The 576,716-nt window shown below is 43.6% G+C and overlaps 10 protein-coding genes and 1 long non-coding RNA gene across 20 annotated transcripts; 5 read left to right on the top strand and 6 right to left on the bottom strand.

Annotated features, from left to right (window-relative positions):
• Nucleotides 1-101,574: 101,574 nt before the first annotated feature.
• LOC136047589 (core histone macro-H2A.1) lies at nt 101,575-144,908 on the bottom strand. 4 transcript variants are annotated; one of them, XM_065734833.1, is made up of 9 exons: nt 144,898-144,908; nt 137,010-137,210; nt 123,635-123,741; nt 121,965-122,162; nt 119,488-119,598; nt 114,833-114,932; nt 109,397-109,486; nt 106,343-106,517; nt 101,575-102,295 (listed from the first exon to the last, which is right to left on the bottom strand). In XM_065734833.1, the coding sequence occupies exons 2-9, from the start codon at nt 137,179-137,181 to the stop codon at nt 102,130-102,132; spliced, it is 1,119 nt and encodes a 372-aa protein (XP_065590905.1). In that variant the 5' UTR covers nt 137,182-137,210; nt 144,898-144,908; the 3' UTR covers nt 101,575-102,129. The 4 variants fall into 4 exon arrangements, with proteins under 4 accessions (XP_065590905.1, XP_065590907.1, XP_065590906.1 ...); XM_065734835.1 differs by lacking the exon at nt 114,833-114,932 and adding an exon at nt 113,271-113,361; XM_065734834.1 differs by having other exon boundaries at nt 119,488-119,595.
• A 59,984-nt stretch (nt 144,909-204,892) lies between these two features.
• Nucleotides 204,893-205,429, bottom strand: NEUROG1 (neurogenin 1). The gene has a single exon (XM_065735010.1). It carries the CDS (start codon nt 205,427-205,429, stop codon nt 204,893-204,895), a length of 537 nt encoding a protein of 178 aa, XP_065591082.1.
• A 14,088-nt stretch (nt 205,430-219,517) lies between these two features.
• CXCL14 (C-X-C motif chemokine ligand 14) lies at nt 219,518-225,835 on the bottom strand. The gene is made up of 4 exons (XM_065735007.1): nt 225,637-225,835; nt 224,707-224,812; nt 220,933-221,043; nt 219,518-219,773 (listed from the first exon to the last, which is right to left on the bottom strand). Exons 1-4 carry the CDS (start codon nt 225,698-225,700, stop codon nt 219,758-219,760), a joined length of 297 nt encoding a protein of 98 aa, XP_065591079.1. The 5' UTR covers nt 225,701-225,835; the 3' UTR covers nt 219,518-219,757.
• Nucleotides 225,836-289,492: 63,657 nt separating this feature from the next.
• On the top strand, nt 289,493-299,420 carry SLC25A48 (solute carrier family 25 member 48). The gene is made up of 8 exons (XM_065735006.1): nt 289,493-289,541; nt 290,887-290,930; nt 292,991-293,062; nt 293,431-293,683; nt 294,595-294,843; nt 295,930-296,063; nt 298,047-298,176; nt 298,758-299,420. Exons 1-7 carry the CDS (start codon nt 289,496-289,498, stop codon nt 298,167-298,169), a joined length of 921 nt encoding a protein of 306 aa, XP_065591078.1. The 5' UTR covers nt 289,493-289,495; the 3' UTR covers nt 298,170-298,176; nt 298,758-299,420.
• Nucleotides 299,421-319,340: 19,920 nt separating this feature from the next.
• On the top strand, nt 319,341-334,908 carry LOC136047588 (F-box/LRR-repeat protein 21-like). 2 transcript variants are annotated; one of them, XM_065734832.1, is made up of 8 exons: nt 319,341-319,426; nt 320,122-320,224; nt 321,852-321,947; nt 328,728-328,868; nt 330,955-331,407; nt 332,629-332,751; nt 332,956-333,127; nt 334,076-334,908. In XM_065734832.1, exons 5-8 carry the CDS (start codon nt 331,036-331,038, stop codon nt 334,717-334,719), a joined length of 1,311 nt encoding a protein of 436 aa, XP_065590904.1. In that variant the 5' UTR covers nt 319,341-319,426; nt 320,122-320,224; nt 321,852-321,947; nt 328,728-328,868; nt 330,955-331,035; the 3' UTR covers nt 334,720-334,908. The 2 variants fall into 2 exon arrangements, with proteins under 2 accessions (XP_065590904.1, XP_065590902.1); XM_065734830.1 differs by lacking the exon at nt 320,122-320,224 and having other exon boundaries at nt 319,342-319,426.
• A 2,687-nt stretch (nt 334,909-337,595) lies between these two features.
• LECT2 (leukocyte cell derived chemotaxin 2) lies at nt 337,596-342,191 on the bottom strand. Its single transcript, XM_065735005.1, has 7 exons — nt 342,138-342,191; nt 341,454-341,586; nt 340,375-340,526; nt 339,728-339,898; nt 338,839-338,956; nt 338,192-338,346; nt 337,596-337,929 (listed from the first exon to the last, which is right to left on the bottom strand). The coding sequence occupies exons 1-7, from the start codon at nt 342,181-342,183 to the stop codon at nt 337,739-337,741; spliced, it is 966 nt and encodes a 321-aa protein (XP_065591077.1). The 5' UTR covers nt 342,184-342,191; the 3' UTR covers nt 337,596-337,738.
• A 1,353-nt stretch (nt 342,192-343,544) lies between these two features.
• On the top strand, nt 343,545-344,572 carry LOC136047709 (uncharacterized). The gene is made up of 3 exons (XR_010622125.1): nt 343,545-343,608; nt 344,113-344,335; nt 344,545-344,572. It is a non-coding gene; the product is annotated as an uncharacterized LOC136047709 (long non-coding RNA).
• Nucleotides 344,573-361,692: 17,120 nt separating this feature from the next.
• TGFBI (transforming growth factor beta induced) lies at nt 361,693-532,362 on the top strand. Of its 2 annotated transcripts, XR_010622105.1 has the most exons (18): nt 361,693-361,840; nt 364,654-364,752; nt 371,042-371,106; nt 371,568-371,725; nt 372,390-372,554; nt 373,035-373,181; nt 373,860-374,001; nt 374,418-374,630; nt 374,779-374,916; nt 375,150-375,295; nt 375,434-375,570; nt 376,068-376,198; nt 378,194-378,318; nt 379,062-379,164; nt 379,564-379,643; nt 380,127-380,151; nt 380,309-380,612; nt 532,353-532,362. XR_010622105.1 is itself a non-coding variant. In XM_065734866.1 (17 exons), the coding sequence occupies exons 1-17, from the start codon at nt 361,710-361,712 to the stop codon at nt 380,362-380,364; spliced, it is 2,061 nt and encodes a 686-aa protein (XP_065590938.1). In that variant the 5' UTR covers nt 361,693-361,709; the 3' UTR covers nt 380,365-381,389. The 2 variants fall into 2 exon arrangements, 1 of the variants encoding a protein (XP_065590938.1); XM_065734866.1 differs by lacking the exon at nt 532,353-532,362 and having other exon boundaries at nt 380,309-381,389.
• SMAD5 (SMAD family member 5) lies at nt 420,097-448,774 on the top strand. Of its 4 annotated transcripts, none has more exons than XM_065734826.1 (7): nt 420,097-420,186; nt 437,658-438,266; nt 438,883-439,134; nt 440,208-440,327; nt 440,941-441,162; nt 443,678-443,934; nt 445,015-448,774. In XM_065734826.1, the coding sequence occupies exons 2-7, from the start codon at nt 437,864-437,866 to the stop codon at nt 445,156-445,158; spliced, it is 1,398 nt and encodes a 465-aa protein (XP_065590898.1). In that variant the 5' UTR covers nt 420,097-420,186; nt 437,658-437,863; the 3' UTR covers nt 445,159-448,774. The 4 variants fall into 4 exon arrangements, with proteins under 4 accessions (XP_065590898.1, XP_065590899.1, XP_065590901.1 ...); XM_065734827.1 differs by lacking the exon at nt 420,097-420,186 and adding an exon at nt 428,756-428,885; XM_065734829.1 differs by lacking the exon at nt 420,097-420,186 and adding an exon at nt 428,932-428,949.
• SMIM32 (small integral membrane protein 32) lies at nt 455,645-458,034 on the bottom strand. 2 transcript variants are annotated; one of them, XM_065735004.1, is made up of 2 exons: nt 458,022-458,034; nt 455,645-456,548 (listed from the first exon to the last, which is right to left on the bottom strand). In XM_065735004.1, the coding sequence occupies exon 2, from the start codon at nt 455,989-455,991 to the stop codon at nt 455,671-455,673; it is 321 nt and encodes a 106-aa protein (XP_065591076.1). In that variant the 5' UTR covers nt 455,992-456,548; nt 458,022-458,034; the 3' UTR covers nt 455,645-455,670. The 2 variants fall into 2 exon arrangements, with proteins under 2 accessions (XP_065591076.1, XP_065591075.1); XM_065735003.1 differs by lacking the exon at nt 458,022-458,034 and adding an exon at nt 456,708-456,811.
• On the bottom strand, nt 494,916-553,430 carry TRPC7 (transient receptor potential cation channel subfamily C member 7). The gene is made up of 13 exons (XM_065735075.1): nt 553,414-553,430; nt 551,616-552,393; nt 534,564-534,746; nt 523,640-523,804; nt 518,734-518,950; nt 513,421-513,654; nt 511,307-511,571; nt 504,847-505,042; nt 501,363-501,584; nt 499,870-499,950; nt 497,426-497,479; nt 495,815-495,890; nt 494,916-495,098 (listed from the first exon to the last, which is right to left on the bottom strand). Exons 1-13 carry the CDS (start codon nt 553,428-553,430, stop codon nt 494,956-494,958), a joined length of 2,631 nt encoding a protein of 876 aa, XP_065591147.1. The 3' UTR covers nt 494,916-494,955.
• Between the last annotated feature and the right edge of the window lie 23,286 nt (nt 553,431-576,716).

The raw sequence follows: 576,716 nt of genomic DNA, 5'->3' as shown, positions 1-576,716 counted from the left end.
CCTGATAGCACATTCAAATCCAGCCCCCTGCAGCGGGCTGGGTGCCCTCACCAAATCAGACTGCCCATCCATCCTGGCCTTGAACACCTCCAAGGATGGGACATCCACATGGAGATACCTTCCAAGAAGTCATCTAGAGACCCTGCTGCATAGTGAGTTGTAGCTTCCAGGCTCCAAATGCAAAGTCTTCTTGGAGAGCACAATGCACCCTTGTGTGGCCACCATTTATTTGAGCTGTGCTTAAAACATAGCAAAATGTAATGCAGTTATTGGCAAAAACATGCTCAAGGTTGCTTCCTCACTGCTTAATTGCCACCGTCACTCTGTTGGATCTGCACCAGCTCTCCAGGAGCCCAGGCTGCAATGAAAGCAAAGGCAAGATGTGACCATCCCTGCCACGGCCTTTCATCCCAGACTGACCTCTGTGGCTGGCATAGTCAACAGCTCCCTGTTTGCTGCCCTTGTGTATGGCTTAATATGGAAAACCCAACATGGTCTGCCAAGCTCTGTGTGCTACCATGTATGGTGAAAAGGAGTGACTTCTCCAGAACAGGGGCATAAATTCTGCTTCCTATGTATATAAAGAACAAAAAGTCATATGAAACTCCAGCCCTCTCCTTGTTTGGGTCAGCAGTGTAGGAATGCCTGCTTACAAATAGGAGAAAATGTGCTCTCCAGCAGATAAGGAAAGCAGCAGCGTATGCTGGTGTTGGGGAAGAACAGCTTTTTCCATGCAGAAAGGTCAGCAGCTGGAAAATTGCTTTGAACATAGCTAAAAGGCAGGAATAAAATAACAACACAGAAGATGATGTTCTTCAAGTTCCTAAATATATATTTGTATAATCCCAGAAATTCTAATTGTGTCTATAATAATGCAATCAAACGTGGACGCTGCTGTTGTTCTCCAGTTTGCCTTCAAATGGAGAGGGCGGGTTGTGTCCTGTGTGCTGAAGGCTGTGGCTGCTGGAAAAAGGAGAAGGAAAGAAATCTCTTCCCCAGTGCTGCTGCGATGTGTACAGCAAGATGCCCTCCTGCCCTGGCAGTGCTGAGCACAGAGAGCAGCTCTGGTTCCAGGAGAGCTGCTCAAGGAATGTCATGTTTCAGAAAGTCGTGGTGATTTTCTTAGGTGTGAGCAAATCAGGAAGCTCCACAGAGAGGATCTTCTCTGTTTTCTTTCACCATTTTAAATAGCTTGATCTGAATTTTTATCTGAATTTCTGTAAAGGGAACTGATTATACACTGAGTTGTAACGCTGGAAACTTTGCTCCTCAGGGTAAAGAAGAAGACCTTAAAAAATCTCCATTCCCATGTGTTTACACAACAGAGCCTAACAGCTCCAAAGGGGCTTTTAGAATTAATTGCGAGAGAGCTCTCTGCTGTAAAAGGTCCCTAAATACTTATTTCCCTAATCCACACCATGAGCACCGCTCAGATGTCCTCCTGTGTCCGTCTGTAACAGCCCTGAGACCACTGTCACCATGCAGGACCCCACGGCAGCCTTCCTACACCCAAACCTGCCCTGCCGTGAAGCACAGACTTCACGAGCCCAGCAAAGCATCCTTTCTGCCCATTCCCACGCATAAGTTCGTTAGCAATGGGTTTCAGTTGCCACTTGCTGCTGCTGCTTGCCTCGGGAAACATTCAGCCCAACCTTCACGAGATGCTTGCTGAGTTACATCCCAGCATCTTTAAGCAGAACAGGAGTATTTCCCTGTGCCGGGGCCATTTCACTCAGCAGCATCCCCAGGAACTCCTGCTGCTTGGATTTGGACAGCAGCTGCCACATCAGCAGGTCAAGGATTCGCAGCCTGGTTTGAGGGTATGCAAAGGGCACAGAGTGGGGGGAGAGCAGTGAGTTCAGCCCTGTGTCTGCAGCAGGACAGGCAGGTTTGTTGGCTACCCTCATGCTGCCTTTGTGCAAAAGGGGACAGGCAGCACTGTGCTGACACTGCAGGGAGGACAATTCCGAGATGACAAACTTTGCAGAAGTGGCAGTGTGAATGTCCACCTGCATGACATGTTCGTACCACACACGTCCACATGATACAGGAATTAATTTGTGACTTTGGTCCAGGCTGGTTTTGCACAGCCCAAACTGAGCTCATGCAGTGTTGCAGAGTTTATAAAGAAATCTTTGCTATGACCTTAACTGGGGACTCTGCTCTAAGAGGAAAAGCACTGTTCAGTAACGAAATGGTTAAATCAAAATAACAAGGGTGATTTATCTAGTAGCTTTCCCTGGCTATACTCAAGGGGGGCATATCTACCTATTTGTCAAGTCATTGACAATAGCCTATTTCTTTCTTCCTACCCATATGCTTTATTAAAGAAACACTTGACCTACCTGTCATATCAAACTGCTTCCTTTATCCAAAACAGAATAATATAGACATTTCCCTTAAGGGAATCCTGATGCAAATATATAAGGACAGGTTGCCAATTTGTTGAGCGTATTAGGGTACAGAAAACTGTCAAGGGAAACAGCTGTAATACAGACTGTTCTAACAAGCTCATTTTTCTTTTTTTTTTCAGTGGTACTTTTGGTCTCTCTTTAGTTTATATTATACGATTTGTACGTTCCCAGTTTTATGGACAGCTGTCAGCTGCAGCCCATCTTTTCACTCTGAAAAAAAGGAAACCTTCAGATTCCTGTCTGTATCTCTGATCTATTGTTTAGTCTTTGACAGCAACTTCACAAACCCTTCAGCTGCACATAGCCAGAACAGAGTTATGGGAAAGGAGAAGGAAAAAGGAGCAAAGCTTGTGATACAGAAGAGAAGGCTCTGTCTGCGATGTAAAATTAGTGTATTTTCAAATGAAGCCACTTAAACACATGGTGACATGTCCCATTTTCACCTGTCTATTCTCTGCCACAAGAAACACTCACTGTCTTGCACCAGGGGAGTGGTTTGGGCAATAAGTCTACTCTGATTTGATGCAGAAAGGTCCAAATCTGGCATGCTGCAAAGCACAGCTTTGCTGGCTTTTCTGTGGCTAAGGGCTGGAAATGGGAGCCAGGCAGTGGGAATCTGGGTTTCCTGGTGGTGGGGTGGTTAATCCAAGCGCTGGGCTTGGTGCTCAGGTCCAAAATGTCACTGGCCCTTCAGTGAGGCATTTTGGTGATATAGTGCAGACCCTCCCCAGTTTCAAAGTGAAATCCATATTTTTCAGCAACTGAAATCTCCCGAGACCGCAGAAGATTAAGAGTAAAATCCACATAATTAGAGGTCTACTCTGACTCGTGGACAAGGCAAAGGCTGTGCTCCGGGAACAAAGGGCAGATTAAAGATGTTAGTCCTGTTTCACTTGGGCTGCTGCTCCACCAAAATCAGCGGGGTTACCCTGGGAATTAATTAGTCAATTTACGCTTGTTTGCATACAGAATGACATAGATTGTCAGCTGAATAAAAGTGACTCAGCAGGACAGAGCAAAAGTTCAGGCAGTGCAAGTCAGAGCAAGAAGGGAAAGAATGAACTGCATCCAGACCAAGGTCATGGTGTGGGCAAGTGTGGTTGCTGGGGAACGTCACCCCAGCAGTGTGACTCCAGTGGTGATGTGAGAGAGGGGACTGTGGGCTCCTGTGCTTGATAAAAATCTGTCTGCCCTACGAAAATCACTTTAAAGGAGTTTTCACATATTTGGGAAGAGAATATATGGAGCATTGGGGTCCCTTCTTGAAAGGAAGGATCATTGAATCACTGAATCATAGAGTTGGAAGGGACCCTTAAAAGTCACCTGGTCCAACTCCCCCGCAGTGAGCAGGGGAAACCACAGCTCTGTCGGGTGCTCAGAGCCCTCCAGCCTGACCTTGGGTGTCTCCAAGGACACCCAGCAATAGGCAGAGAGCAGGATAAACCTGGTCCTTGGTGTGAATTTCTGCCCTGATTCGCTGGGCTCCTCTTCTTCAATGTGCGAAGAAGGGGTTTCTGAATGTTGGCTTTGAGTGTGGAAGCACTCCAGTGAAGAGGAGCAGCAGTAGGTGGCACTGGAGATGGCACTTTGTAACGGCAGGGCACAGCCAGAGGGAAGGAGAAGATCCTAAAAGCACATCTGCAACGCTGAGCCTGGTGTTAGAAAAGTTCTGTCTGGTCTGAAGCCATCAACAGTGCTTCTGTGGCAGATCCAAGCCAGGAATGTAAAGTTACCACCAAATCTCAACAAAAGTGGTGCTGGCAGCAAATAGCTGTGTGCTCCCTCGGGATCATGCAGAGAATAGGGGCGAGGGGCTGTCAGACACTGCTGTTCCATTCTGGCTGAGTAAATACACACAGCCTGTGCATACTTACCAGCTGATGAGCATTTTCTGACAGAAGTGAAAACATTGCCTCCTTTTTGTACACATTTTGAATCTGCAACGCATTTTCTGGGGCCAAACTGTAGTTCAGACATAGTGAGAAATGCAGACATCGCTGGGACTGGAGCGGGGCCAGAAGCTTCTCCTCTCTTACTCCGCCACCGACACACATGATGACACTTAATGAGCTCTCATCTAAATAGCGATGTGCTGGAAGAAAACCAGACTCCTCTCCCTGAGGGGGGGGAATGCACTTATGGCCATGGGGTGCTTGGTGTGCCCCAGCCCCACGGTGTGGGGCGATGGCGTGCAGCACATCCTAAAAGCAGGGGGAGCAGAGGGCTGCAGCCCAACCCCTGTGAACCCACCCACACTGGCAGTGAAATCCCAATCAGATGTCAGCCTGGGAGATGCTTGTTGAAGTCATGTGAGATCTGCAATGGACCAGGTCCCCTGGAAGAAGCTCAGAGTGCTCCGCTGAGGATCTGAGTCACGGGTCCGGGAGCTGCTGTTAATTAGCATGAGACAGCTGTTTCCTGGGGGAAGCTTGACAAACAAGTATGTCTCAATTTTGCTTTTGAAAAGCCAAATCTTGCCAACAGTAGGGATTTTTAATGCTCTATCTCAAAGGGCTTCCAGGTAGAACTCCTGAAATGTTCAACGCTGGTGTGAGCACATCGACTGGGGAGTTTTGTTTTATGGAGAGGAATAACTCAAATGCTGCAGCATCCTCAGCAAAATCACTTCATAAGCTGCTTATGTTGAAATGAGGCTCATTTGGTTTTAATTCATCCTGTACCACAAGGTTACAGCTTGTTTTAGTTCCTGCTTGCTTTTTAGCTGCTTTCTGTTACTTTTTTTTTTTTTTTTTTGCTGAAGTTTGTGAATTGCAAGGTCAAGCTAAAGTCAAACCCTACCATTTCAGTGATGAAATGCAAGCAGATGTGGCTGCTCTGTGTGACACCGCACTGGGGTCTGTGGGTGGTGCCTGACACTCGGGGCCTTGTCCCCTCCCTCACAGCTCAGCGCTCCCAGTCCCTTGATTCAGATGTCCCAGTGGGTGCCACCCTGCCTGCTGCCATTGGCGACCAAAGCCAAGCAGGGAGGGTGCTCTAAGCATCAGGCTTGGCATGAGGAAGAGAGGAGCAGGTGACTGACTGCTTGCCGTGGTGTTTTCCTTAATGATGTTTCATCACATCAGAGCTTGACTTTTCCAGGGACATCAGCACTGCCTGATGACAGGGAGCTACGTGGCACCAAGCTGCCAGATGAGTCTCCCTCGGCTCTATCCCTTCCTGCAGATCTGTGTGTTTGCTCTCTGTGTCTTCCTTATCATTTACGGCCAGCAAATTGTAAGTCCTTGGCTCTGGGTAGGATGGACTCTCCTACCTGAAATAAAACCGAATTAACTCCTGCTGAACCTAATGGCATTTTTTTGGCAGAGGCAATTGTACTGCTTCTTGCTGTCATTGCTCATGGCCATTGATGTTTCCTCACCCATGCAGTAACATAGTGGTTCCCCTGGGATGAGGCAAAACACCTGGGAATGCTGGCAGGATGGTATCCTCAATTCCTCCCACCCTCCCCTCCAACCGTCTCTTGCTCCAGCCATTGAATTCACCAATCCTTGATAGGCTTTGCCACCACAGTGCAAAACACCCAGAAAATTCTCTTGTGCCTGTCTTGGTATGGAAGTAAAAGCACAACCCACTTACAGAGGGTAGGAAGCATTTGGTGGCGAGGACTTGTCATTCTCATCATGTCCTGCACTACAGGTTGGGGTCACTCCACGGATTTCACTCTTAGGCTTGAAAAATTCATGAAGCTTTCTGCATGAGACTTGTAATGGGTTGAATCTTGCTGCTTCAATGTCATAGCCTCATTGTGTCCAGTGAAGTCGCAGTGATTTGAAATATTTCTTAGCTGTCTTACTGAGGGTACTTGTTATCCAGGCAGAAAACACACGTGAGGCTCTTCTCCTTTGTGGTGATGCTGTGCAACACAAGGTTAGCAGGATTGGTGAGAATTAAGGGTTTTCCAAGGAAGTTTGAGAGCTTATCCAGGAAAATTTCCATCTCCCGATCTGTGTATCCATGGTTTCGTTGACCATTTGTAGTATGGGACGTAAAGCTCCCTGCTAAAGAAGACTCTTCAAGGATCGCATCACACCATATACCTCCCCCAGAATGACTGCAGCCAGAAGATATTTTCTACCTACTTTCACTCTTACGTGTTAGTGGGTCTGGGTCTAATTGTTATTGGACTGTCTTATTTCAATCCAAAGACACACTACCAGAAGAACTCCAAAACCCAACATCCTTCTCAAAATTGGCAGTAGTTTCTAACCGGGCTCTGGCTGGAGCCCACTGTGTTGGTCACCACTCGAGCTGCAATGCGGGGCTGCTCTCCCCACTCTCCCAGCTCCTCGTTGTTCCCCCCCCCCCCAAGGTTTTTTGTGTTATGTTGTTTTGTTTCTATTAGGATTAGCGTGACCCACTTAGAGGTCTCAGAGGAAACGCTGTTTAAGTCAGAGGGAGCGGCTGTGTATACAGGGCAGGAAAGATGGTGTCCCACGTCTCAGGGACGTCCCGGATTTATCACCGAGATGCATGGAGCTGGAGCCGTTTCCAGACATGTGTTTGTAATTTCTTGTTTGGTCTGCCTCGGTTCTGAGAAACGCTGCATTTTTTGATTTGCCTGCTGAAAGGGTTTCACACTTTCGGATCCCGGCGTTTGATTAGTTTTGATGATAACCACAGTAGTACAATTCTGACTTCCAGATTGCTTTCCAGCATGACACTAAGCAGCCACCCATCCCCTAGGCTGCAGAAATTCACACGTGCATTTGATCTTTTTGTATTAAGATGCACAAAAGTGTAAAATGCTTGTCACTAGAAGAGAAAAAAGAAATCACATTTCTCATCCCTTCATTTAGGGCAAAATCTGCTTAAGTGTATCCTGACAAATGGGATGAGATCGATCAGAACCAAGCAGCTCCAGTTCCTTCATTTATTATCTATAGACATCAGTTATCTGCCTGAGCAATTTTTACAAACTTTGTTCAATGAAGGGCTCTATGTGTCAAACGTGTATGATTTAAAAGAGAGTTATTGGACTTCAGAAGGAAAATTACTGGGAATTCTCGCCAGAGATAACATAATATGAAGATGACAGGAAAGCACAGCCCAGCATTTCTATCACCTTTTTTTTCTGTCTACTAATGGTTTTGATTCTCATTATTTCTCAAATGCCATGAGAAAAAATCCTCCAGGGTACCAATTAGCTGTGCCCAGTCTGGATACAACTGCTCTCATCCAGGACATATTTTGAGATGCTGAAACTCTCTTTGGGAAAAGGCAATTTGTGTGCAGCTATGCTTGGTATTTTTTAAGGATTCCATCTTGTAGGGTAATAGAGAGATGGGCTCATAATTTAATTAAAAACACAGCTTTTTATTAACTGACTTTAAGTATAACCAATTACTATAAATGGGAACCTGGGATCTGTGTTTGTAGATCATTTTTATCTGCCTTACTTGTATTTTATTAAGGGTTATTTTTTCTTCAAAACAGAATAAGAACATGGCACTTTGAATTTACTTCTGAATGAGCTTCTTGCCTTCTCCACAACCTTTCCCATCTGCTTTTGCACTCTCTGAAATTTAGCCAGTTGTAACAATGACAGTGATGAAATTTATGGGAGTCCAACTATGTTTTCCACTTTTGTTGCTTAAGCGTGCTGTATAATTATGGCATATTTTCTTGTTCTAAACAGCAAACATACATAATAAAACAGTGGAAGCAATGACATTTTGGGTTCCACATCACCACTGCTTCTGGCCAAGGGATTGACCTGGTTTTGGGTGCACAGTGCTTGGTTAATGGGCTCCGATAGGGGCCCATCAGCAATTCCAGGGCTCAGCCCTTCCCCTGCATTAATCAACCTTACCAGCCCACTCCTGAGGTGGTGCTCTCCATGTCTGCAGATTAGAAAGCACATCTGCTAAGACCGACACCTTATTCACATGGATAGCTTCATGGAGTCCAGCATGGCTATTAAGTGAGTTAGGTCCAGTAACACGCTAAATCTTTGCAGGGCCTAAGGCAACTTCGAGAAGAGTGTTTGTGAAGTCTGCCCTAACCTTCTCCTCATTCACATGACTGTCCTTGTCAGAGCCCCCTCCCAGTGCCTTGGGTTGGATTTCCCCCATTCCTCTCACTGACGTCATAACTCCTGGAGCATCAGAGCCCTAACGCAGCCCTTCAGAGCCCTTGGCACCTCTCCAACCCATCTGCATTGCCTTTGATTTCGTTTTTCAGTGCCTTGATGTCAGCAAACAACAGAAAAACAAACCCAGCCCTAGAGGAGCAGTCCCTTCCACCGCAGTTGAGGCTGCACCGGCTCTGGTCAAATTGCAGTACTGGCAGAAGCAATAGAGGGAGCTGCTGTCGATGGCAGAGCTCCAGCAAAGCACTATGAGGCTGTACTCGTCTAATCCCTGGCAGCGATCTCCTCCACAACTCCATCACTTAGGATTCCTTGAAATGGATTAAAAAAAAAAAAACAAAAAAAAAGTGGGGGGGAAGGAGAGGGGGATGGGGAGAGAGAAAGGAAAAAAAAAAAGCAACAGCCTCAATGAGGTTTCTTTGGACCAATATTTAAAGTGGAAAAATTAAGAGAGTCAGATATTTGTAAAATTCCAAAATATTTTCTTATCCTCAATGTAAATATTTGCAGAGAAAGCAATTATTGTGCATAAGAATTTTCTGTTGTGCCTGTCTGCATTCTTTTAGCGAAATGATTGCTTTTTTGGCCTATCCCTGAATAACTAAGTAGAGGTGATTAAAACCCCTCAAGTCTTTCAAATTTATTGTAGTGTAACTATTTTTGAAAGCAGATTTAATATCAGCATGCTATTTATACTGCCCAAGAGCTAACATTTCAGAAAGCATACCGATATATCAATGTTTGATGCAAAGCAGATTGCACTGAAGATGTACAAATGTATACAAGAAGAAATCTGCTTATATTTAATAAAGAACTGGGATATAAACATATTTTAATACAAGGACAGAAATGGCTTTGAAATCACTGGGTTCCTACTGGTTTGCTCCATGCACCTCCCTGATGCTTCTCTTCCTCCTCCAGAAAGGAGATGCATTGACCCAAAGCTCGGCTGCACCTCAGGGTGGATGAAGGCCAACAGAGCACTGGTGCTTTCCCAAACGACGCACCAGGCCAGCTTCTTCTGTGCACATCACTGTTTTGATTCCAAAACGCACTTGCTGGAGCATCAGGTGTGGATGATGACTCGCAGCCCTGAGCTCTGGCAGGGGTGGGAAGGGGTGGCTGTGGAAGTACTGCTTGTTCCCATAATCTGCTCTGAGGCTGAAGAAAAGAGCAGGGAGGATGCAAACCCACGCTGAGGAGGACAGCAGCCATCCACTGTGAGCTGCCAGCAGTGTGGCCAGGCTGGGGGCTTTCACACTGCCACTCCTGCCCTATGACCCCAGGAAGATGCCACAATCCCCTCCTTTTGGATACGAATGCCCTGTTCATAACAGCTCTCTCCCATTTTTCGTATCACTCCACTTCCACATTACCCACCATCACCCTCCTCCGCGGACACTCTGCTGTGCAGCTCTGAGCCTTTCTGCACCCAAAGGCACCTCCAGTGCTGTGTCTACCAAGCCAAGCCTTCTGTGAGCCCATGGGCATGCACAGCCCCCAGCACACAGCTGGATGGCTCAGGCCCCTATCACCCAGGCCCCCTGGCCCGTCCCTCCCCACGACAGGCAGTTCTGCCCTAAGGAGTGGTGTGGGCACCGTTGGGACCCTCAGACCTCTCTGTCTCCTACAGCCACAGCGTTATTGGATACAGTCGTTTTTCAGCCGCTTTTCAGCAGCGATTCCCTTCGTGCCACCTGGTGGACAAAGGGGACATTTTCCCTTCCCTTAATTTCACAGCGGATGGAGGAGCTCCTGGGAAAACTCGCTTTCAGCGGGGAATTTGGTTGAGCATCGCCTGATCCGAATTTCTTGCCCCAGGTGCAATGAGAAACGCGGCAGCACATGCCCAAGGGCAAACCCAAACCACCCACTTCCACTCCAACACTCACCAGCAGCTCATGCTTGTGTATCACCCCGCTTAATTTTAAGCAAAAACTCATCTGTAAAACTCAATTCAAACCCCCGCCTTAACAAGCAAGGAAAGTTTTTCCTCCTCGAGTTGGGGATGAATCGATATCCTAATTTTTATTTATTCTCAAGCAATTCTCTTTGATTTTTGTAAGACATTTGTCTCCGTGCAGTTTGAATCCCTCCTGTGGCCAGATGCAGGCAGGCTGCAAGGGAAGGAAACGCTGGGAAAAGGTCCGTGGAAATAGAAAAATGTAAGCAAATAGTTGGGGATGCTCCTGGCAAGTGATGTTTTTTTCTTTTTCTTTTTCTTTTTTTTTTTCAATTGGAGAACACAAACACCGCCAGAGAAACTCGGTTCAGGGAGATGTTTTCGTTCCAGGATTAGAAACAAATCCCTGAGTTGAGGTGCTTAATGAAACGAACCCAAATGGCATTTACTCCCAAATCCCTGCGAGAAGCGCCCGAACGGAGCTGAGGAATTGCTTCAAATCACACGTAAGCAGAGAGGAAATGGCAGTGTGCTCACAGCACGCTCCGGAGCAGCGACAGACACCAATATCTGGTGAGAAAATTTGGTCTTTGGAGTTCTCTCCTGCTTTGAGCAGCTCTGGTCCCCCGGGACAAACCCTGCCTTCGCTGAAGCCTGTGAACACTGGAGCAGCGAGGTGACCCACGCGGGATTTCGCCCGTGGAGTGACACTGCTCAACTGCCCAATGCGTACAGAGCTCCCAAGCAGCGGCTGTCAGCTCGTCATGGGGCAGCTGGAAACAGAGCCGTAGCAAATGAAGGAATGCCACAGAGCAGGAAGAAACCCTACAGAAAATGAATTTCTGTGCATACACAGCGTGGCATGGCAGAGGGAAGAATTAAGGTGAAGTTTGGCTACAACGCCCTGACCTACGCCCTGGTGACTGAAGAAGGACGGCCGTGAGATCCTTCTGCAGGCGTTTGTTTTGTGCTGTGATTTTGCATCTTGCCTGAGAGCTGACATCTCTGAGCACTCCACACCGACGCTGCTTCCTGGGCATGCACGATGCAAACACCCAGAGCCCCTTCTTGCACCCACAGTGTTATTTTTCTAAAAAGAAGGGGCAGAGCTCCAATTAAAAATATTTTGTCCACAGAATAAGAAAAATCATATGCTTTGCTTGTAGAGTAAATTGTTTTTGTTTTCTTCAGTGGTGGAATACATAGCTCGGAGTGCTCGGAAATGGAGAGCGTTTCATTTTCTGGTGAAATTATCTCCTTCCCTCCAGAGATTCCTTTATTATTTTTATTTTTTGGAATAGGTTTCCTTGTCTGAGATTTAACAAAAGATTTTAGTTTGCCACGGGCTGCAATAATTTCCAGGTATAAAAAACTGCCTAAAATACAATAATTAAAAAATTAAAAGACACATGACCGTGTTTCATCTACAAAATGCAGACACAAAGACTTCGGGTTTTTCTCATTCATCTGCTCCTTTTTGTCCCGTTCCCCTAAAAACAGGAGAGGAGCCACCACCATCGTCACCCTTTGCCACTGTGGCCTGGGATGGAGGCGATGGGAATGACAGGGACATTTTTGGACTGGGGGAACACATGCAGCTTCAGGAGGCTTTATCAGTACTTTATGCTACAAAGGCAATTAGCAGGGCTGGGATTTGGCAACCGGCTCAGCAACAAGCTGGGGAAATGCACCCGGGACCCACTTAAGGTGACCTTTGGAAGGAAGAAAAACAAGTTTAAAGGGAAACTAATGTTCCTCAGTGGTGCTTCACGTAGATTGCTGCACCTGAGAGTGTGTGAGAACGTCCTCCTTTATGCATGGGAGGTCTGTGGGTGCCTGGAGAGCGGCAGTGGCATGGCACAGAGGGACTGCCTGTGTATGGAGGGAACTGGGAGACTGTCACAGCTGGGAGGAGGCAGCCCTGGGTTTCTGTCATCTGTTCTCTTCTCAAGTGCAAGCAGCAGGCAGGTCAGAACTCAGCCAGCATGGACGCTGCAATCCTAAGCTCAGCCCAGGATCTCAATTCCAGTTTGGATAACTGCACAATGAGAAAGACCCCACAAACACCTCCAGAGCCCATTTTCAATGCCACGATGCAACCATTCTGCTGCCGTGGGATGAGTTCTTCCATCCCTGCTTCCCCAGCTCTCAGCCAGAGGTGCCTCCCGTTCCCCCCCAAGCCGTCCTGCTGGAAGCACTCAGGTCCAACACTTTGCAATCAAGTGCCCTTTAAACGCCGGATATGAAGCCCCGCTTCTGCCCCAAATCTCCCTACAAACCTAGTGAGGGATATGTGAAATATTTAAAAGGGCTGCAACGACCCAGCAACGGATGGCGTGTAGCAGGCGTGCCGAAATGTCTGGTTTCTGTTACATGTTTCTTTTCCTTGCATTATCAGTATTAGAACTTATAAAATGGGTGATTTGTATCAGCTGTCCCGCTTTGTTGTTATTGCCATGTTCTGCTCAAATGATAACAAACCTCTCGTCCCAAATCTCCCCCTCCCACAAAATATCCCAGCTATGCGAAATAAAAGATGCCATCTTATTAAGGGCTGAGCAGAACAGCACGGGAGAGAAAACAAAGGGCCTGGGAGCGGCACGGCTGCAGGCAGCGGAGGGAAGGTTGGAGATGGCGGTCGCAGGGCGTGAAAGCAGCAAAAGCATTTGTCTTCTTGGAAATCATTTGTCATTTTGCAACCACCGTCAGAAAAGTTCTATGTATCGGAAAGTTCGACGTGTCATAGCTTGGAATACTTGGATTGGAGAGGGCAGTCCATAATATTCCTGCGGAGCTGCAGGCAAAAATATCTTGGGGAGAATTCATGATTTGCTCCGCGGGTCTGGAAATGTCTGATTTGTGTGAATTTCCAGCTATTGAGTACGAATAATTCTCAAATGCATCTAATTTCATGAGGTCATGGAGAGTGGGATATTTGGAATTTGATCACCCAGATGGGTGTGCCTGGTCCTACCTTGGTGAGAGCCTCGGCCAAGCGACAGTAATCGTGCATTTCTCTCTAGTAATCCACAGCCCTGTGCCCCGGGAGTTTTCTCCTGCAGCACATGGCGATGAGGTTTTTTTAGAAGAAAAGCAGCAGAAACTGAGTTATGTTTCTGTGAGCTCAGAACACTCCCTGTGGGTGATTCATTAGGTCAACAACTGCTTTTCCCAGGTTGCTGGAGCCCCTGTACAAATACGCAGTCTTCTGGAGCACATCCTGCTTTCAGTGGAAGTTTCACCCCCAGTTACAAGGCCCTGCATGGCTCCTATCTGCTCATCCTCCTCCAATTTCGGGAGTCCCTGTCTTCAGTGACCACACTTCCCCTTTATTCTTTCCATCACTTGCTTTGTGCAAGGTCAGTGCAAGCAAATGTAACCTGGGTTTTATTGCCTTCAAAAAGAAGGCAGAGGGTTGGGGTGATTTAGCACCAGACAGCATCATCTGATTGGAACTGGGTGATTGCTGAAGTCCCTTCCAACCCAAGACATTCTCTGATTCTATACTAGGAGGTCAGATCCAAACCTAGAGCTTGGAAAATGTTGTGACTACTGCTCCTGTGCCCAAACCATTGAGCTGGGTCCTTCTTAGCTTTGGGAGTCACGCCATAGGACTGTTTTTGGAAAGTACTTATCTTACAGTTTGCAAATACCGTGACATTTCAGATGAAATCTCATCGAGCAAGTCTACTTTCCAGAGGAAATATTAAGAAACTTAACAACTTAACACTTCAACTGTGATAAAAACCGTATTTGTCTTTTATACAGAAGAAGGCTGACAGCCAACTTCTGTAATTGAAAATGCTTCCTTGAATATCTAACACTGAATAAGCAGCAAAAAGGTCAATTCATATTTTCGTGAAAAGAAGCAAATGTGACAGTTCTGTTTATGTAATGTGTGCCTGGAGCACGGGCATCTCCGACACTGCCATCTTTAGAGGCCACGTGAGCTGTAACAGAACTTCAGGAAAGGAGTCGGGGTGAGATACAGATCCTAAAATTGATTGCAAGACAATAAAAGTAATAGTTTATAATCAGAAAAAGCTCCTGGGCCAGAGCACTTATTAGCACTTCAGTGAGGTTACACCAAATTGCATCAGTGGGAAAGGGGGTTTTAGGGAGTATTATTTTAAGTGGTCTGGGTAAGGAATATCTCCTTGCATGGCTTTGCAGGGGATTACTAATTATTACTTAAAAAGTCAGTAAAGCTTTCATTTCTCATCTCTCTGTTCTCCACAAAAAACGCCCCTCATTATAGACCTGTAATAGCCCTTCTACAAACAGAAGGCAATGCATTTTCCACTGCAGTTTTTTTTGTTTGTCTCCAACTCCCTCTTGAACTTTACTGTCTACCAATGATTACATATCTTAATTTTGGTGTGACAGCAAAATTGCCTTTTTTTTTTTTTCTCCTGATGATTACAGTGAGAATAAAGGCTTTCTCTCTGCCCTCATTCTGCATGTGTTAGAGAGATCTTGCTTGGTAGATAATTTGGAAACACTTGTCACAGAGTTAAGTGCTACCCCAATCTTGTTCCTTCTCTTTCCCCCAGCACTCCTGAGCAACTACAGTTATAACACTTTCTGCCTCATTTCAGGAAGATTTAGGTCCAGTCTTCTTGCAATGAAACCTGTCTATGTTCCTGTGCAGCTCCAGGGCCCTGCTGCTGCCTACCTCCAGAATGCTGGTTCATGAAGTCCTGCAAGGAGGTAACATAGCTTGAAATGAAATCTATGTGAGTATGGCACTATAAACTCACCTTCAGTTGTTGCTAGAATCCCTGGGTTACAAAGACAGAAGCACGGAGGCAAAACTCTAATCCTGAATGCAGAACACATGCGGAAACTATCCACTAAAATTTGGTGAGGGCTGGAGCTGGAGGGTGGGGGATGATTGAAGAGTTCTGCTTCATCAAATTGCAATTGTTTTTGCATGACCATGTTTACTTTAAACTAAAAAAAACCCAGCAGCTCCAGGTCACATTGCTAGGAAGATTTTTCAGATCTAGAATGAGGTTTAGAAGAAGCAATGGTTGTTGTTCCTCCTGCAAAACTGCGCATCCAAACCACCACACAATGCTGTTTCCCAAAGATAAGGAGGCCTAGGTTTCGGATTTTTCTTCTGCCTCTACTTTTTCCTTGATAAGTGCCAACCAGACTTGGTGTCCCTCTGGGCTGGATCCAAAGATTAAGCCCAGATTTCCATCTAGAAACACAATAGTTTTGCAGCCAACATAGTTTGGAGATGTGCATTGAAAAAGAGAGCTTTCACTTTCATGCCAAATCAAAAATAAAATAACAAAGGTTATTTTCCAGCAAGAATGCCTCCAGCAAAGTACCCAGTACTTGAATTTTAGATCAAAACAGTTGCTGAGCATCCAAAGCTTGTCTGCAGTCCAAAGGAGAAAACCCTTTCAGACACAACTTGGAGCAGGGATGGAGTGGAATTTGCTTCAATTCAAGCTACTGCTTGAAAATCCAACCCAGAGCCCAGCATCTGATGTCCTGTGCTGCCAGGCAGACTGTGTGTGGGGCATGGGGCAGGAGGAGATGTGGCCCCTGAGGTGAGCTAAGGTGGGAAGAGCTCTGTAGGGATGCTCTGCATTGATTTGCTGCTGGTGTGGCCCTGGTAGAAAGAAAGGCATTCAGGAAGGATTTTTTCCCTTTGGTGCTCAAAGGGAGCCAAGGTATCACATAGCATTGTAATGCTGTTGGTGAACACTGAATTCAGAGCCACTGCTGAACACTGTCTCTCTCCAGATGTGTGAGGGGATTTTCTAGAGCTGCTGTGGGCAATGGCAAGCTTGCTGCTGAAACAAGAAGTCCTGCCATGGAGTATCTGGCCTCTAGCAATTTGTTCAGGAGGAGATGGAAAATTTATGATGCCCTGAACCTTGTTTTAGATGGCAAGCTACAAATTTTTATGTGAAGTTTTATTAATTTTCAATCTATTGGATGCATAGCAGCTGTCATATTAGGAAAATGCAAAATAGAAATAATGGATTAGGAAGCTGCAGGTACTGCACAGAGACATCTGACCAATGCTTGTCCCAAACTCCTCACCAAGGAGATCACACCCAGTTGCCAGCTCCCCATCACTCATTTGTTCTCTGCAATCCTCTCTGATCCTCTTTTTATTCACTCTTTTTCATGGAGAAGAGTATTTTCTTCAGCAGCGTTGCATTTATGTTGTTTTTCCTTGGTTATTTTTATTGTGGCCACCAAGTGCATTAGAAGGTTTGTCCTTGTATAGAAGCAACAGCAGATGCAGCTCTTTGTCCTCAAAATGCCATCGTGGCTTCCAGGATAGCACATACACCTCACTCTCAGTACGTATGTCCCTCTCTCTATATATTTAAAATAAGTGCTCTTCGTGATCCTACCTCAGGAAAGGGCAAGCAACAATATAAACAGAATCACAGAATCACTATGGTTGGAAAAGACTATTAAGATCCCCAAGCCCAACTTCAACCCATCCCACCATGCCCATTGACCACAACCACAAGTGCCACATCTCCACGCTGGAACATCTCCAGGACAATGATTTCCCCAATCCCTGAACAGCCTTTGGAGAAGAAATTGTCCCTGATATCCAATCCAAAATGTTCAGAGCTGTGTTGGGAGGAGCACTACCCGCAACCATTTAACTTTCTGTGGTAAGCTGAAACACTGCAGCCCACTCCATGGCTTCACCTTGATTTGGCTGCAGAATTACAGCCATATCCAGTTTTCCGGCACTATTTCTATTTCCTATCACCATCCTGAGCACATTTTTAACCCTCCCTCCCAGCACTTTCCACAGCAAAGCTGTGTAATAAAAGTTTGGGGTCCCAGGAGGGGGGACCGCCCGGCACAGGCATGCCCCAGCCCAACCTATGGCTCCAGGAATGCAGCTTTGCTGCAGAGCTGCCCTCCTCGCCCCGGGGCACCCCACACCTCTCCTCCCTTGTGCTCCCTGTGTCTGTGCAAGTGGTGTCGAGCCGTGTGCTGTGCTGTTATTGCTGGATAAAGCTAATAAAACATCTGAGTCACTGCGAGGAAGCTTTCCCATCCCAACGCACGCTTGATCTTCGGGGTTACCCACATTTACCTCCTCACCTTTGTGTTGTATGGTGTTATTCTAACCTCTTTCATCTTTGGCTTTTGGCAGTCTTTTCTGCTTTAGGAATATGGTTATCTTAAGTTGAGCAAGATGTTTCAGGCTACAATAACTGGCTAATGTTTTACATTGAAATCTCCTAATATGCATTCAATTTATACACACTGAGGCTCCCATTCAATCTGAAATACCAACCGAGTATAAAATAATAGTGACACTTGACATTTGCACGGAGATTTATAACTTCAAAGGGCTCTACAAACACAAACAAACTCCCTCTGTTCTTATGAGATGGGTGAATAAATACTATTACGATAGAAAACGGACAAGAAGGGATTGCAGACTTCGCCCAGGGCCAGGGAAGGAGTCAGTGTCAGGGCTGGGGGTCTCGGCTGCCTCTCATGCCCCCAGACCCATGGACAGATGTTAGCATTAAAAGTGGGACAACCGACCCCAATCATCTTGAGCAGATGTAGGCAAAACACGGACACTGGAGTCAAACACTGCCATCCAGTAAAACATACCCAGTTTTCATTATTATTATTATTATTATTATTATTATTATTATTATTATTATTATTATTATTACTGATTTTTTCATTTGCAAACATGGGCCAGGCCCCTTCCTCGTGGCACTCCTTCGTTGCAGGGAGCATTCACAAAACCAGCCCCAGTAGCCTGAACTGGGGACCTGTGCGATGGGTGACGGCTGCTGCTATTGTGAATGCAAAGAGGCGGGTGGATGTTTCATTAATCACAGCCCATAAAACATTTTGACTAACTGAAAAAATATTTCCTCTTTCTTATTCGTGCAATGGTTTCTCTGAGCCTTTTAGCCCATTTGTATGGGCTAAAGAATGAGTTGCTACCCGTTATACAGCATGTCCTGCCCTTCCCTTTCTTTGTAAACACGAGCAGCTCGATTCCATGATGTGTTTTGATGAACTGCCAAGAACCAGCTAATGTACTGTTTGCTGACAAGTATTTGTTATTAATCCAAAAGCACTGAGCTTGTGGGTTGGGATTTTATTTTTTTTTAAGAAATATAAAATCTAAATTAAACAAGGGTGTGGAGATTCCTCAAATGTAGCTACTGTTCCTTCTGCAGTGCAGTTGCAAACATGCAGCCCCTCTGACTCCAGGGAACTATTTAAGTCATTTTGCTCCTCGATAGCGTTTATCTCATTGCAGAAATCAGCACGGATAAATGGCTGACTTCTCCTGATGCCTGTTGATGAGAAACCTAGAGTTTTAGGGCAGATGAATCAGAGAATCAGAGAATTATTAAGGTTGGAAAAGATCCCTCAGATCATCTAGTCCAACCATGCACCTACCACCAATACTGACGGCTACACCATGTCCCTAAGTACCACAACTAAACGTTTCTTGAACACCTCCAGGGACAGTGACTCCAGCATCTCCCTGGGCAGCCCATTCCAGTGCTTGACCACTCCTTCAGAGAAGTTTTTCCTACTATCCAACATGAAAACTTTGAAGTGGGTTAAGCCAGTAGCAGCACTTCCTTGTACACCTCTTCCTGCTTCACACGGCTCCTCAGGACCAGGAGGTGATGCCAGCCATCCCCTAATGGGTTCCTGTGGCTGTATTTCCAACAGGACCCTCTCTTACCACCTCCATGACTATTTGGGATGTGTTCAGAACTTTGGGTTGCTTTGCTGGTTCGATGAATCATTCTGCACTTCCTTATTGTGAAGGGTTCCTACATCACTGTCTGCATCTGGGACTATCCTGATCCCCTCCACAAAGCAGCCCAAGGATGAGAGGCATCCAGAGGAGGCAACTGGAGCTGAAAGCCTTCCCAGGCATGGTGGAGGCGAGTGGCACTGACAGGTTTGTGCAGGGACCCCCCAGCACGCGGGCTGAGTGTGCCCCGGGGCAGATCAATTTTAAGCTTGATGGAAAAAGATGACAACTCCCTATGAGCCAAGCAAGCAGAGAACACAGGGGCTTTCATTTTCATGTTCATGGCACCATTTGCCTTCCAGATTCGACTGACAGCTTTTGAGGCAGTGCTTTCAGGTGACAAATGATAATAAAGCTCCTATTTACACTGGCTGTTGACTCATCTTAGGTGGAATTATGTACCGAAATAAGTAAATAGCTTCCTATTCAGGGTGATCCATATACAGCTACAGGCCATGATACAATACAAAGCTCCTGTATAGACAAGACTCTTGTTTATTGTGTGCTTTTCTAGGTCACTTAGCACTTTGCTTCATAAACGTGCTTTTAGGAGTGAAACTCCTGGTGTGAATGGTCTCTCCGCTGTACAGAGCAACTCACCCTTAAAAGCTAGCAAAGCTATGATTGCTTTTTGATTTGCATTGTAAACACATTAAAGATAGGTAGAACAAACCCGGACAACTCAGGATGCCTTTTTACATACCTGAATATTAGGGCTTGTGGGGTTTATTTTGCTAGCATCTCCATTTATCTCGTGAGTTTGGGGATAGCTTGAAAAACCATCTTGAAAAAGGCTCTTGAGAGAATTGCGTTTCAGATGGTGCAATTGCTGGACATGTGTGTCACTGGTGTTTTTGGAGTTGCACTTAACGTCAGCCAAAGGGGGGTGGAGCCTATTTTTGGGTTAGGTATTTCACCAGGGGCTTGAAAATCATCTTGGCAATGTTTAACTCAGGTGTGTGATTTAAAAACCCCCTAAAAACCAAACCAAACAAACTCAAACAGCAACAGTTAGCAATATGAAAAAACAAACAAACAAACAAACAAACAAAAAACGCATAAAGTTTTCTCTCCTGAAAACAAAATGTGAAATGCAAAACGTAAAATGTAAGAGGTAGCCAAAGCATTTCTGAACTGAATTTCCTTTCATGACGCTGCCTGAATTGCAAGGTAGAAATGAAGAAAAGTAAAGAAATAAGATGAGACAACTGGACAGCTGTTGTGGATGCCTGAAATAACCCAATGTGTTGGTGAGCGTCTTTGTTTCACAGATTTTACAACTCTGAGGGACATTTTAGTCTGATTCCTGCTGATTATGTGAATTTGTCTTTTTCTTTTGACTCTTAAAAGAACTGTGGAAAAGCAGTGTCCTATGTGTCCATGGCAAAGTGGGGTATTTTGGGTATCTATCCTCTAAGATTTGCAGTACGAAATCCATTCGCTTATCTGATGTCCTCCAAGTTTAGAGAGCTCTTTTGCCTCACAGCCTTTATTCAGTGCAGTCCCAAAACCATGGGACTTCTGTATTTTCAATTACATTTGATTTTATCTGTTAGTCCCACGAGGACGGTGAAAATTCTGCTTCATCATTACCTCTAGAAATTGTGAGAGATTACATCTTTTTTTCAATATGCAAAGCTAAGCTTAAGTCAGAATAATTTACTTTCCAGCATTGATATATATCTACAAATGCAAAAAAAGATTATGATTCCCCATGAGTTTGGTCCTGACTCATCAAGACAATGATTCCATGAATGAAACGTTTCGTGGACGATGTTTCTGTTCCCAGAATTTTCTAGGCCGATCAGTCTTCAACTTATTTTGCTTTCATCAGTGTTCGAAGCGTTGCAATGATTAGTGAAGCTGGATGATTTGTGGCGAAGAAAACTCACGCTGGAGATGGTTGAAAAATGCAGCTCCTTACTTCTTGGCCCTGGAAAGTGAAATAGTGCAGGGAACTGCATTTGTTTTGAAGGATTTGAAAATGTAACACAATGATTTTTCATTGGATTCTTCCAAGAGTGACTGCACTAACTCAGCCAACGTGTTCAGAGCGAGACATCCTTGGGTCAGCATCCAGCCAAGGGTATGCAACAGTGAGATCTTACCTCTGCTACTCCCTGTGTCTCTGGGATTGGCCTGGAAGTTTCCAACACCGCCAGTCTGCATGGAGACTTCAGAGTCTAAAGAATCATAGAATGGCTTGGGTTGGAAAGGATCTTGAAGATCATCTAGTTTTAAATCCCTGCCATGAGCAGGAATGCCACACACTTGAATCATTAGCCAAACTGAGTCTTCAATTGAATTCTTCTGTTTCTCCTTTTTAGCAATCCCAGTGGAACAGCATACTATAATGAAGGTAACTTCCAATTCTGTTGGCTATTTTCCTCCAAATCATTGATTTCCCAAAAAATCAGTGTCAAATGAACAAGACAGTTATTAGCATCAATTTGGAGTCCCCCCAGGAGACCTGTGGTGCACTGCCAACACAGTTGATTTGTGTCTGAGGGATCCAGCTCTCCCAGAGCTGTTGTAGAATCACCTCCCTCCATCTCATGATTGTCAGCGCTATGAGGAATCTTCAAATCTCAGAGATGAGCATGGTGCATATTATTCCTTTGCAAAGAAGGTCATACCTACATGTTTGATGAAAGTATTCATGTATATGAAGGAACATACGCTCCTGCTGGAAGACAATAAGCATTGTCTCCTCTTGCTGGATAGGAAAAGAGAAGCAGGGAAAGGTGTTGCAGCTCTCCAGAGTGCAAAGTGACCTACAGCCCCGCAGTGGGAGGCATGAAGTTATGTAGCTCATTAAATCTTAAAAAAGCAAGGAGAGAAGCTGCTTCCAATTATCAGGATGAAAATTAATGAAATAAAAACTACAGACAGGCTGCAGAATTATGCAATAAAAAGGGCTTTGCTGGCATTAACAAGGCGGTGTGTAATATTTGTGTGGTTCTAGCTCTGTCTTGGCTTGAACACATGGTGATTCTGCACATAAAATGTATCCAAATTAATGAATTAAAAATCCTTGATAATCCCACACAATTCTCTGTTCACAGTGAAGTATTATTAGCTGGGAAATCTCTCAAAAAGGGAAAATGAGGTTGTGATCTGTTGTCTGAGAAAATAGCCTCTTTGTTAGTACCCAAGCAGTTGAGTGCTGCAAGGACAAGGTAGGCTCAGGGGAAAGCCCAGCTGCTGCTGGAGGGAATGATGATCTGATGCAGCAGTAGCTGCCACTAATGGAGGACATGGGACTGAAACAAGGGTGAGGAGTGAACGTGACACTGAGCACGCATGAGAAACGTGACATGAACAGTCTTACCAAGAGGTTTCACATCATACAACATGGATATCTTCCACAGTGTTAGTTCTGCTTTGGGATCCAAGCAGTGCGGCCATAATACTGCCTATCTACGTAGGTCATTCCAAAAGTAATGCCTCCTATTTATTTCCATGGAGACTATGACAGACAAAAATAGCACAGTAACTCAGTCTGATAGAGTAAATTCTCAGCTGCAAAACGCTATTTTTCAGTGTAGTCACCACCCTTAGCTGATTTGGAAAGATTAACTTTGCTAACATCTACTGTTGATCTCCACAGGTGTTCAGCTAGTGTCAATGGATGCCAATGGATACCACTGCTTCCACATGGTGGAATTCAGTCCCACTTTGCCTCATGCACACTTCCAGATCGAAGCCATTGTGTCAGGCTGCCCCTCTGCTGTTATCTGTCACACGGTAACAAAATATAATGGAATATTTGTGGAAAATTCAGCTTCTGCTGTCATCCCAACATCTACCTCTGATGTTGTGGACCAACGTAATAAAATAAGAAGCATTACTTTTGCCCTTGTACAAGCAGCCATTGTAAAATCATTCTCATGCACTCTGCTATAACCAGAGGTTGTAGTCTATAGTAAGACTACATGCAAAATTCAATAGACTGAATGAGCTTGATACAGAAACTGTTGCTTTGCCTTCTCAGAGCCTAGACCATTCCTTCCTTTCCACTCCCCTTCTCCCATTGCTATGAAAGGGCACAACTGCCTTTCCAAACTGCTCAGCAGAAAGTGGTCCTTCTCTCGGCACACTCCCTAAATGTAACCTTTGTTGTAGTGATGTCTGCCTGGCATAGGCTATATGCATGATCTGGAAAGTGTTCACCGAGGACCGAAGAGCCCGCTGGTGTGGTGAGCGGGATACAGTGAGAGCAGTATACATGGAAATGTGTTAGTGAGATTGCTGTTCCTGCAAGTGTACATACAGCATCTCCTGAGAGGGGAGAGCGCTGCAATCTAAACATTTATATTATGAAAAAATGGGAAATCATTTGCTCAGACATAAATTAGCCCCTTCCAGACAGATTTATTGCAGCATGGAAAGTTTTAATGAGAAGAGGAGGTTCCATAACCATAAGATACACTTTGCATCTAAATGTTTGACGTATAAATAACATTTGGGTGATTTTTTTCAACCCCGTGATATTTAGCACTTAACTGAGGATTTGGAAGGAATTTAAGGAAGAGAGATGTGTAAATTGGTTCCTCAGTTGCATTCGGAGTGCTCCGAGGGCTGACGTCAGGCTTACGCACGGCAGCCGTGCAGCAATGCTCTCTGTGGGGAGCGGGAGAGGTGAGAGCTGAGGGCTGAAAGGCTCACGGAGGTGGGGGCAGCTCGTCCTCCCTGCTCCTGCAAAGCCCTTTCCATGCCTGCTTCTGGAGATAAGAGAGATGAGGGGAGAACATCTTCAGAAGTCATTCTCTGCTGTCCCAGAGTTCTGTATTTCACAGTTTCAAAGGGGCTGTTTGATTTAACAGTGATTATTGTTGGGGTAGGAATCAACACCAAGCTCCTTGCTTGAATCTAAAATAGGAGGGTGTAGTTGAAAGCTGATAGACCGCTGGCAGCAAGTGATCCCCAGAGGGCAAAAAGTAGGAATCTCTGTGACCATAAGCAATGGGCTTCTCTGCTTGGAGACACAGCTGAGTGGGCATGGTGGCGATGGGGTGACAGCTGGGCTAGATGATATTAGTGCTCTTTTTCAATCTTCATAATAATTCTCTGTAAGGAAACACCAACATGTTCAAAGGATGCTCAGCTGAGAACACCGTTCCAGCCTCTGCTTCTGCCAGGAACTTCTTGCTAAAGGTATTTGAAAGATGACAACAACAACACCCTAGAATTCTGTTCTTGAGTTGATCTGAGGTGAAATGGACCTGGATAGAAAACTGTGGGAAAAAAACGAACAGTTAAGATATTGTGATGTCTCTAAGATTGGCCACTCTCCAAGAAATCATGCATATAAAAGGATATCAAGAACCAAAATTCAGATTTTAACTCCTCAGATTTTAACAGTGGAGGCAGTGAGAGCTGATGTTTTTCTACAGTTCTACTGGCTTGCCCAGGGACATGTCAGTCCTCCAGCATGAAGGAAAGCACAGATGTGGGCAGAGAAAGAGCTGCAAATGGTAGGTGTATAGCAGCCAGAGCTGAGGGGAGATGGAAAAACTGGGACATTTCTAGGACAAGTACTAAAACCACACACCTGCCACACTGCCCCCTGCGGTAGAATGTGAGCTCATACCATTTTGTGTGTGTAACTTAAGCAGCCTCCCTAGGATCCTCAATAAGATTTTAATGACCATTTTGTGATGCCAAAGCCATGCTGATGAGGAAAGCATGAACATAGTGCTCATTTTGTGAATGATGTTTATTAAGAAACTAGTTTAGTGCTATGTTAGTTCGGGTTAGGGGTAGAGGTAAAGCATGCAGCGCCCCCCAAAAGGTATTTGAAGCTCAATCACAGCAGTCCTTTGAGTTATCATACATATATATGCATGATGCTAAGATCAAAACAATGCATTTCAACCAATAATAAATATTAACAAAAGACAAAGAAAGGAGAACATATTTCATACATCTATAAGGCATGGGTGTGTGCTGCTGCAAGCGTTTTGAAGACGTATATAGAAGACACAAAGGTGTTTTTATTTTTTTAAGAGCAATATATTCAGTAACACAGTGTCTGGATTAAAACTGCAGTGTTCAATGCTGGGGTTACATAAATTAGGGGAGAGGGAGCAAAGGATCCTCTTTCCTGTGGTGCTGGAGTAATTTTTAGCAGTTCGGGGCCGAAGAAGGAATCCTGAAGTTTGACCTTGGATTTGTTGTGGCTTTCCACAAGGAAAGGTCATGTTTGAACAGTGTAAATGCACCGCCTTTCTAGGGAAAGCTGTTTTCACCTAATTCATAACATGTTTGTAATTTTTATGTCGGTAATGAACTGCACCGATTCTGCTGTGTAAGTAATAAATTCTCCGACTAAATTTTGCAAGAATGGCAACCCTGGCTAAATTTGCTAGATCTTGGGAAAGTCATGAAAACCATCAATCTTGGCTTTCGAAAGTTTACAAAGCAAAACTTTGTTTTACACAAGCGCTGTTATAATAATTTATACATTTCATTTAACATTTCTTTTACTTAATAAGTATATAATTCATACAGAACAGAAATTAAATCCTACAACACTTGGTTTCAATTTTCCAGTTCCTATTAGGGGATTTAAATGCTCTCCTATTATTGCAGCAGTGTTTTTTGCTACTATTGGTCCGTATCATACGAACGTTGGTCAACTTTGATGAAAAGCCGCATTGCGTGTGCTAAACCTTAATACTAATGCCACCAAATGAATCAATTCCTATTTTCTGACTTCTGAACCTACCCGAGGGTGATGGAAACACAATCCAACCAGGATCATCTTGCAATTAAAACAGTTCTCTATGAATCAGCATGACAATACAGGTGCTAAGCAAGCATCTGTTCAATTAAGTCGGTTTAGCAGTTTTGGGGCAAATCTATTTTGCTTTTTTTTTTTTTTTTTTCCACATCATTAAGCTTACACTTAATGCTGGAAGCAAACAATAGCTCATTAGTGGATTAGAGGTAATTACCAACAGCAGTCATTATTCCTAAGGATTAATGGGCCAATTTGCTGCTGTAATAGTACCCCAGTATTGTGGTGCTGGATCAGAAGGGCTGGGGGTGCTGGAATGAGCATTCCCTTGAAGGCCATGGAAGTGGCAGAGCCCACCGTGGGGCAGCTGGGTGCTGCCTGCTGTGGGGTCCCAGCAGCACACAGCTCATGGCTTGGGAGCAAGGATCAAGCTGACTGCAACCACCATGGCACAGGTGCCTGCTCCCAAAACTGCCTGGAGTAGTATACATAAGAGAGCCTGGGTGAGATGGGGACAGGTCCAACAGCGTTGTCTCCACCCGCCCTGTGTTTGAGTGCAGATGGGAAATGCAAACATTTCCCTGTTCTCTTTTAGACTAGAAAATGAGAGCTGCTATCTGGACACTGCCAAGGTATGAAGTCTTTTATGAAGCTCTGAACAGCTGTTGGGCTGGAGGAAATTTTTAGGAATATTTCTATAAAACGTTAAGGGATATTTAAGGAGCAATGGCTGAGCTGGCCACAATGGCACTTGCCTGCAGCAGTTATGGTGAGGAATTAAATTCACATGCTGCTGCACTGCCTTCCAGTTGCATTCAACGGCCATAATGAAGAACAAGTGGCAAAAAAAAATTGTTCCTGAGCTGGAAACCTGGTACTGCAGGAACAGAAATGGGCACGTTAGCTTCATTTTCAAATTCCCCAAGTAGCTTGGGCTAGGCATCACCATCCTCTGCATGCCACACACACATGAGGGACAAGCACGGATGCTGGGAGCAGACTGCAGCTGTCTGAAGGGACCATCCGAAAATTCAAAGTATGTATAATCGTAGTGCTGTTTGCAAGCAGAGAAAAAATGATACAGATGGCCCTACTTTTATTTTTAGCCTTTTATTTTCTGTCACTCATTTTGACCTAGAGTGCTATATAATTTCTCTGCATTTAGGAAGGGGATTAAGAAAGAAAAAAGACATAATGCTATAGTGGAGTTAAGTGGCACTTCTTCAGGCTCCTGTCAAATCTTGTAATTTGGAATAATTGCCAGTGTCAGGTTTGGGGAAGGAGTTTGATGTAAATTGCCTTGATCTGTACTCATCCTGTGAGAAAAGAAAAACAGCATGTTGGAAGGTAGAGCACTGAATGGCATCACCAAGCAAATCACTGCTTGAGAAGCTGTGCTTTAATATACACATATTTGATCGCTGTTTTTCTTCACATTGTTCAGATCTGGGTTGAGAGCAATGGTGACTTCTCATTTATTTTAGTAGCATAATCTATAGACTTCTGCTTAGCAGGAAGCCATGTGGCTTGCTAAGCATTGCATCACTACCATATGGGATCCTTTAAAAAGCAGATAAAAGCTAGCCAGGCTTCTTTGTAGATCGTAATATGGACAGGATATCTTCCATAAGCTTCCTCACAAGAGATTTTGGGAAACCTGTCTGGGTTAGGTCCAGCCCTGCAGCCCTTTGCTCCAGCCTTGGCGTGCCCACAAGCTTTAACAGACACTTCTGTGTTTGTTGGGTAGTACAAGCAGAAATGATGGCAGGTTTTTGAGGTGAATTCCTTCAACTCAGGATGAGACCTCAAGTTGATGAGCGGCAGGAGAAGATGGAGCCATCCTGACTTTGACCTGTTGACTTACTCTTCATCTACGCCTTCCAAACTGTGAGTAGACAGCTCTGATTTTCAGCCAAGGAGTATGAAGGAAGTGAAAGTTCTCAACTACTACATCATTTTCTAAAGATGGAATGTGGATGTAGGAAATCCGTTTGCCCATGTTGTCTGGAAAATATTGACTAGCGATATTTGATCTGCTAAATGTTCATAGCCAGCAGGCTACATTAAGGAAGACAAAGTGCAGAAAAGGAAAAGATAGTATTGAGTTTGTTTTATGAGATCTGCACTGAAGTGACTCACATCAAGACCCAAGGCCCAGCTGATGATGCTGAATTTGTTTATCCTGTGCTAACTCTTCGTTCCATGTGTGCTCTACAGTTTACCAAACCATACAGCACTCTCACTGCTGTTATGTGTGTTGCTCATCCAAGTATTCCCTTGTTACAACTCGTCTAAGGCAGCAGATACATAACCTGATATTATCATAATATACGAGTAAAGCATAAAGGTAATCAAAAGAGCATTCATCTGTATCAAATGTGAGTGGTGAGAGCAGGAGCCCTGCCAAGCAGCAGCCCAGCACTGCCCATTGCCATGCTGTGAGCGGACGGTTAAGGAGCTCAGCAGTGGTTAATCCTGTTGTCATCTGAATTAACTTTCAAATAGCGGGGGGATAAAGCCCAGCAGTCACATAATAGGAGTCTTAAGATCTTGAGCTGGGGAGTAATATGTGTATTTTGTGCATGCCTGCTGAGCAGCAGCACCGCAAATGTCATTTTTGCTGCAAGATTTGGTTTCCTGGATAAGATGGTGACAATCCAACTTGCTTCAGCCACAAGCTGAGTGTGTGTGTTCTGAGGGCCTGAGATGTAAACCAAGGCTCCCACAAACACTGGCTGCTGCTGGAAAGCTCAGGAGGGATTTTGGCCAGGCAGAAATTGGTGTTGCTCCTTCTGGGGCAGGTCTTGATGGGGACAAGAGGCAGCCTTGGCAGAGGGCTCATCTTGCACGCTGGGGCTGCCCGATAACATCTGGCACAGTTGGCAGTATATTCTAGGCGAGTTTTCAAACAAAATAAACATTTGACACATTGCACAATTATTCACCTGGCTCTTTTAAAGCTCCCATGGTCCTCATCTGTAGAAGAAAGGTACCCAGGAGCAGCCAGGCACTAAGTCGCTCAAGGGTATGTGCAAGCAGCAGTTGCATCTTTTGGGGGTTATCTTTCCATCAACATTTCATTTTCTCTGGAATAAATCATTACTAATATATGCAAAAGAATCAGACAGAAGAGCCCCAGGGCTCATGGAGATAAAGGAAGCTCCCAGTGTTAGACACAGTTTTTGATATAGTGCTTTAAGAAGAGCGAAGGAAACTGCAGCTGGGAGCAGTGTTCCTGTAGCTAGATTTTTGCTGCTCAGACCGAACCCTTTTATAGATAAAACACAGAAAAGAAATGGGATTCAGCACTAGAGAAGACCATGTATTGAGTCAAGATGTTCCTGAATGTGCTTCTGCACTGGGACTCATTTGTTGCCAGCAATACTCCCCAGCTGCCACGAGCATTGTGCTCAGCCACGTGTGTGCAGAGCTTCGATTCACAGGCTTGGTGATCTTAGAGATGCTTTCCAACCTAAATGATTATATATTATTCTTTTTGGAGGAAGGAGCTTTACCCAACAGTAGGGTTTCAGGTGAGGTGACAGAGCTGAGTCCCAGTGAGGATGACTGCGGCTCAGTGGACAAACACAGCCGGGAGCTGCAGCTGCTGCTCATCCCACAGCTTGCCAGCCATTGCCATGTTCACCAGCACTGCATGGTTGTGGTTTAACCTGGGGGAAGGATTTTAGGAGACCAGCAGGGGATAAATGCCATAATGCCTGCCTACATCTGGCCGTGCACTCAGACGTGCGGGACGTGGACGGGAGGCAGAGCAGTTCCGAGGGTGTTTCTCCTTTCTCAGCTCTGCAGGGAGATGTCTGTGCCGCTGTGGTTAGTTTAGAAGGCAGAAATTGAGAGATGAGGCGGATAACGGGCTCGGCCCGGCTCGTCCGCCCCCTCTGCTGGCTGTCGGGCGTGAGAACGGGGAGCCGGTGGGGGGAGAGCTCGGTCCTGCGGGCGTCCGCAGCCCCGCACCGCAGGGACCGAGTCCTGGGGTCGGGACAACGCGGTGGAACCCGTCCCCAATGCGCTGCTTATCTCCCTTGGGTCTCCCACCCAATACACACACCAGTATCGAGGTGTCTTGTGGCACGACTAAACTCACACCTCCACGTTTTCCTTGCAGTGTTATAATTCCTATGCTTGCTTTTGCAGAATTGGTGGGAACTCAACCTCTTGGATGCCTCTACAGCTCTGTCAGGTTTGGCTGATTGGGATCACGGGGCTGACAGCAGCAAAATGAGTGAGAGATGGCTTGGGCCAGGGGCAGGGCTGGTGGCTCCCATGTGGGATGCCAACTCTCAGCACTCGGGGAAAGTAGGGCAAAAAGAAAACAGCAAAAAAGCAAGACTTCTCCCCCAGCAAAACAAATGAAAAAGAGCCATCTTCTCAGCTTATTGGGGAGTCTCACAATTCCCAGGGATTCACTTTAAGCTCGCTGCAGCTTTTTCCAGACGTCTGGTTATTTGGTTCCCAGCTCTGTTCTCTCGCAGCCGTGAGCAAGATACTTAATATTCTTTAATCTAATATCTGTTAAACAGGGAGGGTGAGAGCCTACTGTGTAAAGGAGCTGAGATTTAGATTACAGATTCACAGAGTTGCAAGGGTTGGAAAGAAACTCTAGAGATCCTCAAGTCCAACCCCCTGCCAAAGCAGCTCCCCCAGCCCAAGTTGCACAGGTAGGTGTCCAGGTGGGTCTTGAACATCTCCAGAGAAGGAGACTCCACCACCTCTGTGTGCAGCTCCAGTGCTCTGTTGCCCTTCCTGTGAAGATATCTCACCTTTCCTTCCTTGATGGTTGGACTGGATGAACTTTCCGACCTTAATGATTCTGCAATTCTTTCTTCTGTGCAAAGAGCTCAGGACCAATAGTGTCCTTGACCAGTGACACCATTTGAAATTCCTGATCTACTCCCATGGATGCCACAGATTCTGGGCACTTCACTTTGCTTTCTGTCAACCTTTCTGGCTTAAAATAGGAACAAGTCCCAACCCCTCTGAGGGCTCCTCTCCTGGCACTGCTGGCTGCCAAGAATGGCTTTGCTGCCGTTTTAGCAAGGCAGTGAGGTTTGGGAAGGGAAGGTGGAGCTATTCCTCCCAGAGCTGATGGTCATTTCGTGATAAAGTGATAATGCTAATAATCCCCAGGTCCTCTTTTTTCTTTTTTTTTTTTTTGCCTTTGAACTGAACACTTTGCCTGTCTCAACTGTGGTTGCCTTTTTGAACTGTCAGTTTCGGGGGATTAGATGCATGTTTAGGCTGGGTGAACTCATGAATGAAAATATTTTCCTTGGCAGTTTTTAAAATGCTTCCCCCCTTTAAGAGCTGAACCCTTTGGCAGCAATCTTCTTCTTGCCCAGATTACCACTGTCATTTTGGGAGGTCTTTTCCCGCAGAACAAACAATGGAATTTTAATAACAGTGAAATAGATTCAGGCCCGCTTTATTTATATTTTCTTTATTTATGCTTGAGTACTTAGTATGCAGCTCCAGCGAAGACGAATTTAAGCTTTGTATTACTTCAAAATGATGAATTAAGCTCTGGGAGATTTACTTCCCCAGAAAAGCATAGTTTGATTTGCTGCTTTGAACATGTCTCACAAGAACAACAAATTTTGGAGAAATTAGAAATAATAATAATAATAAAAAAAATAACAACAACAAAACAAAAAGAAACCTGTTAAAAACTGCAGATGTGGAGTGGAGCAAACATGGTGCTTCTCTGCATCTGCCAGTGTTTGCACTGCTTTAGTGACACTCAACAGGTCAGGGATCAAATACAATGATCACTGTAACAGTGGGGCTGCCTTCGTTCTGACCAATTATTTTATGTCAGCCCTACTTGGATCTGTGTATGGAAGGGCTCAAGGCAACTCCTTCCACTGCCACCTAAGCAGTGGGTGCTGGGTGAGCTCCAAGGGCTGTTGCCTCCAGAAGGCTGCTTGCAGAGCATCCTTCAAACAGATCTGACTTCAGGTAGGGGCCAAGAAGTCACATAACCATGCAAAGTGAATCAGGAATCAGCTGACGTGGAGCATAAAATAGCAGCAATTAAAGCTTTTAGTTGGGTGTAACTAACACCGAGCAGGAAAGCAAAGTGGTTTGGGTGTTGCACAAGCTGTTCTCAGAAATCCCAATAGCTCTAAATGTTGGCTTTTACTATGACTGGCTTTGCGTTGTTTGTAGCAGTGTTTATTATTGCACTTGATGATTAATCCCTTACGGTTATGAACACAGCTCTTTTCCTCCGAGATGATTCTGATCCGTACACACCTCCTTCATTCCTGACACAGCACCCTCCCCTCTTCCACAGCCCAAGCACGGAGCCCGGGGATGGAGGTAGTCACAGATGACATTTAACAAATCTGTTCCAGTGCTGGAAGCATTAAATCGCTTTCTGTCCGATAAGCCATTGATACGCTGCTGTGTTCAATTAAGATAGATGGCATATGGGATTGATGGAATGCAGCCAAAGGTATCAGCACTTTGGATCTGGAGATGGACTGCACCAAGAGAGCCAGAAGTGTGCTGAAGGAAGGGCTGAACTGTGGGATGCGTGGGGAAAGGGACTGGGGAATGGCACCGGTTACCACTTGTGCCTTATTGCTTTGTTTTTAGCACTGCCGATTGCATCACATTTCGTTGAAGTCACTTTAAGGGATGTTAGCAGATGCAGCTCGTTGCTGCACCCCAGCAGGAATTAAAGATGTCGGCATGCAGAGCTGGAGCAGAGCAGGTTGCTTTGCTGCCCTGCAGCACAGAGGGAAGCACAGTGCCCTGTCAGCAGCTCAGATCTTTGCTGAAGCTTTTGTTGCATTTTCTTCAAAACCTGTGGGAAGCAAGCACGCTTATCTGCCAGCTCCAAAACCAGACTTCTCTTTTCTTCTCAGTGCTACCCGTGATTTTTAAACCCAGATGTAGTCAGCACTTGGTGGCATTAGAAACACAGAGGAGTGATGCAGGCATTGTTCCCTGTGTGCACCGTTTGCTCCCATGCAGTGGTGCAGGACCTGCACTGACCCCAGAGAGCACTCTGGGTGTCCTGGAGGAGGGAGCAGTGGCCAAACCCCACAGAGAATTCCCTTGACTGCCGCCAAAGCAGAATGAAGGGGTTCAGCCATCTCGGTGCTGAGGCACTGTAATTACTGAGCTACTGTAAGACAGCATTTGCCAAGGATATTACAGTTGCTTTTCCATTTCCCTCCCCCCTATAAAACTAAGGGCGAAGAAGCTGCTTGTGTCCAGGAATGTAATAAAGATGCAATGAAAAGTGCTGATTCCTGGCAGGATTAACCCTCTGGGCCAACTTCTGAGGCTCTGCTTGCCTGGATCAAAGATGCTGCACAGCTGCAGCAGATGCAGTAATGCACATGGAGGATGCACAGGGACCCTGGCTGCAGGGTGGCACTTGGTTGGCCCTGGCCATCTGCTTCTCTGTGTCCTGCAACCGCTGCTCTCCGGCAGCACTGGGTTTCTGCTTAATGCAAAGAGAACAGGCACTGAGCTGTGATATAAAATATTTACTTACTGTAATTTATTAAGAACCTATGGTGAGTCTCTAAGTGGATGCAAAAGTATCCTGTGTCTTATATGCTGCCAGAAACTTTCTTACCGTGCCCGTGATCCACTTGTATTTAGATAGATCTTTCAGTATGCATTAATGTTCATTTAAAATAAGAATTTTTTTTTTACAAGGCTTCTAACTGCTGAACACAAGCTGAACACAAGTCAGAGCTTGTACGCACTAGAAGCAAATAGAGAGTATAGGGAATCGTGCCATACCTGCACACATCCCTTTCCCACATTGTCACAAGAGCCTCAGATGCTTTTAGTAAAAGATCAAAGGAAAAGTGCACAAGGCATCAAACAAGGGCTGCGTTAGGGACTGTGAGGCCAACAGCACCTGAGCTGGAGAGACAGCACCACTTCACCACAAGGTGGTCAACCACTGTTAGATGAACAATTATGGTAAAAAACTGTTCAGCAAAATCAACGTGCCTCCACATTAACAGGAAGAGAAGGCATTGATACCACTGTTAAACCCTGCATGCCCCTGCATGGATGAAGTGCTGCAGGAGATGGTCAGGATTGGAAAGCAGAGAAGGTTCTCCTGCCAACAGTGTGGCAGCTGTACCTATGGCAATCCCCACACCAAGGACACCCAAATAAAGCAAAGAGCAGTTTTTAGTTTAATTAACTACCCATTATTTGATTCTTTTGGGCAGTCCAGTGGTTTTATTCAGTCGAGCCAATAGCTTTAGTTTGTATGACAGTTTGATTTCTTTATTTCTGGTCAGTGAGACCAATGAAAATAATTCATTTTTTGGCTAATGCAAGATGTGAAGTCAGCTCTTTGTTTTGCTGTACTTGCTTTCCATGGAATTTCAGATAGCAGAAATCAATCAGGATTAAATCATCCACATAGTCTGAGTATTTGCTTATGTGCTTTGAATAGTTGCTCACGGCAAGAAGAGCAGTGGTGCCCCAATCTGCTTTCACTGAGCTCCCCAATACCCTCATGACATCATGTAGAGAAGGACATTTCCTGGCAGTCGTTCCTCAATTCACTGCGACAGCCGCTTTTGGAACACGGACAAAACAAGGCTGTAATAGCTAGCACATGTGCACCACGGCTAGAAGGACAATCAACTTTCATCTAAGACTGAGCACAAGTTGTTTAGTATTTCTGAATGATGGTACCTCACTATGAGCAGATCTAATGTGCATGCCAAGCCCTGCGCTCACCTGCCTGGCTTTGTATCAGACACATCACTACTTTGTACCACAAACAATGGCAGGCTTTAGTAAAGAGCATGAATGATCCGTAGCTCTCCAGAAATACAGTCAGGATCTGAAGGGTGCGTGCACTGTACACCATGAAGAGCTTCCCTGCAGCTCGCATGGGTCGATATTTAGGTGGTGCTGCTCCTTGTTGGTGTTTACTGAATAAATAACCTTATTAGTAAGGATGCAACATCACAACAGGGTCTTTCTAATTAGCAAAACATCTGCCCTTAAGATTTATATTAACTATAACAGAGACAGCGAGGAATAGAGCTGATAGAGCACTGATAAAAATCCCTCATCTGTTTTACATTCACATGTGGTATGTATTCCTGAGGGAGAGGGAGCGACATATTTCTGTGACACTATTTCATCTTAGCAAATCAATGTACAGGCTATTAAAACTCCATTTTTCCACGAATGATAAGTGTAATTACATCTCTCTCGCAATAAAAACGAGTGCTTATTAAATGTAAATATTTAACAATGATTAAAATACATTTGAAGGAAACTTTATAGCTTTATTTTATACGTTCCCATCTGGGTTGCCTTTCCCAAACCGCTACACATTTTGGAGAGTTATTAAATTATTATTTTGAGAAGGACTAACACTCTATGTGTCCCTTGCTTCGACTTTAATTTCGTACACTTTCAGAATTTATTGAAGTCTGGTGAGTTTAAGAGTCAATCAATGCTCTATTGTATTTGTAGAACATGCACGGAGGGGAAAGTGGCTTCACGGGGTAGGAAATGCCATGCTGCCACGTCTTCTGTGCGCCCGATGTTGATAGCCAGACACAGTTCCCTGACTCCACATGCTCTCATTTGCTTCCAGAGGAAAAAAAGTTGGTGCCTTAAGTGGGTTTCTTCGGTTTTATGTGCCAATCCTTCTGCGGCCGCTTTAGAAGTAAGCTCTGGTGAAGGGTACGATCTTATAGACTGCATATATGCAGGGGCATTACCTGTGCAAGTTGCTGACCTGCGGTTGAGCCACGTGCAATTGAAGCGGCGCTCACGGGGGCGGCCCTTCGCAGTGCGACTTAACGGGATCACCCCAGAGAGAATTCACCGTCAACCAAGGGTTTGTCGGATCCAGAACTAAACCCTGTCTCCCGTGATAATCTTCAATATGGACGCTCCTCTCAACTGCTCAGTGAAGCATCCCTATAGATTTTAAGGGAGTTGAAGTCAGATTTGTATAAAATTCTGCTGTCTATTAAAAAAAAAAAAGCTGCATTGCAGGGATAGAAATCATTGCACTGCTGTAGCACAGCTTAAATACTTCCAGAAAAGACACCACTCCTGGTTAAATTTTATAAGTTCTTGCTATAATTTGTGCTCGGATGTGTCGCTTCACCCCCATTCACTTTTACAAGATATTCACTCTCCAGCAATTCCTGGCTCTTTCTGTGGGTTTTTAAGGAAACTTCTGCAAAGTTCAGCTACAAACTCAAGATCATTCCAAAGGGCTGGAGTTAATCTTCAGTTTGACCAGTAATTTTCGTCGTGTAGCAATATCACCAGTTATTTACTTGAGCAAGTGCTAACGGGATCAGGCTGCTGAGAGCTCATTAAACACCCGATCCTGCAAGGAAGCAGGAGCTCAGAGCACCGCAGAGTTTCTCGGAGTCACCAGGTGCAAAGGTCTTGCAAAAACCATGCTGCAAAATGTCACTGCTTTCAGAATAATGATAAAAATAAATAAATAAATAGAAAAAGAGAAGAAGTTCTGTGTTCACCGTGAGCTGAAACTGTCCTTAGTTCTCACGCCCTGCTCCTCTCAGGTCGCTGCAGTCCTTCAAGTCCAGGATGCTGCCATAGACAAAGACACAATTTGTTTCCTCCCGAAGGAGAAATTTCTCTTGAAATCAATTCCTCCCTCCCTCTTGAGATTTAAAAAAAACCCCAAACCAAACCACCACCAAGGAAGAGGTTATTTATTTCAGAAACAACAAACAAAACATCACGACAATATGATCTGTGAGTTAAGTTATATCTGATGAAAAGAAAATTAGTTGAATGCAGTGATTTTCCACATGATAAACCCTTGGAAAAGAAAGGTTTTTCTGAGAAGAGAATAAATACTACTAGCACAAAAAGACTTTGCAGCATGAGCATCTTTAATTGCTTGCTTAATTAAACCTCTCGACTGAATGTTCATTGATTTGTTTTCAACACATTTTTGGCCATGGGAAATTGTGGGTTAAATTCATCTGTTGGGTTTGTTGGGTGACACAGCAGAAAATAGAGACAGGATAATGCCAGCACAAAGTCATGATGGAACAACGCTGCTGGCCTCTCCTGGTGGTTGCTGTGGTCAGCAACACTAGACACACATTTGTGCATCTTTGGCTGTTCCTGCCATCATTGAAGTCGAGGGGGCATGAACCCAATGGGAGGGAAATGCTTTCTGATACAGATGTGACAAAACAATGGAAAGCAGTCTGTTCTCTTGTGTTTCTGAGCACTGCTCACACCAGGAGGAAGTGTAACCTGGAATAAGAGGTGCACTGGTGTGTGCACACGAGCTTTAAGTTAAAATCCACTATATATGCCACGTTTCCTCAAATGATATTGAACACTTCTGGGCAATTGGGTGTGCTTTAACATTCCTCGTCTGTGTATTTTCCTTGTGTAAGTAATGGCACTGAAATCTCCGTGTCTACCGATCAGGGTGAGTAAAGAAAACTGGCTCAGAAGATGCAGCACTGTTTCAATCTTGGTTTTATTACATCCATCACTTCTAACTTCTGAAAACATATGTTTAAAAAGCAAGAAAAATCCACGAGCAGCTCTTGTTTGCCTTCAGATAAATCATCATTTGTCTTCATTATATAGTAAAGTTTTGCTTTCTATTTTTTGCACTCATTATTCCTCCCTCCCTTCCCACAAGCCTGCCTCCCTGAGGTGCTTTCAATTTTAAGTACAAACTAAAATATGTCTAAATTGTGCACTGAACTATCAGGAATAAGAGAGCATGAGGATGTTTTCACTGAAAAGGAGAAAACATTGCCTTCACTGTTGTGCTTTGTTCCTATGACAGTTTCTTAAATTTAAAATTACAATCCAGTGGCATTAACCTATATGTCCTGGTATGAGTGAAGCTGCTTTCTTGTTCCCTGACAAAAACTGAAACAACAGCCTGCAGATGTTACAAAATATGTTCATCGTGAATGGTAACTGCCCTTTTGATAACTCTATAATGAAAGACAGCACTGAATAATTACACATCGCATAGGATAAAACAGTAAAAAAAAAAAAAAGAGCTGATCCAAGCCTCCAAAGCCATGGTGATGTTACTGCGAATGCTGAGTGTCTGAGTGCCAAATCCCCGCGGAGTGGACCCAAAGCCCATCAGCCACACCGTGCTGCGCTGCTGTTCATCCCAATGGGAACAACGGGAGACAGAGATCGGGCTTCAGGCTGCGAGGGCTAAAAGCCCCCTCCCTATTTTCTTATTTAATATTGAGCAGGGAAGAGTAAATGCCTCTGATGTAGGTGGAAAATGTACTGAGGAAAACAGTTAATCTCTATGTGCTGTGCTGCTTGTCACGCGTGGGTTGACTTCACCACTGTGAGTGCAGGCTGCAATACAGAATTTGCATCTTTGTTGAATAAATCATTTGCAACTGAAACCTTCCCCGTCCAAGTGGGTGACAGTGAAGCCGAGGCCATTCAAACGGGTTTACCAACAAACTAGGAATTTCCACAGGGCTAATAAATACCTCTCTTTCTAACGAGTTACTTCATCATTTCGCTGTCTACCGGTTTCGCTTTTCACTTCGCTTTCCTCCATCAGAGACCTCACCTGTTTGTGCTTTTCGGTAGCGCCTCAGTATCATTCAGTTCACGGTGCAGCGGTCCTGGTGAGCCGTATCTGCAGCACGAACCCAGCTCGGCTCTGGGCTGTCCTACCGGCCACGGGTGACTGTTTGCTGGGGATCTGTAGCTCTGGCTCGCAGCTGCCGCACTGCTTTTGGGAGTGTGCTCATCGCCAACATCAAATCAACCTCTCGACTTTTGAAAATGGGGAGTGCATTTGAATGCGTTGAGATTCCTCACTTCTTGACGGAAAAACATTGAAAGGTGGAGGTATTAATCTTGCTGTATAGCCCCGAGTTTGGAGCTTAGGGCTGAAAGCTCGCAGTTCCAGTTCCTGCTCTTTTTGCAAAGATTTTTGACAGGACATAATGCAGCCCACAGCAGTATTAATCCCTCTATAGCCTCTCTAATAGTGACACCTCCCCATACCACCCAAGCTTGACAGCCCCAAAGCTTGTGGCAGGAAGAGATAAGGCAGTCCTTGCTCCTCAGAGCAAGTGGAGCCCCTAATTGCCCACATTTATTGCCATTAGGAAATTTGGGAGAGGGCCTTGCCTGGGTGTTTCTTATGTTCTGCTGAGACAAGGCCCACTGGTTTTAGTGGCTGTGGGATCAGCCCAAAATTCACCATCTCTTACATTGACAAATCCAAAGGATCTCCTTGACTTGGGAGGGAGATTTAGGAATCCAGATTTATACGGCAGCAATTAACTGCAAAATTTGGCCCTAAAATCCCACTGATGTAAACAGCAGGGCTGCAGGTCAGCACCAAGCACACAGCCCGGGATTAGCGGCAGCTCACTACTGGAGCAATTATCTCCTGGCAAACCCAAAAACCGCTCTTGTTAAGCGACCACGGGGCTTTTGCTGTTCTCCTTTCCACCTGTGAAATGCAGGATAATGCCACCAAACTGGGGGACATTTTCCTAGGGTTTCACCGGGAGCATGTTAGTGAGCAGAGTGTCCTTAGGAATATTTGGAAAATAAATCTTATAGCCTCTGAAGGAGAGTGGAGGCTGAGCAGAGCGGCTGGAGCTGGTGTTTACCAGGAGAGTTAACAAGCCTGGCAATAAAACCCTGGGTAACGATGCCTCCGAAGGGTTACATTAGCTTTGGAATTTACTTTTATAAAAGCATGAAATTTTATGTAGAAACAAGATCTCTAACCACCTATGTAAAAGCGTTTTTAGTACCTCTCAGAAGGATGGACTGTGTTCTGAGCTGCTACTGCAGGATGGATCTTGGATGAGGTCTGTAGGATTGGAGCTCAGTGAGTGATCCTATATCGGTTATTTCATAAGCTTTGTCTTTGATGAACATAAAATATTATTTTCTTGAATTCATTTATTATGGTTATATATATATTTTTTTCTGCGAATCTCCCCCCTCCAGTCATTCTTAGTAATTAATTTTGGAAATTCCATCTGTTTTCCTTTCTTGGTTAAAATATGATTTCAGAAATAATATTAATTATATATATAATTAATGTTATGTATAAATAATATATAATATAATAACAAACAACAATAAAAACAATAATAATTTTCTATTTCTTCTGTGTACAGCTCCTTGTTTCCATGACTGTCAGTCAGTAAGAGGATTAAGGCACGGGGGAGGTGTGCACTCTCAATTTGGCTTGTTACAAAGCTGAAACAGAGATGAAGGAAGAATGTTATTGTGGAGTTTGCTCAACTTTATGGTAAATCGTCAGTTTAATCTCAGGATGCTTCACAGAAAAAAAAAAAACCAAAACCATTTTCTTCTAATAACCCTCCCCACTTCTTAGCCGTTTTGTACCAAAAGCCCTGATTTTACCACAGTGGATATCTAGGCATCCATGCAATATATACAGGCAAAAAAAAAAAAAAAAATCCCCTTAGCAGAGCTCAAAGATTTAAATGAGTAAACCTGAAAATATTGAAGGCAATATTTCCCTTTTTCAATCCCCAAACCACGAGGGCAATTAACAACGCCAGGTAGAACTGAAATAACTTAAATCACGGCAACACTGGGAGGTACGGAGCACGGAGGGTAGCGGCTCCGCAAGCGAAAGCGCGGCTCTCCTGCGAGGCTCAGTCGGGAGAGGCGCGGCCGCTGCTCCCAGCATCCACGGCCGTGGGACGCCGCGCCTCGGAGCTGGCGAACGCCTCGTGACGGCGGCCCCCGGCCGGCGGCGGGCGCAGGAACGCGGGGCGCTGCGGGGCCACGGGGCGCTGCGGGGCTGCGGGTGCTTTTCTGCGCCCCCACGGCTCAGACCTGGGGCCGCGGGTTGGCTGTACAGAGGCTGCAGCTTTGCAGTCGCCACCGTTTCTCCCTGTTCTCTGTGATTTTTTTTTTCTCGTGTCAGATGCGTGTCTGATGTTTCATAGAATCCCACAAGCTGCCTGCGCTTGCTTGTGAACAAGGAACTGCATGTGTGTGTAGGCGTGCGGTTTAAATCAGCGGCGTAATGCTAGAATGTATCAGCACATTTATGTGAGACGTACTGTGGTTATATTCTTGTTACTATAGGAGCAAAATACATGTAAATATTTAGGTGGATTCCTTTAAAGTGCAAGTGGCAGCTCTGCAAACATGCAGTGCCCTGAGCCAGGACACTCTTTCATGCACGGGGAAGGCCCAGGCAGGTGAGCAGCACCACACATTTCATGCATGCCATGCAAATGCCAAGATGCACATGCTAAGCGTGTACTGAAGTATTGGTGGGACTGGTGTCTCACTGCTCAGGGGGATAATCCCACACAAGCCCCGTAATAAATGTTTGCAGAATCAGGCCTGGAATGATTTGGGAGAAAGTTTCCCTTTTGTTTCTTTTCTGTCTCCAAGTGACAGATGGATTGTTAGAGTAAGTCCCTAAAGATCACGTGCATTACAGGCAGACAAGAGCCATAAAATTGTCCCTTACCTATGGGTCTCTGAGCTCAGCATTTCTGCGGGGCCTGATTTCATGTTTATGACAGTTGGAGAGCTGTAGCCCTTCCTTCAGCTTTATTGCAGAAAGAAATAAGATGTTGGAACAACTGCTTAACTTTTAAACTGCTATTATTAGACAGAAGAGGACTTTTTAGGTCAGGAAAAAATAAAACAAAGGAAAAGTCCTAAAGCAGCCTCAGTTATAAAGAAACCTACAAAACATGTGAAAGAAGTTGGATTTAACTCCCTGTTCCAGTGGATGTCAGTACTAAAACATCTTTTGAGTGGTTTTAACTGTATTTTAGATGGTTCTCTCCAACCTGCCTGTATTTTTTTTAACAGGAGACATGTTGGCTTGAGTCATTTAGGCAGTGCACAGGGTTTCTTCTCTGACATGAGCTTACAGAGTGGCCAGTTCTCTTTGTGCTGTTGTTTCACTGCTCTGAAGAGGAAAAAACAAATATTGGCTACCCACCAATAATTGTTTGAGAAAACCAGATATATGCTGCAGATTTTGTCTATGTTGCTAGTCCTTATATAAGCAAAATGGGTTGTTTCTTAAACACTGGTGTTTGTACTAATCTCAAAAATTCTGCCCTCCATGCCATCCAAAAAAAAAAAAAAGGCCATTTTGCCAAGTCAGACAGTGCAGATTTACCCTGCTGGGGAAGTGTGTGCATGAAGAAGGGGAGATGATCCATATGGATAGGGATCCCTATTTACCCCCAAGGTTTTCCAGTAGGGAGCAGATTGGAGACCCTATAAATCTTCCAATGGCACATAGCATTGCTGAGCCCTCCGCTTGTAAATCCTTTATAAATCCTCCCAGCCCTCCCAACTGAGCCATGGCATGCACTCTCCTACTTATAGTCCTCCTTCTACACGGAAAGAGGAATCTCACATGGGATAGGACCTCACAAGGTCTCCCACGGGCTAAGACCTGTATGATATCCTGTCCTTGCTGTGATCACTGCAGCCGGGGCTGGTGCACCATCGTGGCTCTCAATTCCCCACACTGGCTTCAGAGAGAAACCCAACAATGGTGCACTGTATTTAATACCGTGCGCTGTGGGAAATGGAGAGGAGACAAATGGACTTTATGTTACAACATAAAGAATGTTACACCCTTTGGTAATACGTAACTAATAACTTAAATCCATTAAAAAACTCTGTTCTCGACTGTACCACTCACAAACAGAGCCAAAGCTGTAAAAATTCATGAAGGAGTCAGTAGCAGGCTGGCTGGGGTTACAAAATCTACAAAAACTGCTAGAAGTCACAGTTTTCTCCATGAAAGTCGTGGCCATAACAAATATACCACACAGTTTGCTGTCTAATCCATTCCCAGGAAGCTGCATTGTGTGCTGCCAGGCGAATCTTAACATTGGTTGAGGTCAGGAGGCAACACAGGTGCACGAGGTACTGCTGGGTGCACACTACCAGGCAGAAGGAACCCAAAAATGTTCCTGGTGCCCTGGACCTGGGTTTGCCCCGCAGCAGGTGACACACAGCTGGCAGTTGACTGATGACGCTGGAAAACAAAAGCAATGCCTGGAAGAAAAGGTCTCCTTTTCATTTCTGTTTCCTGTGTCAGGCAAAAATTAATGACTAAATGCACCTTTCTCTGATGTTGTCCATCATGTAAATACTGGTGGGCAGGAGTCAATATGAACTTTAAGCATACCTGACACAGGTGGCTCTTGCCTTTCAATGCTGAATGGCCACTGGCCAACAATTCACGGCGCAGCATAAAGGAATCCTTGTGGCAAGCAGCCTTCCCTCTGTTTATATTTGTTATGTCAGAATGAAGCTATTCATGGGGGCTGAGATGAAACTGCCCAGGTGAATAACTTCCTGAAACCCAGCGCTCCTGCAGGAGAGCGACCAAAATCAACTGCGAAATGAATGCGCTGTATGAGTGTGAAAGCTGGGGAGAAAGCACAGGAACTGGAGAGCTGATGGAGGGCAGATGCAGCCCGCAGGGGGTGCCCTGCTGCCCAGCATCCCGAGGCTCTGGCATCCTCATTGCCATGCCCTTCCCAGGCTCTACTCGAGCTGAGCCACTGCCATGAGGATTTCTATCTGGTCCTCTGGGCCGTGTCCTTCTGCCAATGGACCAACACCAAGATGGACATGAATGTAAAAAAAGAATTACATTGATGAGTGGTATTATGTTTCCTGATTTTATCAGTCAGTCTGTGGTGTTTTTTTTTTTTTTTTTTTTCCAAAACCAGTGATCTAAAATAAAACGTGGGCCGTTCTCAGAAGAGGTTTGACAGTGCTGCTTTTTTCCTATGAAGCCATAGCAGCTTATCTCCAGGAAAAAGGGCATAAACCCCATTGGTTGTACTTCATACGTCTGCAATGTAAATGCAAGTCTGCGAGTCAGTTTTTCCTTTGGATGAAGCTTAACTTGTTCCAATATATTTAATCAAAATAAAAAATAGGTTGCGCTCTGTCCAAAAAAGATATGCAGCCTAAATATTTTGGTGTGTAGTCACCAAAATAACTGTAAGGGGAAATTTGCAAACAGTTTGGGAAGTTTCCTTTCAGCTTATGCATGGAGAAATCTTTACATACTATCAGAGCTGGGATTAATTTATCACCAAGCTCAGGAACTGTTCCCAATTGGAATTAGCCACACTAATGTCTGGAGCTGACAGGCACAGCTGCAGCAAGCTCGCTCATGTTTATTATTGCAGTTTTCCTCATCTTTTAACAGTTTGCACACTAATGGAAGAGCAGAAGCTAAAACTGCTCATCCTTGCTCCACTATGGCAGCAAGTTTATTAAGACAATGAAACACCTCCAGGGCTAACTTTTAAGCTCCTTCTGGCATCAGGAGCGGGAGAAGAAAATATCTGCACCTTCCTAAGTCTTTTTTTGAGTGTTCATTTGGAAAATCTCTGAAAGATTGCATTCAGCGTCACATTTCTGTGCTGCTCAATTCCTGTTTTGAAGCCTGCTTTGGAAAATAGTGGTCTTTAGCAAAGGGCTGGAGATACAAGCCTTTGCTGGAGGGGGAACACGAGAAGAATTTACTTTTTTTAAATAAGGAAACCTGAATTTGGCTGATATGTATTTCAAGTATTGTGAGTCTTAGAAAGAGGGTATTGCCTGAGGCAGCTGGCAGCTATGGGATATTCTGCCACTAAACAGTGTTTTATTTTCCTTGATGTTCGTGTAGGATGCAAATCACTCTGCCTCTGAAAAGGAGACGATCCGATGGCGTGAAAATGTCTTTTATTCAATGAGAAATTGTCATAGATCAAACTGACAGGTTATCACCAGGTGTGTATTAAGCATTCTATGCAACGAAATGGTCAAATCCGGACCTTGGGGCTTGTACAGGGGCTGCTTGTACAGGGCTCTGCATCGTGGCTGCAGGCAAATCTGTGCAGAGGCAGCATGGGCACGGGGCTTGTCTGAGCTGGAGGCTTTGCTGTGGCTTTGGGACTTTTTTTTTTTTCCCATTGAAAGATGGGAGCAGGACAAGCAAGAGGCTCTGACATCTGTCTCACCTGCCACGGAGTTGGGAGGCAGCCAGGACGTGCATCTGGACGGAGAACTTGGAAGCGGTTTCAGGTCCTGTGTTTTAGGCAGCATAATAGGTCGGTAATGTGTTTCTATCCCCAAGTTCATTCTGAGCAGAGCATGCATGCTCCTTCGGCTGGAGCACGGCCAGGTTACCTATCCATTTATAGGAGAACATGGCCAGAGGCAGAGCAGCCGAGGAGCAGGTGGTGCTGGCAGATGCCAGATGTCACAGCCCCAGTGGGCTGGCAGCCCCCACCCACTCACCAGCCCCCATGCTGTGCACTGCCCCACGCGTGGCAGCGCTCCCAGCCCCGTCCTGGGGGTCTGCAGGATTGCTGGGGAAGGACGGGGAAGAAGAAGGGAAAACATCGCAGAAGGGTAAGAAGGGGAATGGGGACCTCTCCCTGTGTCTCCACGCTCTGCGTGCTCCTCGCAGCCTCTCTCCCAGAGCTGTTTGCCATGTTTCATGTGTCCGGGCTTCACAAGGAAGATGTGCAGTCAATCTGACTTCGAATCTCTGCTGCTCCCCCAGGTGGGAAAAACCAGAACTAACCCGGAAAAGCAGCCCACGGAGGCGATGCTCTCCCCTAGCACACCCAGAGCTGACAAAACACTTCCCCACCTGTTTCTGCTGCCGAACGTATCTCGTAGGGCTGCCTGGGCATCCGCCTGAGCTGCTGACTCAGACTGATGCTAGATTTGCTCACCATTTTCTATTGTGTATCACTACATCACCACCTCAGAAAATAACTAAATAAGACTGCTTGTTTGAGAGTTAGGGTGGGATATGAGTTATCTCCTTTGCTTCACTATTTTGATTCATTTCAGACAGGCCATTGCAAATTTGTCAGTAGGGTCAGATGGGGACAAATACGTGCAGGGTTTGACTGCAGCTCTGTACTCTGACAGACAGACCTGCTGTGCCTGCTGCAGCCCTAGGCTTTCACTGACTTGGCTTTTCTTGCTTGTCAGAGCCAGAAGCAAGGTACAAGCAGATGAGCAAATGAGCAGGAGTCCTTGGTTCCTACATTCCTACCCACCAGCATCACCAAGTTCAGAGTGAACTTGCACTGCATCCCCCTGAGCTTTATCAGTAACGAATGAACACCTTGGCATGCCATTCCCACAGTGTCTGTTGGAGGGCAAACCACGAGGATGGCTGCAGAGGTGGGACAGGAGCTGAGATGCCTGGGGAAGGTGTGACCCTCGGTGTCCCTGGCAGGACAGCACTGTGCCAATTAGAGCAAAGTCCTGCTGGTGCTGCTCTGCGCAGAGGGTAGAGGAAGGCTCTGGCTCTTCCCTTTCCCTTTCCCTCCACCTCTCTGCTGTTTTCCTGTAGCTGTTTTCATTTCAGCTGTTTGCCAAGTTTGATTCTTCTAGGATTTTTCTTCAGTGACCTCTAAATCCCTTCACTGGACAATATGATGCATCACTGTTCGGTACAATATCCTCCTGTCTTGTTTGTTGGCCCCAGACTTATTATTTTATGTTTCTGTACATTAAACTGCATTTTCCATTCACTGGCCAGGCAAGCAGTGGATTCAAATCCCTCGGTCCTCGTTATTTGTTCCCTCTTCAGTTTTGTGCCCTCCACAAGTTTGTGGAAGTATTTTCATTCAAGTCATTTGCAGTTATTATAAATGAGGGAAATCCCTTGGTGTTCTCATTTGTTGAACCTTTACAATACAGGATTACCTTTTCAAAGGAGGATGTAGGGGTTTAGCAGCATGACTAGTGGGTATTAATAGATACCTCCTGGCACAGATCCTCTGAAAGACACAGTTTCTGTCATGGTGAGTCTCACCTTTGCACAGATGAAAGCAGTAAATCTGTATGAGGGCTCACGTCCTTAGCTAAAATTGCTCTGGAGCATAAGATCAGTGAAAAATGGAGGAAGGAAAAGAGAGTCCATGGGCTGTACAAGGCACTGTGGGAATCAGAGACCTTCCAAGTGTTTATATGACCTGGCTGTGTGCATCGCTATCAGCTTTTAGCCCCGCCTGTGGTCCCCTGGCAGTTATTTCCTTGTCTTGCAGCTGAAAAAACTGAATAGCAGAGCCAAAGGCTGCAAAGATGACTAGAACCGTGAGTGTAACCTCCTGACCAGCAGCCCAGTGTTCTCCTGCACCATACTATGGAGAAGCATGGATCAAGCTCAGGCTGATGCCTTACGGATATTTACAGCCACTTCAGCACCATAAGAGGAAACAACAATGCCTCCCCATGAACTTTGCAGATTTTATTAAATGTGTGTTTTGGTTCCAAGCCAAACCATGCTCAGTTGTTTTATCACTGTTTATTCCTGTCTTTCACAGTCTTTATCAGTTACCCAAATCAGAGCTGCGAGCAGTGCGAGGGCTGAGTCACACAAATAGTACTTTTATCTTCAGTCCAATCTATAATCAGGCAACAAACCCCCTGTCTCGCTCCTATTCAGAGCCCCGACTCAGGCTCTTAAAGAAAAAGGGACTTCACAAAGGAATTTTGGTAATTATCCTCTCCTCTCCATCCCACAGATGTTGTTTTGGATGATGGATACCTGTGAATACTTGAAAAGAGCGCTCAGAGCTGCCATCTCCCTAGTGGAGGACTTCTAGGAAAGTGAACTTTAACTTTTAAACTTCCCTATGAAAAACAGATCCATGTTCAGTTTGATACCATTTGCCTCAGGATGATCTCAGCTCTTAAAATATGATGGTTTTAGTCGGATTAAGAGCCTATATTGTTGCTGAAGAGAAAGGAGGGTGCCTCTTTAATTGCAGCTCAAATCTACCTAACAATTGCCACATGTTGAACAAGACTTAAGAGTTATTAAATATGAAAGCCACTATTGCTCCTCCACCATGAGCAGCCTTTGTTTTTTAAACCTGGAATGCACGGAGAAAATAGGGGGAAAACATAAAAACCAAAACAACAAATAAAACTAAAAAATTGAAGTCTGAAGAGGTACATTTGTTTTCTGTAAAGGCAGGAGTTCCTGCAATCCATTTTTCTCTGCAGCAGCATCTGTTGCTTTTACTGAAACTGACTTCGGGAAGGTCTGGTAATCTTACAGCTATGAAAATTTTGTACCACTTCAGAACAGTTGTAAGTTCATTTCCATCTGTTATCTGAGGTAACTTACAAGCAGAGGGCTGATAGCTCGACCAGAGCCATGGTAAGCAAAGCTCCTCTGATTGGTGCTGAGTGTGGGAGCTGGGGCTGCTGCTCCACTGCACGGGGCTGCTGCTCCACTGCATGTGCCCTGCAATGAATATTGGCAGCTATGTCCATATTACGGATTTTCACTGTCCCCTTGGCTCCTTGCAGCAATGTTGCTGACTCAAGAGGCTGGCTCAGTGTCAATGCCATTGGTTTGAGTCACTTAGCTCTGCAAACCTGAGGCCAGATCTAAGCCCAGGTACCAACCCATAAGCCAGCAGGAAAGGCAGACTCTGCCCTCTTTCTGATGTTGGGAGGTTATGTAGTGGGATGCTCAGGTTCCTCAGTGTGCCTAAGAGCTTCTGCAGGAGAGTGGTTGCTCTGGGGAACTTTCTACTAATTTTGCATCCTCCCATGCTGTAAGCCACTGTTTGCTGATTAGGATGCTGATCCCTGTGGTGGCTCAGCTGGCTGCACACCAGAGCCCTGGTGCTGGTCTGGAAAGACCTTCCAAGTGGAGCCACTTCTCCTTTTCCAGCTGTGCTCAAGCAGGCTGGGTAGTTCAAAGGACTTCTTGTACCCTTGCTCATTACTGACACTTTCACATTCTTCTCTCCTTTCAACTTAGGGATAAAATTCCTATGGAGAGAAATACTGTTGGGCTGTGGTGCCTTCCTGGGATCAGCCAGCATGGTAGAGAAGTCAGCTTCAGTAGCGAGAAACAAGCCAGCATGTCTGCTCAACCAGCCAAGACCTCCAGACACAACTTGTAGGAGGTGAGAGCAGACATAACATGGGTCAAGGGAATAAAAGTGTTTTTATAAACCATCTGTGATAATTTGTAGAAAGCTGATGCTTGGTCAGATGGAGAGTTGGAGAGTTATAGCTACTGTATGCACAGGGAAAAAAAAAAGGAAAACCAATGAAAAATATCAGCTGATTCTCAGAGGTCGATGATTAAATGTGTTTTAAGATGTCAGCCTCCTATTCTCTTTCCATTGTACATGATAGCATTTCAGAGATATCCTCAACTTCTACAGTGGGATTTAGAGTCATGATACTACAGTTTTCATACAATACATTATTATTACTGTTATTATTATAATTATAATAATCATTTAGGGCTCCATTGGGCAATCTTGGCATCTAAATAGAACAGTATAGGTTAGGGTAGAGGTTACTGCAGATCTTTGTCACCTGGCAGAAGAACTAAGCTAAACCTCTCAGGTTACAAAGGAAGAACAATTTTCATTTTCCTTCCTGCTCAGCAATGTAAAATTCAGCTCCTTATTTTCAGCAAAGAAATCACAATGGTTGGATTTTTAGCATCTGATTGCAGACCCACCCCTGTAAATCTGGAGATGCTTACAGAGCTGGGAACCCAGTTCCCTCTTCAGCGAGGTGAGGAAAAAGGAATAGCAATCAGCTTTCAACCATATTTGTAAAACTTCCCTTTCTTTAGGGATATCAGAAGCCATTTGTTTCTCCCAAGGAATGTGTGCTGTCTCAACATTGCCCCAAGTTATCATTTTGAGAGCACTACTGGAGATGTTCTCCCGTCTCCAACCGGTTCTTGCCTCCTCATTGGTGCGAAACATCAGGTCACCTCCTCATGAAGCTGAGTCCTTGTTGACAGGATGGGAATTTCTAGAGGGACACAAATCTTTATTTTTGCTGCCTACAATCTCCCCAGTAAATTATAATTTATGCTTGCAAGCCAAAAGCAAACCCCTACGTTCTTACAGCAGGTGGAAGTGTTGTTGAGTATGGAATTGTAGTTGGGATTCTCAAGTTCTGTCGTTGTGTTTCCTGGTAGAATAGACTAAGATTATCATGATATTTTAAAAAATTTCTTTGACTAATAGGACCAACTTTCAGAACAAAATCAAAGTTTTCTTCTCTTATCCATCCCTATGTCAAATCTAGAAATCTGGAAGAAAGATTTCTTGACCAGTCCCCACTGGAGAAGGAACAATTGGGGCATTCAGGGAATAAATCAGTTTTCTTGAACTTTTACTTTTTAGCTCCTTTTATATTAAAATAGATGTTCAATTCTTTTTCAACTAACAGTTGTGTGAACAGAGAATTGGCTTTGCTGCATCTTTTTCTTCTTCTTCCTTTTCCTTGTTAACTTTTAAACTTTTCTTTATTATTAAATTCCAACTTCCAGCTGACCCTTGAATAATTGGTTTTGTTGCAAGGGTTATTTGAGGTCTAAATGAGCCCAATGACATCTGTTTAATTTTAGATGCCTGGAAAATGTTCTAAAATTAACGAAATCCAAATGTATGATAAACTTATAGAACAATTTCATTTATTAAAAAGGCAGTTAGAAATAATTCTAAAACATTTCAAGAAAACAAAAGAGGTGAATGGGATTTGTCATTGTTTAAGTTGTACTTATTATATTACATTTCAGTGAAATGCCCTCTTGACCTTCCACAGTTTGGTCGATTTCCTCGTCAGGCTCCTTCCAGCTAATTTGCTTTGACATAAACAGAAAGAAAAGAACTTAAGAATCAAATGCAGTCGTCCAATATTTGGGGTCTCTATGCTGATTATAGCCACATACTCATAAGAATGATTGGAACTTGCTAAAGACAGGACCATGTTATTAATTCTTCATGAATATTTGGATGGTCATGGGAAATGTATGAAGCCACACACAAATCTCAAACGTGTCACAGAATGTAGTTTGAGTGTTCATTACTTTATAAAAATGTGTGGTTGAAAGGCACGATTTGTTGTTTTCCTCTTTAGCACGTTTCAGTTCACCTTCTGGGCTGCAGAATTTTTACGTGGTTCAACTGAATAATCACAAGCCATGAATGAGGAAAGATGATTTATCCATTTTATGCATTCAATTTGCTACATGTATTATTTTGAAAGGAATGCTTATCCAGAGGAATTACACATATATCACGGATCAGCCAGGAGACAATTTCCACTGACATTTGTAAATTTCTCAGTGCAACTGGTGCTGGAATTCTCTTGGACTAGTGTCTCTTGAGTGGCTTAAAACACTCCAAAACAAATACAATTTACAGTTTGTGAGAATATATATGCACACATGTAACCTGTGAGGAAATAAACCAGATCAGTACGGGGTTTTTTTTTGCAATACTTTGCATAGAGTCATAGAATCATCTAGGCTGGAAAAGACCTTCAAGATTATCCAGTCCAACCACAATTTGAAGACATTATGGAGATATTTGAAGACAGTACTCCACTTGAATAGAAGCTGCAGGCAATACTTTCATGAACCTCTAATATTTTCTGTAGAGGTGGCCAGGATAATCCTCTCTGGTGTCTGTGAAATCTCTCAGGTTCTTGAGAATTGGTCATCGACCGTCAGCAGTAAATTAGGATAAAGCTGACAAATGCATAAAAGATTGTTGGAATGATGGTGATCAACATCATTCTGGAAGCTGATTGTATTTGCTATACTTATATCTGATAACAAAGTAAAACTATTTAACCATAGTTTATTGGACATTTCTCTGTAGTACAGGTGCTGAGCTCCAGATAACTGTGTTACGTGGCTCAGTGCTTAACCTTATCATGGAGTCATTTTTAGCTCAGTTGACAGAAGGATCACTGGTGTAGCTGTAATTGGAGTTTACAATGTTTGCAAGTATTAGGTGACTTGTAGCTTAATGCCATAACTATAGGGACAATAAATTACACGGTCATTAGAGGGCTTTAGCTATTCATATAGTATTAAGCATAAGGAGGACAGTAACATTGCTCTAATAACACATAAAACATATATTCCAATTAAAACCATAATAGGATAGACTTGGCATTATATTACAGCCTCTCATGAATTTCACTGCTGAGAAATTATTACCGTTAAAATCCTGGTTTCAAAGACTCACACGCAGGGATAATAAATTCTCACAAGCAGGTTTAGATGGAAGCATTGCGCCCCATGGAGGAAGACTGTGTTTTAAAGCTGTGAAAATTCAGCTAGAGAGCCACAATTTGGTGGGCTGAGTTTCTTGCTTCCCTTCCTTGTTCTCCACATTTGCCTGAATCTCCAAACTAATTGAGGCTTACTTAAAAGTAATTGAGTAAACAGAAAGCAGTCAAAAATGATATTTAGAAGCTTTTATCTTCTCAAAGCAGTTCTGCCACTGTGTGTTTTACTATGTTCTTGAAAGACTTCTTTGAAAGGTTGTTGAAACCATTTTATTTCTAAATCCACATCTGTATTCTATCCCTGATTCATGCAGTGTTTCTCTTCCCAAAAGGCAGATCCAAAGAGAAGAGTTAGAGGTGGACTTGGACTGAGGAAAAATTTCATGGAATATATTCCTTGGTGTTAAAATACCAAGTTTTTACCTCTTTTTTTCACTCTCCATTGATGTCCCCAAGGACAGCACACAGCTGCTATGTGTGTGCATACAGACCTCACAGCTTGTTAAATTCATTATCCCAAGGGTATGTTTCACTTCTGTTTGAAGGTTCCGAGTCCTACGAAACTCAATCATTTGCTTCACTGCGAAGAAACAACCATGTGCTTATATGACCTTCCAGAAGAAGGCTGCTGGTCAGAATGCACCCACCCCACCCCCCTTCTTTACTTGAGATTAGGTCTTCTTGTTTGTTCATCAGTCACTTCATCCTTGTAAATCTGCAAGAGATATGGAGCTGTTTGGAAGACAAACTGAACTGTGCTTCCTTGGTCAGTTCTTCATCCCTCTCTCCCTGCCCATCCTGCAATAACCTCCTTAAGTCTCGGTTGTTAAAATGGTTATAAACTTGCTTTGGGAGATTATGGCTTTGCGTCAATCATACAAAGATTATTTGAAGTGTGGTTAACATGGACTAGGATCTATCTCCCCAAGCTGTTTCACAACAAGCAAAACAACTAAAGACCTCATTCCAGATCATTAGGAGATTAGAAAGGAAAGTTAAATGAGTCTCTAGGGGAAAAAATGAACACCTTTTAGAAAACAAGAATGTTTCTTGAAACACAGTTCAAGGAATGATTGACTGAGAGTTGGGTTGATCATTTTTCTTCAGGCATATTGAACACCAAAAAGAAACTTTGCAATGCTGAAGCCACTACCAAACGGAAGAGAGAATCACATTCCTGTAAGGGTTTGGAAACTGCTCCTTTGCCTCACAGTGGACCACAAAATTAGATGCTGAGGAGGACAAACTGTGTCAACAATGGGAGAGTTTCTCTCCTCTTCCCTCAGTGCCATCTGGGTTCCCAGTCTTCTTCTCCAGAGTGAGTTCTGTTTCTCAGTGTAAACCATTCGGAGGGATTTGTTGTACCCTTTTCTCCACTCACAGCCTCCTATGGAGCCTCCAACGAGAAACCCACCCACTGTAAGCTCCCAAGCTCAGAGAAAGAAGAAGCCTCTGCTCTTACTTCAGGGTTTTTGTATCCCAGCAGCTCTGGATGAAGCCCAGTGTGCTGACACTGAGGACATATCTCCTCCATTTGGGAATTAAAACATGGGGCAGCTGTTCTTCATGCCTCTGCAAGCACCAGCCTGGGCAGTAAGAAATATTTTTCTTGCCTTGTTGAGGACTTGGATGAGCAATGTGACCAGGTGACACCAATTTATTGTGAGTTATATCCCTCTGCCACATAACACCATTGTGGAACTTTCTCCTCCCCCAAATTTAGGAGTTGAAGTGCAATCTGCTCTGCTCTTCTGTAAAAGAGGTTCTGGTATATAATGAAAATAAACACAGAATAGTCTACAGTGCATAGGCCAAAGATCTTATAGTTGCTGTAGGAAACATGCATAACTATCTTCCAATGGAAACAGTGTGATGTCTTCTTGCATGTCCAGAAACTTTTCATTCTGTCATAACATTATAGTCTCTCCACTCCTCTTCATAAGCCCTTCATCCTTCTTTGCTAATGGTTTACAATATAGAACAATTTAACTGTATATATTGATGTAAATCATGTCACCTTCTCTGTGAATTATATAAAATAATTCATACTGAAGAACTCATGGAAGGGTTTTTAAAGCTGCAATTAATCTGCTCTTTTCCATTACCCAGGGCAAGAATAAAAGCCAGATACAAATTTTGCTCTTTCCCTCAGAAAGGAAAAAATGTAGTTATTTAATAACTGAAACTAGTAGTTCCCCTTATTCTTAAGTTGGACTATTCAAACTCTGAGGAAGGTTTGTTAGTCAAGACACTCTGCACTGAAATCAGTGGAACTGCAGACAACAGAATGCATAGTTTATGTTCATTTATAGAGTGCAATCTAGTCAGTAATACCAAAATAATTACAGATAAAACCAGCTTCTTTTCAATATTTTGACTTACTACATGGTCAGAAAATCATTTCATGTCATATAAAGTGTAATCTATTTGTGCCTGTACACTTGGAAATTGCTGTAGTCTACACCATGCTGCATTTCATTCCTTGCCCCAGGCTAACTAAGCTGTACAAAAACATAAAATACTTTGGGTGTCTAAGAATCCAGCTTGTTGTCACTACGTACAGCCCTACCACCCTGGGGTGGCCATACTGACTGGTACTAGTACAGCTTTGCCAAGTTCTTTAATAAAAACCCATGGGTTCAGCCAGCAAAATAAAGGAGAATGCATGGGTTGTAGAAGCTGCATTACTTGGGAGTGGGGAGTCCTTGTCCTGTGCTCAGCCCTCCACTCATCTGGATGCACAGGATTTGGTTTGGCAATGTGGGCTGGCCAAGATCATCTGCTTCCTTCAACCCACCACTATGGCTACAAGCAGGAATGGCCCTGCAGATTTCCCAGGCTGAGAAGAAATAATTTTGTAATTTTTACATCCTTGCAGTTATTTGGAAAGTTTCCAGTCTTCTTTTGAAAGAGTCATATTTTATTCAATTCGTATTTTCCCAACATCTGGTTGCCAACACTAGCCCACAGGGTTGGGTGATTTGCACTTAAGACATGATATTGAAATGCAGGCACTTTAGAAAATATTGGTCATTTAAATGGTCCAATTTAAGTATATGAAATAAGACTTTCATACGTTTTTTTCTCAACCTCACCACCCAAAAGTGAGATTTTAGATACCCATTTAGGTGGCCACATCTGAGAAACTGGCACTCAAAACATGTACAAGCTCATTAGGTATGCAATTATGGTCACCTAATTGTGGTATTCCACACAGGGGCAATTGCTTGGATTTCCTGTGGGGGAAAATGAGCATATGTCTGCTATGGAACAGGAGAACATTCAAACTGTGCAGCTGTACTTGTGCATACAAAATGCATGGAAAATCCTTGATGTGGGGCATCTCTGTTAAAACCAGAAAAGAACAGCCCCAGAAACTCAGGTATTAGGAGTTAATATTAAAATAGCACAACTTTTGAAATCCCTCCTTGTACTGTCACTTTAAATGTTTTATTGATTAAGGCCTAGATTACTTAACCTAAAGCCCTATATTTATATTTAGCCAAGGTAAGTTATGAGTCACGAGTAATCCTTTTGATCCAGAGGTTGCCATGGGTCACCAGAGAAATGAGTTGAGTTATAATATCCTAGCAAACTAGCTGTGTGTACAGAAGAATAAATTAAATAAACTCTCCTTTAGAAAGTCTCAGTGATACCATACTCTGTTTCTGTTTAACCAGAAAATGTTGTGTTTGTTTTCTTTTCTCCCCCATCTAAAACCAAAATATATTTGTTATGACAGATGCAAATATAGTCACTATGTTTGTGGCCAGCTGAATTGTCTTTCTAGTAAGAGTGTCAGCACTTTGCTCTTGAGCAGAGAACTGGAGCCTTTAAAAACACATGTGAATAAATTTGACTCTGGTGACTTATTCATGTTAAACTCCAAGCTGAAGCTGTGTTGCTCAGGTGTGTTTGCATCCGTCTGGTCAGGTCTGTTGTGTACTGCAACAGCAATTCAAAGTTGATCTTCATACTATTCAGAACCTGTGAAGTATGTGAAATACAAGCATGGGTTTAAATATTCCCCTATGTTTGCAATCCAAGTCTAGCTGCAATGCAGTAAGTTATTTCAGTTTTGAGGCTAGCCAAGCCTGCAGACCCTAATGAGAGTAAGATTTCTTTTTTTTTTTTTTTAATATAGTCTTTGACCCTGTTAAACAAGATGGTGAGTACACACAACACCCCTTCAAATCCACAGGACTGTTTCTGCATTAGCATCCTTGCATCACGGGGATGGCTTGTGCCAGTTTGGGATGCAGAGAGCATCCTCAAGGACTGTCAGTGTGCTGTGTGTTTGCATTCCCACTTTGTGTCCGTATAGCTGGACCATGCACATGCAAGAGTATGAGAGGACTGAGGTCGTTGCATATTCAGGGTAAGGATGCAGAGTTACTTCAGTGCCCTGCATGAAGTTGCACTTGCAGGCTCTCCCCAGACACACAGGAAATTTTGTCTAACGCTGGCTTGCTGGCAGATATCAAGTTCCAGAGCAGATGTAACCGGTCATAGGTCTGAATTCACTTTGAAATGAAATTGGTCTCATAAAATAGCAGAGGCTTTTGCTTTGTTTACTTTCTTTGGTGTGGTTTATTTTTAAAATGTATGCATATTTCTAAGAAGTATCTCGAACATTTATTTTTATCATTGAAATGGAATGCTTCCTGGCTTTTCTGGGTGTCTTAGCATAAGCTGACCAAATTCATGTTGGCAGTTACATGCAAAAACCATGTAGGAGAGCTTGAAACTGATGTGACTTCCCATCCAAATCAGGTAAGACAGTTGGATGTCCAGAGACCTGGGAGAACATCCGCTTGGTTCTTTTGACAGAGTTTAGTAACCTGCTGAGCAGGATACTGAGCTTTGCAGAGCTTACTCAAAGTATGAAACTCTTCATAGTTGTCAGAAAACAGAAGATGATTCCCAGATGTTCAACACTCATGGATTACTAAGGAAAGCAAATAGAGGGAACAACTTTTAAGGACTAAACAAAAAAAATCTGGTCTGGCTTAGGTTCCTGACTTGTGAAGTGAGTGTGTGTTCAAATACAAGTAAGTGTGGGAGCCTCAGAGGTGCAAAATCATTAAATTAAAAACTCTGTGTGAGCTGTGACTACAGATCACATGTAAGCATGGCAGCTGGCTGTGTATTACTTGTCTTCTCTGAATATGCACTCAAAGTTTTTAGCAGAAAATAACAGAGTCATTAAAGAATCTGCTTCCCAAGTTCTGTAGGAGACTGGGATCTCTCATGGACCATAGAAACGGTGATGGTCTCAGGGTTTTTTAAGCACATGATCATCAAAACTTCCGTTTTTCATTTATTTGCTGTTGCGTCCGTACAAAAATCTGGTTGTGCAATTTACTGGGTTTAGTTGCACTTGATCTTTAAGCATAACTCAGTGAAAGATTTGACCTTAAGACATTTCCTGTTTCATAAGTGGTCTAAAATAAGAGGATAATAAACAAAGGAGTAATTTATTATCCCAGTTCAACAAATGGTTCCATATTGATGGAACCATATTGGTTCCCCAGTATCCAGTGATGGAGTGACCGTTTGCTCCTCCTTCTTTTCATATGCCAGCAATGTTTTTTTGTTATTTCCACAGGAAACTGGGTGTTAGCTTCAGCCAAAGGTAAAGCTAGTCTGGCAAAAGTATCCTGTACTTTTCACCTTTGTGTGCAGCTAAGGAGCCCCTCTATTTCTCTCAACAACTTCTATTTTCTTTTGTATGATTTTGTTTCTCTGTCATTTGGTGCCCAAGTGAAGAGCCTAAGATGAAAATATAAAGAAAGGAATCATTTGAGCTCACAAACTCAGAAAAACTACTGCTTAGATACCTTGGTGAAAACTACCCCAAAACTGAATTCCTGTATTGCAGTGTTCACTTTTACAGGTTAATCGTTTGTCACTTGCTTGAACACACAGGAACTCATTGGCAATTCATCATTCTGCCTTAGTTCCTTTCATTGAAGAGGGAGGTCCCGGCTGACCTTTGCACAGGTTTAATGTTTTGCCTTCACACCTTCAAGGCTGAGGAGTTTGACTGACATCAATAATTAATTTTTGAACAAATACAGCACACCTTTTCCTATAGTTCCTCTCAAAGATACGAGTCTTTATGTATCGCAACAACAAGCATGTTACAAAGGGGAGAGTCCAAAGGACACTGGTGAGTATTGAAGTGTAAGACTCAGCCTGTCTTGGTGCAATTGTTAATGCTATGTCTCTGCTATTCTGTCATGTCCTTCTGGATGCTACGGTCAAGGCAGAAAAGAATTTGTGTGCACTGACTGCAAAGGACAGGTTGCACCAGCTGTGCCAAAGAAATCTAACTGGCAGCTTTGGCCACATGCAGTAACCATGGGCAGTTCTGGAAGCAGAGTCACTTCAGGTGATTTGGTATCCAGGAAAGCTTTCCAGATGGTGTAGGTAAGATGTAGGACAGTGAAATGAAAGAAAATCCCTGTCTGCATGGACAGCCTGATGGAACTAGGCTCTAACATAAAGAGATGGAGAAAAGCAAAGATGACAAGCCATTAAAACGGAATGTTTTGTTCTCTTGCATGGCTGACGATTGCTCATCTCAAGTTTATTGATTTGAACTTGTCTCAAATAGGGCTTTTAAATATTAGAGCCTGAAACATTTATCAAGTATGAAGGTGAATGACACTAACTTTGAGAGGATCTTTGTTAAACCTGCCTTTTCTGTGGTGTATCAGCATGTGCTAACATATAAGAAAAAGAACAGTTAAAACAAGAAATGTCATATATGTCACATTTTTTGGTATTAGATTGGTATTTTTTATTACTAACCCTGTTCTCAGCAAGGACAATCAAACTAGATAGCCTGGCTAGCTATAACCATTATTACTTTCTTTGATTCTACAAGTTTCAACTTAAGAGTCTTCAATTTCTGAGCACTAAGAATAAATACATTACCCCCCAAAAATTTGTGTAAGCAACTGCCCCCAGTTGTTTCAGCTTGTGGGTCCTGTGACCTGAGCTCTAAACCATGCTGGCCATGTCTTGCCATTAAAGGAGACTGATTTTGGGAAAAGGGAGGAATCTGGGCAACAGGTGCTCTTGTCAGTATCCCTTGCCTTTGAGGGCAGCATAACTTACAATGCGATTTGTATTGCAACATAAATCATGGCTGCCTCAAGCTCAGTGTAATTCCTCTGGTGCAGAGTCTGCAGTTCATGCGATACGTGGAGCTGAGGGTCAGTGGTGCAGCAGATGTCGGAGAAGAAACTAGGGGACAAATGGCCTTCAGCCTTCCAAAAGAAGTACCAGGCAAGTACAGTTTTCTGACAGTAGCAAATCTCCAACAGAAGGGCAAAATTTTGAAAAGATTTTAGGGTATTTCAGTTACAGAAGGAGTCATACAGATGCTTGGGAACAGCCCATTCAGATTTTTACCTGAATATTGAGAAATTGGTTTAAAACAAATAAACAAACAAAACGAGAAGAAAAGGAGACCTGAGATGAATGAGGTCAGCCTTTTTTATTTTATTTTTGCAAGATGTCCAGAGTTTGGGCATATAGCAATGTGACCTGTCTTTCACATACAGAAAGGGAACACTACTGTGCTTAGATTTGTAAGAGAGTTTCTGAGCATGTAGCATGGGTTCTTTAGGGAGATGTTCAGTGAATTATGTTGCAGGTGGCTATTTCAGACTCTGTGCAGGAAATTAGAGGCTTTCTAGTTAGACAGAGCCTGGATGGAAGTCTCTGGGAAGAACTGTATAGTCAAGTCTGGTGAGGAGATCTGGGCTATTACTGGTATTATGTTGTTAGGGGAAGCTTTATGTGCATGGAATCTCCTAATGTCATGGCCTTTGAAGGACAAACTCAAACACAAGGGCTATGGCTAGTTAACAATGACTGGTGTTATTTTGTTTCTTAAGAATATAATTCCAGAAGTTTGTGGAGGAAACTGAGAAGTAGTCACTACTTCTCTGGATAAGAGTGGATATTTGATCTGAAACAGCTGATAAAATAATTGAATGTTCTTATAAAATAAATCCTTGCTTCTGAAGAAGCTGTAGAAAATGGATTTTTCGCAGCTTCAACAGTCTTAGAGCAAGAATCCAGCGGATGGAAGTGGGACATGTTTCTCATCTAGTCATGCTCTTATGTAATGTTCTTGCCACAATACCCTCAAAAAATGGCAGTCACCTGACACTGGAACAGATGTCATTGTTCTTCAGCCAAACTCAACTTCTAATACCACTTCTATTGTGCATTTGAGACAGACCGTAAACAGAAAAGAAAGGCTGGGAGGAGCTTAGACCTTTACTGCACATACCACAGAGAGGCACCACAATGGAAAGCTCTGCTGAACTTTGAGGAGTCAGAAGGCCTGGAAGTTTGTAGGCAGAGATATAGGCAGCTTCCCCTTTCTACTGGGATTTGGAAAATTCATTAGGCCTGAAAATTGCCAGATTTACTGTGGAAGAAAGGGAGAAGGGTCATATAGAGTCTGGAGAAAATTCAAACCACTTTTTTTTTTTTCTTTTTAATTTGCAGATAGTGAAAAGTTGACCTGAGCTTCCAATTGTAGAATTTTGTCTAATAATAAAGCTAGGTGGGGCTGACCCAGGCAGGGAGATACAGTGATGAAGTGTCGCGCCTGGGCAGTTTCCACTGGCAGAGATCTTCTGGAAGCCAGACTGGATTTTAAAGCTCCCCGCAGGAAGAAAGCTGGCCACCAGCACTCATTCTGTTCTGCTTCTTCATCGGCACTAATTCATACATGCAGCAGCACCCCTGTTATTTTTAGTTGACCTATATTTGAAAGCTCATTATGATTGTGCACCAGAAAGGCACAGAAGGCAAACTGTAGGACACCTAAGCCTAAGGGATGTGCTGTGTGTGTACCTAAAGGGAGAGTATGGAGCAGGTTGATAATGAGCTTTGAAAGCCAGGATTTGCTGGACACTGATTAACAAAATGAGAAAACGAGGTAGTGTGCAATTAGGAGGATTACTGTAAGCTCACAACTTCCCCAGCTCCTGAGAGAGTGGTTTGTTCAACTGACCTTTTGCGGGGCTGGGCTGGAAAGATATAAATTAGCTCATAATGCAAGAATATTTTTGTTTAATAAAACCACCCCCAAATTTGTTTGGAGTTCCCAGGCTTCTCAGGAAAAAAAGTAAGAGAGCTATTATGTTCTACAAAAACAGTGACATTTTAGCCTCTGTATTTACTCTTCCCTATAGAAAATCTGCAGTAGGCCAAGGTATGTATGACAGCAATGCTTGGCACTTCTACAGTGCATTTCACACACCCTTCCAAACAACCAAATGCCTGGAGAAGCTCTTCATCCATCAGTTACTGCTCCAAGCTCCCCTTCAGTAAAACAGGTTACCTAAAAACCTTGCTGATAAATAATCCCTGTTACCCTAAAGAAGGATGGAAACATAGATGGACAGGAACAGAAGCCCATTCAAAGGCCTGGATATAAAAACCTTAAGGGAGAGCTGTGGGATGTTTGAAACCACCCCTCCTTGCTGCTCACCCCAGCTCCTCCAAGCCAAAGCTCATGCAGGTTTTGGGGCAGAACACTGTCCACAGGGCAGTAGGCAGAAATCAGCTCATGTCTTCCTCATCACCCTTAGTTTAGACCCTACGTGGTGTTTCAGAGTTCCTGCTTCTGGTCCCAAGTTATTTCGCAGTTACTGAGAAGCAGACAGCTACTATCTGGCTGGAATGGATAAAAAGAAAGGGCCGTTTTATACCCAGGTGGGTACAAACCAGATGGTCCTCAACCAAATCATGGACTCCCCCATTTCAGCTGGCTTGAATGAGCAGGGATGGCAAGGAGAAGACAGACTGATGGGGTGTTGTGTCAGTAGCTGTGTCGTGGGAACAGCCACGTTGTGTTTTGAGCATTGAAACTGCACCACACACACAGATAGGCTTCAGGTGGGCTCTGGGCCCTGGTGCAGCCTGGGCCCTGGCATCGCCATAGCAACCTGTGGGCCTGCTCCCTCCCTCCCGGCTCTGCCTCATCCTGCAAAGATTCTTTTATCCCCTTTGTCTGAGTTTTTGGGTTGTTTCTGCATTTCAGCAGTTGGCCCTCACCCTGTGGAGGAGACGTTGCCACTGCTTTCATTTTCCATGCTGTCCTCTTTCCTGGTGTGCAAACCTTGGGCTGCTAACAGGGAATGGCTACTTCAGGAAACATGGGAAAGCTGAGGAGAAACAGCCATTGATAGGTCACTAAAATATGTCTTTTCCTTTGAAAACCTCCCAGTGTGGTTTGCTTCAGTACCAAGCAATTTAATTGTTGGATGTATTTAAGAAATACTAAACTCTGCCTTTTTTTTTTTTTTTTTTTTTGGTGTGTGTGTGTTCAAAGGGAAAGAGGCTGTATCAGTACAATACATTTTTAAAAGCCTTTTAAAAGTTCTCTTTGGCAACACCTCTTTGAAGTCTAATCCAATTTGCAATATACATCTTCCAAGTTAATCCCAATTTTTTCAAGACAACCAGTAATGTTACACAAAGGCTTTCCAAAGAATAACACGAGTGCGAGGCACAATGTAGTTAAATCTCCTGATAAAGGAACAATTCTGCTGTTATTTACAACAGCATACATCCACAGTTGCTCCACCAGTGAGTTGACCGTGTAGGATCTGCCCCATGGAAACTGATTTACTTCTTACTTTTGCTGGGCTTATTCTGTATTTACAACTCAAACTAAGATTTAGATTTGAAAAGTTAATTTTTAATAAGGCAGAAGTTTTCTTTAAGAAGGCTCCAGAAAAAGGTTCTGGTTTGTGTTCATTGCAGAGCTTAATAGCTTTCCTCAGGATCTCTCTAGACCTTCCACATGCCTTTTCTAAATACCTTTCTACACAGTCTCAGCAGTACTAAGGTTGACCTCCAAAAGGCTTATTTTTTGATACAAAGGAGGACCCCATTTAAAAAATGGTGGAAAGATCTCTAAGTGGAAGGAAAAATACATCATAGGAGGTGAACTCCTGGGTTGTACTACACATGCTCAAACATCATAAGCAGAAAGCTGTCTAAGACTGGCAGGCAGAATCCCATGGCTCAGAACCAAAGCTGGAAAAAGCAGAACAGGACTGAAGAGGTAAGATTTTAAATGTTGTAAAAGTTATTATTGGAACAGTTTCCTAAGAGACATGGTCGAGTCTCCATCACTTGACTCTGGTTTTAGTGCACAGGACAATTTTTCTCACACGACCCCTTTCTCCAAATAATCTTCCAGAACTCCAGATCTCTGTCCCACAGAGGTAGCATCTAATCATCTGCCTCAGCTCCTCAGGTACCAATTCCGTTTTTGTTCAGGACAACTAAATGACTACCATAGTTACACCACACAAGCATTGTTTCTCAACCTGCATTGGGCTTAATGTTGGCTGTTTCTACAAGGGCTTTTGTACCCCCAAACTTCTCTGTTGTTCTGCAAGAATATTTGGACTAATGAAAAAACATTTCCTCTCCTCACAGATAGCATCTCTTGAAAGAATATCTTTTGAGAAATACATGCAATGGTTAAATAATGTGTTGTTGAGTTTGGCGCAGAAATAATTACCTTGAGTGAATAGACCTGTTTTTGCTCTGTTATTGCTGTGTTCCTTGGGGCCTTCAAAGCAGGCAGCTCTTCACTCTGTGTTGGTACTTGTCTGCCAGACTGAAGGTCATTCTAGTAAAGTTTCTCCCAAAGCATCTTAAACACTGATCAACATTACTTCTCTGTCATCAGAAAAACATCTAGACAAGAAGAGTGTCTGGCCCAAGGTGTTTCGCATTTGGTTGTTGCTCTTTACATTCCTGGATGGTGGATGCAGTAGTAATACTTGTGAGCCAGTTATTCTGAGCCATAATGGCTTTCCAGGACTTTCATTATGTGACCCAGGTGTTCTACATTACAACTCATTTTTCATTCACACTGCAGTAAGAAGACAGGGCAGTCCTGCTTATTACTATCTTTTTTTTTTTTTTTTTTAACAAATCATCTCTATTTGCTGTACACTGATGGCTCATTTGCACCACAAATGGTATGATATGTCAGGTAATATGACCCGGCAGATTTACTGCTCAATTGGCAACATTAGATCACTCTGAGACATCAGCCAAGATCCTATGACATCCAGAATAGATTAGGGAGATTGCTATTGCAGATACAATATACTTCTACAATGTTTTTCTCTGGTTTCATTTGGATATGGTTAAGTGTGTCTGGCTGTGTATCATAAATCCATTTCCAGCTGCATTTATTTAGCTTGAAACATGTATGTGCTGACTGTGTGTGCATGATTATACCTGTGTACACACAAGTGTCTGTCATCATATATACACATCTATGTAAACGTATATATATCTTTATCACTAAAAATATTTTTCTTCTCAACAGTCTCTCACATGCCATAGCATCTATTCTATTTTACTGATTTAAAAGATGCATCTACTGAAAATGGCTGTTTTGCTCACCCTCTTCCCCAGAAGATTTGCTATTGGTCTACAGTGGAAAGAAAAAGTTAAATGTGACTATTTATGTGATTGAGACGTGAATGATAAAATGTAGCATAGCCTTTACAAATTGAAATTAGTGATGTATGAAGCAGGCAAAATACTAGTCAATATTTTCCTTTAGAAAATGCAACGAAAACAAAATTTCCATTAATACCAACTTGCTGGCAGGAACTAACACGTAAAATCTGCATTTTTCAGTGCTCGGTTTCAGTGTCCAAGTTTTCCTTTGTCCAATCAAAAGACAAAATATTTAGCAGATGGAAAACACTGTCCACGAATTTCCTGTTATCAAAACAAAAATTTTCTTCAGCAAAACAGACTTGATTTCATTTATTTATTTTTTTAAATACGGCCTAGCTGTGTGGTTTTCTGGCTTCAGACAGTAATTCCAGAGCTGGCTTATGCTAATATCTGGCTAGATGAACAAAACTCGGTTAGATTTAGGTCATATGTTGAATGCTTGTATCCCAAATTATTGCCTTGTGGCTTACGAGGCTTAATAATGGTTCACTAGCAGAATCTGATCCCTTTGTCAGACTGTTAAACAGCTCATTAGGTCACGCTGTGATCTACATAGTGGGCTGACCCCCTTTTCTGTCAAAAAATCCATCACCCGTGTGATGAGCACTTCTTGTATTAGTTATGGACACAGTGACTTCGTGTAGCCATAGCAGGCTGAACATAACGCTCACTCCAATGACTGCACAGTGATGTGGCAGAGTTACTATGCAATTATAAATGTAGAGATCCTATATTTCTGTCTTGGGCACAATTTTACCATACGTGCAGTAAAAATACATACTGCAAGGTGACCTGTGCAGACCCAGCAGCTGCTAGTACAGGTTTGGGCAGCCAGTGGCTGTTACTGCTCTAAAGACACTGTGTAAATGCCCTTAAATGAAACATGTTGAAGTCAAGAAAATGATTAAAATACCCACTTTCTCTGTAGCTTATATCTGTGTCATTGTCACTCTCTGTTCTAGACTTTAACACGTGTGGAGGCTTTTCCAAAATTGAAATACCTAAGGTTATTTAGTTTTTCTTTTTTTTTTCTGGCTGCAAAATAACAGGTCTTGTGCAAAAGCAGTTGCTTTTCCTTTGCCAGAGTTATATTTCTAAGAACAGAGTCCCCAAAGAAAAGGGAAAGCAACGTATCCTTTTAATTTTAAACTGAAAACTGAGATTCTACTTCATATTCCTAGGTCTCCCTTGCCAAGAAAAAATGTTAGAAAGGCCAGTGGCTTTGCAGACCTATGAAATCCACCCGGGGCTGATCTGAAAATAAACAGCATCAAAACTGTATGGTTTTGCTGAAATAGAACCTTGAAGCAATAAAACAAATGACTAACACTTTCTATTGGTCTATGTAGTTTAGTACATGAAACATACATGTAAGCAACTCAGGATGAATGAGTCATCTTGACTTAATAAAGCTTACAAATACTTGCTAAATATTTGAAAAGTCACGTGCCAGGACCCTTCATCGCTTGTTTTGTTAGACTCCTGCTTTGCCAAATCAAAACAGTCAGAAATCATAAAAATAATCCACACAGTCTGTCTGAAAATGCAGTTTTCTAGCATTATTTTCCTTAGTTTACAGCAGCAAGTCCTTCTTTCTGACATCAAAATTTTGCAACAGAGAGAGCATGACTTCCTCTTCTCATAAGGTAGGCAAATGTTTTGCATTTATCAAGTTCCCAGAGTCTAAACGGAGATAGAGAGTCAGCAGACCTCGCATGTTTATGTTTCTGTACTGGAAATGAGCCACGGGAAGTTGCAGTTAAAAGGCTGCTATGTCTCAGGGTTCAAGGGACACAATAGATATCAATGGCTTTAACATAACTGAACATCTCAAGCTCTCTTTGCCTTAGTATGAATCGTAAGTGCTCAGAACATCCGTAAACAAGGCCAGAAGCCAGAAGCCTACACTTATTCATGAAGGCCATTGCTAGTTGAGGCTGTTTACAACCTTGCTTTCCTATAAAAATAAAGCTAATTACCCATACCTGCCACCTCACCAACCCAAAGCCCATCCTGTCAAGTGCTGCTCCTACATCTGGCTTTTCTTAGACACATTTTCCCTATTTTTTATGGAAATTTTATCAAAGTGTAACTTGGTGTTACATCTTTTTGTTTGTTTTTAATTTCCAGCCGAATATCCAGATGTCTGGCAGTCCATCTGGGTTATTGTGCCAGTTAAGCTGCTGGCCACCCTGGAATATCAGCTTGGTCCATTGCCTATGAATAGTTTAAAGCAGTCACCAATATGCAGTCAGATAAGTGCTTTGGGAGTAGTCAGACCTACTGCTCAGGAGGTGTAGTTGCTAGTGATAAAGGCTTTACACTGAGTAGCTGAGGGATTTAATTGGCTTAATTGATCATGCATGGATAAAATTTCTTATGTGACCTGACAGCTGTGTTATATTTGCCATCTAAGGGCTTAATGCAGGTACAGCTCTCTGCTGTAGATGTGCTCGGTGCCTGCAGGAGTCACTACAGTGCTGGAGGGGCTCACCAGTGTTCTGCGGTTATACATAAACAGGAAGAATTATTATTTGGCTTTTACTGTTAAGTCTGTGCTCGTCCCATCAGAATGCCTCATGTGTCTGGCACAAAGGAAGAGATGCAATATTACTGGAAAAAGGAAAGGAGATACTCCTTTTTGTAGATGGCTTCTCTCCAGTTTGCTCCAGTTCAGCCTCTGTTCCTTGTAACAGCTGTACGCAGAACTCTGAGCCAACTGGAAATATGAAAGCCACATTTCTCACTGATTGATCAGCTTTATCATTAATTTTCTCTTTTGGGAATGAAACTAATAATAATCCTCATCATTACCTTTAATCACCTTTACTCGTGTAGACTGTGACTTGCTCCACAAGGTGCACATTGCTTAGCTACCCTCTGCAAATGAAGGTGCCATATAAGCCACAGACAACCTTGTGAAAATAAAAATCAAGGATACAGATTTAGTGTTTGGAAGGGATTTGCCTGAGGAGTATTCAGGGAAGCAATGGAGCCCTGGTGGGAAATAACACCACACAAGCCCTTATATTTAGAGGTTAAAATAAGTTTTCCACTACATCTATTTACTACTGGGGTGCTGAAATGTGCATCAGTTTGGTTTGGGTCCTAAAGGAAGCCACAAGTTGCAAGTTACAAATAACTTCCTATTCTTTGTGTGGTGCACAAAGAGAAGATGCACAGTTAATCAACCTGTAATTACAAGAAAATGTATTGATAACTGAAATTTCTTTCCAAGGCTAAGTAACTTGGACATCTCAGCTACATTTTCCTGTGAGGTTGTAGGGTCACTTTCACTGCTGCCCATGACTATTTTGCTCTGCTCCTCTTCTTTCAAACACATTTATTTTAAACAGACAGTGACACACAGAGAAACTTCGTGATTTTCATTTAGGCATTAAAGGAAGAAGTACACATTTCTGTGTGTTTTGTGCAGGTCAAAAACTGAAAAGGATGAACACAGGACAGCCCTTTCCAAATAGTCTTTGTCCGTGGTGTAACCCAGTGCCTAGGACTTTTCAGTTCACATAGGATACTTTGTGCACAGATCAGATTTTTATTGAGGCATTCCCAACAGTGTTCTTTGAGAGAGATGGCTCTGAGCAGAGAGGTCTCCGTTAGTCACACAATTACAAAATAAACTGTACTGGAGACAATTGCATCTGATGCATCTGTGGACAATGAACAGTTTTTAAATGTAAGTTTTGGTGAAGAAATGCAAATTAGAAGTACATATTAGAAATCACCTTTGTCTTAATTGGTGGTTGGCTCTCAAGTGAACTTTCTTTTTTCCTGAACCCACTGCTTGTAGTATTGCTCACTTCCCAAATCCTTGCCTCAGGCTCTTTAAGAATTCATGTTCCTGTATGTGTGTCTCAATGTTGCATCCTCTTCTTTTAGTTTTAAAATGTCACAGGTGGGAAGGCAAAGGAAATGGAAACCTGGCAGTTAAGCACTTTTACCTCCCCCAAGAAGGAGCTGTGTTAAACAATCGTGAATATAAAAAGAAAACAGTGCAAAACTCTTTTAAAACTGAAGAAAATTACTGAATATTTGTTTCAATTAAAGCAGGTCTTGGGGAGTAATGAGCATCACTCAAACATGACTGTGGTGACATCACTAGTTAATTTTTACATGAATTACTACTGTGCAAAGTTGTGCTTGTGTATTTGTGCGTGTTCACAAAATGTCTACAAAAGGAAGAGAGCTTTCCTAAGCTGTGCAAAAAGTTCATACAGGCATGAATTGCCATTTTGTCAACAAGGGCAGAAAAAGACAACAGATTTTGTAGATATATTGGCTCACTGGGATCAGCTGGAGTACACATAGAGCACTTTTGGACCAGAAAAACCTGCCTCAGCAGTATTATTTTTATTTTATTTTTTTTGTCTTCACTGCAGTTTATATCTCCCAAGGAAATGGTACTGCCTCTGTGAGGAAAGGGAAAAACAAATCAATGTTTTGTTCGCTTGGAGAGAAAAGAAAATGTATTCTTTCTTACTTCAGACTCTGTTTTTCAACATTTAGAGATATCAATTCTACTAACGTTGGCAGTTATTTTTAAAAAGCTTTATGTGGAGAATATGCAGGCAGTTATTAAGTCATTTGTCTATCGAGGCAGAAGATTAGTAAGGGTTTGATGTTCACTCATGCAAGGGCATTGTCTTTACTCATAAAAGCTTTGCTTTGAACACACAGGGGTTCCTAACCTGGGGCTGGATCACACCCCTAGCCTTTCCTATTAAACTCTGGGAGAGGTTTTCCTTGTGGACTTTCCCATACCTCATTCAGTCAAGAGGGCAGTAGTTGTTGCTATCCTTTCCCCCCCCCCCCCCCCAGCATCATCATTTCCTCCCTCATGGACTGAGCTGGAGGGCTAACTCACAAGTTCCAGGGATCCCTTGAGATCCAAAGAAAGTCTTGGTGCCCCCACAGAAGGCCCTATTTTCCAGATCCCCTCTAGATCCTTGCTGCTGCTGCTGCTGCTGCTCAGTATCTCCTGGCTTTGGAGCTGACTGCCAGACCCCATTCCCTGGTTCATTTGGGTCTTTCCACCCTTGAGCTGGCTAGGTAATATAGATCCATGCAGTAAAGCAGAAAAGCAAAGCTCCTCTTGGGAATTGCCTCTGGGAATTTTTCAGCAACACTAAAAATTGATCTGAACAGTTATGAAAAAACAGTACAACCCCATGGTGAAACGAAATACAGGGATTTATAAACACAGATTTGGAAATTCTTTTCTATTTTGTATCTGCTGGCAAGGAAGTCACTCAGTAATACATATCACTGACAATATGTTGTTTCAGCTACTGAAATTCAGAGGCCAAAGCATGAAGAGTAAGATTAACACAATTAGTTATTTATGGGTGTTGGAATTTTAGTGAATAAGAATCTCTTTCCTTCACTGGAGTGCTTAATTGGAAAGATGATTTCCTTTCTGATAGTATCTGCCCCAGTGTCTCCTTCACTTCATAAACAGGGACACATCAAAGATTTTATACTACTGTAAAACAGCCTGAATTACATTAATGCACAGTGCTCCTATATGTCTGGTTTCCTACCATTTCCAGAATATGGAACTTATTTTCATTTCAGAGTATCTTAGAATATTTAGCACCCCTTCCTTTTTAGTAATCTCCTTTGTGTTTGCTGTGCACTGTGTCCCTCCTAGTAAAAGAAAATATTCAGACACCCATTTTACAAGCTTTTAAAAGAACACCAGACTCCAGTGCCTTGGTAAAATCTTTTTTCTACCAAAGCTTTAAAAAAAAAAAGTGTAGATAACTTGGGAATGTGTGGCATTCTTGTTTGCCTTGAAAGCCTTTGAGTTGACAGTATTTGTAACCACGTTTTGTAGGCAGTTCTTCAAGACAAGCAGTAACTGAGTTTGCTTATCTTGGGCTATGCAATTCCTTGCTGGGAACAGCTCTCTTTAAATACAATCCAAACTATTTCTTTAGTAAAATGTGCCTTTGCTCCTATTATTTAACTGAACTCAGTGCAGTCAAGTGATTGCCAATTTTTCCATAGCAATGGAGGCAATGGTATATTTTAAATTCCATTTTAATGTTTGCATTATTTTTGTGAGAAAGATCTTTAATTTATTGCCTGGAAGGAGGATAGTTTGTCACTAGAGTATGGTATTACCTGTAGTATCATAATTTCCATTTTTTAATTTCAAATTAATTTAAATCTAATCTCATTATACCTTCCTTCCGCCCCTCCCTCCTTCCCTCCCTCCCTCCCTCCCTGTCTTTGAACAGTTGTGGTTGAAGGTAAGCCTCATTAAAGTCCTGTTATGTCTTTGTAAGTCTCTAAATGAACTCAGAGGATTCTGAATCAGGCCCTTAAATGATTGACATTAATAGAAATACTGTATTAAAGAGAGGCACAGCAGAAAGTTAGCTGTAAGATTCTACAAAATTGAATGACCAAATGGCACAAAATTTCCCATTTTTAAAAATCAGTTTAAGCATTTCCAAAATCTTTGTTCTGTTTTGCTCTGTGAGTGTTTGGATCCCACCAACTGAAACAAATAGTTTCAAAAGTTGAGCGTTACAAGTTGGTTTCAAAAGACTTCCTCCTACATTTCTCAACTCAGTGAAAGTACAATATTAGCTGGTGATATTTATCTTATTTATTTTGCACAAGTAAATAGGCCTTTTCTTTTTCTTATAACAAAAAATAAAAGGAGGTTTGTAATTAACAAAATGTTTTTTCTTTGCGTCAGCAAAAAATAACAGATAGATGGAGAAACAGCTTAAGTATCAGTTGGGGATCATAAGACCCTTCTCATGTTAGACTGTGCAGCTGAAGTGTGTGATAGCAGCTTGTTAGTCTATAGGTTTTTATTGAAATGCCTATTGAGTAAAACATAATTCATGCTGCTGTTCACCCTTAAAACAGGAAATAATATACCCATTTAACTTAATCACGATTTATATTACATGTGCATATTTCTAAACAAATGCTGTAGATGGAGAGTTTGGTAGCAATAATATTTATGAATTACACTTTTAGTTAGCAAAGGAAAATGTGTGACCTCTTACATTTTGTTTGACATTTGAATTTGGTATCCCGTATATGTGACATGGGTGATGGATGCTTATTAACACAGTGTATAAACAGGAAATGCTTCTAAGCTGACCATTTATTAGCGCAGTATGTGCTACAATTTGAATTTCAGTTGCAATATCCTTCTCTGATGACTGCAGAGCAGAAATACAGGGCAGATTTCTTTATTCCTTGCTTGATTCCCCATGCAGAATGAACAGATTTAATAGAGTATAATTTTTTATATGTAAAACAGTCTTCCATATGAAGCCTGAGAGGTATATGAACACACAGGCTTTCCTACCAATTGTGTAAGAATACAGTCATAAGAGGTACAAGGAGTGGAAGAATTTGTACAATTTGTGTTGAATTTTCCAGTGCTAAATAAATAGATAAATGCTCCCATGTTCCCCTTGGCATTCTGACGTATGCAATGAGCTGTCCTCCCACTGCTTCATTATGGCAGAAGTGCAGGGAAGAAGTCCTGGTGACTTCACTGGAGCTCTGCCCATCAATACACTTATGATATTCTGTTTTGCAGGACTGGAGATATGGTGCTTTTCTACTTTAACAAACAAGAAAAGAAGCTTTTTGACCAATATTTGTAAAAAGATTTTTTCGGTGAATGTTTCAACGTGATAAAATTCATGTATTTAGAATGATTCTTCCTGCAGGGAACAAGAATTCAGTTAGAATTTAGCCCTTTCTCTCCAGTTTCCCTAATGGATTACTGGGGAAGATGTAGAGTGATACAGGGAATTTGTTACCCATTCTGTATCACATTTAAAGTCAACCCTCAAGAGAGAAAGGACAAAGTGAACATAAAGCTTTTATTTTATTTTATTTTTTGCTAAGCAAAGGCTTAGTGGTCCAGAGTGTTTAAATAAACAATAATTTGTTTAACAAAGGCACTGCTATGATCTGGTAAAGTACCTCGAAGGAAAGATTTTATTTTGAGTCTCTCAGTTTAGAGAGACCCACTGTATTGTGCATCATTGGTCAAGGCAATTCTCCCTTTAAAAAGTTTGTAAAGAACCTCCATCCAGCTATTCTAAGTAGCAGGTATAAAACCATCTTGACTGTTACAATTAATATTAAATAGATTTATTAAATACACGTCTTTCCACATTTCAGGACTCAATCACAGGAAGGTTAGCAACCTGGAAATTGAAACTGCCAGATCTTTAATCTAACATTCTGCTTTTCAGTGGAAAAAACTAACGTCTCTATAGATGAGAGTCAAAGGTTAAATTTAGTTTGTATCAAATTACAAAAATATGCTTTTGGTGAGGTTAGATTCTCATGCTCAGAGCAATTCGAACTGTAATGAAAGCAAACATTGAAAGAGATAATCCCATTAAAGATGAACTATTCACTTTAACCTCAAATATTTGGTAACTAAAATAAAACCATCCATGGAGGAGGAGGATGAAGTTCAGCTCTTAAGGGAAACTGGAACTCGGTGTTATACCTCAGACTGCACAAGAAACAAAATAGCTCTCTTGTTTCTAAAAGAAACCTTATTTTGGGGGAACAAATTAGTCCATGTTCTCCTTCTGAGGTCTACACAAAACAGCGGTGACCCTTTTGATAGTACGTCTTTGGACACTGAGGAGTAAATCATACTTTTCTCCAAACAGCAGCTCTCCCAGTAACAGTGAAATCCACACGGTGCTGTATGTTAGGGGTGGGGGGAGGAGTGCAGCTCGAGCTGGCTCCAGCTCATGCATGACATCCCATAGCAGAGGTCTGTGCCTGCTCTTTCTCCATGCCTTCCAACACCAGCAACATTAGGATGTCTTTCTTTCACATGGATCCCCTCAGTCATGCATCTGATTTCTGGAGGAGAACTAATCTTGCAAAAATAAGTGAATCTAAGCACAGAATAAAATCTCAGACCAAGCTGATTTCTGTTCCCTGCCTATCCCCTCTGCCACCACAAAGAGAGAATGCAGTGGGACTATTTCTGTGCGTCTTGCTCAAGATACAGAGTGTGGTTTGGAGGTCCTAGTAGTTTAAAACTATCTTTTTTTTTTATTTTTATACAAGAAGCAGAGCAAGAAATATTTTTAAAGCCCCACTGCTAAAGAATGGAGCTCTTTGATATAATATGACAAAGCTTTTGGCTTTCAAGAAGTACTAAAATGCATCTTAATCCCTGAACTTCTGAAACCCCAATGAAAACTCACCCCTATATGCAGTCACAGTCAGAGTCTTTCTTCATCCCCAGAGGCCCAGATGCCGGTTTCAAGAATTTAGGAAGAGTCTCATATTCTTTCCTTTTACAACTTAAAATAGACTGAAGAGATCTTTTTTTTCCTAAGGTTAAAAAGAAAAAAAGAAAGAAAAAAAAAAAAAAAGAAAAAACACAATCATAGACTGACATTTCTTTTTTGTGCCAAGTTTCAGCCTGGAGAAAATTTTATGGCTGAATTCTAATCCCCCCCAAACCCTGGTTTATAACAGAAATGCTGACACAATGATAACTATAGCGTTACAAATGCTGGTGCTATGATATTTATTGCTCCCCAGTGCCAGCACGGGTTAATCCTCATTAAACGCATTCATTTTCTGGCCTTGTGGAGAGCAGATCTGCTAGTGATCCAGCAGGGTATGGGTCCTTGGTAGCGTTAATGGAAGATATCACACAAGACATAGTAAGTGAGGAGTCTTTAAGGGGGCTACTGTAGGTGTTTTTTAGGATTAAGTTGCTTCTCTGGGGGCTTGAGTTCAAATCCAGAGTGTCTATTTCCATGAAGTGTCTTTGGTGTAACAAAATAGCACACATACACAGAATAACTTCATTCTTTTCAGCTAGAGGAAAAAAAATATGAAAGGAAATGTGGAATTATCATGTATTTCCACAGCCAGCAGTGGAACAGATTCCAGAGATTAGAAATGACCAATCTCTTCCCCACCTGGACATCCTAAATCCTCTTCTACATTAAACTGTCCTATTTGATAGTGTTGGAAAAGTGGAGCAATAACAAGATCCCTGTTAAATATCTGCCAGCTGATCTTTCCATTTACTGGAAAGAAGTGAAACTTGCAGTTCAGTTACAATAAAAACGTTTCATGTCCCATCCTCTTACACATTAATTTTAGCAACAACAGTAATTGAAAATCTCAAAACATTTTCTCTGTAAGTTACATGGGAGAATTTGTAAACTTTCCAGAGACTTACTGACATTATGCTTGCTATATCCATAATATAAACTGTAAAAAAAAAAAAAAGGAAACTTTTAGATTTAGTTTAGAACTGAGGAGGTTACAGTGAGCGTTTTAGACCTCTATTTTTGCTCTAGATTCTCCAGCACAAGCCTGAAATCACTTGCCAACATCTTGCTCTTAGAACTCGGTCTGCAGACTTCAAGTGAGAGGTTTTCTTCCTACGAGTAGTATCTCTGGGCAAAAGAAGTAAGCATGTGTGCAAAGTTCACAACGAGTTCAGTGATCGTATTTTCCCCACAATAATAAATACTTCTATAATTTATAAATGCCTCAAAAGGCTGAGATATGTGGGGGGATGCAGAATCAAAGTGTCATGACAGGCGAGAGACAAGGGAATGGGCGAGAGAGTGGACTGACTACTAAAATTCCTCATCTTTGATTTGTTTCTTTCAGAGCTTGTCCCCAGAGAAGAAGCTGTGCTTTCTAGAGAGGCTTAAAATATAAAATGAAATCTTCTGGGTCTGTGAACAGTCAAGGAGAACTTAAAAAACCTTTTTCAATTCGAGTGCAGATCCAAAGAGAAATATTCAAGATTTGAATAAAATCTTTAATAAAATGATTGCTTTTTTGAAATACAAGCAATGAAAAAACAAAACAAAAACAAGAACAAAAACCGAGTAAAAGTTTATGTAAAAGGATTAAAACTGGAGATTTGTTTTCTTCATTTCGAGCAATGCTTTGCCTTGTTACGTGGATGATCAGAGCAGCTTTCATCAGAACCACTTAAAACAAAAACAAGAGTGTTCAGGAGAAAACAAAACGATGTTTTCAGCATGGGCAAAAACATGTTTTCATTAAAAAGCCATTTTGAAAGGGGCTAATGTACATTCCCTTGATATTAGAAGGAACTGGAAATACAAATGAAAACAAAAATAGTTTTATTAATGCTTCAATTTTCCACAGGGTAAAATGCAATGTCATGACCTTCTTGAACAGAAATAAAATAGATAAATGTTCATGTGAAGAAAATGGCCTCTGGAAAATGCAGTAAGTTGTCTTTACAACAGATGCAGAAAATACTTTATTCCATTTGTCCTTCTCAAAAGTAGGAGTTTGTTTTATGCTGAATCACTCCAGGGAAGCAGGATAAATTGAACTCAGGACTATGATGTCTTGGGCATCCCCAAGGCCTGCTGACTTTCAGTGAGAGTTGGAGTGCTGAGGGCAGTGCAGAGTTACTTGGAATCAACAGGATGTAGAGGGGGAAGATAGGAAGGGTCAGACAGTGTCTACCCACATGTGGTGCGTCCGCAGCACCATCCCAAGGAAAAGATAGTTTAGGTAAAGATGGGCACTATGCAGTTGACTTGAGTTTGGTAGTTTGCCAGCAGGGATTTACGAAACTTCTGGCAGAAAGAAAGTATTAAAATGAGGAAAGAATGGTATTAAATCCCATTGAAATTTTTGCAGGGCTGCCAAGAGATTTTGTGGCCTTCTCTGCAGAATGGTGGGGGGAATTTCTGAGGTTCATTCCTTTCTTCTAGTGTTTCTTAGCCTCACTTGGCTGCTAGTTTTTCCCTGCCCTCATTTTGAAGAAAGATTGAGCTCTAGCACGGCAAGAAATGTTTTCTCACCCATTAGCCATTTGACACAGAGATAGATTCTCACAGAAATCAAACACAGCCTCTTACTAGCTGCCCCACCAGCATAGACTGGTCCGGCACATCTTTGAAGTCGGCAGCATAAGTGAGCCAGGTCTTTTTATAAGGTTGCATGTGAAATTGTCAGAAGAATGAAACCATTTGCAGATGGTGGAGTGATAAAGATGGTACGGTGTCTCACTTGTATTTGCCCCTCGTTTCCTTGGGAGGAGAAGAAAAGGAAAAGGGGAGGAGGGGAATAAAAAGCAATGGAAGGAAATAGAAACTCCAAAAAATGAAATTCTTTTGACAACATAGTGTTGAAGGAGTAAGTGAGATTTCTGGCAAAACCACCAGGACTCTGAAGACAAGCTGACTGCTGCAGTATTTATTACTTTGCTTTGACGAAACCTCTGACATCAAGGACTTTCTTGGTGACTGATTTTTGTCAGAATAATGCTGCAGGAACTGAATGTGACAGATGATTTTTTTGGACATGAAGCCTGTGCATAATGGCATGAGAAAGAGAACATAAAAAAGTCTGCCCTGAAGCTGCTTAATGTGGCCCTGGAGAAAAGAGCTGTTATCACTGCTTACTGATGCAGTCAGCAAGAGAAAAAAATGGATCCTGAAGTCAGACTGTTTGGCATGGGGCAGATTTTCTAAGAGTTGTTCTCCATTATCAAGGCCTGGCCGAGGCTGGGATGGCAAGAGGAAATCAGACTGAGGAATGCACCTCTAGAAATTGAGTAAAATTTGGCTTTATTGTGTCAGGTCTATCCTCTGTATTGCAGTACTGCAACAGCATATGCAGCAGCAATAAATGTGTTGAGCTTGATGTATATTACTGAGGCTCATGACAGCTGCTGATGCAGAATGTCATTTCCCTCTATGTGCTCTTCTATGTATTTGACTGCAGTGCATGGAGGGTAACATGACCCTTTGATGTGCTGGCAGCACAAGGACTGTGGCTCTCCTCAGAAGCACAGAACTATACAAGAAGTAATTCCAGACTAGCTGCTGAGCCATATATGCATGTTTGCAGCCAAATTTTCAAACAGTACTCATACCGAATTAATACAGAGCATCCTGAATTATCTCAAGGTAGAAAAATCAGTGAACAATTTAAGACACAGTCAGAGTAGCAGAGGATAGTAAGTAATAGATAGTCAGTAATTGATTAAAATATTAACCACCCTTTTCTCAAAAAGGATCACAGGATCTTGAGATGGCAGTTTTGGATAAATTCGTAGGGAATCTTCAGCTTAAGGCACAGTCCTGTTCTGCTTTTCTTCCTATCAAAAGCTTTCAACTGAAAACCTGAGACAGAGTTAAAGTGCTCTGCAGCAGAAGTGTTTTTTTAAGCCCAGAGGGCAGTGTAGCAGTGAGATACCTTAATCTCCCTTGGATAGCTCAGCACATTTCTATTGTCTGTATAAATATACGTTTCTGATTTAATAAAACCTCCTGCAGTGTAATTGTGCTTGTTTCCTGTGGCATTGTTGTGAAGTGGACGGTTGGTGTGAGCATGCTTTGGTGGAAAGAAACAAAATCTTCTGGGATGCCAGCCTATGAATTTATTAACATCATGTTTTGTTTAGAATTGATTAATATTGCCTGCATTCTGAGATATGAGCTTTATTCAACAGATTAATCTGCTCAAATGCTAGTGGGGAGAAAATCAGAATTCCTTATGTTTCGTTATATTTAAGTATAGGAGAATACCTTCCTGCATGGTAAGTAGAACACTTAGCAGCAGTACTGCCATGACTGGGCAATGGGTTAATTGGGCTGTGCTGTAACTCCTTTTCTCTTTTTGGTTATATATAAGAAGAGAAATAAGTAGGCTACTAACTTTGGGAACAGCTGTATGTGTGAGGCATTTAGTGAGAATCTATAATCCACACTTTCTTAAAGAATGTGACAGGATTTCCAAGTCCTGAAATGGCAAATGCTTAGAGATGTTGTAAATTAATCCACATGTGAAGCCCCCAACTATGTTCTCATTGTTCTCTCTCTTCTCTCATGAACATAACTCATTTCTGTTCATTTACTTTCAGTTCAGCTGACAAGACAGGATTTCTCCCTGGATCTTGGTGCGTTACATACACCTGTCAAGCAGAAGCTTCAAGGCAGCCTCAGGGGAGCATCTCTGAAAGACACTCCTGCAATAACAATGAACTCACCATTCATTTGCTGCCTGTTTCTTTGAAATGATGGGCAAGTTAAGAACACACTGACCAAACCACTGCAGTTTGCACAGAGCATTCTCAGGGGAAACGTATGATAATGCCTGGGTTTGGACCTGAACCTCTTCCTGCGTGCCCACAAGTGAGGGTAGGTTCCAGTAGAAGTCAGAGGGCTTCTGCTCTGAGTAAATTTCTTCCTGATGATGTAGTATACAGGATACAAGGGTGCAGGGAGCTCATACAAGAGGTTTCTGTATTCACCTGTGTCCAAGGGAGAACATCTCCCCTCCTCCAGCAGTGTGGAGTCACTGGGTCTGCAGTTGTACACCTCTAAACCTTATCTGCCTTGGCAAGAACATGGATACCAGTTCAGGCATGGGCTAATAAAACAGATGAAGCGTTGCCCTGTGCTTCCTAACCCTAGCAGGACTTTATTGACTGCCTTTATGTGAAGTGCCTTGTGTGAGATGGGAGGATTCAGCTGATAGATAAACTGCTAGAACGTGTCACTGAGTTTTTTTCTTTTTTATTGTATTTTTGCAGCATATGCTGGCTCATGAATTTATGAACTGTTTTAAAGAAATCCTTACCCAAAAAAAAGAAAAAGTATATTTTGTGGTTTATATTTGTTCTTAATAAGTGAAAAGATTTACTAAAACAGGCCTGATGTGACTTTGGAGGGTTTATTCCGTATTGATGCCAGTGTATTCCAGACAGCCTGAAGAATTAAACACTTCGGATGCTGAAAGCAGTTTGAACATTGCCTAAACCAAGAGCTGAGTTTTGCTGTTTTCTGCAAGGAATGAGGGAGTCTGAAATCCAGAGCAAGTTGAGGGAAGGTATGCATAGTGGGCAAACAGGTAAGGCTGAACTTCGCCTTTTTATATGAGCCTTCCAGAGGATGATGTTGTCAAGCTCTGCAAAGAAATCTGGCTGATAAAGCTGTGAGGCAAAGCATAGCTTTGATAAACAGTGTGCTTCACAATTGCACTCCTTCCAAGTGCTGCTGTCACTCACTAAGCAAATTCATCGTATTTTATTCTAATGTTTGTTAGACTCCAGGTGCTAGGAGTTTTCCTCCTGACTCTCTTATCCTGCTCATGGCTTCACTTTTCTGTAAGGGAGCAGGTTTATCCACTTGCAAATGGAGTTTGCCAACAGTTTTTCATCACGGTCTCTCATATGGGAAGGGAATCCTGAGCAATTGCAGATCCTCCCAGTAATTAGTTCGTGCAGGTAGCACTGGCAGAAGCCGTATTATGGAGGGAAAGCACATCCTGTGAGAAGAGCTTTCCAGTGAAGCACCGATGTACTGAGAAATAGTCAAAAGGAGTGCCAGGAATTATGAAGAATAATGGCCAAAGCCACTATGAATGTAGGATACTTCTTGTAAAGCAGGCAGGCTCAGTTCTACCACTTGATGCACGCTGTGTAAGTTTGAGTACTCTGCAGAAAGCAGAGATGTCATTATATCATTTCCATGTACTCTTCTGAGTGATTTTCTTGAGTGAAAGTTTTCTGAGATGACAGTCTGTGGGAGGCTGGCAGCACTAGGAAGCTTATCATCCAGCAGAGCTGTCTTTCCTCTTCGTGTCCACCTGTTATAATGCAATACACACAGATAATTGACTATTTAAGGGTAATCTTGATATATTACTTCTGCTGTGATAATTACAAGGATGTTTAGTGTGAATGGGAAGAAAAAAGGCTCATTTAATTGCAGGTGTATAGAATCATGTAGTGGCTGAGCCTTGAAAATTCTTTTTTGACTCAGTATGATTGCTAATTTATTTTATTTACGTTGGAAATAGTTCTGTATGCACTCAGTTGTCTGCCTGTGCAGGACCTTGTGCAGGTTTCCTGTTACGCTCTTTGACTGATGAAGTGATGTTGCTCCTCAACATCATGCATGACTGCTGCCCTCTGAACAAATGGCACAAAGAGCACTGACACTTCTGTTAATCCATCTTGTACTGAAGTCATTATCAAAAATTGACGTTCCCTTGCAACACAAAGATGCCCAGATTCACTTCGTTTTTTACTGTAGCCATTTGCATGTTTTACTAGTAAGCAGGTGAATGTGGACACTTCTGGAAGATATTGCTGCTGCAAAACCGAGGCTTGGATGATGACTAAAATCTTCGTACCTCTTTAAAGAAGTGATGAGTAAGTATGCAGAAATGTGAGCTGGATCATTACTTGGAGTCATGAATGAGTCCACTCCGGTTCACTGCACCATGAACAAGCTATGCAGACTGATGTATCAGACATTTCCAAAAGTGCTGGTAGTGGCATCTCTCATTTTTGTTTTATTGACTACAGAAATCAGCAAGTCAGAAGTGTGCCAGACAGAGGCAATCCAGACCTTCATGTTATCTGTAGAATGGCGTTTGCTATTAGACTGTAGGAAGTTCCACTTGTGGTGTCCTCTTGTACTACATAGCTAGTGATCAAAGCACGATTTCAAAACCTATTTTAACATCTTTCCTTCCATAGTTACACGAAGTATGAACTGCATGAGGTGCTAGAGGAAAGCCCCAGGAAAGAATTCCTTATGCCAGAAACATGGACCTATTTATCTATTTTGGTTAATGTGTTTGTGAGTGGCTCAAAAATAGCTTGGCTGCCAAGACTGAGAGCTAACTGCGAGACAGAAAGCACTTTGAGATATTTTGCTTTATTTCTATTTTTCTCACTCAGGTAGTCAGTCACCCTTGAGACTAAGGCCTGGAAAATTTCTGCTAGGGAAATGGTGCCAATTCTAGGTCTGGAATCTCATTTCTGTTGCACACACTGTTCTGCCTGTTCAGTTAGGTGCTTGCTTGGGCTGCCCTACGGCTGAATGCTAGCCAGGAAAGTTGAGATCCAAATGCCTGTTTGGATTACACACACTTATTGCCATTACTGTGCAGCACACAAGGATGCTGAGATTCCCCACTTGCAGTCCAGGCGGGCAGGTATAGCTAATGTAATTTTAAGCTCCCATGCCCAAGGTTCCCAAGGGGTGATGCAGCCACACAGGGCGTGGTAGAAGTCATGCTGCCATCATTAGGACCTTTGTGTTCAGGTGAGTAAGGACTCCTTTTGGGCACTAAGCATCCTGTTGGGAGCTGAGTGTACTTGTTATCCTTGAATTTTCCCCTCTCCATCTTTAGTTAAGATTTAACATTTTAATTAGTTTTGCTCACCTACCAAGTTACTTAATTCTATATAATTCCTTTAGAATGAAGATCTGATTCATACTTGTCCACTAGATTAAACATCTCAAAAGAGAAGTAAATGATCCAACATTTTAAAGTCAATCAGCCTCTTCCCTCTGTGCAGCTTTCAGCTATTCCTGCAATCAGTTTATTGCATTAGAATCAATTAGTTAGATCCAGATGAAGCAATTCTGAAACCACACTCAGCTGAAAGATCCACTCTAGCCTTTTGGAGATATTTTCAGCTTTCAAGATAACTATTCCTTCCAGGGGCTGTAACTATAAATCCCCAAGAGCTCGCAGGCAGTTGGGCAGCAGCCAAAAATGCCAAGTCAGAGGAAAATAATTGTTTTCAAATGGTGACAAACCTGCAAGGTCGGCGGGGAACAGAAGAACTGTGTTGCTAAATGCAGATAGCCATGTCACTCAGGACAGTGAGTTCTGTACACTAAACAGAGCCTAACATCTCCACGGGGTGTTCAGAGGCCATAGAGGCAGAAAGGAGCTCACAGGCACTGGTTTAACTCACAGGGCAGAAATGATACTGAAAGAGAATCTGAAGACATTGGGTTTAGACAGAGTGTACCCAGCCCGTGCTCTGGGCTGTTCTACGCTTGTTTCCCAGAGTTGAAGAAACGACAAGCTCTATAATTGTAAAGTTTTTGCAATGAAAATAATCTGGCAGCTTGGTCTGGAGATTTCGGTACCGTTAGGAATCGTCGTTTGAAACTGTCCAGGGTGACAGAATGATTATAAGTTAACCACGTCTAGGGATGAATGATACTTGAAGTGGAGGCTGGGAGCTTGCCACCGGTGTTGGTCTGGACCCCATTGTACTCTGGACAGATGCCTGCACAAATTGGGAACATGCTGCAAAGAGTGCCGATGCTTCGGGATCAGCATTGCTCCCAAAACTGCAGTTGCAAGTCATGTGGAATCGGCTTGAGGGAGCCTGTTGATTACTTTCTAAGGATATCTACATACAAAAAACATGCCTGGTGTTATAAATCAGCATAGTTCTGCTGACTGCAGCATAGCTGCATCCATCCACTCCAGCTGAGGATCTGGACTAAAGTATTTAGGCAGCACGGAGGACTGAAAACGACCAGAACACCTTTAAAGCTAGCGTGCCAGCAAGCAGGAGAGGCATTCAGTTTTGTGGAGTAAACTTCTTACGTCTGGGGTAGTTAAAGCAGAAAAGTGAACTTTAGATTCTCACAGTTTTATTGCATCTGTTAAAGCAGTATTGGCTTTCAACAATGAAATGAGCATTCAGGCCAAGTGTCTCTGCAGAATTTCGGGCACTCCATGAACGGATAAAATTTCAATTGCAGAAACAAGAGAAAGTACCAGACACAAATGCACCACGTATTACATTTAAGGAAAGACAGTGAAGCGGGCAGGTTATACCGTGGGAATAGGCAGCAGCTGGCGGCTGACCCCGGTGTTGTGACAAAGTCACTGACAAGGCTACAAAAAATTAAGGTTATTACTAAGTAAAGTCAGCCTGCCTTCAAGAGATCCAGCATGGCTGGTCTGTGGGCTAGCAGCAGGGAAGCACTAAGACCTGGGCTCCAAGCCGGGTCCCTTGTTCCCAGGCAGACGGAGTTGGCAGCAGCCTGTATCGCTCTCTGGTGGCCCCTTGGGCCAGAAAGAGAAGGTATATTGGCAGCAATGCAAGGGAATGGCAGCCAGCTCTGCTAGCCAGAAATGGAGTTGCGGGGAGAAAAAGGCTAAAGCAGGCCCCTTCGATGTAGCACAGGCATCAGGCTTGCACGGAAAAGACTTGCAGAGGAGAAGCCCAGGCCAGGTGGGACTCACCGGTCAGAGACCTGCCCATCCCTCAGCGAGCTGTCCCAGGGGCCAGCACTGCTGGCTGGCGTGTAGCAGAGCTCCGGGGCCCACACTGCCTTGCCCACAGCCACATGTGGCTGTGACTCACTCTCACCTGGCCAGAGCTCTGGGGTGAAGCGTGGAGATTTCCAGAAGACATCTGTGCTTCAGAGGCTCCGGGGTCTGGAACAAGCTGCTGCTCTGGTTTCCCCATGCACAGGGCTCTCAGCATGTGTCTTTGCTTTTTCTACTGCTGCTCTGGACAGGCCTCCCACTCATCCTTTCACTTCATTAAAAGGCCCTCAGCCCCTCCTCCAGCATCTTAGGAGATGGTGCTGGGAGAGGCAGCGGTGCGGGAGTGAGAGGCAGAACTGCGGGAACTACTGCACCCTTTTTCTTAAAGCCCCTGCAATTGCCTTCTTTCTAGGTGGGAATCCCTCTCAGTGATTATCTGGCTCTTCTGATTTTCATCAGCTGGAGAGCTGCATCTCTGGGATTATCCTCTCAGCATCCTTGCCTACTCCTTAATGTCACAGGCTTTGGCCACTTAGTCCAGTTATAGCGTCTCCACTCCAGTCTCATCCTCCTGCAAGAGTAACTCTCAAATAAAGTGGAGTGGGAGTTTCCATGTTCAAGTGCTTTCCTCAGGCCCTCAGGGAAAGGTCCTGAACACAATTTCTTCCGCTTGGATGGAAAGAGAAATTCCTGTTAGAGCCTCCATGAAATTACAGTCTTCTTCTTCTTCTTCTTTTTTTTTTTTTTTATGAAATGTAAAACAAAGTAAATATTACCTTAGAGTCTCTTTTTCGTGTTGCAATAAAATGAGACACTTCCTTGGAAATAAGTTTTAAGACACAGGTCTTGTAATGTTCACGTTTATTGGAGGGGAGCTCACAGCTGACCTGAGGTCTGGAGGGCTTGGAAGCAATAGTCGATGTGAACTTCCAATTCTTTCCTTCCTCGGCACAAGGTGCAAAACTAGTCTGTTTCTCAGAGAGAATTCCCCACCCTTCGCAAGCTTGTGTGCTCATATATCTCTCATGGTACATAAAGTATGACATATTGCAGCGAATCTGCTGAGAATAGCTTGTAAAATACATCATGATATGAATCAGCCTCATTAGAAGTCTCTCTCATGATTTAGTACAGACACGGTGCTTACAGGAGTAGAAACCAGTGTGTTGGGGTTGGTTTTTTTTTCCCTCTTGCTGGTGTGCTGTGCTCAGCCAAATGTTGAAACAGAAAAAAAGAATTCTCTGAACTCAGGGCCAGAAGTAGAAAGCAAATGCTGCATTACCAGTATGCCTCTCTGGCATAATTAAGGCCTTGGGTGTTTCCCTGGACATATGACTTTCCAGTTTTGTTCATAAAATATTATTTTGTTCTTCTAAGCAGCACAAAGCCACATTCTTTGCATACTCCAAATCCCCCTGACTCGGGACCCTCTCACACCTCACATTCAGCATCCTGAGCCATTCCAGGCTTTTCTCCCACAGCTGCTGCTGTGTTTATGAAGGGGATTATACGACACGGTGCCTGCGATAGCAGGAGACAAGGCGCACTGACCCAAGAGGCCTCTCTCAGTCCTATTTTATGTAAGGACTGGTGTACCAGGTGCCACAACTGCATGACTCAGACCTTGCTCAAACTGCCTGTGTGCTGGTGCAAGCACTTGGAAATGAAGTCACTGATGTTAGCGTTTACTTTAGACAAGACTACAGCAGATGCAATCCAAACAACACACCACAAATAGCAACAGCTCTGGGTTAGTGGCCACGTCGTGCGTGATTCGTGGTAGGAAAGGGATATCTGTACTCCAAGGCAATGAAATAACTTCTTCCCTCTCCACTTTTGACTGTTTCTCTTGTCACTTCAATAACAGAGTATGTAATGATTCTTGCTGTTATTTCTCGGAAACCACAGCACGTTTTGGCTTATAAACCTCTGGCTTAATTCTTCTCAATCACGTGGATCTTTAATCAAATGTGCTAAATGCAATTACTCAGCTGTCCTCCATTGTTTTGGTCTCCTATGCTCCCAGCCATGTTACCCACGATTGCTCTCTGGTTTGCCACCAACGAGCCTCGTTGGCTGAGCACAGTGGCGTATTTCCATCTCTCACCCAAGATGTTGGGCCATGGACATTATCACAATCGAGGCTAGAGCATCACAACTTTGCAGGCAAATGATATTCAGCTTGTGCTTTCTTCTGTGTACGTTGAAGCATGTGCAAAACCCCACGTACTCCTGTTCTACTGCAGCTCAGTCAGGTGATAGCGCTTCAGGGCAGAGAACAAACAAAATTCCACCCTATTTCTAGCCTTCATCATTTGTTCCCAAATATTTTCCTTATTTACCATGACTCAGGGGAATTTGTTTCAACAGCAATTCTCATAACCTTTGTATTGCTGCTAGCTCTGCCACTGACAGAAGTGGGTTTACTTTTATCATTTACTGTCCATCAAATGCTATTTTACAAGACCTGTTGTGTTTTTGTTGTGGTTTGTGCTCGGGACTGGGCACCCCTTGCCATGCCAGACTTGGCTGCTGCTCCTTGAATTTGTTGGGAAGGATCTGGTTCCCAAAGCTGGGATTTCACAGCTGTGGTCTGACTGACTTCCTATCAGCGCATACAGAAGAAGTGAGCACACAGCAACAGCCAAACACCCATTTCAAACCTCAGACTTCTCAACCGGAACAACTGTTGCAGTTTGAATTTGTTTTGCTGACTTCTTTGGCTAATTGATAACATCTGCATCTCGCCACCAGGTCTCAAGCTACCTCCAAATAGATCAGATAGATAACACCGCAGCAGATCTTAGTATCAGTATTACTGATATATACTGTTACACTTTCAAATAGTGTCAAAACCTGGGGGGAGGTGTCCTCTAATAATACTTCCTTTATAAAGGTTTCTTTCACACAGTCACAGAAACAAGTCCAGAGACACTAATAAAACCTCATGATATCCATTTGGTGTTTCCCTCGTGGTCATGGTCAGATCAAAGAACTTTTGTAGTATTTCACATTATTTTTCTCTGCTTTCTCCCTACCACGCCATCTAAGTTTGAAAGTTACTTTTGGGCTTTGAAATATTGGAATTTGCTTTTATTTTCCATTATTTTTCATTATCCTTGTATTACAATAGATGAATGAGGAACTGATGTATGTGATATTTTAGTAAATAAAATCCTCATCCTCAAGATCAATCTTGAAGTCTGGTAATGCACAGTGACACCATATAGGTCCCAAGGAGACATTATGGTTGTAATGGAAATATCATATATCTCATATCCCAGGTCTGATATATCAGCTCAGCCATAAAAAGAAACAGGATATTTGCAACTATATTTTAACAGGGATTTTGCTGTTACCATGAGAACATGGATTACTTAGAAACTTCGGTGAGAAAACTCTTTAATGGTTTCATCAGTGTCTAACCCAAGGAGATGGCAGTTCTTTCACTGCTATTGAACAGTCAGTAATGCAGTGAAAATCTGAAACGTGTGAGTGTTTCTTGCTGAAAGAAGAGAGTCTCAGTGCAGGTCAGACAGTCCCTTCTATCATGTTTCAAAATTCCCAAGATGAAATCTGGGCTGTGCCTAGAGACACGTGTCCACTGAGAGTTCTCTATTGCTTGACATCTTTCCAGGTTGCAGTTGGGGAGGGGTTCCCTCTTTCACCTCCCTGTTGCTGTTGGGGTGGTTAGAGCTGTTACTAAGCAGGGTCCAGAGATGTCTTCAGGCCCTGGGATGTGCAGAGAATGGATGTAAGCCAAGACTTTAGACTTGAGGTTGCTCAGCCAGCCAGGAGAACCTCATGAATTTTCTTGTAAAAGGAATTTCTCCGGATTCAGGGAGACTAGTTACATAATCCTTTGAAAACAACATTTGAAACAGGATAGGGCTATCCCCTTTATAAAGCCCCCAGAAGAACCCGCAAGATGCCACGTGAACGATTATCAAGCAATTCTTTTCTTTTGTGCCCTTTGAAATCACTAACATCTACAAAAGAAGTAGAGATAAAATCCTAAGTACAAATTTCTCATGACTTCACCTAATGAGAGCTCGCCACATTTGGTCTTAATCTGAATATCTGGGCTAGGATGAGTTCTGCAGGGCTATAATCAAATAAATATTTTCCTTCAGTGAGAATGGCTCAGCAAAAGGTTCAGTGTCAGGTCAGTGCAGGGAGCTCTCTAACCAGGCTTTGTCAGACGTGGAACATATCCTCACCTAAGCTGTCAAAGCTCCGCAGAGGCTGATGGAGTGGATGGAATTTAAGTCAAACATCTCTTGCTCATTTTAGACTCTGGATTCTATCAGCATTTGAGGAAGGCTAGGCAGTGGTTACAGCCTTACATTCTGGAAATGAAAACACTTTCACCAGAAAAAATTAGACCTAGATAAACTAGGGACTTGCTGTGGGAACTCCCTTCCTTCTCTGCTCTACTCAAATTGGATTACTTACAGAAACAGAGGGAACAAGGAACCTTGTTACAGGACACTCAACCCAGGTGAACAAGTGTGAGCTACTTAGCAATTAGCAGTGTAGTGCGAGTTCTTTACTTTGTTTTTTCAAACAAATGAGAATCACTTGTTCTGCCATTTTAATGTAGGAACGGAAGGAAACAAGATTCATAGGGTGTTATAAAAAGAAAGGCAGAGATTGCACACTCTTTGATAAAGTATGTGGTGGGGGGCAAAAAATGTAGTGATCAAATGTGTTTTCACGTGACTGGGATAATTAATGTGATCACCCAAAGAATTCACTAAGGTTAGTAATTTTCCATTCTTAAGCAATTGTGTTCCCTGTGTGCGTGTTATGGATAAGAGGAAAAGCATATTTCACTTTCAAAAACCCTTACTAAAGGGGACATTACTGTACCAGGAGGTCATCATCCATATGTTTAACTATAGATGCTTTTCTTGCAGCAAGGTGCTGTTGCAGATTTATCAACATAGTTCCCCTTTTTGCTAGTGGGAATTGATTTTTGAACTCAAGATACAGAACTGTTTTTAAACGGTCGTTCCTTGGATGAACGTGATGTAACATACAGCTTTTCTAAATCTCGATGCTTTCCTGGTGTGAGAACTAATCCACCCTTCACTCTGCTTTGCCAGATATAGTTTTTCTCATTTCTAAGTTCTTAGAGGCTCATCAAAAGATCTTAAAGATTTGACCAATTTCATTAAGAGGATTGTGGACTGAGCTAGAAATGAATGCAGAAGTTCTGGTTCCAGGTCTTGTATCTCTGACTAATTAATTATTTGCGGATGGGAATCACTCTTTGGAAAGGTCAGGCTTAAGCACCCCAGATTATCTCGGCTCAAAGCAAAGGTATCAGGTGCACCCTTGCAGGTCTAGGTTAGTAAGAAAACCACTTCATAGTGGAAGCAGATGACACTTTACACTGGGCCCAGAAGTTTTACCACCCATTGAAGTTCATCAGGTGCACTGCGAGTAATTTTATACCTCTGGGTAGAATCTGGCTCTCCTTGTCCAATGAAATACCAGTTCACTGAGTCACTGTAGAGGCTGCTCTAGGTAGAGATGTCACTCTTGGTTGAACTTATTACAGACATCTTTGTCTGTGATGCATCTTCAAGAGTGGACTTTTAAGGAAAGGCTGAGCCAATGTCTTACTGTTTGCAGGGCAGTTGATGTGTCCTGTCCTTGCAGAAGCAGTGGCTGCTCAGTGAAAGTATTCCTTTATGGCCACTGCCATTTATCCTTTCATTTTGGGGCAGCACTAATCTTTCTCCTTTTAGGGTGTGTCGGTACATTTACAGACTATGATAAGTTGCCTTGCATTCGAAGGGTTTACAACTGTATGTATATTTTTTGATTTTGGGACATATATAGATCATGTTAAAAACCAGAAGTTCATTGTTCAATCAATCAAGTTAATCCTGGTGCTCCTTGATAACTATAGCTATCACATTTCAGAGTGATTTTACTGGATATTACTGGGATTACTTGTAGTAGCCACTCAGTCTAGACAGGGGTTTCTATTACAGTGAACACAGACAAAAGGGTAAGAAATATTAATGCCCAACATCCATTACCACGCACAAACTGCATATCAGAGAGTGGATCCTGTTTGCCTGGCTGTGGTTCTCCCTCCCTTCTGTTTATCTCTCAGGAGGGTACTGCCTTTTCTTAATTAAAAAGAAGCAGGTTGTCTGAACAAAGAGGGGAAAAAAAAAAAGAAGGGAAATAACTGCTTGAAAGTGATGTCATTTAGAGTTAAGGGGAGATAGAGATTGTTTTTTTTTGATAAACTGTACCATTATGGAAAGATCTACGCATTTTGGCCTAAGAGTTGAGTTCAGGATGGCCTCTTGTGGCCTTCCTGCAGGGTCCTGATCATCCTTCTGAAATGAGCAGCTTAGAAGGCTGGAGGATCGCTGAGACACCAATCATTGTGAGAAACGTGGTGATGTTGATCCCAGGGCTGTCAGCAGGGCCAGGTAAAATTATTCTACCTGTTGTTTCTTAAACAAAGTCACTTAGAATGTGAAGTACTACAGGAATGCTGCTCCCTGGATAAAAGTAACGTGGCGTTGCCATGTAGGTCCCACCACTCCATGGAAGATAACTCTGCACTGGTTAGTACATATCTGCCCTAAGTAAATTAGGATACTTGGTAGATTAAGGTTTGATTGGTGATTGAGGTTATAAAATTAAGCTTCGGAGCATCTCAAATTCTCATTTTATGCTACTCCACGCATTCAAACTCGTAGTATATGGACAAACACTGTCTTTGCTGCTTGTATCAGAGTTTATTTTGGATATGGCATATTTCAGATTGTTGTCAACTTGCCTATCAAAACTGAAGCTCCAGCAGTTAGGCTCTTAATACAGTTATAAGAAGTGACTTTAGCAGTCTGTGTTGGAGCAGGGCAATGCAGCTGGATTCTTGCAAATTTTAGGCTTAATGACAAACATTTTCCTCTTGATGTGTACATGTTTATTTCATGGTATTTAATTAACCATCTGGATGGGAGATCCTGATTAGCTTCAGACAGTTTGTGAACGACTGCCTAAGAAATAGATGTTTAAATGAAAATTCATGGTGGCATTCATCTCAGCTATTCTCTTGGCAAATCTCTTGCTTTAACATCAACTTTCAATAAAGATCTGCCATCTTAAACTTCTGTTTTATATGGAAAAAATGCTTTTAAAGTTCTAGATTTGGAAGTTTTTACAGAGCTTAATAAAAATTCAAGTTTGGGGCAAAGAGCAGTTGACAGCTGTACTGGTGCTGATGGTTTCTATTTAAAAGCACGTTCCTTTCATTTGCTACATCTTGCAGCTGCTGAGAGTCTTCTGTCTTGCTTCCCCTATGTTTTTTTGCCATCTCCCAGGCATCAGAGAGAGGAGTCGAGTGCCTTCAACAGCGCCAATGGAGAGAAGCTGCTTTTATTTTCTCTCTTCCTTGACTCAGCTCTTTGTAGCAATGTGGGAATGATATAGACAAGCACCAGAGATGCGGTGGGGGGGAAAGATGCTCTGTAATGCTCAAAGTAGATATGTGTGCTCTGCTGTGCTTGAAAATCTATCAATGCATGCAAAGCAGCAGTGTCACTGGAGTACCAGGACTTCACATTGGAGAAATGCCCTCTTAATCCTTACCTCTGCTCTGTTATCAACCTACCAGGCAGCTGGGCAGAGTGTTCCCTTCCTCCTGGAGATGTTTACACTGTAAATTTATTGGGGCAGAGGCTACTTGCTATTCTGAAGCTGCATATTTTCTTGAGCAGTAAGGTCCAATAGAAACAGTGACTACGGTACTGAGGGACTCCTGCTAAAGGGGTATGTTCACATGTGTCCAAATGGAGATTATTTCTAACACCTACCACAAGGCCTTCATGATCCATTGGCTTTGGGATGACACAGAAAGGACAGGTAGGCAACAGCAAACCAATAACCAGAGTCAGATGTACTATTCTGGGAGAACAGTTGCAGGGGGAAAGTACACATAGGAATTTTATGGGTAGAACCTCTGCCTGGGGAGTTTGGGATCTGGCTCACACTGCTACTGGGTGTCTAGATGCCCCTTGCTTCCAGGAAGTGGTTAGCAACTGGAAGAAAAGGCAATCAAATGCTAATCTCTTGCCTAACTGGTAGCTGTATCTCTCTACCAGCTTAGCACTTTTGGGCCATATATCCATGTAGGAACCCCAGTTGTACTTCTTTTTATGTGTATTGACTTAGTGGAGTGCAAACATGTTAAAAAGTTCACTTTCTCCTTTATACGAGTCTATAAAAAAGCTCTTAAAATGGAGTCATAGGGTTTCAATGAGACAAATGAATGATCAGCCGAGACCCAACAGTTCTTTCTGATGGATTAGGTGCTTTACTGTGAGAAATGTGAAGATGCTGATCAGCCTGGAGAGTTTTCATGCCTCCAGCACTACGTAATGACACCAAACAGTGTGATGCCTCCAAGCTCTAATGGAAGGGGCGGGTAGGATGCAGTAATAGGCATCACTCATGATACCTGAATCCAGTTAAAACTATGTTTTCAAGAAGTCTCTAGGCAGCAGAGATTTCATGTGCATTTATGGGAATTTGAGTAAAACTGAACATATATGGTCCAGCTTGGAAATCTTTCTAACAGCTATTTAGGCACTGTCATGGGCAGAAATAACAGTAAACACGTGCACAAGTAGATCAGCGTGTGTTTTCAGTGCCTGCTTGTAGGAGAAATAACACATTAACATATTTTCTGAGTTTTGCAAATGCACTGCAATTCTGCAACTCAATAAACTTGACTTTATATGTTCTTACAGTGTGATGACACAGTATAATATCAAGATGGTTTCCAGTTGGGGTTTAGGAAGCTGTGAGACATGACAAAAGTGTTGGTAATGGAGGCATTTCAGCTCTCCAGCAAGGGATGTATCTGTTTACAAGACTTACCATGGAAGGGATCAGTCCTACTGCCAGAGCAATAAAACACACTCGTTGCAGTAGAACAGAAGCAGGTCGCAGCTAACCAGAAGGAATCATTTACTGTATGTAACCATTACATTTCACTTCTTCGCGTTGGAAATTTTGAGTTACATCCTGTCCCTTACACTTGCAGGTGTGTCAGCTCTGTGTTCGTATTGCAAACGTGAGCAGTCACAGAGAAAACAAAACGGAGTATTTCATCTGCTTCCTCCCCTCTCGAGTATTTTGGGGAGAGATAGACTGGCAGTGCAGTGTTTGGATAGCTCTCTTTTGAGAGGCTTTCTGCAAACAAACATGGTGAAAACAGGGAAATTTAGCTCAAAAACACCACTGTGTCTGCTAGGAGCTCCTGGAGGTTTTTACTCTGTGTAGTGCCTGCTGAGCACTGGATGCACCTGAGCTCTTGCTGAACTGTGGGCTGGAAATGGTTAACGAATGGCACAGGGCAAGGAAACCAGCATCCATTCCTGGCACAACTCCTGGGGGGACAAGAGCCAGGAACCAGGAGCTGAACCTCACTAAAAACAAAGGGCAATGCTGCTGAATGCCCGAGGACTGAAGTGCTTAGCAGTATGTCAAGGTGCTTGTGGTCCTTACTCAAGTGCAAGCTGGGAGACGTCTCTGTTTTCCAGAGAAATGTGTAACCAATGCAGTTGGTGAGCATTTATGTTGTCACTACAGTAGACAAATGTTATCTGCATAATTACAAAGTTGTGTTCTGATAGGGATCCTTATTTAAGCCTGTTACATGCTCCAGCAAAGCAGAAAATCCCTTACTGAGTACCGTTAATAATGGAGCATTAAGAATACACTGTTTTCTTTTCTGGTTTTATATACATCTATTTATTTTTCAAACAACTGTGTTTTGGTACTTTCTAGGGTTTCACTCCTGGGTGCTGGAAGGATCTTTCCCTTGGAGCTGACTATGAGAGGGAATGTCACTATGATCGTTTTGGTAATGTTCCCTCTGCCTTTCTGAGCCCGTCCCTCCTGCTGCAGTCTGTAATGGTCAGGGAGGAATGAGGTGGGAGACTGAGAGATTGGTGTTAGCTCTAGAAAGTGCACGTGGCCCAGGAGAGGCTGGTAACGTTCAGAGAGAGATTTCTTTCTGGAACAGTTTCCTTGTGGAGAAATTCGTGATACTGTGACAGAGGACTATGATATTCCCCAGCTTTCCTAAAGTTTTAATTTTTAGGTAGTCCTCTGTGGAGCCAGGAGTCGGACTTGATGATCATTATGGGTTCCTTCCAATCTGATATGCTATGGTTCTAATCTGTGATCCTCCTCGAGATCTTCTGAGTCAGTGAGATCAGCAGATCATGGATGCCCCAGGCATGGACCTTCCACCTACGTGGTATTCTGGTGATGCTGAGGCTCCCCTAGGAATCCCTCTGGGGATGTGCAGGTGAGTGAGGTCCTTGCAGCTCCTGGTGAGGCTCCCTCGGTGATATATATGGGCCTGAAGCCCCAGCTCTGCTCTTTCCAAGTGGGGAGAGTAAAGGTGCAGCACCCAGCACGGGCATGCCAACCTGCGATGACATTGGGAAATATGAAATATGACTCTCACATGTGAAAAGGGACGAGAAGGAGTGTGAACCCTTCCAAAAGCAGTGGGTGAGAAGGAAGGCAGATGGGAAGGGCAGGCAGGGTAAGCCTGGGTAAGCCCACCTAGAGGCAGCCCTGCTCCCAGGGCAAAACCTGCCTGGAGCCTTCTGGTACTGTTGCTTAGGTCCAGCACAGGCAATGGTGGAACATCAGCAACTAATAATAATAATAAGTCCACTATCAGTCAAGCTTTGTGTGCTCAGCCAGTGGGATTTGTACCCAGAAAGGCTGTGGAAGCTGTTCTTCGTGTGGAGCTGTACGTAACTGAGGTACTATGGTGATGCACGTTGGAAGAAGGGGCCCAGTTTCTTCCTGGGATTCCCACATGGCAGAGCACAGTTTCCAGTTTAAATCACAGCAGTCAGTAAGCAGTGGAAAAAGGAGCCTGAATCAAACCCTTTCCTGGGCTGGGTGCTTGCAGTGCTGCTGGTGTAACATTAATGTTACATGGCTTTATTGTGAACACGTGCACACTTGGATTTAAAGGCCAGTGGCAGGAGGGAAAACCTCTATCTTTAGCCAATACAAAGGATGTCTAATTACATCAGGAACAGCTGCAGTGCCCCTGAAAGGACAGAAGACCAGCTGATTTCTGCCATGCTTCCTCAGCCAATTGGCAACACCTGAACTGCCAGGTAAAAATCAGGCTGTGTGCTTTGTCCGAGTCATTAGAGCTCCACTTGGAGAGAAGCAAGCAGGGAACAGGCTTTGCTTCACTGCTTAAAGAGCTACTCAAAAAGGGGCGGGGGGGAAGGAAATAGATGGGAGAAATATTTCAGCCCAAAGTAATATTTACTTGGGTGCTTAAAACTTTGTAAAATGCCCCGGAGGTCACAAGCCATTCATCCTGCTGCGTATTTCTCTTTAAGAAGGTGCTTGTAAGCAGTGCTGGAACACATGTGTGATGAGGGGTTGCCATGGCAAACAGGTTTTGGCAGTATTTAAGACAGAGTTTTATAGCAGAGCAGAATAAATAAGCATTTTAAAGCCACATACAGTAACTTGTTGGCACATACATTAATGCTCCCAAGGGCTGCAATAACTTAAGCACCCTCCCTTTAAATATTTTTCAGAGTTTTTTCTTTTTTATTGACTACATGCATTTAGTATTAGGGCTAGGAATGTCCCATTTCCACCCCCTTTTGAAGTGAGTAATTGAAGCAAAAAAAAAAATAAAAAAGGAGGACTGTCTAATAAATCATAAAGGGCCATTGTATGGAGACAAGGGGGGCAGTTTTTCCCTTCCTGACATGCACTGGGATAAGCCAGCACGAGAAGACAGTGTGCTAAATCCCACCTTGCTCCCTCTAGACGTGGGGTAGATTGGTGCAGTTACATTTCTGATAGGGCTTGGATCATCAGAAATAGTTTCACAGTGTTTGCTGTCGTTTCTGTCTTGCTGTTTTACGTCACAGCAGCGAGATAGTGGCTTGAGTGTTAGTATTTTATGAGCCACCTGTTCTGTTCCCAGCTTGGCTCCCAGTTCCCACCAGTGAGTCCCCTCCAGATCTGGAAAGCCTCCCTGCAGCACTTCCTCGGAGCTGGGAGCAAAGAGGCAAATCTCTGCTTGTAAGAGGGCTCAGGTTTGTGGTGCTCTTAAAGGTGAACATAAATTACTCTTTATAATGAAAGCTCTGGTTTAAGAGTTATTAGTGTATTAGACCAGGCTTTATTAGCTCAGAGGTTTCGGAGCCACGTGGGAGGTGTGACACTGGCTCCCTCTTCTGTGGGAAGCAGTAACCTTTCTGTTTGGAGAACTCAGAAGCAGGCAAAGCCCACAACGTCTCCCCCATCCCCTCCCACCTCGGCTGTGCTGGCATGAAAGCGCAGACATGATGAGATAACGCCCAGCTGGAAGGCAGGTGGCACAGCCCTGCCTCTCCCCCTGGGGAGCAAAGGAGGGCTGAAGCCTTCAGCCAGAGCCTGGTGGTAATTGTTTCCTGTCCAAAAGTGGAATATTGGCAAGCGTGATGGTCCTAATTCTCCTTGTGTTGTGGGTGAGCTAGGAAGTTACCGGGGAAGGGTGACAGAAAGTACACACGCTCACCCTAAAAGAAGCTCTGCCCCCAGAAATACTCAGCTGCAGAAGGCTTTGTGTGCTCCTTGTGGTTTTAGGAGGACCAAGAGGAGCCCTGTGCTCACCAGAGCTGCTCGTCTCTCCTGATGTTTCCTGTACGCTCAGCAATTGCCAAACTGAGCTTAAATAAACTCAAGAAACTGGGGGAGGGGGAAAGTTGGTTATTTTTATGTGAAATTTATGTTTATAATGGCGCATGCTGATAGGTTCATTATGAGTTACAATTCGCTGAATAAAAGAATCCACCAGGGAGGGATGTTACGTGGAGAGAAGAGAAAGAAGGCAGGAAGGTGATTTCTATGCCTATAAAGGCATCTCCTGGGCATCAGCAGCGTTGAAGATGTACCACATCCTTCTGGTGCTTTGGATCTGTGTGCAATTAAAGCCTAGTGGAGCTGTCAGGGGCTGTTGACAAATATATTACGAGCAACTCAGGTTAAGCAAAAATTACTTACAATTAATCCATCCCTGCCCAATATTCCTGCTTCACTTCAGAAGAATGTGCCAGGAGGACTGAGTACAAACCTGACAATGTTAGGGGAACCTCCTCAAGGTGGAAATTTGCAAATAGGGCTACTGTAGTATGTAATGAGAAGCTGCAGGGCTTTCAATTATCCCACATAGTCTGTCTCCTTGCAAGTTGACTGACAGCTAATTATGCTGGTGCCATTTTTTTTTTTTTTTTGGCAGTGGAATTTAATCTCCCAGATGGAAAGCAAATCAATCTGCCCATCGCTGCAGCTGAGGTATACTTTGGCTCAACTTTAATTTATTCTCTGAAGCTGAAGGAGGCTGGTCATTTCAAGGTACAGAAATATCAGATTTCTCCTGGTAACCAGGATGGTAAAAGAAATAAAATAAAATAGAATAAAGAAGGGAGAGTTGGGATTTTGTGGGTTACACTGTGAAATGCTGTCCTTTTTTTTTTTTTTGTATTAGGAAACGGCAGCATCATCTCCCCTTGATTCCTGTTCGTGGAGTCTGACAGGGAAGAGGCATTTAGGAAAGAGGTGCTAGTGATAATGGTTAAACATGAGTTGTGGAGGCATTAAGTGGGATTCTATGGAGGAATGAACTAAATCTCTGAAGAACTCTACACAAAAAGGAATTGGTGGCAATTTTCAAGCACTTTAGCCAGTGTGCAATAGTCTGGTTCCCATTGGGTTTCACGCCAGGGATATAAATACAATCTTTCTACTTACCTGAACTCTTCAGGCCTATCAATTATGCTGCTCCCTCTGAGTTGCTGTTACAGCTGTAGGTATTACTGTCCTCTGCAAAACCATTGCAGAGCAGAGTATGTGACTATAGTTACCACGGGCTGCAGACCTGATCTTTGAGTGGCCAGGCACCTGCAGCTCCTGCCACCGACGTTTTTCAGGCTAGAAACCCAATGTTAGCCCGGATCAAGGGGAAACGAGCTCACAAAAACTTGAGGTTAACAAACATAGGGAAATTGGAGCCTGATTTTTTCTGCAGACTTCTGCTTGTTTGGCTAACGAGGAAGGCTCTCCCCTTGTCAGGCTGTATGTGGTACCCACATTATCTGTTCTGTCTTCCTTTCTGGTGCACTGAATTCTTAATGTCTCCGATTCATTGGGTGTATATACTTTGGCTTTGGGGAGTTTACAGACCAAAGAGTTCCCGATTCCTTTTCACTGGAAAAAAAAAGAAGCATTTCTAAGAGTGCTTTGCTCATGCCTGGTGAGTCAGACTGCAGCCTCCTTGCACTTGTACAAACACTTGGCTGTTTCAGTGCCTTCACTGCGCTGGGTCTGCAGGTGGGAAGATGAGAAGCTCTCACGTCCAGCTGTTGATGTCCATCTCTTTATATTTTCACACAGGAATTATAACCATTGACGCTGCTGCTCCCAGTGAATCACAAAATGATCTTTTACAGTTATGAAACCTTGTGGAAGCATTTGTTCATGACAAACCTCTTCAGAACAGATGTTCTGATGCTGTCCCCTCGGGTGCATTTATTACCTCGCTGTATGTTGTCCTCCTACCGTGTGATGGTTGAAGATGGAGTGGGTGCAGTGCTCATGCAGTTTGTAGCACAGAAGAGAGATCATTTAATAGATGATCAGAATGCCAATGGATCTACACTGTGAAAAGAGTGATTGGTTCCCGGGGAAAAGCACTGCAGGAGAACCAGAATGAGGGACAGAAAAGTATCATCGTGTGTTTTGTAGTAGAGATTTGTGGCTGTAATGCCACTTAGATATTTGTATCTTCAGACTGAAAATGGGGATCAGAGTGGGGACAGCTCCCACTGTATTTCTGTAACTCCTGGCACCCACATTCATCGAGATTAGTCCTTACTTGGCCACTTGTACCAATGCCCCAATCTCTGTGTAGTGCTGGCTGCCCAAGGAAGCAGCAGAACAGGAAGAGCTGAAGCAGACAGGTTTGTTCCCAGGCTTTGCCCAGGGCACGTCTAAGAACAGGGGGAGATCTCGGTTAAGGTTGCAGGGCAGTGTGGATGTTGGAGCCTGCTTGTACCTCCGGATCTGCCAGAATGCTAAATCCAAACTTCTGAAAAGTTGAGATCTAGGAAAGAGCTGAAGGAAATGCAGCAAGATTTGTTACCGAATCTTAAATGAATCAGGAAGGATGGAGGGCTGATTCTGGTGGAAGGTAACATGAGACTGAATGTCTAACCTGTCCATCACGGCACTAATCATCCAGAAGACACATCTGCACTGCTGTTACCAAATACTCTGCCCTCCTCCAACTGTTTGAGGAAAGTAAAGGTTACACAAATGTTGTTATTCATTGCTTCCATTTCTCAGGAGGGGGGAAAGGACTTCAGGAAGGAAGGATTCAAAGAGGCAGATGAGCTACAGTGTGATTATGAATTCTTCCCCTCCAGTGGGGAAAAAGGAGAGACCCTGCATTTGCATTCTTGCTTACTTTCTCTCAGGGGCAAAGTAACACTTCTGTCAGCAGCTAATTGCATCTGAAACCCAGGCTGGCAACCTGACCACGACTGTGGTAGGGTAATTATACCTGCTCAACTAATCATACCACCTGACAACTTAGGATGAAGAAAGCTTTGGGAGGATGATAGTCTACAAAATTAGGGGGAACTGCTAAAGTAACACAGCTTCTGATTCACCCAGAGGACAGTATTACAATGCATTGCCTACAGGAGGAAATGTCAGTGGACTAAAAGCAGAATAGTAGTGGAGAGCAAGACTTGAGGCAGTGGATGGAAAATGCTGCTGGCCACAATGCTTTCAACGTTTTAAAGTATTTAGAGAACATCCATTTTAACTGCTGTTTTCAGATGAGTTCCCTAATGGACCACAGCAGTGAGAGAACAAGCAGTGAGGACAAGTTCACTGAGACTTTCTGTATGTGGCCTTCCTTAAATGAGGAATTGATTTTTGCAATTGGAGCTCACGCGTTTAGCTGTTAAAAATGCTGGGAAGACAACTCCCAAAACGGTGTTGTTTTGGTCCCAGTACACATTAGTGGCAATTTCTTCTGTTTTTCTCATTATGCATGTAACCAGATATGTTTCCTTTCAGTTTTTTTGAATACATGCCACCGTCTATGGCTGCACCACGTGGCTGAGTTCAGGCTTGTTCTGGCATCTTTAGCTTCTCCCGCTGGGTTGCAGGACTTCAGAGCAGTGCTCTCCAGGCTGCAGGAAAGGTGAGTGATTCAGTGCAAACACTGAGGGCTCAGGAGCTTTTGCATGAGCGCCAGGAAGGAGAAGGATGCTCTGGGATCTGTAGGATCCAGTGATGCTCACTGTAAGCGATGTTCCACAGCTGGGTTATAGAGATTGGGGATCTTGAAGCTCTCAGGTTGGGGCTCTGATTGCTGTGAGAAACGGCAGCATGTGAGAAGCATTGGTAACTGTTTGTTTCCTGTGGAACGTGATGCTGAGAGCTCAGATCCTCATCAGGTGGGAGCTCTTTGTGGAGATGTTCTTAGTTCAAAGTTGGCACCTCCACATCTTGTGTAACGGTGTAGAAGATCCGTAATCTGTTGGGTGCACACGTGTTGGGATGTGCACTCTCCTTCTGTAGTGAAAAAGGAAGGGTCCTTCTCACACCAAGTCTTTCCTCGGGACCCTCATTCCTGCTTTGCTCTGCTTTTCAATCCTTTCAGTGACACCTAGTGACATTTGTGGGAAGTGCAGCTTCGCGTTTTGTCGGGAACCAAAACAACGGTGGGAGTGCACAGTGCACAGTTCAGCGCTGCGGTACTGTACCTTACTCTGCTGAAGCCTCTGTCGTTAAATACTGACACTGGATGCTTTCCGGCCATGTAAAAAAAGTCAGTTTGCTTTCACAGTATGGTCAGACACTTCACGTGTTTGACACGCAGCGTTCATTTGCCCTCTGCTGCTGACTCTGTGTACTCGCGCAGAACAATGCTGTTCTTCAAATTTTGCCTTCCAGTGTTGTCACGGTTGTTCCTCGAGAGCACTTCACTCAAACGCTGAAAGTGTTCACAATCCTATGCAAAAAAATTCCCCTCCAAGCTCTCGCTGCAGCTTAAGCTTTACCTGTGCTGAATATTTGGTACTCAGGATATACAGTGAGCCCTGAGTTCACTGAAAGCAGTCGGATATGTTCCACTCATCTCTCTGGATCAGCTCACCCTGGATGCGAAGCACTCTTTCATCAGCAAATGAAGATTTTAATAGAAATGGAAAACGTCTGCCTACTATCTAGAAAGCAGTCTAAAGACTTCAAAGGAAGAGCTTCCTCTTCAGAGAGAGCATTCATATGCTTTTGAACGTGTAACCTTTCCTTTCTCAAAGTACAAAAACAAGTGGCTTCCGTAAGGTTTATGTTGGTATGGATTTCAGCTGTGCAGGCGATATGGCAGCAAACCGGGCTCATAAAGATTTGGAAATAATACAGAATGCCTTCAAACAACCCACTGTTCAATGACTGGAACGAGTTCAAAACAAACCCGAGGCCTTACTTGATTTAAAAGGCTGGGACCTCTCAAACTAAGCAGCCAATTAAGTCAGCTTCTTCCACGGGAGATCTGAAGCGTCAACTGGAAAGTCTGAATGCTCACAGAAGAAAGGGTCAATTGTGAGAGTCACTGAGCGCACAGACATCCACGCGGTGCACGTAAGGATCCCGTCATCTCCAGACCAGCTTCCAGGCCACTGACTGACATCTGGGCTAATTCTCACAGCTAACTTCTCACCATTTAAAAAATAAAGAGAAAAATTCCAGTACGCCAACAGCAACAGTTCCAACATTTTACTAAATCAATTCACACGGTTTCAAAATTGTAAATAGAATTAAGGACAAGAGGGTCTCTGTATCTTTTCTTCCAGGTTCATCATTAAGACAATAAACGAACACAAATCAGGTTTATAGCATCTGTTCTTTTAAAAAATGAGAGGAACGCCACTCGATGTATTGATAAAGCACCACAACACAGTTACAAAATAGGGTCGGCCTGTTTCTTTCACGAGTAAAAGACTACATTTTCCTAACAGCTTTCTGCTTTCAATCCATACTTCATTAAAATAAAACTATAAAATCTCCTAGATTACACTAAGTTCAGACGATGCCTGGTATACAGTGCATTAACAGCAGTAATGCCAACTATCAGTGCCAACATAAAACAGTTTAGAAAGTAAAAAAAAAAAAAAAAGTAAAATAAATCCAAAAAAAACCCACCTTTATTTCCCTAGATGAGCAAAGTTTAAAATAAGGGACGTTCTGCTTCACAATGAGTTAAGGTTTTGGAGAAGAGGAAGGGGAGGAGGGGGTTGGTACTGCAGCTTCCTATGCTTAGTTGGCATCTAGTTTGGCCATTTCCTGCACGTAGATCCCTATACTCTCACTGTCAAACAGCACAAAGTACACCGTCTTGATTGAAGAGGACATCGTTGACACAAAATAGCTGGAGATGGCTTTCAGGATCAGCTGCGCGGCCGTTTGCTTTGGAAAACCGTTTCTAGGAGGAGAGAGAAACAAAAGAAAATCGAGTCGTGCCGAACAAGCTTTGGGTAGCGTAAACTTGCACGGAATGCTCGGGCTTTTCCCTAATGCAGCACAGTAAATAAAGCTACGAAGCTCGTGTTTACCATCTGAATTAGAAGCTACAAAGTTGTTTGTTTAGGCAAGACGTTCAAACAGAAGAAAGCATTCCCAAAATACAAAGGCAGAGCCCACATGTGTTAATGGGCTGAAACTTTCAATAGCTGCTGGCTCCATTATTGCCGCTTAGCAGACAGGTCACCCAGCGGCCAGTCAGCTCAGTGCTCGGAGCTGCACGGCCAAAGCCAGCCTGAAAGCAAACCAACCACAGAAGGTAAAATGAAAGGGACAGAGAACTTCGTCAGTGATGGAGCACCTGGTGGGAGGGCAAGGCCAACCCAGGGGAGCTCATGGGTTCATTAGGTTGAAAAGGACCTACAAGATCATCTAGTCCAACCATCCTCCTATCAGCATCCCTACCCACTGAACTACTAAATCAAATCCCTTAGCACCTCATCGAAACTCAGCTCAGGTGCGTGCAATGCAGCTGAGCGCATGGAAGGGCTGGAGCCAGGATCCACCCCTTCCCAGACCTCACTTAAGGGTTGGCAGTGGGGGTAAAGGGATCTCACTGGAGATTCCTGTGTACCTGGGGCCTTCTGGAGGTAAGCAGCTTCTTTCCCTGATTTCTGTGCCTTCTGCTGTTCTGTCTGAATGAACCCTTACTAGCAGCTGGAGCTCTCCATCACATTCTATGTATTACAGCCATTAGCAGCTTTCAGAGACGTGTCTTTGTTTCAGCACTTGTCATGCTATTGGAACGTGGTAGTGATGGGAATGGTAGAGCTTCAGAATGTTCCAGAATTGAAGCTTTTCTGTGAACAGCTCTGCTGCTGAATTCCAGCACTGCGAGTCATCTCCAAGGGAGAGCAGCAAAAAAATTACGTTTCTCTACTGAAGAAAGCTTTACCAAGTTAAGTAAAATAGAGTACTGATGACCTTCAATACAATCTTTCATTTAAGCCAAGTGAAGCGTGTTCCCCTGACATATAACATAGGCGAGCTGTAATAATTCACAGATCATGCAGGTGGATCAGTTTCCTCAAATATTTAAAGGAACGTAGAATAGCAGCTGGGCTAAATTCACCTCTGCCATTAACAGGTGCATCATGGCTCAGTATTTGCTCACTGAAGCACCAAACTCATAATAAAACGTTACTGTATTCTCGCTCTCATTACATGCTACAAGGCACAAAATGAGAAAGGCAATTCCCTGTGTCATGGGCTGCTTACTGCACATTACCTTACCACAAAATCCACTTCAAGAGTGATCCTGCACTACTGCTGCCTGTAATGTGATGTTATACATGCTGCCCGTGGACAGTGCCTGTGATATTTCAAAAATGATGACATGAAATAATAGCGTGTGTGTTTCTTTCTTGTCTGAAAAAGACTACTTTTCTTCTTTAATAAGGGAAAAAAAAAAGAGATTTAAAAAGAAGTGTTGTGAAAACACTTATGTGCTTCCGAAGCTCATTGAGCTGGCTGGTGAGAACAAGCTGTGTCATCTGACAGTGTAGTTCTACTTCCTACTGGTGGCCTACCCAGAGGAAAGGCCATGGAGTTGGTGTGCCTCCACAACTGATTGTTTGCTAATTAATTACTTATGAATGCTGCATCCTGGCATATGCAGCAGACATCTGAGGGATTTTCTTCCTGAGAAGGAACAGTCATGAAGGAGAGTGTAGAAATCAAAGTGTGGACTGTTTCTGAGTTGTTCAAATTGGACTCTGAAATCAAATGACATCTACTTCCTCGATGTTCCAGCATGGTGGTCACAATAAGATGAAAAAGAGCAGACTGGTCGAAGGGAGGCATGCACACAGGTAAGCAGAATAAAATGAGTCGTTCAGCATCACTGCAGGGGGAAAAGAAGCAGATGGAGAGGGGGAAAATCTGAAGTAGGATGCTGAGCAGTGTCCACACATGGGCTGCAAGGTGAAACAGGACATCTTCCAAGGATCTGCTGGTCTGAGTTACAGCCTTGTGAGAAGGTCATTTGAGACTTCAGCCAAGTTGGTGTCAATTCTGTACGAAGTCAGAGCCTCAGAATGAAATCCCTGCTTTGAGGATTACTTTATTTTCAGTCTTAAACTCTTTCTCTGTTCTATTGCTGGTCCTACTAGACTGAACTCCAGGCTACCTCTGTATGGCACTCAATTTGTGCTTGCCACAAGTTGGCTGTAGCCATGCATCTGGCCCACTGAAGTGTGCTATTTTATTTTCCCCCATGATTTATTTGAACTGCCCTCATGTAATCCCATTCCTCAACTATAAAAGAGAATGAAACTGTTTATGTGGATTTATTGGGTGATGTCTGCTTGACAGATGTCTGTACTAGAACAGCTGCATACATGTGGTGTCTTTGGTATTTGCTGTCTTTAAAAGCTTTACTTTTTTTTAACACTTTGGACTTCATAAAACAAGTAAAGAGTACTGTCAGACTATATTCTATTTTCTTGGAAACCAACTTTTGCTTGAATATTTCTAATTAAAGAAAAAAGGGAAAATAAACAATATGTTTCTCCATTCCAGATGATATTTCTCCATGTTTTAAAAGCACCAGCTCGACTGGCTTGAGTAAGAGCAACGTGCGTGTGCTGAGTTGAGAACACAGCTGCAGACCTTGCCTGTCAGTAACTAGATTTCAGAACAGAATGTGGATCTCATGATTATTCAGGGTTTCAACATCTCCCAGTATCAATCAATTGCTTCGCAACAACAGCATGAAACAGCTCTCCAGAAAAGAAAGGGACCTGTGGAAGAAAGGAAGACCTGTGTGTAGGCACCTACCTAGTGGTAGGTAGTAGGCACCTACCTACCAAATTCCTTAGCTGCTCTACAGTCCATGGAACAGCACAGCTTCTCAGAAGAACAGACAACTTTGGTATTTTGGATTATTCTGCAGAAAAGCTTCTCATTCAGTCGAGCAGTCTTTGGACCAACAGGTCAGTGTGGATCCTCCACTTTATCACAGTTTCAAGGAGGTAAGGTAGGCAAACTTTGTAAAATGAAACCCACACAAAACAGTCTTATTCTGAGCTATCCTAGTGAAGCTTCTGTTTCTTTGTAGTTATTCACCCTAAAGCTCAGTGCTTTCTGCCCTACGAAGAATGTGCACAGAGGAATCTGGTGTTACAAGATGGCACAATGGGAAGAACATTCTTGTAGGGGATCAGCCAACTTCTCTCATGGCAACTTCAAAAGTGGCAGTTGTTCAGGGTTAAATATACCACTGTGTAATTCAGCATAGATTTGGTCTCCATAGTGTGCCACCAAAGGCCATGTGCTCCCAGCCTCCCTTCTCTTCCCAAATTGAAGTCCTTCAGAGTTCTAGCCTATATTTAGATTCTTAAGAACATTAGCCAACTTTCCAATGGCACTGAGCATCCTGTACAAAGCTAGAGAACCTTCACTTTAGACTCAAACTTTAAAAATCTTGGCAAAGATTTTTAAGATAACTTTTTTTGTTTTTCTGAAAATGCCCTATGGTGTAAACTTTAGAGTTTATTTATGGAGTATCGGGTGAAAGTCTGAAGTGGTTTTTCAGGTCTGCTGCTTAAATAAATGTTAAGATGTCTTCTTAGCCATCCCAAAACTTTAGTAGGTTTAGTTATGCACTAAAATCAGGAAAAATAGACTCTCTTTCTTCATGTGTTCCTCTGTATCTCAAATTGATATACTTAAAAAGTGCTTTTTATGCTCTTCAATGTGTTTGTATGCATGAAGACTGCAGAGATTACTGCTAGACATACCACAGTTTAACTGTTATTTGGGAAGATACTACAGGCTCCATGTGCAGCTTGAAGGAACCTAAGAGAAACACTGAATTCAGGGAACTGAAATGAATGAACAAGAATGAAGTTAGCATGGTAGGAATGGTTTTGTGCATGAGAAGGGATGGGAACGTGTAAGATGGCACTTAGAAAACGTGGCCAGTATCAGGTATGTGTAACAGCCTTACCTGCCACTTCCAATTGAGGGAAATGCAATTGATTTCAGCTTCTTTTCATCAGCCAGAGCCAAGCAGTTCTTCACTGTCTTTTCCAGCAGCTCCTCACATTTGTCTGAGCCCCAGCCTGGGCTATTACAGTGGATCACAAATTTTGCAGGCAACCCATGTCCAGCACTGACAACGGCTAGTAAGAAACGAAAGTGAAACGTAATTCTTTCCTCTCATTAGGATTAAAAGAATGCATCTGTGATTAAAATAGCAAACAAGCAACAGACATTCCTTTATCCCCTATGAATGTTTTAGATTAGAAATCACACAGCTTTAAAATATAACAACATGATTACAGAGACTTTCCCGTTTCCAGCTGTACTCTGCGATGGTAATTTATAAATCATAACTATAATAGAGCTCATTTTAGAGAGCAAGGATTCATGACTGACATCAAAGGAAATACATTTATACTGGGGATTGTGGAAACTTGTGTAATGTCTGAGGAAAAGGCAGTAATCTATTAGAATGTAAATCCATTCTAGGGATGACTGTGCTCTGGTTCAGAGTTTATTACAGAGTAAGGACAAGGATACTTCCCCTGCTGTTCCTCTGTTGGAGTTACAACTTGTGTGACCTTCAGCTACTTTTGCTGTATGCTTTTTTTTTCCCCCAGTTATCCTCTGATCACAATGAAACCCAAAGTGGATCAGTTCAGAGCTATCGATGTTCCACAAACCGGTAAGAGAAGCTGGAAAAGAGGGGAAATTAAAGCTTTTGCTGTACGTCCAGCTTTGTTTCTGAGTAACAGTGAAGAAGATACTCTGTCATTTCAAAACTTTGGGCCCAGTTTTATTCAAGGTTTTTTTTTTTTTTGAGGATGGGACATCTGAAACTGCTTACACAATACCACTTTTAAATCACTCTTTTGTCATGTCTCTGACAGACAGTCGGACGCCGTTATAGCTTTCCAAAGGTTGATGCGTGCTTTTTACACACCAACAGATGAGGCCTTGTACGCCCAGGGAACTTTTACCACACCAATTACATACTCTCACCAGGATGCAATCAGGGACAGGTAAGGATTACTGAGGCACAGGAGTGCCTGCTTACTGCCCTCTGACCGAGTGGGGCTCTGAAAAGCAGGATAAGAGCATCACCACCATTTCTGAGCTCACAGGTCTGTGGCTGCAATTAGGAACTTGTCACTGTCTTACCGAACCACCAGAGTCATCCCTCTAACAGATTATGGGATATAATAATGCAAGACTGCAAAAGCACAGGTTAAAAATGGAAGCTTGTATCTTCAAAAATAGTAAGAAAAATACCAGTGATGTTCATAAAAATCAGTTTTGTGAAGGTGCTTAGAGGCCAGGCATCCTCTACTCCATTCTGAGATCGTTATGAAGCATTTTTTAATTTAAATACAGTAGAGAGCTTTGGGTGCTATCATCACATATGGAGAGATTAGGCTTTGTTGTGTGGTATTCTGACAGGTTAATCAGAAGAGTATGTTTTAAAGGATGATGGAAGCTCAAGGGTGTATGTTCTTCTGTATTCATAGATTCTCAACATGTTGAATAACCTCAACTCTAGGCAACTTTAATTTGTCCTTATATGCAAGTAAAATGTTGCCAGATCCAGACTGCATCATAAATCCAAGGAAAATCTCATAAAAGCAGCTGACATATCTCTAGTCAGATGTGAAATGGTGATAATGCCTTCACACTGAAGGAATAAAACACCACATTGATACACATCACCAACTTCAGCATCTCTCAGACAGGGAGCGTGTTCTAGAGTAGTCATTAATTAACTCATTAGGATTCCGTTGAAGACAGCTGTTAATTACCCAGAGCAGCTGTCCCTTACTTCAAATGTAAATGTTCTGAAGGGGGAAGTAAGTTTTAAAATAGAAAAAAAACCAAAACAAACTCCAGCTGCATTCTGTGCTACTTATGGTCATGGTTGAGGTAAGGATCCTGGTTAATGGATTAGAAGGGGTACATGTATTACTGAGAAATCTGAAAACTGGTTATCTGTTAATGGGTATATTGATTTGTGTTCATTCTTTTCTAGCAGCTGGGTTCTCTGAGGTAGCAGCATGGGTGAGAGTGGAATGCAGGACTCAGATCTGAGGGATGTGTTGATATCTCAGAGAAACATTTTTTTCCCTCTGAATTAAAATCTATTAGTAAGCACAGTTTATCTAGCTCACTGATAAGTTGATAAGGAATGGTGTAGATAAAGGGGGAGAGAAAAATAAAGATTGTAAGCATTTCTGCAAAACAAAGATTTCAAGAAAAACTTAGTAATGTTTTTATAAAGGAAGGAAGAAATCTGTATGGGGCATCAGAAGTATACGGTCAGAATTTCTTCTGTCATATTTGAGGTCTTTCATCTCTCCCTCAGCTTTAGTCAAAACTCACTGACAAAACTGCATGTACTGTATTTATTTTTATAGCATAAACACAGATGGCAGAACCACCGTTCTATATGAACCAGTGTGTATCAGCAATACCACAGATGGTGTCAAACTGCTGTTACCAAATGTTAGTACTCTTATAGTAGATTTTTCTCAAATATTACATTAAATTTGATAATAAAAAAAAAAATCATAAGCTCCTATAATGATGATTGTTAGCAATGATGAAATGAAGCACCTGAGCAGGTGCTTGACTTTTAGCATGTGCTTAAGTTCAGTGGAAGTCCGTGGCATCACAGTGAAGCACATGTTTAATAATGTTGAATTCAACCACTATGAGTAATAAATATCCAGTTAATTGCTTTTATGAACTTAATGACTGACATTCTTTGGGTATGTGTGTACCTATGAGCATCCTGCCCTTACTTGTAACGTTGACCAGGAAATGGTGCAGGGACGTACTCTGGTAATAGCTACTTGAGATGCAATGTGTGTATTTTCTCTGGAGAGCGCAGACAACACATAACCAGCAGTGTTGCCTGGGGACAGCAGGAACCCAGCTGGTGTGCTGGGATGCACTGAGAGCAGGGCAGGCCGTGCAGATCACACTCGTGGTGCTTGGTGTGGTTTCCCAAAGTGCAGAGCCTCACCTCCAGCTATGTCCAAGGGTCCGTTCTTTTTCCGAAGCTCAATGACAGCTTCCACAAACTCCTTGCCACCTTTCTTTTCCAAAGTGCTCCCTGAACAGAGAATTGTTATTTTACTCCTCTGATGTCAGGTTCCCACAGCAGACAAGACTTAACATTACTTGCAATAACATTATTCTAGGTATTTCTGCCCAAACGTTTTCAATTGTTTTTGGGGACTGCAAAGTAAGATCTAAACCTTTTGGGACTTCAGTATTAGCTATTTGTTAAAAACAACAATAACAAAAAGAGGAGGAAAAAAAACAACAACAAGACAACCCTAAGAACCCAAAAACCTTACGTCTGTATCCCTTGCTAACATCCTCAGACTGATTTTAATGTCAAAACATCTGACATGGCATCCCTATCTCCTTCCTTATCATGAGCATCCGTCAATGTGAAATGCTGCAGAAGAATGTGCTAGCTCAGGAGTGACTGAAGTTTCATAATTCCTTCCCCTAAGATTCATTTCCCCTCTCTCTTATAAATGTTTTTAAAGAGCCATTTGCCACAATAAGAATTTGAAACTCACCTGATCTTGGTCCCTGACCCCAACAGGTGGCACCAGGAATGAAACAGTCTCGTGAGTGCAGCGGGCTGCTTTACTTGGTAACTGCCCAGCTTGTTGAGCCACCTTTAACCAAGAGGAAGAGCCTCAGAAATAAGGAGAATCTCTAAGGAACATATTCCTCCAATGAACTTCTCTGACTACAGCTATGGAGCTGGACAAAGTCATTTTGGGAGGAGAAGAGCTGTGCAGTGCTTCAAGGCAACCAAAAGGTATGCTTTTACCAAAGGCAGTCCATCACTAAATGGTTTAGATCTTATTTTGCAGCTCTAGGTTTAGGTATTTATATATATACTAAAAAAAACGAACAAACAAAAAAACCAAACAGCCCAATAAAGCATTTTCCTAACTACATAAGCATCCCCAACAATTTTGCACTGTGCATATTAATTATTAAGGTAGAGAAGTAAAAAGCAGTGGTATTATAAAGGCTCTGATTTCACATATTACTTCAGAAACTGATTTCCAAAAACGCAGAACAAGGATCTCTAAAGATCGAGGTATTTATTTAGTGAAGCCCCTTACTTTCACTGACGAAGAAAGAAAAAACTCATTTTCTGATGGAAGTGCACATACTGTATGCTCAGGGAAGCAGAGCCCCTCCTCCAAGGGTCAGTTTAATAGATGAGAATCACAGCTCCGAGAGCTGAGAGGACTGACAGATGTTTTTGCTTTGATGCCATTGCTAAATTTCTTCCAAAATGAATATTGAAAACAACAATGCATGTTTGTTCATTTAAAAGCTGACCGTGTAACCCTGCCTCTATCTTGCCATTGGGGTACAAAAGCTGAGGAAGTTTTAAAATGTAGGTCTCATCTTTTGCTTTCTTAATAATTCAGAATTGCATGATCCGAGTGTGTAAGTCAGAATGTAATTTGCTCCCTGTATTCAATTAAGCTTTTTTTATGCAAATAATTTGGACTAAATTTATATGGATAATCTCCACACTAAGATTTTTATGAAACTCAGTTATCTGTGCAAGTGAGTACAAAGCACCATCCAGCAAATCTCTTAGATAAGGCAGCGATGTCTTCTCTACAGCAGCAAGGTGTCCTAGGAGAGCTGGCTGTGAAGAGAGATGTGCCCAGGACTGAGGGCTCAGAGGAGCACTGCCTTTACAGCAGCCCCAGCTGAACCTATTTACCTGATGTGGCTGACACGAGGGATCTGTAAAATCACTCTGGTAAGGAAGGGATAGGGAGGGCAAGAAACAGTTTTCCATTCTACTTATATTCTTGTTGTATGTATCTCCGTATCCCTCCTGCTCAGATTTGTGTATATATTCTAGTTGTGTTCCCCTTGAGTCTGTGAACTCAGATCAGTGTTCAAACTCATGACACTGATAATCCTCAGGTTTTCCTGTTTCAAGGGGAAACATAATTAAGGCCTTGAACAGAACCCAAGAACAGAGAAGATCTATTAACTAGGTCATCTCTTTGCCATTGCAAAGCTGTTGTACATTCAATGGAATTTAGCCTAGTTTTGTCTAATTCAATCTAAAAGGATCAGCTTTTTCCCTTCTACAGGGAATTAATTTATAATTAAAAGCAATGAACGACCATCAGTTTATTTCACTGAGCTCTCACAGATATGGTTGAAGGAAGAACGTATGCAGTATCAGTGATGCTTTCTGCATTTACTTCTCAGTTACATTCTTCTTCCCATTAATAGTGAGGATTTACATTGAAATTATCTTTCATTTATACTGAAATTCTATTTCAGAACTAAGTCATCAATTGGAAAGGACACACTGCATTTAATCATTTTCCACTACATTAGCAAGTTTCCTGATGGAAGCATTGCTTCACAGCTCCAAGGTTAGTGGCTTATTTGCTCGCAGGCATAAATATGTGTCACTCCCATGAGAATAAGGTCATTATCTCATGCTTTTGAAGCAGGCATTGGTATCAGTGTTGAAAACAGCGTTAGCAGAAATTTAGGCTCGAAAATTCTCAGGGTAAGGCCCCAGTACGCTTACATTGTTAGGGAAAAAAATAATAAAAAATAATAAAAAAAATAAATTTAGATGGGTAAAAGTTAATCACTGGAAGCTAGGCATTTGTGCACTTCTATTCTTTCTTACAGCAGTCAGAGGCAACAGGAACCTACGCTAAGGTACGAGCAGTGCAGCTCTGAGAGAGAATTTTCTTTGTAGAGTAGCTTCTTTAGCATTTCTCTGCCCAAGGGCAGGAGACAAGCACCTCGTCTAAATGAGCCTGACAGACTTTAGAAGCGTGTTCTTCAGACAGAGGGAATTATGACACTTTTCATGTCTCTGCATAATGTTTAGCCAGCCAAGTCACAGCTGTTCCCGCTCTAACAGGCCATCCAGGGCTGCGTTCGTCTGTGCCTTACTCAGAACGAAGCTCCTTGGGAGACAATGGGTGTTGCAAGGCTTGCCCTTCTGCAGGGAGACAAGTGCCCTCCGTGAGGGGAGACGATGAGGCCAAGAGATGTAAGAGGCTGGGATCATGCAGTTGAGTTATATATTTAAGTACGGTGTCATCACCCCAATCAGCAACTTCCATATTCAGCCCAATTCTGAGTTTTGCCTTCTCAAATCACTAAGTCAGATCAGCTAAATCGTGGCCACCTGTTTGTAACGTCCTTCAGAACATTAAATAAAGGCATAACCAAGATAGGAGTTACTCGGGGCAAACCAGAGAGAACAATTTAAGACGTCTATAATGTTGTATATAGTCATCTAAGCTACACTGATGAGCTAAGGTATTAACTGTAAGAAAAATGTGTCTTGTGTCTCTATCCACGTGCCAGTGCAACAACCAAGCACTGAGCTGGACTACAAGGTAATTGGTCCACGAGTTAAAGCACGAAAGAACAGAACAATCTTAAGAGTGCTCAGAAAATAAGGTGGGCTAGATCCAGCGTGTCAGATGTGAACATCTGAAACTTGGCATGGAGAGAGTGTACTGGAACCGGCCAGAAATCTAAAGATCAAGGCACAAACTGTATTCCATGTCATACAGTGTTGTAGTTCATTGTCCTTGGTCACATGCCTGTATTGCACGTTTGCTGTTCTTGCACTTCAAATTTTGGCAGTGCGTTCTATCGTTACTTTTGGAAGTCTGATTTGGTGATTAAAAATCAGAAGTGCCTACTGAGTTTGCAACAACTCATTTCTTTTTATTATCAGTCAGGACTGCTGGAAGTGAGAAATAAATGCAAATCTGCATAGCTACAACAAGCTTGTGGCTGCTGATTGACCATGCACACACATACAAACTCCGCAGCACTGAACTTTCCATTACCTACTTCACCACCGGTGTAGAAGTCAGAGTTTGTCGGGTGAACGACAGCATCACTGTCGATCGAGGCAATGTCAGCCTGTACAACTTGCAACTACAACAGGTAAACAGATGTATATCAACCACGTTGGACAGAGACCCAGCACAGGCTCTACATTTACACATGTACCAACGTCCATTGTTTTCCTACCTTCACATCTCCAAACCTTGCGCCAAAGGAGTATGCTGAGTTGTGTGTGCAGGTGTGTGTAGAGAAAGGGGTGTAGGGAACAGGAGGAGGAATATTGAGTATGACATGATCAAATAAATGTTAAAATGACAAGTCAGAGCAATCACACGAGATCATTTCCAACGTTTTAAGATCAGCTAACACCCCATTTCACTTTGCAGAATCCTAGAACAACTAGATCCCCACAGAGCATGACACTAAAATATGGAATCTGTTTAAAAAAAGAAATTCATGATCGTCAAGCCAAACAAAATAACTAGTTTCTCCATTTTGTCAGCATCAGTAAGCTGACAGGAACTTCTCTTTACGTGCATAGCAAGTCATTACTTGGTTTCTAAAAATGACAGTTTCCTTCATATGGAGGAAACAATGAGTTGCAGGATTTTACTGAAACTGATTTAAAATGTGTGAATGATTGAGTGTGTATTTTAAAGGTAAGGCGTATTTTCTAATCACGTGTTGTAAAGGATGAGGCAGGTGTAAAAATACACACGCATCTGAGGAAGATTGATTTTTAAAATTACCCTTCTTAATTCTTTTCCTTGTTAAATTACACACGCACGTTCCCACAGGAAACGCAGTAGCAGAATTATGGGTTGCATTCCATTAAGGAAGTTTGAAAACAGCAACAGCAGTGGAAGTAACCAAACAGCAGTGGAAGGCAGTACGTAATGTGTGACAGTTAATTTTTCTTTTATGCTTGCTGAAGAACAGACAGTTGATGAATCTGGAACAGGAAGAGGTTTAAATTGTGATACAACATCAGTGATAGTATCTGCAAGTTCAGCACTGGTATACTATCAGTTTTTGTTTTCAGCTGAACGTGATAGTGACAGGGGATAATTTAAATTTAATTGAAGCAAATTATTTGTCCGAATCGCACAGGAAATCAAGATACAGAAAAAATTGGGTATAGTTGATTACTTAATAGTTCCTCTTTAAAAAATGTTATGCCTACTCCGAGCATGAGAAACAAATAACATTAGAGATTGCAGTCAGAATGGAGAAACTGCTTATTTTGAAAGCAACCTGACAAAAAAAAGTATTTTAGTCCTCAAAGAAGCCACATAAAAACCCCCCAGAGTAGCTAACAGTCACATATGATCATTATGGAAAAGAATTTAAATAATTGTTTTTAACTGAGTTCAACTTGAAGACTAGCAATAGCTGCAAGCTTTCGAATTTGGTGAGAATGTCTTTTGAATACAGTTCTTCAACAAAAGAGAACGTGGAAGATTTGAATTTTGGCTCTTATTTAAATGAAGCCCTAGAGAGTAATTCTGGGTTCCATAATTTCCATGTGACCATTAGTTGTGTCAACCCATGCCCCATTTACCTAGGTCATCTTTAAGGTCAATGTCAGCATTGGTAGGATTGATAATGGCCTCCACCTCGAAGCCGGCTAAATTACTGATTTCACTGTGAATAAGGTTCAGCTGAAAAGAAAAGCATGAGGTGGGAAATAACAGGACAGCTGGGAAATCACAGAGAAGCTGCAGAAAAGTGAGCTTTGCAACACAGATGGAGACAGCATCACTGCAAACAAATATGCAAAATAAAAGGCAAGTCATAAAGGAGGGCTGTTATCCAATTAAAAAAAAAATCAAACCCAAGACTCAAACATTCTTAACCATGGGAGGAAATGAATGTACCTTCTAGCAAGGCCCTGTCTTGGCTGTATGCTGACTTCTATTTGAGATGCTTATTTCAGCACTGTAAAAAAAGGTACTTGTCTCTTCTTGGAGGGCAGTTGAAGGACATCCCAATCACTTCTTACGCTCCCATTGCAGGGATGTGTCAGGGTTGTTCAGCACTGAACCTGGATAAAAGACACAGCTTCTCCCTACTGAAGCCAGTGAACTGGAGCATGTCTTTAGCACAGCAGGTACTTGTCTTCATAGAGAGCTGCACTCTAAAAAAAAGCTACAATTCTTTTTCCTTTCCATGCTACTGTCACCATCTTCTGTACTGCAGTCACTTTGCTTTTTGCACACACAGTTCTGCTAGCGTCACAAATGAGTGGTCAAGGACTGTAAGTAGGCACCATTATGGGCTTATCACTTCTAGGGAGATGTGAAAAAGGATAACTACATCATAAATTATGCTTCTATCTTCAGCTTTTAAAATGATTGTTTCACCAGCTAATTGGGGAGCATGGAGAGAGAAAGTTCTCATTCATTTATGCAAGTCTCAAAGCCAACTGAAATTAAGTGAGGCTTTCCTTCAACTTAAGCCCACATATTCAACAGATGAACTGTAACGTATACATTCAAACGTGGCACTTAATCTCATCAAAAACTGAATTTCATCTCTTGGTTTGTAACACGTATTCTGTAAACTTAACACTTCATGTCTTCTCTATGTGTATGTGATTTTTTAATAGGGAACATGAATCAGTTCATGAAACCAATACAAATGAATGGGTCATTTAAGGAGGCCAACTCTCATCCGTTTAAGTTTTATGGAAAAAAATATTTCCATTTCATTCATGTGATTACATGAATTGACCTTCTTTCTCTTTGTAAGAATCTGCAATTTCGTAACATTTGCATAAATGAGTAACTTATGTTCCCTCAAAATAGGGTGATTCTGGCTGAAAATGAGTGTAATTCAGCCCTGTTTTAAGTATGGGTCTGTCTGGGAGTTTGTAATAAAAATCTAAGCAAGCTTGCTTTCCAAATAGCTCAGAGTCCTTTAATACTTCACACCTGGTGTGTTATTCATACCGGAGTTTGAGTCTTGAGTTTGACTACAAGCAACTGCTGTTTAAAAAAAAAAAAAAAAAAAAAGTCAAATAAAACCAAACCAAAATATTAAATAAAGTATGAATTCTGAAATAATAATAATAATAAAATATCCCAAACCAAAATACATGCACACACCAAAAGACTGTTTCGTGGAGACTTCAGTATGTTCCTAAGCACATTCATTCATTTTATAGGTGACTCTTTTTGATCCCTAATCGAGTTCTAGGTTTATCAGCTGCATAGCATGTTGGTTTCAGACCTTAAACTCTCTCTGCACCTACTTACAGAAGGGGTTTACATAGCAACCAGCTACTAATTAAAGTTTCTAGTTAACAGGAACAACAAAATACTTAAAAAGCTGCCCATTACTGATGACTTGTGTTGGTAGCTAAGTAGTATTTGTTAAACTCTGCACGTAGTGCTCTGTTAGCTGATTGTCAAGCATTACAGCAGAAATGAGTCTTCCCATAGAGCTCAATAGAGCAATTGCTCAACCTTACTAAGCAGTATGAAGCATTTATTTTGGACAGAAGAAATGAACTCCTATAGGGCTGCTCTTAAACATATAGAACAACATGCACGTCCATGTGCAGCCTTTAAATTATTGGAAGTTTTCCTAGGATGAGTTCCATACTACAAAGTGAAAGTGTATTTTCCTGAGAGCCCCAACTCTAAAGCTCAGGCCTGATAGTTTGCACTGTAGCTCACTTTTCCAGTAAGAAAACGCAGAACAGAAATACAAGAGTAATTAAACAGCTATGATCAATTAGGAATTTTTTTACTTTCAAACTGAACAGCTCCACGCGTTTTAACGCATGAAGCTTTTCTGCTATCCTGTAAGGAGTGTAGTTATATCTCCAGTCCAGAAATGAGGACAGCAACACAGAGTTACGGGGTGATTTCACCATATCTCTTAATCAGCCAAATCCAGAAGCTGGGAGTTGTATGTCCCAGGCCTTGACCTGAACCACCTAAATGCACTGTGCTCCCGACCCCACAGAGGCCAGAAGCTTTTCCCTTCCTCAAAATGCAGGTTGGAAGTGAGGCTATGCTGAATGGAAGAAAGGTCATCCTGCATCCAGGCAGTCATCTTTTGTCCTCACACAATCCTAAAATAAGTAAGATGCGTGAACCTAAGGAATGGAAGCACAGCACTGTTATCTAGAACTAAAGAAAATCCTGTCGTCATTATGTTTATGAATATCACGTGGCACTAATTTATCTTTTTAAACAGCAATTGCATGGAAGTGGCTATGTAGAAGCATTTAATTGTTTTGAAGTTGCTCCAGTTTTTAAAGATAGTTGTTATATTTCATTTTTAAGTTTCCAAAACAAACAAACAATTATCTGAGATATCCATGTCATAAATAACTGTAAACCCTCACTACCATTGATGAGACCTGGCTCAGCCCAAAGCCACCTGGCCCAGCCCAAGTTTAGGGGACAGGGAGCACTGAAGTCCCTCTGATTCCATGGTGGAATATTTTATCTTTGACTTTTTTTTTTTTTTTTAATAACAGGAAAATAAAAAATATTTTGATTATATGGAAAATGCATCTTTGGAACATAAATTCTAGAGAATACTTAAAAAATGTTTCTAGGAATAAGTCAGCATAACAGGGATGTCTTAACACCTCTGATCACCACAAGGCAAACTTTTTTGTTTTCTAGGCTCTTTCTTTTTCATTCTTATCATGAATGCTTGAACAAGCTCAGGTTGGTCTACAATGTGCTACTTTGGGGATACATCGGAGCACATGAGGATCTCATTTTTAACTGACACATAACAGGATACTGAACTTGTATTTCTTGTATTTGTTAGACGTGTCCATGGTAAAAAACGCAGTGCTAGCAGATGAAGATCTGGTGTGAGGATGGATACAAAGCACCAGGAACCTCTCCAGGGGGCTGCACTCACAGGAGAGAATGAGAAAGCCATAAAGTCAATTTCCCATACAAGGCACTAGCTGGAAAGCTCCACAATGGACACAGGCTTTGCACCTCACTGCTTTAAGCAGTTCTGGAGTTCACAACTCTCTTCCTCCAAGCTCAGTCACAAAGCCCCATTGGTTTGCAGGGCCAGTCTTGTTAGAACATGACATTACTTCTTATTACAGATTTCTTAAGGTAATTAGAAGGAGCTCAGAGTCAGATCTAAAAGTCTCATGTACTCAGCTTTCTTCTAACAGTGATTTAGTTTGTAAGTTTTGGGTTCGACTTTATCACCTGCATGTCTTTAGAAGAACTTTCTAAACCAACCCCTACAGGTAGTCAAAGAACAAAAAACCTAACAACCCCCCCCCCCTACCAGACTAATAATCTGGCTCTATCTGAAAATTAACAGTGGAAAACAACAAGTCTTGCAAGGAATAATGTTACTTTCATGCACGTTAAAATTAGCAAACAAATTGTGGAAGGATAAATGGAGAACAACCTCGATATGAAATAAAAATGGGTCAGAGCATACATCCCACAATGGACAATAATGGTTCATCTTTTATGACTTACAATACAATGATCTGATTACTGAATGATAGAAGAAAGATGCACTTTTACTTAATAAAATTTTGTATTGCAGACTAAAGGCAGGTTTCAAGATAAAAGACCAAATTAACTTATTTGATTGTCTCTTCAAATGAATTGTCTTTTTAAACAGATGTGTTTGTATCAAACCACCCCATGCCCCAAAGCATATTCACAGGGAAAAAAAAAAGATCATTGACTTAGAGCTTTTCATAAAAGCATCATTCGTTATGACACAGCGTTAACTTTTGTAAAAATAATAGTAATAATAAAAAAGTAGAACAAACCACGAGACAGCTGCTATAAATAAAAGTCTGAAATAGGTTCTGATAAAAAGCTGTCAGTCCTTCACATCAGCAATGAGGTGGGATGTCCTTCTGAAAAGCCATTTTATTAGGATAATTTTGTCTTTGGCAAAAGCTTAGCTGTACCAATGATGCCGCCTGTGAGTAAAGCATGACAGGTCACAAGCACACAGGCTTTCTTTCTATTTGAATATTTAATTCTGTAGGCTCATTAAGACTCATTTACATGTTTTAAAATGTTCTAGAAGTTGTTTCAGAGAATTGTGTTCAGAAGACAATATCGCACACCCCCACAAACGCAGTGGGGAAATGCCAATTGTACCCACATGTTCTGGGGGAGGGGGGGTGGTGGGAGGGGCTAATCTCTAAACAGCACTGAAAAACAGGAATTTGTTTATAAAAATGCATGAGCATACCTTCTGGCCAAGAAACAGACTTTTTGTGGACAGGACTGTGAAACCATCTGCAGGAGTTCCCTCTGTTGTGCTGTCAGCACTGGCTGATTTGCTCACTTCTCCCTGCTTCTTCTTCCAAAAATAGAGTTCATTAGTTAACTCAAGAGTAAGGGAAAAGCAGTGTTTAATAACAACAAAGATATACGACATACATAAATGCTTACCAGGCCATACAATGCTAGTACCAACACTGGCATTTGGATTTTATCCTTACCTCTATGGTGGCTGATAAAAGCTGAATCAATCACAGCAAAAAAGACCCCAATGTCTGCATATCTATATATTCTTTTCTTGCCTATGATTGTACACAATTTAGGGGACAAACGCATTCAATGCTGAAGGAAAAGAATAAACTTCTAACTGCTTTCTAATGGTTTGTATGCAAAACTTCTGTAGCTATTGATGCGTAGGCAGACATTCACTTGAAGGCAAAATCTGCCTTGTGACAGTGTATTTGTCTCGCTGTGAAGGAATGCCATCACGGGTTTCAACTGAACTTTCAGAATGCTGTTTTGAAATGCGTCTCTCCTTAGAGACGGCGCAGAGAAATACATTTTCTGCCTGCCTATCAGTAAGAAACAGGCTGAACAATCCTCTTTGTCTTGGTTAACCTGGTCACTTTCCTTTAGCTCCAGTGAAACCGTGGAGGGGCGGTTTCCTCAATCGCCGTTCCCTTCTTTCAGTTATATTACTGAAGCAAAGTGATAAGTTCCAGGAGATAACTGAATTACTGAATAAAAAAAGAGAATGAAGAACACTTTGAAAAGGATGCTTCATGAAAACAGTGAACTGACCACTGCAGCCATCGGCTCAGCTGGTCCCAAAAATCATTTCATATTGCAATGGAATTACTACTTCAGATTTCCCTTACATCTTTGTTGCCTCAGCACTACATATGCTGAAGCTGAAGGCATACACGGAACACCAAGCAAGCCACCTTTTTCCTATTGCTCCTTTCCAAAGCATACAAACTAAACCTGCAGCTGAGCAGCTCAGATGACTGACACAAGGGTATGTTTGTGCTTCTAGAAGCTGCTGCCATGCTTTCCTTTACACAAATGTTTTGAAAATTACATTTTCATGGGTCCCATTTCAATTCCCCTCGAGTTTATTGTTAACTGAATACCAATATAGAAAGGAGACAATACAGTTTATTGTGTGGAAGAAAAGCAGAAACCCTCAGCAGACTTCCTGCTTTTGTAATCAAGCAGGAAAAAAAAAAACAACTATCCAGATTTAGGAAAACTATGAGTGCACGGTTAATAGAAGCACTGCACTTGGAATTTCAGCTAGTAGGTGTTCTGAGAGGGAAAATCAACCTCAGCAGTTCAAAAAACAGTGAAACGATCAGAACAGTGACCAATAAGCAACAGGAGAGACATACAGGAGGAATACAGAAGCTCTGTTCGACTCCAAAGGGAACATTTTCAAATGCACTGTCAATTTCAGGTAAAAGGTGTGCACTTTTCTTCCTACTTCCATTACCTTTTGATTTACAATGGTTATTTTGCAGAAAAAATTGTCCTTGGTTACACAGGCACACATTAGAAAGACTCCCTACTCCTGCAAACTAAAACTAGAAACAGAAAAAGGCAGGTATGTGTTTTTCTTATCACATTTTGGACCTCAATCGTTCTTCCCCTCAACTCCACCTTCCTTTTGTGTAAGTTTCATTGATCACTCAGAGTTAAAACACTAAGTCTAAACATGGAAGAATCTCATTTCTGATATACTAATAGGTGGATGTTTGTGGGTCCTTAGCTCAGCCAAAGAAATCACGTGTAGCCACAGCTAATACAATTTCTCTGATGCTGCCAGAGCCTGAGCTACCTGCTCCAGGAGAACTGCACCCTACTCCAGGACTATTTCACCCTGTCTGGATTTCAGCAGAGCAACTAGAGTAAAAGGAGCCTTATATTGACCTGGAACAAAGAGATGAATCCAGAAACCACAGAAAAACTCAACATCTGAGAACAGGACTGCCACGTTAATGGCTGCTGCCATTATTACAAGGCAGGTGACCTACAGCACTGTTTTTCTTCAACATTTACAACTTTAGAATACACTTGAACAAAGTCCAACCCAGTTTACTCTGTCTAACGCAATGCAGACACTTGTGCTATCTCAGCAAAGTGATCCCTACAGTTGCTATGTGGGATCCCATTTTCTCACCAGTACCCTGTACACCCACTTCTGCCTCCTGGTGCCTCCAGCAGTGCTCACCCAACAACCTGACTAAGAGTAAAGTACTCATGACTTGCCTGCCTCTCCTGCAGGCCTGTGCCACTTCTTCCACCTACCCCAGCAACTGGGCAGTGCTCTTCCCACAGCATTTGCTTGTGCTTCTCCTGAAATCACTATTCTTAACCACACACTAAACTTCTCTAGGTGGTGCTCCCTACAGTTTGTTTGGCTTTAAAGTAAATGGATTACTCTACCTTGGATTTCCTTGCCCCTTTCTTGCCGCCCGTTTTCTTTGTTACAGTTTTTTTCTGTGATGGAGACTTTGCCTTCTTTGCTGGAGGTGGAGTGATGATGGCTTCCAGTTTTCCTTTTGAGCCCCGCTTCTTGGCCAACAGCTCTGGGTGAATATTGGGCAACACTCCACCACTGGCTATGGTGACCCCTTTCAATAGCTAATAAGAAAAACAGAAGTTCCAGGTGAGAAATGCCAGCATTTACACACCAATCAATAGAAAATGGCATTTTCAGCAAACTTCACACATTGCCTTGAGTTTTAACAGATTCTTGTATGTTTCTCAATGTCTATCTTGAAGATGACATGAAGCATATGAAACATCTGAAATAAAGTTAATCATATGCTGAGGTGTAACTGTAAAGGGAATTTGTATTCTTCTTGCACATATGCTGTTACTGTGAATGTCACTTGAGCTCACACAAGGGCTGTTTCTTCATTAAGCTGTGAAGCCATGCAATGAAGACTACCAGAAAACAGGCTGCCCTGCACAGCCCTCATGTCTGTGGCTGGAAATGCTCTGTTTTTGGAGGAATGGGACCACAAAGTCCACGGTGCAGGACTGCAATGCGTACCACACAGTGTGTGACACAACACACGTCTCCATTGCTGAATTTCCTTCAGCAGGCATTTTTTAAACAGAAATTATTTCTTAGAAAAAGAAACTTCAAACGGAGGGTAACATTCATACAGATCTCTATACCTGGAAGTCTTTCTTCAAAAAAATCTTTATGTAGTTGAAGAAAAGCAGATCAATACTCAAAAGTGTGCAGTTCATTCAAGCCTTTAAAAGCAGAGGTGACATAAATCACGGTCTGTACTTAAAACCACTTCAAACCATTTATTTTTTTTCTAACATCTTACTGGGAGTAATTCATTATTAGGAAAGATAGAAACAGTGATATCAAAGTAGGTATTCCCACCTTTAGATCCATGTTTACTGCTTCCCAACCACAACCCAGTGAGGCTCTGGGCTTACAAAAGGAGGATGAATGGAAAGTATTATCTACTTCCACACAAAAATAGAAGGAGAATGATTTGTTTTTCCTGTTCTGTCACGATATATGGGGTTGGAACAGTATCTTATCAGACACCGTTTTACAGCACCTCAGAAAAAAGGGACAGGAATTCTCCAGCTGACACCACTACACTGTCATAAGAATGCCCAATTTTTATTGTTTGGCTAAATTAGACATGTTGAAATCTGTAAAGGACACAGACTTGCAGGACTTCCAGAGCTCTTAATTCTGTGGTTGCCAACACAGACTTCAATGGGAACAGAATAGATCTTATGGAGTCCTAATCTGGTTAAGGGGCAAAGAAACAAACAGAAAAGCCCTCTGAGAGTTTATGATAATATTCTAGTCTTCAATAGAAGTGGCTGTAGCGGTGCAAGCAAATGTCACACTGCATCTCCCTGGTATTTTCATGCATTATAAGTACCCTGAAATACATAATTAAGCTGAGTGCTCTTGTTAGGTACACAGCCTGTGCGCTAGCAGGGGAATGGGCTGTTTCCTGGTGGGCTGTTCAATAAGCAGAGGTCTTGAATTACAGTTCAGCTATATGGAGAGACAATTTTAAAAGCCCTGAAGGAAATCCTTGCCCTCACACGGTGAGTTTTTTTCTTACCTGATTTAATTCCTCATCATTTGCTACAGCCAACAGGATGTGTCTAGGAGTGACTCGACCCTTCTTGTTGTCCCTTGCTGCATTTCCAGCCAGTTCCAGAATTTCCGCTGGGGAAAAAAAAAAGTAAACCCCTTTTAATTGCACTGTGATTTTTCTTAATGACCACAATGTGTTATTTAGCATCCATGAAGTATATATATGATAGAATGTTATTCCTGACTGCTCTGAAATGCCCTCGATGAAATAGCTAAGCCTAAATTTATTGTTTGCCTTCCTAGGTGCAGTCACAGGAGGCAGAATGCACCCTTGAAGACCTGTGGTCTAAGCTGTCTTTACTTTGTTGTCCTTCTTGAGTTCTTGACTTTTCTGTGTTCTTCTCAAGTTCACTGTGTTTACTTCCCCCGATTCCCTCTTCTATAAAGTGGCAGAGGACTAGACATACAAAAGCTAGGTATTTCTAAAACCTGTCACAAATATGAACTCCAGTTTGCATCACTTCCACATATTTTAATTATTAGAGAAGATTACTAGAGAAGCTGCTATTCTCAACTCCTTATTTGTAACATTATGGAAGCATGTGAACACACATCCAAGTTAGGATACTGAGAATACAAACTACCCAGATGCTACACTTAATGACTTTTTTTGTCTCTTTAACTAGTTGGTCAGAAAAGGTAACTGATAAATCATGTTTGCTTGCTCCTATTAGATCATCCTCTTAAAAGAAATTTCCAGTCCTGACCAATTACACTTAACAGCTGTGCATACGATGACTTTTATTGGAATTAGGAAAGATTAACTTGCTCTCCTGTAAGGATCTACGAAGTGCAGGGCTGAAGCCTTTCCTGCTGACCTATCTGTCTTCAACTCAACAAGCCTTAGGCAAAGAACATCATTAATTAAAACAAAGTCTAGGGAACCATAAAAAAAAAAGACAGCATCCGTTTATTTGACTTTGCAGTTATAAGCTATGGCTCTCTTCATTATCCATAAACTTTCATCTCCCTCTGCACAGACTGTGTTTCACCACTGCTTTTGGTATATACTACCTTCTCTGGAACCCGGAAGTGTTTGGAGGCAAAAGTAAAGAAAACAGAAAATGAAAATGCCTTTTATACGCCTAGGACATGGCGATACGTTAAATTTTAACATCAGAACTTCTGTATGAGAGCACCTTCGTGTTTAATAAGCAAACCTCACCATGAAAGCCCTGCCATAAGCTTGCTTTAGAGGCAAACAGAAGTGAATTAAGATTGTAATCTTAAAACAAAAAAAGACCAAAACCAAAGGTCACGTGACCACGTGCCTTTACTGTAGCACACAGCAGATCTTGAGCAATACTATGTAGCACAGACTACGGCCTTTCATTAGACAGAACTTAACACGACACTCCAGTTATTTTTCATCAGAAGTCCCATAATAAGCTAACTATGACATCTACTGGAAAACTCACAGCTGCTTCTGGATGCTCTACAATGAATTCTCATTGAGGATTTTGGTGGGCTGTTTTTGTGTTCCTCAAAGCTGGCAATTTACTTTATTATAGGGCAAGACAGAATACAACGTCTATGGCCCTGAAAGTAACACTTATAACACCTCACGCTGACAACAATTAATTTATTTTTAAAGCAGGATTAGCAGGGTAAGGTCAACCTGACTATGCTTTCCACACCTCCAAAGAAGAGAATTAAGCCAGCATAATCCTTTCCACATACTCCTCATAAGCCACAGCTCAGACATTTGAGGTTTAGCCCTCATCCTGTGCAGCACACAGCTGCCCGTTGTGACAGAGGACCTGTATCACATTCCAAAGGGCAAGCTGTGCTCTCACACCCCACGCACTCCCACTGACCTCAGTGAGATTCTGTGTCACTGCAACGCCACCATCTCTACCTCTCCAGAGCAGGAATCGTTTTGTCTGTCTCTTCGAGTTTACTACTGGCTGAAAAGCACGGGAAGGAGCAGCTACAAACAGCAGACTGCTTTTTGGTATGCTTCTGCTTCCCCCACCTCCACTTCTTTACTGTGTCAGGCACTGCTGAACAGTTGGGCGGTGTTATTCTCTGCATTTTGTAACTAAAGAGTCTAAGAAAGTGTTATGCCTGTAAAGCACAGAGGAATGTTTTATTTGTTCCTCGTAAAACTAAAATGTCTGCCTTGTACAGTGGAGAACTGTTCTTGCAAGTGCTAAGCCCTCTTCCTTGGACAGGAAACTCATTTTGAAATTACAGTTTTCTAATGGTCCTTTAGGGAAGTTGAGGTACCCCACTTCCTTTTTGGGAACAGAACGCTTTGCACTGCTGCTGAGGACCACAAAAGAGGAGCTCAGGGAGAGGCACAGGAGGAGGAGAGCATGGAGGATGGCATTTTTTCTTTTGACCTTCTCTCAGCTCCAGCCATAAGTGGGCATTGCTCTTACATGCAGAGAGCTTATGGCACAGGGAGCTGCACAACTCTGCTGCGCATACACGGCCGGACACAGGGGGACCCTCAAAGGGCTTGGGACCAATACAGGCAACAATTTGTTTTTATTTACCACTGATAGAGAAACCAGCCCAAACCTGGCCAATCGGAGCCTTATATATGCTGGAAATGGAGACTTCTTGGATCTGGATGGGATTTGAACTACACGGTTGTTTTCTGCTTGCAGCCAACTTTCCTTTCATACTTGTTTTATCCTACTTTGACTCTACAGATTTAAATGGTGTTTCATCCATGTTTTAATCTAGTCTTAAATGAGATAAAAATCCAGCTTTGTCAGTAAGGAACCTGATTCACATCTCCAGAACAACCTCTCTGAATTTAGGCACGTGGCTAAAAGAGCAGTAGGTGGGAAAAGGTATTTAAAACTATGGTTCAATTTGAATTCTGCAGTCAGAATGCTGGAAGCACCCATCTAAGAGCTTCATGGTGAGTCAATGAAGGGTTCTGCTTCATTAAAGGTAATATTCTAAGGGTGTGCAGCATCCCTGGGCAGAGAGCACCATTAAGCTGGAACACAGGCAACCAAATGGAGGGACTGATACACAGATACATACATTTCTTTTTAAAATGCTGTAGCAGGTTGAATGATTTAGTTATACCTAAACTTGGCATTTATGAACACAAAGCAATCTAAGCCTGCCTGAATATATGAACAAGTAAATAAATATCGATCATCTACAAGAACTCTCATCAAATGGATGTTCAAGAACATCCATGCAATGCAAACAGAATCAAGATGTATAGTTTTGCTTTGGCTGAGGCAAAATGAATGAAGTCCTACGAGCTTCCATATCAGGACTCGCTAGGTACATATACAGGCAGAAAAACAAAGCAAGATCACCTCACAGAACTGAGGTTCATAGGTTCATAGAAACAATGCAGGTAGGTTGCATAATGTCTGCTCCACTCCTGTCATATATTTACTCAAGGTATTTCCACCCTAGAGAATAATTATACCACCACCACTCAGGCAAAAGGCAACTATGAGACATACTTCATAGAAGGGGGCTTTCTAAACGTGTTTTTTTGAACACGAGGAAAATACACAAGTTGTTCATCATGACTAGCTTTCAAAGATATAATTCTTTGATTTTCATAAATTGAAATCTAGGTTACTATGTAGAGATGCTATTCATCGTTGGCTTATGAATGACTTTTCCTGTGGTTTTAAATGCATTTCAAACAACAATAATTAAAAAAAAAAAAAGCAGAACAACACACATTACTGCAAATGTATAGAAAAAAATCCAGTAAAAACTGGCAGAAAGCAAATAATTAGGAAAGAAAAAACTCAATAGGAAAGCCATGCCTGCATGTGATATACTGACATATGAACTACTTCCCTGTAGCAATGGATGTGATAGGATTCAGACTACAGCACAAACACATTTGTTTGATTCAAAATATACAGATTAAAGTGAATGCTTGAAGTGGGAAAAAAGTTTTAAGTTGGGAAATTCTTTCTTAACTTCAGTTTGATTCTTATTTATACCAAGTGAAAAAAATCCTTTGCAATGTTTGGAACTCAGCAAATGGATATTGGTAATGAAAACAGGTCTGAGCCTGTTCTCAGCATTCAAACAAAAGCACCAGGATTTTTTATTCTTTTAATTTTACCCCCTCCTGAGGTTTCTAAAGTTCAGTTAAACATTTTAAAAGGAGAAAAGAAAACAGGCTGTATATCTCTGCACTTAAGCCTGAGATAAGACCACAGGAAAAGCTGTTCTCAAGGCACTTCCTACTCAAACACTATCAAAAACTGTTAGAAGTCTCTATCGAAAGCTCATCCTGGAGCAACTTTCCAGAGCAAGTTCCTCATCCTTCACTTGTGGAAACCTCTCTGCTCTGATCATCTCTCGGACATCGTACAAAGTTCCCACTTTCATTATTTGCATTTGTTTCACAGTGATACTGCTGCTCATTGAGTACTGTGGCTTTGATATTTCGTAACGCTTGCAAATTTTGAAACAAGAACTCAACAGTGAGGGTAGAATAAAACAAATCGCTACTGGACCTAATCAAATCAGGCACAGTAGTAACTATAGACCTGGACAGAAACAAAATTAAATGCATGTTTCTCCCACTCCTATACAATGCACCAGTTCATTTACCCTAACAAAGTATTACCGGTCATTATTGACTAAAACTCCTTTAAAGCTTAAATGACAAAGCCTTTAGCTTAACATGCATTCAGGCTGTCATGCTTTCTAAATGTAAATACTCAATTTAATCTGGTCTGAGTTCATCCCAAAAATGTTTTTTTGGGTTGTTTTATTTTTTGTTGTTTATGTCTCGAGCTTAAAATCTGCCGTTGCATTGAACCCCTTTGTCCGCCTTCTCTTCAGGGAGATGAAATCATCGCTTTGAAAATTAAACTCTTAACAACTAACAGGTGATGTGTTGACATAAAGCCAACTTCCGAACGCTGGAGCTCCAACAGGGAACTTTTTCCAAAAAAAAAAAAGTTTTGAAGCCTCTCCTCGCAAAAAATAAAGAGAGAAAGAAATTTGAGAACAATATCCAGAAATGAAAGAAAAATGAATGCTGACAATTCCATTGGGAAAAAGTGTATTTGCTACAGAGCCAGCTATGTGACAAGGAGTCTGTTCATTGTACATTAAATTAATCAACCTTCCATCAGCGTTTTATTGACTTCAGAATCATTTTGCATGATTCCGGAAGGTTTTAACCCAATCAACCCCAATCAACAAAGATTGTTAAGAGCTTCCTGCATTCTTCTCTCTGTGTATTCCACCCAATCCCCCCGGAATCCGCAGTCCCAACAGTGGAGGCAGAATCATTTAACAACACTTTCCCTCTTATGCGTTCCAGTAAAACAGTTCTCAGCCCTGGTTCAAAGTCATGGAAATTTGATGCAGTGAAAATCAATTCAAGATATTTTATTGCTATGAACAAGCTTTGGTGAAACCTCAACTCTCAGCAGGGCAATCATTCTCTTAGGATGCGATATAAAACCTTCAGGCTTCAGTCTCTGAGCTGTATCAAAACTAGGCCCCTTAAAGGAGAAACTGTGAACTCTGCCAACTTACTGCAAGTTTTGTGTTTCCGAGGCAGATGACAGACTGCTGTTTACATAAAATTCAAGTTCAGGCCACAAAAGCCACTTCCACTTAGAGCCTTCTGATCTGACTCACGCTGCTCTTCAGCTCTTTTTTCATTTCCACACTTTCTAAGAAGCTTTTTGCCTTTTTTTTTTTTCCTTGCAGGAGATGCAATGCTATTTAACACACTTTTTTTAATTTTTTTGGTCAAAATTTCCCAGATAATGTTGATCAATAAAATGTATATGAATTCACTTCATGGTGACACTCGAAAGGAAACCTAAATCTGAAATGTTATTAATTACAGCAGTCACGCTGTGAGTACTAATCTCAGAAGTGATAACCTATTTCTCCACCACTAACTTAAAGCATCCTACCTAACCCGGCCTTTTTTTCTTTCCTTCCTGTGGAGCTTCCCCTACCCAGCAGTTTACACTCTGCTCTTACTCCTAACAGTTTACATATGCTTTAGAAGTACACTTTGACATGATTAATTTAACTGCTGCCAGACGTTACTTGATCAAGTGCAGCATGTGTGCTTTGGTCTGGCTGCTACAGAATGCAGAAGACTGCTGATGTCCTCAGTCATGGTCCTAGCTTAGTCTTTGACCTTCGTAGGCACGTTAGGAACTCGCATTTCCAAACATTAAAGAAGTCAAGTGGCAAATGCCAATCATCTACTGAAACTCAGTAAATATTAATAACCTTATTAACCAAAGAAAATGGGATGACTTTGTATTGAAATGTTGGAGCTTACTGAAACAACTCCAAACCCTGGGCAAAAAGAGGAAGTAGCAATGTATCTCAAGGGGGTGTGCAGCCATGCCCATGTAGAGGGAAGCATAGCACACAAGTTACAGTCAAAGACTTCACAAAACAACGACCTGATGCAATCCATCCATGTAGCACTCTCATTTTTGGAGCATACTCATTCCTACAAGACCTGGCAGATGGCGATAGAGGTTTTATTAGCTACCATTTCTGACAGCAAAGCAAGCAGGATTCCAAGTTTATTACTGAAAATATTATGACTCATTAAATCACCATTGTCTCTAAGTCTTTCCACAACTCCAAGTCTTTTCTAACACTGAGATGGCAAGGAAAGCCATAATAAACACAGGTGTCTGTAGACAAGCACAATTGTTATTGTTCAGAAGAAAAATATTTACAAAGATAGTTACAAAATTATCTGTAAAAATATTTTCGTTTCCCCTTCTACTTTACAGAAGCAGTTACCGAGAGACTAACAGCACATTCAACACGGCTTGTTTGTTTGAAATCTATGCCTGGAGAACACATCATGCAAAAAGGTCTATTATTTTGAGTATTCAGCAGTGGTCTAATTTAAAGAATAGCTACAATTTCATCAAAGCAAAAACCACATCTTATCCTGTCCCCAAGCAGTGCCTGACAACAGATGCTCCAGAGGACTGCTGCTTGAAATACTCCTACACCTACTTAAAATGCTCTTTGTCCAGAATGCTTCCACTAACTCCAGCCACTAGCAACTTAGGGGCTTCTGAAGCTAGAAATGCCACCTTTACATTTAAGCCCCCAGTGGGTTTTACTTCTATGGATGCATAAAGTTACTCAAATTGTTGGAATCCATAACATCTTGCAACAAGTGTCACTACGACACAGACATTTCTGTAATGGAGGAAAAGCATTGCCTATTTATTTTAAAAATACTGCCTTTCACTGCATGCCCCCTAAATTTATCTCCTCCCCAATGAAGTTTACACTGAGGACAAAGCACTTCATCCCGCTGCAAATAACAATCCATATGACATTTCACCCTTGAAAGAAAATGAGGGATAAATGTAGAGTGGAAAAAAAGACCCAGTGCAAACACATGGTACAACCAGAATTCAAGCATTATTAAGTGATCCTTATGGAATAAAAGAAAGTACTGTTTGAATGATTTTTTTCCCTTGATGTGAGACAAAATCTGAGGAAACAAACTGGCTTTTATCTACGATGTCCTAAAAAAAAAAAAAACACTGAAAACAAAACTCTGACATATTAAAGTGGGAATTAATATTACTCTTTTAAACTCTACATCAAAATTCATTAAAGTCTGTTGCTTGACATCATGGAAAACTTGTTTTGGCAGCACTGAGCCAGGATTTCTTCAAATTGCTGGGAAACCCCCATACAAATTCCAGCCCTGCAGACCAGGCCTGCTTGCAATTGAAACATTATTATCAGCCATGGACATTTAAGAACACAATATAAATGCAGCACTCAGTCTGAGGACAGAATGAAATATTTGGTCATTTGAAGTAATGAAAGCATTTACATGCATGGGCTGCAACGTTTAAAGTGTTACAAATACCATGTTTGATATTTCCAGAGCACGTCATTGCTGCTAACTTACCCCAGTGATAGCCTGTATTCTTTCACATGTTCTACAGGGCAGTGATAATGGGGATATTATGTGAGAGCAGTAAGGCCTGAAGGAATGACCAATTGTGCTAGCAGCTCTCTCATCTAATAGGACTGTGGGGTTTAATCCAAGTTATTTTCACCAAAACAACAATACATATTTCTTAGGCGAAAAAAAAAAAAGTCCAACAAATACTTAAATTGCCTAAGATAGTCAGTGAGGAAGCACAACCTTAAAACTACATATTTTATGAACCTAATACTAGCTGAGAAATAACAGCATTCACACAGAACTTCTGTTCCTGAGTCCTTCGGTCTAGCACTGAAATACTGCTCCTCTTTACACATATTGACTTTTAATTCATACTTTCAACACTATTAAGCTGAACAGCAACCTATAATAGAAATTGCTGCTTACTTCTAAATTAGGCAGTGGAATGCTACTATATTAAGAGTATTAAAATATAACTTGAATTCTGCAGTCATCAGTGAGAGAAAATAATTTGGTCGTGAAGATGGAAAAACAAAAACCAAATGAGCACCAACAACCCTGACCTGTACCAACCATTTTGTACATTATCTCAGGATGACAAAAATGCAAATTCTGATACAAACGTACCCCTCTGTACTGACTAATCCGTACGTACTGTGAGCAATTTTATTATATAAAAATGCTTTCCCTTTTATTGTTTTTTCATCAAACCTGATCTGTGTGGCTTGCAGAACCCTGAGCTGGCAAGTTGCTTTGTGTAAGCTTAGCTTTTGTAACTGGGAGAGCTACTGAAGTTCATGGGACTACAAGTTAAGGCAGGCACACACTTAAGGGCTTACAGGGTAGGAGCCAAGGAAGGACTTATCGATGAAAGAAAGCTCTTCATTTACATACACTTGAAGCAGACCGATTCATGCATGTATTAATTCAGAAAGAATGTTAGCCAGACAATTCGTAACAACGTGAAGTTTTAAATCTGAATTGTCACTTCTTAAAGTATAGTGATTTTAAGCTGTGACAATCTCACTTCTGTTACAGAAAAGACTGAAGCCTTATGTAAAAGAACAACATTACAAAAGAGCTTTGCTATGACGATATCTTTTAAAGGCCTCTGCCTGCAAGGCTACTGCATAAACAACTCTGATGTGTTTTAGGCCCAGTATTAATCCATTTTAAAAGCACACCAGAGCTGAAGAGGTAGTTTCATGCTTGCTTAACTAAGCCATGGGTCCTACAAGCCCCTTAATTTACTTTAAACCTCTTCTGGGACACAGTTTGTGGCACAACACTGTAATAGGGATTAGTGTTTCTGAAGCTGTCTGTTGAAATATTAGGAACGCATCTTGGTAGTGAATACGTCTCAACTGTATCAAAAAGACACTGTCAATTAATTCTCTTCTTAAGTTTCATTACTCCCTAAGGATCCTTATTTATGGCTGGAACTTCAATCTGCTTTTAACTCAACGCTTTTTTACTGTGGACCTCTGAGCCACCCCCCTCTGCCTCAAAGCAGAAGTTCAGCAGTACTTCTGCTTCGACAAACAGGGCAAATCATTGTTTTCCTCCGTGACCCTGTAAAATTTTTCAGCAGCAAGCAGAACATGAGAGGTGAACAGCAGTTCAAGTTGATCAGCTTGCACTTTGGAAAGTGAGCATCTGAAGCAAGCAGTTAAATGCAGTGCCTTCAGGAAGGACTTCTCTTCTGCAGCCAATCAGCAGCTGGCTTTAGAAAGTTTTCCACATCGAAAATTAATCAAGATGAAAATGTAATGAACTGAACTCCAGCGCATGAACCTTCATTAAGGGATTCTGGTGACATCAGAAAGCCTGAAAACAAAAACTAAGGTGAGCACCAGAATGCCTCAGATGCACTTTCTAACCCTGGGACTGAAAAAGTGCTTATTTTTTATTTTCACAAAATATATGATCAACAGTGCTCAGTGGGCAATAAAATCTCACTGGCATTAAAAAAAAAAAAACAACAAAGCCCTAATGGAGAAAACAGACATTTTTTCCCTACCTTACTACAGCAAGTACAGAACAAATATAAATCAAAGTCTTATTACTTCCCTATTCCTGCTCTCCTGCTGTTCTATAAACCTCCCATTTTCCTCATTTGCTATGACATTTTAGCAATTGAAAATTGTTTACAGCAAAGAGGAGATGATGGGGGCAGGGGGAGCAGGAATTGCTTGCAGGCCTGGTCCTTGCTGCCTCTAAATATGCTCAGGAGATTTATATATATAGAGATATACAGATATAGCTATATATAATTTTTTTCATGGGCAAACACTGTAACCTGTGCAAGCTGTGGATCAGAAGAGACAATAACTATTTATAAACACAGGTGGATGGGTTTGGCCAAATACAAACCATACAACGCCATCTGAACGGCTGCAATGTCTCAGCCAAAGGCAGCACATACCTTCCTGCCTGACTCTGTATTTTATTTGATACGAACTGATACTGATGCACCATGCTGCAGGCAAGACAAGGAGTGTAGTTTTCCCTGAATACAAACGTGGAGATAAATAAGTGATAACTGTTGTACCAAAAGAGCCACAATAAGCAAAGATGACAGAAGGAATTAGTAACATCGAACTTCTTGACAGCTTGAACTAGTTAATGATGCTTAAAATTAGTCCTGCAGCATAAGCAGAAATTAATCAAAAGAAATAAGAACCATAACTTATAGTTCATCATCCACACTATTCCTCCAGAGTGAAGGAAGTATACCCACTTGCTTTATGATTGGTAAAACAAGGTGATATCTACTGCATATAAACCCCCAAACACACACCTGAATCCTATTTACAGTGGATGATGCATATTATTTCCTTAGATAAAAAACAGGAAAGAATAAGCTGGTGACATGCTTACAGAAAGCAAATTACAAGCACTTGGTGTGCTGTTGGGAGAATTATTTTATAATATTCATTATAGGTAATGAAAGAAATTTTAGTAAGGAAGAGAAGAACACTCTCTGTGCAACTTGTTAAATATGTCGAAATGTGAGATATGGAAAACCACTTTATTAGCTGCTAATATTATATAGGGTTTTTTTATTATTAATTTTAGAGTCACTGTAACAAAGAGCACTGGGAAGATGTACTCTAGCCAGCCCATGCATAGGAAGCCATCAAAAGCTGAGAGAATGAAAAGGAGCACAGAAAATATACACAGCTTTTAGCTCACAGTCACTGAAGCAGCTGGACTAATCTGTGTGCTAGAGCTGCTTATGTTCCTGCTCTTGGAGCTATAGAGCAAATACACAAGCTAATGCAAAAGCATGGAAGAACACAAACGTAGTTTGAAAAGCACTTTGTTGAGCGCAGTAATGGAGTTACCTTCAAAGTAAAAAGCAGATAAAGCCATAACTACAGACGGATCCAAAACAGAACTGCAAGTCCAAACAGATGGAAGCATTACGGAAGTTCAAATCCAAGCTAAATCAAAAACCCCAGATCTGATCACGTTATGGCCTAATTTCAGATTTACATCCAGAGTTAAACTTTCACAAAGGCCAGCAAAATTTAGCACCTCATCTTCTAAAGAACTAAAGGAAGATTCTGCGGACACACGAACTAGTTTTCAAACCTCAGTAGGTTCCTTCCTATTAGGTCACATTTCTGCCATTTCACTTCTCAGTTTTTTTCTGAAGATTTTCTCTCCTGTAACTGTGTTTCATATTTCACATTTCTGTTCTCCTTCCTGGATATTTTCTGACTTAGCCAGTTGACTATCATGGCCTTATTTCTATTATGTCATGTTTCTTCTTCTATTTTTACATGGCTCAGATTCCATTTAGTGATCAGGTGCTGATGTGGGCATCTTTAAAAAGGAAATCCCTCAAAAGGAAATCAAGATTTCTGTTCTTGTAAAGTAATAACTACCAACAGGTTAAAAAATAACAATAATAAAACCACACAGAACAAATCTCTCTAGGCTTCCCATTTCAGAGGAGTGCTTCTGAATCACACTGAAAATGATGCATTACTTGAAAAAAAAAAAAAAAAACCACAAAGCCATGCAGAATGCAAAGGATGTACAGAAAAGTGGGAAAAAAGTCAGACTGAAATAGACATAAAACTAAGTAAGGGAAGAAAAAGAGTATCTGTATTTGAGATGCATCTATTTTCATAAGAATGGAAGATAATCTTGAATTACACATCATGAGGACTAACTAATCTTCAGAAGGGAAAGACAACCCATAACCTTACAAATATTCCAAGGGAGAAGTAAAGAAGATACTTTTCCTCCTAAGCTCTCCTTTACCCTTCTCCCCTTGCCACCTCTTTCACTATTTCTTAAAGTAGCAATGCGTGCAATTACTTATTAAAAAGAAATAATAATAATCTCCTGAACCAGTATCTTTGGATCCATGAGAGTTATTTCCCAAGCCTATACACTGCTACTTAAACTGTCACTACCTCAGAAAACCTTTAAGTCAAGGAGCCAACAACATGTGCTGCTCATTAGCAGTGTCTTGAGCTCACCTGCACTGTTCTGTTTCTTGAAAAGGGCAGCATTCAAAGCCCCTTTCACTCTAAGAGAGATTTTATTTGAGCTGTTATTGCTCTGAGCAGGAACCTAGCTGAAGGAAATGTTAATTTTCAAGGCCATCTATGAAGTTTAAAAGCATTCTTTTAAAGAAAAGGCTCAAATAAGGAAAACTGTGAATATGAACAAATGAAAAAAGGAAAAAAAAGCTTAATGGCTCAGAAAACACAGTTGTGTAATAGGAATACCTCACAGAAGTTAAGCACTAAATTCTTCTCTGTAACCAATCTTCATTTTTAGGGGTTGGAAGAAGGTTTATAGGAAACAAAAAAAAACCAACCAACCAACCAAACAAAAAATCAGCCTATTCCTGTCCTTCCTTGTCAATATCTATTACGAGTTGTATCTAAAATAGCCTTCAGTGCATATAACCATAGTTGTCCACCAGGGCACTTGTTAATCCACGTGCTTTGCTACTTTGTCCTCACATTAAACAAAAAAATGAATTTTATTTCTTCCTCAGAGAATCAGCTCAGGATTACAGCTCAAAGCTCACTGTTCCCTGAAACGCTTGCATCTGCTGCAACCAGAACATTGAAATAAACAAATGCACTGTAAAAAGAGCTACTGTTCTGTCACACAAGATCCAGTTCACCCTCATTGATGTTAGTAAGAATCTCTCTGACTGCATATATGGAAAGAGTCAAAGCAAATCAAACTCTGGAGCACACAACAACTACAAGCTGTGAGGCAGGAGCAGGGCTGACTGTATCCTACTTTTGGCTCAGATGCATCAACACCAGCAGTTACTTAAGCCACAAGTTATTTATTTATCTAAAAGTCATCTATAAATCAAAGGATCTTTTTATGCTTTTCCATTAGCACACTGTGCAAACTGAGCTTGTATTATTTCTTTTGCTGTTGCTGATTCATGTTGTTTTGCAAAACCTACCAGTCAGATATTCCAGTACAGCAGCCATGTACACAGGGGCACCAACACCAATTCTGTACTTCGGATGGCCTTTCTTAATATAACGTAGCATTCTTCCAACAGGGAATATGACTCCAGCTTTTGCAGAGCGTGAAGTCTTGGTTGACTTCTTCTTCCCTCCCCTGCTGGACATTTTGTCTGTGTTGGGTCTGGAACAGCACTCTGTATGTTATAGGGAAAAAAAAATATATCAATAAGGAGTACAACATTTAAATAACCTCAAGTGGTAATCGGGGAAGTAATTTCACATAGATCTGCTTTGGAATTACGTATCTGGAATTCCTAACATGTTAAAACTGGCACCATTAATGGAGTCAAGTGTGCTAACCACCCAACATGTAAAGCAAGAGTTTCAGTGTAAAAGCAGAAGCTGCTTCCTGCTCTTCTGAAGTTACACTCACAAGCAACTATGTTCCCCAACCAGGGAAATGCAGTCACTAAAGCTTCTGTACATTTTATTCACCTTCCTTAAGAAACTGGATTTTTGAGTGTGAATGAATTTACAGAACACAGACCTACACACAGTAAACTACATCTGCTGTACACTAAATGTGTCTTTCAAAAGGACATGAAATGAAGCCCCTGCAGTCTGAACCTGCCAGCAGCCAGCTCTCCTCACAACGAAGCCCATCAGGTTCCTGGATGGAGCACTGTAGTGGTACAGTCCTCAGCCTTTCCATAACAGTGGTCTGAACACCCAGCAGCCATCTGATAACCATCTCTCTGTTTATCTGCTGCTGATTCAACTGTCAAATATATATATATTTTTCTCTCTGATTTCTGCTTAGGCTGTAAATGTATGCTGGCAATTTCAAAGAGGTGGAGAGTCTGCAGACTTTACGTACCATGAACTGGGTTTTAAAATTAATTCAGGGCAAAGGAGACTGATCAAATGTTCCTCTCCTTCCCACATGTAAGAAGTCCCAGGAAACCAGAGGTATGCATCAGTGGTACATCCTAGCTCTTTTTTACATGTCTAAATCCTACCTGAGGAGAATGCAAAGTCATAAGTGCGACTATATGCTCCTCAACAGAAGCTCTTTAAGCCTCCTTTCCCATCCTACCAGTTCTGTTTCATTTTTCTCTCATGTTTATACTGAATTCTCTCTCTCTCCTTATCGACTTAACTGTATTTGTTAACATCTGATTCCACAACTGAACAAGCTCAGAATTAGGCCAAACAGGTTCACCAACTCTACTTTTGCAACTCCTGCTCTAACTTCTGATCTGCACCAACGTGTCCTGAAGTCTTTTAAACCTCAGTGAGTCACTGAGATACCGACTATGTGACTATCAAACAAAGACCACTCAGGATAAGTAAAGAAACTCAAAAATCAACCATTTCTTTTCTTTTCCACTTCCATAGTCAACTCGGTAAAGATTTTGTAAGTGCATAACTCGTTAAGTGAGAGAACATCAGTTGGCTTATTGATGGCTACAGGTAAACTAAACAATCCCATTACTTTAGCTAGACAAAAGTCAGAGCACATCTATGAAAGCGATATCAGCAGACAGGAAATGGGAAGGGGGAGCCACTGAAAGCACTGCTTCCCCAATCCACTGCTCAGCTCCGTGGCCACTCTGTGAAGAAGATAAATGCCCACTTTCTTACTCTGAGAAAAAGAAAGTTACAACTGATTTTAAAACCCTCCAATGTAGCTGCAATTTTCCATCTGAGCTCTGTCACTGTTGGGAGGATGGCTGGGTGTGGCTTCGTGTTGGCTGTGGGCTTTCTGCCTGCAAATGTTCTTACAGTCTGCACTCCTTTGTCATCATTGCTACAGATGTTTCATCTTGCAGATAGTAAGAAGTTCACTGAATTTAAGCACTAGGAAAAGCGAGCATGAGAAATATCCGTGCTTCTAGCTTCCCCCTTCATTCCTTTGTTGTGCAACTGATCAGTGAATGACAAAAACCAGATTTTTTTCCCCACTGAAAACCTGCAATACTTAAATGATATAAAACCTCATTAACCATTGGCCTAAACATTCAAGGTTCTCCTTTCAGATGCCATGCAAGCCAAAATACAAGTCACACTCAGATATACTTTAATTGCTCTATGCTAGCATATATTAATAGAAACCTGTGAGAATCTCAAGTAGCTTGGAAACTTCATTAATGGAAAAAAATCAGGTTCTTTATTGATACAGGGAAATCTTAGTAATCTGCACATCAAGCACGTTACACTGAACACTAAATTAAGCATTTAATAATGAAGTGCCTCTATAAGACAAAAATTGGATTCTTACTGTCACAATAAGGTGTATTTTGTAATATGCAACACTTCTAAAAACAGGTAATTAATTCCCTGTGAAAATCAATTTACTTCCAACAGCTGTAGCAAGGATACTGATGCAGAACACGATGGTTTGGGGAACCAAAAGCTGAAACTGAATACCCTGTGTTAATTACAGATCTTCTAAATGGTTTGAGTCTAATAATTGGGATGGGAGCAATTAAACAGTCCACCTGCACATCCACCAGAAAGGGATAAACAACAAGGAAAGAAACAGGAGAGCTGTGCAAAAGGGACCGCGTTCATTCTGGACTGCATTTTTCCACAAAATCCGAATACAAAGCTGCACATTCCATGTAAAAGGAAGATAAGAGTAGAGTGGGAAAGGGAAGGAAATAACCTTGAAATTCCCTGGAAAAGTTCTAAGCCCATCCTCCCTTCTCCATGCGGGGCAATGCAGTCAAAGGGAAGGGGGAAGAGAGAACAGAACCTCATTGGGTCAAGCCTTCCTTGGGAGCAATACAGATCTGAGCTCTCACAAAGCCCCTCTGCAGATAGCTGTGGTCATGATCTTTGAAATCCAGTTCACTGGATTTATTTGATGGTCAGAATAGCTGGGAGAGAATATGGAAATTCTCGTTTCCTGTTCTTTATTTGCCTTCGGGAAAGCCATGATCTGCTACAACATTTGGATCAAAGCACAAGTAAAATACGTGGCAACAATACAGAATTATTACCAAAGAAGCTTTCAAGAATCTGGAGTAAATACAGCTCACCAATCTAAAGACCCAAATGGAAGACACACATGGATGGTGATGCTGTAGCTGGCAACAGAAAGAGATGAAAGAGCTCTGCCCTTTCAGTTTCAGATGCAAGAAAGTGACTAATCATAGCAAGGTAAAGGAAACAAGTACTGTATATCGCTGTCTCTGGCCATATATCACATCTCCAGAGTGATGCTAACTCTGTTGTTGACATTTTGCCTATTGCTGTGGCCATGCCCAACCATTCTCCCTTATCAGGCCTGAGCAGTACACACTTTGCTGTCACTCTGCAGCATCTCTGATTTGGCACTCAGGATGTTCTTCCCTTTAATGTACTGTTTTCTACTTAGTAACTTCAAACCTGTCATCTGGAATTACCTCATACCACTGCATATAAAAGGATACATTCTTACATAAGCTTATTTTACCACTTCTGCAAACCCTACAGGTTCATTTCCCCTTTTATTTAGTACTGCTTGTCACATTTCTCTTATTTATGAGGGAAAACTTGCCTAAACCAGAAACACAGGGTCCTGAATGTTGAACAAAGCAAGCACTTCTGCAACTTTTAATATTACAAGCAAAATGTGATAGAGTTTCAGAGCTTCCTCAAGGAAGAATGGGTCTCAAGGATCCCATTCTTACAACATGCAGCAAATTGCTGTGGATGTTGGGAGTGGAGGGAGGGAAGTTGTAGTTAGGTTTTAAGTACCACTTCTCATTTTGCCTATCAATTCAGAAGGGGCAAACAAAGCCTGAAATGGGAGCTCTTGGGGTTTAATTCAGGATCATTACTTTACAGAACCTGCTTGTCCTGCCTTTGGGAAAGGGATGGATGGCCCAAGGAGCTCTCAGTGTCTTCTCTAGTTCCCTATATGGCAAAAAGTATGGAAAGAGATTCCATTTGCAGCAGACACAAAGAAATTTATTGAAGTTTAAATTTAAAGAGCGTGGCAACAGATCAAAATCCAAAGAAAACCGTGTGCCTTACATGTTCTCGAATGGTTTATCTTTGTAGCACCAGAAACTCTGGATCACTGCCAACGTTAATGAACCAGAGCTGTCTGCTGAGTCACTGCGAGCCCGCAGATAGGGAGGCAGGGCTCACCAAAGCACAACTTTATCACAGCTACCATAGTTCAGACTAGATCTGGAGAGGAGGAAAAATAAATCACAATCCATCACCTTCTTTTCTTATTCCTCTTCTGCCTTTGCAAGAAAATTACTGAGAATTACTTCAAATGTATTTCAAAGTATATATAGGTATATAAAAATACAATTACTGGGAAGCTTTATCAAATGCAGAGTCTTCAAAGATTGGGCAACAAACTGATACAGTTTAAAAGGGACTGTTCACAAAAATATCACTGTGATAATCAAATCGAGGGATATTAGGAAGGAGTCAACCTTTGAAGTCTACCTTTAACTCTGAATAAAATTTACTGCTCTATTTTCCAGTGGCTCTGCTGGGCCGGGCCAGAGATGAACCTATAGCTGCAGCACACAGCAGCTGATTCATGGCCTTTTGCAAAGCTCTTAAGGAATGCAGCAAGATCCACACTACTTTCTGAGAGCCCAAAATTCACAGAAATGAGATCTGGTGGTATATTCACCCACAGCGAAGAATCAACCTACAAGACCTGCTGTCAGGTCTTTGCAAGCCAGAAATACATATTCCAAGAAACAAAATAATCATCAGCTATAGCAATGAAATCAATGGAATTGGTATTTTTCTGGTTGAAGTTGGCTGTTGGCCATAGTTTTCCATATAAAGATAGAAACTCCACTGTAACGGACTTTTAAGTACCGTTTTCCAAAAGTGACCATAGGTATCTGCTCTTCTGAGAGGTTTAACATCGTGTAGTTCTGCAGTACTTGACCACACATGCTGGTAAAATGATATCTGATTTCCAATAGCTCAAATTCCAGTACTTTGTAAGCACAGTCAATGTGACTCTTTCACCAACCAGCAGTAATAATAATAATAAAATCCAACAATACCAACAGTTCTCAGGTACTGGTTCTTAATGACTTAACAAATTACTGCGAGTTCTCCTGCTGTCAGACAGGGGCTGTTCTCACCACGGGTTTACTTCGGTGTGTTAACTGCACTCCGCAATTATATACACTTAGATCTACAGGATCACATCCCTAAGTACAGTGGAATGCAGGAGACTGTTACTACAACAGGAAAATTACTAAGATTGAGTAATTCCTTTTTTTCCCTCTTTTCAGGACAAAGACTAAGCCGAAAAGTTCACTTTGGTATCACAAGAGCTTAACAGCAATGCTATTTTCTTTTCATTGTTTCAAAAGATTAACAAGTAAGAGCTGCCACTCCATCTTAAATCTATTTATGTACCATAATAATAGCTGCTCACTGAACTCATTTTGAAAAGGTGCACTTGAATTTGCTTTGACAACTAATTTGCTCTGCTCTTGGCTAATCAGAAGCTAGTTTGACATATTTATAAAATGCACTGCTTATAGAGGCAGTGTAAAACGGTCTTTAATAATGCTTGCCTAACACAACAGTGTCTCAGTCTGTGACCATGGTTTCTAGGTGCTACAGTAATACAAGAAGAGCAACTCAGCAATCATTTGGTCTAGTGTGATTTCAAGTTTAAGCTTAAGTGCTTTATCAAAGCAGTAATTGTGGTCTCAGAGAGAGGAGTGACACTGGTTGTGAATCAGCTGCTCCTGGTTTTCTTATCCAGAAAGGCAGCAGTATACATTTATTTTCACTCAAAACCCAAAGAATATTCCTCACCTATGAGTGCCTTTTTTGCCAAAGGTTGGGGAGACTAAAACTTCCATCATGGAAACGTGAAGAGAGAAATATTTTCACCAAATCTGTGTGCAGAAGAGGATACTATTGCACAAGTTTATTCAACTGGCAGAATTCCTTTCCTCCCACAATGGGACCGAAACCCTGAAACAAATATCCCCTTAATGTGCAAGCCTCCACTGTGAACAGTAATGGGAGTGTGACAAAAGTTTCAGCTGGGCATCCTGCCACCAATAGTCAGGAAAACGTAAATACAATTGTCTTTGCTGAGCACTGTTGGGAGCACTAGCATGAAAACAAGACTGTGTGTTGCAGCTTTCTGTGCATTAGGTAGGGAGCACAGGATTCGACACATGTCACGAGACTGCTCTGAGCATCCAGAAAAAAACAACAACAAAAAGAACATTTTGAAAACTTGTTTGCTGCTTGACATTTTGGACAACAGCAAAAAACACGAACGATTCAGGTGGATGCTTCCAAGGGAAATTCCAGAAATGTAAGATAGATGATACGGATGTTGTACTGGTGATGGAAGGGAGTGCAAGGACTCAGCCCACTGCTGATGCCATGAATGATACGCTTCGAGCATCATGCTTTTAGGAGCAAGTACTGAATCCTGTACATCCCTTCTTTTAGCTAAGGCACCTGAGTCCTTCTGCGTGCATCCCCTCAGCACACTTTCCTACAGATACTGCATCTAGAATGGCTTTTCCCCAAAGCCACCTCAAGGAAGCAAGGAGCTGACAAAACCTGATGCTCACCAAACTGGTTGCTGGGTCAATATCCTTTTTCCCAAGAAAGACTCTCTCTAGAGGCTTCTTTTTCTCCTGTGGCACCAATTACACCTTCCTGTTCCTTTATCCCTACTTTATGAGTTTGCAGTTGTGGGTTTTCCTTTCTGTTAATGCTGATCTATGAAATAAGCAATGCTTAAGCACTCCTCCCATCTTACTGTCATTAAGCTAAATTCTAGTCAGCTAGGAACTGCTAAATCAGTTATGGCTATCAACAGTTACGCACTATCAACATCTGGTTTTATGGGTGATCAGAGGTGTATGCCTCAGCTCTGTAACTAACACCCAGTAACAAAACAAAGTTACTCATTAGGACCAAAGTGAGTCAAGAAAATCTTGGTGTGAAAGGTTATGATATGTAATACAGCAAAACAATCTGCAACTGCTGCCTGGAAAAACAAACAGGGCTGCATCAGAACCACCTGAAGCCACGACCTGGGAGAAACACGGTGCAACTCCTTTCTTTCAGACAACTTTTAAAGACGCAATAGGAGCTTGAGACAAAATATATCCATCAATGGCATTCACGTTTGTCAAAGCAATTGCAATGGTCTTGTTTACGCCTAATTCTCCCCGCTCCCCGTTGTGCTTAGAAGCCCAGGTTCTGCTCTCAGTAATTGCCTCCTTGCTCCTCAGTTCATTTATTTCTGCCAACTCTCAGGATTGGGGGAGGCAGCAAATCCGCAAAGTTCCCCTCGGACCTGTTGCTAAGTCACAGCTTCTGCGGGAAAAAGGGTCGTTTGCTTCTCTGGACAAGAAATAACCAACAAACGTCCTCCAAAGACTTCTCGGCAGCGTCTCCTTCCACCACCACCACCGAAGCGACGTGCCTTACACCACTACCGAGCGGCTCCCAGCCCCGCATCAGATGCAAACCCACAGCTCCCTGCAGCTCGCTTCTGAAGACGCTCAGGACCTCAACGATTACGGAAGGTACGACTTACAGGAGCAGAGCGGCCTCTCGACAAACCTACGGGCCTTCCCACACCCGGGCTCTGCTGGACGACACCGCACCCCTCGCTACGCCCGTCCCCTGCGGACGGACACACCACCGCAGGCTGCCCTCGAGCTGTCAGCTCTCCCTCAACCAACACCCCGCTTCCCAGCTGAACCACCGCTCCCGGATGCTTCGGACGGCTCCGCCGACGGTTCCCAACGCGCCATCGGGCTTTGTTTTGCGGAGCCGTTCCCGTCCGGCGCTCCCCGCCCCGCACAGCCCTCAGCGCGGGGAACGGCCGCCGGGACGGGGCGGGAGAAGCCCACTTACAGCGCGGCTCCCGGAGGCGGCGGTAAGATGTCTCCCGGCGGCGGCGGCCCCGCTCCCGCTGCCTGCGCTCCGCCCGCGGGGCCAACGGGAACGGCTGCACGGGGCTGGCGGTGCGCTCCCACAATGCCGCGCGCTGCCTGGCGTCACATCCCCCCTCGCTCGTACTCCTCCTCCTCCTCATTCACGCACACCGCTCCTCGTGCCGGCGGTGTAACGCTCGGCCCCGACGCGGCCCCGCCTCTGTCTTGGGAGCTCCGGCCGCGATGGCCCCGAGCGGCATCCCGGTGGCCCCGGGGATGCGTCCCGCTGCTCCGCGGAGCGCTGCCTGACGCCCGCCCCTGCGCGGGAACGCGCTCCGCTCTTAAACCTTCAGAGGGTGGGGAAGGACAAAGCGGACGGTTAAAGCTGCGTGCCTTCCCTGAATGGCGCTTCTTGTTCGAGGGGTTGGGGACGAGCGATGGGATTGTTGTTGCTGCTGCTGCTGCTGCGCCGCTTGCTCTGCTCCTCGCTGTACAAAAATGGCTCTCTGCCATTGTGCGAAGGCCCCCAGATGGAGCCCGGGGAAGCGCAGATGTCCTTGAGCACACCTTGCTGTGCTGCTGGGAGCCCGTGGGCACGGAGGGCAGGGCCCGGGGTCCCCTCGGTGCACTCCTGTCCTCAGCCAGCTGCTCCCAGGCCCTTCTGCTGCTCCTCTGCAGCACAGCCCGTGGCCATCCCCAGCGCTCCTTTCTGTTGTTTGGAGGCTGGAGCTGCGGCAGGTGACAGCGGCACTGTGGCATTGCTAGTAATCCTTCGGGGCAAGCAGTGAGAAGGGCTGAGGAGCAGCTGGCAGAGAGAAGGAGTTTCATCTACCCACATTCCGCTTCTTATTTCCACGGAGCCTTTGTCACATGGAAAAGAAAGCAGGAAGAAAGAGGGTGGTATTAGGAAGGAAGGAAATTCAAGACGATCTGCCTTTCGTCCCTAAAGAGGCAAAGGTTAACGTTGCACCTGATCTGAGAAACATCACTCTGAAAAAGTTCCTGAAACAAAGGGAGTGAAGGCGTAGCACAGGCTGAGCTGTGCACCTGGCCTACAAAAGCAATGTGCAGCACTGTGAGCTCAGTTCTTGTAATTTCACTGTCCTCGTTCGTACAAAGGGACAGGATTGGTCTGCTTTTTAGTGCAGCTAAACTCCTGGGCTCCCACAACGTCCCCCTTGACGTTTCAGTGCAGCATGCAGCCAAATGCAGCCGCACTATGACTGCACCCTGAGCACTCACTGCAGGCTGAACGCTGTTTATACACACAGCTTTGCCAAACAAAGGCTCTCTGCTGAGTAAAGCACTGCGTAGTCCCTGACTGCCCTTAAGGATGTAGATACAGTCCTTATTAGGCCATCTACCATGGGATCATCTCACACAGCTGAGGACACATTCTGCTTTCCCAGTGTTTCCATCTGCACACTCCATCTCCCACCTCCTCCTCTGCATTCACACCACAGCCGAGCTCCACTCCCTTCCCTTGCCCACACAGAAACCATCCCACACGCTGCGGGAGCACAGAGCAGAACTGCTCCTGCAGTGCTTGCCTCACCCCACCCCATTTTGCTGTCACCCACACAAACGTTACTAAATAATAAACCAACCAAAGACACTCAAATAGCTTTGTTGTCATAAAAAGCAGCAAAGATGTGTGGAATTTGAAGGATATACAACTTTGCTTGTCTAATAGAGCTGATACAAGGTAGTTAAATCAAAAGGCAGCATAGCTTGCTTTCTGTGCCCTTCTACTGTTTTTGTTCATATCGTCTCTTTTTAAAAGGAATCTTTGGATCTTGAGCCTTTGAAGAAAGCTTTCCAAACACAACTGGGGGCAGGTTCTGGAGCTGCCTGAGTTTACAGAGAGTCCAAATAGTTTGTGCCTGGAATAGGATGCTAGTGCAGAAGCTGTGGCTGATTCTCTTAATGTTAACTTCTACTGCCTCACCTCCCACCGAAGGACAGATTTATCATACTGAATGTCTGCTGGGTCTTAATTCTGTCTGACTTTGAAAGCACACAACGTGGCACAAATAATCATCTACAAGGAGGACTCGCTTACAAAAGTCTGTAAAACAACACTACACAAACTACCTCACTAAAACAAACTTTGGCTTATGTTTTATCCCCTGTGCCAAATTCGTGATGCATTTATTTAGATAAAGAATGATAAAAAACACCTTTCTAAGAGCTCTGCTGCCCTTATGGTTTATATAAACATTCCAATACTCGTACTCATGTTGACACTCTGACTCTATGATCAATATGGATGACACCAAGGGACTATTTGTAGAAGGCAGTTTTGAGTGGTTGAGAATCTAAACACCTAACTTGTTTACACAGTGTAGGTAGCAGGGAAGGAAATATTGCTTGAGAAGGGACAGGGTGATGCAGGGAGGGATGCAGCTGATGTAATCTTCTTAAATGTAGATAAACATTTTTTTTTTTGATTTTGGAATAGCTACCTTAATACTGACTGCATCACCTCATTTGTAACTGGTGTTTTTCTGTTCATTATACTGGATATTTCAAATGCGTGGCCTAGGTTACTCCAGTTTGCTGTAATATTTTCTCAGGATTTAGCGTGCAAAGCCAGCAGACCCCTGCTGGTTTCCTTCCACCTTCACTTGGTCAAGAGAAAGTTCAGATTCCTCAGGCATGACCTGCCTCTCGGGAGGGGCTTTGGGAACTCCTTCAGTTGCTTAGCCTGCTCTCCTTCTGCAGACTATACCACTAATCCCTGCTTCACTTAACCCCTTCAAGTCAGGCAGCAATCACATCTATGTACCCATAGCATGCGTGACACTGCTGACGTCCTTGCATTCTGCATCAGACGGGCACAGTGACCTCCTACCAAATCCAGTCAATGCTCATCATGCTGCTAATGCAATGTGCAGACCTAGAATCCATCCCTACTGACAGCAGAGGGTATTAACTGTGATTTCCAGCAGGCTGACACTGGCCTCTGTACAGATTGCAGTAATCCAACATGATTATTACTGTCGTGAGAAATTCTGCACTACTGAAGTTGAATGCATGTGGAACAAGTCTTTCACTTAGCTCTGCTTTCCTGCCACCATAAAGATATGCAGGTTCCCCATTAGTCAAAATTAACCCATCAGATTCAGGAGCTTTTGCAAGTGAGACTGATCACAAGTGCCTGACACTGGTGCTGGAACATATGCTGGCACAAACCTTGGTCCATATTTTGTGCAGGATCAGAGCCATTGATCGTAATGATCCATTTTTAACTTCATTATGCAGACAGAAAAGTGCAGTTTGGTTTCCACTGCACCTCAAAAACCAGCTGACTTTGTGAGCTGCTGATTTATATCCAGCTGTCCTCTACTACAGAGAAACGGAATTAATTCTGTTCTCAGATAGTCACTCTTTGACATTCACATTCCAACAACTCTGAGCATTTAGTCTCCTCTTCTGAACATAGCAAATGATTTTTTCTTCCCTTAGTATTCTCAAAGCACTGTTGGCTCTAATGTTGTTACCAGACTTGTTATCCTGTAGCAGAAGCATCAACTGGTGCTAATATGTTACGGTTACATCCATACTTTCAGGCACAGCCAGGTGTCTGGGACTCCTGGAGCAGCCTGCAAGTTACAACACCTAATTGACCTACGTTGTTCAACCCCTTTTTTTCAGGCAGGTCGCCTTTTGTGCACTTCCAAAAACAGAAAATTGGGGCAAACCAAGTTTTTGAATATCTATGCCAGTTTTGTAGTATTTTTCTAGGGAAAAAAAACAAACTATTATCTGTGCACATTTTTATCACTGCTTATCCTCCCCCTTAAAACAAAGACTGCTTTTATTATTTTTAATGACATTTTTTTAAAAGGTGTTTATTTATTCAGTTATTTATTTCCATTTTAAGTCTGGATCATTAACATCTGCTCTTTTTAACCTGGATTGTGAAGTCACTCATGCAGCTAATGGATGCTGTGACTAAAAACATAACCAATTTGGTAAAATCATAATTAACCTTCAGAGCAGAGAAAATATTAACCTCCAATGTAACACATTTCAAAAGCTCCTTCAAAATTCGAGCCACCTAATTCATTTCAAAACATACTTAGCCTAAATGAAAGATAAACACTGTTTTGAGTTATAAAATCAGTAGCAAAACCACTGCAGTGTGACACAGTGACATCAGGAAACATCAGTGCTCCTCTCCCAACAGTACAGAAGAAGCATGCTCTAAAATGAGATTGAAGCACACAGAACAGGAATGCTTCTCTGCCTCTGATGTCAACCCTGCGCTCTGAGCATCACCTGATCCAGGCTGTGTGTTAACCATCACAGCTCAATTTCTTCCAGCCTCACGCATGACAGCTTTTTTTTAATGTCAAGTGGATGGGGGAAAGTTCTGTGTTACTGTGCAAATGAAGTATTAAATCTAAGAGTTATGATTTACATCATGAAGCCAGAGGATTCAAAATTAGGTCCCATGATGATCCACTCAGAGATTCCTCATAGCTGGTGGAAAGCTTGGTGGATAGTCATGCAACAATAACTCATTTCTTATTTTTAGTTATTAAATCCCTCAGCTTCCACAATATTAATTTTCCATGTAAGCGATAGCTCCGGTTGCCAGAGGGATTTTATATAATTGCAGATGGTAGGAGACAGAGTTGGTAATTGCAAAAATGCAAAGGGAGATGTCCAGGAGATGATCTTCTATTAAGATGTGGCTGTTGCTATGGAATACTTTACTAACTGCTCCTCTGTGTGAGAGCTCTGTGATGCATCACTTCACGTAACAGGTTATTTTTAAAATGAACCTATTCTCATTGCTTTGCCTCCAAGAGCAAAATCAGATCACATCTCTGAGGAGCATTAATTGAAAAAGCTCCTGTGCTGGACAAGAGACATTATTTAGAATATGGTTTGTGGAGGAGTCAAGAGATTTGGAGTCTGCTATATCACCATGCAGACAGCACTGCAGTCAGGAGCTTGCACACTTGTCTCATGAGACAAACCCTAGTCTTTAAATTTAAAAATGCAGTTTTGAAGACCATAGTCACAGCAAGCAAATTATTACTAGAGGCTGACCCCCTTCATTTAAATTGAACTGCACATATATGCTTACATCAGAGTGACCATTGAAGTAAGTTCTCATAGAGTGATGGAAAATGCAACAGTGACAGCAGAGCAGCAAGGCCCCAGGCTGCAGCAGGCAAGGATTTGCTCAAACACAACAGCTGTGGGCACGGGAGAGGCTGCTTACCTTTGGAAAGCCTCAGGTAGGCAGGGATCTCTAGCAAGATCCCCTTATCTCCATTGCCAAGCCTTAAATGAGGTCTGGGAAGGGGCCTCTACTTTGTCCTGCTTTTGATGCAACTGACTGTGCATCCCTAAGACCATCTTTCTGCGTGACTTGTGGAAGAAGAAACACATTATTCTGCTCTTTACAGAGGCAGGAAAACGTCACCTGAGCTGAAGCACAGGCCTAGAAATGTGAGAACTTCTCTGTCATTTTCGTATTACATCACAGGCCAAAAGAAGAATAAGCATATATCTCTAGTGCACAAATAAAAAAGATTTCTTTTCCTTCCTCCCTCCCTCTCTCCCTTTAAAATATCCTTTGTCTCTGCCTTCACATAAAACCTTACAATTGTTTTTGGCTTATGCTATTCTCTTCTACTTGTTCCTTGCTAGCTGATCTGATAACATTTTTGTTAATAAAAAGTGGCTTATGGAAAGCACTGGGCTGAATACAAGTGAAAAATACACCAGGATATTTCTTTGAAGGTGCCTTGAGGGTCACTGAGAGGCTCCTGGATGAACCAGGCAAGCAGAGTCAGTCTCATGTGTGAGTTAACCTGTCCCTCAGCTCGAACCCTGGAAATCCAAGCATTCTCCAGGTGACAGTTGTGGTGAACACTTTCCAAACATACCATGCAATAGAAATACAGTCACATAAATGGTTCATTGGAAAACAAATTAATGTGAAATACAAATATGAGAGAAAATGAAAATCTAAATCTTTCTATGCATGTTTTGAAAAGGAAATAATATTTGGTGATTTGCTGAGCACTGGTTGCTGTGGACGAGCCCCATGTCTTGGGAATATGCCTCCCAAATTAGTTTTTAATTTCTCTATATGTTATGCACTGAATTCTGGGAGGTTTCCATCTCATTAATATGATAACATTTTTCTAAGGTCTGGCTAGTTTTTAGAAAGGAAGAGATGTGCATCTTTATGCTAAATTGCCTTTATCACAGATGGAAGCATTCAGTAGTGCACAACATCCTCTTGAACACATCTCATATTCTTATGCTTCTTATGCACCTCACATTCATCCGCTTTACTGAAGTTGCTTTTTAGGTGCTAAAATGAAGAAGAAAAAACAAAATCTGAATTTTCTTTCAGAGCATGGTTCAGTAAAAACATAGGCATGCAGGAACTCTCAGTACTACACTGTCTGCCCCGATCTCATTGCCTGCATTGTCATGCATATGCATCACGCTCTGCATGCGTATCTACAGTTAAGTCCACTGTTATATAATTATTTGACAATTGGAAGCTGGCTTTGGCAAACGAAACACCATCTGGTTACTCAAGCACTGTCTCAAGCCTGCTTCATAAAAGGTAATCTCTTTTTTTTTTTTTTTTTGGAATGGTGAGGACACATTTTACTTCCCTGTAGATCGATTTGCTTTCCAATATTTCTACGCTGTTCCAGCCAACATTTTCAAAAGTGATTAGCGATTTTGCGAACCAGATCTTTTAGAGGTATGTCTATTAAGTAGAGGTTTCAAAATCACTAATCCCTTTCGAAAGTCCTGCCTAGTGTTTTCTTAGTTGGAGTATCACGAGAGTTTTCCTTAAGCCTGTAACCACTGAAAAGGGATGAAGCTTAAGCACCCTGGGTGTGAAGATATGATGCCATTAAGGAGCTCAGCCAGCAGGTGGAGTTTAAATTGCATTTAAGCAGCGGACTTCGGTCTCCAGTTTAGGCTTAGCTGGAGATGTGCTCCTGGAAGTGTGTCTTACTGCCAGTTCTGGGAGAGCTCCGGGTCGTTAGAGCTTCCATCAGCTGGAATCATCAGGACATTGAGTTGTGTGCCACATCACATGTGCAGTGTTGGCGCATTCACTCACACTGACTTTGAAGTAAGCGTGGAAGAGTACTGAATAATTGTTACTATAATTAAATTAATTTAAAGTCATTTGTCAATTTTATACATACCTGAATCAATAAGAAGGGAAATGAGACACACAGATGACCTAAATTTCCAATTTTATCTTATTATTTTTTGCTTTGGTTCCTATGAGGAAAGAGATCGGATAAGACTTGATGACAACATTTCATTGCAAGCTGCATTAAGCACTGAAAGAGATGGGAGGGTCAAAAAGTAGCTTACAAAAATCATAATGTTCCTTTGGTAGCAATGGGAGGCAGATGAGAGCGGGGTTTATTACATCTGTCACTAAGCTGTATTATGAATCCAGAGTTGAACAGCAGCCAAAACTAGAGAAGCCAGAGCTGGCCAGCCCTCAGAGCAGCATGTCTGGGGCTGGCATCTGCCTGGGAATGGAGCCAGGCTCCAGGGCTTATACCTCCAGCCCCGAGATGAACTGTGTGGTCTGGCACCGCTTTATCTTACACTGTGAGCTCTGGCTTAAGGTTAAAGGCAGGACCTGATTTATGAGCACTGCTGTGATAAGCTGGCCCGTTCTGGGGGCAGCCTATGTTCTTTCACCAAAGTCAGCGCAGGAAGCGTGCAAGGCTGGAAAGAAAAGCAGTCATGGGCTGTGCTTTGGCTAATGGAGATACAAGCACTGCTGGTACCCAGAGAGATCCTTATCCCACACTTTACAGTCAGAAAGAAAAATATAATAAATAGAAAAATAAAATATAATAAAAAATTGCACTCTGCCATAAGACTTTGAAAGGTGAAATTTTGCACCTTTCTGGCATGAATGGCTCACAGAAACTCACAGAGATGAAGACTATAAAATCCAGGCTAATACTGGATACAAAACCATGCAGGAGTATGCAAAAAGGAAAGGGAAAGCCAACAAGCCAGGCAGCTCAGGGCCTGCCAGGTTACCCTGACTTTCTCCAAGCTATGTGGGAGAAGGAAGGAAATTGGCAGCCATTAAAAGCAGATGATGACACAACCCTGTTGCTGCTGAAACAATGCAAATTACAGTCAGAGCACTGACTAAAAATGTGCAGGCTGAAATCTCGGTCTGTAGAAAAGCTACTGCTTTAATCTAAACCAGATCCATTCCTGAGCTGGCAACACTGAACCTGTGACAAAGGCCTCAGAGAAGAAATACAAAGCAAAACCCAGAGCATGTTCAACAGCATTGTCACAGGCTGCTGAAAAACTACTGAAAAATGCCCAGGGTTTGGAGGAATTGAAATGTTTTCCAGGTCCTGGCATCTGCACCTGAGCTCATATGCTGAAATCCACAAGGCACCTGCTCAGCAGAGTGCCTGGGAGGACAGAAGGAAATAGTGGAAGCCGTAAAACTGAAGAGTGAATTGCTGTTAATGGCTCAGCACCCATCAGGGACACAGCAGCCAATGAGCAGATGGACAAACGGTCTGGGATCCAAGTAACATTAAACAGAGCTCCAGAAAGAATTTACTACCAAGTACCCTCAGTTCAGTGGATATAATCTACCTGACAAGGAGGAAGAACTTCTCCATACTGAGTACTAAAATTGAAAGTTGGCAAATGCTGCTTGGGAAGGCAAGCAAAAGCTAGGCAGCACCTCAGGAGCAGCCCACCCAGGGTCCCAGCCAGCCAGCACATCCCATTTTCTCCTGCATCAACGTTTTGATTATCACCTTAGAACTCAGCTATGTGATCACCATCTACCCCAGAGGCTGACTCTGCTGATGGGAGGACCTGCTCTGTGCCCAGAGCTCCAGCTTCACACCATCTTGCACCTTGCTTTCAGGCAGAGCTGAGTCAGCAGCTCGTACCATGGTGACTTCTTAAAGACAGCTCCAAAAAGCAAAGAAAACATTTGGCGTTTCACACTTGAAAAGCTTCGCTGTAAAACGCCTTCCCAGTTTCCCTGTGCAATGCTGTAAACCTCCCTAAACTAGACTCAGGATACTCAGCCAAGATCAGGGTGTTTCTTTAATTTAGCCTTTTCTCGTGTTGTTTTCTTCAGACTCCAAGCAAAATCTAGCAGGCAATCAGCGGAGGATGAAACCCATGCACCTGAAATCGGATGGGATCCCAACAGTAAAGTGATGGTTGTGTTCCCACACATCAACTGCAATATTTCCAGCACACTTATTTTTATTTCAGACATCAAAAGAAGTGAACAGGCATTAAAAAAAGGGAAGAGGGGAAGAATTCCAAATTGCTATATAAGATAAAAGGAGGGAGGATGAGGAAGCATATAATTTTACCTTTTGAGCTGTGTTTGAATCTTAGTCCATGAGTCCCCCAGTGAACTCCAGTTTCACTTGGGTTTACTGCACATTCAGTGTGACTTTGTCCTTCCCAGATGCTGGGGAGATGGAAACAAGTTCCTATGAGAGCATTGCAAAACTGACTCTGCTGTAATATCTCTGTGCAGGGGCTGAACTAACTGAGCATTTCACATTTTCCATGGCTGAGCAGTGCTTGGGAAGTCACCATTAGGGCTGAAGCACCATAATCCCTCTGTGTGCCTTGGCACCCAGAGACACCAAGAAGAGGCCAGTGGCATCGTAGGGATGTGCCAGAACAATGGCAAATGGCATGCAGGCTGGGGAGAGCCAGGCTTCACTTCATTATTCGGTAAATTACAACAGATGGTTTTAAAATTACATCATCTGCTGTAACTTTTTGTTTTCAGCAGAGATTCATGCCATCACCTCAGCCTGAAGACAAAGCAGACAGTGGATGTTTTATTACTACCACATCTCTGTCCATTCCTACCAGTCTGAGGGTGCAAGGAGGCAGAAATATAAGATGAAAAAGTGCCATGGGAGAGCATTACAGAAAATTGTCCTCTTAGGTTTCTAGGAAACTGGTGTTTCTTTCATTAACTACCTTGCTCCAGTGCTTCATCCTGTAGCACGTAGCTTTATGAGTGCAGAAGACCTATGACAGGTTGTCACCAAGGGCTATTGCTTTATTTAGGCCGCTCCCCACAATGTATGTTCATGAAATTGTCACCTCCTGCTGCAGTGAGAGCTGTCTGTAGCTGTGGCCTCTGCGTGCATGCGTGCTGCTCCTCTGCAGATGGCTGCTCTGGAGTTGCTGTGATACAAATGCAGTGCTGATTTGCAGTGCTCCTTTCCTTAAATTCAGGAAATAGCTCAACAGGACACAAAAAGCAGTTTTTCAGTGGGCAAGTGGAACCCCTGATTTTTGCCATCTGACTGGATTAGCTACTGAAATTATAATAAGGAGGTTGTGATCAGTTGGCAGTGTACAAGAATGGCTACTGACTGTTTATAAGGAGGGACTACAGAGCGAGAAGCAAACAGATTTAACATTGCAGCTGGAACGAACAGATATGAGCTATTGAAGCTGCAGGAGGATCCATCAGAAGAAAATTTGCTGATTTGATTTAATAAAGACCTCTGTCAGGCATACATCGTGAAGATGGGTGTTTTCTCATTAGGCAGCCCTGGCAGTGTACTTCATAAGGTAGTTTTGCTTTCCTTTATGGTGTTATTCATCAGTGCTCTGGACTGTGTAAAACACGAGCACAGCATTCTCCCATTATCCAGGCAGCATTAACTGCATTGCATCTGTTCTTCTGGAAGATACACAGGAGACCTGTTTCTATATTAAAGCACTGAAAAGTACAACCCCAGTGGCTACATTTTGGTTATCAGAAGTACAAACACTTACAGAACCAGATTTAATCTAATTACATAAAAAAAATAACATAGGAATGCACAGAGAGTATAGCACAATGTGGTGAAGACAGCTTCTGCACAGGGAGGTGATGGAGTGTAATCGAATCCAGGACTTAGTCTGTACTTTCAAGAAGGAATAAATCCTGAGTGTCGCTGCAGGTCAGCCAGGGAAAAGAGAAAGGGAGGATGCTGGTATATTTCCTCCAGGTTTGGCAATAAATAGTCAGAGGGTTAGAGAAATTGGGTAGAAGTCCAACATTTCAGTGGCATTGTAAGGGTACAGGAGGGGGACAGTGGCACAACATGGGGTTGTGTCCTTTGCACAGCCAGATTGTCAGGAGGTCCATGGTTTGCACAAGAACGCAAAAGGGTTCTGTTCTGCTCAGTGCTCTTTTCTTCTTCATGAGCACCAAATCCAGAGAGACTTCACTGCAGGAGATATTGCTTTTCATCTATTTCATAGCCTGTCTGATACCCACACATGAAAATGGTCAGGAATATGAGCTGGTGCTGTCCACATGCAGCTGGTGAGTACCAGAGGTGGGATTTTCATTCCTGGAAGTACCAACCTTTCCTCACGAGTCAACTCAATTCCGTGCCTCTCATGTTGTCATCAGAGAGGTTTAGGTATGAGATGGAGACAGAGTGCCTTTGGTGTTCCAGACATGCTCTCTATGGCTTTAAGCAGCTCATGTCAGGATAAAGCATACGCAGCAAAGATTTCACACAAGCATCAGGCAAACACAGGGACAACCTGATTTCTTAAAGAAGATTCAATCTAAGTCTTCATTTTGTGAGCTTCCCAGCAGCTCTGTCATTCTGAATGAACATTTAAAACAACTATTTTTCTGATGCCATGAGAGAAACCAACCCGCATTTTCCTAAGGAGAGAGTCATCTCTTTTGTAAATGTGTGAGAAAATGTTGCAGCTTCACCCTTCAGGAAGCAATGCTTTTAAATACACAGCTTTTTTTCACTGTGGTTTGGTGGAGTTGCCACTGATTATTGTATCGGAAATTTGCATTTGTGAAGACAAAAGCAATCCAAAATAAACCTGGAGAACGTGGATATCATTTATCCTTTTTTTTTTTTTTTTTGGTCTCATTCCTTCCTAGAGACGTTTATCATATTCAGTAGAGGAATCAAGACATAGCTCATGTTGCTTCAACTTCAAACGACTAAGGGCCTTTCTATGCAAGCCTGTATTGCTGTGCTGAGAGCTCAGACCCAGCAGGTGTCAGACCCTGCCAGAGCTCAGATCCTGCCTGTGATGACATCGCGGCGTTAACAGAAGAGTTATTCATCATATATTTCTTCAGATCAAATTTGACCCCCCAAAAGAGACTACTAAAAAGCTTAACCCTAAAACATGCTGTGGATTAAGAGAAAGAATGGAAACAACTGAAGAACAAAGTGAACAAGGGCAGGATTCCCTGTACTTATAAATGAATGCTCCAGGATCCAGACAACTGACCAAGTGTGCTTTCCAAGAGATGGATTTCTGCAGTTTGACTCTGCACTTAGAGCCCATCAGAAAATAAAGCTGTTGTGCAAATGGTGATGAAGGCAGCTCACTTTGTTTAGTGTAGTCTTGCTTTCAGGCCAACAGCAAATACAATTAACAGTGAGAAATAAAGAGCAACTTCAGAACTGCCTTTGGTTAATCTAAACTGGCTTCAAAAATACAAGCAAGCTAATAGGAAATATACAGCACCAAACTGTTCATTGGGTGAACTGGTACAGCTGCACTTTCATTGCACACTGCAACGAAAAAGTGATGTGCTTGTGGCATTTTACCCCAGTGACACCTTGAAGATTTCCAGCCAGCCACATTACAGAGATGCTCATGGCTTAACGTGGAGCAGATGGCATCTCTGCTCACCTTCACTGTGACCTACAAGTGCCGCAGGTTTGGTCCCAGGTTGATTGGGTTTATGATTGCATTGCTGTGGTGTGGGGGCACCAGCAGTGCTGTACATCAGCTAGTAGGCATCGGTTCTGTGAGAAGAAAATTACAGCTGTGATTTTTTATTATCGCTTTTCCACAACCTCTTTTCCTATGATTCATATTGCCTTAAGAGATTAGTTTTCTTTACCATTTAACCTCTCTCAATATTGCTGCCTGAACCAAATTTATGTCTAGGATAAAGCTATGTCCTCCTTTTATTGAATCCAGGTACTTTTCATAATGAAACTAAGGTCATGTGATCTTTGATTGTGGTACTTTGAATTCTTTATTGAAAATGTATATTATATATTTTTATGACATTAATTTAAATGTCTCAAAATAAATGACAACATAAAAAATAATTAATGTCCCCGTTCGGCTCATTATCTCTTTGGATTTGATTTGTGTTCAAAGAGCTGGAAACTCATCTGACCCATATAGGCTTGGGTGTTGAGGAGCGCTGCCTCATGGCAAAGTTTGGGACTGAACAGCAAGGGCTCGTTTCATTAGTATGATGCTGTATTTTTTTTATTTGCTTGCAAGTTCCTTTGGTAAATTGCATTCTCATCTATACAGGATGTTATTCCACCTTCATCACCACAGAGTGCCTTCCAGCTAAGCATTCTGTGATCCAGCTAACATCTGCCACATTCATTCTCTCTTTCATCCTTACCCAAGCGTGTGCATGTTTTGCTGTTGGTTTTAGATCTACATGCTGCCATGTGCCAGTGTTACAGAAAGTCATATGTGCATCAAACACTCTTCTAAATAACCTGCATTATTGATCCTGCAGTACCCCTCTGCTTTATGGCCCGAGATTCGGAAAACTGAAATAGGGGGCTGAAGTTATTGTAATCTCACATGACAGAAATAATTATAAAAACCATCAGGATTTCATTATCTTTATGTATATTTTTATATTATTCCAAAACCTTGAAGATCTTTAACCATGAGTTAGACCATTTGTACTAGAAGCTGTACAGTCTGTTCCTTCAGATCATTTACAATGTAATTGTAAGACAAAGGTTCTTGTCTTTTGACGCATCAAACCATCTTATCGTAGAAAAAAAAGGACACAATTTCCTATTAAATGTCACAGAGAAGTTCAGAATGCCTGAAGAACTACCTTTCTCTTTAGTTTTAGAAAGAATTTCGAAATAGGTATTACTAGCATTGTTTTAATTATTAATCATAATAATATTGTGGTGCACAAATGCAGTGAGCTGTGCCCAAAAGGTGTTTTAAAACTCTGTCTGGTGAGCAGCAGGCAGGTCAGGCACTGCTCAGATTCCAGCTTGAGCTCTGCTTAGGGCTTCCTGAGAGGAACCATCTGACGAGGCATAGCAGAGGAATATGGAAATGCTTGAAAGTCAAGACCAGTGTTAGAAGACGATTGACATTTATTGACTTCCTGCACCATCTAGTGGGGATTAAAATTAATTGCTCTTATTTTATGAGGATTCTAGGCTGTTCAGTATGCCCATGTTTTCCTCCTTTGGGTGCTGGGCAAGGCCCTGGAAGACCAAGTACTTGTCATTTGCTCAACAGGGCCAGGCTTCCTTAGAACCATCAGTGCCACCTGAGACAGCTATGACTATAACCAGAGCACATAGCAAAAAGCAACTCTTAGGAGTCAGCACAACTGATCTAAGGCCAGGTGAGCCCATGTGAGGGGCAGGCTTTGTGGAGCACTGTGGGTGCACCACAGTGCGGGCCTTGAAGGGCCATGACTGGTGGGCCATTGAGAAGACATCAAGGAACATTACTGGTGGACCACTGAAAAGGCCTTAGGGAACACTATTGGAGGGCAATTGAGCTGTGGACATTCACAAGACTTTGGAGCCAGCTGTATTTCCGTGCTGCAGGAGAACATTCTTCATGAAACAATATTTTTCAGTCTGCCCAGAGGAGGAGCCAAGATTTGAGCCTGCAGGTGGAAGCAAAAACCACTGATGGAACCTTAATATAAGGCATTTCCTTGAACATAATTTGCTTAATTATCAGTGAATGGGATGCCATTAGGTGATTACACTCCTTATTTTCTACTCAGGAAACAGCACCCAGCTTTTTTTTTCTGTTGCTGAGCAACAGCTATGCTTTGAAATTCGGTTAAGTGGTAAATGAAAAACATTTTAAAACAGACATGAAATCACTACAGAGGCAACCCTAATTGCTGTAAACAACCAGAAGGTTGAAAAATCCCACATACAGAATACAATTTATGAATTAAAAAATTGTCCAGACTAACTGAAAGGGAAGAACGTACAGAAAAGTTTGAAGAAGGAGAAGGAGCTTTCCTCCCCCAAGAGAAAGCTCTAATTGTTTTCAAATGACTGTGTTTGTTTCTCCTGCTGTAGCCCTTGTTTAGTTAACACATTAACCTTCCCTTCTTAGAGCTGTGTGGTGAACATAGTCAACCAGATATTCATACACCTGACAAGCAGTAACAAAAAGCACACTCTGTCTTGGAAATCTGCATGTCATAGGCTGGAAAATGTTCTTCACTGCCAATTTTATCCTATTCAAGACCAGTGCTTATCTTGACCTGCCATTTTGGCAGATATATTTTCAAGTAACAGGAACCAAGTGGATTTTAAATACTTCCCTTGAGCTTTGGTAGCACTGCTTTGGTTTCTCTTGAAAGTAAGTAGACCACGATGAAGCTGGACCATACAGAGGGATCAGACTGAGGCCTTCCTTCAGACTATCCCAGCAATACATGTTAGATGTATTGTGATATTATTAATTTTGGGTTGAGGCTACTGGTCACTGCAGGCAGATACCTACTTCACTGCTTTGTCTTAATGTTTGGAAAGATCTCCATTGCATTGCACTGATTTTCATGTGAGAGGCAACCACCTTGCAAAGATTGTTACTATACCTCTCCTCACCCACAGGGCGAAAGTCCTTCCACCACAGGACTGTGTAGTTGTGTTTCTCAGTATCTGGAGTGCTGAGACTGCAGTGCACACTGTTGAGATGTCTGTCTCACTGGACCTACCAATGATACCCAGCGTAGGGGTCTTGCACACTTGGCAGTGACAGCTAACACACTTCTTAATGTTGTTCCATGTTGCAGTGAGGACAGCACGCTTCCTGGTTTTAAGTCTTCAAGTGCACGAGGAAGCTGCCTAGCAAAACTTCTTAACATAGAGAAATTTATTTTCACTGGCATTTCTGAACATCCATATTTATATTCACTCACTCAGAAGAAAAAAGGAATGTCAGCAAGTTTTCAGAGAATATTCTACTGCATTCACTCTTTTTTCCTCTGCAGCTTTTTCTTTTTTTCTTTTCAGTATTCTTTTTGCCAAACACCCTTTAATTGTGTCTATTGCTTTGATGGGCCCTGCAGAACTGCAAACAGAAATGACTGCAGGTTCTACGTAAAAATAGAAACTCCTTGAATATCCCTCTTAAAAACATGGCTATAAGGATGTGCTTCAGATTTGGGGTGTTTCTTGGCATTGCTGTTGCCACTGATTTCCCAAGTAATGGTTAGCCTTAATCTATCTGTCCCACTAACACCCACAGACATTGTCTTCTTTGGTTTTTGTTTTCGTTCTGATCACAAACACAGCAAAATCCTATCTGAAACTTGGATGGGTGTTAATAACTAATGGACCCCAACAAATCGTCTGAAATGCAAAGGTGGGTCAGATGAATGGTTCGTATAAAAGTAACTCCCGGTGAACCATCAGGTGGGAATTAAAATTTAATTTAGAATGTACTATCACTGCTGCGGTGGTGGTGGTGGTGATTTACTTGATTGACTGCTGGTTTCTTTCACCTTTGCGAGCCTTAGGTTTTTACTATCTGAGGAAATTAAGGCTGAATTGCAGCAGGAAATTCCTTGTACCCAGGTGTTTCTGGTTATCCGATTAATAACTTGGCTAGTGGGGAGGCAAGGATTAGGATGGGATGGTTTGGAATCTAAATGATTCTCATTGCTCAGTACCACACATTGACATTCTGGCAGCTGCTTTGTTTGTTCTCAGTGAAAGATGGGAAAATCCTACTGAGCTAAGTAACAGGTCCAGCAAGCAGTGGTAATTCCATTGTTCTTTTTTCCATAGGTGGGGTGAAAATCTAGTTTTATAGAGTTGTTCTGATTTAATGGACTGAAATAAGAAAAAAAGGAATACACTGTTGAGTTCTGTTGGGTTGTGATTTGAGTTGTGTTAATAATCCAGCTGCATCTCCTACTGCTGCCACTCTCCAGCCTGCCTCGTGCTAACTTTTCCTCCTGGATGCACGCACTGAATGGCTGGGAGATGGGTCAGGCCCTGGTCAGCTGGACGGCCCTCAAGAGGCCGAGCTGCTCTTTTGTCAGTGTACACAGCCAAAATCAGTGCTAATTCAGTGAGCAAGGACACTGTGCTGGAGCTAGGTGGTGATGATACCTGCGATGCTAAGAGAAGTCATTTCAGGTTAGGAACACCGGGGTAAACTCTCTTCATTAGGGTCATGTTCAGCAGCTGGTTTGAGAGTGACCGAGACAAAAACTAACGCTATGGTGATGGCAGACAAGGGCCCCAGGGCCAGGGAAAAAGTTTAGGGCCAAAGCACAGGGCTCTGCCTCCCCTTGTGTATGGCCCATGAGAGTTGACCGTGAGGTGAGGTTTGCCCCTGAGCGAGGTTTGCCTGTGCTCTGTACGACCCATTCCTGGGTGCACTACTGTCACCCAGACACAGGCTTTTCCTTCTGCCCAAGGCTCCATTGCCCTCAGCAGTGAGACCACAGTCCAGAAATCACTCCACAGCAGGGAAAGTCAGGAAAATACCTCTCAGATGCTCCATGCACTTAACAAAACATGAATTAAGCTCTTTTCTCACTTCAACTTCACATGAAGAATAAAGAGATTAAAAGAAATAGAAAAGTCATTTTCTTTGCCCAAAGCTATATTTCATTTACTACAAGTAAATCTTAGCAGCTGGACCTACAAGAGTGCTGTGGATGTGCAGGCTGGCAGACTGGCTTGTAAAAGAAACAGAGAGCAAGCAAGCTAGAGAATTATTTCCCCAAGCCTTCAAAGCTTTAATTCCTACAGACCTCTGGGCTTGGTTGCATTGTCAGAGCTAAGTGGATGGAAACAGGATCATTTCCCTCAAGCAGTCATTAAGGAAAATGACCAGATTATTATGGGTTTCAGGTACTGTTGCAGCAGCCTGATGGAGTGATAACCAGTCACATCTTCCTGCACTGTGCGAGCAGACACAGCCCGAGGTTTGTAAAACACCAGCAGCCCTACAGCTCCCCAAAGGTATCAGCTCTCCTCCCTTGTGCTGCAAACTGCAGATGAAATAGACCCAGAATGGAGTAGAATAATGTTATGTAAACCGCCCTGGGTGCCAAATGGAAATGTAATTTGCAGGCATGTGTCAGCAGAGAAAGTCCTTTCCTACAGGAGAAGAAATCCAAGCAGCCACATGGAAATACTTTAATTCAGCATTAGCCATCAGAGGAGATGACTGTTGCAGAGCATGGGAGCCAGGCAATTTGGTCCTGAACTTTAAATACATGCAGTGCCAAGAAATTTTAGGGGATATAGGATTTGTAATGCAGCATTGCAGAGTCAAGAAGGGAACTGGGGCAAAGCTTTTGCTGCACTGATCAATCCATTCATCGGAGCTACAGCAGACATTCAAACCAGGAGGTGGTTCAGGAAACCTGCTCACCCTGCTCTTTATCTCTTGGCCATGAGACATACACTGAGCCTGGGGGCTGTCACCCTCTCTGCCTGTTTCTGAGCTGCAGGATGCAGCTGATGCCCTTACCCATCCCAATGCCATGCTTCAGTGCTTCCTCCCTCCCTCCCATGTCTCTCTGCGGATCCAAATAGCTCCAGGGTAGGTGAATTTTTCCACTCTGTTCCAGGTCTAATTTCTCTTTCAAACTAGTACCGTATATCTTTCCCCACCTCCCACTTGTCACTTTATGGCTTGCTGGATCTGTTTCCTTTAATGCTTGAAAATATACAGTTAAAATCACCTTAAAATTACTAATATGCCTTTTTATTTGAAAGGCTTATTTCCCTGAAAGGCTTTCCCAGTCTTATATGAGGGCATGCTCTCTAATATTAAATATTTTTTTTTAAAAATGGGTGCACATCTGTTTGATATTTAACTCAAAACAAATGGTGAGAGTGGAGAACATGAGCAAAATTACGCTTCAGATAGCTATAAAAGGTCATTTTTGCTTTAAACTACAAAGGATGAATAGGGGCATATGACACACATAATAAAGGCAGAGATAGGTTTAAAATGCCCTCCGGCTGTGCTGAGGTCAGCTGCTAGCTTACAAGAAAGGACACACTTTGCCCTTCTTGTTTTCTGCCACCCAAAAGTCTGGAGGAGCAAGCTGGGTGCTGTGTGCGAGGAAGGTCACCCAATCTCTGCTTTAAAACATATTTTCCTCCATCTTTTTCTAAACTGAATACTGAACTGATAAGTGAACACCTGGCCCGGTTTCTTTCCAGATGATAATTGGAGGGTTTCACTTGTCTTGCTGAAGAAGCCATTGCCTGTGCCATGCCATACACTGAGAAATTCCTCACTCTCAGATATTCCTTTGATTTGCCACAGATATGTGTGTTGCCTTCTGGCCAAGACAGAAGGGACTGATGGAGACTGAAAGCAAGCACAGTGCTTTGGGGTGCTTCTCCAGCCCCTGTGCGGTGCCATCAAACTGGGAGGTTTGCCTCTGGCTGCGGGTTGTGCCTGTGCTGGGCTTTTAGGGCAGGGTTTGGCTGGGAGCCGTCAAGCTTCCCTGAGCACTCCCCATGAAGTTTCTGGGGGGAAATGAAGCGGGAAATGGGCCATTTCTCATTGAGGACTGGCGCAGTCCCAAACCAATGGGAGCAGAAGAGATTTCCAATAAAACCCTCTTGAAAGGTGAAGGAGAGGGGAGACAAGATGCTGGCTGCAAATTGCCTCCAACCATCTGCTCCAGAAGCACCGTGAGCCGGGGCAGGGCATGGCTAGTGCCTTGTTGGTACACGAGGGGGGGGAAATGCCGGCTAGAATTTGGCCATCAGGTGGCTGTTGTATCTGCCAGAACATCTTTTCTGCTGTTAGAGAACAAGATTAGGGAAGAAACGTGGAACAAGAAGGTCAAAACCTTACACGGAGCTCCATGCTTCTAAATCTGCTGCCAGGGGTATTTGGAGCCTTGCACACATTTCTGTGCTGAAGGGGCAAATTTGGAGTCTTTCTTTGTAAAATAATGCTGCTTTTGAGCTGGGTCCCTCGAACACACACATGGGTCATTTATCCTGGTGGGAGCTGCTCAGGTCCTGTCAGGGGACCAATCTGCAAATAATGAGGTATTCCTACCTTTTAGACATGAGATACGTGTGCACATTTAAAACATTTGGAGCAGAAACTCAATGTATTTTCAGAGCATTATTGAGCTTTGTACTTCAATCTGCAATCGCTAGAAAGCAAATTGTCCGTAGCTATATCTCATAACATGTAGGGTATTAATGGGAACCAGGTATCCTCCTTCAAAGGAACAGGAACATCAAGAATTGTATCTGTTTCTCATGTTCTAGAAAGCATTTCACAGTTTTAATGATCATTCAAAGGGGAGGGGAAAAAAAAGAGCTGGACAATAAATTCAGGAGCTAGTTCAGTCACAGAGAGTTACAAACACATCCTCTGGCTGAAATGTGCTTTAGGAAAGGCCGATGTGCCACACATTGTCACAGCAGGCACACGAGCTGCCAAGTGCCAGCACCAAGGCACAATGGCAAGGAGCCAACCCAGCTGCCTTGGTTACAGTGCCATTGTAAACTTTATTTCTTATGCTCAGTGTGTACTGAGAGCGATCCCTTTGTTCCATATGGCTTCCATCTAGTGACATTGCATCCTGTGTAGGAGAGGTCAAGGAGTGGATTATCAGCAAGTGTTTCAAGTCAAGAATGAAGGGAGCTGGCAGGGCAAATCTGCACAAAGCCTGCTCTGTGCTTCTCATCGCTGCAGTGACCTCAGGGTTTCGGTGCCTGTGCGTCCCCCCCTTTCTCCCTTCATGTGCCGAGCACAGCACAGGCAAACGTGTTAGCACAGCATTTCCCTGGCAGGTTTTTAGAGGCAGAAAGAGAACAAAAGCAATGCTGAAAGCCTGGCTGAAATGTGTAGCGGTGAGCAGGCAGGCTCATGAGCCAGGAAGGGAGCAGCACAAGGAAAGATTGCTTCCCAACCCCATCCCCATCCCCATCTCCCATCATCTCCATCCTGTCCCCTCCACACATCTCACTGCCCAGCCCTCTTGGGTCTGTGCACAGAGTAATGGTTGCTGAATGTTCCCATGAGCCTATTAACCCTGCTCTAATTAATGGCGAGAGAAGGAAAGTTTTGTGGTGCTCCAGGATGATTTTCTCCACCCTGCTCTCTGAGCATTCCTGACCCATGTGATGGCATTAGGAGAGATCTCTGCTTTGCAAGAAAAACTTGATTTACCTTACTACAGTTGGAAAAGACCTCTCAGACCCCCAAGTCCAAGCCCAACCCCCCCCCACCATGCTGACTGAGCATGTCCCCTAAGTGCCACATCTCCACTGTTCTGGAACGTCTCCATGGACAGTGACCTCATTTCCCTGGGCAACCTGTGCCAGTGCCTGAACGATCTTTCAGAGAAGAAATTGTTCCTAATATCCGATTTGAACCCTCCCCGGTGCAACTTAAGGCTGTTATCTCTCGTAATGATTTTAAATGAGTTGATCTCCCCACTGCTGTGGTCTTAAAAACACGGCAGTGTGAACTGGTCCTGCTCTGGTTCTGCTCCTCAACGCAAAAAGCTGTAGGTAGATTTGGATCGGTTTCTCCCAGATTCAGAACAGTTTAATTGCAAGTTCCTCTCCTTTCTACCTTGTGGATGGAGAGGAAAGTTTGCAGAGCACAAGCTTGCTGTAACAGAGGGGAAATGGCAGAATCCCCACTGCCAAAGGGAGGGTGCCCTGAGCCTCAGCCCACTCTGCTCCCCCTGCTTGTCCCACTGTCACCATCAATTCCTCCTTCTGCCTCCTCCAACAGCATTGAGTTCTTTTCCAACCTCCAAAACGTTTCTTTTGTCTCTCAGAGCACTACACCAGACATCGGTAGGTATGCAAAATTAATAACTATATTTTAATAACTCATGACCTGCAAGACCTGAGCAATTACAAACCTCACAGGGTTATTACCGACCAAGTAAAAAATATATTTCAGTTAAACATTCCTCACATAATATCCCCACTGCAGTCAGCATTTCAAGAAAAGCAGTGTTACAACTGCTGTTTCTCTGGTACCTAATGAGTTAGCTTTGGCTGCAGATCAGGAGCTTGTGACGGGTGTAGTTTACATTGACCACTCCAAGGCTTTCGATATTCTGGACCCGAGCTTGTTGTTTAATGACAGAAAATCAAACCAGGGCAGGGGGAGCATGGTCAGCTGGCTGCAGTGCTGCTGGAGAGGGCTCCAAGTTCCTATCCTCCATCCTCCAATGTGAGCTTGGTACTGGGGCTGAGGAGGGAGCGGGGCAGGGCTGGGGCAGGGCTGTGTCCTATGGCAGTGGTGGGGAACATCACTCCTGATTTAGCAGCTGCTGGAGGGCTTCGGGCTGAGGATGGTCTGGAGTACAAGAGCCAGAAATACATGACTGCTGCCATAAAAAGAGATGCTAAGCAGAAGGATTTCTGCTTTGGAAGGAGGTGATTGGATGGGAATGGGAATCAGCAAAACTGTGTGTGGATAGAGAAACTGAATAGGAACGATTAGTTTTTGCTGCAAGACACGAGGAGGGAATGCAATGAAATTCAGGGCGGTGGCTTTTGGACAAGCAGAACACGATCAAATCCTCATCCTGAAGCTCAAGGCTTGAACCTCAGGCTGGGTGCCCTGCAGGCAGTTTGTAGCAGGGGAAGGTGGATGGAACAGCATGTTGCACTTATCCACTGCCTCCTTGTTAACAAACCCATGCTCCAGCCCTGACTGCTGCTTCATCTGAGTTGTCAGCCATTATACACATCTGACATGCTTCTGATTTTGTTTTTCTTTTACCACTAGTTCTCTGTTCACCCATGAAAACAGATGATCGCTCCCTGTAATGCTGTGTGTCGGAAGGAACAGATGTCAGAAACAAACACAGAAAGTTCTCCCTTTATGCTCTGCTTGCACTGGATCATCTTCTGATTCAACTTCACCGTCAGTTTGTTGTTGTTTTTTTTTCTCCATTTTACCGTTGCACCATGCAAAAAGTGTGTCAATACTAAAAGGGATGCATCATTATGCTCCTGAAAATAACATTGGAGTGGCACTTGACCCCATTGCCAAAAGAAATGCAGTTGGTCTTTGACTCTGAAACATTGGCTCCTTCCCTGTGGACATGGCATAGGGGTGAGCTGAGGTCTCACAGGCTGGGAATGAGCAGAGCCCACTCCTCCTGGTCCTCTGAAAGGAAAATCTGGGAGCCTCATGCTGCAGTGGGACTGGTGCCTTACCACAGTGCCAGTGCACAGAAAGAATCACAGAAAACAGTGCTAGCTGGGCACAGCATCCTGCACAAAGCATTTGATTCGCTTTACTTGAACAAAGCCTCCAGATATTTGATTTAGATTTCCTGTGTCTTTCCTTTTGCTCAGAGATTCATGGCACGGGAAGCAGGAAGAGCATTAGATGATGCGCACCTCGGGTACATCGCATCTATCACGGGCCAATAAACGTTGCCTGGCTCATTTCTGCTTGGAACCTCATCACTTCTGCTTCACCCAAAAGCATCTTCCAGAGCAGCATCCTGCCTTGGTCTGAAGCCCTCAAGAGAGAGAAAATTCAATTCTGCCCTCTGTAATGTGTTAATCAGCCCCATCGCTCACAGCGCGTGCTTTGTTTCCGGTGCAATTTGCTGACATGCAAACAGCTCCTAGAGCTCATTAGTGCAGGGCTGTGCTCTGAGCTGGGGGCTCCAGCCCTCCCCGGCTGCATCCTCATTGCCATCAAACCGCTTCCAGTACTTTGCATCTCATGCATGTGATTCTCTTCCATGTGACCCTAGGATACCTACAGGCTTGCAAAGGATGGTGGCACCCTGGTGTCTCCTCCAGCAGCGTGCTGGCACATTTTGCTTACTTACACCACTTGTTTCTCAGTCACAGAACCTTCCAAATTTCCATTTCCTCCTGCCTTGTGTCAGCATATTAAAAATCTTTAGCATGTCTTTATTATTTACAGTTGTTTATTGTTTAGCCTAAAATAGCCTCTTGGATGCTGACAATACTCTCACATGTTGATTCCAAAAGAATTTGATGCTTATTTGCTATTCAAACCTGAGATTGTGCAACATCAGGATAAAATGGGAGCAATTTATTTTCCTGATCAGATTTTCTCTCAGCAGGATTAAAACGGCCACAGCAGTAAAGAGTTTACAAACTCACTAAAGAACTGTAATAACTTCCCTTCTCACTGTCGGGTCAAGGAAAGGTAATACATGTTTCCAATCAGCTTTGAATTGAACTCAAATTGTAGGTTTTATTTCACTTTAATCCATATGTGAGTTCACGTTAAAGGTAAGAGAAATCACAGGGCTGCAAACATGGAGCAGAGTTAATTAAATTCTGCAGCTCCTTCTGGAAGAGCCCTGGCTCTGCTTGCACAGAGAGGTTTCAGGGTACTTCTGAGCCATGGGTTCACCCTGATGGCACCGAGGACATCGTTGGATGCATTTATGACTGTGTGAAGCACACTGTGAGAAACCTTGCAGTTCTAGGAAACTGTTCTTTCTTGCCGAGCCACCCACAAAAAGCTCCAAGAAAGAAAAGGAAAATACCCCTGGTGGCACAGCATGGCCTTGGCTCAGACCCAAACATGATAGTTATCTGAGGTAGCAAATGCTGCTTTGAGAAATGATGAACTCTTCTTAGACCTCCTTCTCACTTTCTCACTTAGTATGGGAACTGATCTTTTCCTTTTCTTTTCCATTTCTGTTTTCTGTCCAGTCTTGCTTCAAATGTGCTCTGGAAAAGAGCTTCTACCATGCAGGAGAGACTCTTTATGTTCTAAGCACTGAGTCTATAATTCACTGCCTTGCAGTGCTGAAACCCTAACTCTGGTTGTTTTGCAGAATAGAGTGCACTAAGCCTGTGCTTATCCTCTGCTAGACCTTGTCTGAAGGGTGATATAATAATAATATGAAAGCAGTGTGTGGTGCAAGTCAGTGTCAGCTGTAGCTCACCCAAGAACTGCACATCTCTGGAGTCCCAACTGGGGGATGTGGTCAGTGGGCCTCTGAGAGTTGACAGGTGTGTGTTGGGACCAGGGCTGCCTGCACGTGGTAGGGAGGGCAATGCACCTTGAATTCTGCACGTCAGCATCCAGGGAAACAAGTTTTTCATCCTACACGAAGTTGACAGTGAAAGGATTTTGTGTATAAAAGAATGAGTTGAGTTCTGGATGAATGACATACAGTGTGTGAGGACCTGAAGAAGGAAATCTTCACTAAACCATGATGTTTTAAACATCCAAATTCTGAAACGAAGCACACAGCATCCATTTTGCCTCATGCAATAAAAGAAAAGCCTCCTTAGACATACTTATTATTCTTCAGCTTTCCACAGGGTATCAGTGGCACTGATATCCTCAATTCTCGAGCAGCACATTTCAGATTCTCTGTGTTCTGGGGGCTGCAGTTGGGCTCTGGAGGATCACAGCCCAGGATGCCAATGCAACTTTGCCTCCTGCAAACCCAACTGCTCCACAGCAGAGTGCTGGGGAAGGGCTGAGCTCATGCCAACGAGTTCTTCAATTTGTCAGAAGCATTTTGAGTGCAAATTCTCATTCTTCTCAATTCTCCCGCTCTTGTGCTTGTGAGAGTGCTTGGAAGTTATTTGTCCTCAAGGCCATGGATCTGTGAAGAGGCTTTTTCATGGCTGTGCCTCTCAGCCCTCCCCTGCTTCTCCTCCTGTCTTCTTAATTTTCCCTCTCTGCAGAATTGTCCTTGGCTGCTCCGAGTTTCTGTTCCCCAAAGTTCTTCCTCCCCAGCAAACTTGGATGCTCAAGTGCTCTGTCCTCAGCTCTCAGAGGTGATTTTGAAGTGCTTCACCACAATTCTCATTTCTATATAAACACTTCAGAATTACTTCAGCAAACTGAGACACTTGGACAACAGCAAAACAGGTTCTGAGAGCCTGCGCTCTGAGCACCCAAGTGCCTTTGCCTCAGACAGGGTGCTTTTATATAACTTTTATATACCTTTACATAACAAGCTTTCGCCTCTCAATAATTTTCTGCCTGTAAATTCAAGCTCTCCTTTTAGAAAAATCTTCAGATATGGACACAGTCCTCTGCTTTCTCTGTTTACACTCAAGTGTGTTAAAATAACAATCCTGTTCTCATCCTGGAATTATTCTGCGGATTTTTTATGTCATTTTGTTCCATAGAATTTTCCACTCATCGAAGCAAAGCAACTCACTCCTGCCAGTCCAACTTCAATTCTCTCACGTACTGTGCTCTTCTATCATTTGCCTCCTTTGGGGGCAAGATGGTTTTTGTTAGACATCCCTAAATGCATCAACCATACCCAAACGTGCAGCCCACCACCTGAGGTGATCACAGCTTCTTCCCTTTGACGCCCTTCTGTGGTTGCATTCCTGGGAGAAGGTTAATTTCACAGGGTTCAGGGAGAGTAGGCTGACTCCATCCCCTTCAGTCTGAATGTGTGTGTGCTCTGGAAATGAACAGATCATTAACTTGGCAATGCAGCTGCTGAGCAATGTCTTGAAATACTTCTGCTCTCTGGTCAGGCTGATAGCAGCTCATTAGAGCAGAGACTGAGCTCTCTGCGCATTGGGGGATCGCGGCTGTTTCTTCCTTCTGCTCCATCAGAATGAGGAAGGAAATGGTATTTTATGGCCCTGTGCAGAATGCTGAAGCCTTTTGGAAGACATCTCTGTCCTGTAGCCAACAACCAAGACAGTGTTACCCCAAACATGAGCCTGAGTGCAGCTTGACTTCAGCTGGAAATAGATTTCCTTTCTGGGAAGATAAGCCCAGCACATACCTATAAGAGCTGTCTGATTTTCTCTAGCAAACTGAGATTTAAATTAGAAAGTAGCTAAATCCACCCTGTTATTTCCTTCTTCCTCACCATTCCTTCAGCCTTTTTCAGCTTGGGGCAGAGAGAAGGATAACACCAAGCCACCGAACTCATCACTTCAACCTCCCTGGACAGGGAAGCTGCATAAGCAGCTGATGAAAGTCCTCTTTATGAGCTGATTATAAGCATTCAGCATTACCCCAGTCTGTGTATGTCCATATTTTTGGCACATGTTTGATCCAGGTTGGACCTGAGTTTTATAGATGAGTGCTAGGTGCTGATGGCTGCAGTGTTTGCTCCCAAGCTGCTGTTGGAAGGAGACTTTCTCCTGTCATTAGTTTGTGCACATGGGAGCTTATCCCCACAGCTGGCTATGAGCAGCAGCAGGTAGTGGCTTTAGAGACTTGCCTGATGGTCATGCCAGGGTTCCTGCCAGAATAAATCTAAGAGGGAAAAGCACAAAGAAATATAGCAGATATATCAACGTTGCTCCCTGAGGCACTCTGAGAACAAGCAGGGATGGGCTGTGTCCACGTCCAACCAGCAAGGGAAAGCTGGTGCATGTGTTTCCTCTGGGGAGTCCACAGGAGATAAATTCAGATACATTTGCCAACAGCAAAATGTGATGGCATTATCTGCCTCCTGAGCTCATGAATTGTTTAGGATAGAGCAGGGGCATCTTGGACACAGCTTTCTGCTGGAGGAGGAGGGGGTGTCCCCCTCCTGCCCCCCATAGGGCAGGTGAAGAGTTCCTTAGGATGAATTACACCCCCATGGGGCTTACGCTGAAATTCATAGGGAATGGGAGAGCACCTGGTGGGGGCCCCTCAATGCAGCCCCCCTTTTCTGCACCATGCTCCCTCTCCCTTGTCCCACCAGACACCAGACTCATTAAGCTCACAGGCGAGCTGGAGGCACCATCTGTTTTCCAAGGGCTGTAAGGATGAGAGGAGCAGAGAGGAGAAGGTGACTGAGGGGTAATTGAAGGTCTTGCGAGGATGTCTGGCTTTCCTTGAGGGAGGAGTGTTTCTAGGCCAGCTTTTTGTCTGCAGCTCACGATTCCATGCAGCGTGATGTATTTTAACGTGTTACTGGGAGACATGGTGAGGCCTGACAAAGTTTATTTCACAGATGACATAAAGATGCAGTGCTGCTCCTGCGGCAATGCACTGTCAGAAACAAGGGAAGAAGCACCAAGAGAAGGCAAGCTCAAGGCTTGGCTGGGCAGCAGCCTCATGTTGGACTTCTGCATTCAGTGGGACTTCTTCCAGCTGCAGATTCCTGCCTTCCCCGATCCCACACTGGCACATGTTTACAAGAAAGGAGGGGAAAAGCAACCTAAAAGCAAAAAACGTGACACCAAGCTGAACTGGAATGGCCAGGATGGGAAGAGGGTACCTAAGGCTCAAAACTTCTGTCTGCAGTCCCCAGAGAAGACAGGAGCAGAAGCTGAGCCTTTGCTGCTTGATGAGATGATCATCTTGTGGAAGGCTGAAAACATGCATTATATTAATTTTCATTTCATTGTGTCTGAAATAACATGGAATATGATTTTGTAACCAAGCAAGCTCATTCTTAACACCCCCTGCAACACATTCAGCAAGAATTTATAGGCGATTGTAAAAGCATTCACATCCTTGCCTATTGTTCATGCTGAAAGCTTCTCTCTAGAAAAAAAGTCCTTCCTAATGACCATCTCCAACACTATAAACCAGGAATGGAGGTGTATGCACACTCATCTTCTCCTGCACTGGTCATAATGTTCAGGGAATGTTCCTTTTTATGAAGAAGAGCTGCTTCTCTTACCCTGATCCCTTCATCATCTGGAGAGACATATCTCAGCCCTTTGCTTTGATTCCCCCTGCAGTCTTGGGACATGAAACATAGCTGACTGTCAACAAAGATCATTGGTAATGAAGCAAGCCTTGGGACAAGCCAGAAGAAGAAGATACTCACCCTGCAAAAGGTCTCCAAGCCCTGTTTCTATCATTTCCCTTTGGGCAGAGAATGGGCAATGCTGCTCTGAGGGAAATTGGAATAACTCCACTGGAGTCTGCTTCTTTTAGAGTTACCTTGGTGAATCTGAGTGCAGAAACTGGTCTGAAGTATGCATAAAAATTTATTAAAGCTTTGGGACAGATTGTGCTTTGCATGAGCGTGTGTTGGGGGAGGGAGCAAGAATTTCCCTCTTCCTTCCCACAGGAAAATACTATAGTCTCTGGCATTAAAAATTGCAGGACTTAGTACATTTAATTGCCCAACATAACATCACTGAATGGCTCAGGGAAGGTCAATTTGCGGGGGCTGGAAAAGGGAGAAGGCAATGTTCAATCTCCTTTCCCCATCATGTCTCCTGCATGCCCTGGCACTGCTGCCATCCCAAGGAGAGACTTGCTCCAACCAGAAGTGCCGAGCCTTCACCTCCTGCCATGTAAGTGTCACATCACTCTGAGGAAAGCTAGCAGATTGATGGCAAAACCACAGGTCCTTCTTGCTTAAAGGTGTTTCGGGACTTAAGGATTTGATGTAGCAAAAATGCTAGGTGTAGTAAGGAAGAAATACATAAAGACAAGAAAATGACAGAGATAAGCTCCCATCCGTGGAGGTGATTGAGAACCATGGAGATGCGTCACTTGAGGACATGATCAGTGGGCATGGTGGAGAAGCGTTGGTCTTGGGGATCTTAGAAATCTTTTCCAACCTCAATAATTGCATGATTCTATGATTCTGTGATGGATATACCCCCTGGCAGAGCTCTGCCTGATCTTTGCTTGCACCAAGCTCCCCAGAACTGAAAGCTCCACATTTCTGCTGTCTCTCCTCCTTCCACACTGCAGCTTCCCTGAGCCTTGCAGAGACAATGAGAGGGGAGATGTGTGGGTGATAGTTTGCAGCACCCATGGATGCTCAGGGAGCGTTGCAGGGGGTGCATGTGTCTCTGCAGACACATCAGCAGGGTCTTCATTTCAGCACAGTGGGTTTAGAAAGCCCTGAGGATAAACTGAGGTGTAAGACTGAAAATGTGTATTACCTGATTGCAGAGGGAAGCCATCTGAACTCACCCAGAGGGCCCTGCACATGCTGCCTTCTGCTGGGACATGCTGCCTGCTTCCAAACAGTGACAGTGTTCGTTTTGCTGAGGAATTTCACTTCTTCTTTACATTGTTGATTTACTTCCTGAGGAGTAAGTCACATAACACATGCTATTCTCCTATTTCATGGTAATCCTCGCTCTTTGTTGTCAGAATACAAGCCAAAGGTGCACATTTTTCAAGGAATTGTTTGAATTACTTTCTTCATCCTGATCACTTTTCTTCACTTTTTCCTTCATCAACCATCCTTTGGGTATTAACCTCGTATTTATACTCACATTAACCAGGGTCAGCATCAGAAAATGTTCTTGTGCTCGCTGCTGCTCAGCCACCTGGAGAAACAGAGAAAGGAGACAGTACCAGACACACACTAATTTCTAACATGTGTTTCCTGCCAGCACTGGCCTCAGCAGCTCAACCACATAAGTCACCGAGGGAGTAATTGCCATCTGAAGGCAGCCTATGGATGTGCAGGAGGCTGAGAAAGCTCCACCGTGTGGTTCATGTCCTGGTGGATATCAGTGGGCTGAGTGGGAAAGCAATGAGCCTTGGTAAGGAGCAGAGGAGGGCGATGCAATGGCATGTAGTGGCCAGTGTTTTGGTGTCCTAGAGAAGATGATGTCATGCAATGAGAGAAATCTGCAGCTATTTCTTTAACTTTTTTCTGCAAGTGGATAAATGGCAACTTGTCTAAGCAATCCATCATTTCCATTGCAATGTAATAATTTGAACATTTAGGTGGGGTGGGATTTTTCTGAAGTGCTTCGACCACATCGGAGCAGATGGGAGTTTTAGCATTGACCTCAGTGTGAACAGAACTTGGGTTTGGGAAACCCAGCAATCCCCACGGTGCTGAGGTCACCATGTGTTGGAGACTGCTTGCTGTGTGCTGTGTGTAAGGATGTGGCCAGTTCTCACCACACTGGGAGTCCTTGGAGCTGAGCCTGGCCAGGAACACTGCTCCCAGCAGAGTGATGCTCCTCGTGGCTGGGGACAGTGCAGCATTGTAACTGCTTTACTATTCAGGAGGGAGAGCAGTGCTGAGCCTGACTTCTGAGGCTCAGAACTAAAGAAGTTTAGGGGAGTGGAAGTGACGTATGTTTGTCCTGGCTGAGATGTGTTACAGGCTGGCTGCAGAGCCCCACGTATGACAACTGCTCTCAACAGCCCAACACCAAAAGATTTCTTGACCTTTAAAATCAACCACAAGAAGAAAAGCACGGAGAGACCCAGGCTTTATAAATTTCTCTGTTCGCAGTATAAACCTCCACGTTATAACGCACAAAGAAATTAATATACTCACGTCTATTTTTTGTTTCTCTTTTAGCAGGGGGAACCTGGTTTCTTTTAAAAATCGTTGCCAGGCCAGCAGAGCTGCCAGGCCAGGAAATGTTCCTGCTGTGTGGGATGAGCAGTGCCTGCCTGGAGCTGAGTGCTGCTGTGGAAACTCATTGCAAGCACCAGGAAAACCCAGTGCAGGGAAACAGCCCGGCCAGCTTTCCATTACGCTGTGAGCTTCATCTTCTGTTCTTTCAGGGGATGTGAAGCTTTTTTTTTCCAGAGGTGAAATGTTCCTGTTGGAAACACAGCGTTGGAGGGAAGCCGTTCCCCACGCAGCTCTTCCCAGCAGTGGGGATCACTTCTGACTATTTCTTTCATGCTGTAATTCCTAAAGAAGTGAACCTTCTGGAAGCTGCCCTCCTTGCTTTTAGATCTGGGATTTTTGCTGCACTGCAGGGACGATGAGGGCATTTGGTGGTTTTTCTTTTTCCAAATGTGAGCTCTGGCTGGTGCTGCTCGAGTGGTTTTCTGCTGGTACTTGGCTCTTCCCTCTTCTGGGAAAGTGGGTTTGGATGATGGAAGGAATGAGGGATGGAGGCTGGGAAGGGACCTCAGGCCCGCCAGCACTGCTCAGTATTTCCGTAGCCTTGCTGGGCTCACCCAGACAGATTTGCTTTCTCTGTTACAAAAATCTGGGTTCTACAGCCACAGAAATCCTTCCCCACTTCTGTATTAAAACCCTTCTAGACTGTGGGTGAGCACCAGCCATAGGGACTCCCAGATGTGGAGTCCTTCATAGAAGAGAAATACGGACGTGTTGGAGTACATCCAGAGAAAGGCCACAGAAATACTCCAAGGGATGGAATGTCTCCCCTGCAGGACAGGCTGAGAGCTGGGGCTGTGCAGCCTGGAGAAGGAAAGGCACCAGGGAGACCTGACAGTGGTCTTGCAGTGACTAAGAGGTGATGTAAGAAAGAAAGGGACAGACTGTAGCAGGGTCTGCTTCAGTAGAACAAGGGGAAATGGTTTCAAACTAAAAGAGGAGAGATTTAGACTGGATATAAGGAAAAACTTTTCTACAGTAAGGATAGCAAGGTGCTGGAATAGACTGCCCAGAGAGGTGGTAGATGCCCTGTCCCTGGAGACAGTCAAAGTCAAGCTGGATGGGGCTCTGAGCACTGAAGTGGGCTGGAGATGGAGATGTGGATGTATGTGTGGATGTAGCGGTCCCTGTTCATTGCAGAGGAGTTTGACTAAATGACCTTTAGAGGTAACTTTCAACTCATATGGTGCTGTGATTCTGTGATTCTATGATCGTATGACACAGCCCAGCAGCTGCTGTTGCTGCCATGGGTTTCGGCATCGCTGGTCAGGGTTTTACAGCTCAACTTTCAAGTTGTGTTCAAACCTACTGCTCCTCTTTTATGTCCCAGCATCTGCCTGCAACATGAAAACAGCACTTATTATACACACACACACACACACACATATATATATATATATATATACTTTCCTCAGTGTTTACCCAGGAGCAAGCAGTTTTCCACTGCTGGAAATCCAGCAAATGTGTTCCCACTGCAGCCATCCAACTCAGGTCACAGAGGAGGTGGGAGAGGAATGCGTCTTCTAAAAATAAACTCTTGGGGGTGGGCTGGCAAGATCCCTTCTGCCTCTCACTGCCAGCCCAGGGGCTGCACCATTGGCTGTGGATGCTGCTTCCCACTGGGGTCACTGCATCCGTCCGTGGTACCCGATGGCATGCAGCAGCTTTGCTGGCTGCATTTTTGGGGTGAAAAGAAGCACTACACCGTACATGTGTGTTTTTCTGCTCCGTGTTGGAGAGATGAGGAGTGCTGAAGTGATGACACAAAACTGGCAGCTGCTCCTGAGGACCCCGGACCCCGGCATGAGCTGTCTATGCAGCCAGGGGATTTTCCTTTCAATTTTCCTGTAACTACCTTCTATGGTCCATAAACTATATTGTTTTCATTTAATTCCAGGAACATAATGAATTTCTGTGGGCTTGTTTCCTGCTCAGTGTAATATCTTCGCTAGATGTGAAGTTTATTTCACAAGCTAGTTATAAATTCACTTTGACTCCCAATGGTTTCATCTTGGGAGCAATCAATAAAAAGAAACATGAGGGAGATTTTTAGACCCTTCACATCCACTGAAATTCAGAGATGTAAATCCATCGTCTGACTTTTTATTTTTTCTTGAGTGCTGAGTAACACTGGAAAAATATGAAACTTCACACCAGTACCACAGTGTGCCTACGTGATGGCCAAAGTGTGAAATTCTCTGTTTTTATCCCTAGAGAGAGTTGGTATATAGAAGCACATTGAGGCAATGACAAAGTGCCAACATTGTTGGTATCACCAGCACCAGCTGCTGGAGAAGGAAACTATAAGAATGAAACATGAAAAGGAGAAATCTGTAGCAATGACCAGAATTGGGGGGGAAAAAGAAGTGATATTTTGTGCAAACTCATCATCTGAGCACATCAGCAGATTGGGGGCAGCCGATTCTCAGTGGGACAAAGGCTCTTCCCTCTCTGCCTTGCATTTTGCTTCGTGCTATAGAAAGTGGAAAGGGGCTGATGTTTCCTGCACCACCACCCTTCCTTCCATGCCCTTCTCTCAGCCCAATTTCCTTCAAATCTTTCTGGCATCAAATGGGTGGTACTATTTTTTCCCAAAGACTTGATGGAGGCTTGGGATGAAAGCAAACATCTCTGTACCTCATCCGGAGCTGCCCCTTCTGTGCCTCCCAAATGAAATGCTCACACTGCAGCCAACATCTGGCTATCAGCAAATAGATTTAGAGCAGCAGATATATAGTTTATTTTCTAGATTTATCCCCTTTATTTTTTTGCCAACAGAGAGAACCCGGGGAGCTGCTGAGCTCTCTTTGAAAAGGCAGCCAACAAAACACCCGACTCTCTTCTCACTCATGTGAACCCATTGGGGATCACTCTGGTGTCATTCTGGTATAAAGAGAAGGAAACCCAGCTCCCAGCTCACCGGGCTGGGATGCACCCATCTGTCTCACAGCCTGGTGCTGCTGCTGTGCCCAAGGTGGGGAAAAACACCCTAACCCAGCCCTGTTCTCCTCTCATGGCCACATTTCCTTTGTTCCTTAGGCTTCTAAAGAATCTCCCAGCCTTTTTCCAAGCACAAGCATATGCATGCACATGAGCACGTGAGGCCCACTGTTGTGCCATGAGCCAGCTGATCTCCACTTTTATTTTCTGCGTGGCTTTTCTCACTGCATCTGCATGGAGCCACTAGCAAGCAAGAATTGTTTTGTGCCTGATATGAACTACTGTTGCTTAAAGACAGATCCCAGAGAGCTTGAGCTCTTTTTGCTGAGGATATTTTGCTCTGGCTGCTCTTTCTTTTGCTGAATTTGAGCACTTGTCCCCTCTTTGTTCCTCTGTGCTCTATGTAGGACCACAGGACTTGATCACAGGGCACAAAGCAAATACTGGCTCATAGTAGAGCAACAATAGCTTTGCAAAAACTCCACTCCCCCTCCCTTGAGAGGCTGTGATGGGCTCTCTTCATCCATCCCAGTGTGGAGTGAACCAAATTTACATGAACTGCCATCAGAACAACTACTGGGTGGATGGGGAGAAATGTGAAGGAGGTAAATCTGCACCCAGAGGCACTGCCAGCAATGTGATGCTTTGGTGACAAACCAGATGTCACTGAATTCAGGCATAATTTAGGACATGGTGATGATAAAAAGTTGGCTTTTCTTCTACCTCCATGCAGTGAACTAATCAGTTTTTAGTGATTTTGTATGTTTCTCAGCCCAAGTTCAATCTCTCACCCCATGTGTTGTCGTGGGGCAGGAGTGGGTGTTTGGGGCTCAGGCTCTGTCAAATTTCCCAGTGCAATTCCAATGCAATCAGCAGTGACTGCTGGCATCTTCAATCAGAGCCTCCTATGTGCTGCTGGGATGGGATGAGGGATGTCAGCGAGGCTGAGCTGCTCGTGTGCGCTGAGCCCCACGTGAGGATTTGCACATCTCCTCTGGACAGCTGGGAGCAGCCCAGCCCCAGCAGCCTGGATCTGAAATAACTGCTGAGTGCAGATGGGGAAGCATTTCATTATTTCATTTTTTATTTTTCTTTCAGATTTGGAAACATTTGTTGTCTCAAGAGGAAAAAAATAACAGCAAACCGACAACAGACTCACTCCTATTCTGTTTGTGTTGAGATGTCCCAGCACGCAGCTGTCATGGAAACACGGAGCAGTGTGATGCTGCAGGGACCTGGCCACGGGGCTGCAGCCACCAAATACACAAACCAATTCCCCACAGCAGTGCCCAGGGGAACAAACAAACCCTCAAGGAATCGCACTGGAAGATCCAAACCCATCCGTTGTGCTCAGCTCTGACCGTGTCACGTCCTGCTGGCTGGAAATGCAGCATGGTTCCAGAGCTTTTGTTCTTCCCAGCAATGGGGAATCACCAGGAGAAAGTGCTTTGCCTGCTGTTCTGATGCTTCCATTCACAGTTCTGCTTAAGGCACTCAGAAGGGACGATGAGCAAAATCACTGTGGGAAAACAGGGCTGGATCAGCCAGTTGGATGCTTCATGGAAATTTGGACTTGAGCATACTTTCTTAAGACCTCATTTTCTGGCTGTTTCCTTCAGGATTTGTGGTTGTGGTGTTGGGTTGTTTTTTGTTTTTTTTTTAGTGGATTTTTTGTTGTTGTTTTTAATTATTTTTGGCCATTTTTAGGGAAGATTCTTCGTAATCCCAGCCAGCTGCTCTGTGGAGATGCTCGTGCTCCATGCTGCAGTGTCACTGCTGCTCCACACCACAGCTCCTGTCCAGAGACCACCAATGGAAGGAATTTGCTCATGGAGAAAGTTCTCTTTCACCTGTAACAACGAGAAGTCAGTTAATGGTGATGAACTCCATCCTTTCCCATTCTGGGGCCAAATCCTTACCCTGCTGACACCACTGGAAAACACTCGTCCCCTTGGTACCTTCTTCCCAACTTTCATTTCTTTTATTCCTTGCTTAATCCGATCTTTTCTTCTCCCTCCCTATTGTCACTCAGCCACTTTCCCTTCTGACTCCCGGAGCATTCATTCAGTGTGTTCAGCCCTTCTGCTTGTGGTGGGTCGGCGTAAATCAGCGCAGGAGCTCCCGGCACCGCGCCCGCTCCCTCCCCTCAGATCTGCAAATCCGTGATGTTGCCTCGCAAGAATCTGCAGTGACTCATTGCCTCTCCCTGACCTCCTGCCAATAACACGGTTAGTTATAACCCGTTAATTAACTGGAAAGTCTAATTGCTTAACATTCAGCCTTTTCCTGGGATTTTGCTGTTGCAGGAGAATGCCAAATAATAACTGTTCTTTTCAATATGCCCTCATTTTATTTTTCTTGGGAAACATACAAAAGTTATGTGTAAATATTTCTTTCTCCAGTGAGCACACTTTATTATCCCCTTTCCTTCAGCTTTCATTAAAAACTGCTCCCACCCCTTCTCCACCTCCAACATATAAATAAATAACGCCCGACTCAAACAACCTCGGCCATAAAAACCCTCTTGAAAAGAATCTCAGGCAACTACCACATCTGGAATAATAGTCAACATATTTTAGAAAGAGACTTCATTTTTCTCACACAGGATACTAAATCACGATGGCTCCATGTGCCAAAAATAACACAGTGGGATATGACTATGGGAGGACGTGAACCTATAATGAGGTTCAATAAAGTACTAATCTTATTGGGTAATGCAATCTGGTTTGCTTTTGCTTAAAAAAAGAAGTGTGTGTGCGAGCGTGTGTGCAGGCATACACGCTGCTCTGCTTATAAGCACGATTCTGGTATCTTCTTTCAGACTCTCTTTGCTGTTTTGCAATGCAAATAAATATTTCAAAACTCATTAGCTTGGTCCCAAATTAGCCTCGTTCTGGGAAGGATAGCAGATTCCACCTGCCCCATCTTTTCAGCGTAGGAAAATGTGATGAGACCATCGACTGCTCTGAAGGAAGATGACTTTCAGCACTCACAGAGCGTCTCCAGAGATTCCCGGTGGTGCAACACAATTTCTTTGCATTTGTCGTGATTCCTTCTGCTCCAGTTCCCCCCCACTAGTTAGAAAATGAGCCACTAATTGCAGGGCCAGGTATTAAGGCCACTCATGAACATGAGGGAAATAAAAGATTTTTTTTTGCTGTTGATAATGTGATGGAGAGGGAAGGGGACAACAGGAATGAGAAATACAGGGCAAAATTAAATGAAGGGTAACTCCAAATCACAAAAAGCTTTGTTCAATGCCAAAATCCTGTGTTCTGGGCAAGAGCAGCTAGAGAGGAAGGCTGGTGGACTTGATCCTTTGGATATTTTTCCCTCTGTACTCGAGAGGGTTACTGTGTGACCACTGAGGTCTACCAGAGCTTTCCCTGCTTCTCCTGGGAGCCTATCTCCATTGAACCCATAGAGGATGGTGAGGTGCTGCCCCATTGCTGGCGGTGCTTGTGGCTGTGGATGGGCTCTGAGCAGCCTGAGCTGGGGGCAGCCAGCTTGTGCAGGGACTGAAACTGCATGATCTTTAAGGACCCTTCTAACCCAGCCATTCTGAGACTCTGTGATCCTATCTGGATCCTCGAGGGTGCAGGGGTTTGGCTGGGGAAGATGGTGCTGAGGTGACCATACACAAGCCCATAGATAGAGGATCCCATCTTCCTCTTCCTCTCTTCAGCCTCAGCCCTGCTGGAAGAGGGCTTTTTCCAGCTGACGTGAAAATGGTGAAATAGCTGCTCCAGGTCTCATAGAAACACAGAATCACCAAGGTTGGAAAAGACCTCCAAGATCATCCAGTCCAACTGTCCACCCACCACCAGTATTTCCCATTAAACCACATCCCTTTGTACAACCCTTTCTTGAACACCTCCAGGGATGGGAGCTCCCCCACCTCCCTGGACAGTCTGTTCCTACACCTGACCACTCTTTCAGAGAATAATTTTTTCCCAGTATTCAACATGAACCTCCCTTGGTGCAACTTGAGTGCATTCCCTCTACTCCTTTCACTCTCCTCCCAGCCAGGGCCAGAAATGAGAGAAAAAAAAAAACAAAAAAAAACACAAATCTCTGGAGCCCCATCTAATGCATTACATTTTTAACCCATAGCATTCTTCCTTCCCTTCTCGTTCCCCCTCCAGATCCCGAAGTGAGGGATTGTTGTGAACCAAGCAGACATGACAGTGGGCACTTTGGCTGTCTCTAGTGGCTTTTGTCCAGCTCACCTTGATGTTTCCCCAATCATCCTGCCCTCCAGCACAGTGCCAGCCCTTCTGAGCAGCCTACTGACGGTGCTGTAAATAAATCGAGCTTCAACTAATATATTTTTTGCCATGTAATCAGTCTGGTTTCATAAAAATTCACCTCCATTGGCATTCATTCACATGTGCCTTACAAATGTGCACACTGTATTAAGTCAGATGTGTGGGAAATATATATTTTTTCCATATGGATCCCAATATACTTTAAAAGGCTTTCCTCTGCCCCCTCTCCCCTCCTCTCAGTCTCTCAAGGGTATATATCATAACAATTGAAATCTGATGAGAAAATGAAAAAATGCTCAGTGTTCATATCTTCCAAGTAGTTTTCCAGAGTCCTGCTGCTGAAAGGGACATAAATCACGAGCAGCACTCAAACAACGTTGTTACCTGAATGTACAAAACAAACCACGCTGCTTTCCTCGCTACTGGAAAGGGGAAAGCACTGCTGCCTCGTGAATTTCTTGCTGTTGTTTAGTATTCAGGCTGAATTTAACTGGGGGAGAGACTGCAGCCCCCAAAATAGCAGCACCCCATGGCTGACACTGAGCTGGCAGGAGGAACTGGGAAGGAGCATTGAAATTTTGGGATGCTTTTCTGGTAGACCTGATCTAAGTGTTCCTCTTGGCAAAATAAAACAGGTAAAAGCAATAGAAGTACAATTAGCAGACTTTCATAAATATCCAGCTGGGTTTTTTTGTTTGTTTGTTTCTTTCTTTCTTTCTTTCTGTCGGTGGATTTTGCCTATTACATCTATTCTGTGCTTGGGTGGCAGAGCAATTGGTTCAAATGAGGAGAGGAGAAGAAGGAAGAGGAGGAGGAGAGGAGAAGAGGAGGAGGAAAGCAAGAGGGGGAGGAGGAAGAGGAGGCGGAGACCGCGGCAGCTTTCCCACGCCGCACCGACTACTCCCGGCTTTCTGGCTCCATCTTCTGGAAATGACTCAAAATACAGATTTGTCAAAGCCTGACCTGACAACGCCGGCAGCATTGTCACAGCGATCCCGTGGAATATTTGGTGCCAAAATATCTCTTTTGCGAAGTAAGAAACCTGTACGTAGCCCCTGTAAAATGCCTCTGCAAGAAGAAAAAGGCATGGACAGCAGGCATGGCAGCAGTTAATGAAGCCCAACAGGATGATATTTCTCATCTTCTTTTTAAGACGATCCCCATCCAGTGTGGGAGAACAGGTGGATTCAACCCATAAAAGCCCTTTGGGCATTCAGTGGCTTTTTAATGAGGGAAAAGAATACCAGGAGTGGTTGAGAAAGGATTTCAGGGCCTGGCTGAGTGTGTTACAGTGCTGGACCTGGTTGCCTGTGATACTGGGACAGGATCTGCCCATAGCCCATCTCTCCAAAGAAGCAAGTTCAGGAATCCTAGCTTTGCCCTAGCACTTGTAATGTGAAGGCTCAGCCATCCCAAGTGCCCATGTCATCAGCCCTTGCTTTTTGGTGCCATTTCCCATGCAGAACTGAGATGAAGAGGGAGCTGGGATGTAGGGTTTACTCCTCTGCTCGTTTGTGGTTTTGTGGCACCAAATTTAGGTCCCCATGCGGCAGGATCCCTTGACCATGGGTACAGCTGCTCCCATGTAACACTAAGTCCAGCAAAGCTTCAGCCCTTGGAGCAAATGTTTAGAATGTTCGGGTCAACCCTTTGTTCTGGGATGCATCTTCCTCGCAATATCTAAGCCCTACAGATTCGTTTAGGTCCATTAATTAACTTTATATGAGCACTGTAACTCCACGGGAACATCCTTCCCCCTTTCAGGGCTGCAAAGCCATACAGAATTTTCCTGTTCTGGTGTCTTTGCTCTCGGAGTACCCCTATACAGAACAAAAATCCCCTGCCTCTTTCCCCTCCAGTTTAGCCCTGTGCCAGAGGGTGGTGCTCGATGCATGTTGCTGAGCTCAATGCTGCTGCTATGAGCTGCTGCTATGTGCTGCCGCTGCTGTGGGGTGCCGGGCAGAGAGGTATTTGTGGGGCAGTCCAGGAGCACAAGCAGCAGTTTAGGATGCACTCTTTGAGGGATATTTCATCTCGTCTACTTCTGGAGAACTTAATTTTTAAAGCTGTTCTTCCAGCCTACATCAATCAAAACTAAATTTGAGGTTGTATCAGGTATACGACACTGTGGGGGTGACTGTTTCCGTTTTGTAAACTCTCACAAGGGTAAAAATCTAAACATTAAGCAGGTCAGGGTATGAGGCCTGGGGGAGACCTCAGTAACCCACAGCCATGGTCCCCCAGCCCTTTGATTGCCCTCTGCCAAAATCCACAGTGCCAGCTCAGGCACTCCCAGCTCCTCACCCAGCACATGCTCCTGCTGCTGCACCAAAACCTTGAGCAAAGCAACTGGAAAGAGGAACTTCTGGTTTTTTTCATCCAAGACAGATGAAATTGTCCAGAGGGACTGACTTCTGGGGCTGTGGCCCTTCTATTTCTCTCTCAGCAGCAGCATTTCAGTGACCCCAAACACAGCCCTATCACTCCTTAGCTGGGAAGCAGGTGCTGCCACATGATCATGCTTCCTTACCACAGTCATAGTTAAGCAGATTATTAACAGTGATCCCACTTAAAATGCGATTCTTGCAGTGAAATGATCAACTCCCTGTGCAAGCAGCAGACTTCCATTGCTATGCCACCACTGCATTACCTACAGCTTGGTGTCTGGGAAGAGCCCCATGGGTGAAATGAAGCACACATGCACTGCTGCTCACAAGAAGAGCTGACAAATGAAACGCTGAATTTCCCAGAGATATCCCAAAAAGGTACAAGTTGAATTCCCTACTGTTTTAAATGGCTGTGGAAATCCAGTCCTGCAGACATCCTGGGAGTCTTGCCTCCTGTTCCCCTGTCCTTGCTTCTCCGTGTATAAATCTCTGTCTCTGAGTTTCTGCTGTGTGACTTAGGAATTTTCAGTGCTTATTTTGGCCATATGCAATAGTAGGATGTTTCAGCTTTGCCTGAAGGCCAGAGCAAGACCCAGTCCTTGGAGACAGGTTTATATGTGAAGGACTTGGCCAAGAATTTCCCAGTAGAAACTGTTATTTTCCAAACTAGGACTCTAAGGAAAAATTCAGGAGGCCAATTGGACATCTGTATGGCTTCTGACTCAGATAATTGTAAACCATGGGATAGTGACCTGAGCAAACAGCAAAGCAAACTTCAGATGATCTGATTAGTTTCTTTGGCTCTGCCATGGACATTTTATCTGTATGTTCAACACAGAGTGAAAGGCCATTCTTCAAAGCCCTGAGTGTCTTTGGGGAAATCTTCTGTTATTAGTACCCATGGTGATGTCAGTCAAGCCATACTCCAGCTCCCAGCAAAGAAATCCATACCCTGGCCCGGTTCTTCCATAAATGTGGGCAAGCAACATTCTGCAGGAGAATCGCAGCAAATGTGGTTATATTGCTGGGAAAACATTCAGCAGGAAGCACTTTGAAAACCTCTTCCTACCTCTGTCCTTCCATGGGGATGGGATAACTTTATCATCCTCTTTTTGGGGCACTGCTACTCCAGTTTGTGAGTCTTGTAGGATTGGAAGGAGATGTTTTTTTGCCGATATTAAAATGCAAGCATATTTCAGCATTCATTTTGCTCAGCTAGGATAATAAGTGGAAGTAGGGAAGAATGAATTTTGCATTTCCTTTCACTGATTGACTGCAGCAAGCAGATTTTAGCATCCCGTAGCTGTGGCAGTGAAGCCCAACCCAATGTTCTGCTGCAAAGTCTGGACACGGTGTGGGTGCTGGGATTGGTGGGACTGGGCTCTTCAAGCTCATTGATGGATAGTAACGACTCCTCTGAGCATTGCTGGAATTAAAGTAGCTTTCCAAATGTAGCACAGACAGCATTTAAAACATTTAAATATTTTCAGCATTTGGGATCTGAAAAAATCTGGAAATGAAATGGGATCATTTTGCTCCCCTCGACTGCATTGCTCTCATCTGCAAACCAGGACTGAATGGGAGGACAGCAGACAAGGGACAAGGTTGGTCTCGATGGGTTGGAATAAACAGCCCACTCCTTTTCCAGTGTTCCTGGACAGGTTTGCTCTCACTTTTAGGGATTTATTTTGCTCTTTATCAGCACCTATTTAATTTTTCCCTATCCAGTTTGTCTTTAGAGGCAATTTTTACCAAATATTCAAGTTGGTGTATGTAACAGCTTACTGCAAATGTTGTTTGAAACTATATTTGACCCCTAAACTCTTTTCTTCACATCTAACTGGTTTCCACTACCTGCTGTGGCAGCAAATGCTGCTGGCAGCAGTTGTTTGCATGGTGATTCCCAAGTCCTTGTGGCAGGACAGGAGTAAGCTGAGCGAGGAATAAATGCACGGACTCATATTTCCAAGGCTTGAGAAGTCATTTGGTTCAAATTCAGCTCCAAAACCATGCACCCATCTCCTTTGTACGAGTTTGAGTTTGATGCAGCCCCAGGAAGATCCCATTCTGACGGGTGCCATGACAATAAGCTCGTTAATTAAACTAATTAATTTAAAGGGGCAAAGGTTCAGTGGGCGGGTGGTGCTTTTGTATTTCCAAATCAGTTAACTCAGCTCAAATTCAAATCTGACCAAGACAGATCTTCTTTGACTGGTGAAACCCAGAGGTTCAGTAGTGCTCTTTGTATGGAGCAGCCCCGGCCGAGTTCCATGCCTGGGACAAGGCATGTCCCTGGGTTAACAGAAACTCAATGAGATATCAAATTAGTTGGCTCTCCCTTTTCTTTTTGAAATCACTGGGAGAATTGTGATGCACCAGGGTGCAGGGTGCTATTCTTCCTATCTCCCAGCTCCATTGTGCGGGGAGCGAACAAAGCCAAGAGGTGTAATTTAAAGGTGCTGTGACCTCCCACGAGTGGCTCTCCCCATTGTGCTGGCGTTTTTGTTTTCAGTATGCGTGTTGCTTTTTTTTTTTCTTCCCCTCGTCCGCCGAGATCTGCTGATCATAAATATGTATGAATAAAAGAGCCAAGAGAGAGGAGGGCAGGGGGAGGGGGCTCGTAACCAGCTTGGGTAAAGTCCTTTTCTGAATTTTCCACTCTCAGCTTCCTGATGTCGAATGAAACAAGGGACCACACGGCCGGATTAGCTCAGCCGGAGTTCCTATTTCCAATTGTGCAAGCAGAACCCTGGCACCATAACAATCATTATAATTATCGCTTGCAGAAGGGTCTTATCATATGACAGCTTCTTTCTGTACAGGAGGGAGGGGGACCAAGGAGGGCTGCAGGAGATAATTCCAACCGCGGGGGTTTGTGTCTTCATTCATCACTTTCCAAGCAAGCCAGTGGAAAAATTGAGGTCCCTGAGCAATTCACAGATTGCAGTTCATTCCTGGTACAGGGCACACACACCCACACCCACACCCACACCCCCACGATCCCAACCACTGCTCGTAAAACAGGTACACATTTGGTGACAGGCAGAAAGGGAAAGAAAACGACCCTGCACCCTTCTTTTCTGCCCAAAACTCAGGCAGAACCGTACGTAACCTTCCCTTTTAAGCCTAGCAACTCCAGCCCGGCTGCACAGCTCCTTCTGGATTAATCTTTCTTTTTTTTTGGCTCAGTGAATTGTGGTCAAGGCCATTGTAACGTGAGTGCTGCTGGGGTGCGGATTGGCTGGAGGAGGCTCAGAGAGGCCCCTTTTCACAGGGGACTAATTGCTTTAGACCACCAGTATTTGGGAGCTACAGATGTCTTCCTTAATTTGCCTAGAGAGCACAATCGGCCCCATCTGTTGCATTTTTTTCCCCCCTCTGTCTCTCAAGTCGCCTTCTTCCCCCTGTCTGCAAAGGCCTAAATTGAAAACTCATCAAAAAGTAATACAAGAGCAGTTTGGCTGGGAAGCTGCTGCCGTGGGGCTTTGCCTTTAATAAAGGCCCCCCTGCTACTTTTACACATGGGCTGGAGAGCAGAGAAAGGAGGAGGAGGAAAGCAGAAACAACCTAGAGGGGGCAAAAAAAAAAAAAAAGAAGAAAAAAAAAGCTAAAAACTAACAGCCAGATGGGATATTCGGAGGCAGGATAATTTGATGTGTCGAGGCTTGAGAAGAACAAGGGGCAGCTCCTTGTTTTCTGTGTGTACACACAACAAAATAGCTGACTTCTGTGGAGGGGAAAGGAGAAGAGCTGGGGGCTGATGGGGACTGATGTCTTGGTGCTTTGTTTTGGGGGGTGGCAAGTGATGGTCCCCCCAGAGCACACCTCTGGAGTCAGAAAAAGGGATGAGGAAGAGAAGAAACTGCAAGGCTGGTGTGTTGTCTTGATCCATAGGGTGGTATGTCAGAAGGTGATTCTGTGCACCTGCTGGTATCCATAAATAAAGAGAGTCATCGGCTTTCCTTGTTGGATCGATGCAAGGAGTCTTCCTTGTGCCTGCTCCAGACAAGCAGCACTGCTTCACATCTATCTCTGCTCGAGGAGGAGGGGATGAGCCCTGAAAAATCTCCTAACATTTTAACAGGGTTGGCTGTGGGGAAAGAAATGTCTCATCTTGCCCAGGCTGGACGGGGCTCTGGGCAACCTGATCTAGAGACTGATTTAGTGGTTGCTACACATGGCAGTGGGATTGGAAATGGATGATCCTCAAGGACCTTTCCAACCCAACTCTTCTGTGATCCCATGGTAGAATCCAATGATTCCATGACTATGATTCTACTATTGCTGCCCAGCTTCAGCACACACCGGGCAGTAAAACCCCTCATGTTTTCAGGCACATAGAGATGGCATTTTCTTATGGCAAATTTGGGAATGGTGGGCAATGCTGGGGCGACGTGTGAAGCGAACAACACAGTGTGTGTGCACAGGGTGCACAAGGTGCACTGAGTGTACATCAGAGACATCACCCCAGCCCCAAGACTTTGCCCCAGGGACATCTTCCAGCCACACCAATGTGGCTGTGCCAGTGTGAAGGAGCAGCCCCTTCCAGCTCATCCGTGATGTGTTAAACTCCATACATCAGGGGATTGCCAGGGATGGGTGAGCTGCTCAGGTAGTGCAAATGAGAGCGTTTCGTTACCGGGCTCTGCTCCGAAATCTGAGCCTGGTGCCAGCGCTCGGCCGCCAGCAGTGATGGATCGCTCCATTTCCTGGCTGTCCATCAGGAGTCTCTCCCAGCGTCGCTGGAAAGGTTTTGTTCAGATGTTCACTTATGGGAGAGAAAAAAAAGTCCATTCATCTCGAGGAGCCCCCTCAAAACAATGGGAAAGGAATCGCTGCAGCGCTTCGGTGCTGCAGCTGAGAGTGGAGCAAGGAGCAGCCCGGGGCTGGTGGGATTCTGAGCAGTGACTGCTGCGCTCCCACAAACAATCCCACCTCCTTACTTCATCAACTGCTTCTTTTTGGAGGTTTGCTATAATATTTTTTAAATATGAGGGAAATCAGTGTCAGGCCTGCACCTCTTCTGGCTCAGGCTAAAGCAGTGTGCAAGGTGCTTTCAGCCCACATCCCCCCAGGCTGCTGGCAGGGTGGGTTCATGGGTGGGATGCTGAGGGATCAAACCATGCCCCTCCAGAGCAAGTCGCTGTTTGCAGAGGTGCAGGTTTTGTGCTTTTCATTCAGTGGCTTTTCCCCACAAAACGCCCAACTGTGCTCTTTGTTTATGTGCTTATTACTTCTCGCTTTGCTTCTCACTTCCTACTTTTCCTTGCACAACCTGGCGAAAAACCATGCAACTTGAACTCCTTCTGAAAATGAAATAATAATAATAATAATAAATTAGGAACAAAACAGTGCATAAACCCTCTGGTGAACTGCTTGGGCAGAAACCCCAAACCCCCCCTCCCTGTGCTGGGGGCTTCCCAGGGCAGCTGCTCCTTGGGGACGAGGTGTCAATGATCCCCTTCAGTAAGTCACTGGATAGCCCTCTCTGGGCACAGGTTTCCTGCAGGTCTCACTGCTCAACAACTGGATACTCTGTTGTGACATTCAGTGTTGCCCCAGTGGGCTCTGAGTACGGACAGAGCTGTGCTGAGTGGGTGCAGCGTGCACAGGAGTGAGGAAGGAGGACTGAGCTTTGAGTGCTCGTTTGTTCCATGGGTGTTTTCTGTAGGGGTAAAAATCAGTGCTGAAACACTTTGAGAAACGTCGTGGCAAAAAGGCAGCTGTGGTTCTTGGGATTGAGGCAGCCCTGAAATTGTTGCTGGAAAAGCCATTGAGCTTTTGTCTAATAGCTCCTGTGATAATAATTAGCTCAGCAAAGGCAGGTTTTAGAGGGGCTTTTAAGGTGCTCGTTCAGTGCCTTGAAAGCAAGCGAGCGAGCAGAAGCTCCTCTCATCTGAGCATCAGTGTGAATCCCTCAAAATCCCATTATTCCCCTTTGGATCAGCTGTTTGATCAGTGCTGCCTGATCCCTCCCCAAGGCAACAACTTTCCCCCTTTGTGTATGTTTTGCAACTCACAGAGCCTCTCGTCCTCACCCTGTGCCCCAGAGCCCAGCTGCCAGCAGCACCTTCTCCCTGAGCCCCTGTGGGCAGCAGCCACTTGTTGTTCCCTCTGTGCCAGCCAGGGTGACTGGGAACAGAAAACAAAGGTGGAAGACAGAGGTCTGTTCACTGGAGCACCCACATCCTGTGTGTTTTTCTGTCTAAGAAAGGATTTGTGGCACTTAGAAGCCTGCTGAGGCTTTAACACCTGATGGTTGGACTGATGCTGTCATAGATGAGATCAGGGACCCCACTGAGCTTTGCTACTGCTGGAGACCTTCAGCATGTCCCACTTTCCAGACTGAGTGACACTTATGAACAGCTCAAACCTGAGCTCAGCAGATTGAATGGGCAGCTCCAGGCATGAGAAACCAACTTGATGCTGGTAGCACCCCAACTGGGATGTACCTACAGACAGGGACAGACATGGAGGGAGCTGTTGCTCTTTCTACAACCCCAGGGGACACCAAGGAACCGATGAAAGGAATGTTTCATATGTATAAAACCACCCAAAGCTCCATCAGCACTGCCAAGTGCTAAGGGTTGTATCAGCAACGTTCGATGTCAGCAAAAATCTTGGACAAGAGTAATAAAGGTGAAACTGACTATGAGGCAATTGGTGACAACTGCACTGGGAGTCACAATGGGTGTTGCTTGCTGGCCTCAGGCCACAGTGCTGTGGTTCCTGTGGATCTACACAGCCCTGGACAAACCACAGTGCTGCCCAGGCTGAGCTCAAATGCAAACAAACCCCATTTATCTCTGGAAGGGACTAGAAGTGACGTCACGACGAAAGCAACTTTTGCTTATAAAACATACTTGTAAACTGCTTTGGAGTCTAATAAACTTCATCTGTTTTACTTTAATTTTTAATGGCGAATAATAAAGGAGTCCAATGAAGCGTGGTAGTATTTTTTTTTTTAACGTGCATTTTTAAGTGGCTGGAGCAGAGATCAGGAGTTCAGCCTCTTTCCTTGTTCTGTTTGTGGTATATTTATCTTCATGAAGAGAATGGGAGCAGGGGGATTTATTTTTCTGAATGAATGTCTCTAAGCTCCCCATACCTCCAGGGCTTATAGCGGGGCTGGATCCAATGACAGCAGAGTCAACATTATAAGCCCTTAGAGAGGGCTGAGTGCCTTGTAGATAGTCTCAAGTGGATGTGCTTTCAGCACGCTGCTCCCCAGCTTACATTAGTGCTGAAGGGACTTTGTCTGTCCCCACTGCCCTCGGGTGACCCGCGACCCCTGCGACTTCGCTCAGCCGAGATCTGACGCCCGCACCAGCCCCGGCCGAGGAAATGGAGAGCAGCATTGTGCTGAGGAGAAAGAGCAACGCAAACACGGGGTGTTCTCAAAGGAAACAAAACCCAACCCGGTGGAAATGTCCCCCCCAAAAGCTGGCAGCGCGGGGAGCAAAGTGCGGGCGCACGTGTTCCCCCCAGAAAGGGCCCTGGGATGCCACGTGGGCTCTGCTGATGTGGGGCTGCTGAAGCAGGGTGGGTAGATGGGAAGAGGGCTTCTCTGCAGGGGCTGCTTTGCTCCATATAGAAAGCAAGGAGGCTCGCATTGCTTTTGGAGAGTATGTCATGAATGCAGAGGCAGTGACACAGCATGGAGGTGGTGTGTGACCCAAACAGACAGAATGGTGCCGAACACTTCTGTATCTTGGTCAGAGAGAGTTGGAATTCTGGCATCCAGCATCTTGAATGTCGAAAATAGGCTGGAGCAAGCACCATGGAGGATGCCAAGCCCTGACCCGACTTACTGCAGGGCTGCCATCACCAGAGAGCCAGCTGGGCTGGCACTGTCCCCAGGGGTGGGACTATCCACGGAGGTGGCAGTCTGTGGGGACAGCCCTGTCCATAGTGCTGGTACTGTCGCTACGAGCACGGCCCTGCAGCACTCTGTAAGGGAACCAGGGCCTTACCACTGTTGTCATGCAGTGCCTGGCTCTGAACTGCTCTTAGTGCTCCTAAGAGCAGGGGCGGCTGCTGGCTCGCACAGCCAACTCCCTGCTGGGCAACTCGGGGCTCATTTGGGGTACTGAGGGTCACTATTCTGCTTGACCATGGAACTCAAAGCCATGCCCAGCTGCTGCTCTCACCCTAACCGAGACAGCAGCAGCTTCACACAACCCCCATCCACTGTGAGATCTGCCATAAATCACAGGCTGGCAGCAATGGCACTGCGTTGTCACCAATCCTTTTGAAACCTGGGTTTCCTCCCACCTGTGTTCTTCATCCCTGCTTGGCTTCAGACCTCGCTGATCAAATCCAGCCTCAGATCCCAGTGCACCTAGGAGGGCATGTGACATTACATCTGTCTTTAAAGAAGTGCTGCTGTGGGGTAGATGCAAGTACAGTACCAGGCAGGATGGGGAGGAGGTGAGAGATGATCTCCCCTGTCACCTTGCAGGAGGAACGTGGCCTGGTGGGGAACATTTCTGCTTCCTGGCCACCCAGAGCAGCCAGACCTATCCTGCACATGGAAGCATTTTCCAGATGCCAGTGTGTATTTAGAAGTTAAAAAGATGAGTAGAAAAGCACATGTCATGGGTGCCTGAGCTAGCGGGAGGATTCCTCTGGCATTGGGGAGTGTATTGTCTCTGGAGCAGCAGAATAGATTTGCATCCTTAAATCCTGCTGTGCGTATTTGGGGAGCTATCTGACCTTCATCCTAACGAGACCCTTGTAAAAATACTGTGGGACTCCAAGCCCCCAAAGGTGCAGAACACAGAAGCTCAGGGAAGAGATACTGATCCCCAGAGTGTGCTGAGTTCGTGCCCAGCCCGAGAGCTTGCATCCTGCTGGTGGGGTGGGAATGTGCAATGGTGGAGGACAAACGGACAGAGGACAGATGGACAGAAGACAGACGGACGGAGGAGAGATCTCCAGCAGAAGACGACTTTTATCCTATTGTTTTTCCCTGTGATTAATCCATCTGAAGTGCTCCTCTGAGCGTCGCCGAGGGCACTGGAAGAAAGAAGCAGTTTGAGCTTTGTGTCGCTTTATGTTCTCCCCCCCCCCCCCCCCCTTCCAAGTGTGCTTTACAAACATCCTCTCCTCTCGCCCTCTGTGTTTGCAAAACCGTCTCCTTCTGCCCATGGCTCCTGATGAAGTCCTTGCAGAGTTCCTTGTGCACCTCCAGTCTTTTCAGCACGTATTCAAATTAACCCTTTTGTCCCATTCACACCCCCTTTCTTTGGCCGATATTGTGGCTCTGCCAGCAGCGATCCTGCCGCGGCTATTCTAATGTAATTGCATTCTGGCAATGCCTTGAGAACCTGATCAAGATCATCCGAAAGTTTAATCCCCCCAAATTACAAAATGTTTACTATCAATCACCTTTGCGCAGCTTTATTTTCCTGGGCTTTCTGCAAGGAGCGAGCGGGGCGTGTGTGCTTCCAGAGATGCCCCTTCCCGTCTCCAGCTGATCACCTCAATGGGCCCAGAGTCAAATGGTCAAGGCCATATGCGTATGAAAGCCCGGCCTGCGCTGCCCGCTATTCTCTCTAGCTCTGCATGGATTTCACACTTTCTATCCTGTTAGGTTGCCTACCATTTACTTTAGCCTCGATTTTGGGGGGGGTTTGTTTTGTTTCTGCGTCCTGTGTCATCTGGATTTAATCTAGTTAGCAGATTTTCTGCCTCAAATTGCATTGTTAAGGGCAATTGTTTAAACGGGGAGCAGCGGAGAGCCCCGAGCCCCCGGGCACGGCGGTGTCCCCCCCGGGCACGGCGGTGTCCCCCCCGGGCACGGCGGTGTCCCCCCCGGGGAGAGGTGCTGTCCCCGGAGTGGAGCAGATTCGGAGCGGCCCCGGGGCTCGGAGCTCGGGGCTCGGAGGTGGTTTGGCTTTCTTGAAAGCATCCAGTGCTATTTTCAGAAGCACAAACAGATGCAAATGTCTCTGCAAACATTGCACAATGAGATGCAGGGAGAGGACAGCCTTTCAAAACCTCTGAATAGCCCTTCAAAGCAAGTCTAATTAGGGTAAGTAGAGGTAATAGGCCCACTTGCGTTTTTACACTCGCATTTTCCCCCCTCGAAGCCCCCTAGGCTCCTTTTCGCCTATGGCCGGGCGGGGGGAGGCACGGACCCTCGCTCGTTTGTTGATGCTGACAAATGCGGGGCTGGAAAGGAGGGGAAGAGGTGCGGGGTGGGGGGAGAAAAAAAAATCAATCATTGGGAAAGTCTCCTCTGTTCGTTGGTTTGGTTTTGTTTTTTTTTTTTCTGTGTGTGGCTTTTCCCGGTGAGATAGATAGCGACGGAGACAGCAGCATCCCCATTTGGGGCCGGGGTGCGGGGCTGGCCCCGGAGCAGGGGCTGCAGCTCGTGTCATGTGGAACTTCAGTAAGTGAAAAAGAAAAGCAGAAGGTATGGGCTGAATACTTGGGTAAATCAGTAATAGAGCTAAAGGGCATATGCCTGTAGGGAATATGTTGGCATAAAAGAGCTTTAAGAGGGGCCATTCATACTGACAAAGGGAGATTTGAATTGCTGCCTTCACAATAGCATGAAAGGATGGGCTTGGGGTGTTCTGAAACAAAGTGGAAATCATACTGCCCTGAACGGCTCTAATAAGCTTTTAACTATTTTACATTATGGCATTACCTCTTTTTTTTTCTTCTTCTTCTTCTTCTTCTTCTTGTGAGCCGGGTGCCAGCCCCACTTAAAAGTGTGATTTATACTTTTTTGCTTCATGGTAACTTTGCGGGAAAATAGATGGGGACTGAAAGGCAGTAATTCAGCTTTTCCACAGCGAGGAGGGGGAAATGCCATCATTTTGCACGTCCCATAGAGCACTCCGTGCACCGGGACCTGGGCAAGCCTCAACCGGGGCTGCTGGCTCTCCGCACCCACCAGCAATCCGACATCGCCCGCTTAATTGTTCTCATTAGAGGCAGTGCAATCAGGCAGATATCACCTTTCATCGCCACTTGGGTTACTTCAGTGCACAACTCAGGTGGGCTTCGGGCTGAGCTCAAAAACCCGCAGACGCTTTTGGCAGCACCCAACCCAACCCATGGGAACTGCTCGGCAAAGCCTGACCGCGTTGGTTGGGCGCTGCCTGAAGAAGTTCAGGGTCTCCATCGGAACTGGGGGGCTCGGGGGGGGCTGTTGCCCCTTGACAGGCTGGGAAGGAGGCAGTTGCACGGCTTGTGTGTCGGGAAGAGGCTTTGTGTGTGCGTGGGGCTCCCACCCCGCTCCCCCCAGATGGTGCGATCGCACGACTGCACTGTTAAAATAGAGCCCGTATAGACAATTAGCCAATTACTCACTCTGTCATTGCACTTTCTTCTTGTAACTGAGATGCAAACTGGACTATGTCTTCTTTGGTAGCTTCATTCATCGGCAGCATTATTTAATGACACTTTTGTCAGCTTTGGGTCTGCCCAAGGATTTCTGAACGTAGCTTTATGAACCTCGAAAAGGCGCCCTGCCGAGCGAAAGCAGACTTTGAACCTACAGACCGTGCTAAAGACAATGAATTTCCCAAAATCAGGGAAAGAAATCCCGAGCGTGGATACCGCAGGGCATGAGACCGGACCCTGTGCTGCCAGCACAGCCATGTGAACAAAGATTATTAACCGTGTGGACGCACAGGCAACTTTCTCTGCTTAGATACTTCAGAAAACGACTATTATTCCACACGCTTCTGGGTCTTTTCGACGTTAGGAAGGCTGCATGGCTGGGACAGCTGTCCTGGAGCAGCATCTCACCCAGGATCCTCGCCGATGGTGGTCAGCATGAAGCCCCTCTGCTTCGGTAGCTGTTTGTCGCTGGGAAAAGCTGTGCGGAGCCAGCGGGCAGGGAGCGTGGGGAGAGAGGTTCGCTTTTGCTCCTGGCACTTTTCAGGGAAGAACAAAACCTCCTGCCTAATGAAGGAAACTGCATCCTTCTACATATGCTTCTTTTAAGAGGGAAAACGTTTTTATTATCCATAACTTTCGGCAGCGGGCATCATTAGCATCTCTTATTCACCTCGAAAGTCCAGCCCTTTACAGTTGCAAAGGTGTTTGCCGGTTAACACCATTAAAAAACAAAAAGAGGGAGAGAGAAGGGAAGAAAGAAAGAAAGAAACCCCATCTGTCTCTTTCAGGAGGGTAGAGTTTCTGCACGACGCACCGTGTGGCTCCTCGGAGCCTGGAAGTGCTCAGAGCTATGTGCTCACACACACGTGCACACACACTCGCCCCCATCTGGGTGTGTGCAGCTGTCGGTACCTTCCTTTGCCTGGTGGCTCCCAAATGGCTCTGGGCATCTGCTGATGTCCCCGGGAAGATGACAGGGGGGAGCTGCAGGTGACAGCCGCAGCGGGTCAGGTAGCCGGATCCTTCCCGAGACCACACGGACTTCATTAGCTGCCACTTGATTTATCAAGAGGGCATTATGGCTTTGGGAGCTGACATCTTTTTGGATTGCAAATAGGAGAGGAGGAAACTGTACCCTATGAAAAGATTGATTAAATCCTAATTAACCTCTTTTCTCAGATAATGAAAGCACTTCAGTGAGCTGGATAAACACGATGCGCATCAGTTGCTCTCCTGGCGAAGCAAGGGGTAATTGAGAGAGCAATATCCATTACTGATGTTGTGACAGGAAAGGTTTTCCTTTCAGAGCAAAAGGCTTGGTGCAGGATGGATGGTACTCAAAGAGGAAGGAAAAAGAAAAAAGAAAAAAAGGCCATATTCTTTTATCCCAGAAGTTAAATTCCTTAGGTTTGGATACCCAGACCAAAGAAATAGGGAAACAAGTTGCACCTTTGTATCTAGAGAAGACCGAGTAAAGAAATATGAACATGTAAATTGAATTGTGTGCATTGAAGGGAGGGTCTAATTCAGGTGCATGCAATTGTTGGTCTTTATTCTTAAGGTCAACTTTTCCAGGTTCTGGGGAAAAAAAACAAACTATAGATATTGCCCATCTGCCACAAAATCCAGAGACAAAACTGGAAAACCACAGAAGGAAACATGTTTTTCTGTTCCATGTTAGGATTTACAGGGTCTCACTACAGCTTAAGGCCAGGTGCCATTCTTTCACAGGGGGTTCAGTCTTGCCAGGGGAGAGGTTTGCTTTTCCAAAGCTGAGTAATTTAAAAGAGAAAATCAGGTGAGAGTGCTGTTCAGCGGAGTCAGTTCAGCTCTTGTCACCACGAAGTGATTTCCACTCTTTCTGGCCCTGCCTGTGAGACACAATTTGTTTTTCATGTTATCCTGAAGGTCGCAATGGGGAATTCAGTGTGAATATGGCTGTGCCTGCTGTTTCATCTTCCTCCCTTTGCTTTTGACGCTTGCCTTTTTTTTTGTTTGTCTTTCTTTATCCAAACCAAAAGTGTGCTTGGAGGACTCCTCCATCTGTTGGCCCCAGGGTGTCCAGCGTTCACCTTCAGAAGGGAAAAGACACCACCATTGGTGTGAGATTTTGCATTTGTAGCCTTTGTATTTGCAAATGCTGTATTTCTTCTGGTCTCTTATGTCAACAGCAACCTGCAGCTTGGAGATCCATGAAGGCCTGCCAGGTTTGGGCTGGGCTACCCATGTCAAATAGATAGTCTGACTGTGCTGCAGACAGTCCTGCTGGAGATACTTGTGGGTATCCTCATGAACGCTGCTGACATCTGCCACGCAGAGAGAGGTGCAACAAGTTGTTTTTGTTTGTAGGAATAAGTCTGGTTAAGTCCTACAGATGGAATTTAATCCATTATTTGTGCAACAAAACATTATGGACTGTAATAGCCTCAGTTTGCCATTAGGCAGCTTTAAAGCTTTAAAGGCAATGTTGTGAGATCTTTGAGTTAAAAAAGAAAAAAAGAAAAAAGAAAAAAAAAAAGATGATGATTACTCTGGAATGTGCAAAATGTAATAATCCAAGAAAGAGACAGTGAAGTCCTGAGGACTCTGACAAATCCCTGTTTGGGAAACAGAGGTATCAGAACCCTCCCATGCTTGAGCTCTGGTCTAAGTGCATCTCAGAGTTATGAAACCAGAAGGGAAAGGAGGCAGTGTGAGGACACAGACTGGTTTTCCCTGACCCTCGGCGGATGTCTCAGCTGGAAAGTGAGGGAGCAGGGGGCTGAATAATGCAAGTCAGTGAGTGAGCTCAGAGTGGGGATGACAGTGAGGCAGTGTCAGGTTGGATATCAGGAAAGGTTTGTTCTCAGAAGGAGTGGTGAGGCACTGGCACAGGCTGCCCAGGGAAGTGGTGGAGTCACCGTCCCTGGAGGTGTTCCAGAAAAGGGTGGATGTGGTATTTAGGTACATGATTACTGGGCATGGTGGGGATGGGTTGATGGTGGGATTTAGTGATCTTAGAAATCTTTTCCAACCTTAACAATTCTATGATTCAGTCTGTGATTTTTTGTTCCTGTTACAGCATTAGAAAAATCAGCACCCTCTGAACTGAGCAGTGCCACTTCAACTGGGACAGTGTACACAACACAACATGGGTTACTCCAAAAGAGAACCTCAAAGAATAAAGCTGATCTCTGACGTAAAGGTCTTGCTTCAGCGAGTTTATAATCCACATTCTACTGTGCATGAAGTATATAAAAGCTACGTCTGGAACTGGAGTACCCAGCTCTCTGAGGGGATGGATTGCTGGTAAGAACAGAGTTTTATACTTGGAGAAGGAAAGAGGGGGGAATTGGTGAAAGGAACAGCTGTGCTGGGAAGATCACATCACGACATGACCTCCATCCTACCAACCTCTGACAACAGCATCAAGTCAGATAATGGCATGGGATCCAAGTGAGAATCATTCCTTATAACTGTAAATCCATGCACATAGCACAGAGAAGACCACGTCTCTGCCCCAGCCTCTCCATTATGGTATTTTTTTCTCCCTCTTGGAGACACCTGTCTCATCAGATTTTCAAACAGTGAAATGAGAGGTATTAATGCATACTGCTGCAGAGGTGGATAGAGTCAGAGAGGAAGAGTTGAATAATTAGTGCTGTGCCTTCGGCATTTCCACACTGATGGAGAGAGGCATTAACCATTGAGAAGTGTCTTTTAATTTGTTAATCAAAATTAAGAAAGGATTCAGTAATGTCCTTTGCAGACTGTAAAATTTCAGCAAAGCATCAGAAGCTGGAAATATGCTGTATTTGGCATCTCCATCCTGCAGTGTTCATGTCCTGCAGTCCGTAAATCTGCTCAGTCCTTAGCAACTCTTCGCTACTCCAGATGATTTCTTTCAACTGCACCAATGAAAAAGCTCCTGAAAATTACTTCTCACCTGCTTCTGTTCTGATAATCTATACCTCCTATACAAATCAGCCTTAATGGAGCATTTGAGCCCCAGAGATCTATAATTATAGTATTAAGTTTCATGTGCTCACAGGCAGTAGCGCAGACAGTATTTTCCGGATCATAAAGAGAGTAAAATCAAAATCTACAGCAGATTGACACAGAATAATGAAAATCCTTCTGAAGATGTTCTTGTTAAGAGCCAAACCCCGAGCATTGTTTGGGAACAGCCCCAACAGTGACAACAGTAAGCAGTGCACCACATGGCATCACAGCCCCAGAGAACACCTTGTTATCTAAAACCTGCACAGCCTTCTGGGCTCACAGCTGCTTTTTGGTTCTGCGTATCCTCCTCTGGTTTCTGATCACAGGTAACTCTCAGAGACTCTCTCAAGATTCAAACTGGTTGGAAAAATAGCAGGGACAGAGGTCCCAGAGCACACGAGCACATTGGTAGGGGTCCAGTCGCTCACAGTGAACCTCAGCAGAGACAAAGTGGGATAATCTCAGCTGCGTTTTGAGCAAGTCTGTGCTGGAAGCAGGTTTCCCAGCCAGCAAGGTGCCCTATCTGTGGGGCTATCTCAGACTTTCTCTTTAATCCAAGGGGAATTAAGTAAGACCCAAGGATTTGCAGAGCTGTGGGCCGAGGGTCCCTAACTCTTGCATACCCCGGAGGCGATCGCTCAGATAAAGCAAGGAGAGGGGATTACCAACACCTAGCACCACACAGGTGAACAAACGCACGTCCGTGGAAGCAAGATTCACGTTAGTTCACTGACTCTGAAGGACACAACCTGTGATTTCTGAAGTCAGCAAGGGTGTCCCCCTGGTTCCACTCAGACTGAGATCAGTGCCAGTTTGTGGAAATACTTTACCCAATAACTAAGCAAAATATATAGGGGTTGGCCTCAGTGATCTCTCAAGGTCCCTTCCAACCCCACAATTCTGTGATTCTCTGGTTTCCAAATGAGCTGCGGAGGATTTCATCAGCCCTAATATTTAATTTACCTATTTTTTTTCCCTCTTTTAGTGCAAAGAGGTGAAATTAGTGCCACTGTCAGCTGCCTGTTTGCCATCGGGGCAGCCTGTTCCGGCTCCCTGCCAGCTCACCACGCTATTCTTTTCATAAAAACAAATACAGACCCCGTTGTTGTAAACCGGGGTGCAGTTGGGTCCTGCAGCCTCTGAATATAGGCATTCCATCTGTCCCAGTGGCAGATTTGTTCAACTATGTCTGAACCTATCACCGCTTGGGGGAAAAAGTGTTCTCCGACTCATGTTAATGTATGAATCTAATTGTATCCTCATGCACTATGCAGCTTTCATTGCCCATTAGGAACATTAACATCATAAACTGAGTCTTGGTAGATGTATGGTCTTTATATACTGCATAATGTCCACAGATCTCTGCTGGCAGCTAAGAAAACACAAAGGAATAGAGGATATTTTGAAGTTTTGTGGAGTTTTTTTTCTTTTTTTTTTTCTCTCTTTGAGATTGAAGTCCAGTGTCTTGGGACCCAGTGACTTTAGATGACCTTCCGTCTCCATAGACTGTACTAAATTTCAGCCCCTGGAGGCTACTCCATACAAAACCTCCTGGCTTTCAAGGGCAGGTGCAAGCAAAGCTTCACTGCGTCACAGATCAAGACCTGTTACTGCCAGAATTAGATTTCACAAATCTCTTTTATTTAATGGGACATCATTAAGGAACAGGACTACACTTGTTGCTGGCGTCTTTAATTAATACAAGTATTAAACTGCTATTAAAAGTCCAAAACAATAGCATTTCCTTTTCAGCGTTTATGCTCACTGAAAAACGGAGCTGTGTGTGTGTGTGTGTGTGTGTGTGTGTATGTGAATAGACAAGCACATGAAAGCTACATTAAAGAAATACAAGGATTGCAGTCTCAGGCACTCAGAAAGGAGGAGATGCTGATACTGAGCATCTGTGCAAATTTACTCGAATCTACTCAACTCCTCTCTCTCCAATTTTTATGGCAATTTTATGATCCTGGGTTATATTTTTGATATAATCTCTATGTACATAGGAGGGCTGACTTGAAGGCATAGATTTTTGCTATCTGCTGAATGGCTTTTTAGTGTTTTGCCCTTAGTGTTTGCCTTCTGCCTTTTCCCTTTCTCAGGATACAGTTTTGTCCCCAAAATTGATTTGTTTCTTGGGTTTTGCAAGAGTTCTTGGAAACACGAGTGCTCTGAAAGCTCTGCTTAATGAAATCATCAAGTGTCCCAACGATATGAAGGGATGGTGGTATTCCAGTTTTACAGATGGGAAATGGAGGCACGGGAAAATGAAGCCAATGAATTCCACTAACCATGGGCTGTCCCATCTGAGATGTGTAGGACTTTTTGGCATACTCTGGCTTGCATAACTCCATATATCCAAGCATCCACCTCCTTTAGACCCAAACACTCCATTTACTGCTCTTACAGCTAAGATAGATAGAAGTTTGGGAGGTAGATGGAGGGGCATGGCTGAGCTGTCTCAAAGTCCCCATAAAACAATGGGAAGAGGGTGGAACTGCTGCTGAGCCCTTGCTGTGCCAGGGCTGTGCAACGTGCCTCAGTCGCCCTTTCCCCTCTCTCTGCTCTCCTTGTATGAGAGTGACTAGAGAGACAAGGGGAAGGAAAGAGACTCATGCCAGCCAATTTTCCCTATGAAGAAGGCTTGGGGAAAGCTGCAAACTCCATATAAGGGTGCAGAATCTGTTGCTCTCCCGAAATCCTACATCATCTTGTAGTTCCCCACACGAAAGTTGGGAAGGAGAGCTCTGAGAACCAGTGCTGCTGGAGGCACCACTCTGTTCCTGCGACCAAGGAGGTCTCAGAGCCCTTCCCGGAGAGTTTCAGGGAGCAATGGACATTTGCTGGTAGCCTGGGAGAACCTGCACGTGTTTGTGCCGGGATGCTGTGAGAGCAGAGGCTGAGCCCGTGCTGAACATCACCTTGGGGTGAACCCTTCCATTCCAGCTTTTCAAAGTGGAAAAAAAAACCCAAACTTAAGAAACCAAACTCCAGAGACGCTGCTGAAACTCCAGTAAAAACGTTAAAAATTTTATTTACAAAAAGTAAAGTACAATTATTATTATTTCTTAAAAAAAAAAAAAAAGAACCCACTTTGATAAGAGGCGTAATAATAGAATAAAGCTCTTTATGTACAAAAATACAATTTTCATATGAATGAACATCTTGAATAAATTAAAGCGGCCCAGTGGCTCAATACCCCGTGTGTGCTCCCGCTCTGAAGCAGGACCGCCGCGCCGGGGGTCAGCATCTATAATGCATGAGGCCGTCGGGTGCGGGTCCCATCGGGCGCGGTGCTGGGACCCCCGGGAGGGGCTGAGTCGCCCCGGGTGTGGGGGAAGGGGGGAGGGCTGCAGTGGGGGGGGGGGGGGAGCTGGCAGCTCGCTGAGCCCCGTGCTGCGCCCCGGGCCGCATCGGCCCCCTAAGCCTTTTCATCGCATTGTCAGGGCGTTCAAACCAAATTTTCATGCTCGTTTTTCTTCGCCGGAGAGCTACAAATTGTAAAATTGACTTTTCACCTCGTCTGCGGCAGCAAATCTGTCGCTTTTCTTTGCCGGGTTTTCCAAGTCGTATGGAAAACGAAGCGGGGGGGCGAAGGGAAGGGGCACCCCGGAGAGAGGGGGTTGAGGGGCGGGAGGGGCTGAAAAGTGCAACGGGATACGGAGACGGGGAAGGGGGGGGGGGGGGGGAGAAATGGGACACGCACGGACACGGCTAGCGGCAGGGAGCGCCCGGGGCTGCGGGGGGCATCCCACGGAAGGCCCGCAGAGTGTCCGCGGGGACGTAGCCGCAGTCCTCGGAGGTGGCCGGGCTGCTGGGACCGGAGGCGGAGGCACAGAGCGAGGGGGCGGCCGGGGAACCGCTGGACAGCCACGAACCGGCGTCGCTGCCGGGGCTGGGGGGAGCGGGGGGCCCGCGGAAGGCGGGGGGAGGCGGGAGGCACTGCTCGGCCAAACGGAGGGTCTCGGAGAGGGCCCAGATGTAGTTGTAAGCGAAGCGAAGGGTTTCGATTTTGGTGAGTTTGGTGTCGTCGGGGAAGGTTGGCAGGACGCTGCGGAGCTCATCCAGCGCGGCGTTGAGGTGGTGCATGCGGTTCCGCTCCCGATCGTTGGCTTTCACCCGACGGCTCCGTTTGAGGGTGTGCAGCAAAGCCTCCGTCCGCGCCCGCGCACGGCCGCGTCTCCTCCGCCGCTCCCGTGGGGCTCCGGGCGGCTCTAAAACGTCGCCGCTGCTCGCCGCCTCCGCGGGCATCCTGCGGGAGAGAAGCCGGAGCCGTCAGTGGGCGCCGGGGGGGATGGGGGGGGAGTGAGGGAAGGGAGATAAAAAGCAAAAAATAAAAAAAAATCCGAAAGTAACCCCAAGGAGGTGCGAAGGGAGGGTGGGAGTGATTGGCACGGCCGCACCGCCGCGCAGGTGCCTGCGTCTCCCCCGTACTCACATGGAAAGGCACTCCTGGGGCTGCGGTTAAGCGATAACGGTTTGGAAATAAATAGAGGAGAAAGCGGAGCTCCCCGCTGCAGGGGAAAACAGGGCGGCCGCGGCTCCGCGAGGAGAAGGGAAAAAAAAAAAACCAACCAACCAAAAAAAAAAAAAACCAAAAAAAACCAGGAGAGAGGGGAGGAAAAAAAAAAAAAAAGCGCTCGCCGGGGAAAGGCGGGGCGGGGTGATGGTGGGGGGGGTCGGGGGGGGACACGCGACCGCTGTTGTCTTTGAAGTGCTGCGGGCAGCGATCCGCTCGTGTGAGCGGCGGCTTTGGCACACGACGGCGCGGCAGCCCGTACTTATAGCGGCGGGCGGACAATGGCCCCGTGGCCGCCCCGCGGGGCCGCGCTGAGGCGGCAGGTCGGCCCCGTGCGCCGCGCCCTTCGGAGCGTGCCCGCAATTACCGCGGGCAGCCGCGCATCTGCCGCGCACCACCTCCCCCCCACCTCCCCACGCACACACACACACACACACACACACACACACACACACATCTCGGGCTTTTGTCCCCCGAGGGCGGCCGGACAAAGCGGGCGGGGGCACGCAGGGGGGGTGGTGGGGTCAGAGGTACTATCCCACCCCCCATCTCCCCCCCACCACTACGGTGGAGGTTGGAATCGCGGCGAGAAGGGGTTGGGAAGGAGGGGGTGAGTCCGAGCAGGGTGAGCCCCGGGTGCTCTGATTTTTATTTTTTCAACCCAGACTCGTTTTTTTTTCTTGCACCTTGCAGTTTTTTTCTGCACGCCTCTATCAAAGTGAAAACATCCCCAAGTTGGAGATGTTGAACTCACGTTTTCCCTTAACGTTTCAAGAAGTGCTCTTTAAGAGTTAAGTAACTCAAAGCGGTTCTTTTTCCCTCTTGCGGTCTCCAAATACCTGCGGGCACTTTGGCTTTCGCGTGTTTCACTTTGAAAAGGTTTTTGCAGGTGCTCAGAGCGTTAGAAATTCCCAATGACATTCATCTCGGAGCCCGATGGTGTTTAAGGTCCCTTCCAACCTAACCCGCTATAAAGCTCAGCATTTGTCGGTGCGTAGAGGCAACTCCGACAACTCTTTGTCTGCGGATGCAAACAAACAACCAAAAAGAGCCGCGCTGCTCCCATTGTAAAGGTCTGCTCCTAATCCCCACGAAGTGCCCACGGATCCCCGTGTCAGACATCGCTGGGGAAGCGGCCGATGCGTTCCCCCGATCCCACATTTGGTGCGGTGCGTCCCGCGGATCAGCGCTGCCCCATTGTGAGCGCTCAGGTACTCGGCACCCTGGATGGTTTTCAGTTTCACCATTCATCTATAGTCATTTTTTAGGCTTCTACACCCAAACTCGGTTTTATTTACATTATTTCCCCTTACGTTAAAAACAGCATCGCTCCCTCTCCTGTGATTTTCTCCTAAGCTTTTGATGATCTGGGCGAACTGACAGCGTTAAGGCTTTATCTCAGCATTTTGTCTTCCCATCACTGATCATTTGGCTTGAACCTGAGCGAGGATTTTGCTGTCATTTTTTCTGCTTTTTGCCCTCCTCGCTTTGAGGCGATCCGTGACACCGCCACCAACAATCTTCTTTGTGCTAAAAGGATCCCTCGCAGAAGTGAGCAATCCTCGAGGCCCTGGGTGATGAATATTAACGAGCCTCAAAACAGAAATAGTCTTCGAGTGGCTGAGCTCGACGCTTTGTAACACTGTATGGATATACAGACCCAAGATGTGCAATATAACTGCAGAGATCCAGGCCTGGCTGCTCTTTGGGAGCCCTCTCCATCACCGGACCTGCAATCAGCCCGATGGTTTTAGGGCCCTTGTGCACCTAAATGACTCCCTGCACTAAGTAGTTCCACTTCATTGAGCCACTCACGACCTGAAGTGACGGCACGATGTGGTCGGCAGGCAGCGAGCTCCACTGCAAGCCAGGAAAAAGCCAGAAGGGACTCAGATCCGATGGTTATGGAAGCATATGGCCAAAAATGTTCAACTTCTGTTAATGTGCACTTTGCTCATAGCGATATAAACTCCGGTGCTGTCTGTGACACTTTGATTGCCTTTTGTTTAGGTGTCTCTGAGCAGTCAATAGTTTATTCATTAAAATGTTTATGATTCCCCAGAGTTTCACAGGCTTTTGCACAACCGATCACTTGTCTGAACGTTTGCAGTGAAAGCGCATTATTCATTAGTCCTTATCCATCATTTGCAGTTTGTCATTTGTTATTCTCTTGTTTTAAAAGTTTGTGCTCCAATCAAGGAGGGGAGAGAGCACCATGTGTCTCTGTGATCAGTCACAGCCATGAATAGCCCGAGCCGCAGTGAATGTTTCACAAACAACCCATAGGCTGAAATTTGTTTGCATAATCTATTCACTGCCTACTTATGAATAACGAATGCATTCACAGAACCAGAATTGTTTCAGGAAGCCTTCGCAAACAGAAAGAAGTGCTAAATATCTTGGATAATTTATTCCCGATGAATAATTCAACCCGTTCTATCGCAGGCAGTCTACTAATTTTGCAGATAAATTATTCAGCCAACACAGATAATAGCTCCCACACCTTATGTGCCTGCTCCTGGCGAAGTCGGCTGCCAAACTTTCCCCAAGTTTTCTGAGGTTGGGAAAGGAGAAATCCCCAAATGAAACAGGACTTGGCAGAACGCAGGGTGTGTTCCCAGCACTGTGGCCATATTCTGATTGATATTCTTTGACACGAGCTCCTCTGCCTTGACATAAGTGCAGCTAGCCTCAGACAGGCTTGGAGATGCTGTTAAGTTCATTACTAGAGCTCCAGGGAAGATAACTGTAAATACGTCACCCATTTGCTTTGGGATGCTTAACTCTTAGAGAGATAAGTGGTATTTTTGAGTGTGGAACAGTAACAGAGCTGGATTGGAATCACAAAGAAGTGTTGTGGGCCCGACTCCATAAGGTGGAGTCATCTGTTGATGGGTGCATGAGGCCCTGGTGCTGGGTGCCATGGGGTGTGTTGGGTCTTGTTTGTGTCTGGACTCTGGGAAGATGGGGAATTTGATAAGGTGAGGGGAAGGCTCCAGAGTGCAGCAGTATTCAGATCTTCTCTCCAAACGCACCATTTCCAACATGGACGTGGCTGGGCAGCCCATGCTTTGATGCCAGCTGCACCTGGTGAAGCTAAACAGATCTGTGCCAGAAGTCAGCCTTGCATTCCACTATAGGCCAAAACTGTGATGGTTATAGTGGGATTGGTGCCACTCCTTCCCTAACAGGGAATTGCCTGGCTCATAGTAAAGCTGTTCCCATGGTTGGAAGATGTCATCAGAGCTGCCTACAGAAGGTGCTCAGTGTGAATTTGGGGAAGTCATGTGGTCAGTGGCTAAACCATCCCCCTGGGAACACAAATCTTGACCTGCTGGAATGAGGGGAAGGTTGCGCTGCCTCACACCTGGGATGTCTGGGTTGGTGCTCTACAAGCTCGTATTGGAAAGATACCTGCCCACTGCTGGAGAGATACCCACCCAGTAGTTGGAGCTTGCAGGGAAGCAGTGTTAACCCCTCCAGCTTTCCCAGGTGGCGTCCTGCAGCTCAGGGGCTCTTTGGGAAGGACCTGGCCCATCCCATACCTGTCTATAGCAGCACAGGACCTCAGGACATGTGCTGAGGGCATTGCTGGGTGCTGAGGTCTTGATTCTGCTCTGGAATCCTGCACAAGGGGCTCAGCCCCTTCTGGAAGCTCTGCAAAAATAATGGGGTGTTTTATTTTCAGGTTTTAAACACGTGGTGTGACTTTTTTTCTTTTTTTTTTCTTTTTCTTTCTTTCTTTTTTCTTTTTTTTCTTTCTGAAGGTGGGGGGAGTAGGTAAGCGATTGTTCCCTGCAAGCACAAATGTATTTTGTTTGTTGTAATTAAAATGTTTTAATGAGACAACCATAAAATCAACCATTAATTATTTTTTTTCAAACACTCCTGCTTCCTTTTGAGCTAGGTCTATTTAGAAATAGTTTAGAGAGTAGCCTGCAGTTTTATTCTTTCTTCGGTATTATACACAGGAGTGGAGAAGTCATTTATAAATAATTACACAATGTTTTGGGTCTTTGGGTTTGTATAATATATCAAAGCGATTAGTACACGCATTGTTCCATTGTAAATGGTTTTTTTCCCTTCCTTTCAGTTTCACTTGCCTTGTCTTCTATCTAAACCTTTTTCGTGAAATCCTTTGTCTTCCTCATTCTTTTAGCTTGTTACAGTGCAGGGACATTCTTCTTATTCAAACACTCACAGCATGAGCAAAGAAAGCTACTTCTGTCGCATCTTAAGTTTTACCATAACTTTCTGGCATTTTCTTTTCTTCTAATTTTCCCAGACTACCGATAGGGTAATGAAGAATTATAACATACATCAATTATTGGTGCTCGCGGGGTATTATGCTCCTGAATTCAAGGGGAGATAAAGAGGAAAAAAAAAAAAAAAAGAAAGAAAGAAAGAAAGAAAAAGCGTCACTTTCTGTGGTTTTGAGGCACATGGGAGAGGACCACGCGGATTATTTATAACATCTTTCTGAACATCAATTATGTTTGACTCCTACAGCCACTTCCTCGTCCCACTGGTTTTACGGCCAGAAGGAATCATTTTTGTGTGTGGTAGCTGCATCGTTTAACTTGTTTCTTTTATGAGGAGCCCAAACAATGCATCTTCAGCCAAACAATCCATCTCCCCGAAGAATAGCCCGAACGTCCGTCAATCGCTCGGCGCTGGGAAATAGGCGCTCACGTTGAAGGGAGATGGGAATAAAGAGTGGGGTTGGAGGGCTGTGCGCAGGGACTGCGGTGTGGTGATGCCATCCCCGCTGTCCGCATGGGCACCCCAAGAACTGGGCTGTACCCGGCGCGGTCCCGAGGGTCCCGCAGCCCAACCCGGGCGATGTGCCGGGGGAGCCCCCGCCGCTGGGTCGCGCTGCCGGTCACGCTCCTCCGACCCTTCCCAGCCTCCCCCATCCGCTGGGAAAAAGGCGATTAGGATGTCACCTCCAAGAAGTGAGCCCTTCTCCCCCCACCTTTATTGTGCGAGAAGTCTTTCTTCTCTCACTCTTTCCTCCGTCCACCTTCTCCCGGCCACAGTTCCCCCTTTTGTTGATTTGTGTTTTGTCAATTAGAGCTAGAACACCTATCCGAAAAGAGAGGGATGAAATTCATTGACTGCGGTGCAAATGTGCAAAGCAGTAAGCTTAAGTGCATGCTGGGATAGTTTCCTTTTTTTTAACTTTCATATCAATCATTCTGTTTAGGAGCAGCTTTACTTCATACCTTTTTCCTTTTCCCTTAGTCTTTCCTGTTCTAATTCTCTTCTCCTCCTCTTCTTTTTACTTTCTTTCCTTCTTTCTTCTTCTATTTTCTTTCCTTCTTTCCTTCCCTCTTTTCTTCTTTCTTTCCATTTCTTTCTCTTTTCTTTTCCTTTCTTTTTTCTTCTATTTACCTTTCATTTTCTTATTTCTCCCTTCTTCTTTTTCTTCTTCTTTTTCTTCTTCTTTTTCTTCTTCTTTTTCTTCTTCTTTTTCTTCTTCTTTTTCTTCTTCTTTTTCTTCTTCTTTTTCTTCTTCTTTTTCTTCTTCTTTTTCTTCTTCTTTCCATCAAAGATACCTGTGAAGACCTGAAGCAATATAACTGTTCAGTGCATCCACACCTGAGCTCCCGGGGGTGCTCCAGTCCCCCAAGTGCTGGTGTGGGTCTGCAGGGCCAGGCAGGGAGCTCCAGGACCACCGGCAGCCACAGGTCCGCACCGCCCGCCGTGGGGCTGAGGATTTGATGCCATTTGCATAGCAGGTGTTGGGTCCTGGGTCTTTCTTCCTTAAGGGAATTTTAATACGGGATAAATTACCCGGAATTAGGAGGAGGCAGGCGACAAGAAAAGTGCTCATGGGGTCTCCTCCTGGTCACGGCGGGAGAAACAGAGAGAATGGCTGAAAGAAAAGGAGAAAAGCCCCAAAGCTGAGGATTTGTGATCAGGGGCTGAGGCAGCTCTCATCCACTTCACCTGAAACTCAGGTTTGAATCTGGGATGCAACAGTCCCAGAGACAGCAGGACGATTTCTGGCCAGGGGATCTTAGGGTCGGAAGGTCTGGTGATGGGGTTTAAGAAGTTAATCCCTGGTACAATCCCTCCCCTGGCATTGTCTGTACAAGGGCTGCACTCGCCAGAGCACTGCCTGCTTCCTTCCCATCTCCCAGGACCAGGCTGGGGAGCAGCCCCACGTGCACATCCACACACAGACACGTGTGTGAACATGTGTACACTACACTTGAAGAAAGCCTTACTGCTTATTAAAAAATAATAATAATTCATCTTAGTGAAAAGGAAATATTAAATAACTCGTAGAGTTGCTCTGCTTTCTGGAATTCGGAGTGCTTTGCATGGACTTAAACAGCCAGTGGCTGCCCATTTAACTGAGTTACTTTGCAGACTATTACCTTAGCACTAGATGTCCAGTGTGTATTTTTATGTCCCCATCCTTCAGGGACAAAAACACAGTTTTAACAATCTTCAGCACTTGCTTGAATCCTCCCATTGTCAGGTGAGCAGCCACGGAGAGCTGAGGGGGCTCAGTGCTGACAGCTGAATAGTGTCTCTTTCACTGATAATAACTCTGGGTATATATAAGGGAGTTAGAAAAATGGAGTAGGATGGTTAAAGGAAAGTAAATGTCCCAGGTGAGTTTTTCTCCCAAGGTCTCCGTGCACTTGCACAATCCTTGGCTAATGAGGGGAGATGGGCTTGGCTGATGTGCTTCCTCTGAGCCTCTGCAGGGATGCTGCTTTCTTTTACACTTTAAGTGTGTATCAAGTTGCAGTAAATTCTATACTCACAGAAAATTGCAAAATAAGTGCAACTGATAATTGTTAAGTGAACGCACTTCTTGAGACTGTAGCCTTCCCTTGGTTTTAACCCCCTTGGATATAAGCCCATAGGACTGATTTTTTTTTTTTTTCAGAGCAGGTTTAATGCACTGCAGGACTTGATCTTATTTTCACTTATTCTGCTGGGAACTGGAGATCATTTATCTGGAGTCAGCGTAGCCAAACTCCTCCAGAGCAGCTGTTTGAGCTAGGAAAGGCTCTGAACCTCTAACCCTGCTGTGCAAACCGAGGCTGCAAGATTGCAGGGGAGCATGATTCACAAGAATCATTTATTACTCGTATTAGGCCTTTAAACATGCATACAAATGGGCCTTATTCCAAAAAGGCGTTTTTAATTAAAACTGAATTAATATATCATGTATGATTTAAAAAATGCATTTATTTTTTTATCGTTTTATCGTCATTTATCGTTGTTAATCTGCTAATGACTGACTAGAAGCCCAGCCCAGCCCAGCCCAGCCCAGCCCAGCCCAGCCCAGCCCAGCCCAGCCCAGCCCAGCCCAGCCCAGCCCAGCCCAGCCCAGCCCAGCCGCACGTGTTGCTCTTCAGGTGCTGAGAATTTAGCTCCTAATTTATACTCCCCACCCACAACCTCCCTCAGAAAAGGGGGCAGAGCTTGATCTTCCCAGTTTGTAAAGGCCAGGAGCAGCCACATGGTGTCAGCCTCTACTCAGCTGCTGCTCCAGCAGCCCTGCTCTGTGCGTCTGGTGAAATCCCTGCTGTCCGCTTCAGGTAAGCGTGGCAAATCCTTTAAGTTTCTTTCTAAATGTGAGGAGTTGATTGTTTTATGACTGATGTTCGTTTTATGACCGTTTTAAGGTTTCCCTTTGATATCTGCTGTGTGCTTCAGCCAAGTTCTTGTTGTTGCTTGTAGTGAGTTGCTGTGTGTAGTGAATTCTATGAAGGATATATATATACGTAAAAAGGTGGAAGGCAGATAGAAGGAAGGCATTATCAGCTTTGCATCTTAATTATGGGAGATGAGTCACTGTGACGAGTTGCTACAGGGCTCAAGGTCCTCTCCAGCTTCTGGAGCTCTGCATCTAGCTCTTTCCTGTGAGCTGTAATGCTGTAATAATCCTTAGAGCAGAGCAGCTGGCATTCAGACAGCTCTTTGGGTCACTGTGGTGCAGGCTGTGGCTCTAATAAAGCAAGATGAGTGTTTTTTCTATGGGGGTGTGACATCTTTCAATTTGTGTTTTGACTCTGTACTTCTGAGCTTGCTTTACAGCTCTATTTGTCAATTTGTAATCAAGACCTTAAGCAGTGACCCTTCTTGACACGTGTGGTTGTGCTCAGGAGCCATTAGGACTGGGAAGAACTTTTGGGCTGGGACTGGTGCTGTTGCATCAACCTTGTGGTCTTCACAAAGCACTCGGGGTCCAATACTGTTGCTCTGATCATCGCTGATGCTGACTTTGTGTTCTTTCCCTCTGTGCATGTGCTGGTTTTATCCTCTTTCATCCCATTCCCTTTTCTTTTCTCTGAGAAACTAGAGGTTTCACAGATGTGATAAATCCACCAAGCTTTTATTTTTACAAATCCCATCCTAAGTGCCTTCAGGTTCACAGGTGATCCTGATGATCTCCTGCTTTCCTCCCCATTAGTTCTGCAGGGCCTGGGCAGAAGGAGCTCCTCTCCTGTGGGCTGGTGGCACTGCTTGAGGCCACGTGTCACCACTTGATGCTGATTACTGTAGTGAAGAACTTCATTTTCCTGGCAGACTTTTCCTGCTGCTGTGTAGAAAAAGGAGAGGGGAACACTCTGAACTGGAGAGGCAATGTTTGGCAAACTGGTTCCTGCTGGGGAGGAAGTGGTGCCTGACTTGGGGTTAGTGGTTCAAGGAGCTCCAGGTGGGATTAGTTTTACTAATATATTTGCAAAAGTGGTAAGTCCTCAGGACTTAAAGAGGAAGCTGAAGTAAACCCCCAAGGAAAAATGTAAATGGTGTAACTACAAAGGTAATGGAAATGAAATGTTCACATCCAGCATAATGGAGTGGGCAGTAATGAGGCAAAAATCCCAAGGGTTGAAGACGAGACTTCTTCTGGCGCTACTTTTTCTTAATATTAAAGTCCATGGAGGCATTTCTTTCCCATTTTAAGCTGCTTTTTTTGGGAGCCCTGAGTGTTCAGCTGCAGCACACAGTGCCTGGTAACCCAACAAAGCTGTGATTGGTGGCTCTGCAGAGAGCTTTTCCTTGCAAGTCTCTAACCGTGGAAAGACAGGGATCAATAGTTTCAGGATCCTTAATGAAACACAACAAAGAAGGGCAATTAAAGCTGTTTTGCTTCTGTCATCCAGTGAATCTTGCAAGCCTCGAAATCCTTTTCTTGCTCCAAGATTTATGATGGGAATAAATCATAATTAATTCCTGTAATTATCAGCCTTAAGCAAACACCAGAAGGTTGTTTTTTTTTCCTTTGGGAGGGGGAAAGAGGATCTGAAGCTGATCCAAAAGGACTTTACCAACCTTTTTTGTTTGCTGGGAAGTAAAACAAAAGCCCAGGCATGACTATTGCTCAGGCCTTGGCTTCCTGTCACACTGTGTTACATCATGTCATCCCTCCCTCCCGGGTCCCACATGCCTGCTTGGAGCAGCTCCTGTTGATCTGCATGCCCTCTGCCCAAAGAGCTGATAATGTAAACAGGCAAAAGATGAGGAAAAAAAATCAAAGGGGAGATGAATGCTTTGCTGATGTTGGCAAAAGGATCAGAAATGCAACATGTTGCTTATGTTTCATAAGATAAATGGTGGTGCATGTTGCTTGTCTGTAAAGCACTCCCTCCAGGGATCTTGGCTTTCTTTCAGTGTTTGGGTGATGATCTGCTTATACCCAGCAAGAGAGAGCAAGTCATCTTCTTGAGGCATTCAGAGTGACTGTGTGTGTGTGTGATTTCAACTTAGTGTTGCTGGGAAGTCCAGTGGTCAGGTCCCAGGGTATGAACTGAGTACAACACCTGGGGAGCATCACCTGGGCTGGGTCTAGGGTTGGCTTGGAGTCAGCAGCAGAAGGGCAAGGCTGGCATGTGGCTGTGTAGGGTAGAGACCCTGATATACTGAAAGTTTGGGGTGCCCTGTGCAGGTGAGGTGAATGTGATGTGGTGGCAGACAAGTATCCTCTTGGCCACTGTGCCCTAAGCATGCACATCCTGCATTTGCAGGCCAACAGCTGTGTGCATAAACTGTGCCTAAGTGTCCTCAGAGCAGCGTTGCCCAAATCCACCACACAGCAGAACAGCTGTGTTTTCTTTGCTTTGGGGGCTTGCCATGCTCGGGTAAGGAAATGCAAGTTTATTTTTGCAGAGCACTCCTATCAGCAGCAGTGCAGTGTGCTGATTTATCCCACGTGCAGCCCCGGGGCTGTGGAGGTGTCCTCGGGCTGCCTGAGCAGATTCTAGTTGCCACTAGATGTCCTTTTAGCCTTGCTTTCCTCCAGCACAGCAACTGGGACTGTTGGCTAAGGCCAGAAATTGCTGAACCTGGGCTGTTAGGTCCTCCCATTTGGGCAGGCTGCCCAGGCACTGGTTGGATGTCCATAATAGGGGAGGAGGGTAAGGATGCAGCCATGGGGGAGAAATAAAACCATAAAATCACTAAGGCTGGAAGATGCTATTAAAATCAGAGTCCAACTGTTGATACATCCCCCACCCTATCGTATCTACTAAACCACGTCCCTAACCTGAACAGTTTTACAAGGACACCTGGAGCACCCCTTCTGGGCAAACTTAGCACCTCCCAGGGCTCACTGAGATCTTGGCAATCTGGGATTGGAGGGGATTTGGTGAATAGCAAACAGCGTTTGACAGAGTGGACGCAGTGAAAGCTGCAAAGAGATCCTCAGAAATGCACAGTTTCATTAGTGTTCATGCTCCTCCCACTGAAGGTAGCAAACTGAACAAGCAGAAATCCCAGCATGAGTGCTTCGATGGAAATGTTATGGAGTGCTGAAACTGAGAGCCACCTTGAAATGAAGTCAGCGTGGCTGAGGCTGGTGAAAGGGGCTGCCCAATCCCTTGGATCCAGAACCCAAACTCAGCCAAAAAACATTCTCCCTGTTGCCAGAGATGCTGAGCGAGTCAGTGAGGTCTTTAGATGCTGTGCACACCTGGTTTCAGATGCTTCATTTTTAGAAGGGGGTTGAGAAAACAGGGAGTGAGACTGGTGTTTCTTCACACCTGATGGGGAGTGTGCTCTGGGTGTGCCTGGGCTCATAGCAGAGCCTGCTGAACCACGCTAGGTTGCACAGAGGCTGCTTGCCATGTTGAAGTACAGTGTACGTGGGCAGGGTGTGGGGTGCTGGTTTTATTCTCATTTGTTCCTGTTTCTACCAGTGTGGGTCAGTGAGGGCTGAGCCTGATGTTTATTTGATTTAGGAGCTCAGGGGCACAGCAGCAGTGGGACTGTGCTATCCCACACACAGCAGCCAGCCGTCGCTGCTTAATAAACTTTTTGTCCATTGCTGACCTAGACCATATATGAGCAAGTGAAAGGCAAGTGGTGAAAGGATCTGTATAACATTACTAATCCCATGTAGTGCGCTTGTCGGAGAGGTTCTCCCTCATTGTGTCAGCTCACTGCAGCTGCTGGGTTCAGCCTTGTGCTTTTATTAATATGAAAGCTGGTAGAACTGCTCTTGAACAGGTGATATCCATGGCAGAGGGCAGGGAAGGATGGGAATGTTGGAGAGGTCCTTGTCCCTGTGGTGGGGACTTTTCAGTCCCAAAAAACAAATGTGTGGTTTCTGTTTAGGGAATGGAGAACGGAGTGGGCTCCTCCTTGCAGCCTGCTGGGATAACAAAAGTAGGCCTTGAGATTGCTAACAAATCCAGGTGCTTGTAGGAGATGTGTCCATGTACATATATGTATTGACTGTTTTAGCATAGATGCTTTGGTCTAAAGAGACCCAGTGGGCATTTCCAGTGTGCACATCTGGTTTCCTCTGAGTCTGGTGGCTTTTCCTGGTGGCTTTTGTCTGGCAGACAAACCCAGAGCTAAAGTTTGCTTGCACAGACTGTGTGTGCTGCATTTTGAGCAACTGGAGCTGTGCATGGTCCCAATGGTGCCAACTGCTTCTTGTGCAACAGCAACAATGCTTTACCATGGGGGTTTGTTGCTTGGTGGTTGTTAAATCAGTGTGAGCTACTTCTTGAATTCTGTCAGTGTATTGAAATGGAGCCTCCTCAAGGCAGAATGTCTGCTTTCACTAAAATGGGAGCTGGATAATGCTGGGGCAGCTGGCATAGCCCTGGGTCTGGGTTTGTCTGCAGTGTCAGAGCTCAGCCTGAAGTGCTGCCTTGTGGTTTCTGTCCCCAGAAGCTTTATTTTATTTCTTGCACACCGTGGGGTCTTCCTCAAGCCAAGTGAGATGTCAGCATTCCTTTCTCCATCTCTGCTGGAATATTAGCACAGTAAATGCACATGTAATGCGTGTGTGCTTTGTTTGCTGTCTGGAGAAACCCCTTGAGCTGAGGCCAGGTATTGCCTGGATATGGCATGGTTTGCTGAGCTCAGGAGGTGTGGATAACGCTGTAGGAGCTGGGCTGCTCGGGTGGGGATGGTTTTAATGGATGCAGAACATGGTTTGCTGTCCTATCTGCTGCTTTTCAGATCCTGAGGGTTTGAGAAATGTCACTGTTGTGCATCAAGCCCCTTGAGGGATCTGAGAGGAGCTGGGTGGGAGGTGTGTTGGGTGTGAAGTCTGTCCCTTTGGGTGAGGGCTGAAGCTGCAAGGGAGCAAGAGCAGGCTTGCAGCCTTTTGGCAACAGCCTTCCCTCATTTAGCTGAGGTCTTTTCTAACTAGCTTTATTTTACTCTTCTATATACATCCAGGGTGGCTGACTTATGTTTAACACAGCTCTACAGCTGTGACTATAGGCACATGGCACAGACACTTGTGTAGCAGGATTCCTCAGTATTTAGGTAAAGTCCAAATCCTAAAATGAAAGAGGGAATTAAACAGCACCAGAGCAACTCTTCTAACCCTGCTGGCATCAAGTTGCCCTGAGTCTGAATGAGCTGCTGATTTAGTGCTTTTCCCCTGAAACAGAACTGCCCATTGACATAAGTGATGGGAAATGGAAGTTCTAGAAGCAATAATCAGGTTTTTTTAAATATATTTTTATTTTTTCATTTGTCTTAGAAAGAAATATGAAATATGCATGCAACCTTCTAAATATTTCAAACATTTAAATAGCATATGATAATTTAGCAGTACAGTACATTATACAGAAAGATAGTATAGGGAGACTTCCTATAGTATATTTACAAATGAAAAGGTAGTTTTGTTACTTTAAAAAGAGGAATGTTTTGCTTAACATTGAAGTATTACATTCAAAATAATGAATATGTTGTATTGTGACTAAAACATAGGTATTTATATGATCGTCCTACCATATTTTTTCATAAAAAGGTTCCTTTTAAAGGCTTTTTTTTTTTTTGCTACAAATCTAGGAAATCATACACAATAGTCTTGAAGCTTAAAATGTCTGAGTACTGAAGCCACAAACTTTCTGTGAGAACTTCAGGTGGAAGAAGAAAAAAATTAAACATGTTCTTAGTAACAAAAAAAAGACCTAGAAATGCTCTCTAGTGTAGGAAACATTAGATGGGAGGGTGGTACACTTCACCTTGCAGCAAGACCCCAGGTCTGTTAAGGAAGAGGTACACAAGTGGTGCTGGCACTCCCTTGCTGGTGAGCCAAGGGACCTCACTTCTGCACCACAGCCACCGTGTGCTGGTGGCACCTCACCCAGCTCCTGTTCTGTCTTGGCATTACCCCACTGGGGGGCTGCCAACGTGTCCCCCAGCCCTGAGGCTTCCCCAGTGCCAAGGGGTGAGAGATAGCTGGAGGATACCTTACAAACATTGTCTAATGAGCTTATAAAGCTCAATTGCAGTCATAGTGAAGTATGAATGAATAACAATTAAAAGCAGGAAACAACAAAACCAAACCAACAAAACCTCTTTCAAATGCCAAGCATGAGTTGTTTTTTTTCCCCAACCTTGGTATGAAGCAGGTGGGTGTGAGATCTGAGGTGCAACAGATGCTCATGAAATCTGGAAGCCTTCTGCACGTGGCTATAAAATGTAAAAACTGACCCTTGGTAAAAAGTGCTTGATAATAATATAGAATTTCTTATGTCTGTGAGAGAGAAATAATCTTCTGCAGAGCCCAGTCCTACGCCAGCCAAGGGAGTCCTCTCCATTTCTTGCACCTCCTCCTCCTATTCTTCATAAACCCTACACAGAAGGAAAGCAGAGAGGAAAAAATTCAAACCATAAAGGAAACAGCTCACTTCCAAATAATTAAAACCCAGAAGCCAGAGTTTTAGCCTCTGCTTAAGTAAATTGGAAAGCTATTGACGTGCTTGGCTGCAGTGAGAGGGACATGCAAGATGGGGACATCCACATCCAATAGTACTCTTTAACCACTGGAGGATCCCTCTCTCATTTGCAAATATGAAGTAGATCATAATTGTACATCTGTATTAGAATGGATAGTAGGTTAGCAATATGTCATTTTTGGAATAATACCAGGCTCTGTGTTAGTTTTCTAGTTTACACTCTGAGGAGCAAACCTGGCAGCTTTGTTTGCTGAGAACTGTAACACGTTCAAGCTCTTTGGGTGAAAACAGTCTTACACACAACAGGGCAGTGTCATTTTGAGGAAGAAACCAGTGTTTGTGTGTTTTCCCTTAAATTCCCTGTCTTTCCTTGGGGGATAAATCAGTGGGTTTTGTACAGCTGGCCCAAAAAGCACTGACCAGTTTGCTTATTTCAGTGAGTTGGTTTAAACTGGGCTCTTTGTGTCTGAAATAACACTTCCTTGATGCTGTGACTTAGCTCGGCTGCACTTAGTCTGGGCTGTAGAGGAGCCTGAGTGGCAGGCATGCAGGAACCTGTGCCAACAAACAATCCTAAACAGCTGACAAAACCTAATGGCTTGCCACCAGTGACATAGATCTTTGCAAGAGGAAAGGTGGCAGTGCATTTTAGCATTCCATGGGAATGATGCAGTAGTTAAAACTGGCCAAGACCTGTGGCATTAGGAGTTGTAGACTTTGAAGTTTTGCAACTGAAGTGTGTGGCATAAAGTAGGGCAGCTTAATCCCAGCTCTGCCTGCTTTCCTTATGACTGTGTGGAAGTAATGTGGCCTTTCATCTTGTCTTTTTAGCTGTAACAAAGAGGTGAGTGCATGTAAATAGCCAAGCTCATCAGCTGACAAAGAGTTTAGCAGAAAATACTGACTATTTATAGTGGTAATCCTGAAATAGAAGCATGTGCATGTGGCAGGAAAGAAACTGCAGCACGAGCATCCGTTTATACTTATAATTTTGGCAGTGAAACGCATCCCTTTGTGCTGGATGCAGCACTGACAGCGTGTGTCTGTTCTCTTACCTGCCCTTCTCTTTCCATACTCGGTACCACTTCAACAGGCGCACCGTGTTCTGCCGTTTGGGGTTCAGGCAGTGCTGCTGCTCCCCTCTCACCTTTGTCCACAGGGTCACACTGCAAGGAAAACATCCAAGTTACCGGCACTGCAGCCAGCCCCAGCTCACGGTCCTGCCTGCAGGGCACTGCCTGAATTGCTCAGGGCACTCGCCCAGGCAGCGATGGGGCAGCAGGAGGTTTTCCTGCTGTGTTTTATGGCAGCCGTCTGAGTTATAAGAATGCTGGAGTGGATCTTCAGCTGTTAACAATCAGTGCACTTCAGTGTGTTGTCTGCAGAGCTGGACTAAGTTGTACCAGATGAAGACGTGCCCATTATTTTTTAATCGGTGGGTTTGCTCTGTCTGCCTGTTTAGGTATTTCCTTTTGTGTTTAATAGCTGGCTTAATTAGGGCTCATTTGGGCAGCCACGAGGTCTTTGCAGAGGGAGATGGTTCCCTTAGGCTCAAGAATGTTGCATCCAGGTTTGATCTTCTCCCTTGGATTTTTTTTCCCTTAATGATATTTTAAACACTTGCACATGGGTGGGTGCCTGCTGAGCCCAGCAGTGCTGGGGCTCTGTCCTTCTCAACCCTGTGCCTGTGTCAGCAGCACTGCCTTGATGTCCCCTTGTGCCAGGATGAGCTGTGCTGTGAGGCAGAGCTCTGCCTGGCACTTCAGGTTCCCTCCTAGAGAGCTCTGTGATGCTGCCCTGGAGGCTGTGCCCCAGTGAAGGTGATGTGGGAGCCCTGGCACTGCTTTCCAAGAAGGTGGCTCATGAGATGTGAACTGTGCTTCTCAAGGCTCACCATGAAGTGGTTTTCTGGTTTTGTTGCTCATTTGGTGATTGAGGAAACCTTACAGTTACTTACTGGATTTAATTCATTTTCTATAAATACCATCCACAACAAGGGAAGGGCTTCCAGTTTAACCAAGGTATTATAATGGAATTAGTCAAATGCTGTTAGAGACAAGAATAGAAGAATAGCAGAAAACCAGGAATCTGTGGATATAATGGGATTCTGGCATGGATTGGTTCAGAAAGGAGCCATGCATCTCTTGATACAACCAGAATGCTTCGTGGGCTTTCCCAGCACACCCTCTGCTGCAATGGGTTTTTTACTTCCCTATGGGAAGTAAAATGCTGCACGTTGCCATATCTGTTCAGCTCAGGGTCCACCATGTTTCCCATTTCAGTATTGTATACAGGGCTCAATTTCTTCTTTCTGTTCAATGAACCTTCATCCCCACTCCCATTCTTTGCTCTACCTTCACCAGATGTAAGCTGAAGTCACAGAAAACAAAGTGTAACTCTCAAGTTACTTGCTGGGAGGACTTGGCCCTCTTCCAGAGTACAGAAGAGCACTTGATGGCCTTCAAAAGTCTCTGGGCTGCAGAGGATGAAAGGGGAGGGGTCACTGTTGCTCTCTCAGCCAGGCCCTGGGGATCAGTACATGAGAAGGGCAGTGAAATGAAGCACAGTGAAGGCTCAAAGCATGCAGCTTTTAGAAAGCTTTTGAGGTTGGCATGAAGTTTCTCCATCCAGCAGCCACCTCCGTGGCTGTGCCATCTGCACTGACCCATGCCAGACACTGGCATGAGTTTCTCTCATGACAGGGCATGCTGGATGTTTCCAGAATGGGATGGCCAAGCTACATCACAGGAGGAGAGGAGCACCTTTGAGAAGCAGCAGTGAAAGACAGTGTGCAAGGATGAGGAGATGTATAGTGGACTGCTCAGGTGGACAACTGAGGTTTTCCTTGGCTGAGATGTATTGTTTTGGTGCCAAGTGTGGGTCCATGAGACATCTCTGTGGTTCTTGGGGCTGAGGGCACAGCTCTGGGTGGCAGCAGTGGGGGGTCATGCTGGGCAGTGCCTCTTCAGGGTGCAGGTATGCTGCCAGGTGAGTTTAGTTGCATGTGCTTACAAAGAGAGATTGTGAATTCCTGAACAAAAAACTGTCTGGGTGTGCTGCAAGGGGAGGCTGAGCAGGATGGATGCTGCAGGACTCTTTACATCTCCACAGGGCTCCCTCAGTGGCATTTGAGTGTCTGAGGGTCTCTGAGCCAAAGCCCTCCTAGATAAATTCACCTCTCCAGCTCTGGGATAAGCACCAGGTATGTCTCCCTCTTGGAGATGCACAAAAGGGATGGCTGCTTTCAGACAAAATGTTAAACCTCCCTCATTTCTTCCAGAGAGGAAGGAGTGTCTCCTACTTGGTGTGCCACGAGTTAACCAGAGATAGGACTCAGTTCAGCTCTCACTCTGCACTGTGGCTCTCCCAGGGGTGCATGGCTGAAGACACGTTCCTTTCTGAACTGCATCCACACCCTTCCTTCTAATCTGCCAGACCTAATCTCTGTCATGTTTCTCTTGTATGGGGTACAAGAGCTTTTGAGGAAAGCCGGAGGGGAAGCAGCTTCATCAACTCATTTTAAACTATCACCACAGCAACAAACACTGGGCTGCAGGAATTCAGCTCTTCTGTGCCTCTGCCAGAGACTCCTAGATCCCTTGGCTCTGAATATTAATTTGAGCTTGTTCAGGCTGAAGTGGGGTGGCTGGGAAGGCAGTGATGGCAGCATGTTACTGGCCCATGGGTGTCTCCAGGAGCATGGGAGAGTGGGAAAGCTCTGTCCCAGCGGCTGCTGCAGCCCTGTGGGCTTGAATAGCATCACTCTGCATTTGCATAGCTCTCTGCTGGGATAGCAACCCAGGCATTGGGGATTTCCCAACTTCCTGATGGAAAAGGAGAAGCTGCATGAATGAAATCTATTCCACACGCGGTGTTCTCCCCTCTGCTGGCTGCCAAGCTTGGCTCGGCTGCTCACGGGGACGCTGGTGTCAGTGAGGAGAAGGCCAATGTGAAGCTCCATCCCTGCTCCCCAAAACCCTGCAGGGATGGGCTCAGCAGGCGGGGTGGGCAGGATGGGGCCCTGGGGATGTTATGGGGCAGGGCAGGATGCTGAGGTCCTTTCTGTGGATGCGGAGTGAACACTGCAGTGAATCAGACTGTAGTATTTTGGGTTGCGTGGTTGCTCTTGGGACCATTTTTTTTTTTCCCTGTGGTAGGTGACAAGCTTGTGGCAGTCTTCTCTGTTATTCTTCTGGCCATTATCCAGCTCCACGCACTGGGATTTAGTTGGGCAGCTGAAGTTAGCCAAGCAGGGACAGAAAAGCCTGACAAACAACTCATATTTAAAATGGGGGAAGAAAACCCCTCCATCAGAGGTGCTGGAAATCCCTGTGGCTGCCTTGCTTAGCTGTGCATTGCTCTGAGGCTTCCAGCAGCATTGCTCAGGGCTGGCAGTGCAGCTCGGAGGAGAGTTCTGTGCTGGGTGATCCCATGCAGTGCAGGGGCTGCGTTGGTCTGAGGACTCTGGTTGGGATAAAACTCTGTGCAGAAGCAAGTCCTGCTCTCATTTTCACTTTGGCCATCCTGAAAAACTTGGTAAATAGTTCTGGATTTTGCAACAAGCAGCTTGCTGTTGTAGAGGTCCCTGTGTTCACTCAGATTTAAGCTTCTCCTTTTACTGATACTGTTCTGCACATAATCCTTGGAGCAGACAACAGTGTCACAAACTGATAGGATTTTCATCAAAATTACACATTTATTGCATCTGAGTGATTTTTTTTTCCCTTGAGTTGGCATGCCAGAGAATGATAAAAGCAAAGAAGGCTTTCACAGTATAAAGCTATGTAATTCAGCTGATAGTAAAACAGAACAAATGAAGGGAAACTTACATAATCATCTCCTCCACACAGAACGGGTACCTCGGTTTTATTTCCAGCTTCCGTACGTTAGAGAATCTTATCTTTGGACCTTTCCTTGAGCACTTGCACTTTACACCTGGAAGAGAAAGCATTTGCTCACCCTCTGGTGTGCCCAGCATCCCCCCCTGCCTGCTCCCCCAAGCCCTGGGGGGAGAAAGCTGCGTTTTGTGTTGCTGCCGTGCTGAAAACGAGTGGTGGTCTCTTTGCTACAGGTAGCAGCTTCCCTGAGAAATGTATTTTAGAGCGTTTCTGAAGCTCAGTAAATAGGGAGAGCTTTGTGAAGTGCACCTGCTGGGATTCGATGTAATTGTATTGCACGGGAGGAAATGAAAATGTGGGAACTCGGGTTGAACCCAAGAAGCAAAATGCCCTTCTCAGCTACTTTCTCATTTTGCTCCTTCTTTTTTCTCATTCTCGCTCAGAGTTTGGAGCACTTTCAGTCCTTTTTCCTCTCACGGATGCTGCGGTGCATTCTCAGCCAGACAAAAGCTGAGCGTTTCTTTAGCCGACGGTATTGTGCACGGCAGAAAACGGACCCTGGCAAAAGCAGTGGGGTTCGTGCGCTTCAAACTTGGCTCTGTGTTCCCTGTGCAAATCGCCTTTCGTTTTTTGGGTTTTTTTTTTTTGGGGGGGGGGATGTTCGAGGTGCACTCCCAGCAGCTGGGGCACTGGGTGTGCCAGGAGGACACAAGTTTATATATATAATTTTAAAAAGGTAAAAGCAAAACTACAAGGAAAAAAAATCTCACATCTGCCTCAAACCGTGGAATTAATACATCACTTATCCTGACACGCGGGGAACCGCTGTGTCCTTTTCGCGGGAGGAAAAAAAAAAGACGTACCCTGGAGAGAGCTTTAAACGAGAATAGGCAAAAACAACAACAAAAAAAATCCTCTTACCTTCCGCGCTGGCTAAGCACATCGCGATGAACAGCAGAAGCAAGGCTGCCGTCAGGAGCTTCATGGCGAGCCGGCAGGTACCCGAGTGCGCGCAGCGGGGTTCGCTCTTGTGTCCCCAGGTCCCCGTCCCCGAGATGGGAAAGAGCGACTGCGGGCGGTGCTGCTGCCCGAGCTCTGCCGCTTTCCCCCCCCCTCCTCCCCGGTTCGTCTCCTTTTAAATGCGCTCCCTCTGCCCGTGCTGCCGCCTCATTAACATGCGGGGCTGCGCGGCTCCCTCTGCTCCGCAGCCCCGGGGGGAGGGACGGGGCGGGGGGGGGGATGATGTGGCTGCCGCGGCCCCGTTGGGCTCCTGGCGGACGGCCGCTTTGGGATTGGGGGTCGGAGGGGGCTCACCTGGCTGCGGGAGGCACCTCCGGTTTGCGGAGAGGAGGGGGGGGGATGTGGTGAAATGGATGGTGAGGTTTACGTCGGGCTCCTGGGGGTGGTGGTAGGTGGGTTTAGGGTAATGGGGTATTTCAGGAGATCGGGGTGTTTTAGGGTAGCTTGAGCAAACGCTGAAGGAATTGTGTGCGGAGAACGAGGTAACAACAGACAGAAACTTTGAGGAATACGCGCGTGTTTCTTCTGCCTTGCAGAGGCTGGTTCCGATTTCACTATCGGCTAAAGCAGCATCCTCAGCATCCCAATTCCACACTTCTGCGCGTGGAGCTGAGGAGCGCTCAGTTCCCCGATCTCACGATGCATTCAGAGCACGGTGCTGATAACCGCCTGGCTAATCTCAGCACCCTTAATCTCAGCACCCTGCTTCCATCCCCGCAAACACCCAAACCCACCCGTGGCTCGGCAAGCCCCGCTTCACTCTCCCAGCCCCATTCCGCGTTTCCCAGCCCCATTTCCATTTGAAGTTTCCCACCCGGCTCTTTTCCTCCCATTGGCAGCGGCCGTTCAGCCGCGTTCCCGGCCGGGTGTTGGCAGGCACTGAGTACAGCCGTACCACGCGCATCCTGCACGTTGCACGCAGGCGGTTTGTCTGCCTTGTTCCAAGCACTGGGTTTCATGCTGGACGTGCCGACACGCCGGGAACAGCCTGCTTCGGGGAGCCGGGGGACGTGGCAAGGGGCTTTCGGGGTTAAAAAGCTCATTTCTGGGTAGGGCCGTCGGTGTGTAGAGGTGTGGGAGTGTTTGTTAGGCTTTGGGTGTTTGAGCTGTTCTAAAGCAGCTCCTGGGGCTGAATCCTGCTGGGAAAGGTTTGTTCTGTGTGTTGTTCAGTGGTAATGAAATTAAAGAGAGAAGTCTGTGCTGTGGCCTGGTGATAAAACTGGGCACCTGAGGTGTGGGAGAGCTCAGTGCAAATCTCTGAAAGACATTGGCAGCACCCTGCTCCCATGGGGAAGGAGAAAAACTGTAGGAGAGTGGAATAGGTGGATCCCAGAACAGTTGCTGGTTGGGCACTGGGGATATACAGCTTAAATCCATCCCCAGCTCTGCCCTGCTGCAGCTTGGGGTCATTGCTTGCTCTGTGTGTGTGGGAGCAGCCCTGGGCTGTGCTTATCCCAAGCAGAGACAGAGCTGTGGGAAGGGAAAGTCATCTCCCCCCGCTAATAAAAATTGGGTGCAGCTTTAGCTGTCAGCAATTTGAACATCCCTCAGGCTGGGAAACTCATGTACAGGCTGCATAAAAGAAAATTCTTGAGTTTTCCAGGAGCGAGCCCTCTTGTCTGATATGACTCTTGTTAACATGTGTTGGAGGAGCCAAGCTTGTGAGCTATGCAGTGAGCAGAGTGCTGCTTCAGTTGTGATTTACACGGGGAAATGGATGTGTGTGGGTATGGTAACCACGTGCTGTGTGCCCGAGCAGTTTACTGTTGCTGTGCCATGTGCTGCCCTTGACAGTAATTATTTCTGACAGCTCAAAGGTGTCTCTGGCTGAGGAGTGACAGATTTTGGCAGCCACGTCTGGCTGCCTCTGACACCTGCTCCACCTCCAAATGACAGTCACAGAGGAGGAAGAAGGTTTGGTAAAGGATTTAAGAGAAGGGGAAGGTTCTGTGGGCTGAGAGAGAGCGAAACCTTTGTGCTTTTGGATGCAAAGCCCAAACCTGACTGTGTGCTGGCATCCTCAGGTGCTCTGAGCTGGGGCTGGAACAGAGCAGCTCCCCCAAAACTCACCATGTGTCAGTGGGAGGGCTCCAGGTGAGCCTGCTGCGTTTGCAGTGCAGCACTGTTTGTTATTGGAAATATTTAATTATTGCCATTTTTGGTTAAGCTGGTAGGGTGAGTGGCATCTTATATTAATTATCCTTGAGCATTTCCTACAGCATTTCACACAAGAAAGATGAAGGTGCTGTTGTGGTGAGAAATGTCTGCAAAATGGCCATGAAGCTGAAGTTATTTGCTGCTATTGAGGCAAAGTGCTGTCTTTAAGAATCTGCTCATCTGGCTGAGGAGAAGGTGAAGCCCTTGGAGTGATGTGACAATGTGATATAATCCCCATGTATCACATCAGGAATCTGGGGAAGGAATCAGACTTAAATTCTCTCTCAAATTTAGAACTAAGGCACACAGATGAATTGTATGTTGTACATAGGGTTTTCTCCTGGATGGAGCAGAAAACTTCTTGAGCTTTCTGGCCCTGCAGTCTCTCTGTGTCTGATGGGTGTGAGGCAGAGCCAGCAGAAAACTCAGCCCCAGGCTTGAGGTGAATGGAGATTGCTTCAGATTTGGGCAATCGATCAGATCTGGGAGCATGTTGCAGGCTGCTCCTGTGGGTTGTCCTCACTCGTTGGAGGATGTGGTCGAGGCTGTGCTTCCACCTTTTGCTCCAGATGGCCTTTTTCTTGCCTCCGTAACCATGCGCAGTAGTTGTGTCATCTCTTATGTCTATCATAAGTTGAAAGTCAAAGCTTTAGATTTCATCTTTTGTCTCGGGGAAACGTGAAACATAATTCAGGGAAAACAGCTGCATTCCCTTTTGCAGAGTTTCGCAATGGATGAATTTTGCAAAAGAAACCTCGTATTGTTTTTGCAGTCACTGCTTTCTTTTGATATTTTTCCTTTCATTTTTATTTCCATTATGAGATTAAACTCTAGACTCTGCTCCTTCTCCTGGGAGCAGTTTTAAGACGGCTCTCTTCACAGACCTGAATTATTCACCAAGCTGGAGTTTTGTGCTGAGATCAGAACGAGTTGGTCTCTTGTTGTGTGTGGGAGCTCTTTGAAGCTCGTCATCATGAATCATTAAAGGGCTTCAATAGCACGGCCAAGCAGAGACCTGACGCTTTGGGCAGGTGATCCGAGAATCACCTCGAGATGCAAACAAAAGGTTTAATCTCACCTGTGGTGTTTTATGTTGAGAAAACAGTAAATTGTGTTTAAAGTTCCTACTGACTCACTTCCTTGACTGTTACCACTTACCATTTGTTTTTGTGTGAGAGCGCAGTTTGCATTTATATGGTTCTCTCAGTGGGCATCTAAGCTGAGAATGATTGCAGGCATTTATTTATTTATTTATTTTGCTTGTAATCTTGCAAAGAGTTGGATTGCTGTTTTGCTGCTCACCTGGCGTGTGCTGTGTTGTAGGGAGTAATGCTAAGGTGAACAAGGCAGCAGCTCTTACCCTGCTTGGGACAGCACTGGGGTTCTGTTCCCCCTTCTCCCTTTCCTGTCCCACTGTCTCTGCGTTTGAACTTGAGGGAGTTGCTGAGGACCTGGCGCATTTGTGTTGGCTGGCATTGAACTTTTTAGTGCACCTAGGGCTATTTACCACAGCTTATAACAGCAAGAAGAGCAGCAGGTGACCCATCATCACCCTTGACCTGTTGTTGTGCTGTGTGTCTGGGACACATCTGCAGCTCTTCAGGGACTTTTGAAAAGCACTGGGCTGTTCTGTGCTCTTTGAGGAAATCCTTTGCAACAAAGAGGTGGAGTGGTGAAGTGTTTGAGTCATGTACAGCAGCTTCATCCCTGGCATGGTGGGATCCCTGCCCCCAGCACAAGTTGACCTTGCCAGGCAGAGGCATGACTACAGCTATGTACTGTGACCATTCTCTCTCTGGTGGCTTCTGGCTTCTTTCTTTGGATCTATGAATTCACACTTCCAGGAAAACATCCCAAACTTCTGTGGGTGGGTAAATCCAGCATGTAACAGGGCTTCCTCTGCAGGCTGAGAGTTTCCTTGCAGTTTGCTTTCCTTACTGCTTACCATTGCCCTGTAACTGTGGCAACAAAACTTTTCAGGATGGAGAGTTTAAGATATTAGGTCAAATTCTTCACCATTTAAAGCCTTTACAAGCATAATTATCTCTGCCTGCTGCAACCAGGCTAGGTGCTGCCCATCTCTTCATTTTCTGCTGAGCTGTGTCTTGGTAATGATAGGTATTTTTCATATGCTGAGTGTTTTGTCCCTTGGGATAGAAAGCATGTGTTAATGTCTTTAAAGATAAACAAAATGAATGGGCTAACGATGCAGACTTCGAATGTTTAATGGAAGATTAGTGGGCTGCCATCCATCATAACATCGTGCGAGGATGGCACATGGGAGAGCTGATGTAGTGAAGCAGAACTGGTGTTTGTTGCTGAAATTAAATGAGAAATCAGCAAGAGAATAAGGTGGGGCCGAAAAAATGCACAAATATTGAACACAACGATGTAGGATTGCACGTCAGCAGTGGGAAAGGGACAGGGCTTATAAAGCTGCTGTATAGCCCCTGCTCCCTGCCCTAAATTTGGGGCTCCACAGCCTTCATTCTCAGGGATAAAGCTGTGTCCGGCTCACGGTTATTTCCAAAAGCCTTTGGCAGCCTCTCCTGGCAGTTGGCTGGCACTGAGGCAGGCAGTTGTTGCTAAAGTGATCTGGAAGCAGAATGGAGCCTTAATGCTGCAGGAGAGGGCTGTGCCTGAGTGGGCATGGCGGTGATGGGTTGACAGTTGGACTTTGTGATCTTAGTGATCATTTTCCAGCCTTAATGATTCTAAGATTGTATAATTCCCAGACTGTATTCATGTAGTAAAGGCATAGTAACTGAGCTAAACGACTCTTGGAGTTGCACAAAGTGGAGAAGCACCGAATTAACCAGCAATGCAGAAATGCTCAGCAGTTAGCACTTCTTTGGTTGTATACTAAGGCATGCCTGGCCTTTACCTGAGGTCTCTTCAGGTCTCACTGGCTTGGTAGAGAAGTTTCAGAGCAGTTGATTTTTATGGGAGTGGATGTGTATTTACAGATGTTCTCTGAGATTAGGGTACCTAAGAGTTAATGTGGATTTCAATCAAGAGGACATTAAGAAGTGCAGAGGGAAAACAGATCAGCTGTCCTCTTGCCTCGCTCTATGAGATGAGACAAGAGAATGTGATGAGACCAATGGAAAAATAAAAGGAAATGAGAAATCAAAGGAAATGCCACTTTATGGGTTATTTCAAATGGTGAATTGGGAAATTTTTCCTTTTGGGGAAAAACTATTCTCTTATTTTTTTAGCAGAGCTAGATAGGTTTTGTTTTTGTAGTCATAAGTTGTGGTCTTCTGCAGAGGTTTGGGAGGCAATGGCCCATTTCAGATGGAAGCAGTGGGATGCTGCTGGGTGCTGCCAGGGGGTCCTGGTGTGAGATAGGGGCTGCCATCACTTGAGCTCAACATCACCCCAATGTCACCTGGCCAAGAGCACCTTACAGGGACTGAGCAGCAAGTGCCCTCTTTCTCCAGGCCATTATCAAAGAGACATTGCAGATGCTCAAAATGAATGTAGACAAAAAGACCTTCGTAATTCCACGTGGTGTTAAAAACATTGCACTGGAGGCTGAAAAAATAATTGTAATGTTCTTGGACTGGTGTGCTTGCACTGTCCTTTTGGTACCAGTGAGTGAAGGTTCAGGTTCTTGCAGCCATCTGCCAGCTCGTCTGCCTGTGCACACACAGTCAGGTTTTGCTTCCTGCCCTGACACACAAGCCCTGTCTCAGGTCTCAACCAGCTGGCTGACAGCAGGCAGGTGCTGCCGGAGGCCAAAATGAATGATTTATCTCTGTGCTACATGTCACCGTTTCTTAAGACTGAAGTCTCTCTAATTAACTCCTTCACCTTCATAAATTCTTCATTGGCATTTGTATCTCTGGTGCTTTGCATATGTTAGCTGGTTGGGCAGTGGTTTCCCTTCCAGGCATTGTTGGTGGGCTCTTCTTTCCACTTAGTGATGCCTTTGTCTGTGCTGTGCAGCACTCCTCCCTCCCTTTGCCATATTGAAATTTCTGTGGACTTTTGGGGCGTTTCAGCAATAAGAACAACTTGGTTTCAGTAACAGGTTCCAATACTGAAGCTTCCCCCAAATGCAAAGAACATAAAGAGGCTTTTAAACAGTGACTTCTCATCATGCCTGCACGCAGTGGATGCCAGCAGAATGGAGGCCAGCTCCCTGCAGCCTGAGCCTTGCCAGCACTCTGCTTCCTGCATGTGTGCACGTTGTTTTGATACCTTGCAGTTGGAATACTCCAATTTATCCAATTGCACTTTGTGCCTGGCCTGGGGTGAGCTTTGTGCAGCCCACCCCTCTATTCTGTGAGCACCAGGTGGGATGGCTGCCCAGCAGATGTTGGTTCTTGCCAAGGAGAACTGGGAATATTGGCTGCATCTTCAAAGGCCTGTGGAGTTCCTCACTGGGGAAGGTCAGCAGAAGAGAGTCGCCTGGGAGCTGCTCTCTGGAAGTGAAAATGGGATGCTGGATTGGCTCCTGAGTAGCAGAATGCACTTTCTGAGCATGAGAAGCAGCCCACACAGTCTTTAGACGTGTTTGTACCCGGAGCAATGCCTTTAGCTTGTAAACAGCTCCAAATGAAACTACCAGCTATGGTTGGCTGCAAGGAGGGGAAAAGGCACAGTGTGTCTGCCTTCTGTGCTGTGTCTGTGGTCATGCTAGCTGCTCTGATGGGTCACACCAGCCAGGAATGTCACGATTGATTTGACTCATATGCATTTTTCCTTAAGAACCTCTGAAATTGCTCAGCTCAAACTAAGTACCCACTTCCCTCCACCCCTCACTGCTGTGACTACGCACAATGGTATTTCCAGCTATGCTGAAGTTCTCATAAACTTCCCTTCTGTTCTTTATGGGAACTATGGATGCAGCAGCAGATAGCTGAGCATATAGCACCCTAATGCCATGCTTCAAGACATATGTTATTTTTCAGTTACCTCTGGAGCTGCCTTGTCCATTGAGTATGACAGATGTTAAGAGATTTCCATACTAGACCTTTCTTTCTGTGTTGGTCTTGTTTGTAATTCAGGTTCTTGGGTTTGCAGAGATGGGAATCTGGCTGATGAGAGCAGATTTGGGGGGGGGGGGAAGGTGCTGTATGTGTTTTCTCAAACATCAGCCTATGATTTCAAGGGATAATTTGTGTCTCTGTTGGTACAATTCTATCTGCAGTTGGAGTATGGTAAGACAAGCTGATCTCTAACATTCTTTATCTTCTGGTCTGTGCTGCTAGGAGACAATTTCCAGGGCAAGGCAACTGAATTTTGCACATAGTGTGGCTCCAGCAATTGTTGTTGTGCTGTGCATTAGGTCCAAATTCACAGGTTCACGGTCATCAGGGAACACAAAGGAACAAGGAACAGGTAGAGGCTTACAGTAGCCTTCAGCGTAATGCCCTTTGCTTTGTCTTTAGCCTCCAAGGGAAAGAAGCAAACATTGTCTGCAGTGCAGCAGTGCAATGGCTTGGTGGCTGTGGTGTGCATGGGCTGGCAGTTGGACTAGATGGTCTTAGTGGTCTTTTCCAACCATAATGATCCTGTGATTATTATGGAGGCTGCAGGCTGCTGTATTATGCATGCAGGGGTTTGTAATACAGCCTGTGGCTCTGCCTGGAGGCTGCCTTTAGAAAGATGAGGGCTATGAGAAGTGAAATGTCTTAAGGGCTTATTTCTGCCATCAGTTTTGCTTTCCTGCTCTGCAGAATTCCCTGCTTCTGTTCCCAGGGTGCTGCCCATGATGTCATTTGTTGTGTGTCTCGGGGCTCCTGAAGCTGCTATCCCCTCATCTCACTCCTCCCTGCCTGCAGAATAGCAGTGCCCCCATACCCTAATGAAACGGGGTGAGGGTTAGTGGCTTTATGGCCATTGGAAGTTCACAAACTAATCCAAGAGCTAATTCTACTCTGAATTAATGTGAACCTTTCTTGTACTGTGGCAAGTCAACTTTTGCTTCCCAAGGCATTGACTCATGGTACTCCAATAATAACCTGACATATACACAGGTACCGTGGCTCCTCTCCAGCCCACACACCTGGGTTTCCTTCCTGGAGGAAATCAAAAGGCACAAGGACAGGGAGGCTGAGGTGGTAGGATTTAGTGGTTGGCAACACTTCCTGCAGCAGAGAGCTTGAAAGTGGGTGATCTTTGAGGTCCCTTTCAACCCGAGCCATTCTATGATTAAAAGTTCAAGGTAAGGTGCTGGTCTCTGTCACTTGGGTTAACAGGCTTATGCTGTGAAGGACCCCCCAAAATAACCCAAACACTGAGCCCAAGAAACAGTCAAAGCAGGAACTTCAAGTACAACAACTTTCTGCAAGTGGCAGCTGTGCTGGGAGCTAAGATTTAAGCTGCAGTTATAGAAGTTCATTGCAGTAGTTTTGAAATATGGAGCTATAAAACCACAATTTTCTGCGTGCAGAGCTAAGTGTGTTCCTCTGTATTTCTTCTGTTAAGTGGATCAATTTTACTAGGGTTGCCTTGATATATATAATTTCCTGGTGGAATTTAATTCAACACAAACTCTGTTTCCCCCCTCACCCCCCATAGTTCCTCATTTAGGTGCTGGTGCAAGGAAAAGTTGAGAGCAATCAGAAAATACTGGAAGCTAAATAAATGTTCCCTAATCTCTCTTCAAGCCCAGACTGAAACGTTATTAATACTTTTAGGCTTGTCTGGATTAGTTTCTTAAGAAGCTGAAGCTGAACAGATCTAAATAGATTATTAATTTAGTAAAACATGACCTCTTTGGGGACTGAGCCAAAGGAGTATCACGTTGCTTGGCTTTTCCACCATGTACGTGCTTGTTGTTTTTTTTTTGTGGGGAATGTGACCCTCTTAAACTGGGGATGCTGTGGATGAGTTGCTGGTTGTATGGGTGCCATGTGGGGCAAGGGGTGATATGAGCCTTCAGCCTCTCCTCCTCAGCATGATGCTGGCGGTGTATCTGGCTTAAGACACAGGCTGGGAGCTGCCTCTACTACAACTGCCCTCGCCCACAATGCTAATTTTAATCTTAGCTTATGGTGGTGCTCGTTAGCAATGTGCTGCTGTGGCTGTGTTCTCTGCACCTGAGTTATGCCAAAAAAGAAAAAGAGAAGGTCCTCATAGTCAAAGAATTTGGGATTAATAAGTGAGTAGGGGATATAATTGAAGAGGTTTGACTGCCTTTAAATGAGAGCAGACCCACCTGAAAGCTTCCTGCTTGCTGTAGAATGTGGAAGGCCAGCTCCTGCTCCTTAGTCCCCATCCCATAGCACTGTCTCTGCCAGGAGAGTGGCTCTGTTGGTGTCATTGGAGCGTGGTTTGGCTCCATCTGTCCGGTGTCTGAGGGATGTGGTGGGTCCTTCCCCCCTCTTGCTGAGTGTCGATTGCAGCATCTGGTTGTAAGTGTGAGAGGAATTCCTCGTGGGCTTGAGTATTGGTGGTAGAGAAGAGATTGTATTTTGTGAGGTTTCCATAAGTGACACCTGCACTTCAGCAGCTGAAGTGCCCCGGGGCCCTTTGCTTCTCGTTACTGGAGGGTTTTTCTTTTTTAACCCTTTTCACAAGGATGGCTCCCGTTGCTTGGGGCTTAGTGCTGGCCTTACATAGAGAAAAGCCATCCTGCAGGGCTCAAAGTGAATTGATGGCACTTCCCTCCTTTCCCTGAGGATCCCCATGGTGGGATTTGGCTGCCCCTTAGCTGGCAGTCACACTTCTGAGCCAGCCATGCAGGAGACTTCTGTTCCTCAGCCTCCACAGATAACCGGTGGATGTTGGGTTGGGCTTGGCATGTGGCTGCCCATGAAGATTTGTTGCAGGCTCTTCACGGTGCCAAAGCTCTTGCTGAATATCAAGAAGTGGGAGCTGTGCTATGTGGTCTGCATAAAGGGGTCAATATCTCAACAGTTTAGATCACTCTGTGGAAGAAAAAACCTGCTTGTATTTAGGGACAGAATATTCTCACGATTGCTATGAATCTGCCAAAGAAAACACAATTCCCTGGTCTTTAAGCTGCTAGGGAGGAAATCAGAATGGAACTCACTGCAATCAGAATAGCAAAGCCTGGAAACGTGAAGCAATATGTCTCCAGCAGCAGCTATACCCAGAACCAGCAGCAATAAGTCCCAGCTTGAGCAAAGTGGATTCTTCTGGGTTCTTCTTCTGTTTCCATAGTTTTCTATGGGGAAACAGAGTTTACGCATAACACTGACATTGTTAGTATTCCTCCAGCTGCTTTCTATTTAGAGGAGTGCGTGTGTCACATTTATCCTGAACTCTTTAAATAACCAGCATTTTATTAGTGCTTCCTTGTAGCCTCCCTAAATATAACACTGTTTTGGGAGGAACATGACAAATTTGCATAAGATATCATGGAGTGCTATATAAAATGTGAAAGGAAGGGAAGGGGGTGATAACAAGTAGAGCAGAGTCCTTCTGAAGAGTCTTCCCAAGGAAAATTGGGAATTGTCTTGTTGCAAATCCAACATTTACAATGGACAAATTTCAGTGCCTTTTGGAAAAATTAAGTTGATTTCCTCAATTTACTGGAAAGGCACTTCTTGTGTTTTGCCCTTAGGAAGGGGCTGACTGTGCTGGTGGGAAATAAATCTGTGCAAGGTCTGGGGCTGGCCAGTGCTGTGGGTTTTCCCTGTGGAAGAGGGGTTCTGGCTGTGGCTGCTCAGATGGCTGCAGGCACAGGATGAGCCTGTTGGCCTGGGGGTGCTGCAAGCAACTGCCATGGTTTTGTACTCAGTTCTAGACCCCAGGGAAATGGAACCAAATCATTTCTAGGAGCAGCATGGGGCACTGATGCAGCTAATGCAACAGAAAGGTTATTATCTGCTTTGGATCTTTCAGAGATTTCCTTTGATTTCTGAACAAGCTTCCAGGACAGCATAGGATGTCACTGAAGGTATTACTCTGGTTCATGACTTGTTCACATTTTCCAGTAAATAGATTAAGCTCTTTTTTAAGTCCCTTCAAAATTAATTGGCATGTTTAGCAGTTTCCAGTCGTAAATATTCTTACATCTGTCCCATTGTTTCCTGCTGAAAAGTTGTTTTGATTTTTGTTTTGGATGATCCTCCCCAGCCTCTGTTTGGGGAAATCACTTCTAATTTGTTGTGTTCAGGGTTGGTCTCTGTGGGCACCATCCCCCTGTGTGGGGTGGGTACAGCAGTGATGAATGAATGTGCCAACAGATCCCTGTTGGCACAGCAACACGATGTGATGGGTTTCTGTAGGGGGGAGCTGAGCTGGGGCACAGCACAGTACTGTAGGGCTATGACTGGAAAGCAATGCTTGTGGGAGAGTGGAGCAGGGACATTTATGGTAATTTCCTATCCCTGTTGTGCACAGCTCCCTTTAACTTCCCAGCATCTGTAATGGCTGGGTTTGTCATGGGAGAGGAAATAGCAGGGCAAAAATCTACCCTGCTGCCTGCAAAATATTTACAAGTTTTCTTTAAGGAACTGCCACAGTGTGTTGCTTGGTATTTTAATTGCTGGAATACATCACGGATGAAAACGGTGCGTGCTGTCCCTCGGCTTGCAGCTGCAGGGTTCTGACAGCACTCTCATAAATCCCATCATTTACGGGCACATTTCATATGTCAAAGAGCACCACAAATCTCTTCCCAGAGAAAAACCAATCGCGGAGTTGGGCAAGGCAGCTTTCAGCCCCTACTGCTCTGGGGTTTGATTACCTGAAGCTATTCCTAATTTTTTTTTCCTCATCCATTCAAATGCACAGCAAATCCCACTGAGTATAGTCTGGCAAGCTTCTCTGCCCTAGGACAACATTACTTCAAACCTGAGTTACGTATAGACTAAATGGTGGTGGTGGTTACATGCTGCTCAATTGCCCGGGGCTCAATTTTGGTGAACAGAGAGCTCTGGCTCATTAGTACTTGGTGTTGCATTCTCCATGAATACACCTTACCTTGGAGTTTATCTTCATCTCAGAATTTCTTGTGGAATTGTGAATAGCTGAGAGAGTGCTGGGGACCTCGTGGGCTGGGAAGGTCCCAACCACTTGGAGCTGGGAGATCCAAGGTACAAAGCTGGGCATGAACACACAGCCCCTTTCCCCCTCACCCTGGGCTCCAGACGCTGCACCAGAGCTCTCTTGGCTGATGTATTTTAGATCAGTTCCTGCTGGCAGTGACAACTGACTTTGGGTGATCTGTGTGCTTAATATCCCCAGTAGGATCTATGGGGAATGTTATATCTTGAGTTATGGACTGGTTAGTGACTTCTGTGTCTTATGGTGTACAACTGGTATATAGATTTGAGTAAAAAGGTATATATGTGTATTGTCAGCAATTCATTTCCAAGAATTTGGTTGTATTATCCTTTTCTTTGACAGAGTGCAATACAGCTGGAGCTATTGACATGGCAAAAAATGAAGTACCTACTGAGGATTTTTAGGTTCTTCTGGGATCCTTAGAGTAAATTAAAAGATAACTCATGGGAAGGTATCAATTACATTCAGACTCCTACTCACATGGTTCAGTCAAAGCAGTCAGGCCCACGCTCTTCCAGGGCTGTGCAGGAGATGTTTTGATTTTCACACAGAGTTGGGGAACCCAGGAATAGAAAGAATTTGGAGCTAAATACTATGTTTATTTTGTCCTGAAAAGTGCAGTTTCTGATGGGACTAAATACTGAAGTGATGTACTGCAGTAGGTGCTCTGTAGCTGGTACCTTCTGCACATCAAAGCTCTGCTGGTTCATCGACATGCAGGCAAACTCACTCAAATGATTTTCCCATGGACCACCTGGTCCTGCTTGCTGTGACTGCTCTCCACTCAATTTTGCAAATGTCCCCAAGCATTTTTGAGTCCCTGTGCAGAGGGACAAAGCATCTGGCATTTTAGCACCTTGGTGAATATAGCACAGCATGCAGTGTACCACTGGAAATGGCCAGTAGATGAGTTACAGTGGGGAAGGAGGAGGCAAACAGATTGTTTCCTTCTACAGAGAAGTTGTTGGGAGGGATGGCCCACCAGCACAGCCCATTGCCCATGGAAAGGTTTCTGGGATGACTGGTAGGCTTTGGGAGCAGTGAAAGAATGAAGTCAAAACTTCAAGTCAGATGAGGAGTAAATGAGTAACATCTGGGACGTGTCAAAGAGCCATTTGTACTCACTGCAACCCCAAGTGTTGCTAGAGGAGCCCCCAGAGTGTGGGCTGGAGGAGGGGTTGTTAGGACTAATTTATGTACTCATTACAGCCAAGACTTTGGACTCTGCTCTGCACATCACCAGGCATTGGTGCCTCCATGGGGTCTTGGCTTCACCTCCATGTTTTTGGGGAGAAAAGTCTCTGTTCTCTTTGAAGTCTGCTGGGAAGAGAAGGTCCAGGGATGTTGCTACTGTACCTTTGTTTATTGATCATGAATAATGGATTTCTGCCATTCATCCACTCTTCAACCTTCTCAGCTGAGGTAGGAACTTGGGGACTCACTGATGTGTGGAGCCAGGCATCCTCAGCATCTCACTAGGACTGCCTGCAGGCAAAATTCCTCTGCACTCTGATGGGGTGAATAAACCTTCACACTTCCCTTTCCGGCCCCTCTGCCCATTTGTTGGGTCAGCTTGTTGTCTGTAATTAGGCTATTTTTTGCCATGCAGAGTGTGGTTGGAAGCATCTGAGGCAGAGGTAGTGAAGAGCCCAGAAAGCTGGCACCTGGGGGCAGCTAATCAGGACCACTTCACAAAGCTGGGATGTGGGAAGCACACAAAAGAGTGAGCAATTTTGTAAATGAGAACAAGTGGCCCTACATTTCTAGCAGCAATTATGTTTCACAGCTGTGCTTGTTGCCCCAAATGCATAGAAATAGTCAGAACCGAAATCCTCTGGCCTGAAGAAAATTAACCTTTGTATTTAAGCTCAATGAGAAGTAAACTTACTTTCCTTTCAAATGAATAATATCGCCCTGAAAATTAGAGTGGCAAATTAAGTTGTAATTACATTCTTGGAATTAAAGTTTGTCAGTGCAAGCCAAACAAATAGGAACTCAGACAAGGCAAAGAGTTTATATTTGGTCCTGATATATTGTTTTCTTGCTGAAGTTATGCCAAAGTTAATCTACTGTAATTGCATCTATCGCCAACTTCTTGCATAAATCACAGAGATAACTCCAGAGCTGTTGATATAGTTCTTTCATTACCATCTCATTGCCACTATAGGAGGAGCAGGCCAGATCTCATTTCTCAAGGACTAGATCAAGAGTTACTGAATTACCCAATAACTGTAAATTTTGCTTTGAGGGCGGTCAGCAAATGGTTCTGTGTAGCTCCCACTCTGCCACAGCTGAGGAAGACTTGTGGGAAAGAGGAATGCAAGGGCTGTTCTCTTTTCATCGGTGTGAGGCACAAGATTTGTAAGCAGAGCATAGAAAAGGGGTGGGCAGCTTTTCTACAGCTAGGAGTGTTTCCCTACACTTACAGCAAACTTGTGGCCAGCAGAAACCAAAAATTAGTAGGTATTTCTGATGGAAAGAGCTCTTTGCAGCATGACATTTGGTCTTGATGATGTAGTAGGTCTTTTCCAATGTTGGTGATCCTATGATATGAGGAGAGAGGGGGAGCAATTTCTTCTGAGTGTGGGATTTAATTTTTTAAGTGTAATTTTAAGGGTTTAACTCACAGTGGCCAACCAACACGCTGACCATCGGGTAGGAAGGCTGGCTGATGGTGCCCCAGATGTGGGGATTCCTCTGGCTTGGGCTTCTCAAAGAGCTTTTTAAAGCATGACCTAAGCCCATGCTAGGCAGTGAACATCAGTGGCTCAGGGGTGTATGTCCCTAAAACTTTCTCTTAATTTCATGTGACTTTTAAAAAGAAAGATGCAGGGCAATACTGGAGATGGAGCTTTCTGTAACCAATGTGTGCCACTAATGTAATGGAAGTAGAGAAAGGAGTTGTTTGTCCTGCATTCCTAAAGTTATTAAGCGGCAGAAGTAGGGGAAAAAAATCCTCTCCTATGTTTGACAGGTTTTTCCCTGAGTGACTATTACTTGTTACTTCACATCCAAAATAGGAAATTATCCTTTGCTTTACATAATCTTGATATAGAGAAACTGAGTAGGTAGTACAGGGTGCATTGAGGAAAGGTTAAATCCTTCAGCAAACTCTCTCCTTACACGTACTGTGAAATATTCCAGGTTTGATTTTAAGTTCTTTATATTTCATTGTTTTTTCTCCATGGGAAACAAGATTAATATTTTTAGCCTGTTCCTATGTGACATCAGATATTCATCAGTGTTTTCCCTTCTCTTTCCAAGTTGACTGCTTCCTGTGAACAGTATTCAGGAGAAATTCATTTATTCAAAGGTATTCTCTTGCAGAATGCAAAGGGTTAAAAAAAGAATTAAGTTCTCCATTAATTCTCAATGCATTGAAGTGTAACATCTCAATTCATTCAGTTCTCAGCTCAAGTCAGCCTGTCTGCAACTGTAGGCACGTCACCATCCAGCATGGTTGGACTAGATGACCTTGTAGGTCCTTTCCAACCTAATGTATCTATGAATCTATGAAACACATGGGGCATCCCTTCCCTCCTTTAGCATCTACCCATATCCATGGCTTGGTGGTGTGCTGATGGGAACTGCCAAAACAAACATATACAGGGATTACAAACAGACTGGGGGGGGGGGGGAAGGAGAGAAACCAACGAAGCCCACCATGACTCTTGTTTGCTTTTAGTTTAGTGCATATGCACCCCAAGAGAATCTCCAATGCCTGCCAATGAGCTCCTTGTGGGGAGGTCTGAAGCTTGAGAGAGCTCCTCCTGACTGCTGCCAAAGATGTGGATCCTTTGAATTCAGTCAGAGAGATTCAAGCTGACTGTAACTAAACCCAGGCTTTGTCACTCAGACTTCAAGAGCAGATTTTCAGCTAACAAACACTGTGTATGCACTTAAAAATTCCTTGACTTCGAGCATTACTGCTCTGCAGTAAACAGATATTTTGTGCCTCAGATTTTTCTATATAAATATTTACAAAAAAAAACTTGTGGCTACTGGTCAGATGTGAATGTTTGTTGTTCTCAGCATTTTTGGACACAATCTACCAAAGATTTACATGTGTTTCTAATAGTTTCTAATACACAGTAACTTTCTACTGCTAGAAAGCTTTGGATTATGGTCAGCTACAGAAATTGCTTCTAGAAGAAGAGGGTTGGGCAGAGTTTGAGGTGCAGAAGGGTTTATATGGTTGTTGGTCAGAGGCTGTTTCTTAAAGAGGCTTGGAAATAGGCAGGTTGCACACAGGATCATGGCTGTAATAACCTCAGGTCAGCTTGTGACTGTTCCCTGGATGGATATAGCTGATAATTCCATATATACACTCTCTCTCCTGCAGCTTTTGTAGGGATTTGTGCAGAATGGGACTGGGTTTTGTGGCTCAGAACAGATCTGGATGCTTGGTGAGCACCAACGGAGGACAGACACCAATGGAGGGAGTTTCAAAGTGGGCTGAACAGTTACAGTGCCAGTTGTCACCTGAGCTGGGGCCTGGGGGGGGAGCAGGTTGTCAAAAAGAAACTCCTATATCTGAACCAGGTGGATGCTTTCAAACTTGCTCAGTATTCAGGGAACAAGAATAAGCAACTCTGTGTGGAATTTCAGTTTGGTGTAATGAGCTTGTTTTGCTCAGTGTAAGAATGAGGGAAGATGCTGCCTTCCTGCAGGGATATGAACAAATGCTCCCCATAAAATCAATCTGCTTAAATTGTGAGCACACATAGTTTAATAATCCATGTTTTGATGGTAAGCAAAGTGCAGAGTTCTCCTTGATTAGCCAATGAGAAAATTGCTGGATCTTATCCTAAGTTGAACCAGACTCCCCAAGCTCTGGAAGAAGGACACTGTGCTGTATTGCGGACAGGCAGAGAGTGTTAGGGGAGGTGATGGAGCGACACATCCAACCTCTCACCCGTTGCTGCTGTGGCCGGATCCTGTGCCAGGAGCAGATTGAGTGGGGCTGAAGTGCTGGCAGCCAGTGTAATGTTCAGTGATACTTTTTTGGGTTTGTTTTTCTCCTTTAAGTGGTGAAATTACAGTCCTAACTTTCTTGCAGTGTGAACACTCTGTTTTGCAGAACAACAATGGAGAAGTCCATCCTTTAAAACCACACAGCCTCACTTATGTTTGAAGTCCAGGGATCCCGGCAAAGCCCTCTGCTCATATCCTTAGCATTTGTTCTCTGAGAGTGTCTTGAAAAGGGCAGAAATATGCAGTGCATGGAGGAAATATTGGGATCGCTCACCAGAAAGAAGGTGAGAAGGGCTCTGGGCAAAACATAGCTTTGATCTCAGTTCTGTCACAGATAAAATTCCTTCTTTACATTAAAGGAAAAGTGATCCTCTGTACTGTATTTGTCCCTCCTTCCCCACACCTACACATGGGGCAAGTTGTTTTTTAACCCCAGGGGCCATATCTTCCAGGCAATCAATAACTTGTACGATATTTCACTTGTTTGGCATCTCTTCATTCCTTCTTTCAGGCAGTGACAGATGTAATCCTGCCACTAGCAGAAAGCAACAGGTAATAAATTACGTTGTGTACAGCAGTGGTCTTCCTAGTTTCCATGACTTGTTTGGGCTTGTTATGGCTGTCCACAGCCTCTCCACTGTGTTGTCATGAGAGCAAAATTCCCACTGCATTTTCAAAGAAGTCTCCAGAGATGAGAAATGAGCAGCGTGTTGATGAAAAAATAATACATCACATGCAGACTGCCCTTTTTCCTTTGTTTGGTTTACTACTTGTCAATGGAGCAAAGAAGTGCCCTTGACAACGGATGGAAATCATTCCCAGTATCAAGTAGGGTCTCCACTGAAGATCATGGTCCTCTGCATGCATGCACAGGAAGGGATGTGTTCATCATTCAGAACATCTTACAGTCTAATTTAAGCCAGGAAACAGAAGGAAGGTGGATGAGGAGGAGGAGCAGGGGGAGAAAAGATGTAGCCTCCAGGAAAGTCATTAAGGAACACATGCCTTCCTGACTTTGTGTCTTTTAAAATTGCTTTATCTTTCTCTGTTGGGCTTTGAACCTCTTGGAGTTTATTTAAGCTATTGCCAGTTTGCTGACTTAAGGAGCAAATAAGCCTTTGGGATCAAAGCAGCTGGTATTGTCAGAGGTATCAAGGGTGAAATAACATGTTAGCAGAAGGAATGCTGAGTATAAAAATGGAAATAAAATCCTACTTGGTATTTTGCTCTATTTTACTTCTAACCTCTCTCCCAGTTTGATCCTTTTCATTTGAAAAGGCATTAATTTTCTTTGTGTAGATCCCAACAGTATAAATATTTAATGGTCCTAGATTACAGAGCTGAAATACGAGATTAGTTCCAACCTTAAAGATTCATAGAGGACCTCTTCTTCACATTTAAACGGTTCCCACATTACAGCGAGCAGTATCTCTCATCTTTGTGGGAGGAACATCTCCAGTTACGTAGTCACTTTCTTTTTTTGGCCTTGCTCAAGGCTCAGCAGACACAAACACCTCACCCACTCCCAGTCCTTCCCCTGCTACTTTTGATGACATGCTGAGATGAACCAGGAGAGCTTCAGGCTCGGTGGGAGCAGGGCATGTGGGCTTGTGAGCATGAACTCTGCTTCCTGCTGGTGGCTTGGAGACTGTAGTGTTCTGCCTGGAAAATCTGGGGACGTGGTTAATTATGGTCAAGTGTGCATATGGAGATACATACAGAACAGGTGAGTTAGCCAGTGTTCTTTTGGTTAAAAGACTATTGTGGAAACTATATAAATTTAGGTTCCTAATTTCAAGACTACAGAGGGGAAAAAATCATCTTTTATTTGCAGCAATGCAAACAATGGGTGAAAGCTTGGCCTGTGGCATAGCAGACACAGTGTTCATTTTGAGGCCAATTGAAGTTTTCCAATGCAAATTGGAAGGAATAATGGGAAACAGACAAAAATTGGAGGAGTTACCTCATTCAGAAGAGCCAAATGCAGGTAGGCAGTAGATGATGGACAGGGCAGTGCAGCTTGGCCATGGCCAGCCACTGGAGGGCTTCAGCTGGTGGGAGTTAAACCACACCAAAGGAGATGAACTGATTAACAACATGAAAACACAGAACTCTTTAGGATTCTCCACCTCTACTTTGGGAACAAGTGCTGCAAGTGTCCAAGGAGCTTAAAATATTCATTACCAGAATGCATCATTCCAGCCCAGAAATGTTCAGTGATTTTCTCAGTTGGTTTCCCTTGGTGCTGGGTGGTTGTCAGCTGTGTTATGTGATAAGCCACAGCTAGTCGGTATTGACAGAGGAGTCAAAAATAAAAGTGTAAAGGGCTGTCCGCTTTCCTTCAGCCATAAGCAAGTTTGGAGGACTTATGGATTCTGTTTGGAAATCCTTTTACCCAAGTGACATTGAAATCTGAAGCTCACTAGTGTGATTTCACAGCATTAATATGACACTGCTATTAGCATGTGAGGGTGTATGTGGCATTCCAGTGCACGTATTTCTAGCAGAAATGGGACAGGTTTGCAGCTCCAAGTCTCTTTTTATGGCTCTTCTTCGATTTATGCATGCTGAGGTTCTGAGGCAAACTCAACAGTCTGTTTTTCATCCCCTCCATTTTTAATTAATGAAATCAAAGTACAATCTCTAGAGAGTCAGATCCTAAGATATAGTAGCTTTTTCAGTGAGCTGATCTAAGCTGTTATTGAAAAAGATAGTTTCCAGGCATTTCAAGGGCTAAGGTCTTTTCCCTCAGTTTTCATCAGTTTCAAAAAGAAAAGTGGGAAAAAGGTATTACTTCATATAAAAGTGATCTACTTCTTCTAGAAAACATGGAGATGAAATATGTTGGTGATTTTGGAGATGTATTTAATTCTTCTTGGAAATGGTGCCAAATGGATGTGAATATGTTATTTGAATATTTGCATCTGTCTTTGAAGATGTATTTAGAACAATCCAAGGAAAATATTTCCTACTGCTAACACGAAGGCATTTCTTGGCTGCTACATATTGCTTTAGGCTGAATTCTGTGTGTATTTGTTGTTTGGATTTCCTTAATTAAAACACTAATTCAGCTCACCTGACATAGGATTAAATTGCAGTCTTCAGCAAATTTGTCTTATTGCATCTCAACAGACAGAATGCTAATTACTTCTGTAATGAATGAGAAAGCGTGTGTGGGGGGGGGGGGAAAGATGCCTTCAACTCCTTTGGATGCTTATTAAAAATGGATGTTGATGAAGTTAAAGAAGGAAGTGAAGTCAAAGAGGGGTGGGAGTGTTCAGGAGGACTGCTGTGGTTTCAGCTGGGGCTGTGCCCATGGGCAGGTCTCGTTCTGCATGACCCTATGCACAATCCTGGGGGGAAGCACCCAGCCCCCCAGCTGCAGCTGTCACCCAGATTTGAGGGGAAATGATGCAGCACCTGCAGGCCAATCCAGAGTGCCAAAGCAGCACTCAGCTGGATTATTTACACTGATGTCAATATTGAGAAAAATCCTTTGGGGGGATATGCAGTGTGGTTCCAAGTTCTGCTGGATCCATTTAGCCACCTCAGTGTGTTTTGCAGATAGATGTTGGCCTTCATGTGTAAAATACAGTCTGAGCCACATGGTTCCCCCTGGTCCTGCTGTCAGCAAAACAGACATAGACTATAAATACCCAAAATTCAGAAGTCATGCCCTCACTATCAAGGAATGGGCTTAATAGGCATGTAAGGAAATGGAGAGGGAGTGGGTTTTTTTTTTTTGGTGGTGGTTTTGATCCACCAGGTGAACAAATTCTTGTTTTTCACTACGAAACTAAAAGTGGTCAAAGAAAGCAAGATCAGATGTAACTGCATCACTCCAAGCTGAGAACTGACAACTCAGTGCTCCCATCACAGCCCCTGTGGTGGACACTGCACTCCACGCTTCCCTGGTGCTGAAGAGATGAGACCTCAGATTAACTCTGGGAGAGCTGGCTTGACTCAGCACTACCGAAGTGTGTTGAGCAGTTGCTGGGGATCTCATGGTTCAGCGCCTTTCTAGTTGGACACACTTGGATTAGAGTTGTGACCACCCCTCTGTGCCACTCTGTGCTCCTCCAGTCCCCAAACTCGGGCTCGAACAGAAGAGATCTCATAAATTCCTACTCTGGTCATTTACTCATTCTTTTAGAGCATGATTGCTGTACAGATGTTGAGGAGCAGCTGTTTACTTTTTTTTTTTGGTCAGTCCTAAGAACTGTCCCCTGGTAGCTTGCTGGTTTATTCTTATTTATTTTTTATTTTTTTGGTCTAGTATCTGCTGGCAAAATTAGTGATTTTCTTTTTCTTTTTTTTCCTGTGTTTTAAGTATTTATGTATTTATTTATTGCGCATAATTTGTCCCAGTGTCTGAGAAAAGACATGAAATGCTCCAGCAGAAAGCATGCACATCAGCTGCAGCTTCCTCTCTGTCACCTTCACAGCAAGGAGGCATCTCTGCAGCTGTGCTGGGAGCGTGGGCTCCTGGACTGCTGTGTCCCAGCTCCCCTCTGTTCCTGCTTTCCTACTGTCACTCATTTCTAGCAGAGGTTACTCCAAAGGCAGCCCCTAGATGGGTTCTTCCCCACCAGCCCTTCCCTGGGCTCGTTCTGCTCCTGAAAAGTGGTACCAAAACCTCAGCAACCCATACTGAAGACATTGAGCGTGGTTGGAGTATGTAAGACGTGAGTGGGAGCTTCTCCAGTCATTTGGGACCATGTGGGAATCATCATTTTCCAGGAAATATGCTTTGAGTGCAGCTTTCCTGCTAACGAGCCTCCCCTGATGGCCTGGGGAGCAAGGAGCTGGCGAATCCAAGGCTTTGGGGAGAACACTGTGTCCCATAGATGGGGCAAGGAACCTAGCTCGGCAGGGTACGTCCCGAGTCATTACAAACCTGGTAATTTATGAGACATCACAACCCTGGCAGAGCATCCTCTTCTCGGCTCCACACATTCCTTAAGATCCCCTGGGGCAAGCTGCAGGTTTGTCCCTTATCTCAGGGAAAGAAAGCTGACTCTCAGGTACCCTATGCCTGGCATGGGTGTATGCTTCCCACCACCCAAATCCTGCAGCAATTGGCATCTGCTCATCTAGCATAGGTCTTCATTTTTGGGGGAATCCTGCAATGCTTAGTGCTTCCCTAAGAGACGGAGCCCACTGAGGTCACTTTTCCCCTTTCTCAGTAAATCTTTCTTCATGAGGCAGCAGAGCACACGTGCTTAAATTCCCAAAAACCCAAGGTCCTCCAGACAGCATAAAACCTGCTGGATGTTAGCTCCTGGACGTGGCATGGGTTTTCTTTTTTTTTCTATGTTTGGGTTTGAGATTCCCTACCCGTATGCTTACTGCAGGTCTGCAACTCAGTAGGAATAATACACCCTGAAAGGATTTGATTTGGAAGTTTTCAACTGGTTAAGAAAACGTCAAATATTTCCACTCTGGCATTCAGGCTGTTTGGCTGTTGGAGCCAGTGACTAATTGAGTTCCTTGCAGCACTTAGAACTTCAGCAGCTGAACTAGATTACTAACAGTTACTGCCTTTTAAGCTCTGTAACATGCACAAGGCGGTGTTTATACTTTTCTTTTTTGATGTCAGGTCACAAATGGCAAAGTGCAGGTGGCTGCTTCTCTCCCAGGTTTGGGAATAGAGTTCCTGCATGCAGAGAATGCCTCTTTCTCCCCAGGTTTAGTTGTGTAACTTCAGATTTGCTTCTACTTAGCAGATAGTTGAAGAAATTTCTGCGTGCTGCTGGGGTGTGAGTTCACAATTCCTTGTTTCCTCCTGCTTCCACTGGCTCCCATACATTTACTCATCCTTTACAGTGTGACAATAACTTCCAGTTATCCATTTTCAGGTGTTTGTAATTGTAGTCCATTTGCATACTGGGGCTCTTAAGCAATGATAGCCTTGATTATAGAAAAGTGATTTTGAAAGATTTTTTTTCATTAGGAAAAAAACACCGACGTCAGATGATGATAAAACCCTGGTGTTGACTTGAGCAACAAAATGAGGTTAAAGGTCCTTGATTATTCTTCATATCACAGCGTTGAGTGTCTCACACAATAAATGGGAATGTCCTTTCTGCGCCAGGAAGACGGGATGGGATTCAGGAGAGCAAATTACATCGTTGAAGTGGATGGAAACAATTTGCCCTGGCTGTTGCCCTTCCAGAAATGAAGTCAGTCTGGCTTCCTGGCTCACTGGTGTGGGGATGTTGCAGTGCTCACGTCCCAGATCACAGTGCTGCTGAAACCACCCTGCTCTTTGTCCCAAAGAACACAGGGCATGTGTCTGGCACTGCTGCACAGAGCAGGGAACATTGTGGGCACTCAAAGGAGGAAAAATCCTGGAAAAAATCATGGCCTTGAGGCAATCTTCTGGTACCCATTAAAAGGTGATGCTTCCAACCGAAGGAAGGGGGATTTTCCCATCGTGGAATGAAATAAACATTCAGAAATGATTTGTGTATGTGCTTAAATTTGAATGTAGAATTTCATTTTGTTGTTTAGAGGCCCTTTTCTTCCCAGGGTCATTTGATTACAAACTTCTCTTAAGGAAGAAAATCTCTGCAAGGCACCTATTGCCTGAAGCTTGCTTCTCTCAGCCCTCATCATGCAAATAACACCACGCCAAGAGCTGTTCTTCCAATCCGTGGGTTCCCTCTGTGGTCCTGGTAGAGGCACTGATCTCAGAGTTGAGTTTTGAGTGCTTCTGTGCCATGCCTTTGATTCCAGATGACACCATGAAGAAGAAGGTACAGCTGGATAAAGCGTTGACTTTTGTTGTGTGTGATGAAAGCTCTGTGCTGTTACTGCAGTCACAGAATTAACCACTAATTGGCCCAACTCCAAAAGTTAAAATCAACTCAGCTCTGTGTCATTAACTCCATAATGGTATCATGTGAGTAATTGCGAGGATCTCACGTCCTTTTCCTATCCTACGTGAATCTCTGAGTTTTAATATTCGAGTACACGAGGCAGTAATTTCCTATTGATTTTTCAAATGGGAAGAGGAGAGGTGCAATTTTAAGAAGTGCTATCAGTTATTTGATTAGATTAATTGCCCCCTTCAGGTGCAGCAGTCCCACAACACCCTTGATTTGATGGTGGCATGAAAACACACTCTGCATTTCTGAGCTCCCACCTTCCATGGCTGCAGGTAGCCGTGATGTGGCCCTGCTGGGCAGCTCCTCTTTCTTTTTTCTTCCTTTCTTTGTGAAGGGTTTCTTCAGGCGGTTGCTGAGTGCTGGGATTATTGTAATGCACTCAGAAGCCTGACGGAGTAAGTCCTGCCTGGTCTCTAATTAACTCATTTAACTCTTGGTTGAAAAATTGCAAATAGATTTAAGGGTTTTCTAAAGCAAAAGTGAGCACAGAGTGTTTCTAGAGCAGCATCTGGCTACTCAAAAATAAGTTATTCTTTAACAAAAGTGACAGGAATGCTCTTTACTGGGAGCAGCTTGTGCCAGATAAGTTACCTTGAGCATTTATAAGCTGTTATTTCAAAGTGCTCTGAAAAAGAAGTGGTTATACCCATAAACCTCAGCAGCTCCTTGGCACTGCTCCATTCTCAGGTGTGGGATTCCCCTGAATTCAGCCCATTTTAGGAGCTGGCTGCTTCACCATGCTCCCTGCCCTCTGTGGCTGATGGCCCTCTGATGTCTCAGCCCCAACACAACCTCAGAAATCAATGCCTTTACCCACTGCTTGGAGTCCAGATGGACAAATTCAAGATGGGGACCTGGTTTTGACCCATGCTTTAAATTCAAAGTATTTTAAATCATTTAAAGCCATTCCTTCCCATGTTTAAACTGACCCATGCAAGCAGCCCCATTGAAGTCAGCAATGAATGGTGGCATTGCTTTCTTCTTTGCTGACTGCTGATTTCTGGTACAGACTGTAAATGACTTCTACTGCCTTTGACACTGCAGTCCTTTAGCCAACCACTAAAGAGGCATCATGCTAAATGATAAGCACTGCTTGATCTGGAGCTTTTAATTTTATAATCCTATTAAACTGATACATATGTCAAATATTAATGCCTATTGGGCAGAACATATCCTTCTGCTCTAAGGTTGCTATTTTAATTTCTTGGTAAGCAATTGCATGGGACCACTGATGTAAGACAAACAGATGCTCTTCAGCTGTACTTTTCCATAAATGATTTTGTTCTTTTTTTCGTTGGTTCCCCTAGTAGGCATATCAAGTTCAAAGAAAACTTTGCCTCTCTCTAATGAGAAGATTAATTGCATTCACATATGCCGCAAACTTTGTCAATTCTGTTGAAAGTTTGATGACCTTTAAGAGGCAAAGTTTTAGTGTGCCCAAAATAAATAATTCATCCTTTGCAGATTTGCCCTCTGCATCCATCTGCTTGAATCTGAAGCATGCTGATTAAAGCGTCTGAGTGCAATTATCATCGTTGAGATAAAGACCTCTATTTTCTTATTGGACTTCAAAGCACAATTGCACTTTTAAAGATATCCACAATCCATTATGTAGTCAAGGGGTCCATTTTGTTACTCTGACTTACTTCCCATTCTCCATAGCATTCTTCAAAATCTTAGAAAATATCTGAATTTCTGTGCAAACTACCTTTCCAGCTGAAATATGCAACCAGTCCTCTAGCAAAACCTCTGAAATCACAGTCTTCAAATGCAACCAGAAAATTCATCTCTGTTATCACGTAGAGGGAGAAAAATGTCATCTAGGCATGATGTGATTTACTTTGATTACTGCAATTACTGGCGCTGCTGGGCTCCTTACCTCTGTGGAGGCTGCACACAGCTCACTGCCAACCCCTTCTTTCCCCCGTTCCGTTCCCTGTGACACATCCACTTTGCTGATTTCTCACCCCACCTGTTGTGGTTTGGAGTCCCAGTCTACGATACGTGGAAATAACATCAAACAAGTGCACAGCCAAAGAGATTGCTCTTGGGTTAGAAAACGTAGGGGAGGATTTGGTCACATCCCAAGAAGTCTGCACATGCCCATGATCCCCTGCAGCCGTTGGCTTTGGGGGGCAGGCTGGAAGCCTCCCACAGTGGCTGCACGCAGATAAATAAGCTGATTATAAAATAGTGAAGCAGATGGTCTCTTTTCTTGCTACCTGTGAAAATAAGCACGGTCCAATCTCCCTGGGAGGACGGAAGCTGCTCAGCAGACATCACAAAGCTCTTGGTTTATATAGGGCACTCTGAAAGAAGTGCTGAATGAATATTATGGCCATTTAAACAAACCCTTCCTGGCCCCATGTGAAATTAGATAGAACTGGCATCACGTCACCTTGTTACTAGAGAGAGAACAAATAACTCACTCTGGCAAAAATCCTCCTTTGGGCTCAACAGAACGTGTTTTTGTTCGTTTGTTTTCATATAGAAATTGAAATTGGTCTTGAATGCTCTCTGGATTTAATGTTGCTTGTTATAGATGAGGCAATGAAAATGAAAGCAGAAATAATAAGGGATTGCTGGGTTTTTAAAGGTGATTTACAGAGGAGAGGAAATCCTAGAGATTTGGATGTTGTTTAAATGCCAGTGACAGTCAAATGTGGATTAGAGATTAGAAAAAAAAAAAAGAAAAGATGAATTGCAAAGAGGAGAACAAAGCCACAAAGGAAGGAAAGGTATATTCAAAAATAAAAAGGTATCCAAGCAAGGTAAACAAAAGACCTCTTAAAACCCGAAACCAGACACCTGCTCGCCTGGCAGCTCCCAGCAGCAAGGAGCACTCCACTTGCCAGACCCAATTTTTAACATCAGTAAATCACCGTGTGGGTAAAATAACAGGATGCTGGGAAGGAAGCAATTTTGGCTAATCATCGTATCCGATACCTCTCTCACACAGATCATTGCTTGTGGTACTGAGCAAGAGCTCAGGGTTTGCTCCAACGTGGAGGGAACAACCTGCTTTTCCCCATATGCATGCCATGGTTGCTCTCACACTGTAAGATACCAAATGGCTCATCCTGGACTGGGTGCTCAATAGGAAACCAACAGCATGTTAGTGGAGTTATGGGATGGGGGAATATGTCATAGTGTAGATAACCCAAATGGAAAGTTAAAGATTAAACTACTGGATCATCTTGAAGTCTGTCATGTATGCAGGGGTCTTGTGGCTTTTGCTGTGTTTAAGGGGAGCATTATACCTGAAATCCTGTATAAGGCCTCGGTCATGTCCTTCTGGGTGTCAAGATTACTGTTTGTGGAACTACAAATGATCATTGCTTTTGGTTTTTACTTTGTAAATTCACAGCCATGAAGACTTTTGGCTTGTGATGTTTGTATGACATCAATTGGACTGAACTGTGCATGTAGAGATGTGGAGGAACAACCCTGAAACTGTGATAACCTCAGGATTTCAGAAGGAAGGTGAAAGGTGGCTTAGATTCGTGATATCTGTATGATTTGCTAGCACTGAGTTCAACTGTGCAAAGTGAGATTAGATGAAATAACAATGTATTTACAGTCGTATACCAGAGTCAGGAGGATGCAAATTTATGAAGGTGCCTGACTGAGAATCAAAACTGAGTTATCTATGGCTATCTTTCAAATAAATATATATAAAAAATTGAAGGAGATCTCTAAGGTTTGTGTTGGGCAATGGCTCTCCAAACAATATTTCAGGACTTGATGCTGCCTTTCTCTGGCAGTCTATGTCAGGATGCACAAGGCAAGCAGATCTTTTGTTTTTACTGATGGACAGTGTTAAACTCACTGCTCAGTTCCTGCCTTCACAAACCTGTGGCTTGATGCTTTAATTTCAGCATGACTGTCAGAAATGAGCCCAGGAAAGGTAGCAAAGGCTTTCCATGTCTTTGATCAGGGATCAGGATCCCTCACTTCTGTAGATCATCGAAGTCACGGTGAAGACCATGTGAAAACCAGATCCTAGTTAATACGTACTGAACAGTGTTCCTTCAATTGATGGGAAACAATAAACAGATTCCTAAGATACATAAAAAAAATTAAAGAGAATTTCCAGTTTTGACATCTTAATAGAGTATGATGAATGGTTTGCAATAGTTGGCGTCATGACAATGTCTTTGTCAAGATAAGGAGCTTTAGGATATAATTGCTCTTTGAAGGGGTTGTTGAGAATCTCTGCTGTCTGAGTCTGCTTTATATGGTTTATGGAGGAGAGTGGAAGGTCTGCCTAGGTACATTTATCAGCCTTGGCTTGTTGGGAATTATCCTGTCACCAAGAACATTACCAAGATGCCTTTCATATCATTCAGCTTTACTTCTCTATTTTTTGTACAGAACTAGTGTGTGACGCATATCCCACAAATAACATCACTACAGCAGGAGAAGGGCTTAGTTGTATAGTAGATGAAAGACCTATTTGCCATGTTATACTACAGTTTGGTTGTTTTCAGTAGTAACAGTCTAACAGAGGGAAGTGTTACTACCTGGGGAAAAAGAGAACAGTTGCCACTGCTTAATGTTCACCAGTGATTGATTAAAATCAGTGTCAAGAGCAAATCCTTGAAAATGAAGCTTTGCATATGCACATGGTTATTCCTACGCCTGTTTGCAGACTGCAACTGAAACGAGCAGTGATTCACTAGGAATGAAGTTTGAGTTAATTAGATAATCCCTGGTCTGTGGTGGCCACAGTGTTCTCCAGGCATTTGATGGCTTTGGAAAGAGGATGGCTATTGGAACATGTAGTGGTGCGACAGACAGCAGGTTTTTCCACTTTCTCTGGCGACACACACAGTGTTGCAACACTGAGGGGTGTCGTAATATGGAGAAGTCCCAGGAACGTGGATGGGATGTTTTTCATAATGCAGTTTCCATCTTGCCATCTTTTGGTTATTAATGACAATTTGCAGCATGAACAGAGATATATCTGGAGCAAGGCTTGGCATGGGGAAAGGGAAATCGAGGAACAGGAAAAATGTTGGCAGTTCAGTCTTTTGGTACTCTTCCACGTGCACATGCAGTAATCCTCAAGGTGTCTCTCTTGCTAATAACCTAGCAATTAAAAGGATATATGGGTACTTAATTAAACATGTCAGTCAACCAGAAATGAGTTTTCCCTATCAGGAGGAACTGGATTTGATTTTGTCACTTGGAAACAGAGGTTAAAGACTCATGCAGAATAAAAGTTTAATTAAGAAAGGAGATTTGGATTAACATATGAGGCAGAGAGAGAAGGAAAGGTCCTTGAAGATCATCTGAGCATGACTCACAAGAGGAGAGGAACCAAAATATTTGAACAGATTTTATTTTTACTTTTAAAGAAAAGAAAACTATACGGTGCTAAAGCTAGTGAATAGACAGTAGGGATTATTTTTATGAGGAGTGCTTGGGTCTATTCAATCCATTTTCTTGCTCTTTGTGATCAATCATTTCAGATATTTAAAATCTGGCCATGATGTGTCTACACTTGGGGCATTATCAAATCCTATGGATTTTGATGCTTAAGTCTCATTTAGAATATAGATGAAGGAGGAACACTTGTCTTCTTTGGAAGCCTGGAAAGATCCTCTCTCTGTTGGTGGCACAGTAGGTGCTGCCTATGTGCAGCAGAGCCCCTGTCCTGTCCTGTCCTGTCCTGTCCTGTCCTGTCCTACCACTGGGCCATTTCTGCTCCAACTGAAAAACAACCTCAGGGCTCGGGCACAGGATGCAGAAAAAGTTCAGTGAAAAACCTGAGACTTAGAAATGAACAATCAAGGAGCATGGCCACAGAGACCAGAAGGTGTCTTTAACCACTCTCTGGTTTGCCTGTAACTAACGACCAAACCCTCAGAGACCTGTTGGTATTCTCTCCACTCACTATTGTAAATAAGATTGTTTTGTTTTGTTTTATTTTCCATATGAAATACAGCAGTAAGAGACACTGCAGAAAGCAGACAACATGTGAGTATTTATCATGTTGAGGGTAGGCAGCTGACATAGTACTTGAAGGAGCTTGTACATGTTTTCCTGATTTCCCTCTGGAATTATGATGACACTTGGGATGAATTGTTGCAGGCTCACTAAGTCAGGAGTAGTTTCTGCAGAAAAACTTTTGATGCATGTTGTTAAGTCAGTGTATTTACAGCTCTCTTGGAGAACCACTTCTTTATTTCCAAGTTCTGAAGAAAGTGAGATTCCCCGTGTGATGTGTTGGGGTCACTATTTTCATGGAATGGGAGAATAAACAGATGTGTAAAGCCCTGGCATCACAGACTGGGGGTATGGAGGTTTTCCAAAGGCACCATCTTTCTGCCTGCTTATTATCCCCACTCTGCAGCTCTGAGTGGGACAGAAATCAAGAAGGAATGCACACTGGATGTGTGATTACACAGAAAGGACGAGGTCTGCTTGTTGGCACTTAATAAGAAAGTGAGGCCATGGCATTTTCCTCCTGAATTCCCGGAGAATAAGTCTGTGGCAAGATGAATTATGTGGCTTCTCCAATAAAAAGTTTGCAACATTCTTGCTGAGAGCAGTTGCTTGGGCAGTGTCTGTTTTTTGCTCCCTAGTCAGCAATTGCATTTGTAGGTGAGTGTCTGGAGAGGAGATGGGCTTAACACAGGGAAGAAACAGTAAATTTTCGTTGCAAATGAAGTTTGATAAGTGGAAAAGATAACTGTATTCTCTTAAAGAATTATTGTGCTGGGGTCTGGGAAAATTTGGTGAATTGAGCATCAGTGGTTCAGCAATGAATATAGCAATAATTTCCCCCCTCCCCCCTCCCACCAGAGTTTTGTTCTGCTGAATATCTTCCTGTGCAGCGATCAGAGCTGGAAACAGAGGTGTAGGGTTATGCCTGGGTGAGTGTTCTGCTCTCATGTTTGCTGGGTGCAGGAAACACGAGCGAAGGTAGAGAGGGGTTGGCTGCAGGATACTGGCTGGTCTCACTGTGTAGACTGGAGAACAGATCTGCTGTCAATCCCAAATTCCTGCAGCCGGGGGATGTTGAAATCTATGTTCTAAATTCTTGGGTATTTCTACAGCTTGTCCAAAAATATATTTTTCCATGGAGAAAGCTGACAAATATCACAAGGCAAATCAAAACTTCATGAGAGCCTACTGGATGGCCAATATCAATGGAAAAGTCCTTTGTGCGTTGCCAGAGATATTTTGAGGCAGAAAAAAAAAAACCAAGAAAAAAAAAAGGATCCCAACTTTCCAACCAAATAATTTCCAATCCACTTACATTTCCTTAGTGCTTTCCACTGACAAATTACAGGAATTGGGCACAACAAATATAATTAAACCCATATTAGTGTTTTGGGAGAACTCTGTTAGATCATGCAACAGTAGGTGTGCCACCCAGCACATTGGGTAGCATGAAACTGGTGTGAAAGGTTTCTGCTGGGCTGAGGACTGTTTTTACCTCCTCTCCTTGAAGTGCTCTTGTGCTCAGTGATCTGTTTCTCCACTGAGTAATTGCCAAAAAGAGAATCACATTTTTTCCTCATCTATCTGCTTGGACATGTTTTCTGGATGTTTGTAATATATCACCTGTGATCAGAACGAAATTTGCCCATCAAAGAGCTACATAAAATATTCACTTTTGTAGCTGAGAAGAATGTTTGCCATTTGTTGTAATCCATCCTGGGAGAAAGATTTTCTTTCCCCTACAGAAATTCCCCTTTAAAGCTGTCAAAACATTCTGATGGTGCCTGTGGAGGCATTAGCCCAGGGCTGTGTGCAGCACTCACATCAGGAGAAACAGACTGCTCCTCAGTTCCCTCCAGACAGAAGAGGTCCAGTTTGAGGAGCAAAGGTTTGGCTTTTTGGTCGTACTGCCCACAGTTCACCTTTTGGTTGGGAGCTTTGGCAGTGCAGCAGGATGGGGAAGATCATGTCAGCCTTTGGGGTTGGCTGTCCAGAGGGTGAGGCTCTCAGTGCTCCTGGTTGCACTATGCAGTGAAGTGGGGATGTGGAGAACTTTCCCTAGCCAGAGGAGCACAGTGGCTCGTCATTGCACTAAACTCACATGGCCATTTGTGCATTTTGCTCCTATTCCTCTTGCTCCTTCGTGTGTCAAGTTAATTCAGCAGACTGGAGCAGCCAACAGTTGGTCCTCAGGCACATATAGACCTTCCTTTCCTTCTCAAGGCGCACGTTGTTTATCTTTGATAATTGTTTTAGATGCATCTGTGTTTGCTTTAGGCACCAGACCAGAGCTGTGTGCTCTTCAGCAGACACTGGGGCTTATCCAGAGGTCTTCCATGTGTTGTTTTCATTAGCATCCTGGTTGCATCCTGCAGAAAAAAAAGAAATGAATCCAGTGCTGGAAATACCATGTGGCCAGCAGGACCTTTCGTTTGTGTTATACAAGCCAGCAGCAGGATTCCCCTTTTCTGGGGATTCTTTGTTCTGGAAAACCAGCGCCATGGCAGGGAGATTGATTTATGTCACCAATAGAAACCAAACACTCATCAAAACATTTCACAAACACAGAATGGCTCCAGGAGCCTTGGTGTGGAGATGACTAATCCTGCCATCCCCGTGTCCCACAGCTCCCTCCCTCTGTGAATGGCCAAGAGAAATGTGGCATGGATGTTACGGGACGCTGTGCATGGTCTTTGTTACCATGTTGGGTTGATACAGTGGCCTTCCTTTGTGTCCACAGTGTGTGTAGTGATCCCAAATGTCGCTTGTTTTTAGGGAGCAAATAAGTTTAGATGTTTTTGGGAGCAAAGGAACAATGTGGAGCAACAAATTCAGAGTTTAAATTAAAAAAATAAACAATAATCTTTAAGTTGGGAAAGGAAACCAGTGGGGCATAGGCTTGCATTGTCCCTGTAGTCTGGTCCCTGTAGTCCTCAGATGTGCAGTGCTGACTGCAGCTGGCCACAGGCTCCTGGGACAGTTCCACCTTCCCTCTGGCCCACTGCAGCCTTTCTTACATTTTTACATTAATCTGCTTGTCTTACTGCCAGCATGAGATACATTTTCCTCATCCTGGATGTTTAGTCTTCAGAGTCTTGCTGTTTTTATCCCCATGTTAGTCCCTAGTTTCCTGACCTATATGGTAAGACAAGATTACCATGTAAGACATTTGGTGTTTTCACCTCCCACCATCCCTCTCAATCCACATACTTGGGAAAAAACTTATTTAGCAAGTCCAGCACGTCTGGACACACATTGCAGCAAATGGCTCTGCACCACGAGAGAGCCTCATAGCAAAGTTCACATCCTGGTCCAGGCGACTCCTTCCCAAATTGTGAGCGAACGCGCCGTCTATAGACATAAGCCTTTCCTAATACGATCAAGATGTGATGTCTGCATTATGCATCTCCGAGAACACCATATGCATTTGCTCTATTTCTAATGGTCACATCTTAATGTGTAATATTAGTGATCAGAAAATTCCCCTGCTAGGGAATCAGAGGGCAGCACAGAGGAGCTGTTTACTCGCAGGTTTCCGTTCCCTCTGCTCTGTTGTGCAGCCAGGCCAACACCCGCGCTCTCCTCTCGGCAGATGAAAGCAGAGGGCAGGGCCAGATGAAAGCCCCACACAGATGTGCTGGAGCATCCCCAGCCAGCATGTGAGCTCTGTCTGCCAGGAAAGGAAGCAGCCGAAAACCAGTCACTCATTTCAGGAATCGTGAAGATGCGCTAGGGATGGAAAACATAAGAATTACCCAACAGGTAGGGACTGGGGAAGCGTTGTTTAATCATAACTTCAGAACACAAAGAGGTGCCTTTCCTCTCTCAGCATTTATATTTCAATTTATTCTTCAAGATGTGCAATTCATGCAGAATTTCCCTCTTGAAATATAACAGCTAAAGAACAGCACCTAAATAATCTCTGCTTGCTCTAAAGGTCAAGGAGGTGTCAACGTGGCCCCGATCACTGGATGGTGGAGCTTCCTGATTATAAGTGTCATGTAATGCCAGAAGTGGATGCAAGCTATTAGCAGTTCTGAGGGGTTAAATCCAGGGATCATTAATTAAGTGGATAATTTATACTAATTTATACATTTTATTTTATAGAATCATAGGATTATCAAGGTTGGAAAAGACCACTAAGATCATCAAGTCCAACTATCAACTCATCCACACCATGCCCACTAAACCATGTCACTCAGTGAGGTCACTTGTTGTATGAAAGATCATGCAGCCTTCAAATGAGATCCAGACTACCTAATGACACTGGTTTGCACATCACCGTGCTGCCACTGGACACCACTGACAACCCAACACATACAAATGTGGGTAAATAAATGGATATGTGACTGGATGTTGCAAGAGATGCATATTCAGCACCTCTGATCAAAAATGAGCAGATTTTTTCTTACTTTCCAGCCTTAAAAGGATAAATCAGCTTTTGCAACATGCTGACCAAGAATCCTGCAGAGAGAAATCCAGCACGAGAGAAAATCAATGGAGGAACATCACAACCATGTAAAAGAAAAACAGTAAAAGGAAGGTGTGTCTCACCACTGTTCACTTCTGATGGGAGAGGAAGTGTTGCACACTCAGGTATCAGAGGCTCTTCTTCACTTCTGAAGCAGTAAAAGGATGGTTTTAGTATTCTCTGACACTAATTAAAAATGTATTAGAAGCTGAAAGCAACATTAGATGTTGACCCTTAGAAATTTTGTCTGCCAAAAACATAATTGTAATAAAAACTGAACCACTGAAATAAGTGTTAGAACATTAAAAATCACAGACTTCTGTGTTCCCACTTTTTCTTCTGCAATACATTAGAAGTATGACAAATTTCACCCGAAGACACAACCATTAAGAAATCGTTTGGCAAATGACATTTTTTCAAACCCAGCTTCTCTAGCCTTGGGAGAGCTTGGAAAAGGTCACAGCAGTGTGTCCCATGAGCAGCCTCTCTTCAAGCCTGGGGGGTAAATGTATGGATCTGAGGCACTGTGTTGCTGGCCCGGGGAGGACATGATTGTTGGAAGCTTCCCCAGTAGGCTCTGTGCCACGTGAACTGTGCCACCTCCACCCCATCGCCACGTGTGTCTGTGTCTTCCCTCAAGGAGGCACCTGTGTTAGTGTTTAAATCTGAGTTCAGAGGAGTTTGGCATCTTTCCTAAGATGCTCTCCCAGCAGGTGCCAGCAGTGGTGACATGCGTTGCTGCACTGATTTGGATAGCAACATGAGCACAGCATGTGCTCCAGGGCGTCTGATATCACCAGCATGTCTGGAGCCACAGGCACCTGTGCTTTGGGGGAGGACAGACCCTGCCCAGCAGGTCAGGAGGAGGCAGCAGGTTATGTGTGCTGCCCTGCAGCATGCAGCCTGTGGGTCACAGTGTCAGCCTTGGCAAGCTCCCCTGCAGCAAGAGAAACTAGGGTATGCCGAGGAGACACAACAAACTGTTCAAGTCTTGCTTTTGGCAAGCTATGTGCAGAGAGTGGAGCTCATCTTTGGGTAACCAATTTTATAAAAACCATTGTCTCTATGCCTGCAGAAAGTCCCTCTCGTTTTAGTCCTCTGTGTAATGCCTGCACCTTTGTGCCTTTAAACCATTCCTCTCTTGCAATGAAGTAGTGATATACTTATTTCTACCTCTACTCCTTACAGGTGCCAAACTGAGGACCCGAGAGAGAATTATCTCATATAAGATCAAGTAGGATGTCTACTGCAGGGTAAGAAGCCAGCCAGCCAGCCCTACAGCACTGTGCCTCTTTCTCATAGCTGGCTTTTTGTTAAAATACTGTCATGCTCTGCCCTATTCAGAACTGGTATTCCTCGGTTAGAGTCCTAAAGAGATGTGAAGTTCTCTGTGTTAAGGGATTTTTTAGTAGACAAACACTAAGGAAAATTATTATGTGTCTAGCCACCAGGAAGATTATATGCCCATCAGGAGCAAGAAGGGCCATTTCAAAGAAATGTTTGTGTAACTTCATATCGTCCATAAAACCACACATTCTCAGTGAGAGGAGGGTGGAACTGTAGTCCCCTTGAGAGAGACAAGTGTGGCCTTCTCATGACATGCCAATGTGGTTCCACGTTTCCTGCAAACCATCTGTTTCTCCCTTTATGTGAGCTGGAAGGGATGTCGCCATGGGGCTGCTCTCCTCCCCTTGCTTTGCTCCGTGCTGGGGGAGGACCACCTCAGCTCAGCTGAGGCTGGGAGCTGGTGGGAGGGCATCTCTGGTCACCAGGCTGAAGCAGTGAGGTGGAAACAACTTCCCGTAAGCTGCAAGTTTGAGCTTGGCCATCACCCATTAAAGCCTCCTCTCCAGCAGAAGGACACCAGTCGTGGACAGATGAGATGTTGTCTCATTACCTAGCGAGGCCTCTCCCCTGTTGCCTGCACAGAAGAAGAAAATAAGCAAAACCAATGAGTTTTCATCTGGGCAGAAACCTTCTGCCCCTCCCTGCAGGCAGAAGGGGAGTTTTGCATCCCATGGGACGCTAAAGAAAATAGGCTGCACCTTTCAGATCCAGAGATGCCTTTGATGAAGCAAGGTGGAATCAAATGTCTGTGCGAAAGAAGAGCTGAATGATATTGGAGAGAAAATACCCATTCACATCCAGGAAGGATTTAATTTCAGCCCTGGTCTTCTTCTGGGTCTCTAACAGTGCTCATTTCCACTCAGGGAGAACAAATAATGCTTTGCTCTTGTAAGAGGAGTCACGGCCACATCTCTTCTTGAGTGACTTTGCCATAGATTAGCCAGAGGGAGAGAGCTGAAGCTCATGATGGAAATAGCTCTCATCAGGAACAAGTGCTCCAGGGACTCAGGACTGTTATTAGCTCTCTGTCAATGTTAGTGCAGGAGAAACATCTCCTTAAGAGCCATGCATTCCCTCAGAAGACACATTTGCTGGGCCTCTCCCCGTTCTCTCTTCTCACCAACTGTTTAACTTCCTTTGAAATGATGAAGGAATGAGCAGTTGGAAGGGCTTCAAAGGTATACACACAGAGGTAGCACACACAGAATGTGTCCAAAGCAGAAATGCAGTGCCTTTTGCATGGAGACTGTGCTCGGACCAGGGAGGGGAACAGTGACTGGAGGACAGAGGGTCTGTGAAATATCCCAGCAGTGGGCAGGTACTCACTTGACATCTCAGATGATTTGTTTTGTAAAGAAGGAGAGTGTCTTCCCGAGGCCGGCTGCTGCTGTGACAGCAGAGCCTTGTTTGTGCAGCAGGGCTGCAGCATCCCCTGAGCAGGAGCTGAGATTTTGGCAGAGCTCACCCAGAGCTGGCTCCCACCCGCAGCAATGGGAGCCAGGTGCGATGGGAGGAAATAGTTTTAACAGAATAGACTCCATGCCACAGGGTTGGAGCATGTCAGGAACCTCACTGAGGGTCTTTCTGTAAAACCAGTAGAGAGGGAGAACCCACTCGTTCGTCATTGCATTGATTTGTTTGCTGGCTGAAGATAAATCAAAAGGAGACCTGAGCCCCACCTGGGGCTTTGGGCGCAGCTGAACACATTCCCCAGTGCTGATTTACAGCTGACCTTCAGCATTTCCTATTGTCAGCTCAAGGACTGTGACATCAGGCTGCCAAATTTATGTTTAATTAATGATGAATCCTCCCCATTTCTGGCCAGCTGAAAGGACATGACTGTGCCCCGGGGACGAGGGTGCAACGTCTCCTTGCTGCATCTCTTAGAGCAGGATCTGGAAGACTAGGTTGAAGTCCCTCGTGGCTTCCCATCCCACAGCCAGCTGTGTCTGCAGGTCTTTGCGCTGACCCCATATCCTCATCTCCTCTCAGCAGCAGGGTTTGGACATCTAAGAAATCCATCTTCCCTAAATTTTCAAGGTGAACAGCAGACAACAAGGCAGATCTCAGGTTCCTGATGATGGAAAACAGAAGAAACGTGGAAATATGCTGTGGTAAGCCACAAAGTCTTTAAGATCCCTTCAAACACCACCAAGAAAGTAAAACAGGAGAAATGTGGGTCCCTGAGCCTGCCATGATGGGAGCACTGGGACTGTGAGAGGAGGTGATCTAGGGCATGTCCCGCTGATCCCCACACCAGGACCACAGTGCAGAGAGACTGTAAACCCTGAGTTCCTTCCTATGCTGGTAATTCACCTTATATATTTTTTTTTCTCTTCCTTTTTTTTTTTCCTTAAATGCTTTTCTGAGGGTCACACCCTTTCATCTGTTTATTTTTAACATCTAACATTTTCTGAACTTAAATGTCATCTCAGCTGCATTCCCAGAGCTCAGATCATTCTGGTTCCGTGACCATTCTTTAATGCTTAAAGCACGTATTTTGAATTAGTTAAATTAGATTTTGCTCTGTTGTCAGTGACTGTCAGTCGTGATGCTTTTGACTTTACAGGTTCAAGAGGCAGCACAGTAAGCTGATGTTGGAAACATGAATTAGATCTGTAATAGAAAAATAATGTTGCTAGGAAGATGAGGCTTATAAATGACTGAAGACATGTGTCTATAATTACTACATGCATTTTTTCTGTATACATATGTAGGGATTTTTAGGAAGCTGGTTGCTATGGTAACTTCTTTACTGCATGGTCCATATGTTACTTAAGATATTCTTTTTTCCTTAATGGAAAATTACACCCATGGACACGGGTGGCATTTGGAAATCTTCTAGAAAAGCAGCAATTTCCCTTTTCTTCCAAAATGTCATCAGCTGTGCAATGGGTGCCTTTGAAGTTTAATTCTCCCTCTTGTCAGCTCACCAAGCATGAGACGTGCGCTGCATCCAAACCTTCCTCTGCCTCAAAGTCTTTGCCTCGTTGGAGCACACCTCTCCCTGCTGCCCTCAGCACCTGCCTAAACATCGTGGCCGTTGACTTATGAGCCTCCCTTCCCAACTGCTCTACGCTGTTCAAATTAGAAAGGAGAATAAGCTCGGCTCCAGGTGTGTGCACAGCTGGGAACACAGTGTGCTCTTGCCTACCTCACCATGCTCTCACGTTGGAAGGGGCAGAAATCAGAGCTATCTGTAGGCACACCACTACTTTTTGATGTGATTTGTTGGCTTTGAATATTCAAAGATTCTAAGGGAGTGGTGTTTCTCTACTCATCTATTGGGTCTGAAGAAAAAATGTAAACAAACAAACCAACCCAACTCTTGCACTGAGGCAAACATTTGTTTTGCCTGGTTCATCCATTTTTGAAGTTTAAGTTTTAAATTCACAGTGGAAGACTTGAGCTCTGTGGCAGAAAAGCAGTTCCCCGAGCTGAGACCCATTCTGTAGGTTTCCTCTTCAGTACATCCATGCTTATACTGTACCTCAGCATTTTCTTGCTGCCACTGGCTAAGAATGCATGCACGTCTGTAAAATATGGGTCTCAGCAAGGCTGGATTGAGGTGGATTTAACTCTGTGTATCTGAAGCTCACCAAAGACTCAGATCCTTTAAAACGTATTCTTAACCTTATTTTTTCCATCAGTCCTTATTAATGACTGCACCTTGGAAGCTACTGCCTTTGTTATATCTAAGGAGACTGTGAGTGCTGGCTTTTCAGAAACCATTCTCGAGGTCTTCCACAGCTGCACTTCTGTTTTACATTTGAAAGGTTTGACACCTTAGCAGTATAAAGTTATGGGTTTTATCCCTAAAACTTCCCAAACGCAGTTTCCATTATTAACACAGTTGTGACAGCTATAGTTTGTTTATATTGCTTCACCTGGGGCACATAAACTTAAAGGACCGAAAATACCTCCATGCAATAAAAGAATTTTATATAATTGCAACCTCTTGCTGTAAGGGACAGCTGGCCTTTGAAAGTTGGGAACTCATTTACGTCATTGAAGTAAAATGTAAGCCTGGGCTTTAAATGGCTCTAATTTATGTTTCTGAGTCTCAGAATAAAAACATGGCTATCCAAAGGGCAAATACCTTTCAAACACGTTAATACTTATAATTCAGCTGAGGACGGTGTGTGTCTACAGCTCCTTGATAGGAGGCCATTGGTGGCTGTCCAGAATTGCTGCAGTTTCTTTTGATATTTATTCTCCTATTATCTCTTGTTTGCTGGATTTTATATGGGTGGTTTCCTAATTCAGCAGTTTTAAGTGTTTCCTAACCTGCAGCCCCTGCACAGTCAGTAGGGGTGAGTCCCAAAGGTGCCACTCATCATCACTGGGGGCTGGGGCTGCTCATGCCCACCAGGTCCGTGTGGCTGTGGATCTGCAAGGCACACCTCTCTCACCACTGAGAAGAGTCAATTCCTCGTGGCTGAGTAAAAACCAGTGTCCTGCAAGGAGGATAGCCAGAAATCACCCTGCAGTTCTTGTGCTGAGCATTTTTTTGGTCCCTGTCTCTAAGCTTTTGTCTGGACGCCATTTATATACTTAGGGTTTAGGGCCTGGTTCCAAACAGCTGTTGCTTGTTTAGCTTTTCTTTTTTTGCTAATTTTTTATTATCATTATATTTTAATTTATAACACTGAAAATCCCTCTGGAATGGCCTGACACCAAAAATGTTTGTTCTAGTCCTTGGATGAAGGCACCCACCCATGGTTCAAGCTTTTATGATTTGCAAATTCACCAACACTTATTATGGCATTGCAAAACAACGGCAACAAAAGGAAACCCAACCACAGCTCCTGCAGAGCAAATTCCAGGCTCAGAGTATTGCTTCAAGCTTGCCAGCCTGTCAATGCAGGGGAGCCTGCATCTATTCCAAAGGTGTATTTGCAGATCTTAGTTCCAGTGTGACCATGGTCTGCCTCGGCTCCTTCTATCAGGGCACGGTTTTGTCATTTGCTTTTAATACAGATTCAGATGTATCTGTGACTTAAAAAAAAAATTAATCTCCTTTTCATAGTACTCTGGAGTGTGATGTTGCTGCCCTGCACGGCTCACTGGAGAAGAGCAAACGGCAGATTTTCGTAGTGCTGGATCATGTAAGTGTGAATATTGAAATCGGGTTTCTGGATCAAGGAAACTGTACAAAATAAATTCAAATTTCCCTTGAGCCTTGCGTGGGTGAACTCCATTTGCTTCCCTTAAGCCATCTCTCTTCGGGCAAACTCAGTCACAGGAAAACTTTGCATAACTTTGGTCAAAGCCCATCCAGCAAAAATAGTGGTGGCTATTGAGGTCCCTCGTTGTGATGGTGAGCAGGGAGATACGGGTGCACACATGGAGATCTCGTAGCAGTTTGCATGCTGGCCCTTGCTTAAGGATTCATTTTCCTTCGGAAATATACTAGAAGTATTAAGCAGGGAATTTGGGAAAAACACAGAAGCAGCTTTAGCAAATGTACTCTGAGTCCTGCTCCCGAGTGAGAGGAGAGCCTGAAAGCCAGCCCAGTCCTTCCCTTCCTGCACAGCCCTGGGAGGTGCTGTCAGGGCCTGGGAATGTGCTCCTGCACGTTACATCCTCCCCTATGGTGGGACAAGGGATACTGGGGTCCTTGCAGAAGGATCAGCACCAGAGGTCATTTTCACCCTGTTTTTGGAGCTGCTTGCAGCCGCTGCTGCAGTAAGCAGTGAATAGGAGTTGAGCATCTGTGTTAGAAACCCAAGCGTGAGATGATCCCAGAGGCACCAAGGACAGTTGTGGACCAGTTTTCCAACTCTACCATTGAGTGTCCCAGAGGAAAAAGAGTCAAAGCTTTAAGCAAAACACAGTGCTACAAAGCTGCTGTAACCGTGAATGGTTCCATTCTTTACGGATGTTCAGAACTGAATGCCGAGTGGAGAATATATTCCCTAAAATAACTGGAATGGCTAACTGGACCAGTGTGAGCTGGTGGTCCAACTGCTGGATCACAGCCACCACCATGAGTGTGAGCAAGTGATGGGGGCTGGAAACCAAAGAGTATTTCCCTCTCTTCCTCCCCTTTCAAGGGCACAGGATGGACAGAATTTTAACGTGTTTCTAAGGATGCTGCATTGGGGAGGTTTGCAGGCAAGCAGGAGCATGTCCCTTCCAGGGGATTAACTGATGGAGGGGATGCTGTGCTTGGACACTGCTCTCAGTGCAATCCTGCCCTGTGTCACTGGAACCTTCTGTACCTGCTCCGAAACAGCTGCAGATGCTGAGAATTTAAAGGCGAGTCCTTATGATCTATGGTGGCTGAAATGTCTATAAACACCTTGAGCCTCTCCAGAGATCTCTGTGCTCGCCAAACTCTGCAGCTTACTAGCATGTCTCATTATGTGCTGTGCTTTCTGTAAAGCCCTCCTCCTGGAGCCTGTGATTAAGTGAGAACTGCAGAAAAGTCGATTCAAAGATCTCAGTACATCCTCAGTGCTAAAATAGAAAAAGTAGATGAAAAAACCCTGATTTAATTACAAAGCTGGAAAGCTTTAATAGCATTTAAGACAGTCTCAAGATTTGGAGCCTACCTGTGGCTTTTTCTCCAGTGCTGACAGTTATCAGTATTTAAATATTATCACAAAAAAAAAATATATATATATATAATATTTAAACATAATAGTAACCTGAGGCCATATATTGCTCAGCTGAAATTTACTGAACATTAATCACCAGATTCTGTGTTTTATAGCTGAAATAAATCTGATCAGAAAACAAAACCAAAGAAAATCTGTAAAACTAGCAGCATGACTCGCTGTATCTTCCCTGGCTGAAGAAGGATGCCTGCGGGGGTCTAATGCTGTTTTCAAGTAGGAATTTATATATTGCAGAGCTGATTTGGGTGTATGTAGATCCTTTAAAATGGATCTATGATTTTAGATGTCCTCTGTGAGTGTATGTGTGTGTTAAGAGAATGGGTGGGTTACTTGACCTAGAAGAGCTACAAAGATATCCAAGAGGCAATGTTTTCTTACATTTTGATTTTAGCAGAAATAGAATTTTCATTTCCCATTGGAGGGATGGGTCTCGAGAAGGATGTTTTGGATTTACACAACTGCAATGTTGTCTGTCATAGGATATGGACTTTCACAGTTGGCAAGTGGATGCAGAGGAGCAGAGAGCCACCACCTGGCTGCCATGAGTCTCCTGCAGGCTGCATGAGCTTGTCCTGACCCATAGGTACTGTATCCAGGTATGACTACATCCGTGTTGTCACTATGATCAGGATTCTGGAAGCAAATACCCCATCATGTCCTCTTGAAGCTTGCTCCCTTTGGCTCGTGGTGCTGCAGCACATGAACTGAATGGCTTTTTGGCTTTTGAAGGATGCTGCACGAGATGATGTGCTTTCCCCCACTCGAGTGCTTGTTCACTAATGGTCAGTTAGTACTGGGGCTGATCCTCGTCTGAAAACACACAGTGTGGACACCTACTGCTCAGATCTGTTTGCTAAAGCGAATGCAGGTGTAGTCACCTCATGATGCTCTGCTCACAAATACACCCAGCCAGCTACAGAAGGCCCCCAGCTCATGGCATGCAGTTCTACTTTCTGAAGCAGGGTAATTCCTGTCAACACCAAACTAGGAGAGACGCTTCTTTTTTGTGTCTTCCCACTGCTTTTCTTCCCATCCCCTCTCAGCTCCCTACAGGTGTATTCTTTGTGCAGTAACTTTTCTCCTGGGAAAGTACACGACTTTATGGCATACAGGAATGCTGACCCACTTGTCTTCTGCTGCTAGCATCCATCAATTCTGGCCTCTGTGTCCCCTGGAGCCTTAATTTTCCTCTTGACAGCAAAGACAAATGACTGCCACAGGGCTGTTTACTCATGTCTATTCAAGGTTTCCATAACATTTCTTAGAGATGACCTGTTTTTTAAACATGCATGGAGTTTTCTCTCTGCTGTCACCTACCAGCATGAAAGCAGAGTCAGATTTGTTTTAAGAAAACCTTACGGTGCCAATCCCCTGTACACCTTCCCTTTCTTCTGAGTGTTTTAAGCTTCTTACAGTTCCTGTGTGCTGTCAGCTGTAATACTTATCCTCCTTTTGAGACTCTCTTGCAGATATAGTGATGTGTTGTTTGTAGTGGAACAACAACAAAGTAAAAATAATCCGTTTTCTTGCTATTACAACGAGGGAGAGGTGAATCCTATACCATCCACCAGAGTAAGAAGAGATATTTGAAGGTATCTCAGAATCAGGGTATGCTTTGTTCTTGGGGATGCAAGTGAGATCCTAATGTGTCCATGAGTGCTTATTTGGTTGATCTGCATCTCATTTATTACTTTCAGGTTTTTAATGGATTTTAATTTCTGTAAATATTTCTGGAATCAAAAGTATGTATCTCAAAGGCACCTTCCAGTAACACTGCATGTGAGCAGAATGAAGCAATGGTCACCTATCTGCTCAGTGGCACTCTGCAGAACAGTGTCTTAAAGCCACTTCTCCCCATCCCCATCAAACAAACCTGAGCTGTGTTCCACAATCTTGCTGCAGACCTAAGAAGGCAGGCAGAAAACACAAGGAAATCACGGGTTTTGTTATTAAAATCTGCAGCACAGAGCACGGGACAAAACAATTTCAATTCCCCAATTCTCTAATTCCATAGAGCGTTTCTTTGCAACCAAAATACAACTTTTTAATATAATATTTGGCAAAAATATGCTTCCTTTTATTTTCCTCCTTGTGGAAACTTAAGAAACCACTCTGTAACATCACACACAGAGTAGCCTGCTCCTATGCTGGGAAACACCAACCACTCTCATTTGGGAGGACCATTGCCAGCCCTGGCTATGATTAAAGCCCCATAAAAGCGAAGAGGTTCTCTTGCCAGATTTATCCTGGTGTTGAAAGACAGAAGAAAGCTGTTGCCACTTTCCAGTTTCCCTTGGCACGAGGATTTTCTGATGAGCCAGGACATCCCAGGGAGGAAGGTCAGTGCTGGCCCACCTGCGTGCTGGCTGTGCTCAGCACATCCCTCTTGGCACTGCATTCCCAAGCGCTGCCGAGCAGCCCTGGGGTTGCATAAAGTCTCTTTGGGCTCTGGAATGAGCTCCTTTTTCACATGAAATCTGTGCAATTCAGACACACCACAATGCAAACCCTTCTTGGCTATTGAATGCCATAATTACAAGCTGCGTAGCTCTGAGTAACTGTGCGTATGGAAAAGAGCTCTCGAATCCACCGCAGTGTCCTGCTGGTGTATGCAGCTTCTTTATATACATAGCATATTTTAAACAACCCACAGGCCATAATGTGCCCCCAAAATGTTTAGCTGAGTGTCCCCAAATTTGTTTTGCAGGTTTATCCTCCCATTTGTTCAGAACTTAAATGTTCTTTGACTTTACCGTGCGCCTTCCAGCATTATTTCATGGAAATTCCAATTTCCTGCCCTGAAAGAAAGCCTGATGATAATGAGGAGCTTGAAGCTTTTCAAACAAAAAGGCAGTTTGAGTCAGTTCTGCATTTTGCTTTTAATCAAAACTAGTTGTATGCATTTGCATCAGCAACGAGCTCAGCCCACAATGCTCCATATGGGCTTGGTCGCTGGCATTCAGGGAAGGGCAGGGGCAGCTGAAAAAGCTCCCTATTTCTCAAAGATGTAAGGATGACCTTGCAGAAGTGTCGTTTGTCAAGTGTCAGATTTTCCAGAATGACTTGATAATATCCCTGGAAACATAGTGAGGAACCAAAGAACCAAATTGTGCCGTGGCCACAGCAGCACAGCAGCATTCACCTGCAGGGAGAGAGAGGGAAATAGGGAACAGGGAGATTGTAATGGAGCCTGAAAGACTTTTTCATGATGCTTCATCTAGATATTCATCTTCCGCTTTAGCCGTGCTTCATTTTTCAGCCATACTATATTGTCTCTGTTGCAACTGAGCCCACTATAAATAAGAAAGAAAACAAGCTACGGTCCATTAATCCAGACACCTATTTGCAATCCTGGGGTGTCTACAACACTTGGAAACTGTCTTAAAACTTTTACTGGTCCCCAGTTCTGACCTGATCTCGCAGAACCCCCATCACACTAATTCCACGAAGGTCTCACTCAGGAGGGGGTGACCATGTACGGGCAGTTTTAGCACCGGGTCTCTATTTTTGAGCAAATTAATAGCACCCAGAAGGGCTGCAGCACACAGGCTGTGCAGGTCTGTTCTGCAGAGCGTGAACAATTAGGAGAAAAGGGGACGGCAAATCACACGGCATCCCTGGACGCGCTGTCGTGAGGGGTTGTACAAGTTTTGCTTGGGAAGGATTTATTTCCACTCATTTTGGTCCTGTGGCTGTGAGAGGCTTGCAAACCTTTCACCTTCTTTCCCTGGAGTCGTATATATTTTATGAGAAATTTAAGAATTACCTCTTATTAAAATGTGGATAGTGTAATTACCAATAAAAAGCAGATGTTGTGGCATGACTAATGCTTAAAAATGTGTATGTAGCAAGCACGACGTAGCAGCACATCCAGGCTTTTCAGTAAGATAATAAAAGTTGTCTTTGTTGAATCAAACTGGCCAAGTCACAGAGGTCTGAAGTTGGAGGGAAGTTGTTATGGAAAACGCTGGAAGGCTCCAAAAAAGGACAGCTTTCCTCCCACTGATCTCTGGAGCAAAGTCAGACTCCAGAAGGTAAAAATGCAATGAGAAATGACCCTCTTCACCTTGCTCACATCAGGAGGTGTCTGAAAGGTGTCCTGCTCCGAGCACCGTGACTTGCCACACTGGGAGCATCCTTCCCCTAAAAGCTGTAATGAGCGTAATTAGTGAACTCCCCGACACCTCAGGCGTCTCCCAGAGGGTCCATAACCCACCTGCAGCAGTCAGGATCATTTCCTTGGACCCATCCCAAGGATTCTGGCAAGGGGAATCTGGAACGATCTGCTTGGGCTGACTTTTGAAAGAGGAATGCTCAGACATCGTGCAAATTGAGTCGTACAGCGAGCTCTTCCAGCAGACCCTGGTTCACAAACTTCGGCCACACTTGCAGATTCCTCTCCCTTTCTTCCTGGCTGGTTTGGAAAGGAACATTCCCAGCTTGGAAAGAGGATCTGTTTTGCAAGGAGGTGGCATCCATTCTGAAGCCTAGGGAGGATCTGTGCCTTTTATGGGGATGAGTGAGGGGAGCAAGAGGTGGGGGCACCTGGAAGAGCAGGGGGGCTGGAATATCCCTTCAGGCAGCTCTGGTGCCCACCTCTGCCTTCTACCATCACATCCCAGGTCCTTCTCTGGCCCAAAACCCATGCCTTCCCCACACACTGGCAATTCAGAATAGGATCATAGAATCAAGAATCATTATGGTTGGAAAAGACCTATAAGATCCCCAAGTTTAACCCTAACCCTCTGCACTGTGCCCACTGACTGTGTCCCCAAGTGCCACACCTCCAGGGATGAGGACCTCCCCATCTCCCTGGGCAGCCTGTGCCATTGCATTACAACCCTTTCTGAGAATAAATTTTTCTCAGTGCCCAACCTGAACCTCCCCTGGAGCAACTTAAAGCCATTCCCTCTCATCCTATCACTGTTAACCTGGGGAAGAGGCCTAAATTTGAGTGCACTAGAGGCAGCAGAGATTCTCCATCTTAAGACCCTGCCCTGATCAGTCATTCTCCCTGAATTTCCTCTGCAGAAAGGGGCTACTTTTCAATTAAAGACAAAGAAATCCTCAGCCTGCTCTGGGCACGACAGCAGTGCCAGCTCCTGGAGGAAGCTGCCAAGCTGAGGGATGGGAACATCCCATGGGCACACAGTGGGAAGGGTGCACCTGCAGGGATGGAGCTCAGGAGCTGCTCCTTTTCCCCTTTGATGTTTTTTTTTCTGCTCACTTGTACCAGCGTTAGCTCTGTCATTTTGGGAAATGGAACTAAGACACATGCATAAGCAGCCCCTGACAGCAATTAGTTCTGGCAGTAGTTTTGTGGTAATGAATGTCAATGAAGCCGGGGTTCTCAGTGCCTGAACACTTCATTAGCTGCTGCTATATCATCCTGATGCAGTTGAGAAATCACATTATAATAAACCACATTTTACTGCAGGCAGCAACAAGGATAATAAATGGGACGAATAATAATTTGGGCTATTCATAATCATCCCTATGCTTAAGAGCTCTGGAATTTTTGGTAAATAGATTGAATGCTATATGAGGATGAATCTTATTCTGAATTTCTCAGTGACTCAGTTATTTATGGGCTTTTAAAATGTATTCTTAGAGAATGTGCTCCACTTTGTCACACTTGCCAGTTAAACACTGAAATACACGCCTGCTGTTATGGCAATAAGGAAAGTCATCTGTCATTTAGCAGAAAGTAATTGCAACCTGAATGAAGGAAAGGAGATGATAGCTATTTCAATGTGAGGTATCAGGAAGTCTTTGTATGTTTCTATATATTTACAGGATATAGCAAGTACTTATACTTTTATGTAAGTATGAAAATAAGTGGCTTTTGAAAATGCCTTGAAAGGCTCAACTGAGGCATTCCCTTCTTCCTTTTGCATGTATCAGCCAAAGAGATCAGCATTATTCTGTCACAGCAAAAGGAAATTAATACTGATCACTGCTTTTGCAGAGATTAGTATGAAAATGGGGGGAAAAAAATGCCTGAATCTGATGCTATTTCTGTCGAAATCTATCCTTCCACGTGAGTCATGCTGGCTGCTGGCCCATCCACTGGGCTCTGTGGGGCTGCAGAGGGTGGCAGAGGAGTGGCCCTGGGACGATGCCTGTGGTCGCTGAAGGGATGGAGAGGACAAATTTTCATAGCCAGGGGGAACTGAAAACAAAAGCAGTCCATTTTCTGAAGTCCCCATTCAGCACTTTCCCTGGATGAAGTTCATCTCTATATTTTCATAATACAAAATTTCTCCTGGATCAGACATATGATTTCTGTGATCTGTGCTGGTGAACTCACCCTGACTCACCATTCCTGGAACCTCAAAAAAAAATGCTCGTTTTGTTCTGAAGAGAACATGTGAAACACAGTGAGCTCTCATCAGCCCCATCCACCCCTACCCAGCTAAGAGTTTCACCAAGAGATGTAATCCTCGTGCCAAGCAACAGAATGCCAGCACTGCCATCGTTACTGGTTTAAAATGTATGGGAGCTTTCAAGTAGAGTTTTTCCTCATTTTTCCCTCTTAGATGAGGGCTGCTTATCTAAAAATCTGAGCAGCAAGCAGTGTAAAAGTTAAAGGTTTCCAGAGTAAATGATGGCTTCTAAGCATGTGCTGACTGAGTAAAACTGGGGGTCTTGTAAGGATACGTCCTATGCCTTCTTTCCAGTTATAGGTGATGACCTCTTGACAAAACCAATTCCATGGGGAAAAGACCAACAATGGAGGGAACCAACCTGCTCCTAGAGGATTGGATTTGTGTGTATGACGAATGCAATACAATCACAAATCCAGAATGATCATTTGTAAGAGATTATCTCGATAATTTTCTCTCTGATAGGGATAAAAGCAACTGGGAGTGGAAGAGTTGTCCCCCGCTTTGTGACGCTGCTTTGGAACTCTGTCACCAAAGGAACAAATCAGAAGATGGGATGATTCTCTCCCCACAGGCTTTCTCTTCTCCAGTGCTTCTTGAGTATCTGGTAACCATAAAAATACCCTCTATCTCTCACCTGGAAACCCTTGGGCTGCAGTTCTGTTACCCAGATGTGTAGATTAAGGCCCCTTTGAATGAGGTATTTGTAAGCTATATTTAAAATACTAAAAAAAAAAAAGCAGAGACTCTATAACTATATGGTTATAAGATGGCTGTATTTTTCAAGGAGATGGGATCTTGTAATAGTGCTGATTTGGTAAATGGACTTTTCAGTTAACAAAATGGGAGCTGATTTGAAACATCAGACCCAGACTAACTCAATCAAAGCCTTGAATTGCATGTGCCTCTTTGGGTTGAGTGGAAAATTCTGAAAGAAAATGTTTGGAGGAAAAGAGGGTTGAACTGACTTTTTTTTAAGACTTTACTGAAATTTCAATATTCTTCCATTTCCAGAACATTTAGGAACACCCCTGATGTACCAAGATTTTCAGGAGTCCATAGATCAGAATAAATCATCTGTGGGAGTACCATGTCTTTGGTTTGGAATCTGTTAAGGAAACTCAAGCCATTGGTAAATTTAACCTCAGATCAGGTACAAGTGCTGTCTCTGCAGGCCATGGTTTGTGCTATGCCAAACAGAAGTAAAAAAACAGACAGAAGGAGTTGGAGATTGATATATATTATATATGTGTTATATATATTATATTCTGAAGTCTACTTATTGTGACCCTTCATCAGGACAAGGAAAACAGGAAAGAGCCTGTGTTAATTACTAAAAACTACTTGAGAACATAGAGGCTAACTTGTATTTGGATTTTATTGAAAACTGTACCTGAGAAACTGTTTAAAAAAAAAACGTAAAAACAAAAGTGGAATTTTGGTGCCAGCTGCTTGGTGTCCTGAGAACAAAGCAGCAAGTTTGTCATTAAAAGACAGAGGCTGATTTAACGCAGATGTGAATTAGAAGTTCTTGAAATCTATAGCCACATGAACATTTGTTTGAATATAGAATAAATATACTCCTCCCTTTGAATAAAACAGTAAGTGGGGAAAATTTGCTCTAGAAAAAATGATGAAGGAGGAGGGTGAAGGTCAGAACCATGTTTTTCTGTGGCTAATCCTAAGGATAGAGGCTTGCTTGAGAACTTGCTCCCTCCACAGTGGAGAAACTCCCAGTACCTCTTGGTTAGTGTGAGCCCTCTTTGTACTGGGCACAGAATTCCCTGAAGAACCCATGTCCTGCCATGCTGGTTGGGATATGGATACACATTTAGTGCAGCTTCACTGAAGACCAAGTGAGAGAGGTGACCACACAGTTAAAGAAGAGTGAATTCCCGTGTTTACAAAGATGAATGATAACGAGTCCACTTACAAAGTCAGCAAATAATCTGCAAGTTGAAAATGTCCTTTTTACCTTTTATCCATACCCACTGCTCCCCCAGAATGGGCTGTATGGGGCCTATGGTGATCTGTTGCTCATGGGAATGTGTGACAGCTGTGAAATGACAGTGCCAATGCAGAAGGGATGTGCAGCCATGGGAAACAGCCAACGGGAAGAAATAAGAAATATTTGAATCTAAGCTGCTTGGAGGAATTAAGCAGAGACATAATTTCCAGTAGGAATTGGGAAATACATTTCCTCTCCCCTCCACTACAATTCTTCCATTGTATTAATGGCATCTGTTAGACAACAGTCATACACAAGAGAAAAAAAGCATTTTTATTTAAAATCTTTGTCAGTAAAAATTTTTGAACACGTTTCCATTACGTCTGTCTTCATTTCACTTGCACAGTCAGTAATGAAAATGCTCCTGATTACTTTAATATGTGCAAGTATGGGCTTCTATAGTGTTGACTCTGGAAGACCTGACAACAGCATCCAGCAGCAACTTGACGTTGGTGAAGCTTCAGTGATTTACACCAGATGAGGATCTGTCCAGAAAAGCTCAGCTCAGTGTTTTCTTTGCAATTGAGAAACGTTGCAACACACTCTTTTTACTGCCAACTATGTCACCTCTTTGAGACACCACACAGGTTGATGAAACACGTCTTTTTCCCATTCCTGCTACGTGCACAGAGAATTTCTCTTCAAAAGAGACCCGTTTACTCCAACTATTTCATGTGTCTTTGTGTGCTTCTGCAATGATTACATGGATCTCTTTGGTTGAGTTGGTGCCAACTCATTTGATGTCCACATGCAGCTGGCTGAGTTGGAAATGGGAATACAGGTTGAGCATCTAGTGTGGCTACCCCATCCACAGACTCAACCTGGGGCACACCACAGCATCAGCCCATCCTGCTACTGGTCCTCTTCAGCCACCGCTTTCCCAATTAGTAAGAACTCTGGCTGAACCAAGTCAGGTTTTATGGAAGAGATTTTAAACACAAAGGTTTATGTGTTGGGTGCGTTGAAAGGAGGCCATGCCAAATATCTAGGGTTTTCTGAATTCAACAGAGCAGAGAAGGGAAGAAATTCTGCCTTGAAATTGGGTGTGATTTATTTTGAGAATATTAAATTCAGCTTTTTCATACATTCAGCATATTAAAATGACTCACACTATGTAATACCAAATCCACAAATCTCTCTCACTTCCACTATGTAGAAAAAAACTGCTTTCTATTGGCTGTTCTTGATAATTTATGGGAACAGCAAACATCTGAAATCAAGGGTTTGGAAGATTAGAATATTGCAAGCTTCTGGATCAGAAAAGTCTAGTTTTAAGCAAATGCCAGCAAATATCATATCATATGATGCCATCTGGAAAGTGGAGCTGAACTCATGATTTTAATATGTTTTCCATACAGCTTTGCTCTGAGGTAGAAAGGCTGGGAGGCAGCACTGGACGTTCCTGTGATTCTCTCTAAGGCTTGCGCTGCTTTATTACTTTTCCACATAGTTGACATCCTGTACACAGACAGCAAATGATTTTCCTCAAAGTGATCGGTAGATCGGATTGCTGTCTTCAAGAAGACATCGTGTACCTTTGCCCCAGGAGAGGTCCCAGTGTGCTGGGAACAACAAAACATTGGGCTCAGCCCAGCGTACCCACACCGTATTTCCTTTCATCTCTTTATTTGAAAAAACGCATCATTATTGCTCTAAACCCGTAGCACTTCGATATTACTGGAGCCTGCAAAAACAACCCGCAATTACTTTGATGCACGCTGCGTAGTCTTCATTGATCCCATTTAAGCTTTTAATCTCGTGGATACACAAAGTTAATTCATGAAGCAAAACAAACAAACCGCGGCGAAAGATGCTCTTTCATAACAAAAGCGCCGATGACCGTCACTTTGGGGATTTGTTACAGTGCAGGTTCTTCTTTCTCAACCGCTGATGTTAGATTTCATTTGGAGAGGAGGAAATAGGACTTAGTCACAGCGTTTGTTAATCCGCATGCCCTCAGGGAGAAGCTGACTTCAAAGTCGGTGGAAAGGTCCGCACAGACATTGCAGGGTGTGGAATTTCTCTGAAATCAGCTACAAGGTTCCTTCTCCAGTAAAGCACTCCAGCCTTTAATTTCTTGACCCAAAGCATCCTAAAGTCTCTCAGTCTTACCTAGGTTGGGCCTGGGCTTCCAGTTTCCCCACCTGGTGTAAAGCAGCAGCTGAAATGTTCACTCGCTGTGAACCTGAACTCCAGCAGATGCTGTTTTAGGGAGAAAACGATCTCACCGATGTTCTGCGGTTTTTGGAGTGCTTCCTGCCCCAACGGCTGCGACTAGCTGAGCTCTTTTCCCTCTCCAAAATCTAATTATGTTGGCATATATGACTTAATAACTTTACATGGAGCTCTACTCGAGATGATGCTTTTAGCAAGGAGCACTTACCAGAGAGGAGCAGAGCCCAGCCTTAAACAAAGGAGCTTACACAGGGCTCTTCCCAGCAAAGCAATGGGGAGGGATGGAAGTGACACACGGGCATGAAACAAAGCTGACTTCCACTCACAGCCTATTAACAGTGAGCAGTGAGAGGATACTTGAAGTGGTGCAGGGACACATGCCTCCTGCACAGTGACCAGAGCACACACAGTGCCGGCAAGTGTGGTGTCCTGGCCCTCAAACAGAGATCTGTATCTATCTAAGCAGACAGATATCCCTCTCTCTGGATGGATGCTCTCTTAATTTTCGCTGGTACGAATGTGTGCAGAATCCAAACGAGGTCTCTGCCCCAGAGCAATCGTTACCCAGATACAAAAAGCAAAGCTGTGCTGAGGTGAAGGCGCAGGCTGTCCTGCCTGAAATCCTTTCCTGGATAATGACACAGGTGGGAACAGATGAAGAGAGAACAAATAAGCCCACTGACCTATGTTATCCCCCATAAATCTACCATGTCCCTACCCCAGTGCTACCAGTTCTCATTAACTCCCTCTGGGCTCCCGAGGGCATTTTGGCCTTTCCCAGGAATGACTTTTGCAGGTGTAGGGAAGGCAGAAATGCCAGCACCTGATACCAGTTAGGCAGTCTTTATTTTGGCTTCTGCAGCAGCCATTATGGTCTCACATATGAGGGAAAAAAAAAAACCCACAACGTGAGCTGTGTATTTTAGTTAGCTGTGTTATTTTAGTTAGCAGTGTTTTATCAAAGTTGGTGTTCTTGGGCAAGGTTCTGCTACTGGTGAATTTAAATGGAGACATGAATTTCCCAGGATGGCCTTAGGAGAGGAGCTCCTGGTTTGCTGGAGGAGTCACGTTGAGCAGTACAGAGGATGGCTGTGCTTCTAGTCCTCCTTTTCTGGGCACGTATGTGGCATTTTAATGCAACTGCTATTGCATGGAGCACAGCAGTATGCAGGCTGGGTTGGGGGGGGAATTAACAAACCTTTTGCTGCTAGACCAAAGTGCAAGCATGTTCCTTGTGGGCTAGTGCTAAGTGATACAGTGAAATGCAAGCAGCTACAGTGGGAACTCCAGCTGTAGCAAGGGGTGAGGGCAGCAGGCACTGGGTCAGAGCAGAGGGAGTGTGATGGAGAGGGAAGAGAAGGGCCTGTGCTGGGGGAGCAGATGTCAGCATGGCTGGGAGGTGCTGACTGGTGCAGTGCTGTGTTCCCTCTTTCCCACGCTGAAGATCTGCACTGATTGAGGCATCGAGAAAGACAAAACACCACACCCCAAACTCCAGCACAACGTGAACCTGAACAATAGTGCTCTGACAGCTGCAGTGTTAGAACAGTGTCTCGGATGGGAAAGTTTGGGAAGTCTCCCATAACCCACAGGAGCTGAAGCTTTTCCTGGTTCCCCTGACCATGCTGTCCCCGCAGCGTTGGGACCATCAGTGCATGGGATGCAAGCAGGTCTGGGGCAGAGGGGAAAGCATGAGGGAATGGAGCTGGCAATGCACAGAATGAGGCTGCCACGCTGTGAGGCCGTGCCCCAGCTCTTCCCCATCCCATGCATCCTCCTGAGGACCCAACGCTTGGTTGCTGTGTTGGGTTTGCTCCCTGAGCCCTCCCCACTGGGCAGCAGAATGCTCATTGCTTCATGAAGACCTCACTTCCTTACTGCATCCTCACCGATGTGCACGAGTGACAGCGTCCCACCCCAAGCAGCTGCCCTGTTAGCACCTGAAGCTGGGTAATAACAGTGCTTAATGAATCTTAATCTTTCTGTCACAGTTTGCTTTCATTAATACTTACATCTGGCAGATGTACCCCCTTGGGGGACCTGGAACTGTGAAGCATTAGGCTGCTGCATGCAGCTGGTATGCAGGCAGTGACTTGGAAGACGTTCTTCTAAGCAGCACGTTATGTGCAGTTTTATTTTCAAGTCATTGTTAACGCTGCCACACGTCAGCCTGGAGAGCAGTGCCTTATTTTAAGCCTACTCATCTGGTGAAATAAATAATAGCAACACAATACCAATATTTTCAGGAAAAAGGGTTGCATGCTGCAACCACTGGAACGAGCAGAGGGGTTGAGCTCAGTGAGGGGTACACCGCTGAGCTGCTAATTACAACAGGGTGTAATTGAAGGCTTCTTTAGCAGCCAGTGGTGTCAAGCATGTGCCATTTTCCAGTTGGATGTATGCATTCAGCTGCTAAGACTTCTGCAGCACTTTTGGAAGAATAAGCATTTAATTAAATGATCTCATGGAGTCCTTATAATTGAGCTGAATTCTGTTTATAACTAATTCATACAGAATCATTAGCCAAATGTTTAATTGGTAATTACTCTATGAAAACAAATTAATCACCATACTTCCCAAGCCACGGTCCTCTATCTACACAGTGTAGCAAGGCGTTTGGCTCTGGCCTACAATTGTCTTAATTTATTTCTAGTTACCCATCAAAGCCCTGGCTACTCAGTTTGGGGTGTTGGGATGGCACAGGAAGCCTGAAGCTGCTGAATGCAGAGCTGGGCAGGGCAATGCTTCCTGCAGCAGCATCTGGAGCTCACTTTTGGGTTGCATCCTGCCCTCTTGGTGTCCCTGATGGCCATGGCTTACACTGAGAAGCCTGAGCATCCTCTGTTCTTTTGGCCTCTAAGAAAATATTGCGAAGGGTGTGCCTGTGTGGCCATGCAGGAATGTGGGACCGGAGCCCAACGTATCCCACAGAAAGATCCCAGTTAACCACAGTTCACTGCTGTTTGATGGGTGGATAAGCGATGAGCTCCAGTTTACCTGAATCATATCCGTCTGAAGCTTCTTGCTGAGTCAGATTTTGAGCACTCAGTTCCAGCTTCTGAGGAAATGGGAAGTGAATGGGATCGGCACAGTGGGGAACAGCCCCTCTCTCTGGGTGATGGCACTGTGACAGCACTTTACTGGGCAATTTTTACCGAAAAGGAAACCTAAACCACTAAGTGACACAGTAGACACAGGGTCCCTCATGCTCTAGGTATGATTCATAGCAGCTTTAGGCCTTTAACAGCCTAAGTAGCTTCTCTGAAGCACTAGAAATGAGGGTCGAGCCTGTTTTCCAGCTTGGATGCTCCAGGGACCCTGTGCTGATTGCCAGATTGCTTCCTGGATGAGAGCGTGACTCAGCCATCAAACATTTTTTTACCCTTTGTATTCAGTTTTATGTACCCAAAGCTGCTCCTAATGGGGTGCAGATGTTTCTCATACTCAGTTATCACGGCAAACGGACAGGAGAAGGAACTACTGAAAACTCCAGAGGAGCTGAAGGGAAACCACAGCACTCCTGAATCACCAGCAAGCAAATGCGAATGGACTTCTTATTTTTGCCTTTTCAAATCTTGTTGCTGCTGCCCCGTGGGGAAAAGAAGGGACAGAAATAAGAATGATGCTGCTTATCAAGGACCTCTGAAGTTTAATAAAACATGAAAGCCCATATGACAAAGAGGAGAGATGGCAGCAGGGAGCCTGGCAATGGGTCTGTGCAAGAGAGGAGCAGCCAGGGGTGCTACCAACACTAACACTGCACTGAGTGCATCTGCTGTGTTAACTGTGGCTGAAGTTCATTCCCTTTGGGCTCTCTGGTGCTGCACGGCTGGGACAGCCCCGCTGATGGAATATGAGAAGAGATGGGGCCAAAGTCACAGCATGGCCAGACACAAAACCTCCAGGTGCAGCTCCCAGGTCTAGGTTGCATGCACTGGTGCGAGCACTGTGCAGTAGCAGCACTTGGTGGGTAATAAAACAAGCTGACAGGTTTCTGTTTGCTTTCATTCACAGCGGTTCTGTGCACCTCCTTGTTGATATGATTTGCATGTTTTTCACCATTTTTCCATTGAGCAGCAACAGCAGATGTAGTGGGATGATGCTGGGACAGTTTCAGAAGTGGTCATCTGCTGTTTCATTCAAGTCACTGGGAGCGTTTTTTTCATTCTTGCCTCTCTTTTCTGCCTGTTTGCAACCCAGATGTCCTTGCTGTTGAAACACCAAGGGCTGTATGCCCTATCTGAGCAGTGCTGAGGATGGAAATGGGTACTTTCCTCCTCCCTGCACAGCTCAGCCTGCGTCTGGGGGAGTCCTCACTCACCACTGACCATTGCTGCCCCAGGGTTTATGTAGCAGTTGCCACAAAGTTCAATCAGCTTTGGGTTTACTCCTTGGACCAGGTGGTCCTAGTGGTCTTTTCCAACCTTAACGACTCTGTGATTCTCTGACATTACTTCTCCTGATAGGAACAGGCAGAAAGCCACAGAAATGATACTGAAATATATATGAAAAGAAAATAATACAAACTAAAGACCAACCAACCGAAAACACCCTGAGAAGGTAACTGTGTTTTGTGTTCACATATATCAGTGTCACAGTCCAGACTGGAAAGGGTATTTGCCACTTTTGGCCCTTTCCAACCAGTCTGTCAGCAGCATCTGCTAGCTGGCACCTGGTGCACCCACCGAGTGGAAAATAATCACACGTGTGGTGAGGCAAGAGCTGGGAATCACAGTCTTAAAGGTGGTCTGCATCACTGCCGGATGGCAGGATGAGAGGAGACCCAAGAGCATCCAGGAGTAAAACCGTGGCAGGATCTGTAAGGGAAGAAAACAGCTTTTTTAACTATCACATGGCTGATGATGAGCAAGGCATATGTATTCGATGCTGAAATGAAATGGATTTGAAAGCCCTCACCAAAAAATGATCTCAGTGAGTGAGTGCTGTGAAAGCAACTCGGGGCACTATCAGCTGGGTTGTTCACCGTGCTGGGCACCGGACCCCATCCCAGTACACTCCCTGCAACATTTTGTGATGGCACGTCTTCCTGGTAGCATTCTCTCCCGAACTGGGGAAAATCAAAGGAGGGCGCAGCCTGGTTTTATCATTAGTCAGCGCAAGAATGTGCCTGCAGGAGCAGATGACGTTTTGGATTACACAGGCGGAGCGAAGCACTCGTTCCTGCCTCCTGCCGGGCTGCGCTGCTCGGAGCGCAGCGGAGGAGCTCCCCCTGCAGACCCCGAGCCCGATAACCCCTATGTAAGGAGACCTCTCTTGCTTCTAGCTCAGAGAAAGTCGCAGCTGTGCTGTCAGAGCATCACCAAGGAGGTCCATCTCCTGCTTGTCTCCACCAGAGAAGGGCCACGTGTGATGCTCCCGTGGTACCCTGGGCTGGAGAGCTGCACCCAGGAGTGAAGTACCTAAAAGCAGTAGAGTTTGTCTGGATACTCTGAAGCACCCCGATATTTTGCATTTCCCCTTGGCAATGCCTGCTCTGAAGAAAACTGAGATGGTATTCCCATTAATCAGATGCATAAGGAACAACGTTTTGCTCTGAGGGATATGGAGCTTTGTGGGATATGGATGAGTGTGGATTTTTTAAACCCCTCAAAGGATACTGTTTCTCTGCAATGGGATTTAAGTACCTAAAGGATTTTAGAAAATTATGTGGTATGGGCTGAAAGTCCCTTAGTTGCTGGGCTAAAAGGAGACTGCTGCAGAACAATCCAAACCATTAATTTCCCATGCCCAGTGCTTTGGGGCTGTGATGGAGATGGATGCACCCAGTGTCTGAAGAGCTGATGGGGAACAAAGCCAAGACCTAGGGAGGGAGGTTGTCATGGCAACAGCTCAGAAAACATCAAAAAAGGCTTTTTTTAGTTTGTTATACCTCCTTTTGGTGGCACTGTCTGCCCAAATATTACCAGGTCACCAGCTGCTGCTCTGGGTGAAGTCCCTCCTGTGGGTCTGCCTTCATCAGGTAACAAAACACAGCTCTCCTTGGCTGGTGGGAATGTATCCCAGTGAGCAGCTGCTACTGCTCCCACAGTGATTGGAGGAAAGGTGTGGATCAGGCACTAATTGCAGTTGGGTAATGAGCTAGCACTGCCACTGGGCAAGCCAGAGATCTCCTAGTGCTGGTTAGGCTGTGCTTGGAGTTCTCGTGTGTGACTTTCTCTCACTTTTCTTTTTTCTATTTCATTATTCTGACAGCTGTAGCTTTGCTTTGCTGCAGCTCAGCAGGAGACCTGGCCCTATGCTGCAGCACATTGCTTTACCTGGACATCCCAGCAGCAGAGGTGAGCAGCTCTCTCATAGTCACACATTGGGCATTACAAGATCCTGCCCTGGGATGAGAGGGGGAGGCTGCAAAGCAGTGTCAGAGTCTGTGGGGTTTGTCTTCTTTCATAACTTGTGGAACCAAAATGCACAAGTAGGCTTCCAGCCCAGCTAATGGTGCAGTGTTATCCTGTGCTTCACAGGAGGGGTTTGTTGTACTCCTGATTGATAAGGTCCCATAATTCTCATAAAGATGTTGGTGATGGGTGAATTCCTGGCTTGGGCACAACCACTAGCATTTCTCCAGCAGAGATGATGCTCCACTCTGGATTTTCAACTTTTCTCTCAGTATTTTTTTTCCTCTGAGCCCTTCTTTACTGTTATCTTGAGTTTTATTTTTGCTGGCAGTGATATTGTGAGTCCCTCTAGTGTGAATGAAGGCAAATTCTTCCTATAGTCTCTGCGGTGAATTAATAGAGATTAAATAGGACTTTGTGTGCAGGGAGTGAGTGGGATTGAACACGAACAAAAGATGCTTTTCCATTAATGTAAATGAGAAACCATCTCACTGTGCTTATTTAGTCAAACTGTTGCCCAGAAAGAAACGCTGTTTGCTTCTCTCACGTAAATTTTCCTGCAGCTCTCAAGCCCTCTGATTACTGTTTGCAACTTGGAAGACCTCAGTTTAACTTTGTTTGGCATTGTTCTTGGTGTTATTGATGACAGAGATGTTGCTTGAATTAGCTTGATCCTCTTTCCCAGATGATGCACCTCTACCCTGGCCCAGTGGCAGCGTAACAAAATCCCTTTCCTAGAAGAGCATAATAGAAGCAGGAGGGTGAAAGGATGCTTGGAGGGATCAATGTGGAGGAAGCTATATTTAGCTGGAGACAACTCACACACACAAAATTAAGCTAAATCTGAGGAGCGAATGATTACAATTATTGATAATTCAAGGCCATTTACATAAGCCAAGCTCTAAGCAGCCATTAACTTTTCCAAAGAGTTGGATATCCAACTTTCAGCAGAAGAAGAAACTGTTTTTTTTTTTCTTCATTTTCAATTGCCAGCAGGACCTGCACAAGAAGCCATGTATTATGTGCTGCTGAGGCATATGCCAGGTACCACATCTGTACAGGAGTGGGAGGAGGGTTATCTCATCAAGCTGGAGCACATTTCCCTTCCTCCCTCCTTCTAGGTCTTCACCTGGTGGCTGGTACAACACGAGACTTGGAAACCAAGGGTGGGAATTACTGACCAAAATGTTGGGTCACGGTCACAGCTCACCCTGGGGCAGGTGCATGGATCAGGTGGGCTGCACTGCACAGTTGGCTCTCTTTACCTGCAGAGGCTGCTGAGGCACTGACAGCTGCAGAAGAGAAATGGGAAGACTGAATGGACAAACCCTGTCCAAAGCAGTGAGAAGATCCTTCTCCTCAGCCAGCCCTGTTGCAGCTCCTGTTTTCTCAGTTCCCCTTTCTCCATGCCCCATTTCTCTCTGTGAGAGTGCCCAGAGCGTAGGAGAGCAGGTCCTGGAGGTCACTGCTCTCCTGAGAGCCTGAGCTTGCTTCCCCGTGACCATCATGCTGTTGCACACTCTGCAGCCCACGTTACTGAGTTCTGAGCTGGTTGAACATCAGCCCCTCTCTCGACCTCTTCCTTGGCAGCACTCAGTTCTGCCTTAATAGAACCACTGCTAAGGTGGTGCTGGTGGAAACGTCCCTCTATGAGGTGTGGTGGAGGCTGAGCAGGCGCCTGCTGATGCTACAGTCAGAGCTCAGGAGCTTGTGAATGCCTCTGAGCAAAGTGTTCCACTTAAGCTCATTAGCAGTACATCCACACCACGCCTGCCTGTGCCAGGGGAACTTCCTGCTTTTTCAGCTTATCCCTGGCTGCGTTATCCCATGGGTCTAAGACGTATGTCATCCTCATGGACAACAGCTTCTCCAGGCATTTGTCAGAGACCTCCACTATAGAGTAGAATAAACAAATGGGTGATGAAAAGACTGAAGGATTCCCTGCACTGCCTAATTCCTCCTGGGAAAATACTTCTCTAGAAAGATGTACCGAGCTTGAGCGCAGGGAAAAGCTTTGCAGCCATTGATAGCAGAACCTCCATGCCTGCTTCTGGTCTTTGCAGATCCTAATTCATCTTCTGTGCACATTCCCACAGAAATGAGCATGGTCAGTAGCTCCTGGACAGGACAGCTATGTCTGCTATGTGGCCCCTGACCTGTCTTCCTGCTGCCTGAGTGTATCTGGCAGATGCAGGCCATGAAGCTGTCCCCTTATCGTTCTTTGCCTGAGGGTCTGCAGGCATTGCTTTCAGACCTGCTGGCCTCTGCTCACGGATCTGCCATCAGACCCCGATGATCACAGTTTAATGTTGTTTTATCTTGCCCAGCACTTCAAGCCACTATATGCTACTAAATGGTTAATAATTCAAGGTGGCATACTCTTGGATCAGCAGCATTTCCAGTGAAATTCATCATAGTCTAGAAATCTTTTATGATTGGGCAAGAAATATGTAATCCCTTTTGATCTCAAACACGCTCTGTCTGTGCTGAGTTGCTTTTGATTCCCGTGAGTGGTTGCATGTGGAGCACTCGTGAGTTACCACACCACCTCACATCTGAGGTGTGAGGGACTTCTTGCTTTTATCTCGAGCATTGGCACCTGTTGTGGGAAGCATATCAGTTGGGCAAAGGAGTGCAGTGCTGCACAAAGCAGTGATTTTTGTGGCTGGGGAGGAAGAAGGAGCAGCGACTTCCAGGATGACACAACATCCCCATTCCCACTCTTGGCAAGAGGCAGAAGATTCCTCATCCGTAACCCAAAACCATGCTCATCCCATCTCAGCCAGTGTTCCTATAAGTGGCTGCAGAAACAGGCTGGGATTCAGAGCAACAGAAATCTGGCTCCCTTCTCAGTTCTCCACGTGACAGTGTTTGCTGTTAGCACGAGCAGAGCCTCTGGCAGCTGAGAGCTGCATGCATGGGTCTTGGTGCTCACCACTTGGCTGCATCCTGCAGCATCTTTGAGGACAAGTGTTCCACTGGGCAGCTCAGGGGGTTGTGCTTTGCTATACCACACATCGACAGATCTCAGGTTTCAGGTGATCAGAGCTGATCACTGCACACCTACTATTAAATCTCTGTAAGCAATCTGTAGACCAAAGCTCCCTTCAGCCAACCCAGCAATGGGTTTCTGGTGTGCATGCACAGAAGGCGACGTGGTTGTAAGGTCAGCGTGAATCAGTTTGTATCTTCCTGTGGCAAATGATGATTTTGCCAATGGAAATTTGCATATTAATTGTTTAAGCGACAGATTTAAGTATTTATATTTTAAGCCAGTGTTTTGGTGTTTGGGAGTTCTTCTTTATGTACTATCCACCTATGTACCTACAGGAATATGCAGGTAAAATACTTTTCAACCACATGGTGTTCCAGAAAGGCAATGTACTGAACCTGATATCATTCTGAGAGTGCATCCAGGCCCAATCCCAGGAGCTGCTATCTGTGGCAATCTCACCTCTGCAGAACAAAAAGTGCTCCGGGCTGTTGTAAACCACAGGTGAGACAGGTACATGCATAAGATGGGGAAGGATCAGTGCATCTTTTGTAGTCATTCTCCTTGAAGTCAAAGAAAGAGGGAGAGCACAAGGATATGAATGATCCCGTTAAGGAGCAAGGGGATGCTGGTGTAAGACATCTGATTTGACTGACACAGGAGGCAGAATAGCTAGGCTGGACTCAGAGTCGGGATTTTTCCATTCAGGAAGGAGAGCTCAGTCTTCAGTATCAGTCAGAAAGTTATGTCAGGAATGATCAGGAAAGGGTTTGAGATGAAAGAACTGAGACCTGGTGCATTCCTCCTGTGGTTCTGTTGCACTGCTCAGGGAGGTATCTGGGGAGGGTGAGCTAAATGAGGAAGAGAAAATAACAGAGCTGGGCTCTGGAATCAGGGATGAGGGAGAATAGGGACATAAGGAAACTGTAAATGCTGTAGAGCTGGAAGGGGCTAGGGAGAGGTTACTGACTGCTTCTCAAAATAGAGAAGGGGGAGTGCATCTCCTGAAAAGACAGCGCTGAGACAAGAGTGAAGCAAAGGGACAGTAAATCAGCGAGAGATGCTCTTCGCCTCTGAACTCCTCTAATTTGGTTTTCCCCTTCATCAAGAAAACCCCATCCCCTCCTGTTTGCTCGGAGAAAGAACGATTCTGCTTTTCCAACTCCCGGCACTCACAGTTCCACCGTGCAAAGGAGAGCGCTGCATCTGATCCAACCAAGCTGGGGTTAGCAGAGAGCAGAGCTGCCCCAGCCCGGCCCCACCTCTCCCGGCACTGACAGCGGCACCGGAGCGGCCGCTCCCGACGGGACGGACCCGGGGTAGGGCGGGGGCGGCCGCGCTGCGCCTTTAAGCCCCGGCTGTGATGTCACCGCCGTCGGGCTCCGCTCCGAGCCGTCCGCTGCGGGACCCCCCCGAGCCCCCCTCGGCAGCGGCTCATCATGGGCAGCCTCCAGCTCCAGGACTTCGCAGCCGGCTGGGTGGGCGGTGAGTGCTGCGGGGCTTGGGGCGAGCAGCAGAGTAAGCGGGAGGGCAATCAGACGTGGCACGTCGGAGCTGCGCGACCGACGGGGGGATGAGGGGGGATGCGTGCTTTTTTCGCTCCCGAAGTACAAGTTATATCGGCGCAGTAACGTAGCAGCGGCAGCAGCATCTCGCTGGCACGCCGCTCCTTTCTCCCGCAGATGGGACGCGGGTGCTGCCTCCACGCCGTCCCCCGACCCGTGGGCTCCGGTCCAGGGGCAGCAGCCGGGGCTCAGCCGGGTCCCACCGCAGCCAACCCGCGCTCCGCAGCCGCGCACACCCCCGGAGAGTGCCCCTCGGTGCCCCCATGCTCCAGGTGCAGCAAACAGGCAGCGGGGAGGGAAGGGCAATGACCCGGTTTGCAAAAAGAAAAAAATGCTGATGGCAGCCGTCAGGAATAGAGATAAGAGAAAGGAAAGGAAAGGCAAAGGGCTGTCGGGACACAGGCGTTGTGCTGTGTCTGAGAATTCCGAACTGTACGTTCCTGCTGAGTGTAACAGGTGGCAAAGCATGGGGATGAGCAGGGTGTGGGGGTGAGTATCGTGTCCGCAGCAATTCGCATCCCCGTGCTGACGCCAGGCTCAGGACAGAGGGGTGAGGGGGCCCACAGGCACTGAGCAGCCACGCTGGGTTAATAGGAGAGTCTAATAAAATCAGAAAAATCAGTCTTAGAGTCATAGGATCCTTCGAGTTGGAAAAGACCTCTATGATCCCCAGGTCTAACCCCAACCCATCCCACCACGCCCACTGACTGTGTCATCAGGTGCCACATCTCCAATTCTGGAACACCCCCAGGGATGGTGACCCCCTCACCTCCCTGGGCAGCCTGTGCATCACTGCTCTTTTGGGGAAATTGTTTTTTTTTTTTTTTACCCACTGCAAGTCTTCATGTATAGCACCAGAAGCTGCTCTCAGTAAAGCAGCAAAGGAGGGGAAATACAGTCCCCATTAGCAGTGGACTCCTGTGTGTTGCTGTAGGAACCAGGAGGTATTTTCTCACCTCTGACATGACCCTCACCGTGCTGGAGCAGCTTACACGAGTGCAAGGGAAATGGAGGTAGTTCGTGGGCAGAATGTAGAAACACAGCGTCTCCTCCAGATCCTCCCTTGAGCTGTACAGGTGGTGAGTTGAGGAGGATATTCTGGGGAAGAAGAGTAAGTGTGTCTGCCTGGTCCTGCAGAAGGAGCACTATGGCTCCAGCCCAGGGAGAGATTTCTCCTGGAAATCTCTCCTGTAAGCCCATTGCTTCCTATTCCACCATAAAAAGTTCATCAGCATTTTGCCTAAATTCTCTATTTTCATCCCCAGGAGCTGCCAGCGTGGTTGTGGGCCATCCCCTGGACACTGTCAAGGTAAAGCACTGACCTATGCTCTCACATCACCACCCCAAAAGCCCTGGGGGAGGTGGCCTCCCTTGGGGTGATGCTGCAAAGACCTTCACTTCTCCCAGCACTGCAAGGCAGAACTTAGCCTGGGAAGAAAGGCTGTCGTAGACCTGAGTGTTTTTCCTCTCTGGCTGTGGAGTGGCATGCTGAAGGGCTGCTCTACACGTGTGAGCTCCTCAGGTGGGGATTGATACTGAAAAGTAAAACTGGCCTTACATTATGTCGGGTTTACTGAACAGTTCTGCTAATATTCTGTTGAACTTTGCCATCTAAAAGGCATTCAAGGGGCAGTGAGAGTGCTGTGTTTGTTTAGCTCCAGGCACATGATTTCCTAGTAGGGGCAATGCCGTGAGAGCAGAATGCTGAAAATGGGACTGTGGGCTGTGACAGGTAGCATTCGCTATTCCTGCAAGAAAAATATTCCTCAGAGGGAAGGATTGAGAGAGAAAGAAGGCATTAGCTTTCCTAGATGATTCACCAACCCTCCTGCAGGCGATTCCATGCAGACCTAAACGCTGCCTTCCCCAGCTGAGCTGCCCATCATGCAGAACCACGGAGGAGGATGGAAGATGCCTTTCTGCCTCGTTTCTCCTTCCTACAGTGTGCCAGGCATCTCAGGGTTCTTTCATTGCTCTGCTCTAGTGCTGGCATCCCTATCCCAGGCTTGGGGCCTCCGCTGCCAGGCTGAGGGGAGTTTGGCACCAGCCAATGGAGGATCCCATAGCACTGCACTGCGTTTGTGGGTGCCAAGAACCCATCCTTCACGCCTATAAATGCAAGTGTCAGGCTGCCCCTGCTGCACTCAGCTCGGCTGTGGCTTGGGAATGCCAAGCAGGCAGAACTGCTATCTTTCCAAATGTAGGGGATGGGAAGGGGAGAACCAACACCTTTTTTCCCCATCTTTGCACAGCCTTGAGTAATTTTACCTTTACTTGCTTTTCAACCTTCGCTTTGCATTCATTTTCACAGAACTTTGTTCTATTTCTGGGTTTCACCCGAGAGCCTTTACATGCTCATTAAAATGTAACAGGAAAGTGCATTTTCCCGAGCAACACACGTGCTGTTATCAGCTGACTTATTGGTGCCAGCAGGGTTTCAGTGGCAGGTGCTCATGGCTTATCCAGGGGCACAGAGCACCTTGCCAGGACACTCAATTACTCTCAGTTATTCAAAAGATGTATTAACTTGCCCCCCTCCAAATACCTGGTTACTGTGTAAAAGAAGAACAAAACAGGAACAAGCCCATAGTGGCAAAATAAGAACCTGTGGGCTGCATGCGGGCTTGGACTGTGCCCATTTGACTCAGGACCAGGAGGTTGGTTCATTCACCCTGCTTATTTGATTGCTAACTTGTGAGCAGCTTGAGCGAAAGATGAGCAGAATGTGTGTCTGTGTACACGTGAGAAGGGGGAAGGACATTGAATGATACAGACTGTCATTTCTCACAGCTGTTGTAGGCATGTTTTAGAAAGCACATAGCCATTGCTTTCCAGAAATAAATTATCTTTGTTGGAAATTATGTAAAGAAGTACTTTTGAGAGAGACATAAAGAATTTCTGAGATGGGGCTCCATTGATTTGTCCCTGTTTAGTATTTCTATGTCTTAAGAGCAGAACCCTGGGAGGCTCCCAGGGAAGCTCTCCTCCATCGATGCACCCTTATCTCTGCTGGGAGCCACATCACATCACCCCCAAACTTCCCCATAAATCACAGACTTGCAGACAACGGTGCTGCACACCAGTGCCTTGCTGTGAGTGCTGTGCTGGGCCGGGGTGGCTGGTCTGGGCTGGAGATTCGACAGTCATTGTTTCCAGATGTTGCAGGAAGCATCGGCCCTCTGCTGAGCCCAGCTTCTGGCAAAGTTCAAGGGGAGTGGATGCACATATATCTTGTTTTATTGCTCTGTTTTCTTTACAACTAAGCAAGGATGCACTCTCAAAGCAAAGTACGTGTTGTTTACACAGTACAAGCTTTCACCCAGCTGGAAGCGTGGGGTTTCAATCACTTTTTGTGAATGTGTTTTGCAGACTCGTTTGCAAGCTGGACAAGGATATGGAAATACACTCAACTGTGTTCTTACTGTGTACAGAAATGAGTCTGTAAGTACTTTATCTTGCTTAAAACGTGCTGGCAGGAAATGCAGAAAAAAAAACAAATAAATAAATGCAGGAAGTGAGTATATGAAATCAGTGTTGATACCAATGCTTAGATGAAGACCAGCAAAGCTGCTGCGCTTCCATCCAACACCTGATGATGGAGGAGAGGCTGCAGCCTCCTCCTGTTACCTGCCAGTTCTCTGCAGGGAGCAGATGTGATGAATGGCACTACCCACATCTCCACGTGGGTCAGGCTGTGACACCCGCATTGCTTTGGCTGTGTGTGCTGGAAAAGCCGGCGGCATTTTGCTGATTCTGGTCTTCAAGCCATGCCAAGCTGCCCTCACACCTCCTGCTCCCTTCCCACCCAGGTGGCTGGCTTCTTCAAAGGCATGTCCTTCCCACTGGCCAGCATTGCTGTTTACAGCTCGGTGGTGTTTGGTGTCTTCAGCAACACGCAGCGGCTGCTGGGCCAGTTGAGGCATGGGGATGCGTCCCACGCGCCGGCGCTGGTGGACGTGGCTCTTGCCAGCACGGTGGCTGGGTTCATCTCTGTCGGCATCGGCACGCCCGTTGACCTTGTGAAGATCAGGCTGCAGATGCAAACGCAGACATACAGCACAGGTAGGAAGGGGAGCGTTCCTTCTTCCCTGCTCCTTTGGTCTGCTGTGTGTTTGGGATCCTGGTGTGGACTTGCCTTCCGCAGTCGCTGCTACCACACACAGGGCTGCGTGAGAATTGCAGTGGGCAGCACTGGTACCCGTGGCCAATTCCTTCTTCCTCATGGTTGTTTTCCCCTTTCTTCAGGCTGTTTTTCGTCTTCCCAGCTAACAAGTCTGTTGTCTCAGTTTCTTGTTTCTGTGCAAATGAGGGATATCTGAAGATGTATCTCTCAGAGGTGCCAACTGCACTTCCCAAGGATGCTTCTGGCTCCCAGGCTAGTTGGGAATCTGCCAATATTACAGCAGACACCCTTTTCTATCTGTATGTCTCTCTTTATAACCACGTTGCCTCTGTGGCTTTTCCCATTGCCCAAAGCTGCCAGGTCTCCTGGAGAGCCCACCAGCAGCACCATGGCTGCTTTGATAAAATAATACGGTGCCCATTTTTAAAAGCTTCCTTACAGCTTAGCAACCTAGTGCTTTATCCAAGAGCATTTTACTCCTCTGCATTGGAGGGTCAGGTTCTGAGGAGGTCAAGGCTTTCAGAGGTGTGTCTTGGCACCAGATGTGAAAGCCTATGAAAATTGGGCACATACCCTTTCATTCCAGTTCATTCCAAATAATTCCACTGAATACATATGCACTGGGATGCATGAATTGCATCTAAGAGAAACTGTCCTGAAGCATCCAAACATCTATTAAAAGTAGACCTAAGTCTTCTTTCGAGAAACTTCCCACAGAATTTGTCCCAACAGAAGTTGGGCAGTGATCTCTGTCTGTTGGGTGGTGGCAGGCTTTTGCAGGGAGCTGTAGTGATATATCTATTGTGTTGTAATATTTTTTAAAAAGATACCACATTTTATTTTCTTGCAGACAGTGTTAAACTGAAGCCCACAGTTCCTGGCTTTCCTGTGTATCAAGGCCCAATCCACTGCTTTAGGACAGTCCTACAGAAGGAAGGAATTGCAGGGATATACCGAGGCATGGGAGCGATGCTGCTGAGGGATGTTCCTGGGTACTGCCTGTATTTCATCCCTTACACGTTTTTCTGTGGTTGGATTACCCCTGATGGATGCATTTCCCCTAATCCCTTTTCCATCTGGCTTGCAGGGGGTGTTGCAGGTAAGCACCTTTTGCTCCACAGCATTGGCCAGACAAGGACAGAAGTGTCTCAGAGCTGGGATCCAGGGCTGGCTTGGGGCTGCCTGTCAGGAGGGGACGTGAGGCTGATGACCTTTTTCCCCCTGGGGCCAGGGTGAGGCATCTGTGCACACCTGCCTGGACGGCTGCCGTGTGCACCCTGACATGCCCATGTGCCCAAGTTCTCTTGTACGCTCCCAGCCCACTCATTGGCATTTCCTAAGTTGCAGATCCCTAAAAGCAGATCAATCTTTAGGTCGAGTAACAATTAAAACCCCATTTCTCTGTTTTTCCTGTAAATAAATTGAGTCATGGACCATCTGGGCAGCTTTTCTAATGTGCCCCAACCCTGATGAAGGTCCAGACGTGCTCTTGTCAGTCCAGCTGTGCCATATATTGCAGTCACATGCAAGGAAATTTCATAACCTGGGACATCTCTCTGCAAGGGAACAACATGATGTGTCTGGGGAAGTGGGAATGACTGGAGACTATTTGCTGCACGTGGACAAGACTGACACGTAGCAGCTCTGTTCTGCTGGAAGCACCACTGAGCTTTTAGAGAGGCAGTGTCCCATCTAGCTGCAGGCTAATTGGTTTAAATGGAGAGCTTCTGTACAGGAATGATGAGCTATCTCAGCTGTATGGAGTCTATCCCCAGTTGCGTGGGAAGAAACAGCCTCTTCTTCCCATTCTCAGCTCAGAATATTGTCTGAGGACTTCAGGTTTTCTGACGTGGCCCCAGACAGCGCTGCAGTTCAGGTGGCAGCATTCTAACAGAGCACGTCCCTGGCCGCCTGCTGGGCTGCCTGCATTACCCACGTAACCCCCAAATCTCAGTGCTTCTCTCTGAAACAGGGACCTTTGCTCCCACAAATGCAGTTTCTGTGCCGGAGCAGGGTGAATGCCCTGACATGAGAGCCCCTCCAGTACGACGCAGCAGGTGAGGCATCTCGTTCCCATTTGCTGGCCTGCAGCCAAGGAAATACTGAGAAGTTGTTCACATACGACATCGTGGCCAATGCCCCGGGTATTGGGATAAAGAAGGGATTTCCTTCTGTATTCTTCTAGGAGCCATTTCCTGGGGGACTGCTACTCCGATGGACGTTGTGAAAAGTCGACTCCAGGCAGATGGAGTTTATCTAAACAAGTACAAGGGGATTCTTGACTGTATCTTGCAGAGCTACCAAAATGAAGGCCTAAAAGTAAGTGCTGTTTGAAGGTAAATCTGGGTGTCAGGCATTTGCTCGTTAGCTGGGAAATACAATGGCTGTTTTAAACCCATCTGCAGAGTTAAGAGACAGCTAAAGCTAGTTACTTCTCAATTATAACAGTGGCAGTAGGTAATTATAGCGTGGATTCTTTCCAAATCATAATAGCAAGAGTCTGCACTGCAGATAGGAAATAACGGGTGACTGGTCGTTGGTGGTACTAAATTGAAATAACGTTGTCATGATCCTTAACTGTGGAAATCATTTGAGTTCTTGTAATTTAGAGGTGGAAAATGCTCTTAAATCAGAATTGCTTCAGTTTCCAAAGCAAAGAAGGGCTGTGCGCCAAAAAACACCATTCCCTTTCTGACTTTATCTAATAGTGTAATAAAAGTTGTTTGTTCTGTCTGCAAACCTTGTCTCAGTTAGACGTGAATGGCAGAGAACCAGAGATTGCAGCTTTGTTGCACCACCGCCGCATGCTTATGGGAAGTGATATCTTCTGAGGTTGAATTCAATCTGTATTTAAGTTGTCATCAAAAAGCTGTGTGGGTTCTTAGCTCAAAGGTGTTAGTTTTTGCATGATGAGGGAAAAGTCACCAGTTGCAAAAAGGAAACTAACCTGCAGAACTGCAAGTGGGTGGGATTTTACTGTTTGACAGCATGCCACTGTGTTACACCAGCTGTCAGAGGAGCTTGCAGATGGGTTCAGTTTTGGCTGCTGCGTGCAGGAAGTCACGTTGCTATAAAGCACAACACCTGGAGAGCTGTGAAGGAGTGTGCTTGGTCATCCTCACCTCCATGCTCCCTGTCCTGCCTGGATAATTAGACTTCATTCAAGTACTCGGTATTCTTGCCTGGAGTCTGAGCTGCTTGTGTTTTGGCTGCTGTTGTTCCTGGCACCTGGACAGAGTGTGCAGTAGAGCTGAGAAATAGTGGAGTGATAAGACCTTTCTGTCATGATAAAAATCCTTTTGTACGTTGGGAGGTGGCAAACCCAGGCCTGAGTGTTTTCGTGCTGGGACAGAGGAGCAGCGTTCTCAGTGTCACATACAAAAATGTAAATATAGCTCTTTTCTTTCTCTATAGTTGGGTGTGTTCACTCTGATGAGAAAAAAGATTATCCCTCTGGGCTTTTCTTCATAAATCTTCATTAGTATTTAACTTGGCACTCTCACGTTACCTTATGGATTCTAGAAAAAATTGAGTTTTCTTCCAGAGAATTCTGTCTTTCCAGGCCAAAAAACTCTAGGAAAATAAGGTAATAACCCAAATATTCAAATAGCACAATTTCACAATGAAAACTCCATCCCAAATGGTGTGAAAGTGTGTAGATTCTGTCTCATGTGGGAGCTCTGAGGCCTGGATGGAAGCTTGCCTTGCTCACGTTATTTCTCTTGTCTATTCTGAAATTCTGGTGCTTGGACTGCAGTGATTAGCTGGAGTGGTTAATGGGGTAACTTTGTGAGAAGCACAAATTATTTCTCTATTCCAAAGCCTCTAAATGGTGGTGGCTCACGCACCGTTCCTTCTCCAGTTCCCAAATGTCTTCCAAACTCATGGACCCAACCCCCAGAAACTTGAATATTTGTTCTATAAAAGCAACAGCTTTCTTGTTGTACTCTGGGATCCTCATGTGTTTGTGTGTACAACAAGAAGAGACCGTAGCAAGTTAGGAGGAAGGCTTAGATGTTTTGTGTCTGCCCTCCACCAGTCATGAGGCCTCTTGCTCTTGTTGGGAGATACAGAAGGGGGTCTGTCTACAGGGAACGTGGAGCAGACTGATGTCAAACCAGACACTTGACCATTACTTTTCCATTCTCTAGTGGATACTTCAGCAAAGACCAGGAGTGGGAGAATGTCTCCTGAGCAAACCACGGTTGGGTTCTTCAGAAATCCACCATGACTTAGTTCAATATTTTCTTCTTGAAACAGCCAGTGTGTGTCTATGCTCTAACCTGTCTCCATCCCCAACAGGTCTTTTTTAGGGGCATCACGGTCAATGCAGTGCGAGGATTCCCAATGAGTTCAGCCATGTTTCTTGGCTATGAACTTTCTCTCAAAGCAATGAAAAGAGACCAAACTGAGACCAATCCTTAAACTCCAGGTCAGCGCATAAAGACCCTCTAGTTTTCCTAAAAATAGAGAACTAATCTTTTAATCAAATGGAATTGCAATTGTAGAGATCCTCCAGAAGTCAGGTAACTTACATGGGTACCTACCAGGATAGTAAAACACTGTTCAAATTTGGGCCTGTGGGATTTGGAGTGCCAAAATCCATACTGATGGTTTTCTGGTTTCATTCCAGATCTGCTGGAATGTTGTCGCAATCCATTCTGATTGTTGTGATTGTCTTGAATAGTGTGAATCAGAAAAGAAAATATGAAAGGAGAATATTCTCTAAGATTGTACGAGTTATGAAATATCATTCTAAAGTCTGTGCACGGTGTTCTCTCTTGATCCATCCACAAAGATGTGAAACTAAGCCTTTCCAAAGTGTCCTGACTATTTGCTCACAGTTTTACTTTCTCTCATGAACCCAGGGTTGAATAAAGGAGCAGCATGAAAAATATCTAATTACAGAAATTTTTTACCAGCTAAAAACTCAGCGTTGTGCTTGGCAGTATACTTGACAGTCTACTATTTTATGTTGTACTTTATAAACCTCCTTCTCTCTCATTTCTAAAGTGCTGCCAAGAAGACCTGACCAGTGTCGTCCTTTCCTGAGCCAAACCAGCAGCCTGGGGGTGGTGAAAGCTTGCTCATTTCATTGAAGACTCCTGGCACTGCAGAAGCCCACAGTGATGGTATCTGCTTTCCCTTCTGCTTGGCCTTGGGCCCAGGAGGGCTCCAAACCACCAGCTCAACCAAATCCAAAGACCACTATATTTTTAAATCTCTCATTCAGTTGTCCAGAGCACTTTGCTAATTCCCATGGTGTGTTACACTTCTTCATTAATGCCATTTTTCTCATTGAGACGAAAGAACAACTTCCCTTACCTGCACAGATGAGATATACCCAAAACTACCCCAAATGACATGAGCTGAGTGAGTGACTTTTGCATGATACCATGCATAATGCTCTTCTTCTTTATGAACATGGACCTCCTGATCTGGAAAGAGAAGGGATGAGTGCTTTGGGTGCATGGGTGCGTTTTGTGGAGGAAGGTTTGGATTCCTATCAAATCCTAACTTGCTTTCAGGATCAAAGAAGCAGATGACTGTAGCAATGTGAATGATTGCTCCTGCTTTGCATCACAGAATTCCCCACTTTTACCATAATGTGACACATTAGCTTGTAAAGATATGAAGGGCTTTGACTTTCACTTTGTTATCTAAGATGTAAATTAAACTGGGAAAGATATCAAGATATTAAATTGATTTAATATCAAGATATTAAATTGAAATTCTAAGCTGCTCTTTTTTCTTCAGAAGGCAATAAAACTAGGCGTTGCTTTATATAGATGGCTGCTTGTTGATTGAGCTGATCTTCCCTATGTAGCCCTCCAGGAGCCTGCTAGACTTTGCCTTGCTTTGCACTCTTGAGCAGTCAGCACCGAAGGAAGTCTCTCTTTAAGGCATACGAAGTCTGTCCTGAGCTATATTCTCCGAAATACAAAGGCCAGCTTTAGATCTCCAGCTTTGCTGCAATCCTGCTGAGATGGCTGCGGGGCACCCAGGTCTCTCTTTGGTCTACCTCAGTCTTTCAGCTCATCCGAAGACCTCTTATGTTGTGATTATTTCTCTTTATGCTCACGAATACCTCCACTCTTCATTTTCCAAAGCATGGAGCTTCTGATGCCAAAAAAACAAGCAGAGTGGCTGGGCCAGAAGAACTCTAGAGCAGTGGCAAGAATGCTGAAGGATCTCAAGGGATGTGCAGCACAGGGAAATGGTCTGGAACAACTCTGTCCTCTGGGAAGTGCATGGTTTTCCCCACCCTCTGGTGCAGAGGACCTCTGTGGATAAAGGCCAGCAGATGTTAATGAAAACAGCCATCCAGATTCCCTCCAGAAAAGGAGAAGAAAGAAGCAGCTCATATGTCCCTGTCCCTCAGTACATGGAGGAACTGGCCACAAGACTTGAAGACTTCAGCAGAAATTGCCTACAATCTCAGGCCTGGAGCAGTATTCAGAACTGGGCTCCTCTTTGCTGGAGCCTGAATTACAACCCTAAGTGTGACTTCCTCCCAAACCAACCTAAAGTAGAGTGAGAAAGAGCTGCTGTTGCTTCATCTCTGAACTTGTAGGCAAAGAGGCTCAGAATGCCTTTCAGCTTGGCAGGAACACAAAGAACTGCTTTTGATAAAGAATACACATAAAATTGATGAGCCTTCACCCAAGTATTTGTTGCAGGCTACATTTAAGGACTCATCTTTTCCATGCTACCTATTTTGAAGTATATGGACATAACTTGTTTTAGATGCATAATGTCTTATGTCTTCAGGGATAATACTTAGAGAAACTTTCAGTGCAAAAAAAAAACCCTGTCATTTACCTGACTGTGTTATGTAAAATGGACTGTGAACAAATTAAACTGATGAGGTTTGCAATGAGCTGTGTACGTGTGTGACACTGCCCAGGTTTGAGGCTTTCAGTGGCCATGGGTACTTTGTCCACATTGGCCATGCTTGGCGATTTTTCCTGATATCCTTCCTCTAGCAAAACCACAGTTGAGATGGATGCTCAAGATTTACCCGGGCAAAACCCTGCGGTAGCACTCGGGAACTGGCAGAAAAAGAGCTGGTGTTGAAAAGGAAGCACGAAACGTTTAATACGAAGGGAAAAGTGAGCGACAGCATTTGGCCGCTTGATGGCATCCTCGTCCAAAGGAGGGTCCGGGCTGGGCTCGGCAGGCGGACACGGCTGCGCTGCCGGCAATGTCTCGTCCCATGTGCCGCCAGACCAATGCACGCAGTCCGCGAGTGCTTTGTTTTTGAGATGATATTGCTATCATCCACTGAAAGAAAACAGGATTTCTACGGGATTCTTTTGGCTGTCTCACGTCCCGTGTATAAGTACTAATTGCATATTTTGGTGGGTTTGTCCCTGAGCTACCAGCCATGTACCTGCTCTTCTGCCAGCAGTGGTGGCATGTCCCCCAGCATAAGCAGGCTGAAGGAGCGTGTCCTTCTGCTTGGCAGCTCATGCACAGAGCCTTCCAGAGCCCCACGTTTCTATCACAAAAGCAGTTAAGTCCTGAACTTGGTGAAAAAGGAAAAGGGAGACAAAAAGGACCAGGGATACCTATTTCTATGCTTTTCTTACCTAGAATGCAAAAGAATACTCAGACCTTGTCATGCCTTGAATGAGTCTGTAATTGCTTAATTTTCTTCTTGTTGGTGTTGTTCCATGTCTTACAACACCCCATATTACTTAATAAGATGCAGGCTGTTCAGCTGCTTTTCCCAGTTCATACACCACTCAATGCTAAGGAAAAGAAAAAAATAAATAAAGAAGTAACAACAGTTCACCCCCTCCAATGCCTTCCCTGCTCCTGCTCCCCCTTTTTATTCATGAACAAACAAGAAACAGTTTCCCTGAGCGAGGCCATTTTTCTGAATGGCAGCCCTGGGCTGCAGGAAGGTCTTGGGTGTGGGGAGAAGCCCTGTGCTGCCCATGGGGTGTGAGATGGGACCAGGCTCAGGCAGGGGGAAGCAGAGGCTGCTTCCCCTCTTTTCCCCTGGTTCTGTGTCCCCACAGCTTCCTGGGACAGAAGATATGTAATCTATCTCCTCGGTTTAGCTAAGGTCTTCTTTTGTAGTAGAAGCTGGTATGGTAAAGATTTTTCTCCCACACCATCACATTAGTGGAAGAGAGAAGGACCAATGCTTTTTTTTTTTTTGTGCCTGTGAAGAAAATGTAAAATGTGGATTCAGGAAAAAAGAGATGAGTGAGAAAAAGTTGGAGTTGCTAAATATGGACTGCACAGGAACTGCTTCCTTTCTCTAAAGCCAACTTCTTCCTATACATCTTCCTATAGGAACACATTGATGGATTGCTACCAACTTAGATAAGTCACATGTAGCGTATCCATCGAGAGGTGGCATCCAAAGGGAATTAAACCATGCAGTGGGGAAATCTAAGCAGTTTCAGTGATTTCCAAAACAGTTTTGCTAAACAGGGTGTTCTGCAACAGCTTCAGAATAAAGCGAACTGGTTAGAGCCATACACGTACAGCAGAATGAAGGTGTCTTCTAAAGGCCCGTATGAGCTTTCATAACAAGAGATGTAAGACAGGTGAAGTACTAAGGCTATGGGATGGCACCAAATCCTTGGAAAGAATATGAAGCTCCTCTTGATTTATGGAGAAAGCAAGGGATAGTTTAGGATTATGAAAAGAGTGGTTTGGAGAAGCAAGAAGCTTGCAGCTGGGGGTGTCCTGCTGCCAGAACCTGGTGCTTTGAGGCTGGCACCCACCTGCAGCCACGTCTGCTGTAGGAGTGCCAGGACAGCTCATTGTCATGGATTGCACTGGCTTCTGGCCTGTTCTCCCATGTTTCAAAACATTTTAATGTAGAATATTTTGCCCATAGTATAGAAAATCCTGCCAACTGCTGTGGAAGAGGGCCAGCCTATCCTTACTCACGCAACTAGGTGTGACCCGACATCTGTGCTGACTTCTTTATTAAGTTGTGACCCCCACCTTTCCATCCTGCAGTCTGCAGGTGGTTTTGCAGTGTTTCCAGCGTGGAAAGGAAGCTGCAATGCATGTAGAGCTGGTGGAGGGCTCCAACACAGGCATGGAGTGAAGTCTCGTGCTCAGCATTCCTCCAGGCAAAACCCAGCTGTGGAACATGCAAGGAAGGGTGAGTGAGATATACCATATGAGAGCTCTGCCGTGTTTCTCTGTCCTGGTATGAAAGAGGATGCTGAAACTTAAAAATACAACAAACTGGTGATATTTGTTGACAATTCCTGCTTCCTTCTGCTTGCTGCTGGTTGTGAGATGCAGTTGCAGTAAGCACCATGCCCAGCACAGCTGGCACGCTGCTCTCAGGGCTTTCTGCTTTTAGATGCCTCAGCTCTTGGTAAGCACTGTTGCAGCACAGGATGCTTGGCTTCCCTTGCTAGAAAGCCCTGGAAAGTGCTGGTGGCTGTAGTATTACATGAGACAGGGATGGTTTACACCTCTCATCGTCCCTTGTGGTTGTGCCCCAGCATGCTTGCTCCTCACTCTCAATGCTACTAAGCATCATGAGTTGTTTTGGTTCATTAATTTAAACAGTTTCAAATTAAGTGAGGAAGAGGGTTTCTGTCACCCACAAAAGCTAATGTGTGTCCTGAGGACATCCCATGGCAGTCTGCTGGGACAGAGCAGCGTGTGTGGCTCTCAGGAGGTGCCACTGCCTTCCTCGAGCTGACACTTAAAGTGCTGCCTGAGTTCATCTGGCTTTTACATCTTTTTGTCATGGGCAATCTTGGTATTACTAAAGCATGGTTTGCACTTTCATTGGGGAATTGAAATGACCCTGCATTAGCTTTTTTCTTCAGCAGTGTACGTTGTCATCAGCAAAAAGAAAGGGGAAAAAACCACCTCCAAAACAGCTCGTCTCTGGAAAATTAAACTATTCATTGCATCTTTTCATTTGTGGTCTTCGCGAGATCTCACATCTTGATCAGTGTGCAGAGCAGATGTAAGAGAAGCTCATATGTTATCTTAGTTTTTCATTTACAAGGAATCTTTTTTTTTCACATTAAAGAATAACCAAACCAACTCCCCCCCCCCCTAAATCCCCTGCACTGAGCTTCTTGGAAACACTACAGTGGGCTACAAATTCTCTCATGGGAATTCAAAAGATCTGGAGGTTGATGCATACCAGGCTAAAATATCGATGCAAAATTGAAGATTTGTGTGGCATTTTCAGTCAATCTATGCCCTTTCAAAAGAGCTGCATCAGAAGAGAATATATCCCAAGGTATTTACACATAAACGAGAGGCTTACAGGATGTTGGGGGAGGATTTCCAGAGGAACCAGAGGGAGAATTTTGTATGTTCATATTTTCTAAATGCTTCTTCTGGGCTGACATCTTACAGTTGTGTCACTGGAGAACTATGGCCATGACACAGGCTCCCCCAAGCTGATGTGCTGCCTTGGATTAGGGAGCTCTACATCCACTCCTTGCTCTGTTTATTCAGTGCACCCCTTAAAGAGCTCATGTGAAATGTGAACATCCGACCCTTCTGCAGCCTGATCACAGTGAGTTCCCAGCTCTGGTTTCCCAATGACGATGCAGGAGATGTCTTTATGGACTAATGCACCTTTGAACTCAGTTCTTCATTTGGTTTGAATTTTGCATCTGGAAAGCTACAAAGGGAAAAGGAAAAGCTTTGGAAAGACCAGACTTAACTGTGGTGGCTCTCTGTTTTGGTAATGGGCCATGTGAGGGCTGTAATCTGTGCTTCCTCAGAGGAAAGCGGGCTCAGTAGTCACCATCCTACCTACTGCTATTTGAGGTTAGCATTTTGGGTACTGCTTTCTCTCTCTTTCTCTCTCTCTTTCTCTCTTTTTCTCTCATTTATTGTCCAAAAAACCTGAATTTTCTCTCTACTTTTTTTTTCCTGTATTGATTAAAGAGAAATTAAAGGATAAGAATAAGGGGAGATCAGACACCAAGACAAAGAGTAAACTGCAGAATGCATTTAACATACAACATATGGCAAAACATACATATGAAAATTCATTGCCATAGCTGAAGATTTTTAAATTATCAAAGAATAATAAAAACGGAAAGCTATGCATGGAAAATTATATATAACAAACCTTGTCTCTTTGCTGGGATAGCAGCAAATATTAATTTCCAGGTGTCATGGGTTTGTCTAGAATAGAATTTGTTTGTCTTTCCATAGAGGCACATACAATGACATGTTTTGGATTTTTGATAAAAACAATGGTGGTGCTGCGGAGGGACCAGGAAGGGGACACAGCCAGGAGAGCTGACTATGATTGGCCACAGAGCTATTCCATGCTATATGGCATCATGCTCAGCAATAAAAGCTGGGGGAAGAAGGAGGGAGGGATGTCTGGAGTAATGGTATTTATCTGCCCAAGAAACTGTTAGACATGGTGAGCCCTGCTTTTCTGGAAGTGAATATCTTCCAGATGATGGGAAGCAGCACCATTAATTCTTTGTTTTGCTTTGCTTGCATGCACAGCTTTTGCTTTACCTAAAACCCAGTAAGCTGTATTTAACTCCTACCTCTTTCATTCTCTTTCCCATCCCAACTGGGCAGTGAGGCTGCATGGTGCTGAGCTGCTGCTGGGTTAAACCACAACACCACGGACTCTGCATCAACCTAAAAATGCTGGAACAGAGCTTGAGCTCTCTCAAGAGAAGCCACAATCAGTGCCAGCCACTTGTGTGCCCAGTCCACTATAGCTGCAGTTGTGACATGCAAAGTTCTTTCTATGCCAGGTCAATCCCAGTGATTTCTAACTCACTGCAGCTACAGCTTCCCTGGTGACCTGTTTTCCCTGGAGCACCAGCAGCACGAGCCAGATCTCACTAAGCAATCAGATGGGAAGATATAGATGTGCAGCGATAGTGCTGGCACTGCTACCAGCTGCAGACTGCAAGCTTGGTTAGCAGCTCCAGAGTCTCGTCTACACAATTGAAACAGGCAGAGGGAATTGCAGCTTTCCTCTCAGTTCATAATTATTCTTTCATGCAGTCACGCTGCTCAGCATGGCTGAATTACGGCCTTTTTTCGTAGATGAGGTCTGACCTGAGAGCAATTCCAAAGAGAACATAGTTGAGTTGAGTTCCCCAGCATGTGAAACCTTCAAAAATAGAGTACAGTAGCATTAGTGAAGTGTGCATGGAGAAATTCCTAGATTTTGTCCTTAATCTTCTGCTGTACTAAGGAGATGGATCCCAGCTATCTCCTCTTGTCCCCTGAAGTTCTCGTTTTGACCCAGCAACACACACACACACATGCCTTGTCGTCCTGGGCTCTGGGCCTGGGAAGACGATGTCTTATCAGTTGGCTGTTTAGCAAATGTAATTACATTTTATGGAGGGAAAGGTCTTAATTATGTATTTTACATATGAAGATTTTCACTTACAGAGCGTGGCAGCTGTATTGCAATATTGTTCCTCAGTGGGACAAAATTGAGGACAAAGTGGGCTCTGCTAAGGGTCTCAGCTTTGTACAGTCCTTGCAAAGATGGAGCGTAGCCACTACAGGAAACAATGTGATTGCTAATGGACACGTATTCCTTAAAACCAAGAAGCAGTAGCAATGCCTGGAAGATAGGAGACGTCTCCACCAATGCTGAGTCAGTGATGCTTGTGATTTCTGCCTTTGAAACTATGAAAAATAGTGTTTTCAACCATCTGAGATACCAAGCATCCCAGAAATATAATGCAGCATTTATTATGCACAGAGATTTATGCATTGAACCAGTTGTTCTCCTTCTTGCCATGGGGCTTCACTGGCCAAAGGACCAAAGAGCAGCATGCCCCTTGCCTGAAGGAAAACTTACCCCTGCTCAAACACCCCATTGCCAGAAAGACCCCATGAGCACACCCTCTGTTCCTGCAGTGTACTTTTGTGCAACATGTAGAGCACTGCCAGCTTTACCTCACTGAGGGAGGGCCCCTGACTTTTTCTTGGCAATCCCCAGAGCCTTCTGAAAGCTGGAGCTGCCAAGTGGGACATATACTTCCCACATTCCATTACCTAAGGATGAATATCAAAGCAAGGCAGGTAGCAGCCAGGCTTGCAGCGGGGCTGGGAAGAGGCTGGTAATTTTTAATTAATTATTTTTTTTTCTTCCCATTCCAGGATATTTTCCAGAGAAAGCGGTGCTCATCATCCAGCCTAACTGAGCAGCTCAAGGCTAAGGCTTTTGGAGAAGATCTTGGAGGTGTAATAGGAAGGAGGTTTTACATCCAGACACAGAGATCTAGGAGAAAATCAAAGGGCTGCCATACGCTCTTGGAAAAAGAAGACTCCTGTGGCCACAGAAAGTTTTAGGAGTCATTCAACTGGATGTGAAGACTGTCTGAAGGCCTCAAATCTGTTACCTACGGCTGAATTTGCATCCACTTCTTTCTGCTTAAAAGGAAAAGGGAAGGAGGCAGTGCAACAGTGCATGGGTGGGACCCTACTAAAGGCTGTCGGATGCAGCAGCTGAAATTCAAATGACAGCTTCTGCAGGCATTGCTGAAGGGCTCCGGTGGTTCCTCTGTCTGGCTGACAAATTCCTGCAGCATTAGCAGCTTCCTTTGGGGCAGGTCCTGCTTTGAACTCTGGGGAGAGCTATCTTGCAAGCCGCCCGTTTGTTTTCTCAGGAACTGGCAATGCAGAACACTGTTGCTTCTTTGCTTTCATGGAACCACAATTTACATAAATACAAGAGGCAAAGGCCACATCTGAAAAAAAAATGCTTTCGTAGATTTTTAACCATTGTTTCCTGTTGGGTTGTGATATCATTGTGTTCGAATTTATCACTTCTGAGGAGCATTAGTGACTTTCCACAGTACTAAAGAACAGTCACTAACAGTAGGTGACTCAATTCCACGTTTGACTTTTCTAAAATGCTGTCCAAGCTAATGGGAAAAAAAGGTGGGCACCTGGTATCAGTTTTATAATTGGGTTTTTCCATATGAGAATGGGAATTTTGTGAAGACTCAATTAAAAGGAGTGGCCTCCTCTTCTCCTGTCACCCATCAGACTGACTTGCACATGAATGCCAGCATGCTGTCATTCATTCTCCTCTCTTGTATGCTGCTCTCTGTGCAAGCACAGAATTGTCAAGTCAGCGAAATTATCCGCAATACGAGGAGTCTGCTTGTAAGTAGCTGCTTAGCACCTTCATTCTGCAAAAATCTGTGCTTGCATAGTATAACAAATACTCATTTCTCTCTTGCTGTTTTTTGTTTGTTTGTTTGTTTGTTTCAGAACAAAACTAAAGAAAGCTGCCCGTGTAAGGCGACAGCTGCCAGTGTGAGTACATTGGATCTGAGAATATCACAAAACTAAACAAAAAATTATTTGTGTGCTGAATGCTAGCAGTGCAGAATTGTAATGCTCATTCCTTTCATTTTCAGCCTTGTTCATGTCTTCCCATCCCTGAGGTAAGTCTGGTTTTTAAGCTACTGTAGGTGTTTAAAACATTCAGTATTAACTGAGACTACCACTGGATTTAGTTACTCACTTTGATCTTATATACTTTTGCTTTCATTAATGGGGTCAGTGTTTAACACACTGGTTGTGGCTGAGCACAGCACTTGCAGGATGGTGGTGGGGAGGCTGCCAGAAGTCCTCTCAGCATTCCTGCAGCCAGAAACAAACGCCAGACCAAAGTCCTTTGTGGGCTCACAAACCCAAAGATACAGGTGCTTGCTTTGGAAATCTCCCAAAGACCTCGTGCTGTGATTAGGTGCCCAAATACTTTGCAGACCTATAGGGGAGGGACAGCAGGCACAGGTGGCAGCTCTGGGTCTCTCCCAGCCCCATTCCACCCCTGTAAGACTCCTAACATTTGGTGAATGTCAGTCTTAGCTGAAAATCCACCTCAAAGATTGTACTGTTTCAGTTTCAAGTTTTGTGGTTCGTGATAGGAGTTTCTCACTTCACACACGATGATTGGGCATTTTACAACCACCCATTACTTTGTGATATGCTGCCACGTGAAGAAGTATGCATCTCTTCTTTCTGTAGATAAGCACAAAATGCATTCTAGCCACTTCCTATATCTTTTTCTCATACTTTCTTCATTTAACAGCCTGGCCATGAACTGGCATGTTTTGTGGAAGGAACTGAGCACATGCTGGAACACAACATGACTTCGGACATAAAACTCTTCCTGCTGAATCAGTCCTTCCAGAGCCAACGGGACAGAAACCTCTGTGAAGTAAGACATTTCTAGGTTTTCTATACGTCTTTGTCTACCTTCTGCAAAAGAAAGGGTTTTTATAACTTAAGTATTTTGCAGTTGTTTAAGTCAAAATGTGTTTTAAATACTTCTTTAAGATTTATTTTGTGCAGGAGGTAGATGCAGTAGCTGGGACTTGCATGAGGTGATAGAAACTTGTTAACTTTGGCAAGGGAAACAAGGAGATGGTTCCCATGCCACCACCTCCTTTTCCCTTCTCCAAACCCCATTAGCATCAGGACCTTTAATCACAGAACTCTGGGAAAGGAGTTTTCTTTAAATTGCTTTTTCTGCTCATCTCGGGAGATGCTTAGAGGCATCTCCTGATGAAGCTGAATAATGATGTAGAGGTATGGATGAGATATGCAAGAGCAGCACAGTGGGGAGCAGGCAGGCAGGGACACCCTTCTGCTCTGGAGCATTAGTTCTACTGAAGCTGCAATTTCTTGGGTTGCTTGGGCATGAAACACTTCTCCGACCTGCGGCATCCTTGAACTTGAGATGATGCTCAGAATGTCTCCTGGATCCACAGCGTCCTTTTCAGAGGCAGTGAAGCATCCTTTATTTACATTCTGAGCAAAACTAGGATTCAGTGAGACAGGGGAGATACTGGTGCTGCAGCACCAACTCCTTGAAGAGAGCACTGAGCTCACCAAGGCGAACGCTGTCAGAGCCATGCAGCAGCCTCAGGGCCCCGCTCTCGCCCAGCTCCGCACCCTGCTGTTTCATCTAAGCACTACATCTTTTCACATACAATCTTTCGTAACCTAAACTTCATTCTTCTTTCTGTCACAGAGTCTGACACGTAGAAAAAAATGCGAGTACAAGACCAAGGGAACTGTGAGGACATTCCTGGAAAAAATCCTGCAAACCTATCAGGAAATCCATAAATCTAGAGTTTAATTGTTTTAAAGAGAATTTAAATAAGATGAAACTATGCAATAAGTGGGGGAGGAGGGGAGGGGGTGGGGAAGTTATTTATTGTATTTATTGTCCATCTGAAAATTTAAAGGTAGAAATAAAACTGCTTACACGAGCAACAAAAGCATTCAGGAGTCTTCATTTTAAATGTTTGCTTGGTAAAAAGGTCTGAACATCCTGAGTTTGTATCAGTGAGTGCTGCAGTGCTCCGGAATGACAATTTTGTTCATGTGAGACGGAACAGCAAAATGCACTTGTGCTTCTGAAGAACCTGAGCTGGTGCCCGTTCCCCTCCCTGTCTCCAGTACTTGATTGGTGCAGAACTCCAGGGCTTTCATTTGTGTATGCTAACATTTCTGGGACCTCTTTTTATTTTCATCTAACCAACGCATTCAAAATATTTGAGGATTTACGATGCTAAGAGAAGTTCTGTGTTTTCTTTCTGCATCAGTTTTACTTTTTGGTATGATCTGTGCACCGTGAGTAAGCAGCTTAGCTTCTTTCTGGCCACAGACACTTGTGTGTTTTTTTTTTTTCTCCAGTAGTGAAGAACTTGTGAACATCTTGACATACAAAGCAAGAGGATTATCTCTGGTGAATTACCATTTCTTAATGGGCCCACATGTTTGGAACTCATGGCTCATGGTTTCATTCTCAGGACACATTTAATGCTGGCTTTGAAGATCTTTCTTAGTGTCATGAGCTCAGATGCCTATCAGCTCAATGGAATTGAGGCAAAAAGGCAAATCAGTGTCCAGCAAAATCATTTCTGCCACATGGCAATGGGAAACTTCTGCAAAAAAAACCAAACCTAACTATCAGAAGATGCATCTGCAAATACCTACTCCTGTCCCCTCAGCTCTGCTCTGCTCCAAGGCAGGCATCATCTCAAATCCAGATGCCTGCAGGCCCCTTCTCTCTCTCTTTCTCATTGGGTTTATGACAGAGTTGTGAAACTGCCAGATAAAAACAAAAGAAAGCAGATCAATGGGAGTACTTAATTACTGTAACAAATAGGTTTTTCTTTTATCTCAATGATCTCTAACAGCTCTCTAGCAGGCTGTGTTGTACTATATTCTCTAATAGAAAGGAAGTGACATCGGGACAGTGGAGGTGAAGAGGGTCAGAGGTTTGATATACAAGATTTGCAAATTAAATTACATTGTGAAATAGTTTTACAACGGGGAATTTATAATCCACCCCGATTTTAAGATCAAATCTTTCATGCAACTAACTGTTCAAACCAGTCCAGATACCCATGGCAAGGTGCACACTGGTTTTCAAACATGTACAGATCAGTGTTTGCCTTGCTATCATGTCTCATCAGTTTTCAGGAGGTTCTGAACAATTTCCTTTAGGATTTATGAGACAGAAACCCTAGAAATCTGAGGATCCAGGAACAGGGGTGCGTGCCTTATCTCTGCATGTATTACACCTCCCTTCTGGCATGTCTATCTCATTAAAGTGTTGGCAATGTACAGATCAGTTCCTTACAACAGACTGTCAAAATCTTCTTTCTTCCACCCCAGTTAACATTAATTAATGCTAAACGGTGTTCTAGGAGTTACCTGAAAGAACTTGAAAAGCTACTTTATTCTCCTTCAAGGAGTAATTTTGCAATCCTCTGACACTACTCAGTGAACAACACTTTCTTCTAAAGGTTTTGTTGCTGACAGTAGTCAGTCAGAAACCCATTCACAAGATCTGCAGTGCCGTGGCTGTAATTTCTGTCTTAATTCAGGCATCCACATAGCAGCATGGTTGTTTCAAAACTTGAATCAACAGAATGTATCTGAATTATTTCTGCTATCTTAAATCAAGTAGTGTAGTAATACATGAGAATATTCAACACTTACACCAGGCTATATTCTAGAAAAAAGTGACAGCAAATAAAGTATTTCAAGAAATTTATGTTAAATACATGTGAGATTTCTTTTTAGTCATGTCAGAAGTGGCATCATCAAGAAGCTTCACAAGAAAACAGATATCTTAAATTTATTTATTGCATTCATATCTTTAGTTTTTCATTTGATAACTTTCAGACTGAATAACTTTTTTCAGAAGTAATAGGTCAATGAAAAGCCCAGGAGTGAGGGGAGTTTCCCCTGACTCCCCACAAAATTGGAATTGTAAAATAACAAAAGAAGAGGGAAATCATGACTTAAGAGATGCAGATAATGATCAGCCTACTTCTGACTTTGCAAGCAGCCTGTGGGAGAGATTTTCTGTATGACACTGACTTCAGGCAGGATATAAATCAGCCATTTAGATATATAAATGTTCCATGGTAGAAAAAGTTTCTCAGCCCCATTTTGCCACACTTCTATACATTTGACATCATATTACTAAGTCAAATGCAAGAGAAAGGAAAACACGAAGACCTAAAACATCCCGGTTGGTATGGAGTGTTTTTGCCATACATGCTGCACTACAGTAGTGCAATTAGAAATAAAAACTGTGGTGTCTGCAAGAGAGTAAAAGTGCAAAAATGCATGTGATCGTTATCATCTACTTAGAGGCCCAAACCCCTCAGGATGAGGAGCTTTGGTAAATCTCACGATATTTTAAGAAGACCAACATTTAAGGCCCAATGATTCCCTTCATCAGTGACTGACAGATGCAGCAAATACATCTGGGAACAGGAAAGGGAAATTTCAATGCTTTAAAGCACGGCCTCTCTGCTCCTTGCAGAGGCTCTGGTATTGATGGGCTGTGAAGGACAAGATGGGCAAGCAAAGCATAATCATATGCAGCTTTCACCGTGATCCTCTTACTAATCTGTGTGCAGTTAAGAAAAGCTGTGCACATATATCACATGTTCTGAATACTTCAGTATAGTATGCCCTTTAATATGGGGCATGAAAATGTTCAAAGATATCTAGCAAACTTCTTGGCTTAGATGGCAGCTCAGTTCCTGCTTGAAACTGATCTACCACCAGCTTATCTTTGAGTCAATCCTTGGGACAGATTGGAAGACTACAATATTCTAAGGACTGCTGTGCATTTTGTCCTCTGCCAGTTGTCTCCAAGAGAGGTCCAGGAGCTGGAAAAGTCTTGGGCATTGGAACAACCTTGTTATGGGGAACTTGGAACCAGAGTTTCCCAAGCAGTAAACTGAGAAATCCCCTTGCACGAGAGGAAACTACCAGCGAAGTGGAGCAGTGTGGGTGAAACAGGGGCAAGAGTTGCATGTGAGTTGCAGGAATGCTCTGCTGCCTGCCCCACGGTTCCAGGCAGTAGGGTGACACCAGCTGCAGAAATGAATGGAACATTTGATCTGGTACTCATTTTATACTTATTTGATACAAGGAATTGTGAAAAAAATGAATGAAGAATACCTCTATCTGATAGTATACCTGAGAGATGCATCTTCAAGTGTTTAGAAGAATGACACTAAAGCCTGGTCTGACACTTCTCTGATATTAGAAATGCTTGTTTACAACGGCATGTCCTACCAGAGATCATTTTCTTGAATACCGATAGTTTCAGCGACTGTGTGCCTGCACAGGTGCAAAGGACCAACAAAAAATCACCCTTGGTTTTCCACCTGACTCTTCACCTGAGAGAGGCATAAGAAGAACAGGACTATGCTTTCACGGGTGCCCTCGGCTAAGTCAAAGCACAAAGTGAAATTGTTCTTGGTCAAGTTGTCAATTTTTGTGCCCCAAAAGTCCAAATTTAAGTGAATTCTTTAGAGGTATCTTTTCAAGCAACACCAAGATATCACTTGTAGCAACATGTTTAATCCTTTTAACATATGTGAAAGAAAACCTGGCATAACTGTCACTCTTTAGAAGTACTGTGTGACCAAAAAAGATGTAATAGTTGGCTCTGTAATGAGTTCTTAATGAGTTCTAATAGAACATTTCTCATATTTTTCAAACGGAAAAACACTGCCACAGAGTTCTACAGTTGGCACTCTTCTAGCTTCATTATGAAACGAAATTCAGTTATTGCTATTTGTTGGTATTATTTCATGCTTTGGTAGATATATATCTACAGTCACCCCAACCACAGTTCTTGGTCAACCTTTATTGAAAATGTTTGGAAGATCATTTACTGCAGATTAATCCAAATGCATTAGAGTGGACAAAACCCACACTCAGAGAATAACTTTATCCTACCATACCCTCTTTCCCAGAAAGGACCATCCAGTCCTGTAATTTGGCTGAATTTATTACAAAAACCCATACAGACATTAGTAAAGGTGTTAGTAAAAGCATGCCAAGACAGAAATCAATTCCAAAAGCAGCATCAGAATACAAAAATATGCTAACAGTGAAAAGAAACAGCCTTGAGAGTCTTCACGTTGATGCCTTCCAGACTGTTTGTGTTTACATCCAGGCTGTTGTACTGTACGCTGTCCTAACAGCATGAGACATTTACCACGGTACACCTGGTTTGAAATCTAGCCCTGTTCTCTGTAATTTTTCTTTGATCGGTCCCAGGCTTTTAAGATTTTCAAGATTAGACCGTGCAAACTTTCTTATCCCAACAAGTCAACCAAACACAAAAATGATATGCAGGTGTGGTGCAATTAAATTAATAATCGGATTGTTTAATAACTCAGATGTGCAGATTATAGGTAATGATTAATTATGTGTAGCTTTCTTTTATGAGTTTCAAAACCATACATCAAACTTGACAGATAACCACATGATTGGTGGTTCAGTGAGCAAACTTAGATTAGGAAAGCTACCTTCTCCTGCCTACAGTGCCTTTCATAGAAAGTCCAAAAATCAGTTTATGAGAATTAACTGTGCATCTGGAAACTTCTTAACATCTCCAAATATCTACTTCCAGATCCTGAACACAATTCATGACAGAGTTCTAGGAATCAGCCCTATGGTTCCTGATAACTACTCTTTTCTTGCAGACCCTAAATGCATTGCAATGTACCACTGATGTGTGGCCCAATATTCACTGCATCTGTATCAGTGCTATCAGCCACATGCATGGTGGGGATGTTCTTCAGGATGCAGCCCAGCTGTGTTTGAAAGGTGGTAGTTGTACAGATGGAAAACCTGAATGCAACTAAGAAGTCACAAGGTCAGAGAACAACAAGGAAAATGTGCAAAATAGACACAATAAATCCAAAAGCCAAAGCAGGCAGGACTGAATGATGCAAGTGCATAATGCAGCAGATCCTCCTTGAAACTGTGCTACGGCACATGGAAGGCAGGAAGGTGATATGAGACAAACAGCATGCCTTTTGAGGTCAGGCTGGACAGGGCTCTGAGCACTCTGATCTAGCTGTAGGTGTTCCTGTTCACTGCAGGGGAAGTGGACTAGATGGCTTTTAAAGGTCCCTTCCAACTCAAACAATTGATTGATTGATTCTACGATCTATAAATTACTGTGTCACATAGCACCTGTTGGCAGAGTACAGCCAGTTTGCAGTTCACAGACCTAGGATGAACTGAAGGGCTACTGGAATGTGTGCTGGAGACAGCAATGTTTAATGAAGCTGTGCAAGGGACCTGGCATGCCCTGGGGTTCACTTTTCCAGGATGTTTACTGTTGATTCCAAGGAAACTTATTTCTCTGAAAGATACAGATAAAACATCAGCATATCCAGATCCAAATCTAGCTACTGAACTGCCAGGGGTTATCTTGCAATGGGCCGCCTTCACTAGCAGCAGAGTAAGAAACAGCAGATAGGTTTAAAAAAAAGCTGCCATGCCATGGTAGATTTATTATAATAATCAAAGTAAATACGTGTACACTTAATGCTATAAATTATGGAGTGAATTTCGAATAGAGTCAAGTTTTGGCTAGCAAAAGACTCCCTGTGAAGGTGAAAGATGATCCTGTCCTGAAAACAGAAAGTTAAAACTGCTTAAAACTTGGTTGCAGCAGTCCCAGCTGGTCAGGCCCTGCCGCAGGAAGCAGGGTGTGTCCTGATAGCTACAGGTAATGTTAGCTCTGAGACTTACAGAGGCAAGCTGTGAATGGGAACACTCAGGAGTGTAAAAAAAGTTATTTTAAGGCCATTCTAAGGGTATTTTCTGCCGTTCTGCGAGCTATGATTATTATTACTCCTTTCTATGAATGATTTCTCTTATTTGGTAACTGTAAGATGTGCGTATGTAAATACATATATAGATTAATATGCACACATACAAGTCTCAAGCACATACACATTTTAATACACCCCCTATTTTAGGCTGCAGAATTCTCAGTTACTGCAAAAAAATGAACTCTGCAGATAATACGCGACTTCCCTCTTGTGACCAAGTAGTGCTATAGCAGCTCCTGGAAGCTGGAAAACAAAACTAAAAAATCCCAACTAGGTATGTTTAAAAATCAGATATCTGCAGGGTAGATAATCAATTTAAATTACAGAGAGTATGCTAGTTCTGCATTTTGTTGTTGTTTGACGTTTCTTGTCTAACGTTTTCCAATGTTTACCCCACTTGTACAGCACAGAAAAAGGTACTAGTATCTGGAAAACATTGCAAATATGAATCAAAAGGAAAGATGAAGTTGATGAAGGTAAAAGGTTATTTTGTCCACACGCGAATCCTAGGCCTGAAAGACAAAATCTACAGAGGGTGGAGGAAATAGGTGAAAACCCTTTCCAAGTTTTATCTTTATTACAGTTTTCCTTCCTGGCAGAGAAGCCCTTTCTTGTTATTTTTCACATCCCTCGTGACGTTTAATTCCATCTGCACTTTCCCTCTCCCATCTGTGCACATTCGGATGGCAGCCTTGCATCCTGCTCAGGCCATGCATCTCTTCTTCCACTGTCTGTACTTTTTCTTCTTACCCCTCACTGTGACCAGCACGTCCTTGTTCAGCCATGCTACATTCCTGCTTTCTCCACTTGATTTCTTACGCTGGGAAATGAAGAGATGTTATGCTATCAGAAAGGTGTCCGGAGCTGCCAGCTCTGTTCCATTCCTTTGTCCCCAAGAACAGTTCCCCAGAGGATCTCATCCAATAATTCCTTAAACAGCTGGAAATTTGCATTCCTGAAGTTCAGGGTCCTGACTCTGCTCTTTGCCAGGCCCATATTCCTCTACTGCTAGATTTCAGGTGCCTTATTTGCAGTTTAGTGGATACTTTTACACCTGTTATCAGCTTTCTCAGAAAGACAGGCTTGGGCACTATATGTATAAAAAAAAAAAAAAAAAAAGAGAACAATGCATACACTTAAAATGCTCAAACCATAAAATGACAGAATTATAACATAGCTGGAGTTACTATGTCAGTGATTCATGCTTATTTATGTAAATAAGCAATTGCTTTTATTTTTATTTCAGATTCAATGTGGAAAAATTTACAGATCTTGGGTAATTTCTGTTCCTGAAGCAGTGTCTCTCACTGCCTGCCTGTGAAACAGCTGGTGTCCTGTAGTAGCTCACAAGCCTCGCAGCAAGCATGACATACTAACCTACTTTTTGAGTATGATTGCCAGTGGCTTCAGTCTGCTCAGTTCCATTTTAAATTGTTCGAACTGAGTTGTTTGATTGTATGAAATCTGAGTATTTGGGTTTTAAACAGAGAATGGAAGAAAAGCGACTGTTTCCAGTATGAGTCTTCCTAATGTTAAGTGTTTCAAACCAAGGGCAACTAAGTAGTACTTATTTGTCCGAGCAGTTACAAACTACTTCCAGAGCATCCCTCAGCACTGTATGGAGGCTGTTCTTGTAAAGCTTCAGCCATGACAACACTGGTTGAAAAAGGAAAGCATGCAACCATGAGTACCCTTCGGTAATGAAGAGTATCACTGCTGATTAAAGTACAGAAAGAGTATGTTACAAAACCTGAGTGAAGTATTGTGTCTATTCCCATTACCATCGTAAGCTTGCGATGAGAGCAGAATATCTTTCTGTAAATCTGCCTCCAGGAGACAACAACTGGATGAAGGCTAAGCCAGACTCTGAGCGGTTGGATGACGTGAGCAACTCACAGTCCTGGGGTCAGAGGAGGAGGGTATATATCCCTCCCTGCATCTTACGTATGAGATGAAACACCTGGAGACACATGCAGCTTTATACCTGGAAGATGAGCAGAAGGAAGAAGCTGCTGGTGTGTGCCCATTTCTGAAAAATTCAGAACTGATTTTTTTTCTCCTATATATCTGCAATCTTTTTATTTTTATTATTATTATTTTTTTGCAATTCTGTGTCATAAAATGCATATTATTTTATATAATTCTCTCTCTCTCTCTCTCTCTCTCTCTCTCTCTCCCCCCCCCCCCCAACCCCTCTTGTTTTCATTTTAAGTTAGGTCAGGTCAGGTCAGAAGAGGAAACTCATGTACACAGTCTCAAAGATTTGTCTATATTAATCTTTGAGTTTGTTCGAACCCGTTCTCGTACAGCAGCCCAGAGGTTATTGGCAGTGCACAAAGAAACCCATGACTGGCAGATTTAGATACAAGCGACAAATCCTCATTAATCTCTGTTTACAATCCATCTTCTCTTACTATCTGCAGATAGTAATTTTGGAGCTAGATGCGCATTTTGGTAGCAGGACTTAATATCACTTTATGTAGGAGGAACAAAAGACTTGGAAAATGATCCAGAACTCAGACTCCTCCTCTGAAATCTGAATGCAGCTGTCGAGAGCCATAGAGGTAGGAGTGCTTCTGATAGCTTTTCTAAACTCAACAGATTTTTAAACGTGCAGTGGGTTTTGTCATTCTATTTGAGGGCATTATATTGTGTACTTTGGAGATGACACGTTCACTGCATGATGATTTCTCCTTTTGCACGCTTTGCTAGCCCTGTAACATGCTCTATTTCTGGTATTTCAGATTGGCTCGAAGAAGCCTTACTATAACGTCACACCAATAATTGCGTTTTCACAGCTTTTCTATTACGCAGGCAGATAAAATCTACCACCAAAACATCACGCGCACGTTCAGCATTATCTCTCTCTAAAATGCCATCAAGGTTTGTCGTTGCTTAATTACTGCTCTGTACAAGAGCCAGGAAATCTGTTCCGTGGGTTTTGTAGCAGCTGCTAATTAATATTGGATAACTCAGACACTGTGGCAACCAGAAAGAAACGCTGATTAGCTCGATGCTGCACATCTGCACAAATAAAATCTGCTGCTTATTACACTTCAGGTCTTGAACTGGTGGTTCTGCATTTCTGCCTGCACAAATCCAAGGCTACAAGTGAAGGGGCTGCGCTTCCCACGTTTAGGGAGCTGCATCCCTCCTCGTGAAGACACCTCAGTATCCCCTGGCTGGGATATAAAAAAACAACAACAACACTCCTATTGCCTGAGAGATGAAAGCAGGATTGCACAGGGAACAGCTGCCGCACAGGGCACACACTCCCACCTCCTCGCTCCCTCCCATTTTAGCAGCGAGGCGAAGCTCTCTGGGCGCGAAATGGCGCCCGCCGTGTCACGTGCTACTGCCGTCGCGGGTCCGCGCCTGCGCACTGAGGCTGCGCGCTGTGCCAGGGCCGGGCCCGCGGCGGCCCCACCCCTCCCTCCCCTCCCCGTCCGGCGGCGTGGGCAGGGCGCTGGGCTGGCTGCGAGCTCCGGGGCTGCTCTGCGACCCTGCCCGTGCGAGGAGCCGCGTGAGGAGGCGGTGAGCTGCGGGGACCCCGTCTGGGAGGGGAGGGAAGCGGGCGTGCGGAGCGGTGCCCGGCCGGGCCTGCTGTGCGAGCCGGGGCACAGGCCGCTGCCCGCTCCGGGCGTGACGGGAGCTCCGTGCGCGGCCCCGGGCGCTGCCGCGGCGGGGATCGTTGCTTCCGTGGTTTGAGCGTTGGAAGGGAAGCGCTAGGGTTTGTTCTCACCTGGCGAAGGGGTTGTTCGGGTGAGAGCTGCTTTGTTTTTACGTTAATGCGGCAGTGGGGCTTGCGTAGCTAGACTTTGCCACCTGGATCACGCTCAAGTGGCTGTTGTGATTCTCCATTAAGAACTAATGCAGACGCTCAGATGCGACCGAGCACTGTTGTTTCTAGGTCTCTAAGGCTTTGTTGTAAACGTATTTTAAAGGGATAAATCCCCGAAGAGACAGCTGAGGTTGAGAAAAATAAGGATTGATTAAAAAAACAAACCAAACCAATCCATCTCGAAAGCTCCCCACACCCACTCATAAAAAAGACAGCTGTGTCTTAAACGAGGAGAAGCTTAATCTCATTGCACGTGGTAGGTAGATCTTCTGAGACTTAGGCTTAAAATGCATTTCTGATCTCCTGTTTATACTCTGCCAGTACTCAGCAGTTCAGCCCTTTGCTGTGTCACTGATCTTAGCAGCTCCCTGGCACTGCCTGCGTGCAGTATCTGCTCTTGTTTCAGGCAGGTTCCCAATATGATCTCGTTGTTATCACTGAATCCTGATTTCCTGAAGACTTTATGATTAAGATGATGAGTATTTCAGCTGGTAAGGACAGATCCGTAAAACAACATCCAAATTTTTTAACATCTCTAATGAAAAATCTATTTTATGGTATTTTATTTTCTCAATTCCAAATGAGCTTTGGTGTTAAAAAAATGTAGGTGGAATCTTCAAATTGAGAAAGCAGTTATTTCTTTGTGTCGTGAGTGTGTGGTATTGAACTGCTGGTAGCTTAACTGCTGGCCACTTCTTGGGATCGCCTGCTTAGTACCCCATATCATGGGAGATCTTTGAAAGTCTTAATTTTAGCAGAAGTTTATGATTCTGTTAGCAGGATGAGCTGAGGAAACAGCTATTGAACTTGAACTTTTCTGGACCCTGTTGATAATATGCATTTGGGTTTGTTTTGGTAGGATACCTTGCAACTGTGCAACAGACTTTGAAGTCAGAAGAGTTTATAGTGGATAACAGCTGTGTTAAACCAGTGCACCTATATTTGATATTTTGCTCTACACAAATGAGGGTGTGATTAGATTTGCTGAACCTCATCAGTTTATCGAGTATTTCAATGCTGCTGCTGCTGTTTATCTTTGATAATAATTGGGGTTAGCTCTGGAGCAGCTCTGTTAAAGACGGGCTCATTTCATCAGCACTTACTTATGGCCTATAGTTAGTGGGAAGTATTCAGCTGTTAAAAGTAACAAGTTTAAATCTTTGTGGAATGGAGTATACTGAAATCCAGAGTTCAGAATAGATTGAAGGGTAGACTTCTTTTTTTTTTAATAATCCTGATGGGGATCAAAATGTTAGTGTGAGAAGGATTCAGTTTTGGGCATGGCTTTGGAGATATCAGTCCCATGATACGCTTGGCTATGAAGCTTTGAGTTACTGTTTACGATGGAAGATGCTGGAACAAAATCTTCTCTGTACTTCAAGTATTAAAAGAAAGCAGCATAAAGGGATGTATGGGGCTGTTAAAATAAACACCCTGATACAGTAGCTGATGATAGACCTGCTAGGTTGGGCAGACTGTCTCTGCTCCCTGGGAACTTTTAAACAGGGAGGAGGAGACGGTGCAGGCTGAGTGATTTGTTATTGATGGACTGCAGCTCATGGACTGCTCCTCGCTGTGTGACTGTGTGCCAAGGGTTGGACTGGGTGGTGACTTAATGCTGCTGGCACAGTTGATGGTAGGAAACTATGCCATGTGGTAGAAGGGAATGCTTGCATTTAGGTCATCTGTCACATAGATCCCTGGGCTGATAATCAGCCTTGCCAAGAAACAGAAAAAGGCAGAAAAAAATGTTTTCTGTTATTTATTCTGTGTTTTCCATGACTCTTAAATTATGTTAGCAGTTACAGACAGTGTTGTTTAGCTGACTTCACTATTAATAGTAACCATAATGCAAATATGGAAGGCATGCTGTTTACACTGTACTATCGACAATGTACAATGTAAATGCAGTTGCAACACTTGTTTCACATCAATTTTGTGCTTAACTTGACCTCACAGTTCTATCAGTAACAATATTTGCAACGTGAGACCAAGTTACTTTGTGTTGCTTACAAGAATGGACTCTGAGGAATCAAGAGATCAGTATCCATGTATTTTCCTAATATTAGTTGTTTGTTTTAATTAATAAAGTATTTTTTGGGTATTTTGTCTGGACAGGAGAAGAAAGCAGACAGATGGTTCTGAATGCCCCATGGCTGCAGCTACATCAGTTCATTCATTTCTTGCCTATTGTAGCTTGGAAGCATTCTTCAGGTAAGAAAGCTGCTTCAAAGTACTCTGTGAGGTTTATAAGCTTATATACCTAAGCTTCTGTATAAAATCTTTAAAATGCATTCAGTGTATTGTTCTCTCAGTTGTCATTTGTGTTCTGTTCACACATGTCATTACAAATCTACCTTTTGTGTTAGATGTGAAAGCACTTCATTGAAGGAATGTGATTTGTATGTGCCATGCAGAGTGAGGAAGCACGTGGTTAGCTGTTAGAAGGCACGTGCTTAGCAGGGTAGCTACAGGTACATGCAGTACCTGTAGTTTGTGTGTGCAATACAAGGCCACCATAAATTACAAAATTCTCCACGGTGAGCTAAAAAAAAAATACCCACAACATTTATTATCCAGGGGCATAACTTCCTAAAAAAAATACTGTTGTGGTTTTGTGGTTTTGATGCCGGTATTCCACATCAGAGCATCATGCAGCAGTTAAGGAGTTAATGCTGTGGGAGCAGCAGAGGGGAGGGGCGGAGCTCCGCACCGGATGCAGGCGGCGCTCGGTCTGGGCGCGTTGCTCTGGGCTGCCGTGGAGGTTCAGCACGTGTGCTTCCCCTGCGGGTCCTCCTTAGCGTAAGCTCATAGCTTTTGGTTTGAAACTTTTTCTCTCTCTTTCAATTGTTCAATTTTATTAGATTTAGTAAAGTTACCGTTCCTTCTCAGATCGTGCCGTTGTTTTCTTGTCGACCCATCTCTTCCCGCTGTTCCCCCCTCCCCCTCCCGGAGCGCGGCTCTGCTCGGGCGGCCGCGCGGCCACTGACGCAGTTTCTTTTTCTCTCCCCTCTCCCTTCTCGGTTTTCCCTTGGGTCACTGTCACGGACAACACCGTGACAATTATTGGTGGAGAATGCGGGCAGTACAGTATTGGCACTCCATTGTAAATCTGGTGCAGAGTGGACTAAGGTTTTTCATGTACCTAATAGCATGCTGGCGTCTTTTTAAGCTCCTCGCGTTCAGCACCGGAGTAATGTGGATATACAGCTACTTTAGTGTGCTGAGGGGGTTACATGCCTCCTACCTAAACACCCTGGCTAACGTGACGGATTATGCGGCATTTGGAACGGTTTCCAATTACTCTTTTCAGATCTTTACCTATATTCAAGATGTCAGCCCGGCAACTGTGTTATCTGTTTTTCTGCATGCACTCTCTGCAATAGTAATTTACATCATGTGGAGGGAGCGTTCCTCAAAACCAGAGAGTGTTGAATGGCAGGGAAGGTGGAAAAAATTAGGAAAGAAATTAGAAGCGTGGGGACCCCCGGTGTTATGCAATTTTGATCTTGAGCACCTGTGGGACCCTGAGAAATTCAGTGAGTGTTTAGGTAAGGAGTCATGGGACTCAGGACGATCTGAGAAGGAATGTATTGTTTGGGGTCTGGCTTGTGCTTATCGAGCCATAATTGATATTCTGGAGAGAAATGGTTTCCAAACCAAGGTCCAAAGCAAAAATGAAAACCTCGAAGTTAGACCTGACCAATCACAGGAAGCACCGGTATCAGTGTCGGTTGCCCCTGTGGAAGGCCAGAAATGGACACGGCCGTCCTCGCGCCTAGAACGGAAAGAAGAAGAAGCAGAGAAAAAAAAGGAAGATCCAGGCGAGGGGCCCTCCTCAGCACCACCACCACCACCACCACCTAAAAAGGCCACTAAGAAAAGTGAGAGACATGGAGAAGACAGCGATGATGATGGAGTCACTGTTACCACTACTCGTCGGCCCCTAAAGATGACTGAAATACAAGGTTCAAGAAAGGAGTTTGTACGGCGCTCGGGTGAATCTATTGTCACCTGGTTGCTGCGGTGTTGGGACAGCGGTGCCAGCAGCGTGTCCCTAGATGGCAGTGAAGCCCGCCAACTGGCAAGCATTGCCCGAGACCCAGCTATCGACAGAGGAATTGGCAGATGTCTGAATGGAGTCGCTACCCTCTGGGAACGAGTACTAGTGGCTGTAAAGGATAGATACCCTTACAAAGATGATCTGGAGCCTAAGGTGGAAAGATGGAACACCGTGGAGAAAGGCATCCAATTTTTGAGAGAAACAGCCATAGTAGAGATGCTGTATGATCCCAATTTCGTCCCTAACAATCCACACCAGGACCGTGATCCTGATAGAGTAAGGTGCACACCTGATGTATATCGCAAGCTCTCAAAAACAGCACCAGAGAGGTACGCAAGTACACTGGTAGCAATGTTCCATAGATTCGAGGGTCAAGACAGGAGACTCCCAGTTTATGAATTGACTATTACACTCCAAAACTTTGAACAGCAGTTTCCACCATCACGTGCTTCCATTGCAGCTATAGTAGCAGAAGAAGTAGGTGAGATTAAGGAGACACAGAAAACTATACTGGACGAACTGTCATTACTGATGAATAGGGATGAACCTGTGTCAGTATTGGAAACACCTGATGAAGACGAGCATGACGCAAAGAATCTGATGAAGCAATTTATCAAACTGTTGAAAGTCTCGGCCACGAAAGGCAACCGCCCCTCTGCACGAGCAAATGACGGCAGTAACATCATGTCACGTGTGGCCATGTGGAGCTTCTTACGAGAAAACGGAGAGGACATGAGGAAGTGGCATAAAAAACCCACTCCTGTACTGCGAGCACGGGTGAGAGAACTACAGCAGAGATCAGCCACCAATGAAATTGCTCCCGTCACTGCAGGTAACCAATAGAGGGGCCCTGCCCTCAGCCAGGGGAGGGAAAGGGATAACAGAGTGTATTGGACTGTGTGGATTAGATGGCCTGGCACATTAGAGCCACAAAGATATAAGGCACTGGTGGACACTGGTGCACAGTGCACTCTGATGCCCTCGAGTTATAAAGGGACAGAGTTGATTCATATTTCTGGAGTGACTGGGGGTTCTCAGGAACTGTCTGTGTTGGAGGCAGAAATAAGCCTCACCGGTAAAACCTGGCAGACGCATCCCATAGTGACTGGACAGGGGGCTCCATGCATACTCGGTATTGACTATCTCAGAAGGGGACATTTCAAGGATCCCAAGGGGTACCGATGGGCTTTTGGAATAGCTGCTGTAGATGCAGACAACATTCAGCAGCTGTCTGTTTTACCTGGCCTGTCAGAAGATCCGTCTGTTGTGGGGGTACTGAAAGTGAAAGAGCAGCAGGTACCTATCGCTACAAAAACAGTGCACAGACGGCAGTACCGCACCAACAGGGATTCCTTGCTCCCCATTCATAACTTGATCCGTCAGCTAGAGAGCCAGGGAGTGATCAGCAAGACTCACTCACCTTTTAACAGCCCCATATGGCCGGTGCGTAAAGCCAGTGGAGAATGGAGGCTGACGGTAGATTACCGTGGCCTGAATGAAGTCACACCCCCACTGAGTGCTGCTGTGCCAGATATGTTGGAGCTGCAGTATGAACTGGAGTCAAAAGCAGCCAAGTGGTATGCCACTATAGACATTGCCAATGCATTCTTTTCTGTTCCTTTGGCCACAGAGTGCAGACCACAGTTTGCTTTCACCTGGAGGGGCGTTCAGTACACCTGGAACCGTTTGCCCCAGGGGTGGAAACACAGCCCAACCATCTGCCATGGGCTGATTCAAACCACACTGGAACAGGGTGGGGCACCTGAGCACCTCCAGTACATTGATGACATTGTTGTGTGGGGTGATACAGCAGAGGAAGTTTTTAAAAAAGGAGAGCAAATAATCCGAATTCTTCTGGGTGCTGGTTTTGCTATTAAACGGAACAAAGTGAAGGGACCTGCCCAAGAAATTCAATTCCTTGGAGTAAAATGGCAAGATGGACGTCGTCACATTCCAGGAGATGTGATTGACAAAATCACCAGTATGTCACCACCCACCAGCAAGAAAGAGACACAGTCTTTTCTGGGTGTAGTAGGTTTTTGGAGGATGCACATCCCAAACTACAGCCTCATAGTAAGCCCCCTCTATCAAGTGACTCGGAAAAAGAATAATTTTGCATGGGGTCCTGAACAGCAGCAGGCCTTTGAGCAAATCAAGCAGGAGATAGCCCGTGCTGTGGCCCTGGGGCCAGTTCGGTTGGGACAGGATGTGAAAAACATCCTCTACACTGCTGCTGGAGAGAAAGGTCCCACTTGGAGTCTGTGGCAAAGAGCCTCTGGGGAGACCCGAGGCCGACCCCTTGGATTTTGGAGCAGAGCGTACAGGGGTTCAGAGGAGTGCTACACTCCAACTGAGAAGGAGATTTTGGCAGCATACGAGGGGGTTCGGGCTGCCTCTGAAGTAATTGGTACTGAGACACAGCTCCTTCTGGCACCTCGACTGCCAGTGCTGAATTGGATGTTCAAAGGAAAGGTTCCCCCCACCCATCATGCTACCGATGCCACCTGGAGTAAGTGGATTGCACTGATTACACAGCGAGCTCGGATGGGGAACCTCAACCGTCCAGGAATCCTGGAGGTGATCATGGACTGGCCTGAAGGCAAGAAATTTGGAACATCCCCATCAGAGGAGATACCACGTGCTAAAGAGGCCCCACCATATAACGAACTACTAGAGAATGAAAAGACGTATGCCCTCTTCACTGATGGATCGTGTCGTATTGTTGGGAAGCATCGCAGATGGAAGGCTGCTGTGTGGAGCCCCACACGACGAGTTGCAGAGGCCACCGAAGGAGAAGGAGAGTCAAGCCAATTTGCGGAGGTAAAGGCTGTCCAGCTGGCCTTAGATGTGGCTGAACGGGAGAGGTGGCCCATGCTATATCTTTATACTGACTCTTGGATGGTGGCAAATGCTTTATGGGGGTGGTTGCAGCAGTGGGAACAGGACAACTGGCAACGGAAGGGTAAACCTATTTGGGCTGCTGAACTGTGGAAAGACATTGCTGCCCGAACAAAAAGGTTGGGTGTAAAGGTGCGCCATGTAGATGCTCATGTGCCCAAGAATCGAGCTACTGAAGAGCAGAAAAATAACCATCAGGTAGATCGAGCTGCCAGAATTGAGGTGTCTCAGATCGATTTGGACTGGCAGAACAAAGGAGAGCTATTTTTAGCTCGGTGGGCCCATGAGACCTCAGGCCATCAAGGAAGGGATGCGACCTATAAGTGGGCTAGAGACCGAGGGGTGGACTTAACTATGGATGCCGTTGCACAGGTTATCCATGACTGTGACACATGTGCCATAATTAAACAGGCCAAGAGGATGAAACCCCTCTGGCAGGAAGGGCGATGGGAAAAGTATAAATATGGGGAGGCGTGGCAGGTTGATTATATCACCTTGCCACGAACTCGCGATGGTAAGCGTTACGTGCTCACCATGGTGGAGGCGACCACTGGGTGGCTTGAGACATACGCAGTACCCCATGCTACCGCCCGAAACACCATCTTAGGGCTCGAGAGACAAGTCCTATGGAGACATGGCACTCCAGAGAGAATTGAGTCCGATAATGGGACTCATTTCAAAAATTCTCTTGTGGATATCTGGGCCAAAGAACACGGCATTGAATGGATCTACCATATCCCCTACCATGCACCAGCTGCTGGTAAGATCGAGCGCTACAACGGGTTGTTAAAAACCACGTTGAGAGCAATGGGTGGTGGGACATTCAAGCACTGGGAGAAGCATCTGGCAGAAGCCACCTGGCTGGTCAACACTAGGGGATCAGTCAACCGAGAGGGTCCTACACAGTCCGGCTCCCTACAGACCATAGAGGGAGATAAGGTCCCTGTGGTACATGTGAGGAGCATGTTGGGAAAAGCGGTGTGGGTCCTTCCAGCCTCTGGAAAGGGCAAACCCCTCCGTGGAACCGTTTTTGCGCAGGGACCTGGGTGCACCTGGTGGGTAATGGATAAAAATGGGGACGTCCAGTGTGTCCCACAAGGGAATTTGATGCTGGGGGAATGCAGTCTGTAATTACGTGTGTATGTATGTATATATATATATGTTTCTATGTAACTATGTTTCTATGTAACTCATGTTATTACTGTTTGGTTATGTATAGATGTGTGTTAAGCATGATGTGATGATGTGGAATAAGGGGTGGAATGTTGTGGTTTTGTGGTTTTGATGCCGGTATTCCACATCAGAGCATCATGCAGCAGTTAAGGAGTTAATGCTGTGGGAGCAGCAGAGGGGAGGGGCGGAGCTCCGCACCGGATGCAGGCGGCGCTCGGTCTGGGCGCGTTGCTCTGGGCTGCCGTGGAGGTTCAGCACGTGTGCTTCCCCTGCGGGTCCTCCTTAGCGTAAGCTCATAGCTTTTGGTTTGAAACTTTTTCTCTCTCTTTCAATTGTTCAATTTTATTAGATTTAGTAAAGTTACCGTTCCTTCTCAGATCGTGCCGTTGTTTTCTTGTCGACCCATCTCTTCCCGCTGTTCCCCCCTCCCCCTCCCGGAGCGCGGCTCTGCTCGGGCGGCCGCGCGGCCACTGACGCAGTTTCTTTTTCTCTCCCCTCTCCCTTCTCGGTTTTCCCTTGGGTCACTGTCACGGACAACACCGTGACAAATACATAAATCAAGAATTCAGGAATGTTTTCTTGCTGCATAAAAACAATGATGTGGCTAAAACTGTAGGTGATGCTGAATCTAGATCAATGCTAACACATGCACCTTTCCATAAGATAAATGATAGTTGTCATAGCATTTGGAAAAACTAATTACCCTTGCACTTTTGTTGTTCTGCTGTCATGTGTGCCTTACAGCACGGAGTGTACTTACTATTCCTCTCAGTCTTCATTCCAAAACTGACCTTAGTCCTTCCCATGGGTATCCAAAACTTTGCAGAACAGTTTTGTTTTTTTGGTCAATGGCTTTGCAGGTCAGTTCATCTTTTGGGACCCATCCCTGCCTTCTGGTTAAGGAATCCTTGCACACATACAGGATGACTCAACAGTGGGATGGATGTTCAGATACCAAAAAGGTGCTGGTAACTTGACAGGAACTTCCACATTCTTTGGAGGTATGTGTGCATGTAAATGTCTCATTGACTGCTACCCTCATTATGTCACATGGAACTATTATTTACTTCAATTAAGTTCTGAAATAGAAGCAAACATAACCTCACATACTTTTACTCATTCAGATACTTGGAACAAAATAAGCATTCACACTTTCACTGTGAAGATTAGAGCTACATGTATGATGAGAACTTTGTTGCAGATAACTGGTGGAACTGTTTTCTGACTTTGCATCTTGCAAAGCAATACGGTATAGTTTTTCTATATTAGAAAGTACTCCAGTATGAAAAATAAAACTTTTAATGTTAGCAGTTTTAAAGGGATGTAGCAACAAGGACAAATTATGGCTGCTTTCTGTCACTGAGAGAATGCATATTGTGTGTACTATATGTACCTTGTTGCATCTTTTTGGTCTTCAGGTATGCTGGATCTCATCTGCAGCCTGGCCTTTGAGTTGGGGGAATGGTGGCTTTTCTGGGGCTTTTCCTGTGTCAAAACCACACTGTGGGACCCAAAGCTGCACCTTGTACTGCTAAAAAAAAATTTAAAGAAAGTGAACCCTTAGTTTTGTTGTTCAGAACTTAACATTTTACTGAAGTGTTATAGATATGCTTTTGCTGTTCTCATGCCTAGAAATGCTTCTTAGGCAACAGCATTCAATTTTTTTTTGTCTTAACCTCAGTTTTAGAAAGTAGCTAGTTCTTTCTCAGTATGTTCAATGGAGAGAGGGAGGAAAAAAATTGGAAGGTAATTGACTCAAACTAAACTTAGCTCAGCTACCAGTAACTGAAAGAGAGAGTATGTATTATGTAACTGTTGATTACTACATCCACATGTAATACTTTGGAATGCCTGTTCATTGTGTGACTTAAGAACTCAAAAGTCATAAAATGCTGTCACGTAGATGACAATTTGAATTATCATGTAGATGATCATTTGATAGTAGCAAAGTGTTTATTCATGCTGAGCTTTCATCTTCATTACATAACTATTACTAATGTAGAAATACTGCTTTGTTTTGAAGCAGGGTATGTTGAAATATATGCATGCCACTCATCATTTTCTCCAAGTTGCAGCCTTTTCCCAATTGTTACGTAAGGCATGGAGCTATTCAGGGAAGAACAGATGCAGTTATTAAATATAAAGCAATGTTACTAGCTTATTTCAGTGTGTATTACTTGTTTCTATCATAAACGTAGCCTTGAAGGGACTAAGCTGAAAATTTCTGGAGACTGCTGGAATAAATGTCTTGGTGGTTGAGACAGCTCAGCCCACTGTTAAGTAAAGCAGCTCTTGAAACAGTTAAAACAGTTACTGAGTATTACCTGCAGAATAGAATTCAGTCTTGAATGGATTTAGGTGAGCTGCCCTGCATCAGTATATGAAATCAAAACTTTCCCTGCTCTTCCTTAATCTGTGGTTCAGATGGCAGAGGTGGTTTGCCAGAGTAGCACAGTTTGCTGTGTTGTGAGATCACTGCCTTTTGTGCCAAAAAACCAGCATGGTAATCTCACTTCTTGCTGTTCTGCTGAGTGGCCTCTGGAGTTTGTTTTTGTTATTAGTTGTACAGACCTCTTCTGTGCTTGGCAGCTGTTCTGGTTTTTTTTTGTCTTTAAAGAAGTTGCAAAGGAGGTGAGCAAAACTATTGAACTGGATTCTTCTGGAGGCACACGTGTTGAAGTTCATTGTTGCTTATAGGAAGTTCTTGGGAATTGGCTTTTGTAGCTGATAGAATTTGTGTAGCCCAAGATAAGCTTAAATGTATGTAATTTGCTCTTACTAAAGTAAAGTGCTCTTAAATACTTTTATTCTACAAAATGATTGATATACCATGAAGTAGTAACAGATTAAACTGCACTTGGTGAATTAGGAAACCTGTTTCTTAACTGGATTGTACCAGTTTTAAGCTGTATAATTTCTACAAACAAATGGTGTTGAGAAGCAAGGTCCTTCCTCATGTCTATATGCTAGACATTAACACACAACTTTCTAAAAGCAAAATTGGCAGATTAGGAATATGGTTTATTTATCTCTTACTGTGTTTTCCCTGTCCTTATTGTATTTCTTCCCTAATCTTTATTTTTCTAGAGATCTACCATACGTGAGGACTTTCAAGAAACTTGTACAGTTTGAATACATTGGATTGTTCCAGTGCTTGAAACTTCCATAATGAAGAGAGCCAGGCAGAAAGTTATGGTTGAAAATGCAGTTGCTCAAACATCACAGAAAAATAAAAAACAGAAAACTTGCCAATATGGGTCAGCCTTTGGTGAGTCTGACCTCCAGGCCTCAATAGACTGGGGAAGCCTTCCACACCACGTCATTCTGCGCATTTTCCAGTTTCTGCCTTTGGTAGATCGAGCCAGAGCATCTTCTGTCTGTCGAAGGTGGAATGAAGTTTTCCACATCCCAGATCTCTGGAGGAAATTTGAATTTGAACTTAGCCAGCCAGCTACTTCTTACTTAAAGTCTACTCATCCTGATCTAATTCAGCAGATTATCAAGAAGCATGCTGATCACCTGCAGTACGTCAGCTTCAAGGTAAGGTCTTGGATGGAGGTTTGTTTTGTCACGTTTCCCTGCATGGTGCAGAGCTGCTCTGCAGCAGTTTGTTGGCTGGCTCAAGTGTTATTCCTGCAAAGTGTTATATTTTAAAAGGCAGCTACTGAAACAACTTACTTTTTCATGTGTGCTCACTGTTTGGTTTTTTTTTTTCTGATTTTTATGCTGTAGTCACTACAAAGTAAGGGAAGAACTAACGTTATGTGGCACTGCACTGAGGATTGAATTATACTTTTCAGAATATACTGTGGAGTTTCTCTGTGCCAGCGTTGGTGGCAGTCTGAGTACTCAGCAGATTGTTGTGTGGATAAACATTTCTTACACACTGACAAATTGGAGGAAATGAACTGAAGTCTTAAGTGTATAATTTTGCAAAACTGTCTGTACTGTGAAGAACAACTTGAAATTTTAGGATTCATTTGAATAGGGGGAGATGTTAGCCATGTATATTCAGGTGCTTGATAAGTAAGGATGTAATGAAGTAACAGTGAACTTGATTTAAGTGAAGGCTATATTTGTAGTGTTGGGGCTGCATAAACTTGGTCATCTTTGAGTACTTGGTGTGGAGTTACTAATAATTAATCTGAGAAGATCATAGTTGATATTGCAGGTGCTTTGTTAATACTTTACAGTCACTTGCTATGAGGACGAGGTCATATCTGTGAAGGAAAAGCAGTAGAAAGAACTGATGCTAAAGCTAGGATGCAAAGCCAAAGCTGCTTTTTGTCAGCAGCGTTAGGAGTTTGGTTGTGTAGCAGCCCATGGGTATTAAGTTATTAAATACCTGTTACCCTTGCACATCAGGTAACTGGTGATAATGAACTGGCAATTTTAATGTCTGTTTCTGCAGCTTGTGCCCTTTTCCAGGCACTCAAAAGTGTATCTCACTTCTTGAAATATATATATTATAGTTATTTAGATAGGTATGAGGTTATTTGAGAAGAGAGCCTAGATCTGAGCTCTCTGTTCATACTGGAAAGAACTAGCAATCATACTTAGGAATATTTTCTACTTCTGATGATCCTAAACTCTTTCTTCTCTTGACATTTCTAATTAGTGTTCATTTCCTGTCTTTGTGGTAAATGAAGCCTGGTGCTGTGCAGCTTGAGTGGTTGAAGACTTTGCAGTCTTGGCTATCAGGAAGCTATTTTCTGAAATGTAGTAAAGAATGACTTCATGATTTTTAAATTACTTTTATAGGTTGATAGTAGTACTGAGTCAGCAGAAGCAGCCTGTAACATCCTTTCTCAGTTGGTGAATTGTTCTATCAAGACATTGGGTTTGATTTCTACAGCAAAACCAAGCTTTATGAATGTCTCTAAGGTACTCTATTTTTTTTTTAATAAAGTGTAACTTAGAAGCAATGTTAGAAGAAAAAAATAATTCTAATAACGATGAGCATAAATTCTTTACACAATAAAGTGGTTATCTAAGAAGTAATTTTTCTGGTTGCAAAACCTAAGGTTTTGGTGAAGTTCCACGTGTCTTTCATAAGGCTTTTTTTCCTCCTTCAATTTATCCAAACAGGCTCATTTTGCTTCAGCCCTGACAGTAGTTTTTGTAAACTCCAAGTCATTATCATCAATCAAGATAGATGACACACCACTTGATGATCCTTCTTTGAAGGTTCTTGTTGCTAACAACAGTGATACTCTAAAACTGCTTAAAATGAGCAGCTGTCCTCATGTATCACCTGCTGGTGAGTAGAGAATATGCATGAAAAGTATAGTAGAAAAGCAGCATAAAACAGTAGTTAAGACCTATTTTTAAAACAATTATTCATGTACTGCATAGAGACAGTTCATGTAAATGTGCAACCTTGTAAATTGGGCTGATATTTTGTGGAAGTATACGTGCAATACCCATGGATTTATTACTCATTGGTGGGTTGAAAGATGTGAAACCAATTATGGATAACTGTTTTGCAAAATGCTGTTTAACTTACTGAGCTAAAAATTGTTAATGCTTCAAAGTTGTATTAATAAAAACAGGAGGAGCAAATAAGTTTTAAAACTGGAGCAAGAGTCTTTCAATTTCTTTAGTGTGCTCCTGTGTCCAGATCTAGTAGTATGAACTTGCTTATTTAAGTGTTGTTTAGCAAATGGCTGGTTCTGTCAAAGCGCTCTAGAAAATACTGTCTTGATGGAAAGCTTAGAGGACCTTTGAGTCCCTTCTCAATTACCTTTATCCTGAAACCCTGGAGCAAGGGAAAGGGAAAAGGGGATTTTTTTCCTGTGTTCAGTATCCAGCTTCCACAAAAGGCAATTTAATCTGTGAACCCTGTTCCAGCAGACCAAGAGCGTGTGTTATTTGTCTTAGCTCGGGAAGTTTTTGTTGCAGCTTAGCTGTTAAACTCGTCTGCTGACGTTCATTTAAATTGAGCAGATAAGTGCTGAAGGAATGAGCTCTAGGGAAGGGAACAGTGGCAAGTTTGTCTGGATCTTACCTGATCTTGCTGATGAGTATTTGTGGACAAAACCCCATGAAAGGATATTCTGAATTTCTATCATACTGTGGGTTGTTTTTTTTTTTTGTTACAGGCATGAGTGTTCAAGTCAATAGACTTAGTACTTGCTTGAGCTTTGCAGCAAATTACTGTGCTTATGTTCACTCTCCATTTCACAGAGTACTTGTTTTTGTTTCTCAGGAGTTCTTTGTGTTGCTGACCAGTGTCATGGGCTTAAGGAGCTGGCTTTGAACTACTACATACTAAGTGATGAACTGTTGCTGGCTCTTTCTAGTGAAAAACATGTGGACCTTGAACACCTTCGCATAGACGTTGTGAGTGAAAATCCTGGACAGGTTGAGTTTCACACTATTAAAAAGCAAAGCTGGGATGCTTTTGTTAAACACTCCCCCAAAGTCAACATCGTGATGTATTTTTTCCTGTACGAAGAAGAATTTGATGCTTTCTTCAGGGAGGAAACCCCCGTTACTCACCTTTACTTCGGTCGTGCAGTAAGCAAAGCGATGTTGGGTCGTATTGGGCTGAATTGCCCAAGGTTAATTGAGTTGGTTGTGTGTGCTAATGGACTTCAGCCTTTGGATGATGAACTTATTCAGATTGCTCAGCGCTGTAAGAACTTAACAGCAATGGGACTCGGGGAATGTGAAGTAACTTGCAGGGGTTTCATTGAATTTGTGAAGATGTGTGGAGGCAGGCTCACACAGCTTTCTATAATGGAGGAGGTACTGATTCCAGATAACGATTATAGCTTAGATCGACTTCATTTGGAAGTCTCCAAACACCTTGGAAGAATGTGGTTTCCTGATATGATGCCAACGTGGTGAAAACTCTTCATCTGTGGATAAACAGGTAGAATCAGGGTGTTACTTTCTATGCAAATAAAGATTTTTAAAACAAAATGTGAAAATTTATTTTCATATTTGATTTTTTTTACCTTGAAAACCTCTAGTAGCATAACATTAAGATATTAAAGATTGTTAATGATATATTGAAATAGAAAATAGATTAAGTGTACTTAACACTGAAAATAAGTCTGTGGTTTACAAGTGCTTCATACTTCAGTCAACTTGAGCTTCTCTGAGCTCCAGTTTAAATGCTTCATTCAAATTGAAGATTTTTTTTTCCCATGTCTTTTATGTCTTTCTGCTGTAGTCAGAAGAGAACAAGAGAAATTTTTTCTCCTCGAGCATTGCTAACTTTATGGGAAGCTGGATATAGCTTGGACTTCATGAAGACTTTTATTTGTCATGGAGTTTTATGCAACTATTTTTCAAAACATTCTTCTTACACATGTAGAAGTTTGTACATAAAAATACTTAACACCAGCCCAGGTTATTCAGACACAATCTAGCTTGAACTCCTGGCGGTATATTAAGATGTTGTAAATGAGTTTATGCAACAACAAAATAGGCTTTCAGATTTTAAGTTGCACTTTAAGTCACTTTATCAGATTAGCTAAACTATAGAGACAGCAATGTATAATATGCTTTTCTATCTTATGCAGTAAGTGGATGGAAAAGAGGTTGCGTTAAAATTAACGAATTTAAAACTAAATTGATTGCTTGGAAGAATGACAAAGTACTTCTGAGTTTTAGAGTTTGTATCTTTGATTACAAAGGTTGATATCTGAATGCTGCTCCGTGCTCTCGTTAAGAGATAAGAATCTCATGAATGTGGTTAGTGGAAAAGAAGGATCGGATAGAATGCAGTTGTCTTCAGTCACTTTCTGAATCAAGGGTTTAGAGCATTTCAAGAAATTGCCAGTTGGAGGCTGAAATGACTTCCAGTAGTCTTGTCTTGCCTTTCTTGTATAGAGCTGTGCTGTAAGCCCTGATTTCTAGAGTATGTATTGCTGGAGGCGATGCTGAGACTTTGGGTTTGGGAGGGATTATAAGACTGTTTTAATATTTGTTGTTGATTTTTTTGATGATTTTTTTCTTTATTTTCCTTACAGTGGAAAGGAATAGTGAGTTGATGTGAAATAGAGTGTGTATTTTTGTGGTAATGTTTTGCACAGTTTGTGAATTGAAATGTGTAGTATACAAACTTTTCTGTAATTTTTTCATGCTGCATTTCTATATTTCTATTTGTAATAAGAAGCCTACATTTAATTTACTGGTGGTATTTGTCACATCTGATAAAATGTCAGATAGTTTCTTCCACGGTTATACTTTTCTACAGTAAAAAAAATAAAAAAATAAAAAATTAGAGGCTTAAACTTCTGTTGTTTTGATCAGACTTGTTCACAGTTACAAGCTAAAGGAATTCCAATAATATGTAGTGCATGTCTAAATCAATAATGCATTATTGCTTCTTGCACAGTTAAGAAGAGAAGCATCTGGCTCTGGTTACTAGTGATTATTACCCAAGCATTTGCTTCTGTAAGTAAGAGAATTAAAAAAAAGACTGAGGTATTTCCAAGCAGTTCTTGGTTTAAGATGTTTGATTTGCTTTAACTGTAAACGTAATAAACTGATCTAATACCTGCACTGATCCTAGACTCTTATCTGTCTGTGCTCATCTTCCCTTTAGGTTGAGCTTTGTCCTGTTGTAAATGTGGCAAACCTGGAAACGTAGCAGAACTGTTTGAGTTACAAGGAATCATAATCATCCTTTCACATTTGTGTCTCAGACTAGAGCTTTGGGTACCCTGAAACTGAAACAGAACGTGGACAAATCTTGTAGAGGGTTGAGAAGATCTAGAGTCCTATATGCCTCTGTAGCCAACCTAATGGGGTTAGTGAAGTCACTAGTGGTTATATACCAAAATGACACACCAGGGAACTTTCAATATGCTTATTTGATTGTTGTGCCTTTCTCTGCTGCTGGAGCAGCTTTTATATGAAGCTACTAATGTTGGCTTGCTCTAACTCTAAGCTTGAAAATGGGCCTGTGTTTATTAGTGATGCACATTTTAATGTGGTGACTTCTTTTGGTGTGTTTGTTCTGAGCAGTGTGTATAAGGACCAACTGATAATACCAACAGAATTGATTCGTTAGTCTTCATGTGAAATACCAATTTACTGGCAGCATTGGATGCTAATGTTGAATTTGAGTTTTGATACTAGATTTTGATGTGTGAGTGGTATGATACATGCATCATTTCTACTTTCTAAACATCTCGCTCTTCAGTGTGTAATGCAAGGATGCAGTTTGATGTTAAAGCAACTGAAACCCTCCGAGTAAAGCACAGGGACACCTAAGGGGATGAAGATGGTTTACGGTCACTCCAGAAAGTCTCGGTTTCTGCGGGAAGCTTGCAGCAATGCACCTGTACTGCCACACGAGGGGGTAAGCTGATCTCAGGTTTACTGACTGACAAAGCTCGTTATGAGTCATTGCTAATTCCCTGATTCTCTTACAAATGCAAATTCAAACAAAATCCCATTTCTTATTTTGGAGTCCTTTTTGCCTATCTATAGAGATGTCAGTCATGGTATGACAATTCTAAACGGTATCTCTTTGCCTTTTGGAATGTTTTAGTAAATTTTCCTTTACTTTTTCCTCAGTTTGCCTTCAAAAACTGAAGTAATCTTTTCAGTACCTTTATTTGTTTTACAAAATGCAGTGGAGTTTATAAACAAGCCTAAGATACAATATTCACAGCAACTGATTCTTAAAACACAGTACCTCCCTTGTACAGATGTTGATGTTGGGGCCTTACAGTATTAAGTAAGGCCCAAAATACTGCATCAGTAATCTATTGTTGTGCCCACTGTGTACATTTTATTCTATTAGTAGAATACATTTTCCTTCTTTCATTGACATAGGCCATCCATGTGAGAACAAAAACAGCATTTGAATGCTGAGATGTATTTATTCAGAACTTAAATCATTTCCATTTCACTTCCTTCTCCCTTTCCCCCTTTCAAGATTGCTAGTAGGATCTGAGCGATCGCAGTTCTCAACGTGAATATGAGATGTGATCCCGGGAAACACTCTTTGCATTGGCAGCATTCTGCCAAGGACTTGTCCTTTAGAAATCCGACCATGGTATCTGATGGGATGGATGCACAACAGTTTGACACAGAAGCCTGGTTGAAGAGGAAGGAAGAAAACTCAGATGATGTGTGTTTATTTTTCTGTACTAATTCTATTTGAAAGAATCTTGTTCTTTCCAGTGAGAGAGCAATTTTGGAAGTGCAGTAATAGCAAAAATAGTGTAAAAATAGGGATAGTGGTCAGAATTGCTGGCTTGTTAGGGAAGGAAAAATGAAGGGACCAAGGGAGAAGGTGAGAAGGAGGGAACATATCCTACATGAACTTGAGACAACTGTTGGAAGAAAAGTTATATACCTGATCCTTTGATTTGGATTCCATCATCAATGGCGTTTCCATTATGAAAGAACTTAACGGGTCCAAACAGCTCGCCAGAAAAGGGAGCATACACTGTTGCACCATCAGCACAGATGACATCCACACCCCTGTGCTTCTCTCCTTTACCATTGCGTCTGAAAACAAATGCATAATTAGAGGAGTGTCTGCCAGGCCTGACATTCTGCAGGGAGGCGTTGCTTAACAAGCTCTGAAAACAGGTTAGTAGTACTAAGATGGTGCTGCCATGATTGACCACAGCTGAAGAACCTGTAGAAATTCTGTTTTGGTAGTTAAGGTATTGCTATGTAGCCTGTTAGATTTACAGCTTCAGAAATTGCATTGGTGGGTGTGTATTTCTCACTAGCTTTGAAATAGACCTCTAGAGTCATGGAAATACTGGTTGGAAGGTACCTGTGGAAGATGTTTAGTCCAACCTGCAGATTGGATCAAGGTCAGGCACGACTGTCTAACCCCAAACCTCCAAGCATGGAGGTTTTATGAACGACACTAGCATTACCTCTGTACTGAGTGTTCCCTCATGTCCAACCTGAACTATCAGAGCTTAAACAGAGTTCAACTCCGTTCCAACACAGCAATAATAACCCCACATGCTCAAAGTATAGTACCTCGGAGCTCCGAAGTATCCACAGCCGTATTTATCACAACCTCTTATTTCATTTGTAGGATTCCCAGCACATACTGTTGCCCAGTGAGTATCTTGTTGTGGGAGTGCTGGTGAAACATCTATGAAATACAGAAACAGGAAATAAAGGTAGTGTTGTTTTAGTCAGCTTTTTTAAAAAAAAAAGTATTTCATATTTGCAACTCCTACATTTTCATTTCAGTTAAGAAGGAATGTGCTGGAGTTACATCTGGTTCAGTTGATGTTTGATCTTCCACAAAATCTGTCACCCGTTTGGAAACAGAAGTGGAACAGATGCTTCAAACTGCATGTTAATGCTTTATAACTAGGGCAGGCTGATGTAAAGAACGTGCTTCCAAGAGGAAAAAAGGCATAAGAGGATTATCACAGTTATAAACCAGAATGTAAACTGAGGAGTAAGAGAAGATTCAGCTTTTTCTTATTCTATGCCTGAGCTGATGGCATCAAAGTCCTTAAGTCCTTTGGCATCATCACCGAAATCTTTAGGTTTATTGTTTTCAAGTGCAAATTTTAAGTCTGAGCTAGTTAAGATGTAATACTGGAATCATTGCAAGCAGTTAGAAAGATCAGAAGAGACATCTGACTCGGTTTGTTGCTGAGATTTATGCTGCAGTGCCATGGAAGGGCAGTGAGGAGTGAGAAATAAAGCTTGGTAAGCTGATACATGCTCCTTCCTCTCTATGGTCCTGTTATACTATAACACATCTTCTCTCTTTTGGTTGTTGCTCTTGAGGAGACCCTATGACAGAGGAGACTCCTGTTGTTTGATGTTGTCCTTATTTGCAATTAAACATATTTTCTTTCATGATAAAATGTAAATGTTTGTTGCTTGTTTTTGTTTTTTGTTTTACCAGGTCTGAGGAGATGAGTAGGATCAGATTGGTCACAGTTCTCAACGTGAATGTGAGACACAATGCCAGGAAACACTCTTTGCATTGGCAGCATTCTTCCAAGTTGTTGCCCTTTCTGGATTTGGCCGTGGTATCTGATGGGATGAATACAGACGAGTTTTACACAGTAACCTGGAAAAGATGGGAGAGGAAGGTCAGGCAACAAAAGCTGTATCTGCTGAGGCAGAGTACAAGAGATCTTCCTCGCTGGGCTGTTATTGAGGGCTACAGTGGTGAAGCAGAAATGGAGTCAGGTACCAACAATCATGAAAGTATTCAGATCCCTATAGAAAAGAGGAAAAAGAAAAATGAGGGGTTGGAAAATAGGGATGGGAAAACATTCTCAGCAAAACTGAGTTCAGATGTTTTGTTTTGCAAAATTTGTTTGGCTTGGGGTTGTTTTTTCTGCTACCTGTTTTTCAGCTCCCTTCTCTCCAAGAAAAGAGCTGTGTCCTGCTGGTGCTTTTGGTATTTCTGAGCAGCAGCGTAGTGATGCTTCAGTAGAGAGACTAAATCAGCAGCACTCTGCTCGACTTGAAGAGCAGCAGGAATATCTTAACTAAGATTGCTTGTGCCTGCCTTGTGGCATATGTGCTGTTATTACTTGCCTGACCCACTGATTTGGACTCCATCATCAATGGCATTTCCGTTATGAAAGAATCGAATGGGTCCGGAGAGCTGGCCGCTGAAGGGAGCATACACTGTTGCTCCATCAGAGCAGATGACATCCACGCCCTTGTGCTTTTCTCCTTTACCCTGTCTGAAGACATAATTAACTAATTATGCCATCTGTCAGACCTAATAGTATGGATGGATCCCTTAGCACTACGTGTGAAGCTTCCCTAAAAACGTAAGGCTTTACGTCTGTAGTGAAATGGGAAAAGATAGTGGTTTCAATCATTTTTATTGCCAAGTGTTTGTATTAGTATGATCCACTTCAAAGGAGGGGCAGAATTTTGAACTTTAATGGGTGTTCTTAACTCCCAAAGTCATGGGATGCTTCATACCATTACAGTAACCCTGTTGCACCCCAAAATGCATCTGTGCCATGTAAATAGAATTGTATATATGGCATTTTCTCCCTTAGCAATTCTTAAGTTATGTGCTGGAGGTCACAGAATCACAGAATATTCTCAGCTAGAAGGAGAGTTTTTAGGACAGCATATCCTTCTCTGTTATAAGGTGCCTATGCAGAGACAGTGGTGTCTGCAGATCTTTAGCTTGTGTAAAGTACTCTGTAAGGCTTCCTATAAGCTCTACTGATGATTGCTTGCTAAGTATCTGATCTGTAAGAGCCACGAATGAATTACAGTAGTCCTTGGAATGCTTTCCATTGCTGTTCCTACTCAGCCTGCTAGTTTTTGTTTAGTGATCACTCTTCTTTAGCCATACATCCATTAGTCAAAATGATACTGATGTCCTTCAGTGCGATTGCTAAGTAACATCTCAAAATGAGTAAGAGAAAACGTAGAAAAGTTTTCTTTCGTTTAAAGTAGAGCAGAAATATTAATCAGTGGTATATGAAAGGCACTACTGGTGATTTTGTGTATTGTTCTTAGACCTCAGTGAAAGACGGCGGAATAGTAGCAAGCCTTTGGCTTTTAAAGGTTGGTGAAACCTCACTCTTTGTGAACAGTTGATGTAGGAAAGCCACCCTGCTGCAGGTCCCTGCTGCCCGCCCTGTTACCTGTTGGCTCCATAATTGCCACAGCCGTATTTGTCACAGCCCCGGATTCTGTTGAAAGGGTTCCCACTGCATATCTGCGCCCAGTGCCTGCCCTGCTGCTGGGGAGGGTGCACCTCCCACTGCCTGGTGGAAACTGCCCGTGCAGAAGAGGAAAACAAGGGAAAAAAAAACATAGGAACACGTTAGTGCCATATAACTGGAAGTGGTAAGCTGCAAAATGCATCAATATGGAAGACACGTGTCATGACTTCTGCCACAGAAGAGAGGTTTCTTCCTTAATTACAGGTTAATTATGGTTTGTAGGCTTTCATAATGCCACACATTATAGCTATAAGAATATTGAATTACCCTTATGCATATTTGACCCCTTTCCTGGAAGCTTTGTGCCTTGATTTTTGTAAGGTACGTACAGCAAAAGAAAGTAAAGCTATAGGCACAGATTTCTTATAATATATATATTTAATACCGACTACTTTTTTCATGAAAAAAAAACAAAACACTTCAGTACAGCTCTATCTGCAAAAACATGCCCTTTTCTATTTTTTAACAGCTATACTAGCATGCATTACTATGTTGGTTTTTTTATAAAAACATTTAAATAACATAGCTTTATTTATTGAAATTAATTTCAGTAATTCATTAGTGTCTGCCTCAACAGACTCAAGACAAACAGTCCCAACTCACCAGTGGACACCAGGCTGACCAGGGCGATGAGGCTGAGGGCTGGCATCTTGTGCCTTTGAGCTACTCAAAGGCATCCTACAGCATCTCTCTCTAGTATTTATGTGTTTTCCAAAGTGTGAGTCTGTTGGGTTGGCCAATCAGTCCTGAGCAAAGTATTACAGCTCTGAGCAGACAGCGTTGCCATATTAGGCACTGAAGATATCTGCAAAATATAACGGTTTTTAGAGCTGGTTGGGAAAGACAGGTAAAGTAACGGGTGTCTTAGCACACATTAACAGATGGAAACGAACAATCCCACACTTCAGGAAGCTTTGGTTGAACCATTTCTTAATGCTTTTTCTTCTCCTTCCCCAAGCAAGGACACATTTAGGCCAAAATTTGTAGGAACCATGAATATGATCCAGAGGATTCAGCTGGTGAGAAAAGATTGGCAAAACGCTGTGTATTGTCTGTCGTGGGCATCAGTAGTTTGTCCTTCACTGCTGGTTCCAGTACCTCCTCCGCAGGTGTTTGTGCTCATTTATGGCTTTCTAACAGCATAGCAGAGAACACATGGATGTGTAATGATTGTTGTAGTACAGATATTTACTTAAGCGAAGAAATGCGGATGCTTTTGCATAGAAATCTGTTCTTATTCATCTGATATCTTCACCTAGTCTGGACATAAATCCATGGAGTCTTTGCACTGGAACCCTGTTTTTTGACAATGAAATTTTTGTTAAAACCTCTTCAGGTTCTGGAATGGATGGTTGCAAACCACAGTTGCACTGCATAACTGACAAGGAGTTTAAAAAAAGGAAAAATCGAATTTGTTTTTTAATGATTCATTTAGCATCTGCTTGACTTCAGCTATTGAACTGTTAGGCAAGCTGATTAATGTCTTTTAATTGCCCCTTCCATTCAGCTTTTCCATACTTCTCATAGAAGGTCATTAGATTTTCTTTCTGAATATGTTTTTGTTAACACAAAATTTAAAGAAGTCAAGAAGCTCTCCCATAAGCTATCCAGAACTCCAAGAAACTGTGACCTCAGCAAAGCCTGCGTGTGTTGTTCAGAGGAGGAACAGATGTGACTGTGAGCTTCTTGCTGACAAAGAGCATTTGCACACTGTATTTTCCCCAAAAAACTCCATGCAACAAGCAGCTGGTGACAAATTCCTGCCTCGTACTTCCAAGCTTTTTTACAGCCAACATCAGCCCCTTGGAATATTTTGGTCTTCCCTGGCATTGTTACAAGTGACTTCAGTGATTTTATCCTTGCTGCTTTCTCCTCTGTCTTGCCAGAAGGAAATGCTGTTTCTCACACTTGCAGCCACCTAACAAGTACTTCTGTAAATATGTTGTTTCCAGCTTTCTAGGCTTCATTTTTCCAGCTACTAAAGCTCTCAGAAATGACCCAAGTATTATTAGTCAGCTTGTGCTTTTCCATGGCCCAGGTCCCTCACTTCCTCTTGGACTTCAGCAGACTTCAGGTAATCATCTACATTTGTTGGATCTTAGATTGCATGTCTTGGTTAAATTACTTGGGACTTCCAGAACACATTAGAGCTCTGCACCTCTCTGTGTGAGAATATTTGTGCATGCCAACAAACTTTGCTGGCTGCTGTCTGTCACCTGTTTTCAGTCCCCAGACAACTGTTGGAGGACAGCAGAGCTCAGAACCTCTCTTCAGGAGGTGGTGCAATGCCACTTGCTGCCCCAAGGCCCCACCTTTGCATTTTTCCCATCTCATTTGTGTGACAGATTTTACTTCACATTGCTTGTAGCTGTGTATGTTCTTAAAATCTTCTTTGTGAAAGATGTTAACTATCTTGCATCTTGCTCTGCCCTTTCTAAACCATGTCAAAATATCGTTTGGTACAATGACATGTCTAATGCAGTTCTGGTGGAGTATCCTTAAAGAAAGAAAAAAAAAATGTTTTTTCAAGTTTGTGTGATGGGAGTTCAGGCTTCTCGGTGCATCCCTTGTCTCCCAGGGAGCTGCAGGCCTGGCCTGTTGGGCAACAGCTGTGAAGTGATGCTGGTGGGATTCCTGCATTGGGCAACAGAGGCGTTAATCCAACAGTTGGGACGAGTGGTTGTGAAAGAACCCAGCTGGGCCCTTAGCACACACCAACAGAAGGATATGGGACAACCGTGGTGTTGCATGGGTGCTGCAGTTGCACCACTTCCTCCCCTGTGACAGGATCAGGCTCAAAGGTGGCTGCTCAGGGCTGATGCTCACAGCTACAGACTTTGGAGAAGGATGGAGTTTAGTTAGCAGAGTTATTCTTTGCATTCGTTAGTGCCTTGCTATGTGCCTCCAACGTCAGTCTGAACCATTTCATGCTTTACTTGTGAGCACAATATAATGGCTGCTTTGGTTTGAAAGGAGAGAAATGTCATTCTTACCTCCTTTTCCCCTTCAGACAGCTTCGTGGAGGAGCTAGGTGTGGTGTTTGCGATGACATTCTGGTTCCTCAGCACGTTTCTCCCCAAGTAGCTGATGGCCCCACCGAGCAGGTAGGAGACTTCAGGTTCCTTTCCTTCTTCAGGTGCAGTTTTCCTTTCAGGACGGTGTTCCAGCACTTGGGGGGGAACTAATCAAACTAAGGTTTAACTGGGTTATGAATCAACCTTTTCTGCTCATACAAACCCTCAGCTTATAACTGCTGGGTGTTATAATCCACATGACTTTTAAATCAATTCTAAGATGATCAGAGCACATTAGAGGCAATAAGTGTTCTCACTATGCGCTGTGCAATACAGTCAATTTTTAAATAGCAGAACTGTCTGCTCAAGCTCATTCTTCTGTGGGAGTCTGAAGAGACATCTGAGACTCAGAGAGGGAAAGCAAACCTGGGCCTTCCACTGGGTGCTTGGCCTTGCCAGGTTGGGGCCCAGCATATGAGTACAGAAGCAGTTCAGAAATATTCCTCATCTTGTGAGCAGAAGGAACAGATGGTAAGCAAAGCATGTCAAGCTTCATTTTCTAGGTAAAAGTCAGGTACAGTCTGTGGTACATCCATCTCACAAATGGTATAATGTTTAATTTTTTTATTACGTTTTTTTTGGAAGAAAAAGACAGAAAAATGAGAAATTTGTAGGAAGTCACAGTAAATCACATGGGTAGAAGCATCAATAAGAGAGCTGGTTTGCCACATCATCTCCCCTACACATGCTGCAGCTCTGTGGGATGCCACCAGTGTCCAAACCTGATCGCTTGGTCCATAAAGCTCTTCTATGGAGGTGTAACCCCAAAGAATTGGATAAGCAAGAACCACGTGTTATGTAATGTTGTAGGATGGTAATTGTAGTTTTGGAGTTCTCTTCCTAGATTTATTTGAAAGAACAATTTGGCTTTGCCCTTCTTGTTGAGCCTGGGAACAAATCGCTGCTGGGCCTTTGCCTCCCAGCTGAGCTTTGTGCACTGTGCCATTAAAGAAAACACATTTTGTTCCCAACGTTAACATTGAAATTATGACTTAAAAATTAACTGTAGAATTATTTACCCGTGCAATTAAGTGTGGGCTTTCGTGGTGAAAATCAATCTGACACAACAGAAAACAAATTGCTCTTAATCTATAATCAGGCTTCTGATCACTTGAGTAGGCTGAGATGAGAGAGGATTTGTCACAAGGGTGGAATAGGCTTTGTCTGAGCAGAGTTGGTTGTAGTGTCTCTGGGAAACCATCGGGCTGTGCTAGCTGCCCAGCCACCGGGCTCACTGCCTCATGTCTTTGAATGTCTGCACCATGCTGTGAGTGCGTGGCCTCTCTTTGCCAGATGTGAGCTGAAGATGAAGCCCTGTAGTGGTGTGCAGCTCCGACTGAAGCCTCCACGTTTAATTTATTGTGCCTCTATTAATATGCCGGCAAAGCCAGGTGTTAGCAGGGGTTATAAGGGAACACTGAGGAAAACTTTGCTGCTGCTCTTTAGAATGAAGTTACAATGCAAACAGGGCAGAAAGGACAAGGATCCCTGCAGAGCTGGAGAAGTGCTGTGCTGAGACTGGCAGAGCTCTGCCCTTGCAGAAACAAGGACCATGTGGGAGCAGCCCCTTGGCAGGGCTCAGGGTGGGAACCATACAATTACCAACCACTGTCAAGGCTGAAGTACAGCAGAGTGTTTCAGCTATTGCATTTCCACTGCCCATTCGAGGGTGTTTTTAGTGTTGGTGGATTAAAGCTGCTGACTCTACAGTAATCCCTGCTTGCTGCCATGATCCTGATTAGGAAAAAGCAGCCATTCTCTCAAATGCGTTCAGGGGGAAAGATCTCTCCTTCCTGCCACTATTCAGAGGTCTAAGTAGTATTTCTCTTGTACACGTATTTATATTGCATATGCTTTTGCATGAGAAGAGATGGGCAGTGAAGGAGCTGCTTCCATAGGCAGTGTCAGGTCAGGGGCCCACATTTCCCTGAGCAATGAGACACAAATGTTATGTCCAGAGCTGGCTGCTGAGGTCACCTGAATTAACTCTCGCTTTAACTAGAAGGAACATCCCATTTAAACACTAAGCAATGATTTTTCCAGCAGCAACTCTTCCATTTTGACAGCCTCAGAGCTGAGGATCTGTGCCACATCCCGAGTACATCCATGGCCCTCCTGGTGCACCTGGGGGTGACATTGCTGCTTTGCAATACTATAAATACTACTGGCACTATCAGCCTCCTGCAGCTGAAGATGTATTTTGGCGATGATAACGATGTTGTGCCATTAAGAGAGGATCTGCAATAAATCCCTCTTGCACCATTAAATCCACACTCATTCCCTGCCCCGTATCTTATCGCTGGGGCTGCTGATAGCTTTCCTGTATGGCTTCTCTTGGAAAGCAGCCTGTTGTGCTGTGCTATTTCCTTCTGTTGGCTGGTGAGGGTTAATTAAATTCTCCCCAGGCTCTGTTGCTTTGATGCAATGATGGCTAGGGAAGTCTTAGGAAACAATCAAGTGTCTGCAGGCAGCCTGCATGCTCCTGTGGCTCTGATAAGAAAATCCTGCTTGTCTGCAAGGCCCTGCTTGGACACACAGCTTTGGTTTAGTGGTGATAATGTGAAAAATGAGAGAGCTGTGGCTCTGGAAAGCCTCTGGTCCCAAAACCTTTGTGTTTGGGGTGGCTGGTGGGTGCTCTAGGGAAAAAAAAAACCTCTTCTATTGGACAACAACAGCAGGGAGATTGCGTGCTCTGCCTGCACAGCTCTGCTCAGAGCTCCCAGCAGAGGGTGCAGGCGATTCTCGAGTCTGCACAGCCGATCCCAGGGGTGTACTCAGCCCTCACTTCCTTTTATTCCAAAAGAACAAAAGAAGGGGAGAAGAGACTTCAGGCGCTTTCTGCTGTCTGAAAACTAGAATTATTTAATGCCCACATCGAAAAGGATCTCTAGTTAATTTCGGAGAGAAGTACAACAGTGTTGTAGTTCATTCTGGCAACTCTTTGATACGCAGCCATGTGCAGTATCTATCAATAAGGCAGCAGGGCAAGCAGAGGGCAGGAGGTTTGTCCTCAGCATCTGCTCAGTGTTTGTAACAAGGGCAGGGCATTGCTTTCCCTCCATTAGGAGCTTTCAGTATTGCAGGTAGCAAAGTAGTGCGTTAGTGCTCAGATACCCCGCTGGGAAATTGCCAGGGATCAAGCAGTTGCTTTAACTAGCAAACACACTTTTGCCTTTAACTTTTAATTATTATTAATTTTTCAAACCCGGTTGCAAAAAAGCTAAAACAAACAAAGAAAAAAAAAAAAACCCAGCAGATATGGTTGCTTGTGCAGCAGCAGCACTGTGTGTGCTGGCATTGTGCTCACCCAGCGCTCTGCTCTCTCCTTGAAAAGCAGCAGAGGAGGTTTTCACGGGACCACAGACCCAGGGCTGATGCTGGAGGAGGCTCAGGGCCGTGTTACTCTCGTAGCAGTGGGCTTTGTGCTGAGCTCAGTCAGTGGTGAGCAGTGCAGTGTGAATGCTGGAGCTCCAGCAGGTTCCTGACCCCTTTGCAGCGGTGTGGGATTTATTTATTTTACAGCACCGCTGATGATTGACAGCAATTGGCATGGGGATAATGAGGACTGCAAAAGTCATCTGATGGCTTGCAAAACCTCCTCTGCAAATATTCAACATGCAAACAGTACATCTCAGATGGGAATGGGGATTTCATGGTCTTTTTAAGGTCTGGAACACGAACTGAGTGCAGCCTAATTGGATGCAGTCTCTATCTTCTCTTCATAATGAGCTACAGATCTAAATTAAATTGTGCTCCCTGTGAAAAATATTTGCAAACTCTCCTTGCTGCGTGCTGCTTACAAAGATTATTGAAGGGTGTTGGTGAGTGGGATGAAAGCGCTGTGCCAAATTTATTCCTCTTGCGAAGGAAGAGAGCCAAAACCTTGGCTGTGCCATCTGTATGGGGCAGAGCACCCCTTATTGCCTTGGCTGCTGTTGGATATTAACCTAATTAGTGCCAAAAAGTGATCTGTTTTCTATAGGAATTTCACTATGCACCTGTATGCAGGCCTGCTGCTTCCACTGACATCCCAGGACTCAGCCAAGGGCCTCAGCTCTGGTCTAAGTACAGTGTGGGACAATGTGCTCTTCTTCTTGTGGCTGTGTGATTTATGTGTGCATTTTGAGCCATCTCTAGGTGTCACTAAAGGGTATACAAATGTGACTCTTTGTCCATGTGTGCCAATGCAATCCTTGGTCTTGCACCAAGACTTGGAGAGCTCCCACCCACCCTTCTCAGACCTAGCTGCAAGAGGCATGAATTTGCAGCTTGGTGACTCTCCTCTTTGTGGCAGAAAGTAAAAATGAGTCACTCCAGGTTCCTCTTTTCTTTCCATGTGAAGGGGCTGGGAAATGGGGTGAACAACGCTCATCTCTGAAACAGGAAACCAAAGTCTTGCTTCACTGCTGCTTGTGGTGTGAGTGAGTCCCGGCTGGCCCTGTGGGAAGGGCCTGTGGTGTCCCTTCTGCTGGCTGCTCCTCCTTGGGATCCTTGGCCATCAAATATGCCCTGGAAAGCTGTGGCAGAGTGGCACAAGAATGTGGTCTGTGTAGGAGAATGGCTTTGGAGCAGGTCAGGGTGAATTGGTGTGAAGGGAAAGGCGAGATGATTCCATGCATTTCTCAAAGCAAACAGTGCTCTTCCTCCTTCCCCACGGCCCCTTGGTTCAGAGCCACCCATGGTGTGTAAATGCTTCTGCACGTTCTGAGCTCCTGTGGGTTTTCCAGCAGAGGAAGGAACCAAGAAGAGTATGGCAGCCCCCGAGAATCCTTCCTGAGAGATTTCTCATGTTCTTCAGCCAACTCAGCATCTTGCTCAGGGGTTGGGCTGCTGTGGGTGATGAGAAAATGGACTCTTCTGCTTAGCGAGACGTGAATAACTTACAGCATGCTTCTTGCTGGTAATTAGTAGGTGACTAATTACTTTTTTCTGATCAGAGTCCGTGATGGGTATTCCCCTGATGACCAAAGGTCCCTTTGGGAAGGAGGATGCCTTGCTCTGCCATCTTGCCATGCTTCTTAACAGAAAGTTCAAATCTTAACTGTATATATTTTCTACAAAAGCAGTGAAGCAATGTTTTCCTTCTGAAATACAATTCCATTCTTCCTTGCAAGCAAGCTATTTTTTTTCTTAATTTTCTTTGAAAAACATATTTTTAGTTTCAGCTTTGCCTCTGCTCTGGTCTCAATCTTTTGCATTTGCAGTTAATTGCCTGCTTCAAAGAAAAACAGAGAAGTCTTTGATTTCCTAGATTGGCTAAATTCAATATCTTTCCCAGAAACAGTGGCTCAGTGTTTCCTAACAATAAGCTCAAACGTTTGAGCGATATAATTTCCTTGCTTCTGACACTCATCAAAATCAGTGCATTGCATCCAATTTGGTTTCCTTCATCTCCCAGTGGCAAGCTTAGCTTCAGCTTTATCCACTTTAAACAATACTTGTGTTTGCCACACAGTGTCCTAAAGCTGCAAGGTCTCATTCGTGATATGAATAACATGCACAGTTGGACACCTACATTAAGTATGTATGATGAGATCACTTCCAGTAAAACCTTGAAATGCAGTAATGTGAAAAACATCTGGTTGTTGTGCATTTGATTTAAAGTTGGAAGTCTTGGAGAAAGGGACTATACATTTATTAACGTGTTCTGTACTTTGCAGAGGTTTCCATGCAATTTACTCATTAGACTTCAAAAGTGGGAAATTATACGACCTCTAGACTGAAATTAGCTTATTAGACATCAAAAGTAGGAAAACACATAATCTCTCGGTGGAAATTAGTAATTGCTTGTTAAAATAATAATAATAATCTGAATTTAACACAGCAATTTTGGCCTACAAATCCACCCATCCCGTGCGTGTCTGCTTGGGTGTGTGCATGTGTGCCAAACCAGGGGAGGGGGGCTGCAGGATAGGGGCTGACCACACAACCCCCACTGATTCCCCAGCAGGAGGAGATGCTGGATGCAGCACGGCAGGCAGCCAGGGGCTCCCACGGTGCAGTCCTATGGCAGCACCAAGTATTTCAGTCCACGTGAGATGGCATCTGTTCCCAAAAGGAAGGGTCAGGTTCCAGCTCTGCCACCACCCTGCCGTGGCCACGAGCTCTGGGGCAGTTGGGTGAGCGTGACCCGCTCGGCATCGTCTCCGCATCTGTGGCTCTCCCAGCAAAAATGTGTGGTATGCTTGAGGAGTATCAGTAGCGAGCCGTGGTAACCATAGAAATGCATCTGTTTAGCAAATTGTGGAGAGGAAAATTCAACAGAAATGGCCAGAGGAATGGATTAGAGCTACCCCTTGGCAAGGGTGACCTAGCAAGCGGTGCTATTTTTTTTTACTTTAAAAACAAGCAAACAGAAAAGCCCCAAACACGTACGTCTGTGCAACTTGTACTTTTTCATTCATCGCTAGCTGTCTGCTCCCAGACGTGGAAAATATTTGCAGGGACGTTGCCATGTCTCCCACGTTTTGTTTGCAGTCCCACCTCCCTTTGCTGAGATGGCTATTTCTCTCAAAGCCACGAGTGTAGCCAAGTGGGCTTCCCCGTCACCTCCACAGCCCTCTCCCCTCTCTTTGTGCAGAAATGTGCTCTGTGCAGCCTCATGTTCACCTGCTTTGGAGGCAGAGCTGTGCCAGCTCTCCCTTTCCTCCTGGAGCTTTTCTAACACTTGTTAGAGCACTGATCTGCGTGGATTAGGGATCCTGATTGTTGCTATCATTTATTTCTTGCGTGTCACGCGCCACATATTGCCCAAATTCCTTTACAGCACACATGGATAATAATGATAAAACAACAACAAATTCTATTGATCTTCAAAACCAACCGCATCATTTTTCTAATGTGAAAAGATCATGGGGAGATTTCTGTACAATGTTTCTTTGTTCCTACAGCTACCCTGAGCCTAGGAGTACAGATTACATTTGGACTATATGGAATCATTTATCTTAATGTAATGCCAGTGAATGTCTCTAATTATTTAGGAGCTTACAGGGTTCAAACAGTAGCTCAGATTCCCCATACCAGGCCTTTCAATTGCTTTTTATTCTGAAAAATGCGATAGCCCTTGAAAGGAAGGAAAATGTTTTCCTGGCTAAAGAGAGGTCTGAGCTAAGACTTAGCAGGAAATTTTCTTGATGAGTGTCTTACGGACTGGATTTCACCTGTCTTAGCTTGTCCCCTCATTGCTTCCTACACTTTTGACTCTGCTCCCCTACCACGTGCTTTTTATTTAATGGCTAGGACATTTTCTTCCTCGTTTTCTGCTTTTTACAGACCAAGCAGAACATGAGGCGATACCACCAGGGACTGAAGTTAGTGCCAGACTTTTCCCAGTGGGCAGAACAAATGGGAAAAGCCCAATTCTAATCCAAAAACGTGAGAAATTTTTTTGTGAAGTCACGTGGGGGTTTAAGGCGGTGTTTGGGCCAGGCATCCAACTGCCATCGATGCGAAGGGGTTGGTGAGGACCAGTTGGGCAATTTCATTTCCTGGCAGTGCTGGTTTGCTGCTGGTGGCATCGCCATCGGGCTGACTGTGATGGGAACCATCCTCCACCAGACTGGTGGGTTTGACTTAAAATGAGGCAGCAGTGTCTTTAATGAGATGACTCTACGTTTTTACAGCACGTTTGTGTTTTTGCAACCAAACCTCCCAGCCTGGGATTTTGCTGAGTTGCTCTGTTTCCCACTTCCTCCGTTTGCGGTGTGTTGCTGTGGGAGTTGGGCTGAAGCTGGCCTGGCACCAGGCAGAACATCAAACCCACAGCTCCTGCAGTGCAAGGGGTGAGCAATGTCTGGCTTTCTGCTTTATCTAGCAGATCCCTGGTGCTTGTTCCTATCCTGGGCTCAGGAGCCCTGCTCCCAGAGCCATTTGCAAACCTTCCCTGGTGCTTTGGGTGCCTGGAACCTACACCTCATCCCCACCACAGAGGCTGCCCAGGCAAACCCCAAACCCAGGGATGAAGGATAACGCTCCATGAGTTGAACCTGCCAGCCAGGGAGAGATCTGCCCAGATGACTTACACTAACGTTAGTGGAAACTGCACACGGAAACCACAAGCTTAAATCAGGAGGATTATGTCAAAAAAGCAGACTTCACGTTTGTAATCCCAAATGACAGACTGTGAGTAGTATTTTTTTTTTTTTGCTCGCTGTAAAGAACCCATCACTATTTTCAGCCTCTTAAAACTGATGTGTAGCCCAGACTTTGTGGGGGTCAAGTTCTGAAATGGTTTTTGTAATTCAAAGGATAAAGGAAGAAATCTCCCCAAGTGGGGTTATGCTAATAAGCACCTACATGGAAAGAGAAGTCCTTAGAGCTTTCAGCCCAAGTTTTGGCTTGGCATGTCACTGCAGCCCCTGTGCCAAGGTGGGCGAGCTGCTGGATATCTTTTCTCTGTGCTGGTGTGGTTGGGAGCAAGATGAGCCATGCTGCATCAGTCCATCCTGCCTGCCCACCCCTGATGCTTTCCATGGAAGAAAGCCTTTCCTGGCCCGTGGCACTTTTCAGATTGCATCCACTAATTCAAATGAAAGGAAGGCAAAAGACCAACGTCAGGAATCTCCACCATGAATAGTGTTGATTTGTCTGAGGCTGACTGAGCCTGGAGAAATAGCTCCTGAGCTCGTGAGCAGCTAGAGATACAGGGAAGATCCAATACACCAGTCATGCACTGATCAAAATGCATTTGAAGAATGGTGAGGAATTTAATGCTGTGAGTATTGCAACAGGTTGAGAGGGCAAGAACCAAGGTTTTTTGTTTTTTGCCAGGAAACAGTAGCCATTGCTTCAGGGAGTAACTCATCATTAGACTCTTGTCAATGACAGTTTGTGGCTGTGGACATCTGGAAGGGATTTAGCAGAAAGGTCTGGTTCCTGTGGCACTGCTCATCTCCCCATCTGATGGATTCAAAGGGGATGAGGTAGAAGGAGAAAAGAAAACTGAAGATTGTCAGGAGGTGCTTGGCTGCAGGTTGGCAGGCTGCTGGCTTCGTGGTGCTCAGAGGTTGCTCAGTCTTTTAGAAAGCTGCAGAGGAACAGGCTAAAGAGATGTGACCTGCCTTTCCAACCTGCACAGTGAGGTCTGGGAAGTCTTCCAATTGAAAATGCAGCACACGTGGCTGAGGCATGTTGTGCTCGTGCCCTTGGTTTGGTCCTGCTGGAGGTGACCTTCCTCAGCACAGTGCTGCTATACTCAGCATGCTGATGAGCCACGTGTTTTAATATCCCACAAGATTTGGTGTGTCATCCAGTGCACGACATGTGTTCTTTACACAAGGACAAGACGAAGGAGGATAGCTGGTCTTTGTGTTCAACTTGCTATTGGGATATGCCATTGGGTGTCTCATGTTTTTGTTTTTGTTTTTCTTCTAGTGCCTTCTGGGCTAAAATAATAAGGGTCTGTCCAGAAGTCAGAAGTCAGCCTGCTGGCTCAGACCTTGGTAGGATCCAGATACAATTCCTAATTTGGGAAATTTCTGCTCCAAGAAATCCCTGGAGGAGTATGTCTGGGGAATTCCCTGAGTCGTATTTTAAAGTGTACATCACTGAAGTCCAGAGTAAGGCTGATGAGCTGACCAAAGACACAACTGCCTATGAAAGTATTCCCAGCAATAATACGCTGAGAGGATCTTCAGATGAGCGTTCAACATTCTTTTTTATTCCATTTTTCACTTTGGAAAATGTTTGTTTGTTTAAAAGAGCTTTCAGGGAGTTTGACTATTGGGATTTTTGACAAGCCTTGAAAATTCAGAGCACCAGTGTGGGTGCTGGAAATGCCTATCTGTACCTATCTTGCATCCTGGCAGCTGGCTGTGGCCTGGAGCAAGACTTGGTGCATGTTGCTGGGTGTGTGTTTGCAATAATCACATCCCCTGAGCTCTGTGCTTTGCTCTCAGATCTCCTACCTACCTGACCTGGCCTCTAGAAAAAAAAACAACAACTACAATTTGGGATTTGCGATTAAACAACCATGACCTCATCCTGGGAGTTTCACATTGCTGCGAGGATTAGGACCATATGACTGGAAAGGCTGTCTGATAAATATTTGTTCCTGCTCATGGACAAAACGTCTCTCCCGCAGCAGCTGGAGGAGGGAGCTCTGCTTCCCGCTGCGATGGGGCTCTGCAGCAGCTCCCCGAGCTCCTCCTCGCATCAATTAACCCATCATCCCTCCCGTGTACTGAAAGGAGAAAGCAAACGTGTCTGCCTGCCAGCTTGAGAGTCAGAGTGATGAGTACAGACGGTGCCAAAGCATTGTGAGAAGCAGACGTAGAAGAATTAAAAACTAATAATGAAGAAATTTGTCTGTCGTGGTTGTGCTGCAACTGCCAGACTAATCCTGCTGGCACCCTCCCAGGTTAGAGTATCGCTTATTCATGTTCTTAGTAGCTGGCAATGCCGCTTTGGAGGAGCAGTGGTGGAAAGAACTTTGATTTCAGGCAGCTCTTTGGTTGCAGTGAGGTTTTGCTTCATTTGAATTCCAGATTTCCAGGCACTTGGGGCTAATTCTAATACAAAGTCCTATTGTATTGCATGAAGAAATAACTTCTGTGACTCCTCCCATCAATGCCAAAAGCTCGGGTTCTGTTTACCTTGCACCACTGAAATCAAGAGATCACTTTGCCTGAGCAAGAGGAGCTGGATTTGGCCCAAGACATCTTGCTTCACGTCGTGCTGTCGATCCCATAAGATTCTGTGTCTCTGCTTTCCCCCAGCTATGGCTGTGCCCAGCTCCTGGTGCACACTCAGACATCCCCTGCCAGACCTATTCCCACACCCGTGTCTCCTGTAAAAAGCCACAAACCCAAATGCATGTGGATGTCAGAGATGTGTGCACGTCCTGCTGGATAAAGCAGCGTGTGCCTGTCCCAGTGCCTGACCAAAACACGTGGAAAACACCACTCCTTGCGTTCTGCAGAGAAGGAACTACGTAGACCTGGCTAGTTGTAGAAGTGGTTTATCCAGGAACATATGTCTGTACATTGAACTTGCATAATGAAGGCAATTATTTTCCATTCAGCCCTCCTAACTCATTGCAGCATTCGTTCTCAGCAGCAGTAAGGAAATGGATCCAAACTGTTCCAGCTCTCCTGGCCCTCTATCAAGGAGCCTTTACAAGCTGTGTAGACTGCATTACCAAATCATTCCCTCTTAGAAATGATTACGAGCCTTGTCATGTTATCTACTCAACTGTAACTACAAAACCACTGTGACTAAATGAAGCCATATGTCCCCCTTGATTCCTTGCAGTGATGAGGAACCCTGCATGCCTACCTACGAGGGCATGTGTTTCTGTCTGTGTGTGCATGTATATGGGTGGCAGTGCCCCAGAACCACGTTACTGGGTGAAGCTCTGCTTGGCATGCAGCCACCCAAAGCAGACAGTGGGGAATGGGATGTCTGCGTCTTCCCATTGTCCTTCTCCCCATCCCAGGCCTGGCTTGGTGCAAGTTTCCCCCTCCCAGAAAGCATCTGTCCAATTTTACCAAAAGAATATCAACAATACAACAAAAATCACAAAACCATAACACCTGGGAAGGTGATTTCCCTGCACAACTGGCTTTTTTGTCATGCCAAGAAGGGGGGTGCTCAGCTTCCTCCCTTCCAGTTGTGCAGCTCCTCCAGGATGTCACATCTGTGGTCACACAGACCTGAGGAGGTCATGGAATCATAGACAGCATCACTACATTTGGAAAAGACCTCTCAGATCCCCCCCCCCCCTGCCTCCATGCCCACTGACTGTCCCCACGTGCCTCATCTCCACGTTCTGGAGTACCAAAAGGGATGGGGACTCCACCACCTCCCTGGGCAGCTGTGCCTACACCTGACTGCTGTTTTGGAGGATTTTTTCCTAATTTCCAACCTGACTCTCCCCTGGTGCAACTTGAGGCCATTCCCTCTCATCCTATCACTGTTATCTGGGAGCAGAGGCTGACCCCCACCTTGCCCCAGTCTCCTTCCAGGGAGCTGGAGAGATCAGTGAGGTCTGCCCTGAGCCTCCTCTTCTCCAGACTGACCCATTCCAGTTCCCTTAGCACGTCAAAGTGATGTGCAAACACTATGTGAAATGGCCAAAAGCTATTTTTGTTTCACACTCTTTCTATTTCTCCTAGATGCAAGCATCTTTTCCTGCTGTTGAAGATGTAACTCAAGTGAGACATTGCGACCATTGCCCTCTGCCCTGAGAAACACTCTGCTGTTCTCCCAGCACTGCGCTTGGCCTCCCAACACTGTAATTGTGAATATTTTTAGTATACTCCTAACTGTGGGAGCCCACAGGGCTCGTATAAACCCTTGGGTTTGCTTCAGAAATGTGGGTAGCGTATTGCAAAATATACAGTGGGGAACATTCTTGCACTTTCTCACTCTGATGTTTTTTTGTTCCCGTGTTTCACGAACACCACGTGAAACACACCCAGACACGATGGAATAGGCAGTGGCTGTTTGTCACATTGAGTGCATCACGGATGGAGAGTGGGGAGAGAAAACGGCTCCCACAGTCTTGCTTGAGAAATGATGGTGCTGAGCTGTTCTGGAGGGCTGTTCTGAGGTCGGTCTTCGAGTCAGAGTTTGCCGTGGTTTCAGTGAGCTGAATTTCATCCAAAGTCTATAGGATAGCAGGAGCAGCCTCCTGGCTATGCGTGTCCTGTTACAAGATGGTTTATTCACATCATGTAGTTGCAGTATCTTCTTGGCAGGGAGTGATTTCATCTGCTTGCTGTATTTAACAGAAATTAACTGCTACCCCCCTTTTTCTTTTCTTTTTTTTTTTTTTAAAGGAAGTTTCAGTATATCATAATAAACTAAATGAATTCAGATTTCAAAGCTTAGCATCCCAAAATAACAGTCTGCTGTAATTTGGCTCAGGATGCTACAACGTTTGCTCTCTTCCTGCATTACCAAGTGGCCAACAGCCAAGCCCAGCAGATTACGGTGCTGACATCGGGCGTCTATCAGACCTTAAATCAGTCGAAGTGGGCCAGAAAAAACTTGCTTTTATCCATTTTAAGGCCTGTAGACTGCTCTTCAAGTGGTTTACTCTCCAGTGATAGCACAGACTTTTCCATGGCAATGCGTGGAAACGAATACTCCCCAGAACAATACGTCAGAGCAGGATTTCTTAGGGTTTTTCTATTTCATTGCTGGCTTGCTGAAATCAAGAAGATAAATTGAGGGATAAGGAACAAAATGAGAACATGTGAGAGCTAGAAGTGCCTTGTGGGAGCTGTTTTCTGTCTCCTTTTTCTTTCTGGTATATGGACGATCTGACTAAGTGCTGCTGAATTATTCCTTGAAAGTTGGATTGCTGCTCCTTGTGACTTCCTGCCCTATAATTTTACTGTATCGTATATCTGCAGCATGGGCAGGGGGAAATAGAAAACAGATGAGGGGATATCAGCTCGGCCCCACAGTGCTGTTCAGTAGTTTTGGTGGGTTTATTTTGTGTCTGTGCCCATCCGTGTACGCAGGAGAAATGGAGCAATGCAGAGACCTTCTGAAACAGACTCATCCCAAAGCATTTAATGTGGGAAGACAGTTACGAGCTTACACGATGAGGTAAGACAGTTGTGTTGTTTATCCCAGAGAAGATGAAACACATATTTCTTCCATCTCAGTGACACGTTAAAAGGAAGGAGAGTATGGTGTGGAAATGCCTTTTTGGCCAGCACTCCCCGGGGCCAGGGCAGTGGGGTGCCTGGCAGTGCCCCGCTACGTACCGGTGGGGCGGTCGTTCATTAATTTGGGCAGGCCTAACAAGGCATCCAGCAACAACTCCGGGCTTAATGAGAAAGGAGAGCCCAAACAAACAGTCTCTCCACCTGGTTTCCTTCAAGCAGAGTTGGCTTTGGGATGGAGCACGGTGGCTCCGGGAGCTGCTGGGTACTCAGAGGGCTGCAAGGGTCCTGTATGGATGCTGCAGACTGAGGATCTGGCAGAGCTTTGTGATGGGGATAAATGCAGGGGGGGTTCTTTCTCTCAGGCTCTAAAAAGGTGGTGGAGGCACTGTCCCGGGAGGTGTTCAAGAAACATGTAGGAGTGGTACTTAGGGACATGGTTAAGTGGGCAGTATCGGTGATAGATGGACCAGGAGATCTGAGAGGTCTTTTCCAACCTTAATGATTCTCTGACTCTGTTTCTAGTATTCTAAGGCAGTGGCCCTTGGCCCACTGGATTTGATGGCCAAAGCATGTTTCAACTCTATTATTCTCTATTCTCTCTCTATACATTTCTTTATTCATCCCCCATCTCCAAACACAACCCTGGTTTTTATTTTATTCTGAATTCCCACCCAAAGGCTGAGCAGGCTGCAGGCCTTACTGGGGCCTCCAAGACAGCCCGTGCTGCCTGCAGCTCTCTGCATTGCTGATCTGTGTGTTACTGCAGCCATAGCACTGCACACACACACAGTGCCTTTTGCACAGAGCTTTGAGAAGCGCCGAAGGATAAACCCCACCAATTCCCTTCTGCCCCATGGGAGGAGGCAGGGAAAGCAAGATTAGTTCCCTTCCTTTTACAGCAGACTCCAGACACATCAGATGAAGCTGCCTACAAAGGGAAACAATGAGGATTGTGTGGTTTTAACCAGGAGTTTTTTTTGCAAGACTGATGTGTGAAAGAGAGAGCGTGGCATGAAGGAGCATCTGCTGTGCCCTCAGTGTGTGAAACTGAGTGGAGATTCAGTCTGCCTCAGCAGTGTGGGTTGTACCAAATACAGCTAAAACTTTTCATCACGGAAATTGTTGCCTATACTACTATGAGGAAAGCAGAACTTTAATACGGCAGCCTTTAAATTCCATGCTGTTGATCATAGAATCAGTAAGGTTGGAAAAGACCTCTCAGATCACCAAATGCAGCCATCAGTCCATCCCCACTGTCCGTGCCCCTCAGCTCTCCTATGGCTGTTACTGGGGGAGGTGGAAAGGTGATGGTTTGTTAACCCTCCTGTGCAGCTATGGAGCAAAGCAAAAGAGATTTATGCTCTAACTTCAGCCTTCAGATTTGTTTATACAGCCGAATCTTTAATAGCCTCTGATTGAGGCTTTGGGGCACATCTTGTGGTCCCCTCTGTCAGTGGAGCAGCTGTTACCCTGAAATGCGTACAGGAGTGTCTGTACAAGTGCCATTTTCCACGTGATTGATCTCAGAGTATTTGCATGAGTGTGCACAGAGCCCACTGGACGTGGATTTCATTTCAAACTCAACATCTGCCTGAAAGCAGAGGTTAAAGCAAGTGCAAGGTGAAGCACTGCTCATTCACAAGCGGGTTCGTCACAGTCTGATGGCCCCATGTATTGGAATATTTCTTTGAAACGGGCAACCCACTCTCAAAAAGATTCACGGGAACTAATTGAAGGCTTGGTCAGTACAGAGAGTCCTGCTGGCATGGGGTAATGAATGGGGATGCACTGAAGAGGAACCAGGAGGCAGTGGGACTGCAAGGGAGGGACGGGGAGGAGGAAAAACAGCAGTGGGAGATAAAAACATAAGACCTAGATGGGGAAGGTTGGGGTTAGGCAATAACTAACAGGGTTTAAAACCCATAAGATGTGAAGTCTCTATTTCTCATCTTTGGGGCTGGAGACAGCAGCCCTTGCAGGTCATTCTTTGTGTTCTATCCATTTGATGGAGGAGCAGTGAGGAGAGGAAACCCGAAACTGGGGAAAGGTTTTGTGTACTTTATCCCAGAAGGTTAATGCTGTTTACACTGATCAGAATTATTTACTGCTGAGGGAAAATTATTTTTGTAAATAAAAAGTGTTTATTATTGCTGAAGAGTTCTTCTGTTTGGCTCAGTGGCTGCTCCCTGGCTACATTTCAATTCCTGTCCATTGCTGAGCTGCTGCCCTTCCTGTAGCCTGCAGATTCCCTCGAGGCTTTTGCAGAAGTCCCTAAGGACAAGTGGCCACAAAGGACCCCTTCTGCCTTCCAGAAAGATTGAGGGAGAAAAGAGCCCTTCAAGTCTGTTGTTGGTCCAACTAGAGTGAGTTCATCAGGAACACATCTGGAACGCTGCGGTGCATCGGGGTGATGAAATTGGGAGCCAGGTGACATGAGGCTTCCCTGACTCTTTCATAGCATCAATAAGGTTGGAAAAGACTTCCAGGTCCAACTGTTGGCCCATCCCTGCCGTTTCTTGAACACCTCCAGGGACGATGACTCCACCACCTCCCTGGGCAGGCTGTGCCAGTGTGCTGACACTGCTCGAGGGGCACTGCTTTGTGCTTCACCCACATTTCAGCCCCATTACAACTTCTGCTCTGTCTCTCCCCTTGGGACGCCCATGGGGTGGGTGCGGTGTTGGCTTCGGTGCAGGTCTGGCTTCCCTGCTTTTGTCACCGTTATGAGCACTGAACACTGTTGTCTTCTCTTAGCTGGGATGGAAATAGGATGGAAACTTCCCATATGAGCTGCTGTGTTGCCTGGGATGCTGGGGCTGTCTGCAGGGCTGGGCAGGCTCCCAGGGCACCATCATACTGCCACAATGGGCTGGCATCTCACAGCGTCTGTAGCCCTTCAGAGGGACTTGTGGGATGGCTTGGGGCTTCACCCAGGGGACACAAGCAGCCTGGTCTAGCAGAGTGCACTGTCAGCAGCCCCACTGCTCCTGCTGGGCTACGAAAGGAGCCTCTCACCAAGCAGGGCCCTGAGAGGTGGTGGCATGCAGCAGCCACGTGAGAAGGTGCCAGCACAGGATGGGCAGACAAACAAAGGCAGCTCCCTGGGGGCTGGGATCGGACGGGACCCCCTGAGCACATCGGGAATGTGGCATCGGTGGGGAAGATGGGGGGGAGGAGGGGGGGGAGGGGATGGGGTGGGAATAAAGTGTTCGGAAGGAGAACTGCGGACGAAGGGAGGCTGGAAGAGCGCCCTGCTCGAGGACCGGCGGAGGGCTGGGCAGACGGCCCGACGGCTGGATGCCGTCCCCGGGGCGGCCCCCTCTCCCCCTCCCTCCCCCCCATCCCGCAAGGCCGGGCCGGGCGGTGGCTCCGCTCCCCCCGCGGGGCCGCCCCGCCGCTCCCCGCCCCCGCTCCGCCGCCGCATTTAACGGGGCCGCGCGGCTGCTCCGTCCCGTCCGTCCCGTCCCGAAGCGGCCCCGGCCATGCTGCGCCCGTCGCTGCCGCCGCCGCCGCTGCTGCTGCTGCTGCTGCTGCTGCTGGGGTTCGCCGCCGCCGCCAAGTCCCCGTACCAGCAGGTCCTGCAGCACAGCCGCCTCCGCGGCCGGCAGCACGGGTAAGCGGCGGCTCCGCTCTGCCCGCGGGGAGAGGGGGGAGAAAAAGATAAACAACGAAAGAAATAGCCACGACACTTTCTTTTTTATTATTTATATTTTTTTTTCTTCGGTGCAGCTGCCGGGCTCCGTGTGCGGGGCGAGCCCGGCCGCGATCAGCCGCGTGCTTCCTCCCCTGCCACTTTTCCTTCCTTCCATAGCACTTTTCCTCCCTCTGACAACTTTTCCTTCCTCCCTCTGACAACTTTCCCCCTTTCTCTCGGGATGCTTCCTAGTCCCGGTGTCCTCTTGGATCGCTCAGTGATGCTATCCTCGTTAAGGAAAAACGGGAGGAAAAATAATAATCCCGGATTTGGAATTGCTAAGCATCCCATGGAAGGGATTATCGCTTTCATGAGCGTATAGAAAAAAAAAAAAGAAACCAGTTTGAGTGGCAGAAGGGTGAGCACCAACTTGATCTGACTGCGTCGTGAATGTTTTCCTGACTTCTTTAACCAGAGACCTCCGGAGGTACGGAGTATCCCAGCAGTGTGGGTAGATCTCTCTTGCTGGATGAGCAGTGTAGCGTGATGTTTTTACTGACAGGTAGAAAACCGACCGGGCGTTCACGGCTGCTCCCGCTGTCTTTATAGTAGAGTTGGGAACGAGTTGGAGTGAAACGACGAGGGGAAGCTTCAGGTGGCATTTGTCACCCGTCGCGGTGGCACTGATTGAACTGCAGCCCTCCGTTTAAATGCATCGCCTGAGGGTCATGAATGGCTTTACAAAAAAAGAAAAAATAAAAAGCCCTGGGCTGAAATATTGCAATTTGATACGTGCTGGCAGGGATCCAGCCCAGTATTTACAAGAAGGGGGAACGCTTTGCCTGTCTGACCAGGCGGAGAATCTAAGGGGGGCAAACCCCGAGAGCAGACGTCTGTTTGTAAAACCTCGGTGCTGAGTGAATCGCGGTGATTGATGCGCAAATACAGCGTTGTTCTTCACCTCTGTGCCGTCCGAAACGAAGTGAATGTGCTCAGGGCTGTGAGTTGGTGCAGCTCTGAACACCGATTTGATGATGTGTCGAAGGGGTGCAGCGATGTCACATCGCAAGGCTGCGGGGCACACTGCCCTGCCTAGGAGGGATGTGCAGGAGGAGTGCCCCTCTCTGCGAGCATCCTCTGCTCCATCAGTGCTCCCCTTGAGCCGGGCAGCAGCGCTGGGCTCTGCGGCAGCACTTGGACATCTTAATTCATGAGTGCATCAGCTCAGGTCTGCGAAGGGAAAAGAATAGGGGGAGCATTAATGTTTGGAGATGAAAACATCCGAGCATCGCTTGGGTGCAGGACCTGGGGGGTTGTGCAGGAATCCCGCCCTGCTCTGCCCCTTCCCCAGCTGTGCCTGCTGAGCGCTGGGCTCCAGCACAGCTAACAATGGGCGGTTTGATCAGCGCGGCGTGCTGGGAACGCCATGGCAGACGTGATGAACTCCAATGAGGAGAGGGGAGAGTGTTGACAAATTCGTTTTAAGCCAGACTGGGCAAAGCCCCAGAACGCAGCACGGCGGGGAGCTGCTACTACAGCCGGCCTGTGGGAATCACTGACAGCACGGCCCTGGGGGGACCTCTCTCTTCCTCAGGGAAGAGCTTTTCCTGACAGGTCGTCCCCCTGCAGTGCTGGGTCCAGGCTAGGGAGGAGGGGGAAACGAAGCACCGGTTTGGGGTTTTCTTGGCAGGCTTCTCCCAGGGACGTGGGGGAAGTGATCAAACGAGTCCTTCAGTAGCCAGGCTTGTCAAGATGAATATTAGAGGGATTGTCCACCGCCGTCAGCCAGACGCTGAAATTGAGGCGAGATTCGGAATTTCCATCTAATTGGAACCACATTTCAGCACGGCGGGGCCAGGGGAGCAGAGGTGGGCTGAGTCACAGAGCACAGACGTGTCTCTCAGCCGTGATTTGGCGTGGAAAGCACAGAGCTGCTGCCAGCCTGCACCAGCTGGATGTTTGAATTTGTGATTTCTACTCTTTTTTCTTAATAGATTCCCTCTACTTGTCGCTCCCCCTATATATAACAAGGGAATGATGTGTGCCCACTCGCACTAGCAATGGGCAGAGGGGGCCGTGCCCGTGCCCACAGCTGCTGGCATGTGAAACACAGAGTGGTGGAGATGGGAGGAGGAGGGAAGCACTGTGCTGGCCAAAGCAGACACGAGTCAGCTCCTGTTTGACCACAGCTTTGCTCTCAGCTTCTTAGAAAGCTGAAATGCTGCTGTCAGCTCTCAGTGGGATGGTTCACACACGCAGTGCCCCACGTGTGCTCTTCTGGTGGAGGAGCTGCTCCTGGGAGCTGCTAAGTTGGGGTCTCACAGCTGCCACTGGTCTGTGCTACCCCACACAGTGCTGCCCTTCCTCATCAGCATCTGCTTCCAGCGGAGGCTATCAGACAGCAGAAGGATCTGTGCTGGGTGCTGATACATATCCGTCTTCCATTAGCTCCTAAACAACAAAAATTTGGTGGCTGTTTGAATTATTGCAGAAATATCATAGGTTTCAGCTGGGGCTCCAGATTGTAAATTGCTGTTTGACACAGAAATCGTAACCAAACTGTTATTTTTAATTATTTTTTCATTGGGAAGAGGTGAAAGATGGCCAGATGTGGAGATTTTGAGCAAGGTAAAGAAAAACATAACCTTGCAGAGTGAAGAGAGAGCTCTTCCCTTTCTCCCTTTGCTTTGCGGCTGCCCCAACACACCCCGCTCCCCATGCTCCCTCCCCCTGACCCCTCCAGGTGCTGCTGGGCCCCTAACAGACCCCACTCTGCTTTGTCCTTCCCGCAGCCCCAACGTCTGTGCTGTGCAGAAGCTGATTGGCACCAACAGGAAATACTTCACCAACTGCAAGCAGTGGTACCAGAGGAAGATCTGCGGGAAGGCGACGTGAGTACTTGGGAACCCCCCAGGTCTGCCCCAAGGACCCCGCTGAGTGCTGGGGGGAGAGGCACATGGTGCAGAGCAAGTTGGATGTCCTGGACATTGTTTCGAACAAAAAGGGGAGATTTAGATTGGATGTAAGGAAAGGTTGTTTACAGTATGGGTGATGAGGCACTGCAGCAGGTTGTCTGAAGGTGCATTGGGTGCCCCATCCCTCCAGACAGCCCAGGTGGGGCTGAGGGGCTCTGAGCACTGTGGGTGTCCCTGCTTACTGCAGGAAGAGGGACCAGATGGCCTTGGAGGGACCCTTCCAACCCAAACCATTCTATGATTCTGTGATATTCAAACCCTGAGGGTTTATTCTAGTTGAATTTCTGTAGGTTCTTGTGTGACTCTCAATGCTGTAAGGGGTGGATGCCATAACAAAGCATGGAGCAGTTGTCTTCTAGTCGTTAGTGTCTCTCCTCCTTTCGCTGCTAGGCCCATTGCTGCCTAGCTGAGAAAAACAAATCAGGCAGAGAAGGCAGCCTGATGGATGTTGGAGAGACCATAACCTTCATCTACACGTTTTCTTTGGAAGTAAATACAGAAACGAAGAGGTGTCTCTTTCTAGCCAGCGCTCTGATGACTCCACCAGGAAAGTTAATTACACTCCTGGGCCAACTCTGCATCTAAAATTGCAAACAGTAATGTTCAAGTAGCTGTTGCATAAAGGATGGGCCCGATCTGCCTGGGGACATTCCTGTGAGTGATGCAGTCAGCAGATAATGCGTGCCTGACTCGGTGCCAGGCTGCGATCCAGAGTGGGGAAGCTTTTTTTTTCCTCCGTGGAGTCCAAATAGAGCTTCAGATGGATGAAACCAAAGGCTGGGCAGCTTCTCCTCGGTTGAAGTCATGCACCTTGAGAAGTTGCTGAGCTAGAGCAAACAACAGGAATCGTCCGCTGCGCGTGGACCCGTGTAATGTGTAATTGGATCTATAGGAACGTGCTGCTCTTTACTGCTGATTAAATAAACTCTGGTTCTGTAGTAAACAGCAGGCTTTGAGGTCTGTAGTGGGGGTGAGCTGTGCTGCTCTTGTTTTGGTTGCCTTTGTTGGTTTAGCAGTTTTTGCTGGCTGTCGGATTTGGTTTTATGGATCCGTGTTGGTATTGTGAGGAGGGAGGTAGAACTGCTCCTTATGTGGAGCAAACCAGCTCCCCCCTAAGTCTATGGAAGCACCAAATCTAGGCAGATTTAACTGGAATGATCAGAATTCAGACTCCCATCTTGGCTGGACAGTGGCCTTTTTTGATGTCAGTGGACCAGATTCTGGCACGGCAGCGTGGTATCATCTTTGCTTCTTCTGATAAGAGAGTAGTGTGGCCTCCAAACAAAACAAGATAGTGCTGTGGGTGTGGGATAGCTTTGCCCTTAAAATCACTGAACAGCAAAGAGATGCCAACCATGGGTTGGTTCAGCTCTGAAGCGTATCAGAAGCTAAACCTCAAGTAACCCAATGTGCTGCTGCATTTGGCAGAGAGCAGCTCACCTGCTTATCTCCAGGAGGAACTGAGGCATCTGGTGATGTCATTTTGATGGAGTGATCTCTCCCAACCTTCTTTCCCCTGCTTTTACCCAAATGTCTTATCCAATGATGCATTGCTGAGAAGAAAGCATATGCAGCATTAACCTGTGTGTTAACCTATGAGATAATGTTCCCATTACACATGGAATTTGCTCGCTGTTCTTTGCGTCATCCCAACAATGGGTTTTACTGTCCTTTTCTCCCTTCCTAACCACTTCTGAGCCCAGGCCTTGCTCTGCTCCTTATGTGCTGATGCAAAACAAAGGATGTGTGCCTCACTCAGATTTTCCAGAGGACCCTGGGACAGCTCTGATTACAGACTTCTGCTGGTGATGGCTCCCGCTGGACGCCGTGCTCCCGGCGTATGGAAGCAATCAGGAGCTGTTCATAAAGGGCATTATTTGCTGTGCTGCTTCAAGCAGACTCTCACAGCAGTGTCAGGGCCTGGGGTGCTTTGTGCTGGGTGCTCTGCCTCCCAGGAGGTGCTCAGCATGAGCCCCAAAACCAGCCCTGTGCATGGGGCTGAGCTGGTCTGGCAGGGCTCCTGAGAACACCTTCATGTCTCAGAGTCAGGATTTGGCATGTGTGGCATAGCTGCAGCCTTCACTTGGGATCCATGCTTGGGTCTTCCCCATGGTGGCTGCAGCACTTTTTCAGCCCAGCAGGTCCCAGTGCCTGTGTCTCACTGGAGCATCTCTGGATAAGCATGATCACTTCTCTTCCTAAAAGGATTTTTTCCACTTTTGTGAAGCTGTAGGTTGGGAGATGCTTGACTCAGCGCATCCACTTTGCTTTTGACCTATTATCTTCTTCATTTGCTTGAAAGGTCAGTGGTGCCACAAAATGTGTGTTGCAGATGCAAGTACCTGGCTCCAGGAGGGTACATTTAACTGCTTGATTTCTTCTATTTTCCTTCATCCTAGCATGTTCAGAGACACAGAAAAACTGGAGAGCTAGAATCACAGAATCATTAAGGCTGGAAAAAGCCACTGAGATCATCTAGCCCAACACTCAGGATGTGCTTGGTCTTCACTCTTACCTCCAGGTGCATCACCTTCCAGGTGCTGCCCCAGAACCACTCCCAGAGGTGCAGAGGATGCTGCGTGGCATTGCTCTGTCACTCTCACCTGGCAGAAACAACTTCTATCTGTGAGCACCAGCCTTGGTGGCATGGCTTTGCAGACTTGTTTCTTGAACAGCATCTTCCAGTGCATTGGAGTGGAGCACTGCGCCGGTGCTGGATGTGCACGATGGAAAATCCAGCTCATGCATCTGAAGGGGACTCTCACCTCTTTATCTACATTATTATTATTATTATTTCTGCTTTTCTCCTCTTTGCTAAAGTGTTGGCTCATGCATTTGGGGAGAAATTAGATAGAGGATTTATGTACGTTTTATCATTGCATTGCTTGCTGATGAAGTGAGATAAGGCAGTTGGCAAGAAGGCTGACGCTGCTTTGACTTTAATGAGCACTGAAACAAGATTGTTTTGGTAATTAGGTAATTTTCCACTGTTGGTTATTCCAAGGCCAAGGAAATAGTTTTTTTAGAGTATATTCTCATCGTTGTGACTGGGTTTTTTATATGTTCCTACCTCCCTGAAGAACGGGGCTCATACTTTTGGAAGTGGGGGTTGCAGTGAATGCTTCCCACACACACTTTCTGCCTTGATAGCAGAACAACTTACACACTTTTTTTTTTAATTATTTTTTTTTCAGGAGTAACTAGTAGCAGTAAGCTGCCCCTTAGTACTTTTCCCTATTCTTTTGAATGAATCTATTTTCTTCTGTGTATGTGTGTGTGATGTGCTTTCCTCAGCTCAGGAAGAGAAATGAATCTCTGGCACACTTTTTACAAAACCAAAACATATGGGTTTTGTTACAGGAAATTATTACAAATGGATCTTTATTCACTAATATATGCCTAAGCTTATTTTTATTACCTTGAAAAATGCACTTAAAATTTAATTTCAGATCCTAAGAATGCCCCAGCAGTGAAACAATGACTAATAAAAAGCAAGGAGCTTGCTTCTGCACTCAGGCTCTTGGCCATTTAGGAATGCAACGTTTCCAAACTGAAGCCTGAAGAGCTATGGAGTCTCAAGTCCAAATTTCTCAGTGAGGGGGGCAGAAAACTGTGGCTGGAGGTGTTGCAGAGTGGGTGACAAGTGCTGTTTGTGGGAGAGCATTGCTTATTGAACTCATCCTGCGGCGTGGAGCCAGCTGAGGTGACACCAGCATCTTGACTTGACTCTTGTGCCAAATCCTGTGGATTTTAAGGATTTGGTACTTCCAAAACCCTTGGACAGCAGGGTCAGATTGTTCACCTTGTGAAAACTGGGGCTCGTGGAGAAGATGTCAAAGGAGCACCCTTGTTTCCATATAGATCTGTATGGTACTGTGGGGCAGTGCAGCTCCCTGGGGCTGGATGAGGCTGCAGGACCAGCGGGCCCCAACACTGAGCACTCCCTTGAGATGTATCCATGTTTCATTGGAGACATTGGGTGGTCACACTGGATGGCTTCACCTCAGCCCATCAGCCACAGCAGGGAACATGGCTGAAGGCGGGGATGGCTTTGTGAGCCCTTAGACTGGCTCCTTGTAGGGGCCAGCACTTGGCTGGGCGCCTTTATGCCCAGCCAGCCTTTCCTGGTATTCAGAAAGCCTTAGAAATAAATCCTTCTTGAGATTATACGGGATGAGATGGGAGGGGAGGTTGTGAATGGTGAATGGCACACAGGGCCAGGTAATGCTGGTGCGTCCCTTCAGCGGGTGATTGAGACCGGGAGCTCAAAGGAGCCTGCCCACAGTTGGAGTTGACCCCCCTGCTGGCCTTGGTGCTCCTCGCTGTTAGCTGCCCTGGTGTGGTGATGCTGGAGATGATCTCCACCTCAAAAAGCAGGTGGTGTGGTCCTGTCCCATCCCACTGCCCTCGGGTCCTGTCCCAGCCCCAAGCAGTGAGCCCTGTGTGCATCACATCCCACCCCCTCCTCGCAGCTCATTCAGCTCCCACTGATCCATAAATAAGCCTTTTAAAGCCTGTGTCAGCACTCAGGAATTATTTATGCTGAACTTTGCAGTGATTTCTTTTTAATCAGCTCTTCGTCTTTGATTACAGCTCCGAACCAAGGGAACTGTCTAGACTGGGTTTAGCTTCTAGGGTGGAAAAAAAATGAAAAATGGGAGGTAGGGGAGGGAGGTGGAGCAGGGAGAAAGCGTTCGTTTGTAATGAACATTGGACAGAGGGCTGAGGAGAGCGGAGCAGCAGGGTGTTAAGATCTCCAGTAGTCAAAGGAAGGGATTGCTTTAGGCAAACTCTTTCCCACATGGAATATATAATGTCTAGACAATCAGTCTGGGTTTGCTTTGTAATTCTCTGAGGAAACCATGACACGGAATTTATTTGCTTCTGTCACAGAGAAGCAGGTATTTGTTTCACTTGCTGGCTCTTAATTACCCTGAAGAATTCCCTCTTAAACCCCAGGCATTTCCACTGTTTTTTAACACTGTTAAAATGATGACAAATATCTGAAGCTAGAGGATTTTGCTTTCTCTGAGTGGGTGTGCACCGGGCTAGTCTCAAATCCAGATGGGAGCACAGAGGAAACACTTCTCTTCAGGAGGAATATCAATTGTGTCACTGCCCCAGCCCATCCATCAGGTGGCCTTGCTCCTTCCATGCCGAGCCTGAGAGCAACGAGTGAAAGAAACCCCTGTGAAAAATAAACAGGCCACTCCTGGGCTGACTTTTATGAATTTATTTTTTCCTGTTTGTATGGTGAAGTTCCCTTTAATGGTCAGCTTTGAGCATCAGATGACTTCTTTTATTTCCCATTGAGCTGCAGACAATGGGTGCAGCATTCAGGCCGTGGATGCACATCCATCAGCAGTTCCAAGAAGCCAACACCAGAGATGCCCTTTCCCCTCTGGATCTATCGTGCCAGTGTTGCTGTAAACAAGCAAATGGTTTCTGAGATGGACAGGAATGGGATGAAGCACAGGGGAAATGCTTGGCTGGTTTGGTAGAGCAGTCATACTGGAGCTGCAGTGCTTTGCCCAAACCCAGCTGATACACTGGGAGATCCTCCTGAGGAAAGGGATGAACTCAATGAACTGAACTCCCACTGCCAAAAATACAAATACAAATCAGAGCTATTGGGTGTTCTGGTTACATTTTGTGTTGCTTCCCTCTGTCGTGGATCAAAGAAGCACTTGAGTTTTGTCAGTCCTTATTCTTACGTGCCTTGAGTGCGTGTGCCACCACTGGCTTGAAGCTCTCAGTGGTATAGGTGGCTGCTCAGTATTTGCTGCTGGCTTGTGCTGGAGCAAAGCAGCTGGGAAATAGGCAGCTGGCACCAAATCCCACTAGGAGATACCTGGAGATATAGATGTCCACCCTCACTTGCAGGTCTGTGCCTCACCTCTCTGTCCTGTGCAGATCCTGAGCTGGTGCTGAGCTCACCTCCTTTTCTGTTGGGACCATACAGAGACCAGCAAAATAGGTGCTGTTTTGAAGAGAAATAATTTTTGCTCTGTGGAGGAGTTGGCGATGTACAGTCCTGGAAGAGATGATAGATTTGGCTTGTCTTTAGCTCAAGTATGTATTTTTGAGGAAGAGTTTGCTTTAGAAACATCACCAAATAGAGATGAGTGCAGGCAGGGCTATAGCTACTACAGAAAAAGCAGTGAAATACTCTCTGCTAATCTGCTGTGTCCATCTCTTATTCCAGAGTAATCAGCTACGAGTGCTGTCCTGGATATGAAAAAGTTCCTGGAGAAAAAGGCTGCCCAGCTGGTAAAAACATGTTTGACATTTTTTAGTCTTTAAAAATCATACATCACCCCACTTAAGGAGAATGTTAGAAAATTACTCAGAGTGGATTTGAGTTTTGCAATTTGTGCACAAGCTTGCCTTGAATGAGTCAAAAATGGACTTAGCAGAGCACCAGCTGAGTGCCAGATTAGCTCCAAAGCGTGCAAAGTATTCCAGACAACTTAAAACCTTGGATATAATTAAACTCAATCAAGCATGGGAGGGCCATAGGGAATTACTCTTTCCAACAAGTAATATAGCTCTATTGGAAATGCAATACGAGGTAACGACGGAGTAACAGACAGTTCTGCCAGTCTGCTCAGTTCTGTTCTGGCAAGCACTAGTTGAGCAACATTCTGTTCAATAGCAAATGTAGCTCAGTTGCTGGTGGAGGCTGGGGGAGAACTAATGGGGTCTGGGGAACATAACCTCTCCTCTTTCAGCACTGCCTCTCTCAAACATCTACGAGACCCTGGGAGTGGTGGGCTCTGCCACCACGCAGCTCTACTCCGACCGCTCCAACCTGAGGCCAGAGATCGAAGGACCTGGAACTTTTACTATTTTTGCCCCAAGTAACGAGGCCTGGGCTTCCTTGTCTGCTGTAAGAGTTCATTCCTCTTCTTCCTCTTCCTCCTCTGGCTTTCTGTAATATTCAGCCCCACCTGCAGAACAGGTACATCCTGGTGTGGGAAGGGCTGGGAATTTCCAAGATGGGAACCACTGTCCTGATTTGCTCCAGAGCTTTGTTTCTGACAGAGCCCAGTGCTGCCCAGTGATGGGGGGTGCCCAGCAGGGGGTGGATATGGAAGTCACCTCATCCTGTTTTCCCTCCTTCTCAGTGTTAGACGTCGCAGTAAGACAAGAGACTTTCCATCCCTTCCAGTTTTTGTTTGCCAATTTGTTTATTCTTGATAATTTTGAAGCCTCTACTCCCAAGCTGCAGCAGCAGAGCCCCTTATTGGTGTGCAAAGTCCCCTCTCTTTGGAAATGCCTTTGGTCACCTTATTGCTTGTCCATGCTGTGACACCACTCTGGAGCTTGCTGCCCTCTGTCTGCCAAGGACGGGGCTGCCAGAGCTGCTCGCTGCTGCTTTAAGGCAAAAGATGAACTCTGATGGAAGAGCTCTGAGTTTGCACAGGTAGCATAAGGTTGAACACATCACCTCGTACACGTGGCCCTTTGGTACAGCCAAACCTCCTGACTCTCCCCAGCGACAAGCTGAAAAAATGAGCAAGTGCTGAAAAATGTATGTTGCTGATTTTCAGGAAACACTGGATTCCTTGGTCAGCAATGTCAACATTGAGCTGCTCAATGCCCTCCGCTACCACATGGTGAACAAACGAGTCCTCACAGATGACCTGAAGCATGGGACAACACTTAACTCCATGTACCAGAACCTGCCCATCCAGATCCACCACTATCCCAATGGGGTAAGGTGTTGGCATTCAACCTGCCCACAATGGGCTCGTTGTTATGTTGTCTTGCAGCTCCTGCACAGCCCTTTGTCCTCCAGGCCTATGTAATGCTTAGGCTGAAGACTGTTGACTTAGGATAGATGTTTATAAGGACCTAAAAAAGGAACATTTCTAAGTGGATGGTTGCGTAGATGCTGCTGCAGGGAAGTTGCCCATACTGCTGTATAACATGATGCTTAAGTATTTGAAGTTGCATGTTTTCTTAGGGTAGACAAAACCACTGATTGAATGGTATTGTGTTTAAAGAGCTTTGAAAGCAAACAGTTTTTGAAAGAACGTTCTCATATTTTATGGGGTTTTTTTAGGAAACCACATTTCTGCTCCTGCTGGTGCAATATTCTAGTGCCCACTGTGTTCAAAATAGAGTAACAGCAGCAGCTGCTTCACCTTCTTGTTTTAGTGCCCATAACGCCCTGTGCATCTTTCCCTCTGCAGATTGTGACTGTGAACTGTGCCAGGCTGCTGAAAGCTGACCACCACGCCACCAATGGGGTGGTTCATGTCATTGACAAAGTCATCTCCACCACCACAAACAGCATTCAGCACATCGTGGAGACCGAGGAAAGCCTGGAGACCCTTCGGGTGAGTCAGACCCACATGTGCTTAAGGGCTTCTTAAAGATATTCACTCGTCTGACTCCTAGTGAAGCTTGCCAGTGTGTAATGCTGTGACACTTGCAGCTGCTCATAGCATCCTTGTACTGATAGAGCTTGTTTTGCTGTAGGAAGAGTGCTCAATATCATTGGATTTTTATGAGAATAATTGTCACCCTGCTGCTGCTATCAGGAGGGAGATGCAGTCAGTCTGGCCCCTCTCTCTTGTATCCTAAAAACATCCTTAGGAGCTGTTAACTCTTCAGACTTGATGTGTACCAACATATTTGCTTTGCTATCTGCCAAGTTAAGGAATAAAGAGGAAAGCAGAGGAGTTCTGCAGTTCGCCAGCTGTAGAGTCTGGTCTGAATTATTTACTGGAACTGTGGTGACCCTTTCCAGGCACATTGGGGTATTTGAACCGGCTCTGAAACTGGACCAAAAAAGCTCTTGTACTCAGATTTTTGGAGCACAAGGGAACCAAAAGAGGCCAGGCCAAATTTATACAGGGACCAAAGTGCTGAAAGAAGCTATTCAGGGCTTTTGTACGTGCGCTGAAATTCTAAAAGCTGTAATAAATCTGGCTCTCAGTGACTGCCTGGACAAAGCTGCTGACCTTTGCATTCTGGCTGGACGCATTTTACCCTCTCTCCTCGTTTCTCTGAAGGCTGCTGTGGCCGCTTCTGACCTCAACAGCTTGCTGGAGAGTGAAGGCCAGTACACTCTTCTGGCTCCAACCAACGAAGCCTTTGAGAAGATCCCACGAGAGATGCTGAACAGGATCCTGGGGGACCCAGAAGCACTGAGGGGTAAGTGCTTTGTTTATCGAGCCCATCAAGAGACCAAAGATTATTCTATACTTCTTCAGAACTGCTTTTCAAATAGATCTGAGCAACTCCTTGGTACAGTCCAACAATGGCTGCAGTCAACACAATTGACAAGAGCACTAGCATCTAATCAGTGTAACTTCCTTTGGCAGATGAATCAAGTAACCACACAAAACCTTTCTGAAGTTGACAGGAGTGTATAAAAATTATCCATTTAGAACACTTAATTCCACAGACTGCTGTATTAACACCAGCACAATCCGAAATAGCTGCGCGTCCTATGTCATGGAGTCCTGTACTCCCCCTGTACTTCAAAGGCCGTCACCTTCAGAAAAGGATCCCCAAAATCTGCAGTAATTGATATTTCCAGCTCTCTAAGACACTTGCTTCACTCACAGACCTGCTGAACCACCACATCCTGAAGTCAGCCATGTGTGCTGAGGCCATCATCGCTGGGCTGACGATGGAGACGCTGGAAGGAACCACCCTGGACGTGGGCTGCAGTGGGGAGGAGCTGACACTCAATGGGAAGCCCATCATTGCCAACAAGGACATCCTGGCTACCAACGGCGTTGTTCACTTTGTCAATGAGCTGCTGATCCCAGACTCAGGTATTGGTGGTACTGTTGCATCCCTCATTCTGTTCCCTTTCATTTGTCTATTCTTTTTGCCAAAGAAGATTTAGAGTAAGGCTTTTTTTTATAGCAATGAGCGGATTGTGTTTAATGAGATGTCACTATGCATTACTTTTCTTTTCAGCTAAGACCCTGTTTGAGTTGGCCCAGGAATCTGAAGTTTCTGAGTCTATGAACCTTTTCAGACAAGCTGGGCTAAGTTCTCATCTAACTGGCAGTGAGCGAGTGACCCTCCTTGCCCCAGTGAATGAGGTGTTCAAAGGTAAAATGTGGAGTAAATCCCTCTCTTCTATCAGTGCAGCCTACAGATCTGCTTTGAGCTGCCTCTGTTTCAGCATGCAAACCCTATCTCAAATGCCTCAGCTCAGTAGATAGTGGCATCTAGCTTCAAAATTAAAAGCTGTTGTGGGCAATAATCTGCATGTGGACATTTTTAGTGTCTCTGTGGTCATTCTAAGTGACTCACTAGTTCTTTCCTTATTTTCCTGGCTGCAGATAGACGCCCCACTGTTGACAGCAATATGAGAAATCTGCTTCTGAACCACATTGTTAAAGACCAGCTCTCCTCTAAATATCTTTACCACGGTCAGAAGCTACAGACACTGGGTGACAAGGAACTGAGAGTATTTGTGTACCGCAATGTAAGTTTCTGCAGCCTGCAATGCTAAACATGGGTGGTCACTCTGCACAAATGACTTCTGTCTTGAAACTCTGGTGCTGAGGATCTCTCTTTCCAAGCATATGCTGATAAGGTTGTTTTTCTGAAATTGCATTTGTAGAACCTATGCATTGAAAATGCCTGCATTGCTGCCCATGACAAGAGAGGAAGGTTTGGGACCTTGTTTAGCGTGGACAAGATGTTGACCCCACCGACTGGCTCAGTGATGGATGTTCTCAAGGCAGACCATCGCTTCAGGTGATTTTTCTGCTCTTCCTAGGTGCCAGTTAGAAGCAGAAGAGCTGCTTCTATCTGCTTCTGTTATATTTATTATGGATCGTAGTCTCATCTATACATAATTTTTCTAACATGGAAGAGTACCCAAAACCACAGTCTCAAATCATAGAGAGTGAGACTTCAAATAACCCTTCGTTGAATTGTGAGCCAAGATTGTGTGGTACCCCCTGTGAGTACATTATTACAGTAAGAAGCTCTGTAGCCACCTCTGCCAATGGTGGCCAAGCCTTCGTGTCTCCTCACAAGCCACTTTGTCCCCAGGGATTCAGCAGCCCCAACTTGTTTTGTTATTTCTCAGATATTCTGATTGGCCCTCACAGGATCATCTCCTACGTGGTCAACTTCTTGCTTAATTGACTTGCTGGACCCCAGCAGGATTTTGCAATTTTAACTTCACGGCTCAAAAACCAACAAAGGTAGTTTGTGGTGAAGCCATTTGTGTTTTGCATGTCTTGCAGTACATTGGTGGCTGCAATCCAGTCTGCAGGTCTCATGGAGAACTTGAACAGGCCGGGTACCTTCACTGTGTTTGCCCCAACCAACGAAGCTTTCCAAGCCATGCCACAGGGGGAGCTCAACAAACTGATGGGTGAGCATTTCTAGAGCATTCAGCTGCCATGTGTTGTTGATGTAATACTGGAGGAATGGCTCAGGTTCTCTGCCATGTCTCATTCTGTCAGCTGGGAGCTGGAATTCAGAAAAGCCCAATGCAGCAGAAAGCTGAGGGTGCATAGAAAGGAACAGAATTGAGTTCTCACACGAATTATGGCCATGGGCTTATACTTCTGCTGGGAAGACATGTTTGTAGTCTGTGCTGCGAACTTCCTATGACTTCAGTTTGGCTGGGCTGGTTGGTGTGAGCAAGACAACTCTAAGGTGTTTCTAGAGAAACTGAGGAGGTCTCTGCCTTGCACAACAGGGATGAGAGCAGAGAGAACATGGCTTTCAGTAGCGTAGGATTGAGGTGTCTAAAGAGAATTTTGCAAATGGAAAACCTGGTCCATGTTCAGCCTCAAGTTGCACTCTGTGGAATGTAATTATTGAAAGAATGGAGCTGCTGTTCCATCTATGCATACGTGGGTAAGGAAGGAAGTCTGACCAATACTCTGGTCTAGCATAGTTGGAGACCAATATCCTGAAAAGCACAGGCATGCAGGCTGGCTGCAGAGAAAAGTGTGGGAGTGTTTAATAACCCTCTTCTGAATAAGCAGCAGGATCTCTTATTTTCTTCATGCTGGAAAATGGCTGTGGTTGGAAACAATGCCAGGTATTCCAGTGTAACATCTTCTCGTCATTAAAGCCCAACCAAACATTGATGTCATAATTCAGGAAGCATCTGCCCATGGTGGCTGGTTATCCTTTTAAGTGCATGGATGAGGAATTGGTAATATCAGACTCCACATCCAGCGCAGTGCTTAATGTATAAATATTTCAGAACTGTTCTGTAGCTATTATAAACGTCTGCAGGAATGAAGTATCCCAGATGTGGGCACTTCAGTTGTTCTTGTTTTTTCACGCAAATATTTAGTTTACACTTCTGATGAAGAAGTGAATCACACTGGTGAGGCTGTGCAGCGTGAGTGCTGGCCACCCTAGAAAAACCGTAAGAGAAAAAAAACTCAGAGTGTATTCAGATATAGGCAGCAAAACAGTAAGTCCACATTGCTGGGGGAGCTTCTCTGGTTTTGTATGTGAAGGCCATGTTTTGCAGTAGTTCTTCCCCATCGTCTGTCTCTGGCTTTTGTTCTGGGTTTTAGACACAGCCTGCAAAGGGGAATGTGGAGGAGGGCTGCTGGCCCACACTGTGCACACTGCTGCCTCTCAGAATATAGATGGCGGTGGGGAAACCTCTTGCCTTCCTAGGGCCTGTTTCAGAGGACATCTAAAGGAATAGAGAGACCCAGTGGGCGAGGATTGGCTCCCAGTCAGTGGACCATCAGTGAGATAGAATCATGGAATGGTCTGAGTTGGAAGGGACCCTCAAAAGTCACCTAGTCTGACCCTCCTGCAGTGAACAGGGACACCCACAGCTCGATCGGGTTGCTCAGAGCCTGGTCCATCTCTCCTGCACTTTTCCCTTTCCTACCCAGCAATCCTGCCATTTCACCCATGAAGACTATTGCAAAGTGTCATTAGTGTTGGTGAAAGTATTGATGTTTGTAAGTACCAGGGTGCTCTCTGTGCTTCCCTATTTAACAGAAGATTTTTCCCCTCTAAGCTTCATTGAGAAGTGAAAATAGCACCAGAAGAAGGTTCGTAGAGTGCATGGTGAGAAAAACAGGAGACTGCATCACAAGAGGAAAGGATTTCATGTGTAGGGCAGAGCTGATATGTCCCAAGGTGGGACACTTTCAGGGGAGATGGTCTTTCAGAGGAGATGGTCTTTCAGGACTTGTTGGGATCCTGACCTGCCAGGTAGGAGTAGCCTCAGTGCCCTAACCATGGGGTATCCGACAGTTCTTTTCAATTTTACAGTTTTCTTTCCCTTTTAGGAAATGATGATATTTTCCATGTAGGGTCATTCCAGCAGATGAAACAAGGGAAGCAAGCTCTGATGTAAATGTAAATGTTTTTCTTCCCCCAGGTAACGCCAAGGAGCTTGCCAGCATCCTCAAGTTCCACATGGCTGACGAGATCCTGGTGAGCGGCGCGGTCAACGCGCTTGTGCGGCTCAAGTCCATGCAGGGAGACAAGCTGGAAGTCAGCATGGTGAGTCAGCAGGGACGTGGCCTGCAACCAGAGCCCATGTTGGGGAACAAAGGATGTCTGCTCAGTTGAGTGGTATGGGAGCTGATCCAAAATGTGCACCAGGTCCCATCAAGTTGTGTTTTTGGGGTTGTAGTGGAGGGACTCTTGCCATATATTCAGTTCAGCAAGTTGGCAATCTTGAAATGTGGTTGGCTTCAGCTTTCTCCCCAGAAGGCCAATTGTAAATGACTTCCAGGAGCTGTTATAAATTTAACCCTGAGTCATGGGGAAAAAACATAAATAAATCAAATGAATAGCTTGTTCAGCTAACACATCTTTTTCAGTGTAATGAAAATGATCTCTGCACAGGCTTCCCTAACACAGCAGGATTTATTTAGATGTATAATTTCATTTCAGAAATGCTGCACTGCATTAAGAGAATGTAGAATCCCCTACTGAGGAGAAATATATATATCTCAGAAAATATATAGCTTGTGACTCTCCCTGTGCATAAGGAAGAAAATGCAGGACAGAAATGGAAAGGTTGCTGTTCCAGAGTCTGTTGAGTTGGCCAACGCATGTCAAACTGCTGCTCAAGCTATCATTTGGTTTTATACTCTCCTTAATTAGCAAGGGAAATGAAAATGCTTACAACCATCTAGTAAACTAATGAGTTCAAGTGAAGGTTTTGTAAGATTGGAAAGCATTGATGACAAAAGTTTCTCATTTTCTGCTTTTTCACTTCATTTTCTCCTCCTGAACAGAAAAACCACATAATACACGTCAACAAGGAGCCCGTTGCTGAAAGTGACATCATGGCTACGAACGGCGTGATTCATGCTGTGAGCTCTGTCTTGCAGCCTCAGGGTAGGTTGGTGCTTAGAAGCACTTAGAGCCACACCATCACTGCAGAACTGTCACCAAAACCACCTCTTGTGTAAGGAGAACAGTGTCAAAATGTGGAGCAGATGGTGCAGGATGGGTGTGTAGCACAGCCTGCTCTTGCTGGAGCCAAGTGCTCTGCTGGCATGCCCTTTTTGGAGTCATGGTCTCTCCTTGCTCCTGACCCTGATCACCTCCATCTCTGCCTTGGGAGGGAACAATTACTTCAGTTTAGTGTGGATGTTATGGGATTTTCAGCACACACATTGAAATACTAGAAGGAAGCAGCCTGCGTGCTTTGAGTGCCATCTATGTATGTTAATATCTGTCTGAATACACATTCATGTATGTAGTTTCTGAATGCTATCTCTGTCCCACTCTTAGCTTCAAGGCCACAAGAGAGAGGTGACGAGCCTGCAGATCCCGCGTTAGAGATCTTCAAACAGGCATCTGCTTTATCTAAGGTAAAAAAAAAATAAATCCACCGTTGTAGAACTACTGAAATTACATTTTGGAAGCAGTGATTTGAAGATAGTGTTGCGTTGAGATTCTGGCTTCCAAAGAGGGAATGTGTATATGTTTTCTGGTTTGATCAATCCTCTCTTCTTATATTTGATTGTCTAAGAAGCAATGTTTTGTATCATGGAGGCTGCCATTGATAGCACACCATGCACATCTTGGCACGCTGTGTCTGTCAACCTCCAATAATGCAAATGGCACCAAAGAATTGTTTGTCTTGCTCTTCTTCAGCACTTTTGGCAGTGCCAGGAGAACTAGCAAATAGCTGAATATCAGAAATAGAAGTACTTCTTCTAGTAAATCTGCTGTATGCAACTGTGGCCATCCTTTTGGAGTCCAAGGGTGGAAGTATTGGCAGGCAAAGCCTTATTGCTGTCAGGGGATTGTTGAGTTGTTCAAACACGATGTTTTCTTTCCTTTCCATGCAGGTTTCTCAGAGGAATCCCCGACTAGGTAAGGCAACTTCTCCACTTGTTTCTAACTCTATCGTATACTCCATCCCTTAAAGAACAGTTCACTCTGGGGTCTTGCTGCAAGGAAGATGCAGCCTACCCAGATGGGGAGCGTGTCCGTGTGTCTGTCCCACCCAGTTCTCTCTTCCCCTTTGCAGCACCCGTCTACTCCCGGCTACTGGCGAAGATGAAGGAGAACTCGGGTGGGTTCTGACCACAGCCAGAGCCTCCATCCCCCTCCCTGCCCACGCCACGAGGAAGGACAGAGTCATTGAAAACCAAATATTGCCCTTAAATTTATTTTTGTTTCCAATGGAATGGATCGGAAAAATGAAAAGCCATATACATATATATATATATTTTTAAGACCATTTTTATTTGCTTTTGGTCACAAAGTTTCCACCGGGAGGATAGTTGGGTTGGGTTTTTTTGGTTGGTGTTTTTTTGTTGTTTTTTTTTTTTGTTGTTGTTGTTGTTTTTTTACAAAGTAGTCATTAATTTGCAGTTTTTGACATACCCAGTTTTGGGCTTGCTACCTATGATGGACAAGGGCAGGGGCTTAATTCAGGCCCGATTCAGCAGCACAGAGAGACGCTTAGAGCTCGCCCTGGGGCTGCCTCTCTTGGGGATGAATTAAGGCCCCTGCTCCAGGCTCCCAGAGTGGGAAGCTCAGCATGAGCTCACTGGAATGAGATCATCCAAACCAGGACCAGAAATGGGAAGGGTTGCCCAGAATGGCATGAGGATGTTTAGCTTTCTGAGCAAATGCATCACCAGAGTTGCCAGCTGTACCACCAATGGTGACTGATTGGGAGAAGGTAAATTTGTTGAATTCACTAACCAGTGCCCAAACAATATTTTTTTAATTATTATTTTATTGTTTTGGAGGGTTTTTTTGAACAAACATTGGTTTCCTTCTTCTCCTTTGTTTTAGAAGTCAACCACACGATTCTCATTTAAAGGCATTTAACAAAAGCCTCTATTGACTTTGAAGAAACTGCATAATTATAAGCTATGGAGTGAACAGTTCTCTCTTTTATTTTTAATTGGGCTTTGTTTATGCCTATGGATTTTAATTTTTGTTGACAAAAAATATCAAAATGAGAGTTCTCCCTGGCAGAAGCCTTCCAGTAAATGGTGCCTTTGTAATACTGGTTGTGATTTTGTTTTGTGTTCTTTTTTTTCTTTTGTAATAAAAAAATTAAAAATAAAATCAAAAATATAAATATGAGAAAATGTTGGTGATCCTTGGGAGATTTTTACTGTGTGTGTGCAATTGTTTGGTGGCGTTTGGGGAGGAGGGAGGTTTGTGTTTGGGCAGATTGGTGTTTTCATACCTAGTAGTGAAGTGTTTTCTTGTTCTCTGTGTCCCTAATTTTTTGGGTTGCAATGGGACTGACAAATGGATGAGTAAGCAGATGACTGAACAGCCACTGCTCATTGCAGCAGAGAGTAGATGACTCCAAAAGTCATTTATTTTGCTTCTCCAAAAATATTGCCCTTTCCTCAAACTGAGGGGTGTCCCTGAGGCTAGACTTTGCCATCTGTGTCTGGGAATGGGTGGGCTGGCTCCAGTGCTCCCCTCCACGGGGGCAGCAATGCAGGGCAGCTCCAGGCACTACAGGGCTTGGTATTCTGCACACCTCTGAGGGCTCAAGATGTCCCAGAAATGTATTTAGGGACTGAAGTGCTCCCACACCGATCCTAATTAGCAGCAGCATTGCATCCCAAGGGCGCCATTGGCCGTATTACAATGCCAGGTGCACTTCACCCCTTTTAGGGCTCTGTATTTATTCCCTGACCAGGTATTACCTGTGGTGAAATGCATATTTACCAAGGAAAAAAGGGTATCAAGTGCAGCATACAAAAAAAAAAAAAAATCCAGATGGCTTTGGTCACTCTGGCTGAGAAATGCCCTTTTTCTTCCAATAAAAACTCAAATTGAAATCCCATCTACTGTACAGGAACCATCTGCATAAATTCAGGTGTGTGAAAAACAATCAGCCTCTCATTTCCCCTCCCCAGCCTCTCATCTCATCTGCAGCCCTCTGTTATTTAAATCTGGAGTGGTGGTGGGGAGTGCTGTGAGCCACCCATTCCCAGCAGCATCAGGAGACAGGTTCCTGGGAGGGGGGGGAAAGCTCAGCTTTTTGCAATCAGGATGATTAGTTAGGGACTCATACAAAAACCTGAGAGGAAAACAAAAAAGCCTTTCTTGCAGGTTCCTTAGTAGAACTTGTAGTGATAGAGGCAGTCTTCCCTTTTGTTTTATTTTTGCTTGGTGCTATACGTATTTTTCCCTTTCACGCTTCAAGAATAACTGATCTCTGCCATTCAGGAAGTAGATCTGTACCTCCTTGAGGTGAGTGCCCTTTGCTGGTACCTTCCTTGTGTCTGAAGTGGTGATGCTGAGTGGTTCTTGGCAGTAGACAGAACTGGGGTAAACTTTATCTGGATGTGCTCAGTACCTACAAACATCCCATCTGCTGGCAGAGAGCAGTCTTCATCCCCTGGGAGCAGAGCTCTGGCTTCTCACCTCCTGGTTTATGGGCAGGCGTTGGGTCTGATGGTGATGCAGTGATAACCTCTTTGTGTTCTGTACGTGGCCTGATCTACTAGGCTTGCTTGGGGGAGACACAAGCTCTATGAATCCCAGCAGCAGTAGTGCCAGCAGCAGCTTTCCCCAGCACTCTGGCTGCATGTCTGTTGTTTCACTGTTGAGTTCCCTGGAATCCTGAGAAGAGGCCCTAGAGAGCATTCCTGTGGGGTGAGGAAGCTCTCAGTGCTTTGGTGTCTCCAGATGATGGTTTGTGTTGGTTGAAGCTCTGGAGATGGACGAGTCCCCTGTTCCAGTGATTGTGGAATGGTTTAGGATGGAAGGGGCCTTAAAGATCATCTGGTTCAAATGCCTGCTGTGGACAGGATTGCTCCCCAGGGCCCCATCTAACCTGGCACTGTGCACCTCCAGGGATGGGGTATCCGGAGCCCTGGGCAGCCTGGGCCAGTGCCCTGATCAGCAGCCCTGATGCAGGGGCATTTCTCCCCTTTCCATGAGCAAAATCAGGGCAGTGCCAACAGCTGTCCCACAGTGAGATGGTATTGTTTCCCCTGACAGAGGTGTGGAGGGAGGAAGCAAGAGGCAAGCAGCTGGGGGATGAGGAAACGAGGAGTGCTGAGGCCATGGGAACGTCCAACTCAGCTGCCATTTTCTGAAGAGAAATTTTGTATTTTATTTTTTTTGCAGTGTAATGGAAAGTGGAAGTGAAAGGCGGAAGGAAATCACTGGTGGTGTGGAGAAACATAACTGCTGTGGGGAAGTGCTGGATGAAGGGCACAGAGCTGCAACAGGCAGGGAAATGGAGGAACATCCCAGGCCTGGGCTGCAGTGGGATGGGGGCTGGGGGTGCCCTCTGCACCCACCTCCAGGCAGCAGCATTGAGATGGGAAGAGAAGGGCCTGGTTAGGTTAATATCTACACGTGCCAGGGCAGGGATGCTGCTGGCAGCATCCTGGGCACCGACACCAGTGCCATGGGAAAGCAACCAGTGAGATTGGTCTTCTGGGGTATGTGGCACGTGGGTGTGCTGCACCAGCAGTGCTGTGTTCTTTCAGTTGGAGTATTTCCACCCCAAAACCCAGCGTGTGTGGGTGTGGGCAGCTGTTGCAGGCAGGCCTGTGCTGCACCGGCGTGCTCCTTCCAGGGCTGGGGCATCCCTGCAAGGAGACAAAATGAGAGCAAATACGTGCCTTCTCGAGGAGATTTAAGCCTAAAAGGGAACAAAGTAAACAAGTGTGTGTTTTCCTATTGAATATTTTCAAGAATGTGCAGGCTCCCTTGTTTACTTTCCTATAACACTAATTCCTTCACTTGCAGTGGCTCCAGTTCAGCAACGTAACTGATTGCACGCTGAATGGACAAACGTAGCTTTTAAGTGTGTGCTCTGCTGGGTGCTGACATCTTGTTGGTGCTCAGCTCTCAAACTGATGTGGAGTGGGCAAATCCCGTCTGCTGGGCACAGTACAAGTGTCCTGGGAGGGATGGGCAGCAGCATCACTGAGGGGATGGAAAGTTAACGCTGAATGTGAAATGGTTCATTCTGGGGAGCTTAGCACAGTGGGTTTTGTGCATTTACACCCTGAGACAAGAACCAGAGCTGCTTTCCTTCTAGAAAATTCAGACTTTTCCGGTGGCTTTCTGCAAATATTTTATGAAAAGCAATGCTGTGCTCTGTCTCAGGAGTGCTGCAGTGGAAAACGTGCTCCTCCGGCAGCACGGGAATCTGGGAGCGCTGAATTTGGCTGATGAAAGGAGCTCAGAGCCAACCCGCCCCATGCTGGAATTTGGGAGGTGGGTGTGCACCCACCTGGGCGTGAAAGGGTGAAGCCTTCACCCGTGTCAGAGGGCAAGCAGGGGATGAATGCAGCCATGCACTGCATCCAGATGTGCTGCGGGGTGACCCCTCCGAGGCAGAGCCGAGGGCAGGGGTGAGCCACCCACGTGCCCTCGTGTAAGTGCTCCTGCTCTGCTGCTGTCCCCTTGCTGCACGTGGTTTATGGGAAGTCATCACACCTGCGAGCTGTGGTCTCAGGAGAGGCACAGAGAAAAGCTCGGGTGATGTCAGTGCAGGGGATGGATGGGCTCGGGGGAGACATTGGTGCACGAGGTGGCCAGCTGCAGCTCCAGCAGGTTGTCTCAGAGGCCTTTTTGGTGACGCACTGGGGAGGCTTTGCAGAAACCTGTAACTTCTTGGAAGACAAACGTTCTTTCCAATCATTAGTGGTGCCTTCATGTTTCGCAATGTTGTTTTGAGTAAGCAGTTTGCAGGAGTCCGGCACTGCTCCTTAGGAAAAGTCACTTGGCACAGTGTGGTGTGGAAAGAGGTGATGGTGAGGGCACGGAGGGTCCTGCTGCTTCCCCAGGGAGCAGCTCAGCACCTCCTGGAGAAGGAGGCAGCAGCACAGATTGGTTAGCTGGATGCTGCCATTCAACATTCAAGCAAGATGCACCGGGAAAGTTTTAAGAGTTGCTGTGAGCAAACTCTTTCATGCGTACCCTCGACTTGTTAGCAGTTTTAGTTTCTGGCAGGAGAATCAAGATCTTCTGTTTGAAAGTTAATTTTGCAGAACCTGTGGTCCCTCAGAGGGCACTCACTGAACGTTTGGTGTTGTGGAGCCAGGCAGATGAATTCAGGACTTGCACTAGTGCTTCTCTGCAGCTCTCTGAGCATTCTGCCTTTGGTCCAAAGGTTTTATAAGCGGGGTCTAAGGGGAAAACCATGCATCCTCCACTACTGCATCACTGTTCTTATTCACAGCACTCTTTGAGCTGCCAACCAGAGGATGGCTCCATGGAGAGGTGAGGTGCCACCATGATGGTGCCAGCAGCCATGACCTTATCATTAAAGCTGACTTCATAACACCATTCTGAGGGCACCTCCAGTTGCTGCAAGCTGTAGGCTTCTTGATCTCTGTACCCAGCATGGCCTGCATGCTACTAGCAGTGCCCAGTGCTTTGGGCGTGGTTCACATGGTGGTGGCCTCCAACCCAGGGCTGGCACACAGAGGCATCCTACAACATGTAGCTCAGTCCAATCCTACAAGTGGGCAGGTAACAGATTGTCATTCCTCTTATCATGTAGACTGCAATCTACTTGGATAGAAATACACTGCAGGGGATCCATCCCTGTGCTCCAGCTGGACGGACCCGATTGTGCAACCCTCATTCTCATGAGTGATGGGGACACACCCCACTGATTGCCCACACGGATGTGTACTGGCACCAGCAAGTGATTAAACCAGCAGATGTGGCTGGTTCCTTTCCTTAACTTGTAACTAAAGAGCAGGAAAAAGTGAAACAAACAAAGCAAAGCTGCAGAGCAGTCACGCAAGGAGAAGGGAACCAAGGAGCATCAGCAGAAAGCACTCTGGGAGCACCATCTGTGAGCACTCCAGGGTCAGGAAACGCTGCTCCTGATGGAGTTCATGGTACGAGCGTGCACAGCCGGAAACAGACTGGGGGCGAGGCAGTGCAGTTGTGCCTTTCATTTGCTCAGCATCTTTTATTCTTTTTATGTAAAGCCAGCGGACGGGGAACTTAAAGTCCCATTTCTCATAGATTTTTTTGACTGTGGAATTGTTTGTGGATTTTCTGTTTCAGGGCTGCTGTTAGAGTGAAGTGTAGGGAGATGGTAGCAAGGCAGAGCCCCAGCTGAGGGACGGGGCACTCTTCCAGGACTGGGGTGCATTGCACCATGTGCTCACGTATGGGGTCCTGGAGGCTGCTGCACTGACATACAGGACCCTTTTTCCAGAAATAACCAGAAAACCAGACAGTCTTGGGGCTGTCTGATTACCTTTACAGTTACTGTCTGGTTACCTCTACCCTGTGCACCTTTACAGCAAGAGGTGCAGCTTCTGTTTCATCTTAGCAGTTCCTGAAGCAATCCCACTGCCTCAATGTTTATTGGGTTTCCTGATTCCCCTGAGCTGTTTGTGGGGAAGCTGTTTGCCTACTCTTTCTCTGTCTGCCCCCAAGAGATGGCACCGAGGGTCAAAATAGGTCAGGATACCGTGTGCCCACTGTGTAAAAGCCTTGCTGAGAGAAAGGAGGTGCTGAGATCCTTCACAGAGCTGTGGGAGGATGCGTTTGGAGAATCAAAGTGCTGCCTTCACCCGGGCTCGGCCTTCTACCCTTCGCTCATCATGGCACTTTGCTTTAATATGACACTTAAGGGACAACTGTGGGATGCAGTCTGGTTGTACCCATGGGGAGCATGGATTGCTGGAGTGCTTTGGACTGGTGGCAGGGAGAGGTGCTCTACGTGCTGAAATACTTCTGTGCTGCCGACCTGGGGATGCTCGGGGGCACTGAAGAGCGCAATGAGTAATGCACCGAGTAGGTGGTCCCAGGCCTGCTGCCCAAACATTCCTCTGGGCTACTATATTTGGATACCACGAGCAAAGTGACTTCACCTTCCTGTTTAGAAACAGCCCCCGATGCTGCAGCCCCGTTGCTGACGCTCGCCCTGCAGCAAACCCTCTCATCCTACAGCACGGGGGCTGCGGAGCTGCGCTGCTCCTGCTTAATTGTAACCAGATTCCCAAAGAAATGTCTGCTGCAGTATTTATAAATACCGCAGCCAGCAGCAGCTGCTAATGCCAAACAGGAAATTTTAAGCTGAACAAACTTTTCCACGTTTCTAAGTGGGAAAAGTAAACTGTAGCTAAGATCTATTTTTTTTTTCTTTTCAGGCTAAATAGCAACAGGCTTCCATATCCTCAGGAAGGTTCATGAGTCTTGAGGTCCCTGTGCCTTGCAGATAGCCCCTTCTGTAAGCAGTGCCTGCACTGTGATATGGAAAGTGGCTATTTTATTGGCTTGCTTTAAAACCAGACCTCAATGCAAGCCATTGTGCTGCATGGTGCAGCAGTCCAGTCAGTGATACAGGCACTAAATTAGGGCTGTCTGGGGCCAGAAATGGGCTGTTTGGGAAGCTTTCTGTAGCAGTGTGTGTTGTACACACCCTCGTGGTAGCATCCCATCTCAGGGGACTGTCAGATTCTGAGTTAATAGGGTAATTGTTAGTGAAAACAGCACAGAAATTGAGTGGAAAACAATGAGCTAGGGGATGTGCAAGCAGCAGCCACCAGAAGGAAATCAGCCCTTGGTATCTGCACTTCTCATTTTGAGCTCTTTTCCCCTCAAGCTGACATTATTTTCTAGGATTTTCTTGTTTCTGCTCATTTGTTAGTTGGGATCAAGATGGTATTTTGGAGTGCTAAGGCATGGAAAAATGTAACACCAAATCTTAGTGCGTTTGTTTGCTTTAAACAACTTCTGCCATTTATGAAGTCACCAAATTCCTTCTTCGGGAGAAAGGCACTATTAAGCTTTTAAAAACTGATTCGTGTCACTTCATAGACAAAGGTGTTGAAATGGAGATGAAACGAAGCAGATGTCCTCACTATGCATGTTCTGAAATCATATTCTCCAAATCAAGCATCTTCCAAAACGAAGAGAAGGAGAAACTATACTGGGAGTGCTTGGAAATAACTCGATCTCTTCCATCCTTGCTATTGTCTTTGTACACAAGTATTTCTGAAAGCTTGTTTTTCAGTAAACTCTTATGAGGAGGTCTTAATGGCAAGAGCTTCCTGAAGTGTTGTTTTGATGCTGAGACTTTATTGTTTTTAAATTCCTTTGGTAGCTGTTCCTCATCCAATTCCATGATGAGAGTCTATTTGCTTTCGAATGAATCGGGGATGTGTGGTGATGTTGGCTGTGGGAGTGGGCTGGTGGCTCTCAGCCTGTAAAGGGGCAGGAAGATTGAAGAAGGAAATGAACTTTTAGGGATTCCTGTGAATTCCAGCAGTTGGTAGCAGTGGGATCTCAGGCAGCTGTTGATAAAATGTGGGCTTCTGCAACCAATTTATTCATGGTGTGCATTGGAGGAGGAAAAGCTATCTAGGTTGATTGTTGGGGGGAGGGGAGCGGAGAACCCAGGCTGCCAGTGCTGGCTTCACAAGAGGAAAACAACTCTTTACAATTGCCTTTTTTCTTTATGTATATGCTGTCAGTGCAGACACTATATGGAAAACAAAGCTGAAAGACACCATAGCAGCCAAGAGCAAAGGTGGGGACTTGGAGAGTATCCACAGAAATATTCTCAATCTCCAAAATCTAAGTAGAAATGCTTTCTAATTGTTTGCCATCATGAGAGCCTCCAGCTCCCTTTGATGATGAATGTCTCTTGCTGAGGGACAGCCTGCCCTGCTTCAGTGACTCTGCAGAAGTGTAGGCAGTTAAGAAGGGGCACGTCTTAGCAGAGGGAAATGTTTTGTCTTGCTCCTACTTAGTGTTTAAGAGCCCCAGCTGTCACCAGGGGAGGCTCGTGGAAGTGGTCCAGGCATTTCACTGCCGTGGAAGTCTTTCTGCTTTTTGATGAGCTTAGATAGTGTGAGGCTGGGGCACACAGCTGGCTGCTCTTCCACACATCTTCTGTCTGGAGATATGGCTTTCCTAGACCCTGAGTAGTGGTTATACCCAGTGTTTGGTCAATGCCTTGATGTGATACCTTGATGTAGATCTTGCAGCCATGTGTAGCAGAGAAGATTACTGAATTTGTTTCCCTGCTTTCATGCATAAGAGCTCTAGAGCAGCCGTCTCCTCACTGTTGGCTATTCTGTGCCTCTTGTTTGTATTCAGATGTCTCCAGGGTCAGCTTCTTCCCCTGACTACAGGGATTCAGCAATGTGCAGATGCAAGACAAAGCAACTGAGCCAGGTCAGGCACCTGGGCTGTGGCAAGGAGGAGGTCTATTTACTAGTTTTGAAAAGCTACCAATGAAATGCCTCTCCTGCATAAATGATGAGAAAATTCTGGTTATCTATTATTAAGCTCTAAGAGCTTTGCTTTTCCCCCGGATATGATGCTGTATGGTTTGGGGTTATTTCTAAATCTCTGCCCATCAGGCTAAAAGGGCATTGCCTGACTTGTTTCTTTACTTATTTTAATGTAAATAAGAGTGTCAGTGTAATTTAGATGTTCTTCTCTCAACTTTCTGCATGGTTACTAGGGAATGACAAAGATACAGTGAAACTGAGAGCCAGTTCTTTGTGTTTTTGGGGAAAAACACGTGGAAGTGGGTAACTGTGTCTCAAAACGCAAAGTTGACTCACACTAGACTAAGGCAGACACTGAATCATGGATGCATTGGCTTGCACCATCCACTGCCAAACATCAGGTTACAGATGGTTCAGTGTGAGACATCTCCATGACAGCTTGAATAGCAAGATGTGGAAAGAGGGACAAGCTACAGATCTAATACTACACTGTCCAGTGTAGCTTGGGTTGTTTAAGGTAAAGGGAAACTGGAATGTCTATAAAGAGTGAAAGTAACTGGCCAAAGCCCTGTGTGCCAAGTCCCTGCTGAGGTGGCATTGCTCCACCATGCCTCAGGCTCTGGACTCACAGCACTGAGCTGGCCTGGAGTTTTTATTACAGTTCATAGCAATTTAGATCTGGTTAAGGAATTTTCCAGTCAAACCTTCCTTTGCTGGGAAATGTGGATTCAGTGAAACCATAGCCTTGTGAAGCATATGAGACAAGCTCTTGTTATACCAAATTTTCCACCCGTGGTAAGAAGAGGGGTGGAGATCATTACAGCATAACTCACACTTGGGTTTGGGAAGCTCAGGTTGGTGTTTTGGGCTGAATTTAGGCTGAAGAGGAGAACACCCTCACCTTCCCTGATTTCTGGGACTGTGCCAGGCGCTTGCCAGTGATGGTAGCTGCTTAGAGAAGGATGGAAAAGGGGAGGAAATATCAGTTCCTGTTTTTGAGCTGCTCTGCAAAGGACAGCTTCTTTCACTCTGTGCTAGGCTAAGTGAATCTGTCCTGCTGAAAGTGGGAGTGCATCTTGAAATAGATTTTCTCATAGATTAATCAAAGTTTTCAGAACCGGGCCCATCAGAAAGAGTGAGGCTCTGCTCAGCTGACACTGCCGTTGCACCCACTCACATCCCTACAACAACAAGATGTAGCTTGGGTTGTAGGGCAGGACAGCAGGGCCTGGAGCAAAGGCAGAATGATACTGCTGTGGCCATCTGCCCAAGCCACAGCCTGAATGTCCCCATCCTGGTAGTTCTGGGCTTGTTGCTAATTACACGGATTATGATGTGCACACCTTGTTGGGCTAGCTCAGCCCAGACATTAACACCCTGTGGGGACCTGTATGTGTCACACATTGGCCAAAATCAAATGGATAATATATTTATTAATGCTGCTGTTGCAAAACACATCCACCCACCAGGTATCTTTTAATAGATGCAACACTCCACGTACTTGAGCTATCTATTCCCAGCCCACTCCTTCAGAGGAAGAAAGCACTTGCCTTCTGTTTCCCTTGTTAATTTTAACCAGGACAGAAATTCAGACCAGAATACAGAAAAGCAAGGTAGCCAGCAGAGCACCTGCTCACAGCCCTTCCAGTGGCTGCTCCTGGCTAGCTCCTTCCCTGCCCCATCCCACCTTCACAGAGCTCTGATGCAGACCTTGGCATTATGCTTGGAACAATGATGAAGCTCAGCTGCAAGGCTAGTGTTGTCAGCCACACAGATCTGCCTCTCTATTTAAGTAGACACCTCACCATATCCAGTGCAGTAACCTGTGAAAGATACCTGTCCTTTTGCAGCTATATGCTTATGGGATGCAGACTGCTGCAGTGTTTTAATGTTTGTTGGCTCTAAGTGCTGTTTGCTTCATATCAGCAAAGTCTCTGGAATTTGTTCTGTGCTTCACCTGCTGGCTTTTAAAAAATTTTTCTTGCTTTTCATGAGCCTTACATAGAAAATGATCCACCACTGTAAGATAGAAGAATAATTGTCTGAACACCCTTCTGGTTCTAGTAATTGGTTTCTGGAGATTAGATAGCTGTGTCTCTGTCAGTCAAATATATCTGAAGTGTCACACAATTACTGCGGGCACAAAACCACTGTCACTCAAAGCAAGCTCATGATTTCACTCTGAAGAGGGTTATTATAATTGGAACCACCTGCACTCACTGAAGCCAGGAGCATTTTGGCTTCAGCACAGCTTTGCTGAGAACGTTAATGCAATTACTTATGTGAACTAAAACCTGTAAAGGATGTTTTTCTGTTGTCTCTGCATTAATTGTTTCCAGCTTACAGCATGGAAATGTTATTCTCCCTGGGAGGCCACAGGGAGAAGGGAAAGGAGGAATGTTGGGATAAATGGAAGGTTTGGATGAATGTAGGAGGTTCTTGGGGTTTTTCCTCCTACTCTTGCTTTCATTAAGTCATGGGAATATAGGTACAACTAATCAACTCAGACTGAGTAGAGCAGACCTTCGTCAGCCACAGGGCAGCTGTTAATAGTTCTGTAGCTGCAGAGCTTTCTTAAAATGGGTCATCTGGGTCTCCAGGGGGGTCCCTTGCTGTTTGAGAACAGGTCCTCAGTCTCCCTTCTGTGGCTGCTGAAGAACTGGCTGTGCAGCTTTCTTCCCCTTACTGCTGTGGCTGTGCTGTTCTGCTTTACAAATGCCAGCCCTTCTGCCTTCCCTTCATTTGTTTAGTCTTCTCATCCTCTTTCTTGCTTCAGTATGCAGTGGGAGTGCTGCACTGAGCTAGCTCAGCAACCTCCTGCTGGGTTGGCAGAGCACCTTTCCTTTGAGAAGCATCCACCAGTTCATCTCTACCCTCATTACACCTTTCCATACCTTTCTTCCCATGTTCACCTCAGGAAATACCCACTTAAATTTTCTTTATTCTCTTCACCAAAATTATTATCCCTTCTCTTTTCCAGTCCCCCTCCTCTCTCCCTCTGGTTGTGATCTTACCAATGTTTTCCTTGTGGGGTGAGTTTGGAATGCAGCTGAGCTACTGCTGCTTGAAACACTGACTGCAGTGCGATGGCCAAGTCCTCAGCTTCTCTAAGTATCTGAAATGTTGACTGTTCATGCTCTCTTTAACTTCTGTGTGGGGAAATATCTGTGGATGCACTCATGGCACTTGAGGAAAAAATGCTCCGTGCGTGGAGCCTGATGTTTGGAGTACTTGAACTCCCTGTTCTTGAGGGGGGTGTTGGAAAGAGTGCCTGAATCTCCTACGCCTTTGAAGGCTTCAACCATGCATGCCAACACTTGGATCTGGAAGCAGATGTACTGAAGAAATGTTCCCAGCTCAAAATGACTCATTAGCAGAGCTTGGGTTGAGGCCATACAAGCTCCAATTGTCCTGTCTCCAGCTGCTGGCCTGTTCCAGAGAGGCTGCATGGAATAGATGACCCTTGCTCATTAGCTAACACATGAACATCCTTTCTCATCAGTAGCTTCCACATGCTGAAATTACTCACTTGACATCCAAATATTAATGCAAAATGGCTTTTTAATACTGAAAGCTATTCCCTTCCTGCACTGTCCAAACCATAGCCTTTTGGATGGGCTTCTGATGTGCTGCTGCTTTCTCCAAAGCAACCATCCCCTGTAAATAGTAAGCAGATAATGGAAAAGGAATGCATATCTGAAGCCTTTAAGAAGAGAGATCATTAAGGCGTTTCATTTAAAAAACAAAAAAACCCAATGAATTTTAATACCAGATAAAGAAACTAGAATTGTTCTTCGAAAGCCCCTATAGCTTTTCACTCTAGGAGAGTTATGAGTGGTTGTAAAGCTAAGGAATAGGAAGGCAGGCAGTGCACAGCCTGATTGATCGGGATAACTCCTGATTAATTCCAGAGAAATAATCTGGGAGTGAGTACCAGAAAGGTTGACTGGTTGTTCTATCCAGGCATCCAAGTTTCTCCTCCAGAAGCAGAGCAGGGGAGGAAGGTGTGGCAGAGTCCTTCTGGTTGGGGTATTCTGCATGGTTTGGTGTGGTTTTCCTGGGAGGGTCTCTCCCACTGTTTGTTCTGCTTTTCTGTTCCATTTTGAAAATGCAAGCTAATTGTTGTGCCAACGCTAACAACACAGTGCCACAACAAATGCCAATTTGCTAAATCAGTAAGCAAGATTATTAGCCTGTTTATATAAGTTTTCTTCAGGCACGTCAAATATTTTAGTTGTGGAATGATCGTAGTCATTTTAATATGGCCAGACTGTATCCAGACAGTCTAGGGATTTCAAAAATCATTTCCTTAAATTTATTGCTGTTTCAGGCTTTCGTTTTGCCTCTAACACAGCGTGCTTGAGTTTCTCTTGCAGCCTACTCACCATCTGCAAAGTTGTTTTCAATGTGCTACTGTGCCTTGATCCATTTCCTCAATAACTAATGCCTCATACTAAGCAGCAGAAGTGCCTTTGCTGGGCTGTGCAGTATCAGAATGCAGTTCTCACTGGTCTTTAACCCAAGACCTTCCCACCTTACTGTTTTTGCATAGATGTTGGTGTCATTCAAGTGGGATCAGTCTTTGGGTGGGAGATCAGGCTGGACCTGGGTTGGGCTGTGATGTGATACCCAGCCTGGCCAACTTGGCCTTGCAGAGTTGGTGGTCTCAGAGCTAGCTTTAAGGCAGCGACTGGGGTTTTCTTTCCTGTGAGCTTTCCAACTTGCATCTTGCATAGGTCTGTCAGCATCATCTGTCTGTCTTTCCATTCCTATTACCTTTGCTCCCCATGGAGCAAATCACTCCCATCACTGGAGTGGTATCAAACAAAAGCTCTTCAGTGTACTGTCAGTGCAACGATGTGGCTGATGCTTTGCATATTAACTTGACTTTTTTTTTTTCCCCCAGCTAAATCTAAATTAAAAACACCAACAAAAATAACTACTTTGACACTGAGACAAAGAGCAGTTATTCATGGTCAGAAACAAGAGTGTAATACCATCATTAGGATTTCTGATTATTGCTCTGCCATGTGCCATTTTAGACCACACTTCTTCCCTCCTCACCTTAGAAGTATCCACAAGTCTGAATTCTAAGCTTGTCCCCAAAGTCTTGAAGAAAGCTTTTGTTTCTGATTTTGCTCAGACAGCACTGTTTCTCTTGCAAACCAAAAAGCAGTAAGCCTTTGTTTGAATCCTGTGGTTTTCTATGGCTTGGCTCTCCAGATGGTTTTGTTATTTCACCTTTGGTTGTGTAATCTGGAATGCTAATGCAGACCATGAGCCATGCACACACCAGTTGGCTCTTAACCTGACATTTCTAGCAATCACTGGTAGTAATGTTTAGGTACACTGGAGCTTTAGTCTCTCTGGGACTGAAAGGCCCTGGAGTCAGCACATGGCCTTGTCATATATTCCTTAATATTTAATAATCAACTCTTGAGCTCAAGTTTCAATTCTTCATCGTCTGCTTAATGTCACTGTAAATGCATATCCATTACTATATAATTAATATGATTTTCACTTATATAACAGAGTCGGAACTGTCTGGATTTCCTGTGCTCATTTGAGAAGTGGAAGGACATGGGTGTGGGCTGATAAATGGAAAAAATGAAGTCCTTCCTCCAACTCCAATTTGTCAGAGCCATATGCAGGAATGGTGGTGGATCAATCCAGCTCCTTTGAGGACGGATGTAGGCTTCCATGCTTAACTGGAGATGGTCCTACTGACACCAGTGCTAAACTTAACCTCTGAGTTACCTCAATTATCCTGCTGTTTTTATACTGATGAAAACTAATGAATGGCCAGGACACAGGGATGATGCAGATTGAAAGAGACTGTATTCTTGTGTGAGGATAAAATATGTATTTCTGCATATATATTTCCGCTTTCCCTACTGTGTGCTGGGTTTCTCCTACAGCCTCCTGGTATCTTTTTGGATTTCTTCTCCTCCCTGCAGTTCCTCCAGATTGCTGTGTGTTCATGAAGGGCTCTTGATGTCTGTTATTCCTGTGCTGAAGCATTTCATGCCAACTAAGAACTGCTGGTCAGCAAGACCCAGTCTTGCCACCAACCACCCCCCAAACATTCCAACAAGTTCATAGGAGAAAATGGAGAGAGAAAGGATAATACAATAATGAAGTGTTGATAGGATTTGAAAAGAAATATCTGATATCCCATAACTCTTGGGTGAATGTCTGGGGGGCACACAAGGAGAATTAACAGGGAATTTAGATGTTGGCCTTCAGGATGCATTTCTTCAGGAGGTGTTTTAGGTTATTCATCGGTTTGGCAAACCTCCTTTCAGACCTGTCTTATGCAGCAACAGTCTAAACTAGGAGCCAAAGCCTCCTCTAGGAGCCGGGTGAGACTCAAAACAAGCTTATTGCTGCATGCCTGTGCCGATCCAAATCCTGGTGAAACTGAGAGAGATTTTGTTTCAGTATTTTCTCTCCACGTTTATGAAGTTTCCCCTCTGCCTTGCAGGAGGAATTACAGCTGCTGAAATAGCAAGGGGACAGAGATCCTCCAGCTCCCTCAGAGTGAAATGAACCCTCCTTTTACGTGACATTTGAATTGTCCAGCTATATCCTCTGATGTGAAAAACACACTGACAGTAATGCAATCTGCTTGGTTTCTGCAGGAGTTATTGTATTGCACCAGCTCGGTGCCACTGTAAATTCTGGCATGCTTTTACTGGGAAGGCACCTGGAGTTAAGCTTATGGAAGAAAACTAATAAGTGTGGAGCAGTGATAAGGAAAATGCTGCTTGTTTGGGGGTCAAGCAATTAGAAAGGTGGAAAAATTGGAAATGAAGGGATATTTCCTCAGTAATCTAGATTCTGATCTAGTTGTTAGAAATGGGTGTTAAATGGAATTTGAAAAAGCTGAAAATTACATCAGGATACATGGCAATTTTAGCTCAATCACACTTGGAGAGGTAACGTTACTTCAGTGTTTGCATTTCAGTCTGCTTTCCCTCTGGATTAGTGGACTGTAACATCCGTTTTCTCAAAGTGAGGGTAATTCAATTTCTAATACCAAGGAATGAGATATAGAGCACAGATATTGAGATGATTCTGGGAGATGGTGGCAAGCCATTGTGTTCCCCAAACTCCATAGTGTGAAGCAGTGACATTATGGCCATGTCTGACCTTGATACCGAGGGAAATCTGGGGACGTGGAGTGCCTACTTGCCCTCAGGTTTATCCTGTATATATCCATCTTTACTTTAATAACTGCTGGCTCTAGAAATGCTTCCTTTTAGTAACCATAGCTTTGGTTTGTTCCTCTGTCTCAAACACGTGCTGTCATTGCTTCTTAAGGGCTTCTCTATCATTACGCATTTTTTCTCTTTGCCAGCGCCTTCAGCCGTTGTTTCTCAAAACAAATCGGATGCTCCTAATCTCCTTCAATTGACCCAAGCAGTTCTTTGGTCAGTCAGACCAGGGTGGATTTGGATCTGGAAGCCTTCCCACATCCCCTTGCTTTTCTTGAAGAGCTCTTCTGGCTTCAATTTGCTTAAAGCCTGTGCTGCTGGAGACACAGTGATGGCAGGTTCCTACTGGGAATGCAGTGAGCCTGGGCAGGGAGGTCGGTGCCATCTGGCTCAATGTTCTCACAAACTGATGCCACGGAGGACACGGTCTGCTGAAGCCCTCCTGCCCTGCGGTGTGCAGGGTGAGAAGATGTTGGTGTGAAATCGATGCTCAGAAGTAAATGTTGACAGAGAGGAAAAACTGAGTCCGTAGTCCAAAAGAAAAGTCAGGAGGTGATGCTTTGTACTCAGCAGCACTGGGATGATGGGAGGGTAGTGTGCTTTACAGCAGTGCTGTTTAGGAAACACAAGATCCAGCAGAGAAAGGAGCTTGATCTGTGTATATATAGGTGACTCAACCAGACATCTCATCTATTCATACGTTGTCTCTCAAACTGGTCCAATTCCCCCTGGTGCCAGTGGAGAGAGTGATGGGAACTTCAGTGGGAGTTAAGCTTGGCTATAGGGAATATCTTTCCCTTCTGTAATTCCTTGATTTTTATTTTTAGTTGTTTCTTCCAAGACTGGTGCATTAATCAGCAGGCAGACAAGGAATTCCTGGAGCACCGTAGCTCCTGCTGACAATGAAACTGCTTGGTGCTGAAATCACGTCTGGGACAGTGGGAAAACAGGGTCAGAAGTAGAGGTGAGTGAGGTGCTGTCTGGAGCCTGCTGTGGGGAGGTGATGCTTATGGCCCATCAGAACAGTGTAGGCATGCTTGTACCAGTGAGCACAAAGAGGTGAAACCAGAGGATATATTATAGAAGGGATGGGCTGTAAGGGATTTCAAAGCCATCCAGTTCCATCCCCTGTCACGGACTGTTTCCCCTCCAGCTCACGTTGCCCAGGACTCTATCCAGCCTGGCCTTGGGCAGCTCCAGGGATGGGACACGTTAGAGACCTTCTCCAATCTTAATGATTCTATGATTCTGAGTAAAGAATTTTCTTCAGGCAGCAAGGTATGGCCAGGGGTGCTGGTGGCCACCACTGCACTGTGAGCACCATGCTCATGGGGGCCCACGTTTGGGGCAGGGAACAGTGGTGGCCCTGGCAGCACTTGCACACATGAGAACACGCCCAGGGACCGCTCAGCCCTGCACAATGGCAGAGGGGACGGCTCCTTTCCAAGTTCAGCAGTTAAAGGAAATGATCATATCAAGAAAGGAAACCCCCTTAACATCAATACGAGAATTAATCTGCACATAAGTCAGAGCGCTTGCGATTTGGCTTGCAGTCATTGTTTCCCACTTATGCTGCAGAGATCTGTCTAAAAACTGATAGGAATAGTTTTTGGTTTTTTTTTTTTTTGAGTATACAAGTATGCCACCTAAACCTGAGGCTAAACAGAGGCAGGCATTGTAATGCATGCAGGAATTGTGAGAGGGGTATGTGATGCAATGTGTGTTATCAGGGCTGGTGGAACGAAGCATTTGTGGGGGACTTGATGGTTTGGTTTTGCTCTTGGGAATAACTTTCCCACCAATAAATGGAGGAAAAATGTAATGAAGATGCATGGAGATGTATTTGAAAACAGAAAAATCTGATGGAATGGAAGGGAAAAAATGAAAATGTAAAGCGTGAATGGAAAGAAGAGACTGGAAGTGATGAGATCATGCTCAGAAAGAGCCAGTCCACTGGGCCTGCAGGGGCAGTGATGGGGCTTGGTATGGGAGCAGGAGGTGGCTGTGGTTCAGTGGATATGAGGGATGGACCTGCTTGCGCAATGGGGCAAACCACCAACACAGCCAAACTCATTCCAGGCCTCAACAACGCGCTGGGAATCCTTGAAATTGCTTAAGTCAGTGGGAACTGAGTCCAAACTGTAGGAGGTTTTCTTACAGCTATCACCATGGCATCATGGTTCCAAAAAAAGCCAGCCCCAAACCGATCTGAGTCCATCTGCTTCCAGCTTCTGCTCAAAGGGAAAGGTTTTGCTCTTCACTATGGTTTCATTCCCGCGGTTTTAGAGTCTGAGATGTAGAAAAAATAAACCAGGCAACAACCATTTTTAAAGCAGCAAGCACTGCTGCTGTCCTGTGGCTCTTGGTGCAATCATAGATTCACTGAGGCTGGAATAGACCTCTCAGATCCCTGAGTCCAACCTCAGCCCACCCCCACTGACCACATCCCCAGGTGCCATATCTGCAATATCTGCACAGTCCTGGAACAGCCCCAGGGATGGTGACCCCACTGTCTTCCCACATAGCCTGTGCCAATGCCTGACCTCTCTTTCAGAGAAGAAATTGTTCCTAATATCCAACCTGACCCCCCACACACACCCCCAGCACAACTTCAGGCCAATGCCTCTCATTCTAGTGCTGCAGTGCTGGTGCTCCTGTCACACCACGTGTACTCCCATACAGTAGCAATGCTGAGGCACTTCCAAGGAAACCCTCAGGAAACCAGGGTTAATAGCAGGCTTCTGCTTGGAAATGGCTCTGCGTGTTTACTTGCCCCTGAACTTTTTCTCCAAATAGTGTCAGCAGTAAAATTCCTCCAAGAGATTTCTGCTTTGAGGCTGCTCGTGCTAACACGGGCAAACATGAAAAAGCAAAAGAATATCCAACTGAGCACCAAAATGCAGTTTCTTTTTGCAAAAGCTGGAGCAAGCTTTGCAAAAAGAGGCCGTGGTGTGGTCTGCCACTTCCCAGGGTTGAGCAGCACAGGCAGGAGAGGTTCTGTTCTTCCCACAGCCCCAAAGGAGCAGAGGCTGCTCTGGGTGCTGCTGGGCTGCATCTTCCTGGTGTTTTGGGACCTGATTGGTTTTGGTTGTGTTTGAGGTTTGCTGTGGGTGTATGCTGGCACAAGCTGCCTGTTGGGCAGCTTTATATCCTCTCCTTGTTTTCTTGCTGCTCTCTTGGGGATTTTGGAGGCAAGCTAACCTCTAATCCAATTGTTGTTGCAGCTTATTTATACTCGGAGTCATGCTAGAGAGAAATTACCGTCTCCTAGCAGAGCTGCTGCGGCTCAGAACTACTTCCTTGGCAGGTTCCTCCTGCCCCCGGGCCTCACGCCAGCTGAAGATGCTATTAGAAGAGGGAGGAGGAAATTATTCAGCCTCAAATAGCTGCCCTGATAAAGCCCCACTGGTCTGTGCAGGCTTCAGATCTGCCTATGAAGGGACTGAGCGTGCACAGAGGGGCACCTGCCTGTCCTCCCCGGTGTGGTGTTCCTAGAGGGGAACGGTTCGTACTGGGAGATGGAGATGAACTTAAGCAGCAAGCTCAGCTCTCTGGGCTAAATTAGATAGAAAAGGAACGCGATTCCCAATGAAGGATGCAAGAGTGCTTTCTTTCGGCCGGCTTCGGGTTTTGATGGAGAAGCAGTTGGCAGCTTTGCACAGGAGCATCCCATCCCACAGCCGCTGTGCATCCTTCCTCCCGTGCGATGCTGGAGCGGGGCCGGCCGGCAGCATCAGCGCAGCGCTGGCCGAGAGGTCCCTCTGCTGGGCGACCCCGGGGCCGCTCCCCGCATCAGCAACCGTGGGCAGAACGGGGAAACAGAAAGAAAAATAAGAGGGGATTTGGCCCAGAGCAAGCAGGGGATGATCGTGCAAAAATAACCGAGGAGTAAAACCGAGCCACCTGCGTTGTTTTCCAGGAAGAAAGGAAGCAAACCGCTAAGGAGAACAGTTTGCTTTTGCGTTTCAGAGTTTGCTTTGCTATCAGCAATTGCTTCTGCCTAATTACAGAGCTCAGCGGGGAACTGGTGGCCTTTTCTCCGTGCTTAAAACGGGTGGCTGTGTCCTTTTGGGGGCCTTGTGGCTGAGCCTTTAGTGTGGCAGTGATGGTGGGGCTGTCTCCTCCCAGCACCCAAGGGCTCGGTGGCCACGGGCAGGGCCACGCTGAAGGCAGTGGGATGGGAGCTGCAGGACAAAGCGAGCCAGGGCAGCCCAGAGCTTGTGCGGGCCAAGGTCAGCTATTGTTCGGGGTTATTAATAGCCCTGCTGGCAGCAGCACAAAGCCGAGCCCTGCGGTGAGAGCACGGCCCTTGTTTGGCTCCGAGGCAAGGAAAGTGGGACAAGTTGCTATGGGGGAAAGCAGGAGCACCTCGCCTGCACAGCGGGTTTGAGGAACTTAGAATCATGGAGTTGTTAAGGCTGGAAAAGTCCGCTAAGGTCATCACATCCAACCATCAACCCAGGACTTAGCTGCGAAGCTCTGTGTTTGCACTAAGACAATGGACTTGTCTTCTGTTTTATTATTTTTTGTTTGTTTGTTTGTTTTTCCTGCAAGCTGCAATAGGTAGAGGTGCTCTGGGGAGAAACGTGAAGAAGTAACTGTGATTTTCCCTTTTATAAATAAATCCGATGATTGTAGCAGGGTGTACGTGGCAAAGGCAAAACAGGCACTAAATGGTAGTAGCAGGAGATGTAAGCATCAAATACTCCTGCAAAATCAGGTTTAGAGAAATAAATCTGAAACGTGTCTGACAAACTTTCAGATGCAGGAATTGGGCTGTAACTTTGGGTTTTCTTTGTAGGATATTTTTTTCGTTTTCTTCTTCTCTCCCCCCTTCTTCTCTTCCTTCTTTTTTCAGCAGCATGGTCAAAACCTTGCAAAGTGCAACCCCTCCTTGTGTTCTTCCTTTGCATGGAAGTATGCTTTGGAGAGTTGCTGAGAGCACTGCAAAGGGCGATGGCCTCGTGCAGCGGGAGTTCAAGGGCAGCCTGGGTGGCTGAAAGTGAGAATAGGCATTGTTCCTTAGCACCACACAATCTGTGGCTGTGACTTCCCTGTGGCTGACCTCAGCACAAGGGTTAGCACCTTGGTAAATAAACTGTCGAGTAGATTGAATCGTGATGGCTCTGGGACACTGGAAGGATCTTAGTGGGGTTCTTTCAGTGGGGGGACAGAGAGCAAGATAACACCAAGGAACTTCAAACTGTTTTGCCTACATCAGCATCTCAGAAGTGCTATGGGTAAAGTGGAGGCTGTCAGGATCATGGGAAACCTGGGGTCTGTTGCTGGCTCACTGTGAGATCTACAGCAAGATGCTGGGGGTTTCCAGCACACGTCCTGAAATGTTTCAATAAAACAAACAAAACAAAAAAGTTGTGTATTTAGTCCCTCCTCCAACTCTTATTTCTGGATTGGGAATTTTGCTTGGATATCCAGAAAATAACTACCTAAATAATCACCCTAAAACCCACCCATGCTTGGGAAATTGTGTGAGTTTGAAGTAAAAGGATGCCGTGGGTTAATTTTCAGTTTACTAAGGAAAGAAAGCATGTGTGCAGATCCTAAATGAGCTGAGAAAAGGTAATTTCAGAGAAGCTGCATAAAAGGAATGTCGATAGTTGTGGCAGTTTGAAACCATTACAGACCTCAGAGCCATTATCCATGTTTATTGTGCTGTTGTTTTCCTTCTGCTAAAGCATTTATTATTTCTAGACATTGACTGAAAGCCTCAGCTTGCATCCTAGGCCCTTTCTGTGAACCAGAAACCATCATGGGTACTTAATTGCTTGGGCTTGTTTAACTGATCGTGGAGCCGTGATGGGCTGTGCCCAGTGATGGCCGTGCTGCTGCGATTGCGTGTGTAACCAAATGGAAAAGTGTGCACTTAGGTTTTGAAAATCTGATTGCATGAAAGGCACTCTGAAAGCTCTGCTTGTATTAATTACAGCATTATTTCACATTATAGCTTCAGCGCGCGTGCTAGCTTGTCTTGTCTTCCTCTGTCTTGCAAGCCCAGAAGAGATATAATTACAGCACATCTTTCCTTTTGGAGTTTCCTGCTGGGATATTTTCTGCTTGAAATCAATGCCTTCCAGCGTGCCTGTGAAATTTCCTGAGGAAGTCGTTTAAATGGTGCTGTAAAAACAGCTCCTGTTTTAGTAAGCAGAAGCAATCCATTGTTCCCAGAACCCCATAGCACGAGGGTGGCTGGCTGGGAGCTCGTGCCTATTGGCTCTGCTGCTGCTGTTAGTGACCACCATCATCTTGTGTTACAAGGCAAGAGAGAGGCTCTGCTTGCAATCCCAACCTTTGCTGGCAGCAGGGTGCTGAGCTCCAGCCCAGCACTAGCTGGAGGGAACTTCCCAGTGCTGTTTTCCACAGGGGTTATGAAGCTGATCATTAAAGATTTCTTACTGTCTTAACAAAATCTCATATGCCCAGCAGCATGTGTACCTTTAGCAAAGCCAGGAGATGATGCTGCTATTTGCAGGCTATTTGCAGGCTCAGCAGTAACTGTTCTGGAGGGATGGAGATATTCTCTGTGTAAAGGTCATGTTCAGCTCCCAGGTTGCTGCCCTGGGGATGTCAGACTGGATCCTGAGGTCTTGGAAGGTCCCTCCCAGATGTAGCTGTGATGATTCCATGCAGTCCCTCTCCCATGCACTGAAGCTGCTGTGATAAGAGCATCTTGGTGTTTTTTCAGCCTGCAGGCAGGCTTTCCACAGCTTCCTAAACAATGGAGGAATTTGCTATATTCCAGTGTTGATATGTTGATGGGCATCCCATAGGCTTTTATGCTTCTTTTCACCCAGATATGAGCAATTTGTTTGCTTAATTTCTGTACAAGATGTCAACTCTTTAGTGAATGTGCTGTCCACAGCATTAGAAATGTTCCACTGTAGAGGAGCAGAGTTGACATAGAGATAGTGGGAGCTGAGTGCAGAGGGGTGTATGCAGGTGAATCACTGCTGGTGCTGAAGATGTGAGTCTCAGTGTGAGCACCTGCAGCCTGCTGCGATGCTGCTGAAGGAGCTGCTGTTGGGCTGGATGCAGGGAGCTCCTCTGTTGGACCTGGACTCTCACTTAAGGACATCCCTTACACTCGCCGACAGATGGAGCAGTTTTGAAAGCATGCACAGAATGACTGCTCTTCCACCCTGCCCAGAACCCAGGCAGTGAGCTACAGCACCATCCTCTCTGCATCAGCAGATCTTCAGCTGTTTGTCTGTGCGTCTCTAGCTGCAGCGTGGGGGAAATATATATACATATATATATTTATATAAACTTAATTAAGTGACATCCCCCTGTTACTGGCTGCTGTGAGCACTTGTTGCCACTGTGGTTGCTTGTGTTGCAGCTGCTGAGGGCAGGTATTTGAGCTGTGCTCTAGGAACTCATTGGTTATTCCCTACCCTGACAGTGCAAACACAATACATCGATATCTCTGTATCTGAGGCAGTGCTGAATGGAAGTTTGCTGGAATTTGGCATCTGAGCTGCAGTGAAACACAAAGCAAGGGTGAGATAAATGCTGGTTTCTGCTATGGGAAAAAATGAAAGTGATGGATCTTTGAAGAGAGGCTGAATACCCACTTTGCCTATGGGAGGGCTTTGGAAGGAGAGGAAAGAGTTCTGTCTTGACTTTTCCTTCAGTTCCAGAGAGGCATGGAATGACTGCACACTGTCTCCATTAGCATCTCGGTGCTTCAGAGAGATGCACCTGCTGATTCCTCTGAATAAGATGACTTAAATGAGGCACATTAAACACGAGTTTCCTTGTTGTGAATTTCCAGGAGCTCAGTAATGCTGTTTTGGCAGGTTAATTTGGCAATCCTTGCAGCGATGTCTTCAAAGATTCATTAAATCCTTCAATAAACTCTCTTATTTTTTCTCCGTAGAAGACTGAAAGGAAGATTTTGTCACTAACAACAAGTTTCACAAATGCTACGAAGCCAATAATGGCTCTGCCAACAAACAGTGATTCTAACCCTGCTTCATTGCAATCCTCTTTTTTTCTGGGGGAGATGTTTGCGTCCCGGGATTCCTCAATTAGAAATCACCCCAAAGTGCTGACCCCATTCAGAGCCATTGCTGCCATCTGCTGCGGGATGAGGCATCAACACCAATGCTTCAAGGAGCCTTAGGATGCAGGGAAAAGCTGTGAAAGTCCCTGCTCACGACAACTGGTTAATTTTTGAGCAGCCTGTAGCTATTTTAGTTACCATCTCTTTTAAGGAGATCAACGTCGAGGGCAAATTCCTTCCCAGATAAATCATGCTCATTCCACATGCACAAGAAAGTGGGGAATTTTGTTTTTCAAGTGGCTGCTTCGCGTGTTTCTCCAGCGGGCAGCTCTCATGCCGTGCCAGCGATGTGCTCAGTGTGTGAATGGGGGCTGTCACCACACGGCCGTGCTCCAGGCAAGGAGGGGACTTTCAGCCTTGTGAGATGCCCATAGGATAGTTTTTCTGGCTTTTTGTTGTTGTTGTTTTAAGGAAGGAAGGGTGAGAATAGACTGAGGGCACAAGCTGCTTTCCTTCACCTTGACAGATCGCATCCCAGGAGTGGGGCAGCTGCAGCCTGTTGCTCCCTGGATGATGCTGTGAGTGCCCTGTGCAGGGTGAGAAGCCAACAGCAGTGTCACTTTTGGCTCGAGCTGGGCCATTGTCCACCTGAGGCTGTTCACATGGCACTCTGTTGTCTGTATGGGAGCCTGGAGGAGGAGCCCAGAGCTGGGATTGAAACGTGATGAGGACCACAGAAATGCTTTAAGGAGAGTATGTTTCTATGGAAGATACACAGCTCGTGTGAACCTCATGTATATATGTCCATTTTAGCTAATGAGATTTCATGGTTGAGCCATAAACCGAGTCTTACTTCTACATCATCCACAAACATACTATAAATTTTCCACGTGTATTTGTGAGCATTGGAAATGGCTCTTCTACTGAAACAAAATGTATTTGTCCTTAGAAGTGATATTGCTAGCTTCCATGTGATCTGCACAGGTCTGCAGAGTGCAAGGAGGTTTATAAAATTACGGAATTCACTGCAAAAAGGACTTGAGCAGATCATCTACTACGTCCTACTGGCCCAAAGCTGATTCAAGGTCCTATCCAAAACAACAGTTTTGGTGCCTATTAGTAAGTAGCTAGAGGGAGGTTTTTTACATTTGTAGAAATAAACACAAGACTTAAACTGAATACATCTGTGAAGTAGTCAAAAATGTGGTTTGTGGGGGGGGGCTGTTTTCCCTATTCAGGGACCCTTCTGGTCTGTGCCTTTCATTTTCCATGACTGAGCATCAGCTGAAGCTTTCTAGTGGATAAAAAAAAAGAGGAAATTCTGCAAAAATGTTCCTACATTTTTCAGTAGCACCTGACCTGAAGGCAGCCCCATCCTCACAGGTGGTCTCTGCCTGCAGGGGCAGCTGAACACGAGGGCAGAAACTCAACCCCAGCGAGCTCCCCCATCCTGCTCTGCATTCTGCCTCTGCAGTCTCTCCCACGTGAGGTTCATCAGTGCAATGTGGAAACGAGCTCTCCCCTGCTCACACAAAAGCACTACGACTTCCTGAAATGTGCTGTGCATGTTAAACTTCTCCAGCGTATTCTCGTTTGGGCACCATCTGCTTTTCCCAGTCGCAGTCCCAACGCAGGCCTGGTATTGTTTCACAAGAATCTGAAGGCCATGTGTGTTTGCCTCTTCTATGGATAATGTAGTTTCTGTTAGGAATCATCACATGACTTTTGTTTTGATCCTTTTCCCATGTGCTTGGGGTCACGTTGGCTGCAGGCTGCAGATCACGTACAGGGCAGTGTTGTTGTCACTGGCGATAGTGCTCCTTTCTCATTTGAGCTTTGTCGGAGATGAGGCTTCTGTGTGCTCTTCACCACTGTGCCTAGATGGGGAGGCACAGACTAAGCTGCTGAGAAGGAACATGCAGGTGGGCTGCTTGCAGGGAGCTTTGGGAAGTGACACCTTGTCCTTCCCACCTACCCACCACAACCTCGAGCTGTCGCTGAGCCTGTGCAAAAGCACACGGGGTGAAAATCTCCCGTGGCGGGTCACACAGGACCAGATGTTCAGCTGGTGTCAGCATTTTGAGGTGGAAACACTACCAGGCTAGCAAAAACACCGCCGTGCTTGGTTAAATATCTTCCTCATCAGTTTCTGACAGAGATCCCTGCAGTGATACCCGCTGAACAAATTGCTGTGTAAGGTGTGTAGGAGGCAACCCTGGAGGCGATGCTTTCAATAAGCAATTCTGAAAATCTCCTAAGGCCCATCTATTGCTATCGATGCTTTTAAAACCCTTTAAGTCAAAAAGAAAAAAGAAAAAAAAGAAACTTCAAAACCCAGCTCTCCTTGTTGTCTGAACTTCACTCTTGAAAATCTTCCTGTGCGTCTTGGAGCCAAATGTTTGTCTGCTCAAGATTCAGTTCAAAGGGGGGTGGAAAGAATCTCTGGAATTGCAAAACACAGTGCTGGAGCCCAGTGGCTGTCCTGCCTGCCCCTGAAGCCCACGGAGTGCTGCACGGGACTGGCCTGGCTCCAGGGATGGCAGATTGGTGACTCAAGGCACTGGTTAGTCACCACTTGACGGGTAATCCATTAAGACGCCTTGAGGATTTCACTAGATATGATGTTCTCCAAACATGGCAAGGAAAGAGTAGCTAAAACAACTGAGAATTCAATGCATGCCTTAATTTAAGCATGCCTTAATCTTCCCAGCAATGTATTGCCATGACAACTCCATCTATATTTCGAGAACAATCGCTTTCAACCATTAAACTATCAACTATGTACCCAGTGCAAGAAAATAATTCATAAACCAATGAACTAAGTGCAAGGAAAAGATGTGATCAAGCAGCCTTATGATACTCAAGAGAAAAAATAACCTTCTCCAATACGCATTTGAGTTTATTTTTTGTTAAAAATAGATGGAGATCAACATAAACCAAACCACGCAGTGAATGTTTGAGATAACTTACAATAAATGCTGGAGGTGTTGAAATTGCAGCAGCAAAGGAAAACCATTGTGAGATCTCAGAGGATTTGGTAAGGAGATATTCCTCCTGTGGATTGCTGAGCCGTTGGAGGTTACACTCAAGCATTATTCAAGGTCCCAGGTAAGTGTAGGCCCCACTGCTCTACCTCTGTATACTTCAGTGACTTGTGGAGAGCTGACCAAATGAGCTCTCCATTGCCTTTTTTTCGCAGGAGGAAGACACTAGGACACCACGTGGTAACTTACAGTGGCAGATTCTGCTATGAAACCATCAGCTTCACCCTGGCCTGTGTGTGCCACTCATGCAGAGGTCCAGTTATCAACATCTGGGCAAGATCTTTGCATCCAGAATGAGCTGCAGCTTTCATGCTCACAGTTTCCGTATACTTGCCATTTTTGGCCTTGCTGGAGCAGAATAAAACAGTAATGCCTGTGGCCCCTTAAGGCAGGACATACAAGTGGCAAGGTGGTTTGCAGTTGGCTTCCCAGAAACACACTTTTTATTTGAACAGTGGCAGCCTGCTCCCAGAAAGCCTGCGACCACTGAGTTAGCACCCGCAGGTCAATGCGATCCCTGTTAGTTTTTCCATGATTAATGAGGATGAACATGACACGATTTCTGAGGGATTTCACAAATGCTCCCTTTGTAGTCCTCACCCCAGCTTAAACTTAGCGCTTTTTCTCCTCTGTGCCAGATTTTGCTCGTTCTTGGCAGCTTGGCTGGGCAGAATGGGCTGGCTGCAGGACCCCGGAGGAAGGAGCTCAACCAGCCACCAGATGTGTGACCTCCTCACCCTGCTGGCAGCGCTGAACGTCCTTTCCTGTAAACTTCTCTAGGGTTGTATTTTCCTTTCTTTTCCCAGCTCCCAGCTGCTGGTTATTATCATTATCAGGCATAAATGGCTTCTTTCACACTCCATATGGCGAGTGTGCCTATGAATAAGGTCTTAGTAGCCCAAAAGGGTTGGCATGAGGTTCAGACAGTGTTTTGCAACGAAATTAATACGAGAAAGGAACATTGTGAACCCATCTCCCTTTGTAGGCAAGGGGGTATTTCCACATTACTGGATCAAGTACGTATGCCATACATTTGCAAAGGAAAAAAAAAAAGATCTATTCGTAGGGAAAGGAAGCTGTTAGGAGCACAGCAATTTCAAAAATTGAGCAGTGAGAAAGTATTAAGATCTTGTTTGAAGTTTCGATCCACGTTAAGGGCTGATCTTCTGCAGCAGTGACAGCAACTCTCTAAAAAGGAATCTGACAGAGGGCACCTATTTCTAGTACAGGTGAGAATATATATGCATATATATATCTGACACGAAAAAGACACTGTGAGATTCCCCTTACACTTTGGTTTGAAATTATGAAATTATCACCCATCACATCTATGCACTAAGGGCAATCTGGATGCAAATGTTACTTCTATTTGCATTCGGGGCTGAAAATAGCTGAACGCAGGTTACGGTTACGGGCATGTGGATATCAAAAAGCCTCCAACCGCATCCTGTTACAACTAATGGTCTGTGTTTGCAGCACTTTATGTTGGAATGCCCTCAAATATCACAAAGTAAGCAGAGCAGGATGGCTGGGAGGGAAGGAGAGGGAAGGATCCTGCGGCCTTGGCAGAGCTCGTTGCATCGCACTGATCCTCACCACGGTCATGGGGTCAGTGCGCTCACAGGGGCAAACTGGAAAATACACAGTCTGGGCCTGAACTCATAGAATCACCAAGTTGCAGAGGACCTACAGGGATCACGATGTCCAATTCCTGGCGCCTCCCCAAATCCGAACCCTATGTCTGAGAGCACTGTCCTTGAACTTTGGCAGCTCAGGGCTGTGCCCACTGCCCTGGGAGCTTGTTCCATGCCCACCACCATCTGGTGCAGAACCTTTTCCTAACCCCCACCAGACCCAACACGCAGTGCTGTGTCAGGAAGGAAGCACTGATGCACAGCTGTTGTTTTCATTTTTCCTGAGAGGAATTGTGGATGTAACTCCTGTTTTGGAAAACGCATCCCAACAAAACTTCAAATATAGCCTTCAATAACCAAGAGGAGGATCAATTCAGTCTTCAGATGTCTTTAACACTGACAAAGCTCAGATACAGAAAAGTGGCCATGCCCCCAGCCCGAGCGCAGCGATTTCCCTGATTGCCAGAAGTCCCAGTTTTCTAAACGTCTTGCCTCATTTCAAAACCATTTTGCAGAGATATCAGAACATGTTTAATACTTGAAAAAAAAAAGAAAAAAGGGAGCATCATGGTCATTGAGCAAGACTCACCCCCCTTCCCCTTCCTTTTGTTAAAGCAGAATGAGGCTGCATGGACTCTTGTTTACAGTTCCTTACAGTGGGCTCTCTTACTGCCAATGCCACAAATGATGTCATTTGTTTAGCGGGAGACTGACTATTAGAAATGCCAAATGTAATTAGGATCTTTACTTTCAATTGCATTTCACAAACACTTGTGGTGAGAAATAGCTGCTACCTTTTGAACTCTAAGCCTAGCAGTGGGAGTTTCCCTGCAAGGGCTGTTGGCAAAGGCTTCAACCTAGGGCAAGAAGAGATTTCACACGGTATTTGCAACTTTCCTCCACATTTGGAAAGTTCGTAAGCTTTCAGCCGGGAGGGCAGTGATGTCACTGAGAATCGCTCCTCTCCTGGTGGGGAAAAAAAAAAAAGAAAAAGAGAGAAAAAAAAAAACCCAAACATTAACCCCTGGAGTCTGCAGAGCTGAGGCTCTGCCGACTTCAGGTTCTCCAAGCCTGGGAGGAATGGGGCCAAGCTTGGCCAGATGCTGCCAGCTGGTTCCGAGCCAGCGTACTGGGATCCTACTCCACCCATGACACTTAGAGAGAAACAAAGGGTGTAAAGGGTGTGTTAGGGACAGGAAGAGGCGTGATGCTTGTGACTGTACTCCAGCTATTCTCCACTGTCAGGAGCCCCTGAGGGAGGAGGTGGGAGGAGGCGAGAGGAGGAAGGCCAGGAGCAGATGGCATTAATTTAGCACAGCCCAAGGCTGCCGTGCAATATGCTGTTGCTTGGTCCATGTTTGGAACCAGCCTTAAAACCTGTGTTCCCCTGTCTGCAGGCTAACCTTGCAACTGCACAACAAGGAGGGGGGACATGGGCATCCATCTGGACCAGGCCTGGGCCTGGAGCCCTGGCTGACAGCAGCCAAGATGTCCTTAGCAGGCGGCGAAGCTCTGGGGGCCCATCCCGGCGCTTGCTGACGTCAATGGAAACCTTTCTGATGACTTCAATAGGCTCTGGATCAGGCTCCTGACTTCTAATTGCAAGCATGCATGGTTTCTCTCCTTTCTTCTTCTCATCAGAGATGTTAAAAAGCGTACATGACATCTACTCCACAGCTCTGGTTATCTGAACACCTTTTTTACAGTGAAGAAGGGAGCACGTAATCAGGGCAACATGTATGTGGATGGTGTTGGACTGGTGTTGGACTCCCATCTGTTTTACTGTGATTTAGCATCAGCACACACAGCACTGGAAATACCACTCCTGATGGCACACAGCCCTTCCCTCTGCTTTTCCCTTCTCCAGCAAGGACTCACTGTTCCTCCTGCTGTTCAGTCATTACCTGTAGAATTCTAGGCCAAGCAAACTCAAAGGGTTTATTGTCTTTCTTCACTATTCACAAATCACTGTGACTGTTAGGCACATAACTCATGGGTCCTATTTGCTCTTCTGCAAAAATACAAGCAGGTAACTCACTGGAAAGCCCAGCCCATGCCCAGCCAACTTTGCATCACTGAAAAGAAGCTTCACCAGGATGATCCTGCTGCCTCCGACCCTTCAAAGACATCAGTCAGCTCCATGTCCTACATCCTCCGCAGCCCTCCCACCACCTCCTCCTCAGGGGTTTCTCTGCAGGTTATTTGAGGATACGGACACTCGAGTGGAAATACGATGATGAAGCACCTGTGTTTTGACTATATACTATCTTTTCCTGCTGTTTTTAATGTTCTCTACATTCCTGTGTGATTACTTTTTCTGCATTGCCTCTCTTTCATTGAGCCTGTGAATGCAAATCATTTCTGGGATGTTATTAATTTACTTCCAGCTGATAAAATGTCTGCAAGGCAGGAGGGAGCATGAGGCCTGGCTTGTGTCCTTTGAGCACAGACTACTATTGCAGGAGCAATCTTGCCCTGCAGTTTACAGTTATTCCTGTAATAAACATGTCAATAAAAGAATTGCCAATCTACATTTCCAAAACAGAAAAAAATAACCTCAAACTTCAAAAAAATTGAGACAAAAGGAAGGTGTTTTTGTGGGTTTTTGTTTTTCCCCCAAAACCACATAACTGCTGAAAAGAACAAGGGACTGTTGACTTTGTGCTGTGAAATTTACTGAACCACTTTTGCAAAACCCAGCCATGTGTGGTATCCTTAAAGAGCCAGTCTAGATTCATGATGCAGAGCTTTCTAAAATATCCTCTTTTATTCTTATTTATTTATTTATTTTGAGCACGCTTGACATCATGTTATAGAAACTTTGTTATTGCACACTAAGAGTTTAGAGGCAAAAGGTTCCTTTCAGTGCTTCCAATTACAGACAGTCAATGAAAATTGAGCACAAGGACGGATCCAAGGTATTTTAATGCTTACGTAAGAATTCCTGCTTTAATTTTGGTGCAATTGCTTCAGTTTACACAGCTACACTACTGAAACCACTCACACACCTATTCTAATCAGCCCTGATTTTTTTTTTTCCTGCTGGTTCAATAGGAAAATACTGTATTAGCATTCTTAGGATGTATTCTTAGCTAATGGTGAAAAGTATTTCCAACTCAGGTCAAGCTGTGAGGGAAACATTGTTAATGAACTTTGTCTTTAGGACTTGTAAACCAACAGAGGATTGTAAAGCCTTGGAGAGAAGGTTCTCATCTTCTCCTTTACAGAGTGCTATGCCCTGGCCAGGCCTCTGTTGCCAGGCTCTTCCCTTCAGAAGCAGCACCAAGACAAGAGGCTGCAGCCAAGCAGCTCTGTCCTTCCTGGGCTGTGAGCAGGAGCCGATGGGGCTGCACGAGCAGTGAACTCCTTTCCTCTGCGGGAGGTGAGGCTGAGATGCTGTGGTGGGGCCACTCTTTGTTCCAGGCAGAAAGCTGGTGCAGGACCCACTTCCTGGAGACAGGGAGGAAGGAAACCCTAAGGAAGGAAGATTAACAACACTCTGAGTCATGACCAAAATCTCAGCCAGCCTCTGGTAGCACGTGTCCTGCTCACCATCACTGGGGTCTAGGGCAAATTGCAGCAGACGCCCCTGACTGGGCCATCTTGTGTAGTGTGAAGAAATTGCTCCTGTTTTCACTCAGGGCTCTATAGTTCAGTGTGTAAGCTGTTTTTAAAGGTGGTCATCTAGGTGACATGTACTGCCATGGCCTATTGAAGAAATTTTAGCACAAGTCAACATCCAAGGCAACGTGACAAAGGCCGTGCTATTGCTGATACACAACCACGTTTTGATGTACCACTACGGCAGGTGGCTTCAGCCAACCCCAGAGAGATTCTAGAAGTTAAACCCAGAAAAGAGCTGTGGTGTGTCAGAAGCACAGATCAAGAAGAGACTGATAAGTTTTTTTGCCCTGGATTCATTTAGTAAGTATACAAAGTCTTTCCATCATCAATGCTCGTTTTGAGGAGGGGGGGGGACAATCAGGAATACTCGGTGGCTGCTGGCTTGAGCCGCACCATGAGGAGCTGTGAGCTGTGCAGAGGAATGCCCTTTCCTCCTCTCTCATGCTGAGGCTGTGCCCTTGGCCTTGGCCTTGGTCACAGTCCCCAGGCAGTACCCCCTCGCTGTGGTTGTGTGACCTTCATGCAACTGATACTGGTGAAGGGTATTTCATGAAAATGAGCTCATCAGAGATATTCATTAGCCACAGGCTCGGTGCCGTTACTCAGCTGAATGTGGTGATGAGTTCTAGCAACACAGTACAAAAGACAAATCTGATGTTTGGTGGTGCTGGAAAAGCAGGAGTTGTTGACAAGGCTCTGAAGACAAAGATTATCTGAAAAAAAAAAAAAAGGGGGCACATGAGCACAGACTTCCTGGGTTTTGACATTGCTTTGCCTTCATAAATTCTGACATTCCCTCTTCAAAGAAATCACGGAAGAGATAAAATTGTCAAAGTTTGAGGTGAAGTCAGCCCTCGGGTGAAAACAACACAAACTTTTGGAAGCAAGAGCAGCAAAACAGCAAATGAAGGTAAAAACTCTTTGCTGAGATTCAGCTCTCCAGCCTCAGATCCAAGGAAAAAAAAATGATAACTTAATACAGGAATGTTCTTGTTTGTGGCTTTTCTCCAATCTTTCATGGTCATTTGAACATTAAAACAGATCCTCCTACCCCAGACAGTCTAGTACAGTGAAAGCAGCTTGTTACAAAACACGGTTAAGAATGTTTAAATAAAAATATGTAGAATAAAGAAGGAACTATTCATAATGCATCACTACTCTGACAGGCTGTGAAGTTATTTCACCCTTCAACACAAGTGCTAAAACATAATGGAATCCCTACTGAGTGTTTTCATGCCTACCAGAACATAAAAAAAAGCATAACAAAATGCCCAGTGTGCCCCTAACTATTAGGTTGGCTGAGTAAGGAGGCCAATAGAAAACAGTGGCACTGTGGGAAATACTTGTGGCGAGGAAGGAAACAATAACTGAAAGTGATAAAAATGGATGGTTCGTGCACAACCACGCACTGGCTGGGAAAGCACATTGTGCCCATTGCAATGGCAGACAACCTGCATGCACAGCATCAATGTAAGCTATGTTTTTTTTCTCTCTGCTGCCATTAAGAAATGAAAAAGCCAGATTTTAAAAAGGCCTCCAGATGGGAAAGGAGGCTGCTTCTGGTCCTCTTGGTTACAAAAAGGACCATTCAGCTTGTGAGCAAAGCTATGTGAGAGATACTTGGAATGCACCATTTCAATCCATTCTTTTTGCTTCCAGTTTAACTGAGAACTTGGAATGGGCACAGATGTAGCATTGCAGCTGGGGAACATGGGGCACTAAACGGTGCATTATCATCATGCTGAATTGTGCTGTCACTTACCAGGCCCTGTTCAGAAAGAAAGCAGCAAGACTTCTGCCTGCTTAAAAAATCCATGTGACTTGTCCTTTAATATACAAAAATCTCAATTAAATGATACTGAATTCACTGAACTTTATGAACTCAGGGTTTTGCTAAGGTACGCAATAATGCTGAGCTGGCCCTCAATGGTAATTCGTTCCAAGGAAGTTCTTAACATCACCCTTTGTTTCTGATTTTCTGTTCAGATATTAAACACTTCTGAAGACATGCATCCTATTTGATGTTTAAATGCAAAGAACCTAGGAAGAATTGTCCTGGATTACAGCTGCTTACAAGGGAGTGTACAACTATGGAGGTCCAAAAGCTCTTCTGTACTCAGAAGCTGGGACAGTTTGGCTTTGTTCTCCTTCAGCACTGATACAGCTTCATTACCACCCTACAGGAAGTGATGGTTACACTGCTGTCAAACTGGTGGAAATAACAGGATTATCTTTGACTAACCATGGGGTTTTCCACCTCAGGAACTGGAACATCCGGAAATCATTCTGCCCCTGGACACATCTTCCTTTTTTCCATTTAAACCAAATAATAAATCTGGGGCTTGTGAATGGCATTATGGTCTTCATAGTGTGAAGCTTGCAGAAATAAGCAGGAAAGAAAAAGGCAGATGGAGAACCGCTCAGACAGAAGGCAGACCTCCACCAGCCAAACCCAGCTCTTCTTTAACTCATACAAAGGTATCTGTGTATTGGTGGAAGGTGGGACCCCAGAAAGCCATTCAAATTGACATTTCGATCGTCTATAAATTCTGGAGCGACCAGGAATGGTGCCAAAATGTTGTAATTAGGGGGAAAACCCCGAGTGCTCCTTACAAGCCACTCATAGCCTCACTTCATTATCCTTCCTTGGGGCTCCCTGCCTCTCTCAGCCCCCCTGGCCCATGTAAGATGTAGCAGAGTGGCTCTCCCATCTTCTCAATACATTTTTTATACCGGGCCTTTGTTAATATCACTTTTTGCTGAAGTATCTGTATGGGAAACAGAAAAATCCATTCTGCTGGATTTGCTCTTGGCCTGGTTCCCTAAATGCTTTAAGGTGTTAGAAAATCCTGAACATCTTTTATTTCAGATTCACTGAAGCAACTGATACAATATAATACAATTTATTCTCTTTCAAATGGAACGGTGGAAAATTGGCATTATTTTATGTCCGCTCTCAGTTTGCCTCAGGAATACTCTTGCCAGTGGTATGAGTTGGTTTACATCCACATTTTTTCAGCTATTCTTTTACTTCTTTTCTTTAAAATGGCCACTTTTTGGTGTACTGATCAAATGGTAATGAAGTTCAAAAGCTCTTTTTTTTTTTCTTTTTTTTTTTTTTGAGCAACATTAAACTTAATAAAACCATAATTTTGTCTTTTACAACTTTGGTAAGGAAAAGGTGTTAATTAAGAGTACCATGGCAAGAAAACTGTTTTTTGGCTCTGCTTACAAACTGGCTTATTCTTATAAATAATCAGTCCCACTTAATTACCAGACCATATAGTATTTACTAGCAACAGTCAAGCATTCCCAGACCTCATAGCTTTAAGTCTGTGAAACACTTGCACATTATGATCTCACCTCATGATACAGAATCTCTATTCAAGTTTATACATGACGTGGAAAGTCTCCGAGATGTACTCTGAGGTGTAAAATTAGTGTAATTCCACTGGAATGAAAGAGACATGCCAATTTGTATCAAATGAAGCTATGGGCCACAATGTCTCAAAGACTTTTGCTTTTGTCTGGCAAACAAGCAAACAAAGTTCTTCATTTTAATGGAAAATAATGGTTAAGTTTGTCCTCGGTGATGTACAGAAGCAGATCAAAGACGGTACTGCCTCGCAAAGCACTATTTCTCTAACAGACAATTAATATGATAGTATCAGGGAAATGAAGAGCTATTCTGTGCCTAGGTGCTTCCCCTTACGGACTGTAGAACTACTCAGTTTATCATTTTCTGTCTTTAGGCAAAAAAGGTAACTCTTATTTGCATGTTTGTCAGTTTGCACTTGCGAGTACAAAATTTACTTAAAAACAAGCTCAGCAAGCTAAATGGAATGCCTATGGTTTTATTATCCCAAGAGAGCAAAGCACTTAAGCCCATGATTAAAATGAAGTTAATTGAATTTAAGCATGCACTTACAGTAAAGCGTAGAACTAAATACTTCTCTGAATAAAAAGGAGATTGTTCTCACACTTCAGTGTAAGCACTAATAATAGTTTTGCTAAAATTGAAGTTTATAGCCTTCTCTGTGCAGTTCCAACTATCCCACCAATAAAACCTGGCACCAAGATCAGAGCTTTCCTAAGAAATTTGTATCAGAGAATGAAGATCAAGGTGTTGCTTATACAATAAATTGGCAGAGCAGATTTGCAAAAAGAACACATTAAAATTCTGGGTGTGATGAGTTATGTATAATAAAGGCAGGAAAGAGCTTATTTCACATTGAATTGTGTGGCTTTCTCAGAAATGCAGCCCTGGTGATGGAGAGTGAAAACACCTAGCTGTTCCACGAAATCCCCAAACGTCAGTGTTTAGGGAGTAGTCCAAACATCACTGCTAATGCAACCGAGTGTTTTTACACTCGAGAACATCAGTACCAAGTTTTTGTTTGGGATTTGAACCTGAGGGTCGAATTAGCAACTGCAGCTCCTGCAATTGCCCCTGGTTCCTACGGCTGATTCCAGACAGGTGGCATTTTCTTGCTGAATTTAGTTTTCTTTGTATTTATAATAGGAATAAAAGCACCCCCCTCTCAAAAAGTGTAACAATTAAATATTCATTAATTATGTTGCTGACCTCTTGAGCTGGACCCAAGAAACTGACAGAGCTCTGTCCCATAGGCAAATATGATTTTGCTAAGATTTCTTTGAGAACGGGCAAATGGAAAAGTTCAGCTGCAGTCCCCAGTTTCATCCCTGTCAACACAGAAAGTTTGAAAATGGCTTTTCCCTTAAGCAGTGCTCGGTTGTGCTATGGTTTTAAGGCATATATTTTTTTTTTTCCCATCGTAATCAAACTTTTCAGATGCAAAGTGACCCTCTTCCTTGCCACCAATTTTCCCCTCAGGGAAAATGTTCACAAAGAAGCCAGGTTTTGTTCCTGTTCAGCATGAAGCTAGATCTCCCAGCCTTGGATGGCAGTTTCTTGTTATTGCACAGCTTTCCTACTGCTAGAAGAGACAAGGAGCAGAGGCACGTTTCAAAACACAATGTTCTTTGTTGTATATAATGATATAAAATTGTGGATTAAAAGATACTGCGTGGTTAGTTCAGTTAATGTCTCTATCTGCATAGTTGAGCTCCACCATGCTGAATGAAGCTTCACTAAATTGAAGCTTCTGTTTAAATTACCCTTAATGTGGAGTTCTAAATAATAGTTTCTTAATGTAGATTGGAGTAATTAATGCATTTTTGTGTTACACAGTGTAAACTCATTACTGGCTTTTTGGAAGTTTTTCTCTTGAACATACTGAGAAAGCCAGAATGCTGAATACAAAATATTTCACACTTGTTGGTTGGAAGAATATTATTCCTATTAATAGACACATTTTTATGTGCAATTTACAAGCATGTAACAATATATTTACAGTGGTGGAGAGAGAACTGGGGTATCTCAGAGGCAGAAAAAATACAGAGCAGAATGTGTGATATTTTAGACAAGGAGATAGGACTCCAGTAAGATCTGAGCCATCCTTTCTCAGTTGTTTCTTTTCCAGATGGAAAGATTATTTAGACATTCTCCAAACAGGACCCATCTGTTGCTTCAGATGGCTCTTTTTGCCCACGTCATTAGCTCTGTCAGCTCTGTGTTTCTTTTTGAGATAGTGAACCAGCACTTTGTCTGCAATCTGAGATGCAGGTGCATCAGGAACTCACAGTGTTGTAATGATCATCTTTGCTTTGTTTGCCTTTCCTTTTCTAGGAATTCCTGCCATTCATTGCACTTCTTGGTGATCAAAAGTGTGCTCAACACCTGCATCAAACTATTATAAAACCTTGTTCATGACTAATAATAGGTTTTGGCACATTGGCTCAGATGTGACTTAATCCAATGTGTAACCTTACATTTATATTTACACCCAATGTCATCTGCCTTTTGACGGTGAAGTCTTCTTGCAGTTCTTCAGTCTACACCTTTGTGCTCCCTGACAACTTCATTGTTCACAGGTAACTTACTCCCTTCCAGCCTTAATCCCATCCCATGGAATAGGCTGAGCAGCACCAACATGTGCCCACTTGCCTGTGAAATTCCACTTTTTATAGCCAGAGATTTCCCTTGAGTAGTTACGCCTTCTTGGGAGACCACTGCCTCATTTCCCCTTGGCATATTTTCTTCCTTGTCAAAGGTGGGAGACATTATCAAGGGTCTTTTAGAAATCCAAAAAGAATACATCAACAAAGATATACCTGCCTCACATACTGACTGAACCCTTCAAAGAAATCTGAAGTCTAGCTTTACCGTGCCAAGCCCTGCTCATCCTTCCCCATGCCTTCCTCATGGGGGTCTGAGGCATCCTGCCTGCTCTTGTCTGCCAAATAACCCAAGTTCTGGCATGAGAACCCAACCCACAGTGGGGTTAAGAACCCCTTGGACAGGACTGAGCTGATAATTCAGACACAAATCTAGTCATATTCATGAAGACCAGTGGCTAATGATTAGACATAATGGCTAATAATTAGGCTTAATCATAAGTCTTAATAGTTTAACAATAAGTGCTTTGATTCTGCAAGCACCTAATCACACAGATTTTATTTTCTGCTCTAAGGGTGTGCAGCTGTCAGACTTCCTATTAGCTGGACTTTGAAACCTCTATGAGCTCTCCTGTCAGCACGACCGATCAGCTTTTATTGCGTTTAGCTCTGTAAATTCACAGCGAGAGCGATCTATTGTACTCCCATTTTTCAATACGGCCCCAGTTTTTGCCACCCTTATACAAGCATGCCAAGCAGTAAAGTGCAAGTCTAGAAGGCCTGCTATGAAGATCACTCATACAATTACCTGGCACTTTTTGAGGCGTTTGCGTGCATGCCTGTGGGTCCCTTCCAACTTGAGCTATTCTACGATTTGTAATTCTACTGCATGTATTTAATGTGTCCAGAACGTGCGGATGTGATTCATTTGTGAAGAGTTAAGCGTCCCCTGCGACGGCCCGCGCTCCCATCCCGCACAGCAACACAAGAGCCGTGGATGAGTTATTCATCGCCGTTCCGCGGCGCTGCTGAGCCCCGGGCCCCGCCGCAGCTCCGCCCCTCGGCCCGCGCTCGCCGGAATGAGAGAAACGGGGAGAAAAACAGCGACCGCCTGGGAGAGAGCTAGTGCAAAAGTAAAGGGGCAGAACGTGGAGCGGCACTAATGTTCTGAAGGTAAAGCCACGTCCTTTTGCTCTTTTGTTTGGTTGTTTTCTTTCCCCCCCCCCCCCCCCCCCCCCCATCCCCCCCTCCGAGCTTGCGGTAGTGCAGACCTACCCCAAAGCAGAGATGGCGTCACTTGATAAAAGTTCGCAGATTTTGCCGAGTTGCTTTCTGTTTGTTTGTTTCCCTTTTTTATTTATTTATTTTTATTTTTAAAGAGGGGCTGTCCTATTTGCAGCGCAGCTGGGCGAGGTGGCCGAGATCTAAATAGAAGCCTGCGGAGACATGTCCCGAGATAGCAACGGCGATAGCAGGGGCTATTGTTAACTTTAGGGATTCCGATTAAATCCTGACCTGTTAAGTATTTATTGAATGTGCAAAGAGATGGGGAATTGTCCTTAACTACACGAATTAAGTCAGAGCAGGGAGAAAGGTGTTGTTTTTTTCCCCTACCCCTCTCCCAAACCTACATTGGCACTTCCCAGTCTAACTCAGGGTCTGTGTGCTGAAGCACGGGCTGCTGTATGAACATTAAAGGACAAAACGTTTCAGCTTTGTTTCAGGGGTTATATTTCAGTTGGTTGAGCAAACTGGAGCATTTATTTTTCCGTTTCTGCGGCTCAGTCCAAACATAACATTCCAAAGGATAAAATCTGCTACAAAATAAAACCTACTTAGTGACAGCTGAAGTTACATTCACAGTCTAAAAATTATCTGAAAGCGCCTCGAGAATCCTAAATGTCATTCCCAAGATGCGGTGAATGGTAATTTGGGTTGTGAACTATTTTAGGGACAGTGCCTTAAATGGGCCCCATCTATGCAGCTGGAGCAAAAAGTTGATGAACTTTTCCTTTACAGTGTGAAACGTGAAGGTGCTTCGATAACAGCTGTAATGCCAACTTATTTCAGATTTGCAGAAGTGTAACACTGAAAATGTATTCTTCAAACGTTGATTTCCTCCCCCGTGTTTACTTTCTGAATGTATGTGGTAGGGCAGTGCTTGAAGAGTGGAAGAAGTCCCATCAGAGACAAAATACTGAAGGAAAAATAACTTTTGTCTGTTGTTATGAGCAACTGTTCAATGACCTCCTCATCTTGTTGGCTTCTCCCTCAAGTTTTAATTTCTGTTCTAGAAAACAATCCAGTTCCTTGTTCTCAAAAAATAACAACAGCAAAGTGGAAATAACTTTATAGTGAACAGAAGCAAATAACTGAAGACATGCTGTTCAGGACTGCACCCTGCTATGACCAGAAGCGCTTTTCTCCTATGACTGACGTTATCATACTTTGTATATGCAGATCTTGATACTGTGGAGGAAATTATTAAACCTGACTCTTCGGTCACGAGGGTGGAAAAGAAGTTGTGTCCCACAGTGTGCCACAGCATTTAAGTATGAGTCCCAAAGGCCTGGCACGGCATAACGTCAGGCTTTTTGTAGAGATGCACCCAGAAGGAGAAGGTCGGGTCCTGTCAGCTGCTCCATGGGAAAGCTTTAGCACTGTGCATTGCTTTCACTAATTGTTCGGTGTGGTGCAATCCTCAAGTGAGAAAGTGCTGTTAGAAAGTTGTCTTAGGACGATTTAATTAAGTTTAGATTTAGCTATTATAAAACGCAGTGTCCTCTTGACTGGTCTGAGCCAAGAGCATCTGCATAATGGCTGGAGAGATTTCAGCCATATTGTTCAGGCACATATAGTTGGAGGTATTATCTTTACTATCATAGATGCAATTACTGTAACAGATCCTTTCTATTTCAGATTGCTCCTTTTTCCTTTTACTTTCTTCTAAGGACATGCTGTACCTTTCTTCATTTTAAAATACTGATTTTACTCATGAGGAAACATTGTTTTTTTTTTTCTTTTTTTTTTTTAATCTCTGAGTGTGTTTCTGTTTATAGTATTCAAGCTTCTCCATAGAGTGGGTGTAACCAGGAGAAGAATTCGGTCCATAATGCGAGCTAAATTTTCAGTGCTTCCACTATTTAGAGCGCTGCTGTGTTTAAAAATAGCTTCCCTGTGGTTTTGGCCATGGAGCCACAAATACAAGTTTTCAGCACAGAGTTATTGTGGATGTTGGTCCCAACTCTCACTACAAGAAATGGAATCCCAGCTCATGACTGTGTCAACAGATGGCTGTGCTGAATGTGAGCTTGCATGTCCGATCTCCTCTCCTGTCCCAAAGTCAGAATTTGTCCCACCCAAATGCCAGAGGGGAGCAAGCTCAGAAGGCAGAGCTTGGCCTTGGGAGTGAAAAACCCTGGGGAAAAACTGAGGCCATGCTCAGGTTTTCATGAGGTGGTAACTTGGAAGAATGTACACAGAAGGCTCCAAGTGTGGCTGACAATGGAGAAAGTTAAGCAGGTGGTGGGGAGGTGAGTGAACCATCAAGGAAAAAAATGAAAACCAGTTTTATTCACAGCTAACATTGAGCACAGTTGACAAAAAAGAAAGCTCAGTGATGGTGTAATGGTGCATCTTTGTCGTCTTCAAGTTGTTGCAGGCAGCTTTCAGTGGGGGGGGGGCTAACTTTTACGAGTTCAGCAGTGAGGGTCAAACTCCATGAAGTGTCCTTTCATTGTGAGGTTATGTTGTGGAAATGGTTGAACATACAGGCTTAGAAGAATGGTAGTGAGAGTACTGTGTATCTATTTAGTGTTGAAGTAATGGTGAGTGGAAGACAGGAGGCAGTGTAGAAAAGCAGCAACGCTGGAAGAATATTGAAAGGAATTATAACATTTTAAATTCTTTTATTTATCATTTCTGCTGGGAGTGTGTATAACTTGGTGTTAATCAGCTGGGACATTTCTTCCATTTCTCCGGGGAGGTTTCTGCCTCCCATTCCAAGAAGCAGATTCAGCCCAGCAGTACTTTGCCCTGACCAAATGCTATGCACAGGTTTCAGTGGTAGAGGGTTCGTGCTTTGATAGAGCAGTGGTATTTTCAGTGGTAGAGGGTTCGCCTTTTGACTTTGAGACCATTCTCGGAGTTCTCAGGCAAAGCCTCTTCTTGATTACTTCTCAGCCATCTTTCTCTTCCTGTGGTGTCCTGTTATCCTTAGGACTCTGACTATTTTGTCGGGTCTTTTGAAATGTAAGGTGAACGGTGTGTTCAGTTTTGAACCTTGAGCTGACTCTAAGATCTGTCATCTCAAGTAGCATCTCTAATATATTCACATTTTTATTCCGTAGAGTGTGACAAGATAATGTTGATTTGAACTGACAAAACCTTTACACAATGTCTTTGTTTTGAACAACTTAGAGATGAAACAGTACTGTTACCTGTTTGATCTCATTTATCCTTTCAGTCTAGTAAGAAAAGTTGGCAGCTTTAAACTCGCTTGGAAGTGCATCTTTGGCTTACCTTCCCTCCCTGATCTACAGTCCCATGTTAACGTCTTATATCTATAGCTTCAGGAAACAGGAGTAATCCTCCTCTCTCCTTCTCCCTATCGCTGTGTGAGTAATGTCAGATTTCCAGAAGTGTGACTGTAACAGTAATAGGGATCTGAATGGCTGTGTGCCAGCTAGCATAACTTCACAGCAGCCCACATCACCAAAGGCTTAAACGCTTCTAATAAATAAACACTTCTAATATATTCCATCCAGACACTAAGCATTTTTTTTTCCCAGTTAGATTTAACTTTCTTCTGTGTGCGACGTGATGTACACAATGTTTGTATTGTTTCTTGCTGTGAGGCAGCCGCTTACCGCCCGTGTGCTGGCACTCAGCGTGCTGTACAGTGTGAGGTTATTTAAGAGGACCAAATGGTGAATGCTACCTTCCTTCCCACTGCCTGAAATCTGCTCAAACATAACACTCTTTTTTCTGCCTCAAAAACATACGTAAAAGGTATGTATAGTATGTTAGCCCCTCCTTAGCCTTTCCCACCCTGAACATTTTCAAATAGGGATGGCATGTGCCAAAAAAATATGTATATGTATTCCTTTCACAGCATTTTCCCCTCCCCCCATTTCTCCCCAGCTGACAGCTGTGAGAGTGTAACTTTCAGCAACTATCCTATCCAGTTCCCCTGATTCTGTTTTTGAGTTGGATTTGGTTAAAACATGTAAGTCGTCTTTCACACTACAGGGTTTTTTTAAACATAGTTATGAAGTGGCTTTGCCAATGGCAGTGTTTGGTGTGGCTAGAGACACGGCAGCTTTGTTTGTTTGTTTTTAATGTATGTGTTAAAATAATAATTCCTCCCCTCCTGTCAACTTACTAAGTTGTCAGAGAACTGAGTGAATGATGCAGCTATCTCAGAAATCACAGGGAGGTCAAAGTTTCATAATAAGCTATTTTTTGTCAAGATTATTTCCTTATAATTCAAACAGTCGATTTCATTTTCTAACTATTTCAAGCCAAACAGAAAATGCTATTAGCCAATAAGAGGGATCACACTCAAAATGTAGTGCGAAAATCAGAAGAATGTAATTTAAGGTACTTGTTGAACTCCGAGGTTTGAGGCTGTGCAAGGCCTGATACAAAGAGGTGGCAATTTTTCAGTTGATTAGTTTGTACTTTGATCAGACTGTAGGGTTATAGCTCCAACATAAACACGTACAGCTGCTCAGGTTTTACGAGAAGACAGTTTTCTGTCTTCACTGCCATTAGGCTGTGTGCAGAGGAATGTGAGACAGGTAGTTGTACTTGAGTTGATTTTACAAGGCCAGAGGAAATGTGTAAAGATGTGTGCAGTTGTTTCAGTGGAATCTGAACACACAATTATAATTAAATTGTTGAGGTAATAAGGTTAGCTAGTTCCTTAGATGATCAGAGTTGCATGTCTGTATTTTGAAAATTCCAGGTTTGCCGTTGCTAAAAGAGGATTGATGGACTCGTGAGCTGTGAAATCAAGTGATTTCTGGAAGCTACAGTCAGGATGCCTTGGGTCTACTTGCTGCAAGCCCCTCATTGAACTTGTTACTACAGTACACCTACCGAAGTATGGAACTAGAGATTTCTAAGTGATGAAATCTAGTAGACAGAGTAGGTGGTGTTATTTTATTGTCACCTTAAGGATGTACAATTTTGGATCATTAGATGGCAAATGTAATTTACTTTATCCTGATAATCACTGTGTTGCAAGCAGACATGCCTAACTTGCCAGGAGTTTTAAACTGAGAACTTTGCACAGCTTCATTTTAGAAAACTTGCAGTTTTCTCTGTCCTCTCCCATATGTTTGCATGCACACCTGCAGTGCTCCTCATCAGCAGAGTTCCAGTACCTCTGCAGGAGGAAGCACACCAGAGCTCTGCCTTGTGGCCTTGCTTGACAACATACAACTGTTTTGTAACTTCTTAATAAGAGAACATTTTGTTTTGTAGAGACACGATGGCTGGCACATGAACAACACCTAAAATGCCTGCTGCCAATTTGTTGTTTGTTACTTGGTTTATTAATTAAGTTACACAAAAGATTTGGAAAAAGACCAACAGTTGTTTTTTTGTTTCTTTTTTGTCCCATATTTTGGACTGCCTAGCCAAAGGAGAACAATTGCTGTGCAGAGATGCATAGGAGTCCCCAAAGGAGGTTAGCTCCATTCTTTCACTAAATTAGACTGAAGCCATACACCTTCACTGTTGTCATAAACTTTAGTAGAGATATCCTGTTGGTCTATTCATTGACCTCTGTATAGATCTGATCAGAGTACACCAGCACAAAAAAAACCCAACTTGTGTTGGCATTAAAAATAATCAAAAGCCACATGGTGGTGAGCCAGAAAATAATTTCCTAAAAGTGAAAACATGTTTGAAATTGAAACTTCAGTTTGGCTCACTGGATATTTTTCCCATTTCTACAACCTTTACCTTGCTTTTTCTTGTTTTTGTTTTTTTTCTTCAGTGACACAAAGCGTAGGGTTTCATGTGGTTTCTTGCTGGCTTAATTATGTAACATGTATAATACATTGTAGAGATACAATCATTTTTCTTTCCATTTGCCTGTTTCTAATATTTTTTGCCAAAAAGATATCTTTTAATACCAAGATTTGGTTGGCATGCCCAATGCAGTGGATACAACAGATTCTTAAATGCTGGAAGTCGGTGTCCTGCAAGAGATAAAAATTAGTATAGAAATGATGGTTTGGCCTAGTATATCCTTCCTCAGGGATATTTTTGCCAGAGGAAGTAACTTTTCTCTAGAAATTTCTGTAGTGGATCAGGCTGGGATTCAGCTGAGCTCAGCAGAGTGTCTGAAAAGCTCTCTGGTCAGGGCTCTTTTAAGGCACCTTTGGGTTATGATCTAGTTAGTAGTCTTCCTGCAGAAGTTTCCTCTTAAGATCATTCTGTGGGCTAAAGTGTGAAATACTTTGCCCTATTTGTGCATCTTCTTTTTACCCACAGGAAGTTAAGCTTCTCGGTGCCAGCACTTCGGGCCTTGGCAACACATTGCAGCGAGCAGTTCTACCTGCAGTGCAGAACACATTAGGCCTTCCATGCAGGCCCCTAAAACTTCCCTGTCAGTCTGTCCTTATAAGAGCCTTTTGCATGGAAAACTAATTTTTGTTACTGATATCAGTGGAAATATGCACGTTCTTCAGATCTAGCTGAAGTCTAGGGTTTTGGAGTTCCTAACTTCTGTGGTCTGTTGAGGGAGATGGCAAAAACGGAAAGGTTCAAGTCCTGGTGTGGAACTTGAGACCCTTGTATCCATCAATGTATCACAGCATCATAGAATGGCCTGGGTTGAAAAGGACCTCAAAGATCATCTAGTTTCAACCCCCCCTGCTGCAGGCAGTCACCAACCACTACAGCAGGCTACCCAGAGCCATGTCCAGTCTTGTCCTGAATGCCTCCAGTGATGGGGCATCCACAACCTCTCTGAGCAACCCGTTCCAGTATGTCACCACCCTCTGAGTGAAAAGCTTCCTCCTAATATCTAACCTTAATCTCCCCTTAGTTTAAAACTTTTCCCCCTTGTCCTGTCACTATCAATACACGTAAATAATCACTCCCCCTCCTGTTTATACACTCTCTTCAAGTACTGGAAGGCCACAGTGAGGTCTCCCCGGTGCCTTCTCTTCTCCTAGCTAAACAAGCCCAGTTCCCTCAACCTCTTCTCGTAGGAGAGGTGCTCCCGCCCTCTGATCATTTAGTGGCCCTCCTCTGGACCCATTCCAAGAGCTCTGCATCTTTCTTGTGCTGGGGGCACCTCCCTCTCCCTGCTGGCCACCCCTTTTTGAATGTACCCAGGATATAGTTGGCCCTCTGGGCTGCGAGCACAAACTGCTAACCTTTTTTGGACCTTAGCTGTGCCTCAACACCACACACAGAGCTCAGGGACACAGAACATCCCCCAGCGCTCAGGCCAAGGCCGGTGCCAGGCTGTGGGAGACAGAATCACAGAATGGCCTGGGTTGGAAGGAGCCACAGGCAGGGCCACTAACCTCCCCATTTAATACTAGACCAGGCTGCCCAGGGCCCCATCCAATCTGGCTTTGAACACCTCTAGGGACAGGGCATCCACAACCTCTCTGGGCAGCCCGTTCGAGCACCTCACCACTCTCATCGTAAAGAACTTCCCCTGACATCCAACCTAAATCTTCCCTCCCTCAACTTAAAACCATTTTCCCTTGTCCTGCTGTTATCTACCCTTTCAAAGAGCTGACTCCCCTCCTGTTTATAGGCTCCTTTAGGCACTGAAAGGCTGCAAGGAGGTCGCCCTGCAGCCTTCTTTTCTCCAGGCTGAGCAAGCCCAGCTCTCTCAGCCTGTCTTCATAGGGGAGGTGCGCCAGCCCCCTGATCATCTTCATGGTTCTCCTTTGGACCCTCTCCTACAGCTCTGTCTTTCTTGTACTGGGGGCTGCAGACCAGGACACAATACTCCAGATGGGGCCTCACAAGAGCAGAGTAGAGAGGGGCAATCACCTCCCTGTCCCTGCTGGCCACCCATCTCCTGATGGAGCCCAGGATACCATTGGCTTTTTGAGCTGTAAGAGCACACTGCTGACTCATGTTAAGTTTTTCATCCATCAGGACCCCCAGCCTTCTCTGCAGGACTGCTCTCAAGGACTGCACCTTCCAGTCTGTATCGATGCCTGGGATTCCTCTGGCCCAATTGCAGAACCTTGTACTTTGCTGTGCTGAACCTCATTAGGTTCACCCAGGCTCAGCTTTCAAGTCTGTTGAGGTCCCTCTGAATGGCATGCCTTCCTTCCACCGTGTCATCAGCAGATGTCATTGATAAAGACGTTGAAGAGCTCCGGTCCCAGGGGCAGCCGGGGCTGGCTCCCATGTCGCAGTGCCCCGGTTAGGCCTCAGCTCTACCTTCCTCTCCACGGGGCCGTGTGGGGCAGCGCGGAGCTGAAGGAAAACTTATTCCTCCGCTTTTGCGGTAAATGACACTGGGGACGACAACACGCGGACACCTCGTATTATTTTACTGTCGTTATTTTGTTTTATTTAGCGGCTACGGGGAACGACTCCCACCGAGCCCTTCCGCCTCTCCCCCCTCAGCGCTCCCGCGGCGTCCGCTTCCTCCCGACCGCCGCGCGGGGCGGCAGCGCGCATGCGCCGCGCTCCTCATCCTCCCCTCCACCCCACTCCCCCCGCCCTTCGCGCACATCCGGGTCCCGGCGCTGGCCCCGCCGGCGCCGCCGCGCCGCTGTCCCCTCCGCGGGCGCCGCATAAAGTTTTGTTGAGAGCGGGCGGCCGAGGCCCAGCCGCCGCCTCCAGCTTTAACGGACGGAGGCCGCCTCGTTCCGCGCCGGGTGGGTCGGGGCGCCCCGAGGGCAGCCCGAGGAGTGGGGGGGGGTCGGCGCGGCCGGGCTTGTGGTGAGGCGGGGGGAAGCCGCGGGCCCGCTGGGAAACTTTCTTCCTCCTCGCGTTCCCTGCGGCGGGCGGTGGGGGCCCTCCCAGGCGCGCGGGGCCTCGGAGGGGATCGCATTCGGTGCTGACAGCGGGGGGCGGCCGGGCCGGGCCGGGCCGTGGGCGGGCGGGGGGAGAGGGGGCAGCCCCGCTCCGTGCCCGCTGCAGCGCTCCGTGCGCCAAACTGGAGAAGCGCGCTGTTGCAATGCTAATGAGAGGTTGGAGGGTTTTTTTTCTTTCTTTCTTTATTATATATATATATATTTAAGACGAGGAACACTCTGCTTTTCTAAGGCCTTAAGGCCTGGGCAGATCTGGACAGACGAAAGCGTGGAGTGATAAAAACCCCGTGCGCGGAGCGCTTTGGTAAAAGAGGCACTTTCTTGCAGCACGCTTGTCCAGCTCACTGCTCCGCCTGTACTGACAGCTGCTTGGCAACAGATGCATGGAGAGGGGCAAGTTTGGTTTTCTGGGGACTGTAAAGTTAATAGGAGGAAATATGGTCTTGTGGTTAAAGCACAAGACTGGGAATCAAGTGATCAGCGTCCTCTTCTTAATGGAGTTTCTGGTAAGAGTTTAAGTGAATTCATTTGAGCATATTCCTCAGGAAGATGAGTACAGCGGGTTTCCCAGAGGCTTACTGATAGCTGTTGAATCTCTTAGTGGAATCCATGGGTTTATAGATCTATTCAGTGGATGGTGAGAGCATCTGCTGTAACAAAACGTTTGAAGAATAACTGTCAAGGTGTGTGCTAGGCTGTACATTTTGTGTTGGGAAATGAGATTGTCAGCATGCGATGGCTTTAGATGAAATCTCACGTTGGTTTTCATTCCTTTGTTAATTTCATGTAATTTATCTGCCACACGTGGCTTTAAAATCGTGCACACTCAGACTAGTGTTGTGCACTGCAGTTCTTGATTATGGGAGTTATGCATGGAGTATCCTCCCAATACTCTGAACGATGAGAGAATCTGATTGAAGAGGAAGGTGAGAGTGGTACAGACGTTTCACAGTCACGTGCCCGTGCTCTTCAAAAGCTCTAATACTTTATGAAGTTGGCAGCTGTTGGTACTGGAAGTTAATAGAAGAAGCAAATAACTTAATTGAAGATGTTTCATAATTAGCGTGTTGTAACTTTTGAGTGCTCTGTCTGTGTAGGGTGTTGCTGAATTTAATGTCTTAATCCCTGCTGTTTGATAGTGGTTTACTCTTACATCTGATATTGAAATTTTGTTCCCTTGGTCTTGAAATTGTTGGTAAGTGCTTAATGGCACCTATTTTTGTAAACAAAAATGCTGCAAACCTTGCTCTTGCTGGTGTACATGTCCCCACACCTTTATTTTCCTTTAAAATACGGTGAAAATGCACTTGATGGGGGAATTTTCTTGTTTTTTTTTTCTTTCTTTTTTTTCTCCAGGAGAGAATTTCCTAGTGGAAGCCCAGGAAGTGCACGAGATGGGTAGTTATGGTAGGGGTGACAAATAGGAAAAGAGGACGAGTAGCTTCCTTTGCATTTCTCTCTCTTGATCACAAAAGGTCGCAGTGAAAGGGTGTGCAGCAGTATGCTGCATGCAGCTGCAGTGGGTGCTTTTTGTTGGATGTTCAGAGTTTTAACCTGTGATGAACCTGAAGGAATTGCAGCTTTGGGCCCTGTGCTTCTTGGTTCTTGTTATGAAGTCCAATTTGTTCATCTTGCAGCTTGAGCAGATAATCTCTTTTGCAAAGTTTTCAGGATGGTACATTATCTGAGCTGGAAGAAATTCCATCTCTCAAGATAGCGTGCTAATGCACTATTAAGTGTAGTTTGTATTTCTGTAGTTTGTCTAATGGCCTTTGAAAATTATGCTGCGATCTGAAATGTTCCAGAGGACACTTTTAATATCAGTAGGATGTTTTCTGTATTCTGTTTATGGCTCTCTAGAGAAAACTCTTCAAAATCCTTTGTTCCCCTCAGCCAAACTGTATACCTGCAGCACTACTGCTGTGGTAATTCAATACAAGTCTGTATTCCTTCCTTTTCTGCCAGTTAAATGCTTCATGTTGATTAAAACAAATGTTTATTTTAATGTCTCTGCTAGCTTTGTTAAAATTGGTTTGAATGCGTTCGTGTTTTTTCTTAAAAGGTCTTGAGATGATTTTTTTAGTGGCAGATTTGTTTTGTTGAAGTAAGGAGCTGATGCTCAGAATTAGAAGATATTTGTTCTTAATGTTAGCTGAGAACACTTGAGGTGTTTCACGGCTAACGCTGATAAACAACTCATTACAAACGAGTTGAACAGCAGTTCAGGACTTTAGCAGTTATCATTAGTCACAGTGCAAGTTCCTGTGCTGTTTTCTGGAGGCCTTTTCAGCGGTGCTTCTGTGACCACGTAGAAAAGTTTGGCTGGCACTTCAGTGTGCTTGACCAGTGTGGGTTGGCAAGATACAGGCTGCTGTCTGCCAAGTCTGTATCCCTGCTGACCTACCACCAAGGTTGTGCCTGCCAGGACTGTCATCCTTGACAGAGGATCTTTGTCAGAATTGCTGCTACTGATCCACCAACTATGAGGTAGTGTCTCTGAATTCTGGGTCAGTGGATGTCACAAACTGACAAATTTAGAATACTTCGCCATTCATTCATTCTGTGCAAGGGGGAAAAAAAAAAGCTCACTGAATTACTATTGTCAGTGTTTCCCTCCAAATCCTGTAGCTTTTGTAAACTTGTCACAGTCTTAATGCAGTTCACTTGGAATGGACGTATGCACGCGTGTACAACTTCATTTTTTCCCCCCTCTAATAAAGCTTTATGGAAGTCTGTAGTCCCTGCTTTCTGGTTGTTAGCAATTCATATATTTGGTGGCAGTGTTAAGGATTTTATTCTTTAACAAAGGTTTTCATATGAGCAGCTAAATTTTTGTGAAGCTTTGTTCAGCATGTTAATTCTTTGTGTATTTTAGGGCTTTGGTAAAGTATAAGCGTGTCCTATTTTTACTTTATTTTTTTTCCAATGGAGTATAGAGTCCATTTTAAACGTTGTTTGCTTGACCTTGCCTACCAGTAGAGTTTTTATTTTCACATGTAGTGAACTTCAATGACATCCTTGTATGTGAATTTAATTAAGAAGGGGATGCCAGCTTGTAGTTATCTGCCATGGTTAGGATAGATCCTGAATAACCTGAAGAATGTGAGGCAGTGTGAGGGCTGACCTTCAGAAGTGCTTCCTGTGGTACGTGATGACGTTTTTCAGTGTAATGATGCTTCTGGAAAATGCCAATTAGCTGAAATAGGAGAGTGAGAGAACACAGGTTTCTGGTGAAACACTTAGAGGAGAGATTTTAGTTTTTGGATAGTAGTTCTCAAAAGCTACAAATTCTAAGTTGAGTAAGAAGAGCAATTTCTAATACCAGACCTGTGTGAGCATGTGATTTGTCTGTTCTAAATGGATACCTTAAGAAGTAGGTACTAACTTCTTTCCAGATTGGAAAGGTTTGTGTGTTGTTTTTTTCTCTCTCTGACTCCCTCGCTTCTATATCACTCTTGAACTATTTCTGTCATGGTGCAAAATGAATTTAAACTTTCTATTCTATGGTCACATTTTCTTCTGCTGTTTCCTTGGCGTCATTTGGAAATGAGATGCTTTTGAGATGCAGTGGAGTCCTCGTGAGCTCTTTCTGATTGGACCTCTTTTGTGATACAGATCATTATCACTTGTTCTGTGATTTCTTTTTTTCAGTGAGTTATAAGAAGACTCTCAAGAAAAACCAAAATCATCACCTTTGTTATCTGAGCTGTATGGCTTTTATGATTCAGTTCTGCCTTGTACAATGCATTTCTTGGGCTTGGCCTCCCCATTTTTGTTTCAAGAAGTCCTAGTTAAATACTTCTCAGCTGACAAGAGTTACATGCTTCATTTTTTTTAAGCTGTGCTCGATGATGTACAGATGTGGAAATGAAAGGAAGAAGTACTGTGTGAGAGAGCCATGTCTGAAGTTGTTAATGCAGTTTTTGTTTGGAGAGCCAGTCACGGTTAATAAAATTTGTGAAGATACCAGACAATTCTTTTTTGTTCTTGTTTACATGTATTACTAGTTAGACTGTATTGCCTTACAAGGCATGTTTAAAGCAAAGAGATCTTGTGCTGGTATAAAAGCAGCAACGTTTTTGTCAACTAGATGTCCCTTTAGATGTACAAGTCCAGTTCTGATGGTATCCTCCATAAAATCTCTTTTCATCTTTTACTTACCCCAGGGGGAGGAGGGGAGATGAATTAAACAAATCATTGATAATATTCTCAATGAGAAAGATGTCACGTAGGAAAATATTTTGTGTTCCAAAGCTGTAGTGATAGCTGGGAATTGTTGCCCAACTTCCTAAGTGTGACCTGAGGATTAATTTTAACCGTAATGTGCAGGGAAAAATTATGGAACTAACATTTATTCTGTGTTTGTCCTCAAGAAAAGACTAATTAATGCCATTGCATTTAAAAAGGAAAGAAGGATCTGACTGAAGCCAGGTGAAATGTATGAGGCTGTACTTTCAGATAGTTATAAAAACGTACTGGTTGCTGAATATATTGTAACGAGCTGTTATACACTGTAACTGAGTTTTTTAAGCTTTATCTATGAGTGTTAGTGTATGTATGGAGTTAAAATGCTGGAGCAGTTCACATCTGAAGGGGTAATTAGGCTTGGCACAAGAACTGTCTGCAAAACAGTTTTAACTGGCAGGTCTGAAGCAGTTCTAATAAACTACCAACTGTGGGGCTTAGTTAGAGGGTCTGGTTTGTTTATGTTATGAAGTTGAGTGTCAAATAAGTTTCTAATCAGGAGCAGTGAAATTCATGTTTCAGATTGAGTGGACTACTTGATTAATACTACTTAAAATTTAGATCTTGCAGGTGGGAAATTCTGAGCTTGGAAGTGGTGGCAGTGGTGCTCAGAAGTAGTACCAGTATTTGTGAGTAGTGTAGTTAAGTAGCTTTGTTTGTAGTTGGCTTGATGAGATATTAAGAAGGGATTCATACAGCTAGTTTCCTTCCATTTGCTCTACTCTTCTTTAGTAGGACCTTTATAAATAACATCTTCCTCGAAGTCTGTCTTGGGTGCAGCCCTTGCTTCCTTTTGTTTTCACCCATTAAAAGCCCCCTTGTGTCATTTCATGCAATACATTACTCTGCAACATGTTTTTCAGCCAAGATTCTCATGTAGCTTTTCTGAAATTTCTACAGTGAAAGAAGGTAATATGTGCTAGACCTTCTGCCTCAAGGAAATTTAAGAAAGCTTTTCTTTTTCCCCCTAAGAAAGTTGTTGCCTGCTGATTCTGGAGGCTCAACAGTGTGAGTAATTCCTGTGACATTATGAATGGAAATGTAACTCATTTGTCACATGTATATTTTTCTGCTCTCATATCTTTACTGTGTTGTGCTGCAGTCATAACTGGTAACGTGTGTCTAAAACCTTGGAAGAAATTGGTTGTAAATGTGGATGATCTGGTGAAGCTGATCCTAGTAGAATATATAGAAACCTAGGCATGATTATATAAAACCTGTCAGTCATTAGGTGCTGAGATGACTTCAGATGAAAGTAAATGTTTTTAATGTGCTTTTTGCACCTTATGTAGAAGTTTTAAAACGCCTGAAGAGTTGTAGCTTCTACGTGAGGATGTTTGATTCCTGTACATAAATGCCTGAACCCATGCTTTGTGACCTTAAATGGCTCCAAGGAAGGAAAGGCTTCAAGACTATGAATAATTTTTGAATCTTTTTAACACTGTTTTGGCACTTTTTAAATGAAAAAGCTGTAACCATTCAGTGTTCTTTATTCCAAAATGAACTTCTTGGAGGCCTATAATGAGATGGATTCAGTGTCCCTTGTACTTCTGGAAGCCTGACAGTAGCTTGTTGCTGGATTTCTTTTTCCTCACACTGCTCTTGAGCAGGTAAGAATACACTTCAGCAAAAGAGTCCAGAAAGCAGCATGGGTGGCCGGGATGGATTTATTGAAACTATTAGTGTCACTTACAACTTCAGCAGTATCGTTTTTCAGTGGTTGTGAGGTTGGAAGATTTGATGAGATCTGTTACAGTGCTTCAGGACAGTACTTGTTCTGCTGGGTTTTGCTTTTGGTGATAGGGGTTCTGACCAATGTAAAGTTTTGAGGACAGATTTTTTTTTTTTTGCAGTTATTGTTTATAGAGACAAAGTCATTTATCAAAATTCTCTTGACTTGTCCTGCAAATACCAGTTAGTGTAGAGAATTGCTTCAGTAGAGCTGTTCCAGCTTTCCTTGCTTCCAGTGAGCTTGTTTATCCTGAGTGCATACTTGTGTGTAAACGATGTTGAAATGATATACAACCAGTAAAATTTCATTCCCTACTACTGCATGGACTGTTATGTTTGAAATACTGAAAGAAAAGGACGTGATCATAGAACATGGGGCAGTTGTGGTGGAATAGATTACTCAAAAGAGCTAAGAGGCTTTTATTGAAATCTCCTTTGAGTGTAACTTTGAGCAGGATTTTCTAGTGCAGGTTCTGCCTTCATGCTTACAGTTCTTTGAAAGCATAGTTGAAAAACAGGAGTTTTAAATTGTCATCTCGTTGGCCTAAGATTCTAGGTGGGTTCATTTCCTTTCTAGGGGTGTGAGCAGCTTCTGAAATCTTAAAGCTATTGAATGTACCCAAGGCTTGGAAGTAAGTCAGTTGTGACTATAAACAGCTTTTACTTTTTAGAACACTGAACTATTATCCACAGTAAAAGAAGTTTAGTCTGGTTTTGGCCAAGTTTATCTCCCTTTATGTATTTCCTGTTACTTTGAAGGGTGAAAAGGCTCTCATGTGCAAGTGTCCTGGGGAACTAAACTTATGCTGGAGATTTGCCATGTCCATTCTTAAGAAAGTCAGTGAAACAGAATCGCTTTTTTTCTTTCATTTTTGCAGTACCCTCTTCTGAGGACCTGGTGAGACAGTGGGAGATATCAGACTTGAAAATTTCTCCTTGTTTTGATTGTGTTTGTTTTTATCTTCCTTTTATTTCTGTATTACTGAAAAGCTAAAGAATCAAAAAGTACTGGTGGGATTAAGCAGTGAGTGAAATAAGTGATTTTTTTTTTCTGTGAAAAGTTGGTTATAAAACTTGTATTCTTCATCACATCTGAGTGTCCTTAGGTCTGTTCCCCACTGTCTTCATTTTCTACAGTAGTAAATCTGGAATGGCTGTATGTGGGACAGTGTAAATGCTTTGTCTAGGGGTGCCTGCTGCATCTTCTGTTGGTGCTGCCTACTGCATAGCTTGATGTAGGCTTGAGCTCTTGTCTTGTCACTGCAGCACCAAAGTACTGTAAGTGACTGGGGTTATTGAAAGCCATTTTGTTCTTGTTAATTTTATTAAGGTACACATCTGTCTCTTTAAATACGTTTTAAAATATCTAAACATGTGGAATGGCTTTGTCAGAAACTGAATCAAAGCTGGGGAAAAAAATGCCCTTAATTAAATGTAGGAATCTAAGGGAACCAGAGTAAAGGTTCTTTGGTCTGCGTGGTACCCCTTTTTCACTTGTGTACACATTTGGTGTTTCAGGGTATGTTAGGTGTTTTAATTCACCGCAGTTTATCAAAAGTTGAGAGACAATGTTGTTTGGCAGTCTCTGTAGCAAGAAAGGAAGCATCTTTTGTTATTGACATCCTTTCTCTTAGCTCTGCTCTTGCTTTTTGCCAGCTGCTCATTGTCTGTACTTGCTTATTTAGTATTCACAAGAGATTTTACAAGTTCTTATCAGTTCTCTGCCACAGGACATCATTTCCTCTTGTCATCATTACTCCTTAATTTGGGAGGGGAGATGGTGTGTGAAGGATTTACAGGAGAGCCGGTGAGTGGCAAAAACACCATTCATGAGTCTGCTTGGAGGTGCACAGCTTTGTTTTGTTCCTTCTCTCCTTTCTAAGGCAGTTCATAGCAAAGGTCGCATTTCTAGTGCTTGCTCTGCCGTGCTCCCCCCTGCTTTTCTCGGGAAAGGAAAACATTTTTTTAATTTTTTTTTTTGCCAAAGACTAAAAATAACCAGTGCTTCAAATATTCTTCTTAGAAGATATAAGGAAGTGCAGCATAAAAATAGCCATAGCTGAAAAGATTGGCCACGTTTCTGAATGGCTCATAAGGGATTGATTTGAGGGGTTTAATGCTCTTTAAAAGTGATGGAGTACCTAATTTGAGCTCAGCTATTTGAGCTTTGGTATTTTCTTCTTTTCAGAAATAAAGGTCTATTTGTGAGGCTGATTACTTCTCTGAAGTAGTGTCTGTGGAACCTGCTGCTTCCTCTGGCTTTTGCGTGTTTCTGATAGCAGTTTTATATCTTCTGATGAAGCACTGTGGCAGGGATATAAGACAAGTCTTAAAGCATATTTCCCAAGGTTTTTTTTCAGCTCCTTCCAGGGTTTCCTTCTGAAGAAATATTTGGACAGTCATGTTGACAGAAACCATGCCGTCCATTTGATCCTCTAAATGTCTCTTTCCTCACCCATTAGAGATGAATGGGAACTCTGGTAATGTTTTCCTATATTCAGCTCTAAGCTGAGATTCGATTAGGTTAGAGGTTTTGTTAGAAAACTAGCATTGAAATGTGCATTCTTGTAATATCATCTTTTTTGTTCTACCTTATTATTTGTGTACTAATTGCTTGTTTACTCATCTTCTTGATAGAGCTGAATTGGAAGAATTGATTGTTATTTTTGATGTGAAGACTTCGTCACTGACGTCTATATGTTTATTTGTCAGCATCCAAGAAATAATACAGCTCATCAGTGGCGATAACTGCTTTTGGTATACACTGACATTTATTTGAAAACAAGAATTAACAACAAAAACCCCAGGCAAAACCCAACAAATCTTTTGAAGACTTGTGTCAAATGACGTCAATGGCCAGTTTGTTCTCCTTTACTAGCCCAGCTGTAAAGCGTCTGTTGGGCTGGAAACAAGGAGATGAAGAAGAAAAATGGGCAGAAAAAGCTGTCGATGCTCTGGTAAAGAAGCTGAAAAAGAAAAAAGGTGCTATGGAAGAACTGGAGAAAGCCCTGAGCAGTCCAGGACAGCCCAGCAAGTGTGTCACTATCCCCCGTTCTTTAGATGGACGACTTCAGGTTTCTCACAGAAAAGGCCTTCCCCACGTAATCTACTGTCGTGTCTGGCGTTGGCCTGATCTACAAAGCCATCATGAGCTGAAGCCATTGGATATTTGTGAATTTCCTTTTGGATCTAAACAGAAGGAAGTCTGCATCAATCCTTACCACTATAAGAGGGTGGAGAGCCCAGGTATGTTTGAGCATGGCTATCTAAAAACCAAATAAAGTCTCTAGGAGTTATGCGTTCTTTGTATCAGTACCTATAAAATTAACTAAATTTGGGGGTTTTTCTTATGGTAAATCATGGGTTTCCTATGTATCTCTAAAGCCTGCTACTTGTAAGGTTAGTGGCAAAGTCCTCATTTGCAATAAAGAAGGAAGGCATCAATTGAAAGGCTGTGCATCTCTGCTGCAACTGACCATTGTCTGCAAGTGCTCTAGTGCTGCTCTTGAATTCCAGGCTTTAGTGCTCCTGAAATTAAAAGTTGAAATCCCAACTTAGCAATACCTTGGTGAAAAGGTCTTAGATATAGCTATGTAGTTTGACTAGTGTGAATTTCCAGCTGTACCGATTTTGTAATGCGCAGAGTGGATTTTACACTTCTAAACCAATAGTTTGTTGTGCACTGCATGTGAATTCTACACAGGAGAGAGAGGGGTTGGTGGCACAACAGGTGATCCTTTTCTCCATGCATGCTGATATTGACATTTTCATGATGGGCGAAATTGCATGTTGTTTATATCCTTTTTCTTCTATCTAAGTTATCTGTTCTTATGGTTTTTTGTTTGCTTGTTTGTTTTTCCAGTTCTACCTCCAGTGTTAGTGCCTAGACATAGTGAATTCAATCCACAGCACAGTCTACTAGTTCAGTTCAGGAACCTAAGCCACAATGAACCACATATGCCACATAATGCGACATTTCCAGATTCCTTCCAGCAACCCAACAGCACTCCGTTTTCCATTTCGCCAAACAGTCCCTATCCACCTTCTCCAGCCAGCAGCACTTACCCAAGCTCCCCAGCTAGCTCTGGACCATCTAGTCCATTTCAGCTACCAGGTAAGTAATTCCTAATTGTGAACTTTATTGAGAGATTTTATTGCAGTACTGAGAGCTGGTGTGATACTTACAAGAAATGGCTTTGTTTGCATTTTAAGGAATCCTTGTTTTTTTTGCTTGTCAGAGTTAATTGTTGTTTTATCTTTCCAAATGTTCCTTGTCATGTGTTCTGTAGTAGTAAGTTATTTTGCTCAACTTCAGCATAGGATAATTGATGCGTGCTTTAGAAGAACATCTAGCAATGAAAAGAAAGCAGATGGAGCAGTCAGAGCAGAAAGTTCATTAGTAGCTTTCTCTGAAAACACCTAAATATAGTATTGAGCTGAAAAAAAAACAAACCTCTCGACAGGAGGAACTTAACTAATTTGAAAATAATGGTGGGTGGGAACTAACTGGGAAGAGCAAAGGAAAGAAGTCACATTGAATCTGACTGGTTATTGTTGGGATGTATGAAGCTGAGAAGGTAAAGGATTAAAGAATCATTTTTTCCAGGGGCTCAGTGGCTTTGTTGGAGTGTCCATTTGACATAGTATCCCTCCTGGGTGAGCTCTGAGATCACTAGGAAGGATGTAGTAATGGTGTCTGGAGGGAATATTGGAAATAGGGTATAGTAGTGTGCTGATTCACTGACTACTGCTGAATAGAACAATGAGGAGATCCACGCTTTTCTAATGAACTCAGCCTACAGAAGCTTCTAAAAATCTTTCTGGTGTAGGCCTCCTTTATGATATGGCAAACTAGTATTTCTACCTTTTCCTCATTTTGTTTTGAACACAAGAGAAGCAGTAGGCAAGACAGCTAATGTTTGTGTTAGAGAAAGCGAGAGCTACAGCCACCTTGCTCATCATCAGAAGTGAAGCTATTAGAAGGCCTTAGTTTTACTCATGTGTCTAGCCTCGTCTCTTCTAATCTGAGAGTGCAACTAGTGAAGAAGGTTCCTGCAGACCAAGTGTTTTAACATCTCTTTGTGAAGACTATTTTAATGTGTTTACAACTCAACTGTAAAAAGAAGTAGTAAATGGTCTATGTTGCTGAGGTTTATTCAGTCTTTTTTTTTTCTTCTCCTATCATAGCTGATACTCCACCTCCTGCATATATGCCCCCTGATGATCAAATGGGGCAGGATAACTCTCAGTCTATGGACACAAGCAATACAATGATCCCTCAAATCATGCCAAATATATCTACCAGAGGTAGGTTGTACAGTGTGATCCAAAAGTAACCTTGCTTGGCTTCTTACTACTTGTAACCAAAGTGAATGAATAACTTCAAACAGTGCAGTAAATCTATGTTGATAAATTGAAGTAGTGCAAGTAAAAATATATTTGTAGCAGCAAGAACTAAGAAGCAAACTTGCCAAGCTTGTCTGCCTCTTGCTTTTAAAGATGTCAGAGGTGTACTGTGGCTTACTATAAGTTGAACTTAGTTTTCATTTGCTGTTGTTTTTACCTCCTGTCAGAATTGTACATGCACAAGAGCTCTGAAAACTGAGTCTCAAAATACCAATAATAAAAAAAATAGAAAATGTGGACAGAAGAATCGTTTTTCACCTTATATCAGTCATCTGAAACTTTTGTGTAGTATTTTTTGCTTAATTTCTGTCTTAAAATAGGAAAACAAAATCAATGGTCTAACTGAAATGTGTGGAAGTAAAAGTCATGAAGGTTTTAATCAAGGCTGGTTTTGCCCATCATGAATATTGACTGAAGCTGTTACTTACCTATTGGTAATTTGGAATATTTACAGTTTTAGATGTAATATTTTAAATGCTATGTAAACTGATATTTCCATTTTCCTTATTTTCAGATGTTCAGCCTGTTGCCTATGAAGAACCCAAACACTGGTGTTCAATTGTGTATTACGAGTTAAATAATCGTGTTGGAGAGGCCTTTCATGCATCTTCTACAAGTGTCTTAGTAGATGGGTTTACAGATCCCTCCAATAATAAAAACAGGTTCTGCTTAGGTTTGCTCTCAAACGTTAATCGCAACTCAACAATTGAGAACACTAGACGACATATTGGGAAAGGTGAACTTTACTTCTGTTTTGCGCAATTACAAAGTTAATCCTTGTTTTTACTGTTAGTACAGAATAGCACAGAAATTGAAATAGTTTGATCTTCCTCTCTAATATCTGCAGACTCATTTTTTGATGTGGACTGATTCTAATCGATCTAGGAACTTCGTACATCTTTCCTTTAGCAGTAATGTAAAAATGTAAATACTATTTCTGTCCTAACAAACTGTTGTAGGGGCTTTTTTATTGTGGTCAGTGAAACTCTGTACATAGAAAGTTTTATTTCAACAGCAACAAACGTATGGGACTCCCAAAGTTCTGTATTTGCTGCTTAAATCAAACACTTTGTGCTGCTTTAGAGTGTGTCAGAGCAGAGGGGGTTTTTTGTTCAGGGAGAGTATTACGCTGCTGTCTACAGTATGTTCAAATATCTTGCATAAGTTGGCAGCAAGACTTTGAAGTGCTAATGCAAAACTGCAAGAGCTCATTTGTTTGAGTGAATCCATGGGTGTGTATGTGTGTGGGAGGGATTCCTGGAGACAGCAGGTTTTGCAGGATCTTCTAGTTTTCCCGTAATGTTTGGCTGATAGCACATAGAGATGCACAGCATTCATCTTTGATGGAATGTGCTTGAATTATCTTAAAATGTAGTGCTCCTTTTCTGAGTATCTCCTTTTTCATAATTAACTAGCAAAGTCCTTGAGAAGAAAACCTGCTTTCTGTGCTTTATCTTGCACGTATGAGGCCTTTTTAGCACATAAAGTCATTCATTATGGTTGAGCTCCAGTTTTCTTGATGCAGCTCACTATTAGTGATACTGCTTAACTTTGAGGCTTGCAGTGTCTCTTATAAGGCTTGTAGTTAGAAATTGCTGTTAGTGTGGCAAAAATTGGCAGTTTCTCTGGTGACCACCAAATATAATAGATATTAATATTTGTGATAAGCTTTTCTTTTCAATTCTCTTGTCTGAGAAAGGGTGATGGTATAAAATGAGAACAGCAGACTTTTAGGAGATGAGTAGGGTTAGGGGAAAATCTTTGTGAAGTTCATTTGGTTCAAGTTACTGCTTAGGATGGTACTAGCAGAGAAATCTTATGCGTCCACTGGAGAAGATCATAAATTCAAATTAGATCCAAAATTGTGTAGAGTAGTATTGATGTCAAGTAAATTTGGATCTTTAAAATGTGTGCTTTTAGTACTAGTTACTAAACTAAAACTTGGCTTTGCAGTAGCAATTCTGAGTACAATTAAGATTGCTTTGGTATACAGTATTATTTATTTATGGCTTTTGTTTGGAAAATCTTGTGGGTTTTTTGCTGCCTTAATACTATCCACTTCTGATTTCTCAGATTTTTCTGCAGAAGTATTGCACTGCAAGAACAGTTGATTTCTGGTTGTGCATTGGTTTGGGTTTTTTTGGAACTATCAGTGTTCTTTTCAGACTGTTAAATGCATCTTGCTTCTTTTTAGATCCCTCAGTAGGCTTTTACCCAAAAGAATTTTGCTAGCAGGTGGTGCTTGTCCTTGTCTCTTTAAATAAACAGGATTGTGCAGTGAAAATGTGTTCTTGCACACCCCAGATTTTCTGTCAACTGCTTATAGTAGGTCAAGTCAATGGTTCCTCTATGTAAACTTCATCCCACCTTAGTCTCAAGTGGGTCTTGCAGTGTTCACAACAGTTGTTGCTGTCTGAAAGATCAGCTGGCATCTGTTGACTTGCTAGAGCATCATATGGCAAACCATGGGGCAGTCAGCAGGGCATTTCAGTAAGCTTACCAAACTGAGCCATAGCCCAGCTGTGTGACTGCTGTGGGTAAGGGAAAGGGAGAAGGTCTGGCAGAAAGAATAAAGGAGTCTCAAATGAAGTGGCAGTGAATCTGTGTTTGGGCACAGAAGGGGTTGCTCAGTGGCTTTTCTATGTGTTGGATAAGACCTAGTGCTCCAGTGTGCTGCTCAAAACAGAGGAGGAGGGGGTTGTTAATATGCAGGGCTGAATTCAGGCAGTTGTGATAAAGCTAGGGTCTCCCTTCATGGTTTGTTTTTTTTTTTTTAAGGTCCTTAAAACCTAATGTTGGTTAAGTTGTCCAGGTAGTTGGACTTTTTGCTTGATAAAGCATGCCAAAAACATGAGCAGGCTGCAGGCACACTTTCACTTTCGTGTCTATCCCTGCTCCTGAGAATTTCCTTGGAGTTCCCATAGGCAGTAGTTACCACTTTCATAAAACCGTGGTTTTAAAATCTACATAAGTTCTCTAGGAAGCTAGCTTGAAATAACTGTTGACGTGTGGAAGTAGTTTTTGCTTCTCTAATTGACGAGAGAAGGACATCTAGTGGTTGATGTATAATGAAGCTTGTATTTTGAAATGAGAAAGTATGTTATCCTGCGGGTATAAGACTGGATAAAACTTTGCTGAAAAGCTCTTCAGACAGAAAACTTACTTAGCTGCCTCTGATTTCAAGGGGATTGTATTAAGTACTGTATTTTTAGAAAAAGAAAATAATGTTTTTCTCTAATTTTGTTTTCAAGGAGTTCATCTTTATTATGTTGGTGGGGAAGTCTATGCTGAGTGTTTAAGTGACAGCAGCATATTTGTACAGAGCAGGAACTGCAACTACCACCACGGCTTTCATCCAACAACTGTGTGCAAGATTCCTAGTGGATGCAGCCTGAAAATCTTCAACAATCAGGAATTTGCTCAGCTTTTAGCTCAGTCTGTCAACCACGGGTTTGAAGCAGTGTATGAGCTCACCAAAATGTGCACCATTCGAATGAGTTTTGTAAAGGTAAACAAACTGTTTTGGGAGGCATTTAAACTTACTGTAGGTTTGAGTAGTCAGCAGACTGTACCAACGTAACAGAGCTAATCTGACCTGAAATGAATCTTTCCAATTTTAAATATATTGAAAAGGTTAATTAGGGAAAGGGAGATTGATGCAAGAAAAGCACATCTTGTCTTGTGAAGTGTTGGTTGTATGTACTTCAGTATTCAGGATGTGATTTAATTGTTGCAGTTACTGTAAAATTACTAAGGGAGGTCTGGGCTTGTGCACTAAATATGAACGAGCAGAGCTAACTAACTGCAAGACCTCTACAAAAAAAAATGTGGGTAGAGAGGAACATAAGCGATTGCAGAACAGATGTTCAAACTTCAAACACTTCAAATAAATAGAGATACATAACTGGATTTTTAAAATGGAGAAGATGCACGTTTTAACAGGACAATTTGACAGTACAAAGTTATTCTCACAGTATTGTTTCCTCAAAATTGGCTCAGTTTCAGATTTAGCTGAATAGTTAGTTCAGGCATGTGCCATCCAGGTTTTTTTTTGTTTTTTTTCATCTTGTTCATAAAGAAAGCTTGACATGATGTGTTCAAAGTTAAAATGAAGTGCACTAGGAAGTCTTTGTACCACAGATATAAATAGACTTGTTGAAATCAGATGGATCACTAGATCTTTCCTCAAGGTGCCCAGCTAGTTAAAAATACTATGTATGTGATGAGGTTCTTTTCTGAAATCGTTGAGATTTTATCTTGCCAGTTGTGATAAATACTGTTCAGATGCAGAGTGTAGAGAATAGAGAGCAGGAGGAAGAAGAAAAGAACTGTAGCTAAAACAAAGATCCACTTTGGAGTCAGCAGTGTGCTCTTCAAAGGATCTTGGATAGTCACACTGGGAATCTAGCAGGGAAGACTTTGACTGGGGCTTCTGAGCAGGCTCCCTGCCACTCCTTTCTGACCGTTTATTTCTTTTTCTTAAGATGATAAGAATTGTTATTAGATCACAAGTTAACTTCAGATAGATTTCTTAGATGATGACATTCTACTGTATTCTCGATTGATAACGTGTTGTTCATTTTTCTAGGGGTGGGGAGCTGAATATCACCGACAGGATGTCACGAGCACCCCGTGCTGGATAGAAATCCATCTTCATGGGCCCCTCCAGTGGCTGGATAAAGTACTTACACAAATGGGTTCTCCTCTTAATCCCATTTCATCTGTTTCATAGTGCTGAAATTCCATCTTCAGCCTTATTTTTAGTGAACTTATTCTAATTCTAGAGAAACTTCCAGTGTGGATACTGTGAGCTATATGGAGAATGGATCTTATGGTTTAACTTTTTTTTTTAAATCCCTTTGTGACCAATTCCATTGTGTATAGCTGAGCAGTTTTACATTTCAGTTTGTTCTTGTGATGCTTAAGTGACAGTTGAACCCTAAGGGAAAAAAAAAAATCTATTGGAAAAATTCAGAACACTTTTCCCCTCCTTGGAGTAGAACTTAAAACAGGCATATGTCTTAACTGGAAATTACTTTTTGTCCTGTAGGGACAAGAATTATGAAGACTGTCTTCAGAAAAGAAATACATATCATAGTTTGGTTTTTTTTTATGTTTATAAAAATGTTTGAACATGTGCAGCTCCAGCTTGCAAGCTGTATTTTTAGTGTAGTTGCTTAACAAATTAAGTTTGACATCTGTCGTAAACAAGGTTAGGCTTTATTATGGCTAATTTGCCTACTTGAACAATGTGACTTTTTTTAAATGTACACATGAAATATACTTTTTACAAATATTGGAGTGGTGTAAAAACACTTTGTCTATTGGAAAATGCTGTCATAAACACATTGTATATGAATGCAGAATAGCAGTTCTTAGTCTTTTCCCACTTCAGTTTTGTAATATTGCTTTTAACCACCATTTTAAATAGTAACTGATACAAGATAAACATCTTGCACGTTTCTGGAGTAGTATTTTTTGTTTTTTCTTTGATTTACACTCATGCCATTTGGATGTGGTTGCTAAGGCCTATTTCTTTTTAGGTACCCTTTTTTAACATGAACACTAGTATTTGTAAATGGCAGTGCCTTGCTACTTTTTCGAAGGAATATAAGGTTTTTTTTTGTTTTCTTTTTGGTATTTTAGCTGTTTATTTTGCCTGTCTGGAATTGATCTGTGTTAAGCCTTTTAATCTCTCAGTAGACATTATGCAGTATTAGTGATTACACTGTATTTAATTCACTTTCAGTATGAGTTTGAGTCTCTTTGAAGACTGTGAGTGGCTTAGCAAATTAGTAAATGAATGCAGAAGCTGTTACTTCCAGATCATGTAATTTAACACAGGCCTGTTGTTAATGACCAAAAGTAATCACTTCTTTGTAGACTGTGTGAAAAGTTGATTTTTTTTTTGAGCCTGTTCTTACCAACAGGTGTTGGGTCAGAGTACTTGTAATTGGCAGCTTTATGGAAATCAAGGACTGCATTAGTATGATGAAATTTATCTTCTTGTAAGGAATTATGTTGCCTCTGCTGTTGTATTATTCAAACACTGTACTAAACACTAAAAGAAATCAGCTAAGTAACATATGAATAGTTTTCCCCTTTAAAAAAAAATATTGAAGGAACATTCTTAGAGAATTAAAGTGAATTATACAAAATCTGTCTGCATGCAGAAAAAAGACCTATGGTATTTTTAATTTTTAACTCCTCCTTTTTCCTGAACACCTCTTCAGGACAGGGTGCAATGTCTAGGAGAGAGACTAAAAACTCTAAAATGCAAACACTTAGTAAAAGATGTGTTGCAGTTGACTACTGCAGTCCTGAGACATTGATTGCTTACACAAGTTCTTTTGTCTTCTATTGAATGACAATTTCTGCTCAGATGTGGAAATCATGCATTATATGGTACCTAAAGTAAGAGATCATCTTTAAGGAAAAAACTTGTTTACGTGTCACTAAAAATGTTTCTTATGAAATGCCTTAAAGGAATAAAGATAAACTGTAACACTTCTGCAGAACCCTCATGTTCTCTTGTACAGGAATTTCTATATTACTTGGTGGTTTTGTTGTTGTGTTTTTTAAAGCAGTTTCTCCATTGCGTGTTAAAGTGAATGCATCTTCAGGAGAAGGAGAAAAACAATATCTGCCACTCACTTTTGGGGTCTTCTCTTTCATTCTTCGGAACAGCAACCCTGGTGTCTGAATAAGATGGAAAGCATTTGGCCACAGGATCAGGCTTCCCATTCTCCTCTCCCCGGGCCTGACTTCGATCAAGTTGCTGAATATGTGTATTTGACACTATAGATATATATATTTTTACAAGCTTTTAAAATGAATGTCTCTTGGCACATTGGATCAAAGAAAGATCTCAGTTGTAGGTACAAGCTTTTGCTTTATCCAAAATGTTTTTCACCTGGCTTCATCTTCGTTCACTTGTTTGGATGCGGCTGACTAAATGACTCAAGAGTGGCTGCTGGAAGAAGGTGTTTGCAAGTCAGAGCTGCTGTACTGTGGTTAGATTGGCTACCCGTGCAGTGAACCATAATTTCTGCAATATTCTCTAGGTAACCCACTTCTGATGCTGTCATTAAGTATTAAAGTACTCTGGCATTTCTGTGCTTGTGTACATATTCTCCATCTGTAATGTATGCAGTGCTGGGGTTATCCTTGCTGCTGCTGGTTTTGCCAGGGCAGGCTTGCAGGAGCAGACCAAGTAAACGATTTGCCAATGCTCTGCTTTTCTGTTCCTTTTAAGTAGGACTTACTTTTGAGAGCTTGTTGGTTGCTGCACCTACTGGTTCACAGTGTTCCTAATCACATTTGGTTTATCTGTGCTGCTGATAGAGAATTCAGATAGCAGTGCATGGAGGGGTTGGATGAGAAGCGTTTGGCACTAATTACGTTTTTAAGTGTAGTGATAACGGAGATTATGGCTTCGGTTGCAGCATCCTTGTGTGTAAGTCACTTCATCTGGATGGAGGGATGGAGAAATGAAATCAGCCAGTAGTGTGGTAGTGGAAGATGAAGCATTTTCAGTATAACCCAGCTTAGACCGAATGTTAACTCTTTAGCAAAAAACTGTTTTGGCTCTTATAAATGTATTTTCTTCTTCTAAGGCATATTTCTACTTACAGCCAAACGCAGCTTTAATTAACAGCTTTGACAGTACCAGCAAGGAGCCTGGAACAGGCATACACTGAAGTTCTTTCTGGGTTTGCTTTTATAGCCACTAAGATAAGATATTATCTCAGATATTCCTCCTTTGTGGGCATCAGGCTCACTGGCAGTCAGTCCAGCACCTTGTGGAAGTATTACATTCATTTAATTACATGAGGCATGAAGTAGTCCCTCAAGAAGGGCTGATGTTGGTTTATTGTATCTATAGGACCAAAATAAAGCTTCTGGTATGGCTGGCTGATGAGAGAAGTTAAAAATCCCATTAACAGAAACAGATGGAGTAGCCTGCACGTTATGATTCTGTGTAGAACTGTTCTAAAATACTGGAATTCTTTCTTTTTTTTTGCATGAATCAATGGCTTTTTTCCCCACAGTATTACAGTGTGAGAGTTGTCAGTTCTCGGGCAGATCCTCATAGTGTATGTCTAGACAGATGTTGAAATGTGTCAAGCTCTTCCTTTAGTTTTAAATGTGTTTGGTTTTTTTTTTTGTATATTATTTTAGTTATCCAAAGTACTGCTAGTGATGGTCTTAAAGAAAACAACAAAACATTTTCTAAACGTTTTGCTTTGAAAGACAAATGTGACTTTTTTTTTTCTGTGGTTGTGAAGTTACTGTTTAGGAGGGAAACCCATTCTGAATTCAGATCAATAGACCAAACCATCAGATGACGACATAAACTTGCTTTGTTGTGCTGCTCCATAAGCCTGCTTCTGTGTTTGTTGCAAGCATAACCTTCATGCTTTTGTTTACATTGTAGGAAACACAGTTCTAGCAATGAGTTTTTCATTTAACTCTAAACATCTTTTTATTTTGTTAATTTTAAAGTGACTAGGTTTTGCTATGTTATGTTTTTCGAGATTTTTTTTGCATTCTGCTGCTCGTATTTCAATAAACATACACAAAAAAGCCAACAGTTTTTTTCTGCTTTCCTTTAACGTGTTGAAATACAAGTGTTGATTTATGTTGAGTTCTTGTAACTCTCTAGTAGAGTTTTTTTCCTATGAACGTGCCTTTGATAGTTCCATCTCTGTGAGCAGTTAGCCAGGATAACCTGTGGATCTGTATTTTGCTCTGTTTTGGTGTGGAGGATGGGGGTGGGGGGTTAATATATATTTTTGTTTTGTTTTAAAAACAGAAAAGCTTTGGGCTGTCTCTGTTCACTGTGTACAGAGACAGATGCAAATATCTAACTGGCTTTTAGAGTAATAAGATGTGCCTACCTTGCCTGGAGCAATCTCTGCCTCATTGAGGCAAGGACTGTGCATTCCCTGACATGTTCCCAAGAACTTAGACTTGCCTAGAGAAGCTATTACAAAGAAGTTGGGAAAAGTTGGGAAATTGCTTTTGCTATAGGTATTCTGGTTGGAGTGGTTCTGTCTGCTGATCCATCTGGCAGGACGTTGGTCATGAAATCTTGAGTGTTGAGGCAGTGTACTGAACGACTGTTCCAGAGAGTTTACCTGTGGTAAGCACTTGGTACGTGGAAATCCTGATTCTGTTTGACTTTGCCCATTTCAGTATTGGCCTATGTGATTTAGAGCTCAACTGACTAAATACAGAAAATTTTTTCTTGTTCTGGAACAACGTCTGGGAAGTTTTATAGGGAAACCAAATAATACGGAGTCAATGCATTTTTGTCTAGGAAGATCATAGCTTTAATCACATACTTGTATGGCTGGATTTTGCCCTTCACACTAGTGGTGTGAGGTATGGAGGGGAGAGGTATGTGTGTGACAGTCTTAAACACCGTTAATCCTCTGACTTGTGATGCAGAGCCTGTTATCTTCTGCGTGCTAAGGCATTTGTAACAAGTCCCAAAGTACCTGTAAATTGTCAGCCACTCCGTTTATGCTTTAGGTACTGCATCACCTTACTGCTCCATTAGTATTGGCAGGAGAAGGAGTCTGTGCAGGTTAGTGCTCCATAGTCAGCCAGCATTAGCACTTCGTGTTGATAACATTCAACACAAACAATCATTCCCCTTCAGTTTTGGATAGCTGTGCATAAACTTCTAAGTAAAGAAATCTTATCCTGTGCATTTTTTATTGTGCAGGTGTAGCAGAGATGGCTGTAGCTCGGTGCTGTGGATTCTCACTCCAGCTGCTGGCACGTGCAGTAGGAAGCAGAGGCGTAGCTTATCCAGCCTGATAGACACAGCCTACTCGAGCTATGGAGAGGAGGTACAAGGCTTGTGCCACCCATCTTGCATCTGTCCCTAGACCTCCCATTGTGCCACGGGAACAGTAGTAATCTAAAGTTTGGGAAGCAATTGCTCCCTAAAGAGCACGAGGCCATCACGTGAATACTGAAATCTGCTTTGGGCAGTGATGTCTTGCTAGTGCACTTCAGGCTTTTAGAAGCAACGTTTTCTGTTTTCCCTTTTCCTCCTTGTGGAATTCCTCACCCGGATTTCCCCATACACCAGGGAAAATGGCATATGGTGCCTTGAGTGTGGGCTAGCTAGTTTGTTGCAGGTAGTGTTTTTCCCCTATTTTTCTGTATTCAGCAGTGGTTTCCTTCAGATCGAACCAGAGTGACCTCCAGAGCACAGCACAAAGGAGTGGCTCTCACAGCACCTGATAGGAAAGCAGTCTCCAGCTGATGGAGTTGTGGTAGTACATTTGTGTTAAAACAGGGAGCAGGCCTTAATACAAGAAAAGTTGGCCCGAGCACATACATAAAATACCCATGTGAGAGACACTTCAGCATTTTACAACTTCCAGGCAGTTTGCATCAAATTCTTTTTTGAATATATTCTCGTTAACTGCCTTATAGGGCCACATGTTCAAACGTGCTGTAAAAATACTTTGTAAACAACGTATTTTATTTTATTTTAGCTCTGAGGGGAAGCACAAGGGAAGATCTGGATTGCAATCCTATTAGTTCTGCTGTTCTCTGCTTCTCAAGGTATGTTCGAGGCTGCAGATTTGTTGGCTGGTAAATGCTGTCAGAGGGCAACAGGGATCCAGGTGAAAGCAAAATATTCCTTCCAAAGATCAGGAGGCAGGAAATCCAGAGTCCACAGAGTATTGCAGGTGGCACGCTTTTGGTTTTGTCTTTTTTCTTTAACCTCCTCACTGCTATCTTAAATTTGAGCTCTGTTGACAGATGGCCAGGAGCCAGCAGCCCAGCTGCCCCGTGTCCTGACTTGTGGTGAGATGCTTGTACCTGATGTAGAGCATGTGGCTGGGCAAAGCCATGTGAGCAGCACAGTATTCTTATTTATTCTTTACGTTTTGATGTGCTAGATGCAGAGTTTCTATAGATGTGTATGATGGGAAGACTGCTAACAGGACAGAGCGAGTGTCTGTAGAGTTGGTTTATCACTGCTCAGTCAATCTGTACTTATTTCTTGGACTCCTTGTGTTGCCTGGCTGCTGTCAGAATGATTTTTAGAGGTGCTGTGCTGGAGGCAGTGAAGCACAAGGCAGCAGTCAGGGTGCCCATGGACTACCAAGCATCCATCTGCCTCCTGCTCGATGTTGGAGGTGGGTTTGGGTAGGACAAAGCCACCACTGAAGGAGTGCTCTGAGCAACTCCGGGGGGGGACTGCTTGTACAGTGATGGTGTCATGGGAATTCTGTGGGTTCCTTACTGTGTATGGCAATGTAGGAAGTCTCATACGGCAGCTGGCTCAGACTGCAGTGGTCCTTGCAGACAGACATACTTTGTTCTCTCTCTCCATAGCCCCTTGCCTTTACTAAGTAAGAGGAGGCAGCTTGCACTCCAGTGTTGGCAGTGATACAGAGCAACAGATTGGTATCTTTAAAGATGGAGAGGATAAATGCAGTCTCCTTTTTTTTTTCTCCATAAAACATTTGAGGGGAAAAAAAAGAAACAAACCTGACAGCTTTGCTATTCTAAGGGCAGGAGTTTTCTTCTTTATAGACAGACTTTTTCCATTCTCTTTTTGAAGTTGTACCTCTCCTATTGTAAACAGCATGGTTATTTCTAGGGCTAAATAAGAAATGCTGTGTAATACAGTCATTCCTGTGAAATCTCATTTTTCTGAAGCATCTTAGACCCAGAGGTGGCTCTCAGCAAACACACCAGCCTCTCAGAAGCTCTGAGCTGTGGGAGCGAGTTAGACTTCAGCTGGAACGGAGAAGTTTTAGGGATAATGCAAGACAAAATAGACCCCTTTCTGGAAGAGCCACATAGAGAATCGTGTCTTGAGATTGGAGAGATTTCAGATCTCTCAACAGTTGCTCCCTAAAAGAAATCTGTGGGAGGAGATGTTAAGTTTTCTTTAAGAGATGGATATTCAGTCCTGGAAGGTCACGAGGGAACAGATTGTGTATGTGGTTGTACCACATTGCTGGGCTCAGCCCCATGGGTTGGGATGGGGTATTGCTGGGAGGGTAAAATGAGAGAGGGGAGGAAAAAACTTGGGAAAATACAGTTGTAAGTTCCTGCTTAAGAGACTTTCTGTATGGATTAACAGATTGACAGCAAACTTACCTAGAGTTTATGCTATAAACTCAAGGTCTTGAGATAAGGCGAGGATGAGAGCAAACTCCTACAGCCAAATGCCCAGTCCACAGTATCATCCCCTTCTCAGTCTGATCTCTCTGCTGATGTTTTAAATGTTCCAAGTACCCTGTGGTAAAGGCTTGGAAATCAAGATAGTGCCCTACCAAACTCTTCATTGAAATCCCTCTTCATAAGCTTGGAAGGCAAGGAAAAGAAACGCCTCAGCAGATAGGGGTGTAACTGCAAAGCAGCTATTAAATTCTCACTGTTCTTGGCATTCGCTTACGGCTTCGTGCCAGTCCCCAGCCTCCATCCTTTTCTCCTCCTAATGAAAAGCTTCATCTCTCCTAATGAAAGCTGAGTTGAGGAGCCCTGTGGTGGTGATTCCTGTCTTCAAGTGATGTCCTGGGATGAGGGCTCTTCATTTCTCTTGAAGATGCTACTAGAAGCAAACTCATTAGAGCAAGTGCCGTTACAAATTGCTGGGACTCTTGTGCTTTGACACCAATTAGGAGAGCGCGATCGTGCAACGCTGCTCTGCGTTCTGCTTTGCTGTGCAGCACCAACCTGAGGCATCCCTAACAGAAGCGAGGTACTTCTGGGTTTATTCTTTGCCTGTTGCCCTTTGGCATAGTTTACTTTTATGGCAGCCTTGAGTCGTATCATCGAGTCCTTCCCAGGTGTCAGCAGTGGTGGAAACACAGAACATGCCCAACTCCCGATTTTTGCACGGGGGAAAGGGAAGAGCAGGAGGATGAATGCCTGTGGAAATGCCCACCCCAATCCATTCACACCTTGGAAAAGCAAGAGGATGGATGGGCAGAGCAACAGGGTAATAGTAATCATAGAACCTCCCAGCTCCCCCCCCAGTCCCACCCTGCATGGGCTGGCTGCCCCCAGCTCAGGCTGCCCAGGGCCCACCTGTGGCTCTGGGTTCCTCCAGGGATGGGGCAGCACAGCTCAGGGCAGCAGTGCTGGTGCCTCGCTGCCCTCTGGGTAAAATATTTCCTTCTAATATCAAACCCTCTGTCAGTTTGAAGCTATTCCCCATGCCCTGTCACTATCAGACCCTATAAAAAGTCAGTCTCCTGCTTGTAAGCTCCTTTTAAGCAGAGATGTTTTCTTTGTGTCTGTTGGGTGCACAGCTTAGAACAGCGTTGATAGAGCTTTCTTCTGCAGTAGAAATCATTCTTTTGGGAGCATTGCTCCGAGTATCAGGCTGTGGGGGAAGATGTGGTTATTCCAGAGTTATTCTAGAGCACTTTACTAAGAGAAAATGTACAATATGGTGCAATGCAACTTGTGTTTTACCCGGGGTTTTGCCAGCAGGAATTTTTAGACCAAGCTCATTATGGCTGATAGATGAAAACAAGCTGTCATTACTTAAAAATAAATGAGAAATGGCTGATTTGATAAAAACTCAATTTATTCAAAATGGGCTGAGATAAACACTTGATTTTATTCTTTATTTCTTCATTAATCATTTGGAATTACACCAGTGAAATTTGGTTCAGATGAGCTAAAAATTGGCCACCTGTCAAGGAATAAAATATTTCAGGCTGTTCTATGGCAGATTAACTTATTTGAGCATAACAAAACATGATAGCCAAGGCAATGACTTGGAAGTATATCAGCTGTGTAACTTCTTTGTGTAAAAGAGCTCACGGACAGGCCCAGGTATGTACGTGTCTCTGCCTCAGAGTGCGAGTGTGTCCTTGTAAAATCTTCTCATTTGGATTAAATACTTTACATACATATATACACGCAGCACTTCTGCTGTACTCTGTGTGACAAGGATGCATCGAGGGGTGCAGCTCCTGTCACTGCACGAGCCCCTTTGATTGGTGATCCACTTGCAAACCGTGGGAGTAGAAGTTGGTTTTAAGAGAGTGTTTCTGGACGTCTGCAATTGAGCTGTGTGTAGAGACACTGTGGCTGGAGAAACAACCAGGAAAAAGCCCTTTGCCCACAGTGGGAACATGAACACTGTTCTGGGGTTTGTGCTGTATGCTCTATAGTTATGACACTCGAGCTGCAGATTTCCTAAAGATTGTCATCTATTAAATAGCTTGTCAGCAAAGGTGAAGCAGGAGTACAGCTTCTAGAGCAAAACCCGATGGCTAATTAGTCTAAACCAGTGTATGTTACCGTTAATGAGTGGTGAATCAATCATGCTGTTGCCCTTTCCATAAAGCATGCTCCTAACTACACTGGCTTCATAGAGAGAGCAAGGAGGGGCGATGCTGCCGTGATGCAGCTCCTCCTGTAACGATGGCTCTCCGAAGTTATCTGCTTCTTGTACAAAACTCAGAGCACTCTGCTCTACCCGTTCATTAGTTTACGTACAATTGATGATGTTTATTTTCTCTCCTTCCTTCTCTCTATCCTGATTATTTTGGTTTCATGCTGTGGCAAGCGATTTCCTTTGCAGGTTAAGGAAGTTGAATACAAGTTACTTCGGTATTAGTGGTTCCCATAGCTGGCAGTGACTTGAAACCCAACTGAAGATGCAGTAAAACATCACCACCACCCCCAGCAGCATCCCAATCAAAACCTAAAGGGCTGTTTCTGGTTCTCTCCTGCCAGGCATGGCTCCCATCGCGTTACTGAGCGTTTCAGCAGCAGTGGAAAGAAACGGGTCTGGAAAGTAAACTCTCGTCCTCGGAGTGGAGCCATTAGGTAAATACGCTGTGTTTTACATCCAGTGCTACGATTTCATAAACATGGGTAACAAGCTTCCACCAGATGCACAAATCAGAGATTATTGTTAATGCAAATGTCCTTCTATGGGCACTGAATGGGTCGGTGATGACATTTGCATACATATAGCGCCTAATCTGGAATCAGGGGGCAATTTCTTTTTTGGCGTGTATCGATGTGCTAAAGCACGATCCCCTCGGTTCGTCGTGCAGCTTTTTATTTACAGCTCTTCCCATCTGCATCCAGCATCTCTTTCAGCAACCTTTCCCTGCGGTGCAGCCTATTATTTTAAGGAGGGTCGAGCCCACTCGTGGCCGTGCGGACTGAAACGCCGTGTCGCACAGCCCTGCTGCTTCCTGCTGCTGCTGGAAGATGCTGTTTCCCCCTCGTGTCAAACAGCCTGTGTCCTCCACGGGCTCCTCGCTTCCCGGAGGGATCTGTCGTAAGGGAGAGTAGCAAAAAAAGAATTTTTCAGCTGGCAATTAATGAAGAGCACGATGAGTGTCACAGTCAAGAGCAGAAAGAAAAAGAGGATGATGTAAGTGAGCAGGTCGGGCTTATTGATCTCCCCTTCCTTGAGCACCCTGGCTGTCGACATGTAGAAGGCGGAGGAGCTGACGGGTCGCTGCGTGCTGCCCAGGTAGGGTGTGTTGGTCTGAAGGATGAGGTGAGCTTCGGTGGCACTGGTTGAGTTTAGCAATTCACTATACATGTTCTTGCTTAAATTTCCTCCACGGTAGAAGTAAAGAATGAGAGCACACACAGTCACTCTTTGGCATAGGGAAGGAAGAGTATTCCCTCTTGTAAAATCCCGACAACGAGCCACATTTTGCCTAAAAGTAAACCCAAACGACTCCCTAAGCCGTGTTGAGGAGATTTGCTCTTAAATCTCCGTGCCTCATATTAACAGCACTCATCCACAGAGATAAATCACAACCGACGCAGGTACCTCGATGCTGCTCCCTCCCGCGGGCACATGGACCTCGGACCGGCTCCGGGCTGCTCGGAGCCCTCGGTGGCCGTCAGGGGGAGGGCACGGCGGCTCTCCGGGTGCTTTTCCCACTGGGATGGAGCCGGGGTTAAACGGGATCCGCGGAGAGGGGCGGCTGCAGCGTCGGCATCCCGCTGGGCTCGCTGTGCTCTCCCCCAGGATCCTGCTCGCTGCCGGAATCGCGGTGCATGAGTTGAGTTTCTTAATCCCGGTTACCGACGTGCGGCGTAGCCCCCGTTCCAGGGCAGGGTTTGCTGCTTTCCAAGCATTCCTTATCGCTTCGAGAAAATGGGGGAAAAAAGAAAAGAAAAGACAACAAACCAAATGAAAAGAATTCTGTCCGAGGTCCCTTTGTTTTTAAAAAAAAAGAAAAAAAGAGAGAGGGAAAAAAGGGCAAAATTAAATCGGAGGGGGGAGAGGATCTTTGGAAACCTCACCTCATCCGCGCTGCGAAGCGGGGCTGGGCAGGACTGTGCCAAACGGGACTTTTCCCTCTGCCTCAGCTCCTCCGCAGCGTCACTCGCTGCTGGGAAGGGAGGGAGCGCGGTGTGTGAGCCGGGGGCACGGTGCTGAGCGGGGAGACATCCTCCGAGAAACCCCAGTGAGAGCCTCAGGCTGCGGGGAGAGGTTTGGAGCTGGGGGAGGGCAGTGAGGATGGGACGAAAAGAAAGCGATGGCATCGAAACCTCTTTTTTTTTTTTTACCCTTTTTTTTTTTCTCCCCCCCCCTCTCAAATCTCTATTGTTAAAATTGATCTCTCCAGCACAGAGAATGCCTTTTTTTTTTTTTCTTTTTTCTTTTTTTTCCTCTTTCTTTCTTTCATTCACACGGGCCCCAGCACCCTCTCCAGCCTGACAATTAGCATGTTAATTTTTTTTTTCCCATCAAGCTGCCTTTATGCCGCTATTAGCTGCTGGCTGCTCGCCAGCCTGTGCTCGCCCCGTCGCATCAGATAAGCGCGGTTAATGCTTCCTTTTAACTCGCCCCAACTTGGGAAGGGGGCTCGGAAGGGGGGGGGGGAGGGGGTGCAGAGGGGAAATCGACGGAAGGAAGCATCCGATGCATTCTCCATCCCCAGGGTGCCCATCCAAGCAAACATTATAAAGCTGCTTGTGATGAGCTATTGCAGCCGGCGGTCCAGAGAGGTTAAACATTTCAATTAGCATAATAAATGTTTCTGCTCGGGAAGAGGGAATGCAAAGAGGAGAAATCCCAACGTCAGGCAGATTTAAATCAAAGGAAATGAAGGCTCTGCTAGGAAGCAATGCCCTTGGTGCAGCCTATCCCTATCTGCTGAGCTCCAGGTACCTGCTGAGCCCCTGTGCCCTCCTGGTGGCACGGCTGAGAGCTGCTGCCTGCTCACAGGACCCCATCCTCCTGCTCCCACTGCCAGCACAGCCCCTACCTGCTCTTTGCCTCCATGCTTTGGTTCGAGATGTGAATTTTCAGGGATGTTCCTGTGAGGCTTTTGCTGGGTTTTCTTTTCTTTCTTTTCCTTATTCCCCTTTTCAGCTGAAGGAGCTGACCCTTCCACGTGCCCTGGTTTATTTCCCCATGTTTAACCCCAGAGGAGGACACCGTGTCGGCTCCTCCTGAGGCCATTCCCCCTGCCCACAGAGCGGCCGTGGTTACCCATATTTACTCTGTGTGAGTTCAAAGAGCAGCACAGAGAGGCAGGCAGCCAGCACAGGGGCTGGAAAAGTCAACAGAGATATAAAAAAAAAAGCTGGTGTAGCTCCCAACCATCCTACCTATGGTGTCTCCTTGCAGCCAGAGCGACTCTGAGCAGTGCAGGACGTGGATGCTCAGAGGTCTGCGTGTCTTCCCAGCACCCTGCCCTCTTCCTCCCTGAACTTTGGTTGGCTTTAACCAAACTTTGCATCCTTTGTTTGTTTACTTTCTTGGTTTTATTAATCCGTAGGAAAAGCAGAGAGGCAGCCGGGGGCTGAGTGCTGTAAATAGCAAGGATTGTCTTCGTGTATCGTGTCTTTCAGCCCTAAGCTTATTAAAATGGCTTCTCTGCATATGTTGCCAACTCTGCAAGAAGGGGGAAATGCTGTGATGGTTGCACAGAAATGTTGCATTAGAGGAGTGCTCCTGTTAAGTGGGAGTGTCCCTAATGCAGAAGGGACAGCCCGAGCCCCCTCTTTCCACTCCAGCTAGTGCACAGGTTGAACGCGGAGCTGGAATATTTTCCCTTTTCCTCCTGCAAAACATTATCTCGTGCCTCTTGCAGGATTTGTTTTCTGCCCCGAGGATGCAATAGTTCAGCACCAGTGCCATCGCTTTGGGTTGAGAACCGTTGCTAATGGTCACGGTGTGAGCGCTGGAATAAATCCTTGGGTGTTTTACAGGCGCCCTGGGTGCACGTGGGCTCTGGGGTGGAGAAAGCTCCCCCTGCTTTTGGCAGTCTGTCTGATATACAGAGCGATGAGAAGCCCTGGGAGCAGTAAATCAGATGTGTTTTCGGCAGCCCCGTATCCAGGTTTAATCTCAAAAAACCCAAATTGCTATAAATAATACTTTAATTGCAAAAAATAAGAGCTGATCCTTTCCCCTTGTTTTCCTTAATTTGGAAGCTCATTTAAAGTCCTCAGTTCTTTGTAATTTTTCCTCATTAACTTAGTAGCTTGGTAGATATTTTTTGCTTGTTTCCTTTTACTTTTCTGAAAATCTGAATTTTCAGCATTTAATGACTTGCTTGGGTACGGTTGTAAGGCGTGCTGGAAGAGGTGCTGCAAGGAGTGCAGCAGTGGCCGAGTTAGCAATGAAATGAACCTCTCAGTGCTGTGGCTTCATGGCTTCCTCAGGATCTGTGTCATTGTCACCGTGGGGGTGAGTCCTGAGAGGTCCTTGTTCTTCTGAGTGCCATTTGGGTGTTGCTTCCAACCTACGCCATCCCATGGTCCTGTGGTGACCCAGTGGTGGTTCTGGCCACACCTTGGTCCACTCTTTCCATAGTATGACCAATGCTGGCACAATCCACTTGGGGTTCAGAGCCTGGCCCTATCAGATGAAGCTCTCCTGGTGACTTGGACAGTGGCATTAGCTTTAAAAAGTATCAGCCAAACTGCAAACAAGCAGGATGCAAAACATAGGGTGACTGGTGCTTGGGGTTTGGTTGTGCAGCAGATTGCTCTGGAACCCTTCCCCATTTCCAGGCTGGTAAATAATGCATGATCTGTCTCTTACATGCTTACTCAACCCCTACCACGATAAAAATCAACCGAGGGAAATGAGAGTGGAAAGGAGCATTATCTTTCTCAGTAATGCAACCATTTACAATCTGTTATGATCCTTCTGCTGAGGAGTAAGTGGCGGTGGAGGGGATTGTTTCTATTAGCATACCAAAAACCATAAATCACGGGCTGTAATTTTCTAGTGTCACGTACAAGCAGCTTTAAAACCTTAAAAAAATAAAAAGAGAGAAAATAAAAAAAATATACAGAGGTCATTTCCTTTTTTAATCACTTTGAAGTAAAACACTTCTTCTGGATGCCTGAGAATCAAATACCAGAGACCCTATTTTCCAAAGCAGGATCTTAAAACTAAGCAGCAGACACCTCATGAGAAGGTGCTGCCTTCGGTGCTTCAGTGCAGATTTGGATTGCCTGAGGATATTGGTCCAAGTGCAGAGAAGTGTGATAATATTTGATTTCCTAGGATCTTGTTTGTCGTACTTCAAACTGAGCTCTAACGTCATGTTTCTCGGGGTCTGTTCTCACCAGCTGGAAAGAGCAGCATCTAAAAAGCATCCAGAGAAGTCTGCGGATCCAATGGAAATGGGAGTTTCTGTGCATTTCCTCAGTGCTCTGCCTAAATCCTCCACCCTCCGGTGGTGAGGAGCCTCTCTGTTGGCCAAGGCCCCATTCCAAGGAGTGGAAGAAGCACTCTGCTCCTCTGCCAGCCTGCTCAGCTTTGTCTGCTGTGTCAGGAGTTCTGGTCAGGTGGGACTGTTTTGGAAAAGGGGTGAACCCACAGCTGGAAATCTCTTTTCTTTCTCTGGAATCCCTCTCCTGTCCCCTGTCTGAGTGTGGAATGAGAGAAGTGTCTGACTTGTCGAGCCTGTCTGTACTGTTACTGCTTCTTGTTGTACAATGCTCTGATGTTGGAAACAGCTCCTCCTGTTCTGCATGGTCCATCGGTGGCTGCTTCTCTCAGACAGTGGATGACAGGCTGGGTGGGTGGAGCTTCTCTTTCTTCTCTGATTATTGGTTTTTGCTTTGCGTTTTGAGTCCTTCCTTGATCGTGACTCCAAATAGTGGGTTAATGAACTGTTAAAACTGGGTGACCCCCAGAGCTGCACATGAGTGCTCTGTACAGATGAGGGGCAGCCCGGGCTCCCTGTGTGCTGATCAAGCTTGATATCACTCTGACCATGTTCCGTCCAAGTGGCCTATTGTGCAACCCACTTCCCTGGTTGAAAAATGGCCTTACACTGCAAGGATCCTGAACATTGATCATGGAAAGTGGCAAGATGCTCCAGTGCACTAAATAAGAGCAAGGAACCAGCTAAAGTGGGGTGAAAGGTTTTCCCCAGCCTCATAGCAGTGGATCTCAAATCTTCATCTCCAGTGGTTTTGATGCTCTTCTGCAAGTTTAAGTTGAGAACCATTGGCCCTAATGAGATTGAGCTGGGAGCCCATTGCTCTAACACAACACCTCTGCCCCAGATAGGAAGCTCTCTCCTCTGAGCACCAGCAGGGCTCGCTGCGTGCATGCCTCCCTGCTTGTGAAACTGAGCAAAGCAAATGTATTGCACAGGGTCGGCTGTTGATTATTGCTCCTGGTGTGAGCTAAGGCTGCTTACAGTGTCAGCTCAGAAATATTGTTCACACAAATGGTGATAACTCCTGGGCCCTTGGGTACCCTTCAGTGGTAGGAATTAAATCAAGTGAAAAAGTAGCACATCACCCTTCTCAGAGTGGGAATAAATTTCAGAGGTTGAGCTAAACTTTATTTTGGAAAGTACCAGGCTGTGTTGCTGGCTACTTCTGGAAGGAGCGTTTCCATCTATGACCCCAAAAAATGAAAGGAAAACTGAATGTGGTGTTCCTCAGCATGCTGGGGAAGAGTGCTGATGTTTAATTGTTTTTGTGCTGCTTGGTAAAGAAGAATGACTTTATAGTTTCTGATTTGTCATTCATTATGGTCTGACTCAACAGATCACGTTGCTGGTTCTGCTCAGCTCAGAAGTCTTCTCAGTGTTAAACTAGAAACCTTTTCCAGTGTCCCTGGAAGTAGCTGGGCTGCCTGGGGCAGGGATGGGGCTGCCCCATCTGCTCTCACCTCAGGTTTGCTTTTGTTAATAAGTTTGCCCAAAAAGGAGGAAGAAGATCAGTGGTCCTCTATGCCAGGCTTCTGTGTCTGATTATTCCTGCTTCTGTGGTAGAGTAGAATTCTGTTGAAGGACTTGACGTCAGCACTCTGTATTTAGGCTCCATTTAATTATATTGTGAAAAGCAAAGCTCAGCCAGCAACATTTGCTGGAAGGGAAACTGCTTGTACCTGTCTTGGTTCACCTGTGAGCACGGCTGAGCATTGTAGATCCCAACTCTTCACCTCTTCATCCTCTCTGATGACCCTTTGGGTCTCTGTCGCTCATAAGTGAATGCAATTATCATTAATCAAGGCAGGGTACCTGCCCAAAGCTGAGCAGCTTTGGCAGAGCAGCAGCAATGGAGCGGAGCTCCATGGAGGGTGGAGGCTCCTCTGTGAAGCACCAGCTGTGCTCTGAAGAGCTCTCTGAATACAGTGGGAAAGAAAATCTATCTGCCCATGACAGGGATTATTTTAATAACCTAAAATCTCATTGCTTCTGGAACATCTTCTCTTTCGTGGAGCAAATAAATAGGTTTTAATTTCATTGCCTTAACTTCATGGAAATAAATTTGAAAAGCACAATAACCGATGTTATGTAGGATAACAGCATTATCTTTTTCATTTTGGTCCTAAAAGGAAAACTGCACGAAATATGGAGCCAATAGAAACACCTCCAATCTCAGACCCTTGAAATATCTGCAACTGAATATACCGCAGTTGGTGAAAGGAAACTTCACCTGGCCTTTAAGTTTGTGGAGGAAAGCAGTTACCAAGTGATTCCTTTGGAGGTGATGCAGTGAGGTGGTGTTACTCAGTAACGTTCATCCTCTGTATAGAGGCTAATATATTCCCATTGTATTTAATTAGCTTTGAACCTATGTGTGTGAAGAAATGCAGCACAGCGCTGTTATTAAAATTCATGCTTTATAATAATTAGCACAGTTAGTGCAGCCTCTGAGAAGTGCTGGTGAAAGGACTGTTAACTTTGGCTAATGGTGGGACTGCCTCACTCGTGCTGTCGTTTAACCCACTGCTGCATTTTGAAGGGGAGAAAAAAGTTGTTGTTCTCAAAGGCTACATCAGGCCAGCCATTAATTGGCAAAACTCATTAATTATAACAGATTGTCTGCTATGAAATCTCTTTAGCTGAACTTTTGCAATGATCAGTAGGGAAATGGTGACAAATACAGGCTGAACTGTCCCTTCTTAACTGCTGCTGTTTTATCTCTCATCGAATCCCTATCTGAAATTGAGAAAAATGAATAATAAGGTTCTGAAACTCATTCTTCAGAAGATCAAAGTCATAAAATTCTGTTAATTCCCTTCGAGACAGAAATAGGAATTATAGTTAAGAGACTTTTCCCCGTGACTTTTTGTTTCATTTTAAAACTCTCTAATTGTTCCCTGAACGTATCTCCCATTGTATTCCACTGTAAACTAATTTGCTGAGCTATCAGGAACCCAAGAAAAATCTCTTAGTTAAAAACTGCCCCTCGCAAGAGCAGCTGAAAAGCACAAATTCTGAAGAACCAAAGTGATGCCCTGTTCCTCATTCCCAGCAAACACGTCTGGAACCTTAGGTTTTATTTTTTGTTAAACCTCAGTCTTGTGGTTCAGGACCTGAGCATTTACAAGCAGAATTTCAGCTGAGTTTTCTAAATTTCTTGAAAGCACCTTTACCTTGACTTTTTTGGGGTCTCTTTTAGTGCCAGGTTATTCCTATAGCAACTCTCATTGCTTTGCTGCATGGCTGCAACGTCACCAATCTATGTGGCATCCACTCTACAGCCTGCAGGTGCACATCCTTCCTGACAGGTTTCCCCTAGAAGCAGTTTTACCTTTGGTATTTAAGAAAAATCTTGTAGGGTGCAAACACTGTGTCCGTATTCTTAATGGTAATTCAGAGAGCGGAGTGTTTGGATGTGCTTGAAAATAGCCCTGGGCACCTATTGGCATGTGTAGGTGCATAGAGATCTGAGAAAAACGACCATCTGGGATACATAGAATACTGAAATGAAGGGATTTCAGGCACATGTGTTTCTTCTGATCATTGGTTCAACTCTGTTTCTCTCAGAGAGGTGTGCAGAGGAAGAATGCACAAAAGAATGGTGGCTGTGTGCTGTCTGCAGATGATATTATGGGAGGTCAGCAGGAGAAAAAGATGGCCTTTGAAAGTCTTCTGCCCTCCAGTTTCAAAATACCTTTGAGCTCTTACCTTGTATAGGAAGGAGCTGATAACCTAGTGGCTAAATAGTACTGCCAATTTGAAGGCCATCAGTTCTTGGAATAATTTTGAGGCATTTCAAGCTACTTCTTTTCCAAATGCTTTTTTCCTTTTTTTTTTGTAGTAAAATTTCAAATTTGCTCTTTTATTCCCTGTATTGGCTACAAGAGAGGATTTGCTGTGCCAGGGTACAAATCATTTTCATGTTAGAAAGCTGAAAGCCATTATCTGTACTTCTACTCGGTGCAGAAGTCAGAAGCATTAGTACTCTAACACAGCGTGTTCTCTGCTCTGTGCATGGTACGATGGCTGGAAATCATGAAATTTGGAGCTGAAGAGCACTTCACTCCACATGTGGGGGGATGTTCGCTCTGAAATCTGAGGAACTCCAAGTGGGCAGCTGCCAGCATTTTGACTTTTATTTTGGTCACTGGATTGAATGGACCCTGAAAGACTGGGGAAAAAAAAAACCCTAAAACCAAAAACCAAAGCCATTCCTAAACCTAGATGAAGCTGCAGATGCATTAAGGTGACACCTGAGATGGGGAATTAGTAACGTTATTATTAATTTCCACGGTGGCTCTTTAAATGTGGGACAGTATATTGATTCTGAGCCTGCTACGTGATCATTTTCGTTGGTGGTATTTCCTGCCAAAATTAATCAGGCACTCCTTGATGCTGGGCCAACTCCCTGACTTGCACGTTGTCAATCAGGTGGCAATCCAAATGTTCGCCCACTTCTCCACCGTTTTCTTTCTCTCTGACTCCATCAGAAGCACATGACAAATCCGTGGATCATGGGGGAGAGGGAAGCAGGTTTGCTCTCCTTTTTTCTCTCGGCTGGGGGGGGGGGGGAAAGACTCAACTCTATAATCATCTCCCTATAAAATAAATTACTTTATCTGTCTTAATACTGTCACTCTTCAGTCCTCCAGTGATCTACTTCTTCCATCTGTGTGCATAACTGAAATCTTCTCTCCACCTACTCTATGTACTTCCAAGTGTCAAAATCCAGCCTCAATCATTGCTGTCATCAGTCTCTCGTTCCCGATGCGATAGCGGGCAAAACATCACAGCTCCTCAGACCAATCTGGGTAATTTCTGTGCTCACCGTGCAGAGTTGAGGTGAACTATCAGAAATAAATATGACAGTTGTGTTTTGTTTTTGTCAGCTGAAGTTTTCCACTTTCTGCTCCTGAAACAAGTGGGTATTTTTATCGCTTTCTGGGTCTTGTTTCCATCATGACTCTTGCTGCATCGGGGCATAATTTCAGGAGATAACCACATTACCCAAATCCTATGAAAGTTGACTTACTGCTTCGCATTGAGTAATTCTGCATGACTCACACTTTGTTCTCTGATATAATTTCGACGCTTGTTCGCAGAATATTGTTGAGACAATTGAGCTTACTTACTGAAATCACCATCTTTTGTGGCGAGACGTTACAATCGCTTTCCTCTCTCACAAAGCCATTCCAAGAACAATGGGCCGACCCATAAATAACAACCATTTGTTTTGCTTAGCGTGTGGATTCTACTTTGCTAAATGAAATAACGGCAGGGAAAGGAAAGAAACCTTAGAAGCCGTGCATCTTCCCAGATAAACGTGGCAACGTGCCTCTCCTGCTGAGCCGTGACCTACTTTGCTCACAAAATGCTCTCACTACCTCCCCCCAAACACAAGGCTGTTGAAGCCCCAGGAATTCTTCACCTCGGGTGTGAAACTGTGAAGTGGCAGCCACCACCAAAGGGTCCTCAATGGTTTCCCTGTCTGGCAGCACCGTGCTGCTTATCGCATCTCCTGCAAACACTTCTCATCGCGTTGCTGTTGGGATCAGTTTTGTTCTCTGCTCCAGCATGCATTCTGTGAGTTCAGAGCTGGATGAATTTTGCCATCTTGTGAGAGGTTTTGGTACTTTTTTGGGGGACTGGGTTTATTTTCGGGTTAGCGCAGTTAACGTCTTTTGCTCTGCTGTGATCTTTTTTTATTCCTTCATATTTTTTACTACTGAAAAGGAATCCTTTTCCTCTAGCTAACATATTATGTGCATCAGAAGTTGGTAGCATGCCTGTTCACGGAGAAACAGGAGTTGAGATCGAGCACCAACAGCTGTGGGAATGACCTACACCATATGGGACAAATGACAATTACCCAGTCTGTATTACATAAGGAATAAAATCACGCTGCATTGCTAAAGCATGGAAGGAGAGAGAACTAGAACACGATGACAAATGACTGCTCCCAGTGATTAAGGTCCTTAGATGTACTATCATGTATTTTTTTTTTTTGTCTTTTCAGCTAATGCATACAATCAGCTTGTTAAAGTCAAGTTCGTTGCATGGCAAAGGCAGCATCCCTTGGCTGTGTACTTGTCTTAGTTAAGCAGCACAGCACTTACATATAGAAGTTGACTTTGTCCATCAGATTCTGCATTTGTGATTCACAACCAAAGGTACTGATCGCAGCACACAGACATTACTGCCTGCTGTGGCAATGCTTGGGCTCACTGTCTGGGGCAGATGATTAGATTTTAATGCTGAAAAGCATCATTGCACTCAGAAAGTAAATAAATGTTTCTGAGCTTGATCCTGTTTGTTTAGCAAAAAGAAGTTGGAAAGATGATGCTGTACAGCCTATGTATGCTCTTATGGGGGGTGAGCTGCACCCTAGAGGGCCGCCTGCAACAGCTGATGGCCCCAACGTGCTGCTAACCCGAGGCAAACCTTTAAATGATGGGGAATTAGCAACAAGCCAGAAGGAAAATGGCTGAACTCTTAGTTCTTGCTTTCTTTTAGCCACAGCTGGGTACCTTTCAGGATGACACATTTGCATTGAACAGCTCCTAATGTCATGCAAAAGGCTGGATGTCATCACCTGTGACACTCGGGAGGATGGATCACAGCTCCTTCCCTCTTCCAGGGAAGTCATTGAACCATGTCGTCTCATCTCGTGCCTGGCATCTGCTGATATTGTGTAACAGGGTACGTACTCTATCCACTTCGTGTTTTTGACTTAGTTCTTCATCAGCACTGACTCTTATTCCCAGAGGAGAGCTGAGCAGTGCTGTGCAGAGCCCCTTCTCCTCTGCATGCAGGATTCCAGTGCCTGCCTTGGCACTAGGGGAAAAATGCTAATGGTGTCAAACCTAATACATTGCATGCATGGTGACTGAGGGACCTCAGTTTAATTGACAAGCTGCCTGTGGAAGCTGACCCTGCGTGTTATTTCCTCCCTGAATTTGGGACTCCAAGATGCATGGAACGGCCTTATTGTGCATTTTTCTGCTTGACGTTTGGCTGCTGATTTCTGTTTCTGAGAAATAGAAATACTGTGTATTTCGTAGAATGATATTTACACGTATGACTTTGTAATGAAATAAAGTGTATACATCAGTGGCAGTTATTTTTAGACATTTTTTTAAAGCGATGTAGCCCCCAGAATAAGTCCTGAACTATTCTATTGCAGTGAGGTGCAGCTTTCCATGCTTTAAATGATCTGTAGTCTCCCTTTGCAACAGTTCTCAAGCTCTTTAGCTAGCACTTATGGTTTCATTTTGCTTTACACTTTGTCTGCCTGTGATATCGCTTTGCATGCAGTTGCAGAACTCATCCTTGTGTGTAGAAAGAAGCTGTCTGCCCCGTATCTTCTAGGAATAATAGCTCTGATCTGCTGCACTGGGTTTAATAAATATTTTACACTTCACCGTTCAGAATATCCTCCTGGTGAACCTCAGCACCTGCACTTCGTGAAAATCATGCCTGATTCAAGAGTGGCTGTTTGCTTCCATGATCTGGGTAAGACCTGCAGCCCAGGTGACCCCTGGGCAGGAGGCATTTTTCCTCTCCCCACTGCGTGCTTCTTCCTATTGCTGCACTCGGTAGTGTGAGAGCTTTGCATTAAAGAAAGAGGTAGTGTGTGTCAAAGTGATCTTCTCTGCTCTTGCAGGAGCTTTAGTACCTTCCATGGCAGCAGGGCCATGCCCTGTGCTGCTTTGGGGCACTGGGCTGCAGTCCAGACCCCAGCCTGCCACCAGAGATCCACTGTCACTGATGAGTGACAATGGAGTCACTGGTTCATTGGTTTCACAGAGGCTGCTGTAAATGGGGGAGAGAATGAAACCCTCATTCCTAATATGTTCCAGACCTCCCTGTCTCTCCCCTAAAATTTGGATGCCATCTAGTCAGAGTGAAATGAATGGTGTCGTAAAGCTTGGGCTTAGCTGAAAGATGGAAATAATCTGTGTGCGTGCGTGTGCCTGAATCGCCTCTCAAAACGCTGCACAGCCACTTTTCAGACGTGCAATTTTCAGACGTGCAATTTTCAGATGTGCAATTTTCATTCTATTGATTTTATTTCTTTTTTTTTTTTACACACAGTTACATAATTGCAAACTGTACCCATTTACACCTTTCAGAAGGCAGTAAGTTCGGGATTTAATGCGGGATTATTTTTAGTATGTATTCAAGTTTATTCATGCTGAAAGGTAGTAGTTATCTTTTGTAATTTTAGAGCCGTTCTTTGAATAAAAACATGAGTATAGCTCCACGTTAACTGCCATGTGACACTTGGGAGCGGGCTGAAAGCTCTCCCAGGATGACAAAATCTCTGATTTTTTTTTGCTTTTCAACACCCCTGCTGTACACACGATAGCAGTGTGTGTGTTGGGACCTGTGCCTATCAGTGCACAGAGCACGAGCCATCTCGTGTGCGCTGCCAGGATTTACCATGAGCAGTGCAAGTACCTCTAGGCTAGAAGGAGCTGCAATTTTCAGTGTTGGTTTTTGGTGTGTGTATGTGTGTGTAGGAGCAGCTTATTGAAATTCAGCTATGCTTTCTGAGTTCAAATTCCTTATTAAGCTGTCACCAGAGGGGTTATTAGATAAAAATCTGTGGGTCCTCAGCTGAGCGTTCTCCCCAGAGCAGAGTAAATACCTCTGGTCGCCAAATAGCTGAACCTTTTTTTTTTCAGTTCACAGACAACTGTGCAGAGGTTGCAAGTTTCTCATGTTTCGGGGTCACTGTTCAGATAAGTCTCATGTTATTGTTTCTGTTTTCTAATGGAATAATTAAAAACAAGGACACTGCAGAAAGAGTGCGTAATTTTAGGGGAAGGAGCTCAGTTGTTTGTCCATGAAGGCACTCAGGGATTTGGCTGGGATAGATTAACACACAGGCACCAGTCGAAGATCAGCAGAAATGTATTTTGCAAAATTTCCTTTGTTCCAATTTTGATTTCCAAGAACTTGAATATCGCCCTCTTATTTGGAGATAACTGTGGGTCTGACACCAGAAGAAGCTGTGCTGTAAAAATAAGTGAGTCATGATGATAATGAGGCTATCGTTATGCAATAGCAAGCTACCCTCGTTTCCTTTGCAGGCAGTGCACAACTGTACAGATAATCTAGGTTGCTCCTATCTCAGGGCCTGTGTTCATATCTGTGTGCAATGCCATCTTCCAGAAGCGTTTTGCCATAGTGCAAAATGAACCCCACTGTCTCCATCACCAACAAATGTATCATAAGAGGATTTCTCCTACCAAGTTCATTGACAGCATTGTTCGAAGAGGTGTTTTATGGCGTATTTCTTCTCCTAATGTGTATTTCTCTTCAAGACATTTTGGAAGTGTTTTCCAGCTTAGGAGTCCTAATGAAATGTGTCTGCTCATGTTTCCTCAATAATAAACTCCTCTAACATCCAAGCAATGTTTGGCAGCTGGAACTGCATCGCTGCTGTGGAGCAGTGGAAGGCAGAGCTGGAGCAGTTCCTCCTGATAGACCCAAGTCACAGGAACAGGAAAGGGACACGGTTTGTATTTGTCTTTCCACTGCAGCAGTTGAGAGGTGCAGTAGACCCATTTCTGTGGGCACGTGATGTTTTCTTTGGCTGACAGCCCTTGTGTGGTGGCAGGGAGGATATTGGACCCCAGATGTACCCAGCTTCATCCCTGTGGTGCGTTCCTCCTGCCCAGCCCAATGCTCACATTGAGGTCTCTGTTGCTCTAACTCCCTGAAGGTGATGGGCTGAGCAGTTTCCTAACGTGCAAATGCCAGAACCTGTGAAGGGTTACACTTCTGCAGGCATTTCCCTTGAGAACTCAGTTCCTCGGTCCATTTACCTGGAGGTAATCTGTGCTTTTGCTTACCACCCTCAGCTCTTACATCCCCAGAAATGTGTGAAGGTGGTTGCTGTCTCCAGGCCCACAGAACTTTCCCCAGGTTGTTAAATCTCTATCACTTTCCTTCTCTGTAAGCAAGAGATCCGCAGTGGTGGCTGCCAGCAATTTAGCTAGGCAAGCACGTCACCATCTTGCTAATCTGTTCACTGAGCGAGTAATTGATCAACTGAGGGCAACTCCTTGCTTCACTTTCTACCTCCATCCTTCCTTTTTCTCAAAGACAGCGTCTCTAGTTCTGCATCACTATTCACAGAAATTGCTGTGCTCTCATTGCTGGTCTCTGAATTCAGTTTTTATGCATTTGTGAAACAGAGTTTTGAGAGGAATTACCTAAATCTGGAGAAACATTACTATGAGTCAGACCCATTGACTCCCCGATGCTTGATTCTTTTGTTCAGCTTCTTCTCAAATGTAAGGTGGGAAGTGACGTGGTGAGAGAGCTCCAAAAGTTAAGTAGCAGAGCTTCCCCATCTAGATGCATGTTTTTGTCCTGCGAGGCACAAAGCACTGGGGAAGTCAGCAAGACTTACCCAAGAAAAGGGTAGAGTCGCACTCAGTGATATGCTTTAGTGGGCATGGTGGTGGTTTTATGGTCAGACTTAATGATCTTAGTGGTCTGTTCCAAACCTTATGCTTTTGTGGTCTGCTGGCAGCAGGTGGGTGGCAGCTCTTGGACTTCAGTGAGGTGTAGTAAGTGTTGTTTTGTGTTTGAGATTCAAGAAAGGGAGAGAAAACCCAACTCGTGCTTTTGCAGCAAAGATAAAGGGAAGCTCCTGGCAGTGATGCCAGAATGTTTCTAAGTTGCCTCTTATTCTGTCTTTTAAGTTTCATAAGAAATAAATCGGTATAATTTTTTTTTTGTGAATTAACATATGGTGGCTATATGTGTGTTGAAGTTCTTTGCCCGTTTTTCCTCCATTTACAACTCATGAGCAAGTGATTTAATTACAGGGAAGCATTTATACTAAGTGCATGCTGCAGTCTTACTTCAGGCTCTGCAGCAGCCCTGGAGAGCTCATCTGAGGCTGGTGTGGTATGGTGGACTAGCTTATCTTAGTGGTCTTTTCCAACCTCAGTGATTCTTTGAGTCTGTGCTGGGCCATGTTGGGCTGTTGCTCAGATCCAACTTTAGCTACGTTACCTCCTATTTCCCCCCTGGGGTCTGATGTATTGGCCAAAACTTTCCACCCAGAAGTCAAGGTGGAAAGTGATTATATGTCAGACTTCATGGCAACATCTGTGTAAACTGATGGCCAAATGGTATCTTTGGTCTTGTCTAGTTCATGGATGGGGCTGGCCATGGGGTGAGTGTGGCTGGCGCTGTTGGGGTGGGGGTGTCATCCAACCCCATGCAGCCCCTTCTGCTTCCCATGCAAGATGCAGAGCAGTTCTTATGGAAAGGACCTGAAAGTAGCAAAGCTGTCCTTGTTTAATCCATTCCAGGTGGTGATTTTTCATTCCTCTCTAAAGGATGCAACCACCTCAGAAGCTTTAACAAGAATAGTGCTGATCACAGTACTCTCGTGTCCCTTTGGTAAACTAAGAAAAAGGGGGAATGAAAGCAGCTCTTGGTTTTCCTTTATCTCTGTACCTGGATTTATTTGGGCAATCCATCAAGATGTATCTCTCTAACAGCATCATTTAAGCTGAAATAGGAGAGTCGCTATTAGTCTTGAAAATTTGTAAGATAAACAGTTCTTGACATTTAATTTTTAGTGACCAATGAAGAAATAAATTACTGAGCAATAATCATGCAGAAAGTATTTAAGCAAAGGAGAAATAGCAATTTATGCATGGGATCCTGATTCTATACCAGGACCATGTATTTTACATTTTCTGTTTATTTTTGTACTTTGTAAGACAGAGTGTGGAGTTTATGTTGTTTCCTTAGGGAATAATTTAAGCATAGCTAAAGATGGAGCATCTGTTGAATGCCTCTTTGGTCAGTAAACATTATAAGATATTTTTATTAAACGTGTCCCAGCCCTTTCCCTTTACACCCTTGCTGCTGAGAACGGTAGGTTTGTGAGTTATTATCAGCACAACTCACCAGGGTTGGCTGTGGGGGAGGAAATGGATGCAAGTAATATTCAAGTGAGCGCACAGTTTAGGCCATGTGAGGAGTTTTGCCTGTCTTTGCCTGTTTCCGTGTCCTTTGCTTCTGTTTATTTGCCCACTGTTCTGAGTGAGTCTGAAGTGATGAGGTCCAGGGGTTGTCTGGGGTTCTTGCTACTGCTGCCATGCAAATAATAGATCCAGTGAAGGAAGATATGGTTGAAAGATGCTATCACTTACAGCTGAACTATTTTTATTATTTCTAGTGATGCTTGTATCCCTCAAGTTTGGGTACCAATTAATTAATTACGCTCTTCATTTTATCTGATGGGCATCATAACACAAACAATGGAGATGAGGCTGGGAGTGAGCATCCCTTGCTGGAAACCAAATATGGAACAGCATATGCTAGAGACGGTACTGAGAGATTGGACTTGATTAACTCTTTTGCATTGTGAGCTCTATACATTTGGGAAGTGGATGGGGCAGGCTGAAAAAGAGAGGTGGCAGATGGAATGAAGGGAGGATGATTAATAGAAATATAAGCAAACAGCCTTGTATTAGCTTCTGCTGCTTGTTTTCCAAAGTGCAGACTGAAGATGGAAATAGAGGGAGGTGGCACAGATGGGAAGAGGGCTGAGAACCATGTGAGCTCCGAACTGAGGCAAGGGGTAGGCATGGGGAATGTGAAAGTGATCAAACCCTGCAGGTGGGTCAGGGGCAGAGGCACCAGTTGCTGGGTGCAGGTCAGAGCCAAAGCTGCCTTTTTCATGGTTTGGTCTGGAAAGAGGGTCTGAAGTGGAGCTTGAGTAGTTTCTAAGGAGATCCAAGGAGAAGTCAACAGTGTTAGAATATGAAAAGCTTTTTTTCTCATTTATTAATTAGTGGAGGAAGCAGAAGGAACGTTGTGAGGGTCAACTCTAGTTAGAGGCCAGTGCTAGAATCTAGAAGCACTTACTGTCCCCACAAAGCTGGGGAGTGAAGCAGAAAGGGAAATAATAATAAAAAAGGGATAAACAGGAGCACAGGCTGTAAGTGTGCCCCGTGAAAGTGAGCTACAGATAAATGTTAGCTAGGCACTCAGCTACGTGTAATGGTAGTGGCAAACTTATAGTACAGTAAGAGACCTGAGCACAAGATTATTAAGTAAGAGCTTACAACACAACGCAGGGATAGTGTGCTCCAAATGACATCATTTACCTCTCTGCTTGTTATCATTCATTATGCCATGTTATGCTGCAGATCCTATTATATGCTACTTAACTGCAAATCTGGCCCATGCTGTGTGTCAGGCACAACACAAGGACAAAAGAAACACATACCCCTAAACCCAACAGAAAAACCAAACCACCATTTGTTCTCAGAGATTTTGTGATGGAAAGAGTGTTCCTATGAAAAACTGCATTGTTAGTTCTGTGTTGGAAGATAGAGACAGGCAGACAGCATGTTTCTCTAGGTTCACAGTTTTGTAACTAGGCCAAAAAGTAGAAATGACTGTTGGATGAGTAGGCTGCAAATAAAACCTGAGGAGATGAGATAAATGAATGGCTTGAATTTTTCAAGGGCAGAATGTTAATGTTAGTGGTACAGAAAGTCTGGAGGCAATTACATTTGATCTTAGATTTTAGTAAGCACCAAATCTTACCCATTCTAACCCAAAGAGGCAGATACCACATGGTCTGGTAGTTTGCATGGCTTTCATTTGAAACTCAATGAGATTTGGCAACCACTTTTGCTTTGTCTCGATGGACTCTTCCAGTGTGGAACCCAAAAATTCAGCATGTGAGAAACCTCAGAAAAGAGAAGGACTCTGCAAAGGCCCTGTGGCTGTCCAGAGCTTCTTGGAGGAGAATTCAAACTCTAGACTCTGCCATTCATATGCAAAAATATGCATCAGAGTCATCAATTTCCTCAATTCACTCTGGGTTAATTGGTTTTATTCTGGAGAATGGGCCTTCTTCAATAGAACCTGTCACCTTATTTTGTTTCCATAAAGTCCTTGCTAGATGGAGAGGTTTCCTGCTTTGTTCCATTACATTTAACAACAGGAGAGAATTTTCCTCTCTCAACTTGCAGATTAACCATTAGAGTTAGTAAAAATAATATATTGTCCAACAGAGTTAAGTCATTCCACTCAAGATGGACTTGACTTTCCCTGCCAATTATTAATTTTCATGAATTTCAAAATATGTTTTATGCTGATAAAGCTTCCTTAAGCATTTCCTCTAAAACTGTTTTAAAGAAAGTGGCACTTACCTAAGTCCTTTGGAGTACTTCATGTTCCATGGCTTTTCCTATAAATATTCTCCAGTTCATTATTTTCACTGAACTTCAAAGGTGGGTAGGTGTTGATTATTTTTACCAGTTAAAAGAGAAAAGTCTTGGGTACCTGCATACCCTTTGAACAAGCTCATGAAACGATCTGCAGCTTTCACGTCGGCCTTTGTTTCCCGAGGTTTCTGCTTTCTCTTCGTTAGTCTTCATTTTTTATGGCTTTTATTTTATGTCACTGCCTGTAAAAAGCACTTGAGTGACAGAAACTCCTATCCTCCAGGCTCAGAAGGCTTTTTCACTGCATTGAACTTTAACAAACACCATGTTTGGGGTTGACACAGCCCTGGGTGGATGAGTGAGGGCTGAGCAAATGCATCCTGCTCCTTGGGACAGCCCAAATGCAACGGCTCTGTCTGCACAATAGAGTGTCTTCTTGCACAGATTGTCCTCATTTATCATTGTTCTGATTCTTCTCTCCAGGTACCTTGTGGTGACAAAGATCTCATGTTCTGTTCAGTATATAAAATCCTCTTTCTATGACACTGAACACCTCAGCGTGGTAAATCATCTTGCCTTGGCTGCAGGTCAGGAGATCCTGGATGTGGCCTCCAGCTAGTCCTGAAATTTCAGTTTCCCTTATTTCTGAACATCACAAATGAGTTTACTAACTGGGGAAAAACAAAGTCTGTTGCCATGAGGAATGCTTGAAGAGATCAGAGAAGGGACATCCTCTATGACAAATGACACTTAGCAATGCTGAGAGCTACAAGAATGTTCATTAGTGGCAGAGGTTTCTTGCTGGTGGTGTTGCAGAGGTCCGGAATGTTGAAGGACTGGAAAAGCTCAAACTGCATTTTCAGCTTCGTAAGGGAAAAAAGGAAAAAAAAAACCAAAAAACTTGTGATTCATTACTTAAAATAAAACAGTGGGTAGGAAGTGAGGGAGAGTGACTCTCCTACCTTTAATTGGAAACACGTCCAAAGACCCATCTGGCATGGCTGTAGGAGTGGGCAGAGCCAATGCTGCTGAGCTGTACTTTGGCTGCTCTCCATCATCACCTGGATGTCGCTGGGCTGCAGCCAGTTTGGGAACTGGGTTAGGCTGAAGTGGAAGCAATCAATTTCAGTGGGCACCAAGCAGGCTTTAATACTCACAGCTCTGAGAATTTGCATCCTGTGTGGTTTGCACTAATCTCCCAGTGGATAAATGCCCTGAGGAATCTGACTGTGATTAACTGAGGCAGGCAGCTCCAGATTTTTGGGCTGTCGGGGGCTGCATCGCTCGCAGGCACGGTGTGCTCACTCAGCACGGCTGCAGGTGGATGAGATGGGCTCCAGGTGGTGGTGACATTGCGTGGTCTGGGATGAAACCTTGCTGGGGGAGACTGGAATGGCAGCGTTTGCTCATGATGGATGGTCCCTAATTTATTTCCACTGGAAAAGGTTGTGGAGACAAGGTTACCCTATAAATTATGTGTAGAGTGTAATTTCGTTAAATATCCTCCTGCAGGAATAAATAATGTGTTATCTTCTTTCATTATAAGAAGGAGTCGGTAACACATCCTCAGGTCCAACGCTGTCATTTATTATATGTAATAAATCTGTGTTTCTGCATTTTGTTTGTGTGTGTTTACCAGGAGAAGAACTCACCAAGTGATGCCCAATCCAGCTACAGTCCTGACAGAGCTGAGCACCCTTTCAGAAGCACAGATTTCAGCCTGATGGTTGCCAGCTCCAAAATGTCACCTGGTGATGAGCTGCAGGAAAGGCAGAGGCCAGTGCAGACCAGGATGGATTTGGGATTTGTTTCAAGGGATTCATTTGTAACAGATACTTGACACTTCATGCCATCATATCGATTGTAAAAACAACCTGTTGTGGCAAACCTGTGGACGTTTTCCAGTAGTTATTCCACTACAGCCCCCTGTGCTCCTTCTGTAGGCATGCTACTCAGATGTAACTTCTGAATACCCAACAGAATAATTCCTGCTATTGTATGGCAGTGTGAATTCAGCAATGAGCCTGTCCCAGCCCAATCCGGCTCTCAGCCAACAGGATGAGTGATGTCTCCAATCCAGGCTTCACCACTTAAACAAGGGGAAATGTCAACCTTCAATCAAGGAGTTAGGGTGTTTGTCGTTTAGAAGAAGCTTAGGGAGGAGGAAAGAGCTTTTTGTTTAAGTCTGCCTTCAACAATTCAGTCGGCTGGGGAGCAGTTTCCCACCTTGGAGCAGTTTGCTGTAGTGAGGTCGCTGCAGCATCACCTGCTTTATGTGTGGGTGTGCTGCAAACACGTCTGGAAGAGCTGCTTGGAGGGCATCATTCAGAGTGAGGTGTTTTGCCCGGGGTGATGCAGTGCAGGTTTAGCAGCAGATCTCAGCAGCCCAGCTTCTTTTGGCTGAGCACATCCCGCTGTGAGACAGAACCTCAGGCCCCCACAGCATGAAAGCTGGGTGAGTCTGCTGTCTGCGGGGCAGTCTGCCCTGTGGGGTGTTGGCATCTGCAGCACAGGGAGGCTCACAGTACAGCAAGTCAGTCTGCTTTCAAGAGCTCGGGGCTGTGCCTCTTCTGGGAACAGGCACAGCCAGTGATACCCTCAGAGACAGCAGTGCTGAAGATCTGTGTGGATGTCTCCTGCTAACAGCAGGAACTTGCATGAGCAACCCCCCAGCTCCAGTCCTGGAAGTTATAAGGGCATAAAGACACAGGTAATGTAACATGATGCATTCTACATGAGGAGGCAAATAGGCATCGTGACTACACATCAATTGTTAGATCATATCAGCGTGTTTGTCTAGCCAGGAGGGAAATGTTTTGTGTTGATATTTACGGAAATTAAACCGGATTCTCGGTGTGAGAGCTGACATCCAGCTTTAGCCAAAAAAAAATCCCCTCCTGGACCATTTAAAAAACATTGTAGGGAAACCAAGATACTACTGGCATTAAGAAATGATGCAAAGATGAAATGAGTAGATTGCCCTGCTCAGGAGAGTCAGAGAAGCTTTAGGTTGGGTTCTAATTGGTTTTTATTCATTAAGGATATCTGAGGCCCAGCAGTAGGGAAGGACTTCAAGTCACCCTGTGGCTTTGTGTTGGTTCTGTGACTACCATGAGCCCAGTGATGCGCCTGCTTTTGTAGCTGGGGGACAAACTCCTGGCACCTCTCCATTTGTCTAATGGGAAGACTGACGTGTTGGGTGGGGAACTGCCTCAACTGCAAAGTTTTTTTGGTTTAAAAATGAATTCCTGCCTCTCTAGAGTGGTGCTGCAGATGAGAGAGACTGCTGAGGAACAAAGCGCAGTGGTTCTGGTTCAGCAGGTCATTTGTTGCCAAGTCAGAAGCCTGGAAATCATAGATTGCAGAAGCACACTGCCTTAACCTTAACCACAGATGTGCTGCCATAGTTGCGGGTGCTGTTTCAAGTCTGTTGTAAGTGACTCTTTTTCACTGCTGGAATTAGTGAACAAATCCTGCAGCATCGTTGACTGAGCAAATCAGCAGTCAGTTAAGTGCATCCTGTCAGCAGAAGGTAATTTTAATGCTAGGCCAGTGGTCTTTCTAATTAAAAGAAGCATTTATTATTTGTTTTTGGGATTGTTTCCAAGAAGGAAAACAGAATTCAGGAAGGCTTTCAGAGCAGATTGCCTTCAGTGGCCTGGTCTGTGCTTGAGGCCGATATGAGGAGGGAGAAGAGAGCAGAATGAAGGATGAGGAGGAGCAGAAAGCGTTGAAAATCTCTGATTAGTCTCTTCACTGGAAGAGAAACAAATCAATGTCAGGAATTAGGGAAAGAACAGACAAGGAGAGAACAGAAAGAGGAGCAGAACAAAAACGACGAAGACAGATAAGACATGACAGACTGGGAGGGAGGATGGCAGAAGACAGCTGAGTGATGGGTAGGGTGCCAATAGAAACGTGAAGATGCCATCTTGGCCTGTGCAACCTGGTGTAGGGAGCTGCTTTGGCAGGGGGGTGGACTCGATGATCTCTAGAGGTCCCTTCCTACCCCTACGGTTCTGTGATTCTGGGTTCACAACTGAGTAGCATCTTGGTTCCTTGGTGGTCAGTGCTGGGAGTTACCCAGCTGAGGGCCAGGCCTGGCTGACAAAGCAGCTCCTTGCACTATTTCTGTAGAGAGATTTCCTTATGTCATGATGCTAAACCCATAGAAGCTAAGGAAAATCTATCCTACAGACCACTTCAAGCACTGATTTTGTCAGTTTGGACATGATATTGTGGAGAGTGCATTGCCCACTGCCACCAAGACAAGGCCGTGCTCAGTCAGCACAAGGTCTGTAAGCAGACAGGGAGATCCTGAGCCATGTGGCCCATGTGCTGTTCTGTAAATGCTTAGGTAAATTCCTCATTATCATTCCACTCCTCGGGAGTTTCCTGTCTTTGACACTGAAGTGAATGGCCAAGAGTGGTAGAGAGTGACCACAACGTACTCAAACAGCACACAACATTGCTTGCATGCTGCAGAGTACTGACTATTCTTGTATTAGAGCATTTGATTGGATGTCATGTTGATGGGCTTAATGTTTTCCTCCCTCCTGTAACTGGTTTGTATTGAAGGGAAATCAAAATTCACCTTTGAAATTACTCTGGACGCTGCCTGTTGTAATGGTGCTGTGTATGGGATGATGCACAGCACTTCTGTGGCTCTCTGCTCCCATGGAGCAGTCAGCACCATGCAAGATGGGGCCCTGTGGTGGCATCAGTTACCGAGGAAACTGCCTCTATAGAAGTGGAACATGTTTCTATTAGCAACAGGAGCTCTGGCATGGGTGTTAGAGCATTTAAACACCTCGTTACTGAACTGTGTTTGTTTGTGGGCTTTTGGGTGTCTGGGGGCTGCACAGTGTGAGGTGTGAAAGGAGGGCAAGTGGGCAGGTGATGGAGCAGGAGGGGAGAGCACGATTCCCACGTGCACCTGCTCCAGGTAGCAAAGGTGTGAGGTAATGCAGAAAAGCTCTTTTGGGGAAGTTCTCCTTCAGAATGAGCAGGATGCTGCCAGCACATCCCTGCAGCTGTTCCTGGTAGGTACACAGAGGTGGAAACGATCACCTGATGATGAGAGCAATGCATGAAGAGCATTTCCTACACCTTCCGCCAGCTGAAGCACCGAGTGCACAGGTGAGGTCAGTGTTACTGATCTGAGGAAGGCAGGGCACTGCATGGCACCCCAAATGGGGAAGCACTAACCCCATGAGGAGGGATTGGGTGCATGAAGTGTGGTGTTGCAAGGCGAGCACGTGGCAGTGAGGAGCAGCTCTCTGCTTTCATCCACTGTGAGCAAAGATGGAAGGCATAGCTCTCACCTGAGAACGGTCACAAAGCAATTTGGGAAGGTTTTTCTCTATTTACCCGGAGGAATTTTGTTGCGTGTCTCGAGGAGGCTTTTAAATTTCCTTCAGAAAATAGTCTGCAATCACACAGGGAAATGGTGTGTGAAAGGCTGGGGCAGTAATCGCCCGTGAAACGAACATCCGAAGTGAGATACAGACTATTGGAACATATTTAATGTGAACATTTGAGTTCTGCTGCCAGAAAGGCTGCATCTACAAGCAGGTGTGCTCTCATTAAAGAAAAACAAGCCCATGTAGCTCCGAGGGTACAGGTGGTGAAATTAAATAGAGGTTCATCTCAGGTTCTGACTTCTCCTCGCACGCAGGCGTCACTCCAGCTAAGCAGAACTATCATTTTCCGCAGGAGAGAAACCATCTCCAAAAGTTTTGTTGCGTGCTGACAGCTCATTAGGTGCCATTGTTTGGTAGCTCACAGCAAGTCATAAAAGCGGAGCCAAACTCAAGGCAGCTCGGGCAGGGAGATTAACATTGATATCTGAAGCTATCATTCTCCCACGCTGTATTTATGTTGGGCACTTTTGGACACTTCTGGTACGTCCTTCCCAGCTGGCGTGGCTTGGTCACTACCAGGCTCACCGGGTGTGCCAAATTGTATTTGGTTTTTCACAGGATCATGGAATTGTGTTGGAAGGAGACCTTAAAGAGCATCTTGTCCAATGCCTCTTCGGTGAGCAGAGATGCCCACAGCTCGAGCTTGTGGTTTTGCATTTCATTTGGTATTTCTCATGGTTTTATACGTCATTTTGTTTCCCTGAGAGTGGGAGAGGCTAAACCTATTTGTTTATTGCCATGGTTGCAACACGTGGCATTGAAACAGCAAAGCAGTGCCCTTTGTGTGTTATTGGGTTGGCCATAATGACACGGGGTGAGGAATGCATCTGAGCCCTTCTGCTTGTGGATGATGGAAACATCTACAGGGCAAAGCTAGGAGAAGTGTGATTACACCACTGTATCTATCACAAATTGCCTTAATTCTCTGCAGTGAGAAGGTGCTGGTGCTGCTGAGACCCACCTGCCTGCAAATCTGCTTCTCCTGAGCCACCTAATGTTGATGAATTACTATAAATGTGCTTATAATTACTTGCCTAATTACAAGTGCCTTCACAAATGATTTTGCTAGCACTTAGTGGAAATAAAGTAAAACATCTGAAACTGTAGTAATGGAAATATACTGCAACGTGATAGCATGATAATCACAAAACCAAAGCTGACCGGAGTGAGGTTGGTGTCTCAAGATCCCAATCATAGGTGGGCAGTCAGGACACATGTCTGACTGCAGCACTATAGGGTGTGAATAGGGAAGAGGCAGAGGGAGGAGGTGGAATACTGCAGAGAAAGGGAACAGTGCAGGGCACTAAGCAGTGGGGCCCTTCTATAGGACCATGGGATACCCAAATTGGAAGGGACCAATAAGGATCATTGAGTCCTGGCTCCAAACAGAAGCATGGCACCATCAGAAAAAAATACACAAGTGGGTGTTTTTTTCCTCCTGATAGCTATTTTTCTATGACTATTTTGTTGTTGTTGTTCTTATGGTGGCAGGTGCTCTGAATAAGGCCTCTGTTTTCTTTATCTTTTTTTCTTCTACTGTGAAGTGGGAATTACAGAGCAGTCATTTCTGAATAAAGACATTTCCATCCAACTTTTTGCCTCGCCTGGACTGCATTGAGTGAAGAGGAATTCTCCTTGGCTACCTCTAGAATATGCGATTAGTTAATGAATGTAAGTAACAAAACTTCTTTTGTTTTTTAAATATATATTACTAAAATGTTTAAAAAAAAAGGAAAGGGAGCAGCAAAATGATGAAACTAGCAGGTTGGAAGTCTGTGGTCTTGTACATGGGGGTCCTCAGAGAGGACTGACGTGGAGAAGCCATAGAGCTATAGGACTCGGCATTGCTGGCGCAGAGCAGCATGCCTTGCAGGAGCCCAGGCCCAGCAGGTGGGGCAGGAAAACTCTCCTCTGGGGCAGGAGGGGTGGAGGTGACGTTAGCCAGACCGTGGGGACGCTCTGTGGCCCCACTGAGAGAGCTTCTGTTTATAAATCAGCATCCACTTCCCAGGAAAATGGTTTTGATGTTGACTTCGGACATCCTCTCTCTGGGAACAGCCCAGACTCTGCCTTGCCCCAGAGACAATAGAAGGAAGACAAGCACAATGGGGGCATGTGCTAAACACTTTAATGAGCACTTCCACACCATTCTCCCGTGTTTCCCCACATCCCATGAGTCAATAAGCACCTCACGCAGCTTTCTAGATAGTGTGCAATAAACTGATATGGCTCTGGACTAGTCCAAGCACTTGCCCTCATTCACTGAATAAAAGAACGGAGACATGAGCTTGTTTTGTTCCATGCATGTTAGCTCCATGTAACATTGCTGGCTGTTTCTTTGCCCCTCTAAACTTTCTACCACAAAATTATGCTTAAAATATTTTAAGTGAAGTTGTACACATTTGTGCAAAAGGCACTGGGACAAATTTTGCACAAGTATGCAGTGGTGTGCACGAGCAGAGTCTTGATTTAGCTGCACCTGCAGGCAGAGCCCTGTGTCTCTCTGGTTCTTTTTGAATAGCAAATTAACAAATGTATGTAAATTGCTGGTGATTATACTGCAGTTTCCATTGTTCTCCATGTTTGCGGTGCTGCTCTGCGATGCATGGAGCATTTAGTCAGAAGTTCTGCAAGTTCTGTGTAAGAAATTTAGCAGTTAGAATTGTTACTTGGGATATTTCTATTGTCTGGAGACAGGGCTTTTAAATTGTGGCTGATGTTTTGCATTGTATATGGACGTTTTTCATCTCCAGCTATCTCACAGATATTTAGATCAGATAGACTTAGTTATTCCCAAACCACTCAGGCTTTCTCTTCCAATTCACTCTCCTAGGGAATAGTTCTTATGATTTATGTAAATTGCATATTATCGGGCTTCAGAAGATTTATTTATTTTTAATGATATTTACGTACATTGAAGAACCAGTGACAGGTCCTGGAGAAAGGGATGTGGATCTCAAAGCCCCACGAAGAGAAAAGGAGTGGGGAGGGTTTAAGTCCCATTCCTTCAGACATACATAATTTGCAAATGTGTTGCACTGGGGTAAAATTCTGCAAGTAGTTGAGGTCAAGAAATGTATAGATGTTGTTCTCAGGGATGCAGTTTAGTCGGGAAGCATTGGTGTTAGGTGAATGCTTGGAATACATGCTCCTGGAGGTCTTTTCCAACATTGGTGATTCTGTCACTTTATGGTGTGAACTCACTAAGGCCAACTACTACAGCATAGTGGGCCTGGCTCTGAGGCATTGATTGTGCTGGCTCAGGAGCAGCTCTATCACTTCTTCTCCCAACTGTCTTACTGTCTCTTGATGGATTGAGAGTTGGGCTAGATGATTTTACTGGTCTTTTCCATCCTTAATGATTCTATGATTGTGTTTTATTAACAGCTTTGCAATCACCTGAGCCTGTGGAAACCTCATGTCTCAACATACATGACTTGATTCCAACACTCATGGTCTACATCCGTGCTAAGGAACGCCATCCCCACTGCCAGCTTTGGGCACCTAGCTCAGCCTTGCTGACTCCTGTCGCCTTCTCTCCACTCTGAGTATTGATTTTCCTGCCAAGGCAAACCAAGATGGTGAGGCAGAAGCTATGGCAGCGTTGCTCTCATCCTGGTGAATGCTGTGATGAGGCTTGTACTCTTCTAAGCAACATCCTTCCTTTCATTTCTGGGTGGGAAAAAAAGTTTTAGGAAGTACTTCATCCCTCTGCCAAATCAGTCTTTTCTGAGTTGTTCTGAAGGCCAGAGTACTTCGTCAGAGCAGGAGTGTTCTCTGTTGCCCTTTGTAGCTTTAATCATAATTTTCCCTGTTGTTTGTATGATAAACTCCGAACTGTAGCTCAGTTGGCAGCTCAGTATCTCTTTAAATCACTTCCAGTTTCTCCTCTGCCATTAATATATTATTTATGTTGTATTACATTTTGCAATAGTCTCCATGCCAACAGTTCATGCCAGAAGCAATGTATGACAGAATAATTTAAATCCTCAGCGATACGAGCACTTTCTCTTTAGGTAGTGTCATTAAGTCAGACTCAGTTTATCCTTTCTGTTGTAGTGTCAGAGAGCCAAGGCTGGATCTGTTCCTCCTGGCACTGCCCAAAGGGGACTGTGGTAGGTGTCTGAGCAGTGCTGTCACCTGCCCAGTGTCTGTGTGGTGACAGCAGTAAATCTCCCATAGAGAAGTCCTCCTGGGGAAGGACCACGGCAGCTGTTCAGCACTGCTTTCTGGTGCTCCTTGCCTTTCCAGAGGTGAATGAGGACGATTCCAAACCAGCCAGCTCACACATTGTGAGCCCTTCATTCTTTCAGCATGTCCCAGCAGGGACCATGGTGTCTGGGCTATTTGCAGGCTGGTCTTTGGTCCATGGAAGACCTCACAGCATGAAAGAAAGGCAGGAGCATCTTTCTTATGCACGCTGCTCACGGTGTTGTCCACAGCTGACCACGAATCTGTGGAGAAAGGCAGTAGTTTTTGCTAGCACAAGTGACAGTTCTTTCCTTGGACACACAGAAACTCTTGCTTGTAGCAGGTGTAATCTATATAATGGCTTTATTGTTCCCTGTTAATGTGGTTTACTTTTACTGTAGCACTCTTCCTACTTCTGCAACTGTTAAACAAATCCTTCCGACGCTGAGCCAGAGGAGAAACCCCTGAGACATAATACAAAGGTGAGTTTAGCTCCTTCTTAACTACACGGTCAGTACTGGCACAGGCTGCCTAGGGAAGTGGTGGAGTCCCCATCCCTGGAGGTATTTGAGAACCATGGAGGTGTGACGCTTGGGGACACGCTCAGCAGGCATGGTGGGAATGGGTTGAGGTTGCACTTGGCAATCTTAGTGGTCTTCTCCAACCGTAATGATGTTGTGATTCTATATACACAAAACATATACACATCATCAGGATGGAGGGTCATATTTGTAACTCCAAACCTTATCAGATGTTCAAAGAGGACTAAAGAATGCTTGGTATACCACTCCACAGGTCTTCCAGGAGGGGACTACTTTGCTGAGCCTGCAAGACTTCCATCCTCCCCTCTCCTGGGTTGATCATATCAGTAATGCCAACAAGAAACAAGTGGAAAATGTAATAGAAAGATAATTTAAAATATATAAATTAATCAGGTTTACATAGGAGAAGAATCAGTAGGATAATGCAGTAAAAATGGAGTGTCAAAGGAGAGAGCAGCAGAAAATCAGGAGTGTGTTTCTCTGTATGACATAAAGAGGTAGCAAGAGACCCCTGTAGGATTCTTTTTGGGAATGTGAAGTCTGGATAAAATAGTGTAGTGATGAGAATGATCTGATGCCACAGAGGAAATAAGTGGCACTGAAAATCCTTCAGACTCCTGTGGTCTGGCAGATTCAAATTTTCAACCACAGCATTCTCAAAATCCCAAGACTCTAAGACCAAGATGTGGTATTAATCACAAGATTGCCAAGGGCATAGATCCAGGAATCACAACTGCCTTCGTCACCCCTGTACCAGAGGGGATTCAAGAAAAATGAGTTTACTGGAGAGACTGTGGAGTTAGCACAAATCATCCCAGGGAAAAAAATTGTCCATATACGGTACCTCTCTCTGTGCTAACATACAGGATGGAAAAGAGAGACCTAGGTAAAAACTGCAGCTTGTATATGTGGCTGCATTGATCTTTCTGTGCCAATTAGTGTCAACTAAAATGCCTCTCTGGAGACCACACTGAGAGCACTATAGGTAAACTCCCCTTACTTGAGATCACAGAGACCTTTGCAGGCTCATGGTATTGACCCTACTAATCTTCTTGTTTCTCATGTTAAACATCTACAGCAGGGAAGAAACTGATGTGTCTAACTGACACTTGCCATTTATGTTCAGGGAATATCCATCTGTTTCAGCAATCCAAATCTATTCTCTGTCTTGTTAGTATTTTTCAGTACTCTTCTGTGTGAAATGTAATGGGTGATGGCCTTGCTTATTTTTCCCAGCTAGCATTTGCTTTGCAGATCAAGCTGCAAGAAGTCCTCTGACTTTCTGACACGGCAGGGTTATGAAAGTTCTGCAGAAGTGTCATGAAGTCTCTGCTGTGAAATCTGACAATTTAAGAGGTTCCATCCCAGTCCTAATAGTGATGGTTTTCGATCCCCTGTTAAATGCACTTCTATTTTGGCTCTGACAACTACTGGCAAAATAAATAAAATCTACAATCCTCTGTGCATATGGGAGGGCATTAGATGATTCACTGGCTTGGAGCGTGCTAACAGGCATCCTTTGCACATCTTGTGTTGCTTTAATGGGTAGTCTGCAGCTGTGGGATTATTGCTATATTTTGTAGTTTTGTTCCATCATTAGCTATTAAAGGAATAGAAGACCACAGATAGCTTTGTATTAAACTACCAGTTCTTGTTTTTATTGGCACCACCTGGGGATTAAAACAGATGCTGTCACGCTGCAAGGTTAGCCTCAAAGCAGGGGAGATATAATGATTATATGATCAAAGCACCCTCACTTCATTCAATTGTGCAGTAATTACTAATGGAAACATTCTAAACAAGCAGCATTGCCTATGACACACAGAGGAAGGCAAACTCAGTCCCCAAAGCCTTTAGTGAGTGGTTTAGGGATGGGAAACCTTCCATAGCTTCTTCTGAGGAGAAAACCTGGGTAAAAGCCACTGCAAATGATCCTGCAGTGCCTTATGGGCCGTGAAAATACCCCGTAGTTAGAAAGTTGGTAATACTGTGAATACCACGTGTTCACAATGACCGGGTCCACATTTCAGTGACTCTTTGTGACCGTTTCAGCTCATTCTGCACCGCTGTCAAGTGTATTTCTGCCTCCCCACAGGCTGACTGGGACATCTGCTACATGAAAGATGGAAGTCAAGTGATGCTTTCCAGCCACCTCAGCCACTGAGCTTCTAGTGCAAGGTTTCTGAAGTTGCCCTTGAGGGCTTTTGGACCCTGTCCTCTTTCTCCTCCTGCCATTGCCAGGTAAGTCTCATGTGCATATTAATTGGCATCATCATGAAGTGTAATTCTGTTACCCAGCTGCAGCCTAGTGCAGGTCAACATATGTTCGTGGTGTGCAAACACTGGTTGTTGATGGGTGGATTTATGGTGAGATTTATGGTGCTTCTGTTTAAAGTTGGATGAGTATCCATGATAAAAGCACTGTGGTTAATGATAAATTTTATCTTCCTCCTTCAAAAAAAAAACACCATCTTGAGAAGTGCTAAGATTAAGCTGAGGCTGGAGGCTGATAGGAGGAAGGCAAAGGCACGTTGAGGAGTTCCATCCCTGCAGCCCTCGTGTTTGCACGGAGCCCTTTTAATAACTGTGAATAAAGCACTGTTCTTCCAATTCACTTTCTAAAATAAACCATCCAGATGGCTGTAAGACAAAACCTAGTCGTCAAGCTGAGTAATGTGTATTTTGAGCACATTAACAATGGAACGTGCAGAATTGTGCTGAATTATACAGAATGCCACTCAGAAAGATACACACGCAGAAGCAGGAATATCACAAGCATCAGACTGCCATAGTTCATGATGTCATTCTGGGCCTAACCAGAAGGAAAACATTTTTTACTGTGAGGGAGGTGAGGCACTGGCACAGACTGCCCAGAGAAGAGGTAGTTGCCCTGTCCCTAGAGACAATTGGGGTCAACCTGAGCAGCTGATGGAGCTGGTGGTTGTCCCTGTTCATTGCAGGTGAGTTGGACCAGGTGACCGTTAAGGGTCTCTTCCAACTCAGATTGTATGATATAGTGCAAAGTGAAGATTAATGTTATTTTTTTCTGTCTGAGGGGAGATGAGGGGAACAAACAGATTTTCTTATAGTCAGTGAGAACACAATTATTTGGCTGAGACAATAATGAGTTTCTTCTCTATTTTCTTCTCTATCATCTATCCCCCAGGATGTCCAATTCAAACTTGGAAAAAAATCTAAGAAGATACATTGACAGAGGAAGGCAAAACCCAGATGTTCTGCTGAGGTTGCATATGTGAGTAACACCATCAAGAGATTTTCCAGCCCACTCTGCCCAAACTCACAAAACCATTGAGTACTCACAGTGAAGGAGCTGGGGAGTGCAGAAATGAGTGCCTGGTCTCTTCATGTGCTGAAGTACAGCATGAGTAATTGCTTTATTTATTTTTCTTTACCCAAATGCAATTTTTATTTGCTGTGAAATCAAGTCCTTTTTCCTAGCTGGAAGCATGCGAGTGACTTTCTTGTGTAGGAAGACTGTAGTGGCACAGTGGAAAAATAAAACTATCAGAAGCTCTTGAGGAATAAATCCAAACCCTCATTAATCCCTGTGGGTTGCATCTCCGATCTGAATTTTATGGAACGTGGGTGGTATTTTCAAAGTGATGGAGTTGGTTGGCTTCAAGGACTGACTTAGATGGTACCAATATGGTTCTGAACCACAGTCCTCTGCCCAAGGAGGTTGCAGGCTGGGGTTCATCCTGGATATGTGCCCAGAACTCGGGTTTGCTGGAGAGCATTGAGGCTTCAGGGGGTGCTTGAAATAGTGGGACCAATACTGAGCTGCTGATGGGCTGGCTTTGATTTCTTGGATATTCACTTGCAGAGTTGTTGCGTGCTTCTGAAATGTTTTGTTATTATTATTATTACTGTTATCATAATTATTTTTCTCCTTATTATTATTATTACTTCTTTATCTGGGATAACTCAGCTTTTCTGCTGTAAAATTCCAATTAAAATCAAAGGAAGCTTTGAGGATGTCATCCCAATAATTCTGTGATGGTGTATCTTGGAGACCTAAATGTCAGGAATGTGTTTAAACCAGGTTTGGAGCAGGAGAGGTACACTCGACTCTGGAGCTTTTGCCTAACTCTTAATTGCGTCTGGGAGCATAAAATTCACCGTTTAAGCTCTCATAATGCAAAGATTTCTGAGTCATCACTGCAAGAACAGCAAGAAATAAATTTCAGGAAGTATAGTTTATTACTGAAGTGGTGTCTTTTGCTAAGGACGTGTGTGCCTATGAAGAGTGAAACTCCATCATCTTGGAGTTCCTAATAGAATTTGGAAAGGGTGCAAGGGAGTGCGCTGCAGGGGAGCAGGAGCTGGCTTGCTGCTGCCACTTACATTGCTATCCCAAATATTTTGGCGCTTAGAATCACAGAATGTTTTGGGTTGGAAGGGACCTTAAAGCTCACCCAGACCCAACCCCTGCCATGGGCAGGCCCTCACTGCCCTCATAGTGAAGAATTTATTTCTACTTTTGGATCAAAATCTCCGTATCTAATATGCCTGTGTTATGTGCCTTAAATATTGGTGTTTTCCCTGTTTTGATGGTAGCGCTATTAAAATGTGAAGGATGGCTCAAGAAAACCCTGTTTTGTTATGTGAGACGATTGCAGGAATGTGATTGTGTTTTCAATTCACAACGATTTCTTTTTGACTTAAGTAGGTATGGAGCAGCACCTAATCCTACTGTTATTGTGTTAAGTGTAGAACAGAATCTGTTTTTAAAGTGTGTGCAAATAGCTGAACCTCCCTGTCCGGTAAGCAGCAGGTGGTGGCTCAACCACAGCTGGTCCTAAAGACAACAGGTAGATGAAGTGCAAATTTTGCTTAGGGAGGTTTTTTATCTTCGAGGGGGTGGGAATAAGTGCCAGACACTGAAAGATGCGGTCCCGTGGGAGCAAGGAAGATGTTTTCTGCAAAAATAAGCAAGGCAAAGCTTCAGTTTGCATTCCCTTGGTTTGATGGCACCGTTTTAGAAAGAGAGAGGAAAGGAAAAGAGGAGAGGAGAGGAGAGGAGAGGAGAGGAGAGGAGAGGAGAGGAGAGGAGAGGAGAGGAGAGGAGAGGAGAGGAGAGGAGAGGAGAGGAGAGGAGAGGAGAGGAGAGGAGAGGAGAGGAGAGGAGAGGAGAGGAGAGGAGAGGAGAGGAGAGGAGAGGAGAGGAGAGGAGAGGAGAGGAGAGGAGAGGAGAGAGAAAAGAGGAGAGAGAAAAGAGGAGAGAAAAAAGAGGAGAGAGAAAAGAGGAGAGAGAAAAGAGGAGAGAGAAAAGAGGAGAGAGAAAAGAGGAGAGAGAAAAGAGGAGAGAGAAAAGAGGAGAGAGAAAAGAGGAGAGAGAAAAGAGGAGAGAGAAAAGAGGAGAGAGAAAAGAGGAGAGAGAAAAGAGGAGAGAGAAAAGAGGAGAGAGAAAAGAGGAGAGAGAAAAGAGGAGAGAGAAAAGAGGAGAGAGAAAAGAGGAGAGGAGAGGAGAGAGAAAAGAGGAGAGGAGAGGAGAGAGAAAAGAGGAGAGGAGAGGAGAGAGAAAAGAGGAGAGGAGAGAGAAAAGAGGAGAGGAGAGAGAAAAGAGGAGAGAAGAGAGAAAAGAGGAGAGAGAGAAGAAAAGAAAAGAAAAGAAAAAAGAAGAGAAGAGAAGAGAAGAAAAAAGAAAAGAAAAGAAAAGGAAAAGAAAAGAAAAGGAAAAGAAAAGAAAAGAAAAGAAAAGAAAAGAAAAGAAAAGAAAAGAAAAGAAAAGAAAAGAAAAGAAAAGAAAAGAAAAGAAAAGAAAAGAAAAGAAAAGAAAAGAAAAGAAAAGAAAAGAAAAGAAAAGAAAAGAAAAGAAAAGAAAAGAAAAGAAAAGAAAAGAAAAGAAAAGAAAAGAAAAGAAAAGAAAAGAAAAGAAAAGAAAAGAAAAGAAAAGAAAAGAAAAGAAAAGAAAAGAAAAGAAAAGAAAAGAAAAGAAAAGAAGAAAGCGACCTGCAGAAAGAGGATTTCTCTCCTCCTGTAGCTGTTGCTTCCCGGTGGAGCTCGGGCGCTGAGCATCTCTTGGTGCTGAGCGCTGCCTGCCGGCCCCGCTGCGACATGCAGCTCCGGCACTGCTTCGTAGCGCTCCGAGAAAGGGCAGAAAAAATCGCTCCCGAAACTCCGCTCAGTGGTTGCCCTCCTCTCACACCGCCTGGCTACTTGGGGGCATAGGGCTTGTGGAGTTATTGCAGGTTGTGGCTGTTGTTTTAGCCTGTAGTGTGACGCTTCTTCAGGAGTGGTAATAGGCACACAGTGCGTGGGTAAGCACCTTTAATGCACACAAAACTCCCTCAAGCTGTGTCTTTTTTACTCTGCAGTGAATATTGCTTCCAAGGAGCTATTATTTGCTATTCACTTACTGTTATTCTTTAATCTCAATAACGTTGCTTTTCTGCAGTCAGATACTGCCAGAAAGCCACGAGCTGGGTTGTCTCTCTTAGATGCCCTCAATGTCTGCCCCTCAAACAAATCAGCAGCCCCTTTTTGGGCTTGCCTACTTGTCATCCCAAAAACTTCAGGTTTGATGATGCTTGTGAGGTGTGACATGGAAATGGTGATACTCACGGACTTGGGGAGATGTGAGCTCATGTGGTTGTCAGTATGGATGTGAGGTTGGGAAGAAGATACTCTCTTCTGGCCTGGAAGGCTGCAGGTATGATTGACAGTATTGTTTCTGCATGAAGGCACACAGCAAGCTTTGTTAGAGGATGAATGCACTTCTGTTTTGAAATCATCATGCAGATTTAATCCCTACCCCATTTTTATATTAAAAAAAAATCTTTTCTCAAAATCAGTTTTTAAACTTATGCTATCAGGTCTGTGTGCTATCCTCTTTGATGTCCTAGAGCGTGGCATACATCCTCAGGAAGATCTCAGCCTTCAGCCTCTTGCTTTCTCAGTACGTGTGGACCAATTGCCCTGAGTGAGGACCAGTAGCTGCAGCAGGGAAATTCACCTCAGCTCCAGATCCTTTTTCCCTCCTGCTGGGTAAGCCCTAATTAAATCCTTGCATCAATGTAATCAATCATTAATATGAGAATTACATATTAGTCTGCATTATAGTAAATATTGCTTAATTATTAACAAGCTTGTTAGCTATTCAATAACCTTTTAAGCCCTTCCAAATCCTCTTTATCACGCTGCATGTTTGTGTTAAATCTCTCTCAAGTGACCTTAAGTGAGAACACTTCTACTTGCTGCTAAAGGCACTGCAAGCTCACCATCCAGCTCAGTTCTTTCAGCTGTTATCTCCCTTTCTGTTTGTAGTGGCTTAAATTAAGCTGTTCTGAAGACATCTCAATATTGATATGAAGCCTCCCTGTGACATGGTGATGAGGGGTCCTGCTGAGTGGTGCTCAACCTCTCCTGTATTTAGTTAGGCCACCTTCTTTGGCTTGCTGGAAGTGCCAGGGGCCCTGGGGCATCTCCTTTGGTTCAGAATTTGCATCATTTGTCTACAGGGGTTGGTAGCTTAAAGTTCAGCAGTTCACCCACTTTAAAGGCATGCTAATGCCTCCTGCTGCCTCCTTCCTGTTAACATCCACTGATGCAAGGAAGGAAACCATCTGAATGCAGGGGCAGTGTGGTGATGACACAGGGGGCTGCACACCCCAGGTCTGACCTTTCTGGGACCCAGCTGCACTGATATTTCCTCTCCAAAATCCCTGACTTCTCTCAGGGATCAGTTAGTAAGGTTCTTAACTTTAGTTTCTTGTGAACAGAGTTTGGAGAATGAGCCATGCAATGAATTTAACATCGTTTCTGCTTGTAGCACATGAAAACATAGCACGCAGCTTCCTTGCTAGTATTCATGGGACCAGATGAGAAAAGTGCTTTGGAGAAGTGGGATTTTGCTTGTCATGAATATTTATACAAGGAAACTCAGTGCCTTGACAGTTCATGGAATGTAAATGTGAAGGAGGGGAAGAAGCACATTTTTTTTAAACTGTATTCTTCTCTGTCCATCTTTCCTTTTGAACTTCTAGAAAATGTGATGCCCTTTCATAGCAAGTTCCTGCATTCAGGGCAGGGCTGTGCTGCTTTGCTCACCCCACAAGTCACAGGGCAGCTGATGGCAGCTGATGAACATGGTTGTGCCCCACATCACTCTACAAAAACTTTTCACACTGTGCTGCTATTTGTGCTGACCAGAACATGACCAGACTGTGATACTCAGCACCAGGAGAACATTTCCATCTCCATCACAGGACATTAGGACAACTCTTACGGTATGTTGCATCTAAATATGCACATTTTAGGTGCATTTTCATTGCTGTAGAGCTGTAATGAAACATATCTTTAAGACAGGGCTGTGGCAACAATGCTGTTTTACCAAGGTTGAAATGAGATTTGCACAGGGGCAGGTAGGGAAAAAAAAACCAGTATTGTCATGAAAGATATTCCATCTTCTTAGGGGGAAAGAAGAATAGTTTAAATCAGAACCACTTTCTGATTTAAGAGAGGAAATCAGGCCAAAGAGATGACCAGTGACTTGCAAACATTATTACATGTAGCAGCCATCTCATGCAGGCACATGGTGCTCTGCGATGGTTGCTGTCATCTAAGTGGTTCATCATAACACTGCATTGCAAGAATGATCATGTAAAGGTAGCAGATTATCTGTGTTAGTTTCAGAAATGTGTTAATAACGAAGCACCACTGATAAGGAGTCGCATTTACAGGTTGCTGTTGGTCACAGAGCTTCCAGTTCCCTGAGTTCATTCCCTTGAGGTAGATTTTAGTTTAGGTTTTGCCTTTTGACTCTGTCAGACTTCACCAGTTTTACAGCAATACTGCTTCTTTGAATGTTTTCACTGTTAACAGTGCAGAAAAGCAACAAAATGTTCAGGATATCCAAAAGATCAGGCAAGTATTTCACAAAATATTATGAGGTAATTTTATTTTTTTCCTGGTTTTAGGTAAAAATATGACAGTATACAAGATAATCTTATTAAAGGTAAAAATACAGTATTCTGTTTTTTCTCTAAACAGATCTACATACAGTACACTTTTTTTTGTCTTTTTTTTTTAATGTTTTTGTACAAATATAACTATGATTCTATTAGGCTACCTGTGTTCTCATCTGGCACTTAAGAACTGATCACGGGTCACCTTCTGCTTCTGCTTGTTTTTCTCAGCTGATACCTAAACAGCACGGTCATCTTACAGGTGTACCTTGTAAACAAACAGTACAGTTCAGCGGCTCCCAAGTAGAGTAAGGTGTGCTTTAAATATTGAAATCACGTAGCTAAATGTAGAAACCCAAGCAATCCAAGTCTCCGGTTGCTTTGCATCGACTTGTTGCTCACCCTTTGTAAAAGTGCAGTCTGAGTGTTTGTATTACAGCCTTGGAAAGGGTTTTAGTTTTTTCTGGTCCTCCAGAAGAGCCAAACACATAGCTCAAGACAATCATTTCTTCAATAATTCATTCTTCTTTTTGTTTTTTCTTTTTCACTTGTTACCGCGTCCTTGGTGGAAATGAAGCCTTTTCCTATGGATTCTAAGATTTGAAGCTCCTGGGGGTACATTTCTCATGGTTTACCTCATGCTATGGCTTGCTGTTTGAACTCTGGAATCCAAAAGCAGAGCAGCTGAGTTGCATTGCTCTCATTGATTAGTACTGTTCCTTGTCCCGAACACATAAACACAGGATATGTTATATTCTGCTGTGGATTTTCACTGAATATTTCAGTACACTGTTGTTGAAGCTGGGATCATCTAAGGACAAAAATGAGGCTCAGGGTGTACGATGGGACCGCATCCTTTAGTGGGTTGGCTAATACAGCTGGAAAAGGCAGAGAGGAGTTTTTGTCTTGGAATCCTTTTATCAGGTTCCAGCAAACGGATGAAGGATGCTTTACCCAACAAGTCTGGTTCATGGTTCCCACTCTGACATCCAGTCTAAAAAAGTAGCTGACCTCCAACTGACACACTTGGCCTTGGTCATTTCAGCAGATGATTTCTCATATGCTCTCCATTAACCACAGTGCTGTTCAAAGTTCCCTCCGTGCATGCCCATGTAAACATAAAAGGAGAGTACACGCCCAAGGACAGGGGATTTTTGTTTTTAATTCTCAAGGAATATGCTTGGCATGTTTTTTTTTCTTCAACCTTCACCAACTTCAGTACAGAGTTAATGCAAACGAGCACAGTTCACTGGAGACAGGTGGGTGAAGACCTGTTGTTTTTTTTTGCCTTTAACTAAAGGTGCCTTCCCTATGGTACAATTATTTCTGATGTCAAAGGGCATGTGTTTTTACCAGTAAGTTATTTTGTGTCATGAAAGGTTTAACTGGTAATTCACCAAACACAGGAGTAATGCAAAGTTCTCATACGGACAAAGGCCAATTCATAAAAGATAAGTGCATGGTCCCCGTTTTTTGCGCTGTTTTTATCCTCTTAAATGCTGGTTGAGACTGAATAATGTTTAAAAATCCAGTTGCTTTCCTCCGTGCTCACCATCAAATGTCCTTATTTAAGTTCTTTCCGAATTTGTCACTCAGCTGCTGTATGAGTCTTGCCAGCTCACCAGTAGCTTGGGACTTTTCCTCCAGGAGTTCATATCGGAGACTAGAAATATCTTGCTTTATCTCTTTAAGTTCTCCTAAAGGGAGGAATATGTTGTTAGCAATATCAAGGAAATCATACCTATGGTTTTAAGACAAGAGAGATCATTTATTTACACGAGCTTGGTCATGAGTGTGGCACTCTACATGATGTTACTGCTTTTATGCACTTAATATTTGGCTTATAGGAAATAATGCATACTTGCAGCAGTGGGACCATTAACAGTAACAGCTATGTATGGAAAATTCATCTTTTTTCTCCAGTCTGTTCTCTCTCCATGTATAGACCTTCGCCTACATGGGACGTTTGCAGAAGGATGGTAGGAGGAAGGTATTACAGTCTCTCTTTCCATCTACTTACAAGTCCTACAAGACACCATGGCAGTGCACATCATTCAGTTTTGGGAATGCCCTTGGGTTGGGCATGGGCAGTACAGTCAAGAACTGCTTTACTTAGTCCCTAAGACAAATCTAAGTACAGGTAGTGCCCTGGGTTTTGCAAAGGAAGGATATGTAGAGCTGTGGGGCAGAGCAGTACCATGTATAGACAGATCCTATGATACATGTTTCCTGCTAAGGAAAATTTCAGAGCATAAAGGTGGCTCTGAGTTACCATTGTTTGCCTTCATGCGATCCTGAGGCACGCTTCTTCTCCACTGAGTGCTCTCTAAGCTCAATTCTTTATTTTACTCAAGATACCAATAGCAGTAACATAACATGCTCTAATGTGTAGCAATAGTAAAAATCCACTTGCCTTCATTGACTTCATCATTTTCTCGGTCCACCTGAGCCTTCAGCACATAGCGTTTAATCAGGCGTTTCATTATTTTCTGAAACGAGAACAGAAACACTTAACGTGAGTTTATCCACACCTCCTCAGTTCTCAACTCGTTATGAGAAATTCAAGCGCTTGATTTCCTTTATGGATGAAGCCTGGCTTCAGAGGAGGCAAAGGGATTTTTATTATTGACTTCTCATTTATTTTCTACTTTACACTGTGAACTTGAATACAAAGTTGTTGATTGACAGCCATTCCATGATAAGTCCCCATTTTGTTTGTGGGATGCACTTGAGTGCAGAGTATGTCCCACAGACATAATGAAAATGCAGATGATCTAACAGCAGTTTAAGAAATGGGACTCATACCATTTCTTGAACAAGTTGCTATTTAATGTGTCTACAAAATACACTTTACTGGAAGAAAGAAGTTGTTAATTAACAACGGTAGTAAACTCACTCATGATGATGATTAATTGAACATCTGAGCCAAAGTTAAGCAGAAATACTTGCTTTGGAACTTGGGGTTGAGGAGAGAAAGCAGACTTCAGACAGAAAAAGAGAACAAAAATGGAGAATGAGAAATTGCTTAGGGAAATGGTGGATTTTGTGGGATGTACACAGGGTAAAAATGGCACCATGTGTATTTATAAAATGGGTGATGATTGTTAGTAAGGAATAGCATATGTGGAAACAGTAAGAGGTGATGATGGATGTGAGCTTGCAATGTGATATTGTTCCAAAAATGCCGTATTTATGTAGAAGGAAGGTAACTTTGTTGGTCTCGGGCTGCCCAGTTTGCAGCAGAAGGCCTACATCATTGCCAGCTCCTCTCTACAGAACCATGTGGGGAAAAAAAAAGCATTTGAACTGTGGGAAACACAAAAAGCATTGCTCTATGAGAGGTAATGATCAGAAGTCCAAACTAATAGAACTACATTTGCTTATTGGATATTTATATCAGTTCTTTGGACAGGCAGTGTCTGATGGCCATAGCTCAGTCGCAGGGGGCAGCTAAGGCAGGACATGCTGTCTTGCTTGGGAGCAGCTCCTTGAAACAGAAAAATAGGAGAGCCTTTTACTGTCCTGTTTGATTTGACTACTTCCAGAACGAGGGTAAAGGGCTCTCTTTGAGACAAAAGAGTGACAGATTCAATGAAGAGTTCTGTGCCCTCGGGGCTTTCTGCATCCTCTGCAAACAGAGGAGAGCTCAGTGAACATCCAAGAAAAGATATGCAAATATATTTTCTTGAGCAGATGGCCACTATTAAGGGAAAGCCTCTCTCAGCACGAGCTCACCTATTCACAGAACAATCACGTCTGCTTTGAACATCCCTTAAAATCGCTGCAAAGACTGTGAAATGTGAATTAAGGAACCAATAAACTTGCTCTTTTTTTTTCCTAGTAGCCAGCTATGAATTATAAAGGTACAAAATGCATGGACGCATCAAAGAAGGATCCAGTCATTTATATATAGGTCATGTAGTCATGGAATGTGGGATGTTAAAGACTGTCCTTGTCTCAAAGAGGCATGTGGCTAACCAGGTGGGTCAGTTTAGGCAACAGAGGTGAGGCACAGCGCACGTACGGTGTGTTGAAGATGGCCAAGGTAGTAGAATCCAGAGGGAGGTAGGGTTGGCACCTGGGAAAACATAAATGAAGTAATGTTTGGGGAAAGTAGGGAAATCCTGGATCCAAAATAAATGATTTTTTTTTTTCAGAACAGATGACAGGAAATTCAGAATAAAACAAGGAATCGACATAAATAATGAATATTATTATTATCTGGAGAAAATATGATAACACCTATCTACTCCAGTTCCTGTGCAGCTGGTATTTTTGATGGTTGCTACTCAATTACAGTCCTATATTAACTGCTGTACATGACAGCCAAAAGCCTAAGGGTACAGAACAGAAATAGTCAGATTTGTCTACAGAAACTAAATATTAAAAACGTGACCATCTCTAGTGAGAAGCTACTTAGTCACCTAGTGGATATTTCTGCCGGTAGGTTTAGGAAGGTAATTCATTTTTGCCCCAGTATTGCTTTTCTCCTTTTCCCCAATGCTGCTCCTTATAGTTACAATAAATGAAACAGCCTCTCAGCAAAAGAATCCTGTTTATTGCAGGGAAATGCCAAACAAAGCTTCAGGACAGCATCTCGATAGTGAAGGCCAAACTTGAAGCAGTTTAAATACATCTGGCCTCAATCTCCACGTTACCCAGTGGGCAGTCCAAGAGCTCAAGAGCCAAGTGAGCCATCGTATTTGTTCATCTCTTACTTTGCCACTATTGTATCATTCCAAACATCACATAAATACATTTCTGAGCGTCTAAAATTACCAACCAGTCTTTCTAAGTTCCCCAACAAATCCTTTCCCAACTTTACGGGAAAGGTACTGCTGAGAGCAGGACAGACTGCCAGTGCTGGAAGTGAGGATGAACACGGGAGATTAACACAGCATTTTAGCAATGTTCCATGTAAAGCCTCATCTCAAGATGGTTTGATAAAGACATCCTTTTGCTTGGACTAGTTTATTCCCACATCATGGTATCTGTTGAGCTGTTTATCCTGTTTTTTTAAGTACTACATGTTTAGGTTCTGTATATTTTTTGGTATCCCTTGAGAGCGCTGTATTCCAGCTGCTCAAAGTGTATGTCTGCTTCACCTGATAACTCTCACTAAAGGAAATTCAGACTACATTCAGAGAAGCCACTACTTCAAACATGTTCCCACCCACAGAAGAAAGCTTTCTGTCTAGACTATCAAAGTGTTCACTCTTTTTTATATTTAGATAATTAAGATTATTGCACCTTTCTTGTATCGTTTGACAATTTCTTCCTACAGTAACTGACACTTTCTAAGGTCATTCGAAGACAAGTCCAGCAGGGACAATGTCAAGAGAAAATAACTATTTATGTCTTTCTTTCTTTTTTGAAAAACAAAAAACAAACAAACCTAATTTTCACAGCTGTCTTTGGCTTTTTCAACCCTAGAAATAGAGGCTTAATTTACCATAAACATTAGGTGATCTCATTTAGAAATTATAGCACCAGAAGCCAACACATCTTTCTGTTACCCGTGGGTCTGAACGTACAGGAAAATGTCAGAAATGCCAAAGTGCTGTTTTGAGAAGGACAGTCATATCTCTTCCCTTCAATTTTGATGGTGTCAAGCCAGCTAACTCCAGATGCCAGAATGAATGAATTTCACATCTAGCTACGTTTCAGAGACACCTCAGTGTCTTGGTACAAAAGCAAGGACAACTTTTAAGACCAGAAACATGTTATTAACAGTATGTTATACAACACAGGAGCCCACTGTGCTGGATGCCACACTAGCACAGAACAAAGCAGTCCTAGAACTGCCAGTGCACATTATACCTCAAACTATTATTTTCCTCAGCTCTTCTATGTCAGTTCCTCCAGAGGCTATAGTTGCCAACTGATTCTGATTCTCACTTTTTATAATATAATAAAATAAAATAAACCAAACCAAATACATTGAATGGGACACATTTTGCTTGTTGCATTGCCCCACTACATGCTTGCACAAGAAACAACACTTCTGCTGGCACAAATGCTGCAGTGAGACAGAGAGCTGTGCTAGTTCTGTGCTGGGGCTCCTTCTGCCACCACTGCAGCCACAGGTGTTCTTGGATCATACCACATTGCAGGTTAAGTGGCATAGGACAAGTTACTGACAGAGAAAGCACGTGCAAATGGCAATGGAAAGGCTGGAGGGATGGCATGGTATCGTGACAGTGAAATGCTGCCAGTGCAAGACTGGGAGATTAAAGCTTAAATGATAGTCCTGCTATGAAGCTTAATATCCTCAAGTGGAATTAATTAGCGTGGCCTGTATTAACACCATGTCTATTTCCAATGATGATACATTGTCTTTGTCTCTGAGCACTGTGACTTCATTAAGCCACAGCTCAGCACATCACAGGATGGCACCGACCGGAGCCAAGAGAGTCCAGCCGAGCCGAGCAGTACACCAACACACCTCTGCCCCAGCTCTGTGATTACCTGGTATCTTGTGGGCTTGTTGTAAGCATTCTTCAAAGAGAAATTTTCTGTACGTAGGCTGCTAGACTGAAAACGGACTTTCTGAAATGATAGAACACCGTGATGTATTGAGTCAACCATAGCATCTCAGGTGTGGATAACCCCAAACAAAAAGGACACACGATTAAACGTGGGGAGAATAAAAGGCAGCATCATTCTAAAAAGGCAACGTTCTGAAAGAGAGCTGAAAAACAAAAACTGAAGGGAAAAAGGACTGTACGTTCTCAATACAAAAATAGTACTCTCAAACAAGTTTTGGTTAAGGAGATGCTAAGAGAAATGAAATGCATTTCTCTTGGATTGGTAATTGTCAGTGTAGGGCGTGGTTTAAAAAAATAAATGGTTCTGTAGAGAATAAGTCAATGCAGTTATCAAAAATTCTGAAACAGAATTGATTTTCAGCAGTTCAGTAGCACAATTTGCTACTTTTTCATCTGAAAAAAGCCCTTTTTAAAAATAGAATGGCATTATTTTCTATCAGATGACAACAAAGCTATTGATTTTCCAGTCTAGAAGCTTCCAAAAGTTGTTTCAGAAGACCAATATTTGTAATAGATTTCTTTGACACTTTTCTCCACCTAAGAGCTTTTTGTCCCAAGTGCTAAAGAAATAAAGAAGTACTTACTCAAAGGAATTAATTCCTATTATAGACTAAAAGGAGATAATACACAAGGACCCTTACAACTGCAAGCAAGTAAATGTACAGGGAAACCCTTAACTAAGGGCTTTTTATCTCTGACTGTCCCATAGATCTTGAGAAATAATGATATTATTGTTATTATTATTAATCAGAATGCTGATAATGGCTAGATAGATGCTCGTTTTTGATGGGGAAAACATGCCCCCAGTGCTTCCAAAACACATTTCTATTTTATGTGGCCAAAGAAGAGATAGAAGAGGCAGGATCCATCCATCAGTGCTACCCATCATTAGGCAGAAGTAAGCAGAGAGGTTGCTAGTTATAGCTGTAGGCATTTAGGAGGTGTTATTAATAACTGCTTGGAAACTTGTTCCCAAACCTGGAAAGGCAGTAAATACAATGGTTAGTGTAACGGCACTAAAATTAATTTGGAAATCACTTAAAGGCAAGAGGATGTTTTGAAGAGGCATGAAAGCCTGCTGGGCAGATTAGGACCCATAGATAAATGAGATATTATTATTAGTGCCCCCTGCCCTTGGTCTTTGACTTTGTTTAGGAGGCTCTGGGAAATCCCATTACAGAAGTGCCTCGTTTTATGAGTTGCTCTGTCACCAGTGTACTGACAGTGCTCGGTACAATGAAGCTGCAAGTCTGGGAGAACCCTCTAGGTGCTGATATAAGACAAGTAACGAGGCTGAGCAAGAGGCTGCACTATCCCTGATCAACCGGTGAACCACACAACCCCCTCCAGATGGTCTCTGCAGGCACAGGTCCACTGTTCTTCAAAGAATGCAAAAGCAAAGATGCAACATACCCGTTGTTTGGAGTTCAGCATCCCCATCTCAAGATCATTTTCACAGTTTTTGGCCTTAGATTTGCAGAGTTTTATGAGGCACATTTTTATTCTCAGTATGAGATAATAAAATGATTTAGGGCTTGGCACTAGATTAAAGGGAGCAGGTAAAGTCCTTCCTTCGTCAAAGTAGGACAGCCAGAGCTTGGCACGTGCAAACTTCCACTCCACATCTGCATCCTCCTTGGAAAGGGAAGAGAAAATAACACCCAAATGCATAATTAGCACACAGAAAGGAATTTAGCTATCGTAAGAACAAGCACACAGGCAGGATTTAGCCAGAATCCACTAAAACTGGACAGCTGAAAGCAGCATTATCTTTTGGGGTTTCTCTGTCATCTCAAAAGAAGGAAAAATTGAACAAAGAAATGAATAAACAGAGAGTGCAGGTCCTCCAGATGCCACACTGAATGTCACCTTATTTCTGCTTGACTGAAAATTTCTACAAACTGCTTATTAAGAAGTTGGGAGCAGGGGAACCGTTTTTGCCTTCTAAGCCAGGCAAATGCCATAAGCCAGAAAGGTCAGCATAAGCAAGGATACAAATGAGTTCGCATTTCTCTCCAGCAAAGGCTGCAGAAATGCAGCAGTGTCACAAAGACAGGCATTTGGGGAAGGAGGTGGGGACAAGGAAAGCTGGAGCAGAGCTGTGCTGCAACGAGGGAGATAATGAAGAGCAAATCATTTCAGAGTGGAATTTTTCACTATTTCTTTGTCTCATTTGAACATGGGAGCACAGCTGCAGCCAGCTTGATAGTGGTGGCCAGTAACTAGGTTTCTTGTAGGTGTTTTACACGTTAGTGAGTCAAACATTAGTTATTTCCTTGGTCAGCAAAACGCTTGTCTTTCAGCTACAACCCAGTGCTTGTGCTCTGCTGGTAAGCGACTACTAAAACACATATATACAGCCATGCAAAGGACAAGTGGTTACACATACAACGACTGCCTCTGATTAACTGCAATGCTAATTGTCAGCTGTTATTGCTGCATTGACCAGGAATCACCCATAGAGGAGGCTAGATCACTGATTTCTTCTATCATCAGATTACTTCCTAGTCGATCCTGATTGCATTCACCACCATAACATCCCCAGATCAATGCACCTTATTTCTCCTACTGTTCACCACCTGCCACTTAAGCAGCTGTAGAAAAAAATACCCACCACACAGTGCCTGTGAATCACCCATATGGAGTGCCAGGATGGGGAAGGATCACTTCCAAGTGCAAGGACAAGGTGAAGGTTAGCACACCCTTTATGGATCTGCTTGGCATTTACAGGGGACGAAGGTCAGACCCATGTGTCAGGACAATTTATCAAGCAAAAGAACAGAGGAGATACAGCTGCTTTATTTGTGGTTTTTGTGGAGGCCAGAAGCATGGATAGAAACATGGTCTGCCCTGTGATAACTTATTACTTCTGAAACCACATCAGAAACTGGCATACCACGACTGAGATTAATTCTGTCACAGCTACAGCAATACTGCTGCCAATAAAGCAGCATTCACTGCTGCTGCTCAGCATTCTCATTGTTTGGGGTGGAACCTCACAAAAGCCTAAAGCTGAATTATGGTAGAAATAATTTGCTAAAATTTGTAATGCTTTTCTGCTAAATAGCTAAGGAGTTAATGATGAAGTGTTCTGGCTGGCAGAAGGACTATTTTTTTATTTGATAAACGCAAACTAGTCAGGAAGCATTAATGCTTGAGGAATAAACAGAAGAAAAACAGAAGTAGCTGAAAAGAGATGTTCAATGGAAAGCATCAGAATTCTATTTTGTAACCCTGGCTAACAGAAAAGCATTTCCCCATTGACTGCAATGGAATTTAATTCCTAAGTAATTACCATCCTCTGTCATTATTGACACTGCTGTTGTCAGAAAAACAGAAAGGATTTTCTATTTAGTCAGTGGGATAACTTTGTCTTTTCTTAATCTCTCTGTTGCTGAGGATTTAAAGGAATTAGTGCAAGATTTACTAGATTTCTCCCAGTTCTCAAGCAGGAGGATCTGGAAGGAGTAGGTCACGTTTGTTTTTCTTGCTGATAGATATAAATGCTCATTAACAAAGTTCTGAAAAGTTCCAGGCAGCCAAGAAGGATTTTAAAGGCTTATCCAGGAAACTGCTCATCATGGAATACAGACCAGAAAATGAACATAGGGCACCTATTGAGACAATTATTGAAATTCAGCTTTTGTAAACTTCCAAGAGGATCTCTTACTTACTACAATAATCTAGAAAATGCATTGAGAATCTGAGATCCCTTCAGAAGTAGTTCTTGTTGCAGCAGAAGAAGGTAGAGGAAGGTACTTGATCTTAAAGTTTGGGTGTTGGAACTTGGGGACCTTTAAGGTCCTTTCCAACCCAAGACATTCTATGACTCCAAGTGATTAGAAAACTTTGGGAAATACCTTCTTCTAGGACAGGGAACACATGTAAAGTCCCTCTGACATTTAGACTTAGTTGCAGAACACGTGAGATAGAGCTCTATTTGCACTACAGTACATGGAGGAATCAGACATTGCAGTCAGAATATCATTTCAGCTCTGGCCTTTTGTAGTGTCAGGTTCTGAGGGAAGATTAGAGCAAATAATTAATACAAACCCAGTGACAGAAACTTGACATTTAGCAAATCGGAAGAAAGAGGTGAATCAGCATTAGCGCTGTCCAAATATTAATCTTTTTTTTTCTTCTTCTTCTCTTTACATTAGCAGGGAGTTGTTTTTGTCCAAAGCACTTAGCAAACCCATCCTGCTACCACTAATACTACTGAACAAATCTATGTGAACCCTGTAAATGCCTTTTTGCAGATACCTATTCATATTTCATTATATGTTGTCATGTTCATATCCTTCATATGCTGCTTTTTCTTTTTTCTTTCTTTTTCTTTTGCTCACACCATTATGATTTGTGGGTCCAGGGACTCCTCAAAATAAATAATACAAACTATTTACCAAGACTGTATGCCTGGTATTTGGAATATGTGGAATTTTTAAATGTCTGTCTATGAACTTCAACCCTTGATGGGCCTGCACGTTTAGCCAGTAGAAAACAAGGAAAAAAAAAAACAGATGAAGTACTGCTTGATCTGTCATAAGGAAACAACACAGCAAAGGTAGTACACGTGGATAAATTACTGTAACCAACATAGGGAGTAAAAAATATTACAAACTGCTTTCATTAAATACATGTAAAGGAAATCAAGCTTGCTCACAGATGGTCATTAAAAACAAGTTGAAGTTTTTATAGAAACGATTCACTGTTAATTATTAATTAGGCCCTAATCTGAGACTGATATGGCCTCATCTCTTACACAGTATAAGAACTGTGCCTCGGTACAGTTCCAGTTTTGCATATAGAATAAACTTCAACTTCCTTGTTCTTTCAACATTTTCATTATCAGTGATAGTTATGTGTACTGTATTCGTAACCCAGTTTCTTATCTTACCTCAATTTCCTGATAGGAGTTGTTTATCATGGCTATTAGCATATTGAGGAGCACCACCACCATGGTCACGTTATATACTCCATAGAGTACATATCCAATATTCTCAATGAATTTATGATCGTACTTCAGCACCACGGATATCACTTCAGATAAGCCAAATATTGACCAGAATAAGGTTTTAAAACTTTCTTCTACCCTAAAAATAAAGAAAACGATCACTTTATAGAGTTGGTAGCAAATTAGCCAGAACAAATGCTAATAATAAAAGTGACAACCCACCAATACAAATATGATGCCTTGGCACAGTAATTACAAGCAGTTATCCATCACCCTGGGAGATGTCAGATTAAATTTCCTGATCTGATAAAAAAATACTACTGCTATGAATATTATAAAGTGGCAGTGACCCCTTATTAGCTCCATCTGTTCTTCCCAGGTGTGTTATTTGTCACTTGGCTTTTCTGCCCCCATTAAGGACTTCTCCATGAGCCACTTGCAGTTTGGAACAGTTTGTGGACAACTCAGAAATTCTACTCAGTCACCTATTCCTCATCTGGAGAAGACAAGCAGAGATTATCTGGAAGAGGAAACTTATCCTGACTGCCTTATATGTGACTTCCAGGGCAGAAGAAAAGCATTACTTTATGCATAAAAGGAATCTGTGAGAAGTTCTGACTTGTGGCATGAGTATAACCAGCACACCATGCAGATAATGTCATCCCATGGTCTCATTTTTTTCATCCTATCCTGCTTTGGGGCCACAGAAAATTCAGGCACCCAAAGATTTGTAAAAACTAAAAAGTAAAAACTTAAGGTCCTAAACAATTTGAAATTAAGGAGTAATAAGAGATGTCACAGGAGGCATTTTAATTTGATTATAGCAGCAACTTGGAAGTAGAAAGGAATCAGAGGAAAATAAAATGCTGAAAGACGGGAAGAAGGAGAATAAGGTAATGACAAAAAAAAATGGGAAGGATGCAGCTGTACTAGCGGATCAAAAGGAGAGCTTAATTCAGAGGAGTCAAAACTGTACCAGGCAGAAGGAAAGCAGCCCCAGCTAGAAATAAAGGAAGGGGAAGGATGAGGAGGGATGCTGGTACATTTTGTAAGAACTTTGCTTAGTTTTCAAGTGAAAAGCAAATAATGCCTTCACTGAATAATCCTTACCACATTAGCAATCAATTACCTCCCCTCTCCCCTTGCATCCCAGGAGGTAAATGCCTCCTAAGAAAACAAAGCCATTAACTATTTTTAGGATCTTTTAATTATTATTATTATTAGGGCGGCAGACTAATCCTGAAAAATCTGTTTGTAAAAGCAGATTATAGACACAAACTAAAACATGTCCTAGGGAAACAATAAACTTTGTAGCCACTCTGGTATCTATTACACTATGCGTGCAAGCATAATAATTAATTCTAACTCCCTGGAGGGTGAGTGCACAGCACTGCACTATTCCTTTCTGCCACAGCAAACTGGCTCTTGTCTCCCATCACAACTCATGGCGTTCCCTCCTGTAAGACTGCAGCAAATATTCAGGCATCATTCTCATCCAGCATAACCACATTGACTTGTGGGAGATGATCCTGAGTAGTGTTTCAAATAGATGTCACATGACATCATTTGTAATGTGGCTTTCTATTTTGTCTCCGTTTTACTCAGATACGTTGTCATGTTCACTCCTCCTTGCTGTTTTGCATGAGGCTGGGATATTACACGGAGATATACCCGTGGGACGAGCTATGACTGCTGCAAAAAAGCACTACCTCTTTTCTACATGGTGGATATTTCCTCTCCTCGAACACTCTGCTGTGTCTTCTGCCATCACACGCAGCAAAGGACAGCTGATATTAATGTGTCAGATTTCCTTCACCTTTATGAGTAGCAATCAGGTTAGCACTTATTCTATTAGACATTGTATTTCCAGTTGTACAACACCAAAAAGCATTGGCTTTGAAACCTGTCACCAAAGTCACTTATCAAAGTAATAAAAACCGTAACCACCAGCCTTGATCCCAGCTGCACCCTGCTATTAACCTTCCTTTTTTAATTTGGAAACGTTCCCTTAGTTTTCCACCCTGCCGGCGTTTTTTTAATACAACATGTCAACTCTGCTCCTTTTCTGCAGCTGAAGCATTAACCTTTGTTCTGGAGAGGTGCCAGGTTCACCTTGAAAAGTTAATTACTGGCTGGATGTGGCCCTGGCCACCCCGAGTAGCTGAGGTCTCCAGCAGAGCCACCGTGCTCTGCAAATGTCCAAGGTCCTTAATCCCAGTGTCAAGTGGGGAAAGAGTGGGTATGGGAGCAGGAGGGTGATGGGAGAGGTGGCACCCCAGCACGACGCTCAGCAATGCCTGCAGACACAGCACTCATTTGTGGAAGAAATGTTTCTGAAGGGACCTGGTACTAGTTCACCCCCACCCTCAGAAGAGGCTGAGTCCATAGACTATAGAATGGCTTAGGTTGGAGGGGAGCTTAAAGATCTAAGCCCCCAGCCAACCAACAACTGTCCTGCCCAAGGCCCCATTCATGGGCTTGGGCACCTCCACACGTGGGGTGTGTGCTTCTCTGGACAGTATGTGCCAAACCTGAATGGTTCTCCTCTCATTTTCACACTCCTGCCAATTTGCACAATTTCTGGTGCTGGTCACAGGGAACATATTCTTTTCTTTTTGAGAACGTCTCATTGAACATGAGATGAGGAAAAGTTGGAGCCAACTTCTTGAAATTTCCAAGATACTGATGTGCCTGGTCAATGCCAACTATGCTATTTACTTCCCTCCTGCAAAGACCCAGGGTGCTTTATCCTTCCCAAAGGCAAACAAATGAGGGAAGAGAGAAGGACAGAAGTCCTGCCCAGCTTGACAGCTCCAGAGAGCAGGAGGAGCTGTCGGGCAGATTAAACGGTGCTGATTTCTGGGATGGGTATGCTGTGCTCTCCTTGCTGCAGAAGGGCCAGCTACTGCAGTGAGAACAGAAAGAATTTTGCTTCAGTAGACAGTCTTGGTGAAGTTAAGCAAAGATTTTGCATAAGGCAAGAAAACAAACCACAGGCAAACATCTAGTTTCAGATTTTCCTCACTTCTATAAACAGCTGTGTGCTGTTCATCAAAAAAGATCATGAAGCAGCCATGATTTTGTGTCAGCCTTGCGTCCTCCCCTTTAAAAAAGCTTAAGGCATCCTTTCAGACTGAATTATTTCCTTAAATTGATTGGTAGAGCTTTAACATTGCCAGAAAAGTAACACAGTCAATATAATCCACAAAAAAATATCACATTTTGACGAAGCAGAATGAGAAGAAAAAAGCCTTCAAGCCTCTAAGTAGCATTGGCACTGAGCAGTGAGTCACAGTTCCCCTTGGGGAGAGGCAGACAGAAACCCTCACTCTGTAGCCTTTAGCCTGATTTGTGATGCAGAAAGCAAGGCGAACACAATCAGTCTTGCCTCCATTTCGATTTTGTTTGCATAGCATGTTCATAATTATGGGCTGTTTGGAGAGCTGTGTTCTGTACACAGCATACAATAAACACATAAACAGAGCCAGGGTTGGCTGCAAGAGTCCTGAAAAGAGTCTACTTCTCCTCACTGAGGAACTTAAAATAAAATAAAAAAATTGAACGTGTACCACAGTTAGCTAAATAATCTCAATGTTTAACAGCATGAGGGAAAGAACATTGCATTTTCATTTCCTTTGCGTCAGGAACATTAAAATTGAAGAACTGACAGAAACCACATGATAACATGGTTCAGAGGCCACCGGGGTGCTGCGTGCCTGCTTTGCAGAAGGCGAAACAAGCAGGATTCCAAAAGTGCAAGCTACACCAGCATTCATGGATTATTATTATTAGATCTAAGCACGCAATTCCCTCTCAATGATACCTGGACAAACACACGCTCTTTTTCCACCTACGTACTGTCCTGGGAAGCTGTGGTTGTTTCAAACTCAATGTTATTTCTGCAAGCAGATCCTTGTCTGTTAGGTTATCACTGGGGATATCCACTGTGATGTTCAGAGGGAGCTATCAATTCAGTGCCCTTTGGAACTGGCCACAATCTGATTAACGCAAAAATCCAGCAGGTTTTTTCTATCACAATTAGCCAAGTGATACCCGAGTCAGACCTCACAGTAAAACAGGCATTGTTTCGAGTAGAAAACTCTATTTCTGTAAAATTTCACACATCCACATTAGAATTTGCAACATCTGCTACAGGGTGTGTTCAGCGAAGTCAGTGAAGGCACAGAATGCTTACAAGTTTAGCAAAGAGAGCATCTTTCTTTGCCTCAGTGAATTTTGCCTTCTTGTCACAAGTAAGTGAAGGGCAGCAGGAGAGCACCACACCCAGAAAGGTTTGCAGACAGCTCAAGAAGAGCAGAGCAGGAAATGTTGTGAGAACTGGCTCCTCTGCCAATGTATCGTTCTTAGCTTATTGAAATTGTTTGGGACTGTGGGCTTCTGGTTTGATAAGATGCCTGAGAAGGATTTTGAGGACGAATGTTAATTTACACTCTGTTTCATGGGATGAAGGGCTCATTTTCAGTTGTCATCCTTAAATGCTTCTGTGTGTTTATATTATCAGAGAGAATCAGGTTTATTTTTAAGTCTCTTCCAAACTTTTGAAAGGAAAATTCACCTTCATGGAAAATTTGCTTTGTAGCACCATGAAGTCCCTCCAGGATAAGTGATCACAAGGCTGACATTAAGGAGGATGTGCAGTTCCTTTTGACAGGACTCTCCCCAGCCCAGACAGCCCTCAGGCACTCAAGCAATCTTTCCTCCAGTGAGCAGTCACCATTTCAGGCAATGTTTGCTCATTATTTCCATCAAAAGATGGAGAGATCCCCTTGTGCTGTGTGTATTAATTGGACAGTTATCACTGTTGCATCAGAGGCTGGAATCTGTTAACGGGTGCTCTGATGATGTGCCTGGGGGACACCACAACTGCTGCAGTCAGGGACAGCATCAACTCAACTTCACATTAACTCTTGTGCTTCAAGGACATCTCTTCCAGTAAGAACCAAGTTACATCCCACACTCAATTTTCTTCTCTCTTACTACCAAGCACAGATAAATGTAATTGCATCTGCCTTCATAAATCCTTCCATTAAAGCGTATCCTGAGGTTACAGAAAGGTTCAGAAGGCACATTTGGCTCAATCAGAAAATTTAAACATTGTGGTACGAAGCATGCGTTGTACAAGAGAGTAGTGTGGTAAAACTGGCTCCTGTGCATTTGGAAGGACACAGCCACTTGCAGGACAGCAGTGCCAAAAAGGTCATTTCTCCCAGAGGAGCTATGAGCTAAGGCTTGCTGTGTGACACATTAGAGAAATGACACAACCAGTGCCAGCTGCTGTCTGCTCCTCGTCTCAGGCTTTACAAGTCTGGCGAGATTGCCTTGAAGTCCGATCACAGCAAGGGGAAAGCATCACACCAAGCTTTCCTCTTCCTTCACAGGTGGGTGGGTGGGAAGGAGAGCCCCCACCATGCCCCCAAGGCAAGTCACAATGGTTTTGTGCACAGTGCAAAGCTGACTGCTGTAATACTTCTCCGCAAGGGAAGACAGGGTGCATGTTACTCAAGAAAGAGCCCTCATTGTAAGGGCAAGGAAGGAGTAACAAGGCTCCTGACCCTGCTCTGAGGATTTGAAAGACATGGGGAGTGAGCAGGACCCAGGTGGACCCTGTCTAATGTGACCAAGTGCCAGGCACAGTGTTCCCTGCAGCTTTCATATGGCCTCTGCTGAAAAGCGCCCAGCCAGGATCTAAAGAAACCCATCACTGGATCCTGGCTGCTTTTAAGCATCACAGCCAGCAGCTGGCTCTGCACGGTTACCATATAAATGCAGCTGCTCTCAGGTGACATCTTAAAACAGATTTCATGTAAGAGAAAAACCTCTCTTGTTTTACATGCATTTTAGCTTTGCAATTTAAAGAACAATAATCTCACATCTAGCCTCAGCAAAGTTACTCTGAGTATGTGCTACATGGACTCCCACATTTTGAAGCCCTTATCCTGCACATTCTGACTCTGCAGAGCCATGCAGACATACTTTGGGTTTATATCTGGTTGAGCCGAATAGCAATCTTTCTTGGAATAGCATACAGTCAAATGAGTGTGTTGGCTGAATGGACAGATGATTGGACTTGTAGGATCAGGGGCAAAAAGGAAAGTGGGAAACCTAGGGAGAAGTAAGGAGGGATCAGCTAAGAGGAAGGGAGGGTTAAGTTCAGTGAGCTCACAGGAAGATTAGGGAACACAAAGACACATTGAAGTGATGGACTTCTGTTTGCATATAGAATCACCCACTGTACAGACATCTCTCTGTTTTTAGCCAAGCACCTCACTAACAGCAGAAGAGTGTTTGGCAGCTTCCCAGCTCTCTGAGATGAGTTAGCAGCAACAATAAACCAGAGTGAGCAGAGCCCTGCAAGAGCAGCCCCATTTCCTCAGGTACTCACGTTGTGAACGCAGGGTTGTATTTTGCACCAAGGTAGTAAGAGTAAAGGTTGAACATTCCAATCATGAAGGCCAGGAACACCATGATGAAGATGACCATGAACTTGAAGATATCCTTCACAGTCCTTCCCAAAGAGATCTGCAGGGGCCCGAAGCTTTCGTTGGCTGGAAGAATGTAAGCAATGCGGGAGAAGCTGAGTACCACAGCTATTGCATACAGTCCTTCTGAAATGATCTGAGGATCCGAGGGAAGCCACTTGTTCCTGGCTAAAACAATACACGGACATCAGATATTAGTAAAGAAAAGTGGTAGGTGGATGTTATGATGACAAATGAATCCTTTTTAGGGCTGAAGCTTGATTCTGGCCAGCAGTTAAAGGAAAAAAAAGGTTTGAAATAACTGGTCACTGAAGTCTTCAGCACTTACAAAGATGGGCAAGAAATAGTTGCATTTTTGACATGGAAAAGATGAGAAATGAGCAAGTCACTGAGATTTACCAAAGTCACACAGCAGATAAATGAAATAAAGTTAAAAAACTGTGAGAGTTTTGATTTCCTATTGTAGCATCAGCTGCGCTGTCCCTTTTTTGACTGATGCCCCTGAGACTGAAAGCCAAAATCACAACAGAGCAGAGTTTGGCTATAACTCTAATTAGATACATGGTACTATGTCAATACATGGAAGAGAAATATTAGAGAGGCTGAGATTTCTCTCTCCATAACTTTAGAAAAGGAAGCCTGAGTTTGTTCAGATAAGGCAGGTAAAGCCACTAAACATATCATCATTGTGTTATCTTTAAATTGAAACTAATAACATCATTGTGTTATCTTTAAATTGAAATTAAAATGACAACAGAGCCACTCCAGTATTTCTACTTTAAAAAGTGTCTTATTGATATCAGATCTGCATAGTTTGTTTGCTGTACTGAAAAATTGAGCAGTTATATTAATATAGCTTGTAGGTGTCATTGCATCAGCTGAGCTCCTTGATGAAAGTACTGACTCAGAGCTAAAACAAGTGACATCATAAAGGACACAGCAGTAAACTTCAGCATTATTTCCAGTAATCTGTACCCAAGGAAAAGCAGCAGATGGAAGAATTCACAGGATCTGCTTGTGATATTCAGTTCTGGACCCTTTGCACTTCTGTATCATGAATTCATTACAAATGGGTCACCAGCAAACCAGAAAGAGCAAAACCACAGCCTGAGCTCAGAGGCCACTTGCTTGCTGGGGCAGGGAGAGGGAAGCTTACCCTCTGAGAGGCCACAGCAAGCAGGAGGCTGAGTGAGTTTGTGGCTGCAGGCTCAGGGCATGTGTCCCTGGTGCCACAAGGTGCAAGTCTACAGTGAATGAGAACTGCCAGCACGGATCTGCCTCTGGTCCAAGCTCATTGCTAGAACTTTGCCTTGCAAGCCTAGTAAGCAAAGATTGCTCCTCTGCGCTCACATTCGCAGACCTCTATAAGCAATGTCTCCACTGATTTTGCTCAAGGTTCTATCTCAAGTTTACAGAGGCATGCAACAAGTCCTGCCCCTACATGAGAGTGTAAAGCTCTGCTCGTTTGCAAATATCAAAAACGTCAAAAATAATGTTAACCAAGGACTATGCTATTGCTTGCATTTCCAAATGTTAGCACTCAGAAATGCACTCAGAAATAAAGGTTTTCTCTTGGAGAAGGAAATGTATGGGTGTGATTACTATTTGTATCTCTATTACACAGACATTAGATGTAACAGATGCAGAGCACACCACCAGTTAAAAATGCAGCTCCAGATCTCACACTGGTTCACATGTCCCTCCCTTTGCATTTGGAAAATGAAATGAGTTCATCGTCTATACTTTAAGTTATATCCTCCCAGGTCACAATAATTCATTGCTAAAGCTATTTTTCAGGATGTGATTGACATAAGCCTCAGAAAAAGATCAGAGACTCGATGAAGGTCAGATCTCAGCTCTTTTTGTCTGTTTATGAATATTGCTGGAATGGGTAAATCTCAGAAGAATAATTTTAATTTGAAAATAATTTTCATAAATATCACGAGAAGGTACTTTCAGCACGATCACACATCAGCTTGAAAGAGCAAACAGTGTTAGACAGAAAAAAGCTTCTTACCGTAAGTAAAGTAAGCAACTTCAGGGGGAAGGGTGACATTATTGAGGTCATCATCTTGAACGTACTGGTCGACGTACTGTTGTGCTTCGGTCGCTTTGAGGAAAGCCATGAACCTGGCAGTGAACGATGCCACAAAGATGGACAGCATCCCAAAGTCCAGAAGGTTCCAGAGATGGACCACGTACTCTCGTGGGCCCTCTTCCCAGATTTCCTTACACTCTGACCATATCATTCCTGCAGAGAGGCCAGAGCACGTATAACCAGGAGACAAAGCACTTTTTGTGTTCTGACAGACCCACTCCCTGGCTACCAGTGGCTTCTTAAACTGAAGCAAGTAATTCTTCAGTTAAATTGACTTTCCTCAAGAGAACGCTTAATGTCATCTTTTCTTACAAATGAGTGCATCTTTAAGCTAGTGTACTCCTTCGAGCATACAAGTCTAACATTTCAAAATTTCACTAGATTAATCAATGGTAAAACAGATTTCTGCTGACGTCACTGAAAGCGCAGTTCACAAATATTGAGGATGTTATAAAACCCTACGGGGCATCTACTTGTGAAAAAAAATGCAGATTTCCTCTCTTCCCTCCAAAATCTTCTTGCTAAGCTGGGCCATTGAAGACAGCATTGCTGGGGTTTTTCTCCTCCCTTAATGCAGAGCATGGGACCATTTTGAGAATGGAAACAGCTTTTTAAAAGGAAATCTGACCTAGCAGTAAATGTAGCCTGAACAGAGAAAAGGAAAAGCAGAAGTTCTGTCCTTGAAGATCTTTTCATTACGTTTTATATACCAAATAATAACGAATTTCCAGATGCTAAAGCCTGCTTTACCACTTCGAAAATCCTGAGTTTATCCTGAATTTTGGATCTTTCTAAGAGTAGACTTACAGATAAATCTAAACACCAAAGCCAAAAAATTCAAAGATTTTGACATCCATGCTGTACTGGGAGTGCTGGGGAAAAGGGATGATTTCACTGGGTGAACTGGAACAGAGAGCTCAGGTCAGGTTCACCAGCTTGCTCAACATTCAATCATAACAGGACTCCAGGGCCAAAATGTTTCAGAACAGATAAAACGCTGGAATATTTTACCCACTGGTAATTATAAATATTTCCTCCAATCCTGTTTCCATAGCAGCAGCAAAATTCACATTTAATCAAGAATGAGCAGGGCCGGCCAATTTCCATGCAGCCTCCTGCAACCATGTCCTTTATATGAACTCTTCTTCATCCTCTTGGCTGGAAGCTCTTGTGGTGTGGCATTTAAATGCATTTGTCAGCTACTTCAGAGACTCCTGGAAGCACATGCAGCCCCAAGAGGTGCAGTCAGGAGCTGGTTATAGGGAAGGAAACAAGTCAGTGCAAGGCTGACAGGATGAAGAACAGATGTCGTCAGTCCTTGAGCACTTGTAAGGGTTTGGAAGATGAAGGAAAGATAAGCTCTCTCTATTTCAGGCACTGCAAGCCTGCAACCTCTGTAGCCCTGGGATCTCCAGGTAAATCCCAAGAACTGCACCATGACATAGGTTATGGCTTGTACAGATCTACCCTGGGAGAAAGCCTGTGGTCTGCTGAGTGTTGAGCAAAGCCAGGGGGAGGCAGAAGCATTCACAGGTTCTTGGCTGAGTGAAAGAGGAACTTCATCCCAAGCCATAATTTACCATGGTGAGATCTAATAATAAATAGCTCGGGGCAGAAAGTGAAAGAATTGGTTTCTCAGGAACTGTTCTGGAGTAAGGATGAAATATTAAAGGAACATATTTCTGGCTCCAAAAAAAAAATTCTCTAACTGAGAGACGTGAGACATCAGCCTGCGCACTATGTGCGCATATCGCATAAAAAGTACTGAAGTACTTCAGGAAATATTACGTGCACGTCATTGCCAAACACAGCACTTCTTCACTGATGCCCATAAATGTCTTTCCTGGTTTAAATATTAACTCTCCTACTCAAATTTATTTCTAATCTCGGTCACTTAATATACCTAAGTCACAGATTAATGTAGTAAGACATGTCTAAAACCGAGTGGACTGACTAAAATTAGAATCACTCTGTGAAAGTATCTCACTGTTGGCCTATAATTTACATCATTCTTTTCACCAACTACGTGACAGTCATTTTTTATCCATACATACGGAAAAATGTCTATTCAGGACAAGTAGAAAAGTTACAGTAATTACGTGGTTAGTACTGCTGGCTAATTATATATACATTGTGGAAGAGCATTCAAATCTTCTAAAATAAAAATACTGAAAAGAGAGAAAGTAGATAAAATTCAGAGAACAAGACTTAAGATGGGATGTACAATAGAGATAAGTAGGCAAGTGAGGCTCAAGTAGATTTTGCTGGGTGTGATGGCATATCAGTACTGTATTTCTGAGGCCCTTGATGGCTCTGGGAGAGATCATTCCCCTGAATTTGATGCATAGAGAGATGCTATGAGTCCCCTCTGCTCCCCAGTTCCTGCAGGTGCCTGCTTTCCCACACTGGGAATCTGGAACCGTCACCTCGATGTGCACTCCTGGTTTCAGGAGGGAAAGGAGAGTCAAGCTACAGGAACAGCCTGTTTAGAAGAAAAATGGGTGTGCAAGGCATGCTGTTCACCACCCGTGCACCAAGAGGAACAGTTTGTCAGATTCTTATATCCACTAGCCTGATACATAAATCATAAGCAACTGATGTTGGAGAACCTACTTTGAGCCTTCCAAGGTCTGCCAAAGGCTGCAGGATTAGCAGAGATGGTTGTGCTCAGACAGTGTCCACCCAGAGCTCCACTGCTTGCTCTGCTGCTTTTGCAAAGGGAAAATTGTCTCTCTAAATAGAACCTCCCTACTCTTAATGAGCATTTTGGGCACATTTCTCACATAGAAAATCCCAGCCTTCCTCATGCAAGAGATGGAAAGACCTGGATGCAGGGTGAAGGGGCAAGGGGCACAAACACCTGAGGTGTATGAGTCTAACACACTGTGCCTAGCATTGTAAGGCCAAGGGGTAATTTCTCGTATGAGAGCATCACTGTATTTCTCTGCACTGATGAGTTTGCCCTCAGTAGATCTTGAATGGTCATTTTTAACAAAAAGCAGTGAGAGCAAAACAGCATTTTCCCATCTATAAATGCTATTGCTTATCTGACTCTTCACAGGAACATTAAATGGGCTACCTGACTGATTCCAGCAATCCTTTACAGCCATTTCAGAACTGCAGGCTACTGGACAACAGAGCCTCTGCTATGGATTTTTGAGCAGAATAAAGTGCTTGCACGTCTGAAAGTTGTTGTCTCCACTTAGTTTACTTCAGTACTCACCTCCATTACAAACAGTTGGGAGCTAGACATGAAAATGGGATCTTTTTGTCTAACAGTAGCCTGTCATCCTTGCACCAGTAGTTTTTCCTTAAATATATATATATGGACCAATTTTCATAGCTCCAGCAAGATTATTTTCAGGGGGTGTTATCACAAGTTTTTCTCGCTCTTGGCCACAATATGCCATGTTAAAGCATCACATTATTCTCAAATAATGCTATTCTGAACATCTGTTACAATATTTTTGTTGACAACCAGGTAACTTAGACAGTCAATTTTCTCTCTCCCAAGAGAATCAAGATCAGGGACCTGTAAACTAATAACTCAAAAATAGTCTGCTATAGTTGAAGCAAGTAAGGTGTCATCAACATTCATCATTGCTACCATAATATGAAGGAGAAAAGAGAAGGTACAGAAACAAGAAAAAGGTGTTTTAAAATGAGAATAAATAAGATTTCAATCTTATTGTGCTATGAATTGATATGTAGGTAATCAGCTATGCTTTTGAGCCTGAAGAAAGCAGCTGCAGCCATTGCCAAGCAAGATTAAATATAGCCATGTAAATCTAGTACATAAGAGATTTACCACACTTCAGTGTATACTTACTATCTACTTTTATTTCTGTCTTTAGAATACATATCTCGTCATCTTTGCCTGTGGTATTTGGCTACAGCATTGCATTTATCTAATTATATTTTATGTATACATCTAAAAGAGTAAATATCTACAATGTTCTTGCACCCAAAGACTGGGTACTTTATGATCCTTAGTGCCTTGATTGTTGTTAAAGTTGATGGTCAATACATGGACCGTTAAGTTTCCAAGTACCCAGGCCAGCTGTCCACATGCACTGAAATTTTTGCACTAGAGTAGCCAAAACATTATTTGAAGCTCTACTGTGGGCAGACAGACAAAATGGCCAGAGAAGACTGTCAGTGCTGATGTAGGCAGTCATTAGAAAATCTCATTATATTCAGAAATCTGTACAATGAATCATTTTCCTTCTCCCAGGAAAGTGAAAACCTTCGCTTTTAAATGAAATGTTTTCTTCATCTCTCAGGAACTCTCCAGGCAGGCAGATACTTTCTGCCTATAAGAAAAGAATACCTAGGCTAAAATCTAATCATCTTGTCCAACTGCTTTAATATCATTTTAAAAATATCTCTTACTCTATCCAGTCTGGCATCTATTCAGTTTTTTTTTCTTGTCTAATATCCTGTATGGGACTTCACTCACTGCGAGGACAGGGAACAAAGAAATGGTGGCCAGGAAGTCATCAGGTAGAGCAGCCCTATTCTACTTTTCTGAGGGATTTAATGTCATCAGTACTTATAGAAGCGTGACATTATACGTCCTAGTCCAAGAAAATTATAAAAACCATGGTGAAAAGTAAAAATAGGTACAGAACAGGTAGATAAAGATTCTGCAGAGTTGATAAGCTCAATTTCCCAATAAATCTTTCTGAGCTTGTTGAGATTAACGGTTCAAAATAGCGGACCTGCCAGGAATAAATGGTGCCAGGAAAAGTAATACATCCGAATCCACCAAACAAAAACGCATGAAGTTTAACTTGCGCACATGACATAGTTTTGCACTTGAAGAGTTCATCCAAAAGAATCCGTGCTTTATAAATTTTAGGCAACTTCACTTCTTTTTAATAAGTTATCTCACCAGAAGCTGTTTCCTACTACGAACCTGATGAAATCCAGCTCTTATTTACCCAGCTACTTTTATCACTAGATCTCAGGGTTCTTTTCAAAGAAGCAAACAACAATATATACCCATTTTACAGATGAGGTAACTGAGGTCCAGCGAGTTATAACAGGATGCCATAGCAGGGCAATATAAGAAGCTGTTTGTTCACATTCCAGAGGACACATTTTTTCCCCACTCAGAGAAGCTGTAAGTTACTATGACTACATAGAATACTGGAATATCACTGCCTATCATGCTGTGTTAGTTAAGTTTAACTTTCCTCAAGGACTTTAAGACATTTTGGTTTTGCTTACCCAATACCCACTTCATGATCAGCAATTCTGTCCATGAGAACTGGGTGGTTTTGACTCTAAATATTTGTTTGGGATGATCTATGATGGTTTCGTTGGGAAGATTTTTCACTCCTTCAAACCGATCCGAAGCGTTCACTACTAACAGTCCAAGGAAGATTGTGAAAGAAACTGCGTGTGCCACAAACTTCATAAAAGGGCTTCGGAGGGTCCGTCCCAACTGAAATGAAACATACACAAGATAAAACTTTTGCTTCCTTCTGTCCATGTCAGCATCATTTCTCCCATTCACCCACATATATTACTCCAAACCCTCCTGAGAAAGTAGTAAGCAGAAAATGAAAGAGAAGAACATTAATATGAGATGTGCTTACGTGTGTTGTATGAATATATTCGCGTGTATCAGCATTAAACATAACAACGTGCCTACTTCTCCTCTTCTTTATAACATCCTAAGCAGTAGTATATTAGAATCTTTTATTAATGCTGACTTTTGGTTCACTAACAATGTGTAGGAAGTATCATTTCATTTAAAGATCCTTTTGTAATACTTTTTATATGCCTTGATATGAAAGTCTTCTCTTAAAATTACCACAAAATCTTGCAGATTGACTACCTAGAACATATGGATTAATTTCAATACAGTAAGACAAGAATAAGCGCAGCAATGATCTGAGCCATTTCCTATTCAACTAGTATTTGTTCAGATATTTCTGTAAAAAAAAAATCCTATTCAGTTTAAATAATACTTTTTTACATTTTCTGTGGCCTAAGTAACCATTATTCCAGGAAGATGTCAATATACAGCACTGCAAGTGCCACGTTGTACATATGCTTTCCAGAACAACGTCAAAGCACGTGGGATTTTTTTGCAGTATATTACACACTGATTAATTTCCCTTGATGACAAGACATCCTCAAAATTTTCTTAATATCTATCCCTTGATCATAAGGCCTCATAAGAAACATGAGAAAGGACTAACCTATTTCCTTACTTAGCTCCAGCAGCAGCTTTAGTTGAAGTCCTTTTCAAATGAAAGCAAGTCTCCAGTCGTTGCAGGAAAAAGAATAGCTTTAAAGCAGGGATATTTAGGTCTAACAGAAATGTAAATAGAGCCTTATGATTCTTTCTATTCTCTCTTTTTCTTCTATGAAATGTAAAAATGTCAAAAATAGGATATTCTATTCTGTCAATGTCATAAACTGTTAGAAATTTTTTAAGTGTTTCTAAGTACCAGAAAGACTTTCCAACACAATCTACTGTATTCAAAAGTCCTTATTAACAATTTACTTCCTACCAACATCCATAAGTATGCGTTTAGGAAAGTGGATATTGCCCTGACTCAAAGTCCAGGCTTCCTTAGTCTTATCTAGGAATATTATGGCAGATGTAGGAGGTCTTCTGTTTAAATGAAATGTATTAGAAACAATGCCAACACTGATGACTGCGGTTCATGCCTCTGCTGCAAAACCTTGGTGTGGTGCTAGTTCTCAACAAGTATTTCTGGTAGATGTTGACTAGATTTACATTTCGTAGCAGACCTTTTTATATTTCCAGTGTGGATGTCCTACACAGTAGTAACCTCCAATATTTCCTTTTGTGACCAGTCTGGGAGAGCTTAAAGAGCAAATTATAACAACTGTGAGTACTCAGAACCATTCTCAGTAGGTTTTAAGAAAGTATACTTGCTACCTATGCATGGCACATACCCACTCTCAATTCCCTAAGAGTAGAAAAACACTTCCTTCAGAAGCCTAAATTGTTTCCTAATAATTAGACATTTTCTCTTGTCTGTAGAAACTTAAAAAATAGATACCTAAGATTATAGTAGTTCTGCCACTCAGCATGATGTTTTATGACATTAAGATATTTTTCCAAGCACTGCAATATTGTTAAACTCAAGGTGTGTCATTCTTGTATGTATCAGTTTCTCAATTTCTTTATTAAATCAAAATTTCACCTTCTTTCAGATGGAGACTGCATGGTAATGCCTGACTGCTGCTGTTAGGATGACAGAAATGCTGACAGAGTGTGAGTACCAAGGTTCATTCTTAAGAGAACATCTCATTTCATGAGCTGAAATCTTATCTTTATCATAGGAAAATTATAAAGCCTATAGAAATGTGAGAAAAAAAAATATAAAAGTTGAGAGTGAAACAGATTTCCAAATGCAAACTAATCTTAATTCCATGAGATAGGAACAAATAAAGATAGAAACTGCAAAAAAAGAAAAGGTCTTCACTGTTTTCAGCACTATGTTCATAGCAGAAGAGTGACATACACTGTAGACGATATATGTAGGTTAAGTGGGGAGGTAAATGTCCAGAGAAAATGGTGCAAATATGGTTTTAAGTGGACTGAAATGCTATTTATGGACTGGACAGTTCCAGTGCATCCCCAGTATCATTTCAAGAAAGCCAGAAAACAGCCCAGACAATGAGAGCTGCTCGTCACGATTGATGTTAATGCTGTAGCACTTGAATGTGCACTTTGAGGGACCAGGGAAGGGATGATACATCCTGAAGTTCTGCACAGTGTCCGAACAGTCCTCCTTGCTCTTGCTATTACAATTTTGGGCAGCAGAATGCACAGTTTTTCCATCTCGCCTCTTATCTTCTCTTTAGACAATCAGATAAATGTTTTGGAGTCCAACGTATAAACCAGCAGTTCGTTTCAGAGTTGTGACCTCTATGAGATGAATGAGTCAACGCAGACATGTCAGGATAGAAAAGCTTACGCTTTATGAGATTTTTGTCAGCAGCTTGTCCATCCAGAGATGAATGAGCAAATGACACTACAATTGCTTTTAATAAATAGCAGTGAGCAACTGAATGCAAAAAGATGACTTTGGATTTCAGCTGCAGGCCACTCATTTGCTTGGGCATCAATGTGTCTTTTAGGTCAAGCCTGATCTAAGTTAAACACCTCAGCTGACTGTTACTATGGAAAAATTTAAATCTCACATAGTTTTGTACCATCAGAATTAATTCAATGCCTTTAAATCAAACTAAATACTTGTAAGTAGTGACCAGGGCAGAGCTGATCAGCCCAAATCATCACATGCAAGCCATCATCACCATCATCCTTTTGGAAAATAGCTGCCTGCATAAAATTATCTACAGTAACAGTACACTCATGCATCAGCCCTCAACCCATGAACCTAATAATGGTGATTTTGAGTGAGTTACCAGTTCCTGGGGAAAAAGGGCATTCATTATCCCAATATTCAGTTATTTATATTGCAGGCTCCAATCAAAAAATCAAGACTACATTGTTCTGATCAATAGAAAACCATGCATTGAAAGACAATTTCTGAAATAACTTCCAACTTGACTAGGATAGAAGGCTAGATGTGCTTTTTCAGAAGAAAAAAAAGTCACTAAAACAAGACACTGAAAAATGAGAATGCACAAAAGGTTTTGTGCAACAAAAAAAAAAAATCACAAAAAAGGAAAAATTAAGGGAAAAATTGTTCTGTTCATATTTTTTTTTTATTTTTAATTTTAATATCCCTTCCTCATGAAATTAAATATCAAATACCTTTCTCAGTCATTTCTTATTTATGTTGCAATTTAGTTCAAGGTTTGGGCTGAGTTTTTGCCCTGTTGTCTTTGTTTGTTTTATGTTTTCCATGTTTTTATGTTTAAATTCTCTGCTTATTTCTGGTCTAACCTTTTTCCTCACCTATTGTTGCATTCAAATACAAAGCCTGTACTTCTGGGAATACACCAAAAACATTGCTGTGGGCTGGTGTGTCAGCTCTCTGCACATTCAACGGAGGAGAAGGAAATTAAACAGCTTCATAGATCCCCGCCAGACTGAGTTCCTACATAAAGGAGTCAACAGTACATCCACCTGAATTCACACTGTCACCTAACCAAAACCAACCACAGTACAGCCCGGGTTTCACTTGTGCTTCTCCATGGGAAACTCTGGAGTCGTGTCCAGTATTCATAAAACCTTTTAGCTTGTGTGTTGATACATTCCTCGTGAAGTTGCATTCTAAAGCACTGTAAGAGAAAGTACTTGTCTTGGAGATGCTTTGGAGGACACCAAGCCTTAAAAATGTTTTATTATCTTGGATGCCCAGGAAGACTTTTTCAAAAGGTTTATCTAGTTTTACTTACAGATAAATCTTTTAAATTACAGTGTTTTCTTAATACCTGACAGCAGATCTATAATTTCTCGGGCTTGGCAAATTTAGGCAATTCTTTGCTGGATTTTTAAAGGAAACATAAGAAGCTGCTTTCAAGACAGAGTAAATTACCAATGCCAGGGGTCATTTCTATCAGACTTAAGAACCCTTGATAGTCCTCTTGCTGAGAACGCTCTACCTTGTAAAGGATGATGTTGCTGAACGTGAAATGAATTTCTCCCTTGCCACCTCTTTTTCCTTCAGCAAGTGTAGTGAAAAAAGTCTATTTATCAGTCAGCCACACATCTATTTATCTCCACTCATTTGAGCAGTCTCCCTCAGGATGGAAATCTGCTTACCGAGCTCATACCACAGACAGCTCAAGCTTGTACACAGGCCAGTGGTTGGCTCTGGTCCTGCGACCTCTAAGCCTTGGCAAAACTCTCCTGCTCCACTGGGTGCTGTGAGATAGAGCACAGCCATATTTAGGAATATGGAAATTTTCCAAATTTCATCATCTTTTCCATCAAATCCATAAAGATTGTTGATTAATTAAAGCCTTCCCTGCACCCCTAAGCTGTCCTCTACATCTTACCAGAGTTTCAGGTACACGTGCCACAGTAATGATCCACTCACTGAAAACACAAGATCAGAAAGAAAGAGGAATGGGAAGACAAGAACCCAGAAAAAGAGAGGAACTTGCAACAGTAAGTACAGGAAATGAATGAGTCAGAATGTCAGAATAAACAATGTGCACCTCCAGGTGTCCATACCTTGCTGCAGGGAGCAATCCAGTAGGCTATGGCAAGGAAGGGCAGGCCTATGGAGACCCCAAAGACAGCCAGGAACTTCACAGCTATGGATTGCTGCCGTAAGCCTGAGAGGTTCTCATACCACATGGTAAGCAGCTGTTGCTGGCAGTTGGGGTGAGCAACGAACTGTAAGAGGAAACAGGAAAAGGAATATTAGCAGCACTGTCTGAAGAGAGTGAGATTTTGGCAAGCAATAAGCTGAACTCACCCAACAGAAAAATACAGGATGTGTCTTTGTCATCCAACACGCTTTTGGTGTCAAAAAAAAAAAACAACACAACTGCAAAATAACCAACCCAAGTCTCAGTGTAGTGGCAGAATGAGCTTCAGTTCTGGTTCTTGCCTTCTCCCTAGATAGATGATTATTTGGACTGTCTAGGCCAAAGCTCAACACCTTTCAGTGGACAGTAAGGACAGAGCACCTCTGAGGGGTTAGGATCTATACCTCAGACAATCACATTGAGTCACAGAAAAGCAGCAGAGAGGTACTGCAATGCTAGAAGTTGAAAAAAAAAATCTCTGATAAATAGCTAAAGCCATTGAAGGAGTAGCTTAACACAGCACCAATATAATATTGTTTATAATCATTGCATATTGACCCAAAGTGAGCCATTGTGCATTGTTCTCCTGTAAACCGAAAGAGGTCCGGCTGGTATTTTGCAGTGGGCAACTTTAAATGCTTTATCTCAGATTATCTTTCCAAAAGGATGTCTCATTCTTCACTGATCAGAGAAAAAGACAAATTTAGAAACAGAAGGAAGTGCTCTGGTACAGAAAGAACATATTTTGTATCTTAAAACTGAGATTCTTTAGTTTGTTGTTCAGGGGAAAAAGAAAAGGTGAGCAGCAGACAACTGAAAAGGGCAATTTCTTAATGGTAAAATCACAGCATCACTGGATCCCACAGAGGAGTTTTATTATAAAAAATTGAACTTCTTTATTTCATATTGTTCATCAGAGTGATTGAATTTAGCATGTGACTGTTTTTAATAACAAAGAGAGATAATTAAAAGGCAAAATAGCTGAAAGAAAAGATGAAAAATAGATATGTGGCTAATGTGGCTGATTGCGTCTGGATAACTGAATGTTTCATTTATGAGTTTGGTGGGTGAATAAACGCTCTGAGAAGGGAAATGCAAAACCCTCCACTATTTCAAAAGGCAGAATTTTCTGGAGGTAGGGAGAGGGAGAAAGACTAGAGAGAGGAAGAGGAAAAAAACAGAGGCTACAAGTTCCTACTGTGCTCTCATCTACACTGTCCTTGCAAAAATGATCACATCAGAAATATAATGGAGTATATTCTAGACAATGGTATGACAACAAAACTGTTACTGTGATTCTTAATTGCTAGAGCAGAATGAAATACAGTGGCACCTAATTGGGATGGCTATGGAATAGCACAATTCCACCTTTAACAGCACATTAGTGACCATTTAAGATGCAGTTCTTCAGATGAATTAGCCTTTGGGGCAGCAGAAAGGATATGTTTCTCAAAAATGAAAAAGGAAAGCCATCTTTCAGTGAGGAAGCTTTACAGGGTGAAGAAATTTGTTAGGTACTTTTAATCTCTTTCATCTTGAGGAATGTTTCCTGGAAATATTAACAGTTTGCTATGCTTTCAAGTTGTTTCTCCCCCTCCCCAAAAAGTATATATTTAAAAAGGATATATTATAAGTCATCAGTCCTGATCATCTGAACACTTAAAGTTTAAGGTTAAGTTGATATCAACAGTACTACAATGACAGACTTCTGAGGGGTCCCTGCTTGCTCAGGCTAATTATCTTCCTGGCAAACAGCCGAAAACCATGGAAGGAAGCTGGAAAGAAATGATTCCCTTCATAAATTATTTTTTTCTTCTTTAGGTAAGATGAATTCAAAATCAGCTTTAAAGGCTCATAGAAAGGAAAGTTACACCGGTAGACATGCAGACTTCAGCAACAGGCCAAAGCACCAGCCAGGCTTCCTGGCTTCCTCCTGCTCCTGTCATCATTCACTGCATTATGAGGATTGATTAAAAGAGATTCAGTTGCCCTTGGCAATGAAGCAGCCAAAGACTTCTGCTGGTTGGCATTTCAGAGAATTCACAAGACACTTTAATACGCTCATTGTTTCACTCCGTCTGGGAACAGTTAGAATGAAAATACAGATACAGGGAAACAGAGAAGGAATTGCCATAAAACCAAATTCACTGGAATAACTCATTTTGTATAACACAATTAAGATTGACATCAAGGCTCTATGGCATACTGGTAATCATTTTCTGATTATTACAGAAATGAAGAAAAAAGAATAAGATAACATTGTGAATGGATTTTGATCAGTTATTTGCATATATCAAGCAGTTTGACTTTTCATTACATTTTCCTCATCGTATATTAATGAAATAGGCAGCAATCATTGAACAACGTCAGCCTTCTCTCAACCAAAACATCAGAAATTGATCTTAGATTCTCAAAGACACAAAAGAGCTATTTAACTCTGTTTTTTCAGAGAATGGCCGCAGACATCAAGTTGGATATTACACTAATATGCTTGGCATCACAATCACAGAACATTCTTCACAATTTCTACACTCAGAAGTGGCTACAGCAGCTTTCCTGATCCCATGCCACACATAACCCCATAGATGGTCATGGATTTTCCCTCTGATACACATATTTGTGAGACCTATTAATAAAAGAGCACCTCTCTGCAGCCTGTGAATTACACACGCAAGTGGTTTTAAGACCTTTTTTAACTTAAAAGTGCAAGTGCAAAGAGATTTTAAATAATTCAATAATTTTTAAGAGCTTCTGGAAGACAAATACTGACATCTCCAAAAGTGTTCCACACTATAGGGGAGTATGCTATAGGTTACTATAGGTTAGCTTGCTTAGCAATCAGGATTAGTACATTAGTTTAAGAACCAAGATATTAGTTTAGCAAAATAAATTCATAAGTGTTAGTTCTAAAACTTTCCATTTCAGCTTTAGTAGGTGAACAGTTTTGTTTTTCCTCAATAATTTTGCACAAGGGACATAATAGAATACTTTTATCTTCTGCGTCAATGATTTTACCTCATAAGAAGTACTGGAGTCACAACAGAATACTTTTATCTTTTGCCTCAAAATATGCAAGGACATTTTCCTCAGGTTCCACATACACTGTTTCTAAAAAATGGTTCACTGTGGTCTAATAAGCAGTGGAAATCTTCCAGACTGGGGAAATTGAATAAAAGTGAGTCAAAGGTCTCAGTGCTGAAGCTGATAGTGAAAAAGGAGAAGTAGGTGGACATTGAACACCCTAAATACCACTGAGCATGCCCAGAGGGACATTAGTCCTTGAGAAAGAACGCATACGTATGCCAGTGTGTTGTGTATGTATGTCTTAACTGTATAAGTGTAGAACCTGAACTCTGAGAGGGCACAGTTGTTCATCAAGTTGCCTGGTAGGTATCATGAGGGATAATGCAATGTCACTTTCTAACACCACATCAGAGTTAGAGTTTTCTTCCTACATTAAGAGTTTCTGATCTAGCAAGAGACCCCTCTGCTTACAGAGCTGTTTCACCAATGCAGAACAGGACGTGAAGTAGCTCAGTCAAAATTGCTCCAGTTTTCTGGGAAACACACAGTACAGGAAAAACGCCAGTATAGATGCACAAAACTTCTCTTATCTTCACACTGTACTCTGTGTTCTCTGAACCTTGAAGTGAACAAACAGTGCTTTGTTTTGAAGAAATTGTTACGAAATACCTTAACAAAACAAGACGGGCCATTATTTTTGTGATCCAGAGTAGCAGAAATAGAATTTGCTTCTTGCATTACTTGTGCTCCTAAATTACAACAAATAAAGTTGACAGAGGGTAAATATGGTGGGAATCTTGGTTGGCCATATTGGGCCTGATGAAGCATGTAAGTAAAGCTGTAGGAAGTTTAAGAAAGACTGTAAATTACTTGGACTCAAATCACTGTCAACTTATTACAAGTAATAAGTGAAGTAAGCAAAGTTCCTATCTAAATACCCATGCTATGAGATGGCGCCCTCCTTGCCAGAGACCCACTTCAGTTATAGCTAACTGCTACCCATGGCTGCAGGCTACACTTTTAGACCTGCTTGCATGAGAATAGCCTTGCAAAGAGAAGCACATCAGCCAGCCCAGATTCCTCCACCCAAGAGCAAAAAATAATTTCATGGATCCCTGTTGCACTCAGGTGAAAGAAAATTCAACAAATCCTCCGTGAGGAAGGTCCCCTGGGCTGAGGTCGCTGCAGATAGAACACAAAGCAAGGCAACATCCCTGCCCTGAGTATTCCTGCAGCTTTTCTCTCTCCTTGGGGTTCATTTGACTGTCTAATGATATCATACAAATATTCATGAGGATCTCACTCATCCTGTAGATGATTTTTTATGACAGCCTCAGTGAATATTCAGATCTGGTACTGTATTAAACAGAGCATTTATAAACCTTATAGTAAAGGGAGAAGGCTTTAACTTGCAGGAAGAGTCCAAATGACCTAGAACTATCAGAACAAAAAAAAAAACAAATTGTGCAGCTTCACTTAAAATTACTTTAAAAGGCACACACAAAAAAAAGTAGTCAGTACAGTGAGAGTAATAAAATATGCCTTTTGGAAAACCTCCTACATGGACCTTCTTAAATAAGAAAACTTTATTAGAGCAATTTGAGAGTGGGAAAATACATGCTTGCATCAAGTCCCAAGACACCCACATATTCCTCTACATTAGAGAAATCCAATATCTGGATCCACTTGCCAATTAACTCAATCTAATCCCAAATCCTGATTTTGAGTACTTAATTTTAACATAGCTACTGTTCACAACCACACACCCTTCATGCAACTCAGTCTGCCCTATAAAAGCACGATATTTCAAATAGTTTTTCTGCTCTCTGCTAAATCAGTGAGTGCATTAACAGGATTGGGATCTCACTCTGCAGATCTGACAAGCAGTAGAGCTAAGGTAGTGAAAGACAGCTGAGTACTGGCACCACTGCCCAAAGGATCTATGCAGTGCACAGCTATAAACAAGACAGCATAGCCCTATTAGAATGAGCAATGTGAATGGAAACAGGGCTTGACTAGGCACAAAATATTAAAAAGACAAAAAAATAGAGCCAAATAAAAACAAATCAGCGTAATAGAAAACAAAAATAATGGGGTAAATAAAACTGCCAGGACCAATTCAATTTGCCTACTGACAGAAATAATCTTTAGCGTCGAGTGGAAACACAAAGTTAACAACCCTTTCAGCAATGGAGGAAGATTTCATTGTTATCATTCTCACTTTATTTTCAACTCATGTAATATATTCAAGGTATAAGACTAGAAAAATATAGTATTTATAGAAATTCTTCAAATTAAACCTGTCCATAGTTTATCCTCAATTTCACTTCCTTATATGCTAAGCATATTTTTTCCTACAAAGTAATGAGTTCGGTGGTTTGTTTCTGAGGAATTACCAGTCCCATATTCTAATATCCTGCATGTTTTACAAAGACATCTGTTGATAATGCCTAGTTTCCCATTTCACATGTATAATGAAGTCCTGTAATCAAACTATTTATCCGACAAGCAAATGAAGTGAAAGTCCCAGCACTCCAGGTTGTTCATATCTCTACAGAATCAGAATAACTTGGAAATCCTTATTTACCTATTCATCTGAAAGCATGCCACAACAGAAATCTATCAAAGCAAATTCCCTTGGGTATCTATATAGAAAATGACCACAGTGGGCACAGAAGTTTAAAATGCTATAACCTCCTCTCCCCAGAGAACCAGTCAACTCTTCTTCAAGTGACAAGGAAAGACAGTGCTGATACAGTGCTCAAATTCTAATGCCTCCAATAAAGAGAGTTCCACTCCCAGAGTTGATGGAGAAACTCTCTTGTAGGATTAAGTCCCCTTACCATGTGGAAGAGTTCCAAAGAAGTTATTAAATATGAATATCTACAGGAATATGACAATACTGCATAGAAGAAACTTAGCTTGTGTCACTACTCATGAAAACACTCAACATTGAAGGCATTTCCTAAGTAATGTTCAATTTGAAGTAATGAATCCTCTTCTTTTCTTGAGGGTTTGTACTCATCCCCATCTGATTTTCTGTCCCAAATACATTAGCAGGTCTACTGCCTGTGGGGAGATAAATGATGCCAAAATTGGGGGCACCTAAGGTCAGGTTTGTAGCAGACAATATTAATTGTTCCTTCCTAAAAGAATATTAGTATTAATAAAGGTAATTTTTAAGTCCTTTTATCTATGATGGAAACACATGCAGAGGATTTGCTATGATGAGAGAGCAGAAGAACAGTGTCTTCATGGACTTCTAAGACCCTGTAGCACTTTACAAATGAAAATAATTAAGTCTGCATATTACAGTAAATTGGGAATATTGCAAACACCACTCAGGATGGAGATATGATTCATTTTAGCCTTGAGAGGATGAATTTATGGGCAGGAAATAACAAAATGAGATTCATCCTGAAGAAGAAATTAAAACATCTGGGCAAATGGAAATCATCAGAGCCACAGATTTCGTGGGAGGAAGGAACCTTGCTAATGAAATAGAGAAATAAAAACTGTTTCAGTAAGGACAACAACAACAAGAAAAAAAAAAGGAACACCTTCTCTATCTCTCCCTCTCAAAAAAAAATTTTGCAAAAACAAGTAAAAATGCAACAAGGAAAATTACATGGATAAAGTAAGAGTCCAGAATGACCAGGGTATTTCTACTGTCACACATTAAAAAAATTCCTCTCTACAGTATCAGCAGGCCCTGGTGGGAAAGATAAGAAACACTTCTCAGCCCTCCATTTCTTTCACAACTATCAATGAATGACCTCAATAAGCTATTCCTGAACTCAGTAGATGGAAAAACACCAAAGCTACAGAAAACAAAAGGAGAAAGCCAACTTCCTAAAAGTCTTTTTCATGGGGTCTTCTCCTCCTTGAGACTTCACATTTGGATGTTAAAACACATCCTTGTCCTGCTTAAACCATTATCTGTGCACGTTATTATCATAGGGATAAGAAGTTCAGCAATTACCCCATGGGAAATTCCTAACCTTCACCCTGTTTTAAAGAGGGACAAAGAGCTATTGTGGAGATTTCCCATGACTTTGACAGCAAGGGTTGATTCTTTCACCTGTTCCACAAATGCAGCCATTGGTGTCCCATGCTATGGCAAGTAGTTGCCACACAAGACACAGCACAGGGTAAAACTGCATCCTCAGAGCAAACAAATGGGAAACTGAGGACACTGCAGCAGTTGACAAGAGCTATGTGACCAATGCAGGGAAAAACTATAATCTAATGTAGCCACGAGTATTCTGTTTGGAACATCCTCCATATGTTAATTATTAATAATACATTTATGAGAAAAGTTCCTGTTTCAGTTCTCCATTAAATAGGATTTACATAGCCATCTGGTGCTCTGTTTAACTCTTATTAATTTTTTTAAAACTCAGTTTGTGTGTCTTACTGTTAATCTAATTAAAACTCGTGAAAGAGAGAGGTGCTCTGGCTTTGTGACTTATGAAACGAGCTGCTAACTGAGAAAATAGAGATGGCCGCTCAACATTTGCAATTAGAAGAATACAGCAGCTATGATTTTTGACATTAAGAAGGGAATAAATGTCATTTCTTATAGAGAAGCAACAGCTTCAGATCTAAAGGTAAACGTCCAAAAGGTAACACTCCTGCCAGTAATAAAGGGAGACAAAAAAAGGGCATAATAGTATGGAGAAAAATTAGAACAAAAATACAAAGCATTCTGTAAAGCTGATATGCACTACTCAAATGCTCTTGTTGTGGTACATCACGAATTTCCTCACTGTTGGAGATCCGAGGGAATTCAAGAGGGAGCTGTCCCAGCTTCCATTCCTTAGCCCTCACAAGGAGAAAAAAAAAATATGTCACCCTGTCTGAATTAGAAATAAAGTAAAAAAAAAAGAAAACCTGTGCCACATTTATGTTTCCAATATTTAATTGGAAAGCCAGCGTAAATAATTACCATTTCACCATAGTGCTGCTTTTAATTGTGACCTTTCCACGAGTACCCACTGGTCTCCATCATGCTGTTTGCTCCTACACTTGCAGCTCCCCAGCCCTCTGCCATGCCAGGACCAGGCTGTGCTGCTCCCAGCCTTCCTCCCCCTTTGCTGGTGCAGAAAGAATCCAGACCTTTACCCGACCATATGTGCAAAGCCTAGCAAAGTCACACCAGGAGGCAGCAACAATTCCTTAATGTATGCTAGGAGTCCTTTTCTTGACAAGCAAATAGCGCTTTATAAATGCTTAATTGTTTGAAAATTATTTACTTTGCACTTGACAAACTGTTCCTATTGTAACAATTACTGTAATAATTTCTCAAGGAATCACAAATCATTAAGGCACTTAATCTGAAGGGAGCAATACTCCTAGTGAACTTGAGCAGAGGATATTTGAGTGTAGTTTTCCAAGAATCCTAGGGTACAAAGTAATTGTTTAGTCCTTTCAGGTAGGAAGTTAGGTAACACAGTTCTTAAAGGCTGCTTTGTAAGTAACTGTAATTTTAGCTTTTTCTTTGCTGTGAGATATCTGCAAGCAGAATTTAATTCTTTACTGCCCTTCTTTAAAAAATACTTTTATATAATCAAGAAAGGAAGTTTAAGAGCTTCTTTTTCAGAAAAAAGTACAAAGTAGATACAGATAAAGCTCTGAAGTCTGAAACTTCTGATGTTTTCTTGAATGAGTTTCCATTTCATCTGAGATCTTGTAAATTAAAAGGTGAAGAAAAATGAAAAGAGATAAGAATTCCGATCAATACATCAGTGCAGAGGAAGATCATTTAGGACACAAACCAAGACCTATTGAGGTTACCAGCTGCAGGTTCCCGGGTAGAAGATGTAACAAGGCTTCAGTCCCTCTCGGTGTACAAATTTTCCCATACCTTCAGTGTGATGAGTGAACAGCTCTGGCCTCCCCTTCAGTTCAAGGCCAAGTTGCCCTTGGAATGAGGGATTTTCAAGCAGAGATTTGGCCTTAAAAAAAGAGAGGGGTAAAAAAAACTATATCTGGCTGAAAGTACGTGTGAGTTTGTTGAGTGAATTCACTGCTCTGTTACTCTGTGTGCAAGGAAGAGCAGTCCATACCTCCAGCAACTGACACTTATTCAGAAGCACAGCTGTCAAGTTAAGGATATTGTTTAATCAAGATATTGTGACAAGACAAAAATTAACGCTAATAATTTAAACAGCAAGCATTATCTTAAATTTAGAGGAGAAGCCCTCCCAATTTAAGTACAAACATCTTAATTTCTCTGTCTCATTTAGAGCTTGTGGAGCTGGAAGCAGAACTGACTGTTTGAGTGTTGATGTTGATGGTAAAGGTAGGCAGGTTTTAGTAATAGGGGCAGCAGTACACATGATTTCTTCACTACATTAACTTTGCAAATGTGATGTGGGATTCATAGAACCAGTCCAAGAATTTACCAGGTAAGTATGGCAACTTGCTCTTCACGTCCCTTTCTATTGTATAATTTTTCTCACAATGAAAATAGGTTTTAGAGCACAGGTTTCATATATGTAAGCCTAGATGTCTCTCAGCTGCATATAAAATGTGTACCTGAAATCTATTTTATCTTAAGGAAATCATTACTGTTCTACCCCAACACAATCTCTTCATTCAGCATGCACAATAAATATCAGCTTATTATCATAAGTCACTGTCAATAACCAAAGGCATTTATCTGAATGCATCTCTGCCTCCCACAGATGAAGCTCATACTTTGAAGCCAGCAGTTAAATGCTCACCTTCCACACAGGCAAATGCTGCTGAAAAGGATATTCTGAAGTGCTAAACTGAGAGTCAACACGAGACTGAGTAATGTTCATGTTTAGGTTCTGTAATTAACAGTTATTATCTATGAGCAATGAGTTGTTATCCACAAAGGATACTAGCTTTCCCAGGCTTATGAAGTTATTTATAAAGCCAAACTGTATATGGATAATCACAGATGCCTTAAATTAAATGGTCATACTTTATAAAATATGAAACTAATATAAAATAAATTGAGGAGATATTACTTTGAAACAGTCTAACCCAGGACCAACACACTCAAGGCAGCACAATTACTAGCAGCAATTCAGCTCTTGGTAATGGTCTTGATAGCTAAAAGAGGACACAAAAGTTAAGAAGAATAAAGGAGGAAGATGTCACCGAAAAGTTCATGTATTGAACGAACTTGAGGTTCTGACCAGCTTCATAACAACTCCCAGTCTATGGATGACCAGGGATACTCCCTGGTGATGAGCTATGAGTGCCTTTCAGCAGAGTTCATTTTCTGAAAGAGCATCAGAGCAAATTTGGTCCCTTGTTACCAAAGCAACAGCTTTGCTAGCTGAACTTGACCCAGCTCATGGAAAGGCATCTTACTAACCATAGGCTCAGATGGTACACACAGCATAATAGGAAACCGTATTTGGCTCCAAACCACGTGCTCCTATATGAAAGCAATTCATTTCAAATAAGAGCTCTAAGATTCTCTTCAATTAATGGCTTTCATAACAGGAAAAGACCTTCTCTGGGCAGCAGAGTAAGACAGTCAAGAGGAAAACTGGAGCAGGTGACAGGTGTGCAAAGGGAAAGCGAGCAGATGTTAGCTTGAAAATTTGGAATGCTCTTGCAGACACATTGCAGGAGCCCAGTTTCTATCAGTGCATATTGTAGGAGCAATTAATCAGGACCCAGAATTTGCCAGAATCAATTTTTTCCATTCATAGAACGTATTTCCACGAAGCGCTTGATCTTAAACAGTCTTGGTCTCACTGAAATCTACCCCACCAATTTTCCAGGTGACATGCAGTTTACCTGTGAAGATGTATCCACCCAAACAAGCAGCTTACCTTTTTGACCTCATACTTAATCGCCAGTTTAATTCTGCTCAGACTTGGCCGATGATGCTCAGGGCACAGATGTATGTTCACATCTCCATTCAGAATCGCCTCTACTTCTTCTGTGTCTCTGCACAGGTCCAGTACTCCCACTACAAAGTCCTTGCATTGCATAGATAGCTTCCTATAGTCATTCTAAGGGTAAACAGAGGGAGACAAGCTATTTAACTGTGCATTTGAGAGCATGCCTCAGACAAAATCTACAACAAAAACAGCCCCAAGAGAGCAATAGTGAGCAAGGATAATTCTGCAAATCATGCTGGCTGGAATAGTAGGAAAGCATTGGATTTCATCCAGCATATAGCTAGCTTTTTACAAATACACATGAACTCCTTTCCCAATTAATTAGCAAAGTTTCTATCAGCAGCATATCCTAAGTCACAATAAAACACCCTCTAAAGTGCTGTGAAGAAATCTTGATTAAGCAGTCACACAGCTTCTTTTCTAGACGATATTCACAGAGAAGGGAAAAGTTATCCAAACAAATGGGTTTGAATTTTCATCACGTTTTATTATTTATACTTCTTGCTATCAACTCTTAAAAAATACCAAGGAGTTGCAGATTGACACTCCAAGCTGCAGCATCACACCCGGATCTGCCCAAATGAATTAGATGCTTGTAATATGAGTTTTAGTTCCAAATATATTACTTAACAGCTTCATTAAGCTGTTCCAGAAGAGTATCCAGAGGATAATTCCCATCATAACACTTCTCCAAGAAGAAGGACTTCAGAAATGCAACGCGATTTCCCATGAAATAATTTCACCCTCAAAGCCCAAATTACATTCATGGGAAAAAGAGATGGCATGTAGCTGACTTTAGAGATGGCTAGAAGAGCAATTTCACTGCCTTAAATTGTGATTGATTTTCACATGCTGGCACTTAAAATGAAGAAAATGCCACCATCTGAGTAAATGAAGTAAATTAGAACACGATTAATGCTGCCACTAATATCCTAACAAAATGATATTAAAGACTTCACGAAACAAATAGAAATAATAAGCATAAGATAAGCTCCCACTGACTTGAGAAATCTTTTCAAATTAAGTTTGATGAGTTAATTAAATTCAGCAGCTTAACTAATTAAGGAAGAAGCCAAAAAAGAAAGTAGTTAAACCTGACTGTGATGAAATGATAAGAGTAACCTGGCTTTGTAATTTCATATTTTCTCAATTATTAATCCTAGCATTTAAACATAGCAACATATTAGCCTTCCTTGTAAAGAAAGGATCTTAAATCTCTGTGCAAACATTAGTTAATTAGACAGCACAGCACTGATTGAAAGATGGTGTTACACAGAGGTCATTGAACTTTGAAAGTGGTAGAGTTTCTTTGCCCTTTGGAGAAGAGTTGCTCTTGACAATGAATGTTTTCTTAAAGATGGTTTAATAATTTTGCTATGACTTTTGAGGCTCATGTGATGCTCTCTCACGCACACACTTCAGTTACTATACTGCCACATGGGCTAAAGGCTACCCAGGTGTGAGGATAACAGAACACTAATGTAAATTGTACAAGTATTTGTTGAGTCATCCACTTTATGGGTGTGCAAACTGGGAAACCATCAGCTTCCAGTTTGCTTCCTAGGCTTGAAGCCTCATGCAGGAAGATTTGCCACTAGAATCAGAATTCACATTAACCCCCTTAAGGATGTGATGTAGGAAGTGTGGTTCCTGTCTGTGCTTTGAGTTCCCCAGCCTGAGGTCTTTAGAAAGATGTCTATCCCACAACAGCTCTCAATACTATTAGCACTTAGTATACCCGAGTGCTTCAGGGCCAGGATGAGAGATGCCTGCATAAAGAGAAATATACCATATCTGATGGGTGTTTGTGGGACCAGGGGATGTATTTTAGTGATGAGACTTCTGTGAGGAAGAACTTCCAGGATTACATCCTGCTATCTGCCCCAAACATTGAAGGCTAGGTCTTCCATTTCCTTCTTGAAATTCACCATGTTCTAACAGTGAGTAGGCTGGGAATTAAGTGCAGAAGTGCACCAGGTAACAGAGACACTTAATTAGCCCAGCAGGCTTGAAAGAAACAAGAGAGAACTTCACTGAACTGTATTAACATCCCCTATTTGTACACTGTTTATGAAGTTCACAAGCTCACTTCCTAGACAGCATATTTTAAGTAATTCTCACCACTATTTCCACATTATTCAAACAGGTATATATTAGCTCACTACTTTTTACTTCTGCTGCTTCCTTTAAGGAAAGAAGTTTTCTTAGCAACTAAAAAAAGTGCTTCTGAAGCACCTGTAAATGGCAGGCTCCCAGCTGGCACACTCCATCACAACCCAGCTTTATTCACATCTCCTGCAAGCCCAGTGCTGCCTCTGATTTCATACACTTTCAGACACCATGGATGATATCTCTGTTCAGAATCATTTTACCCCAATTATAAGTGCACACAAGAAGCAGCAGGATCTAACCAAGATACGGGATGTGTGGAGAATAAAAATAATAAAATACATTCCAAACAATACGTAACTGGGCTGGAGAGCAGCTCACTGCTCCCAGGAGGAATTTCTCACATGTTGAGGCAAACCTCAGAGATCACTCAGTGCTGTGCCTTCAGACTGGATTCCTCTTCCAAAAAAATCATATCATTTTGTGCTGGCATCCTTGATGTTCACAGTCAGCACAGAAAATCCTGCTGTTTGCTCACACAGCACTCAGTGATTCTCCTATGTTAGTGCCTTTCCCTTCACAAACAATGCTACAATATCATTATTTTAAAAACAGAATATAAGAATTAAAGATTTGCCATTTCCTGCTTCTCCTGACGCTGTTGTGCATGCGGAGTTGAAAATGCCTGAGTCTGCTGTTTTGAAAAGGCTGATGGTACTTGTCATTCTCTGCAATTTTTCTGAGTACCCTATTATTATCTGTTGATTATGTTCTAAGTGAACTCTCATATCTATGCATCTGTTCCAAGCCAGCCAGATTTCTTCAGAAGAGGGCTGTTTCAGGTCACAGGGATGCAGCCTGAGTAAAAGTTGAAAAGTGATGTGAAACATGAAGTGAAAGCAATCACCTCTCTTGATTAGTTAAGAAACAAACAACCAAAAACAACCAAAACAATCCAACAAGTATTTCATAGAATCCTCAGAGTCAGAGGAGACCTTTAAAGGCCATCTAGTTCAACTCTCCTGCAGGGAGCAGACAGCCCCACAGCCAGATCAGGTTGCTCAGAGCCTGGTCCAGCCTAGCTTTGGATGTTTCCAAGGATGGGGCACCCACCCTATCCCTGGGCAACTTGTTCCAGATTTCAATCACGTCAAGGACTGCAGAAGAACTTTATCCAGAGAAGCTGACCTCTAAACACCAGCTCTGCAGGGACGTTTCCAGGAGCTGGAATCAATGATCCTTATGGGCCCCTACTAAACTGGAATATGCTATGATTCCACAATTTTAGGTGACAAGCAGAGGAATCTGGCATCAGTGCTGACATGCAGTGACATGGTTTGAGACATACTAAACCCCCCAGGGCACGTGAGCTTTTACCACAAACTGAAGTAGTGCCAGGGGTTCAAGAGGAAGAGGACAAATGCACCTCATATACATCATTCATCTCCCTCAAATTTACTACTGAGTCCTCTGCCTTTCCAGTCCTGGCCTCAGAAGAATGCTGTAGATTTAAGTCCTACTGAAGTTGATGAAATACTTCCAAACAACATGCTGCAGTCTGAATTTATATTTTGTCATAATTATTGTAGATAACTCACTGTACAGTGGGCCACAGACCCACACAGCAGCAAATGACACACAAATACAAAACAACCTGTACAAGTGCACTATTCATGAAAACCACTCCATCTGTCATTATTTAATATATCTAATTAAATTCACTCACATAATTACTTCTAAATAACACGCATAAAGAGCAAAGCGGAAAGCACAACCCATCACTGGATTCTCCAAGTAGAAATAGCTCTTAGATTCCTTGTTTTCACTACTGCCGTGTTCTTGTAGCACCTACTAAAGCTATTTCAGATTTCTGACCAGAAAAATGAACATCACAGATAAGTTGCCCCTCAAATATACAGCTGTATACCTTGATCATAAGATTTCACCTATCACATTTTTCAGTTAAAAAAAGGTAGCCTAACATTACTCATCTATTTGTCTATATTTCCTTGCCAAATAAAAGACAGATAAGAAAATGGGTAGTAAACAAGATAGCCGAGTACCTGTAATGCAAAGGAAAACAGCAGTAACAGCAGAGCAGCAAGATCCCAGGCTGCAGTAAGTGAGGTTTTGCTCAAAGACAGAAGCTGTAGGCACAGAAATAAAGGGAAGAAGCTGCTTGCCTCAGGTACACAGACATCTCCAGCAAGATACCCTTACTACCCTCACCCACCTACCCTTAAATGAGGTCTGGGAAGGGGTGGATCCTGACTCTACCCCTTCTGGACACTCAGGTGCATTGCATACACCTGAGCTCCCCTGGGATGTCTCTGCCATCCCACCAGGTGCTCAATAACTGGTTCAAGCCATGACTTGCATTTCTGCTGCTGTATCATATTATCATATCATTATATCCTCATATCATCACGTTTAAAGCTCTGTCTTTCAAATATTGCCTATCCCATAAACCTGACCCATCGCAGTGTAAGGCTTTCCACACAAATCCAAGATTTCTGGTACTCATGACCATGCACACCCCCCACTGATGACTGGGTCTATCGTGGCACCAGAACACATCTGTGAGTTTCCAGTGCAATCACAGATAAACTGTATGGCACACACTTGCAAAATCCAACCTCTCATTTGTGAGCACTACAGAAGCAGTGGAATTGGCAGTAAATCTGGCATTTCTGCTTAGCTTTAGATATGTTGTGCTTTCAATGTCTCCTTGAAGTTCTTGGCTCATTCTATTTAGTTTACGTCACACGTACACTGTATCATGGAGAGAAATATTGCATTGCTTGGATTATTGTTTCGAGGAGAAGCAGAAAGAGAATAAAATGCAGAATTGAATCTGTAAAGAACAGCAGAAAATGCCCCCAGATAACAAGGCATGCAGAAAGAAAACAAAGATGAGAAAAAGGACGAGGGAAGCCAGTAATACTACACGCTAGGTTTGTATCACAGTTTTTAAATAACAATCATGTCAAATAGTCAAAATGCTTAGAAATATTTACTAATTAGATTTCACATGAAAAAAATGCAAATGCCAGCGAAGAAGCTGTTGGACCAATTTCCTTCTGGGTATTTACACAGTCTGACTGGCCATATGTTTCAGAAGGAAAAATCACAAGGTCTGTGGGAGGGAAGGAAACAAGAGGAGCTGCTAAGAAGAGCTCTAGCACTGCTCCCATCACCATGGTCGCTTCTCAGGGGCATCAAACACATCCCCCAAAGCTCCACCGACTGTGCACCTACCCACTGGTATCTTTGACTACAGCCGAGTGCATTTCTACTCTTCCCAGACTAAATGCTTGTATGTATAGATGATGCCAAGTCTATACAGTTAGCTTTCCAGACAGCACAACATCTAGTTGGTTTATGCCCTTGTGCTTTCTAAATGGCAGCACATCAGCAATTTTTTAAGAGCTTTGTGTCGCATCCAGTGGGCATTATCTCTGAAAATAAAGCTAAGTGCTCATTTGAAGCATTTCACTCCTCAGGTACTTGTTGTTAAAGATGTCTGGAGGTAGCAACAGATGTCACTTGTACATTTTGCAACGAACTAGACCTTGACTTTTTCACCCCCAAAGAGCAAAATATAATAACCAAGCTGTTCAAATGTAAGTTTGACATTTCAAAAATGTTTCTGTGTTATTTTCCAAACAATTTGGTCCTTTCTAAAAGAAGCCAACATAAGCACAGCATCTGCCTGCTCCCTGCAGTGCTGGGCTGCAGTGGGGCCACGCCTCAAGGCTAAGGGTGCTGTTAAAACCTGTAAGGAACTGTTGGGAGACAATGAGGGATGTGAGCCCAAGAGCAAAGCAGACAGTACTGTGCTCACATTATTTTTGACCAAAGAAGTCCAAAAAACAACAGTACGTTTTGTGTGAGGAACAAAAATCGTGTGGCTTCCAATAAGCCATGAAAATATCATCCCTTGCATCATTGCAGGAATTTCAATGGCAGCTGCACTGAATGATTTATGTAGGAATGTTTTTTTTTTGGTTTTTTTTTGTACCACTTTTCTCCTCTCTAGGTCAGGCTTTCTAGCTGTAATTCATCTCTTCATATGCACTGCAGAGCATGACCTCTGAGGCAGCATCTCTCTTCAATGAGGGGGTGGAGCTGTATGAAACCAAACCACCAACCCTGCAGTTCACCTTGGAGTTGTTCTCCAGCAGATACACCAGTAGATACACATTAAAGAAGTTAGATCTAAGGTGGTGATAAGAGTTTCCACTGTGGAGTTAGGAAATCTCTTAAGATGAATAATTCTGCGTTTCTCACATTCTTCACCGATCTGGTGGTATGAGCAGCCTTCTGCAACAGTATATCATTAATGGTAGAGCAGATGTAATCAAACATTTATTATGCCAAACAGAAGGCTGTTTCTTTTTTCTTTTTTTTCCCCTCAGTAAAGTACTCTCTAATTTATATCTATTAGCAGTTTATAATACTGAATGCAGAATTATTATTATTAAAAGTGATAAACACAAGAAAAAGATCCAATAAATTGGTTTATCACTGAAAATTCCAAGATTTTAAAGTGTGAACAGTTAAAAGCAGAAGAAACATCCCCATCTTATTTCTACTGTTTTTCCCATCTCTGTTATGTCTGTCAGCAATACCAGCAATTAATTTTGGGAAATTGTTTCAGTGATAAACACAGCTTCTGTAGGATGAAAAACAACAGATCAGTTCTGCATGCTCTTTCCAACAATAAAACATTGGAACATGAAAAACATTTCTTTTTTATGTTTTCTTAAAAGCCTCTTCTTATGCAGTCTTTAAAATTTATTTTTTACCATTTATCTGGGCAAAATGTCTTATGTGGGGAAGTAACTACAAGAATCTATTCACATAATATTAGCAAAAAGCCATGTTTTGAGACGGAAGGCAATTCCCAAGTCTTTAGCCAAAACTTCTTATTTCCTAGGTTGAAAGATTTTAAGATCAGTCCCCTCTACATTTTCCTAAAACACTTTGATTTTTTTCTAGTGCAAATTTAAAATAAGTTTCATGTACATGTGAGCACTGAAGTCTCTTCAATCATTGGAAATTTTCACCCCGAATGGGGCATTTTCTTTTTGTACAGACATCAAAGAAGTTGCCTGAAGAACACCTCCTACTCCTGCACTCCTTTCCCACAATGTCACCCTCTTCCTGACAAGAACCATCATTGGGCACCCCCACAGTGAACATGAGCGCAGAAAAAAATCAGTGTTATTCAGTGGAGAACAAATGTCTTATTCCATGTCTCTGAAGATATTTAAATGTACTTAGAGCAGAAATGATGTTGGTTGGCAATATATGTATTCTTTTAAATTAGTGTATTTAAAATCTCAAGGCTTGCACAGAACCTTTTCAGCATAATATGGCATTTTAATGCTTGATATCCTTCTCTTTCATATAACCTCAGCTGGTTTTCAAACACAGATCACAAGTAAGCCACATGCTTTTAATTGCTCAACTAATTAAAAGGTGGTTTTTACCTTCCTGCAGATTTTCTCAAACTCATTTGAATGCTTATGCTGAAACACCTGTTTCCAGAAGATAAACTGTAGTCCCTGGATGTCATATAAACAGGACAGGCTGTACAGAGGTATTAAGCAAATGCTTTGGCATTCAAAGTGCAGGTAATACTCGCATTAGCAAAGGAGAGAGTCTGTTTTCCTGTGTCCTGTCATCAACAGCTTCTCTTTTTAAAATACAAAGTACACATTTCAAGATAATACTCTGCTAATTCTCATGAAGTGACACACTTGGCAATGAGTAATTCTCACGCCACACTGGTGTAAAATTCTCTGCAACAAATTATATTCCAGGCAATTGGCATTTTTGATCGTGTAAATGCCAGAAACAACAGACACTAAAGTACCTATCACCAGTTTGTGGTAATGTAAGATTATTTGTATATCATTCCTGTTTATCCACAATCCAGTGGGTAGTCTGCTTAGAAGCAGTGGGGGTGGGTTCATTATAATTATCTACGATAACAACAATTATCAACACAATGAGTGATAAACTAAATCACTTCCCATCTGCATCCACTTTGAAGTTGGACTTGAAATCCTCAGACTGCATTACTTCGTTTACATTCATTAATATGATATCAATTCCCTACAGTGCCTTGGATAAATGTACCTGACTTTATTTTCCCATCTGCTGATCTAATATTATTATTCCACTCAGAGCTATAGTCCTAATTATGCTCATTTGTTGTTGCAGTAGATATCCTTGCCCAATGTGAATAATAAGCAGCAGTCTTTGGAAACCAGTTATCTTGGTCATAACAAATTGCTTGGTTCCTAACTATTCCCTAAAAACTGATGCTGGTATTAGCTGAAAGCTTGGGCATTTGATGTTTCTAATTAGACACAAAGCTTACCAGTATTCTGTTACTCTGATAGTGCAATAGTGATAGCATCGTTTTCCATCTGTTTGTTTCACCAATAATTTGATTTCATCTTTCTGAAAAATGACTTCATCTTCGGTATTCTTGAGCGTTCCCTCTTGGTAGCATTTAATGCTGAGGGGAGGAGAGAGGGTAATTGTATTGCAGTGTAATTTTAGATCTATAAGTGTTCTGAAAAAAAAAAAAAAACAAAAAACAAAAAAACTTTTCTAAAATGATTGCTAGTAAGGGCACACTCAAAGTCACACCAGCTCTGCACTTGTTGCAGAAGGATCCAGCGGCTGACATGGAAAGGATCAACACATCTCTCCTTCAGCAGCAGCCAGCTACAGATGGCTGGAGCTCTGTCTGTGTTTCCACCTATAGATGGAACACCAGGACTCATTTTGCCTCACACGCTCAGTGGGTAAGAAAGGAAAACACTCTGTCACTGTTAACTAAACTCAGGCAATTGGCCAAATTATTCCCCCTATTTATCACAGTGCTACTAGCAGCTGGCAGCAAAGCCAGCAGACAAGCAAGCTGCTCCTCTACGGAGGCAGTGGGGACACAGCTGAGGCACAAATGAGAGTCCTTCAGCAGCCAGGGCTGGAGAGACAAAGATAAATTGCTGTGGGTTAGTCTAGGCCATTGGTAAAGTTTGTGGTAGAGCATGAATCCTACTGACCAAAACAATGACCGATGGATTAGATTTCCTTGACGGATCTCTTCATCTGAGATGCAACAGATTGTTTTTTATTTGTACAAAAAGAGGAACCTACAAGCAGTTCTCAGGCTCAGATCAGACCCACTGGTTTCACTTTCTCTGGTTCTTTTAAGAGTGGGGATGAAATCATGATTTCAGCAAATCCTAAGAAAATATGATGGTCAAATGAGCCACGATTTTACCAAGCACTGGAGTTTTTCTCCCATAGTAAAGCTGTTACAAAACACAAAATGAATAATGTTGTGGAAGGCTGAAGTCTTTATATGTATTTACATTTTGAAATTATTTCCAAATCATTTGTTGCCTGCTGTCAAAACACCTCAAATTCCTCATTAACTTATTATAAGATCTATTATGCTTGAAGCTGACTACAAGAAATTCAGGGATGGTCTGTATCAAAGGTAGGAGACTCTTGTATTCATTACCAAAAATTCTAGTTTTATAAAGAACAAAAAGGAGAATACCCATCTCTAAGGCCATTTCTTCTGAATATATTAAAACACACAAAATTATGCTGTATAAGGTATTTTGCATTCAAATATATTTCCTGAAAATAATGGCACAGTAAAATTAGCAAAGAACTGGATATTTCCTCCAAACAGGTTATTTTAAAGGGGACAAAGTGAAAATATTCAGGTTTCTTACACTGACACATCTCCAATTAGACCTGTTGAATCTATTTTCCCATCTACTCCTTCAGTACACTCAAGGGCTAGCTTCTCTGAGACAGTGATGAGAACATTTTCCTGCAGAAGGTATTTCACTGACTTTTAAAGATTTCTCCTTCTTTTTCATGAACATCAGCTAGCAGATTTAACAATAATGTCACTCAATCATCCGAAAAATAGGCTAAATGACCTCGTAAGCAGTGACCAGGATCCAATTTTCTGCAACTACACAGTGAGTTGTACTGTCACTAGAGTTACAGCTTTCATGAATAATGATCTTACTTTTTCCAGGTGCAAATGTGGGTTGTAGATGGCTGTTATACCCTTCACTGTGAATCATAGCATCTACTACTCTGCTCCACTGTGAATAGACACAGACAGATGCTAAAATACCTTCCCGTTCACAGACACATTTTTTTCAAGGCAGCTCCAGGCATCACAGCTTTGGCATTGGCCAAACCCATTCTGAAAAGCTTTGGAGATTTTCTTCTCATGCAACGTTTTAAAAACATTTTTCTTGGGCAATGTGCCAGGAAGAAAATGATTTAATCACAGAACAGGCATAGGGAAAGCACTCACAAGAAAAGCTCCCAAAATACAGAGCAAACTTCTTAATATATAAAAATATAACCATAGAAGAACCATAGAAGAGTATTTCCTTAAAAAAAAAAAAGTCAGAAGGATTCTCTATATACATTTAATCATGTTCAGTAGTTCCTGCTGCAAACCAATGCAAAATGTAGTTGATTAGTTTAGCTCTCAAGAAAATTCCAACGTACAGTCAAATATTTATGGATTTGTCTTTGAAAAAGAACAGCACAGAGAATGAGTTCCTCATGTGCAGAGTCCCACTCTGTGAGCAAAATGCAAATTTCACTGTGAGGCTTGGATGCATTTTCCTTCTCCCAGGCTATTTCCACAATCATTCTTTATTTGCTCTCTTATTTTAATATTTATTTTCATCCAATAAATTAAAGTTTTAATAATAGGAGCTTGTTTTCCTGCTTTACTCCTTCCTGTGTTGTGAGATGGGTAATTGGTTGTACCTACTTTTGCATTTGCAATCTGGAGAGAATTTTTAAAAAGAGCCATGTTTTTAAGAGCATGTTTTCAAAGCAGTATGGATAAATGGTTTTTAAGAGCTAAAAGAAAAAGGAAGACATTTCTTAATTTAAAACTACCAAACGCCATCCCTGCCCCCATCTCTAAGAACAAATAATGTTCTCATTAAAGACTGACCTGGAAACGTTCATATCCCCCAAAAACTAAAAAATAAAAGAGGTTTTAAGTTACTATTGTGCTTTTAGCAATAGCAGACTCCATCACATCTACAGAAGTGTACAGCTCTTCTGCCCGTGTGTTGGAGGTACAGATGCATTAAGGTTTGTATAGTTTTTATCTTCTTTTGCAGGGATCATATTTGGGTAAAAAAGTCAGAACATGAGTTCATCCTTTTGACACTCCATACCAAAATGGCCTGAAGGGCAGCAAGGCTTTCTCTTAGAGGAGACAAAGATATTGATGTAGCATAGAGCCAATAAGAGAAACAGAAGACGAGCTAATTAGAACCCAGATTACAGAGTAAGAAGCATCAGAAAGGGATGTTCTGTCCCAGCCACATCAAAAGGCAGAGTCATCAAGCATTAATTTGGGATAAAGCTGAATAAAGTGCTGACCTGCTCTCTCAATTGGGAATTTAGCAACAAGACACAAGAGACAGAAGAGGGAAGGGATGCACTTAGAGGTGGTTTTTACTCCCAAGCAGTGCTTTTTGGAGCAGTTGTCAAAGAACTCACAGGAGGAAACAGTTCCTTTGCAGCTGTGCACAGACGTGGTGCAAAAAAGACATCATTTGGAAATAGTGACCATTAATGTATTCAAAAGATTTGATGCTGGTGGTGCTTAATTTTCAAAATGGTAAGATTAATTATATTATAAGACCAATTATATTTGTGAAGGAAAAAATAAAAGCAGCACTGAAAGGAAGTGAGTATTTTCCCTGCACTGGAGATTTTAGAAGGTCCCTCTGTCTTCTCTTCCTAAAACTCAGCAAGGTGAAACAGCAAAGATAATAAGGCTGCACAAGTGAAAACTTGCCTTTTTAAAAGAACAAGTCCTGTCTGGATGAAAGAAAAAGAAAGAAAAAGAAGGAAATTGCTGGAAAATCAAACAAAAATCTGAAGACCATATAAAAACACTAAGGCATCAGTAAGCATCTTGCTGAAATAATAAATATCACTAACAAAGGTGTCAGAAGTAAGATACGTGTCAGGGAGAATATCGAAGCAAGGGATTATGAAGGGATAAAAGGATCACTCAAGGAAGAGTTGTTCAGAGTGGCTGATTTAGAAGAGTGTTCATAAGGCTAATTAGGAAGCTAATTAGGAAGATTCCCACAACAGCATCTTTATTTTCATGGGAAATGAAACTTAGGGGATGCCTCCAGGCAGTCCTGGGAGCAAAGATGCCAAAGAGATTCTTCTGTTTGAACAGAATTACAGCATCTCAGCAAGATACAGATGCACCAGTGCATATTATCTTGCAACAGGAGTACTGTGATGTTCTCAGCATAAGTCCAAATTCTACATTTGCAGAGATAAAGCAAGAAATACATAGGAATTCTACAGTTATTTTTCTTGAAATGTTTAGCTCAAGCACATTCTATTATCGATTTAGGTAGGAAAAAAAAGTGGTACAGACTTACAGGGGCAAACGTTTCACTGCAGGAATGCCAGATCATCCCTCACTGATACATGCCATCATGTCTCCTGAGATGTTTTGCCATTCTTTTTGGTTCCCTGAGGGTTTAGGGCTTTGAGTCTCAGCTGTCTCACATTACTGCAGCCCAACTGAAATGACAAGCAGCTCCTAGCAGGCATATATCTCTGTTGGCAGCTACACACTTGACTTGATGCCACACAAGCCATTGCTCTCCATAAATAGGGCATCAGCCAGGCACAGCCCATCGGCCAGCTGAGCCTGGATATGCCACATACACACACAGGCAGGATAAGGTCACTTCTGGATTTTGACATCTTTTAGAGAAAGCACTGCAGTTGATCAAAGAGCATCAGCAAGAGACATAGAAGTCAGAAACAAAACATGCTATGGTAAATGAACAGAGAGTGTTGGTAGGATTGATAAACAAAGAGCAAACACCATACGTCTTCCAGGTGGTGGTTTTGATCACACCTTCAGTAAGATTTTAGTCAACAGGAGCTGAGAACTTATTTCCCACATACAATTCATGAGATCTTTTCACAGCCTCCTATGTGATTCCATAATTTAATTTGTCTAGATTGCTAAATGGAATTAAATGGCTGATTGTCTTCACCACAAGGGCATTTCCTGATCTTAAAGCATGTCGTGTATTTTGGAGCAAAACAGATCAGGGTGTGGGTTGGGATCTCACCAGAAAGGAGAGTGTTTGGTTGCAGCTTTAAAAAATGAGTAAACAGAGCTACTGCTCTGTATTTCTATCAGTCTGCAGGATGTGAACTGCCATATTAAGCCTATGCTGCTGTTACATTGCAAGGTGCAAACACTTCTGTAGACTGTTTGCTAGACAGATTATCTCCTAAAGGAGCTCAACGGACACGTGAAAATGATTATATTGACTCTGCTATTAATATCTCAGTCTTAGAAAAGAGTCACCTGGCTGTGAAGAGCCAATATCTGTGAAGATTTCTGCATCCAGCTTCATGCCAAGGTGACACAAAGAAGATTGATTTCCCTGGGATGAAGCAACCCTTACCAGTTGGATTCACAGGCAATGACTTATTAGTGTGGACAAATCCTGCCTGTGTTATTCACATTAGAAGTTTACTTGCATGAGCAGAACGAGTAGAATTCACTGATTGAAGACAGATGGGTTATTTGCTTTATGACTCATGTCCAAGGTCTGCCAACTTTGAAAGAAATGGGAGTGTACATAGATCTTTCAGTTTGAGTAAAAGCACAGCCTTCCCCAGTAGCTTCAGATGCTTAACACCTTTTATAGACAGCTGTGTTTAACACTTAACTCTACTCAGAAGCTGTAAAATATCCTAGCACAATATGAGATATCTGAAACATAAAATACTGGGAGGTATTCTGAAATTTCAAGAATCCGCATTAGATGACTTTCCTGCCTGCTTCATTTTTAGGCTAACTGCCAGGTCATTTAATGCACTCAAATTGCTAGTATTCTCAGCAGAAACAACCAGTACAATAAGTTTTAATTTTATTTTGGAAGAGGATGATATTCTGGTTGAATTTTGTATTTTTAGACTCCTGGACCATCTCTTTCAAAGCAATTTATTTTCTATATAAACATAACATTATTCCACATTTTTCTTTTTTAATAAAAAAGCCTTGTAAAAGCAACATTTGCTTGAAATAATAACTTATTTAAAGGATGCATTTATTCTAGACAGTTGTACTGAGTCTCATCTTCTGCAGTTTCATCTCAGCTTGAGTGAAAAAGCACGGATTTCACCCAATTGTCAATCTGCTCCAATAAAGCCATTGGCACTGATCAGCTCTGTCAGTTCCCATTTTTCTTTCTTTGCAACTCCACTGTTACTGCTCTTTTCAACATGGGGGAGGCTGCATCATAGATGATTGCCTTGATCTTCCTTCTAAGCCAAAATCAACACATATCAAGAAAGAAGTTCAATAGGGCGGTATATCCACCTAGACTGATAACCAGAACATCTACTCTTTATATTAAAGACCTACTGGTCAATCAGCAGAATTACTGCCAAAGGTCAGCAGTGAGATCTAGCATCCGTATTTCCATTTATAGTTCAGAAATACTCTTGTGAGTGGTGCATTAAAGATTGAAGGCAGCAAGCAGCAGGTGAGAAGCACTGCATTTATATTTTAATTATCTCATGCTAAGAGTTTCTTCAGAGATAGGTTATCTAGCCCTTAATTACTATTTCTTCACCTACATTATTAAAATCTTACTTTTGTCCTTCAGCTTCAAGGACTTTTTGTTCCTCTTGAAAACTGTATTGTTAAGACTGCGTATAATTACCTAATTCAAAATAATTCCAAGTGATATTTTTTATAGTTGTTGAGCACTGATAGTAACTACAGAACTTCAGCAATAAAAAAGTTTGGAGTTGAAAATGTTATTTTAAGACGTATACAAAAGAAAACCTCTGGAACTTGTCTGATTTCATAAATTTTTCATTATTTACGAACTTCTTAAATACATCTTCAGCAAATGCATTCTTTTCTAGATATAAATTCTCAAAATGTCATGTTCTGTGAAAAGAGCCTCTGCTGTATTCTGTGCCACATTGATTATGTTAATAAGAATAAATATTTCTGAATACATACATAAATTTGATTTTTATCTACAGTAAAGTACATTATAATCTTGAGATATTCCCTATTTGTAGAAATGGCAATATATTAAAGGAATATTAAAAATTCAAAATAAACTACTGGGTGAGCTTAACTCCAGAGGTACCTCACTAATACACATAGGTCTGTTTTGCACGGAACCTTCTCACAGGGCAGTGAAATTGGAAAACATTCCTGAAAATACAATAAACTGGCAAACGTTTTCTACTGATTTTCCTGTCTTGATTTATTCACATCCATTTGTCAGCCTGGGGAGCTGTAAGCTAACCATCATGAGACTATTCAACATTCCATCTCGTTTGCTCCTGGAGGATTCATGTACCTGCCAATGCTGGTCTAGACCATGCTGGAGGGAGGGGTTCTGGTAGATTTGCAGTTCTTCAGTGAGACTCTTATCAGAGCTGACAGGCATGCAATACTGAGACTCTCATGCTCCACACGAGGAGATAGAGCTCTACTGAGAAGAAGATGGAACATTAATGGGATATTAATGTTGTTAACTCTTTGGGTGAACCAATGGTGCTTTCACACCGAAGTAACCCTCACTTAAGCAGCTGTCTCAGAAAACTCAATGAGATTTCTTATAGGACAGATAAAAAAACCTCCCTTTTAGACTGTTGTATCCTTTCAATTCTGAGTTTGTAAGAGTTTGTAAGAATTTACCCTAATTTTACTGCCTAAAATGTCTGTGGTTTGGGTATTTTCCCCCTTATTTTAGACTTACTACACTGTTTCAAAGATAGCAACTTGAGAACATGTTTTTTGTCAATGCTAGATTAATAAGCTTATAGCTGTAAGTCGTGAAATGGATGCTTTAACACTTGAATAGTTTTCTAAATTAAAAATAATGGATTTCTGGCTGGCATTCTACCCCAGTTTATTCACAATATATTCTTTATTACCCCAGTGTCATTGATCGTGATTGTAGCTGCACAATAGTTATAAGTCAGAAAACAGCTTAAAGTTGGTGACTGAGCCGCTGAAAATGAGTTTTCTCATGACTAGTTTATTTTATAAAGGGAGACAATGCTATTTATGCCATGTAAATGACTTAGAGAAATAATGCAAATGACATTGGACATTTACAAACTCATTATGTTAATGCAAATATTGAATAACTTCTCAGAGAGTTATGCAAGTTCCACTGCTGTTTGGCATGATAATTGACTTCATAACAATTTCTTTATAAATTCCCCTCTCCTTTTTAATGAAATTTATCACACAGAGATGCAGTACTCACCCATTAAGATGAAACGCAATTTTAATTACTTTGGAGAAAACCAAAAGTGCTTAATTTGTACCTTTCACCAGTGGAACAGAACTGGATGTTCTGGATTCTTCATCAATTACACCAAATTCTAGAGCACTGCCTCTAAAAATACACTGCTCAATTAAGAAGACTTACCTTTCTTACAGGAGCTGAGTCTTCATTTTTGGAATAAAATAATTTAAGTTTTATTCATGCTTCCAACTAAAGATTCTAAGCAATCATAACGTACAGTATAAAAATTCCCAGTAAGGGCAGCACTGTTACAATATGCAATATCCAGTTCCAAATACTTATCATCTGCAGAATGCATAGTGACCTGGATCTGTGTGTTGTGATCACAGATCTATATTTTGTTTCCTCCCCCCAAGACTGTAAGCCAAGACTTGATTAAACGTGAAATACGCAGTACACTGAATGCATTTGACTCACGGAAAATGCTACGGAAGTAAGTTACCTTAAATTCAGTTTCAATGTTGGCTAGTCTGGCCAATTCATTGCTTAATTCTAAAGCAGTAAGGACAGGGTCTTCGCTGGAAAGAGACAAGTAAGCAGCACTGGCTAATCCTTTGTAGGCATTCATTCTTGATCGAGAGTGACTAAAGGAGTCTTTTCTCTGCTTCTCAATACATTCGTTGCACTTGCAAAAATAGTCATGTGGCCTTTCAATCCGTGCACCTTTTAGAAGTAAGATGTGAACAATTTCATACTCCTGGCAGTGGGCAGCAAGTATGATAGGGGTAATGTCATGGGAAAACCTAGTTCCATCTTCATCGTAGGCGTAAAAATCGTCATCTCTCAGTTCCTGCTCAAGGGGACTGAGCGTGAGACGCTGCCCTTGTGCAAAGGCAGGATGGTTCAATATTGCTTCCACTATGCGCACGTATCCTTTACTGATGGCTAACAAAAGCGCATCTCCCACTCGAGCTAGATTCTCCTTTTTGAGGAGGAGCTCCGTCACTTCCAAATGCTCATTCCCTACAGCCAACTGTAGGGCATTTTGTCCCATGTAATCAACACAATTGAAGTTCAAGGTTTTGGACTCCTCCAGCATTTTTCGCACGACAGGAATGTTGCCATATTCTGCAGAATCAAGAAAGCGTTCCTCTTCTGCAGTCAGGCTGGTGCCTTTCTCATTGAACATGTAGGCTGGGCCCCGGATGGCCTGCCTGCGGCCCTTCTCCCGAAGGGTTGTATGCCTTCGATGCATGTTTTTATAATTGCTGTTTCTCAGCCTGCAAAACAAAACAAAACAAGCAACATTAAGCAATTAGAGATTCATAGCTCCACATAACTTGAAGTAAAATTGGAAATGCCTTGTTTAAGATCTGATCTTGCTGGCTTTGTGTGTTCTGAGACAAGCATTTACGATCATTTAGGATATCTATGGAATAAAGAACATTCTTTTCTGGACAACAGGCAAGTTTTCTCCAGATGTACAACAGTCTGGATTTCAACAAGAATGCCAAGAACATTCTTAGTTTGAAAACTTCATTTCAAAAACAGTGCAAACACATTATTTTTCTTGTTTGTTTAGGAACTGTAACTATAACGCAGTATTTCTCCTACTTATTCTTCGTGAGGTAAGGTAAAGAAAGTTAGAACATCAGTAAGACTTGTACCAGGCCAATAAACTATATTCTATAAACTTTAAAAATGTACATCTAGTTTTGAACACATAATAACGTATAATAACAGAAATAAATATATTGTGCATTCTGCTAAGTTTCAACTGGTACAAACAAACCACCTTTTTATTCAGTGCTTGTTTCCATGCTACATAATATTTTTCTCTTTACAGATCCACAGTAGTTTAATGAATGACTATCTAATTTCATGTTGAAATACAGGTGGCAGCTACTCTAAATGCAAGTACTCGAATACAGGACCAGTATTGTAAAATACAGGTCCTGGATTTTAACTCCTCATTTAAAGATCAGTCCTCAGAAAGAAGCTGACTGAGAGCTACTGTTGAAAAACAACAAGGCAGATTCCTGACCGCCAACAGAAGACAAAGGAATGAACAGATTGGAAAGGGTTATTAGTTTCCCCACTGGTTATGTGGCTGAAATTCCTTGTCTCGGAGTTGGCTGGATGAAGGCAGACTATTCTATGCCATCTTCTTTGGAACCTCTGAAGAAAACTATGCTGGGTGTAACTGGGCTCAGCGGAGAAGTGGGCACCCCACTGTATAAATAAGCAGAAGTCCTAAATCTCCCTGTGTTTCTGAAGCATTCATTATTTGCATTTAGTACCATCTGACTGTTGCCATTTTTACAATCTACTGCAATAGCATCTGAACAAAATCACGGTCCATCTCTAAGGTTCCAAGCACATGAAGTTAATTTCCACCTCAAAAGAGTGCACAGCAAGGCTAAGAAGGTAAAAACAAAACTACTTTCGCAAATGCCATTTGCACTCAATCCCATTGCAAGTCCTAAATCACTTGGGTAAAATTTTCTGGGCCATCTAAGCTGTAGCAGGCAGATGTAAGAACTAAGCAGGTGCTAATGCTCAGTGGGTGGCAAAGGTTCTTCCTTCCACACCTCATCTGTTCTCCAAGTCAGATTTGACCTTCACTCAATGAAAAGTTCATGTGTTGCTCTGAAAAATTACTAATGGAGTTTGAAAGTACTGTCATAAATGACAAGAGGGAAGGGAGCCAGAAGACACTTTGCCTTCAGTATTATGTTCTTCGGGAGAAGAAAAGAGTTAGGGAAGTAAGATAAAATAAGAATGGAGGATGTAATTGCAATAGCTGCTTCATGCAAGGGGAGTTCCACTGGCCTCTTCTGATCTTCAAAAAGCATTTATTTTTACGTTCTAAAAATGTAGTATGGTAAAATAACCAGCAAACTTACATTTGTTGTTATATTTAATGATTAATACTGGAAGCATCCCAGAAACACGGAGCATTTCCAGCAGTGAGGAACACATTAGATATTTTGCCCAGTGTCCTGCTACATTCTTGATTCATATCTATACACACACAGATACATGTATAAATTTTTATGTAGATTTTTTTCTCCTGACAGGTGAGGCACAGAGGATCACATAAAGTAAACATAAAACTAGAATAATACTACCACTGGACAACAAAGAGTTTTGCCTGAAAAAGGAGGTTAGAGTTTAGCCTAGAGCTAATTCACACCAGTCTGTTGTATATGTAATAACATGCCAAAAAAAAAGGACCTCCATTTCATTTCCTTCAATTCAGAGACAATACCGGTTTCATACAGTTTCTAGCAACAGAGATTGTATCAGAAAAAGGGGAAACAGAAAAAAAATGCAAGCTTGGAAAAGAAGAAAATACAACTTTATGCTTATAATACATGTTCAGTGGGGATGTCCCTGCAGTACAGTGTTAATCTCCACTGCCTAAAGGAAGGGGAAAAAGCACTATAATTCAGAGGGCTTCACCTCAGATGATTTATGACCTCCTAGACATAGGGCATGAGCACAGAAGATCAATATCTCTGCCACTGCACTTTATAGAGAGCAGGAGATGAATAAAAAATTATACTTTTAACTTTGAATGATTTCATGAGAAATGCTCAGCTATCAACTCCTGTTCTGAAAAGAAAGTTGTAATTATGTTTGACACGATCACTGAATCGTGATAGAGAAGTGGCAGTGCAAATTTATGCATCATCAAAGGATCTTGGAAACCCAACCCTTCTATAAAGTAATGATCATACTCGGAATATTTTTCTATTCTGCTTTTCAGTCATGTGTGGGCAGTTTCAGAACTAATCATACTTGCTAAGTGTGTAAGCCTTCCTAAAAATGAAATAAAAAGAAATTGTGATTGCATTTATCTTACCATTTTTGTGTAAAGGTGGTTTGTACTGAAATGACTGTATTCGTATATTTTATTGAGACAGTGAGTGATCAAGCTCATCAGGCACTGCAATTAAATATTGTATTTTTCTAGGTAAGTATGCCAACGTATGCAGTGTTCTAGAGATTAAGTGTTCTGGGAAAAAAAAAAAAGGACCTAAATCCTGCTTGCAGCAGTGTACATCCAGCTTCATACAGCTGAGGGAGCCATAAGATGTCTGGACTCCCGTGGTGGGTGGAGAAGAATAACCATTTCTGTATCGATTTAGCTTTTAACAAATCATCTTCTGTGAATATCCCAGCTCCTAATTTAAGTGGCTTAGAGTAGGCCCTTGCAACTTGCACTGAAGTTACTGGGAGCTGAGACACTCAACATCTCACATGGATGCATGGCGTAATATGAGGCTTGTTCTTAGTGAGGTATCACTGAAAACACTGTTGAAGATCTTTCTTTAGCAACCAAATTCCCTTAACTGATTAAGTGCCAGTCATGTAGGAAAAAGGAAAGAGGAAAGGAACAGGGCTGCTTCATTCTGAGCATGTGCTAGCAAAGGGGTTGTCTCCTTGAGCCACCCTTCCACAGTGCTCCCGTTTACACCATGCAGGGTCTTCTGCCAGCTCATTAGTCCCATACAGCATGTTCCTGCATAGTGAAAGCAACTGTGGAGCAGCCAGACTACCACCTGGAGTTCTGGATTGGAGAAAGCTTTCAAAGGCACTTTGAAAGAGAGCTTTAATAGCATGTAGGACAGGTTGAATGGTATCTACTTGTGTAGATACATTTGAAGCCTGAATAGGTATTGAAATCAATGGGTATTAGCATTTGAGGCAAAACTGGAAAACGCAGATGATGTTTTACCTGACTAAAAGCCTAAAAATTGAGCAGGGCATTTTGAAAAGCAGATTTAGGAACTTAAGGACTCTGAGTATTCTTTGGATTTCCACTTGGTGCAGAGAAGCTGGCAGGAGTCTTCCTTGTACCCTTTCAGCTGTTCTCTTTGTCCACAAACTTCAACAGAAACCTGGGATAAGTAAGCATTACTATGAGCCACACTGATTAAAACAACCATGAGGGTAGGCTTTGATAACACATTGATTTTGTCAGGGTGAAAAGGAAGTTCACGTTTCTGAAAACATAACTCTTTAGTTCCTGCAGACTCAGAAACTTCCAGTTTGAAAATTTACTTCTTTTAATTTATACTTACACCAGTGTTTTAAAAAAATAATCAGAGCAAAAAAAAAAGACCGCAGAATCCCTGAGGCCTCTTTGAAATTGCCACGGATTTTAGGCATCAAATGGACTGTTTTCTCCATTGAAGTTTCCTTCCACACACAGAAAAAAATACCCAAACTGTTTAAAGACATGCTATAAACATGAACAAAAATTAAGGATATTAAGGTTTATGACAAGACACAAATAGATATACTGAAATTAATCAATTTAAATGAGTATATCAAATTGCTTTGAGCAAAAATAGAAGATGTTGTACCTTTACATTAAAAAAATAACAAAATCACAGAATCACAGAATTGTAGGGGTTGGAAGGCACCTCTAGAGATCATCAAGTCCAACCCCCTTGCCAAACATGTTTTGAAACAGACTCCAACTTCAAGGAATAATCACAGACTGAACTCAAACTTCAAATGTTTTAGTATATGCAACAGGCTACACTGAAGTTTCAAATGGGTCAAATAGGTGTTTATTATTAGATCTCTTTGAGATCCTCATTTTTCCAATATCTCAAGTAAACCCCTAAAGTTTACCTTAAATTGGGACATTATCCTTTAAATCAAAAGTTTTAAGTTCAATTTTTCATATATTGCTGACTTACTATGTACACTGAATATCATTTAGTGTGGCTGGTTTTGATTGACAGCAGATTATACAAAAGTTTTCTATGCTTTGAAATGATAAAGAACCTTTTTTAACTTAGTTTTGAGATAGATAAAAATATGACAACACTGTTAGCAATGTGGTCCTTGTTCTATATGAAAAGTTTCATATGTATGCAGGAGTAATTAATAGAATATTTTAACTCTGTTCATGCAGTGGGAGTGGAAAGGGTAGGGGAGGAAGGTGATATATACCCAATAAATTTTGGAGAAATTCATTCATTTGCAGTATAGTCCTTCAAAGCAGTTACAGAAAGAAATATCCCTTCCTCCACCATTCACATCTCTCATAAATGAAGGGAAGTGATATTTCAAGGTCAATCTCTGAAAAGAGGCCTTGAGGAAATACAGGTGCAAACTGCAAATCCACACTTTCTGAAATCTCTGTGAGAAATGACACGGTAAGATACATTCAGGCATACAAGCCAGGTCCTCCATGTCATTAAAGGATGTTGATGAATTATACACGCTAACCTCCATAATCTTCTTGTCATAAAGCATAAGGTCTGAGGCCAATATCCCAAAAACACCGAGAGCATGAAATCTTTATTGTCAGCTAAACTCTAATATCTTCTCTGAAGTCCACCCTGGTTTAAGGGAGGTAGCCCTACCCTTTGCTTTGAGAAAAAGGAAATGGAATATAACTTTTACTAGACATCCTTCACACACACACAAAGAAAAAAAGAAAATGAATAGATAAAAATTCATTGCTTGTTAGCTGCTTCCCCTTCCCATAATTTAAGAATCAGCATGTTCTTTTCCATTCTAAAGAAAACTCATCAGCACAAGTCTTTAATGCTAGAAGAAGCTATGAAATAATCATCTTGGTTCTTGCATCCAATTTAGTCTTGCTTTATAACATATTTACAGGGTTATTTTCCCCATTCCTTATTGCTCCTTCATAGAGAGTATTGAAAATGTCTGACTATTGCAAAGCTATTACAGAATGCTTGTGAGATATATCAGAATCAGCTGTACTCTGACGTTGTCTCCAGCTGTTCATTCATTAACATATTTGGCCACCAAACGGACCGCCATGAAGAGAATCTGTTACTGTAAATAAGAAAGTACACCTAGCTTGTTGAATTAGGACTAATTCATTCTCTCTGTTGAACCACTTCAAAAGTCAAGCTGAGATCACACCCAGAACACAACAGAGGAATACCTGCTCATTCATAAATTTTTACTACTGATGACAATAATGAAATTTTTTTCTAATTGTGCAAGCAGGGGGCAGTGTAACGCTGCATTTCAACAAACGGTTCTATTGAGAAAGAAAAACATCTGAAAAGAACTGAAAATCTCAGTTCTGAGTGTATTTTGTTTCTTCAATTCCTGCACCCTTTTCACTTTCTCAGTAGATAGCTTTCAAAATAAGACAAAACATGAAAAGACTCCTGACACCCAGGCTCAGAACATTGAAACAGACATGATACAACGGTGAATTTTAAGACCTGTCATTTTTCCTCTTTTTTTGTGTGTGTTGGTCAAACTGTCTCCAAGAGAATCAATCCCTTAAAAAAAATTCACCCAGCTGTAAGAGAACAACGTGGCTCCAAACCATATATCCAGCAACAAACAGCAAACCCTTACAGGTACGCCAAAACCAAACAGCTTTCGCAAATTCCAAGGGTAGAAAGAGAAAGCGATTGCACACCTAGCCACCCACCCCTCTCAATGCCAGCCCAGGCTCAGACTCATGGGAGACTGAGCTACACCCGAGACATCGCCAATCCCAACAAAACTTCCCAGAGCATAACTAAGAACTGGCATTGGAGCAAGGCGAAAAGAGAATCGGCTCTGGAAGAAGCAGAACCCGCTGCTCTCGGCTCCGCGCAGGGGCAGCAGCTTACATGTGCGCGTCGGGGCCGGCTCGGCTTCGCTCTATTGGCGCGGGGCGCTGCGCGGCGCTGCGCGGGCGCGGACCCCCATGGCGGTGCTGATGGCGCTGTCCGTGGTGCTGAAGCTGCGCTCAGCTGTGCCGGACGGGGAGGGATCCGTCCTCGGCGCGGTCAGGGCGGCTCCGCATCCTTATCTTCCTCCTCACGGATGGGGTAGAGCTCTCCGGGAGCGCCGGAGATTTGCTTCCTAAGGGAGAGCCTTCTGCGAGCTTGGCATGTAAGTTGTGTTTTCCTCCCCGTCTTCCTTCCCTCCTTTCCCACGCCGTTCTTCTCCTGTAGGTGTGGATTTTGGTGTTTTTCAGCACGCCCCCTTCTCGTCCGGAGCTGTCCAAGTGCCCTCGAGCTCTTCCAAGGGCTGCCCCAGAGGAGGCGTGGCCAGAGAGCTCTCCTGGAGAGGGCAGAGCTGCCTGCGGGCCGCCCAGCGGGGCGGGGGGCTCTCAAGGATTCACGTCTACCTCATCCGACTGCGCTGTCCTCTCCGCCTGCCCTGTCCAGGTTGAGACCGTTTTTTGCTTTGCCTAGGAAAGCTTGTCTCCAGGGGGGGGTGGCTCAAAGAGGGGTGTGGATGTTTGTGATGGTGAGAAAGGAATGGAGGAGGGTTAAACGAAATCAACAGGAAAAAAAAAATACATATCGATCAATAGCCTCTCTTACCTGGCAGAGGAGAGCCACAAGAACAACCATTTCAGACTCCACACGAGATCCCTGGTGCACCTCTCTGCACTCTACTCGGAGTACTAAAAGCTAGTGTTCTTCCTGACAGCTCCCCAAACTCTCACCATCTCCCATGTAACACCAGCTACACGTTAACCTCCAAGCCCATGACCTTCTCTGTCCTTACTCATACAGTGCCTATCTGATCCTATTTATTCTGACACAAATATCCCCACCACATGTCTTCTTGGAATGCACTGAGAAAGTCAGAAAAGTCCAGATGGGAAAACATATGAGAAGAAGAACATGGATGTTATCAGGCTCAGAGGAGAATGGCACTCGTTTGTGAAAGTCATCTGGGGTTGGGGGCAGGGGACAAGAGAGAGAATTCACTGATACACACGTAGACTGTTGGAATCAATCTGAAATGACATATTCTTTTATTAATATTGTCTTTTCAAGGATTAGGAATACTTGAAAAAGACCATCAGACAAAAACAGCATTATTCAATTTTATTGTTCATCAGGTTATCTGAAAAACTTTTGTTTCAGGATTGAATATGTGATTAATTTGACTAAACACAGGTTAACTTTCCCCCATGTATATCTGGAAAAAAATGAAGAAATCAGATATGGAATCAGTGCGTTGTTTCATGTGTCTGTACAGCAGCAATTATGTCTCCTGGATTTTTTTATCTCCAACTGCAACTAAAAATGTTCACTGCATATATTTTCACGTGTACCATTTTTCTAAATAATCAAGCCTCAGAGGCATCTAGCACTCAAAGATATCAAGACGACCTTCTTAGTAATCGTAATAATCAACAGCTTACCCACTCCAAAAATACGCAGCTGATAAAATACTAACAGCACACCCAATTGCAGTTAATTATGTCAAATCACCACATGAGAAAGGAAAAAGTGGGAGTGAAAATTCTTTATGAAAGACAAAGGGGATTGAAGTTTGTTATTCTCCGTTGGAGATAAAATAAATATATAAATAAGCAAACAGTTTAACTATAGTTGTAGACTTAAGGTAATGCGTATCAGAATTAGGGGCTGAAATGATATCCAAAAAATCAGAAAAAAAAAATGAAGCAGTGTTCTACTGTACTTTGGAGAAAACAAAACATAAAAGTGGGAAATGAGGAAAGGGCTGAGACGAGCTGGCACTTATACCCTGTGAGAGACGTGGGCTAGCAAAAGTACAAGTCATCTGCTAACAAGCCAACATAGAACTACCTGTACCAACCATCATATTACTTATAACTAGATAATAGCATATAGGCTTGGCTGTGTAATTCAAGAAGTTAATGTGAATATGTATGTCACGCATTTCTAATTATTGCAGGAATAGTACTCAGCTGAACTAGCTTTGACTCAGGTACGGAAGGCAAATATTGCCCTGCACCTTACTGTTGCTTTTATAGTATAATGAATTTTGCATTTCCAGTGCTATTGGTTGTGACACTAGCAGCTTACAAGGATATCTATGAATAGGAATCCATTAGCTATATAGTCTCATCTAATACAATAATATCCTTGCATATGAAAAAAAGAAAAGAAAGAAAGAAGAAAGAAAGAAAGAAAGAAAGAAGAAAGAAAGAAAGAAAGAAAGAAAGAAAGAAAGAAAGAAAGAAAGAAAGAAAGAAAGAAAGAAAGAAAGAAAGAAAGAAAGAAAGAAAGAAAGAAAGAAAGAAAGAAAGAAAGAAAGAAAGAAAGAAAGAAAGAAAGAAAGAAAGAAAGAAAGAAAGAGAAAGAAAGAAAAAGAAAGAAAGAAAGAAAAAGAAAGAAAGAAAGAAAGAAAGAAAGAAAGAAAGAAAGAAAGAAAGAAAGAAAGAAAGAAAGAAAGAAAGAAAGAAAGAAAGAAAGAAAGAAAGAAAGAAAGAAAGAAAGAAAGAAAGAAAGAAAGAAAGAAAGAAAGAAAGAAAGAAAGAAAGAAGAAAGAAAGAGAAAGAAAGAAAGAAAGAAAAGCCAAAGGGTCCTTATATTAGACAGCATAATTGGAATACTTTATGATTACTCATTCCTTCTAGCTGTGAACTATTCAAGATAGTTATATTCCCTTCTCTGACATATATTGATTCTCTAAATACTTCTTTTGCTGACCTAACTACTCCAGGATAACTGTACTAAGACTAGCAGCATTTTATTACTACCTAAAATAAATTTGATCATAAACAATATTCCTCAGGTTAAGAGGTGTAACCAGGGAATGAAAGTGATGGGTTGATTTAAGATACTACCAGCCAGAGGGTTGGTCTGGAAACAGCCTATTTCTTTTAACTCATTTTATTTCAAGAACAATTTCTATGATAATCAGATCTGGTGCATTTTTTCCCCATTAAAAGTATATGAGCCTTACATGTCAAAAAAAGAAGTTATCTGTTAATAAATGGGAGAATTAGCATTTGAATCAGAAGAAAATATGGAATACAAATAAATTATTGAATTTCTTAGAGAACTTCATTCCCATTATGAAGTTAAAAATACAGAAAAAGAAAGTTCAAAAGCTATCAATGAACATAAACTGTGCTCTTCTGTATATTAGAGACTTAGTTTATTTCAGAATTTATGACCAGGTTTTGTCAAGGTCATAGACTCTGATACTTCTGTATGTATCTTTTAGTTATGGCTGTAGAAAGCACTTCACCTGTATTCTGTGATGTTTATTTTAACAGCAGTGAGTGCTATGTGAGATGTTACCTGTTATTACCTGCTATATACTTACTGTTGCTTGTAGAAGTTCATGAGGATGTATTTGAATTTACTGCTGCAGTTTCATACAAAGCACTGATGCTGAAACTCCACAAACTTCAGATGTTAAAAATAAATTAAATTTCTCCATGCTTGCTCAGACTCTCATTTAACACAACAGCTGGAGATGTTCAAGACCTGCTGGACCTGTGCAACCTAGTCTAGGGAGCCTGCTTTGGAGGGGGGTTTGGACTAGATGATCTCTGGGGATCCCTTCGAACCCCTACAATTCTGTGATTCTGTGATTCTGTGCTTAATGTTAAGCTCCTGCTCAAACCCTCATGTTCACTGTACCACTTTGAGCACATATTCAAAGCCACATAGATACATGCATACGACTCTCACAAATACGAATAGAGCTTTCCTCTGTACTGGCACCACTTCTTTACAGTCTGAATTCCTGTCAGTTCTGTAGGTCAGGATCATGTCATTGGTCTGGAAACAGTGCAGTACCACAGCTTTTCATTTATTTTCATTTCTTACAACAGCAGTTGCAGCTTTTTTATGAATTTCTGGACAGAAGTCTGTGAAAAGATATGTGCTTATAAAACCTTGTTAATCCCTGTACAACCTACACCTTGAGATCACCTACCATTCCATTGCTTCTTCCCAAGCTTTACCAAAGCTTCTAAAGCCTTCTTAATTTACTTCCTATGTATTTTTAAGTTGATTGTTTCTGCTTTGTGTTTTATTCCTTTCCATTGTTTCCTTTCTCCTCAGGGTACAGGTTAAGGGTGGGTTGCCAGATGGCCACTCTTACATTTGAGCATATATTAATTTAGCCTTGAATGCTTCCATTTCCCTTCTGAATTCTTTCCTTCCGCTGTCTTTTCTAATCAGATTTTATGCAACAGTTCCTGTATGGTTCCAAAATATGTTTGGTTACAACCCCCAAGGACATTTTCCCCCATGACACCTTCTCATTCTGGATCCCACTCTAATTGAATTTAAAAGCCAAAATTTCTTATACTCACAGTGATTCCCCTTCTCAACATTTTCACTGTTTTCTCCTGAATTACTTATATCTCAGTTAAATATTATTCCTTCCAGATATATCACATAACAAGACAAATCCTAAAGCATTTAGTCAAGATAAGTTTTTTTCTTGATCACAGAATATATAGAAACTGTGAATCAACAAGATAATATCTGTCTCCAATATCAAAATTTATTTATAGTGTGACCAGGTACAGGTATCTGTTCTATTAGTGCATTTTCTATTCAGAACTTCCTATTTTTTCACAACATTCTGTTCATCTTTTACAACTGTTAGTGCAGAAATCTCCTTATACTCTAGAAAATGAAATAACTACCTATGGGAAAAGAACTTTATGGTATATGAAATTGCATACAACTGTGTGATTATTGCAAAGAGTATTCATAATAATCATGCAATCTTCTCATATTTTTATTTCCTTATAAGTGTTCCTATGAATGAGAGCACTGATAAGATTGTACCCTAAAACACTGTACATAAAACGACAATATATGACTTATTTTTAATTCATTTTAATGAGAATGTATGCACAGAGTGAACAGGAGAAATAAGATCCTTAAAAAAGAAAAATAAACTGTCACTTGGATAAATACTATATAATTAATATTTGAAAGGGGAAAAAAAACCAAAATAAAACTAAATGTTCTATGTGAGAGCCAGAACATAATAGGAAGTTTTAGGATTTTTTTCATTGAAAAAGAAAAATAGATAATTTAAAAAATATTGATTATAAAAATAATTAGTTATACTTTTTTGATAGTAAATTACATCATACACATTTTCAGTATCTGACTCTAGAGTGTAATCTGTAAATATGTGGCCATTTTGATGTGGAAAAATAAATTTCAATGGTATAATGTATTCTTAAATTAATACATGCTTAAACATGTTTTGATGAAATGACCATTCTCTCTCCACTAAGATTTCAGCTCTGGTTCAGATCTTGAGCACAACATGTTCTTTGACTTACTGGCTGCCAGAAACATGCACTGTTTCTAGCTCTTCTAAAACATTATATTCTTGATGTATCTTAGGATGTAAATACAAGTACAACCAATGTAAGTTTAAATTCTCAGGTGTGCTATGCTTGTCCTGTAGCAATGAAACAATCAGAAGATAGAGGCGTGATATCAAAGCTGTTTTTCTTTGCCCCTACTTTTCATTAGGGGTAATTGAGAGTAGCTCAGTGCTGTAGGTTAATTCAGTTCAGTTCTAAAGTCCCACAAGAACTGTCACTGAGGCTGAAAAGTAAGAGGACACAAATCCTCCCTATGGCCACTCTGATGAGCCTCATGCACAGAGACACTCTCCTGAGAGCCTAGAGTCTATTATTCTTCACAATTTCTCTCTTTCTCAGGGAATATTAGATAACACTTCAGGGTAGCTTTTTGATTCTTTCAAGTATTTCAAGAGACCAAGAAACAGAACCAAGATTAACTGTGTTTTTCTAAAAGAAATATTTCAATCTCAACTTTTGTGTTCTGGACAAAGTCCTTATGTCCATTGACAATAAAAAAAAATAACATAAAGCAATGTGACGGGCACTTCATATCAATATATTTCTGGGTATATTTCCTAATTCAGATAAGACCATTTTTATTTTAAGGACAAGTTTATTTGACCAGTAGAACAATCTCATATCAATCTGGAAAACACCCTCACAAGGAAGGTATAACACAAGCATTAATCTAAAGACTATATTAAATGGTTACCAGTATTAAATACATGATACCTGGCTTCCAACATGCTGCAGGTGAAGTGCTATTAAAGATCAATTCACATCTGACCTCTTTCTGAAGACCAGCAATCAATTACTTGTCTTTCTTAGATATCTAATTCTAACTTGATACCTGCCTCTGCTTGAACAGTTGTGAATAAGAGAAACTCAAGAAAGAAATAGAGCTAGTCTTCTTCTTTTGCCTCATCTTTTGTACTCTAATCCAATGCTTCAATTATATGAGCTCTTTCTTATCACTGTCAATTCCGTCCCTGCTGAAATGAAGAGAGCTCAGATATAGGTGTTTAAAGCTCACAATGAGTTTTTGTATTTGAATTAAGATGATGTGATTAAGGTTGCATCTTTTTTCTCCTACCTGCTGCAAACCAGGGCTGTGCCCAACAATGCCATGCCCTGCAGTAGTGATATTAACATCTCTATTTCTCTCATCACCCATGGTTTTATCACAGATTCACTACAGGCAATGTGCAGAACAAACCTGCATTACATATGCCACAGGATGCTCTCAGAGGTGAAAACCGTCAGATTCTGAACAAGAATTTGGTTGTGATGATACAGTAGTTCAGATGCTATACTGCACACTACTACCCAGGCATGTTAGGTGTGAAATTTCACACCTCTGGAATGTCACAATCATCACTAACAAGCAACACATTGATACCACTAAAATGACACATTGGTACCACTAAAGTTCTTGCTTAAGTACTAGAGTGAATCAAAGACAGGACAGCGATTTAATATCTATTTATTAACCTGGGGGAAAAAGGGCGAAATCCACTGCAAATTCCTTTATCTCAGTTCAGTGGTGAGCAGTTTAATCCAACTAATATTGATATGCTTGGGCACACATTGCAATAAATCAGTATTTATGCCAATTGTCTTCTAACAAAGTTTCTACTCCATTGCATTTACTATCCCAAAGTATTTTCTTTTTTTTCACGTGCCTAGAAAACATATTTCTTGTTTTTTATTATTCTGGAAAATGAACTTGGTGAATGACCCCTTCAAAGCATCTGAAACAAATAATGCATCTTGTTTTGAAGGCAGCAGAATCTGAGTAACCTTGAGACTGCACATTTCGTATCATGATAAAAACAAATCGTCAATACTGTCACCTTCGAGAATCAGGGAAAATATGTCTTTCATTTCACCATGCCAAGTATGCTTGTAAGTCAGATATAGTTATAGTTGGCATGCTCCTATTTTGTAAGAAAGAATACAAGAAAATTAGAGTTACAAACAATAGAGACAGATCATTCACGATATGTCATCACAAAAGATGTCAGAATCCAAATACTTTTCAAATAGTGCCAAAGGATTTGGAAGTCTCTCTGTTCTTCCACATTCCAGATTTTATATCCTATCTTTTGTGAACCTAACTGGTATGATAAACACATCATGTTTATACTGTCACTTTTAATCTACGTAGTAATCAACTCTGACATTTGAGAATCCTGCATGAGATGATTGAGCTTTCAGAAACTTTGTCTCAATGGTTGATTGGTGAAAAATATGCAAATATTGTGGGCAAAAGATGATTGACTATCATACTTACAATAAATAAATAAATAAATTTTGTTTTAGGAAAAATGCTTCCATGTGCTGAGTGTAAGGCACAATAAAATATTGCTCACTGAGCCCAGAGCAGTAATTCATTCCAGAACACATGTGGTTTTTTAATCTCTACTTTATAGAGCCTTCCCTGCCCTTGACTGAAGGATAGCATCAGCCAAAGGACATAGATATGAGAATATTTTCTTTTTTTTTTTTTAACTATATTTATATTCAGCGGGGAAAAAGGTGATCATTGTTTATCTATGGTGCAATGAAGGTTCTGTGTCCATCATTTTCTATTCTGATGCTGTTGGTCTTTGACTTAAAGATCAGATACACTGTTCAAATTGTGCCAGAACTACACAGAGAGGTTAAGAGACTGCTGCATATGCAAAATGGATGGAAAAACAAAAGAAAGATGAGAAGCAGATTCCTTTTACTCAGCAATGGGTCAGGTAAATGATAGTCTGCATATATCAGAATTTTACATTGGAAAGCTAATGTAGTGCTGTTTCAATATTTATTTTTAATCCCAGTCATTGCTTTTACTAGTTATGCTCCTTTAAACTGCTCTGATTATATATGAACCTTCTTACTAGGCACCAGGTTTTGATTTTTTTCTCCAAATTAAATCAATAAACCCAAAGTGTGAAAACTACAGGGTCGTACATACGTAGTCACACTGCTCTATTCATACCTCAGTATATTAGTCTGGGAACATTCTTTTGTTATGTATTCCTCACAAACCACATCAGATTGCATTTTAAGCAGGTTTTGACTCTTTCAATTTTACTTACAAGTGAATGCTCTCCTGTTCACACCATTCCTATTCCCCGTGGAAAACAATCAGCAGTAGGAATTCTCCTTTCTTCAAGGGCCAGACTTACGGCTGATCGTGATACTATACAGTTCTTTATACTTTCTCACTAATGTGTATCATGTGAATATCTGTTAGAGTTTGTATACTGGCCAAGACAAGCAAGCAAGACAAGTTATGAACAATGAGGTTTACTAAATATTTATATTTATAGCATTACAGAAAGGAGCTTCCATTGATTCTTTAAAAGATTAAATTGGTCTTTACCTTTTTAGAGCTCCTTTCCTTGTGAGAACCTTGTTGCTAGAGCAAGTCTCCATGTCCTTTCTCTGCCTTTTAGGGGTGGGATTGATTTTACATGTTTTTAGAAGCCTACAGACCAGAGAGTGTAATGACAGTCTTATCCAGACATCCATTCTCTCTTTGCAAAAGAGAACAACAAGCAGTCCTGGAATCTACTATGCTTTGGTTACTTAAATTTGCTCTCAGTAAACCTATTCTCCTCTTGAGTAGAAATTAGTGTAGACTATGAGTTTGAAAGAACATATCCCACTTCTACAGACCCAAGCCACTGTTTATAAATTATCTAAAGGCATAACAGGTGATGCTCAGAGTGAACACTTGCCAGAAGATGTTTGTCTTGCCTACCTTCCTGCAAAAAGATGTTCTTAAATTTGAAGAGTTAGCAATTGCCTAATATTAGTCTGAAACAAATTAATTCTCCTCATATAGACAGGCTCTTCATCTTCCATAACTCCACAACTAATATTGACATTATTTCCATGTTTCTTTTAGCACACGCACAAAATAATTCACACTCTACCCTCCTCGCTACCCGATCCAAATTAAGCCTGACAATTACTTTTTGCCTTTGCTTTTATTCAAGAACTTCAGCAAAAGTCTCCCAGTCTCACTCTGTCTTTCTCTGGCTCACACTGAAATTTAAACTTCAAACCGCTTTCAGTCTTTCTTGTTAATATCAAAAGTCACTGACCCATCATTTTTAGGGTGCATTTTTAAGATCCTATTTAAAGCTAGGCCAGAAACACTGCTACTTCTGTTCTAGGAAAGTGAGACCTATTTAGCTGTATGAGCAGGAAACCTTGTTATTCTAACTTTTTTTCACTCCAACCTTTGACAAGTCAGTATTTCGTGAAGCAAGTGCCCAGTGAAATCTCTGCTGTGCAAAATTATTTCCTGAAAAAATTATCTAAATCTAATTACTGTAGATTCTGCACTTTCAGTTAGCAGTTGATTGTTCACATTGCTTAATAAATTATACATGGTGGCTGCTGTTTTATCTAATATTGCACTCTCACAGCGGTGACTGGAATAAAGAGTATTAAATGGAAATCTTCTTTCCAGTGATCACTTAAACAAACAGGCAGGCCATGTTTTCACAATCTTGACAGAACTTGTTTTTTTTGCTGGAATAAATAGGTTTGCAACAAAGTCCCTGAGCATCAGTAAACTTGCTGCTCTCAATGATATATGAAAAATCATGGCAGTCAAGTGTAGTCCATAGTGACTGGAAAAAAGGTGGTATAACATCCATTTTCAAGAAGGGTGGAAGTGACAACCCCAGAAAGATCTATGCCAGAGAATATGATGGAACAGATCCTCCTAGAAGCTATTCTAATGCATGTGGAAGACCTGAAGGTGATACAAAACTACGAGTGTGGCTTCACCAAGAACAAATCCTGCCTCACCAACCTAGTGGCCTTCTGTGATGGTATAACTGCATCATTGGAGAAAGGAAGAGCCACTGATGAAATCTGTTTGGACTTCAGTAAGGCCTGGACATTGTTCCTTCCAACTCCAACAATTCCACGATTCTACTTAGTTTAACTGCCAGAAAGAAACAAGAAATGAGTAATTTTTCTTTTAGAAAGTAGTATTACTCAGTTGTTTCAGCATACCAAAACTGAAAATAAATGAAGTTCACTGGGTAGAGGGTTTTTTGACAGTGCTGACAAAATCCTTGTTGCGACCAATTTGTGTCTAGCACAGGAGTGGCTGCAAAGACAGTTCTTTTCCTCTAAGCAGACATTCTGAAAACAACCTGCATCCTCTCTAGTAGCTTGTCTACCTAATTTATCTTGTTACACAGCAAGGGAAGTCCAAAACTACTACAGACTTGCTACTTCCTGAGGCCAAAATCAACATACGTGCTGTGGCAGATATAGAACCAGCTCCTCAACTACAGTAGCTAAAAAGGAGAGTCCCTGGAGCTGACCCTGTTTAGATAGAATATTAAAGGAGTTCATTTTCCAGAAAAAGCAACTTGGTAATTTTTTTCATTGAATGGGTTTGCTAAAATGACCATAAAGAAAATACACTATATTCAGAATACATTACAGTATATGATATTTCTGGGAGGTGGAAGGGAAGGATAAGGCTGCAACCCCTTGTAAATCTAATGGGAAAATAAATTCCACATTAAATGAGTGGATAAGTGTTGCCTAAGAAAAAAAAAAATCGTTCCCTCCCAAAGCTCATTTTGTTTCAAACATAAGTGCTGCTGGTTAATTTGTGTCTATGCAGAATTATTGGAAGAGGTGAAAATGGTTAGGGGACTCTGCAGAAGAAGTCTGTATACAGAGCCAAGCAAACACTTCAGATGAATTTGTCATTTCATTTTGGAACGTGGATCTTTTGGGGAAGGTGAAACAATTATATTGTAAGAGAAATCAGCATGCCTGAAAGAGGGATTTAGAATGTTACGTGTGAATTGATGGATTTCTGTTTCTTAGGGGAAAAAATTAAGTGGTTTAAGGGAAAAATTAAACCCTGCGGTTTCCTAATTGTGTTCCAAATGACAAATACCTTGATCATAGAGGGAGAAAAGAGTTCCTATAGACCAACTGCAGTATCTACACAGAGAGATGAGGCAAAAATCTGCAGGAAGCTTCTTAATGGTGCTTGAAACCAAAAGAAAAAAAAAAAGCATCACTTTTAAAATGTCCTTTTGAAAACATGCAGAGATTAGAAAGAATATGAAGTTCAGAGTCCTCTTAAGCTGTGATTACAGGAACAAGAGGATTTTTTAAGGACATGCAATCCTGTGGTCTACTCTGGAGTCAGAAGTGTATGAGTCAGGCAGAGTTTTAGTAAGGAAAGAAACAAACTGGCTTCAGGTATGAAAACCCTGAGGTAGCTCAGGGCAAAAAACTCATATAAATAGTTCAGCACTGTTTATGCTGTGGATGAAAAGCAAATGAATTTCTTGGCTGAACAGGAAAATAAGTCAAGAGACATAAACTTTGGATACTACTCACAATCATGATGCAATCAATGAAAAAAAAAATTGCACTAGCATTCCTATTTTCATTTTAGGTCACATATTTTGCATTCAAAGAATCAGAGACTGGTAGAGGTTGGAAATGGACTACTGGAGGTCATCTGCTCCAACCCACTGCTCAAGCAAGAGCCAGCTGCCCAGGACAGCATCCAGAACTCTTTTCAAGATATCCAAAGATGGCAACTCCAGAACCTTTCTAGACAACCTGTGCCACTGCTCAGCCACCACCATGGTTTAAAAAAGTATTTCCTCACCCACTGTCAGACACTTGCAGATGCAAGCCTTTTTAATTATATTGTATGAACCTTATTCTTCAGTCAAAAAGCATTTTTCTTGCAAAATTTAGCCTTCAAACTCACAGGTAACATCACCAGACCAGACAAGCCTCTAATACTGAGTAGTGGGTAGGACTTCACTCATTTAACTGCCTTTTAATCTTTGCTGAGCTATTGTTCTTGAAAATGCTGACACAGGTATTTAATCTCCCTTTCCAGTATTCTATGTCAGTGGGTTGTTTGTTGGTTTGCTGTTGTTTATTATCATTTATTTTGAATTCATAATTTTCCTGGTTTTATTATTATTTGATTTCTTCTTTCTTGTTTACACAGTGGAAGACAACAGCAGCATCGCAGTGGCACAGCATTAACTCCAGGCATCAGTGTACAGAACATGGGTGGTGGCCACATCACAGCATGGCTGGTGCCATGGGATGGATATAGAAAGGACTGCTGGCACTGCTGATGGTGGAAGAGCAGCCGGACCTCTCTTTGTTCCAGTGAAATGACCTTTCTCTTTCTTATGAGACAGACAAATGCAGCACATCATGGAGTTGTGTGTAAGGACTTGTGCTTTAACTGATAAGGACACCGCATGGCAGCCAGGTGACATACATTCACAGCTGAAGACATAAAGCTGACACAGCAGGGAGTTGCATCTAACACACAAACACAGGAGGAGGGCTAGGCAGGTGGGTCATGCCTTTTAGAAGAATAACCTGAACAAGAGCAGCTGCATGGGGAAAGGTTTTCCTGCTGCCGTATGTAAGAAGCCAACCAGATGAATACTTAATTTCCAAGGATTACTTATGATTGACAGTACCTGTTGCACAAGGTGAAGATAGATAAGTGTATCCATTTCTAATGTGATACCTAATCCTCAATCGGGGACTAACAAAGCTTTTCTTCTTCCCACAGCTCACCCAAGCAGTGCCTGCCCTCTGTTTTCCTGTCCCAGCAAGGGAATTTGCTCCTCTGAATTGAATCTCCTGTTCAGAACTAAAAGAGTTTTCCTCTATTTACAATTTTAAGGCACATTTACTCTCATAAATACTAGACTTGCCTGTTTGGAGGTTTGACATTTTACTGACAGCCATACAAGTTAGGTTATGCAGATGGAACAGACACTGCCATTTTTAGGTATAATTAGCATTTCATTTCCTTTCAAACAATTTCCCCATCATGTTCAGCACCAACAGGGCAACAGGAATGTTCAAAAGAACACTCCACTGCAGGCTTGTGCTGTTAAAAAAACAGTAAAAATAAGAAGTCCTCAATATCTGAACCAGAGGATATTTTTTGTACTGTGATCTTTGATCAGTGAGTCAATACCAGGAAGCACATTTAAAGCTTTAGGAAGGGTTAGATTCTATATCTTTTCTAGTGTTATTTCATTTAACTTAACTCACAGACTTAAAAAGTGACCTTATGAAAACTTTTCTTGAAGAAGGGATAGAAATAAGATTGTGAATGTCCCCAGATTTTGCACAAATGACAGGGTTGCATTCCCATCAAACTGCACACACAGCAATCCTAGTTCCAGTCCTGATGAGTTTCTGCGGTGTGTGAGTGGGGAGATGAGTTTCCTTAGACCCATGTTCATCTGAATGGACATTTTGCAGTGCTGCTATGGAAAGGGCTGAAGTCCAGCCATGCCATGTTGCAATTCCATCTCAAAAGCAGACAGGAGACGACACTTGGTTGTCAAGGGGCTGCCTGATTATGATGGTGCTTTCCCAGTTACTGCTCCCTGAATACATTACAAACAATCAAGCAGTTTGATTCCCCCCTGAATCCTAGCCCAAAACTCAGGACCTCACAGAATTGCAAAAAAAGAAGCCAACAATATATGACATAGTAATTTCCAAAGCTGCATCTTGACAGGATTTAACAACAGTTTGCCACCAACGTCAGCCTCTGCTTTAATATACCTAATGTGTCATTTATGCTGTTCTTGCCTCCCATGTGTTTTCTGCAAAACATGAGGAATAGTCATTTTTGTGTTTGATGCAGTGACAGAAGGAGAATGACCCAAACACTGTCTGGCATGTGTCAGTCTAGTCTTGCAGAGAAGTATATGAGAAATGTCCCCTCTAGATTTTAAGTCTGTAATACTGGTGTGTAAAGCTTGCCAGAGGTGCACTGCCAGACAGAACTGCAGGATCCTTATGGAGACACGGTAACCAAATTCAGTTCTAGCAGAAAAAAATAAATGGTAATTTCTGTGCTAGAACAAAGCAATTAGAAAGTCATTGTCCATCCTTCGCTATACGTGGGTATACAGAGCAACTGACTCCGCAGAAATGTTGAAGACAAATATTCATGACCTCTAAAGAATCTTATTTTTTCCTTTTAAATGCATAAAGTACTTTGCAATATAGATTTTCTGGTTGTGCTTTCATGAGAAAGGAGTGATAGCCATCCTTTTGTAGATGGAAATGTCCAACCTTGTTCTAACTGGGTGTATGCAATGGGATTTACTTCATCAAGAAGTTACCTTTAAGGCTGCAGTTTCCCTGCTAGGGACATGCCTAAAACACATGCAGTCATCATTGAGCAAATGGACAAAAAATAATAATAATAAAATGGATTTCATGCTTAGTTGCCACCTTGAGATAAATTGCAGAATTTAATTAATCTCAAAGGGTGCCTGATTGAGCCTAAAAGCAGCAGCAATAGAACAAGAAGTGTCGAGCAACTGCTCATATGTATTAAAGGCATAAAAAAATTGGTTTTCTGTATAATGAAATCTAAACATGTCTATGCTTATCATCATCTGTTTCTGTACTGTAGTCCAATAAAAGTAGATGAGATGGTGTCAGAATTGAGGCTACAGAAACGAATCAAACCGTAAGAGCAGATCACATTGTTCATAGAGAGGGAGTGGGGAAACAGCAGCCATGTGGGTACAGACTATATGATAGTAACTGGAAAAAGCAAACTTCGAAACTTCGCCTCATATTCTGCCTAAAAAAGCTTTCATTTTCTTCCATAACTTTTCCTGAGTCTTAAATGATTAGGAATGATAATGCACAGCAGTGACAGCCAAAGGAAAAAAAAAATTAAATATCTCTCATGATGGGAAGAAGTTTCCAACATTGACAAATCTCTCTCAGCTCTATACACAAATGGATTTTTAATCCAGGCTGCTTCTTTGTCCTGAACAGCCAGATGAGTCACTGATAGACGGAGGAGTTTCTAGTGCTGCAGACATGAAAACTGTTCCCTATTATAAACCAATATAGGAAATTGCATACAGAAAACCTATATTTAAAAACAGACATACAAAAGGGTTTAATGAAGCTGTTCCTGCAGTCTCCCTTCAGCCTCCCCCGGCACGGCTTTCCTTACTCTCCCCAGCATTGCAGAGGGGCAATGAGACACAGTCAGTGTCAGAAATCCACTTCTTGGGGCTCCACTCAAACACTGAACCATAAGAACATGTATATATGTAATATCTATATAGATTCTGGAAAGCAGTGCTTTCACCATAGGAGTCAGCCCCTTGTTGCCCTTTTCTAACAGTGAAACAACAGGGAGACAAGCTAGCAAGATGCACTGGAGTTGAATGCTTGACCCCCTGGATCTGCTGATCTGGGGACTTCTCAGCACAGCTTCTAATTAGGTGCACACACTGAAGTGTGTGGATGGGAAGAGAGGCACCAATCTGAGTGCAGAACTCTGAGCACTTTGGCCAAAATGATGTACTTGGAAAACTAGGGACTTGGCTCCAGATTCCAGTGATCCAGGGGATCTCATTCCACGTAGCTGCCATCACTGTTTGGCTCAGGAAGATGACCTGCAAACTGCTCAGGAGGAGCTGCTGCCAATAGAAGAGCCAAAGCCTGATGGAAACCCTGGAATAGGGATAAGAGAGAAGAGATGCTGTTGGCTGCCCCAGCCAGCTCCCTGCTGGGGCTCCAGGCAGGAAGACAGCAACAAGATCTCTTATAATCCAGATATCTTAAAATCTTAAGTTCATAAGTTCATAAGTTCATAAGGTTGGAAAGGACCTATAAGATCATCTAGTCCAACCATCCTCCTATCACTATCTCTACCCAACTACTAAATTAAGTCCTTTAGCACCTCATCTAAACGCTTCTTGAACAGCGCTAGGGATGGTGCCTCAACCACCTCCCTAGGCAGGCCATTCCAGTGCCTGACCACTCTTTCAGAAAAGAAATGCTTCCTGAGGTCTAATCTAAATCTTCCCTGGCGCAACTTGTGGCCATTCCCTCTCGTCCTGTCATTACTTATCAGGGAGAAGAGGCCTACCCCCTCCTCACCACAACCCCCCTTCAGGAAGTGGTAGAGTGCAATAAGGTCTCCTCTGAGCCTCCTCTTCTCTAGACTAAACAATCCCAGCTCCCTCAGCCGCTCCTCATAAGACTTGTGCTCCAGGCCCCTCACCAGTTTTGTTGCCCTTCTCTGTTGTTGATCTTAGATCAACAACACCGGTATTCTTGCTCTCATTTTCTGAAGGACAGACCCCTTGTACAGTCTGTTGTAGTACTGCAAGGGATGTGACTATGTCTCATTTTCCATCCTCCTGGTGCAGTGCTCAGGAGCCACATGCAGCAAAACGCAGAAGGGATCCCAAAAATTCTTTCGAGGAGTCTCAAATGACCTCATAGATGTGCTAAAAGGGCAATGACTGTATTTTGATTAGATGAGGGTATCTTGATTACCCTTCCCTGGGAAACTAAGATTTAGAAACACAGCAACACTCATTTAGCCCTCCCACAGCTTCTAACATGGAAGATGTGGATTGTTCTCATTGCTGCATAAAAGCAACAGCAAGAGATTAAACTGAAAATAGAGGAAAAGTAAATAATGAGAGATGCATACAACACTAAAATATGATTTTCCCTTAAATGGTTAATTCTCTCCCTTGCCATATTGGAAGCTAACTCTGAATCCAAGAAAGCAAACCATCTCGCAGTAAATTACTTGGAAGTGAAAGGGAATCCGATTCATTGCTTTTTTCTCCACAACACAAGTTAATAAATGAAACAGCTACACAAAGTAATAAGGAGGAAAATATTTCTAATTTATGCAACGTTACAAAAGCCATATCCATCAAATTTCTCTGGGGAAATGGACTGTATTAATAGATTTCCTTTAAATATAGGCAAGAAGGAAATTAAAAACGGCTTGAAATAGAAATCAAAAACCTCGCTATAACAATGAAAAAGGATTACTAAATGGCTGAGTCCAGACAAAACAAATAAAATCAAATGTCCTGTGAACTATCTGTGAGACTGACAAAAGCAAACCTTTTCATATACGTGTGTATTAGAAGGACAACTCTGTACAACAAGTGTGACGTCTCCACGTTATTACTCCACATTATGTAGTACTCGCTCTTAAACACATTTCTGAATCCTGAAGGTGTCTCACACCTCTGTTTCTTTAAGGAATAATTACTGTATTGGCACTGCTGAGTATTTTTGATGCTTCACTAAGGTCACAAAGGCACACCTTCCCAACTCCAACCTGACTCTGACAGAGGTAGGAACAAAAGCCCAACTTTATGTGCAGCCTTCACATCAGCAGAGTTTATCACAGCTAACTGAGTCAGTCCTTCTCAAGGACACCAAAGCCTTCAGCTGCTGAACATTTTGAAATGCAGCAAATTCTCTGCAAGAACTGCTTTACTGTACTGCTCTGCCCTTGTAGACCTCTCCACATGTTAAGGTAGACACAAAAATACTCCTTAAGGCAAAAGCAAAGAGTTCATTGCACAAAATGAAGCTGTGAAAAAAAAAAAAAAAAAACCATGAAAAATTGGCTATTAAATGCTCATAGTTTCTTTCACATTATGAGATCCT

Source organism: Cyrtonyx montezumae, unplaced genomic scaffold (assembly GCF_038088225.1).
Source record: "Cyrtonyx montezumae isolate F1298 unplaced genomic scaffold, pur_monq_1.0 scaffold_18, whole genome shotgun sequence".
NCBI classification, from domain to species: Eukaryota; Metazoa; Chordata; class Aves; order Galliformes; family Odontophoridae; genus Cyrtonyx; species Cyrtonyx montezumae.
Note: the sequence above shows the minus strand (reverse complement) of the source record. Positions and strands in the feature narration are given on the sequence as shown.

What these genes read in the sequence shown, in the direction of transcription:
- CXCL14 (XM_065735007.1), bottom strand. Translation starts at nt 225,700, where the DNA reads ATGAAGCTCCTGACGGCAGCCTTGCTTCTGCTGTTCATCGCGATGTGC. An exon ending in GTGCTTAGCCAGCGCGGAAG is followed by an intron (nt 224,813 to 225,636) that starts GTAAGAGGATTT and finishes TTTCTCTTCCAG; the next exon opens with GTGTAAAGTGCAAGTGCTCA. An exon ending in TGTGTGGAGGAGATGATTAT is followed by an intron (nt 221,044 to 224,706) that starts GTAAGTTTCCCT and finishes TTTTCCTTGCAG; the next exon opens with TGTGACCCTGTGGACAAAGG.
- SMIM32 (XM_065735004.1), bottom strand. Translation starts at nt 455,991, where the DNA reads ATGTATAGTGAATTGCTAAACTCAACCAGTGCCACCGAAGCTCACCTC.
- TGFBI (XM_065734866.1), top strand. Translation starts at nt 361,710, where the DNA reads ATGCTGCGCCCGTCGCTGCCGCCGCCGCCGCTGCTGCTGCTGCTGCTG. An exon ending in AAAGCCTGGAGACCCTTCGG is followed by an intron (nt 373,182 to 373,859) that starts GTGAGTCAGACC and finishes GTTTCTCTGAAG; the next exon opens with GCTGCTGTGGCCGCTTCTGA. An exon ending in GGAGCTCAACAAACTGATGG is followed by an intron (nt 376,199 to 378,193) that starts GTGAGCATTTCT and finishes TTCTTCCCCCAG; the next exon opens with GTAACGCCAAGGAGCTTGCC.
- LOC136047588 (XM_065734832.1), top strand. Translation starts at nt 331,036, where the DNA reads ATGAAGAGAGCCAGGCAGAAAGTTATGGTTGAAAATGCAGTTGCTCAA. An exon ending in TGCAGTACGTCAGCTTCAAG is followed by an intron (nt 331,408 to 332,628) that starts GTAAGGTCTTGG and finishes TTACTTTTATAG; the next exon opens with GTTGATAGTAGTACTGAGTC. An exon ending in TCCTCATGTATCACCTGCTG is followed by an intron (nt 333,128 to 334,075) that starts GTGAGTAGAGAA and finishes TTTGTTTCTCAG; the next exon opens with GAGTTCTTTGTGTTGCTGAC.
- SMAD5 (XM_065734826.1), top strand. Translation starts at nt 437,864, where the DNA reads ATGACGTCAATGGCCAGTTTGTTCTCCTTTACTAGCCCAGCTGTAAAG. An exon ending in TAAGAGGGTGGAGAGCCCAG is followed by an intron (nt 438,267 to 438,882) that starts GTATGTTTGAGC and finishes TTGTTTTTCCAG; the next exon opens with TTCTACCTCCAGTGTTAGTG. An exon ending in GCCAAATATATCTACCAGAG is followed by an intron (nt 440,328 to 440,940) that starts GTAGGTTGTACA and finishes CCTTATTTTCAG; the next exon opens with ATGTTCAGCCTGTTGCCTAT.
- SLC25A48 (XM_065735006.1), top strand. Translation starts at nt 289,496, where the DNA reads ATGGGCAGCCTCCAGCTCCAGGACTTCGCAGCCGGCTGGGTGGGCG. An exon ending in CGCAGCCGGCTGGGTGGGCG is followed by an intron (nt 289,542 to 290,886) that starts GTGAGTGCTGCG and finishes TTTCATCCCCAG; the next exon opens with GAGCTGCCAGCGTGGTTGTG. An exon ending in ACCAAAATGAAGGCCTAAAA is followed by an intron (nt 296,064 to 298,046) that starts GTAAGTGCTGTT and finishes CATCCCCAACAG; the next exon opens with GTCTTTTTTAGGGGCATCAC.
- LOC136047589 (XM_065734833.1), bottom strand. Translation starts at nt 137,181, where the DNA reads ATGTCCAGCAGGGGAGGGAAGAAGAAGTCAACCAAGACTTCACGCTCT. An exon ending in TGTACTGGAATATCTGACTG is followed by an intron (nt 123,742 to 137,009) that starts GTAGGTTTTGCA and finishes TTTTTTCCCCAG; the next exon opens with CGGAAATTCTGGAACTGGCT. An exon ending in AAGGGGCAAGGAAATCCAAG is followed by an intron (nt 119,599 to 121,964) that starts GTAGAGTAATCC and finishes TATTTTTGGAAG; the next exon opens with AAGAAGCAGGGAGAAGTGAG.
- LECT2 (XM_065735005.1), bottom strand. Translation starts at nt 342,183, where the DNA reads ATGCCAGCCCTCAGCCTCATCGCCCTGGTCAGCCTGGTGTCCACTG. An exon ending in GGTCAGCCTGGTGTCCACTG is followed by an intron (nt 341,587 to 342,137) that starts GTGAGTTGGGAC and finishes CTGCACGGGCAG; the next exon opens with TTTCCACCAGGCAGTGGGAG. An exon ending in AGTCCAAATCAGTGGGTCAG is followed by an intron (nt 339,899 to 340,374) that starts GCAAGTAATAAC and finishes CATCTTTTCCAG; the next exon opens with GTTACTGTGTAAAACTCGTC.
- NEUROG1 (XM_065735010.1), bottom strand. Translation starts at nt 205,429, where the DNA reads ATGCCCGCGGAGGCGGCGAGCAGCGGCGACGTTTTAGAGCCGCCCGGA.
- TRPC7 (XM_065735075.1), bottom strand. An exon ending in ACTCCTATCAGGAAATTGAG is followed by an intron (nt 501,585 to 504,846) that starts GTAAGATAAGAA and finishes TCCCTTTCCAAG; the next exon opens with GAGGATGCAGATGTGGAGTG. An exon ending in AAATGATGAAGTCAATGAAG is followed by an intron (nt 495,099 to 495,814) that starts GCAAGTGGATTT and finishes TCCTCCCTTTAG; the next exon opens with GAGAACTTAAAGAGATAAAG.